General features: G+C 44.7%; 4 protein-coding genes, 1 long non-coding RNA gene and 1 pseudogene across 7 annotated transcripts; 4 read left to right on the forward strand and 2 right to left on the reverse strand.

The window, feature by feature from the left end:
• Positions 1-48,402: 48,402 nt before the first annotated feature.
• Positions 48,403-310,224, forward strand: LOC146208927 (uncharacterized). Its single transcript, XM_084579534.1, has 5 exons — positions 48,403-48,518; positions 67,040-67,179; positions 68,979-69,052; positions 305,815-305,892; positions 310,073-310,224. The coding sequence occupies exons 1-5, from the start codon at positions 48,408-48,410 to the stop codon at positions 310,222-310,224; spliced, it is 555 nt and encodes a 184-aa protein (XP_084435660.1). The 5' UTR covers positions 48,403-48,407.
• LOC146208928 (uncharacterized) lies at positions 121,822-138,771 on the forward strand. Its single transcript, XM_084596512.1, has 5 exons — positions 121,822-121,982; positions 128,325-128,464; positions 130,770-130,843; positions 134,670-134,747; positions 138,561-138,771. Exons 1-5 carry the CDS (start codon positions 121,875-121,877, stop codon positions 138,710-138,712), a joined length of 552 nt encoding a protein of 183 aa, XP_084452638.1. The 5' UTR covers positions 121,822-121,874; the 3' UTR covers positions 138,713-138,771.
• Positions 151,770-186,024, reverse strand: LOC146208929 (multidrug resistance protein mrp-7-like). Its single transcript, XM_084597285.1, has 10 exons — positions 185,863-186,024; positions 172,251-172,583; positions 170,934-171,042; positions 169,827-169,833; positions 169,446-169,452; positions 168,527-168,703; positions 166,800-166,958; positions 164,201-164,367; positions 154,982-155,176; positions 151,770-152,374 (listed from the first exon to the last, which is right to left on the reverse strand). Exons 1-10 carry the CDS (start codon positions 186,022-186,024, stop codon positions 152,191-152,193), a joined length of 1,500 nt encoding a protein of 499 aa, XP_084453411.1. The 3' UTR covers positions 151,770-152,190.
• On the forward strand, positions 245,147-269,728 carry LOC146208930 (uncharacterized). Of its 2 annotated transcripts, none has more exons than XR_014705681.1 (3): positions 245,147-245,214; positions 257,408-257,485; positions 269,538-269,728. It is a non-coding gene; the product is annotated as an uncharacterized LOC146208930 (long non-coding RNA). The 2 variants fall into 2 exon arrangements; XR_014705683.1 differs by lacking the exon at positions 269,538-269,728 and adding an exon at positions 269,071-269,193.
• A 6,908-nt stretch (positions 310,225-317,132) lies between the features above and the next one.
• On the reverse strand, positions 317,133-347,909 carry LOC146208931 (multidrug resistance protein mrp-7-like; annotated as a pseudogene). The gene is made up of 9 exons (XR_014700833.1): positions 347,889-347,909; positions 341,799-342,131; positions 340,485-340,593; positions 340,434-340,453; positions 338,162-338,338; positions 336,660-336,818; positions 330,979-331,145; positions 320,501-320,695; positions 317,133-317,738 (listed from the first exon to the last, which is right to left on the reverse strand). The product of XR_014700833.1 is annotated as a multidrug resistance protein mrp-7-like (transcript).
• Positions 347,910-403,743: 55,834 nt separating this feature from the next.
• Positions 403,744-469,228, forward strand: LOC146208932 (uncharacterized). Its single transcript, XM_084596525.1, has 5 exons — positions 403,744-403,879; positions 420,548-420,687; positions 426,324-426,397; positions 458,333-458,405; positions 469,050-469,228. Exons 1-4 carry the CDS (start codon positions 403,769-403,771, stop codon positions 458,398-458,400), a joined length of 393 nt encoding a protein of 130 aa, XP_084452651.1. The 5' UTR covers positions 403,744-403,768; the 3' UTR covers positions 458,401-458,405; positions 469,050-469,228.
• The last annotated feature ends 36,876 nt before the right edge of the window (positions 469,229-506,104 follow it).

Here is a 506,104-nt window from a genome sequence, read left to right on the forward strand (position 1 = left end):
TGGCTCCTTCATGCTCTATACCCTTTGCCGGAATTGTGCTGTGCTGTGGTGGGCAAGAAACAGGACATTGATGTAAGCACTGAAGACATCTTTCAGCATGTGTAGTTTATTTGCCTAACCCACTACTGCATTTGTGACCCCTCATGTTTATTTTGACATTTAGGTTTCTTCAGTATTTTCTTTGCTTGCTGACGTTGCTTACTGGCTATGACATTTGGCTGTTGAGTTTGAGAATGCGGAGCGGGATGGTGCCTGTGGCCTGTTGATAGAGGCAAAATGCAAATTTGCCCACATTTGGTGCCACTGCATAGCTTGAAGACTTTTTGTGGAAGAGGGCTCTGAAAAATATCCCAGAGCCCTCCTTCATGATGTCTCTCATAGCTCATGTTCAGCTTTAGGGTAATAAAAGGACGTTGGGGACAAGCTGAAGCTGTATTTTATTATATCTATCCACTAAAGTGCTACTTACTGAAAATGCGAGCTTACTTTAAGATGGAAAAGCCAGAAGTTTTGAAACAGATGTCATTACCAGCTGATTTTTTAAGTTCTACGTGATGCATCCATACTTTATTGGACGCAGGCCCCAGAGGCTGGGCTGGTAAGCCGTTCCCTTCAATATGATGATCATGGAGTGTGGTTTACACAGGCCTTTGATATCATTAAGTACCCTTGGTTTTCAGGAACTATTTCAAGGAGCTTTGGAATTCCTGAAATTATTTGCTTCTTAATATTCTCAAAACAATTGCATGGTTTTTCTCTAAAAGCGAGCCTGCATGGAAACTAAAAGTGCACTTCAGAGGAAACAATCGAAGAGAGCATGAGGCTATATAATAAAAACCCAAAGTGAGAGCCTGGCATGCATCCAGACCAGGGTTACAGGTGGCCCTCTTTTTCGCAATTGCCACCTCTCTTGTCCCTATTTAATTTTTCTTTTTTTTCAGCATATATGTCTTTGTTTTCCTAAATTTCACGCAACATTTCTGCAAAACTGTTGTGAATAAAGTTTTCTCAAATTGGAACTCCTTGAAGACCTTTCTGGAGGGTTATTTTTCTGGTCTTCCTGTCTTCAACTAGACCTGTTGATGGCCGCTTTCTTATAAATCAGCTCCGACAAATTTCCTCTCTAAAAGGACCCCTGAACTTTTTTGTAGCTAAACTGAGTGTGAATACATTTTGCATGTAAAGTGAAAAGAAAATAGAGGGGAGTGTCATTGATAATACTATCCCATATGTAATCATAGACCATGAATGAAGTATGGGGTTTTTCTGGCAGAATATTTCTGCAATGCTTCTCTGCTCAGCTCAAACCCCTTCACTGTGGTGGCCAAACCTGTTTTGGGGGCAGAAATAGTCGGCTGCCTGGAGACATTTCTTGTGACATTGACCACATCCATTACCTGCTCCACTCAGTAACAAAATTCATAACCCCCTCCCACTTCCGCCCCTCCTAATTTTCAATAGTGAAGGCATGCTCCTCGTCAGATTCGTGCATAACATGAGGTTTGATACAATAATATTCAGCATAGCACCCAACTTCTGCCCCAAAGGGAATTGGGAGGATATTTTTGCATGTCTTCAGTGCACAATCGCTTGATACATCAGTGACATAGCCTATATGTTACGTACACATATCTTGTGGAGTTTGTATTCTTTTTTTTCTTGAGAGAGAAGCGCTGCTCAGTCAAAAGGCATGATGCAGGGGAATGTAGAGTGAGCGCCGATTCTGTGCGTTTGCAATCTTTTGCTTAGCTTCCATTCTTTTTCATCCGGTGGTTTAGCGGGTGTGCTGGTATTCGAGCAATGCAAGGACACGGAGTCAAAAGTCTGCTTCTTCACAGTGCGCTGCAAGGATTGTGCATTTGTTTTCCTCATTGTAATGAAAACATGCAAGGCTAGTGCATGAGTTACTTGCACACACGCACGCCACACATATGCTGTTTTGCAGTGACAGAAAAGAAATAACTGTCAAGACTGAGAGCATCTTCTAAGGGCACATAAACGTTGGCGTTTGAAATAAAGCTGTAAATTCATAAAGGTTGTGGCTTAGCTTATGAACCAACAATTTTCCGGCACTATCGTTTCACACAACGGGTTTAACTTAAGGTACAAAGGTGGCCGATCGAGCCCTGTGCTCTAACGCGCTGCGCACAGAAGCAATCAAATCTTGAGCACTCCCTATACTGCTGCTCAGGCCAAAGCAACCCAAACCTCGTTGAAACAGAAGTGACGTGACTATGTCCATCCTGCATGTCCTGCATGGTTTGTTTTTTTATTCCACTGGGAGGGAGTGGGAAAAGGGCTGCCTGGTCAGCGCGGGAAGTACGCAAGGGTGCTGGGATGCTGGCCGTCCTTTAAAACGAGTGGCGGGTGGGAAGGGGGAGTGGAGGTAATGGGAGGGGCGTCTAGCTGTCCTGCGAGCTAAGCGCACAGCAGCATGCATGCTTTCTTTTTTTTTTATTTAACAGTGCGGAAAGGATGAATGAATCGGGGGGGGGGGGGGGGGGGCAAGCTGGTCAACGCAGGCAGCACGGTTTCCAGTGAGTGATGGCTTGGAGCTGCCTCGGCAAAGCACAGAGCAGTATCCAAGCTTGCTTTTTTTACTTAGCAGTGCGGAAAAGAATGAAAGAATTGGAGGGGGGGAGGAAGGCTGGCCAACGCAGGCAGCACGATTTCAAGTGAGTGATGGCTTGGAGCTGCCTCGGCAAAGCAGAGACTAGTATGCACGCTTGCTTTTTTTTTTGTAGCACCGAAGGTTTGATTGCTTCTGTGTCCGCACGTGGGTCGGTTTTGTGCCTTGAGTTAAGCCCCTCATGTGATACAAGCCTGAGTCGCTTTGGGGCGTTAAACCCCATAAAGCAAACCTTATGTGAAACATCTTGTATAATTCCATTGCTTAATCCAAACGTCAAACTTTACGTGCCCTTTAGAAGATGCTCTGTCTTGACAGAATTACTTTTTTTGCGTCACTATAAAACTGCATGTTTATGGGCGTGTATGCGCGTGCGTGTGCGCAAGTAACTCGCACTCTGGTACTCAATATATATGCAGCCCCGCATACGGCAAGTACTCTTGCACATTTTTTTTAGATTGCAGAAAGCAAACGCACCATCCCTGCGGCATGCTGCAAAAAAGCAGACTCACAACTCCAGAATCCCCGCATCGCATTGCATACTAGCCGCCCCACCAAACTATCGGAAGAAACAGAAAGAAAACAAAAAATTGCAAACGCACAGAATAGGTGCGCACTACACTCCCGCGCATCGCGTCTTTTGACTGAGCAGCATGCCTCCATAAAAAAATATCTAGGAGATATGTGTATTTGAAATATAGGCTACGTCACCCATGTGTCACGTGACTGTGCCCCCAGGACGTGCAAAAATATTCTCCCACAAAGATTTTGCTATATAAGATAGGTGACGCATTGAGTTTTGCAAAACGTCCAAGTAGGTCATTGTGCTCCTACTTTCACCCTGGCCAATTCAAGGGGTGAGAGGCACTTAAGAGCACAATTACCTGCTATAATCTATATGATCTCGAATGGGCCAGGTGCAGCAGACAGCTTGTGAGATTGAGTATAGTGACTAGAAATCTTCACTTCATAAGAATACATTCACTTCAACTCCGCGCAGCCCTGAATGCCTGCTTTTCATTTATTGGCAGTTAGGTGACCTTGAGGGCTCATAGACTGGCAGTCAACTTGTAAACACTTGACATCTTATCATTTGCTCTCTCTGTGGGCTTTGTTCTGCGCATTTACAAGCTTTTTACTAAAGTGGATACAGTGAGTATGCACAGATCTGTTCTCTGAAGCACTGGCTGAGTGACAGCCCAGGTCAACCTTGGTTAACTTAGAACTTCTGGCACATTATGTTTTCTGGGTATAGCTTTGATATCCCTCCTGAAATCCCAGTTTCTGACACCAAGTATGCATAATCATGGTCTATCACTAACTCCACTGCTGTAATTGATCATCACATACTTCTTTGGTGCTGCACATTTTAAGTTGTCACTGTATATGAGCAGTGTTTCAGAACCTATTTAGTGCTGAGCTACGGTACCAATTTGAGGACTAATAGCACGTTTGCTCTGCTTGGTCACTTCCACAGACAAGGACACACTTGTGGGGAAGGCATGTTGAGTACATACCTGCAGCCAACCCTTCCGATTTTCTAGAAGACTTCAGATTTTTTACCAAACTTCCTGATTGCACGATTACTTCCCTAAGTCTTCCGATAAGGAGCTTCTGCCTGCAAAGAATGGCTTTTGCGGAACCGACACCGAGGAATCAGCAGCCGCATTATAATTTCGAGCGTCTCCATCAGAGGCCACACTAGCACCATCAGCATCATTGGCTAAGCAGAAAATCAATCAAAGCAGACTTTAGCTGAGCAAGAGTAGGTGTCGCTGGCTGCGAAAACGGTTGGTGTACTGCGTTTCTTGTAGGCAGCGATGCACAGATAATGCAGCCACAGTAGATATAGATGCTCTGCTGGCTTCGCTTTCGATCTCAGCTAAAGGCAGCCACTCAGTGCACTTGAGTTTAAAGGCTTTGCCCAAATGTCATGTTATCTGATCCTTCTTATTGAGCTCAGCGGCATGCCTTATGTTCCCAAGCTGCTCTATGCTCAACAATGGCGTGATTGCTCTTCTTTCGGAACCAACGCACCCAACAACGGTCACGGACGAAATTACGTGTAAAAGGGCTAGTTATTGTTTTGCATTAAAAAACTTAAACAGCGCTCCGATGGTACTGAGAGAAAACTGGTGGTGAGCATGCAGATCAGTTTTGCGTTGGCTATAGAGACGTAGTGGGAACGCTTAGTGGCGGCGGCCTGCAGATATCTCGACGGACGCACACCTTTAGACATGCATTGCATGCTTGCTGCTGCATGTGTTTATGCTTAGGATGTTTAGATTAGAACGCATCAGACACTGCCTGAAAGTAGCAGCCCCCTCCCCCTTTTGTACACAAATACTGCCTCCCCCCCATTTTTGCAGTCTTCCCAATTTTGGTCTTAGCAAGTACGTATAAAGGAAGCTAGGGCCACTAGTAGTGTGATTGAGCCTTGTGAACAATGTCAACATCTGTGCTACAGGCATCAATGGCTTGCTTGTCACATCAGGGTACTATGTACGTCTTCGGACACATGGTGCTGTCAAAGCGGTTGGTTGACTTGTTCTGTGGAGAGATATTCACTGTAGGCAGAAGGCATGGCTTTTCAAGTGCAGTGACCACTGTGGCTCCCAGCTTTGTTTGGAAACTAAAATCAGCAAGTTGAATTTGTTAGTTTGGGTGTATATGTAGCGAAGAAGCACGCATATTTTCTTTCCTCGCCCCTGAGCCCTGCAAGCTCAAAGATCAAGTGTAGCAGCAACTTCAAACCAAACCTTAATAAACAAATTTGGTCACTAAATTTCACAGCATTTCTCAATGCATATGTCATGTTCTACATGAAAGTATCACAGCGGCAGGGACATTTTGCCTGACATTAAGCATTTTCAGCTGTTTTTCACAGCTGCCTTTTCATGCAGCCTGGGAAACATGTTCTGTTAGCCTGTGAATATCGAGTTTGCTTCTGAATGCTCAGAGGACTTGACATTAGGACGTGAGTGTTTTGCGTGAGGAATAGTTAATTCAAATTTTACCTTTGTGGCCGAATTCAAAAACATATCTCCACTCGATGCTACCTCAGCTCCATAAAGTGAAGAAAACAGTCTTTTCTCTACTTAATGTTCAGTTCAGATTCTTGAATGCTTTTCAGAATTTCCTCCGACTTACCCTTCAGAAATATTTCTCCACTCCAGAAAGCACAAATGGCATACCGGGACAAGACTAATGGCGAATTCGAGTGGGAGAGTAGGCGCCCTCGAGAGAACTTCGAAAGTGCTCTCAGACAAGCGGGTTCCCTCCAGTGGTAGAGCAGGAGTAGAATCACTGGCTTTCAATGGTAGAGGAGGAGGTCTTTTCCTTCGCTGAGAGCACCTGAATGCACTCCCGGCTGCTCCCTCATCAAAAGCGAGTGTAGAGGAAGTCACATGACATAAAGCGTTATATCCGCGCCATCATTTTTTTTCTCGAGTCGGTGACGCTATAAATCGCGGCTGCAAAGCATTGCTCAGATTTGAGAGTCACTGCTAGCATCGAAAGGGCCAAAGGAGGCAGATCACCGCGCTGTGAGAACAAAGGCATGCAAAGCAAGCAGTTCTACACTGAGTGTTTGCTTCTCCTCGGGTTGCAACTGCTGCTACTGCGGGCAGGCGGAGAATGCTGGGGAGGGAAGTGCGGTCACAATGGTCGTGGCGCGCTGCTCTCGACACGCAGAGAGCGTTGCCGTGGGAGGACAATTACACCCTCGCTCGGCGTGCTCCTGTACTTCTCTGTACTGCTCGGCGCCTCTGCTCTTGTCCCCCCAACCGAATGGGCCATAAGGCCAAAACTTGGCCCGGAACGTGCATGCCACTACGTGTAACATGCTCATTTTCTAATGTCAAGTCCTTGTGAACAGCATCCACAAGCTGCCTCAAGAGTCACAGGCTAGCAGGCTGTGGCGGCCACTTTTCGATGGAGACTAAAAGCAAGGCGTCCGTGTGCGGTGCGACATCAGTGCACGTTAAAGAACTCCAGGTGGTTGAAATTTCTGAAGTCCTCCACTGCAGCATTTATCATAGCCTGAGTCGCTTTTGGACGTTAACAAAAGTCACAGCCTAGTAAAATATGTTTTGCAGACTGCATGAACAAGGCAGCTGTGAAAAATGGCTGAAAACAATTCACATCTACCAACATTCCCTACCAGTGACATATGGCTCATGTAGAACAGGATTTAGGCATTGCAAACTGCTCGAAGTGCTGTGAACTCTAGTGACCTAGTTGCATATTTGCCCTCTGCGTGTTCAGCGGCGAGCGTTGAGCACATGTGAGGTGCAAAGAAGCATGTTATAGCGCATGCACCCGAGCCAATAAATTTGACTTTCCAGAAGCAAATGCCGCTTCTGTTTCCAAGCAAGCTAGGAGCTATAATTGTAAGCGCACTTGAAAAGCCATGCCTTTCACCAACTTCAAATATCTCTCCACAGCTAAAACGACAAAATTGACCCCCCCCCCCCCCTCTTCAGCACTGCATCTAGACATACAGGTATATTTGAGGCAATCAGAAAGCCATTGATGCGTGCAGCGCAGGTGTTCCATGGCACAACCGCACCTCCGGTACCTCGCTGTCTTACTATTTACAATATGACATTCCCTACGATTGCACCACCGTCCACAGTGGTTCACAGAAACCACTGCACATGCTTCATTTGCCGTTAGCCATCAAATGCTTTCTGCAACTTGGCACTCGGCATGCTCTGAAGTGTTGCTAATGTATCTGGTGATGACCTGAAATGTGCCTACACCACAGTAGTGTAATGCGATGATCAACTACAGCATTGAAATCTGCAACTGACGATAGTTATCCATGCTCAACGTCAGCCGCAGAAACTTAGGATGCTTGTCTTGGTCGTACTTGAAACGATGTTTCAGTATTTTCGAGTCAGATTGAGGTTCTCAGAGCCAATGCTTCAGAGAGTGGGTCTGTGAATCCTTATTGTATCCACTTTCATTAAAGGCTGGGTATGCAGTAGAACGAAGTCTGCACAGTGTGTGAAAGCTGCGATGCCCCATGTTTGCAAGTGTCTAGGTGTCCCCGTAGTAGTGTCATTGCCACTTATAGATGCTCTGTTTTCTCATGCACTCGAGGAGCAATTAAAGTGGAGCTTCATTTTAAAAAAAAAGGCCTCGAGGATCGCTGGGGGTAAAGGTGTTAGTCAAGGCATGTTTGTGAATATCAGTTAACCTGATCCCTATGCACTGTTTCCACTGCCTCGGGTGGTTAGAGTATTTCTCAAGACCTTATTGGAAGGAAGGCTGAGGGGCCGTCATGAATCCTAACTAAGCTTTTAGTATACTTGGGAGTTGCGCCACTTCTACATGACATTCTCGATCACCATTGAAAGATTCCATCATCTCACTGTAAGCTCTTGTACCCCGTTGTTGCAATCGACAATTCGCTGCTGGGCTCAAGCAATACTCGTGAACTTTTGGAGATGTGTTATCAACTGTTTTTGTACAAGTTGCAATGATGATATACTTTCCGCACTGTTCTGTCTGCAATTTTGTTTTCCTTCTATGGTCATATATGTAGGATTGCATAATCTTTCATTTCTGGTTTGGTTTTATTCCTTAGCCCTGTGTGCTAAGCCATATCCTAGAATGCACACCTCTATTTCTCAAAGGCAATTTAAATCTCCAGTTTTGCACTGCTCTGTTCACTCTAGTTATTGTAGCCTTCCATGAAGCAGTGCTCAAATGTCTTTGATTGATAGGATATGGTTCAAAGACCCTTGAAATATCTGTTCGACTAATGTATTAGATTTTGTGATGGACTGATGCTGAATAGCCTGTATTCTTCTGTCAGTTTCTCAGATTTCTGTAGTTCAGAATCGAAACTTTTTGAATTGTTATCAATTAATAATAGAGCACCTACTTACCCCTTTCTCAGAATGTTTTGTAAAGACTTGAGCTGAATTTTCGGATTTTGGAACATAGTCCTGCCTTTTTTTTTTGCATTTTGCAGACGTCGCACAGTGAAAACCTGTATCTAAGCTCGAATCCAACAGGCCAAGAACAGCTGAAGAAGGAAACCTGTATCCAAGCTCGAACCTGGTGGACCGAAAGCAGATGTTTTGTGACCACGGTGTATCAGCCAATAAAGCCAATCCAGGTGACCACATGTATCTTTTGGAAGCTTGCATTCTTTGCACTTGAGACTCATCTCATGGAGAGCATCATTTCTGCAAAACATTTTGTGTCATAACTGTAGCAGACACTGATTGAGGCCTTGCAAAAGTCCTAAAGCTGGCATATTAGTATTATGCGCAACACAAACATGAGGTGTGATGTAGAAGCCTAGCAACCATGCAGAGTATTACCATAGCATGGTAGCATTCCCATGCCGAATTTCTCTCGTCTGAGATCAAACTGTCTTGCACCTTCAGAGTGCACTCATTCCTTGCACTAAGTGAGTGCCCACATCCATGCACTCTGAATTTGATAGCTATGCACAAATTTTGCCGCACACACATGGGTACAAAAGTCCTCACAGTGTGCACGCCTTCGCGCCGTGAGCACGTCGCACGTTCTCCCACCATGCACACGTCGCACGTCCTCGCATCGCAAACTCTCGCTTCGAGACATCCTTGCATCGCACATCCTCACATCGCACATCCTCGCATCGCACAACCTCGCGCTGTGCGGTTCGATAACCACGCGCAGATAACCACGCAGAGCCTCGCACAATATTTTCAGTAGGGAACATATACAGCTTTCTCAGAAGCTTCACAGTTAAAGTAAATTCCTCCTTGTCCGGGGATCACACCCAGGACACCGCCTTTCCGGGCACTTCCTCTACCAACTGAGCTTGCCAGGACAGTCAGCAGATCATGGGGTTGGGCGTGAGAGCTTGATCAATAACTCGAAGTAGCAACGGTGTTGATAGGATATTTAGGGGAATCTCTCAAGGTTGAGTAGATTTATAATAAGGGAGTAATAACTCACTCACATCCACACAAGCGGAGCCATGCATTTTCCTACTTCGAATTATTCATCAATTCGCTCTCGCCCTATCACCTGATCTGCTGACAGGCCTGGTTAGCTCAGTTGCTAGAGCGACTGCTCCGGAAAGGCGGTGGTCTCTTTATCAATCCTCAGACCAGGACGAATTTTTCTTTAATTACGAAGCTTCAGATGACTCTGTATAGCTTTCCTTCGTAGCCGCATGGCTGCGCTTGGGTGGATGTCAATGAGTAATTACTCCCATTTTACAGTATAAATATTGTGTAAATGAGGATTTCAAGAATTCATGATAGAGAAAGGAAGACAGATATAAATTTCAAGGGTTACCATAGAAACGAGCAACTGTAGACTGGACGATTGAGGCTCTGTACAGCCATGATCGTACCACCGCGGTAACAGTGAGGCAGATTTTTATAACTTATAACTTTTCGGCAGAAAGGCATACCAGCCTGTGCTCTTCCTAGTGTTTCTTTGACATTGTCAAATGAAAATGGCATTTCGACCATGATCTGTGTCGCCAGTGTGAGAACCCTTGTTTACGTATGCAATTAGTAGAGATCTTGTGTGATGTGCATAGAGCGCAGAACGCCACATGCACTAATTTCTTCGTATGACTCGCTCATAACGCGCAGTTGTGGCGGTTGTGATTACTGATCTCGAGCCGGGCATCCTGAAGAGTTAAGTTGAATGGGTCTTAGCCAGCCTTGCTAAGAACAACGCTAGCGGAATTGATAGAATTTCAGCTGAGTTGCTTCAAAACCTCAACCATGACGCTGTTAACGTTCTGTATACATTATGTCAGCAAATTTGGACAACCCTGCAGTGGCCACAAAATTGGAGGAGGTTAGTTTACATCCCCATTCCAAAGAAAGGCAGTGCCAAAGATTGTTCCAACTACCGCACGATCGCGCTTATTTCGCATGCTAGCAAGGTGATGTTGAAAATCCTCCTAGGTAGGCTGCAGCAGTATGTGGATCGGGAGCTTCCAGACTTGCAAGCTGGGTTTCGCAAAGGCAGAGGAACTAGAGACCAGATTGCCAACCTTCGCTGGATCATGGAAAAGGCAAGAGAGTTCCAGAAACCAATCTACTTCTGCTTTATTGATTATGCGAAAGCGTTTGACTGCGTAGATCACAGTAGATTGTGGCAAGCTCTCCAAGAGATGGGAGTTCCAATTCACGTCATCTGTCTCCTCAGGAACCTGTATGAAGGGCAAAAGGCCAGAGTCAGAACGGGGCATGGTCTTACTGATTGGTTTCCGATTGAGAAAGGAGTGAGACATGGCTGCATACTGTCGCCCTGCCTATTTAACCTATATGCTGAGTGCATCATGAGGAAGGCCGGTCTGGACGAGTCTTCAGCTGGAGTGATGATTGCTGGAAAACGTATCAACAACCTTAGATATGCGGATGATACCACTTTAATGGCAGAAAGTAAAGTGGAGCTCAAGAGACTTCTGATGCGCGTACAAGAGAGTGAGAAGTTTGGGCTTAAACTGAACGTTAAAAAGACAAAGATCATGGCGTCTTGCCCTATCAAGTCCTGGAGCATCAATGGACAAGCAGTGGAAGCTGTGACAGATTTTCTCTTCTTGGGCTCCAAGATTACCCCAAAAGGAGACTGCAGCCATGAAATTAGGAGACGCCTGCTTCTGGGAAAGAGGGCCATCGCTAGCCTTGACCGCCTAGTAAAGAGCAGAGACATTAGTCTACCAACCAAGATCCGTATAACTCGTGCTATGGTCTTTCCAGCTGTGATGTATGGATGCGAGAGTTGGACTGTGAAGAAGGCTGACCGCCGAAGAATTGACGCGTTTGAATTGTGGTGCTGGCGGAGACTCTTGAGAGTTCCTTGGACTGCCAGAAGATCAAATCAGTCGATATTGTCGACCATATATCCTGACTGCTCATTGGAGGGTCAAATTCTAAAGATAAAGCTCAGCTACTTTGGTCATCTAATGAGAAGAGAGGAGTCTCTGGAGAAAGATTTGATGTTGGGAAAGGTTGTGGGTCACCGGAGAAGGGGTAGGCAGCGAACGCGATGGTTAGATGGCATTCTCCGGGCGCTGCAAATGAAGTTATGTGAAGTTAGGAAGATAGTGAGAGACCGGAAAGTGTGGCGTGATATGGTTCATAGGGTCACGAAGAGTCGGACACGACTGAACTGAACTGAACAGAACTGAAGTAACCCAAATTGCTACAACTAATCAGTTCCTGTATGTGTCCGCAAAATCGCCATGCAAACTGGTAAATTCAGCACATTTCCATGCATATTAGTCTAAGCGTTGGCTAACACAGGATAATTTAGCGACCCTGTTCTGCTTTAATAATACTCGGAGACTCTATCCTGTCATCATGCTTCAAATGTCAGCGTCGGTTACAAAGGATATCTATGAAGTGTCGCTCTAAATACGCTGCTAGTGCTGAACAGATCCGGTGCTGAGCTTCGTCAGGTGCAGAATCGGGGCTGAAAACAGAATGGTGTCCGCATCGCTAAAAATGCATTGCAGCTGGAGGCATTTTCAATAAAAATATTGAAGACTCCTCAGCTCTGCCTATGAAGGGACGTTGAACGGAAATAGTCTCGCTCGACTTGTAGAAGTGAGTTAGGAGATAGGAAATAGCTTTCCTTCAAAAGTAACAAATTAATAACCATGTATATTGCGTAAAAGAAATTCCCGTTTTTCAGTAACAACACCAGTGCCGGCGGACGAGCGATATGACGCCAGATGTTCGACGGGAGCTTTCACGATATTGTGTTAAAAAATATTAGGCGGTTGATAACAGCTCAGAGGGCTTTCTTTGATGTGTTGCATAGTATGATTACCCGTGACAGTAGAAATAAAACTCTCATTGATGTTCATTTAACCTGTGTATAGAATCATCCTTTGGACGAGAAGCTTGTGTTTACTAAGCCTTGTTCCAGATGGGGGCACATTTTGTCCCCATTAATTCTTGTTCGTGCGCGGAGTGTCCATTGCGTTAGAGCTCTTCGAGTGGCGGCCGCCGCGAGCCTTACCGAAACATTTGTGAAAAAGGCACGCCACGACACACAAAATAAAATTCGTCGACCTCAAGGTTTACTTGAAATGCGAGTTAAATGAAATTATACGTGGGTCGGTCGTGACTAGCTGTTCTTTCCTGTGCTTCTGTTTTTAGCTTGCACAGGTATTCCGACAAAGAACGGAGAGCGAAGAAACGCAAGTTGGCAATAAAACGTACAGGGTCCTGTATAAGGCATGGCGCCGATTCCTTGGTGCATGAAAACGGCAAGCAGAAGTTGCAGTGGTCTGAAAGGTTTTGGGACACTCAATGATTGGCTCAACGTTGATTGTGTGCTTGTTGTGGGGCCCCTCTAACGTTTATCATGTACTTGATGGTTGAATACAATAAAGATTGTCTCGTCATAGTGCCGTCTGTCTAAACGACAGCTGTACTGCCCTTGTAAGCTGGAAGGTTTACGATGTTGTTCTCCGTCTCGAGGTCTTTGAGTGCTTTTTCTTCGTTCGATGGTAGATTGAAATTTTTTTGGCATGAATATAATGAGCTCAGTAGTCCGATTTGTTTTGGCCTGGCGTTTTCTCGTGCACTACTTTCAATTGTTCGAGGCCGTCTTCAAGCGTAGATACAGTTTCGGGGAAACGAAGTCTGTTAGCTTGGATGTTCAATTTGTGTCCCACAGCCAGAATTGAAGCTTCGGCTGAATATGAGCTGATTTCTGGGTGATAGGTTCGTCACCACGTCTGAATGGCCAATATCGTTTCGTCAGGTCAGTGTGGCAGTTCGACAGCTTCTTTATGTGCTTGATGGCGTGTTTGCCGGCTTCAGAATAGGCTGTTTTTACCCAAGGCACAAATGGATGTTCGGAGCTTGTAAATATTGTATTCGAGTGGTCGACGAGCAAAGAAGGCATCGTTTTTTTTTTCTTTCTTGATCATGGTGCAACCTTCAAATATCCAACCAGCCTAACTGTGCGGCTCTGCCTTGTCGATGATGTTTCATCGTTCTAGAGTAGCCATGTCGGCACAGCGCCAAAGTGCGGCCTCTGAGGTATGACATTTGGTTCCTTGCATTTCTGGTAGAACCGTATAATCTTCGTAGTTTGCCGCACCCCCCTCCCCCCTTTTCCATTACTTACAGCTTCATACAACACTCGCTTCACTCTTGAAGAAAGACGCGATCAACCTCGGAAATACCGGGTTTCTTTAAAATAAAAACTTATGGTTGGGCAATTTTCACCCTCCATTTACTTCTATCCAATCGTTACATGCAAATATGTCGAAATGCTCAGCTTTCCGGAAGTCCGTATCTAGGCAGACAACTTAACCGGCATAGAAATTAGAAAAGTAAAAAAAATGTTTGTGTAACTAGGGAGACCCAAGCGCTCAATAAGAGAGCAAATAACGAATCCCGATAGACCGGTCACAAGACGACGCAGAGGAAGTTTTTGAGCTAGGAATTGTACACAAGTTAAGCACCAAGTTGCTGCGCCCCCCCAGGCCCCCCATAAAATACCCGTACCGGGCTCCCCAACTTTCCATCCTCTTTTAAAAAACTACTCGTGCTCTAATTTCTTCTTTTACTTTGCCCCTCTCTCATGAAGTAGTGCGGGTGTAGGAGTGTCAAGCATGCTCGTTCAGGCAGGCCGAATGCGAAAGCAAGACGTAATCAAGGCGCAAACCAGATTTAAAGGGATTATTGCATATTTTGATATATCTTACTACTTGGTGGCATTATCGAATGACGAACTCGCGGTTTCACCAGATATCTATAGTTTAAATTGATCAGGACAGTCAGGTTTTAGAATATGATGGCGCCATATCGTGTCCTTTTGTTGCTACTAATATTTCATCTATTTAGAGGTCTGAAGCTATTATACTACATTCTATCATTATGCCACAGCATCGTAAAACAAGCATTTCTGTTCATATCGATTTAACACAGCCTACGTTTTCCTCTTTCAGATATTTAAAGGCACTTTTATTCTTTATTATTGCTTGATTCGCTTTTAAAATGTGTTCGAAACAAAACTACGCAACCAAAGACATCGCTATTTGCAGAAGCGCTGCCATCGCCAGCTGTGCTATAAGCAAAACTGTTGTTGGTATCTGCGGTAATTTCAACCAGTTTATATGAATATAGCTATTCATTTCATTCTATTTGAAGCTAGTTCAGTTTCTCAGGTATTATGCAGTTATCCAAATTTGTCGTTCATTCTCTTAAACGTCATTACCAACCTCACCTCATATATGTAACAGGCCTTCGAGGAGGTAGTAAGAGTGTAGTTAAGCCCGGTTTATTGTGTTTTGTATCTAGGAAGTTGGAAACGCGCTACTAGGTCGTTGCTGCCTCCGGGTTTGCTTGGTGCTGAGCAATAAAATTCACCACAGAAATTTCAAACTTTTTACTTAGCCTGTTGCTTTCTTATGGCTCGAATGAATAGTCGGCAGAGCGGGATGATTGTACCGGTCAGGTGTTGAAGTGAAGAGAAAGAATCATCAGTTATAATCACTACAGGAGTTTTCAGGATTTCCTGAAATTACAAGTCCCTTATAACCGCATTCAATTACGCGGCGTTCGCTACTGCCACTAAATTATTATTCGGCTCCGGGTTGTAATGGAAGGGTGGGAATGTATTAAGAGAAGCAATTTCAAATGTTTCTCTATATTTATTTGACAATACTGTAAGCCTTGTTTCCAGGCTTACAGACTTATTGCCCTGCGTTCAGTGTCTTCAAATATTTTCTAATATAGTTGGCCCCCTCGCTGTCATTTCTTTTTGTGTTCGTTAACTGTGAGCGTTTAAATATTCGTAATATTGTTGTCTCATATACTGCACCTCTAGTGGCCCCTGCAGGCTTAGCGAGAAGGTACACTCTTCAGATGTATGATGCGAAGGACCAATGCGCCGTTATGACTGTTAATCACTCTGGTAAGTATTTCTACAATGGTGATCTTCATTGATCTATTCTTTGACATTATGAATCAAATGTTTAGTTGAATGTTTTATTAGGGCCGTCACAAATGTCTCGAGTGCATTTGCACCAGGATGCCTAAAAGGCTCTACTCTGTTTTCGTCAGATTTTGTATCCTTTTTTACATGTAGACTCAAGAAGTCTGAGGGTTTGTATTTTCTGCTTCCCTACGTCAAAGCACCATAAAAGCACAGAAAATACATACTTGCGAGTTTAAGATGAACACTTTTCAAAATATGGCAAGACATTTCAAACACAAATACTACACAGTTCACATTTGTAAAGGCTTCGCTTAGAAAACAAGCATTTCACCTGCATAACCAATTTAAGCCTTCGTTTAGAAAACAGATATTCCTGTGTATTTCCAAAACAATACTCTGTATCTAGAAAGCCATTACCATAAAATATATGCATAGATATCATTCTTGCTCAAGAGAAAGATGCTTGGCATTTTCGATAGTGGAGTTATAATTATTTAGGTAACAGTAATTCAAACCAGATGAGTTATTGAGTTGATGGGACGCAAAGAACACGACAAGGGCATTCCAAGCTTGAGATGAGCACGTAGATTGGCCACGTGTCTTCAGCGACCCACTTTTGAATGACTTAGGTACATATATTGGAACACTGTTGTCGTATACTGATCTGTGATTCCGTTTTCAAGAAGGGATGCTCTTCCACTTCAGAATTATGCTCACAGGCCAACCTAATGCTGTGATCCTGATGACAGAATGTTGTTTAATGTAACTATTTTCTAGTCGACAAGCAGACTTAGTCACCTGTGTACTCTGAGAAATGCCAGAGTTAAAAGTACCGCTGTATTACGCATCCCTGATCATCACTTGCTCCCCAGACAACCACTGGGCCAATCAGACAACTCTAAGGGCCATCGTGCAGGCATCCCCCAAGAGCAGACGCCCTACCTCTGATTGGTTATCGTTATATCACCAAATACTGTCAAGTACTCGGATACCGATATTATTAACACACTGAGCAGTTAAAATGCGCTAGCATGTAATCCTGACTGCTTTAACAAACTCCGTTTTCACCAATCCGCTAATAATAATTACTGCCTCGAACTTGGCAAGCCAAAGTGCTAGCTTTTCACGATTACGGACCACAAGACAATATTTTTGGGAATGTAACAAAGCTAAGTCAATGGCTTTAAAAGTTTCTGCGATTATCTAAAGTATGTGCCTTCTGAAGCTTGGATTCCTCCAACGGGAGCTGAAGGTGGCTTGGATATCCCGGTACTTGGTAACAATCGTTACCTTATGAAAATGGAGGCCACATTTATTTCAGATGGCGATATCGCCTGTCCGCGCCGCCTGGCAGCCAGAGGCTGTGTTGACCGTGCTGCCACCTTTTTTGTCGCCCCGCCAGCCTGATTGGCGGCGCTACAGGGCTTCTTCTAGATCTCTGGTCTACAACAAGGAACCCAAGACATATTTGAAAAGAACTTCACTGGGTACATCAGTGCAAACATTATACAATGCACGCTGTATATCACCGCTATCGAATACCAGATAATAAAAGTAGGCAGGAAGCATGGCTCCACAGGTCTCGCTTGAGAGAATCGGAAAGGAAGTACCTCGAAGAACCCACACGAATACGATGGGGTTTTCAAACGCTTTCCAAAGCGGTCGTAGGGGAGACTGCCATATTGCAGCTCTTGCGAGCCAATGGATATGTTCCAGTTAGAAAGTAGTCATGCCGTCCAGAAATGCATGCGTGTGAAACACGACTAAAATAAGACGGGACAGAGGCGCAGCCTGAAAGAGAAAATGTGTTGGTATCCGCCAGGAAAACAGCATTCCGTAGTGAGGCTGCTCTACCGGAGCTGATTTGAAGAGCTGGTATGACTTCAGTTACTTTACATGCTATTAGTTATAGTGTCTAAGATGCGGTGGGAGAGCGAGATATGGCGGGCGTTGGCTTGGACCCTCTGAATATTGCGTCTGTGGAACGGTCCCCATTGCGAAATATTTTTCTGGGCTGCCTATAGAGGCGGCCGTGGTGTAGATATGGCCGTCACCTGAGAGTTAAGAGGTATCCCAGGGTACTCGTTGGGGCTCTTAACTTCCTAGATTGTGGGGTGGCTTCTGAGAAAATGTCACGAAAGCTGCTGTCAAAATGGCAGTTGCTGCCAATCAATTCAGTGGTTTCTCACTGCCTCTTCACCAGAGCGGTGAGGATGTTGCTTGAGGCTTATGTACTTAGTGGTGACTGGGTCAATATCAACTTTAGGAGCCCGGGTTGAGGCTGCTCTTATAATGCCATGATGTTAAAAGCTGAAATGGTCTTAACCGCGACAGGCAACCATGTTTGAAGCAGATGTAGCGGTTTCAAAACATGGGATAGAACCTTCTGTAGTCTTGCAGACGACAAATGCGACGTGCAAATGAGCGTCATTTTGAGGACTCATAGTGGTGAACTGGGTGGCTGTGGACTAACGCGCCGATATGAAATAATGGCACCCTGAGATACTGAAGAAAACGCTGCTTTCAGTGTGGTGGAGAGGTTCTTACTAGCTATTGACGGCGGGTAGTGTTCGAAGAGCTCTTCAGCAACAAGCAGTGGCGATCCACAGGAACACGTTGTTAACATAGAAGATGAACTCAGTGCAAGCTAACGCAGTAATGGAGGGCAAAAGCTTCGCCAGCACAGTGTCGAAGGAATTTTGAGGATAGGCAGGTAGCAATCTTCTGATGGTGGAGGCTGGGCTATAACCGTGGTAGCCATGTAGTGGCAACCACAGCCGTCGATATTCGCTCTTGGTAGCGGCTGTGAAAGCTTCAAACGACTGGTTGCATGTGGTCGTGGCTGTCCTATGCCACAAAGAAAGTGCCCACATTCATTTCGGGTTGCAGCGCTGCACCTCCACTCCGCTTGTCACCCAGTTGGGCTATCAACAAGATTTTCCGGGCTAGTTGGTTCTTATGAAACTGGGTTGATTTGAAATTTTAAATGATTTTGCACGTAGCAGAGAGCGCTTAAATACGCCTTGTATTTCATTGAAGAATAAAGTTGACAGTATGCGCTTTTAAGTGTCGTATGTGTTTCTACCTATGGTCCTACGTTTTCGCGCAGTTAACCCAATTTCAGTTCTTCTTCTTTTCCCTCGTTATGCTATACCTGGCGCCTACCTGCTGCGTCTTCTTCCTTGTCATACAGGGCGAATAGTGCTGTTACAACCTATATTATAGAGGACGACATGGAATCAACTTTATTAACCAATGGTTTACGAGGCATGTCTCTACTCAATGCTCAGGTCAAGTTGAGGGAAAAGTTTCAAATGGCTATTACTCCTTCATACCCCAAAGCCTCAGTCTTCTATTCTGGCAGCCGATACGTCGTCGTCGTCAGTAGCGTTACAATCTATTAGAAGATATATTAGAAGAAGGAGCAATAGAAGATATCTATGCTGGCAGCACAGTGAACATATTCATTCATAATAAAAGCAATAATATCAGGAAAGGTTTTAGGCATGCCGGTACGGTCTCTCTTGTGCCAGTGACCGCTACTTAGAGGGAGTACTCAGAGGGCTGAATTGGGAACAGTGTCCATCACAAGAATTCCTCTAATCCTGCATTGCCTTGCTGAGTATATCAGGTGTCAAATTATACACCAACAAATCCTGATATGGCAGATAAAACAGAACGAAAGGCCTAAAAAAACTTATGCGTACAAGAAGTAAAACTCAAATTTCTTAGATTGGAACGGCAGTTTGAGATTGATCGCAAAACACTAGAAGTGGTGAAAGAATACATCTGGTTCGGGCAGCTAATAGGCGCAGATCCTGACACGCAACAGATATAACTAGAAGCCTCAGATTGGGCTGGAGCGCATTCAGCAAGTTCTAACAGATAATGAATGGCGGGTTGCCAATAACTCTCATGAACAAACTATAAGAGAGCTGTTTCATCCCTACTAATCTATAGGTCAGAAACGTGGAGGCTACTTATTCTGAGGGCCACTCAAACAGCCATGGAAGGAAATGTAGTAAGTGTAACGTTAAGGCAAAAGAAACTTAACAAATGTTTCAAGAAACAAAGGCGATTTAATAATCTTTTAGCACATATCAGAAAAACGAAATTGCGATACACAGGGCACGTAATGCGCAATGAAGAAACTGATAAAAAGTAAGCGTGAAAAGTATTTTCAAGAGAAAAGGCAGAATTTTAGGCGGTAAGATGAGATTAGGAAAACTACACCTACTGCACCTGGTACTAATTGTAGGCACATGACAGTCGTCTTGGCCCTAGAGTGGATACAGTAAAGCTAGTTTTGGTGTAGCAGTGGTAATCGTGGCAACATAAGGAAAAGTAAACTATTCGCTTTGCAATTTTTCAATTCCCAGCAGCCACTATTTCTATGAGGCAGAGTTATTGAAAATTCTAGTAGCGATTTTCCAGGTATGATGCGATAACGCTAGTCGAGCGCAATAGTGCTTAATCGCATGCACTCACTTTTCACCATGTATGCTCGCGATGGCCTCCCAAGCATTCCAAGGATTATTTAAACTCCAGTCGAAGTCACCGTTTTGTGTTAAATATCAGTGACATGGCGCTTCCTAACAGCATCGATTATTCAAGCATTTGGCTGAAATCTTCTTCAATTTAGAGGTTTCCGGCATTCTGGTGAGCTGACGCCTACTCTTGAATTTTATCTGTAGAGTCTGATACATACTGGTGTCATAGAATGTCAAGCAAGAGTAGTACGTGCAAGACCGCAAGCCATATATGTAAACCATTTCGTTACCAAGTGCATTAGGCCGTGACATGTTTATGAGACAACAAACACATGCATGGCTTTGGGTCAACCTGTCTAACAAGGTTTTCAAATGTTCAGAGTTTGATCCTCTTGTGAGCATTCCGAAATATTGCTTTCAGCGCAAATTGTTTAATTTTTATTCGCGCACATCGGCTCTAACGTCATACCTACTATTCAAATGTTAGTGACATGCCCGCGCTGGTGTCTTCGCTTGAAGACAGCCATAATGTTGTTACGTTAATAAGACGCACAGAAAGCGGCCCCAATTATACACTCGCAAATAAAGAACCATTGATGTTTAGTTCACCTGACGCTACATTTAAACTAGTAGAAATAACGACTCTTCATCACCTTTGTTTTGTTCCATCGGCCAGTGGTGAACTTGACATGTTTGCATTAATTGAGAAAAAGAGTTAGTAAATGCGTCAATGTTTTCTACATCGCAATTGACTATTAAAGACAGAAACGTTCAACAAAAAGGAAAAGATTGCTTTGTTTTGGGCATTTAAGGAATGCATTCTGTTAGTTTGGCTGTGTTTTTTACATCGAAGCTGGCGATATAGGCATCATAAATCTTCTGTATATTATCTTTATTTCTTTATCATCATGAGATAATGTACGTGCTATAATATCCTTTTAGAGCTTTCTGAACACATTTAAGGAACTTCATAAATGTTTACCTAAAATAAAGAGTATTTGCTTTTTACTTAATAAAGCATCCATCCACACAAAGAGAGCTTAAATGCGTTTTTTGAAAATTGATCCTCCAAGGAAACTTATTTTGCCTAAAATAAAGAGTATTTGTTTTTTTCTTAAAAAAGCATCCATCCACACACAGAAATCTTAAACGTGTTTCTGAAAATTGATCCTCTTAGAAAACTTTTGAATAATTTGTTTTGGACGGTTTTGCCTGCTCTGAGAGCCCGGGCAGAAAATGTCCTTCGGGAAGGCGTGCCATATATAGCAAAAAAAACCCAAGCGAAGAGGTTCTTTTTCTAACACCTGCAGTGAAAATCTTGTGGCATCAGTTCAGATTTAAGGCTGTACGCTGACTAATAGCGTGGTATTTTACTTGCCTTTCGGAACTATTGCACCTTTAGGAGACCTCGAAGACCTCAATTTACCGTTAAGAGGCAAACCCAACTTTGTAATTGCTGCAGACAGCGTGGTTATGCACTACCATAGCAATATAAATTTGTTTGTCGGCATGTATATGAAACTATAAACGTTTTCGCACAAGAACCAGAGATCTTTCTTAGTGAAACAAAATGTTCTGCTCCTTTTTTTCTAGGTGTCACCTGTTGTCGCCTTTATATAAGAGACAGAAGGTTTCGTGAAAACCCTACGACGAAGTGTGAACATGCTTTCGACCACTTTTGCAATAAAAAACACCTCATTGCTGACAGCACTTGCGAGACATAAATAAGTGGTTAAGAGCAGTGAACAAAGTCCCAATATTTGTTCAGAGTGCAGATAAATATCTGGCACGTCCATACTCATAGCCAGTATTCATTTACACATTCCTATCCTGGCTCTTTTAGTGCTGCCCATCCGAAAACATGCAGATTTTGTACAACTCATGTGTGAGAATCAATTAAAATGTTCCAGAAGTATTCAATATTTTCCTCTAACAATTTCGTGCCCCAACTCCATTGGTCCTCGATTAAAACATCTGCTCACGTAGGTACCAGAAAGTATATCTTAATGACCGGCTATCGTACCGCTCCGCCATGTACGTGGGTGCGGTAGATGCGCCTACCTAAAATATTACGAGTAAGCGCATGTCATCTTATTCACTGTTCCGGCGTAATGTATCTCCCACTACCAAAGTATGCACTAATGAATAAATGTTTCAAACTTTCAGTGTACCAGGAACTCACGCAATTACCTTTGAGACCAGCGCTCACCTCTTGAAACGCATCCAGTAAATTATTAGGCATTGCGCGTAGCATAGAAGTACAACGTGAGATTTAGAGGTTCGATTTTAAGTAAAATTAGCACGCTATTTCGTTTTAATCGCAAAAAAGCGTTTTCTATCCCGCATTAGAAAACAGCCCTTCACGATCATGAAGTGAACTGGAGTCTACTACTAGGCTTCACATAAATAAGATGCCGTTTCAGCCAGGAAAGCCATGAAAACAATTAGGTGGCAATAACCTGCTCTCTTTACTTTTGTCCATACCTGTCCAAAGATTTACTGGAGGGCTCCTGCGCACAAGCTGTGGCAGGCGTGGCGAAATGTGTCGCCACTTTTTATGCTTATGATGTGCCTTTCTCATGTGATGTGGTCTTTATTTATTGAAGCCGAAAGAATTTTGGAGCTTGGTGACCGCTGCATTAGCACTCCTTCCCTTGCGTTATCGGGCAAAGAGCTTGCTTTCTTGGCAATGCGTAAAAAGAGATAATTGGCTTTGGTTTCGGCATGCGCATTGCATCTGTTTTTTTCTGTCACGCTTCAAGCCTTGTATATATACTTGCTAACTTCTGGAAATTACATCAGTTATCAGTCAGTGCTGCGTTTGTGTCCTTCTGATCTTCGTCCTCGTCGTTCGCGCTGTTATTCCAAAAAGAAAAACTATTGCATGTATTCTGCAACTACCCCCTTCAGAATGGGTTACCTTCAGTTATTTTCGCACTGCACTGCAATCGACAAGCTGATCAAGATATAAAGAACAGCACGTCATTGACTTAAATGCGCTACCTATCGAGGCACACGAGCTACAGTCGTTACCTGCTCACTGTGGCATCACGGGCAATGACTACGCCGCCACCGCTGCAAAAATAGTACCTCAAGATACATAAAGAATAATTCCAATACCGTTCTACGAAGAGATCCAGCAGAACTTGTAGCTACTGAATCATGGCGATTGGAGCGTTTTCTGTGGTGTGATCCGGATCATCAATACCGACGTCTACATTGAATAGATCCCACTTTTGTCTTTCGAATTCCGCCCACTTTGACCAGATGCCATCGTAACTGTCAGCACCGAATTTGCTAGAATGTGTCTTACACAAACTACTTCCTACATAAAAGGGGTATAGCCAGCAGCCCTCTGTTTCGAACATTCAGTTCGCAGGTGGAATCAACATTTCGAAAGTGGACTTGACCTGACGAAAACAAGTCCACTTGTTGAAACGTTGGATCTACCTGCGAGCTGAGGCTACCCTCTCTCTACCCTTGTTCAATGCTCTTCCATATCGTGTAACCATCTTCCTCCTCTCGTTTGAGGCAAGTTCTTGTAATCGATAACATTTTTCCTTATTCAAAGTTCCAAAAATATCAACACTTATGCTCAAAAATCAAAATCTTTATAGCCAAGAAGTGTTTGTATTTCAAATAATTTTTGAGGTCAAAAGTGGCTACAGATCACATTATTTAAATCATCAAGCCGTTGCATATACATATATTACATAAATCTAAGATAACAGTGTTATTTGTATTGCGTGCTACCTTATTGAAAGACCCAAATTCAAATATCCTATTATCTACTATCGTCGACGGCTGCGATTGTTCGCTCAAAACACCAAACATATTCACTTATTTCGATTGTACGCATATTGTTTTTTTATTGTGTTCAGGTTAACGCAAAGATTGTTCTCAGATTCGTTATAAACAACAGATGGCGACTGCACAGCGCGGGCATCATCGTTCTTTGTGTATTATTGTTCTGTTCAAGTTTCAACGTCGAAAAGCTCCTTCTTTTTTTTTATTGTACCCGAATATTGTCTCAGAATTTCAGAGAAGGGAGCGTAAGAATAGACAACAGTTGACCTCGGATGTATCTGCTCCCCAAAACCACATTTTCTGAAACAACATTGATCCTTCAAGCGCAAGTTTTATTTTATTCCACACACCTTTCTAAGCCTCGACACCTATGAACAAGACTGAAAGATTTTTTAAAAAGAACCTGAAACGTTATTCTTTTTTCTCTAAATTTTACATGATGAGATAAAGTAAAGTGTCTGAACCTTCTACGCAAACCATTATAAGCCTTAGGCAGTTTAAACGGAGAAGTAATCGCTGCTCAATAAATCGTCGACGTTGTAGCGGCCCTTCCTAGCTGCTTTGTGGTCTGCGCGGAACAAGTGAATATGTGGTGACTCCAGATTGCTGCGACAGCTTCATAAGCTTTACCTTTGATGTGTTTTGCTTTGAATCTTCGAATAGCCTTAGTTGGATTAGAATCGTGCCTGCGCCCAAAAGACATCTTCAGTAGGCTCCCCACGTGGCATTGTACAATGCAGAGAAGGAGAAATGGCGCTGATTACAACACCATTTGAAGTACTAGTCTATAAAGATTTCACATATTTGTTTGCAAACTGCAAGCACTCGACCAATTTTTGTTCATTGGTTTTAATATGACCTCTAATGGCCCGACGCAGTGTCAATAGATGGCTGAAAGGACGTAAACACGTGTGAAAAGTTTTCTCGATATGGCTCTGTCGAGACCGCGGTGCATACAAGATTTTTGGTTGAAATTCTGCACGCGTGCATTATTTCAAATGGGACATATTCGACCTATTGAAATGAAAAAAACATTGACAGTGGGTTAACTCAGCTAAGCCAGGATTTACAAACTGAAAACAGTATTAATGTGGATGATACCGAATCGTTTTTCGGTTGTTGTCGCACCTTGTCCTTCGTCGCCTTGCGTCGTCGCTTTGCAAGTCTCTCTTCTCGCTCCTCGTTTCCATCACACATTTAGCTCTCTCAGCTTCATTTGTCCTGCATGTCACTTCTTCATCGTGAGCAATGTCCACAGGATGACTAGATTCGGCTTGTAGGAGAGCGTAATGAGCGTAATGAGTGCTCGCACTAAGTGTTCTTGCATCACCCGTGATTTAGCACTACAGACTCGTGGCAATTCTCAGCGTATAAATACCTCTTCGCAACCAAGCGGCTACTCCATGGCTTATGTCCCCCGCAGTGGCGCAGCAGCTGAAGAGCACCGCGCATGCGCCGTCAGCCGCATAGCTAAGTGGTGACGTCCCGAACTGCGCTTCCTGGAATTGAGGGGATGAGGGAAAACAAAGGCAGCAAACGAGTTAGCTCGAGGGTACGTCGACCGAACGGACTTAACATTCTGCACCAGGGACACCTTTGACCCTGTGATCCTCACATACTTGGATTTACTCGATCATTATCAAGAACCTGCACTGCATAGGTGGCGCTGCAATTGTCCCTCAGCGTGACTCAAGCATGCTGCCGTTGGCCGCTTGGTTCGCATTAAACGACGGAGCACAATCTGCAACATTATAAATACGCGTGTGAGAAATAACGTCCTTGCCCAAGCTTTCTTGATGTAGCCCAGTTATCTGACACATGCCATCAAAGCTTCACCAGAGCGTGCGATCTGATCCCTACAAGCTCATGAACTTGGCATGCAAAAACCCTAAAAAGCCTCCTCAGAAGTTTTTGCTCTTCTCGCTAGGATATGTGTTACGGTCCGGCAATTGACGCAGCAAACTTCATTGCAGGTTGCCTATAGGGGCCAGTAGGAACGCTAACGAGCCCTAAACAGAAGGCTAAATCAAGAGGAGGCAGTAGACTGGCGTAAATTACAAATCGGCACTTATCGACACTTACAAATTACTCAATATTTTCCCTACGCAATATGTAGACGAATTTTCTTGGTGCCACGATAAATCAACTTAGACCATGAAACATGGACCTGTCCTAAGGCAAACTTGGACCCCATCATAGACAAAACGTGTGAGACAGTGGGAGTACCTGCTAGCCAGCGAGGGCGCGGCAGCGCGACGATTTCCCGTATGCCGAGCACAATAGCAGCAGTGAAGTGCTGCATACTTGGCCAAGCTCTTCACGGCCCACAAGTGACTAACACTGATCACGAACATATTAAATCGCAGAAAATAATTTTTTCTTCCATCTTAAGCAGTACCACTCTCAGCCGATGCCATCCGCTGACGGTTCAGGAACGCAGGGAAAAAACCTTCCGAGCCTTTTCCGGAGTTCGCTTACAGCCAGAAAGCAAATTTGGTCGAATGGCGCAAAGCCGCTGTGGTCTATGACGACCGGGACAAAGTTGTAGAATAAATGTTCCTCGAGCAGTTTTACAACAGTCTGAATGAAGAAATGCGAAAGTGGGTGCAAAACAGGCCCGAAAAGAAAAGCTTGGAGCGCGCGTATGAGCTCGCAAATGACCTCCAGATCAGGCGCAATGCAGGCAGAGAAAGCTTGCGGACAGTCACGGAGCCCCACAAGGATTTAGTGAAGTATCCATCGTAGAATGAAACACGCGTACCATTGAAGAAGAAAAGAGGCATAAGGAACGCGCTAACGCAATTGAGAAGAGGAAAGCGGCAGTCTGTTTCTGCTGTAACGAACCTGGGAACATCGCGAGAGGCTGTCGGAAGGAAATGGTGGAATTTTGCTTCGCTCGCCACCTTCGACGCGGAGAACATGAGCCCACTGGAGCCGTACATGCGCAAACTGACCATGAATGGGAAGCGGTGTCAGGTTGTGCGCGACTCTGCCGCCACAGTGAATAGGGTGCAACCTGCACTTGTTTTATCTCAGGATTTCACCGGCGAGTACGTGCGGATCAGACAGGTGGCCCGTATGGACAGCGTTTTCCTACCGGCTGCGCGAGGGTCTGATCGGTGTTCTGCATACAGAGGCAGCTGTGTCGGTTGCCTTGTTGAAGCGGTTGCTTTACCTCTTTTCCAATCGTTCAGCGGCTCAACTAAAAAAAAAAGGGGACTGGGCTACGGGAACCGCTATGTACATACATTTAAGTGTTAGGAAGCCCGCGAAATGGCGGACCAGTCGACACATGCAGTTGAATCTGAGGAGCATGCTCCTTATGAGATAAATGGTCTAGATGCTGCGATAGTTGCTTTCACGAACGAGACTCGTTCTGCCCCGCCAAGTGAAGAGACCGCGAATCATTCCGGACGTTCAGTTGAAGTTGGAGCGCATGCTCCCTTCGAAAGGAATGCTCTTGTTTATAGTGCGACAGCTGCTTTGGAGAATGAAACGCCTTGTACCCTGCACAGTGAATCGAGTGAGAGAACTGAAACCTCTTTATCGCCTTCTTCCCAATTGGAAGCCCTCCGCGAGCGAACGAGGGTAAAGAGGCATGCGATAGCGCCTGAGCAGGCAGCGATGACAATCTCCGCGCTCTGAAGCGAACTGGCAGTGTAGGAATGGCGAGAAACAGTTCTGTGCGGGCGAAGGACGAAGCCACATCGCGTCGTTCTAAAAGGGAAGCACGAAGAGACAGACTGCGAGCCCTAATGGAGCGCTTAAAATTAAGCGCTTGAACATTGCAGAGGGGAGGCATGTCACCTGTGCTTCACCATTCAGTTCAATTTTTTACCGTGTTGCGGAATGTATAAAAGAAAGATACTTTGCCATGATTGTAGCATAGTTAATTGTTTGCTATTTTGGTGCCTGACCAGACTGCATCACTGACGCCCTACCGGAGATCCTCGGCCTGCAGACATCTCCCTTCTGGACAGGAGAGGAGACCAGCCCAGTTGATACGGCCTATTCAGCGGCCACCGAGAGGCGTGACCCCTCACAAAGCCTCTTCGGGTGGCGGACAAGCTGTTGTGATCATGCTTCTAGCCACGGCTCCTGCAGTCGTGCGGGAGCGGGCGAGCACCTAACAGCCGGTGCTACTCCGCATGGCACCGGCGCACCTAGCAGAAGGCTCGGCTCGGCGCCTGGCATGTCTGGGCCTGACCGAGCAGATTCCAGACTTTCTGGCGCCTCCACGAACACCGGCGCCACGGAGGCGCGCCCTCCTCCTTGCACCATGGCTGGAACCCAGTGCGATCATGTTTGTGCCTCCTGGCTCGCGGTCAACTACAGCGTCCGGATTGGACAGTTTAGAGCAATGACGTTTTGGCCCCCATAGAAGAAGGCGCTCGGCTGGAGGTCCGGCGTGGCCTGCCGAGACCGTCGGGAGAGTCGTCGCGTGCAATGCTGCGCGCACGGAGTGAACGTGGCGGAGTCACCCTGGTCGTCGCTGCACGAAAACAGTCGCGTGAAGTCAGCAACTGTCGGCCCCCGTACAGGTATTGTTGTGCCTTGTACCATGACTGTAAATATTGCATAAACTCAAGTTTCGTTCACCCCATCTTGTGAAATAAAATGAAATGGGTTTGAAATGAGATATCATAGGGATTATTGAGGTTATGGGACCAAATGAGGCACGTACTGTGCAGGAGGACGACCATGTATTGTATTATCGAGGTTTACCGCAGAGGGGAGGATAAGGAGTAGGTGTTCTTTTTATTAAGGATTATAGCTGGAAATATAAAGAAATTATATAGCTCAATTTCGAGGATGGCATGCATCGCAGCATAAGCTTAATAGGCGATATAAACTAAATATTAGACAGGCCGCACCTGCATGTCATGATGATCAGACTGTTGAAAGCTTCAACGAAGGTTTAGAGTCGGCAATGCGGAAAGGAACGACACACTATACTGTACTAATTGGCGACTTCCATGCCAAGGTAGGGAAAAAGCAGGCAAAAGAGCAGGCAGTGGGTGACTGGCATTGGTTCTAGGAATAACAGGGAGAGGTACTAGTTTATTTTCCAGAGCGCAATAACTTAAGAATAATGATATCCTTTTTCAGCAAACGGAAGAAGCGAAATTGGACATGGGAAAGTCCTAACGGGTAGACTAAAAATCAACGCTTGTTAAAAATCAAATTGACTTCATACTGTGTTTTAACCCCGCCGGTATGCAGGATGTAGAGATAATCAAGAAAGTGCAATGCAGTGACCACAGGATGGTAAGGTTTCGAATTAGTCTAGATCTGTAGAGGGAACCAAGCAGGTAAGTAAAAAAGAAGTCAATCAGCGAATCAGCGGTGAGGGGGAGGGCAGAAGGGTTCAACATCTCGGTCTAGAACAGGTACTCAGCTGTAATAAAGGATGACGACATTAGCCTGGAAGCAATGAGCAATAATTTCAGCGATATCATTATTGAGTGCGCTGTAGACGTAGGCGGTAGGATAGTGATAGAGGATACCGGTAACTGTCTAAGGAGACGAAAGATTTAAAAATCGTCAAATTATGCAATCTATAACCCAAAATGCCAGATAGAACTGGCAGGGATATCAAAGCTTATCAATAAGGGCAAAGTAGACTAAATAAGGAAGTATACCATGCAGAAAACTGAGCATATTGTATAGAATGGGGGAAGCCTTAAAGCGGTTAATGAAAAATTGGACATAAGCAAAAATGCATATGTACGCGCTAAGGGACAAGGCGGGCAATCTCATCACAAATATGGACAAGTGAATCAAAGCCCAGGGGTTCTATATTGACCTGTACAGTAACCAATGTAGTCAGGATAATAGATTGGCAGTAGGGAAAAGCAGTCGGGCGTTCCGCCAGTGACAACGGAAGAGGTTAAGAAAGCTTGAGAAACTATGAAAAAGGGAAAACAGCTGTGGAGGATCAGGTAACTTCAGATTTGCTGAAGGAAGGGGGGAATATCATACTATGAAAACTGGCCACCCCTTATACGCAATGCCTTTTGTCATTGACGGTACCTCAGCCATGGAATAACGCAAAGATTATCTTAATTCATAAGAAAAGGGATGATAAAGACTTCAAAAATTACAGACTATAACCAGCTTACTCTACCTGTTACGTGTGATGTATTTGGTAATGTAAACGCAAAAATCAGGACTAAAAGATCAAGCCGGTTTTCGGAAAATGTATCTCTACTATCGATCATATCCATGACAACAACCAGTTGATATAAAAATGCTCAGAAGACAACCAGCCCATATCGATAGCACTCGTTGATTACGCAAAAGCACTTGACTCAGTAGAACATTGGCGGTCATGCTGGCATTGCGAAATCAGGATGTAGGCGAGCCGTATGTGAAAGTACTGGCAGACATATATAGTGGCTGTGCAATGTAGCGTGTGCAACAGCAGCCGCTAGGCGGCTGCTCATCGAGTCTCGTGCGCGGACTCGAAGAAGTGGCCCCGTGGCGTTCGAGAAGAAGCTGAAGTCGACTCCTGACACTCGGTGCTCTGCACCTGCTCTTCTGTGCCTGCTAGGTCAACCCCCTATTAAAAACCAACCTTCTGGTTACGGGTCTAAACGGCTACGTGACACTGGTGGAGGTGAGGCCTTGAACTACATGTCTCGGGCCTCTCGCAGCCGCTCATCGAGTCCGAACCGGCTTCCGCTCGTGTCGACACCCGTTCATCGCTGCAGCCGTCGCCTCCGGGGTCTGGCGCCGGAATTCGCTCCTCTACCTGAACCGACGCCAGCTGACCAGCAGTTCGAGACTTCTGCAATGGCCCAGGCAAGTCAGCAACAGTTGCTGCTTCAGTAGCCTCGTACGCCCCCCAGTTTCCATGGCAGTACTGGGGAAGAAGACGACTGGATCGACCAGTTCGAGCGAGTGGCGCAATTTAATCAGTGGAGCCCGGCTCAGAAACTGCGCAATGTATATTTCGCGCTTGAGGACTGTGCTAAAACCTGGTATGAGAATAGGGAAGCCAGTCTTCAAAACTGGGATTCCTTTCGCCAGCAGCTGCGGGAAACCTTTGCCAGCCACGACCGCCGGGATCGCGCACGCCGCCTTCTAGAAGCTCGTGTGCAACTACCTAACGAAAGCGTGGCCATGTTCGCCGAGGACGTGACCCGTCTTTGCCGACGGGCGGATCCCGACATGACGGAATCAGCGAAGTTGCGCCACCTGATGCAGGGCGTAAAAGAACCCCTCTTCGCTGGTCTGGTTCGCAGTCCACCTCAAACCGTCGCGGACTTCATCAATGAAGCTACCCTCATTGAGCGAGCCCTGCAGCAACGATACCGGCGCACGGAGTCTGCCTGTGGTCAACCCTTCAGCAGTGTGGCCACATTTAACGGGTCCACTAAAGATCACTCTCTGCGTGAGCTGATCCGCGAGGTAGTTCGCGAGGAGCTCCTCAAGTTCAATCTTGAATCGCCTAACCCGACTGCCGCGGTTGTCACCGAAGCCGTGCGTGAAGAAATCCGTCAAACATTTTCACCGCCTGAGTCACTGTTGGAGCCACGTTCTATGAACTACGCAGCGGCTCTTCGTCGGCCTGCAGTGCCTCCTGCGCAACAGCTTCGCTTCGAAGCACAGCCGCCGCCCACTCTGCAGTCATCGTTCTACCAACCTTCCTACCAGCCGCCATCCCAGCAGAGCCCCGTCATGCAGCAACCGGTTCGGGAGGCAGACGTCTGGCGCACTCCTCGCCAATGGCCGCAGTGCTACCACTGCGGAAAACCCGGCCACTTGTACCGTCGATGTCCATACCGTGAATTCGGTCTTCGGGGTTTTGCTCGTGATTCCCCGCGTCCCCGGGTCGGCGAACGCCCTCCAGAAATCGAAGAATATCTGGCAACCCGTGCAACCTCTTCGAGCGACAGTACACAGTCTTCTCCCGTGCGCTACTCGTCACCCGGCCGCCGTGAGTTTAATCATGTGCCGAGGCGCCGGTCGCCAAGCCCACACCGGGGAAACTGAAGGCGGCGACCTCAGGGGGCAGGTTGCTGACGAACGGAATCAGTGTCCCGAAGACCCTCCCGTGATGACTCAGCCCGATGCTGTGACTACGATGCCTCCGCCGCCCCATGAACCCGAAACTCCCAATCAACCTCAAGCCGATCACGTTGTTAGCGTCGACCTTTCCGTTCTCGTCGACGGACACCCAGTAACCGCTTTTGTAGACACCGGAGCAGACTTCTCAATAATAAGCAAGAATTTCGCAGATCGGCTCTCCAAGGTGAAAACTGAATGGCTAGGGCCGCAAATTCGTACTGCTGGCGGTCACCTTACGACGCCGATCGGACGATGCACTGCCGGAGTAACCACCGCCGATTCAGCCTTTGTAGCCGTTGTTGTTATCCTGCCGTACTGCTGCAAGGACCTCATACTCGTCATGGACTTTTTACGTGAGCATGGGATCATTATTAATGTTCCTCGCCGTACGGTAACGTTTTCGACGCCTGCAACAATGACCGCTGACTCCGAACGACGCCACGCACCTTTACGCATCGTTGACGCGGATGTATCCATGCCGCCCCGTTCGTCTGCTCTCATCACAGTCAGGTGCGACGACCAGTCCTGTGCTGCCGGCGTCGCCGAACAGAACACAGAGCTTCTGTTACATCATGGAGTCTGTGTTGCACGCGGTATAGTTCATCTGACTAATGGTCTAGTGTCACCCGTTAATAATTAGAGGGGTATTATTAACGATGCGCCCTCAACGGTGCGCACACTCCCAGACACCCTTAGAGTGAGTGGGGGGTAGCTGTTCCGGTCACGAAGGAGATGCCCTCGACCTGCGTGGCAAGCTCAGTCGGAATTCAACTACCTTGTAGTGACAGAAGGGGGTGGTCGTTTGGTGCCCAGCGGTCGCCGGTTCAAACCAGAGAAAGGATCGGAGTCAGAAGTAACAAACAAAACACAATTTATGGACAGCAAGAGACGATACAAAGGAATACACAAGATCACTTGAGATACATAGACGAGACGTTCACAGAATACAAACGCTAAGCTTGCAACTACACAGGTATCCAATAACGTAGAGGCTTTACAACAGATGAAACACGAGAGAGTACATAAACAAACACCAAATTGTTCACCGGGCACTGTTGCAGTCCGACGCCTCAAGAGTCACGATGTGGCCGCCATACGAGACGAGCGCCGCTCCCTTGAAAGTCCGTGGGCTTGCCAGCAGCGGGTGATCCCCGGGAGTCCAGCCGAAGAACAGGCGAATACGTCACAAAACACGGACGAACTGACTGACTGCTGACTGACTCATCAAGCGGCGCGGTCTCTTTAAATAGGGCGCGCCGCGTCTGTTTGTTAGCACGCGTCAAAGCTAGCGCGCACACACACATAACTTCGCTGGTTATAGCTCCCTCTTCTCCTCCAGTCGAGCCGCGCGTCGTCATTGGCCAGGTCCCATAGAACTTTCTCGAAAGGCCTGGCACATTCCAGGCCGATGAACCACCGTCCTCCCCGGGCAATGGGAAAGAGAGTCACTGCAGCGCGTACAAAGCTACGCGCTCTCCCGCGCGGGGAAGGGGCTTTTCTCTCCATGCTCTCCACGCGACGCCGCGCGCTCCTAGCGCTGTACCGGCTTGATGAAAATGGGCGCCGATTTCGTGACATCTAGCCCACGTCCTCATTACGAACTTCGGGAACGAACGGCAACGCATCGCTAAAGGCACCACGGTAGCCTACTTTGAAGGTGTCGCAGAAGCAGCCCACGACTGCTTTGTTCTTGAGAACAACACGTCTGCCAGCCAAACGCCCAACTTCGACCCTGATGTGAATCCCGCTCTATCACCGGCAGAGAAGGACAGACTCGTCGGGCTACTCTTTCAGTTTCAAGACTGCTTCTCATCCGCCTCCGCGGTTAAACAGGCGCCCTTGACCAAGCACCGCATATTAACCGACGACCGCACCCGACCAGTCCGACAGAACCCCTACCGAGTGTCACCGCGGGAACGCGAAGTCATTGCTCAACAGGTAGACGAGATGTTAAATGACGGTGTCATACAACCATCGAGGAGTCCCTGGGCTTCGCCTGTTGTCCTCGTTAAGAAGAAAGGCCGAAGTTTCAGGTTCTGTGTGGACTACCGTAAGCTCAATCAGGTCACAAAAAGGACGTCTACCCGCTGCCACGCATTGATGACTCATTAGACCGGCTGCGCCACGCGCGCTACTTTTCATCGCTTGATCTTAAGAGCGGTTACTGGCAGATCGAAGTCGATGAACGTGATCGCGAGAAGACAGCGTTTGTCACGCCCGACGGACTTTATGAATTCAAAGTCCTACCTTTCGGATTGTGGTCCGCTCCAGCGACATTTCGGCGAATGATGGACGCAGTTCTATCTGGTCTTAAATGGCAGATGTGTCTAGTCTACCTGGACGACGTTGTTGTGTTTTCACCAACGTTCGAGGAACACCTCCAACATCTCTCCGCTGTGCTACGGGCTATCAGATCTGCCGGCCTCACGTTAAAACCACAAAAGTGTCACTTTGGCTATGAAGAGCTACTGTTCTTGGGCCATGTCGTCAGCCATCGAGGAGTTCGTCCCGATCCCGCTAGAACAACAGCCGTCACCAAATTCCCTACTCCGTGTAACAAGAAGACAGCTAGTCGTTTCTTGGGCCTCTGCGCCTATTACCGCAGGTTTATTGAAAACATTTCACGCATTGCCACTCCGTTGACACGTCTCACCCGGGATGATGTCACCTTCACCTGGACGGACGAACCGCAAAAGGCATTCAACGAGTTACGGCACCGCTTGCAGACAAAACCTGTGCTTGCCCATTTCGATGCGAATGCCGAGACTCTGGTCCACACAGATGCCAGCAACGTGGGTCTAGGTGCTGTTCGTCCAGTGGCAAGACGGTGCCGAGCCAGTTATCGCATACGCCAGCCGGACTCTGTCACGTGCCGAATCGAACTATTCCACCACCGAAAAAGAATGTCTGGCTGTTGTAGGGGCGGTGATGAAATTTCGACCCTATCTTTATGGCCGGCACTTTCGGGTTGTGAGTGACCACCATTCTTAGTGCTGGTTAATTAACTTTGCGAGACCCCTCCGGACGCCTTGTACGATGGAGTTTAAGGCTACAGCAGTTAGATGTGACCATCGTGTATAAGTCTGGACGTCAGCACAACGACGCCGACGGCTTGTCCCATTCACCTACCGAGGCTGCACGGGAAGACGAAGAACCAGACTTCCCCCTTATCGCAGCTGTCGACACGCTCACTGTTTCGCAGCAGCAACGTGACGACCCGGCTCTCGCACCACTTATCAATTTTCTGGAAGCGCGCACTACAGAAGTTCCCCGTCTCTTCTCCAGAACGCATTCATCGTTTTGCATGCGCAACAATGTCTTATACAAGATCAACTTTGCTCCGACGGGAAGAGATTACCTCCTCGTCGTACCAGAGTCTCTTCGTGAAGAAATCTTACAGGCATGTCATGACGAGCCCACCGCGGGTCACCTGGGGTATGCTCGAACTCTGGCCCGAATTAAGAAGAGTTATTACTGGCCAAACCTTGCGGCCGCAGAACGACATTACGTGAGAACATGCCATGATTGCCAGCGACGGCAAACACCGCCTGTGTAACCGGCCGGTTTACTGCATCCTGTTCAAGTGCCAAGATACCCATTCGAACAAGTCGGCATGGATCTGTTGGGTCCTTTTCCAATTTCTGATTCGGGCAACAGGTGGATAATTGTCGCTACAGATTACCTTACGCGTTACGCTGAAACGAAGGCTCTCCAGTGCGGTACAGTAATCGAGGCAGCGAAATTTTTCTTCGAACGCATCGTCCTGAGGCACGGCGCCTCGACAGTTATAATAACGGACCGGGGCACTGCTTTCACTCCAAGCTACTGGAATCTGTCATGCAGCTAAGCGGCACTACCCATCGCAGGTCAACCGCCTACCATCCACAAACTAATGGCTTGACAGAACGTCTGAACAAAACTCTCGCCGACATGATGTCCATGTACGTGGATGTTGAACATCGGTCTTGGGATGACGTCCTGCCATACGTCACGTTTGTGTACAACACTGCGCAGCAGGAAACAACGCAAATGACGCCGTTCTCCTTATTGTATGGCCGCGAAGTTTCGACAATGCTCAAAGCCATGTTGCCCCACGACGGCCGTGACCTCGAAGTTGGCGCCGAGGAGTTCACTCAACGCGCAGAAGAAGCGCGACAGCTGGCGAGGGCCCGCATCCGGAACCAGCAAAGTCGAGACGCCCAGCGTTACGATCACCGCCACCGTGTAGTGACTTTCGAACCGGGCGACAGAGTGTGGCTCTGGACTCCGATTCGACGTCGGGGACTATCCGAAAAACTTCTGAAGCAGTACTTTGGCCCATACAAAGTGCTCCGTCAGCTGAGCGACGTCACGTACGAAGTGCTTCCGGACGGCTTTTCTTCTACTCGTCGCCAGCAGAAATCCGAGGTTGTCCATGTCGTGCGCATGAAGTCGTACTTTTCGCGAGAAAATTAGCGCACCGCCTAACGCATGTTTCCTGCTTTATTTTTTTTTTCTCTCTGCTTTCGAATTCATCAAGTTGACATTTATTGTTTTTAGAGAGGGGGGTAATGTAGCGTGTGCAACAGGCTGCTGCTCATCGAGAGTCTCGTGCGCGGACTCGAAGAAGTGGCCCGTGGCGTTCGAGAAGAAGCTGAAGTCGACTCCTGACACTCGGTGCTCTGGACCTGCTCTTCTGTGCCTGCTAGGTCAACCCCCTATTAAAAACCAACCTTCTGATTACGGGCCTAAACGGCTACGTGACAATATGTTGTGGGCATGCCTAGTTTATGAAATATGTATAGTTGTCTTTTATGTCGGAATCACCGCTTGCTGAGATATTCATGAAATAATTTGCCTAACTGATTGAACAAGAAACTTGAAACGCGTTTCTATTGTGTATATTTTCTACCACTAGCGTGCTTTTCTTTGCGCGGGATAATTTTTTATGCTTACAGATAAGTATCTTATAACCTGTGAAGGGTACATACGTCTCTGCTGCCTGCACTGGTCGGACTGTACAGCAAAGCTTTCAATATGTACTTGCTAGTCCTGAACATAAGACGGATATTTACGAAAATAACAGACCCGAAATTTTAGTTTGATTTCAGGTGGTAATAATAAACAGCGAAATTCAAGAACGCCTATAAATGAATGTGGGTACAGATTTAAAATTTTATTTATGGGCAACCTGGTCCCAAAAACTTGACGTAAAATACATACATTTGAAGCCTTTTTCAATGAAATTTTTTGGAACACATTTTATTATATGACATCACTCATAATTCTATATTTAAACATTTAGAGATTCTATCTCTGGATTTTTTTCTGTGAATAATAACTTTCACAGCGATAGTGAGCCTAGCGACCAAATTTTAAAGATGTGTAATGTGGGAAGTAAGCTCAATTACTCATCAACTGTGCGCTTACGACGCCTGCTATAATAAAAATATCTGTAATTAAGAATATATAGGAACTTGTCCTCACTTCATTGTTGGCGGCCTTCAATATTAGATTGTAAGTCTCCGCCTTAAACGGCAACCAAGCAGTTGTCGTGTATTTAGTCAAATATTCGTCTATTCGTCCCTATTATGTTTATGATTGTAGTGCCAACGCCTACTACAATCATAAACAAATTAAAAACAGTAATATGCATGAATAATTTACTAAATACCCAAAGCGGCTTGAATGCCACTTAAGGCCGAGACTTACAATGCAATACTGAAGACCGACAACAATGAAGTGGGGACAAGTTCCTATATACTCTTATTAGCGATGTTTTGAATATAGCAGCCGTCTTAAGGGCAGATATGAAGAGTAATTGAGCATACTTCTCACATTACACATGTTTAAAATTTTGTCGCTACGCGCACTATCGTTAGAAATCCAGAGCAAAATCCAGAAACAGAATCTCTATTGTTTAAATAGAAATACGAGCGACGCCATATTATAAAATGTGTTCCACCAAACGCTTGACTGAAAAAGCCTTCAAATACATGTTTTTTACGTCAAGTTTTTCCGACCAAGTTGCCCACAATTAAAATTATAAAACTGGACTCACATTCTATGTAAGTAGCCTCGAATTTCGCTTTATAATATTACCACCTAAAATCAAACGAAAATTACAGATCAGGTATTTTAGTAAATATCCATCTTAGTTTGAGCCCTACCAAATACATTATAAAATATTTGCTGCACAGTCCAACCAGTGTATGCAACAGGGACATACGTACCTTTCACGTGTTATAAGATATTTATCAGTAAGCATAAAAAAATTATCCGGCACAAAGGAAAGCACGCTAGTGGTAGAAAAAATATACACAGTCCAAACTTGCGTTTAATTTTGTTGTGCGATCAGTTAGGCAAAATATTCCATCAATTTCTCAGTCAGCGGTGATTCCGAAATTTCAGACAACAGTACAGATTTCTTAGACCAGGAATACCCACAACATATATTCTGTCAATGTGCACCTTTTCACATAACTTCATGACTGGCGACAATGGATTTCTCGAGGAAGGATCAGCGCATTTAAAATAGGTCACAGAACCAGCGTAACATGCAGAGAGGAAAAGAAAACGCAGAGGCAGTGTTTGATTGCAATACAAAGGTAGCAAGGAGATTTTCTTGCTTAATCTCCTTGCTCCGACGCCTGTAATTCTCAGAAAGTGTGGATTGTTTATCTGAAACAGGCCGCTGTTGCATAAGTGAAAAATAATAATATTGGAATAAAATGTCGAATAAGTAAAAAGTAGCATCAGTTGACCTCATCCTATTTATGATGCAATCAGGCGGCAGCACTGGGAGAATTGAACACTTTACGCTGACATCAACGAACCGTCATAACCCCTGTCGCAAATGCAGTGGTCATAATAGTGTGGGGAATGAAAAATAATAATATTGGAATAAAATGTCGAATAAGTAAAAAGTAGCAATAGTTGACCTCATTCTATTTATGATGCAATCAGGCGGCAGCACCGTGATAATTGAACACTTTACGCGGACGTCAAAGAACCGCCATAACCCCTGTCGCAAATACAGTGACCATAATAGCATTGCGCATCAGTCGACCTCATCCTATTTATGATGCAATCAGGCGGAAGCACCGTGAGAATTGAACACTTTACATTGACGTCAAAGAACCGTCATAACCCCTGTCGCAAATACAGTGATCACAATAGCGTTGCGCATCGGTTGACCTCATCCTATTTATGATGCAATCAGGCGGAAGCACTGTGAGAATTGAACACTTTACGCTGACGCCAACGAACCGTCATAACCCCTGTCGTAAATACAGTGATCATAATAGCGTTGCGAAATGGTGGACAGACCGAAACCTTTGTAGGTATCGTCACGTGCTGGTGACAGCGGCAAAGGCAACTAACGATCGTAGGAGTTTTCGATAAAATTATTCTTCAGCTGACTTGCGCCCACATAAAATCGAAGCAACTCGAAGGCGGCGACAGCAGCAAGCGTGATCGGCGGTCATCGATCTACGAATGCCCCTTGCTTTAGGCAGCGCTCAGTTTAAACGAGGCAAAAACAACCTTCATGAACCTACCAAATGAAGCTAGAACAGCCTGGAGCCAAGTGGAAGCCGTTGGTCTTGGCTGCAATGATTCGAGATACATCACGGCGAATCTTGCGCAATAAATAAACTGGCAAAGCTGCTTCCGACGCCATGAAGCCTAAACAAAAAGCAAGAGACTGTTCTCCATGTTATAAGCAAAGTTTATTTTTTATTCACGTACCTCACAGGCTCCAACTGGAATATTATGTGAAGGTGGCTACATCGAAAACTGGCGTGCGAACAGGCGAAAATAGAACACAAATATTTGAACGTCGTTACACAATGGCTGATAGCCAAACAGAAAATTGAACGCAGTTAGAAAACACTTCAGAAGAAAATGCTGCTCATTCTTTTTTTTTTAAATAACTTGATTTGCGATGTGAACAATGCCGTCAGGAAGGCCATTCTAATATAGATTGCACGGGGCAGGGCTGATCAATTGAAGGCGGTGTCTCGTCCCGAAATGCGTTTCAATCTGACGCGATTATGAAATCGGTGAGATGTGCTAGTCGGTTGCATGAGAGGAAGAGTGAAAGGGAGATGGGTGGAAACAATTTTATGGAAGAGGCAAAAAAGGAATATTGCTCGGCAAGATTCTAAGGACGGGAGAGACGGCGATGCCTTATCTTATTTATGCTAGAATGTCGACTGTAGTTGCGAGAAATAAAGAGACCGGCACGACTTTTTACGTGCTCAAGGAAACGGATTAAGTAGTCTTGATGAAGTAATCAAGTGGAAGATGCGAATTCAAGTTGAGGCCGTACAAAGGCTTGATATGCAAGCTGACGTGTGGAAGAAGGCGCACCTTTGAGGTTACGTTTTAAATAGCACAATGTACAGTTAGCTTTGGCAGTAACTCTTTGTATATGAGTTTTCCAAAAAAACTTAGGTGAAAGGGACGCCAAGGTACTTGTTAGATTGCGGAAGGGTGACTGGTTTGTAGTTAAGCGAATATGTGAAAAGATTCTTTTATTGTTTATGGCAAAATGTCAATAATTGGCATTTATCAGCGTTAAGGGTCTTTTTTCATGATGAGCACCAGTTAATAATGCGATCTAGATCTTCCTGAAGAGCGATGTGGTGGTTTGCGGTAAATATTGCAATCGTGAGCGAACAGTCAGATGGTCGAGGTAATGCTTAACGGTAGGTCATTGATGTAGATTAGAAAAAATAATGGGCCCATTACACTATCTTGTGGTACGCCTAATGTTTCATCATAAAAAGAGGATGAATAGTTATCAATAAATGTAAATTATTTGCGAAATGATGAGAAGTTTCTCAGCCAAGAGATTGTTAAAAAAGTTTAGGCGCAGGGATGACAGTTTAGCTATTACACGACAATGTAGAACGCGGTCAAAGGTTTTAGCATAGTCAAAAAATATACAGTCGATTTGAAGGTTTTCGCCCATACCATGAAGCCGCTCATTAGAAAACTCGATTATTTGTGCCTCACACGATAGGCCTTTTCTGAAGGCTTCTTGTTTCAAAGCGAAGAAACCTTTGTCTTCCAAATGATGTGCCATTTAGATGAAATGATATGCTCGAGACGTTTGCAGAATATACATTCAGCGATATTGGGCGATAGTTAGCCACATTTTTTCTGTCACCAGATTTTAAAATTGGAATGACTTTTCCAATGTTCAATTCGTATGGTATATCTCTGTGGAAAGTGATTGCCGAAAATGTGAGTGAGTACGACGCTAGAATGAGTCACAGTGTGTCTCAAAATTTTTGAATTGATGTCATCGACTCCAAATAACTTAACTGTCTCATATAAGAGCGGACCACGCCACAGTGGCGCGGACAGTTTGTTCTACTTTCTTCTACCGGCTACAGTGAGGAGAGTCTCTCTTGTGTATGGAATTTCCACTTTTGAAACAATTGAACAAAAGCAGCTGAGAGACCCTGCTCTTTAAAAAATTTTCAACCAAGCCCATAGCTCTCCACATGGGAATTCGTTCCGCATTGATGAAAGCTTGTTTTTTTAAGACCTATTCAGATGAGGATGCCCCCCCCCCCCTCCCCTGCTTCTAGTCGTCCCGTAATCCTTCATTGCACTACACATTATGGTATGCACAATGTTACTACATCTGGCCATTTGGGCTGTGCCCGTACATACTACCGAATGCAGTAACGATTGTACAACCCGAATTATACAAAACAGCGCGGCAGTACATTGCGAACTGCGTCTAGTAACAAGAGTTCAAGCATCAAAATATTCCCCTATTGGTAGGCTGCAACCGATCAGCCAACCGCGTACCCCATTTGAGAAAATTGGCATCGACTCCCTTGGTCCGCTCGCTAAAGTCAGCTACTGGCCACCGCTGGATTATTGCATGCGTCGACTACTACGCACGATACGCCGAGACCCCTGGTCACATCTGTGCCAAAGCAGGCGAGATTTCACCTTTTTGCTGCGCTCCATCATTCATGGACACGCCTCCCCTCGAGTCATCATCATTGAACACAATCGTCAATTCACTGCCAAGTTACTCCTTCTATGTCACTATGATAATCAGCACTCTACACTCTATCATTTACAGACGAATGTCCTCACAGAGCACATAAATAGATAAATAACACCTTGATGAACATGTAGACGATATACGTTGATATATCGCTTGGTGCATAAAGGGTGGGACACAAAGCTGCCTCTTTAGAGTTCTTTGTATTACACCCCAAAAAAGAATTGCGTCTTTCCAAATAATAAAACCGTGCTCAATTGTTTCAGGCACATCACAGAGACGGCAGTTTACAGGAGATACAAAAATATTTTTCCTATAGAGCCATGTGTTAACAGGTAGAGCTTCGGTGTGTAATTTAATGAAAAAAAAGAAATGTTTTTTGCGAGGAGAATTCTGCATTTTGCGCACCCTCACATCATGGCCCTTAAGACCAAGGTATAAAGAACGATACAGTGTGGCGGAAACAGCAATCCTATCGATTCCTTGTATAGACTCTTGCGCGAAACCGAATATAAGTAGTCATTCGAGAATCGTACTGTAAAGAACCGCACCGAAGCATACACTTCCTGTATAAATTCTAGTAAATGTGGGCGGTCATTAAAATCTGAAGAAACCACTAAGTTGGGAAGCATGTTCATAAAAGTAGCTTGCAGGAATGCTCAAATAATCGGATGTGCACAATCACGAAAGAGTAAGAAACGGGCAACTAACTGCCTCACATAGAGGTGCACTAAGCCAAGCCCCCTCCACAAACAGGTCTCAATAGGTTATCACGCCGAATCGGTTCAAACTTCGATGACCAAATAAACATCGCAAATATTAGGTGAAAACGCTGGATGTTGTCTAGCACAGTGGAGAACCTGAAGCACGTAATCAGTTTTTGTCGCCACAAACATGGTGCAGGCCTCAGCCCTACCGAAGATTGAAAGCCGATAGGGGACAAACGTATTAGCATAACGCTTGGCGACTGGAACTCGCTCTTTCTAGTAATGTGTACTTGACTTAATTGCGTGCAATGGAACACTCAGATATTTAGGGGACTCGCATGACCATTCTACTCCTGCGTATAGGGTTGGTGTTGAACCCCATGAACCAAACAAAATGCCAGAACTCTTGGAGTTGGAGGGAAGTGGTTCTGGTGCTCAGAGCCACGCCCGGCATCATGAGTAACGCACCTTAATTCTCCTTCTCTAGCGTGAGGATGATAGTAGTGATGATGATAGGCTAGTCAGCGACGCATTTAGGTGAGCGTGTACTCAGCATTGGACACGATAGGATTGAACTACATTAGATTGGGTTGGATCGGACTGGATTGGATTTGATTGGACTGGTTTGGATTGAATTGGACACGATTGAATTGAAATGGACAGGATTGGATTAACTTGGGATTAGATTGAATTGAACAGAATTGGTTTGGATTGTATTTGACTGGAATGAACTGTACTCTATTGTACTGGATAGGATTACACTGGATTGCTTCAGATTAGATTATACTAGACTGGATTGAATTGAATTACACTGGATCGGATGGCCTTAAATTGAATTGGAGCGGAGTAGGCAGCCCAGCGCCAGGCACACATGCTTCCGTTACGTATATGCTGGCCTAGCTGAGCTAAGCCACCGTCAATTTCCAAGCGTACCCATAGGAGCTCCCTAGCTTTCACTAGCCCTAGATTTAACCAGAGCGAAACCAACCAATTTTGTATTCTGGAGACCACGTCTATGTTTTCGACAGGCCCATGTGATGTGATATTAGCGTGGGGTTTTCGATGGAGCAGGGACATGTGTCCGCATATATTATAGTGCGCTTTTGTTTAGTATGTGTAGCTTTGGGTACGAACCGGCTGTAATTTTCTCCAAATGACTGCTTCCTCTCTGCTTAGTGAACCGCGTGGCGGGGAGAGGGGGGTGAAACTATGTAGCGGAAGTGACTTATCAATCACTTTAACAGATCATGTGGTTATATTTCTTGAACATGGCATGTGTACTGGGTTGTCATGACTTGGGTTTGGTATTTGATCATTGTGTGATTTGGTGCGGCATGGCTTGGGGGGGGGGGGGGGGTTCTGATTCTGTTTTCTTCAATAAACTTCAGCCGCGAGTGAGCGCTCATCCTGTTGGTTTCTTTGCTCTTCATCTTCGTCGTTAGCGCTGCTTCTTCATTATGTCTCTTCGCTTATTATTGCACGTTAACGAAACCCCAGTCAGTCCAAATTTCTAGAAACCTCTACTAAGACAAGCCTAAAAGCCTGAGTCGCTTTGGGACATTAGACCCTACCAGCGAAACCGTCCTTATTCACTCTCCGTCTTCAGCAATGAGGTGCTCTAATCATTTCTCAACATCGATACTTTATTTTGTAGATCTAAGAGACGTGAGCGTGAAAGTAAGACGTACTGTTGTCTTAGTGGCCCTTATTTCGGACTGGGATGACTACTTCGCCTAGCCAAGAGTATCGAAAAGTGCCGTTAGTGCCGAGGAAAGTGACAATTTCCCGACTGCTCTAGAGGTGCCGGTCATTTTCCTAACACTCCGTGCCACCAGCAAAATAGCGGACATTTTTCTCCCAGATGGCCCAAGGTCGACTTGGCGCCGCCAACTTCGAAAGTTCGACACGTCGGTAGCTGATAAAGCCTTACACGGGTCACGAGAAGGCTAAGCTGTCGCCGGAAGTGTCTGCAGAATTTGCCGCCGGTAGTCATGCTCGCAAATGGTCACGTGACGTCTTACAATCAGTAATATATCATCGTTAGTATTGTAAAGCTGCCATATAGAGCAATGCTTAGTCTTGTGACATTATAAAAAGCCGTGTAATCAAATCTCATCTTGTGATGTCATGGCATGTCATGAGCCCCAAAAATAAAGATGTAAATTGGTTTGCATACCATCCTTTGCGTTTAATGTAACTTCATACTAATAATGTCACATCATGACTGTCAAGATATGAAGTGTCATGTGATTCTAGATAAAAACGTATCACCTGATTTAGTACGACTTGCAAATATGGCTGACAAAGAAGTGTCACGTGATTCAGGGTGATATGGAAACATTGATGACGTCAGACGGCAAAAAGTAACAAAGTAGCGTCAATTGATTTAGAATGACTTGCAAAGGATGACGACGTCACACCGCAGTCACGCGACAAAGAGTGGTAACGTGATTTAGTGTCATCAGTAGCAACAAGCGTAATGTTTTCGCATTTATCCACGGAAACAGACCAGTGCGCTCATAATCTTTTTGCAACATGACAGCGTTAAACGCTGCGTTCTCTAAAGATCCGGAGCCGGAGTTTTTAAGCACATGCCTCTGGCATGCAGTATTTGGTAGGTGACATCGCACTGATTTGTTACCGGGTTGTGTGACGTCATGAGAAAAATATATGGCCGAGGCGGTAGAAGCTATCAACTCTGGTAGCGTCTTTGAAATACGAGGCTAAACTGAGACCATTTTTATCACAGGAATACACCATATATCCCAAAGCGAACTTGGCAATTCGTACGGCTTTGATAAAAGTGCCCATAATGTCAATGTTCGGTGGTCTTTCGCACAATGTGGATGCTCACGACTACGTGCCAATGACTATGTTTAAGATAATAGGGGCACAAAATAAGGGATTAGTGAATCATGAAGTTTGAAAGTGGGCCCACATTGAAATCCGCATAACGAATCAGGAGATCTGTATCATCATATCCTTAGAGGTGCACCTTAAGTGTCCCTCCAACATTTTTTTTTTTTTTTTTGCTGACAAGAGACTTTATCAGTAAATCAGCAAGATCTCTGTTCCTTCAAATACTCGTTTCCGACATACTGGATCACAAAATGTAAATTTTGTCATTTTCATTTAACGTTTACTGTATATTGGTAAATGGTCTGTAATTTTTTCTGAATATTTCCTTGCTAACCGAACCATGGTAGGGTTCTAGTCTATCTTCTACTGAAATAGTTCTATTCGCTACACTCTGACATACTTTGATGAAGAAAGTTTTAACTTGGTGAATAAAAAACTGACGCGCCCCACCATGGAATTGATTTATTTATCTCGGTGACGCACGAAGATAAACATTTACTATTTAAATCCTCACAGCTTTGTCTTACCGCACACATATTGCACATAATTCTTCAATAATCTTTCACCAACTCCCAGCCTAGTCGTATTTAGCTCAGCGCTTCACCCTCCTTTCGTTTAGTGATAGCAGTTTGTTCTTGCTAAATACACGAGGAGAATTTGCCTGAGCACGCTCTTTGGGAAACCTACCATGGGTGTAACTTTAGAAAATATGATGCAGCAAGAAGCGTCATCTTTGGTCACAATATACCGTACAATTCTGAGCCTCCACCCGTGCAACCGCCATGTGAAAGTGCGTTGTGAAGTTAGTTATAAAGTTAGAGAAACTTTACAGCTAATTTCACATTTCCGCACCGTTTGGGAAAGCGCCCCCCCCCCCCCCCCCCCTTTATTTTAGAGCGCAGCAAGTCCCTGCTCCCTACCCTTAGCACGCACCTCACTCAGGCAACACTGCCAGCCCTATCCAGTCCAAGCTCTCAAAAACATCACAAACAAACATGTCACCAGAACGGCACTGACTTCCCAGATGTGCACATGTGCAAAGGTTGACGGCTGGAGTCGGATGACCGCCACAAGAGTGTTTGAGTGAGTAAACTTTATTAAATGCTTAAGGGTCTTCAACTGCGCCTCTTCAGCCGAGGCTGACAGACATTTGATGCGAGCGGCCAAAGGAGCTGGCGCAAAAAAAAAAATAAAAATAAACCAACCAGAAACATAGTCCGTAAGCTGTGGGCTGAGAGGAAATGTTGTAAAATAAAACTTTAATTTATATGCACTGCGTTCATTGTTTTTCTGGCTGAAAAGAAAATTGTCTTCGCCATTTTGAATTTTGGTTCCGTTGCGGGAAAGCGCACCCCTCCACTTTTCCTGTAATTTCGGCTCTTCAGAGTGAGGGAGGGGAAGTGCTTGGTCTAAACTTTACGGTTGGGCTAAAATTTAATTCCGACACAAATATGCCGTAGTTTACTATTTTCACACTTTCAAGTTAGCGCTTCAGAGAATACCATTACTTGTAACCGACCAATATTTTCGACGGCTTACAGAGAGACATTATGGTAAAACTGGCAAGCTTTGAATTCAGTTTCGCGAAAGATTGTTTCAAATGTATGAAATAGCTTATCTTTTATCATTTACCAGCCCTCTTGGTGGGCAATTGATGAGGTTTTCTCATGACGAAATTAGGAAGTCATATGAAAGTTTCCCCTCTTTAGAGCGGTGGTGATTGAATTTGATACGTCAAGGACGACGTCCTGAATAGGCATGCCTTCATAGTGCCAGTTTTATCCGCCATTCCCACTTCAAGTGATGTTTGTTGGTTCTGTGTTTCTGTCACGTTACTTTCTCCTGAACAATTATCAGCTATTACAAACACCTTAATGCTGCACGTTATAGAACATTATGATAAACATACCTAGTTAGTTCTTTCGGCTCACCCGATAGTTGTTCCTAATTTAGAATAAGTTTTTGCGTGCCAAAGTATTAGTCCTCTCATCAGTGGTATTCGACATGAGAATTTTCTCTATCAGCGAAACTAGTTTTATAGAAATCTGCGCCTTTCCTGTGTAAACTTACATTACATCAGGCAGAATTATTGTGCCATGCTCATACCTACTTCACTTCATTATTGTCGCCGCCAAAGCAATATTCCGTAATCATATAACTTCTACCGGTGGTTTGCTAGACTAACGTCATGAAAAGTTGCGACCTTTCTAAAAACTGATCATTTTCAATAGGCAACAGCTGATTGTAAATTCATTCTGAATTACGGCAAAGCAGCACTACATATTAAAGAGCCAAAATGAAGCTCAGAAAGGACAGAGTGTTCCAATAACAACCATTTATTAACAAGCATTTATTTAGGTCCAATTTTCCACCTCTGACTTCCTGATTTCCGTTCTCCACCTCATGTTCGTGCTGTTTTTCTATTTCTAATATTAAAATATTTCCCAGGATATTCTCATTTTACAGCTAATAAGAAGTCCATGTCATATCTCATTCTCCTCTCCCGTGCGCCTTCACTCCTTTGTTTTGATCTAGCGTATTTTTACCTGTATATTCAGCACACCCTCATTACCTGTTCCTTTATATATAGTCTTCAATGACTAGTGGACAATCTAACCGCTTTTCTTTCCATGAGCATTGCGCAATAACCTCCTGACAATGTTTCCTGAATTTTATCTTTCAATAAAAATGCGCCGCGCATTCCGCTCGCCTTCGTACACCTTCCTACCCCCTCTGCATGTTGCATCTTCCACATCTCTGCACTCTCCAGTCATGAATACGCTTCTTTTGCTTTTTATTTTCTATTATCAGTTTATCTCGGCTTCTGCCAACTTTTTCAAGCCATATATAAGAAGCGCGAGTATAGCTGGTTTAAGAAAGTGCCGAGAACAAAAATGCTGCGTTCTGCACTTCCTTTTCTCCTTTACAGCGTGTTCGCTACCTCTGATGTGTTCGAAGAAGACCCGAACAGCAAGTACACTGAGACCCTCAATGAACTGATGAATGTAAGAATATATGTTCTTCCTTCTTTGGTATAGTGCTATGTGCCGTCATTTAACCCGAACTCTTAACCTAAACCAATTGATTTAGGCACCCCATTGATACGACAAAGCGTGCTCACCATAATGTGCAGCGCACCTTTCTGTGCGTAATTTTGATATGAAGAGACGTGAAAAAAAAATATATACATACACAGATCCAGTTTTCCGCCTTCAGAAGTGTACTGTTCATATACAAACTTATTCAAATAGTACTCATACCAGTACACCACTTTTTCAGCCACTTCGCAGTTGCCTGTCTCAATTACACATAAGCTGAAGTCTGATGCAATAGATTTTATAACAAGGCGCAACAAACATCTGGCTCCAACATTGTTTACACTACCATGGAAGCAAACTACGTCTTCCACCAAAAACCTGGTTAATTTGCCACCTTGTTGCAGCACTTATGGCAAGAAACTGCAAAAATATAAGGGCGCACATATATCGAATGAACAGTAGAAAGATGTTAAAAAAGAAACACAATTTTTCGGCATCTTTAAAACATATAATTACACCTAACTGAATTCTGGGATAGACTTTATTTCTGTTGATGTACTTAAAATATCTACTCTGATAGATTTACTGGACCGCCTAGTATTCTAACCTAGCTTGGTAACACGCCAATACCTCAAACGACCTTTGTTTTTGCAGTATAAAAAAAGCACCTGCCACTATTATTGACCTGTTAAATATTTTAACCCATTCGCTAGCTGTATCATCTATGGGTCGAAACGACGTTTTGTGTAAGGGCTAAAAACTAATAAACTTCAATGAATAAAAAAAGCACTTGTTCTATAAACTCTTACACTCAATGTTTTGTAACACGAAATTGTACACTAAACAATAAAACAACGATTTTAAACTTTGCAAGGTGCAGATTCTCCCGCAAACAGCAACAGGCTTTATATTTGAATGTATTTGAAACCTTGGAGAGGAGAATGGTGAGCGTCCACCAGGTTATTAAACTACTGGCATCCACTAAAAAATGTCAGATAAAAATGTGGAACAGTACATTTCATTATTTCTTTGTTTTTTGTTTGTAATGCATATGCGAACCAAATATGAGCAAATGAAATTTTAACTTGCTTTTAGCCTCACACATGATACTAAAGAATATTAGGCCAACAACCGCGTGCCACATTCACACACCATTTCCTTTTCTATATTTTCTTACTTTTGGGTTTGGGTTAATTGTATCAAAGCTTAAGAGCCCATCGTGAGCGAGCGCCGGTGAAAATGCAAGAAGCCACATCTGCTATTTCCAAGCACAATGTCTGCCACTCAGCATCTCCCATGCCTCCAAACACTTTATATATGAGGTCAATGCACTAATGACTACGTCATCACTATGGTGGCCTGGTGGTTATTGCATCCAGCCTAATTTATTTGTCACCTTTGCTCTCAATGACCAGCCATCTAAAGCTCGATCATTCGCATTCAAGCTCGCAACTTCCTCTGATTCTTTTTTTTTCTTTTTCCAAAAGCATACAAGCATAGCTGTATATGTCATGTTGCAGCAACTTGCCTTATATTCTGCAAGTATCTGTTCGCTGGTGATCGGCTAAAAGCGCGTAATGTTAGCCTTATAAAAACGACAGCTAACAACAGGAGCAGACATTAACGCATCAGCGCCTCCAGGACGCGAACTGCATATCCCAAAGAGGTGCCATATTTGTCCTTAACCATTCGGGAATTATTGATTACTTGTTTTCAGCTATCCGTTCCTGTTATACTGTTAATTAATTATTTCTTTTAAACAGTACCTTTCCTGTAATTTCACTTCACTTTTCGCTTAATGGATTACTGGCAATGAGCAACTTCTTTTTTTTTTTTTTTTTTACAAAAATACTTGCTGAAAAGGTACATCATTGAGATTTTCAACTTGATGGCAAACATTAGTTCTAGAGGAGATATCGTTTTTTTTTTCTTTTGATGGCAGTGTGACAACTGACAGCAACAAAACAGCATAGTACATGATAATGTTTAGGCTATGATCGCGACTCCACTGTCTCCTACGGCTGTTCCCCTGTCCAGAGATATCACGCGCTCACTCTGTAAGAACTCTTGTCTGCTCTGATGGTACCGCAACGTCGCTTACGCTTGCACTCGATACAATGTACACGGTACTTTAGTTGCTTGAGCACAGAGACAAATGTGGTTTTTCTCTTTCTTTCGTAACTACGTTACTGATTTGGCCTTATTCTTGAGGTACGAGAAATTCTATTGCCATCTTGTCGCAGTTCTTCGCCGTTTAGTTTATGCACTTTTTACTCAATTGCGCTGTTTGAAGAATTAAAACAAAGTGAGAGAGAACTAGGCTAACCAGGATGGACTGCATTACATGACGGTGTTCCTGCGTGTCTGCCGACCGTGGTGCAAGATGTGGAAGAGACAGAACCACATTGTGCATGCCACCCTGGTTGGCCCAGTTCGCCCTTAGTTTTTCGTAGGCCTGTGAATAGTTTGTGAGACGGAATATAGTGAAGGGCGAAGCCAGGAGCTTGAACAGCTGTTCCCTGACGAAATGAACTGTCAACGTGTGGTTTCGCATCACAGGTTGCATATAGTTGTTTGCAGAAGTCACGTACATATGCTTTTTTCCGCTAGGTAGAACAATCAGTTGGGCGATTTGGTATAGGTGCGTTATTAGAAAAGCAGCGCAGAAAAGACTAGGGACCAGAACAAAGGCAGACGCAGACGAGCATTGAAATCAAAACTAAAGCTTTATTGATAAACCTGAGAAATATTAAGGAGCAAAGGCATGACACGTGACCACAAGGAAAACATAGGAAAGTGCACGCGAAGCTCCGAAACCACCAAGAAACACGAGCTTCTTGTCAGATAAAACTATGGAAGATTTCCTAACGCAGCCGCGTTGCTCTGTCACCATAGAATATGCTTCTGCTAATTACCACGTGGTCCGTCTTAGTGGGCATATAATACCTGTGCCTGGATTAGCATTCTCGTGCATGTTTTATTTTTCTTCATCACTTACCACTCTAACAGCCAGTGACAAAATAAGACTAGTCAATGCGGTTTGCCAGATTATTTCGGTGCTCTTTGAAACGCTTGTTCAAGCAGTGACCAGTCTGCCCGATGTAACGAACACCACAAAAGAGGCGAATTCTGTGTAATACAATGCCTATGCGCAGTTGTCGACCGGTTTATGGTGCGCGCGACACCGCAACCTTTTGTCCTTTTCGCGTCTATTTTCCTTTCAACCGCTGCGCACAATTGCTTCAGCCTGACGAGTGCTGAAACTACTATTCTCATATCGTAGCTGTTCTCATATCAAACCTACCGTGCCTTTGCAAAGTTCTAACAATGCAACACGCGGCTTCAGACGTTAGCATCTCTGCCCCTTTCAGCTGCTGAACACAATTGCTCTAGTCTAACGGGCGCTGAAGGTACTATTCTTATATCGTAGCTGTTCTCACATATTACCTACCGCGTTTTTGCAAAGTGCTAACAATGAAGCGCGTGGCTTCAGATGTTAGAATCGAATCAGTGCGCAAATATATACTGGCATGGAAGTTGTTTAAAGGGCATGCCGCTTTCCTTCATTCCGCCCATATTTTTGAGTGCTCAGCGTAGCTGCAGGCATCCTAACGAAAAAGCAAGTAAATATTACAATGGTCAACATGGAAAAACAACTCCAATTGAGAGTTAACAACGTGTAATGAAGTATAAAGCTTGCATTGACATTTCATTTCAATACAAGTGAGTAAATCCTATGAGAAAATAAATCGGAAGGAAAGTACCGCGGAAGCAATTAATTATTTTACTGTGTTTATTGCTCAGTTTTTGAGTTACAGCATTTAAATAACATATTAAATTAGTTGCCTTTCAGATGAACGTGTAGAACCTCTTGTGCACTTTAACACTTTGAGCAATCTATAAGAAAAACTTATTTTATACGCAGCTAACGCTACCGCAACTCGTATAACGACCACCTTGATCACCAAGCCACTCAGATTTACTCTTGAACCAAAACGTCTCCCAATGACCTCCCATTACGCTTATCATTTGGCAGATTCTCGGCACATTGGAAAAGTGCCGTTCTAACCTACAGTCATCTCATTTCAGAGTGGCCTTATGATGTGATTACCTCCCTTTAGAATTCACTAGTTGCGCTAAAGGGACCATCAGATATACCTTCTCGGCCTTACACGCCTTCCCTCGTCTGTTTCCTCTTGGTCATAGAAATACCCCTAACCCACATTGAATATGTGATGAATTGCTTGGTTTTCTTTCGGGCCAACGTATATCCGTATAATTTGTTTCTATAGTTTCCTCCCTGTTAATGGAAAGCTTTTGCGTTACTTTCATTACTCCATCATATATTTTCCTATAGATGAATATACCCACGCTGCTCATTACCTGGGACCACTACCAAAATGTAGTCCCACGGCCGCTCGATGGAAGCGCACTAGTACGCTTCCATCGAGTGGCCGTGGTAGTCTAATGCCATATATGCGCCATGCGCAGCGCCTATAGGGGCGCCCCTGAGAGCCGCGTAGCGGCGGCCGTCAGAACCCGAGGCGGGCCTCATGCGGTAAGCGTGGTCGTGGTGCGCGCGTGCGCGCGTGCGATCTGTCGTGCGCGCTTCGCGAGCACTTCCGCGGTGACAGTGTGCGCAAGGGGATCGCACTTCATAATAGTGGACATGTGTTCGATATCACGGCCGTCTGGAACTACATCGCTTCCATATCCAAGTGTCTGTTGCAGGCGAGCGTCAAGGTTGCGTATGAAGTGGAGCTCATTTTCAGTGCCCCGCTTTCATTACAACGCCACGTTAATTCGTTCATTCCTTGACCTATGAACCAATGTTCTTTCTTTGCTTAATGGTACACGCTTGCTTCGTTTACATGCAATATATTGCTACAGAAACTAGGCAGCGTCGTCGAAACTGCGAGCGGTTTCGTACCGGTGCGACCGCAGGAAAAGCCAGCGAGCTTGCAAACCAGCCTTCTCAGCATCATAAAAATAGCGCATATTGGGCTCCTGTAGCAAGAGTTCAGATTGTTCATGCTTGCGCTTTACCACTGCCTGTATAGCATGCATTTCACGTATTCCGTCGTCAAAAAGGCAGAAAGGGTAGATACTTTCATTGGGGAGGGAAATATCAGCAGAGGCAATATCTGAAAAGCTGCATCACAGGTTAGCCAAGAGCATATTAGATTTAAATTTTATATCCTATTTTATTATTGTAGTATCATGTTCATTCCATTTGTATCACCCTCGCGCCCAACTGCAGGATTACAGCGCACTTTATTACAAGCTCTAGAGCCCAACACTGGCTCTGGTCTTCAAAGTAATTGCATGGCAAGTTTCAAAACGCATATTGGCAAATATCTGTTCAGTAACCCGCCGCTGTGGCTCAGGCTACTGAGGAGGATCGAGTTATTGGGACCAAAGTCGACCGCGCCGCCCGCTTTAATTAGGTGGTGGCGAAACGCTAAAATGCAACCATGTACTGTGCGATGTCAATGCACGCTAAAGACCGTATGGCTAAGCGTTTCACACATTTAATGCGTATTGTATCTTCCCGGCTAGCGGAGGCGACCAAGTTTAAACAAGACATGTTCATGGAAGGAGCAATGACAAGCAGAAAACACTGAAAACATAGTTATCACTCAGCCTTTCCGCATGGCAAATTTAATGCCTTTTCCATCGAATGATATTTGCTTGCTGATACACGAGAAAATATAATGACTTTCGATGAAAATAACATTATGTATCAAAGTTTGATGTACTCATCCGAATGCGATCAATAAAAAAGTGTATTATGTCGACACCGGAGAGTACCGTTTTTGAAAACCTGCTTGATCCTTTGCTTGATTGCAGTCTAAGGTTCTCCTGATTCTATTAGCGATTACCTTAGTAAATACCTTATACGTAACAGACAGTAAGCTGATTGGTCTGTAATTTTTAAGGTCTTTAGGGCCCCCTTTCTTATGAGTGAGGATAATGTTTGCATTCTTCCATGGTTCCGGTACCGTCGATGACACCATTCACTGCGTATACAGGGTGGCCAGTTTTTCTAGCACGATAGCCCCCCTGTAGTTATCTGATCCTCTCCAGCTGATTTCCCCCTTTTTATAGTTTCTTATGCTTTCTTGACCTCGTCCTTCGTCACTGGTGGAACGTCTGACTGTTTTTCCCTACCGCCAATCTCATTACGGTCCTGACTACTTTGGCTACGGTAGAGATCTGTATAAACCTCCTCGGCTACATTGACTATCTTGTCCATATTCGTGATGACGTTGCCCGCCGTGTCCCTAATCGCATACATCTGGTTTTCGCCAATGCCCAATTTCTTCTTTACCGCTTTAAGGCTTACCCTGTTCTTTACAGCATGCTCAATTTTCTCCATGTTATACTTCCTTATATCGGCCACCTTGCGCTTATTGATATGCTGTGATATCTCCGCCAATTCGATCTGGTCTGTTGGATTGGAAGCTTTCATACTCTGGCGTTTCTTAATCAAATCTTTCGCCTGCTTAGACAGCTTACCGGCATCCTCTCTAACTATCCTACCGCCTACTACTACCGCGCACTCAGTAATGATATCTCTGAAATTATTGTTCATTGCTTCTAGGGTAATGTCGCCATCCTCGGTTAGAGCTAAATATCTAATCTGTAGCGAGATCATGAACTCTTCTGCCCTCCCCCTCACCGGTTATTCGTTGATGGGTTTCTTTCTTACTAATCTGTTGCGTTCCTTCTTCAGATTTAGGCTAATTCGGGACCTCACCATTCTGTGGTCACTGCATCGCACTTTCCCGATTACCTCTACGTCTTGCATAATGGCGGGGGTTGAACACATTATGAAATCGATTTCATTTTTAGTCTCCCCGTTAGGACTTTTCCATGTCCATTTCCGGTTCTTCCGTTTGCTTAAGAAGGTATTCATGATTCTTAAGTTATTGCGCTCTGCAAACTCAACTAGTAACTCCCCCCTGCTGTTCCTAGAACCAATGCCATAGTAACCTACTGCGTGGTCTCCTTCCTGCTTTTTCACTACCTTGGCATTGAAGTCACTCATTAGTACAGTATACTGCGTCTTTACTTTTTGCATTGCCGATTCTACATCTTCGTAGAAGCTTTCAACTGCTTGGTCATCATAACTACATGTAGGTGCATATGCCTGTACAACCTTCAGTTTATACCGCTTGTTAAGCCTAATTACGATGCCTGCCACCCTCTCGTTAATACTATAGAATTAATCTATATTTCCCGCTATATACTTATTGACAAGGAAACCTACTCCTAGTTGTCGCCTCTCTGGTTAACCTCGATAACACAGTACATCCCCATCCTTCAGTACAGTATATGCCTCATTCAGCCTCCTAACCTCACTAAGCCCTGTGACATCCCATTTCATACCCTCTAGTTCCTCTAACAGCACTGCTAAACTAGCTTTACTAGCTAGGGTTCTAGCGTTAAACGTTGCCAGGGTCAGTTTCCAATGGCGGCCTGTCCAGCGGAGCCAGTTGTAGAAGCTTTCAACTGCATGGTCATCATAACTACATGTAGGTGCATAGGCCTGTACAATCTTCAGTTTATACCGCGTATTAATCCTAATTACGATGACTGCCACCCTCTCATTAATACTATAAAATTCATCTATATTACCCGCTTTATACTTATTGACAAGAAAACCTACTCCTAGTTGTCGCTAATAATATCATAGCAGCAATAAACGTAATCAACCGTAAGTACCAATTGGTTTTGTGAAGGTGTAATCTAGAAAAAATCTCATTCACATCAATCAGTGTGTAGAAAAATGTGCACAGATTGACGAAGCTCTCTGTGTGACATTTATTTATACAGAAAACAAATTTGATTTAGTGCAGTCATCAATCTTGCCGCGAACAATTCAAATTTTTATTTACTCTTTTTCGATATTCGCCGACATGCGGTCTTATCATTGTGAATCTAGCGCGCGGATCACCTCTGTATTCTTTGTTGTACTTGCTTGTCGCGAGACCGGCCTTATCATTCCCTTTGTTGAGGCAGATGATTCGAAATGCATCTCAGTTTCCATGCCATGCGCTTGCATCTCTACAATGTTCCCGATTATGTTAGTGGCTGTTCGCGGTTTTCTACGTTGATGTTAAATAGAGCGCTGACGAGTGAAACAGGCATTCGTATCTCTACGACAGCTGAGCACGATTGTTGCTATCACCACAGCAGATTGTTTAGTTCTTTTGCGGGAGCAAGTCATCCCAATAAGAAGATGATTCCTGCGAAGATGACTTTTCATTTGTTGCCAAAGGCATTGCAACCACCACGTGACAATATTCTAGGTATTGTCTCACAAGCAGAGTGAAAATTATTAGAGAAAGTACCCTGAAAATGCCCTGCACGCGAGGAGCAGAGCAAATAAGGTCACTCGTTAAAAATTATAAAGTATTAATTAAAACTTTATTAGCAAATATTTGAAGTACTTTCGCATGATCAGTTGATGATGGTGGCCTGTTAAATTAGTAAAAAAAAACGTGCATGACCACGAGTGTCAAGTCAGGTAACTGCATACAGAATGACAACAATAGATAAAAAATTGCGGGGTTATCTGTTTTAAACCTATTATAGCGCGAAAGTACGGGATGCTGCAGGATCTGTATATAAGTGGCGTCACGTGGTTGCGACCGAACGAGACATCTCAGGCGATCAGAGTGACGGCATACGCAATATTGGACAACATTCTTTATCGGTGGTGGTGAGAGTATGACTGCTTTAGAGATAAAAATAGGGATTAAGGTAAACAACTTTTACTGTGAAATCAAAGTTGTGAACGCCTGCTATGGACAGGCGAGCGAAACCTCATCGCAGGTGACTCCATTCCGCAGCGGTTTTCACATAATTAATAGCCGCTTATTGTTATACCTAAAATAGTATTACCATTTATTTGTGCAAGCGTGCCCCTATATTAAGTGAGAGCGTGAGGCAGCCGACGATGACTAATGAACCCGGAGGATATGCGCCATATTTACTAATAGAGGCCGATAAGGAAGCGAGAAGCAACTACAATTACTGCGCGAAACCATGCAAACAAAGAATCAACACCTGCAGACACTAGAACATGCTTCTGCGCCAATAATGCAGACTGGTAATCTTTATCCCGCAGCGTAAAGTATGTTACTACCCCAAGAAACTATAGAAACTTTTTAAACCAGTACCTCATCTCTTCAGGAGATACACGAACAGCAGCGAGTTTCTTTTTGTTTCTCTTCGTTTATCTTTGCAAGTATTTACCTGGGCAGGTTGTGGAATAAGATCTCCACCCCCGTTTGTAATCAATCTGAGCTGTTCAACTGTCCCGAATATTATTTTACCGCGCGTTTACTAAGTAATTAGGTATTAGAAAGTATTCAAAAGGTAAGCACTGATAGAAAAAGTGAAATTTTAGGCTTCAGTCAAACACATGACTAAACAGGTGTTCGGAAGGGATACTCTACTATCGATCATATTCATACTATCCACCAGCGAGATATAATTCTCGGAACATAACAAACCCCTATACACTGCCTTCTTTGATTACGAAAAAGCATTTGACTCAATGGAAACCTCGGCAGTCATACAGGCATTGTGAATTCAAGGTGTCGTCTAGCCGTACGTGAACGTACTGGAAGATATCTATAATGGCTGCACAGCACCATAGCTATGCATAAAGAAATCCAAAAAGAACTCCCATGAAGAAAAGAGCTGGCAAGGAGACGTTGTCTCCCCAGTACTAATCACAGATTACTTAGAGGAAGTATTGAAGGACATAAATGGGAGTAGTTAGGGATAAGTGTTGATGGAGAAAGCTCTGTACTCCGTGATTCGCTGCTAACTTTGCCTTACTGAGTAACTCAGGAGATGAATTAAAAAAAAGTGGTTGGTGATGCAGACAGGAAAAACAGAAAATAATGCCTATAATTACTATGTAGAAGACAAAGATAATGTTCAACAGCCTCAGAAAAGCACAGCAATTTACAATAGGTAAGGAAGCATTGGAAGATGCATATGTCTACAACTACGTAGATGAATATGTCTACTTAGGACAGGTAGTAACCGCACATCCGGGTAATGAAAGAGAAATAACTAGTAGAATAAGATTGGGATGGATCGCACTTGGGAAATACTCGCAGGTAATGACTAGCAGCGTACCGGTATCGCAAAACAGGAAATTATATAACAGTTGCATCTTAGTTGTACTCGCCTACGGGACTGAAATGGGCAGACTAACGAAAAAGAGGTCTACTTAGTCTGAGGACAGCCCAGATAGCCATTGAACGAAAAATGGTAGATGTAACGTTAAAAACTAGGAAGTGTGCAGTGTGGGTCACAGAAATACCTCAAGTTAATGACAATATATTGGAAATCAAGGTGAAGAAAGGGACATGGGCAGGACATGTAGAGCGAAGAGAGAATAACCGATGGTGACTAAGGGTAACAAATTGAATTCAAAGGGAAGGAGAGCGTAGAATGGAGCGGATGCATGTTAGATGCATGAATGAGGTTAAGAAGTTCGGAGGGGTCAAATGGTTGCACTATGCAACTCGGTATGCTAGTAGGCATAGGGAATCAAAAGGAATACCAGAAGACATAGTGAGGATGGAAGAGGGGATGCGGGGCGGGAGAAATTTAGAAAATAAGTGTATACTAGTCTTGCTTTGAAAGCCGCCTAAGTCCCGATGAAGTGATTATCAATGTCCACTCGTGATAGCTGCCTTCGAGGTCCCATTGTATACAGTCACCTTCCTGAGGAAGCGCAGCCTCACTGAAGCCGTACCTACACGGTTACCGTCGCTGCAAGTCCAGAGGGCTCTCATAATTTACATACTTTAACTTCCAAAAAATGCCTTACAGGAAGCAGAAAAAAACAAAGTATATGGTACGCAGCACATACCCTCCTCCCGACTGCCTTCTCGACTGCAATTAAATCTGCCGACATCTAGCGACAAAATTAAAACATTAGTGGTGGCTTAGCTGAGATATATCAGAATATGCGTAGCGGGAGCTACCAGGATAACGTGGCTATGGTTTTGGTTAATCTATACCACGTTTAATTGTGGCTAATCAAAGGCATTACAAGGCTTAGCAAGTGTAAAGCTCTTGATTTTCTCATTTGCTCTTCCCCTTGCGACGTCATGTCATGTTGTTGCTTCTCTATTTGAATGAAGACAATTCGATGATCAGTGAAGTAGCATGCAGCCGTTTCTATGGCTCCGATACAGTAGTCGGAATGATGAAATTATCTGTTGTACACCACGTCAATTGTCGTTGCCCACTGCGTAGTTTGCATAAGAGCACCATTGGCAATGTTTAAGTCGAACACGTCTTTCAAGGGAAGGGCGACTTTGTGTGGTGTATTGTTAAAGTCCCCCGCCACGACGTTAAATTCTTCGGAAACTCCAAGGCTGGTTATGTAGATGGCAACCACGTCTATATTTTTTACTCAAGTATTAGGTGACACGTACGCTCCTTCAACCAGCACTCCACTTCCTTTCAATTGGACTGCACAGGCTTCCCATTTGGGTAGAGCTACAGTGGTCTATTGTTTGGCGGCGATTCCTTCCCGAACGTATCTGCAAACTCTGGCGTTCTTGTTATACTCAATTCGACTGGCGTAAGCAACCAGGCTGAAACCGGGGATTAAGAGAGTTTGAGACCCCGTTGTACGACCAAGCTCTGTAAAGGTCAACACGTCAGCCTTCATTACAAGAAGGTCAACACAAATGTCTGCCATATGGCAAATGAGTGATCTAACGTTGAGTAGGGCTATGGAGTAAACCATGGCGGGGTTTGCCAGTACCACTTTGCAGCGGTCATATGCCGCATCCACGCCCTGCTTGTTGAGGCACCTTCGACAAGTAAATAGACTTGGCAAACATATGTCTCTTTATATTTACCCCTATAGCCTTATTCTCTTCTAAATTGCACGGTACCTGCTTCAGAGTCTCGTCAGTATCGACTGGTAAATTCACTACTGGTCCTTTTATGCTAAACTGTCCGTTTTTCCAGTTCATGAGTCGTCTGATTTGCACAAAGGGGATCCGTGGTGAAACCAAACGTTCAGAAACGTCGTTCAACACTGGTGGACCTGGTGGACCTGGTGGCATAGGCGGGTAACGATACCAGTTACTCACACTATAATGCGGGATTTTCGCCTTCATTAGAAAATTTTACACGTAAAACAAATGCTCTACACGGGCTCTTTTTCCTCGCCCCACTCAAGCATTGCTAAACTGAGTTTCACGAATGGCAATACTCACCCGCATCAAGTCTTTCTTATGCCAGAGTCTCTCGCAGCCATTGCACACATAGCCAAGCGGATTGTTCGTAAAGTTGGCTTCGAAAATCCGCGTTGCACTGAAACACTCCGAAAATTGGCTCACATGGTCAATTTTGCGCTCAGATTTGATGTTCTTGGAAGACGGCTCCCGAATCGAAGCAAAGACTTGTCGCCGCTCTGCCTACCGGCGTCGCCGTTTGGCCAGTCGATGTGCTCACTCCTCTGGCGTTCCAGGCCCTTCTAGCCTTACGTCGTTCATTGTCCCTTTTCTGGGCAGCCGGTTCAGCCGCCACGACGTCAGGGCCCGATGAGTTAAGCCTAACAAAACGTCTACGCCGCAGTCCAGAAACCGCGTCATCCATGGTCACTCTGCTCAAATCGCTCTTCTGACAGGCACAGCGAAATGGCGACGTCCTCAGAAGACGGCTCCCCAATCGAATCAAAGACCTGTCTTTGTCGCCGAGCTTGCGGAAGCTAAATCAAAGCTAATTTTACACCTTCGCGATGACTCAAGAGCTTAAGTTACCAGCCAACATATAAAGCCCCGCCTTAACAGAGCCATATGAACGTGCCTGCGTGGTCTAGGGATAACGTGAATTCAAGGCTTTTGGCAGACTAATTGTTTTATCACCCTCTTATATGAAAGGAGAGACCCGAGTTGGCACCTCCTGCCAAACAGAATGTCAAGAAGCCCTATGTCCAGTTAGTGCTCGGCCGTGTCAGCTGCCAGCTACCGCTCCCCACCTCTTCTTTGTGGGGAGGGTGTAGAAGTGGACGAGGTCGACGGAGAAGACTTGTGGATGCAACAAGCAGACATACCTGAAGACGTCCCAAAAATCGCCTAATTAATATAGGACTAAATAAAGGGTTTCTTTCCTTCTTTCCTTCCTTCAGGTGAAGATTGTGCAGTACTTTCGGAATTTTTTTTTTATTTCCGAGAAACTACCGTTAACTTGCGTTTCACAAGAAGTGGCCTTGGTTAAAGAAAACATAATATAATAATAATTAATATAATATTATTATTTAGTTCACAGGAAGGGAAAGGCGCAGTATCTGTCACACTTGTTTCTGTGGACACCTTAACCGCACCATTAGGGAAGGGAGGAAGGTGAGAGTTAAAGTGAAAAGAGAGAAAGAGGAGCAGTAGTGGAGGGCTAAGAAGTAATTTCGTCCACCTGAGGATCTTTAAGGTGCGCTGGCATCGCACAGCTCATGAACGCATTGAAAGTGCATGGAAATTGTTCTTGGTCAAAATGAATAGCACCTATACCGGGTAGTCAGTACTGGGCAAATTATCGACTTATCTGGAAGCAAGGAACCTATTTCATACGGCGTAGTTAGTGCCATTGCGAACCACATTTAACGGTGCACAAAAAAAAAACGGGTAAGCCAAGTGGCAAAAAGCAACCTGTGTGATACAACGTATGCGGTTTGTAACAGGCTATAGGGTACACTATAAAAGCATGGCCGTCAAAATTATTTAAAAATGTAATGCCAATTTGATTCACATGGTTCAACATTAATTGTTCATTTCAAAATCCGCGAGGTTCCGGTTGACGGCTCGGCCGCTTTCGAAATGTCCATGTTCGCTATTCGCCGCGAGATCGATCTAGAGGTGGCGCCACCGTCACTCCGATAGTGTGGATCGGCAGCCGGCGGCGCTCGCAGAAACACACGCTGCGAAGGTCTGCTTCCGAGTTTACGGCGGGTTTGTTGGCGATGACAACGTGTCAGTTCTGCAGTATTTCTGCAATACTGAAGAAAAAATACAAGGATTTTGCCAATGCTGCAGAAGAAGAGCGGATTTTAGGAAAACAAAGCACGCAACCTCCAGTCTTCTAGATTTACTTCGCACGTTTCTTGCGCTGTACCGCGCTCACACACCTATGCTTGGGCCTGCCTAATGATAGCTTTGTTTTTCATATCGACTTTTAAACAGTTTGCGCGTGTCTCATGCGAGTGAGATCTTCGAATTTAGTGTCAAGCCCACGCAGATACCTGCAGTACTTTAAATTGAATCGAGAAAGCCTGGTTCAATATATCGTACATAACTCGAGGATTAAGCAGGTTAAATGTAGCATTAACAGCGCACTGCATGGCGAGTTGCTTTAGACTGAGCGCACATCAACTCTGGCCCCAGACAACCACGCACAAGTATTCCCCAAAAATGAGATCACGCCGACACTATACAGGAAACCTCGCCGCACAGGAAAGCTGATTGTTCACGTGTACAGCGCTGAGTGGATTAAATTTGCCGAGATGGTTTTTGCGGCCACTGTCATACAGCCTGATAGTGTATTACTGCATGCGCCGCTAACTGTAAATTATTTCCTTAAACCGAGGAAAGTATAAGGGCTTTCTGATGTGTGCAATGGTAATATATAACGGTAAATTAGTAGTGTAATTATTTTGTTTTGCAATGCGAATACATTTCACCGCGTGAGAGAACTTTTACACACTTGACAGAATTTACAATATTCAGCGATTAATTTTCAGTAACGTTAAAGTGCAAGCTACGAATTACTCGCTGCGAAGAAATCGTTATAAACTGCGCATGGGCACTGTCATGTTCTGGAAAGCAATTTTATAGGCTGAAAATTTCTTTATCACTAATTATTTAGCAGTGACTAAATCTTATGCGAAGTAAAATATTAGGGTTGCTTCCAAAACAGATGCCGGATATAAAACTATTCCGAAAGAAATGGAGGTCATCTTATCATGTGACTATAAAAATGTATTCATTCCCGAACCACTGATATTTTAAGCCCGCATGAAGCTGTTTTACTTCCCTTGTCAGAAATGACGAGTTTGCTCGGAAGACAGCACTTGGGCGAAAATGGATTATAATGATTATAATAGGCTACCAGTAAAGTACATTGATCTAGGTGTATTATGTAATATTTAGGGTAACAATTAGGTGCAGGGTATATGTTACCCAAAACATTCGAGCATTTCTCTAAAGTAAATTGTGCTCACTAAGACTGTTATGGATGCACAGAAGCCTTCAAGAACAAAAAAAAAAAAAAAAAAGAAAAGAAATGCATATTGGCCCGGGTTTAACGCATGAAAGCGGCATCGGCTATGACGGATGATTGCAGAGGCTGGTTTTGGTGTAGTTTTTTTTTTCATTATAAACACCACATTTACCACGTGGGATTGTTTATTGTGCAGTCAAATCCCACAGCAGAGGAACGCCTTTCGAAATGGTTGCGATTGAGTCCCCCGTTCTCAAAATCAGCAGTCGAGCGCCCTTACCATTGAGACACCGCGACAGAGGTTTAAAAGCAAAAAAAAAAGAAAAAAAATAAGTATTCACACAACTCTATCGTGCATACAGACAGCATAGTAGTAATAGAGTGGTCTGTTCAAACTGCATTCTGCTATATGAAGCAGTCTGCGGTGGCATGGCTATGTTTTAGTAACTGCGGTATTCCAAACAGAAACGGGAATATGCGATTTCTGAGCGTTTGCTATAACTTTTATTGACGGCAACGACCTGTTTTGCTTTGACACGGTGGTTACGACAGTACCACTTCGTTTGAGACATTGCATGTCAAAGGATCTCAAGCGCCGAAGACCGCGATGGACGATGTCCTTATCCAAGCATGACATGCTCGATACGGACAAGTATATTTTTTTAATGAAGCGTGGGGTTATAGAATGTTCATATTTATTTTGCAAGAGGCATATAGGTGAGCAAAAGCTCACAGGAACCGCGAAACAAACAAAAACACTCCTGTACACGCCGCATGCGCGCGCGTAAATCACTGCGGGCTGGCACGCGACGCGAAAACGCATCCACACTGAATAGGTTTCGCCGCTGAACCGCAAGGTGGCGACTCTGCTCGATCTCGAGGCCAATACTGCAAACGCCGCGCTTCCTCTTGAATATGCTAGCAGCCTGCGTTCACTAACTTAGTCAAATTTACGGTGACTAATTTAAGAATCTACTGTCTCCAACACAACGTTAAGTGGGCAGGGAGATCAGTACTGGTTTGTGGCACTTAATTTTGGCATTTTTTACGCATAGTAGTTTTCCTTTCACTGGGCGCACCGATGTGATAGTCTATCAGCCCACATGGGAAATCCATGTGAGGCGAACGACCAATCATGTTAGCCAGATGGCTATACAGTATGTCATGTTCATAGACAAGCGACTGATAAGATGGTTTTCTGGCAAAATATTGAGCTCAAACACCTTATTGGCCTGTACAGTATAGGTTAAACATTCTGGCGGCATTTATACATCGAAGGTGTGATCGAGAACTCGATTTTCTTCTCCAGCTTAAACTAAAATGTTGGTCGGGGAATGAACAGAAGCATGACACAAAATCCCGCTGTAAAAATTGCGTGATTCACATTTTTTATTACAAAGGAAAAGAACCTCTAAAGCTTAGAAACAAGATTTGTCATGATACTATGGAGCTACTGCGTGCTGAAGGCAGCACTTTGTTTTTCCTGACAACCCACAGGCATGGGTACCAAACAGGGATTCCAGGGATATTGCAGCGCAACCTGATGATATATTAGACACCATTACAATACTTGAGACATCGAATTAAGGTATGCGAGGAGGCTCGTCTGACCCCGTAACTTCAAAGGTTTTTTTTTTATATAGATTATAAATAATACATCTACTATATCGAGTGTCCAAAATACGGGTGTGAGTGTTTGTGCTATTGATTGGTGAAGTAATTAAAGGTTGAAAATTTTTAATGCATTCTTGGGTCTCGCCGAGGTGGCTGTCAAGCCTCTTTCCAGCAACCGTACCACCTTCAGTGGATTTCGATTATAGGCCGAAACAATGAAGTTAACTTCGCTTGCCACTACGTAGGACCATTTAGCCACCCAGAAAGCCGGTCTCTCTCCGTGATAACCTGACAGTCGTCCATGCTTCGCTTCGGATGGCGTCGTCTTTATTGTCTCCATCTCCTCTAGTAAAGTTCTGCTTAAGGCCTTAACTATACCTCCTTAATCCGAAAAGATGGGAACATTATTTCATACTCAGGTAAATATGGTAGTACGTAGCAAGACAAGAAAATAAGGCTTAACGAATCAACACTTGGCTAAAAGAGTGCTACATACTGTTACAGCAAGTATACGTGCGCTTAGCTGAGCTAATCCACCGCTTAATTTTTGTTGTTCTAGCAAGCTTCTTTGGCTGCCATTCAGAAGAGCTAGAACAGCATATTTTGAGAGCTATGGAATAAAAATATTTTATTATGCATAATCCTTTTTTTCACAACATTGGCCTACTCTACTTGAATTTAAGATGCCTGAAGTCTACATGTAAAGCATGAATCTGTGTTTGATTTGTTTGTCTAATATTTTGATAGTACGCATTTTCTAATGTGCCTTTTCTGCATATCAAAAACAAGAACAGCACTTGGAAGTCAGCCCAATGGAGATCACACAGAAAAAAAAATTCAGAGAAGCACGTCACCTTACGTGCAGCTGCGATCTTTGAAACAGCCCTGATTTCTCAAAAGAGACTCTCTATCTTTCCCCCTCACTCTCGCTAGAGAGAGAGAGAGAAGAAGAGTTTCTGCTTATCAGAGAGAGAACGAGAAAGACTATCTTCCTCTTTTTCTCTCATCACTGCTATCATTATGTATCACTAACTATAACTATCGGTGACTATATACCAGAGCCCCACCTAAATCCCGCGCAATCACGCGGACAGATCTCACTCACTCGATTTTTTCCATGTGCCAAGTAAGGCTTTCGCCTTTAAAGAATTAAAAGCTAAAAAAGCTCTGATGATCAGTTATGGTCATTATAACGCAATTTATTTTTTAAGCCGTCACACACTTCTGAGAGAATTGAGGGCTGCTTAAAAATTCACAGTCCATTACCGGCCCATTTGTGCACACACAGTGAAGGTAACGTTTTAAGGCAAGCGCAGAGAATCAAAGTAATGTATTGACCTTTTATAGTTTCATTGCGTTGAGCGGTACATCCTATAAATAAATCATTCTGCTTGAAGTGGTTAATAATTTTTATGAAAAGAGCAGAGTTGGCGTTTCTTTAGTATGCTTTAGGCTGTCTACTAGCGTCTGTTTAAAATGAAATAAACTCCCACTTGGAGGTTGCTACAGATTTTATCTTACCTGCTGTTATTTGAAATACTAATTTATTGGCAGTAAATATTTAAATGCATATTCAGGTTTCTTAATCAAGATCGAATCATTATTTGCAGTATCTCAGCACCGATGACAAAATTTGGCTGGTCCTCAAGAGCACCGCAGACCGATCGGAACTATGTGTGAATAACAAGAAAGTTAAATTGGAAAATGGAAAATATGAATTTACACAAGATTTCCTTGCCAATGATAGAATGTGAGTATAGTATCTCTCATTTTGAAGCGGCTTCAATAACCTCATGTTTGCAAAACTAACATCACTTGTGCAAGCACTGTTTTTTAAGAGTGAGCTCCACGTGCACGGAAAAGAGAGCAACGTCACGAGGCGACACGAAGTCGACCGCCGTTCATTCCGCCATTTTGTTGGCACCCCCCCCCCCCCTGCACGCGAGGACGATAGCGACGTGCACAGCGGCTTCGATGCCTGTAGCGTTCCGTGGCTTCCGAAACTCCCTTAACCGCAAGCTAGCCGCCCGTCGGGTTCGCGTTCGCATGAGTCTTTGCGGACACCGAGCTCAGCCTTTATTGTTTTCTCCCCGTTGGCTGTGCCAGCATAATCGTCAGCCATAGGGCAGACAGTATTTTCAAGAAATCAAGTCATAAAGCATTTTTTATCGTTATGAGTTACAAGAACGAGAAAAAAACTAATTCAGATTTAATGCTTAAACACTTCCTCGGACGTTTTTGTTCGTTTCTGCTACGTCTGAGAGAAATGAGTTATTCAAAGTTCGCACGTTTTCTTAGTTTCCCTTTTAAAGCTGGCGGAATCTAACATTTTTCATTTTTGAAAAATTGTGGTTGGCCTTAAACAAAAAGTGGTTTTTATTGGCAGAAAAAGGGCCAAATACAGATGTCCGTTTCAGGCGATACAAGTCGTAAATCCTACTTCCAATTTACCTCATTTGTTTCCTTTTAGTAAGCATAACAATTGCCGTTTGCAAGCAATTTCAGAATCTTAGCACATGTGCCCGTTTTGCATTACGTAAGTTTTAAAGAGTATTGAATTTCCCATTTTGCATCCTTTCATATGAACAAGTCTAACAATCCCATTGTTTTTCCTCATATGCGTTTAGATACTATAACGTTGCTTATATGTTAATTTTATGACAACATTTTTATTTGCCATAGTGTATTACTTTAATGCGGATCTCTGTGCCTCTGGAAAAAGCCGGAGCGAGCTCAGGTGCAGCTGTATTTATTACAATATACAGTTTTAGAGCGCAGCTCGTCGTCGGCGTCGGCGTTGGCTGTCCCTGTAACCAGCTCCGCAGCAGTGGCAGCGCGCCCCCATGCTTCTAGTTCTTTCATGACAGCCAAGAACTCTTAGTGCAGTGTTTCGTGAAGGAATACGTGTAAAAAATTAAAAAAAAGCTGTCTGTAATTATACATACGTGTCGTGCTCGAAATCTTTGCCTCAATCTATAGAAAAGGTAAAACAGCCGAAGAGCTTCGCTCAAATTTCGCATTAGGAAGTAACCTAAACGTCGGCAATTTTTTCATACTTACAACATTTTAGTCGGCCAACAATTATCACGGTCAAGTTTGAGGAGGCCAATTCTCCCAATGCCACAATTTGTTTCAAATGAGTCGAAAAATATTTATTCTAGAATGGCCTTAGAAAAGCAATTGTTTTTTCAAGCTTTCGTTCTGTTTCAACGTAAGTATATTACACTTATAATGCTAAAATTGCATAGCATACCACTTTCCACAAAACAGAGTTTCCCGTGGTTTTCGCCTGATATTACCAAACCGCCAACCAAGGGATAAAATTTTCACATCCCTGCCTTTATTACAAAGTTGGATTCAAAAATATATCCTCCCGTTTCAAATTAAACATTCGGACATAAAGTACAAAGGTCACTCTAACCTTCACAGGCACTCCATTTTAGCGCCTGAACATGCTGACATTGGTTGTTTCGCCGTAAACTATAACGAATTCGGTGAGACTTCTTTTTCTCGAAAACATTAAATAAATTGTTTGCTTTTCTTTTTCAGACAGAGCAGACGCCTATATGCAATGCTAAAAGAAGAAGATGACATAGGAACAATGGATGTCAGCGAAAAAGAAGGTTTGAAGTGAATTTCAACATTTTTATGCTTTTGTTTCCATCTGACTATAACCTCCTTCCAATACGCCTGTTTCTAGCAGCGGACTTCAGCCCTTCTAAAACGCTATATGTGTTAAGAAAACCTGGTGAAGTAAGCGCCTCCAGTATTCACAACTAACATTACTAAATCCATGAAAAAATGTTATTAGACAAAATTAGACAATTCATGTTCTTCAACACCTATGAATTTCAGTTAATTCCGCAAATTTGAACTAATGCGAACATGTCCGCCCCTTCAAAATCAGGGAGATGTAGGTTTGCTAAATCGATGAAAACCCGTTTGTTCCATTCGATAACATATTCAAAGTTAGAGGCAATACATGAGAAAGCCACCACCATTGACTTTTCTTACGCACGGAGTCTTAATCGTTCTCGTCACCAGCTTTCAAAACACAACAGCGGCTGAAATTTTCTTCAGCTGTGTATACCTGCCGCCTGCTGTTCAGGCTTCTGGTGCTACTGAAGGCGGTTCTTTATAATCTCATTCGACTGCGGCCGGTACATATATTTAATTTGCAGCTTATAGAGTAACTCCATAATATGCCTTTGCAAGTGAGCATGAGATGTTATAATCTTCTGTGAAACTCATATTAGGCTTCACGATATCTTATGCCATACCTATCAGTCATCTCATGACATACCTACATCGCCTTCACATGTCCAAACTGTGCGGCATGTAAGCGAAGTAACCATATTGACGCTAATCATTTGACACAAATCTGGCTGAGCTCCGCATTGAGCGTCATCTCTCCGTATACTGAAGCCGGGTAGAGGATCGGCTATGGGTAGGCGGCACAAGTGTGCTGTTACATGGCCAATTCGGCCTTGTTCTAATGTGAAAGATTATTTGTTTTCCACTGTTATCTGAATGCGCGAGAAAACACCTCGAAGGAAGGGTCTGCAGTGGGATGTGCAAAAGGCCCTAGGCTCAATACTCAGCTTAGCACCTCTGCCAACTTATTAGAGCGACCGCCTCGCGGCGTATTCGACCGTCGAGAAGATTGGGTGCACGTGGTCGAAGTAGAGCACAGAGGAAGCAAGGAGAGTTTTTTTTTTTTTTTGCTCAGTGGTGTGCAGATATCATAGTCCGAAGAGTGATAAACCCAATTAGCCAATATGACTGACTCTTTATAAGAATTCTCGCTCTCGCAAATGAAAACTGCAGTGGTATTCTCAGCATTTGTGCGATATTATTTTGAGTAATCTCTGAGTCGCTGATAACATGTCTGACTAAGTATCTCAGTCGAAGCTATCCAACGCTGACTATTCCCTCGAGCACACGAAGTGAAATATGCAAACAACGATAATATGCTTGAGCAACCAAAATTATTATTCGGCAATGTATAAAAAATTGAAGGAATGAAAAGTTTAACAAATGGCGACATTCCACATGGAAGTATTCTGGCAAGCGAATATGTCAATAACTGGTAAGTTGTGGCCACACATTTCCCCAATACAGGGTAATAGTTAGAAAAGTAAGAATGTGGAAGTGACTTAGCAGAAGCGTCCATATATGGCATGAGACTAAACGGACAGAAACAAATATGTCATAACTTGAGCTATAGGAGAACAGTGCCGAAAGATTCAAGATGTATTGCGGCATCAAAGTAACCCAGTCGCAGTAAGGACAGAATTTAACGCCACTGCTATAAAAGTCTTGTTGAGTGGAGAAGTCCAGCGCCGGCGTTGTCTGCCCTGCCGGCGCTGAGAGGTAAAGTCATGGGCATTCCTCTGGCAGGCGATAGAGCACAGGGAACATGGTTCGTGGCGGGTCCTGTGATTTCATAAGACCACATGGCATGTTCGAGTATTGAGATGGCCTTAGTTTCCACCTCAACATCTTTTAACATTGGCGTATGGAATGGAGATCAGGGAGTCTGGGATGAGGGGCAGTGGGGAATGAGTTAAACCGATGAGGTGCAATCGGTTTAACTGGCTTTTCTGTAGCATTTTTGAAGCAAACCTGCCTGTTCCTGGGTGAGTTTTTTACTGAATGTACAATATTTTCTGTTCAAATACCTTCTGAGGGTATAGAATGAGGTATTAAGCTCCTGTGTACATTTTCGAGCCCAGACCCTGATGAAATTATAACGAAACTACTAAAGATCACAAAATATTATACATACTGAAATTCTTATCACATCTCCGCAAACACGCCCGGTTAACACTTTTTTATAAGCTTTTTTTCCATCCATTACTGCGCAGTGATTTGTTTCAGTCTCCTGATGTTATACTTCTTTGACTTTAAACGAGAAAAGTGTCATTTATCATCTAACCCCAGTTCATTCATTCATCGCACTATAATTAAATGGAATAACTGGCCATCGCACATCGCTACAGAACCTTAAATAAAAAATTGCAAGTGCTACTTCACTGTGACGGCAATCTGAAGAATATTTGGCTGATGTTTTCCTTTCTTCATTTTGATGTTACGCATAATGTTTAATTAAAGTTTCTTGTACTTTTCGTTGATAATTGTATCGCGATTATTATAATTTTATAACTCTCCACTATGTAACACCCTCCTTTGCAGGGCACCTTATTGTAACTTGAATAAGTAAACAAATGGCGCTTTCTGGTGCTTATTTTTCAAAAATCGCTTGATAAGGTGAGAATCCTGAGTATTGGAAGCTGGCTCATGTTTTATCCATTTTTAAAGAAGGAGAAATAGAAAATATGACCAACTATAGGCCCGTATTATTCACATCAGTTTCACAAATTACTATATCATGTTATATCAGAATAACAGCTCGAGGGGTGTCTTGGTTCTGCATAGCATCCAGAAATGCGGCGCAACGAACCTAACTACGTGAAAAGGAAACAAAACACAGGCGCACACTACCAACTGCAATTTGAAACTGAACAAGCTCTTCCTCTTCAACACTCAGCCACTACATCCTCTGACCCAAACAACCGAGTTCTTGTGGCTACGTAAGTGTTAATTAGAGGTGCTTTTGGATGGACTTGTCTTACATCGACTTGCATTACTTCTTACTTACTTACTTGTCTAACTTCTTGTTTCGGAATGTCGACCTACATGATTAGGAGTGAACGAGAACGTAAATGTGGTAGCCCTTAGATGTGTGGTGGTTTTTTCTTGTGTGTCTATGTGGTGGAATTTGTGACTGTCATGCTTAGACGATGTTAGAATTGTATTGTGATGATTGTGCTACTATCGTCTTGGCAAATAGGAGGTGTGTGAAGAAGTTGTACTTGTGTCTAGACTAGATGTGGCTGAATGTCGAAGAGGAAGTGAGTGTTCAGTTTCAAGTTACAGTTGGTAGTGTGCGCCTGTGTTGTCTTTTCTTTTCACGTGATTGTGTTTGTTGCGCCGCATTTCTCGGTTCATGTTATTCATCTCACACAACCAATTATATCACGAGAATCATATCTTTCTTTTTAACCTGCATAGATTTCAGCATGGTCGTTTTTGTAAAACTTTGCTGTTCCAGCTAACTACTTTCCTTTACCGAAACTTAAAACAGTTGCTGCAAACTGGTGCTAATTTCGCTGATTTTGATCAGGCATTGATTATGTGCCCATAATAGCCTGAAATAACAGTATTCTCTTTTATAATCAAATTATCAGATGGGCAGAGCAATGCTTCCACATTGGATTTCAATCGGTTATTACTGGCGGTGTTAAAATTTCTCTGCACTCCCTAAAACTCTGTGTCCCCCAAGTATCCGTCCTCGGACCCATAACATTTTTACATTCATAAATATGGTTTCCAGTATTACATCATATCCGCTTATTTGCCGACGACTGCATTTTTATCGTCCAGTTTACAATCTTATGGACTGTGTTATGCTACCTGGACGTGTGTTATGGACTGTGATGGAAATCAGATAGATGGTGCTCTGGATCGCAAATGACCATAACCACTAAAAAGACTAAGTTAACGGGATTCACTATCCCCAGTCAGGTTTTGTCAAACTGTTAATTAGGAACGCTTAAATAGAGTCCAGAATTTTTTTGAATATTTGGGAGTATATTTAACCCTAATCTATCATGGAATATGCATATCAATATTTTCAATTACTTATATAAAGCTCTGGGTTTTATGTTTTTTATTAACTATATTCTAGCCCACATCCTTCTCCAAACCGTTCATTAGGCCCGCTACACGTACATTTCGTACATTATCACGATTAAAAATCAAACTCCAATTTTCGTAACCAAAGCAACCTGGTTTTTATTTCTCCACCTACCTATAAGAGAAGCGGAATACTTTGGCCTGTTTTGTAGTTAACACTATCGGTCATGATACATTTGTCTACAGGGTGTGGCAGGTATTTGCGAACACACTTTACAGGTGATACCGCATCATCGGCATAAAAACTAAAAATTCGTTTTTTTCTGGAGATGACCATAGCAGAACTTCAGCTCACTCATGAAATGAATAGGCATGCTGTCATAGTGTTCTTGGCTGCAGGATACCCCGATTCAGAGATTCCAACATTGTTTAAGGTTACCCGTTCATTTGTTTTCAAAGTCCGGAAAGAAGTGGAGGCTGCAAAGTGCGATGTGGACATAGTTTCGCAAGGGAAGCGACATTGTCTTTATTTTGACACTCTTAGGAGGTCAGACTTCATCAGTCGCGTCCAAGCTATCATTGATGGAGACCCTGGCAAGCCAATAAGGGTCATCTCCAAGGAGGTAGAAGTTGACGAGGCCACTGTCAGACGCGTGGTTTATGAAGACCTACGCTACAAGTGATATGCTATGCTGAGGGGACAGATCATGTCCGAAAAAACTAAGGATAACCTCCTGAGCAGAGCTAAGCGCATCCTGATCAAATCGAAACACCCAGAGGAGCCTCGAATTCTGTGGCTTTTCACCGATAAAAAACAACTTCGTCCAGGATCAGAATCTGAGCTTGTGGTTCAAACTGGAGTTACACGAGAGCTATCTACATGGCTACGCTTAAGTTCGGCTTGAAAGTAAGACATGGCTTTTGCACATAGTAGTTTACTCTATGGTTACAGGTTTATTTATGCCACAGGGGCCACTTTTGACCACTAAAGTGCTATGAGACGAACGCCTCTGTCGCGCGGTGGTCCAAAGCCCTTCACTACGGCACCTCTTTCTCTATGTTTTCACTCCCACCTTAGCAATAATGCGATAGCGTAAGCTACCAGACAACATTTAAAGCTGCGCTTTACCAAGTCTGCGTGGCCTAGGGATAACGTGAATGCAAAGGTTTTGGCATGCTGATTGTGATATCTTCCATATGATAGGAGATGCCCGAGTTGGCAGCTTTTGCCAAACGTAATGTCAGGAAGCCCTACATATCCAGCTTGTGCTCGGCTATGTCAGCTGCCAGCTGCCGCCTCCCACTACAACTACAACTTCTTCTTCCTCTTTCTCTTCCTCTTCTTCTTCTCCTCCTCCTTCTTCTTCTTCTCCTAGTTCTTCTTGTTCTTCTGCTTCTTCTTCTTTCATCGCTCTTCGGCCAGGCAACGGAGAGGCACGGCGAAATGGCGAGACGTAGCCAATGTAGCTCTCACTACAATATATAGGTGGCTGTGTAAATACCCTGAGGAAGCTCCAACAGCGATGACAAAATTATCAGCATCAATGGTGGTCCCGGGCATTGTAAGAAGTGAACGAGATTTGAGGCCTCCACTTTTTTTTTCCAAGGTAGCATGGTCAATGCTGTTGCTTACGCAAAGGTACTGAACACGGTTGTTCAGCCTTCGATTACTTCTGTGGCACGTGGGAGACCATTTTTCCAACAATACTACGCCATCCCATACAAAGCCATTACAACCAAGAATGGATGGCTGAAAACCTCCAGGACCATGTCACTCCAAACGTGGCCTCCCAGCTCCCCAGATCCCAAACCGATGAACTAATACGTATAGGGCGTGGCTGAGATGGAGTCCACACCACACCATTGCGGGCCTAATAGGCACAATTGTTGATGAAATGGTGAAATTCCGAAGCACCTGATCACTGCCTGCAGTCGATTTTCACAGCGTGTGGAGTCCGCGATTGCTGCTCTCGGCGGTTTCACTGAATAATAACATTCGTTGCATGCATCGCTACCTGTACGCAATATTACGCGGTTCTAAACTATATCTCCCCAGTATGTGTCTGTTAGCGTGTGGACGTAAAATTGCTCTCAAATACCTGCTCCACCCGGTATACACTGAAAGGGGGACTAGCATCCCCGTGGGAAATGTTCACTTTTTCGTTTGTTTGTTTTAGTTTTATTTTACTTTTACATAATTTACCTAATGTGTGTCACGCATTTCCTTCGCATATTTTAGTGCCCTTACATATATGTTAGAGTAAATGTTATGCACTAAGTTTTATATATTTCTAAACGCTTTCTTCTGACATCGCCACATTACTGCTGTATTTTTTTCATAACTTTTGTTCAATTCTCGTCCCCGCCTCCCTCCCCCCTCCCCCAACTTGTTGCGATGTATTCCCAGTAGCCGTATTTTATTACACCGCAACTTTATTCTTGTACTCTTGTATTCTGCTCAGTGTTTTGTTGTTGAGTGCTCCCCCACCCCCTTATGTAATGCCTGCTTGTACTTTTAGGGTGAATAAATGAGAAAAAAAATATCCTGACCCTCAGATTCTGGGTTAAACACACTAACCCTTAACTATGCAGGACTTTTGTGTGGCTTTGTTAATGTGGAGCTTAACATTTATGTCAAGTGGTCTTTAACATAATGAAGTAGCTTAACCCTGTATTGTTAATCAGTAAGCGTAAACTGAGAGAGGAACAATTTGAATTATTAAAGCCAAGTCAATGTAGCGAACGAGGAACCGCAATAAGAGCAACAAAAAGGATCATTATGCTGTCCCGTTAGGCCCTTGGAGGTGGATTTTTAAATGTCCTCTAATCGCTTTAAAAGGTGTTGCGGTCGTTCCTTCTATATTTCTTTTTTTTTGTCACACGCTGTATTTCCTTGAGCGCCTTTATAACAGCTTTGAAGCTTACGCAGGCTCGCATAACATTAAATGCTTGCAGGACAATCGGGGACCTAGTTGGCTCTTCCCCACGTGGGTGGGGAAGAGCCAACTAGTTGGTTGGCGTTGAATGGAAATTCATAGAGTCACCAAAATATAGTAGGTTTATCGAATAGGAAGCTCAATTTCGTGGGCTATGCAATGCAGTGGCCCGTAGGTCCAAGTTTGGATATTTGGTTGTATAGCCTAGCGCCGGCGCACAGGCTACAGATCATCATTATAAGTACAAATATATACGAGAAGTGCCTAAGATCCCATTATCTACTTTTTTTTATCCAACATCATTTATTTAACGTTACTAAGTTCCCCGACTTAGCAGCTTTATGTCTGCTGTATGTATATTACTTTTATATGTATTCTCGGTCTAATTGCATCACATTTAACAACCACTGAACACGAGAACAGATATAATTCGCGTGCCAGAATTATTCCCTCAGAGTGTCAACACGGGTTACAAAACAGCCTCATTTCAGCCTGAGAAGTGATTGCAAAGTATAGCGGATTGTGCCGTTGCATTTTCATTACGGCGTAGCGGCGCTAGAAATTCCCTCTGCTTCGGTATCGAAATTAATTACAAGGATTGTGTCATTTGAACCATGAGCACATCGCTGCAAAAGAAGTCATGGATGTCGGTGCTCGCGGGTGGCACAAACGCATACAAGTTGACAGAGATTGCATTATGAAGTAATATAGGTGCAGCAGGTATCCGGCTGTATTCTTTTCTTTATCATTTCATCAATTTTGAATGCTCAGGTTTGGCGAAAATAGACAAGAGCGTCACTTTTTCTACACTCGAACAGGTGAGAGTTTGTTTAGGAAATATTTGATACAAGTGTCCTTTAATGACTGCTAAATAAGATACGATGTGGAAATTCTTCCTTGACACTTATGGATGCACATTTATAGCTTTCTTTCACGCGTTAACACGTATATGCAAATCTGTCATTGTTATGTATTATATCGCTTTGTGCATGCCATACGCTGTATTGCTGGGCCATGTGCGCCAAAGAGGTCGGACCCATCAAGGATGGATTATCTTCTTTAAATAAGACAATCTTACGTACGTCATTCGTCTGTTATTTCCTTCCTGTCTTCCCCTCTAAATTATTTCTGTTCTTCCTTCTCCTGTCCTTACTTCATTGCTTCTTTCCTTCCCCACTTGTTTCTTTCCTTCATTATTTAACAGACCGCACCGAATGCCACCTTTACGTGCGAAACGCAAAGCTGGCCGATTGGCAACCAAGAGAATGCGAGAAAGTCTACGACGAGTTTTGCCAAGAGAAACACGAAATCTCCGACAGCAACTGCCCAACTTAGGCCCAAAATACGAATACTTAACACTTCTCACAGATAATAAAGTGATATATGCGGTGCATACCACAATCGTTTTGTGAGTTCCTTTTTCCGCTAATGGCTGCTGAGAAATATCGGCCTTTCAAAATAAGGTATGGCGAAGCCATATAACGCTACACATTCAAGACCGCAGCCCCACTAGGCAAGGTAAGCTGAAGTCAGAGACCAGGAATCATCATGCAATAAGTTACGAAGATTTACAACATTTGTCTTAAGCAACGCAAAACTTCCAGGGTAGCTCGCCTCCTTGCGTGCAACCAGAACTAGTCGTTAAAAGCTTGCCGACACTCCACGGCACATGCACCCAACAGAATCACTCACAGAGCATTGTTTCATCTATATTGTCGATTCTTTCCACTTTGAATGCGGAGCTTATTTTGGCTAGATGGCTTTTTAAAACGTCATCCAGCACTGCACAAAGGGTGAGGATACAGAACAAAACACGACTCCCTACTTTAATTTGTAAATTTATGCTGGTTTTGTCCGGAGAGTAAAGCAATAATTTCGGGCACTGCTGTCCGCCCTACCGCGCTCACATGGTTGGGATTGGTAGGGGGTAATTTCCTACTTCAAAACTTTTTTTCGCTGCATAGCGCAGTATGCTTTAAGTTCCGGGAGTGCCAGGATCGCTGTTTACGTGTACCTACTGGCAGTCTGCTCTAAACTCTGGGAGCGTCAGGATCGCTGATTCCGTTTACCTAATGCTACGGCCCTTGTCGCAATATGCTCTGGCATCCGCAAGAGAACAACGGTACTCAATCAAGTTATGTGATACATTCTATACGTGTCTTGCCAACACCGACAAATGTATTCAGCAAGCATACGGGAATTCTGCTTTGCCATACCCTCAGGTTTCTAGGTTGTCGAAGGCGTTAAGGGAGGCATGGACAACATCGATGACGAGTTCTGATTTAGACTGTGATAAACCATTAAAAGTAACGAAACTGTGTTTCATGTCCGCAATTTTTTGAACACCGACAGTCAAATGAGAAGCGGATGATAGGAGAGGCTCATTATTCCAAATTCACCTCATGGTAAGCAACGATCTGAACATGCGCAAAATGTGTGCCAAGCTGTTAAACAAATTGTTGATTGACGACCAGAAGAACAACCGAGTGGTGATTGCGAGTGAACTTTTCGACCTTATTTGAACCTAGAAATTGAACCTTATTAATTAGAAAGTGTCATTAAAGGGGAAGAAACATGGCTATTTGAGTACGACCCCGACACGACTTTCCAGAGTTCTATATGACACACCTCAGAGTGCCCTCGCCCCAAAAAGGCAAGAATAAGTCAGTCGAGAACGCAAATTGTCTTTTTTGACACTAAGGTGATATTCATATAGATATCGTACCCCAGGGGCAGGCAATCAACGCCGTCTACTACATGGATATGCACGATATATTGGGAAAAAGGGTCCTCCGAGCACGAGAGGAGATCGCTGAAACCTGACAGTTAAACCACGACCATGTTCTACGACAATTACTTTGAACACGGAAGACACTCCGTATTTGTTGCATCTAGTGCGTTCGGGTGGCAGACGAACATGGATTAAAATGCGACATTCTGCTTCTTACCACACCCGACCTTTATCGAGAAAAAAACTTCTCAATATTCACCTGGCATGACTGGACACGTATACGCACCGACATAAAATAAGGCTGATGACAGTACAGAAGAACTGCGACTAGTGTTTACGTCATCCTAAAGGTAGTCATAAAGGCTTCATTATACGCATGGCAAATATTTCCGTACTGCGATTGGTGAAAACTTTTAGTAGCCTTGATTATGTGCAGTGCTTAGCAATAGTTTATCATTGGTCTGATATTCAAATTTTATGGTTACCGCTTCCACGTCAATTTTTTTGCTGATATTGTCTTTAGCAGCAGGTTAAACGTGGACCAAAGCGCAACTTCGTGTTGTTTTTTGAGAATCTAAAGTAAAGATTGTGATTTATTTCTTTGAAAAGAAATGCGTTTGGCGCGAGACAAGTAGGAAATTGACGAGGAAAGAACAAGACATGAAAGAGCACGTTGTCTTGTTCTGTCCTCGTCCGTTTCCGACTTGTTTCGCGCTGGTAGCATTCCTTTTCAACAAATAATCAACTCGCCCAGCAGAACGTTTTATTTATTTCTTTGCAGGCGGGGTATCTGGCATCACTCTCGCCTGCTACTCTGAGCTGCTTCCTTATAGAGCTGTTTTAGAACTTCCTTCTGCGTACAAAAGCTTTTCAGAGGTACGGAGGGACCGCTGAAGGCCTTAAAAGCGTTAATTGTTGGGCTAATTGGTGATCAGTCTTGAAATTCGTGTTTAGCGCAAAAGGACAGGACACACAGTAAGAATACACGTACACCACAGTGCATAGTAAGAAGACACGTACACCACAGCGCCTGTAGTGTATGTGTCTTCTTACTGTTTGTCCTGTCCTTTTGCGTTACGCAAGATGAATTTCAACGCTATAGGCCTCACTGCACTTGCTGTTCTGAGTATGCTGTACAGTTCCAGTAAACCGCAGGCTGAGCATTTTGTACCGTAACTGGAGGGGAAAAGCGCTACCACGAGTGACATAAAACGTACAAGCGCTAACAAGGAGTTGAAAATGTGTTGAAACCCCTTATGTAATGTGAGAACTGCTAACCTACAGCCTGAAGCCTGTCCCAAAACAATGTGAAAACTCTAATCAAGTCAATCTCGGTAAGAAACTTCATAAAAATATGAGAGCGCAACTTGTGCGCGTAGGCACGTGTGAAGACACAAAATTCAATTATTAGTTATTCATCATGCCTTTAGGATCCGTGCACGTATAACTCTGTAGCTACATCCGCGCCCGTAGAAGCAGCCTGGGCGTACAGAGTGGGCATACAGAGTGGGCTCTGTGCAGTGAGTCCTGCGATTTGCAAAGGAGCTTCTTTCCTGCACCTATGGGCATTGAAAGGAGCAGGGTTTACTGCTGTGTTGTTTACTTTAACAGCACCTCCTAGCTTTTCCTCGACAGCAATAAAATAGGAGCTAAAACATTTGAAATTTTTCAGTTATACTGGCTCTTTTATTATAGCAAACTCTTTTATTATTTCTGAGTAATACTTTTCGCACCGATGTACATATCTTAAAAATAAATGTAAAAGTGTGCCTTCGTGTCAACTTTCCTCTTTCGAATAAAACAGGCCAGCATAATACCTCGTGTGTTTCCTTTGCCGCGTGTCGTTTGTAATCCGCCTGTTGGAGGCGGCACAGATACTGCAGTTCCATCTTCAGTAGCAAGTTCTCTCAGGTTGTGGAAGTGGCTGGATTCGAAAAGTTTAAATCTTTAGCCAAGCTTTTACCTCGGGAGGAACTTGCCGGTCCCCTCCCTTGCCGAAGCACCGCTGCGTTATGAAGAAAGGGCTCCCGTGCGGATGCCTGAAATGGCCGGGGCATTGTCTGCCCCGGAGCAGTTTTTTTGTTTTCATTCGCTTCTCAGGCTGCTTAAGTACTTCTTTTCATGTAGAGCGTTCAAGGCTTTCTAGTTTCAACGATATTACATTGAGCCAATGTAGAGCACGTGGCAGTACGTCATATTACAAGAAAATCTTGTACGATTGCTATAAATACCACCTGATAGGCGCCTGTTAACGGTTTGCCTGGCTTCGCAAAAAGCAAATGCGTTTGAAAACTGGAGCATCGAAGTGAGTTGCCATTTTTGTCATTCTTCGTCAAAGCACGCGCCAAATTTGGATGAACGGCTGCCTACATGCGCACAAGGTGAAACGAAAAAAAATATATATTTGAAACGTTATGTTTTCCTGCGCTGATGCGCGTAATATAGCTTACGCTCCCGTAGAGTGCCGGCCGCCGACGTAGACTCTCACGCGGATGTTCTGTAGTGGTTTAAAATGCACGGCCTTTGAAATGACGTTCCATACTTTCACAATCTGTTCTATGGTGCACCCGGGATTTCTTTACGTGAGCATCACATCGTAAGCGAACTGTCCAATTAAAAAATATTTTACAATTGTTGTTCCCTTGCATTCTATGGGACGCCGTCCCACTCCAGCCGCAGAATGGGCCACTGGTACAAGCTGCACGCAGCGCCAATGATAACGGAGCCTGGCAGATACACGGAGCCTTGATTTCTACCCCGGAGGTTATAAAAAACTTCTGGTGTGGAAGGCGCGCTCATCGAGTGAAGCCTCCGCGATGCCATCTTGCAGGGGGAGGGGGGGGGAGGGGGGCAGACAACGGAACCAGTTGCCGCAGAGCGCGTCCACTGAGCGCACAGAGAGGTGGAGGTTGTTCACGTGCGCGGCATGTAACACAATCAAGAACAACATTGTTGGTCCATGCATGACTTACGGTTGTACGAACCGTGTAACAATTACGCTAGGAGTTGCATTCACAAATCGCGCTCGTTATATCTCATTCCGAAGTGATTATTCTCCTGTAATTGATGTGCGTATGCGCACACTTATAGCTGCTGTTTCCTTTCTGCTAAGTTTGAAAAGGCCCCTAAGGCGCGACTACTTTGGGGACGAGCTGTTCACAGCAAGGGCTGCTAGGAAAAAGGAGGACCGCTTGCATTCGATTCATTTTACTCCAGAATTCTTTGACTGAACTGGAGAAACCACACTGTTGCGCACATAGGCCTGGTGCCGGTTCTGTTAAATCCGAATCACCTACAGGCGCCGGTAATCAGTATAAAGATTCAGCACAGTTTGCTCTGTGTGTTAAAGAATAGATTGCTGGTGAACCCACGCGCCATTATTACAGGAAGCGTATACAGACCGCTCGGTCGAACAGCTGCCACGTTACCCCAAAAGTTGCAAACACGTGTCGGAAAAATTATGGTGGTAGGAGGCTGTGGCGTCATCGTATGTCGTGCACATGAATGACATGTTAAGTAGGATATTGTGGGGAGGAACTTGGATTATGGGTTGATTAAGGATGATTAGGTGGTGAAGGTTGGATTACGTTTCATAAAGTAATATTAATCGTCAGGAACGATTAGGACGCATTACGTTTTATTAGGCACGATAATGTTAGATTAGGGTGGATGAAGTTGTATTACGGTGGCTTCCGATTTATTATGGTAGTTTACGTGGGATTAAGGATGATTACTTTGGATTAGTTAAGAATATGACGTATTACGTTTGATTAAGGGCGATCACATTGAAATAATGTTGATTACGTTAGAATAAAGGTTACTAATTTGGGTAATGCTAGATTAAGTTTGGTTAATGAAGAATTGATTTCGCAATCATACCACATAAAGAGTAGCCCTCTATTTTAAGGGGACAGTTAAGTAATTGGTAATTAAAAGAACACAGAAGGGATTGCAATAGTTGCTAGTAGAATTTTAAATCATTCAAAACATTGATTTGAAAGCAAGGCACCTAGTGCTATAAAAGCTGAGCCCCGCCAGAGAAAAATGTTTTCTCAATTGAATCAGCACCTCATAGACTACGAGCCTTCGGCACGCATGTCTATAAGCCGTGCAAAAGTGTGGTATAGCTCTGCATAAAAATCAGGATTCATTAAATAACAAAAGTGAAATATGTTTAGTACATATGACAAACTGAGGTCCATTCTTTCAAGGCGTACTTTATTTAAGAACCAATTAAATTTATATATGCAGCATCAGGATTATGGAAATAACCTCGACTAGTGTCACTGCTTGTAGTTTAAGAACAGAGCGTGTGTAACGATGATATTGCATTGCGGTTTGAGGCTTCCTCCAAACTATGAGAATATTGGTAAATAAGTAGTCCGAAGAGGTCACGCCTTGTTTGCACCTCGGGGGAATAGCACTTCTTGAATTTTATTGTTTATTTACTTTGCGATTTGTGACTTTTGCATCAAATTGCTATTTCAATCATAAGCATTTTTCAGCCAGTAAATTCTATTTGCCAAAATACAAATTGCTTGATGTTCGTATTCATGTTGTTGGCAATGTTGTGTAACCGTCTAACCCACCAGAATCAATGTTTCTCCTTGATCCTTTGCTGTTTGTTTGTTCCTTCTTCTGGTCACAAATGCTACGACCTTGACAGCGCATGCTGGTTTCAAGCTAAGTTGCCTGTATTAGTGTGATGGTCAGGTTTATTATTTACAGCAGTGCAGGTTTCTTTTTGTAAAGTTGTGGGACCTGTGTTCCTCCTCTTGCTTTTTTCGAAATGCTGATTTCAATTGTGACTAAGGTTTGTTGCCTGCACTGTTATTTCTCATTATTTTGATTACATTTATTTGAGAACTTACATGAGTGTTCGCTTCTACACATCAATTAAGTGCATTAAATGATATGAAGAAATGCGGAACCCTGTGCATGTTATTTTCTACTTTAGCCAGAACTAGGTATATTTTAAGCTTTAATGGGAGCTTTACCACCAGCTGCAGTGGGCCTTATTCACCTGCTACTCTTAAAGTCCTGGGGCCGACCCTGATCGAAAAAGCCGCCGATTATCCCGCGTATAATGGAAAGACATTGGCCGTCAAACTCAGTTGAACGGACGACTATTAGCTATGTTTTGCTCTGCTTTTGCATTGTTTAGCGTTTGATGTTGGGTCCTACTCATTGAGATCATTTCAGCGATATATGAACCGAAGTTGTAGCATAATGTTTAATTTAAATATAATTACTAATCATCAAAAGTCCGGACCTTGGTGTAATGCAGTGACATAAGTACAACCGTACCCGATATAAGCTACGGTACAGCACAACTTGTAGTTATAGGATAAATGTTTATATTTATCCACAATTAGATAATTACCGATAATTCATTAGGACCTAGAAATAACCATGCTAGTATACTCAGCAGCTATCTAATGACATATGACACAATGATGTTGTATAAAGTCTAAAGTTTATTAGCAGTTAACTTAAATTTACAACGTTTAATTAAGTCCTGCAATGAGTTCAGTGGCATTACACTCGACATAAGCTACGCAATTATGTAATAATGGGTTATGCATTGAGGTTGAGCAGCGACGTTTGCATTGAGTAGAAGTAAAAACGCCACAGTGATCGGGTATCGTGGAGATTTTTTTTTAATCCAGGTGCTTCAAATCGATTCAAAGACGTCCAGTATGGCCTATCTGATGACCAAGACATAGTATACTGTTTTTACGGGCCACTTCACTGAGAAGGTAGGCTGAAAGGAAGCTGGAGACAAGGCAGTTGGCAACAATGGCATTGGATTGAGGAACAGCAGGAAAGAGGTTTTAGTTGAGTTTGCTGAACGAGATAACTTGCGAATTGTGAATACCTTCTTCAGCAAACGGAAGAACTGGAAATGTGTATGGAAAAGCCCCAATGGAGAGACTAAGAATGAAATGAACTTTATGCTCTGTTCTAAACCTGGAATTGTGCAGCATATAGAGGTAGGCGAAAAGGTTCGATGCAGTGCCCACAAAATGTCAAGTTCTAGAATTAATCTGGAATTAAAGAGGGAACGGAACAGAATAGTCAGGAACAAGTCCATCAACGAATTGGCGATAAAGGGGAAAGAATTCAAGCTCTCGCTGCAGAATAGATATTCAGTGCTGACCGAGGGAGCCATCCTTAGCCTAGAAGCAATGAAAAATACGTTCAGAGATACTCTTACTGAGTGTGCGGTAGAAGTAGGCGATATAATATTTAGAGAGGGTATTGGTAAACTGTCTGAGGAGACTAATTATTTGATTAAGAAAGGCCACGGTATGTGCGGCTGTTGCTGCACGCCCACCTCCTACATATACTCCGCCGCGACAACCTGCCTACGTTCAGCCGCCTCCTGGTACTGCTCGAGAACCTGCGCAGTTTATTTGACCGCCTGCTCAAGCGGAAAACTCCGAACGCACGACTCACAATCGTCTAACCTGCTACTTCTTCGGCTTCCCAGGTCATGTGGTGCGGAACTGCCGTCGACGCATGCACGTCCATCGTCCGCCTTCCAACGTTTCCGGCTACTGGAATCAACGCCAGTACTCTTCTCCTGTTGAGCCACCCCAAAGCCATCCACTGTCTACTGAGTCCTTCGCTTCAGATCGCTGTTCACCTTTACCGCGTCAGCGCTCTATTTCACCGATGCGTCGCATCCCCTGGCAAGCCGATAAGAAAACTAGGTGCCACAGTTCCTGAGGCGAGAACTGCGCTATTGTCAAAACTTAAAAGGCCTCAAATATCTGCAGCTAATTTAATTGAAATTTTGGTAGAGGGTGCTTCTGTGACGGCGCTCGTCGACACCGCTGCGGAGATCTCTGTGATGGATGCAGCGCTTTGCCGCTCTTTAAGAAAAGTGAAGACGCCCCTTTCTGACATGTCGTTATGAACTGCGAGTGAACACCTCATTCAGCCGCCAGCTACGTGTACAGCTCGAGCACTCATCCAAGTCATTTTGTATACAATAGACATCATCATTTTGCCGTCATGTTCACATGCGATCATATTGGACGGGGACTTTCTATCGCTTCACGACGCGGTTATATATTGTACCCGGGCTCAACTAGCGCTTTCTGCCAAGGTGCTTGTCGCGGAAAGTACTGAAGCTCCTGCGCACCCATCTGAGATGGTGTCTCTTCCGTGTGATTGTGTTCGTGACGCAAGTGTCGTGTTCAAACCATCTGATATTTTTCTTCGCCGCCACTGTGTGCCGCTGCCTTAAGCCTTGCTCACCATATCCGCCGGCCTCACCTCAATATTTATCTCGAACACGTTTTCAAGCCCTTTACTTTGCGCCGCTGTGAATGCATCGGTATTCTGAAGCTCCTCCGTTCTGTTTTCAACAGCGGCAGCGCGTGAGAGTCACCTCCGTTCGACATGAACGCGCTCAACCTATCTATCCTGTGCTCGCTGCGTTGTCGCCAGATCTATTTCTTCACTCTGTCGACCCCTCACTTCCTTCACATCAGCGAAACCAGCCTCTTGCGCTCCTTGAAGAGATTCGTGCCTCCTTCTATTTTCAGCAACCGGATCACAGACGCACGTCAACTGTTGGACACTGTCGAACACCACTTGGCACCGGTGTCCATGCTCCTCTGCATCAGCGTCAACATCGCGTTTCCGCCACCAAACGCCAAGTTATTGAAGAACAGGTGGACACAATGCTTCAAAGTAGAGTTATTCAGCCATCAATAGCCCATGGCCATCACCGGTAGCACTCGTGAAAAGAAGAATGGGTCTGTCAGGTTTTGCATCGATTGCCGCCGTATTAACAATATCACAAGAAAAGACGTCTACCATCTGCCCCGTATCGATGACGCTCTGGACTGCCTCCAAGGTGCGGAGCCTTTTTCGTCACTTGACTTGCGCTCTGGTTATTGGCAGGTCCCGATGGCAGCTGAAAAACGAGCCAGAACCGTATTTGTGACCCCAGACGGCCTTTATGAGATAACCGTCTTTCCTTTCGGCCTATGCAGCGCTCCGGGCATATTCGAGCGAACCATGGACACCGTTTTGCGTGGCCTCAGGTTGAAAAGGTGCCTGTGCTAATTGGACGATATCGTAACCATTTCTCCTGATTTTGAAACACGCATCTATGTCGAATGAAGTATGTTTTGATATGCCTCACGAACGCCGGTCTGCAGCCCTGCTAAAAAAAGCAATTTTGCTGCCCGTGAACTCGCAATTTTAGTTCATGTTGTTTAGAAAGATGGTGTGCGCCCTGATCCCGCCAAACGTCGCGCGGTGACAGCGTTTCCTTACCCCTCCTCTAATAAGGAACTATGAAGTTCCTTAGGGCTTTGCTCTTATTTCAGACGGCTCATTCCCAATTTCGCATCAATTGCTGCCCCTTTGACTCAGCTGCTCGACGACCGCTTTTTCGGCTTGGTCACCTGCGTGGCGACGATGCCTACAACACCCCACATCGTCGTTTTTACGAAGGCCAGTGGTACTGGTCTCAAAGCGGCGCTTGCCCAGCGCAAAACTGGATTCGACGAATATGTCGTTACGTATGCCTACCGCACACTTACAAAAGTCGAAAAGAACTACTCTGTAACAGAAATAGAATGACTCGCTATTCTGTGGGCTGTCGGCAAATTTCGCCCTTACGTTCATGGCGGTCCTTTCGACGTCGTAACGGACCATCATACACTCTGTTGGCTTTCTTCATTAAAGGATCCTTCACGTCGCTTGGCGCAATGCGCGCTGCAGCTCCAGGAATATGACATCCGCGTCTTATACCGTTCAGGTCGTAAGCATCAGGAAGCCGCTGCCTTGTCCCGCTTCCCGCTATCAGCAGAAATAGCCAGCCTTTGCAACGTTGAGACTCCTGTATCGTCTCTTCTTCTCGACATTCCTTCTGAGCAGCGCAAGTATCTTTGGATTAGGGCTCTTCTCAACTTTTGCTCCGACCCATCGACGCTTACACGATCGCGCCCACTGCGGCGTCAAACTTCACGTTTTGACATCCGTGACGACCTGCTCTACCGTCGCGATTACAATTCTGATGGACTGAAAAGGCTCCTCGTCATTCCTTGACAGAGAGAGAGAACTTTTATTCGTCCAACAGAGTGACTATCCCGCTCTTCGGGGGTTAGACCCCGAAGGTGGGACAGTCGCCTTAGTTGCAGGCCGGTAGTTCTTCGACTCCGGCGGCGTCTTCGGCCAGTCGAACAATTTCTCTTTGGGCTCTTGGATCTGAGCTTCGCAGAAGGGTCTCCCAGGTGTCTTTAGTTATATTTTTAGCCCTGCCTGGTGACTTCGCACATTCCCATATTACGTGATCTAGTGATCCCCTTTTCTTACATAATGAACATATAGGTCTGATCGTATTTCTGGCCATATATGGTTGACAAGAACCGGGTTCGGGTATGTATTTCTCTGTAGCTTTCCCCACGCTACTGCTCCCTCTTTGCCTAACGTGGGGTCCGGTGGTGGTAGGACCCTCCTGCTCAGTCTGTAGTGCATTGTTATTTCGCTATAGTTAATCAGGTCCTCTTGTTTGCCTTGCTCCGATGGCACTCTTCCAACCCGGTGTGTGAGATCTCGGGCTTGTACTGTGTGCCGCCTCGTTTCTGGGCACGCCTTCGTGGGCTAGCTAGCGTCCAAACAAGGCTGACGTCTCTTTCTATTCGCTTTTGATCTAGAATCCTACCCGCGATCTTTGCTATTACTCCAGAGGTGTAGCTCCTGATTGCGCTTTTGCTGTCACTGACTATGTATATTTTGCCTTCCTCTGAGCAAGAAGAGCCAGTGCTATTGCAGCCTCTTCCGCTGTCTGTATCGATTTTGTTTTTATAGACACTGCTGTAACTATTTCTCGCTTGCCATTGAGTACGACTGCATTCATTTTTCCTTTGCCACACTATGCAGCGTCTACATAAGCGATTCTATCTGAATTTTCCGTCTCGAATTTCCGTGTCGGTGTTTCGGCCCTTTTCTCTCGTCTTTGCTTATTATATTCAGGGTGCATGGTATTTGGTAATGGGGGGATATGGATCCGTTTCCGGACCTCCGCTCTCATTTTCTCTGTCGTGTCCCAGTATTCCTTCGGTTGTATACCTATTTCCCTCAATATGTTCCTTCCACCCTTAGTTTTCTCTAGCCTTCTTTGTTGTGTACCAAGTATTGCCTTAATTATTTCATCTAAGGTGTTGTGTATTCCCCCTGCGGGCCTAGATTTTCTTATTTTTTCACACTGACATGCAATGCAGTTACGCGGGCCTTTTCATGACGTACACGCGCCTGCGCCTACGATATCACCTGCGTGGCATGTACAACTTCGTTTTGAAGTACGTGCGCTCGTGCCTCGGCTGCCAACACCACAAGACGCACACTCACCGTGCTTCCGGAGATATGCAGCCACTCCCTTGACCGCCTCGCCCTTTCGACCGTGTTGGCATTAATTTATACGGTCCCCTCCCGTACACGGCTTCTGGCAAACGATGGATAATTGTTGCTATAGATCACCTGACGTGGTATATAGAAACCGCCACTCCACCTGCTGCGACAGCCCAGGATGTGGCATCCTTTCTTCTGCTGTGATTCAACCATAGACATGGCGCCCCTCGTCAGCTGCTCAGCGACCGAGGCCGCGTCTTCTTGTCGAACGTTATTCAAGCTCTGCTTCGATAGTGCAACGCAATTCATCAGACTTTCAATGCGTACCACCCTGAAACAAATTGCCTCACTGAACATTTCACCGCAGAAAGGACAAGAGAAGAATATGTACCGCGGTCCTAGTTGCTAGAAATCAGCTCATATAATAATATACAAGCGGACGTTACCCTGACCCTCCCTGCCTTCATGCAACCAGCTCGGCAGCAAAGACAGCTTTGCCAGCACAAGCATTTGGGTCTGACCATAGCATAACTTTAGCAGTTAATGTTGGTTAATATTTCATATAGGGTACGTTGGGCGTCGATATACACCCATCGCCGGACACCCACCGGTAAAATCGGGTACAAGTGTCCTCCGGCTTGGCGTTCGGGTTTTTAGGCGTGTGCGCTTGGGAGACGCTGCGTACAATCCGCTGTGACCCTGGGGGGCCAAACCCAGTTGTGATACAACCTTCTCCCAAAGGATGTATGGTGCTCCTTGTAATGGCATGTCCAGGTGATGAATTCCAACTAGCTTGGTTAACACACTTTAACACAAGCTTTCAAACCTGCACACTAAATGCTTGAGTTACCATTAACTGCGGACTGCCAACGTTCAGTATGTGCTGACAATTGTTAAAACAAGATTGGGCCAAGAGGTTGGCTGCTTAGCTCGCTCGTGTGAGTACCTATTCTTATGCCAGGATCATCAGTTTTTATGTAATCACTCGGCTGCGCTTTTACGTGAAAGGGATAAACTCCAAAACTATGGGTAAGGAAGAAAAGGCAAAGCATCTTAAGCCTATCCATTGCTAATGACGTGAATGAATAAGTGTTTGAAGTACATATAGTTCAAGTAATTTTTTCAATTAATTTTTTCAATGATCTCGCAATGAATTACTTTTGCTAGGCCCCTGTTTTCACGGCGCATATATTAATCAGCTAAACCAATGCTATGAGGGCCTTTTGGACCTTTTGTTGTCAACCGATCCCAACATCTGTTTCGACTTAAGTTATCTGGATGGGCTTTCTGACCATGCCATTATAACTGGCAATCTTTCTTGCTCTTTCAACGAAAATAACATAATAACAAAACAAATGCGATGCTACAATAAGGGCGACTATGTGTCTATTAATAACAAACTGCATCTTTTTTCCCCGGAGTTCCTGGATGATTTGTTATCTTGATCTGTTGAAGAAAATTGGACACTTTTCAAAGATACCCTCACTGACCTTATCAATAACTTCATCCCAGTAGTTACAATACAAGAGAATTAATGTGCACCTTGGTTCAACCAACAGCTTCGTCGATTAAGCAATGAAAAGAAGCGCCTTTACAGGCAAGCAGATAAGAACCGTCTTTCGAGTGCGTGGAAAAAAATACAAGGAATGCGACAAGCTTTACCAAATGTCTCTCAAGTCAACCATGGCGCCAAATTATCATTAAGGACTTATCATCTATGTTAGCAAATAACCCTCGCAGTTTCTGGAAAGTGATAAACCCAAATAGCAATCCCGATATAATTCTTACTGATAATGATGGGATTCCAGTTCCTGAAGCCCGCTGTGTTCAGCTATTTAACGACGCGTTCTCTTCCGTTTTCACTAATGAAGACACCTCGTCAGCGCCCAGCTTAAATACTTTTCCTAACATATCAATGTCCGAAATATTAGTTAGTCAAACTGGTATATTATGCCTACATAATAATCTTAAGATTTCTACCAGTTCTGACCAACATGGCTTCAATCATAAAATACTCAAAAGCACATCGCACTCCATTTGTTCAATAATTACTGCCCTGTTCTCTCAATCATTATCATCTGGTCTCACACCTTATGACTGGCGTTTTGGCAAAGTAATACCGATCTTCATAACCGGTGATCGTTCTTCTGCGCTTAACTATCGCCCTATCTCACTAACGAATACTTTCTGCAAACTTCTTGAACACGTCATTCACAGTCAAATGTTTAAGTACCTGGAAGACAATAACATAATTTTCAAATACCAGCACGGTTTTCGCAAGGGCTTCTCTTGTGACACACAACTCGCCTGATTCGTTCATGATTTGCATTCATCCATTGATGCTGGGGGTCAAATTGAGGCCGTTTTTCTCGATTCTTCAAAAGCTTTCGACCGTGTTCCTCACCATAGGCTTATACTCAAACTAACTCAGTTGAATATTCACCCTACTGTTGGTACTTGGATTGCGGACTTCCTCAGCGCTAGATTTCAGTTCACCTACATTAATGACTACAACTCCACTTACTCTAAAGTCACTTCTGGGGTGCCACAGGGGATCGTCCTTGGCCCACTCCTTTTTTTTTAATATATATTAATGATCTATCCGACTCTGTGTCTTCTAGAATTAGGCTGTTTGACGATGACTGCGTAATATTCCGAAATATTTCTTCTATCACTGACCAACAATGTTTGCAAACTGACCTTGATGCAGTAACCGCATGGTGAACATCTTGGCTTATGCCACTTGATTCTTCCAAAACTAAGCTTTTGTCTTTCTCTCGCAGCGCTTGCATTCCCACAACTTATTTTCTAAATAACAACTCTGTTACTTGTTACTTCCTACAAGTACCTTAGAGTTCATCTGCAATCTGACTTAACATGGCACAACCACATTAATATAACTTTAGCGTCCGCCAACCGCTCACTCGGCCTGCTAAAGCACAACCTCAGACAGGCTTCCCCCACCTGAAGAAACTAGCGTTCCTCACGCTCATTCGTCCGAAGATTGAATATGCATCAACCATCTGGGATCCTGAACAAGCCTAACATTGAGTCCTTGCAGAACCGTGCTGCGTTTTATTTATTCTGACTACTCACATATTACCAGTGTCACTGCACTAAAAAATCGCGCCGAATTAGAAGACGTTTTTCCGCCGCGAACTATCACGGCTAGCACTTTTCCATAAACTGTATCACCATACATCGCTCCACCACGATTTTTTCCTATCACCATCAGCCTTCTTTCCACGGCTCGACCATCCGCACAAAGTTAAGCGCATCTCGTGTCGTTCATCTGCATTTGCGAAGTTATTCATACCGCGCGCTATCATAGAGTGGTACGTTCTACGATTACACATAGCCACTGAATCCAACGCCTCCACATTTCACGATCTCATCCGCAGCGACGTTGACATTTGAAATGTACTTTTTTTGGAAATACGTACACGCAGTAGTACGTTCATTTCTGTTATGCCTTATTGTTTTCTTAAAACTATACTTTGTATTCTATTGCTTTCTATAGCCTGTTTCTTTATCCTATGGTGCTTAATTATTTTCTCATGCTATACTTAGCCTGTTTATTGTTCATTCGCTTTTAATAATGTTCCTGTTACATGTTTTCGTTTTTTACACGCCCCCCACCCCCCCCCCCTTATGTAATACCCTCGAATGAGGGCCTTTAGGGTTATGTTGAATAAAAATAAGCCTTAATGCTCCCAAAATGAAATGCAGCTGACCGGCTCCGTAAGCGGACAAAAAAAAATTGTTACTCATCAAGAAGAGCCCGAGAGGAATGCAAATTTATTTTCCAGCAATCAAATCGGTGATCTTTGTCTGTGCGCGCTTTGTGAGCAAAGACCGCACCGATTTTCCGTAGGTCTGAAGTTCTACGTATAGCACTGTAGGCCTAACAAGCTGAGCTTGAGAAAAGCATGCACTCAAAGGCGTGGGGAAATATGCGCAGAAGCACAATGGCCAACGAACAACATGAAGCGTGCCACAAAAAAAAGCACCGAACAGCAACAGCGCCGCTTGGAATACGACACTAGACATTTTTTTTTTTTTTTACCGCCATCACCATCTGGTGAATTCAACTGACCATTACAGCTCTTGTTTTGCGCCGCGCAGTTAGAAAAAAAATTGGGACGAAGGTGCCCCGCGCTGTTACCGTGGGCTCGCAATCTATAAATTTTGAAAGTGTACTCTATAGAATAGACCAAACATAGTCCCTTCCAGTCAGGGCAGATCACGGAATCGATTACGTTATTTCGAGTTAGTCAAAGCATTGTATCCTATAGAAGTCTGAGGGGGAATAAGGCTATGAGAGACGCCGTGGTGGAGGACTTCGGCAATTTCGACCACCAGGGGTTCTTTAACGTGCACCTACATCGCACAGCACTCGGTTACAAACCAGACCAAACCAATATCTTCGTTAAATCGGGACTTTCGTTAAATCGGGTTTCGTTAAATCCTGTTTAGACTGTACTTTCTTTGTCAAGAACGTTCCTCTGGGCGGTGAGCCTAAAATCGCACCAGAGGCAACCGACCAACACTTCACGTATATGCAGTGTACTTACTCCAAGAGCCGGATTATCAAGGTTTAAAAGGGTTCAAATGAACCGGGCCCTCCGTTCACAGCCCCCCCCCCCCCCCCCCCCAAGGGCTTGAAAAAAAATGACGGATTTCGTGGTTTGTTTAAAAAAAAGTCAAATCATCATTTTCTCGATTTCCCATGATTGAAGATATAGCAGATGTGGAATGCTTCAAAAACTCTTCGTCGCATCATACGCTTAATCCCAAAGATAGCTTCATATTTCGCCAGTCAAAGTACAAAGCTTTGTACTCGCCAAATATATGAAAAAATAAAACTTTCAAATGAATATAGCTAATTGTAACTGGTTTCAGTTGGTTTAAGCTGATCTCAGCTGGTACTCATCTGGCATTGACTGGTTCCAGTTGCCTATCAGCTGTAATTCAGCGGGTCTAAGTCGGTGCTCAAGTGAAATCGATGGGTTCTAGCTGGTTTTCAGTTGGAAGTCAGCTCGTATCAGCTGGTCAAATAACTAGCCGTTGTTATTACTGCTATTGAGGTCATTTGTGTGTTTTATTCATCTTAGCGTATGCAGTGAAAGCTGTGACAAAACCCATAAATTATTAGTTGAGAATATAACTGCTCATAGCTGACAGCCACAGAAATAACTGACAGGAATAAACGAATGTTTCCTTAAATATGAATTTCTACGAACCTAGAACCAATTGTCCCCCACCTGACATAGAAAATAAAGTGGCCGCAGTAGCAGGAAAAGTACAATGAATTCAAGGAGATGATGAGTCAGCATCTGAAGCAGGGAAGGTGATAGCAGGTGTTTTCTGATAGGGCACAGTCATTCCAAACGAACCTGATTAGGAGTTGTCACGAGCTTTTCGGAAGTGGTTAAGTACCAGCATCGGCTCGGAATGTTAGAAAAAATAAATAAACGAAATAAGGAGGAAAGAAGGGCGACTGAAGAAAACATTAGAGAACAGTAGATCAGAGTAGCCAATACCTGCAAAGCGGGGCATTATCAAATAAAAAACGTTCAATCTTCAATGTGGTTTAAACTCCTAGTTGCTAAAAATACGCGATTGAAAACTCGTTTTGGCTTCCCGCGTCGTATATTCTTAAAATAGCTTGACTGCACATAGTATCATCATAAAAATAACGCAATTGTTTTACGCTATGAAATACACAAAGTGAAAACGTATTCGCTGCATAAGAAATGCGAGCGGTGTTGATCAAAAACTGAGCACTGCGAAAAAGCAAATTCAAGCAGCCTTCAAATTCCTATTTTTGACGGTCGATATTTTCGAAGAACCACACAGTCGAATTCAAAGCTTTATCAATATAGTTCCCCCTCGATGTAAAAGTCCTTTAATTTCTCGCTACAGTTTTGCTCGTTGAAATAAATTATAACATACTACTGCTTATTTTATATATTATTTGTCAAAAATTGAGTTCCCTCAATTGATCTCAAGTAAATTATGCTTACCTTGCTATACAACTTATTCCGACAGCCCGTCCTGCATGGACGTATCTGACAAAGTTTGAAAATAAATACCAACAAATTAATTCACCCGGAGTGAAGCCATGCTTGTTCAATGTAGCAGAAAAGATAAACGCTGTAATAAAAGAATAATATTGATAATTATCCTCAAGAAGTCGAGCAAATGTTTTGAGAATTTTAACCCCCCACCTCTTCCTCCGAGCAACAGCAGCTCTCCAAAACCCAGTAAAATAATGTATTTCTTGTATATTTGCGCTTTTGCAAAGAACAGTCTTTCGCCAAACTGAGGCTTCATAGAGTAGCGCTTAACACCTCTAAATTATCTGCGTACAACCACTATGATATGCATAAAGAAAAACGAAAAGCGGAGACATTGTTTACAAGCAATATGAAGGAAGGAAGGAGCTGCTTTACCGCTAGATGTCTTCGCGTTGAATCATCAGCTTCTTAGAAGTCCACTGTTTGATAAATAATATCCTTTTCTCGAGGCAGCCACCTGTTAAATAAATAAAGCATACTGTAAGAGCTATTGAGCTCGTACAGGTTATTGGCGCTAATAATTCGAGCATCTGGATAACTGAACAGTTTACCTTGCTCCGCCTAAAAATAGAATATTGTGTGGTAAATCCAATAAACGCCATAGAAGCAAATGCACAACAACGGGACAAGCACGTTCTTAAAGGTAAAAAACTTAGCAAAAAATCGGTGTTTGATGTCCCATAACAATGATAGGCGACGTAGTGATAAAGGCGAGAGGGCATCACTCTCACTATTTCGCTTGCTTTCACACTAGTGCAAAAATGTTATGAAACACTCTTTTTACACATTTGTTATAATAATTGTGAAAAGTGGTGAGGTCAAAGTGAAACTAAGACACTTTTCTTCCTCACAACACAGTCATCTCGAAGAAGCCTAGCGCAAAGCCCGGCGAAAGATTACACGCATTGTGTCACATGCGGTTACCTGATTGCATCGATGCTCTAACCCCGTTTAATACACATACTAAGTGGTAACGTAAAGCACCAGACTACCGCGACAGTGTCTTCATTGTCTTCGGGGAAATGGTAGGCAAGAGGCTCACCCACAACCATCTTTTCCTTCTCGAGTGAAATTGAGATGAAGCCGCGTAGCAAAGGAAACGCGCGGGCGCGACTGTCTTTCCCCAAGATTCCCCTTCGTTATCGTGGCACTTATCTGCTAGGAGGAGTATTTATCGGTAGTATCCATTCATTACTGAAACCCAACGGCAGAAACCTTGTTGACTTTTCCCATTCCGCATGCCATCATAGCACATTCGACTTGGATTATTCGTTTCTGCTTTCATGAGCTCTCGCGACAAATGCTGGAAGCAAAAAAATCCATGACATGTTCTTGAAGGAAGGCTCGTGATTTACAACTTAGGTGTTTTCAGCTTTCATTATGAATTTTTTTAACGCATAGCATGTAGTTATATGCACCAATGAATATCTACTTTGTGTGAACGTTAGTACTTGCTTCTAAAGCAACAATCTTCATGGCACTCGTATTCTCCTTATTCATATATCTTCCCAAAAAAATAGTTTGCCTTCGTCTACAATGAAGGTATTGATACAAGCCGTTATTGTGCGTTTTCTAAGTTCTTAACCATACAAATATTTTCTCGTGGGAAATCAACTACAACTTTATTAAAACGTGCTTCGTAAGTAAAACCATTACGTTGGCGAGCTAAAAGACGAAGCCAATTACATTGTAGAAGTACAGATGTTTTAAAATACATTGAAAGCTAACAGGGCTCTATTGAATGCATAAGGTATCCCCCCCACCCTATTACAAATCGCGCGGCTGATAGACTGCTCATTCATACGGTTTCTTGCAACCTTGTTTATGTTCAGATCCTTGTAATTCAGAGATTATTCGTCGTTCCATTATGCAGTAAGATTGATCCCAATTTTATTACGAAGCGGCTGGTAATGTCTGATGGCAGTCGTTATATTTCCAGCAACGATAGTTAAGGTAACTGCGCCTAACTTGAAACCTAGACATTCTACATGTACGAATGGTATATGAGTTCTAAATATGCCAAAAGGGGCATGTGCACACTCAGCGAGATCACCCTCTCTGAGCGAACGATGAGTTTCAAATGTCGACAGATAACATTCCAGTTTAAACAATTTTTATACTTCACACTAGAACATTCCCTCTTTTAAGGTGTATATCGTTTGCAAAATGTACGACACACTCAACGATAGTTGTAAGCTTGTCCTAGTATATAATATAAAAACAAATATAATATATTCTTAACGTACTCCCAAGCCATGTCCTCGGTGGCGTGCGAGTGGAGACAGAATGTTCGCCGTCCTTTGATACGTCGCACGGCCGGTTTGTCATGGTTTGCTACTGGAAGTAAATGAAAAGAATTGGAATAAAGAAAGCAGCAACAATTATCACACCCTAGCCGTGGCAGCTTATGCTAGCTCAGGTCAAAAGTGCGCTAAAGGCATGAAACCTCTTTCTGGGAAGTGTTATTGAACCTCGCGTGCCTTTCCTGATTATTATTTACGCTGGCATTTCAGTTCGATTGTTCCGTTTATTATTTAGTGAGAGTGTGCTCCCTCAGAGTTTGCCGCGAAGAATTACATAAGCTCTCAGCTCTTTTGTAAGAAGTTTATCTAAGTTCCTTTCAAATTAAATGCTATTAGGTAATTATTTATTTCTCTCCGTCGATTTCCTAATTACCTGAAAATTAAGAAATAACTGTTACAGATCAAGTTGTCTGCTTTTTTTTTTTTTGTGGACGTGTAAATTCGTACTTGCGACAACGGAGGTTAAAACAGATGCTTCATTATGACAACTTTGCGATATGCGCAGGAAGTTTACGAAAAGAAATCTTCGTAACCAACATTATGAATTCCATTCCATTAAACCCGCCAGCGACAACAGTACTTTGAAACTTTCATGAAGACCTGTGTCGACAGCATAACAATGCTCTCAGTTCTTTCAGATTTGATACCACTGGTAGCACGTGACTGGTCTCCCAAGCTGCCATCCCCTACTGCATGCCCTGTGCATTACATATTGCTCTTTCTTTTACAGATTAAGGGGACAAAATAACAGAATAAAATAACTTTTTCTGTAATCTTACTGATCGAAGCGATATATTTCTGCCCCGTAAAGTGAATTCAGAGATTAAACAAAGGTAATATATTACTTCTGCGTATAGAAGTGTATGAACGGCACTTTTTTCTGTGCCTCATGTAATACGACAGTGCACGTATGCCAGTGAAACGAATATGGGTACTACAGCTTCTCTATAGCGTCGAATACGAATTGCATAGCGATAGCACCAAATTGTATACAAATTAAGTGTTCGTACCAGTATTCACACCTTTTTTTTATTAATTGTAGAAAACGGGAAGGCTAATGATGTAAAACACTAGGCTATGATGAGTACAGTGCTAACGTGTGGGCTTATAACTATTTACTGCTAAAACACCGCCAAAACCTCCACTAAAGGACCCGAACACAAATTCAGCACATTATTTCTCAGCAACAAGAAATAGACGCAGAAAAATAAAATTTCGCAATAGGGCATTCTGTCGCAACGTCCGGCGGGGACAGAAAATGTGAGCTATGACCGAAGAAGACAGCGTAGCTCGAAAATGAACACTTCATTCTGCTCGTACTGATCAATGCAAGATGGTGGACAGAGTCGATATGTGCCCTTTCTTAACCGTGAAACACTTTTAGGACCCGTTCTCGGCCTGCCGCCGGGGCGACCGCAGAGCAGAGCAGGAAGAAATCATGAAATCGATCAAAAGATGAATCTAACCCTTAAACGAACTTTTAGACATAGGCAAACATCTAGGCGCCCGTTTACTGTGTATTTTCTTGTGTACATCACCGTGTCTTCGTCTTTCCGCCAGTTTTAATCTCTACAAATATGTACCAACTGTCCCAGCTCTTCACTCTACTGAATAATTTAGTGTGCGATGCTGGTTCATGTTAAAGACCTACCGGTTGTCCAAACTTCCGAAGCTCTCAACTAGCGGACTTCATTGTCTGAGTCGCTTGGGAACTTAAATCTCTATAAACCAAGCTAAACTAAACAAACTATCCATGGGTTACCCCCTGATGTCTACAGGCTACGCTGTTGCTGGAGCTGCGCCTCCATCAAAAGGGCTTTAACTACCTGTTTGCGTTCCAGCTAGTATGAGTGCATTTCTTCGATGCTAGCTTATGAACCCTCTATGAAGACCCACACTCCGTTGCTGTTGATGTCATGATATTGCGTTGAAGGCATTGCCAAACAAAAGCTGCACAATTCCCTTTTTTGCCACACTGTATACGGCGTATAGTACAAAGTCATAGTATGGATGGTTCAGTCTATCGCCCAAGATATAATGCAATGCAGCTTCAAGCTTCGCCCGTCATTTGTCATCCTTTAGCCTTCACTAGTATTGCTATAGAAATAAAGAATATTAGCAGAAATAAGCATTCCTCAAAGAGAGAGCCAAATCTTAAGTCCTACCTAAATAACTGATTTGAAGTGCTTAATGAACAATACTACTGCCTTAACGCCTTTAAGTGTACAATCGGAGGCAACGTGATCCATCGCCAAAGAGATGAAAGCAGTGACACGGTCGTGGCTCAGTTATCGCATGCGGGGCTTCTACTAAGGCGGCCCACTCTCGCTATATCGCCAAAAAAAAAAGCATTTTTGCCAACGGCGTTGTGTCGCATCAAGTTGAAGTTTTCAAAGGTCTACGGTTGGTCACAGCCTGCTTTTGAAACAAAGAGAAACTGATTACCAGTAATCTATTACAAGATAGAAGAATTGAATTACCCCAAACGTTACAACCCCAGGACTATAATAGAGTGATAACGAAATATACGAGTATGTAATCAGTTACAAGTAATCAAATACTTTATCACGCTTACGTGCAACTGTCTTGAAGTCGCACAACTGCCCTTGTGGTTGACCACCGCACTGCCTAGAACTCTCGAAGTTAGGGCTACTTGTTACATGAGCACGCCCAAACGTGCAACGCAATACAGATAGTCTAGTCATTTCTCTCACCTGTCAGAGCAGTCTATACAACAGACATACGGAGGCCGTATTTTGGTCCCCTGGGTGGAGTGACTGTCTTTGCTTCTAGGTTCTAGAATATCACCTTCCAGATAAAAAAACCCTGCAATTATTTTGCTTGCCCCAATCCGGAATATTCGGCTATGCCTGAGAATAGATACTGCGCATTCCTATTGAAAAATTTCATATCGCACCAAGCAAAGTTTTGCCGGAACATACAGATCCAGCACTGACCTCGTATCGATGTACTCCGTCCTGTATAAACAAGTTTGTGCCTAAGCGGTATAACCATCAAACAGGACAAAGCAGCTTGGAATGGAGCTCTTTTTGGACAGACCACCTCCTACATGCGGCTTGAACCAGACAGTCGATGACCAGCACGAATCTCAAGGCTGTTAATTGGTTGCTAGATTCGGTTATAGTGGCTAGCGCAGAATGAAGATCCACACAGAAGATAGCGGGAAAGGACACATGCTAGAGGAACAGGAATATCGTCTGTCCTTTCTCCCTGCTTTGTGTGTCCGTTTTATTGTGCTGTAGTCACTGCATGGAGCTCAGACCAGAATGGCCGGACTGATACGTTATTCTAGACACACCATGTCCGGTTTGAGGCTGAAACCGGATGAACCCGTTTTTGTATGGCGCTTATAACGCCCGAAGCATGTCAGTTCCGTAACTCAAACCGGACCGATTGCTAAAGCTGTAGCCGGAATGGCAATGCAGGAATTCCGACGCGCTAATGAGCGTGAAAACATGCACAGCATTAATTACAACTATCCTGTATAGGTTGGTTACGCACGCGTCTTCACAAATACCTCCAAGGAGGCCATCGCATACCTTTTTCAGAATCTTCCCTCGCGAGCATGCAAGTTAATTGCAAGCAACAATTACAGCAGCTCATCATATCTTGTGGTGCACCTTCATACGTCCAACTGAAAAAGAGTCTGCATGCAAATGTAATAGGAAAAATGTAGCCTTTCGTCACGAACACAAAACATATACTCTAGTATAAAGGAAACACATCACTGACCACGGAAATATGCACAGATTAGGCACATCAGGTGATACTTCCTTCAATCATTTAACACATTTTATTTTCACCAAAGAAGGAATACAAGGCCAAAAAAAGGAGTATAGAAAAAACTGCACAGCAGCAGCTTGACAACACTAGGCCACTGAGGCGCTGAGACACATGCTCGTTAAGAAATTTTCTTCGATGACTGCACGTAAAAAAAAAAACATATTACATGTACATATTCAGAACGCAAAATATAGCTGTTACACACATTCTATAATTTGCTGTAAGATACACAACACAATGAGTAAAGTAAATATTACACGCTAATTTACATTGAAAGCAAACATGACATAAAAAAGGGACACAAACAGATGTTGTGATCGTTGAGACAAGTTGTTTACAGTAGTATTTCTAAGATATCCCACTTGTAGTCCGTTTTTGTTTTGTTTGTTGCTTTGTGAAGCAGTTTAGTGTTTAGCGCTTTGCGGCCTATTCGTTCAGATCGGTATTTAGTGTGTGAGGTAGGAATTTGCGTTGATGTTTGGTATGAATGAGAGCAAGCATATTCCTAATTGCGCTGTTGAGCGTGAGAAACTAATGTCGCGGGCCTTGTACCGCTCTATAGTAATATCTTAGAGTGTTGTGCTGGGGGTACATATTATCAACCTTTGTATTTTGTGTGGAAAGTATATTCGTATGCCTCTAAAACAGTACCATTTATATTGCTAAACTGCTTTCGCTTTAGGTGATATATTTTCCTGCAGATTTTCTGACGTAGTCTCTGTCTACACCAGGGTGCAATAGCTAAATTGGGAGTGAAACAATGCATTACATGACCTTTTTTGGAAATACATACCCGTTCCTATTAATTATACCTATTAGTTTTCACAGTTTGCAGAAACGCGGTTAACATGTGCGTTCCTAATCATCTTAGAGTGTTGTGCTGGGGGTACATATTATCAACCTTTGTATTTTGTGTGGAAAGTATATTCGTATGCCTCTAAAACAGTACCATTTATATTGCTAAACTGCTTTCGCTTTAGGTGATATATTTTCCTGCAGATTTTCTGACGTAGTCTCTGTCTACACCAGGGTGCAATAGCTAAATTGGGAGAGAAACAATGCATTACATGAGCTTTTTTGGAAATACATACCCGCTCCTATTAATTATACCTATTAGTTTTCACAGTTTGCAGAAATGCGGTCAACATGTGCGTTCCTAATCAGGTGGTTTGAAAAATACAACGCCAAATGCTTTCACACAGTTTGCTGTATTAATTACAGTCACATCCAATAGCACTGGAAGGTTGATTCTGATTCCACTTTCTCACAACAATGCAGAAACTCTAGTTGGCAACAGCTCCCAACTTTCCGATACTATGTGGTTTCGTCAGATCGCAAACGCCAACGAAGAATCAGTCCTCGGCCATGTCAGCTTCCAGCTACCACTTGTCGACGTCATACCCGTAATTTTATGCTCACAACCACTGCGCTGACATTTTTTGGTGACGAGACATTTAACGAAAAGGAACATGGCCCAGCATGCTACTTCGCGGTGCCCTATATTTCAGGAACCTTATATGAGAATTGTGGTCATTAGTTTCAACATGCTAAAAATGCTTAGTACGTCCTTCCTCTCCTGACCACATATTTATCTGAAAAATGCAATATTGTCGCGTAAATTAGGTCCCTCAAAGTTGTGAACGGGAGAGGCTCAGAGTCCAGAAACATCGTTAGAGCTCAGTCTTGGAGCTAGTGAACTTCTTCTTTCTCTCACCCCTCTGTGCGTCTTCGTCGTCAGCGCATGCTACATTAGCCCCCCCCCCCCCCCCCCCCTGTTTGAGAAGCATCGGCCCGATGCTAAATTGAAGTTGGGCAGAATAGCATAGTCACTGTTGCTTGGCCTGAAAAGGCTTCAGCCGGACCACGTGGACCACTTCAGAACGTTTGGGCCGTCGGGGTTCTGGTTCTTCATGCGGAACGACTTCATAGTCCAGATCACCGACGCGTCGAAGTACGCGGTAGTGACCGAAATTACGGCGCAAGTTTTTCACTGAGTCCGTGTAGTCGACTAGAGTACCAAACCCAGACGAGGTCACCTGCAAGATAATCTTCAGTGCGCCGCCGCAGGTTGTAGCGTTCTAAATCTCGGCCTTGCTGCCGGATTTGCACTGGTGCAAGTTGGCGGGCCTCTTCGGCACGCTGTAGATAAGAAGCGACATCGTCATTTTGAATTTCGTCTATATGAGGCAGCATGGCGTCGAGCGTGGTGGTCACTTCTTGTCCGTAAACTAGGCTGAACAGTCATGTTGGTCGTTTCTTTAATGGCGGTATTATATGCAAATGTTACGTAAGGTAATTTTCGTCCCACGTCTTGTGATGGACGTCCTCATACATCAACACATCAACCTGTCGGCAATGGTCTTGTACGGACGTTCCGTCTGGCCGTTTGTTTGGGGGTGATATGCAGTTGTCTGGCGATGGTTGGTGCCACTAAGAATAATGATATGCTGGATGAACTCTGCAGTCTCTCTGATCTCAGGATACTTTGAAGAACGAAAAATTTCGCAACCTAAAAGGTGGTAGCACAGGAAGAGCAGCGGTTTCAGCGTAGCAGGTCAGGTAGTCAGCAGCTACTATAATGCACTTGTTCCCAGAGGTGGAAGTAGGGAACGGTCCAAGCAAGTCCATCCGTATTAGCCGGAATGGTCTGAAAGGTGGTGTATAGGGCTTTAAAGACCGGCTGGCTTCAGAGGCGGAACCGTACGGCGCTGGCAGGCACGGCAAATTCGAGCATAATGTGTCACATTACTTGACGAACGAGGTCAACAGTACCGTGCTTCAATTGCTGGATAGCGTCCGAGTGACTCCCAGGTGACCGGATGTGGGTTCATCGTGACAGGCTTGAAAATTTTAGCCCCGTAAGCTTGCTGATACAATAAGTAGGTATTGGCGACTGTTGGCGGTAAACTTTTTCTTGACGAGAACGCCGTCACGTAAACACAGACAGGACGACGAAAAAATTTAGGGATAATTCTGCCGGAACTTTGAAGAAAGTCAATTACCTGGCGAAGCTTGGTATCGTTGCGTTGACTATCGGCAAAATTGGCTGAACTGATTGCATTCAGAAATGTGTCGTCATCATCGCCTGCGTCCGAAGCTCGTTGCACAGGAGCATGAGACAGGCAATCCGCGTCTAAATGTTTACGACCTGACTTGTAGGTTACAGTGATGTCATACTCTTGAAGTTGTAGGCACCATCTTGCGAGACGTGCAGAAAGGTATTTGAAGGTTGTCAGCCAACAAAGCGCGTGATGGTCGGTCACCACTTTGAAGGGTCTGCCGTATAGATATGGTCGGAACTTCGAAATAGGTCACACGATGGCGAGGCATTGCTTCTCAGTTGCAGAGTAGTTTGCCTCGGCCTTAGAAAAAAGTCGACTAGCGTAGGCGATCGTACGCTATTGACTGTGATGTATCTGTACTAGGACAGCGCCCAAACCGACGTTGCTTGCATCGGTGTGCAGTGCGGTGTCTGCCGTTTCATCGAAATGTGCTAGAACTAAAGGTGACTGCAGACGACGTGGAAGCTCTTGAAATGCTTGCATTTGCTGTTCTCCCCATGTGAACGGTATATCTGCCTTAGTAAGGAGTGTAAGGGGGGCGGCTATTTTGGATATGTTTTTCACGATACGCCGGTAATATGCACATAATCCAAGGAAGCGTCGAACTTCTGTCTCGTCCCGCGGTGTCGGAAAATTGGCTATGACAATAGTTTTTTTCAGGATCCGCCAGAACTCCCGCCTGGTTCAGGACGTGGCCTCAAACCTTGAGCTCTTTGTAACCGAAATGGCATTTTTCTGCTTTCAGCGTGAGGCCCGACGATTGGATGGCTGCTCGCGCGACCCAGCATACAATTTATTGCACACTCGGTCTCCCCGTCAAGGCACTGCTGCAAATGCGGTACGCGCAAAGTCCTCCTGTGCAATGTATTGCACAGACATGTGCTGCCATCTGGTCAAGATTGAGAGAAGTCAATCGCGCAGGAGTGCCCGCTGGGCAGGTTTGAAAATGGCGTCCATCCCGATGACGTCGTTTTATTCAGTGCGACCAAGTACGTTGCCCTTATTCACTTACCACTTTGCTAAATGTTCTGACTTTTGCAATGAATAGGTTCAGGAATGTACAGAAATCATTTTGAGCATAATTTATCTACAGGCAAGCGCCTATTTTGTCTGTGGCCACGTTGAATTGTTTTGTGTACATTGTATTGCACACTGGGACTGAGCTACAACACAAGGGGTTGTTCTCGTTCTGTTCACCGTAAGTGCTTTTCTGCTTGGGAAGACAAAATGCTGATCTTCAATTTTACTCCAAAATTTATTTCTAATTGATAAGTAAGCAATGTTTGTAATTTAAGGTTTCTTTGGCCCCTGCCAGGGTTGAATCTGAGCAGGGTAGAGACGATTGTGGAGGCCATTGCCTCCCAGGACGGCTCGGATCTCGACTTGTCTGATGATATGAGTTGAACGAAACGTCAATACAAGCACCACAACTAGATGTTTCTTTTTCAGGTGAGTTTCCTAATGCAAGTCGTTACAATATAAGTACAAGATGTGGGACTTAAAGCCGTTTTTTAAGACAACTTGGACGAGGAAGATTCCGGCGGCGGGCCATCAACAAGTGTGGGGAAATTCCCTCCTTGGAGGTATGTTCCGTTTGTGCCGTCACTTCCTGATGTTCCGGATACGCCGGATACTGAGCCCGATTTTCGAACCGAGTGGACTGCTCTGCACTATTTCAAGCAGTATTTTCAGAATAGTTTTACTAAAACATGTAAAAAAACTGAGGTGGGCTACCATCAAAGAAAGGGGACTCTGCTAAGCAGCAACACTGCCGAAATGAAAAATTTCATCGGTGCAACATTTATAATGAGTTGCTTGGGATACCCACAGATCCGTCTTTATTGGGCAAGGCAAACACGAGTTGCTGCTATTGCTGATGTTCTGACTCATGATCGCTTCTTCTTGTTGCGAAAAAGCGTAAACGTTGTGAATGCCTTGGACAACAGTGATGAGGAAAAGAAAGCCGACTGGCTGTGGAGATTGAGACCAGTCATTGAAATGATAAGGACGGCTTGCCTCCAGCTTCCAAAAAGCCCGTCAGCAAGCTAAGACGAGCAAAAAATACCGTTTACAGGCAGAACGACACTGAAGCAATACGTCCCTGGTAAACTTCATCCAACAGGGCTAAATCATTTTGTGCTCTCCAGCCCAAGCGGAATGGTTCTAGACTTCTAAATAATCAGGGAAAGTCTGCGCTCGCAGCTGACAGATCAGAGCTGAGTGTGGGTGCTTGAGCTGTGCTTTGATTGTCAAAGCCCATGACAACAGGAAGTTCTTTATTTTTTGATCGCTACTTCACTTCTGCACCCCTGCCTTGGCACCTCTCGAGCCAAGGCCTGCGTGGAACTGGCACCATAATGAAGAATCGCGTACGAAACGATTCCAAGCTCCCTGATGACAAAGCTTTGGTGAAGAAAGGCCGCGGATCTTTTGCCAAACTGTCAATGTGGCTGATGGCATTTGTCTTGTTAAGTGGTTTGACAACAAGGCCATTAAGTTCGCTTCTTCACACATTGGTGAGGAGCCAGTAGGAGAATGCAAAAGATGGTGCAAGAAGGAGAGAATCTATAAGGATGTACCTCGGCCGGCTATCGTCGAAGAGTACAATAAGAGAATGGGAATCGTTGACCTCTGTGATAAAATGATGAGTCTCTACCCAAGCAAGGCAAGGACAACGCGCTGGACTCTTAGTGCTCATTGTTTTCTTGCTGACGTGGCTGTCGTTAATGCATGGTTGCAGTGTAAAGAAGATTGTCAACTCCTAGGAGTTGCTAGCAAGAACACACTTAGTCTACTGGACTTCAAGCTGCTAATTGCTAATGATTTCTTGAGAGCAGAATTGGATGTGAGTGGAGGCAACGAAGAGCCGCCACCGAAGCGCCCTGCCAGTAAGACAACACTATTGCCTCCCATCTTCTTCCGGACAGCCGGGGCAACACACATGCCCGACCTTTTATTGCAGAAGTCCGCATCAAGATGCCGTAACCCCTCCTGTACTGAACGCACGAAGTTTCGTTGCACTCGCTGTGACGTTTTTCTTTGTATAACTTCTTCAAGAAACTGTTTTAAACAGTTTCATTCCTAGAGATATCACTGAAGGGCACAAAAAAGCCTTCTTGTTCATTACCGACAATCTCTCATTATAATATTTTTTTTAAGTCGATATTTATTGCCTCAGGGCATCAGTAGGTTATGAGATGAAGGATGAATAAATGATTAAATGAATGGAAAAAGGTTGGCTGATTTTATGAAGTCCAGAAGTGAGCGATGATGAGGTCCCTGCGTCCAAGTGACGTATGAGGCAGGATTGGTTGCTGAAAGGCCACCTATTCTCAGGTGCCAGAATCGTGTTGGCTTGAGTGCTGGGCAGTCCCACAGCAAGTGGTGGATGTCGGCCTCGACATCTTCGTTGTTACAGATCGGGCATCCTGGGCGAGGATATAAGTGTTGGAAGTATGACCACGTCCTAGTTACAGCTGGTGTAAGGGCAACACCGACCCGGATCCTCCTAAGCGCAACCTCCTCTGCACGGGTGAGACCGCGGGGAAGGGATATCGCACACGGAGGGATAAGTGCACGTGTGCGGCGCCGGAGGTGCTCCTTTCTTGACAAAAGGAGGGTAGCGTCGTCGACTTCGAGAAGCTGTGGGATTGATGCGTCTTGGTTCACGAGGCGGGTTGCAAAATCAGCTTGACTTTGGGAAGGCAGCAGATCCCGTGGGACCCACTCAATGCGTATTGACTGTGGGATGCGCGCCGCAAGCTGGTGGATGTCCTGGCAAATTTTAGGGCAGCGGCTGACACGTCGGAGCAGACGTACTGCTTGAAGTGCGTCAGTGCGGATTACAATGTGGGCTGTAGGGAGCATGGTTATAGAAGTCACGGAGCAGAGTGCCTCTTGAACTGCCACAAGCTCAACGCAGAAAGATGTAAGTGGTTCCGAAAGCTGAAACGTAGTTGTCTGATTCAGGCTAGGCCTCCGTGGACAGTGGATTGCCGTTTTGGCTTCACAGCCTTGCAGGCTTCCATCTACGTACACTACTACGGAATCCTGAGGCAGGTTAGCATCTTGCTCTTCAAATCTCTGGCGTAGCAACGATGCAGAGTTGGCAGACGTCGGTCTGCGGATGTCAGTTGGCTTGTTGTCTCCTAACTGTATAAATTTCCAGGGAGGGAGAACTGGCGTAGGTGGCTGAAGAATAATGTGTGACGTTGCATATGCCCTCAGTGCTTGCGTGGAATGTGACAAAGTGGCCTTGAGTCTGCGAGCATCTCGGCGCTGCTGCACCAATTCATCGATGGTGTTGAGCTGCGCATTCTCCTGTAACGCTACGACCGGTGTGATTCGTGGAAGGCATGTTATGGTCCTCATAGCTTCTCGATTTAAGGCTTCAAGGCGATCCCATTGTGCCCTTGTAAGATGCTGGAACTGGGCCTGATAAACAATACGGGGCTGCAGAACCGCCCTCACTAACTGGCGTGCAACAGACGAGCCAGCGCCACCCGTTTTAGGTGCAATTCTTCTTATTAAACTTATAGTTTGAAGTGCTTGCTTTTTTGCCTGAGAGAGCCAAGCAGTCGCTGATCCTGATTGGTGAATTGTTAAGCCCAGAATTTTCAGGCTCGAACTTTCTTGTATTGGGGTGCCTGATAGAGAGAGACGAATTGGATTTGAGGCAAGTTTACGGCGTCCCCAGCGGTTGGCGACTGACGTGTATGACGTTTTACACACAGAAAGTTGAAGGCCGATGGAGGAGGCGTAATCAGAGGTTACGTCTAATGCTGACTGAAGGGCGGCCTCTTGAGTGAGAAGATCATGGTGAGTGCTCCATACCGTGATATCATCTGCGTACTGCAAAAACTTGATTTCAGGGATATCATGTAAGCGCCACGCCAATGGGATGAAAGTAATATTGAATAACGTCGGAGACAATACTGATCCCTGGGGCACGCCACGTAGTGAAACGAATGAACCAACAGTGTCACCGCTGAGACGATATTGCAAATTTTCGTCCATCCAAAAATGATGCGACAAAAGTGCGTACTCTCGGAGGGAGATGGAGCATGTCAATGGCATTCAGGATTGCAGCATGACTGATGTTGTCATATGCCTTTTGAACATCCATTGCTAATATGGTACGTACATCGCGGCTGCGGGTAGATGACAGAACTGCTGAGGCCAAGACAGCCAACCCGTCCTCTGTACCTATGTATGGACGAAATCCAATTTGAGCAGGGTGATAAAAACCGTGCTGTTCAAGCCACCAAGAAAGTCGTGTGGCTAGCATTTTCTCTGCAAGCTTGCAAAGCGTTGATGTTAAGGAGATTGGTCGCAAGTTGGCGAGGTCCGTTGGAGGCTTCCCAGGTTTGGGAATAGGGATCACGACAGCGGTTTTCCAGCTCTCGGGTACGACACCATCAAGCCACACTTTGTTTATGGTGTCTAGTAGTTGAGGAAGTGCAGCAGTACTGAGGTTCTTGTAAACCTCATACTGAATTTTGTCCAGGCCGGGCGCTGTTTTCCGTTTCGCATCGTCAATTGCAGCCAGCAGCTCGCACATCGAAAAGGGGCTCGCAATTCCATCTGCGTCGGCAGCAGATGGTAATTTCCATGCGTCTGCAGGGATACCTGCCAAATTAAGGTTTACAGCTGAAGGAGGCAGTATATCGTATTTTGGGAAAAATTTTCGAGCAGCTTCTTTGGCGAAATCACCCGGCGACAGATTAGCCGCAAAGCATGCTGTTGCTGCTGCGTCAGTAGAACGACGACCATGTTCCATTGCACGAAACGTTCGCCATAGTGAGGCATTCGATGATTTATCAGAAAATTGTTCACACCATGCATGCCACTGGCGTCGTGATAGATCGCGTTCATATCTCCGAGCCTTCGCGGTGAGATAATTCAGTCGTGTACGTGCCTGCCCCGAAGTAGGGTCTCGTGTAGCAGCCAGCTCAGCTTGACGGCGGGCTGCCCACAGGTTAAGCAGGCCGAGATCTGGTGCCGGTCGACCTACATCAATCCAGGTAGTAGACGTAGCGCTGTTTAGTGCTCTTTGTATACGGTCAACAAGGAGTGACGGCGAATCTGAAGACATACTGTCGAGACATGAGCGAAAGCTGTCCCAGTTTATCACAGAACATTTGCGGCGTAAAGGGCGGAGGCGGGAGGAATGGAGACCGATGAGGATAGGGTGGTGATCACTTCCCCAGCAGTCCGGCTCCATGTGCCATGAGGGAGTTCCTGCGCCCAACCACCACGTCAAGTCTGGAGCATAAGCAGCACTATGTATGTGACGCACAGGCCGTGTTGCTGTCCCAGGGTGATTAAGCAGAACAAACAGGGCATCAGTGAAGGCGTCCCGCACACGCCTACCACGAGGGCTTGCAGTCGGATACCCCCAATCTGGGTGAGGGGCGTTAAAGTCGCCTCCGACTAAAATTGGACACCCGGGGTATTGCTGACGAACACTTAATAACCAGCCAAGATTAATACGGGAAGAGGCGCCTCCAGCTGGTCGAACGTAATAAGAAACAAGAACAACTGTTCCTTTCAGAAATTTCGCAGCAACTGCCACTACCTCTTGGTATGATGTGCACCAGTTTTCGAGAGAAAGGCGTACATGAGGAATACTCGTTTCGACATATATCGCCGCCTTTCCCGGGGGAGAAGCAGTCTGCACGCGACGGTCGGTCATTGAAGGGGACACGTAGCCGCTGAAGCCAGGAATAGATGGCAAGGCGTTCGTTTCCTGAAGTAACATAGCCCACACCCGAAGCTTGTTAAATCGCAGTCGGGTCCTGAGCTCGGCAACCTTCGTGGAAATGCCTCTACAGTTCCACTGTAGTACACCAGGACGACCGGATTTCGCCATTTTTGTGTGCTAGTCCAAGCGCTGTAGTATCACAGATGTCAGGTTGGATAACTGGTTGACCATATAGCGGAGCAGCGATGTTGCAGAGTTATCATTGGGCGTTGTGCTACACTGGGAAGAGGCAGCAAATGGCCCTGTTGCGCGGAATGAAGGCGGTTGTGTTGGGCAATTACTAGATTTGGCGGTTACTTCTGCAACTCGCCGACGTCGAGCAAGCATTTCGCGGTGTTGTCGGAGCTTAGAGACCTCTGCTAAGAGACGATTGATTTGCTCATCCACTACAGCCATATCGTCGTCTGGTAGATCAGTACACTGCTGTATTGGCTGTTGTCGACGGCGTTTCTTGAGCACCGTATCATTAGACTTTGTCTTAGCTGGAGGTGCATTCGAAGCGGGCTCAGGAAGCTCTGGCCACTCGTCATCATTCCACTGAAGAGCTGCAAAGCGATTGGATGTCTGCACCGGCGTCATGTCCTCTATTGGCCAACGCTTAGTGTTCCGAAGACGAGCCTTCTGCGTTGCCTTTTGCTTTGTCGGACAACTTGGAGATGTTATCTCGTGGTCGTCCGATTTGCAGAGGCCGCATCGGTACGTAACTTTTCCTTCAGACGCACCTTCATCGGCAGTAGCAAAGGGGCAAGATTTGCGCATGTGCCCTGCCCGAAAACAGTTATAACAGTAAACCACACTCGGTTTATACGGCCGTGGCCTTAATATGCAGCCGTAGTAGTACAGACAAGCTGGGAGTGTCGGAGGGCCTTGCAAGGTGATCATGCAGGAACGCCCCTTTCCTATGTGTCGGGCCTGTATGACTCGGTGCGTTGGGCAGTACAGCTCACGTTGAAGGGTGGTTTGATCTTCGTTTATGTCGACGTTGTAAACAACGCAACGCTGCAAGTCGGAGCCTTCAACTAGATACACTTGCACAGGCACTGAGATCTCACTTGTGACTGAAATGTAACTAAGCGTTTGGACACGTTCCACCGCAGTAAGTGTCGGGAGCCACACAGCTATAGTGTTTGACTTCTTCCTTGCCGTGAAGCCCCGAAAACCTCTGGTTCCGAGACACGCGTCCAAGTTGGCCTGGATGATCCTGTTTGGTATATCGGTGAGGCTTTTGTTGGCAAGAGATTTAATCGCCACTTTATAAGATGACGATCCCGGTGTAGGTGCAACCTGGTTTTCGATAGTTAAACAGGAGCGCTTTCCTTGATAGCCACCACTTGCCGAGGACGAATTCGGTTGATTATCTTCCGAAGGACGCTTGTGAGGCGCACGGGTGCTCGTTGATACGGATGGTGGAGCCGATAGGTCCATTGAAGAGCTTGTCTCCTCAGGACGCACTGTTGGATGTGCATCTCGTCGTGTTAGCTGAGTGGCCATAGCCGTGCTCCGCCCAGAGAACAGTTCACTTACGGGCTGTTGTCCATTTTGGGAAGGCTGAATGGGCGCTGGTGTTGAAGAACCGGGAGCACCAAGCTGGACCTGAGGCCGATGGTCAGGTTGAGGTGTCGACGGCAGGGCAGGAGTTGCAGCGAGCAACTCCGGCGAAGCTGCCTCTGCCAGCGTGGCAGCAGCAGCACTAGGCCTAGCCTCCGTGCCGACCTGAGCTGCAATCATGCATGAGTAGCATGCGCCGGAGGTCTCGCAACCTGACGCGGAGAGGACGTCTGGAGCTTCCTCGGAAATAGAAGATCTACTTCTTTGGAGACAGGACAGGTGCTTACAGGAACGGCAAGAATTTTCAGAGGAGCGATGAAGCCACCTTAGCAGGCAAAGTTGATCTTCTCACAAACTACAGCAATGAGCATCAACATCTGAACAAAGGATCATCTGTGGCATATCTCGATGCCATAACTGACATAGTTTTGCACCTAGTTTAACCAGCGCTTCTGCAACAGAATCATACGACAACACTGAACCGCTATACGACGTAAACCCGGAATTACCTCCAAAGTATAAAAAAAAACTACGCAACCTGCTTAGTTGCTACTCTGATGCATTTGCCAGATCGTAACGCGTTGGTCGAACGCACCTTGCAAAGCATCGCGTCATTACAGATGAAGCTGTTCGACCACTCGCCAGTCGTTTTATCCCAATCCCAATGTGCAATATATTGCACATGCTTTGGTAAGCAAACCAAAAATAGTTCAATAAAACTTTTTATCGTGATAAGATAGCCTCAGTTGTTTAATAAAAGCGTTTTGTTGATCTACATGTAAAAAATCGTTACTCGGGTTTCAGGAGGGTATATACAAGACACGTCGTCCACTTCAGATCTGCAAGAACGCTGTCCATAAGTCGCTGAAAGGTAGCGGGCGTGGAGCAAAGGCCGAAGGGCATAACGTGGAATTCGTATAGACCGTCAGGTGTAATGAAAGCCGTATTTTCGCGGTCCTCTCATTGACCTCTATCTGCAAGTATCCAGACTTGTCATCCATGGTGGAGAAGTACCTTGTGTTGCACGGACGATCTAAGGCGTCATCTATTCTGGGCAAGGGATAAACATCTTTTTTCGTAACGTTGTTCAATCGACGATAGTCTACGGAGAAACAGATTGCGCCGTCTTTTTTCATTTACAAGTACCACAAGTGCAGCCCAGGGGCTGCGGGAAAGTGGAATGACATCATTATCGAGCATTTCTTTGACTTGGACTCTAATGGCAGTAAGTTATTTTGTGGAAACCCGATAAAACGACTGGCGAGTGGTCGAACAGCTTCATCTGTAATGACGCGATGCTTTGCAAGGTGCGTTCGACCAACGCGTTACGATCTGGCAAATGCATCAGAGTAGCAACTAAGCAGGTTGCGTAGTTTTTTTTTATACTTTGGAGGTAATTCCGGGTTTACGTCGTATAGCGGTTCAGTGTTGTCGTATGATTCTGTTGCAGAAGCGCTGGTTAAACTAAGTGCAAAACTATGTCAGTTATGGCATCGAGATATGCCACAGATGATCCTTTGTTCAGATGTTGATGCTCATTGCTGTAGTTTGTGAGAAGATCAACTTTGCCATTTTCAAAGAAAACAACTGCCCTGGCAACTGCTATGCCTCGTTCCATAAGCAGTTTCTGTTTGGTCTCGACGATACCTTCTGTATTTTGCATTGGAAGGAAACCCACGGACACCATCATGCTAGAACGTGGGGAACACTCACATCGTCATCAATAATGTGAAGTACAGCGGGGAGCATGTTATTGGTTTCGATGGCATTCTCAATTGAAAATCTTACCGACTGATTCTGCAAATCGATAGTTGCCCCGCTTTTTGTTAGAAAGTGCATGCCGAGGATGACGTCATGGCAGCATTGGGCCAACACGATGAATGTCGACAGAAATGCTTGCCCTTGTACAGTGATCCTCGACGTGCACACTCCCGCGGGACTAATTAAATGTCCTCCAGCAGTGCGTATGTGGGGGCCATCCCATGCTGTTGTGACTTTTCGGGGAGCTGCTTCGAACTGTCCACTCAGAACTGAATAATCGGCGCCAGTGTCGACTAGAGCAGTGACCTGTCATCGACGACGGAAATCTGTAGGTCGGCAGTCTGTAGTGTGCGGCGGCCGTTTCGAGGCGTCCGGTCTCGGCTTCGGTGCTCGGAAGGAGTGGTGATTCTGAGGTCGGCGCCATGGTTAGGTTGAGGATTGGCGGGTTGTTTAGGCATCGGTTCTGCTGGTGTCCATGTGCAATGAACTTCGGTGTGCGGTGAGGAACTGTAGTGCGTCTGTGGAGGATCTTGGAATTTTCGTACTTGAGCAGCCGCACCTTCAGAGGCTGCTGCATCTAGTGTCCTCTACGGGGACTTTGGGATTTCCCCTGGAGCCCAGGAGGGCTCTACCTGCGAGGCGACGGCGATCGGAAGCGGCTTGGGCCTGGGTCGGCATAAGAAAGGTATCCTGCAATTTCGCCTAGCCGCTGTCCAGGCAACGAACGACGGGCATCAAGAGGAAACCCACGGAGGCCGAGTTCCCTGTAGGGACAGCGGCGAAACATGTGTCCAGCTTACCCGCAGCTTAGTTCCACAACGGTTGGTTATTGGGTGTCCGCCAGACATCGGTCCTTCGAAAGCCGCGACGGCGTACGTTTGGTCCGGAAGACCCACGGGTTAACGGTGCGCGTGGCTAGTAGAACGGTGTTGAAAGCGGCAGGTAGCGGCGTAACTCAAGGTCTGGCGCGGCAGTGTAGTTGCGACGGATCCGGGCACTGCAACGGGAGCGGACACGCCCAGCGCTTGTTGTTCTTCGCGAATAATGTCAGAAACTGTTGCGACCTCTGGCTGTAGTGGAATCAGCATGTATTTAGCCAACTCTTTCCGAACTATCGCCCGGATCGTATCACGCAACGATTCCGTCGAAAATTGTATGGCTTCACTTGCATCGGCGGCGATCATGAATACGCTGATATTACCGGGCACGCATGTCAAGTGCCTTCTCGATGGTGGTCGCTTCCATGAGGGATTCGCCTACTAAACATCTAATGAAATAAATCCGCTATGACTTGCCCGTTCTCGTGGCGGCTGGGCTGGATAGTAGATTTAATTTTTTTTTATTTTCTTTTAAATTTTTATTGGATCAATCCCTATTCATTTTTCTTACTATTGGTTTAAGCCCGTTATGCCTAGTGGCACGGGCAGAGGCACATTATTTTGTTTTGTTTTTTGGGGGTAGCCTCACCATAATATATATGTTGTTGATGGAGTTCGCACTAGGCCGACAAATAACTGCTCTTTAACACCCTTCTTTAAAGGGCGTACTTGCTGCACGTCGGGTCTGCACGTCGAAAGAGTCACTTCATCTCTTCGGTGTATACCGTCACACTTTCATTCGGATGTTGTACCCGGCTATTTAAAAGAAGTTCCGCTTTTTCTTTGCGAAATGTGCTGGTGAACGCACGCAAGAAGTCTGCTTTGAATGTGTTCCATATGCGGAGTCCGGCTTCGTGATTTTTGAACCATGTTCTCGCAGAATCTTCAAGCGCGAAGTGAACATGGCGCAGCTTGGAGTCGGCGTTCCAGGAGTTGAAGACAGCCACTCGTTCGAACTGCTCCAGCCAGTCTTCTGCGTCTTCATGGGGCAGGTCGTAAAAACGTGGTGGATCTCGCTGCGGGTGGAGCAAGACCGGCGTTGTCGATACCGGCGGATTCATTGCACTTTCACCAATGTTCCTTGTTAGTTTGTGGTGAGAGGACCGCACTCGGGAGGAAGACCTTGCAGTCGGCGACTGCGCTGGTGTATTGGGGTCTCTACCTGAGGGGTGCGTCCTGGGCTTGGGTCCCGGCTTGTAGGGGGTGTCCAGTGAATTAAAGTCGTACTAGAAGCTGCACCAAATGTCGCGTATATGAGGCCCCTCACAGCTGCGAACGGGGCAGACTCGGAGTCCAGAAACAGCGTTAGAGCTCAGTCTTGGAGCTGGCGCACTTCTTCATTCTCTCGAACGTCTGCGCGTCTTCGTCGTCAGCGCATGCTACAAGATACCAAACATCACGGCACCAAATATATCTGCGTATATGCTTTCTAAGACAATCAAAAATAACCAAAACTTGTAATGTAGGAAAATATGAAAAGCGCCCTAAAAAATGCTGTCTGATGAATATACAGGTCATTACTCACACCTTGTGAGAGCCAGCAAAAGAAACAAAGCTTCTTTAGAAGGCGATCACCGAAATACTACTGTCCCTCGTACACTTGAAAATATATATATATATATGTATATATATATATATATATATATATATATATATATATATATATATATATATATATATATATATATATATATATTTATATATATATATATATATATATATATATATATATATATATATATATATATATATATATATATATATATATATATATATATATATATATATATATGCCATGTGCAACACAGCAAAATAACGCCAGGCAAGGAAGAATATTTCCCGAAATCACACCGTCTAGTATTCGGCTATTGGGTAAGAACCCTCCAGCTGGCTACCATATCTGAATGTGTGTGTCCGTTCCGTAATTTTGACATTTATGATGGCGGTAAATTGCTTGGGTATGACGGGTTTGCATTATGCAGTGCTGTGACTTCATGCGCGAGCTGTCGGGGTTTCTCCTTTTCAAACGTTTTCCCATGCGAGAAAGAAAAAAGCCGTAGATTAGTGGTTAGCGTGCTCGGTTTGGACACGGAAGAGTGGTGGTTAGAATCCTGTCATGAACACAATTTTTTATTTTCATGTTTCTGTTCTTTTAAATGCAGCCATGTTACTCTAAAGCTCTGGTGATTTTTAAGGCCCCCAGGACGCTTTTTTTCTCCATAAACCAGGCCCGAGGACACGCACTGAGAAATCTGGAATGAAAGATCTGCCCAGTTTCATGCCGATCTTGCCTGTACAGTAAACTCGTATACCGAACCGGGTATTAAATGAATACCTTAATTTCAACTAGAAATACGATCCCGCCTGCGAGCAAGGGGACCAAAGGCCATATTTTTATCGATCTAGCCAAACTCTATATAAAGTGTACATTTTCTTTTACATAGCGTCATTGTTACGGCAGTATCATAAGCATGACGCCATCATATAAGCCACCATCGTGAGAAAACAGCATGCGGCCGAATACAAAAATCATCAAGTTGCGATTCTCCACGTCAATGGTAGTCTTCGCCACCCGCCGCATTCTCCTTTTATCCTTGCATTAGCTGCGATATGCAGCCAAAGGCGAAGTCCGGTATCTTCTCACGGACACTTCACGACCACTACTATGTCACCAAGAAGAAATAGATCTGAACTAGTCAGTGGAAAATGGGTGCTTATAGAAAAGGCCACAACTAGGTGACCTCGGTGCGCTGTACAGCTGTATAAGAACATTCTTCAATCAGGAGCGCAAATCTCTTAGCCGATAAAACACCCGACCTACACCTGCATCCGACAGCACCTCTCCCTCATCCATCCTCCGGAGGCAAAAAAAAATATGCGGAGAAGAACGCCTATCTCTCCAAGTTTCCAGCCGCCAGACAATGCTGGTCGGCCGTCTGCAGTAGGCGTCGCATTATAACTTTCCTGGAAAAAAAAAGGTTCCAATTATTCATTGTCTCTCTCTTTGTTCAGTTCCGGGGTTTCTTCGCTCTATTTTCGCACTCAAAGGTGTTCCGCGGGCATTTGTTTCGACATTGTCTGCCCTCAGTAACACGAACCCTATTCTTCTCAACGCGCTCTCATGGACGAATAATAAACCAAATGACAGTTGTTTAACCACGGTTGAGCGCGTGCGGTAGTTTTAAGTACAAAAGCACATAGAAATTTTGGGCTTAGATAGGCCTATAGGCTTAGTCCAACAAGCACGCTCAGTTATGCGTAGGAGGGCGTAATTACATCAATGTCCACCAGCAATATAGCGAACAGTTTTCTCTTAGAGGGCCCAGGATAAACTTGGGAAAGCTCTGCACATCGGCAGTTATTATGGCAAAAGCCTTGCATGGCTCACAAGAAGGATAATCCGTCGCCAGAAGTGTGCGCAAAATTTGCTGTTGGAAGTAATGATCCCAAAAGGTCACGTGACGTCTTACGCAAGCGTATATTGTCTCATCAGTCACATAAAATCGTTAAACTTTTAATGATGGCATACAGCCCAGTATTGTCTCCTATGACGTAATGTCAAATAGTGTAATAGAAACTCATAATGTGATATCAGGACATATGAGGCATAGACAATATAGCTTATGTAGCGTCACGTAAGATATATGCATCTTCTTACTAACCATGGGACGTCATGGCTGTCACGATAGGACGTGGACCCGTGATTTAAGATCTTTCAAAAAGTATGACGTCACTGAAGTTGCGTGACAATGAAGCGTCAGGGGATTCAGGGTGGCTTGAAAAGAGTGTTGACATCACCCCGAAAACGAGAAAAAGAAGCGTCACGCGACATAGAATAACTTGCAAAAAAGTACTGACTCCACGTTAGAGTCACGTTACACAGAACCGTCACGTAGGATCATCAGCAGCAACAGTTCAGCGCTAATGCTTTCCTATTTCTCCTCTAAAGCAGACTTCACTACGGTCGCAATTTTTCGCAGCATAATAAAGTTAAAGGCGCCATTCACCAGGCGTCAGAGTTTTCGGCGTTATAGTCAGCTTTTCAGGGTTGTGAGCGAAAAATCAAGAACATACCTCTTGTAGGTAGTAGCTGGCGGGTGACATCGTAAGGCCAGTCGGTAGTGTGACGTCATGAAACTACATGACATCGCAGTGGCGGTAGAAGCTGCCCACTCTGCTAACATCTTTGAAATGAGAAGGGGAGAGGGAAGTCGAAACTGAGACCTGTGGAATCAAAGTAATACGCGATACCCCTATATCAACGTGGCTAATCATGAAGCTTTGGTAAGGCGGGTATTTGTCTATGTGAGGTGGTCTTTCATACATTGTGGTCACTTAGGACTACATGTATATGTTTTATATAATAGAGGCATGAAATAAGAGATTAGTGAATATTGGGATTTCTAAATGCGTCCGCAATGTCAGCCGCATAATGAAGTGAAAAGGGACATAATATCATATCCTTAGAAGGGGAGCTTAAATTTTTATTTTTTTTTCTGAAAAGTATAGTTTATCGGGAAGAGTTCTGCAAGTTTAAATACTAGGTGCGGACATAATGCATCACAGAACATAAATTCTATCATGATCATTCTATCTTTTACTATATATTAGTACATTTTTCGCAAATGTTTGTCCCAACATTTTAAATTCCGGAATATTTTCTTTGCTAAAGAACCATAGTCGAGTTTTCAATTGTATCGCCACAAAAAAAAATCATTCTGTTAGCTACACTGTGATGTATTTGATATAAAAAGTTTAAATTCATAAGCGAAATATTTTTACACGCCCCATCCCGAAGTTGCCTTATTTACCTCGTAGATGAAGAAGGAAAGAAATCTGCAAATTGAACCTACATAGCTTATTATCTATCGGACACATACAGCACGTAATTCTTCAATATGTCTTACCGACTCGGAGCGCAGTGGTATTTTATTTTCTGCCTTGGTACTTCTTTCGTTTAATGATACCAACTTCTTATTAATCAATACAAGGGGAAGAGACCAATTGCAATTTTGTTGGCCTTAGCAAGGTCGCTGGGATACCTGCTGTGGTGAAAGCTTAGAAAATGCGGTGTATCAAGAAGCATTGTCTTTTCTAGACAATATAGTCCTAAATTTTGATTCTGATCCAAAGGTGCCGTAGTTTACAATTGGTATGCTTTCATATTAGAGCTTCAGAGAATACCTTTACTTTCAACCGACAACAACTTTCGTTAACGTAAAAAGAAATTATGTTTAAATTGGTTAGCCTCGGGTTCACTGCCGTGAAAGATTATTGTAAAACGTAGCTTACCTCTTAGCTGTTACCAGCCTGTTCGGTGGTCATGGCAAGACTTTCTAATGGCGAAATTAGTAAGTCGTATGAAAATGTCCTGTCAATAGAGCGGCGTAGATTGAATTAGGTATGTCAAACACGACTTCATGAATAGCATGCCTTCGCATTGCCAGCTGTATGCGCCACCATCACTTCAAGTCATGTTTATTGGTTACTTGCTTTGGATTCTTTACTTTTATCTAAATTATTATTGCTTACGACAATAATTTGTTACAAAACGCTGTGCAATTAGTTCGACCTGCTGAGTCTGAACAACTCAGGCAGTAGGTATCCTCTTTGTAAATATAATGCCTAATGCGCCCAAAAGTATTATGCCGGTCATCCAAGGTATTCGAGGCGAGCAGATTTTGTTTATTGGGAAAGCTACTTAAATCAAAATGTGCGCTCTTTCCAACTGTAACATTGTCGCCGCCAAAGAAATGTTCCGTAACACTAATCCATCGGTTCTTTTGCCGGACAGACTTGGTAGTCCCAACCTTCCCCAAAGGCAACTACTACTTGCAAATGCAGTCCAAACTGCGTTAAAACTGATATGCATACTGACGATGACGCAAAAGACAGCTCGAAAAGAACTGAAAGTTTAATTAACAACTGCGATACTTTTGCAAGCCTTTTTTTAGGTCCCTTATTATAGCGCTGTTTTCTATGGCCTGCTGTGCCCCACATTTTTGCGCTCTTTTCCTTTCTAAGAATATTTAAAACTTTTCTACAATATCATCATAGTGCAGCTAACGACAAGTCTAAGTAATTTCCCTTTTGTTCTAATGTGAACTGTGTTTTCACTTCCTTGTTTTGATCGCACGCCATTATTTCCGTGTAATCCTCCCACAACATCTGTTCCCTTACTCTACATCTAATAATTGATCACCGCGTACAACTGCTCTCCTAACTGCTAGCATGACTAACGCGCCTTCGGACAATATTTTCTGCTTTTTATCCTTCAGTAACAATGCGCGACGCAATTCCACTCACCTTCATACATCTTCGTACCCCGTCACATGCCGCCTCCCCCATTTCTCTATAACCGCCAGTCGTGAATATTTTTAAATTGCTTTTTGTCTTCTATTAACTCTTTATCTAGCTTTTTGCCGGCGTTTTCATGCCAAATATAAAAAGTGTGAGCTAACAGCACTTCGCACCACACGAGTTTTGAGACAGCGCGGAGGAAACAAAATGCTGCGTTTTCTGCTTCCTTTTCTCATTTGCAGTGTGCTCGCTACCTCTGATGACGTCCAAGACCCGAAGAGCGTGTACACTGAGGGCCTCACTGAACTAATCACTGTAAGAAAATCTTTTCTTCCTTCATTGGTATAGAGCTCTGTGCAATCACATAATTGCCCAAACTCTTGATTTCAAACTCCTATTGACGCCAAAAAATGTAACCTTCTCTCTGCGCAGCCATCATGTCCTGGCGCTTGACGAGTCAAATTCAGAATTTTTTTCTGCAAGAGGAGTCATCTAACGTGCTTGCTCTTTAAACATTACCTGTTAAATTCAAGGTGTTGTTACTCGCATTTCTGCAGCAAACAGCTAAAATTGTATCAATCTTTCGAAGGACCATTTCCTCCTTCAATGCATTGCACGCTTTCTAATTGAAGCTTCCAAGGTGGAAACGCCTATAACGCCTATATGAACATCTATATATCTATATCGCAAGAATCCGCTCAAAAATATCAAATAACGTTGAGGAGCTGCGCATTTGCAAACGTTGAAATTTAATTTACCCTCGTACATGTTGCTAAAGAACTTTAGGCAAACAGTTTTGCGTCACACTCACCAGCTTTACCCGTTAGCTATATTCTACTTTTGCGTCACTGGTATCACACCTTGGAAGCCTACTGACGGGTACCCACCAGCGAAAATTCAAACGTAGTACCTGCTACACACAAGAACAGCGTATGCACTCATCTCCTCCACCTTCAGTAACTGCCCACATATGAAATGAATGCACTTACAACTATGCCAACGCTATGGTAGCCTAGTGGTTAGTGCACCCACATTAATATACTGCCTTTGGTTGGAATCACCAATCATCTTACGCAAGAAAATTCGGGTTACAAACTCATAACCATCCTGGGACTTTACTTTTTTCAAGAGAATACAAATAGTACTTTCTGTGGCTTGTTGCCGCAACTTACCTGCGTAATGTGCAAGTATCTATTCTATGATGATCAGCTGAAATCTGACATATTTCAGCCTTATGAAAACAGCACGTAGCAAAACCAGAAGCCATCATGCCGTTAAAGCTTCGGCGCCTCCTGGTCGCCTTCCATGTGCATGTTTAATTACTTGAACAATAATCGATTGAAAATGATCGACTATACTTGCTCTCACCTGCATGTTTCTATCAGAAAGTAAATAACTGACTACTTTTTCAACAGTATCTTCCCGAGTATATGATCGACCTCTTGCTTTAATTTATTGCTGGCAATTAGCAAATGGTTTAACAAATCCTCAACTCGGCGACGAACAATAGTACAAGCGGAGCTTTTGTTTTCCGCGACAGAGCAACTGCCCGCCAACGGAGAAGCATAGCGCCTGATTATGTCTTTGGCTGTGGCCGTGTCTCCGCTGCGCCTACAAAAGTTCCTGTCCCTAGGGTTCGCTCTATAAGAATCCCTGTCTACTCCGTTGGGGCCATGTTTTACCTGCCACTAGCACCCCATGCCATGCACGGAGTATTAAACGTGCATTGCAAAGCCGTCAGTGGAGTCAGTACTGCTTGTAGTATTTATTCGTGCGAAAAACGCCTAACTGGTTGCAAGGGTTATGACGTCACAATTGCATGAGTTTGTGCGGGAATTTCAGATACCCCGCACTCAAAATAAAGCTATATAACGAATAGCGGCAGCCTCCAAATGAACCATAAATTGGTCTGGATGTCACTCTAATCAAGGTATTTCAGCAAAAGCAGCAATTCAATTAAATAAATTTTTCACCATTCGGATTCGAACCGAGGTCTTCTATATGTCAGCCGGCAATACAACGCATAGATTATGAAGGGATTGTTGATGTTGTTGTTGTTGTTGTTGTTGTTGTTTTTCGTTTTTGTTGGCCAATAATGGTCGCCGAAACCAACCGTGCTAGATAGGCTCCTGGTGTAATGCACTGTGGTGTTCAAGACCACTAACGTGTGGTTCGGTGTGTGGACTGAAGTGATTTTAATAAGAAAATTGTTAAATTTCGTCAATGCAAAAACTGTACTGCAAGTGCTTCGCGTCTAATCCTAAGCTGAAGTGTATATATTCCCCTTTTTTTGTTCCTTCAACATAGATCAACCAACCTTCTTATTTTTTTTTTTCAGGTATATACCTTTTTCCTACGTTTAGAGGAATGCTAAATTCTGTTCGCATAATGTTGCCCTTCTGCGCGTCAGGGGTTAAATCGTTTATGCTCCACTTTACAAGCTCGTTGAAGAACTATAAATGTAAGCGGGAACTTGGTGCAATTAAAATGTCGCCCACTACATAATGATGTACCTCCGTGCCTGTCAACCATGGTGCAAGAATGCGGCAGGGAAAAAAACACGTTGTACATGACGTCTTGATTGTTCCAGCTCGCGCTCATTTTTCGTAAGGCTGTGTTTGTTGTTTTTGTTGTGAGACGGGGTATATAGTGAAGGACAACGCCAACAGCTTCAACAGCGGTTTGCTGATGAAATGGACTGTCCAGGCTATGGTTTCGCACCACGGGCACGATCTAATCCTTCAAAAAAGTGCACACATACACTTCTTTTTTTCAGCGGTTTTCATACCTTACCATCCGCAGCTTTGCAAAACTACCAATGCAGCGAAGTTAGGAAGTTCGCCTAGGTCAAGTGGATGCAGCTAGCACCAAACCGGGTTAGTTGAAGGAATGTGGGAAAAGCCTTCGCCCTGCAGTGGGTAAAATGTGGGTTATGAAAATGATTATGATGATGATAATTACAAACGCAACACCGTGATTTAGACATTAGCATCAAAGCCCTACGTAACCTACAGCTGACACGCTAGTTTTTTATATGGTAAAAGTTTTAGAGAAGGAGCTCTTTGGCGCCCGTTCCTCCATTTCGCGTCGTCGTCGCCGTCGTGCCTCGTAATCCGCTCAGCTGGCCCCCCTCTTCCTCCGCGGCGGCGAACGCGCGTGTTTTCCGATTGCGGCGTGCGCTCCTGCCACAACCGGTCATTCCTCGCATAGATCGCTCAGAGCACCTGTGGGTGTCTCAACGACAATTATCAACAACAAACCATTCATTTCCTTACAGCTTAACATTACATCAACTTCCTGACAACGCTAACGGGGAGATACGTCTTCCTCCGACTGTTCAAAAAATCTAATTTTCCTTGAAATTCCTTACATCTGTAAAGTGTCAGCCTTACATCTGTAAAGTGTCAGTCGCTGTGTTAAACTTGGAGGTTACTAGTGCACATTACTAGACATAACGAGTGCGAAAACCACAGACTGGTTATTACCATTCAAGGTTATTTCAAGTATAATTCAATTGCAAATATTTCAGATAGCCGTTCTATTTGCTTTAAAATTAATGTTTTGTCCACTGGACCAAAATGTAGCGCACCAAGATAAGGACAAAGAAAGAAGACACGCACAGCGCTGTGTGTGTCTTCTTTCTCTGTCCTTGTCTTGGTGCGCTACATTTTGTTCCCTTCAATCATGTACCAACAAGCTAAGTATCTACCCTTCTGTCCACTGGCTTCCTTCCCAAGCTGATCCAAGTACTTTCGGAATGGTGGAAACAGTCGAGAGGCGGTGTTTGCCTGCCGAGCATTCTTCCCAATTAGGACACTATCTGTATTGAGGACTTTAGTCATTCGGCTGTACATGAATAAATTTTCCTGGTTAGGCAACACCCGCAAGGCTTTTGAACATGATCAAATTATTCCTACAAGCATTAGGTAGGATGGACTTTTTAGTAAAAGCATTAGCTGTAAGGTGGTAGAGATGCTGTACAACAAATGACAAAACCCTCTGTAAGCACTGCTTCATTACCTAAAGCACACTGGAAGCACCGAATAATGCAACATAGAATAGTGAATAAGATAGAAAATGTTGAAAGCTGAAACTTTAGGCATCCATATTATCGGCTTACAGAAGGCTATCGATTTTCTATGGTTACTGCTAAGCGAGTCATAAGAACGTCAGATAGTATTAATCTGCCGTAGCTCTTGTTTTTGAGAAGGTGTACTCCAAAACAGAAGGCATTGAAGTCACTCAGTGCATAGTGAAAATTTCAAAATATAATCAATCCAAGTGAATGACATTTATTAGTATTGTAATGACATTTATTTCAATGAAATAATTAGCGGCCTATTGGTAATCAAGACGACGCTGACCTGGGGAAAAGGAAAAAAGTTTAAACAATTTCATACGGTGTAAATAGTGCTATGTAATTAGTGCTACGCTGAACCATATTTAACGACAAGAAGAAAAGACGCATTAGCATTGGAAACAAAAACGGATTCATGATGAAGAAACTATCTAATCATGGCGTGCGTGAATTATAACACACTATAAAAACATGGCTGACAAAGTCATGTAAAACTTCAGTGCCAATTTAGACTAACCTCATTCAACGAAGAGTGTTCGTTTCAAACTCGCCAGGGTGTAGGGCGGCGGCTCGGCTCCCCTCCAGAAACCTTCTTTGGCTGATGAAAACACCCCGCTTACTCTTGAATATACTAGCAGCCTACGTTTACCACCTTTGCAACCAATTTTGAAGTCGTCTGTGTCCTGCCAGACGTCAACTATGCAAGTGGATTCGTGATAGTTTTGCCGCTGACATTTAGCATTTCAGGCTTATTTATTTTTTTCTTGCCAAGCGCACCGCTGCCAAATCTTATCTGAACATACTGAAAACAATCTGCACTAAACACATTAAGCATGTTAACCAGAGGACTCTAGTTTGTATTTGCTGGCTAAAGCAGCTAAAACATTTTACTGGCCTATACAACCTCATCATTCTGATGAGATTTGCACCGAAGCTGTGATTGAGAAAGTGATTTGCGTCTTCAGCGACGCCTGTGGTGTGCGTCGGTGAATGAACGGAAACAAGGCATCAAACCGCAGTGTAAAGTTTGCATGCTTCATATTTTTGTATTACTATGATTGCAGCACAAACTCTTACCATAATAGCATCATTGTAATACTTGAGACATCAAATTCTGTCATACGAGGAAGTTCTGACCTCGTAAATTCTAACTCTTCCTTTTTTTGCAAATATAAATTAGAAATAACATACCTATCCTATCGGCTGTCGAAAGTCTGCGTGTGTTTGGAATGATGGAGAGAAGTAAACTAAGCATCCCACTTTTAATGTGTAAGCATTACTACCTGCATTCTTGGGCCTCGCCTAGGGGGCCGTGAAGCCTCATTTGAGCAACCAGTCCACCCACCATGAGTTTCAAGCTCAGGCCGAAATGTAAAATCTGCTTCGATGGCAACTGCTTTAGAACACTGTGCCTTCTCGGTAGCCGTTTTTTTACACCTCCCAATCTGTCAGCTCACGCTGCACTTCGGATGGCATAGCCTTTATTGTCTCCATCTTCTGTACATAAAGTTGCCCTAAAGGACTTGATCAACCCTCCTTGATCCTAATAACAAGCTAGGAACACCTTTCTATTACTTAGCTAAACATGAAATACGTACACTCTTAATCTGGTTCCACATACGTCCCGCTTATAAGTGGAACTTTTAAAAATTTCCACTTATTAAACGGAACTTTTTTGAAAGTTCCACTTATAACTTGAACCTATGTGTAATAAGTTTAAGAGTGTACCATAGCAATAACAATGCTTAACGAATCAAAACGTTCCTGCATCTGTGCTAAATTCCGCTCCTGCACGTATATATGTGCTTATACAAGCTGAATCATCGCTTAATATTTCATTCTAGAAAAGCTCTGTGTACTGCGATTCCTAATTGACCAAAGACGACATATTTAAGAGTTTCAAAATAACCGAAATTGGAATATTGAAGTTTCGACTTCGTCTCTTTTGAACTTTTTTCAATTCAAAAATATTATCCTACAATACATAATTTTACGATATGCAAGGCTCAGTTACGGAGTATAATCATTTGTACCTTGTGTTTGTTTCGCAAGAATTTTGCAAGGAAACGCTTTCTAAATATAAAAAACAAGAAAAAAACCTTACAGTTAACCCAATGGAGACCACACAGAAAGGCAAGAAGTGCTTTAAAAAGTCCCTGATATTCAGGAATCGTCTCCGCAAAGCATTTTCTGCAACCCTCACTGCGCTACACCGGTGATAAAATTCAGGGCTCTTTTGAAATTCTGACGACAACATGGACAGGATTAAGTATGCATAAAAAAAAATAATTTCTTTTTAAAGCGAGCACGACGAAGCAACTTATTATATCGACCTTTTATACCTTTGTCATGTTGAGATGTACACGATGTTAATTATATCATTCTCTTTAAATTAGTGAAATCATTTACCTAACGAACATAGTAATTGTTTTTTTTGGGTATGCTGTTTACTATTCTTGTGGCCCATTCAAAGTAAATTATGTGATTGGCATAGTATTATGATAAATAATTATGTGGTGACCGTAAAGGTTTTAAAAGGCATTCAAGTTTCTTTATTGGGATCGAAACATTATTTGCAGTACCTCGACACCGATGACAAAATTTGGCTGGTCCTCAAAAGCACAGACGACCGATCGGAACTATGTGTGAACAACAAGAGAGTTAAACTGGAAAATGGCAACTATGACTTTACGCAGAGTTTTGTCAACATAAGTGGCACGTGAGTTACCTCTCATTCTAAAGCCTCTTCAGTAAGCAAATTTTTGAAAAACTAACATCACTCGTGCATGCGCTGCGTGTTAAGGGCGAGCTCAATGTGCGCGAAAAAGAGAGCGAAGCGACGAGACAACGCAGCGAAGACGACTGTCGTTTGTTCCATAGCTTAGTAGGCAATCCAGTAAACGCCAAGGCCACAGCGACGTTCACAGCCCCTTCACAGCCTGCATTAGTCCGCGACTTCATAAGCACTTGCTTAACGTCTGTTCTGTCTGAAATTTTTGCGAGCCAGGGAAAAATATTTTTCCTACCTCAGCGGTGTACAGCAGCGATGGCCATGCCGGCAAGCTTGAGGAGGCGAATACAGAAAATCAATTCACTAGGTAGGTACGCGGCCTCGACTGCGGTACCGCCGTGGTGCGCTGGCGCATAGCCCGCTCAAATTGATGAGCCCTCAGCTACTAACAAGTGCATTGTTCCCTTCGTTTTCAAGTTTGATAATACTACACAGCTAATGCAAAATTTCAACGGCTGTGGTACTGCAGAAACAGCGATGGCCAAGTCGACGCAATTCTTGAGAAGAACCGGAAAAGGCCAGTGAGATTCTGATCGGCTCATCGCGAGTAGACTTCCTGGCGGCGGGCGAAATTTTCTCTTCAGCAGATCCGAGAAAACGGGCCAAGCGACACGCGCATTCCTCTTCGCGCGACGGCTTAGCGTGAAGCTTGCCGCCGTCGGGTCCGCGATCGCACGTGTTTTCGCGTACACGGAGCTCAGCCCTTAACGTTTTCTCCCCTTTCGCCTTGCTAGCACAGCCGTCAGACCCATGGCAGACCGAGCTGTCTCTTTACCTCCTTGGTCTTGCTGCCATCGCTTTTTGGGCTCTGAAAATAATTTTGTGACTATGAGTTATTAAGAAAACAAACCACAAAGTTCTTAACGACATACGTTACAAGAACGACAATTTTCAGGACGGTCACAGCAAAATTAAAATGAAGGTTTGACACTGAAACAATTCTTCGGACTTCATCTCCATTTTTACTACGTCGTGGTAAAATGAATAATTCAAGGCTAGTGTGTTTTCTTAGTTGTGCATTTAAAGCGGATGGATTGCAGAATTTTCCATTTTTGCAAATTGTGACTGGCAATAAAAGAAAAGCTACTTTCCGCACCTCCACTCAGATATTCGTGGGAGATCTTCAGTACCTAACAAATTTATATCTGACTTAGTGCATTACGTCCTTGCTTTCAGTAATGAAATGAATGTGAAATACAGATCATAACTATTTAAACTACCAATACAGATGTAGTCCGTTTCAGATCGCACAAATCGGGGATCCGGCTTCTGACCGCATTGGTTTCATTTTAATAAGCATGACAATCAACGTTCGCATGCTGTTTTTGAATCTTAGTATGTTGTTACGCCAGTTTTTCCTTACTTTTAAACAGTAGTAGATTTCCTATTTTGCATACATTCCCCCTGTATGAAACAAAAAAAGCAGCAAATCGATATTCTGCCATTCCTCTCACGCATAAATGTATTATAATATTGTTTTAATGTTTTGTGAGAGCAATTTTATGTGGCAAAATATATTTATTTAATGTGGGGCTCAATACCTCTATGTAAGCGGCAGTCTTGGCAGCAAGTCAACTCAGGTTGTGGAAAAGCTATAACGAACTCGTACAGCCAGATATGTTGCATTACCTATTGCATTGCATTACATATTGCGCTGTCTTGTAACTTTTCTGCTCATCCCACCCTTCATGTAATACCGCGCGAGGAGTCTTTAAGGTAATAAAATGAAATGAATTACGCAGTTTTTACATGCTAAAAAATTTTATTCAGCCAGCGGTCATTTAGGGTAGGTTTGGGAGGAGTACGGACTCATAAAGCAGACCATGAATAGTACCTCTCGAATGCCTGAGAATAAATTTGATATTTTAAAGCTTTCATTGTATGTTTCAAGTTACGTATATTAGTTTTTGTAATGTAAATATCGCATAGCACACCACATTTAACGAAACACTCTCTCATATGAAATCGACATAGATATTAACAAGCCGCCAACCTCGGGACAAATATGTTCATATCTTTGCTTTATTACGAAGCTGACGCGAATACAAATACTCTCACGTTTTTGCACTATTCGGGCGTACTTGATGTACCTGGAGACAGATAGCTCTAATCTTAATACAGATGCCATTTTATCGAGGGAACACGTTAAAATTGCTTATGATTTGTTATCAACTGTCATGAATTCTGCAAACTTTTTATTAAATTATTTCTTGTTTCATGTTTTACTTTTCAGACACGAAAGACAATCGCATGCAAGCCTTCAAGACGAAAATGGCACGGGAACAATGGATGTCAGCGCACAGGAAGGTATGAATGTATTATTTTAATATTTTTATGCTCTTATGATTGCCCTTTGAATACTCAAGCCCCAATACGCCCATTTCTACCTGCTATTCTTCCGCGCCTTCAATAGCGTTATAAGTGCTACTAAGACCTGGTGAAGTAAGCGCCGTCATTATGGATAACTAACCATATTAAATCCATATTAAAATTCAATAGAATTGCTCATGTCCGTCAAGATCACTTAAATTGGGATTATTTGGCTAACTTAAATGAAATATGAATATTTACGGCAGCTTCCGGTCCAGAAAATGGAGTCTTGTAAAATGACAGAAAGTCTGATTTGTTGCCGTGAAAACCCCATTGAATATTGGCAGAAGTACATGAAAAAGCTACCACCATCAGCTTTTCATACGCATGGAGTTTTTATCCTCTCTGTCACCACTATTCACAATGTAAGAGTGGCTACAATTGTTTTCAGCTGCGTATATGTGCCGCGTGCTGCTCCAGACATCTGGTGCCACTGAGCACGATTACTCAAAATTTCATTCGACTGCGACCGGTACCTGTACTTCGTAGTTTCTAAAGTAACGCCCTAATAGGTCTCTGGGAGTGGGCCTCAAACTTTTGTGAAACTCAAATTAAATCACCGCAGCATCTGGTAACATACCTATCGTGGTTCTACTCGCATTCTAGATGATTTCACTTGTCGAAATTATACGCCATGTAAACAAAGTATTTAGTGTAAAGCTAGAGTCTTCTTTTTTATCTAAGCAGGGCTCTCCATTGCTTATGTCTCTTGATAGGTGAAGATAGATGGAACGTAGAGTGTGGGTAGGTTGCGTAGTGTTTTATTGCATGTAAATTGTGCTCTGTTTTCGCTTTCGCTTTCCAATCTGACTTGAGCGGACGAGCAAGCAGCTAGGGGGCAAGGCCTGCCATCGGATGGGCAACAGACCATGGACTCAATATCAGGAAATCAACGTCAGCACAGTACAGCGAACCGCATATGCCGTATTCGACCATCGTGAAGACTTGGGTCCACGTTGCCTAAGTAGTGCAATTGAAGAGCAGGAGTAGTTTTTCTTGATATGAAATGAATCTTGAAATTATCCTTGAAGAATTCTCTCTCTTACAGATGAAAAACGCAGTAGCAGTTTCAGCATCGCTGCAATATTATTTTCAGTAAGATCTGATTTCTTGACGACATTTCCGACGTAAACAACTAAGGCGAGCAATTCCAACGCATTACGGGTGACCGAGGCAGTCGAAGAGGAAACAATTGTTAAGGAAACAGAATTATTACTCTTCAATGTTTAGAGAAATCAAAAGAATAAGTAAATTTAAAATGACGAGTTTTGTTACTGAACAAGCGAAAACGCCCTTATTGGCAGGCGACAAGCCGGTAAAAAAGGTTTAAGCCGTAAATTTTGCAAACCATATGCCAGAACCTCAACTATACGTGATCCGCACCACCGGAAACAGAAGAGAGGTACAGCTCAGATGCATTGCTGAAACAATCCTGCCAAGACGCAGTAAGCCTTTAGCCTCAAGATATTTTAGCATGACCATGACAAAGGCCTTGTTGGGCAGAAATATCCACCGCTGGCGTTTTTGTCTGCACTGAAAGCGCTAGCTGTGAGTGAAAATCACAGACATGCCTCCGGCACACACTAGACCACTGGTGACGTACTCGGCTAGTGGTTCGTAGGCGCCCATTGGTTCGTAGGCGGATTGAGTGACGTCACAATTCCCCGTGACATGCCCCAGTACAGAAATGCAGGAGAGTCCACCTAGGGCTCCTCTTTTAAGATGAGAATACGGGAAAGGAATCAATCTGGACTATCATATTCTCAGTAAAATGCTCTCCCCCATATCAATGCACTCACGTTTGTGTGAGTTTGCTTATAGTGGAGCTTTACATATATGCCGAGTGGCAGTTTCCATAATGAGGTAGCTTACGGCTTTATGTTAATGAATATGTATAAATGAGTAGAGGTACAATTATTAGATTATTGTAGCAAATTTAACGTTGCAAATGAGGTTCCGCAATAGGTGCCACAGAAAGGAGCCATTACGCTCTCACGCTATACCATTGAAAGGGGTGTTTATGTTGCCTGTATGTTTTGCTATGTGCATTGCCTTAGCACATAAAAGAATGTTATGAAGGTTGAAAAGAGAGGTGAAATAAATTTAAAAAGATTACATGGCTGATGTAATGAACTCGGGGAGTGAACGATGATGAGGTCCCTGCGTCCAAGCGGCATATGACGACTGATTATGGGGCGAGAGGTCAGCTGCCACCAGGTGCGGTATCCGCGTCGGCTTCAGCGCTGGAAATTTCAACAGCAGGCAATGGATACCGTTTCTGTATTTCTGGACTTAAAGACGGTGCATCCAGGGTGGGGATACAAATCTCTAAATATAGGTCACTTTCGAATCACTGCAAGTGTTAGAGCCATCCCAACTCGAATCCTCCGAAGCGCCACCTCCTCTGCACGGGTTAGACCGCGAGGGAGGCTTACCGTACATGGAGGTATGAGAGCACGTGTACAGCATCGGTGGTGCTCCTATCTTGTTAAAATTAGGGCAGTATTATATTATTTAGGAGGATTGACGATGATGACGTTGAGGTGGAAAGGCGGGTTGCAGCATCTGCATTGCTTTAAGCACTGAAAAGGTCACACTGAGTTCATTCAGTACCAATTTCCTGCTGTATGCGTGCCGCTAGACTGTATGTTTTGGCAGATTTCTGCGCTGCTGATGACGCGTCTGAGTAGCTTTATCACCTGGAGGGAATCAGTGCGTATGACAATACGGGCCGTGGGAAACATGAAAATGGCGGCCACGGAGTGAAGCGCTTTTTGTCCTGCAAGCAGTTCAGCACAAAAAGAAGATGGAGGTTCCGGTTATTAAAACGTTGATGTCTTGTTCAGTGAACACTTGCTAGGGCAGAAACTGCAGTTGTCACTTCGCAGGCTTTGGTGCTTGCGTCGCCGTAAATTATGATGGAACATTGTGGCAAGCGGACGTCATGTTCCATAATTCGGTCGCGAAGTGACGACGCCGATTCCTGTATTGATGGTCGTCGTAAATCAGTTGGCTTGTTATCACTCAGGTGTACAAAACGCCCAAGAGGAAGAACTGGCAGTGGCGGTAGCAGAATTAAATGTGACTAGAGCGCACGTTGCGTGAGAGAGAGTGGCCTTAAGCCTTCGTGCATCGCTTCGTTGCTGCACCAGTTCATCTATTGTGTTTAGCAGCGCGCTTTCTTGGAGCGTCACGATTGGTGGGATTCGAGGAAAGCAGGTAATGACCTTCATTGCCTCTTGATTTGAGCTTCAAGGTGATCCCATTGTGCCCTTCTCTAATGCTGAAATTGGGCTTGATAACCAAGGTGCGGTTGCACAGCTGTCCGCACCAACTGTCGTACTGTCGTGCAACATCTGAGTGGGCGCCGCCCGTTTTTGGAGCAATGCATCTGAGCAGACCCAGAGTCTGTAACGCCTGCTTTTTAGCGCGAGACAGCCATGAAGTTCCAGTTCCTGACTCATGAAACATTAAACCCAATATTTTTGCTGTTGAACTTCCCTTAAGTGGCGTTTCGGACAGATGTAGACGAATAGGCGTTACAGCTAGTTTATGGCGCCCCAGCTGTTGGCGACTGATATTAACGTAGTTTTGCTGGCAAAACGTTAAAGACCAATTGAAGAAGCATATTTAGACACACTATCTAAAGCTGATTGCAAGACAATCGTTTCTTCTCACTTTTCTTGCCAGATGTTTTATGCTCTTGAGCGGTTTCACCATCTATGCAGCTCACACATGTGCTTTCTACGTATGACGTTTCCAGGACAACCGGGGACCAAATATTATTTTCGACACGTCAATGTCAATGAAGAGTGTGCCCTTATGACCTATGAAGGAAACGGTGAGCGGCATTGCGATATTATTTGCACTTCATTCACAATTACGGCACATAACTTGAAATATCGATATGATTTAAGAGCGCACTGTAGCAAAATACCAGGTACAAACGACATTTACAGCGCTTGTGTCTCTTCTATATATGGTCTTTTTTTTTTTTAATTGAGCTATTACGCTCTTAAATGCAATACCACGTCGATCACTCTGCTATGTATGTTATGATCCTATACGTTAAAAACCAAAAACAGCAACCAGCAGCCATTGCATTTTCAAACTTGAAATTCAGAAAAAACAACACAGATGACCTATAAATATTTCTGCAGTCCTATAAGTGTTAAATTTGGCCTATGAGCTTTAACAAAATACTGGTTAACAAAAGAAGCAAACCGCATTATCTCAGTTGCTTCTAGTGTAAAAGTGTGAACAGCGAAGCATGACGATATGCAGTAGCAGTTTTATCTGGAAGAGAGAATATGAGTTCTGACGGTATAAAAAACTTGATGAAAAGCGACAAAAGAAACATTTTTGTTGGAGAAGACAATACTGCCACCCACCTATGTAAAAGTAGCCATTTTGCAACGTAGTTGAATTTAGACACTCAGTTTTAGAAAACGCGCTGTTTTTTTTTTTTTTTTTAGATCTAGGACACAGTCATTTTTGATTATCCCAGGTCTTTGTACTTGCACGATATGGGACAGCCCGAATGAAAAGTAATTAAGAATCGTGGTCCACGTCTGTGCAGAGGCAAATGTTGTAACACTCACAGCTAGAGTAATCACGGATGTAGCTGCGCGTCTGGGCATCCGTTGCCAATATCAATTAGGAGGACATTGCACCTGACATAATATTTGTACCATGGTGACGTAGACTAGAACGCGGCGGTTCCTTAGAAAACATATTTGAAACATTTACTGGTGCTTTAATATATATTTCTCCTTCGCAAACGTTGAGCAAAGCGACGAAGAAGCAATAAAGCATTTCATGACCGTGAAATGTCACATTGCAACGGGCCGCAAAGGGGATGAGCGCTATGGAAGAAGACAAAGTGAGTCGTGTGCGCGAGCAGAGCCAAAGACGACTGATTGCTGACACGGTGCCTCTGACATAACGTTTTTCGCCAAGGCCTTCACAAAGAAACACAAAAGTTTCTTTTAAAAGCCGTGATAGATGCGCTGTAAGGTATTATCAAGTTCGCTTCCTTATTGACGGACATCATTTGCGTAACAATATTCAATAAACAGGGAAGTATAATTAACTAATCAACTGTTTGCTTCTTAGCTTTAGGGTACATTATGTAGTGAAATTGAAGGTCTTCAACACTGAAAGGGAACATTCCATATTTCTAAATCGGCATTAGAATTTTAAATGCTGAATGTCTAGAGTATGCTTTTATAGCACGCTGCTTTGACTTTCCTGCAGTAGACAATGCCAAAAAGTAATACCTGCGTGCTGTATATCGACGGGAAATACGTAGAAGGTTTCTAAGAGACCGTTAAAAGCGTTTCTATTTCATTTAAGTGGCGCTATTTTGTCTATGTGTACCATTTGCAATAGGACGTGAAGAGCATTCAAAGTGTATTTTTCGCTTCCAATATTATGAATTATGATGCTCACTCAGACATTTTATGCATTGAACTCGCCATAAAATATTGCAAGGCTTCAATTTTTCAATGTATTATTGTACTCTAAAAACGACACATGACATGAAAAGACGATTGCTTATTTTATGTAATTGCCATCTTTTTATTGCATCTTAGAGTACAGTCACACAATTGATCATAACAGACCGCATCGGTGTGCTTTCGCGGCTTTGCAATGAAAAATCTATATTTTATGATTTCAGCGATGAAGCATACGACTAATCAAAATATATTAAAAGACTGATTTGTTTTATTATTATCGTGATTAACAATAACACGTCGTGATTCATTCGTTCGGAAATAAATTCAAGTCTGACCTTAAGGAAGTGAAAATCATGTACTTTCAGATATAGTATGCGCCTGTTTCAAATTGCCCTTAAATACTCAGGAGGCGAGAAATAAATTCATAAACGAAAGACGCTCGAGTCATTTCGCAAAGAAATTCTATTCGGCCATCAAGTCTCCGTGAAGCCAAGCTTGAAGATGAAACCAATATTAACATATTAGCTCATGCAAGCACACAGGCTTGCTGACATGAAAACATTGCGCAGAAAAGCACTCACTCATTGCTATTTCGCTCTGTCCTAGTTATTCCTATGAAATATAGACATTAATTTACCGGTTAAATAATTACGTTGCAGTAAACCCCGAAGCTCAAGATACGTTTATAATTGGGCCAATCTCAATCATGATTAGCCAGTGTTCAATATCTCGGGTGCTCAGCTAATGGTGACCAAGATAATAACAAAATGCTGCAGGCGAGACCACACTCTTTTAAGCAGTCCTCGAATCGCTTCACTGGACTCGCACACTTTGTCTTCTTAAATGTTTCATTAGATTTATCTGAGATATCTAATTATTAAAACAGGCGCCTCTAAATGGAGACTTTTTAATTGCAAGTAACTTTTATGGCCGTCTGTGTTCCCAAACTACTTTAGTGATTCCTAAACGGCACAGTGGCCAACGTGTGCATAAGTCTGAACTGGTAGATTTTTCTTCGTTCGCTATCACGTTGAGACGAATAGTGAGCGAACTCTTGTTTGCATAAGGAATTGAAATTATGAATTTTGTAAAACAGACGGCTTGCACTCGGTGTACTTATAGATCTCAAGAAAGCAATTGGCACTGTATAAAAAATATATTGTTACAAGCTCTACACAAAAGCTAAATTTGTGGTGAGGAGTAAGGTTGCTTACTACCTAAGTCAAAAGCTTATTTCGGTATGTGATCAAAAATATCAATCTCATGGCTTCATCATGGCTTCTAGCGAGACCTACTCGTGGAGCCTTTTTGTGGCCTAAATATCCGGACAACATATTAGTGATAACAGGAATCCCTCCCTCATCTAATTCTTCATTCAGACTACAATTAGATGGCATAGCTACAAAGCAATGTTTTTAAATGGGTGAAGACCTAGCTGATAAACTGTTCAAGACATGTAAAAGCCAATAGCATTACTCTAATAAAATCTAGATGTCTAGATTTTTAAATCACAGCAGCAGCCAAGAAACTGAGTGAAGCCTACAGGAAAACGCAGGAAGAAAATATTTTTTTGGCTTTGTTTTAGTAATTATCTTTACGGATAATTTCCGTTGAGAACCTTGTCAGATTTGTCGTTGCCGCCTGGCTGTCAATAAAGACTGAACTTCGCTGCTTTCGCGCATACAGATTTCAAAAACCACCAGCGTGTCAGTCATGCCGTGGGCACAATCCTGCAGGAGAAATCGAAATCGTAAAAAAAGGCATGGACATCAGTTTTCACTGGTGACCCAGGCTCATACAAGTTTGGAGGTGCGGCAGGTGTGCGGCTGTAGTTTTGATCTATTTCATAAATTTTGAATGCACAGTGTTCGCGAAAAACAAGAGGGGTATTATTTTCCATATGCTCGTATAAATGAGCCCTTATTTAAGAAATATTTAAACGAAATGCTCTTCCGTGAACCTTGTTAAATGCACTACACTGAAATTGTTCCTTGTTACTGCTGAATATACAAACCTGGTATTATAAAACTTCAATGGCCGCTGTGTTGCTTGTTCAAGCGCACTAAGAAAAATTGGCCCCTTAAGTAGGTACTAGCGTTGCAAATTAAACAACCAGTATTTTTTCTTCGTTCCTTCTCCCTTCCTGCCTTCCTTGCTTCCTTTCCGCCTTCTTTCTATTCTTTGTTCCTTAACAGGCCGCACCGAATGCCATCTGTACGTGGGAAACGCAAAGCTTGCCGATGATCAACGAAGAGAATGTGAAAAAGTATATGACGAATTTTGCCAAGAGAAACACCAAATCTCCGACAGCGCCTGCGAAACATATACGGCGAGCATGCGGGCATAGACTCGACTGATTGCACGGACTAAGAACTTTCCCGAATAAAATATCTGTGGTGCACGCCACAATGGTTTTGTCGGCTCTTTTGTTTTTTGTTTTTTTTTGTAACTGCCTACTCAGGAACGCCAGCTTTTCAAAATCAGGCATTGTGAAGCCATATAGAGGACTGCCCATAAACACCAGAGCCCCACTACGCAAGGCGAGCTGACAAAACAAAAGAGAGAAGCATCATTAACACGATGATCTCTACTGGTCTCTTTTACACGGCATAACCTCTAAATTACCTCCCCTCCCGCGTGCAGCTTGAAGTAGCCTTATTAAAGAGGTTATGAAGTGCCTAAAATGAGGTAAAGCAAATCGGTCGAGAGATAGGTACTCCCTTACAAGTCAATTAATCGCAAGAATTTTTCAGCTAGCTTCATTAACACCGAAGATATCGGTACTCCCTCACAAGGCAATTAATCGCAAGAATTTTTCAGCTAGCTTCATTAACACCGAAGATATCGGTACTCCCTCACAAGTCAATTAATCGCAAGAATTTTTCAGCTAGCTTCATTAACACCGAAGATATCGGTACTCCCTCACAAGGCAATTAATCGCAAGAATTTTTCAGCTAGCTTCATTAACACCGAAGATATCGGTACTCCCTCACAAGGCAATTAATCGCAAGAATTTTTCAGCTAGCTTCATTAACACCGAAGATATCGGTACTCCCTCACAAGTCAATTAATCGCAAGAATTTTTCAGCTAGCTTCATTAACACCGAAGATATCGGTACTCCCTCACAAGGCAATTAATCGCAAGAATTTTTCAGCTAGCTTCATTAACACCGAAGATATCGGTACTCCCTCACAAGGCAATTAATCGCAAGAATTTTTCAGCTAGCTTCATTAACACCGAAGATATCGGTACTCCCTCACAAGGCAATTAATCGCAAGAATTTTTCAGCTAGCTTCATTAACACCGAAGATATCGGTACTCCCTCACAAGGCAATTAATCGCAAGAATTTTTCAGCTAGCTTCATTAACACCGAAGATATCGGTACTCCCTCACAAGACAATTAATCGCAAGAATTTTTCAGCTAGCTTCATTAACACCGAAGATATCGGTACTCCCTCACAAGGCAATTAATCGCAAGAATTTTTCAGCTAGCTTCATTAACACCGAAGATATCGGTACTCCCTCACAAGGCAATTAATCGCAAGAATTTTTCAGCTAGCTTCATTAACACCGAAGATATCGGTACTCCCTCACAAGGCAATTAATCGCAAGAATTTTTCAGCTAGCTTCATTAACACCGAAGATATCGGTACTCCCTCACAAGTCAATTAATCGCAAGAATTTTTCAGCTAGCTTCATTAACACCGAAGATATCGGTACTCCCTCACAAGGCAATTAATCGCAAGAATTTTTCAGCTAGCTTCATTAACACCGAAGATATCGGTACTCCCTCACAAGGCAATTAATCGCAAGAATTTTTCAGCTAGCTTCATTAACACCGAAGATATCGGTACTCCCTCACAAGACAATTAATCGCAAGAATTTTTCAGCTAGCTTCATTAACACCGAAGATATCGGTACTCCCTCACAAGGCAATTAATCGCAAGAATTTTTCAGCTAGCTTAGTTAACACCGAAGATATCGGTACTCCCTCACAAGGCAATTAATCGCAAGAATTTTTCAGCTAGCTTCATTAACACCGAAGATATCGGTACTCCCTCACAAGGCAATTAATCGCAAGAATTTTTCAGCTAGCTTCATTAACACCGAAGATATCGGTACTTCCTCACAAGGCAATTAATCGCAAGAATTTTTCAGCTAGCTTCATTAACACCGAAGATATCGGTACTCCCTCACAAGTCAATTAATCGCAAGAATTTTTCAGCTAGCTTCATTAACACCGAAGATATCGGTACTCCCTCACAAGGCAATTAATCGCAAGAATTTTTCAGCTAGCTTCATTAACACCGAAGATATCGGTACTCCCTCACAAGGCAATTAATCGCAAGAATTTTTCAGCTAGCTTCATTAACACCGAAGATATCGGTACTCCCTCACAAGGCAATTAATCGCAAGAATTTTTCAGCTAGCTTCATTAACACCGAAGATATCGGTACTCCCTCACAAGGCAATTAATCGCAAGAATTATTCAGCTAGCTTCATTAACACCGAAGATATCGGTACTCCCTCACAAGGCAATTAATCGCAAGAATTTTTCAGCTAGCTTCATTAACACCGAAGATATCGGTACTTCCTCACAAGGCAATTAATCGCAAGAATTTTTCAGCTAGCTTCATTAACACCGAAGATATCGGTACTCCCTCACAAGTCAATTAATCGCAAGAATTTTTCAGCTAGCTTGATTAACACCGAAGATATCGGTACTCCCTCACAAGGCAATTAATCGCAAGAATTTTTCAGCTAGCTTCATTAACACCGAAGATATCGGTACTCCCTCACAAGGCAATCAATCGCAAGAATTTTTCAGCTAGCTTCATTAACACCGAAGATATCGGTACTCCCTCACAAGGCAATTAATCGCAAGAATTTTTCAACTAGCTTCATTAACACCGAAGATATCGGTACTCCCTCACAAGGCAATTAATCGCAAGAATTTTTCAGCTAGCTTCATTAACACCGAAGATATCGGTACTCCCTCACAAGGCAATTAATCGCAAGAATTTTTCAGCTAGCTTCATTAACACCGAAGATATCGGTACTCCCTCACAAGTCAATTAATCGCAAGAATTTTTCAGCTAGCTTCATTAACACCGAAGATATCGGTACTCCCTCACAAGGCAATTAATCGCAAGAATTTTTCAGCTAGCTTCATTAACACCGAAGATATCGGTACTCCCTCACAAGGCAATTAATCGCAAGAATTTTTCAGCTAGCTTCATCAACACTGGAGATATCGGCGTATAAAAAATGGCGCTCTTCTCTCCCCCTTCAGCTCAACACTCGGAAACACCAGAGAAAAATTAAGAAAACAGCTCGGGAACTCCATCCCGCCTTGGAAGCCTCATCGGGTGACTCTCGGTTCTCAGACTTCCGGTTGTCGCACCTGTTTTTGCGAGTGTCGCCCACGCATTCATCGGTCTCTGTCTTTCCCTTCCCGTCTGCGTTTGCATAGCTTTCAACCTTGTCTCGTGTCTTCCTCGGCCGCCGGTTTCTTCCCTTTCTTGACCTCTCGGAACTGTGTGCGACAGCAGCCTGAACAACTCGGGTCGTTCGTGAGCGCATGTCTGCAGGTGGGCAGGCTGCTGTCCATACACACCTGCGGCCGCTGCGGAAGCGCACTTTCCTTCATATCCCTGTACCATTCAGCGCAAATTAGCGTGGACTTTCTACAGCTTTCTACAAGACACCTTTCTTCCCTCGCACTGCCGGGGTCAGTCTCCGGTGTCAGTAGCTTTGGTACCGTCTTCTGCCGTTTGACCAACAGCGGCCGGTATCCTCGCGGAGTTGACGCGATAACATCGGCTCTGCATAGATGCTGGCAAACGAGCGTGCGAACTGCAGGCGTGCAAACATGTCATCGTCATTCTACGGCAGGAGCGCTTTCATGATGGTCGGTGAGAAGCATATCTTGTGGTGCATAACGAATGGAATGTATACACGTATCATCGGCGAGAGCACGGACTGATGATCGCTACAAAGTTTGGATATGGGATTGCAGGTGAGGACGAAGTATTCATCCGCGGATCTGAAGAATTGAGATTAACAAAAAAGATAGTCTGCCGGCGTTGTTGTATTTTCTTTTTTTGAAGTCTTTTCGCACATCGTTTAGAAAATGCCAATGCGTACCGTGCCCGCATTTTTTCTCATGTGTGCGCATCGTCCGAGCCAAAATCGACGCCGCAAAACATCAGCAATGCATCTCGGCACATGCAGTTCGGCAGCGCACGTTGTAGCCGACTTCCGCAGCGACACGCAAGAATAGCGCACAGAAGCATGCGAGCGGCTACGCTAGAGACGCAGCGAAGCGGGTGATTCCAAAACGTCGTCCGCTGTGGCTTTGATGCAAACGAAACAAGGCCTAGTGACGACCAGGGAGCAGCGCACGACCGGAGTGCCGCCGGCCGCTGCGCTTGAGGACGGCATCTCTGCGGTAAACTGGCGACATCCATTGTTGCACTTAAGCGATGCGAATTTGTGTCCTTTCGCGATAAAGCCGAGGGCAGACCTTTTCTGACGCACGTTCCGTTTAATTATCAACACGCATCACGAATGGTGGATGCTGCAAAGACGAGACGGGACTACAGTACGCTGTTGCTGCGCCGTCAGTCGGTACACGAAGGCTGAGGCTGCCTATTTTATCCGCTGTTGCTGAACTATGATCTGAATCAGAAGTATACAATTGGTACGGTGTTGAATCGGACCAACTCGTGCTTTTTTTCTACTCCGGCGCCGACGTGCACTTACACTCAGATGCCACCACCTTCTCGGTTAACATCGCGAACATTCTCGGTTAACATTGCTTGGAGCTGGAGGCCAAGACTTCGGATGGTGTTGACCGTTGGCACGGGAAGGTTGTTAATAGTGAGGCGGATATCTGGAAATGTGGGGGTTTCCGGGTGCCGGGATAACGCACAAAGGAGAGCTCAGCTTTTGCTGCTGAGCACTTAAGTCCTTTGTCCAATAAATAGTCTTCAACTGCCTTGATCGCAGCCTAGATAGTCTCTTCAATGTGTCCGTCACTGCCGCCAATCACCCAGAGGGTGACGTCATCCGCGTAAATGTTATTGGCCTCGAGATCGAGCAGAGTCGCCACCTTGCGGCTCAGCGACGAAACCTACTCAGTGTGGATGCGTTTTTGCGTCGCCTGCCAGCCCGCAGTGATTTACGCACGCGCATGCGACGTGTACAAGGGTGTTTTTGTTTGTTTCGCTGTTCCTGTGAACTTTTGCTTACCTATATGCCTCTTGCAAAATAAATATGAACAGTCTATAACACCATGCTTCATTACAAATATATATATACTTTTCCATATCGAGTATGTCATGCTTGGAAAGGACGTCATCCATCGCGGTCTTCGGCGCTTGAGATCCTTTGACACGCAATGTCTCATACGAAGTGGTACTGTCGTTAGCGCTGTGCCAAAGCAAAACAGGTCGCTGCCGTCAATAAAAGTTAATGCAAACGCTCATAAATCGCGTATTCCCGTTTCTGTTTGGAATACCGCAGCTTCTAAAACATATGCCACCGCAGACTGCTTTATATAGCAGAATGCAGTTTGCACAGACCACTCTACGCCTGCTATGCCTTCGGTATGCATGATAGAGTTGTGTCAGTACTTTTCTCTTTTTTTTTTGCTTTTAAACCTCTGTCGCGGTGCCTCAATGGTAAGGGCGCTCGACTGCTGATTACGAGAACGCGGGATTCAATCACAACCGTTTCAAAAGGCGCTCCTCAGCTGTGGGATTTGACTGCACAATAAACAATCCCACGTGGCAAATGTGGTGTTACTATTGAAGAAAATAAACGACACCAAAACCAGCTGCAATCATCCATCATAGCCGATGCCGCTTTCATGCGTTAAACCCGGGCCAATATGCATTTTTTTTTTTTTTGCTGTTGAAGGCCTCTGTGCATCCGTAAAAGTGGTAGTGAGCAAATTTTGCTTTAGAGAAATGCTCGAATGTTTGGGAAACATCTTCCCTGCACCTAAGTGTTACTGTAAATATTACATAATGCACCTAGATTAATGTACTTTACTGGTAGCCAATTATAATCATTATAATCCCTTTTCGTCCAAGTGCTGTCTTCCGAGCAAACTCGTCGATTCTGATAAGGGGAGTAACACAGCTTCATGCGGGCTTAAATATCAGTGTTTAGTTCGGGAATAAATACATTTTTATAGTCGCATGATAAGATGCCCTCCATTTCTTTCGGAATAGTTTTATATTCAGCACCTGTTTTGGAAGCAACCTTAATATTTTACTTCGCATAAGATTTAGTCACTGCTAAATAATTAGTGATAAAGAAATTTTCAGCCTGTAAAATTGTTTCCCAGGACATGACAGTGCCCATGCGCATGTTTATAACGATGTCTTCGCGGCGAGTAATTCGTAGCTTGCACTTTAACGTTACAAAAAATTAATCGCTGATTATTGTAAATTCTGTCAAGTGTGGAAAAGTTCTCTCACACGGTGAAATTTATTGGCATTGCAAAACAAAACAATTACACTACTAATTTACCATTATATAATAACATCACACACATCAGAAATCCCTTATAATTTCCTCGGTTTCAGGAAATCGTTGACAGTTAGTGGCACATGCAGTAATACACTATCACATTCTATGACAGTGGCCGCAAATAGCATCTCGGCAAATTTAATCCCCTCAGCGCTGTATACGTGAACAATCAGCTTTCCTGTGCGGCGAGGTTTCCTGTATGGTGTCGGCGTGATCTCATTTTTGGGGAATACTTGTGCGTGGTTGTCTGGAGGCCAGAGTTGATGTGCAGTCAGTTTAAAGCAACTCGCCATGCAGTAAGCTCGCAGTGCTATACATTTAACCTGCTTAATCATCGAGTCAAGTATGATATAATGAACCAGGCTTTCTCGATTCAATCTGAAGTACTGCAAGTCAGAGCACGAACCTTGTATCTGCGTGAGCTTGACACTAAATTCGCCTGTCTCACTCGCATGTGATACGCGCAAACTGTTTAAAAGTCGATAAGAAAAATAAAGCTGTCATTAGGCAGGCGTTAGTATTAGGCGCGTGAGCGCGGTACAGCGCAAGAAACGTGCAAAATAAATCTAGAAGACTGGTGGTTGCGTGCTTTGTTTTCCTAAAATCCGCGCTTCTTCGACTGCACTGGCGATATCCTTGGCTTTTCTTTTCCGCAATATTGCAGAAATACTGCAGATGGCACGTTTTCGTCGCCAACAAACCCTCCGTAAACTCGGAAGCAGACCTACGCAGCGTGCGTTTCTGCGAGCGCCGCTGTCTGCCGATCCACACTACCGGAGCGACGGTGGCGCCACCTCTAGGTCGATCTCGCGGTGAATAATGAAGGCCCTCGTGGCGAGCGAGCCGAGCCGGAAGGCCCATTATAGTGATATTGAAAAGTAGCGGAGAGAGAACGGAGCCCTGTGGCGTACTCTTTTTGCCCAGAGAAATATTACAGAGGGAGTGGGGACCGGCAACGAGCGTGGCAGTGTAATCCGTTAAGAGAGCACGGATATAGTTGTATAGAATTTCGCTCACCGGCAGATTGTGGAGGTTGGACAGAATAGCTGTGTGTTGAATGTTATCGAAAGCTTTAGCGATGTCGAGGCCCAGGATGAACTGCGTGTGTCGAGTCTTGTGGTCCAGAAGTTCATGCTTGAGTTGGAGAATAACATCACACGTGGATAGATGGGGCCGAAAGCCAATCATGCTTGGCGGGAAGAGATCGCGCTCCTTTGTGTATGTCGAGAGCCGCGCCAATGTAACGTGCTCCATGGCCTTGCACCGCAGGAGGTGAGTGAGATCGGAGTGAGCTTTTCGAGGCTTGGGGACTTACCTGCCCTGGGGATTAGAATGATTTTTGCATGTTTCCATTCTTTTGGGAGAACGCCGGACTCCCAGTATTGCTGCATGTAGGCTGTGAGTACATGAATAGAGCGGTCGTGGAGGTACAGTTAATCTTGTTATTGATGTGGTTTGGGCCGGCTGCCGAGCTCGGACGTAACTTAGCTAGCGCAGTCCGCACCTCTACCGCTGTGATCGGGGCACTGAAAAGAGGGTTGTCGGTTGTCGGGACCCGAATAGTCTGGGAGCAGAATAGAGGGCATAAGTTAAAGCTGATAACGCTGCTGCCTTGCAAGCACAGAAAGAAAACTACTAATGCGTTTATGTGAACCGAAAATGATGGTACACATGTGTTTATGTGTACGGAAAGGGACACTGCAAAATCGGTCGATCGTGGTGGCTAGAAACCCATCACTAATTACTCTTTCCAAAAGGCGTTTGCGGTAATGCGTCTGGGGAGGAAGCGTCGTAGTCACCTGGGAAGAAAAATATTTTCGACCGAGGAATGCACCGTGGCCCTTTCAGAGTAGTAAGGACAGCCTTTGGACATAGTTTTCTTTTTTTTTTAGAACTGTTTAGGCACACTTGGAGACAACTTATTTACTCGTCTTGTAGTTGTTAGACTGGAAGAGCATTTCGTACCAGAAAGTGTGGCGTCCCACAGTCGCATATAACTCATAAACATTCATCATCGACCAGATGCCTCTGGCAAGGCTCCCTCCACCTTCAAAGGAGGTGGAGGGGGAGGGGGGAGAGAATGTTTTATGTGGGACGAATGTTCTACTCGGAAAAGGGCCGCAAATAGCCATAAAGGCGATCACAGTCACGGAGGTGCTGCCACTTCCTCGAACGAGAAGCTCAGTTTGCAATCGCGCCTGTCAGGCGAGGCGTCGTCGCTGATACTACAAGGCAGGGGAACGACTTTCGTGCTGGATTGGAGGTCACCAGCTACACTCGGCGGGACTGGCGCATGCTAGTTGTGCCGTTTGGGGTTTGGGGCGGCGAAAGATGGCGTGCAACGGGGGTCAGTGCTAAAGCCCCTCGATAGACGACGATAAAGCCCCTTCTTTTATTCAATGCGCGGCTGTGGCCTGCCACGCTTCCTCCTCCCCCGTCATCGTCGCGCGTTCACTAGTTCGTTTAGTTAGTTTAGTTCGGTTAGTGCCGTTATGGCGGACACTTTCTGCGCACAGAATCTGATCACGCACCTCATGACCCAAGGAAAGCTTTCGCTTTAATGCTAACCTAGGCTCGCCATTTCAAATTCATGAAAGAGGAGAGAAGGTACGCGCAAGCACGTGTCAAGTTTCACATATTTGGATTGTTAGCTGATCTTCAGGCACATATACTACGTGCGCATCTACCTCCAGATAGGCGTGGGCGCTCGAGACGGCGCCTGTGACTGGGAGTATTACGGCTTCTATTCGCTAGCTTTGTTGTTTACTACAAGAGCGCTCCTCGGACTTTGCTGGGGACAAAAAGGCGAACATAATGGTGGAAAAGTAGAATTAAATTCGACCCATTGTCGTCAGAAATGAGATCTTTTCTTTATCATCATCATCATCAGCCTGACTATACCCATCGCAGGGCGAAGACCCCTCCCATACTTCTCCAATTAACCCAGTTCTGTGCAAGCTGCTTCCACTTGACCCCTGCGAACTTCTTAACCTCATCCGCCCACCTAACTTTCTGCCGCCCCCTGCTACGCTTTCCTTCCCTTGGAATCCAGTTTGTTACCCTAAGCGACCTTCAGTTATCCTCTCTTCGCACTACATGTCCTGCCCATGCCCATATTTTCGTCTTAATTTCCGCTAGAATCTCAGTAACTTCAGTCATTTCTCTGACCCACTCTGCACGCTTCCTATCTCTTAATGTTACCCCTACCATTTTACATTCCATAGCCCTCTGAGTTGTCCTCAACTTAAGTAGAACCCTCTTAGTAAGCCTCCACATTTCAGCCCCATAGGTGAGTACAGGTAAGATGCAACTGTTGTATACTTTCCTCTTGAGCGATACCGGTAAGCTGCTAGTCATAATCTGCGAGTGCTTGCTAAATTCTTTCCATACCAATCTTATTCTTCTTGTTATTTCCTTTTCATGATCCGGATCTGCGGTTACAACCTGTCCTAAGTAGACATATTCGCCTACTACTTCCAGTGCTTTGCTACCTAACGTAAACTGCGGTTCCTTCCCTTGTCTATTGAACATTAACCTTAGTCTTCTGCATATTGTTTTTTAAGCCTACTTTTTTACTTTTCCTGTCTAGGTCATCAATCCTTATTTGCAGTTCATTCTCCGAGTTACTTAGCAAGGCAATGCCTAAGAGAACTTCTTGTTGGGCAAATCATCAGCATCAGCAAATCGCAAATTACTGGGGTATTCTCCATCTGCCCTTATCCGTAACTGCTCCCATTCCAAGTCTCTGAATACTTCATCTAAGCAAGCTGTGAATAGTACTGGGGAGATCGTGTCTCCTTGCCTAACACCCTTCTTTATGGGATTTTTTTTTACTTTCTTGATGCAGAACTATAGTTGCGGTGCAGCCACTATATATATATATATATATATATATATATATATATATATATATATATATATATATATATATATATATATATATATATATATATATATATATATATATATATATATATATATAGGGTGGCGCTGGTGAACACTCTCAAGGTTCGTATACAGACAACACAAATACCCAAGCAAGTAGCAGGGGGGACAGCGGCCGATGTAGCTCAGTTGGAAGAGCACCGGACGCGATATTCGGAGGTCGAGGGTTCGGTTCCCACCATCGGCACGTTGTTTTTTCTTCTACTTTGTGTTTAATTATCCTTCCGCTACACATATTACTTTACTAATTTATGTGATTATCGAAGTAAAAATTAAAACAAAAACAAGACAAAGTACAATCCCCAACGCTTTCCTTGGCCTCGCCGACTGTTGGCTTCTTTCTTTCATGTATTATAACGAGCACCCTCATTTCCCCTCAATTGAGCTGCTTGTAGATTACGGGGGTCTCGGCTCTGGCAGTCTTGAAGCCATAGGTAGCGTAAGAGGGTTCTAGCACAGCTTTCGCCCTCGCTCTTCATCACGTTCTACGTGACGCTGGCGGTAACAAAGGACGCTCTACGTCCGCCGCTATGGCTGAGGGTGGCGCTGGTGAACACTCTCAAGGTTCGTATACAGACAACACAAATACCCAAGCAAGTAGCAGGGGGGACCGCGGCCGATGTAGCTCAGTTGGAAGAGCACCGGACGCGATATTCGGAGGTCGTGGGTTCGGTTCCCACCATCGGCACGTTGTTTTTTCTTCTTCTTTGTGTTTAATTATTACAGATTACAGAAATTTAATTATTACAGATTAAGAGATTACATTACTAATTTCTGTGATTATCCAAGTAAACATTAAAAAACAAAGACATAAAGTACCATCCCCAACGCTTTCCTTGGCCTCGCCGACTGTTGGCTTCTTTCCTTCATATATATATATATATATATATATATATATATATATATATATATATATATCTCCAGCACTTTCACGTAAGGCTCGTCTACCCCCTGATTTCGCAATGCCTGCATCATCGCCGAGGTTTCAACTTAGTCAAATGCTTTTTCGTAATCAATGAATGCTATGTATAAGGGCTGATTATATTCCGAGCATTTTTCTATCACCTGATTGATGGTATGGATATGATCGATAGTAGAGTACCGTTTCCGAAAACCTCCTTGATCCTTTGCTTGATTGCAGTCTAAGGTTGTCCTGATTCTATTAGCGATTACCTTAGTAAATACCTTATACGTAACAGACAGTAAGCTGATTGGTCTGTACTTTTTAAGGTCCTTAGAGTCCCCTTTCTTGTGAACGAGGATAATGTTTGTATTTTTTCATGGTTCCGGTACCGTCGATGACACCAGGCACTGCGTATATAGGGTGGTCATTTTTTTTAGCACAATATCCCCCCATCCTTCAACAAATCTGTAGTTATCTGATCCCCTCCAGCTGATTTCAGCCTTTTGCATAGTTTCTAATGCTTTCTTGACCTTGTCCTTCATCACTGGTGGAATGTCTGACTGTTTTTCCCTACCACCAATCTCATTACGGTTCAGACTACTTTGGCTATCTGTAGAGATCTGTATAGGTTTGGTTTTGGTTTTGTGGGGTTTAACGTCCCAAAGCGACTCAGGCTATGAGAGGCGCCGTAGTGGAGGACTCCGGAAATTTCGACATCTGGGGTTCTTTGACGTGCACTGACATCGCACAGCACACGAGTGCCTTGCTTTTGGCCCTCATCGAAAAGCGGCCGCCGAGGCCGGGATTTGATCCCGCATCCTTGGGAACAGTAGTCGAGCGCCCTAACCACTGCGCCACCCCGGCGGGGAGTAGAGATCTGTATAGAACTCCTCGGCTACTTTGACTATCTTGTCCATATCCGTGATGACGTTGCCCGCCTTGTCCCTTATCGCACACGTCTGGTTTGTGCCTATGCCCAATTTATTCTTTACTGTTTTAAGGCTTCCCCCGTTCTTTACGGCATGCTCAATTTTCTCCACGTTATACTCTTACATCGGCCACCTTGCGCTTATTAATTAGCTCTAATATCTCGGCCAATTCAACCTGGTCTGTTTGGTTGAAAGCTTCCAAAAGAAAGCTCTAAATCATATCGAAGCAAACTCGAGAGCCAAGGTATTGCCATCAATTTTCGGTCTTCCAGAAATCGAAATGGGAGAACCCGGACACAAACAAGATGTATCGAGATGAGTTGTGGGCCCTCTGAGCACTCCATACCACCATGTGCCATATAAGGAGTATGTCCACACATCGCCCTTTGCCCGTCTGGCCCTAATAATTTTTCTTCGTTTTAATTCGGTTCAACTTGGTGTCCAACATAGTATCTTTAGCGTGGCCAATTCATTACCGACCTCCTAAGTTAGGTTGATCACCCCCCAAACCTGGCCCATCAGACCGCTGTATCACAGGTCTGATTATCACCGCAGTAACCTCCTTCGCACCCTCTGGGTACCGAATGTCGCGGTTTAATTGGTATAATGAAATAAAAGCGGGATGCTATGTACTATATCAAGGTGGTCAAATCCAGAGCCATTTAATGAGAACGTTGCAAGTTTTAGCCATTTGAAATTTCATTCATGTGCGCATTTTTCTCCTGTGGGGAATTTCATACGACATCCGGACTCGGACCACAATCATTTGCACGCTACACGGATCAAGAGGCTTTACTGAAAGATTTATCAGCATATGGCCTATTGACCTCTCCAGAGGTGCCGCAGATCGCAAGTCGTCACTATCCTCCAAGAAGAGGAAACAACGTACTTTCATCCGCCCACCTGGCAATAGGCACTGCAGTACACCAACAGCGTGTCAGTAATTAAGTGCTTACGCTCCAACTAATAAGCCTTTGGTAGTTGTTATCTACATGATTAATTTAGTGCTTACGCTCTATCTAATAAGACTTTGGCAGTTGTTATCTATATGATTTAATTTTCCGCTGCCCGAGCATGCACTTACACTTGTTGCTCATGCAAGAAGCCATGAAGCCATCGTAAAGGAGCGATGATTATCCTTGATAGTAACGCGACATTCGACACAGGGCCTACGTTTCAGCCTCCTCAGGTTATAGCTGTCCAGGTTTCTTTATTGCTTCAGGCAACACGTGTGCCACGACATTGTTTTTCTAACGACCGCTGAGTGTGTCTCTTCTTATGCTGCCGCAAGCTTCTTTTTTTCTCTCTTAGGGGCAGAAGCCAACCGAATGAACAGTCCGCCGCGGATGTCTTCGTTTGTTTCTTCAGTGCCATCGCCAGTCCGTCACAAGTGCACTTTTTGTTCAGGAAGACACCTACCATGAAGGTTTCTTTAGCCCACTCTGTTTGTTGTGGTATCTTCTTTTTACAATGTCAGAACTCATGAACACTATTTTTCTTTAAATTAGCTGTGAACGTTAAATAGTCGTTGTGAAGCACCTTTCCTGCTTTGAAGCAACTCAAGATATTTCAAATCTGCGTCGATGCCAGCGCCGTGCACAATGCTGCGAAATACGGAGCGTGAATCTGCCAGCAGATCTGTCACAATGCCGTGCTCCAGCACCCGACCATCGCCCATGATCACCACTCTGAAATGAAACAGGAAAAGAACTTCTGACTCGTACTTACAAAACATGATCACTCTGATGCACTCGACCTATGTGCGTGCGTGCGCGCTCGCTTGTGTGTGAGTGAGGCAGGGGGGAGGGTGAGAGAGAGAGAGAAACTCCTTGTGTGGGCTCCTGCTCCGCACAAAGCTGTGACTATTATCTCAGCACGAAACGTCGCAAATAATGTGCCCCGATTCGTGTATACTTCAACTATGCGAAACCGGTCGAACTGTAATGACCGATATTTTTCGAAAAAAAGCTAGACGTTCTTGCGAATTGAAATAAAAAAATGTGTTTAGAAGACATGTCAAGTACTACCTACCGGCATTTTTTTTTCCGCCTGCTTAAACAACCAGGTGGCATCAGCGGATTAATATCTGAAATGTCGCTTTAAACATCAAGGAAAGTTGTTAAGCGCCACAAAATAGTCCGACTCCGGTGTTTCCGACGAGGTAACCATAGCGTAGCCCTTGTGGGAATTCAACACCCCTTCTTTCACGGGTAGCTCTTTTCTTTCCCCTTCTGGCCTCCTTCCCCCAGAGCTGTTGCGTAGATGGCGAGGATGAGAACACTGGCTTAGCGCGCCGGACGGCCCCTTCTTTCCCCTCCCCTCTCATGTCTGGGGACAGCATCTGCATACTCGGATAGACGACGCCGCGATACCGGAGTACACGGATCATGCTGCTAGGAGAAAGACGAACAACGGTGGGAGCTCCCAATAAACAGCCTGGCCCGCTGGCTGTGCCACGGTGTGTCGTTCTTAGCGGTCATGGCTGTAGCCTGAGCTAGCAGCTATGTGTTTGGCTATTAGAGCAGAGCCCGAGCCCCGTTTCAAACCCCCACACCCTTTATACTGGGCAAAGATGAAAGCGAGTAAAGTAGAAGAATATTAGATGAGACCGTGCTCTGTACGTCCGAATCCACCGCGATTACAGTACTTTCATCGGCATCCGGTTAAAACTGACAAATGAGCAACATCTATGACGCCCACATCAGAGCTTTTTCGTAGTCGCTGGATCGGATATAAGCTGATGCGCGGCAGCCAACGAACTCAAATGGCCGGTTCTCAGCCGCCATTAATGCTTTTTTCAGTACCAGCATCAAAGCAAACTTTCGTAATGAGCAGTGCTGCAGGGGTGAATTTGGCACCATTTAATTTAGTCGCGGATGAGAGAACTGTAATCGCCGTGCATTTATGATCACGTATTTTCCTGTCACCGGTACTTTTTTTTTAATTCTCTGAGTTTCGTTCCAGCAGAATAATGGAATAAAAAGTTCCACGATACAGATACCTCATCAGAAACAATCTGGGTTAAACTATTTTCATGATACATAATTTTTCCATTCCCACCTTAGCATTTACGGCGATATTTGAAAAGCTCGTTAGCTACCGCCGACAATTTAGTCAAGTTGCCGGAACAAATGGGCACCAGTGGGTACATTACATGACATGTAGCAACCGTTACTTTATTTCAGCTTGGAGGGACGCTAAGGTATTTTTTCTTGTCATGGTTCATTTCAGCGGGGAAGCCCTGTATATATATTTTTTGAGAAGCATCTTGCATAAGCTTCCACAGGTAACGGTTGAAGAAAGTAGGCAATTCTTCAGCATAATTACTATTGACTTTGTCAAGTCTTGACAAAGTCAAGTCAAAATCAAGTCTTGCCAAAGTACGGGTTTTGTATCTTACGCTTGGCAGACAGAAAAACCTTGTCTTATGTAAGGCACAACGGGATAGGCATCATTGTGTAATGCTTGAGAAGCAGCGTTCTATGCTCGCCTTTGCGCGCCTCCAGCCGCAATATACGCCGTCTTTCTAGTGAGCGAATAGTGCGACGGCCACTATGTGATGCCAGTGTTAAGCAGAAAAATCCACCCCAGGTTCTTACACCCTTGCAAAGATCATAAGATAGCAAGACAAGTATTGGTTAGGTTTTGCTGCATGAGTGAGTAAGAGCAGATGGGAGGGGGGGGGGGGGGAGAAACTATACTATGCCGCCTCTAGATTGTGGAGAGAGCCACTTTCATACAAACACCTAAGTATCAAAGAGAATGAAATTTTGTGGGGACGATGACATCTTTCACGGCAAAGACACCGACATTTTGACACAATTCTGTGCATAGAGCTTATACAAGATTATAGACATGCATAACATAAAGTACCTCGTTCCCCTCTCTGAGAATTTGTGCAATAAGCTTGTCAGCGCCGTGAAGACAATCTCCTAGAGGCTCCTCCAACAAGCGAGTTTGGGAGTTATTATTGATCAGCGTCTGATCTCATTAGTAACTGCCGTCAACAAGATATATTCTCCTCTGTTCGTTACTGAAAGGCACTAGCCGACTACGCAGTCTTAGTGTAATGTGCACCAGAGAACGTAGCACGTCCAATTACTTTATGTAGCTAAGGCTTTGCCAGGAACTTCCGATGTAGATTGGATTCGGGGAAAACTACGTTCGGACCTACCTTAGAAATTATGAAACTGCGTTATTTTTATTCCGCATTAGGTTATTTGTTATCGGCATGCTTGGAGTGAAGATTCATACCAGATAAATTTGCATCCGTTCTCTTGTCATAGTCCACTCACCTGTCATAGTCGAGTATTGTTTCTATGCGATGAGCTATTGTGATGACGGTGCAGTGCGCAAAGCTCTCTTTCAGGGTGGCCTGCACCTTCTGCTCCGTGTCTGCGTCCATCTGCGATGTGGCCTCGTCCAGAACCAGGATCTTCGTAGCCCTCAGAAGTGCGCGAGCGAGAGCCAGCAGCTGACACTGGCCGGCGCTGTGAGGTCATTAAAATATTAATGATTTTGACACTGCCACATAATACTGTAACGAAGTGTTCGCACGTTGAACTTTCTTGACGGCACGACGGCTCCGCCGCATTGAAGAAAGGGACCAGGCGATTTCGTTTGATAACACAAGTTAACTGAATTTAATAAAGATGAACTCAAACAATAATTAAAGCGAATCCAGTAGTACCAAATAAACAACTAATTCAAATTAACAACACATCAGTCCGCCAACGCGACATCTTCCGAGCAGGGGTCCCGAGCAGCAGCTCGGATGGTCGCCGTCCTCCCTTACTTGCCGCCAAAACCCCTCTGTCAACGTCCTTCAGGATTCTCCAGGCAGTGTTTGTTACCAGGCGGAAATGCGCTTATCGGAGCCAATGAGACGACATTCTTTACAGCTGAGAAACCAATAGGACGCCGGTGCCCGCGAGGTTGTTTCCTGGCGAGCACCGCGTGAATTTCTAGAAGACGCGGCGCATCTCCGCCTGGCACCCAAACACACAAAAGGTAAACCAAAAACACATGGGCCGCAAGGACGCAGACGGCACAAAACACAAAGCTCCGTCCGTGCTCTCAGCCGTCGCCCCCAAGCCCTCAGGCGTTAACCGGTTGGGACGCGAGCTTTCAACAGCCCGCCTCCTTCACAGCCGTTAACCATTTTCCGAACGGCGTACATCGCGAATACCCCCCCAAGAAGAAGGGGACACAGGAAAGCACAGCGACGCCGTGCAAAAGAAAAAAAAGGACCGCTCCCCGGCTGTGCACGGGTCCGGAAAACGGCGCGCGACATAGGCATAGCTCGCTATGCGACACCTCCCCCCTATGAAAAAGAGTGTCCCACTCGGTCACAATCATGCCCGTACAAATAAACCGCTAGGAAATGCTATGAATAACTATGTACAAGGTTCAAAAATGAAATTACGTCTACCGTCTACCACACAACAATACCAAAATTGAATAAAATATACGCAATGCCGAAAAAACGAGAAAATATAAATGTCAGGTGAAACAGATTACAACCAGGAAGGTAGAGAAGAACACTTACACGCAATAAAACATTGGCATATCAGTCAAAATGTTACAGGGCACACTCAAAATGTCCACTTGCACGTATTCACACAAAGCACAAAACATTCGGGAGTATATACAAAGTCACGGCGGATTAATTAACACTTCCGTCCGCGCTGTAATACATCTCGGTATCACTGTCATAATCGGTCCTTACTCCTTTGGGGTTGGTGCGAGTTCCCGTGGGTCTACACTGAAATGTTGATTCGGAGTATGAATATGTCTCAGTCGCACTTCCAGCAGAGGTACCGCGATCACTGTTTTTCACGGTCGAGGCCGCTACACGTTTCGGCCTTGCGGAGACACGAACACAGCGCTCAAACGCATGCACACCATCACCACGATCACCGTTTGCTGACTCGTCGTCGGCGTCCTCATCAGAAGCAAGCCGTGGGTGGTAGTGTTTCAGACGTTCAGCGTTGACGACATCCCGCTTTCGGCCGGTGCGATCGATGACCTCCCAGTTATTTTCTGATACCTTCCGGAGCAGACGGAACGGCCCGTGGTATCTGTGGAGCAGTTTGGTGGTCTTTCCTTTCGAGCGAGAAGGCGTCCACAGGTACACAATGTCTCCCGGATAGAAAACAGCATCCCGTCGTTTGGAGTCGTATGCCCTTTTGTTCTTTTCTTGCCGGTCTTTCTCACGCTGGGCTACGACTTGGCGCGCCTGGCGAAGCCGGTGCACCACCTTGTGAGCATCCACTTCGTCACAGTCGACCTGCGCGACACCGAGGGCCACCTCAACAGGAAGTGTTGGCTCGTGTCCATGAAGAAGAAAAAACGGTGAAAAACCTGTCGTTTCGTGTTGCGACGAATTATAGGCGAAAAGAACATAAGGCAGGAATTCGTCCCAGTCCCGATGATGCGAGGAGACATACATGCTGAGCATGTCGGCAAGCGTGCGGTTGAAACGTTCGCACAAGCCATTGGTTTGCGGGTGGTACGCTGTTGTTTTCACGTGGTCTGTACCCATGGCTTTAAATATTTCCTCAATCAAGGAAGCAACAAAATGTTGTCCGCGGTCCGTAATGATGCGGCCTGGTGCCCCGTGGCGTAGGACGATCTCTCGCACAAAGCCCTGCGCGGCCTCAGCAGCTGTAGCCGCCGGGCATGCTACTGCTTCGACCCACTTCGTGTGGTAATCAGTCATCACGAGGATGTAGCGGTTTCCGGATTGACTCTTCGTAAATGGTCCCAAAAAGTCCATTCCAACCTGTTTAAAAGGCATTCCCACCGGGGGAAGAGGCTGGAGAAACCCGATTGGTTTGCCCGGTGGGGCTTTGCGCGTCTGGCAGTCAGGGCAAGACAGCACGTAGTTTGACACCTGCGCGAACATCTTAGGCCAGAAGTAACGCCTACGTATCTTCTCCCATGTGCGCTTGACCCCGAGGTGTCCCGCCGTGAGATCATCGTGGCAGCCCCTTAGCACCTCTGACCGCAAACATTTTGGTACAACCAGTGCGTCGTAGTCTGACTCGAAACCTTTCGCTCGCCTGTGCAACACACCGTTGATCATTCGAAAACACCGTGCCGTTTTTTTCAGTGTTCTGGCAACGGGTGAATCCGGGTTCTCCAGGTGTCCTATCACTTCCCTAATCCAAGGGTCTTCCCTCTGCTTCATGCCTACATCCACGCGACCTAGCACAAGCAGCGGTGCAAAGTTATCTTCACTAACCGGTGCCGGCTCGCGTGGCAGGCGAGAAAGGGTGTCTGCATCTGCGTTCTTCAAACCTGGGCGGTGTTTGAGAGTCAGGTCAAACTCTTGCAACAGCAGGGACCATCTCATGAGGCGTCCATTCGGATTCTTGACATTCATCAGCCATGCGAGGCTGGCTTGATCTGTGATCACGGTGAAGTTACTGCCGAATATATAAGGTCGAAACTGCCTACAGGCGTAAACGACAGCCAGACATTCCTTTTCTGTGGTGCTGTAATTAGCTTCCGCTTTGTTGAGATGACGGCTGGCGTAGGCGATGACATGTTCCCGACCCTCGTCTTTTTGAACCAGCACAGCACCAAGACCGTAGTCACAGGCATCCGTATGGATTTCGATGGGCTTGCCTGGCTCGAATTGACGCAGAACTGGCGCCGTAGTCAGCTTCTCTTTGAGCGCTTGCATGGCCGCCTCGCATGCCGTGTCCCACTCAAACGAAACATTCTTTCTTGTCAAATTAGTCAAAGGTCGGGAGATTAGGGAGAAATCCTTGATGAAACGCCGATAATAATTGCAGATTCCCAGGAAACTCTGAACTCCTTTCTTGTTTTTTGGCGCTGGGAGCTTTTCGATCGCGGCTATTTTGTCCGGATCTGGTCTGATGTTCTCTCCAGTAAGCACGTGCCCGAGATACCTGATTTCTTGTTGCGCGAAGCTGCATTTTTCCGGCTTCAGACGCAAGTTGGCTTCATCAAGAGCGCTTAACACCTTTTCCAAGTCCTCTAGGTGAGTTTTCATGGTCTTCGAGAAAATGACAATGTCATCCAAATAGGCCAAACACACCCTCCAGAGAAGGCCACTCAAAACTTTGTTGATCATCCTCTGGAATGTCGCGGGAGCATTGCACAGACCGAAAGGAACGACATTGAACTCGTACAGACCGGAGCCGCATGCGAATGCTGTCTTCGACTTGTCCTCTTCGCGGATTCCTACCTGCCAATAGCCTGAAGTGAGGTCAAGCGTCGTGAAATATCGAGAACCCTGCAGCAGATCCAAAATGTCATCGATTCGCGGTAATGGGTGCACGTCTTTCTCGGTAACCGCGTTCACCCTTCGGAAATCAACGCAGAAACGCCAACCTCCCTGCGGCTTTTTCACGAGAACGACGGGCGATGACCAGGGACTGTGCGACTCTCTGATCACTCCGTCACGAAGCATCTCTTCCACTTGCGCTTTAATGACCTCCCTCTCGAAGGGTGAGTGGCGGTACGGATGTTGACAAATGGGTGCTGAGCTGCCCGTGTTTATAGTATGCTCCGTTACGTGAGTGCGCTGAATCGGATTGTGCTCGCCGGTAAACAGGTGACGAAACTTATGAATAACGGACAAGAGCTCATCCCTCTCAGATGGCGTCAGGTGTGGCCCAGTTTGGACGTCAAAGTCCTCTGTCGCAGTGGGGTCGTGTGGCACGGCGAGTCCGAGTTGCGCCTCATGAAGTGATGTGGCCCAGCCGATCTTCGCGTCGCGATGTACCACTATCGGCAGCAAGGTAGGGTTTGCAACACGGACGATTCCGATCCCACCAACCACGTTCACGACGGTCCGCGCCACCTGCAGTCCACTTCTAAGGGTTGACTTTGGCTCGACAAGCTGAATTCCGTCTCTCGGTATGTGTACCCTTAAAATGGCTTCCGTACGAGGCTCGATGGAAACTTGGTCTTTACTTCGTGCAGTGATCACATTTGACTGCGATTGCACGCTAGTATTGAGGTGCAGCTGGTACACTTCACTCCCTATTTTTAGTTGTTTACGGAGGAAGTCAATCAGCAGGTTTGCCTGCCGGCAAAATGGGAGCCCCCCTATCAACTCATAAGGGCAGTCCTTGAGGACAATGAATTTTACGCTGAATCTGGTTGATCCGAATTGAAGCACTACTTCTGTTTCTCCTACAGGTGCTAATAAGTCTCCGCTGATTCCTTTGATAAAAGCAGTGCCCTCAGTTAGTTCGACTTTTGAAGCAATTTTAGCCGCGAAGCCGGACGAAATGATGTTTACGGAGGCGCCAGTGTCGATGAGAAGGGTGGTCTTCAAGTTATTTGCCTCGACTTGGACCGTGAGGAGTTGGTCTTCGGTCATCACGCTCACAGATCGGCCAGGCTGACCACCTAAGCCCGGCCGTTCCCGTTTCCCGGATTGGGAGCCTGCTCGTGGCGCGCATTTCTCTGTTCGCGGTCCTCGTCTCTCCATCGCTGGCGACAATTTCGAGCTATGTGACCGCTTCGGTTACAGTAGTGGCATCGCGGCCGTCCGTCGTCGTCACGCGAGGTTCTCTGGGGCCATGGCGCGCGCCTACGAAAAATTTCTTCTTCCATTGCCTTTAGACGTCCGGATAACGATTCTAGAGAGGCGGCGATCGCCTTGAAATCTTGCTCACCTGCGAGCCTTTGTTGTTGACCATGGGAGGCAGCAGTGTAGGTGGGAAGTAGGTGGGGCTGCCCAGATCCCGGCACAGTCAACGGACGAGGCTCGTTGTCAGCACTGCCAGCTGTTGGCAATATGTTAGAATTACAAACACAGGGTCCCGTTGCCAGGTAGGTGGTGTTTGCTGCGGTGGCCGGCAGCACCCGGGAAGTGAAACCCATCAGCGCGGCCTGACTGAGGCGTTGCAGTGTCTGCAGGAAGTCGGCGCAGCTGGACGGATTGGATATTATCATCTTCTCCATTGTCGCCGGTTGCAGGCCCCGCAGCAGATGACGCAATTTGTCTTCTTCCGGCATTTTGCGGTCGACCCTGGCGCACAGCTGCAGCACATCATAAAAGTATTGCTCCGGAGACTCCGACGGCAGGTGTACCCGGTTCTGCAGCCGAAGGTGAGCGATTTCCGTCGCGTGGCGGCTGCTGAAGCAGGTCTTGAGCTTCGCCGCCCAGTCACTCCAAGAAATCGGCGCACCGGTAAGCAGCTGTGTGGTGTGCCACTTCTTCGCATCGCCATCAAGGGCAAGGTATAAAAATTTCACCTTTGTGTCGTCGTCCCAAGCGTTCAACGATGATACGTGCTCGTAGCAGGTCAGCCATTCCGCCACGGACTCCTCAGGGGTTCCCTTAAAAACAGGAGGGGGGATGGACATCCTCGGTTGAGAGCTCGTCATCGTAGCGAAGTCAGCTGTCGCCTGCATGTCCGGATCACTCCTGAGATGGGGGCGCATCTCCGGTAGAGCGGGGTCGTCGTTACCACGCACCCTCCACCACTTGTAACGAAGTGTTCGCACGTTGAACTTTCTTGACGGCACGACGGCTCCGCCGCATTGAAGAAAGGGACCAGGCGATTTCGTTTGATAACACAAGTTAACTGAATTTAATAAAGATGAACTCAAACAATAATTAAAGCGAATCCAGTAGTACCAAATAAACAACTAATTCAAATTAACAACACATCAGTCCGCCAACGCGACATCTTCCGAGCAGGGGTCCCGAGCAGCAGCTCGGATGGTCGCCGTCCTCCCTTACTTGCCGCCAAAACCCCTCTGTCAACGTCCTTCAGGATTCTCCAGGCAGTGTTTGTTACCAGGCGGAAATGCGCTTATCGGAGCCAATGAGACGACATTCTTTACAGCTGAGAAACCAATAGGACGCCGGTGCCCGCGAGGTTGTTTCCTGGCGAGCACCGCGTGAATTTCTAGAAGACGCGGCGCATCTCCGCCTGGCACCCAAACACACAAAAGGTAAACCAAAAACACATGGGCCGCAAGGACGCAGACGGCACAAAACACAAAGCTCCGTCCGTGCTCTCAGCCGTCGCCCCCAAGCCCTCAGGCGTTAACCGGTTGGGACGCGAGCTTTCAACAGCCCGCCTCCTTCACAGCCGTTAACCATTTTCCGAACGGCGTACATCGTGAATACCCCCCCAAGAAGAAGGGGACACAGGGAAGCACAGCGACGCCGTGCAAAAGAAAAAAAAGGACCGCTCCCCGGCTGTGCACGGGTCCGGAAAACGGCGCGCGACATAGGCATAGCTCGCTATGCGACAATACGCAGAAACGTCCACCGCGATAACGCCGGCTATTTCTTGAAGAGCAGTTTCGCGAATATAGATTTCGGCTGTCTAAAAATGCCTTAATGAAATGTATAAAAAAAAACAACTAATATCCCTTCCAAGAAATTTGGCGTTTCTAGTGCGCAGGTTGTCAATGAAGGTTCGTAGAAAGATATTGTTCTTCTCAGGTTTCTCCAAGGGAAGTAGGTATGTGAGGCGCTCTCAGAGGCACGTTGCACTCGGCGGCTGGAGGCATCACATACTGATCAATGTTTTAGACCGTTTTTGCGGCGATGAGGAAAATAGCCTCGAACTCTGAGCGCGCGCGACCATTCCTCCTCTCTGGTATGTGGGGACGCGGTGGTATCCAAAAGCGCGTGCGCAGTAGCCGAAAAACGTCGACGGTACTCATTTGATACAATAGCGAGCGATCAGCGCACTATCTTTACTGTTTATTATATTTTATGCGCTATTATAAATACCCTATACCCCATGCTTTCTTTCTTTATCCCCTTTTTTTCTGCCCTCTTTCTATGTCCTCCCAGTTAGTTTTATTTCCTCCGGCTGCAGCTCAGGTGCAAACAAATGCCGCGGTAAGCAAAATGTTTCTTTTTTTTACTTTCTTGTCCGAATTAAAAGGAAAATAACAACTGAAGACGGATGATTAACTTATGATAAAAAGATTAATAGCGATCGTATGCAGGCGTTTCACTGTGAGCCTTTCCATTTCCAACTCTTTCAATACGGCAAACACGGGCGGACTCTAAATTTCAGGCACCAACAGAAAGTAGCCTTGGTAGCATTTCTTGCGAGTTGCGAACGTTTTGTTGCTAGGAAGGCACAAGAGAAACTGAGATGCTATTACTTGTGGCAAAAAACATTTACGACATTCTATCTGCTGAAAAAAAGCCACCAGAAATTTATCAAGGTATGAAAGACCATGCATGTCCCGCTTGAACACAACTGTTTCTAATTTAATAGTTATAAACTTAGTCAGTGAAACAGAGTTAAAATTTCTTTTTTTTTTCAAAACACAAATTGCGCGAGCTTTTGCACCCGGTAATATATATGAATGTGGTCATAAGAATAACAACTCTTCCTTAATATAAGCAAATTTTTTGAAAAATATGAGCTATAAAAAAATTGATCATAGAAGCAATCAAATTTCGCTTTGATCATCATGTGCCTTTATTCCATAAAGATCAACTGATCATTTTCTGTTTAATCTCTCCGCACGTCAGCACGACAGCAACATCTGATGAATTCAGCTAGAGGCCAGTCACAGAAATTCCAGAAGAGAAGGTCCAGCCGTCGAATACAGTCATCGCCACTCGCCGCACGCACTGGCAATCCGGTGCCTGAGGCATAGAGCCAATGCTGAAATCCGATCGCGAAATAGACTATGCTACGGACTCTTGAACGTAGCGGCTTTGTTACAAAACATCAATTGACCTTGGGTAGTACAAATGATTATGAAATAGATACTATATTCATGTAGAATACAACCCCAATAAAGTTGCGAAAATGCTACTCAGCAGCCACTCAAGCAGTTAATAGAATATATTCATCATAGTTAGCTCCAACGAATGTAGCTCGATTAGCATTGTTTCGAAATATCTCATGAATTGTCTACATTTGCTTGCTGTCACTGCTCAGACTTAAAGGGACACTAAAGACAACAAAATATGCTATCAAAATCTAATAAATGGCATTTCGTGACTTTGTTGCCACATATCCGGCAGCAAAAAATCGAATTACCTCAGAGATATTGTGATAAGCAGCTGAGGTTTCTTTTTTTTTTTTGTTCCCGCCGGTCAAATTCAAACTGTTTTCTCCTCCTCCGTGGTAAGGCAGAATGACGCACACTATGACGCAAGAGGGGACTCCGTGATTGCTGAGCATTCTCCTAATTTAATTCACTAACAGAAGACTACACCACTAATACAGTAAAAGCTCCAGTTCGCTTTTATAAAATTATATTAGTTCAAAAAGCCTCCTCGCAGTTCTTTTGCAATCCCCTCATTTGAAACATATTAGAAACCTCCAATATTCTAGGATGTCTGCTTACTACTCCGTTGTTATGCTGATAATGGCGTCCATGTGTAAACCTATCAAAGCACTGTTTAATTTAAAAACTATACAAGTAACAGACACTCATATTTGTGGCTTTCCTTGACAGTCACAACTGAGCGTCAAGCTAGATCGTTGCCTGCTCTATACCTCTAATGTTTTCTGCTGGAGCATTAGGACACAAACCTGAGGTTTCCTCCTTTCTCAGAGATGGCGAATGAAAGAGCCTCTTGGGTACGTTCAACGAATTCGCTCATGCGCACGCTACGGAGAACTTTCCAGAGCTGCTCGTCTGAGTAGCAGCCTTGTGGGTCCAAATTCTCGCGAAGTGTACCAGAGGACATAGAAGAGTCCTAAAAAAGAGTGAGAAGATATTCTCATCACTGTGGTGTGCAGACAAAAGTTGCCAGGTTAACGGAGGCACACATGCAAATGTTCACCACCTAAACGAATAAAGGTCCCCTTTAGAACAACTAAAATTATAGAAAAACTACTTCACGTTCGCGACACGCGATTGTGCATTAAATCAACCTATAAATCTTATATATAGTAGTCAGAAAAAGATACATCTGTAATATTGCGTTGCTGATAGGTAAACGCCCATCAAAATGGTGTTTTTATAATCCTCTCATGTGGTCTAAGGCTGCCTGCGCTACTGAATATAGCGTTCTGTTAACGCACATCAAAATGGTGTTTTTATAATCCTCTCATGTGGTCTAAGGCTGCCTGCGCTAACCGAATATAGAGTTCTGTTGCTGAACATGAGTTCTGTAATACAACGATTTCGGGGGCGAAATTTCGATGGATGTCTAGGCTTTAGGCTAATGCGTATATCTGCCAAAAAAACGAGCACATGGAGCGCAGGGCGCCGATGACGTATGCATATTAGTGCGGCATCGAGATGGAGGTTGTTGTTAGCTAAAGAATGGGTTAGACTTGCTGATTCTTCTGGTATCTGCTCCGCCGAAGCAACACATAAATGTTAAGCATACCCACAAATCAGGCCCATGCGTGACCAGACTTATCTGCAACGTTAGAAGCACCCGCCTCGCCAAGCTCTCCTTTGGTTGGATGCACTGATGAAGCGAAATTACTAGATGTATTGCGCCTATGACAGTAACATTTTTAAAACTCTAAGATGTCTCATTTCTGCATAACGATACCTGAGAAACGTTGAAGTAGTTACACATCTATTGCAATTTAACCCGTCTTATATATTTGTGGTGTTCATCAGAAGACACAATATGATGAATAAAGATCTCAATTCTTATTTAAAACTCATTATGTCCAACCAACAACAGTTAGCGCAACCACCAAATAACATATAGTGTTCCGCAACTTTATCGGGTGCGTTTTGAAAATTTCTCCCGCCCCAAACGGGGCTCATTTGCGCTAAAACCGCCCAGAAAGCTTGCGCGCTGTTGTCCATTTTGTTGTGCAGTAAGTCCTTACAGCGGTTCTTGTCTTGCTTGCTTCCATATGATGAGAAATCAGAGCCGTTTGTGACGAGACTGAAGTAGCAAAAGACGCAAACGCCAATTTTCCTCCGAAGAGTAGCAGTGGCGCCATCTAGCATCATTACAGGAACTTGCCATTCTTGCCTCGACGCTTTTTATCCGCGGCCCTTTCCTCCAGCGACGCCACTTGACGCCATAGTTGCCTTTTGCTGGAAACTCTGACGTGACGTATTTTGCTCCTTAGACTCGTCGCAGACGGTTCTGGTTTCTCATCATGCGCGGATAAACCAAGTGAGCACCCCGGCCAAACCTCGTAAAGAACATGACAACAACGCACCATCTTTTGCGCGGTTTCAGATCTAATGAACCTCCGGTTGAGGCGGAACAACACTGTATGTGAGCAGAAGTAGGTGATACGGGATAAAAGATACTATTTAAAATAGCAGCGAGAAGAACAGTATAGAAGTTGTATGCGAGATACGACTCCTACAGAGTCTCACTGGTCTCACATCTCTATCCAATAGGCAGGGCAATTCTGCTTCTCCTCACAGCACGCGTCAGGTGACTGCAAAATGTTCCCCTACGCTGCTGCTGCAAAAAAAGAAAAAGGATGCTAAAACACGAGCATTGTATCTGTGTCTACCGTCCCTCCAGAAATGTCTTAGAAAGCGTCGAGGATTTGTTAGGCAGCAGAAATGTGCTACTTGTGTGCTCGCCTACTTACAGTTCATGCACGTATAACTAAAACTATGACATAGAAACTAATCACAACCTTCTGCCTAGGTTCTGCACAGCATCATTATGAAGACGCTACAAAGTATATATGGCACCTGTTGGGTGCGATTCTGTCGGGCCATGCCGTTTATTTGTTTTATAATAGAGAAGTAAGTACTCACTGACATCCACCCAAGCACAATCATACGGCTACAAAGGCAAGATATGTTTAATGAGAAACTCCTCGGTTAAAGAAAATTTTGTCCTACTTTTGGGATCTAAATCAGAATCACTGCCTTTCCGCGGTAGTTTCTCTATCAACTCAGCTAGCCAGGACAGTCAGGTGAACAAAGTGTAGGGTGAGAACGAATTGGTCGATAGCTAGAAATGGGAACGGTGTTGATCGAACATTTAGGGAAATCCACCAAGATGGGGTAGATTTGTAATAAGGCAGTAATTACTACTAGACATCCAACCAAGTTTTAGGCAATTTTCTTTATTAATGTTTCCGCCCTGACGATTAACCTCGGAAAAACTTCGCTTTTTAGACGAAAACTTCAGCATTTCAGTTGCCGTAAAATAGACTTTATAAATTTTCCCCGCGCCCCTCATACCTTGGGTATAATACTGATAGCAGAACGTAGACGATGTAGGGGTGCAGTACATATGTCCACACCGTCAATTCTGATGGATCCAGACGTTCGCTCTATCATACGGAGCAGGGCTAACACCAGCGACGATTTGCCTGCGCCGGTCCTTTCCACGACAGCCAACTGGAAGTGAGTGCATTTAAAGAACTTTTAATAATTAGCACACACATATGCGTAATAGGTCGCCATATTATGACGTATAAATAGGGCAACTACACCACAAAACACGGTAAAAGAAGGAGAAAAAACAGGACCTATGAAGAATGGGTAAGCGGCAAATAGCCTAGCCTACCAATCTACTTTAGGGCTGCAGATATACAAACCTATAAGCTTTCCTTCTGTCTTTTTTATGTTTCCTTGTCCGCTGTGAAATATTCGCCTTAGTGGCTGAATTCTGAGAAGCAGGCTACCGCTAGTTCAATAAGTAACTCACACAAAGTATCATTCATATAATTACTAAACAATGTTGAGTCCCGCCCTTTCGCAGGCAGTAAATCTTCAGTTGTGTGATACTGCGATCTTTGCATTCGCAAATCAGAAGATCACACAAGTATCATACAAGGAAACAGGAATGGACACTTATCAAGTGTAAAAATGGCTTGGGTTCAACCCCGCTTAATATACGTTATCAAGCAGAAGTTAGAATGAGCATGATCAGAAACAGTTTTCTGTACTTTAGCTCCTCCATGGCTGCCTGAGAACCTCAAAAATTATGAGGAACCCTTAAGCTCCGCTTTAGGAGTATGACGAGACAGCGTAGGCTACCACCCCAAATATAAATCCCCGCTATAACCAAGCCTTATCAACTTCACTGCGTGGTCTAGGCAACGGTACTGGCAGGCTTATTCTGATATCATCCTCATATATTCATGAAAAGGCAACAGTTGGCAGCTCCTGTCAAATGCATTGTCAGGCAAGTTCATGTCTAGTTACAGCTCGGACATGTCAGCTGGCACCTACCGCCTGCATCGCCATGCTCGTTATTTTTCGCTCACAACGCCAATGCTGACGCCGGATTTTTGTTGGAGAGATTCTGTAACGCCATTGCGTTACAACATCGCAGCTGGGTCTAGACGACGAGATCTTGAGGGCATTTTGGAGGAGTAAGCCCCAGGAGGCCAGCCAAATGGTCAGCGATGGCAGTGTGGCAATATATAGGCAGGGGACTGGAAGGTTGTAAAGCTCTGTCAGACAGTGTTGTATATTTGTGGAGCTGTGTACCGACACAAATAAAGTTTGGCAGGTATATAAAGAAGAAGAAGAAGAAGAAGAAGAAGAAGAAGAAGAAGAAGAAGAAGAAGAAGAAGAAGACGAAGAAGAAGAAGAAGAAGAAGAAGAAGAAGAAGAAGAAGAAGAAGAAGAAGAAGAAGAAGAAGAAGAAGAAGAAGAAGAAGAAGAAGAAGAAGAAGAAGAAGAAGAAGAAGAAGAAGAAGAAGAAGAAGAAGAAGAAGAAGAAGAAGAAGAAGAAGAAGAAGAAGAATTAGTGGCGCCGACTCCGCGCAGCAACCGTGCGAAAACGACAAAGAGAGCGGCGCTGGCTCCTCGAGCCGCACATGAGGTCACTTCTCGGAAAGACCACTGCCAGTTTTAGCATGGAAGAAGTAGAGCTTTCGCGCCAAAAGCATTTGCAGAGTTACCAAATCAAGCTGTCTCATATGGTAGTGCGAAGCTGCAGCCACACTCACGCGTACCTTTTGTCCTGCATGCGCTTCAAAGGAGACGTCTTTCAGGATGTCCTCAGCAATTCCAGGTCGATAGGACGCGTAGAAGTGGTCAAACCTTATGACACCTCTGCATGGCCACATATCGTCGTAAGGCTGAAGGAAGAGCCGAGCACTTGACGGGTCCTTGAGCTGAGTAGAGACTGACTGCAAACAAGCACAGCGTATTAGCTTTCCATTTATCATCATCATCATCAGCCTGACTATACCCACTGCAGGGCGAAGGCCTCTCCCATATTTGTCCACTTAACCCGGTTATAGTGACATTTAAATTCCACTGACTTAGTTGATGGCTGCGAATGGACTGGGTGCTGCTCTAATACAGAGCAAGCATCTGGCTTTGCTGTCAAATTCCAACTGTCTCGATGCGGTAACTCGCCGTTGTGCGACAATTGACAGTATTAAAAAGTGAATGCATAATCATGGACATAAAAGAATACAACGGATGCATGGCTATCTGGCATATTGTGTTCACACAACAATCTATGCCTTGCTGCATCCTGATAAGCATTCATTGTTGTATTTGCGCATGAGTATTAGATAGGCTCGCGGCGCTGATTGTTTCTATTTAGCTTATTTATCTGTTTCAGTGCATGATTCTGTATTTATCTGCAGTAACCTACTAATAACTAATGATTTAGGTGCCATTGGTGCCAGCCTTCTAGGTTTCTCCAACGTGATCATCCAATGAGGCCTGCAGAGCTGCTTTACTCCTACCAGCAGTTCTTAACAGTAAATAAGTGTGCCCTCTCCTGGTAACTATATGCCGTTAAACGAATGAAGGAAATAAAAAAGCGGCACAAGCCAGGATAAACTGACAGGCACACTAACAGCACTAGCCGTTATTTACGTGAGGCCATACCACCGAAAGAGATCATTCACCCGTGACCAGCCCACTCAAGAGAGCGAATGTATTGGAATAAAAGAACCCGGTTTGTAAAGGGCAGCTTATGTAATATATTGGAATACACACTGCGGTGTACAAAGTGCACCTTATGTAATGGCCACTCTGCAATGTAAAAGCAGCCCATGGACGCGGAACGTGGTGCCCAACGAAATTTATTCACCGGGGAAACCGAATCTAGAGTAGCATTCTCAATCACCATGCGTATTTTTCGTGATACAGTACAAAAAATACATTACAGTGGTGTCTAGTTCATCTATACCAGCGTGAATATTTTGTATTTTATGTTCTAAGAGTGAGGATGTGGCAAACCATCGTTGCGACGATAATTAGACACTAGTTCAGCGTTAATTAAAGCCTGTTTACCAGCTATCTGGACGAATCTAGGAGCCCGAAAGCAGCCGTCATTGAACCACCTGAGAAAGGTTTGGTGCGAGGGACCCCTTGCTCAAGCATTTCACCACAAAAGCGCAGGAAGCCATTCGAGCTTGTCCCACTCAATAGCAATCCCGTAGATCCCCGGTGCCATTAAGGAATCGAGCTCACCGTATCTCTCACGTGGGGCGAGTGCCCATTCACTTTGCAAAAGCAAGGGCTTTTGGTCTTTAGAAATTTTTCGTACTATATATACACAAACTTTTCTGAGCAACGGTACAATAAACCCAACGGTAAAAGGAATCTTGAAAACATTGCTAATTTTGATGTAGTACTTACTGCATGCATGGCACTATTCTAAATCTCTGCCACAAGGCTTCACCACAAATACTTTTGGTCAAATGGAAATCGACGAGTTGACTGCTAGTTTTGTTCACCTATGATATCAGCAAGACCTGACAGCAGGTAACGAACAAATAACGATATTCATAAAATGACAAGTAACAAGTACATGCACGCTTTTCACGAACACTTCGCAAATGTAAATACTCGACAGTAGTAGCAAAAACAAAAATCTGACCTGTCACATTATTGATTCCATATCGAAGGAAACACAATCGGCACAGCAAGCAAAGAACATAACAAAATCTGCACATACAAGACCTGCATCGGAGAACTTTCCCGATCGAAACAGTTTTTGGTACCATGCCCAGCACGGCAATTGCGACGCATTACCCCAAGGCAACAAGAGCTACGAACTAAACTATCTACTGAATAAATATATTGAAGACAAAATGTAAAAGAGTAAGCCTTGCATGTTCTTTCTTCATCAATTCTCGACATCCTATTAGAAATTAAAAGCTGTTAAGCTTTCTTGAAGATACCATTTTCTTGCTGAACTCATGAATTATTTTCGCATTTTATTATACTTACAACAGCAGTAGGCTGTAAGCATAACATGGCGAAACTTAACAAAGCTTGGTTGTTTTCTTACATATTCTAAGACTAAACTATGTATATTTAGCAAAAAAAAAATTTCAGCACTACGATGGTTACCTAGCGGCGAGCTGCAGAAAGAAGTGAGAGAAAATTGCAGACTTGCCTGTTCCACGGGTAGCTCTGTGTACTCTAAAACACGTTGGAAAGCCGCGTCTCCTTGTGCTATCCAAAAGGCGCTCAAGTAGACCGTACTCATGGCGAACAGCACCTGCACAAATATTCGCTGCAACCATAAACCCCTTCGCCAGAGCGGCGTGCTTCATAGGAACTTCAATGCACTTATTTCGTTTTTGTGGTCATTTTTTTTGCCCCTCCTTTGGTAGTGAAGTTGATGAAACGGATTTCTCCCCAGGTGAAAGCCTTGCAAACCACCGGAGGAGGTCACCAGTGATAAAAGAGCAAGAGATGGATATTATAAATATCAAAGTAGAGCCAACGGCACTCATGATTACAGAATTATGCAAATTCACAGCGTCGTTCAGGCAAATAGTGTGTGTGTCATTTACAGCCTGATTTTAAATAGCCTGCACTATACTCTGTCACCTGAGAACTAAAGCGCGTTATAATCACTAGGAAGTAAACAATGCAAGCATGGCGGGTAGAGAGTGGAGCTTCTTCAGAAATCTATTTATATTAAATCAAGTTATTGCTCTCGTCAGAAAACATTTGTATTTTTTGTGGGAGTGCGCTTTAGCTCATCGGTTTGAGCATCTGTGAACAATCGCAAAATATTCACCTTTCAAGCATTCATTACACTAATTACATACTAAACGCGCAGGAGACGGGAAAGAGTGGGATCAGTGCATAGAAGGAAAACTATCGAGACTCTTCACAATGCCTGAGAGAGTGTACTCACGGTGAACAGAGTGATGAGCTTAAAGAGAACGCTTTGCAAAGTATTACTAATTTGCCTGTGTCACATTTTTAAGAAACGTTTGTTTTGTCGGGCTATCTATAGCGTTAAACGCCTCTGCTGAGTACGTCGAGCGTACATCGAAACTAACTAGTCCATAGGACCGGTTTCTCGTCCTCATTCGAATTCAATCAGATAGCTGACGTATTCCATGCTTTGTGAAAACAAGTTCGAAATGTGCATCCCAGTGCACGGCACAGGTAACGACACCCGTGGTGACCATCGGCTAGCTTTCGGATGATACGGTCCTGCTCTTCATCCGTCTCCTCCTCGCAGCGCGGCGCTTTGATTCAACTTGGTTTACGAACGAGCGAACTTCGTAATGGTGCACGCAAGTATCGTCGCTTTTAACATACTCTGCTTGGTTGCACGATTTCCACACCATTCCCTTGGTGTCACATGCACCCTCTGCGCATAAAGACTCTGAACTGCAACTACCAACATTTCCTACTCCAACATAGCACGCTATAACTGCAGCTGCCACTCATACATGCCCAGCGTACCGTGATGGACGACAGCAGAGAGATGCCACTTGCAGCTGCGGACCCAGGAATGTTGTGAGTAGGGCCAACTACGATGGCAACCGTCAATAGAACGACCAAAATTCCGCATAAGGTGATGAGAAAGCGGCTGAATATGAAGCAGTAAGTAAAAAGGTTGAAAGCCCGTAAGTAATCGCTGTGGAGGCGTCGGAACCGGGTGCAGAAGCGGTCCATTACGCCGTAGCAGCGTATCAGGCACACGGAGCCCAGGGTCTCCGTCAGATGCTGCAGCACCTTGGACAACCTCGTGCTCTCGTACAGCCGGCCCAACATTGTCGCAGGGAGAACGTAGCGCTGCAGTAATATGGCGGACGAGGTATTAAGTGTCAGTTATCAAATAATGAATAGCAGAATGCATTCAGTGTAACTATTTAGCAGGCATTTCAAGCGGGATGAGTTACCACCGCTGCGTGCGTGCTGACTGACTGAAAAACGCGCGCACAACATGTGTCATTCGCACACAAAAACAGTGTGGTCATACTAACAACAAAAGAGGAGACCAAAGCCACGTGTAACATGCATTTCCTATCAGAGCATGGCTGCATTTTTTGCTTCAAGACACCTATTAGACAAGAGTTGCGAAGGACCCTTATTGTATTTTCTTCTGTTCGCCCTCACAATTTACGCCTCATTCCTCGCCCCTGAATGTCGATCATGCGATCACCACTTTCAACCTGTTCTTGTCACAGTCAGCAATTCCACTGTCACATCGGCCGCCCTTTTTTCATCGCTACTAACATAGACCTGTCCATCACCGTCTCTATCCCTGCAAACGTCAGCTTCCGCTTTACGTATGTGGGCGTCCAGTATGCAAATCGACGCCTCTGACCCTATTTATTACAACGACGTGATAAAGATAGGGGCCTCGGCGTCTAAACATGTCTGAAACTTAGCGCCTGCGGTGGCTTTGTCGTCGGCTTAGAGAGCAAATATTACGCGCATGCTTCTGGCAAGTAGTAATAGGCACGTGGCATGGTCGTATACTGAATGGTGGGAGAGTTCTATGATGAAGCCATATGTCATGACAGAGTGGCAATTTCTCCAATGGCGAGGGGGGAGGGACTGGCAGGTTGGATTGTGATCGAACCTAGCTGGACCTTTGGATACCGAGGGAGACACGGTACTCCGAAACCACGATAGCATGGTCATATGGGTTGGCCAAGGAGGTGCTTTATATCTGTCAGTTGATAACTCACTTAGCATGGTTAGGTTAAGACTGGTAATGCGAGCCTAGAATGGTAATATGTATGTGTGAGATAAGCCGCCAGTCAAAGGATCAGTGAGTAGCAAGACGCATATACCTGAAGGAGAATCTGTCGGGGGAGCCACAGGCCGGAGCCATTAAGGAAGAAGCTTAAATGTACCCCATAATGTTGCATTTTATCTTCCCCTTCCTGTGCTTCTCAGCAGTATTTCGATGAAAGTCTTTGTCCACGCCCTGCTTGCCTTGTCCCTTAAATCTCTATTTTATCATCCACATATTTGCGTATGAAAGACTAATTTCCATCCAGAAATTCATGACGCTTTTGAATGTCTTCGATAGTCACGGCAATCATCAAATGTATGACTTTTTTGCAAGTATGGCTATTTCCCTAATGTGAACGCAAACGTATTTTCAAGCCATTCCCGTTTAAGTTATACAGACATGCCGACGTTTACGGCCCTCGACAAACGAATCTGTTTCTCCTGTTTCACGGAAGCTTATTTTTCGGCATGTTATCCGCATTTGGTATTTTTATTGACAATTTTTATCTCTATTGAAGGCGCCTACAAATGCGAATTTCTTGCGTAGAGCGGCTCCCCAGTAACAGAAGGAACTGTTATCCGGCAAAAGTACACCTACCTGGACCTTAGCGACGATTTTTAAAATATGCCCTTCAAAGCCTCAACATAAAAAAAATAACGCTCTCAAAAATGTACTCTCAGCTGCGGTTGACGTAAGTTATTGTAAAATCTCGTCTAAATGTGAACGAAGCTCATTAAATAACCTTTCTGGTTAGCAAAGCCTGCTGGCCACTCTGATAGCCTCAGTCGCTTTAGGACGTTAAACCCCATAAATCGAACCGAATCAAAGCTGTCTGCTTCGACGAAAAGTGAGCTCACTTCGTGGAAAAGTCGATGCCACGTTATGTTTGAAAGTAGTAAAAACTAATGTATTGAAGCGCAATGAAATCTCTCCCTTTTGTTCGCATAAAATAGAACACGGGCGCATTAGCTAGCAGGAAACCAGGCGGAAACGTGACGAGCACTGATCGCCTCTTTCAGTGACTACAGTGCCAAATTGCAACTCTTCCACGTCATAGGCATTCCTTCACGTCGCGGTTTAGTACTAGAAACTATAGGTCACTGCGAATTGTATTTTAGAGTGAGGGCCTAAATTAAGTGCATGACTTGGCACAGTAAAGCAGGCAGCTCGAATAAGAAGCCGCGTAGCCACTGCGACAAGCCATAAGAATTATGACAGGTCATAAGCTCCCCCTCCGCCTAGTGCGCTATGTTTCGGTATAGCGCCGAGAAAAGTGTCAGATTTGGCTGCCGTGAATGCACAGCTGCGAGCTCCTCATCGGCACTTACCACCGAATTTGATTCATTCAATATTTAAACAGCTACACAATTAAGGCCTTTTGCTGTAAACTACGTCTGCAGCGACAGGTAGTTCGTTCATGGAATAGTTTTTTTTTTCTAACATTCCATTGTTATCATGCATGAAAGTGTCCGCTGAAATACACGGCATATGCGTTCTTATGCGCATATGAAACTCGTGAAAATTTTCATATGATTTCTCCGAGCAGGAAACAACTTATAATCCGAAAATACTCTTCCAGATTTTATATCTGATGAAGACGCACCCGACCAATAATGGCGAAAGCGACTTGTATGCTTAACCATTACTATCTCTATTTCAGTATTGTAGTCGACAACACCATCAAACAGAGACATCAATTAAAAAATTAGTGATTAAGTTTGTAGCAAAGGGCATGTAAATGAATGGGAATCCACAGTGGGATCTGCTGACAAGAGCCATTAACGCTGGTGGATCATACCCTTACAGGTGGAGATTAGGTGCCTCCCTAATTTTTTGTCTGCTCAAGGCTTTTCATTTTCTTCATTCTTCAAGGTGAGGAAGATGTGAAAATGATAGCATCGAGAATGTCCGAGACCATCGTTTTTTATTTATTTATTTTCAGTACACCCTGCAGCGCCGAAGCATTATAGCAGGGGAGTGGGTACAACATTAAAGTTAACAAGGATGCTGATCTGAACAGGGTAAAAAATATTTAACAAAAGATGGATGAATAGTAATGCTGGCAACAGTTGAAGCTAAGTGGAAAGGCATAAAATTGAAATGCAACGAATGCAGATATGTTGCGAGACAACCAGCCTGTGGTGTGCGACATCTGTCTCTGTTAGTTTCATCAAGTGATTGGCCAAAGCAGATGGGACTTGTGGTTTTTTTCTTGTGAGAAGTGTAGTCTAGGGGCATAGATGCAACCTTGCCCATTAACAATTGGAGTGCAGTAAGTGCATTGTTTTTTTTTTGTAAGATGTTCATTGTTTCCATGCAAATATTACGCGAACTTTCTTCCTAGAGGATGTTACTGAGATGTGAATATAATGTGCAATAAAACTCATTTTTTTTTGCTATGTACTGTTTCTTGTGTACATTAGTTCTGTGAAGGAAATGTAATGGCGTGCATTTTATTACTTGACCCCGTTGTGCTGGCTCGGTAGTTAAAGTGCTTGGCTTCTGAACCCATGGATGCAGATTTGATTCCAGCCACAGCAGAGGCATTTCAATAGAGGCAAAACAATAGGCGGTCATGCACTGTGCGATGTCAGTGCATGTAAAAGAACCCCACTTGGTCGAAATTGTACAGCAGCCCTGAACTGTTGCGTCCCTCATAGTTGTTTTAGAATGCTAAACCAGATATTATATATCACTCTGATTAAAATGCTATTCGGGGTCAGTTAATCACACACAAAATGATCAAGTATTTCTGCAATGGACAGCAGCTGTTGTACAATTTCATTTTAGTATTCATGAAGAATATCACACTCGCTCCACATGGCTTTCTGTAGACCCTTGATATGTGTCACAATCACACACCCAATTATGTATTTATCTATGGGCCCCTGTGCATGCATGGAGGGGACCATTGATTTCCATTTGTCAACTGAAATGCATGATCCACATCATTCTTGTAATTCAACTGCCCGCTATTCGAACTGTCTAGCAGTGATGCAAGTTTCAAAGAACTGCAATTAGCAAATTAATCCAAGCGGGAACCCATGCCAATAACTGCTTTCGTTTCATCTTCAACAACTGTTTGAGAACTACAATTAGCCAAATGTTGTGCAACATAGATGAGAGGTTCCAAAATCTAAAAAACAACACATCCCACATGTGGCATATGTAGCTATGAAGAATACTGCAGTGGAGAGCTCTAGATAAATTGACTCCCTGGACTTTGTACTTTGCGTTGACATCTCGCAGGAAACAAATGCGTTTGCATTTAGCCTCCACCAAAGTGCGGCTGGTATCACTGGAATTAAATATCACGACCTTGGGGCAAGCAGCTGAACCTGTCGCTGAGATGTCACAGTGTGCAACCTTTCCAGCATTACAGCTGTCACATGCATGACAGATATTCATGTTCAGCTTTGGACAGAGAAGTTTAAAAGTGTACCATTTGAGTTTCTCTAGCATCAAAAAGTAAAAGAAATTAAGGGAAAAACTAAAATAAAAGAACATAATACATTGAAAAAGCACGAGTTATTAACACAAAAACCATATTCGTTCCTTTATTAATGATAAAGTGGCCTTCAACAATAGTACAAAGCCTGAACTTTTAGGAAGATGCTGTGCCAGGCAGCTGATATTTCCCAGAAGCCTGAACCATTCCACCTCTAGCAATGCGTATCTCGACAGTGTGGGGTGGGCACTTATTTTTCTGTCTACTCCAACATGCAAAAACTGTATCATGTGCATTCCCAACAACTTTGTGCAAGGCCAGGTTAAAGTATTGCCATTTAATTTTTTTTTCGAACCTTCAAAACGCACTAATGTAAACTATAGGCGTGTACTTTGTAGAAACACCACATTTTCCGAGTTTTGAGCTCTGTAGTGCAGTCTGATAACAAATTGTCGATGACTTATTGTCGTCGACTGTTGCACAGCGCGTGTGAATCTCATTACGCCACGTGTTTGGACTTACCACTGCACCTAATAAATACTAGCATGCACTCGGAACATCGGCGATCATAAATGGACACGCTGATGTCCGTCCGGACATCGGCGCACGCACACATCATCACGGCACTCTCGTAGTCTCACACAGCACTTTCGTTACGACGTAGCACGGACATCATAACATCTCACGGAAAGCACAAACCGGCGCCTACACCTCAATTCGCACAACAAACAAAGATGACGTGATGCTTGGGCTAGAGACACATCAGCGGTACCCAGCTTTATCAGCGCCGCTTGTATGTATGTAGAACTTGCAGCACAGCAACACATATAAACTTCAATACGAGCAGAAAGCGACGCGTTACGTGACGCATCGTTACGTGACGCACTCATCGTAGATTGGAGTGAAGAAACTTTGAGGAATCAAAACTACATAACTAACGTCGTCGACAATCATCCACATGATAACGAGGACCAAATGAGCGAGCGTGCGGGCCGCGGGCTGGCCGTCAACACCGCGATTACACGCGCTTGCACTCTGGTCGTGCTTGCCACCCTGCCGCGGTCCAATTCACGTAAATCTATCACCCATTCAAGGCACTATTCTTGCCACTGTTCTGTTCTTCGTAATTTCACATTTCACGTATGCTTGGATCCACCGTGCTTGGACTACTTCTCGCACACCTCGTATCAACTTCGATTTGGCTGCATTTGGCTATCGCTACCAAGTAACCATAGAGTTAATACAAAGGCTTCGTATTAACTTTATGCAAGTAACCTCTACAATCTATACATCCGGCTTTTCCGACGTATCCCAAGTCCAAACGGCCCATCCCCATCCATCTACCTTGCGTATCCAGAAAAATGCATAGGGTCTATCGACATTAAACTTGAACCCCACCGACAAGGTCCGTCCGCCTTACTTCTGAAAAATATTTCCCGGATCCGTCCGACGTATCCCGAAGAAAAACGCACCGGGTCCGTCGGGCGTACCTTTAAGACCATTGGTTTGGTCCGTCCGACATACCTTTAGCCACAGCCATTTTTTTTCCTGATACCTAAACGTTAAGCCAATTTTAATTATTTCGGCATTATTATTTCGGTGGTAGTTTATTGGATACGTGACGTCGCAAAGAAGTAGACTAATAGACATTTGAAAACGCTGATACGTAGTAGCGTAGCACAAAGAAAAAGGGCCCCTCCGGGGTGGCGCAGTGGTTAAGGTGCTCGACTACTGTTCCCAAGGACGCGGAATTGACTCCCGGCCTCGGCGGCCGCTTTTCGATGGAGGCTAAAAGCAAAGCGCCCGTGTGCTGTGCGATGTCAGTGCACGTTAAAGAACCCCAGGTGGTCGAAATTTTCAGTCCTTCACTACGGCGTCTCTCATAGCCTAAGTCGCTTTGGGACGTTAAACCCCACTAGCCAAACCAAACCAAAAAAGGAGGAGGATGGTAAACGTCGAAGGAAAGAGAGCGCCAACTTTCGAATAGGATTGTTAGATCTGTACTGCACCTAGAAGTGTGTTATCGCGTTCAAATGTGTATCGCAGCAGAATTTAGCGTCTGAAATAGCTTGTGAGCAATGTTCGGGAGGTGTTGGAGGGCCCCTTATTGATTGCACCATCGAAGTGTTGACACAATAGATTTTATCTGGGATGCGCTTACAATAGTAACATATATTGACGCATATTAAAAAATATGCCCAAACGGAAACTGCGAGCTTTATATATCGAACGGTTTTGAGTTCCAGTATTAAAAAATCGAATTTTATCCCAATTGCCCTGTTTCCGTGAAAGCACTCATCTGTGGAATTCAACGTAATGCCGAACATCAACAACTCGGAAAATGAGACACTCTCACATCGGCACTCATATCATACTTTTCTACAACAAATAGTAATCTTTTCAGCGCTCTTTTTAATCGCTTGTATGCCGGAGATAGGTTACCACCTTTAAAACTACAATGTGTGGACTGATCCAATCTTTAGGGGATTCCACGAAGGTGGAGTAGATATCTAATAAGGAAATAATTACTCATTATTATACACCCAAGCCCATCTCAGCGGCTACGAAGGAAAACTATACAGCTTTCTCAGAAGCTTCAAAGTTAAAGTAAATTCCTCTTTGTCCGGGAATCACACCCGGGGCACCGCCTTTCCGGGCACATCCTCGACCAACTGAGCACGCAAGGACAGTCAGCAGATCATGGGGTTGGGCGTGAGAGCTTGATCAATAACTCGAAGTAGCAACGGTGTTGATGGGATATTTAGGGGAATCTCTCAAGGTTGAGTAGATTTATAATAAGAGAGTAATAACTCACTCACATCCACACAAGCGCAGCCATGCATTTTCCTACTTCGAATTATTCATCAATTCGCTCTCGCCCTATCACCTGATCTGCTGACAAGCCTGGTTAGCTCAGGTGCTAGAGCGACTGCCCCGGAAAGGCGGTGGTCTCTTTATCAATCCTCAGACCAGGACGAATTTTTCTTTAATTACGAAGCTTCAGATGACTCTGTATAGTTTTCCTTCGTAGCCGCATGGCTGTGCTTGGGTGGATGTCAATGAGTAATTACTCCCATTTTACAGTATGAATATTGTGTAAATGAGGATTTCGAGAATTCATGATAGAGAAGGGAAGACAGATAGAAATTTCAAAGGTTACCATAGAAACGAGACCTGTTGACTGGACGATTGAGGCTCTGTACAGCCTAGATGGTACCACCGCGGTAACAGTGAGGCAGATTTTTATAACTTATACGCAGACAGGCATACCAGCCTGTGCGCTTCCTAGTGTTTCTTTGACATCGTCAAGTGAAAATGGCATTTCGACCATGATCTGTGTCGCCAGTGTGAGAACCCTCGTTTACGTATGCAATTAGTAGAGATCTTGTGTGATATGTATAGAGCGCAGAACGTCGCACGCTCTTATTTCTTCAGGGCTCAGGAAAACTGTAGATGCATTTTGTTTACAACCTCGAACTTTCACTTCCTTCTCTAAAATGGGCCTGCTTAGAGCGCCGCTGTGTTCAACGCTTGTCGAATCTATTCTCGTTTTTCTCTTCCAGCGAGTTGTCGTTTTTCTAGGACGCAGGAAAGATCAAGAAACAGAGCGATGAAAATCTAGTTTCATCTTCTCATTTATGGTAGTCAGCCATGCCCTACTATGTGAAAATATGTTTGTTTGAGTTCTATTTAGGAGCGTTTTGGGCCGTGGACCAATCAAATACAGCACACTCAGAGCCTTCAAGGAAGACAAGGATAAGATGAGGATGATGATACCCTTATCTCTAATGGCACAAAACCATGGAAGGGGACTGACCAGGATGCATTACAGATACAAGACACTTATGAAAAAGGAGGGAGTATACGGATAATTTTGAGTTTTAACCTATAAGTTAAACAGAAATGTAGAAAGGAAACGAAAAAGCAATGAATTCTCATTCTAGAAGATAAATGTACCAAAGGTATAGTAGTGAAAAATTTCACGCAGTGATTTCAGGGCGTATCATTTAATGTTTGCCCCGAAGAAGAACAGAATAGGAATGGATCTTGGAAGCCCTAGTAAAGCGATGAAGATCTGCAAGTAGATTCTACGGATTGAATCAAACCGCCGGCAGGACAAGGAAAGGCGATTTATAGACTCCACTTCGCCACAAGATTCACAAAGGTGGGTCACAGATTACCCCGAATGATATATCACCATCATCATCATCATAAGCCTGACTATACCCACTGCAGGGCGAAGGTTTCTTCCGTATTTCTCCAATTAACCTGGTTCAGTGCTAACTGCATCCACTTGACCCCTTCGAACTTCTTAACCTCATCCGCCCACCTAACTTTCTGCCGCCCCCTGCTACGCTTTTCTTCCCTGGAATCCAGTTTGTTACCCTAAGCGACCATCGGTTATCCTCTCTTCGCACTACATGTCCTGGCCATGCCCATTTCTTCTTCTTGATTTCCACAAGAATGTCAGTAACTTGAGTTAGTTCTCTGACCCAATCTGCACGCTTCCTATCTCTTAATGGTACCCCTACGATTTTTCATTCCATAGCCCTCTGCGTTGTCCTCAGCTTAAGTAGAACCCTCTTGGTTAGCCTCCACGTTTCAGCTCCATAAGTGAGTACAGGTAAGATGCAACTGTTGTATACTTTCCTCTTGTGCGATACCGCAGTCGTGGCCTAGTGTTTAGAGCGCCCGTCGCGGCTGCGGGAGATGTCAGCTCGAAACCCACCGGCAGACACCCAACTGTAAAAATGGGTACAAGCGTCCCTCGGCCTTGCGCTGGGGCTTTCCCATAGGTATTCGCTTGGGAGAAGCTCCGCAAACCCCGCTGCGTCCCTGGTGGGCTTAACCTAGTTTCGAACAACCTCGGAACCTGCAAAGGTGGTTCATGTTCGTCTTGGCTCTCCAGGCCTCTGAGCCTCGGCACCAGCAGCAGCACCAACAGCAACAAGAAAAAAAAAAAGGTTACGTAATGGGCTTTTGCAGCTCAAGGCGGACTTATTGTTGTCCGATGGCAGAACTGACCACTGCCACATCGGAGCAACTATTTGAGACCTATGACCTTTTCCCAAACATTTCACCCCAAAAATCCGAGCACCAGGCCGGGGGAAAGCTTATACACATTGAAAAGCCGGTGGGTACCTTGCGGCCCGAACACGAGGCGGATGCTCTACCACAAGGCCACGCTTCGGTGCCACAAGGCCATGCTTGAGCGATTTCAGTGGTGGTGTAGCGGTAGGACATCCGCCTCGCATGCAAGAGGATCGGGGTTCAAATCCCGGTGCTGAGCAATTCTCCACCGGATGAAAAAAAAAAAAATCCGCGTGTCGATGGAATTGCATAAACAGGTTTGGGATGCGACCTGATGCTAGTGAACACCTCCGGCAACGCACTCTTTCACCAGAACAGGAGTTGGCCACCCTGGTGCAGCAATTGGCTGCAACCTCTCATGATTAGTTTGGAACGACATATATAAATATTTAGTCATGGTGTCCTGCAGCACACGGAGTCATGGGTACAACAAATTGTCTTGAGCTGCGCAGGGGCACACTCCAAAGGAATTCCAGAGAGGTCAATCAAGGACAGACATTGCTGAAAAATCAATATTCTTATTGCATGCAATGCCTTGTGCCCAAGTAGCCAGTTAATGCGTACTTCTGTAATTGAATGAAACACTGAATGCAACCGCTTAGCGGCGTATCTCTTCAATTTTTGAGTGCTGTGGAGAAGGAAAGACTGCTTGAAAGTATGATAACCTCAGAGATATAGCAGAGAATCTATATTAAGGCGACCTCGACGTCCAGAAGACCAGCAAAGCAAATCGGGATATATGTAGTCATAGGCCCGAAATTATTAACTCCAATCAAGAGTCCGGGAGTGTATGCCAATAACTGCCTCTCATTTTGCAGGCCGCCATGTGTAAAAACAAGCATACAGTTAGGAAAATCGCCTACCTACTCCTCTATAAGCCCACTTAATGCTTTGGCAAGCAAATTCTTAGAATTTCTTGGGAAGATATCATCAAATGAAGAAAGTTTCAGGCCGCTGGTGCTTAACTTGCAATAAATAATTCATTCATACGGAAATTTTCCACCAGCAAATGTTCGTGAAAGCAAAATGAGGAAGCTGTGGAAACTGCGAAAACGCAGTTGTTTTTCCCGGGTATGGGCAAACACCATCCTTGCTAACGATGTGACGTAGGGAACCGTAGTTCCTCGTAGGCGAAGTGGCATTTCTCTGGTACTAACATTAGTCCTGAAGTCCTGATTGCTGCGAGCGCTGTCCGAAACCTCTTCAGGAGGTCTACGTAGCGTGAGGAGAAGGCGACATCATCCAGGTATACCATACAAATCTGCCACTTTAAGTCCGCCATCACAGTATCTATTACCCGTTGAAACGTCGCTGGTGCGGAGCGGAGGCCAAATGGCAACCTTCAACTGAAATAGGCCGTCCGGTGTGATGAATGCGGTCTTCTCGAGATTTCTTCTGGCGACCATAATTTGCCAATATAGCCGCTCTTTAGGTCCATCTATGTGAAGCATTTAGCTGCATAACCGGTCCAGTGCCTCGTAAATGCGCGGGAGGAGATAGGCGTCTTTATTTTTTGTTGTGCTGTTCAAGCGCCGGCAATCGACGCAGAAGCTAAGGGTGCCGCCGCCGCCTTCCTTCATCAAAAACGACTGGCGCCGACCAAGAGCTCCTTGATGGCTAGATAACGTCCCCCCTGAAGCATTTCTTCTCAATTATAGCGGTTGGAATGACGTTCTCGCGCGGATACACGGTAGGAACTTTGGCACAGAGGTCTGCCGCGTTCTTCCGTGACGTTGCGGTGCTTGGCCAAAGGAGTTTGTCGCACTTTCGTAGCTGACGAAAATCATTCGCTGTAATTTTGATCAATGGCCCATATCTGTTCTTCCCTGCTTCAAGATATTGCTTGATTAATATCGAACCTGGGATGGTGATCTTGTTCATTTGGTTATTCGCGGCCTCGTCGGGGAGGGCAGAGACATCGTTGATACCTGCTAATTCGCTGAGGAAGGCGACCATTGTTTCCTTGCTGATATGTCGGCATTCTCCGGTGAAGTTGATCACCAACTCCTGAGCTTCTACATTCTGGAAATGGGCGATGCGTCTTGCGATGCCAAGTATTCTATCTAGTAACAACTGGGTGCTTCCTACGACGGCCGTTTTTGCAATCTCGACTTTTCTTGTATCCACAGGAACGATGATGCTTGATCAGGGTGGTACGGTCAATTCTCCTTCGAGGACGTTGAGAGCGACGGGATGCGTCGACGTTCTTGTAGCAGGTATGGCTTTGTCCGTCGAAAGCTTGATGAATTTTGAGCGAAGGTCGGTAATTGCCCGACCTTCATTCAGAAACTCCATACCCAAAATCATGTCGCGCGAGCGTTGCTGTTGCAGGACGAAGCTAATATTGGGTAAGTTCATTTACTCGAACCCTTGCCGTGCATCGCTCCGGCAGCGTAATACGGTTAGCTACAGCTGTACGTATACGTGGGCCATCCCAAGTGGTAGTCACTTTCTTAAGCTGGGATGCGAACGCTCCACTGATGACAGAATAGTCGGCTCCGGTGTCCACTAAGGCGCTAACCGTGTGACCGGTGACAGCAACTTCGAGGTAACTTATTCGTGTCCTCCTACTGTATGGTGGCTTCGGTGTTCGATCTCGGCTTCGTCGTTTGCCGAGGTGGCCGCCGGAGCACACTGTTGTCACTTCACTGAGCGGTGGCATCAACATGAAGTCCGGTCGTGTTCTCGTCGACGTTGTTGTCGTGTAGACCGAAGCCTTAATGGCTGCGTGGTCGTCCCTAGTCGTCGGTGGCAGATGATCTTCGTTTTATCGCCGTGAAGAAACCTCACCTCCGAAGGTTCCTCTTTTTAGTTTCCCTTATGGGGGATACGCTACCTTTCTCGCACACTGCCATCATAGTTCCGGCCTGGTGACGTATATCGAGCGCTGTACGGAGATAGAGAGCGGTACCGACGGCTTGGTGACTGTTTTTCGCATGCAGTTCTCTATTTCTTCCGGTCATTCCCCCGGAAGAGGTTGTGGGACGTCGATGGCGCAGTTGCGCAGGCCGATGCGGCTGTAAGGGCAGTGGGGCAGAATTTTGCCGGCCTAGCCACAGTGGAAGCATAGCAGTCGGTTGTTAGACGTCCTCCAGGGATTGCATTTCCTGTGGTTTGCAGATCGTTGGTAGACCTGTCGGGAGGGAGTGGCAAGGGGCGGCTTTCGGGCAGAGTGGTAGCGACGAGGGCTTGTAAGGTCACGTCGGGGTGCAGGACGACGTAATGCAGCAGCCTAGTTGATCGCTGCGGCTGCTTGCACTGGAGCAGTCGGAGCCGTCACTCAAGGAAAGCCAAATGCCTGCTGGACTTCCTCACGGACGACGTCCGCGAGCATCACTTCCTGGGGCTGTTAGGATGGTGGCAGCAACCGGTGGAGTTCCTCTCGGACGACCTGCCGGATGTCCCGAAGGCTGTCTTCGCTCGCAGGTGTGCCGCTGTAGTGACTTGCGCAGGATTTATCGAGTGGTTGGTCGTATTGGCGCATCCGGGTGTCCATCGTCCTCCCGATGTTGAACGCTTTGCTTTCCAATTCCGCCACGGTTTTTGCCGCATTTATGACAGGTCCTGCAAAAAGCGGTTCTTTAACGCCTGGAATAAAAAAAAACACTCAATTTTCTACGATCATTTCAGGGTCGGCGCGGCGAAAGAGACGCTTCATCTCCTCAACGTAAGTCAGGACAGGCTCATTCGGGAAATTATGTATTGACTGATGGAGGGCCTGGGCTCTTTCCTTGCAAAGGCAGTCAAAATTTTCTTGAAAATTTCTCAATCCTTCAAAGCTCCCTCACGATTTTCGAACCATGCACAACAGATCCTTCAAGAGCGAAGGTGACTTGCCTTAGCTTCGCATCGTCGTTCGAGGCGTTAAGCGTTGCCACACGTTCAAAAACGAATAGCCAGCCAGCCTTCCGCATCTTCGTCCGATTGTCCTTGGAAGCAGGGGGGCTCATGAGTTCGGAAGAAAACAAACGCTGCTTTCTGCTCGACAGATGCCATTTTCGGCGCACGACACGGTGTCGGGATTCAGCACCTCTACCACATGTCACGTGGCTGTGACAATACCGTGATCACAAGTGAGCACAGAGGCGTAGAAGCACTGAAACTTGCTCTTTATTGGACTGACTTGCGCCCGAAAAAGTCTGAACAACTCAGCGGCGGCGATGGCAAAAATCGTGCTAAGCGGCCGTCGATCTACCAACCCCGTCATACCGACAAATGTTAAATTTACAGATCGTGATGAAACATCTAGATAAAGCCTAAATGGCGTATAACTGACCCTAGGACATCGCAGAACCGTATACCAGTGGCTGGAATCTTTGAGACATGTGTCGACGCATCTTACGTGACAAAGAACCTGATAAAGCTGCGTCTAGCGACAACTCGCATGATCAAACAAGGAACAAAGAATTGATACGCGTGGCGGAATCAGAGTGATAAGGCCGCATTCTGGCGACTGGCGAAAACAAAAACAAATAAAGGTTTGATTGAATTAGGGCAATATCATGTTTTGAACAGATCTTTATTGCAAACATTTTGTATTTTCATTATCATCAAGGAGAGAGAAAATGCACTGCAGGTTTTTAATTTCTGATTTTTAGTAGAAAGGACTTTTTTAATTTAAAAGATGTACAGCTGGGAAGGAAATCTTAATAGCATTTACCGGATTTGTTCACAAAGAAAATCACTGACCTGAGTAAAAGTAGAACCTGAAAAGGCACTGTTAAATCTGTTATAAATGTGGGTTTTCTTCAGCCCCGTTAATTTCCGAAATGAAGCATCCGACACGCCCAGAAGCTAAAAGCTTTAAATGCGTCAGCAATCTGGCATTCATACCGAGCGTATCTCGCCGCTAACATCAAAGTAATTCAATACTCGCAATGCTCGTTTATGTCACCAACCTGATCAAAACAACCATCTTTACTAAACGAACACTTCAATTGCCTCCTTCGTGTCACGGGAGTTTTTTCTTTTTTTTTTTTTGAAACTTCAACCTCTTCGCACATTTTAATACCATTCAAGGTATCGACACAAATTGCTTATAGCATACTTATGATTTGATGTTGAAACCTTCGCCAAGATTTATAACGAGTTCTTTCCCTGACTCTCAATACACTCCTGGCGGACGCCATTGTCTCTAGCACAAACGCCCTTTCCATGAATAACTGAAAGGTCAAGTTCTTTATCATGTCATTCTCCCTGAACCAACTTTTCTTCGTGATTTATCTGCTTCGTATGTGTTCTTTGCTTCGTTGGTGCTAATCCTCTTAAGCACATTTAACCACATGCCATCGACGGGTTCGCACCAGCAGCAAGTGGCAATTATTTTCTTCTACTTCCCAATCAATTACGTCCGACTGCAATATTTCTTCGCATTTTCTGCACAAGGAAAGCAATCGCTCTGCTTTCTTTTGTGTCAGCGGCTATGCTCATATATATATATATATATATATATATATATATATATATATATATATATATATATATGGCCTCGCCGACTGTTGGCTTCTTTCCTTCATATATATATATATATATATATATATATATGTGAAGGAAAGAAGCCAACAGTCGGCGAGGCCAAGGAAAGCTTTGGGGATTGTACTTTGTCTTGTTTTCTTTTTTTTTTTAATTTTTACTTCGATAATCACATAAATGAGTAAAGTAATATGTGTAGGGGAGGAATGAATAAACAAAGTGGAAGGAAAAACAACGTGCCGATGGTGAGAACCGAACCCACGACCTCCGAATATCGCGTCCGGTGCTCTTCCAACAGAGCTACATCGGCCGCTGTCCCCCCTGCTACAGTTCTTGGGTATTAATGTTGTCTGTATACGAACCTTAAGAGTGTTCACCCGCGCCACCCTCAACTATAGCGGTGGACGTGGAACGTCCTGTGTTACCCCCAGCGTCACGTATAACGTGACCAAGAGCGAGGGCGAAAGCTGTGCTAGAACCCTCTTACGCTACCTATGGCCTCAAGATTGCCAGAACCGAGACCCCCGTAAGCTACAAACAGATAAATGAAGGGGAAATGAGGGTGCTCGTTATCATACATGAAGGAAAGAAGCCAACAGTCGACGAGGCCAAGGAAAGCATTGGGGATTGTACTTTGTCTTGTTTTTGTTTTAATTTTTACTTCGATAACCACATAAATTAGTAAAGTAATATGTGTAGGGGAAGGATAAATAAACACAAAGTAGAAGGAAAAACAACGTGCCGATGGTGGGAAAAGAACCCACGACCACCGAATATCGCGTCCGGTGCTCTTCCTACTGAGCTACATCGGCCGCTGTCCCCCCTGCTACTTTTCTTGGGTATTAATGTTGTCTATATACGAACCTTGAGACTGTTCACCAGCGCCATCCTCAACTGTAGCGGTGGACGTGGAACGTCCTGTGTTACCGCCAGCTTCACGTAGAAGATATATATATATATATATATATATTGTTAAGCGGGGATCCAGGCACTGGTAGTAGGCACTGGTAGCGAGTAAGACCGCAGCGGGGGTGGCTCAGCTTGTAGACAGCTTGTGCGCCAAAGGCACTTCTTTTTCGGTGATCTGTCCGCCTGATTGGGACTTCCTCTTTACAATCTTGCCCCCGCAGAGAAGAGGAGCCATCCTGGCGACTAAAGGAGATGAAAGGATAGCAGGATCGTAATAGGGTTTCAAACGGTCCACGTGAACAATCTCACGCCCACGACGACGAAGGTCGGTAGAAGCGGCTAGCGGTTCAACAAGGTAATTGACGGGAGACGTCTGTTGGAGCACTAGATATGGTCCGTGGTATTTGGCAGTAAACTTGCTGGTAAGACCTGGTGGTGTCGATGGGACCCAGAGCAATACGTGAACACCGGGAGAGAATTAATGCACAGGGTGGCTGCTGTCGCTGTGCGCTTTCTTCTGGGCTTGCTCGTCCGAAGTAAGCGAGCGAGCCAGCTTGCGACATTCTTCAGCGTGCCTGGCAGCTGCTGAAAGTGATGTGTACTCTGACATATCAGGACGGTAGGGGAGGATGGTGTCGAGTGGAGACGAAGGTTCACGTCGGTACAGCAGAAAAAATGGTGAGAATCCGGTAGTTGCTTGAACGGCGGTGTTATAGGCATAGGTTACAAATGGGAGAATCTTGTCCCAATCGGAGTGGTCGGCGGCGATGTACTTGGACATCATGTCACCCAGTGTGCGGTTGAAGCGCTCTGTGAGGCCATTGGTTTGAGGGTGGTACGCGCTGGCTGTCCGGTGGATGGTCTGACATTCGCGTAGGAGCGCTTCGACAACCTCGGATAGGAAAGATTTGCCTCGATCAATTAGAGTTCACGGGGGCGCCGTGCCGCAGAATGAAATTATGAAGAAGAAAGGACGCGATAGTGGGTCTGGTGGCATCCTGAAGTGCTGTCTCCACATAGCGAGTGAGGTGATCGACGGCCACGATTATCCAACGATTTCCTGCAGGTGTATACGGCAAAGGTCAATACAAATCGATGCCAACACGGTCGAGTGGTCGGTATGGGCACGGAAGGTGCTGTAGTGGAGCCGGCTGATGGAGAGGAGGCGGCTTGCGACGTCACAAATCGATGCACCAATGCACATACTTACTGACGAAGGTATACATACCACGCCAGTAAAAGCGCTGTCGCAACCGTTCATAAGTCTTAAATACACCCACATGGCCACACTGCGGATCGTTATGGTAAGAGGCGCAGATCTCGCTTCGGAGCTGGCGAGGCACAACGAGCAGCCACTTACGGCCATCTGGCATATAGTTGCGTCGATAGAGAAGACGGTCACGAAGGGCGAAATGCTGCGCTTGACGACGAAGGGCGCGAGGAGCCGGTGAAAGTGACGAGTTCGTAAGAAGATCGATTAGTGATGTAAGCCACGGATCTTTGCGCTGTTCTGATGGCATGTCGTCGATGGACAAGGAAGACAAGACGGAGCTGGAGGCAGGGGACATCGGAGCGTCAGGCGACACTGGCGAGCGAGATAAAGCGTCTGCGTCGGAGTGCTTCCGCCCTGTACGATAGATGACTCGGATATCATACTCTTGTAGTATAAGCGACCAGCGGGCGAGACGGCCGGTGGGGTCTTTTAGTGAAGACAACCAACATAAAGCGTGGTGGTCCGTAACATCAAATGCGCGCCCATACAAGTATGGCCGAAATTTCTGGAGCGCCCAAACAATTGCCAAGCATTCCTTTTCTGTCACCGAATAGTTGATCTCGGCCTTGGTCAGGGTTCGACTTGCGTACGTCTTCGATGTAGCTAGTGAAGGTTTCTCCTTTCTGCTGCATCCGCTCGCGCAAACGGTGTTCGCCGCGAAGCTTGCGGACCGCAGGGCGACCGAAGACATCCACAAAGCGAGATCTGAACGAGACCCAAGTTGTAATTTCAGCCTCGTGATTTGTGAACCACAACTTTGCGACTTGTGTGAGGTAGAATATTACGTTGTTAAGCTTCAAGATGTCATCCCACTTATTGTGGGTGCTTACACGTTCATGCGACGAAAGCCAGTCCTCCACGTCCTGATCGTCGGTACCGCTGAAGACCGGCGGGTCCCGCTGGCGAAGCACCCCGGAGCATGGAATAGAAGGGGCCAAGGTAGCGGGGCCGGTGGTGTTAGGGCTGCAGTCAGTCATTGGGGTAGGAATTTGGCGGCTGGGGAGCTCCAGGGTGAGGAAATGGAAGATAAATCCCGCGACCTCCACAAAGTGTTAAGCGGGGATCTAGGCACTGGTAGCGGGCACTGGTAGAGAGCAGGACAGGAGCGGGGGTGGCCTAACTTGCAGTCAGCTGGTCTACAAAATCACTTCCTCTTCCTCTCTCTCGGCAATCTGCCCATTTAATCTGAACTTCCTCTTTACAGTAAATTTAAACATCTATAGTTTTTTTTTTGCGCAAACTTGCCATAAGGCATATTATATAAACTCATGTAAATGGTTTTCCGTGAGGAACCGGAGCAGGCTCCCGCTCTTAGCGTTGTCGGTGAGCCACTTAGAAAAGTCCTCTTCCCTCTGTGGTTAGTCCCACTTCGCGCAGAATCTGTGTCCTTGATGCCCTTGTCCCTGCACAATTCCATAGCAGGTGGCGAACATCCACTTCTGCAGCTGGTGTGGAACACTTTGGGCATGTGGTTGGTCCGATGTCAGCTTGCGATTCCTATCGGCATTTTACCGACGGGGTAAGGGCCGCCCCAGCTCTTATCCTTCTAAGGGAAACCTCCTCCAATCTCGTTAAGTTACGAGGGAGTGATAATGTACACGGGGGAATGAGGGCACGTGTACGTTTCCTTAAAGAAGATGCTAAAATGGAAACAGCGGAGCGGGCATCGAAAGGGAGCCTGGTGGGGGGCGCATTAGTGTGTGGAACTTCGTGTGTGAGGTGGTCAACTTTTCTCTGCTCAGCGTTCTCAGAATTGTCTTGTGTCCAATGAATCTGGATGCTTATCTTTGTTTTTTTATTGAGTGCGTGGATTTCCTGGGTAACACATAGCGTCTTCGTCACTTTCTTCAGTTGTTTTATGGCGGCTAAGGAGTCTGTATAGATGTGGGCTTCTGTTATCGAATCTATTTTATTTATGGCCTCCATAGCATCGCGGATTGCATAGAGTTCCATCACAAGCGGGTCCGGGTATGTTGCTAAGAATCTTGGCATGTAACACGTTGTCGTATGCCTTCGCCATGTCGGTAGCCACTAGAGTGCGCACTAGGTGGCTATAAGGCGACACGTGTATGACCTCTTCAGCGAGCACAGCCAGTCCATTTTCTGTCCCAAGGTTTGTTCGGAACCCAATTTGTCGAGCATGGTGCTTTTTATTACTTTCCAACCACCATGACAGGCGGGTGGCTATCATCTTTTCATAGATTTTGCAAATTGTGGGTGTTAGCGAGATAGGCCGCAAAGATTCTAGACTTGTGGGAGGTTTCCCAGCCTTTGGTATTGTTACCACCACCGAGTGTTTCCAGCCGAGTGGAATATCTCCTCCTTGCCATACCTCATTTACCACATCCAACAAGCCGTCAACTGCGGCTCGTTCTAAATTCTTGAATACTTCATAAGGAATATCGTCATGTCCAGGCGCAGTTTTACCATTCGCTTCTTCTATAGCAGCCAATAATTCCAGTTTGGTAAATGGTAATGTTATTCCTGTTTTATCAACCACATCCACTGTCGGTGAAGGCGCCGGATAATGTGCGCGGTTCGGGAAGAAAAGGGCAGCAGCCTGATCTGCAAACTCCTCTGGTGTAAGCTGTAATGCGAGTCTAATACTTTCTGTATGATCTTTAACCTGCCGCCTCTTTTCCATGCCATGGAAAGTCCTCCAGAGGGCCTTGTTAGTCGTTCCTGAGCCCAAACGACTGCACCACTCATCCCATCTCCTATGAGCCAGCTGTTTTTCATATCGGCGTGCCTAAGCCGTCACTCTGTTTACCTCAATTTTTCTTTGCACGTCTTCAGGATGGCGACCAGCTTGTATCTCGGCCCGCTTTCGGCGTGCCCAAAGTTTTAGTAGGAGCAGGTCGGGAGTTGGCTGATCTTCGTTCACTGTAGTTGTAATGGTGTGATCCTTGAGTACCGTTTGAAGGGTGGTAACGAGAGTATTCGGGCTAACTGAATGCGTTCCAGTATCCTGCCGTACACCATCCCAATGTGTAACAGACGCTTTCTTTCGAATTTTCTTCATATGTCCCAAATTAAGACCAATACTAATGGGGACATGGTCACTACCCCGCGCCTCTAATTCCGCCTGCCATTGTGGTGCACCAGGGCCCTTCCACCACGTCAAGTCTGGTGAGCGTGTTTGTGTTGCAGGTAGTGTTGCGACTCCTGGATGATTTAGCAGTGTAAATTTCATTTCTGTTAAGGCAGTATGAACTTGATCACCCCTTTTAGAATCATAATCATATCCCCATACGGTGTGCGGAGCGTTAAAATCTCCCCCGATTAGTATCGCAATTCCAGGGTATGAATGGCGAATATGCTTAACCCATCCAAGATTAAGTACTGTGTTTCTTGGCCGAGCGTACACGGACACTAATATAAGGGGCATTTTGTTCGGACGCGTGAGTACAGCAACTACTTCCTGCTGAGTGTTGCACCACTAGCTCAAGTCAAGTGGCGTTTGGGGAATGTTGGCCCTAATATATACGGCAGCTTTTCCTGGTGTTTCGGCCTCTGCTCTTGCTCGTTTATCAGGGATAGAAGGACACTGGTACCCCATATATCCTGTTATTGAATATGACCTATTGTGCTCCTGTATCAAGAACGCCCATGAATGTAGCTTGCCGTACAATAATTTTGTATTTATTTCCCCAACTTTATTAGAGAGCCCTCTGCAGTTCTATTGTGTAATCTGTTGGCACTTGTTTCGGCTACTTCTATCCATGATGTAAGCTGCTCTGAATGAGGTGTGTCAGTTGCGTAAGTGTGTCCAGTACCGCCTTCCAAATAGGTATGTTATCGGCAGGTTTACAATTGGGAGCATCCACTAACCTTGCTGTCGTACTGCCTGCAAGCGTTTCTTTCTGTTTTTCTGAGCTCTCCTTTCGTCGTTGGGCTATATGTGCTTTCTTTTGTCGCAGCTGTGCAATTTGTGCTGAAAGCATCGCAATTTCTTTTTCTATTGCATCCTGCTGGCTTGTGCAGTCTTTAAGGTCCGGAAAATCATCAGCAGTGAATGCCACTGTGCTCCGTTTTGTGCGTCGTCCATGTTTTAGCGTAGAAGCAAAAGATGCACTGTTCTGTGCAACCACCTCAACAGGCTCTTCTTCTTCTAGCGGGTCATCAAACAGCTCTTCGGCCAGAGTTGCAAATCTGTTTTTAACCATTAACGGTGCATATTGTTTATGTCGTCCAGCCCTTGCTAACTCGAGCTTTCGCTTTTTGTCGGACACTGAGATGAAGTGATATCGTGATCATCAGATTTGCATAGGCCGCATCTGAATTTCGCTTTTCCAGATTCAGTTATGTATTCGGGGTTAACTCCATATGGACACAATTTCTGCATATGGCCTTTTCTGTAGCACCTGTAACAGTGAACCGGTCTAGGTTTGTACGTTTTGGGTCGCACTATGCGGCCGTTGTAGTAATATCTGTCCGGAAGAGTATCTGGTCCCTGTAATGTGATGAGAAAAGTGCCTCTGTTCCCCATACGACGTGCGGCTAACACAGTATGTGTTCCTGATATTAGGTCTCTGGCCACCGTCTCCGGGGAATCTTGTAGGTCTAGGTCATAGAGGACACATCGCTGAGTATTTGGACCTGACGCAAAATACGTCTGGACAGGAAGATATTCCTCTGTCGTGATTGGAATTTGTGTTACTGTGGTCATTTTGCGTGCATCCTCAATGGTGGCTAAATGTACTGTGACAGTATTAGATGCCCTGTGGCTTACAAACCCCTGGTAACCTGTGGTACCAAGCGCTGCGTCTATTACTCTCTGCATTGTTCTGGTGGGTATCTTAGTAATATCAAACTGCACTGTAGGTCTGATATGCACTCTGAAGGATTTCTGCAAGGCTGGTGTTGGATAAGCAGATGCTAGCTTATCAGGGGCTGCCCTTACCTTCTTTGCCGGTGGTGTGCTGACTGGTGGCCCAGGTGGTTTGACCAGCCGGGGTGTCCGTTGAGAAGAGTTATGGCGATTTCCACTGGTCGATCGGAGCTGGGCGCCCGAGCCGACCTAAAGCGCTACAGAGCGAATCAGCCTTGGTCGACCAGCGGAACGCGTAGAGCGCGCGGCGGAAGTAAAGCTGAGCCGGTTTCGAAAGTTGTAGCCGCATCCCAGCGCCAAAATGTTTGCGGTTGATAAATAGGCAGGATTGCGGCCCTCAACAACTTTCTTTCTCATTTTTTTAACGCTGCAGACGTTTTTCGATAGACGCACTTCGACGTATTCGCGCAAAAAACGGAGACATCCAGCGTCCTCTGCCGATGTCGCTGAAACGGTCAAAAACAGCCAAAAGAATCCAGCAGCATCCGGAAGTGACCGCGTCAGCGACTAGGACTTCCGGCGAGATCCGACTTCGCTCGGCGGATCGAGCTGGAGCGCCCCGAGCTGCCCCAAACGACCAGCGGAATACGCGCAACCTATCTTGGTCGACCAGTGGAAATCGAAATCGTCGTCCCGGAGAAAGAAAACGAGCTCCGTAGCGACCAGTGGAAATCGCCATTAGTGACGACTTCCTGTTGCACATCCATTGCCTGATGTGTATCTCGGGTAGCGGCCCGAGCGTTGTCCTCGTATTCGAAGTAATGTCTACGTTGCTCTGTGGCCAAGTGCTAGCTCCAGGTAAAGGCTCGTTACCGCAGCCTGCCGTTGTGCTTGCAGTAGTCACAACGAGAACCGGAGGGTCCATTGGCGTCCCCATTCTTGCCATATTATCAGAGCTGCGGCTCCGCGGAGCCCCAGTAGGCCTAGCAGCAAGGCCGCGTCGGCATTCTGCAGCTCCTACCCGTAGGGCTGTGTCCTTGACGATCTTCTTGCTACGCACGGGTTGCTTGGCCTTTATGCTCTTCTTCAAGAGTTTGATGGCCGCTGTGTGGGCGCGGACTGCAGACGTAGTGCGAAATCTTACTGGACACGATGTAGCCACGGTGCTCAGCGACACGTCTTCTTCTTCTTTCTCAACATCTATAGTCGTCCATCTGTGCCTTAGTACAGCGTTTTAGTTTACAAAATTGTGTTTTCTTCCTTGAAAGTTTTAACGCTTCTGAGTATAATGCTACGATTGCTATCTTTGTTGCTAGTGGCAACTATAAGTCTGAACTCAAACTTTCTTCTCAAAATACACTAATTTGCCAACAAATTCAGGGAACAACAAAAAATAGAGACATTTTTTATTTGTTTGGTTTCTGGGGTTTAAGGTCCCAAATCGATTCCGGACATGAAAGAAGTTGGAAAGATTTCTGTCGTATCATATATGACAAACAATGAAACTCCCTAGCAAATAAAATTTAGCTAGAAGAAAGACATTCAGCAGCTGCATATGCGCGCATGTTAGAATGCGTTTTTGATGCCGGGGCCGCTGTAATAACAAGAAAAGAATCAGGTTTTAAACGCTGGAAGGAGTATCTATTTGTGTAAAAACGAGGTAGATAATAATAAATTTTTCTTAGCTATTAAGCTTTGTGCAAATAAATTTGTCAAATTTCGCCCGCTTACTATTCACAATGACTAAAACCTGCTCCAGGTTATAAAACGTTACAAATTTCGCAGAATAGTTGAGTGCAAAAAACACCAAAACCTTCCACGCTATCATGTGGAGGCACAAATGCGCATGGAAAAAAGCTCTGGCGCCACTTTTGAAATTTACACATGAGCGCTCTATATGAACTATAGACTCGTGTTCAAACAAGAGATTTAGTGATTGATTTCTTGCAATCTAATACTTTTGTTAAATATACGTTTTTGTACTTTTCAAAATACTGATTAGTCTTTCGAACTATCATGTAACGGAAATTCGCAATATTTTTTCCGAATATTCCTAATACTTCTTTATTTGTTCGTGTGTCAAGAGTGCCATGTTTTGTTTTCATAAGATCAACTACCAACTAGCGCATTCTTCTACCCTTGTAAGTTCGTAATATTTGTTTTCTTACTGCAATACGGCTAAAAAGGCACAGAGGCCAAGCCCTGTACGTGGCAGAATACATTTGTAATATTGTTATCCCGCACGACCGTACACATAGCCGCCTTGTGTGGTGCACTGTGCGCAGTATTGTTTCTTGGTTTAGCTGCAATTGCACTCATATTGCTGTAGTAACTTGCGCGTCGCTAATTGGCTAGAATAAAAACAAATCTGTTTTTACTTGATCTGAAACATTTTGCGGTGGCTGTTATTTTCGAACTATTCACGAAATTGTGAATACTGATAACATGCCAGGCTTTGCGTTATATCGGATTGGTATAACGCTCGAATCGCACAGACCATTCCGGTATGGAGCTTATACCGAAATGGCCATGTTCGATATGCAGGTCGAATCGGAGAGACCAAGCCCGTTATGCATCTTAATTTCGACTGAGAGGTCCGGTATGGAGCTAATACCGGACAGAGTATTTCCGGTATGCGTCTCAAACCGGACATAATGCTTCGGCTGGATTCGAAACCGAAGGAACCGATCCGATATAGAGCTTATATACCGAAGAGAGGAGTCCTATTTATTTTGAACCGAACGAACCGCTCATTTTTTGGAGCTAATACCGGGCAGAATGTTTCTGCTTCTCAACCCAAGCCGGACTAATAGATGAAGCTAGACCACAATGACTATGACAAAGCACGCCAGTGAGCTAATAAGCATGAAATCATTCGCAAATATACATTACACCTTTTCTGCATATGTTGGGCACGCGTTGTTCCACAAATACATCAAAAATATGAAACCATCTAAACGTAGGCTAACACGTGCCATTGCGGACATAGTACTAACTTTGCACGTCCAACAATCGCTGCAGTTTGTCCGTTCTTGTGGTGTATCTACATATTTCCGCTACGAAGAACGTAGCGTTTTGCTAGCGACAACAAAAGTAAGCTCCAGGAACACTGAAACACATCGCAGGACATCGAAATATGCAGATATAGCAGCATATCGGGCAGCGCTTTCTTGAGTGTCCACTTATGCAAAACATTTAATCGAAAAGGTATTCATTCACGTCGCCGCACTGCTGGCAGCATGTGAAGATAAAACAGGCATTTTTACAAGCATCATCGCGTCGGATACTTCTGCATGTAGCAATCTATACATGCGTTAGGAGGCGATGACAAAACGCCTACCAGTAGTAAATTAGAATATTGTGAGATGTGCCTTTAAGTAAGAGATACATTTACATGTGGGGGACATTTTTGCCTCGCGTTGTAGCCAGGAAACGTTCAGCGTGTGAAAGGCCGATCTGTCACTTTCGATCACGACCTCTACAGACGCGAAAAGTATACAATGTACGAAAAAGCAAAGTTGGTAAGATAAGGACAAGTATGATCCACGTAACTAGAAGCGGTCGTGCCCGATAATGCATGTATGTTTGCAAGCAAATTTACTTCATATTTTGTCAAATCTAACAGTGTGTCCAAGCGTTTCTGATCATCCGTGTCTATTGGGTTTAATGCAAGACGTGTGTTTGACTGATAGGTTCCTGCCTGGTTGTTTTAACTCGGTGTTTTTATGATCAGTTTCGAGGAAACAATTGTTGCAGAAATTTCATTTTCATGCTCTTGCCTCATTCCATGTAGTGCTCTTTGTAATTCGGTTTACTGGGACACAATTTTCTCCAGAGCGCAGAAAGTTCCTTCTGGCTTGTACGAATACTTTTTTTATAAGTTTCATATGGTGACTCCGCCTGGTACATCATGGTTTGAAAAGAAGGGCATTTGTGCAGCGCCTTTAAAGTGGCGGTTATGTTAGTCTCAAGAAACATTGAGCATTGTTTCATTGATTGCAAGGATGTAATACTGTTCCGGGCTATTACGCAAAAACATTGAAAGAATTAAATTTGGCATTACAGTGTGTACGATATCTTTCAGCAGTGCCATTTGTGACTGAGCCTTAGGACATGTTTATCCTACTTAGATTACATAGCCTCCGAAAACCGCGCATGGTGGACCCACATTGTGAATGTGTAGTTTCTAAAAAGGACAATTTCCGTAGGATGGTTGTTCCTTTAAGTGAATTATATGCACACGCTGGAGTTGGAACCGGAGTGATGTTCAGTCTTAGTGATGTGCTGGGCTCTGCTCTGTTCAGAGCTTTGTTAACTATGTACATTCTATCCTATTGATCAGATGGTTTTTCATATAACATCTACATAGTTCATGTACAAAGAACATTGTTTCAACGAAATAAGCACCTTGTTGAAGAAAAGCCATAGAGTAGTGCCTAGAATGGCTTGCTGTGCAGCGTTAGGACCAAATTTTTGAAATGCGGTCTGTACGCTTCACGTTTTTCTGTTTTCGATTTTTTTAACTAAGTTGTGTTATTTTATAGCTTTGCATGTTTTTTCAAGCCTGACGCAACTTTCTTCTACAGAGACGAGGACCACGGATCATATACCGTAGATTACGGAATCATTGCTCCGCCCAGTTTCATGCCGGTTCAGCCTGTACAATGAGTGCTATACCGAATCCAGAATAAAAATGATATTTGATTTTCTAGTAAGGAAGCCAAAGCTTTTGCAGTGGCTTCTCTAAACCCGTCTTCTCCTTGTGGGGAAACGGTGGCAAAATAGCAAGCAATAATTTAATTGCCTCCTGTTTACAGGCGGAAGTGTCACATCAATCCTTCTTTGTGTCTTGCAGAATTTTGAATTTTTTGATGATGAAGATTAGCTGAAGTATGGCGAGTCTGCACTAAGCAGCCCGATGATTTGAAGAATTAGAGGTTCGGGTTACTCCTTTTATGACGATTTCCCGTGATATTAAAAGAGAAAGCGCTGTAGCAATGATTTAGGTGCATATTGCTGCGGTCAAAACAGCTGGCACACGCGCCTCACTATGGGTTTAAATAGGGTTTCCGGTCTTGTGCCACTTGTATGCATTATTTGCTATCCGCATATGATATGATACGTGACGTCACGTTGTGACGTTGGCAAATGGCTTCAGTGCCTCCCGACGTAACCCTTTGAGGGTCGAATTGTTTTGAAAAAAAAAAAAAAAACTTTCCCAGATGGTCGAATTGCTTGATTGCGGTATTTGAAAGTTCAATGCGAGTAAATTCAAGGAAAAGTGGTAGAAAAGTATTAGGAAGCGTATTTTAGAGTCAGCGTCACTCCACACTGCAAATGAGAGCAGAAATACCTCGTGAGCGTCGATGATAAAGAAGATAATAGCAGCCCAATAAAGATGAAAATCGGTTTTTGTGACCGCTACATCAGGAGTGGCCATGAAGATAAAAATCAAGTTTAGCGAGCCTCTATATGCGATCCCGGGTGGGAGGGGGGGGGGATTAACCGAAACCATGTAATGTAGCTAGAAATCAGTAGTTTATCTCCTGCACGGAAGCGCCCATCAAGGTAGAAATCAAGATTCGCGCCTCTTTGCAATCACGCAGCGAAACCGAAATAGCGATAGGACGGCGGTGTTTCCGCAGGCCGGGCGACATGCTGCAGCTAGAAATCACTTTTGTTTATCTTTGCAAGAAGGCCAGCGCAATACATTTCAAGCGCTTCTTGCAAGCGCAAGGAGGTGACAGCACCTCTAAGTTAGCATGCATCGTCATTAGGGCGCGAAATTTAAGCGCAGGATTGAAAACGGCAAAAAACTTGCGGGACGGAAAACCGCCGCCGTACATTTACGGCAAGCGCATGCGCAGACCACGTCAAGCTTCGGCGAATATTATGTAGGCATCAAAATCTGTCTGGTCAACCCTAAATGAGCCCACAGGCTGCAAAAAGTGCCCGAAAAAAATAATGCACTAAATGAACACTTTAATACACCAGATCTAGCTTGCACGGATCACACGGTTATCTTCTAGGCGATTGTGGCGTCTCTGGCAGGCTACGAATTTCTTACGAATGCCTTCATGCAAGATTCCACATAGTCAATAAAGAGCTTCAATACGACCCAATTGAGGCTCATTATGGCGTAATAGATAGCTTGGATACTAGCCCACATATAAATTTCCGCCAAGCCGTATGAGCATTCCTGCCTCATCCACGGATAACGTGAATTCAACGACAATCCTGTCTGGTTTCTTCACCCTCCCGTATGAAAGGAGTGGTTAGAGTTGCCATCTTCTGCCAAAATGTAACGTCAGACAGTTCTACGGCCATACAGTGTGCGGCCATATCAGCTGCCGGAGACCGCATGGCAGCGTCATGCTCGCGAATTAACAAAATAGCGTTAAAATGGTTGCACTCAATAACCACAGGTGCATGAGTGGCGCAATTCATAGCCGGTCTCTCGGCTTTTAAACTGTACTGACTTTTAGTTGATTGCAGCACTTTTTCTTCTTCTAGTCTGAATTCGAGCATTTTGTCCTGATTCTGTAGTCGTTGGAGGGGAACCCCAACATTGGTGATGCGTGGAAACAGCTTGTCGTCCTATTCAATAATCTGGTATCGATGCCATACCCAATTCGGTGTACCGGTTTATTGTGCAGGCTGAGCTGGCATGAAATCGCGCAAAGCTATGATTGCGGAATTTCAATCATACCAATACGCGTTTATTATTCTCGCGTCCATTCATAGCCCAATTATGACGGGCTTTCTTTTCCATTGGCATTCCTAGGCTGGGCAAACTGTGGGTTTCCTATATTGTCAACTCAATGGTCCTTCATTCATCTATCATTATAAACCTGGGAATTTCGTAGGCATTTACAAGCCTTGAAGCAGTTTATCCTACATGATTACGCGACTAAATTTCTCTATTTTACAATGTAAGGAGGGCACACAGTTAAACCTCTCATTTCTCTATACAGTAGTAACCAGTGCAATGAACCTTTTTACTCGTAAGAAACAGCAACGGATTTAAAAATAGGCAGCAAAATTATTGGGGAAAAAAATGTTTATTTGACTCTTCGATACACACATTCAGTGCCTGCTGGCACAACACGCACAGAAGAGGATGGTTTAACTACTAGCTATTTCATTAGAGTGATAACAGTCTTTCAATAATCAGTGTACATTTTTTGAAAATTGCATACCAATCTCGTATCATTGTTGAGCTGCTGGCAATTTAAAGTACCCCAATACTAACAGGCGACCGTTCGTTATATATAAAATGCATGCAGAAAGAGCTCTTGGGAGGGGCTCATGTCATCCAGGGAGGGGAAGCTACTCCATGTGATGACGCGCTCAGGGGTTCAGAGGTTAGTCAGTGATAGTAACAGTGCCTATCTGGAGAGGATGCGTGCAAATGAGGCAACAATTTGAAAATAAAATCCTGGGAATCAGAAGTAGCCATTCCTTGCTCTCACTATGGCATCCGCAAAAAATTAAACACAAGCTTTAGTTAACCACGCAGAAATCCGGTTAATATCTCAAATGCACAAGCAAAAAAGGGGAGCATACATGTCATTTCGAACAATGATGGCAAGATGACATTATAGGCGGCTAGAAATCTGCAACAGAGCCTTGACAACAGATGGACTCGAATGGTAGCGGAGCTCTACTCCGATTGAAGGGCATCTTCTCTTCTATTTCACTGTTGAGCTCTTTCCAGTTGTAAAATCTGAGATAACTTCATAAGTAATTACACCAAGGTCATATTTATCTCCACATACGAAACGACGGCAGGGTTGTAAAAAATGAAAGAGAACAGGAAAGAAAATTGTAGCAATACATGCGAAATGTAGAAAAGTGTACATTCCTTTTTGTTTTCGGAGTTGAAATCTACGCTAATTAACTAATTAGACTAGCTGTTGCCTGGTACCCATTTGCTCTGAAGAGAGAAGAGGGAGAATGGTCTTGAACAGTTTATTTTTGTAATTTCATGCAAAGACGCTCACATAGGTGGCTAAATGTGCGAAAGGCGTGAGTTTCAATGCAGCTTTGTTTTGTACAGCATAATTTAAAGCAAGCACACATCCACGTCTCTGCTGATGCCGTAGCTGGGGAGAAGCCATTATAAATTGAACAATCTCATAGAATAATTGACTAAATACTCCGCAACTGTTTGGTTGCCGCTTTAGGGGGAAACTTAAAATGCAAGGTTAAAGGCCAAAAACAATGAAGTGCAGATAAGTTCCTACATATTCCTAATTAGCGATGATTTTAATATAGCAGACGTCTTTAGCGCACATTTGAAGAGTTATTGAGCTTACTTCAGACATCAAACATGTTTAAAATTTTGCCGCTGCGCTCACTATCACTGTGAAACCTTGTTATTTACAGAGCAAAATACAGAAATAGAATCTCTAGTTGTTTAAATAGAGGTATGAACCACGCTATATTTTAAAATGTGTGTCACCGAAACTTTAATGAAAAAAAACTTTGAAATACGTGTATTTTACGTCAGGTATTTATGACCATGATGCCCAGAACTAAAATATAAAAACTGGACTGAATTTCAATGTAGAAGACCTTGAAGTTAGCTTTATGATATTACCACCTAAAAGCAAACTAAAACTTCGGAGCAGGTATTTTATAAATATGCGTCTTATTTATCACGCCTGCCACGTACGTAATGAAATATTTTCTTGCAGTCCGACCGGTGAAAGCCGCAGGGACGTACGTACCTTTGACAGCTTATAAAATACATATCTGTAAGCATAAAAGCATAAAACTTTATCCGGCATAATATAAAGCACGCTGGAGGTAGAAATATACACAATCAAGTCTTCAGTTTTAGCTTTCTTTTACAAACCTTTAGACAAAATATTCCGCGAATTTATCAGCCAGCGACGATTCCGACGTACCAGACAACAGTACATATTTCTTAAACTAGGCATGCCCACAACATATATTCTGTCAGCGTGCGCCTTTTCACATAATTTTATGTCTGCGACAATGGTTTCGAGCACGTTTACAATAGGTGCTAAGAGCCAGCGAAACATGAAGAAAGGAAAAGAAAATGCAGAGACCGTGTTCGAGTGCAATACAAATGTCGGGAGAAGCTTTTCTTTCTTAATCTTCTTGCTCCGAAGCCTATAATTCTCAGAAAGGGTGGATTCTTTACGTGGAACAAGCCGCTGTTGAATAAGTAAAATATATAGTAGCACCTATTGACATCGTGCTATTCATGATGTAATCAGGCGGCAGCACCTAGACAATTGAACACTTTACGCTGACGTCAAGGAACCGTCGTAACCCCTGTCACCAATGAAATGATGATAATAGCGCTGCGGCATGGTGAACCGAGCGAAAACTGTGTAGGTATTGTCACGTGGTGGTGACAGCAAGGAAGGCAACTAACGAAGCGGAGGAGTTTTCGAGGAAGTTAGCTCTGGGCTAATTTGCGCCCGCATAAGAACTACGAAATCGGAGGCGGCGACAGCAGCAAGCGTGCTCGCCGGTCGTCTAACTACGAAGCCAGCTCTCAATTTAAACGCTTCAAGGAAAACGTTCATGAACCTACCAAGAGAAGCTAGAACAGCCTGGAACTAGTTGGAAACCTTCGGGCTTGGCCGCAATGATTCGAGATAACTGCTCGGCGAATTTTGCGCAATAAATAAAGTGATAAAGCTGCTTCCAGCGACGCTGATCCTAAACAAAAAGCAAAATATTGTTCTTGGCAACACACGCAAAGTTTCATCCCGTTGCCACTTGCGGTCATGTCAGTTACTGATAACTGCAACATATAAAGATTATAAGTGCTCCAGCAAAAGATTGTTAGACAAAGGTGATTTACAGAGCAATCTGACGTAATTACATCATTTATAGACCACCACAGGTTGAATGAAAATATGATAGTGGCAATACACGTGCTCGAATTTATGTTAGAGCTAATTATTATCTCTCCAATCATAAAGGAAGCTGTAAATTAAGTTATTTAATTCCTGATTTTTAATTCATTGCTTGTGTAAAACTATGGTTATAAAACGTTTTTCTTCTGCGTAATATTTGTCAATAAATTTCAAAGTAATGGTGTAGAACGAGGACAGCTAAGTCAAAGACGACAATGGTAGAATGTATTTTATGTCTATGCTAAGTGGAGGGGAGCTCTAGACCACACGACAACTTGGGACCTTTAAGTTTGCAGAGAACTTCCTTGAGGCTGCTTTTTAGACGGCATAATTCTGGTGATTTGCATCGAAATAGATTGACTAGTTTTAGAATTCTTCCGCTATATTTTGGGTTCTTGCGGTAATTTATACATTTGCTATATTTTTGTATGTTTTTCATCACTATGGTAACTGAAAACGTACGGATCACGATATTCCTGCTCTCACAGGCAGGTACTCCACAGAAGAAGATCGCGGTCATCACCGGCGGGCCAATCAGGACAATCCAGTACACTCTCTACCTGTTTCACAATACCTACAAATCTACCGCGCAAGAAGTGGCGGAGCTCGCACGGTTGCCTCCGAAAGATGGTCAAGATCGTGCGACAAACGTCAAAGAAAATAAAAAAGTGTTAAAAAAAATTACCAGGGAGCATGGAACCGGTGCTAAATCGTTTCCATCACAAACTACCGCCTAGGCTTGCGTTCTATCAAACACCAAAAGACGCATGCATTGCATCAGTGCATGAAGGCTACTTGAGTGCAAAAATGCCGAGTGCTTCTGAAACGCTTTTGCCAGGAAAGTCGCTGGAATGTGATTTTCACTCATGAAAAATTGTTCATCATTGAACAGAGTTGCATCCGCCAGAACGACCGAATCTTCGCTGCATCAGCTAAGTGACATCGTCTGGAAAGCTTGTTCTGCTTTTTGTCGATCTAAGAGCCAAGCTCAACATCCAAAACTACCGAAGTGACATCTTGGAGAAGATGGTGCAATCCTGCAGCCATGAACACTTCATGGGTCAGAATTAAACCTTCTAACAAGAATTTGTACCCGCTCACAAGGCAAAAGTTGTTCAGGGGTGGCACCAAGCCCAGTTTCTCGACTTCATCACTTCCAAAAAATTGCCTCAGTACTCGCCTGATTTAAGCCCACTTGACTGTTCCGTGTGGTCAGTCTTAGAGAGTAAGGCCTGCAGCAAGCCTCACAAGAATCTGGTGAATTCGAATGGACCTCTTCAGACAGCTTGGGAAAAAAAATCGATTATGACTACCTGTCGACGCGTTTCCAAAGCGTCTCAGGGCCTGCTCATGCAGGCCTGAGACGCTTTGGAATTTTTGAGCAGTAGCTTTTTGCTTCTAGTCTTCAGTGTGCAAATAAAGTATTTGCTTTATTTCATCTACATATCTCAATCAGTTTCCTTTTTACAATCGAAATACCTCCCGAAAGGACTTTTCCTGCACCCTATACCACCGGCCAGTGCCCGAAAACTGTTGGGATTGAACTTTTCTGCCCACGCATTTTAGGCAATGATCAGAACCACCTACCCACGACCGCGGGTAGGTGCCCAACGATTCCATGGGCCAGGATGAGACATGCACCATGTATATAGAAGTGCTCAAACTTTGCAGCACTGTTAATTGTGCAATGCTAGAAGAAGACAAAGTTGGCCACCTTCTAAAAGAAACGATGAAGATATCTACAATGTCCTCATTACAAAAGAAAACCTCGCCACTTTGTGTGACGTCTTCAATCACTGCAGGACGTTCGAAGCATTAAATGCTCGACGTATCGCCTCTAAGTTCAGTCGCCTTCCCAACGTCGCAAAGCTAGTGTTGACAGCTACAACTGTGACAACAAGGCTTTCTTCATCCGGCGGATCGTCCAAGAGGAACTAGCACAGATAATTCAGCATCCTAACACCTAGACCGCTTACCATAAATGTGTGCTCCAGACTCCGACTTTATAATCACCGCCCTCCTACCGCACCGAGCTACGAGCTTTCTCGATGCAGTGCCGGCAGTGATAGGGCGCGTTTCCAGGCCGCTCCGTGGAAGACCGAGTACCTGGGCCGCGCAGCTATTACCCCCCTACGAATGACTTCGCCGTTCCGCCTTACCATTACTAACATCCCAACAAGAACTTTCCTGGTCTGCCAACTCATCGCGCGGCTCTGGTGTATTACTGCTGTGAACTTCGTGGGCACATTTCCCGGTACTGCCAGAGTCGAGAGCAACATGACCCAAAATCCACAGTCGTAAATAAGTCCCCCTGGTCATCCTTAGGTGCATTGCATGACTACAAGATCTGGGATCAACCTCTTTCTCGGCCGCTGCGACAAGGAACACTCCGAAACAACTCAACCGCTTCTGATCACAGTTCCACACTGCCTATTCCGCGAGTCTGTTCACCGTCGCCACGCCGCCGCTCTGTATGGCTACTTCCGGAAGACTAACTGCTGCGGACCATTAAGGTATTGTGACGGAACAATTTTCATCACCTATTCCTCTTTCTCTCCTTATGTTAAAAAACGAAGTGTCTTTGTATGTTGGTGGCATAAATACTCTCGCGTTGGTAGACACTGGTACCGCTATATATGTGATGAATGTTGTTTTAAAAAATCGCCTGGGACGGAAATTTCCATTTGCGTAGGATCAGCCTGCTATTTTTTACAGCGTTTGGGTATGAACTGCACCCTTCGTATCAATCATTATTGGCGGAGAGACGTTTCAGACAAAGTTCGTAGTGTTACTAAATGCCACCCATGATGTCATATTAGGTTTTTTTTTTTTCCGCGAATGTGGGGCTACACTTGATGGCGGTGTTGGTGAAATTTCAGCGCACGTTAAAGATCCCCAGTTGGACGAAATTACTCCGTAGCCCTCCACTACGGCTCCTCTTTCTCTCTTTCCACTTTCACTCCCACCTTCCTCCCTTCCCTTACGGTGCGGTTGGCGTCCACAGAAAACAAGTGAGACAGTAACCATGCGTTTCCCTTCCTATAAATAAATCAATAAATCTCTTCTGTCTGCACGAGGCAGTGGAGGTGGCTCAGCTAAAGAGCCAGTAGCAGGCCCGTGCATTTTCTTTTTCTTCTTCCTACAGCCACAACAACAACAACTGAAGGTGGTGAAGTTTCGCTGTTTCTAGCTCTACGGGGCTGGGATGGTAGGTCAACTCCGCTTGCGGCGGTTGCTAGCCAGCCACCGATTTTTATCTGTTGTAGGCCGTCATTGCACCCGCCACTGCTTCGGTGGTGGACGTCGGCTGTTGTTGTGGCGCGCGTCTTTCTCTCCCTCTTCCTTTTCCTTTTTTGTCTATTTTCTCTTCTGTCCTCACGAGGCAACGGAGGAGGGAGGGAGGGGGGAGGTGGTGAAGGGTGGCAGTTCCTGGCTCTACGGAGCTGGGACGGTAGGTCAGCGCTGCTAGCGGCGGGGGCTAGCCAGCTACCGAATTTTATACGTTGTAGGCACCCGCCACTGTTTCGGTGGTGGACGACGGCTGTTGTTGCGACTCGCGTCTTTCTCTCCCTCCTCTTTTTCTTCTCTATTTTCTCCTGTCCGCACGAGGCAGCGGAGGTGGCTCAGCTACAGAGCCAGTAGAAGGCCCGTGCATTTTATTTTCCTTCTTCCTACAGCCACAACAAGTGACATTCGCACAGTAGACGGACGCCTCTTCGTTTCGCCTCCATCGAAACACAGCCGCCGGCGGTCAGGATCGAACCCGGATACTCCGGCACAGCAGTCAGGCAGCTTATCCACTGCATCACCGCGGCGAGGCGTTTACTGACATCGTAATTGGTTCTCAGGAAGGGAAAAGCACAGTATCTTTCACACTTGGTGCTGTGGAAAAAAAAAACTGATTTATTTATAGGAAGGGAAAGGCGCGGTAACTGTCTCACTTGTTTCTCTGGACACCGCAACCGCGCCGTAAGGAAGGGAGGAAGGTGGGAGTGAAAGTAGAAAGAGGAGCCGTAGTGGAGGGCTATGGAGTAACTTCCACCACCTGGGGATCTTTAACGTGCGCTGACATCGCACAGCACTCGGGCGCCTTTTCGTTTCGCCTAAGCTGAACCGCGCCACAAGGAAAGAGAGGAAAAGGGGAGTGAAAGTGGAAGGAAAGAGAACGAGGAGCCGTGGAGGGCTATGGAGTAAGTTTGACCACTTGGTATTTTTAACGTACACTGACATCGCACAGCAGAAAAATTCTTTGTTTCGCCTACATGGAAACGCAGCCACGACATAATCTTATATTTGCGGGTGGGTATCTACACCTAACCAGATGGAAGTCCTGTTTTGATATTTTGTCTTGTTTTAATTGGTTTATAAGGAAGGAAACACGCAGTATCTGCCAGACGTGAAAGAAGAGAGTACGGTGGGAGTGAAAGCGAAAGAGCGAAAGAGTTCCCTAGTGGCGGGCTAAGGAGGTATTACGGCCACCTGAAGGCCTTTACATATTCTGATATCGCACAACACAGGGCTACTTCTCCGTATAAGTTAGGTTTTGGGGACAGGAAACTGCAGTGCACTTTTGGGTGGACACCACGGTATTGTGGATACCAACAACTTAAGATCCAGGTCTTTAAAGGTCAAATTTAATGCATGCGAAGACCGGTTTTACATAGAGTACTGAAGCTTTCCCATCAAATATAAACTGGTTTATAAAAAAAGAAAGTTGCCGCATCTGTGAAAGTCGCTTGAAGGTCAAATTATGATACGCGAAGCACGGCTATACCTAATGTAGTGGAGATTTTGCTACAATATAACTAACGACCTGTGCTTTTCTAAAGGCACCTCGTCACTCATCCAGACTTAAAGGAGAAACTATGGGGAGAAAACTAGAAGAATGGATATCTCTCCAAGTGCCGAACCGCCAGAAAATGCTGGTCGGGGGTGCGCGGTAGGCATCACAATAGAACTACCAGGCAAGAAAAAGGGTTCCGAATATTTTTTCAGTCCTAATTTTTTTTTTTCGCTTCTATTTTCGTACACAGAGGTGTTTTGCAGCCTATTTTTTCGAACATCCACTGTCATCAGTAACACGAGGGCGATCATATCCTTCTCAACATGCTCACATGAACGACTTCTAAAAAATTACAACGGTTAGGCACAAATGAGCGCGCGGGGAAATACAAAAGCGCGAGAAAGAAGGAAAAACTTTATTTGGCTGTGTTATTTTTTAGCGAGTTTGGGGCGTATTCAGCTATTGTTCCTTGTTGCATCCCCAGGAGTCTTCTTTGTCGACCTCGTCCTCCTCCAGCCAATGGTCGGTAGTCCTGCTTCAGGATTCCGCTGGCCATTGCCACCCGTTGAGCTCTCTGTGCTAGACCTTGCTGGCCTTTTCAGTGGTTGCTGCGCAGCAGCCTCCCGTTGCTCTGCGCTCGGGGTTTGTATTCACGGGACCACGTCTATGTTCTGACAGGCCCATGTGATGTGCTATAGTGTGAGTTTTTCATTGCACCCGCGTATATCGCAGAGTCCTTTTTTTTTAGTTTAGTTAGGTTTGGGTATAAACCCCTCAATAATTGTATTCAAATGACAGTTTCGTCTCTGCTGAGAGAACTGTGTAGCGGAGGGGGAAAGAAAATATACAGGCATAACTGACCCGTCAGTCGCTTTAACAAATAATTAAATTAGGTTTCTTGAACATGACATATGTACTGGGTTGTCAGGACATGGTTTATGGCATTTTATCAATGTGTATTTTGGTGTATGATAGAAAAATGCTCGGAATATAACCAGCCCTTAACATAGCATTCATTGATTACGAAAAAGCATTTGACTCAGTTGAAACCTCGGCGGTGATGCAGGCATTGCGAAATCAGGGGGTAGACGAACCGTACGTGAAAGTGCTGGAAGATATATATGGCTGCACAGCAACCATAGTTCTGCATAAAGAAAGTAACAAAATTCCCATAAAGAAAGGTGTTAGGCAAGGAGACACAATCTCCCCAGTACTATTCACAGCTTGCTTAGAGGAGGTATTCAGAGACTTGGAATGGGAGCAGTTAGGGATAAGGGTAGATGGAGAATAGCTCAGTAATCTGCGATTTGCTGATGACATTGCCTTGCTAAGCAACTCGGGGGATGAACTGCAAATAATGATTGATGACCTAGACAGAAAAAGTAGAAAAGTAGGCTTGAAAATCAATATGCAGAAGACTAAGGTAATGTTCAACAGCCTCGGGAAGGAACAACAGTTTACATTAGGTAGCGAAATACTGGAAGTAGTAGGCGAATATGTCTACTTAGGACAGGTAATAACCGCAGATCCGGACCATGAAAACGAAGTAACAAGAAGAATAAGATTGGGATGGAGCGCATTTGGCAAGCACTCGCAGATTATGACTAGCAGCTTACCGGTATAGCTCAAGAGGAAAGTATACAACAGTTGCATCTTGCCTGTACTCACTTATGGGGCTGAAACATGGAGGCTAACCAAGAGAGTTCTACTTAAGTTGAGGACAACCCAGAGGGCTATGGAACGAAAAATGGTAGGGGTAACATTAAGAGATAGAAAGCGTGCAGAGTGGGTCAGAGAAATAACTCAAGTTATCGACATTCTAGTGGAAATTAAGAAGAAGAAATGGACATGGGCCGGACATGTAGTGCGAAGAGAGGATAATCGATGGTCACTGAGGGTAACAAATTGGATTCCAATTGAAGGAAAGCGTAGCAGGGGGCGGCAGAAAGTTAGGTGGACGGATGAGATTAAGAAGTTCGCAGGGGTCAAGTGGATGCAGCTAGCACAGAACCGGGTTAAGTGGGGAAATATGGGAGAGGCCTTCGCCCTGCAGTGGGTATAATCAGGCTGATGATGATGATGATGATGATAACGATGATGATTTTGGTGCAGCCTGGCTTGGGTTTTTACTCTGTACCTTCTTCAATAAACTTTAGTTACGAGTCAGCTTTCGTCCTGCTGGCTTCTTTGCTCTTCGTCCTCATTTTTAGCGCTGTTTATTAATTATGTCTCTTCGCTTGTCACACCTATTCAAACAAAAGTGGGAAATAACAGTTGTAATATTCCGTGCCATTTCTGCACAAACTGTCATTCAGTGTGCTAAAACCGCATTGTAGTTTCAAAGACGAATTGTTTCATAAGTCATTGGAGGTATTATTTTAAGCTCGCATGAAAAAATGTCAACAATCGAGCAATCGCAAATAATTCATTGTCCAATGTGGATTGTAGTTTCAAAGTCGAACTGTTTGGTGAGTCATTTTATGAGGTACTTTTAAGCTCGCACACAAAAATGTCACCAATAGAGCAATCGAAAACGCAAGGCGCCCAAATAACGTTCTTATCCGAGCCCTCCGTGGTGACTCAGTGGTCAGAGGGCTAGTCTGCTGAACCCGAAAAAGCAGTATCAAATCTCGGCCGCAGCGGCTGTTTTCTGTCGGAGGCAAAAAAGAAAGCCACCCGTGTACTGCACGATGTCATGGCACGTTATGGAAACCCCAGGCAGTTGAAATTTCAACTTAGTTGAGTCAGACCTGCCTTAGTTGAGTCAGACCTGCCTCTACTAAGGCAGGTCTGATAGCCTGAGTCGCTTTGAGATGTTAAGCTCTAGCAGCCAAGCCGTCTTTATTCAAGTTACCGTCTTCAGCAATGACGGTGCTCTAACGATTTCGCAGCATCGGCACTTTACTCTGTAAATCTAAGAGACATGCGTGCGTGAAAATAAGACTTACTGTTGCCTTAGCGTAGCTTATTTCGGACAGGAATGTCTACTGCGCCTAAACCAGGCTATCGAGATTAGCCGTTAGTGGCGAGGAAAGTGACTATTTCCCCGCTGCCCTAATGGTACCGCTCATTTTGTTAGATATTCTTGCCACCAGCAATATAGCGGAGAGCTTTCTCCCTGATGGCCTATGATAGACTCGATGCTGCGAATTTCTGAAAACTCGGCACGCCGGTAGCTATTAAAGCTTCACATGACTCACGAGAAGAATAAGCCGTCGCCAAAAGTGCCTGTAGAATTTGCCGCCGGTACGCATGTTCCCAAATGGTCGCGTGATGACTTACGAAAGTGTTTGTCGTTTCATCAGTCATATATTAGCATTAATATTGTAAAACTTCCATATAGCGCAATGTTTATTTAGTCCTGTGACTTTCTAACAAGCCGTGTATAAGCTCATCATGTGATGTCATGACATGTCATGAGGCTCAAACATGCAGACGTAAATTGGTTTTGGGAACTTGGTTCTAAAATTACATGTAAATTCACACTAATGATGTGACATCATGACTCTCAGGATAAGATGTGTCATGTAATTCAGGAGCAAAATCTGTCGCCTGATTCAGTACGATTTGAAAAAATGGCTGACGAAAAACTACCCAGTGATCTAGGATGACATGAAGACAGTGATGTCGACAGACCTCAGAACATGACAAAGAAACCTGACTTGATTTAGAATGGCTTGCAAAGGATGACAAAGTCACACAGTAGTCACGCGACAAATAATGGTCACATGATTCAGGATTATCAGTAGCAAAAAACGTAATGTTTTCGGATTTCTCCACTGAAGCAAACCAGTGCGCTCACACGCAGCGTTCTCCAAAGACATGTATTCAGCGTTTTTCGGCACTGGACTCAGCGTTCACGGTGTTGAGAGCGAAAACCAAGAGCATGCCTCTAGAATGTAGCACATGGCGAGTGACATCACACTAATTGGTCAACGGGTTGTGTGAATTCGCGAGACCACATGATATGTCTGAGACGGTAGAAGCTATCAACTCTGGTAGCGTCTTGGAAATGGGAGGCGGAGAGGGGAATCGAAACGGAGCCTCGTGTAATCAGAAGAATACACCATACTCCTAAGCCAACTTGGTAATCATAAGGCTTTGATAAAGCAGATCTTAGTGTTAATGTGAGGTGGTTTTTCACACAATGTGGTCGCTTCCGTTTACATTTTTTTTTAATGGTTCACAGGAAGGGAAAGGCGCAGTATCTGTCACACTTGCTCTGTGGACACCTGAACCGCGCCGTAAGGGAAGGGAGGAAGGTGGGAGCGAAAGTGGAAAGAGAGAAAGGGGAGCCGTAGTGGAGGGCTACGGAGTAATTTCGACCACCTGGGGATCTTTAACGTGCGCTGACATCGCACAGCACACGGACGCCACTTCGTTTCGCCTCCATGGAAACGCAGCCGCCGAGGTCGGGTTCGAACCCGAAAACTCTGGCACAGTAGTCGGGCGTCTTACCACTGCGCCACCCCGGCGGGGCTTCCGTTTACATGCTAATAACTGTTTGAGGTAATAGAGGCAGAAAATAAGGAATTATTGAATAATGAAGCTTCGAAGTGAGTCCACAATAGAATCTGCATAATGAAGTCAGTAATGGTGTATCATTATAATCTTGAATGTGCACCTCAGGTGTCCCCGAAAATTTTCATGTTGCGACAGCAACGCTACGCCAGCCAGCTCGGCTCGTCGCGTATGCTCGTATGCTGTAGCTTCAAGTGGCCTTGTTGCCTAGCACGACAAGAGCGCTCACTCGGGCCTCTCCTTTCAACTGAGAGGGTGAAATTAGAATCAACCTGCTATGACATTTGAATTAACGTTACTCCTATGCCACAGGTAGGTGCTGCCAACTGGGGTCGCTCCTTTCATATGGGAGGGTGAAATCAGAATCAGCCTGCCAGAACCATTTGCCATCCGTTACACGCAGGCACGTTCATACGGCTTGGTTAAATGGGGACTTTATATTTGGGCTGGTAGCTTACGCTCTCGCGTCATACCCTTAAATGATGAGCTTAAGTGTCCCCAATAATGTAGCACCTTGCACTTAAAGGGCGGGATAGGGGAATAATGTAGCAGGTTAAAAAAAAGCTTCCACCCTTGCTTTCGCAATTCAACTAGGGTTAACCAGAGATAAACCACAGCCAATATTTTGTGCTAACAAGAGGCATTATCATCAAGAACCCAATTCCTTTAAATATTCGTTTCCGACATAGTACACAAAATGTAATATTATCTCATTTTCTTTCTATTTTCACTGTATACTGATAAATGTTTTGTACATTACACTCTGACACACTTTGATAAAGAAACATTTGCATTCATGATTGAAAACCTGACGCGCCCCACCATAGAATTGCCTTATTTATCTCGATGATGCACAAAGACAGAGATTTACTTTTTAAATCTTTATAGATTTGCTCTATCGTACACATGTTGCACTTAATTCTTGGATAGGTCTTCACCAACGCCCAGCGCAGTGGTACTTAGTTCGGAGATTCATTCGTCTTTTGTTTAGTGATAGCAGTTTCTCTTCCTAAATACATGAGGATAATTTGCCTGAGCGTGGTCTGTGGAAAACCTACGACGGGTGTAAGCTTAGAAAATATGATGTATCAGGAAGCATCGTCACACTATAGTGCTAAAATTTTATTCTTACGTAAATGTGCCGTAGTTTAAAATTCTTGTGCTTTCTGGTAAACGCTTCCGAGCATACGATTTCTTGCAATTAACCACTGCATTCGACGGCGTACGGGGAGAGGAGAGACATTATGCTTAAACTGGCAGGTTTTGCGTTCAATGTCACGAATTATTGTCACAAATGTACAAAAAACTAATGTCTTATCAATTTATTAGGATAACTTTATAAGATATTTGTTCGCTCTCAAGTGTGATCTAATTTAGCCAACATGTGTTTTGATATATGTGTTGCCTTCATCCCACGCGGCTATCCGAGGGGGTCAGGGATCCTCAAGCTGTCTTTACAGCCTTTTACCTGGCCTCCTAGCAACAACCTTCATTGTTGCGAAATAAATAAATTTCAATTTCAATTACCCGCCTTCTCGGTGTGCGATTGACGAGACTTTCAGACGTCGAAATTAGGAAGTCATATGAAGGTTCCCCTCTTTAGCGCGGTGATGATTGAATTCAATATGTTCAAGGACGACGTCATAAATAGCAATGCCTTCATATTGCCAGCTGTATCCCCACTTCAATGACGTTTGTCGACTCCATGCAGCTGTCGCTCTAGTTTCATCTGAACAATTATCCGTTATTACAAGCATAGTAATGCAGCATGTATGAGACATTATGATATAGGTATCGGCTTAGCTCTAACGGCTCAGCCATTGTTCTTAATATGTAATAAGTTGTTGCAAGTCAAAGTATTAGTTCAGCGATCGAGAGTGTTCCACGGGAAAATTTCTCTATCAGCAAAGCAATTTTTATCGAAACCTGTGTTTTTCCTGCCTAAACTCACATTACATCAGGTAGAATCATTGTGCTTTACTCATGCCCGCTTTACTGCATTATTATAGCCTCCAAAGCAATATTTTGTAATATATATCTTCTTTGGCGCTGTGCCAGGCGAAAGCATTAGTAGCAATGACCATTCTCAAAGGGCAACAGATGAGTGCAAATGTATTCTGAATTACGTTAAAGCACCTGTGTATATTAAAGAGCCAAATTGAAGGTCAGAAAGTACGGAGCGTTCAATTAACAAGCATTTATTTAGGGCTCTTATTTCAGTTCCACTTTCCTGTGTCCCGTTCTGCACCTCCCGTATGTGCTGTTTTCTCTTAACAATATTCGAAATTTTCCCAGGATACTCTCATATTACAGATAATAAGTCTATGTCATTCCCCTTCCCTTCGCCTCTACCGTCTCTCTTCACTCGTGTTTCAACCGAGCGTCATTGTACCTGTATATTCACTTCGCCCATACCACCTGTTCCCTTACATAGTATTCAATGGCTAGTGAACAATCTAGCCGCTTTCCTTTCCACGCACACTGCGCAATGACCTCCTGACAAGGTTTCTTGAACTTTATCTTTCAATAACAATGCGCCGCTCTTACCGCTTGTCTTCATACATATTCGTAAAACCTCCGCATGTTGCTTCTCCCACAGTTCAACACTCTCCAGTCATGAATAGGCTTCCCTTGCGTTTCGTTTTCTATTATCAGTTTATCTCGGCTTCTGCCATCTTTTTCAAGCCATATATAAGAAGCGCGAGTATAGATGCACTTCATGCCGCATGTGGCTCGAGAAAACGCCGAGAACAAAGATGCTGCGTTTTGTATTTCCTTTTCTCCTTTACAGCGTGTTCGCTACCTCTGATGTCTCCGAAGAAGACCCGAACAGCAAGTACACTGAGACCCTTGATGAACTGATCAATGTAAGGAAATATTTCTTCCTTCATTCGTATAGCGCTCTGTGCCTTCACTTCACCCGACTCTTGATCTTGACACCCTACTGATACGATAAGATCTGCTCACATTACCAAGCAGCGCACATTTATGTGCGTAATTCTGACATGAAGAGACACATAAAACCTATATAGATTTAATTGTGCGCCTTCAGAGACGTTCTTTTCATATGATTCAAATAGCACTCATACCAGCAAAACAACGTTTTCAGCCACTTCGTATATTACCTCTATAAAGTGCATATAAACTGAAGTCCGCTGTTGTAACTAATTTTATGATACGGTGCCACAATTCTCTGCCTCTAATATTGTTTACACTGCCATTGAAGCAAACAAGGTCTCCCACCAACAACCTGGTTAATTTACAACCCTGTCGTAGCACGTATGGCCAGCGACTACCACGGTATAAAGTGGCCCATATATGAACTAATGAGCGGAATGATGTAAAAAAAAACTAATTTTTTGTCCTCTCTAAGACGTATCTATTATGCCTCTCTAAAATCTGCGAACAACATTATTTCTGTACGTGTACTTAGGATATTTACTCTGAAAAATTTTATTGGGCCGCATAGTATTACAAACTAACCTGGTAACACGGAATTACCTAAAACGCCCATGGTTTGTATAGATATAAGAAAAGCGCCTACCACTATTTTTTACCTGTTAAGCATTTTGACCCATTCGTACGCTAATGGTTATGGGTCCAAATAACGTTTTGTATAAAGGCTTAAAATAATAAACTTCATTGAATTAAAAAAGCAATTGTTACATAAGATTTTACGCTGAAGGGTTTGTAACACGAAGTTCTGCAGTAAATGGCAAGAACATTATTCTAAACGCTGCAAGGCGGATATTTTCCTGCAAACAGCAACAGGAATTTGAAAGTATTTGAAAACCTGAAGAGGGGAGTGTGAGCGTCCACCTGGCTGTTGAACTACTGGCATCCATTCAAAAATATCAGATAAAATTGTGGAACAGTACGTTTGTTTATTCTTTTTTTCTGTTAGAATGCATATACAAACCAAATACGAGCTAGTGACGGTTTACCTTGCTTTTGGCTTCACACATGATACTAAAGGAGATTAGGCCAACAATCGTGCACCGCAGTCACACAGCAATACCTGCTCTTCTATATTTGTTTTCTTACTTTTTGGTCAATGGTATCAGAGCTTGAAAACCCACCAGGGGAATGCGCCAGTGAAAATAAAAAGAAGCATCAGCTATCTCCAAGCACAGTGTCTGCCACTCAGCATCTGCGTGCCTCCAAACACTTCCCGTATGAGAGAGAGAGATATATATTTTAATGGCAACAGGAGATGTCTGCCTGGTGGTAAGCCTAGCATGCTACTCCTGATGAGGGTTGAGGGATGAGGGTGACAGATTGTGGGAGGGGAAGGGGAAATAAATGAGAAAAAAAAGAGAATCGGTGTCGCACACTTTCACACGCACATAAGCACACACAGATGAGTTTTAAAGGGTATTGATCAACCCTGTGTCCTTAAGAAAAGTTAACTTTCACACGCACATAATCACACACAGATGAGTTTTAAAGGGTATTAATCAACCCTGTGTCCTTCAGAAAAGTTAGTAAGGCTTTGGTAGCCCTCGCAGCAGACGATCCGTCGCACCAAGGACCCAGGACATGTTCAAGGCGCAAGGTTGTTTCTTTAGGTAAGCTTAAATTATTGCGCAGTGTCCTGCGATGTGCAGTAAACCGTTGACAGGAGGTTACCAAATGTTCAAAATTTTCACACACATCACATGTAGAGCACAGAGGCCTGCTCGCTATGCCTATTTTATGTAGGAAGTAGTTTGTGTATGACACATTTAAGCGGATTCTGTGTAGACAGTTTCGATGCCACCTGTTCAAATTGTGAGGAATTCGAAAGACGCAAGTGGGATCTATTCGGTGTAGAGGTCGATATTGATGGTTCGGGTCACACCACAGAGAGCGTTGCAATCGCCACGATTCAGTTGCTACAAGTCTTGCTGCGTCTCTTCGTGAGAATGGTATTGAAATTGTCCTTGTGGAATCTTTTAGTTCTTTTGCAGCGGCGTCTGCGAGGTCGTTGCCCGCGATGCCGCAGTGAGCAGGTAACCACTGTAGCACAATGCTGTGACTCAGGTCATAAGCCTCTGTGTGTAGCTTATTTATGTCAATGACGAGCTCTTCCTGAATTCTTGATGATTTAAGCAATTGTAGTGCAGCGCGACAATCGCTGAAGATAACCCATGCTGCAGGGCGTTGTTGTAGAATATATATAATTGCTTCTCTCAGAGCTGTTAACTCAGTAGCCACAGCTGAAGTGCGATGACTGAGTGTTGCCGAGATTGTGGTGTGCATTGATGGTATCCACACGCCGATGGATGAAGAAATAGCTGTGACAGAGCCATCAGTATAGATGTGGCAATGATGACTGTAGCGTGCACAGATGTGCTCAAGGGCGAAGTATTTAAGTGGGGGTCCTGGGGTGTGGGCTTTTCTTTTGATGCCAGGTATAGTTGTCGAAATTTGCCATGAAGCAAACCTCCATGGTGGGAAAGATGACAGTACTGCACGTTGATATTGCGCAGGCAGTAGATTGGAGAGTGATGGCATGCTTTGCTCTGAAAACGGGTGGGTAGGTTCACGTGCAAAGCGCAGCTGGGCGCGAAGCAGCTCCTGCGGTATCAGCACGGTTACAGATAGACGTCTGCTCTCCGCCAGAGTGCCCACTGTGGAAGTGTTTTTTGGAAGACCAAGGCACACTCTTAAAGCTTTGGCCTGCATGGCTTCAAGTAGTTTAATGCTTGACTGCGAGAGGCCTTGAAGAACAGGGAGGCTATAACGCAGAAGACCTTCACAAAGTGCTCCATAAAGCCGTAATAAGGAATCGGTAGAGCAGCCTCTTCTGGTCGTTGAGAGTATACGGAATATAGATACGTATGAAGAGAGTTTGGTCTTAAGTTGTTGAACGTGTGGTGACCATGAAAGGGACCTATCAAAGGTCACACCTAGAAATTTTTGATGGTTGACATACGGTATAGGAGTGCCAGCAACTTTCAGTACATAACGGGAGAGATCACGTCGTGAAAATGAAATTGCTGCGCACTTTTCTGGAGATATAACAAGACCTCGCTTGTTTAAAAATAATGCAATGCCAACTATTGCTTTTTGTAGCCGAGCATGCACAATGCGCCTGTTTCTTCCGGAGCACCATATGCAGATGTCATCTGCTTAGAGGGAGAATTGAACAGTAGGTGGCAAGGACCTGTCCAAACCAAGAAGAGATATATTGAAGAGGGTTGGACTTAAAATCCCTCCCTGAGGAACGCCACGAGACACATGATGTAAGGACGTGTCACCTTGATCCGTTGACATGTAAATGGTCCTATCCCGAAGATAGTCAGAAAGCCAGTTATACATTCGTCCAGCAATGCCAATTGAACTCAAGGCTGAATGAATCGCCTCGTGCGTGACATTATCAAATGCTCCTTTAACGTCAAGAAAAACAGCAATAATTAGAGACCGCTCAGCTTTGCTGCGCCTGACACAGTTGGCAAGAGCAATAACATTATCAATACTGCTTCGGCCTTTTCGGAAGCCAGACATTGATGGAGGGTAAATTCCCCTATTCGTCAAGTCCCAGGTAAGGCGTGAATGAACCATTTTTTCCATCAATTTCCCAACACAGCTTAGCAGTGCAATAGGACGATAAGCGTTTAGATCAATTGATGGCTTACCAGGTTTAAGAACGGGTATTACGCGCGCAGTCTTCCAGCTCTCTACAAGGCTGCCAGCTATCCAAGAGTTGTTATAGATGGTAAGCAGCTGAGTTTTGGCTTTTCTTCCAAGACGCGACAGCGAAGTGTAGCTAACATGGTCAGGCCCTGGGCAAGATCTTTTGTTGGTAACTGCTAGCGCAGCTTGAAGTTCTTCCATAGTGAACAGTTCATCTAGGAAAGAAGTGTTGGGCGACGGGACAAAGGTGGGGAGCACATTTTGCAGTGAAGGAGCTGCTAATGGAGCAATCATCTTTGAACAGAAAGTCTCTGCTACATGAAGACAAGTAGTATTGGCATTTAGAGCCACGCACTCGAAAGGATGTAGTTGTGAAGGCTGACTTCTTAAGCTTCGCACAATACTCCACACTTTAGATAGTGGCTTTCTAGGATCTAAATTTGCACAAAAAGATGTCCATTTTCTTCTTTCTAGCTTGTCCAAATGGCGTTGAACGTGTTTTTGTGCTCGCCTAGAAGTCCGGATATCGTCTCTAGAAAGTGTCTTGCGCGCTCGTCTTTCTGCTCTGCGACGTATTGCTCGAAGTTTTTCATATTTGGCGTCAACAGCTGAGTACACCTTTGGCAGGTGGAGGACTCTCGTGTGCAATGTTTGAGCTTGTGCTACTGCAGCAATGAAGGAGTCATAACTTAAGTTCGACAGATCCTGCTTTTCTACGGCATCAGCGAAAGCTTCCCAGTTCGTGTAGCGAACTTTATGCCGCTGAGAGGCGAGAGAAAAGCCACAAACCTCAATATATGTAGGTAGGTGATCGCTGCCATGAGTCTCGATGTCCACAGACCAGGTTGTTGAAGCTGACAGATCAGCAGAGATCATGGAGATGTCAAGAGCACTGGACCGTGCTCCTTGATAGTAAGTTGCTTGGCCGTCGTTGAGAAATAATAAATTGTTGGAAAGTGCGAAGTCGAATAGCTGCCGGCCTCTGGCTGTCGATCTGACGCCTCCCCAAGCAGGATGATGTGCGTTGAAATCTCCCGTTATAATGTGTGCCAAAGGGGTACTTCGCATGATATCTTGTAGGCGTTCAATATTGAAATTAGCACGAGGTGGTATGTAGGCAGCAATTACTGTAAACTGCATGTTCATGCACTTTATAGTGGCTGCAACGTACTCATTATGTGGATCAGTTGGTATGGGATGCTGGATGAAGTTGACGTCTTTCCGGATAGCCAGAAGAACTTTACTGAGGTCTGTACCAGTTGTTGATTGCAGTACTGTGTAGCCTGAGAGACGGATTGTAGTATTAAGCCGAGATTCTGATATAGCAATTATAGGGAAACGATGCTTGAAGACGAAGTGTCGAAAGTCAGAGAGACGGGGGCGGAGGCTGCAGGCATTCCATTGAAAGATGGTGGCCTTATTTCGAATGGCTTGCACGCTGGGTGGAGCAGACGACTGATTGTCTGCTACCGCCATTGTGCCAGGAGAGGAGATATGAAATCAAGAATTGTAAGGATGGCTTTCGCCACCGGCGAGGAGAGTGGTATAAGAAAAGCACGAACAGCCTCAACAAGTGAGCACAGTTGGGAACTAGAAATGTCAGAGTTTCTGCGAATAGAGGTTACGCATGAGCGGTTCCGGGATGCACTCCTCGAATGAGGCTGCTGTACAGTAATTTTTTGTGGGCTTGGTACAGATGGTTGTTGAACTTCTGATTGTTGTGGAAGAGGAGGAAATTCAACCACGTCATCAATTCTCGGATGACGAGCATCATCTTTCTGTGACTGTCCTTGTGATTTCTTTCCCGTCAATGGTTTTTTCTGTGATGACTACTCCTGATTTGATTTTGGTCAATTAAAGCAGCTTTTGCTGACTTGTAGTCGGTATTGTTGGATATCTTGTACTTATAGATTAGTTTCTCCTTTTGGTAGGCAGTGCAGCTGGAAAACGTTGCCTCATGCTGCTTTCCGCAGTTGGGACAAATGGGGATGTCACTTGGGCACGTGGTACGGTCATGATTTCCCCCACAGCGTGGGCAGCGCAAGGCTAGTCGGCAAGCTGTAGTCACATGGCCGAAGCGCTGACATCTACCACATTGTCGTGGTTTTTGGATGTATTCATGCACACGGTATCTTGTATATCCAAGAATAACGTATTCTGGCGCAGATTCTGTCACAAATACAATGCGGATATTTTCGGAATTTCCCAGACGGCGCACCGATTTTATTGGAACTCTCTGTAATAGTGCCGAGTAGATATCTTCTTGAGAAAGATCCAGGGGCACACCCTTGATTACTCCTACGCCACAGTTGTTTGGTCGGGGCTCGTATGCTTGCACTGCAATTCCTGCTATTGATCGTATTTGTAAAAGGCGTTCAGTAGCGACCGCGGTTCGGGTGTCAACTGCCAGAAGATTAAGCCGCTCGTTGGGGCGAACTTGAAGGACGGCATCTGGACCCAGAGATTCAAATGCTTGCCTCATTGCCAGCGGATTAAAGCGAGTAATACGATATCCGGTATCTACTGGTTTTATGATTACTGTGAGGTTGCACTTGGGCGCTTTAGAAGCGTTAGTTGCGTCGACACTGAAATTCGACCGCCTCGAGCTGCGGCGACGCTTCGATGGCACTTGAATAAATTTGTCTGGCTCTTGAGCAGACTTCGCCGCAGCATCTATACAGGTAATGGCAGACGAAGTATCTGAGCTATCAGGAAAATCATCCTGACCTGTAGGCATCAGCCGATCCCAGCTTGCGGTGGAAGGACCAGATGCGTGTTGTAGATGAGCATCAGAGGGTGAGAGTCCTGAAGTACCTGGTGATGACAGGTGACCGCATGATACACAGGTTGGGATGACGGGTGATGATTGCAGAGCTGGCACAGTCTGCTGAGGTAGGCCTGACGCGATGCCAGAAGAACACTCAGGTGATGATCCAGGGTGCGGCATCGGTGGAGCCGCACCCGCCGCTGATAACATGTCAGGATCTTGCAATATAGGCTATTTGGGATATATATATCGAGTATTAAATGGAAAATCAAACAGATTTCGCAGAGACGAGCAGGCAGCCTGACAGCTCCCTGACTTCTTCGTCTTCCTCTCCCCCTTCCCGTATGAGGTCAATGCGCTAACGGCTATGTCATCGCTGTGATGCCCTAATTGTTATTGCATCCACCCTAGTTTGTCGCCTTTATTCTCAATGACCAGTCTTCTAACGCTCGATCATTCGCATTAGAAGCTCGTAATTTCTTCTAATTCTTTTCCCAAAAGCGTACAAGCATAGCTGTACATGGCGTGCTGCAGCAACTTAACTCCATGATCTACAAATATCTCTTCGGTGGTCGGCTAAGAGTGCACAAATGTTAGCCTTGTAAGAATATCAGGTAGCCACGGGAACAGCCATCAAGTGTTTTAAGCATCAGCACCTCCAGGACGCGATCTGCATATTCCAAAGAGAAGCCATATTTGTGCTTACACCTTTAAAAACGATTGATTACTTGTTCTCAGTTGTGCGTTACTGGTATATTCTTAATCAATTATTACTTTTAAAACAATAACATTATTGGTGTTTCACTTCACTTTAAGTTTAATCGATTACTGGCAATTAGCTCTTTTTTACAAAAGTACATAATAAAAAGCTACACTGTTGAGGTTCTGAACTTGACGGCAAGCATTAGTGCTAGAGGAAAACAATTTTTTTTTTGTTTTTGTGACAGTGAGACAACTGACCGCCAGCGCAGTAGTGTAACGCGTGATCATTTTTTGGGCCACAATTTCAAATCCGCTGTCTCCTACAGCTGTTCCCATACCGAGCAATATCAAGCTTTCACTATGTAGGAACACTTTTCTGCTCTGATGGTACCGCAATATCCCTACCGCTTACACTCGATACAATGTACACAGTTTCTTTGTTGAGCACAGAGAAACCGATAGTTTTTTTCTTCCTTTTGGCACTACATCACTGATTTGGCCTCTTTTTTGTGGAGAGAGAAATAGAGAGAAATTCTTTTCCTATCTTGTCGCAATTCTTCACTGTTGAGTTTAGGTAGTTTTTGCTCAATGGCGCAAGCTGTTTGAAGCAGTAAGAAGAGAGACCTAGACCAACCAGGATGGCGTGCACTACATTACGGTGTACCTAAGTCTCTACCTACCATGGTGCAAGAATGTGAAAGAGACAGAATCACGTTGTGCATGTTGTCCTCATTGTTCCAGTTCGTGCTTATTTATCGTTGGGCTTTACTACTTCTCGAGACGAAGTATAGTGAAGGGTGAAGCTGAGAGCTTGAACAGCTGTTGGCTGACAGAGCAAAAAGTCCATGCTACGGTTTCGCACCATGGGCTACATCTATGCTTTCGCAGAAGACACCTAGATAGGCTTTTTTTAGCTTAGTAGAACATTCAGTTGGGTGATCTGATATAGATTTATTATTCAAAAAGATACGTATAAAGACTAGGAACCGGAAGAAAGGCAGGCACAAGACAAGCGCTGAGCTCACAGCTAAGGCTAATTAACCTAGAAATATAATGGAATAAAAGTATGACAGTTGACAACAAGAAAAACATAAAGTGCACGCGAAGCTCATAAACCACCAAGAAACACAATCTTCTTGTCAGATAAAACTATTGAAGGTTTCCTAACGCAGCCGCGTTGCTCTGTCGCCATAAAATATGCTTCTGCCATTTCCAGCATGGTCTGGTCGTTGTGGGCGTATAACACCTGTGCCTCACTTAAAATAGCAGTGCACGTTTTCTTTTCTTCATCACTTCACACCTCTCGCTGTGAGTGACAAAAAAAGACTGGTCATTGCCGTTTGCCAGATTAGTTTGGTGATCTTGCAAACGCTTGTTCAATCAGCAACCAGTCTGCCCGATGTAACGAGCCGCGAAAAAGAGGGTAATGCTGTATGCAACGCTTATGCTGCAGTTGACGACACAACCCACATTTATTATGCGATGGATTCCTCTCTCTTCTTTCCAGCGAGCATATATCCCTATAATATAATATATAATACCCTCGGGCCTTGAGGGTAAAATAAATTAAATGAAATGAATAGTTTCCTCTCTGTTAATGGTAAACATTTTGTCTTACCCCCATACCTCACCAGAAGGAATACTCCATCATTATGCATTTCTCTATAGATAAATATGCCCGAGCTGCTTTACCTACGATGAGAAGCAGAATGCACTCCAATGCCATCTATAATTCTCCGACCTGGTGTACTCTTGTGAACTAGAGGTATGACCATTGCGTATCCAGCCACACTTTGCTCGTTTTATCCCTGTTAAACCTAACTGTTCATGCATAATCTCTCTCAATCATGTCTGAACGGTTATAGTGGCGCTTCTTCGCAAAGCGAGCTATTAGCTCTTCGTCGATCTCTGCCTCGAGCCGATCACAGTTTCTACTCGCTGCTTCTCGCCAAGCTATATCTGCTGGCTGGTGAGACTTAACCTGATGCCTGCGCCGAAGCGCTAACGCACCTGGACAGGAACGCACCTAAACCATCGCGACACAGAGCAAAGAGGTGCCGGCGAAGAAACTTACCCCCACCCCCCTGGTCATGTGGATTAAGAGCAGAAAGCCGCTGCGTCCACAATTGGAGCAGTCGCTCTGTGTTTCTGAGGAATGTTAGGAGCAACGAAGACGAAGGAGCGGGCAGTAGCGTCGGTAGGAGCGGTCAAACGCGTAAGTGAAATATTGCCGCGAAACCTTCAAAACAGTATTTGTTGTTTTTTAACAGCCGCCGGCATACAGGCTTATCACTCTGATTCCGGACTGCGTATCAGTTCCGTAATCTTTGTTTGTTACTGCTCGATGTCGCGAGTCACACCTTTATCAGTTTTGTTGTAGCGCAAGACTCACCGAGATCTGTCTCGAAGGTTCCGGCCACTCGGGTGTCTTTCCACAATGTTACAGCCCGTGCTGGTAGCTGTTTGCGACGTTATCTAGATTGTTCTATGCAGCCTTTAAATTGCGCGTTGCCGAGTGTGACGGGCATTCTTTGTTCGACGATTGACGAGCACGTTTGTTTCTTTCGCCGCCGCCGAGTTGCTTATTTCTTTTGCGGGCGCAAGCAAGCCCAAATAAAGAGTTTCTTTAGTGCAATCATCGACCCTTTCATCTGTGTCGTCGACCTCGTCACCACTACGTGACATCTGGTGGAGGTGCTGCCTTTGATCCTTCAAGCGAAGACCCAAGCCGTGTTCCTGTTGCCCTGGAAGACCAGCCTAGAGGTCACCGCGCCAGCCGCCGACTTCAAGGCCTACAACCCGAACACGGTCTGCTGCCTGACCCCATTCGATATCGGAAGGCATCGACGCTGACAATGGCCCAGCCTACAGCACCGGTTGTTTTCGTCCAACCCCGTGAGCCCCCCTGCTTCCATGGACGACCGGATGAAGATGCTGGAGACTGGATGGACCTTTTTGACCGTGTGGCAGAATTCAATGGCTGGAACGACGCTGCGAAACTCAGGCAGGTCTACTTTGTTCTTCAAGGACATGCCCGAGTTTGGTTTGAAAATCACGAGACTACTTTCAAGTATTGGGAGATATTCAAAGCACAGTTCTTGATGGCCTTTACAAGTTCTGTTCGAAATGAAAGAGCTCAGGCCCTCCTCCAATCAAGAATTCAGCTACCAAACGAGCCCGTCCTGGTCTACGTAGAGGAGATGAAACGCCTGTTTCGCCGCGCCGACCCTAACATGACCGAAAGTGAGAGAGGGAAATTCCTAATGCGAGGAGTTAAAGAGTCGCTTTTTGTGGGGCTTGTCCGGAACCTGCCGAAAACTGTGGAAGAATTTGAAAGTGAAGCATCGACCATCGAGAAGACGTTGGACACACGGATGCGCCACTACGAGCGACCACTTCAACCAGACTACTCATGCCACTACCCCAGCGCATCTGCAAGCAGAGAGAACCTTCGGGACCTCATCCGGGAGATCGTGCGAGAGGAGCTCCGCCGAATGCTGCCATCATCGCAACAACCCCAGGTGGCGACGCTCGGGGACGTCGTCCGTGAAGAAGTCCAGCAGGCGCTGAGCGTTCCTCAAGCGACGGCTGCGACTGTTCCAGCACAAGAGGCAACAGCAATGAACTACGCTGGGGCATTACGTCGCCCTCCGCCCCGACGTGATGACTTTCCGAGCCCTCGCCGCTAGCGGCCTGTTCCTGAAAACCGCCCCTTGGCCCCCGCCGGCCAAGCCTACCAACGACCCCCAAACCCCAGGAAGTGCGACGCCTGGAGGACGGCAAACAACCGGCCATTATGTTTCCACTGCGGTTAGGCCGGCCACATCCTCCGTCACTGCCCCTACAGGCGCATCGGCCTCCGTGGTTTCGCTTTCGACGCCCCACGACCCCGTCCTGGCGAGCGACCACAGGAAATCAACGACTTCCTGCGCAGCGGAGAGCACTCGTCGCCAAGGCGTCTGTCACGCTCCCCATCACCGTACAATGCCCGATTTGCGTCGCTGGGACGCGGTTACGTGCAAGGACGGTCTCCTAGCCCCCGTAGGGGAAACTAAAGGCAGCAACCTTTGGAGGTGAGGTTGCTCAACGGCGAAAAAACGAAGATCCTCGGCCGCCGACAACCACTAACGACGGCGCAACCAATTCATCGCCGCTCCACACGACGACATCGACGACAACACGTCCAGAGTGCAAGCAGACACCGCCGCCCAGCGAAGTGACAACGGTATGCCCCGGCCATAACCTGAAGAAACGACGGAGCCGAGATCGGACACTAAGGCCCACGTGCAATGCGAGGACGCGAACAAGTGACCTTGAAGTTGATATCGACGGTCGCAGAGTCACTGCCCTTGTAGATACCGGAGCTGACTACTCAGTCATCAGTAGGCCGTTAGCCTCTCATCTCAGGAAAGTTACAACCGCTTGGGATGGCCCGCTGATTCGCACCGCAGGTGGCAACCTGATTACTCCATCGGGACGATGTACTGCAAGAATAACCGTAAATGCGCGTACTTACCCCACCAGCTTTGTGGTCTTGCAGCCATGTTCCCGCGACGTGATTTTAGGCATGGACTTCCTAAATGAACATAAGGCTATCATCGACCTGCGATCCAAGCTCATCAAGCTCTCTCCAGACAAAGCCATTCCTGCTACGACGACGTCGATGCAACACATCCCTTTAAACGTCCTTGATGAAGAATTGACCATCCCACCCCGATCAAGCACCGCAGTCTGCGTAGGTAGCGCAAACATCGAAACCGCTGAAGGCATCGTCGAAGGAAATACCCAATTGCTCTTAGAACGAGGTGTCGGCATCGCAAGAGGCATCGCGAAATTCCGGAGAGGTCAAGCTCAGGTGCTGGTAACAAACTTCACCGAAGAATACCGGCATCTCAACAAGGGCACGACGATCGCTTTTCTCGACGAATTAGCCGAGCTCAAAGATGTATTCGCCCTCCACGACCAAACGCTGGAAGACGCACCGAACCAACTCCATCAGCCCAAATTTGACATCAACCCGGCATTGACCAACAGCAGGAAAGACCAGATTCTCAGTCTTCTTCGAAGCTACGGGGAGTGCTTCTCGTCATCATCGAAGGTACGACAAACACCACTGGCCAAGCACCGCATTATAACGGACGAACACGCCCGACCTCTGCGCCAAAGCCCTTATCGTGTATCGCCGCGAGAACGCCAGGCCATTCGCGATCAAGTTGAGGAAATGCTGCGTGATGACGTAATCCAGCCCTCGAACAGCCCCTGGGCGGCACCAGTCGTTTTGGTCAAGAAGAAAGACAGCACACTTCGCTTCTGCGTTGATTACCGCCGCTTGAATAGCGTAACGAAGAAGGATGTCTACCCGCTTCCCCGCATCGACGACACTCTCGACCGGCTCTGCAATGCAAGGTACTTCTCATCGATGGACTTGAAGAGCGGATATTGGCAAATTGAGGTCGACGACAGAGATCGTGAGAACACCGCATTCATCACACCGGACGGCCTTTATGAGTTCAAGGTGATGCCATTTGGCCTCTGCTCCGCACCAGCCACGTTTCAACGAGTAATGGACACAGTCCTGGCAGGCTTGAAGTGGCAAATTTGTTTGGTATATTTGGACGACGTTGTTGTCTTCTCGTCAAACTTTGAAGGCCACCTAAAACGACTACAGACAGTGCTTGAAGCCATCAAGTCATCGGGACTAACGCTAAAAGCAGAGAAGTGTCACTTCGCCTGCGAAGAACTCCGGTTCCTAGGTCACATCGTTTGCAAGGACGGTATTCGCCCAGACCCGGAGAAAACAGCTGCAATCGCACAATTCCCACCGCCTGCCGACAAGAAAGCTGTGCGCCGATTCCTTGGGCTGTGCGCTTATTATCGACTATTTGTCAGAAACTTTTCGCGGATCGCCGAACCGTTGACGCAGCTTACAAAGGCTGACGTACCTTTTAAATGGGAAGCGCCGCAAGGAGAAGCCCTCGACGAACTTAAGCGCCGCCTGCAATGCCCTCCTGTACTTGGCCACTTTGATGAAAACGCCGAGACCGAAGTTCACACCGACGCGAGCAGTGTGGGCCTAGGAGCCGTTCTTGTCCAGAAGAGTGCCGGACAGGAGAAAGTAATCGCCTACGCTAGCAGATCCCTCACAAAAGCCGAAGTCAATTACTCGACGACCGAGAAGGAGTGCCTTGCAATCATCTGGGCCACTTCAAGGTGGTAAGCGACCATCACGCGCTCTGCTGGCTGGCTAATTTGAAAGATCCTTCCGGCCGCCTTGCCAGATGGAGCCTACGACTTCAAGAATTTGACATGACTGTAGTCTATAAGTCGGGCCGGAAGCATTCCGACGCAGACTGCTTATCCCGCGCTCCGGTCGATGCTCCCCCGAAGGACGATGACGTCGACGCCTTTGTGGGACTGGTAAGCGCCAGCAGTTTCGCAGAACAACAGCGATCAGACCCTGAGCTGAAAGCGCTAGCCGATTACTTGGAAGGAAAGACCGCTTCCCCTCCTGGTGTGTTCAGGCGACATTTATCATCCTTCACGTTAAGCAATGGCCTCCTCATGAAGAAGAACTTCGCACCCAACCAGACCGCGCAGCTTCTCGTAGTGCCTAAAACCCTTCGGCAAGAAATTCTGCAGGCGTTGCACGATGAGACCACAGCAGGCCACCTCGGATTTGCGCGCACGTTGCGTCGAATCCAGGAGAAGTATTACTGGCCGCGACTGCCTGCCGAAGTTGCCCACTACGTGAAGACGTGTCGTGAGTGCCAACGACGCAAGACGCCGCCGAACAGACCAGCAGGACTACTAAACCCGATTCCGCCCCCAATCCTGCCCTTTCAACAAATTGGGATGGATCTCCTCGGCCCCTTTCCATCTTCGTCTATGGGTAACAAGTGGATCATCGTGGCCACTGACTACCTTACCCGTTACGCCGAAGCAAGAGCACTACCAAATGGTACCGCTGCAGAAGTCGCCAAATTTTTTGTCGAACAAATTCTCTTGCGACACGGCGCCCCAGAAGTGCTCATCACGGACAGGGGAACGGCGTTTACGGCAGAGTTGACGCAAGCCATCCTGGAATACAGTCACACAAGCCATCGACGAACAACTGCGTACCATCCCCAGACCAATGGCCTTAGGGAGCGCCTGAACAAAACGATCGCTGACATGATCGCTATGTACGTCGACGCTGAACACAAGACCTGGGACGCCATCTTGCCGTACGTGATCTTCGCGTATAACACAGCAGTCCAGGAGACGACCAGAGCGACTCCGTTCAAGCTTGTGTACGGTAGGGAGCCCACGACGACGCTCGACGCAGTGCTACCGCACGTAACCAACGAGGACAACCTCGACGTCGCCGCCTACCTACAGCGTGCAGAGGAAGCCCGAAGACTCGTACGGCTGCGTATTAAAGACCAACAGCGCACCGACAGCCGACGATACAACTTACGACGACACCACGCAGAGTACAATCCAGGAGACCAAGTGTGGGTTTGGACACCTGTTCGCCGTCGCGGATTAAGTGAAAAGTTGTTGCGTCGATACTTTGGGCCATACAAAATCCTTCGCTGCGTCGAACCACTGGACTATGAAGTCATTCCCGACGGAACATCAGCATCACAACCGCGACGCGCACGCCCAGAAATTGTACATGTTGTACGACTGAAGCCATATTACGTGCTTAAAGAATCTGTGGTGTTTAAACTTTGCAGTGTTTATGTTTAAGTTTCTTTGTTTTGAAACATCGAGGCGATGTTTTTTTAAGGGGGGAGTAATGCCGCGAAACCTTCAAAACAGTATTTGTTGTTTTTTAACACCCGCCGGCATACAGGCTTATCACTCTGATTCCAGACCGCGTATCAGTTCCGTAATCTTTGTTTGTTACTGCTCGATGTCGCGAGTCACACCTTTATCAGTTTTGTTGTAGCGCAAGACTCACCGAGATCTGTCTCGAAGGTTCCGGCCACTCGAGTGTCTTTCCACAATGTTCCAGCCCGTGCTGGTAGCTGTTTGCGACGTTATCTACATTGTTCTGTGCAGCTTTTAAATTGAGCGTCGCCGAGTGTGACGGGCATTCTTTGTTCGACGATCGACGAGCACGTTTGTTTCTTTCACCGCCGCCGATTTGCTTATTTCTTTTGCGGGCGCAAGTCAGCCCAAATAAAAAGTTTCTTTAGTGCAATCATCGACCCCTTCATCTGTGTCGTCGACCTCGTCACCACTACGGGACAATATAAAGGAGTAGCAGTTCGAAGAATAGTGCTAGGCTCTAATATATTGCTACGAAGATGACGAAGCGGGCAGTGGCGCGGGGCGGAGGGCTCGTGCCAGGCCCGCTGGCCGTTAAAGCATATGCTTATGCTTATGCTCGGTGATTGAGGATTGCCGTAAGAAGTCTGAGATCTGTTGGTCATTAGGTCACCGCTACTAGTAGAAGGCGTGAATCGGCTAAGTACTGGGCGGCTACTCCTCTTTTTCTGTTTTCCCCTGCGCATTTGCGCTTTTCACCCTGTTGATAACGCTCGCAGAGAGATTGTAACTGTAAAGTGATGTCTACGCAGTCTCCCGGCCAGGGGCGCTCCCCCTGGTCGGCTTTCATTACTCCTCACGATCTACCTCTGCAAACGTTCCAACGATCTAGCGTTCCAAACATTCCTGTGGCGCTGGTGCCCAAGGATGGCGGATTTATTAAAACGAATAACCCTGGGACTGCTCGAGCTGCTCTCCAGGCAGCCTCTACCCTGTATGACTCGATCACAGAAGTGAGGGAGTTTGGGCGTGGCGGGATACTGTGCCGATCTCCAGACCTCAATTGCGTGAAGGATCTGCTTAAATGTTATTCATTTGGATCGCTTCAGGTGAGCAGCTTTATCCCAACTCATCTTGCATGCACAAAAGGATTAGTCCGAGGAGTAGACTCTTCTTTAACTCCAGCTGAGACCCTCGACCTTCTTTCGGCGGCTGGTGTGGCAGCGGTGTATCGTTGCAGCCGGGAGGTTAATAATACGCGGGTACCAACAAAGTCAGTGATTGCCACATTTGCGGGAACTTCATTCCCGTCAGAGATAAAAGCATGGCCATTGATCTTCCGTGTGGATCATCTTGAATCTAAGCCACTGCAGTGCACTAATTGCTGGCGATATGGTCACAGTGCACGTGGTTGTAAGTCCTCCGTGCGGTGTTCCAAATGTGGCGATGGTCATCATTCGTCATCCTGTTCACAACAACACGACAAATGCTGCCTTTGCGGTGGAGCCCACGCTGCAAACTCCTTGGAGTGTCCATCTCGAAAACAGGAGCTGCAAATTCTAGAGGTAATAGATAGAAAACGCTGTTCGCGTCGTGACGCTGTAACAGAAGTTAGGGAACGATTAAACGGTTATGCAGGTGTGACAGCCCGATCAGGTGTGCCTCTGGATGCATCAATCTCAAAGGCGATAATGACTGCAGTGGAAGCATCAATGACTAAAATGGTCGACCGAATAGTTGCTACTGTCACAGAGTGTTTTTCTAACGTTCTGGCAGTTCAGATAACGCAAGCCCTGAAATCAGGAACAGCCCCTTTCATAGCAAATATGCCCTTTGAAAGCTCTCAACTGCTTGAAAGCACTACTGTTGCTTCGCCTAACAGGGCTGCTCCCCCAGATGACGATGAAAACATTAATGACGCAGAGATGGTAGAATCAGATGTAAGAATTCTAAAACGGTGTGGGTCTCCCATGTCCAATCATTCTTCTCCGCGGTCCCAACCAAAATCAAAGAAACATCAGCATACAATAAAGCCAAAGGATAATATTTTGGGGCAGGCAGTTGCGGCTGCCAAGATTTCACAATCATAGGGGCCCTAAATGTTATCCAGTGGAACTGTCCTTCAATTCTAACAGCTTCAACAAATTTAGTTTACATTTCTTCTCAATATAATCCACACATAATTATTTTGCAAGAAACTTGGCTAACAGCCGAAAAGCATTTCTATTTACAAAATTATCATTCATTCCGACAAGATCGCCAATCAAAAGGAGGAGGTTTAATTATATTTGTCTGTACAAAATTCTGTCACAGGACTAAGATTTCTTTCCAGTTACCTTCTATAGATTGTGAGTTATTGGCCCTAGACTTTGAAATTCCAGGGCACTGTCCGTTTTCCTTAATGAATGCTTATTTTCCTAGCGGTGTACAAGATACAAAACCTCTAGATCTGCTATTAGTTAATTGTCGAAACTCAGTTCTTCTGGCTGGTGATTTTAATTCACATCATGTGTCATGGGGCTACAAGACAGATAGTTGTGGCAAGCGTCTTTGGGATTGAATAACAAAAAATAACTTTTCCTGTAGGAATTCGGGTTCGGCCACTTTTATAAGAAAACACAGTCGATCTGTGTTAGATTTAACTTTTACCTCTCCCAGTCTCTTCGTTAATAATTGGTCGACACTTGATTGTGGCACCTCTAGTGACCACATACCGATTGCGTTTGAGGTTAATCACCCTGTAACTCCAGCGACTTCTCAGTTGAAGTCATTTATCAACTATAATAACTTTCAGTCAACGTTACGCTCTAATCTTGAGTCATTGACTAACACGGATGAAGAACAAAAATCAAAACACTTATGCTCGGTGATTGAGGATTGCCGTAAGAAGTCTGAGATCTTAGTACGGAGCTCAAAGGGGAATACTTCAGCTGTTTGGTGGAATGCTGATTGTTCCCGAGATTACAGATGTAGAAAGGCGGCATGGAAAAAGCTTCTCCACAACCAGTGCCCGAAAAACTGGCAGGATTACAAGTTCATTGCAGCTACTTTTAAACGTACAATAGCAAAAGCGAAGGACGAGTATGATGCTTAGCATTTTGATTTCCTCTCTAAATCTGGCAATCGAACTGCTCTTTTTGGCTTTTACGCTCGCGGAAAAAGATTCCGCAAGCACAAAATCTACATTCCTTTATTTTGACTCCACATGAAGCAATAGACACAATTGAAACAATTGCCAAAGGACTGGAGAAGCGTTTCTCGTCTGCACTTCCTTCGGGCTCGATATCAGTAATGCCAATGAAATCAGTTAATTATGATCCTCAAATTTCCGTTTCTGAGCTTTCTCCTATAGTTATGAGATTACCAGCCGCTGCTCCCGGTCCTGATAAAGAAACTTCAAAAATGTTAAAAATTCTTTTTGAAGAGTCACCTCAGACGTTATTAGAGCTAGTAAATTATTCCATCAAACATGCTTGGATACACCCAGAATGGAAACTTGCCAAAATAATTCCTTTACTTAAGAATAAAGGTGGTGCCTTGTCCATTCATAATATTAGACCAATTGCATTAACATCAAACATTGTAAAATTAATTGAAAGAGTCATACTTATACATGTTGCGGAATTCATGAATAAAGAAAATATTCTCAGCCCTTGCCAAATTGGTTTCCGTCAAAAGTGTTCCATCTGGAATGCGCATGCTGATCTCGAGAGTCGAGTTCTTTTAGCGCGGCGCCAAAAAATGCACGCTGCCTTGATAACGCTAGATATAGCCAAGGCCTATGATAGCGCTGAGCATAGCATTCTATTGCAAAAATTAAAATCTCTTCAGTTTCCACATTATTTAGTAGCCTAGATATCTGAATTCGTCCAGAACCGAGAGTTTTACTGTGCATTAAATGGCGTCCATTCTGGCAGATATAAGCAAGCCAGGGGAGTGCCGCAAGGAGCAGTCCTTTCACCAGTCCTTTTCAACATACTACTCAGCTCAATACCAGTTAATCATGACGTTCGCACTTACGTATATGCGGATGATATTGCGTTTTTTGCAACTGCATCGGCTATTCAATCACTTTATCTCCACTTGCAAACGTACCTAAACTCTATTGAGAATTGGTTGTGTGGCTTGCGTCTCACATTAAATGTCAACAAAAACGCAGTCCTCGTATTTAATATAAAAGATTCTGCAAGTCTGTCTGTAATGTATCAGCAGCAAATAATACCACAGGTTAAATCATTAAAGTATTTAGGGGTCACTTATGATAATAATCTTTCATGGCAGCCCCACATTAACCATATTGCTACGAAAGGGGCTCGGGCCGTGGGCATGTTGCGCCGAATTAGTCGTTCCAGGTCTGGAATGCGGAGAGATGTCCTTTCAATGATTTATGTTATGTATGTGCGTCCAATTTTAGAGTTCGGTTCAGTCTTGTTTTCTGGATCAGCAGCTTATAAAATTCGACAGCTTGTTCTGTTGGAGCGAGAGGCACTTCGGTTGTGTCTGGGACTTCCAAAATTTGTTGCCATAAATGTGCTCTACCTTGAAGCCCGGATTCCACCCTTGATATATAGATTACAAATTCTAACCGTTCAGACGTACTTAAGGATATATGAATCAGAGTTTCACCGATCTATGTCTATTTTTTGCTGTCAACCGACCTCCTTTTTCGGTGTCCATTGGTCTAAATTTCACACCCCGCAGGTGGTTATGGTCAAAAATTTAAATGTTTCCCTTCCTAGTATTCTACCCATACAAACCATCGGTTCATCTATTAAAATTGTCTTTGACGACATATTCCCGAATAACGCTAAAAACTTATCATCCGTTATTCTAAACGGATTATTAGAAGATCATTTAAGAAGTCTTTCTGATAGTTTAGTTGTAGCTACTGACGCATCTCAAAGTAATGAAAAGGCGGGTGTGGGTATATATTGTCCACATTTAGACTGGTCTTTTTCTGTACGGCTTCCGGACTTCACCCCAATTTTTGAGGCGGAGTTTCTGGCGGTGGTACTCGCTTTATGGAAATTAGACTCCTCTTTTTCTAAAGTGGCAGTAATTTCCGACTCTCTATCCTTGTGTTCATCTCTCTCTTCGTCGGTGGATTCTGCAATAGTAAAAACCTTTGTCTCCCTGATCCCTAGACATTTGAAAATTGTACATATGGTATGGGTCCCAGGCCACAGCAATGCGACTTTAAATGAATATTCTGATAATTTGGCAACAGAGTCCCTTAATGGCCCCGTATTATCTATCCTTCCAGCGACCGCGTACATCACCGCAGCGAGGTTTCGAAGAAACGTCCTATTAAATATGAAAAATGGACATCTTTTAAGATCTGATGACTACCTGCATCTAAATTATTCTTGGAATAGAAAATTATGTCATTCACGGCAACTTGAGATTTCACTAACAAGGCTGCGATGCCATATCCCACCTTTAAATTTCTATCTTTACAGGTCTGGTTTGGCACTGTCTCCCGTCTGCGCATTTTGCGGTGAACAAGAAACATTAAATCACTTTTTATTGTTTTGCCGCCGCTTTACTACGCTGAGAAAACAGTTGATGGAAAGGCCATTGCAACAGCTTGGCCTTAGTTTAAGCAGCCCGACATTGTTATCATTTGGCGCCACCATCCTTGGGTGCAGTCACAGGTCTGTGTTTACCACCATGCAAAATTTTTTACTGTACTCAAATCGTTTGCCTTGCTAAATATTTAAACATCACTTGTTCTACAATTGTAGTGTCAATCTCCCGTGAGTGTTACCACTTTTCATTTTATATTTCACTTATTTCCCGTTTTGTTTCCTTTGCTCTACCCCTCAAATCATTTTTTCATGCAAGTATATTAAAAAAAATTTCTTTGCTACCCAATTCTCGGCCGATCCCCCTCGGTGGGTATGTGCCATAAGTTATTTGGATAACAACAACAACAGCATATTTCATCGCGATGTCATCACGTCGTTCTGTTTCGGTTGTATCGCCGTGTTCCATCGGTTCGTCATGCCACCACGTAACATTTGGTTGAAGGTGCGGTTCATCCCCATCCTCGCCTTGCACCGTCGAAACCAACCGTACGCCGTGTTCATCTGCCGAAAGCCCGTGGAGATCGCCGCTCAGCTCTGCCCCAGCCCTATTTGCTCAGAACCTACCAGCCGCTGTCCCCAGCCTCGTCCCCAGCCCTGACCACAACACACGACGACAAGGAAGAGCCCAAAGCCGACCCTACCGACCCTACCGACCCCACGACGAAGCGACCTCACGACCACTCGAGCGAAGACAGCACCCCGCCCAACCCGTTCGGCGTGTCCATGAGCCTTGGCCTTCGGCAAACGGTGAAGATTGGACTTGATGCTCCGGTGTAAGCATTCTTCCCATCTTCACATTTATTGTGGTGTCCAGCGTTTCATGTCCCAATCCTGTGCCTGTGTTCATCGTCACGTCATGCATTGGATTTCTAGCAATCGATTGGGACGATCGCTCGGTGGCCCTGGGTAATGCTACGAAGATGACGAAGCGGACAGTGGCGCGAGGCAGAGCGCTCGCGCCAGGCCCGCTGGCCCTCAAATCATATTTCATCGTCATGTCATCACATCGTTCTGTTTCTGTTCTGTCGCCGTGTTCCATCGCTTGTCATGCCACCACGTAACAATATGTTCTTTCTTAGAGAGTAGCTTAATTTTTGCCTTTCCAGCTTTCCAAAATATCAAACCTTGACGACGATTTCTCACCTATTTAAAGTGACAGTATATATTTTCATAAACCTGAAAGTTACTGTGGCAGCCATTCTTAAACTAACTAGCGCGAAGAACACTAACTGGTTATTTTAAGTATGAACCAACTACAACTAGTTCAGTTCACCGTTTTATTTGGTTAGTAAGTCTGGCTTATAATGACTTCCATTCCCAGCTGTTCCAAATAAAATTGTCTGCATTCCAATTTGTGAATTAATAGTGCAGCCGTCAAGGTCATGGAGAAAGGCAAATGTAACATACGATCAATATAAATTTGTAATTGGATTAATTCAAAAATAAAGTATTATAGTAATAATATTCTAATTGTCAATCGTGCGACATTCACGTCGCACGACCGGTCACGTGGCAGTCAAATTGCACGAGTATGTCACGTGACTATGACAGTACGAAATGTCTACGTCAGGTAACACTCAAGTTGCATTAGAATGCCACAAGACTATGAGAACGCCACGCGAGAGGAGCGACGGTGTGCAGTCCAATCCCACACTTGCATGAGCACTACAACGAATTCGCGCCAGGAAATGAAATTTTCCACTGTGCGGCACGAAATCCGGCATTAGTAGTAAACGCCACAGAAGGGGCGCGAGATGTACCCTGTTCAGCAGCAAAGTTCAGGACTTCATATGTCTCCTGTACAGATTCTGTAGTACTCTCGGAAGATCTTTCTTATTTCTGGCGAACTTCGCTTCACTTGCACATAAAGGGGCCTTCGTTTAAGAAAATATTGAAAGCGCATGGAAGTTTCTGTTAATAACAATAATTAGTGGCCTGTGAGTAACCAAGACTGGGCAAATTCTCTGGTCTCTTGGGACCATGGAACACATCTCATAAGGCGTAATCAATGCCAATGCGAACCACTTAGAGGCGCAAAGAAAAAAACGGGTAAAGCAAGTAGCAAAAAAGCAATTCATGTCAAGAAGCCTCTGAATGCAAGTTAGGCGGCTGTTAAGAGGCTGTAGACTATAAAAGCATGGCCATTAAAATTATTTAGAAATTCAATGCAATTTGATTCAAATGGTTGAACACAAATTGTTTATTCATCGCAAGGCGGAAGTGACGTCTCGACTGCTTTCGAAAAGCCCTTGTTCGCTATACTGCAACCGCCGAACTTCCTCTTGAATATGCTAGCAGCCTGCGTTCTCTATATTTGCAAACTTTACAGCAAACGTATTTAAAAATCTACTCGCTTCAAAACGACGTTAAGCATTCAGGGGGATCCGTAATGGTTTGTGCCACTGAATTGTGGTATTTTTTACGCGTATTTGGTTTTCGTTTCGCCGGGCGCAACAATGCCAAAGTCTATCAGCTCACACAGGAAAGCAATGTGCAGTAAAAGCGCCACGCTGGTCGCCTCCCGTGATAAGCTGGCAGTCGTTCACACTGTTTTGGATGGCGGCGTCTTTATTGTCTTCATCTCCGCTAATAAAGCTCTGCTAAAGGCCTTAATTATACCTCGTTAGTAATAAAAAATATGGACATCCATCTAGTACTTAGCTAAATATGGCAAAACGTAGTAAAATAGAAACATTGCTGTGGTTTCGATTGTGGCTAAACCTGGAGTTATGCGAGAGCTATCTGTATAGCTATGCTTAGGTTCTGCTTGAAAATAAACGCATGACTTTTGCACATCGTACTTTAATCTATGGTTTCAGCGTTATTTATGTCATTGGAGGCACTTTTGATCACTAAAGTGCGATGAGGCGGAAGCCTCTATCGCGCATTGGTTCAAAGCCCTCCACTACGGCACCTCTGTGTTTTCACCCCCACCTTCGCGGTGACGCGATAGCGCAAGCTACCAGCCAGCTACCAGTCACCTTACTTGCGGCAAGGCGAAAGCTTTTCGGCCGCCCTGCTGCGATCCTTGGAACGTCCCTGATTCCTCGAGAGGAAAATAGAGAGAGAGATTCTCTCTCTTTCTCTCTCCCTCTATACTCTCTTTCTAGAGAGAAAGCAAGAGTCTCTGTCTATCAGAGAGAGAAAGAGAGCGCTCTTTTTGTCTCTCATTACTGACTATCATTACCTATCACTAACTATAACTCTCGGCCACTATAACCAGAACCCTATCGATATCCAGCGGAATCACATCAAGACATCTTTAGGACAGATCTCGCCCACGCGATTTTCCCCATGAACTAGGTACGGCTTTCGCCTTTAGGGAATTCAGTGCTCTAATGCCTGATGATTAGGCATCGTATCACAGTGAATTTTCTTTTTCAGCTGTTCCACACTTCTGATCGAATTCAGGGCGGCTTATAAATTCACAGCCCAAAATCGGCAAACCTTCACCCGCATAATAAAGGAAACTTTTTTAAAGCAAACGCGGCAATGACCAGTTGTAGCTTCATGGTGTTGAGTTGCACTTCTTCTGAAAAAAACAAATTATTCTCTTCGAATATATTGGGAATATTGAGGAAAACAACAATGTTGGCTTTTTAGTATGCTTCGGGCTACTGTTACCACCGATTTAAAATAAAATAAACAACGAGTTGGATTTTGATACAGATTTCTATTACCTACTAATATTTGACACAATCCTTTGTTGTCATTAAATATTTCAATGCATACTCAGGTTTCTTAATCAGCATTGAAACATTATTTGCAGTACCTCAGCACCAATGACAAAATCTGGTTGGTCCTCAAGAGCACCGCAGAGCGATCGGAACTATGTGTGAATAACAAGAAAGTTAAATTGGAAAATGAAAAATATGAATTTATGCAAAGTTTTGTCACCAATGAAGGGATGTGAGTATCTCTCATTTTACAGCGACTTCATTAAGGCCACTTTTGCAAAGCTAGCATCACTAGTACAAGCGCTGTTTGTTAAGAGTGAGCTCCACGTGCAAGAAATAAAAGAGCTACGTGACGAGGCGACGCGGAGAAGTTGACCGTCTTTGGCTCCGTCGTCTTGTGGGCAACCCCATGCAAGCAAAGACGATAGTGGCGTGCACAGTGGTTTCGATGCCTGTAACATACCACGGCTTCGTAAGCACTGCCTTTACCTGCTCTCTGTTCTCTCTTTGAAATATTTGCGGGCCTGTGTGTAAGGCAGGGAAACATTATTTAGCTGTATAGATATACAGTGGCGATCACCGGTCCGCCACGCTTGAGGACATGGACAGGTCATGGGTTCACTGGAGAGGTGTACTATCGTACTAGGCCAGAACACTCCGTTTCTTTATTTTACTGTGAGAGCAACCTATTGAAGTAAACATATGCGCCGCGAGTGATACCACCCCTGCAGCTCCAGCGCGGCGACACTGGGAATCGAGCACATTAGCGCCTGGACTCGCATAGTGCCGAGGGGCGCTCGCTCGTGACCTGCTCCAGCTGAAGAGCCCTCCGCTAGCGGAGAGCAGATTAGTCCCTTTATTTCAATCTTACTATCGCCTCACAGCTGATGTCAAATCTCTACGACAAAAGTGCAGCAGTAACGGCGATGACGACGCTCTTGTTAATGCGAAGACAAGCTCATGGGAACAGCTATGTGGAAAACCGGAAACAGTCGCAGAGAGTCTAATTGGCTAATCCCGCGTACACCTCCGGGCGATGAGCGAAATTTTATATTTCACGAGATCTGAGAAACGAAGCCAGCGACACGTGCATTTCTTTTCCTGCGACAGCGTCGCGCGAAGACCGCCGTCATATTCGCGTTAGCATGAGTTTTCACGTACATACAGCTGAGCATTTATCGTTTTGTCGCTGTTGGCTGCACTATCACAACCGTCAGACCTATTGCAGATCGTGCTCTGTACCTTCTCCCTCTTTCGGCCGCTACCTTCCTTTCCGGTTCTGAAAATAATTTTGTTTCTTTGAATTTTCAAGAACTCAAATTTCGAAGCGGTTGTTATGCTTACAAGAACGAAAAAAAAGAAAAGACAATTCAGAGTTAACGCTGAAACATTTCGGATTTTGTTGCACGTTTCTACTACATCTAGGCGAAATGAGTAATTCAACGCTCGCATGTTTTCTTAGTTGCGCTTTTAAGGCTGGTGGAACCTTTTAATTCCTGAAAAATTATGATTCCCAATAAAAGCAAAAACTGGTTTTCGTGCTTTCCATTCAATATTTCCCTCTGACACCTTCAGCACCTAGTACGTGTACGGTTGAATAGGTGTACTTCTTCCTGATTTTCATTAACAAAAGAAGTCTCAAATCCAAAATCCGTTTGCGATGGTTCAGGTTGTGAATTTGGCTTCATATTGACCGGATTTGTTTCATTTTAGTAAGCATAAAAATTGAAGTCTGCAAGCTCTTTTGAAATCTTAGCACAGTTTCTTATGTCAGTTTTTTATTACGGTGAATCAGTATTGATTTTCCTATTTTGCGTACTTCCATCTTGTATACCCTAAAAACTAACAAACCAGTATTCTGTCTTTCCTGATATGCATATAGGTAGTATAAGGTTCTGCATATGGTAATTTAGTGGTAAAATTTTTATTTATCATATTGTATTTCATTAAAGTGGACTCAGTGTTTCGATGTATGATGACACTGTTATCAGTAACTATACTCAGGCTATGGAAAAGCCAGAGCGAGCTCAGGTGCAACCAGATTTATTACATTATGCAGTTTTTATACATAGAACATTGTTAGTCCGTCAAGAGTTATAACAGCAAAGTTATAGAGGGCCAATTTTCTCAGCGCAACAATGTTTTTCAAATCAGTCGGGGAATATTAGCTCTAGAATGGCCTTAGAAAAGCGATTATTAGTTTCAAGCTGTTTCAACGTAGGTCAGTTCAGTTCAGTTCAGGCGTTCAGTCGTGTCCGACTCTTCGTGACCCTATGGACCATGTCACGCCACGCTTTCCGGTCTCTCACTATCTTCTTAACATCACATAGCTTCATCTGCAATGCCTCGAGAATGCCATCTAACCATCGCGTTCGCTGCCTACCCCTTCTCCGGCGACCCTCAACCTTTCCCAACATCAAATCTTTCTCCAGCGACTCCTCTCTTCTCATCAGATGACCAAAGTAGCTGAGCTTTAACTTTAGAATTTGACCCTCCAATGAGCAGTCAGGGTTTATGGTCGACAATATCGACTGATTTGATCTTCTGGCAGTCCAAGGAACTCTTAAGAGTCTTCGCCAGCACCACAATTCAAACGCGTCAATTCTTCGGCGGTCAGCCTTTTTCACAGTCCAACTCTCGCATCCATACATCACAACTGGAAAGACCATAGCACGGGTTATACGGATCTTGGTTGGCAGACTAATGTCTCTGCTCTTTACTAGGCGGTCAAGGCTAACCATTGCTCTCTTTCCCAGAAGCAGGCGTCTCCTAATTTCATGGCTGCAGTCTCCTTCCGAGGTAATCTTGGCGCCCAAGAACAGAAAATCTGTCACAGCTTCCACTTCTTGTCCATTGATGCTCCAGGACTTGATAGGGCAAGACGCCATGATCTTCGTCTTTTTAATGTTCAGTTTAAGCCCAAACTTCTCACTCTCTTCTTGTACGCGCATCAGAAGTCTCTTGAGTTCCACTTCACTTTCTGCCATTAAAGTGGTATCATCCGCATATCTAAGGTTGTTGATACGTTTTCCAGCAATCTTCACTCCAGCTGAAGACTCGTCCAGACCGGCCTTCCTCATGATGCACTCTGCATATAGGTTAAATAGGCAGGGCGACAGTATGCAGCCTTGCCTCACCCCTTTCTCAATCGGAAACCAATCAGTAAGACCATGCCCAGTTCTGACTGTGGCCTCTTGCCCTTCATACAGGTTCCTGAGGAGACAGATGAGGTGAATTGGAACTCCCATCTCTCGGAGAGCTTGCCACAATCTGCTGTGATCTACGCAGTCAAACGCTTTCGCATAATCAATAAAGCAGAAGTAAATGGGTTTCTGGAACTCTCTTGCTTTTTCCATGATCCAGCGAAGGTTGGCAATTTGGTCTCTAGTTCCTCCTAATGCCTGATGATTAGGCATCGTATCACAGTGAATTTTCTTTTTCAGCTGTTCCACACTTGCTCTCTTTCCCAGAAGCAGGCGTCTCCTAATTTCATGGCTGCAGTCTCCTTCCGAGGTAATCTTGGCGCCCAAGAACAGAAAATCTGTCACAGCTTCCACTTCTTGTCCATTGATGCTCCAGGACTTGATAGGGCAAGACGCCATGATCTTCGTCTTTTTAATGTAGGACTGCTGCAGCTGAGGCTCTAAGGGAGCACTTCAGGTGAGGGTCAAAGGAAGTACCTTTGCAAGACAAACAGAACCACCTTTGCAGGCTGCGAGGTTCGAAACTGGGTTTGGGCCCACTGCGGAGGAGGGGCGCGCAGCGGGGTTTACGGAGCTTCTCCCAAACGCACACCCCTGTAAAAGCCGAGCACCAGGCCGGGGGACGCTTGTACCCATTTTTACCGGTGGGTGTCCGGCGGTGGGTTTCGAACTGACCACCTCCCGCAGCCGAGACGGGCGCTCTAACCACTAGCCTTTGACAGTGAGCATGAGATTATATAAGTTTCAGTGAGACAGATATTAAGCCTCACGATATCTGCTACCATACCTATCAACGTAGGTATATTACTCCAAATATTGTAAGGCTCGCATAGCTTACCACTTTTAACAAAAATGTGTTTCCCATGGTTTACGCCTAAATTTTACCAAGCCGACAACCAGGGAATAAAATTATTGCATCGCTGCCTTTATTACGAAGCTAGAGTGAAAAATATACTCTCATCTTCCAACACTATAGACGTGTACGTTTAGGGCGTTCTGATCTTCACAGGAACTCCATTTCAACGCCTGAAAGAGCTGACTTTCGTTATGTTATTTCGCCATAAAATATAATGAAATCGGTAAGTTTTTCTCGAAAACAATTATTTATTAATTGCTTTTGCTTTTCAGACAGCACAGACACTTATATGCAACGCTAAAAGACGAAGGTGGCATAGGAACAATGGATGTCAGCGCAATAGAAGGTTTGAAGTTAATGATTTCAACATCTGTATGATTACATGTTTTCATCTGACTATAACCTCCTCAAAATACACCTGTTTCTAGCTGTGGGCATGCGTCTTCTAAACGCCTTATGTGCTAAGAAAACCTGCTGAAATTAGCGCCGCCAGTATTAACAACTGACAATACTAAATCCATGAAAAAATTTATTAAGACCAAACTAGACAGTTCCTGTTCTTCAATACTCACGAATTTGGGGTAATTCCGCTAATTTGAACTGAATGCAAATAGGTACCGCTCCTTCATAGTCATTGAAATGTAGGTTTGTTAACTCGCCAAAAACCCATTTTGTCCTATCGATACCAAATTCAACGATAGTGCCAAGTATACAGAAAGCTTTTCATACGCACGGAGCCTAATACTCTCCTTCACCATCTTTGATAACCCAACAGTGGCTAAACTTTTCTTCACTTTTGGATACACGCCGCCTGCTACTCACTCATCTGGTGCTACTGAAGGCGGTTATTTATAATCTCATTTGACTGCGGCTGGTACACACATTTATTTCGTAGCTTATAGAGTACCGTCATAAAACGCCTTTGACAGTGAGCATGAGATTATATAAGTTTCAGTGAGACAGATATTAAGCCTCACGATATCTGCTACCATACCTATCAGAGTTCTACTCGCCTTTCAGGGATTTACACATGTCCAAATTATGCATCACGTACGCAAAGCAAACATAGTAAAGCTGCACTGATTTGAAACATCTATGTGATGATGGTGATTGTGGCGAGTGTGCGGGTGGCTCGAAAGGAAGTGAAGTGTGGCCGCGTGCGGGGCGTGCCAGTGCGCGTGAGTTTGTTCCGGCAAGCGAACGGGTCGGACGTTCCTGGGCGTCGCTGTCGGCGGAGTTCATCGTCCTGGGCCTGGCGTACAAGGCCGGCTCGCCAGCACCTGCCGGGCACCTGGTCCGGGGTCTGGTACTGCCCAGCGCTTCGCCATCCGGCGAACAGCTTGCGGAGGCAGCTCGACCGCCCCATCGTGCCTGGCCGCCGCACTTGTGCTGCCGCACTGGTGCCGCACTTTGCAGTACCCGGGCGTGACGCGGTACCCCGCGGTACACCGCAGTACCCCGGACTGTGAAGCAGACGCCGGACACAGACGCCGGAGCGTGGCCTGCCGCGCTACCGAGTCCTCGGGCGACTGGCGTGAACGAAGGCCGCGTCACACCCCGGCCGCTGGTCTTGCCTCAACCGGACTCGCCTGCACCGGCATCTAGTCCACGAGCGGAAAACCAGAAGTAGGACGGTTTTGTGTTGGGACATATCCTATTAGGATAAGCTAGGCTGTATGCATGTCTGTTGCCAGTTACGTTAATTGGTCAAGAAAGGAAAAGCGTCCGTGTGTCTGTGAACCTGCTCTGCTACCTGCCCAGAGCTCCTGAACGGACCTGGGCCCATAGATGACATCACAATTTCCCCCGTTTCAAGACAGTTTCTTGCAACTGTTCTGGCGCCGGGGAGGGGGAAAACGTGGCGGGAAATAAATGCACAAACTACACAAATAACCACAAAGCAGAAACACACAAAAATTCGTCACAATCCACACACCATTCACAATCCACAATGCAACACACGAGTTCGGTTTTTTTTTGTTTCCTAAATCCCGTTCCAGTCAGCAAAACACACTACTACACCTTTCTCACACGGCTCATGTAATCGGCACCAACGTTATCGCTCCCTTTTATGTAGTCTATGCTGAAGTTGTATTCCTGGAGGAATAAACTCCACCGCAACACTCGATTGTTCATATGCTTCGCGGATTGCAGGTACTGGAGCGGCTGGTGATCAGATTGGGTGGTGAAATGTTTGCCCTTGTTCCGCTTGAATTCCGTTAAACGATGCCGAATAACAGTCGTCCATATTCTTGATTGTTTCCTTAATCTTGTGTATCTGAAGGCTTGATTTTTCGGAAGTGGAGGACATAGTTTCTTGCTGAGAGTCGTACAGTCTCTTCAAATCTGCGACTAACTGTTCTGCCTTGTCGCACTGAATTTGGACATTCTTCAGGTCGACTTGATGCGAGCGTACAGTCTCAGTCAATAGATCATTGTCGTCCTTTTGGGAAAGTGCCTCTCGCATCTTCGCAATGTCATCTTCATATGACTGCACTTTCACAGTCAGCTCTTGAATGACGTTGTCTTTTTTACGAAGTGCCTCTTCTAGGTCTGATATCTTCTCTTCCTGAGCATAGATCTTGGAATGGGAGAGGCTCAAATGTTCATGAATTTTCGCTATTTCAGCCTTCAGATGGTTAATCTCGGTCCACGTATTTGTCCCGTGCTCCTCGGGCTCTGGTCCTCGTGGAGAGGAGTCAAAAGAACTAAAATTCCTCTTCGGAAGCATTCCGCCCTCCCGTTCAGGCTCAACCTGTTTGCGTAACGGTCTTCCTTCAAAAAGAGCTTGAAGCCTCGCTTGATCCTTAGGTGGCAGTGATTGGTGCTGGTCTCGTTGACGAAGCTCCTTAGGTTTTTCTTTGCAAATCTTTATATGGTCCTTTGTCATGTCACACAGAAGAATGGGTGGCACGCACAGCGGTGTTTTCTTTTCTGTTGGCTTGGCCAAGGCTGCAACACATCGTCTAAAATTCACAGGTCGCTCCTGTTCTCGGGAATCTTGCGAGGTATGAAGCTCTAGGCTGCTTGAGGTCATCCAGTCGTGATTGGGATCATCTGGGGCCCTGACACCTGGTATATTCCCAAGGACGAGATCATACAAGGGCCGCTTCATGCAAAGCGCGGTCACCTCGCCTTTGAAATATGGCGTGTCCACTGGTAATCTTGCCACCGGTAACTGGGTTACCGTACCATTGACAAGTACTATCCTCTCGGTCTGCCCTGTGAAGCAGTTCTTTGGGACCAAACCCCGGCGGACAATAACAACATTACTACCAGTGTCTCGAAGCACGCACACTTGTTTCCCCATTACAAACCCTTCTACAATGGGCATTCTTCCTGTTGAATTCTGAGGTGCGTCTTTACTGACCTGCGCCCAACTGCTAGAGTCGGATGGGCTCCGGGCCGTATGCCAGTCAAGATGATCAGCACGTTTGGGAGCCTGAATTGCAGAGCATGCGGCACTCTGTTCTTCCTCTTGATGTCGATTCCTGCAGTTTTCGGCCTTGTGTCCGACCTTTCCACACGAGTTGCACTTGAGCACCGGTCTAGTGGACGTGCGGCAATCGGAAGCCCGATGTCCTGGACGATTGTATAACATACACCGCAACTGGGGTTTATTCGGCAGGCTGACGGAACTCTTGATATGAGGTTTCTCTTCGTCAGGGACTTTACCGATGTTCGAATAGTTCTGAGCTTCCAAGTATCGATCGGTTGCGTCTGCCATGATGTCGAGTGTCTTGCACTCCCGTTCTTTCAGAAACACGACGAGTTTCGGGTGGCAACACCGCAGGAACTGTTCACCGATCACATGATCGCGCAGGTCTTCAAATGTCTTGGGAACACTCGCCATTTCGATCCAATGGTCGAAGTAACCCGAAAGCCTGGCGGCTAACTGCCTTCCCGTCTCGCCATCTTCTGCTCGAGCTTTTCGAAATTTCTGGTGGTAACCTTGAGCCGTGAATTTAAAGCGCTGCAGAAGAGCCTTTTTGACCTTTTGATAATCTAATGAATCTGCAGCTGACATCCTGCCGATCACGGTCAAGGCTTCCCCAGTTAGGCACATACTTACGGCCATCGCCCATTTATCTTGAGGCCAGTCCTGTCCCACTGCCACACGCTCAAACCGTTGCAAATAGGCATGCAGGTCATCTCGTCGCTCGTCAAATAGGGGTAGCAGTTTTTGAGGGTTGAAAAGCTGTACTTGTGGCGCTGACACTATGGGCTCGATATCATCTGTCGTGTTGCTCCTCGCTCCTTCTTGGAGTCTGAGTTTCAATTCCAAGATTTCTTTCTCTCTCTCCGCGGCTATGCGACTTTGCTCTCTTTCAGCAGCACGTTCGGCCCTTTGCTCCGCGCGTTCCTTATCTATCCAGTCTCTCAGCTCGGAGCCTGAGAAACCCAGCTGAGCGCCCAACGCGGCTAGACGCTCTAGGTCCATTTTGCTCAAACGTCGCGATGCGTGTGAACCCGTCCTCGACTCTCTGCCCTCTCTCTGAATGATTAGTTCCTTGAATCTACTAATTTCCAGGATCCTGGCAGGCTCGCCAAATTGTGATGTTATCTATGGGCCCAGGTCCGTTCAGGAGCTCTGGGCAGGTAGCAGAGCAGGTTCACAGACACACGGACGCTTTTCTTTTCTTGACCAATTAACGTAACTGGCAACAGACATGCATACAGCCTAGCTTATCCTAATAGGATATGTCCCAACACAAAACCGTCCTACTTCTGGTTTTCCGCTCGTGGACTAGATGCCGGTGCAGGCGAGTCCGGTTGAGGCAAGACCAGCGGCCGGGGTGTGACGCGGCCTTCGTTCACGCCAGTCGCCCGAGGACTCGGTAGCGCGGCAGGCCACGCTCCGGCGTCTGTGTCCGGCGTCTGCTTCATAGTCCGGGGTACTGCGGTGTACCGCGGGGTACCGCGTCACGCCCGGGTACTGCAAAGTGCGGCACCAGTGCGGCAGCACAAGTGCGGCGGCCAGGCACGATGGGGCGGTCGAGCTGCCTCCGCAAGCTGTTCGCCGGATGGCGAAGCGCTGGGCAGTACCAGACCCCGGACCAGGTGCCCGGCAGGTGCTGGCGAGCCGGCCTTGTACGCCAGGCCCAGGACGATGAACTCCGCCGACAGCGACGCCCAGGAACGTCCGACCCGTTCGCTTGCCGGAACAAACTCACGCGCACTGGCACGCCCCGCACGCGGCCACACTTCACTTCCTTTCGAGCCACCCGCACACTCGCCACAATCACCATCATCACAATCTAGCTGTGCTCTGCATTGAGCGTTATGTCTCCGCATACTGAAGCCGGGTGAAGGATTGTCTATGCGTAGGCGGCACAAGTATGCTGTTGGATGCTCAATTCGGCCATGTGCAATATGTGAAAGATTGTTTGTTTTCCACTCCTGCCTGAAAGCGCGAGAAACCACCTAGAAGGAAAGGCCTGCAATGGAATGTGCAAGAGGCCCCAGCCGCAATGGTCCGCACAGCACCAACATCAACTCACTAGAGCAACCCGCTAACGGCATATTCGACCCTCGATAAGATTGCGTCCACGTGGTCGAAGTAGTACACAGAAAGAGCAGGGCCAGTTCTTTTTCTTGCAGAGTGGTGTGCAGGTATCATAGCCCTTGGACTGATGAAACCAATGACGCAATATAATTGACTCTTCGCCAGGATTTTCTCTCTCGCACAGAAAAACTGCAGTGACGTTCTAAGCAATTCGGCGTTCTTATTTTGAGTAATCTCTGAGTCGCTGATCAAATGTCTGGCCTAAGTATCTTAGTCAAAGACATCCAGCGCTGAATATTCGAGCACGTTAAATGGAATATGCCGACAAGGATGATATTCTTGGGCAAAGAAATTTTTTATACATAAATGTGAAAAAAAATTTTGAAAAAATTACAAGGTAAATAAATGGCGACCTTCCACCTGACAGTGATCTGGCGAGCGAATATGTCAGTACCTGGTAAGCTGTGGCCGCACGTCTCCAAACCAGAGTAACAGCAAGAAAAGAGTGTGGAATTGACTTACAGAAGCGTCCATGTGTGGCATGAGACAAAATGGACAGAAAACAAGACCCGTAGACTTTGAAAACAATATGCCGGACGTTGAGATATACTAGAACAGCTCCTAAAGATTCAGAGGACAGGTGCATTTCACATGCATTTCTGCAGCAAAGTGACCCAGACGCAGTAAGAACATAATTTAACGCCACTGCTATAAAAACATTCTTGAGCGGAGAAGTGCAGCGTCGGCGTTTTAATCTGCCCTGCCGAAGCTGAGAGGCAAAGTCATGGGCATTCCTCTGGCAGGCAAGGGTGGCATAGCTGGGCACTGATTCGTGGGCGTGTCGTGTGATGTCGTGGGACCACATGGCATGCTCGAGTATTGTGATGGCCTTGCCTTTCACCATGCGGGATGGTGGCCTTGCCTGGCCACCATCCCGCATGGGATGGTGGCCAGTGGGGGACGAGTTAAGCTGATCACGTGCATGCGATCGGTTTAACCAATTTTTCCGTAGCATTTTTGAAGAAAACCTCTCTGTTTTGAAGCCTGAGTTTTTTTTTTTTACTGAATTACAATGCTTACTGTTCAAATACATTCTGAGGGTATAGAGAGGGCTATTCAACGTCTGTTGACATTTTCGAGCCCAAGCCCTGTTGAAATTACAACGAAACTACTAAAGGTCAGAAGATTATTATATACCGCGCATTCTGTCCCTCATCGTTCAGAAATCGCTTGACACTGCCGAGATTTCTTAGGATTTGAAGTTTGTCCATGTTTTAACTATTTTTAAAGGAGGATAATTAGAACATATAAGCAACTATAGGCCCGCATCATTGCCATCAGTTGTTTGCAAACTACAAATCATGTTATACTGCTGCATTCGTGACCCGGACTGAAAAACCTCTGTTGACGTTTGCTCCACAATCTAACCTCATCGAAGTCCTTGTTGGTGGTGTTCCTGTCTCTGCCCTTATTGACACTGGTGCCCAACTCTCTGTCCTCAGTTTCTCGTTTCGTCGTCGCCTGAAGAAAGTCCTGACGCCAGCAGTTTCGCCCACCTTTCGTGTCGCCAATGGCAGCCCTGCTGTCGTGCTTGATATGTGCACCGCCTGTGTAACCATTGCTGGTCGTCACACACCAGTCTTATTCACCGTGCTCCAGGGAATGCCTTCATGAACTGATCCTTGGCTTTGACTTCTTGGCTACTCACTCAGCCCTTATTGACTGCTCAGTCGGCATTCTACGCCTGGACCTTCCTCTCAGCTCTGAAGACCTCTCCACGCCACCTCGCCTCCGCTCAGCAAAATATTCCCGCCTCCCTCCGGAAGCTGGTTATATTCCTATGTGCCCTTTCCCGCCCGTGCCCGATGGAGACTATCTGGCGTGCCCAATTACAGACGTCGTCCTGCAGTGTCACGTCATCCTCCCACACCTTATCGTAGATGTATTTGAGAATCGCACCACTCTCCCAGTCCTAAATTTCAATTTGTCGACCGAAGTCCTCCCCGACGGAATATCATTAGCTGAACTGTCCCCGCTAACCGACTGTGAAGTTTCAGCCCTAACTACCGACCCTCCCTCTGCACCTTGCACAGCCCCTATCGCTCATATGCCGTCTCCTTTACACCGTGATCCTGTTTCCAGCATGATTGCGGCCGACCTGCATCCTGATTATGTCGACACGCTCTACAAGCTGTTGCTTTCATATAGCGACATTTTTCATTTTGGGGCCCGACCTCTTGGCCAAACGTCTGTTGTAGCCCACCGCATCGACACCGGCGATGCTGCTCCTGTTCACAAGCGACCGTACCGTATCTCTCTTTCCGAGCGCCAGATGATTCAACGTGAAGTTGACAAGATGCTGGCCGACGACATCATTGAGCCTTCAAACAGTCCCTAGGCATCACCTGTTTTGCTAGTCCAGAAAAAAGATGGGAGCTGGAGATTCTGCGTCGACTATCGCCACCCTAACAAGTTGACCAGAAAAGACGTCTACCGTCTTCCGCGCATCGAAGATGCACTTGATTGCTTACATGGAGCCAGCTACTTTTCCTCCGTCCACCTTTGCTCTGGCTACTGGCAAATCTCCGTCGATTAACGAGACCGCGAAAAAACAGCGTTTATCGCTCCTGACGGCCTCTACCAATTTAAAGTCATACCTTTTGGCCTATGTAACACCCCTGCAACTTTTGAACGGATGATGGACTCGTTGCTTCGCGGCTTCAAGTGGATCACTTGTCTTTGTTACTTTGACGACGTCATTGTTTTCTCGTCCACTTTTGACAGCCACCTCTCTCGCCTTTCCACCATTCTCGAGCTATTCCGCCGCGCCGGCCTTCAGCTCAACTCCAAGAAATGCAGTTTCGGCCGTCGGGAAATCAAAGTTCTTGGCCCCTTAGTGAATGCTGCTGGTGTCCAGCCTGACCACGATAAGATTCGTGCCGTTCGTACTTTTCCCACACCACGTTCATCTAGTGATGTTCGAAGTTTTCTTGGCTTGTGTTCTTATTTCCGTCATTTCGTCCAGAACTTCGCCGCCCTTGCCCGCCCTCTCACCGCCCTACTGATAAAAGATGCACCTTTCTCTAGGGCCCTGACCAAGCTGCAGCTTTCTCTGAACGTATCGCTGCTCTCACCAATCCACCCGTCTTAGCCCATTTCAACCCTTCGGCCCCTACCGAACTCCGCACTGACGCCAGTGGTTTCCTCGCTCAGCAACACCACGGCTGCACCAAAGTGATTGCGTATGCCAGCCGCCTACTGTCTAGGGCAGAACAAAATTACTCTATCACAGAAAGGGAGTGCCTAGTTCTTGGTTGGGCTATTACAAAATTCCGCCCTTATTTGTTTCGACAACCCATTACAGTTATCACAGACCACCATGCCTTGAGCTGGCTGCCTTCACTCAAAGACCCTGCTGGACGTTTGGGACGCTGGGCGTTAAGATTGCAAGAATAAACCTTGGTCGGCTTCACCAAGATGCAGACTGCTTGTCCCGCCACCCTGTCGGCCCTCCCAGCTCTACGGCCTGTGACATTCAAGCATGCGTCCTGTCTTTATCGGTTTGTCTCCACATAGGCGAGGAACAGCGCATGGACTCCGCGCTCCGGTCTATCATCGACCGTCTGACTACCGGCCAGTCTCATCCTGCCCTCGCCATGTCGTACTCCAAGTGACGCATTATACCGCCACAATATGCGACCTGATGGCGCTGAGCTCTTGCTCGTCGTTCCGAAACATATGCGCTCCACCATCCTGGAACAATTTCACGATGCTCCCACCGCTGGACATCTTGGCGTATCCCGCACGTATACGACAGTGTGCGCCGACGTTTCTACTGGCCGGGCCTCTATCGCTCAATTCGACATTATGTGGCCGCATGTGAGCTGTGCCAGCGTCGGAAAAAACCATCCGCATTGCCATCAGTACACCTACAGCCAATATCCATCCCGACCGACCCGTTTTTCCTTGCATGGACCTTTCCCGGTCTCTACGTCGGGCAACAAATGGATCGCCGTAGCGACCGACTATGCTACGCGTTACGCCATTACCCTCGCGATCCCAACCAGCTGCGCTACAGACGTCGCTGATTTCCGCTTCCACGACGTGATACTACAACACGGTGCCCCTTGTGAACTACTCACAGATCGTGGTCGCTGCTTCTTCTCCAGAGTGATTGACGAGCTACTTCGTGTGTGCACCGTCCGCCACAAATTTACCACCGCCTATCATCCTCAGACCAACGGCCTGACAGAATGCATCAACCGTACGCTCACATATATGTTATCAATGTGTCTCCGGCGACCATCGGGATTGGGATATTAATCTACCCTTTGTAACATTTGCCTACAACTCTTCTCGTCATGATACCGCTGGCTACTCTCCCTTTTATCTGCTCTTTGGCAGACACCCATTACTCCCCTTTGATACATCGCTACCCACTACTGATGCCGAAACTAGTACTTACGCTCGGGATGCCATCTCCCGCGCTAAAGATGCTCGCCACATTGCTCGCAACAGGCTCTTAGTCTCCGAAGGCTCCCAGAAATCCCTTTACAACAGTCGCCATCGCGATGTGCACTACGCCCCAGGCTCTCTCGTTCTGCTCTGGCTCCCATCACGCCGGGTGGGCTTGTGCGAAAAACTTCTATCACGCTACACAGGCCCCTACCGTATCTTGCGCCGAGTCACCGACGTCACTTTTATGAATTCAAACCTTTGAACCCGAAGTCTTCTGCATCACAAGCTACAGACATTGTGCATGTGGCACGACTCAAGCCGCATTATTCACGCCCTGCTTCGTTTACCTAGAACGCACCGGGACTGTGCTTCTGCGGCGGGGGTAATGTTATGTGGTGTATTATGCTGGCATTCAGCAAGTGAAGAAAGAACTGTCTGGGTGTGTGGACGAAGACGACGCTCAGTGTTGAGTTCTGCGGCTAAGCGGTGCCCGGCGATTTCAGAGTGGTGTGACCCATCGGTGCGTGATTTCCACTTGTAACAATATCATCTCATGTAACCAAATTCATCACTGAGAATCATATCTTTCTTCCTAACCAGTATAGATTTCAGTATAGTCATGCTTGTGAAATTCAGCTGTTCGAACTGGCTACTGACCTTCACCGAATCTTAGAACAGTTGCTACAAACTGATGCTAGTTTCGCTGATTTTGCTAAGCCTTTTGATCGTGTGCCGATAATTGTCTGATATAACAGTATTACTTTAATAATCAAGTTATCAGATGGGTAACCCAGTTCTTCCACAACAAATTTTAATCGGTTATTACAAACCATGTTATGTCTTCTCCGCAGTCTGTAAACCTTGGTGTGCCTCAAGCATCCGTTTTTGGGCAAATACAATTTTTGCCTTAAATAAATGATATTGCTTACAGTATTACATGACATCCACTCATTTGCCGACGATTGCATCTTCTGCCGTCCAGTTTAAAATCTAGTGGACTGTGTTAACATACGGGGTTATTTATCTAAATTAAACAGGAGGTGCACTGAATGGCAAATGACCAAAAAAACTAAAAATACTAAGTTAATGCAGTTTACTACGCGCCACCATGTTTTGTAAAACAGCTATTAGCAACCCTGAAATAGAGTCTGGCATTTCTTGAATATTTGGGAGTGTATTTAACCCCTAATCTGTCATGGAGCGCGCATATCAATACTGTGTTCGACTAGTTGGTAATACAGCACTGGAGAGACAGAAGCTAGATACACTTACTTCGTTTGGACTCCTCATCAGTTGCACCTTCTTACAAATTCGAGGCACTTCAATGTAGAGCAAGTCGATTCCTCGAACGGTAGTGACCACATTATTCAAACATTTCTGCAATAAAAATACAATTTTAAATTCCCAACCTCAGAAAGCTTATGTAAATACGCCTTGTGTTATTTTTATTAAGTATATTCTAACCCTACATCTTTCACGAAACCGGTCATGGGCAGGCTACACGTACATGTTGTCGATTCTATTACGATTAAAAAATCAAACCCCCAATCTTATGAACCAAAACAATCATATTTTCATTTCTACACTTACCGATAAGAGAATGGAATACTCTGTCCTATTCTGTAGTTAACACTATCGATTATGATAACTTTATCTATACACTGAAAGGGAGCCTAACAACCCAGTGGGAAATGTTCACGTTTTCGTTGGTTTGTTTTAGTTTCAATTTTCTTTTTACATATTTTACCTTTTCTGTGTCACAAATTTGTTTTGCCTATTTTAGTGCCCTTGCATATATCGTATTGAAAAGGTTATGCACATGTTTGCATATATTTCTTAATGCTTTTTTTTTTACATCGCCTCATTGCTGCTGTATTTTGTTCATCGCTGCTTTTTATCGATGCTTCGTTCCCCCTCCTCAACATGTTGCGATGTATGCTAGTAGTTACTTATCTTTACGCCGCCACATTGTTGTTGTATGCTTGTATTCTGCTCAGTGTATCCTTTGCTCAAAGTCTCCCCCCCCCCCCCCGTACTACACAATGACTACACGGGCATTTAGGTTAAGTAAATGTAAAAAGAGAATATCTGACCCTCAGATTCTGATTAGAACGCACTAACCCTCATCTGTGCAGGCATTTTTTGCGGTTTTGTTTATGTGGAGCTTTACATTTTTGGTTGGTTGGTTGGTTTGTGGGGTTTAACGTCCCAAAGCGACTCAGGCTATGAGAGACGCCGTAGTGGAGGACTCCGGAAATTTCGACCACCTGGGGTTCTTTAACGTTATCAAGTGGTCTTTAACAAAATGAAGTAGATTATGGCTGTATTGTTGATCAGTAAGTATAACCTAATGGAGACGCAATTTGAAGTATTATAGCGAAGTGAATGCAACGAACGAGGATTCACAATGGTAGCAGCAGAGAGGAACCATTATGCTGTCCCGTTATGCTCTTAGAGGTGGAGTTTTAAATGTCCTCAAATTCTTTTAAAAAGGTTTTCGGTCGTTTCTTCTAGATTTTTTTCGCTACATGTTTGAATTACTTGAGCGCCTTTATAACAGGTTTGCTGCTTTCAGGACAATCGGGGACCAAATATTTTTTGCAACACGTCAATGTCAATGAAGAGTGTGCCCTTATGACCTATAAAGCAAATGGTGAGCAGCATTGCACTATTAATTGCATTTCTTGTGCAATTGCCACTCATTAATTAAAAACTGTAAAAAGCAACTGACAACCATCCATTTACACTTTCATTCCTTAGAACCATTAAAAACTACATAGCCCCGCCATGATGGTGCAGTGGTTAGGGCACTCGGCTACTCTGCCCAAGGACGCTAGATCGAATCCCGGCCGCTCTTGAATATACTAGCAGCCTACGTTTACCACCTTTGCAACCTCTACACTTACACATAAGTCGACTTTATCCTGCCAGACGTTAACTAAGAATAAAAATAATAAGAATAAGAATAATGTGTATTTAACATCTTGAGGATGGTGGGTGCGCCGGCAAAAAGCCAGTAGAAAGGCTTGACGAGGCAGACGCACCCTACAGAGGCATTGCAGTGGTACATAGCATAATATCACTTTTAGAAACAAGAACAAACATAAAACTATCGATTTTTCATTATCTATACGTTCGTTCAGACTGTTTATTTAATTCATGCGGGAGAGTGTAGCTCAGCATTTGGTAACCATAATTTGTTCGCATCTTAGGTGCAAGCCATTTGGGTGTCGTTCGTGTAGTGTATATTGACTCTTTGCGTTGCAATCCTGACAGCTTTATTACCAGGCAGTTGTTATTGTGAACAACGATTTCATATCGCCGCAAGAGTAAAGTTTCGTATAATTGTGGCAAGCGGATAATTCGAAGTTCATTGAAAATTGGTTCAGTGTGTCCAAGTTGGGGAGCATTCATAACATTTCGAACGGCTTTCTTTTGAAGGCGGTATAAGCGATTAATATTAGTAAACGTCGTGGTACCCCACACCAAAAAGCAATACTTAACAACAGAAGAAAACAAAGCATTATACAATATTTCCTTAATACGCTTTGGCATAAAATATTCCAATCGACACAATATACCGACAACTTTTGACAGCTTGTTCACCCCCATATCAACATGATTATTCCAACTCAAATTCTCGTTGAAAATTTGGATGCATGATGCACCGTTTGGATGCATGATGCAACGATCTTTAAACACAGTGGTGGCATATTTGGCACATCACATAACTTCATCTGCAGTGCCTCGAGGATGCCATCTAACCATCGCGTTCGCTGCCTACTCCTTCTCCGGCGACCCTCAACCTTTCCCAAAATCAAATCTTTCTCCAGCGACTCCTCTCTTCTCATCAAAAGACCAAAGTAGCTGAGCTTTAACTTTAGGATTTGACCCTCCAATGAGCAGTCAGGGTTTATGGTCGACAATATCGACTGATTTGATCTTCTGGCAGTCCAAGGAACTCTCAAGAGTCTTCTGCAACACCACAATTCAAACACGTCAATTCTTCGGCGGTCAGCCTTTTTCATAGTCCAACTCTCGCATCCATACATCACAACTGGAAAGACCATAGCACGAGTTATACTGATCTTGGTTGGCAGACTAATGTCTCTGCTCTTTACTAGGCGGTCAAGGCTAACCATTGCTCTCTTTCCCAGAAGCAGGCGTCTCCTCATTTCATGGCTGCAGTCTCCTTCCGAGGAAATCTTGAAGCCCAAGAAGATAAAATCTGTCACAGCTTCCACTTCTTGTCCATTGATGCTCCAGGACTTGATAGGGCAAGACGCCATGATCTTTGTCTTTCTAATGTTCAGTTTAAGTCAAAGCTTCTCACTCTCTTCTTGTACGCGCATCAGAAGTATCTTGAGTTCCACTTCACTTTCTGCCATTAAAGTGGTATCATCCGCATATCTAAGGTTGTTGATACGTTTTCCAGCAATCTTCACTCCAGCTGAAGGCTCGTCCAGACCGGCCTTCCTCATGATGCACTCTGCATATAGGTTAAATAGGCAGGGCGACAGTATGCAGCCTTGCCTCCCTCCTTTCTCAATCGGAAACCAATCAGTAAGACCATGCCCAGTTCTGACTGTGGCCTCTTGTCCTTCATACAGGTTCCTGAGGAGACAGATGAGGTGAATTAGAAAGACTAAAAATAGCTAATAATAACTTCGTAACACTTATTCTGAAGGCAATACGAAATAAGTACAAGCATTAAAGGAAACGAAAACCGAATTCTCAGCTTGCAAAAGCGAACAATATTAACAAGCAGGAGTAGGCCAAATAACGAAGTATCTAAAAATGAAGGGGCAAACATGCAGCAAAACGCCATGAGAAGGAAAAGGCAAGGAAATAAAAGGAAGAAAAAAGGGATAAAAATGTTAATTTGGGCAACAGAAAGCAGAGAAGAAAAACGTTTGACATCAGCAATTCAAGGTTTCAGTTGAATGAATGCTGCTTAGAAGACGCAGAGGTAAGTTGTTCAGCTTTGTTATCTTACGCGGTGAAAAAAAAAATATTTAAAAACGTCAGTTCTGGTGCTATATGGTGTTAAGAGTCATCGTGTCGATGTCGTGTTCACCGTGCATTAAATGGCGTTATGTAGGGTCAGGTGTGAGAGCAAAAATGTTCTTTTTAAATAGGAACATAAAATTTAAGCGCTGAATTTTTATTCTCATTTCCAGAGTCAGTATTCCGTGTTGTTTCATCGTGATAACACAAAAAGCAGCTTTGTTAAAGTATCACATACTACGACCTAATCGATATAAAGGTAGCTGTCTAGGAATGGGTCTGAATTCATAAATCCCTTTGTTCAAAACGAGCTGCCTTTTTGTTTCATAGTCGCTTCAGTTTCATAGACATGTATCGCTAAAGAGGAAAGTGCATAACAGTTGCATCTTACATGTACTCACCTATGGGGCTGAAACGTGGAGGCTAACCAAGCGAGTTCTACTTACATTGAGGACAGCCCAAAGGGCTATGGAACGAAAAATGGTAGGGGTAACATTAAGAGATAGGAAGCGTGCGGAGTGGGTCAGAGAAATAACTCAAGTTACCGACATTCTAGTGGAAATTAAGAAGAAGAAATGGGCATGGGCAGGACATATACTGCGAAGAGAGGATAACCGATGGTCGCTTAGGGTAACAAACTGGATTCCAAGGGAAGGAAAGCGTAGCAGGGGACGGCAGAAAGTTAGGTGGGCGGATGAGGTTAAGAAGTTCACAGGGGTCAAGTGGATGCAGCTAGCACAGAACCGGGTCAAGTGGAGAATAATGGGAGAGGCCTTCGCCCTGCAGTGGGTATAGTCACGCTGATTATGATGATGATGAAACCATTCATATTTATGTCACATGTTAATAATTGCACAATATGGGGCAGCCGGAATGAAAATAAATTGCGAATCCTTGTCAACGTTTATACTAAGGGAAATGGTGTAGCATTCACAGCTAGTGTCACCAAGGATATTGCTCACGCCTTGACATCTGTTAACGAATATTAATTGCGCGAACATATATTGTACGCCTTCAGTCATCACATTTCATTATCGTGGTTGAAGTCTCATATAACTAGCAAAAAGGAGAAAAAAGGGACGAATTGGGTGCTGCTTAGTTATTTATAAAACAATGAGCGCCTGTTTCTCTCCATAGACTATAGAAAGCCTCGATGACGTTTACACAAAGCGAAATGCGCCTGCTCCTACAAATATATAATATTTCGTGGTACCTAGTTACGTTATAACTAAGACACTGCTTCGTGTGCATCATGAGAATCCTGGTGGCCGCTGTCATCACGTGGAGGGCGGCAAGAGTCTCGGTCTACATTGAGGCCGACCCAGACGCTGTGGTGACGCATTGTTGGCGCACATCTTTCGTCATAGCTCGCCACATATGGCTGTCTTCACTCACGGAGGTGGCGCTCTTAGCACAAAAACTGGGGAAAAGCTCGTCCTTGTTGGCTATGCGCACATGCTTCATGCGGTCAGCCTCCGTCATGAACACACGGAAGCACTTATGAAGGTCAATAACATCTTCTGTGTAACAGGGGAAGGTTTCACAAGTCTCCTGGGCGCAAGAAAGAGGCTGCTGTTAAGTGCGATGCTTGCGCACGGGTGAGCGGTGAAGAATCTCAGTGAAGCTGGTCTTGAAAGCAACCAGAGGAACCCAGGCAGCACATTTCATCGGCCCAATAATGGGGATTGATTGGGGATTACTGGCCCACAAGTGGCCCAATGTTGCCGTTGAGCTACCAATAATGTGCAGCCACGCTATACCATAATCATTATTGGCCCAGTGAACTTCACCCATATCCGTTATTGGCATTCAACCGGCTAAGAGCGGCCAATAATGCCCATTCATATTGAACAGTTTGCCATTATTGTATACACAATGAGGCAGCCTGGTCATTATTGGCCAACCAGCTGCAATTGTTTGCCAATATCTTCCACACCATGGTATAACCTGGTAAATATTGTCTGGTCAATAACAACGGCTTCTCAATATTGAATATATCTAGGCATACAGTGGTCAATATTGTCCAACCAACTTTGGCGGCTTCCTAACATTGTAATATCTTGGTTTCTAGTGGTCGATATTGTCTAATGAGCCTTGATGGCTGACCAGCATTGCACATAGCATGGCATAGCTTGGCTAATATTGTCCGGCCTTTATGGTTGCCTCGTCAACATTGAATATATCTTGGCATACATTGGTCAATATTGCCCCACCAGCTTTGGTGGCATCCTAATATTGTATATATCTTGGATTATAGCGGTCAATATTGCCTAATGAGGTCTGATGGCTGGCCAGCATTGCACATATAATGGCATAAATAGGTTAATATTGTCCGACCATTATGGTTGTCTTGTCAGCAATAAATAAATCATGGCATATAGTGGTCAATAGTGACCCGCCTGTCATGGCGGCCTGCCAACAATGTATACATATAAATTATATTGTTCAATATTGTTCGATGGACTGTGATGGCTAGCCAGCATTTCACCCTAATGGCATAGGTTGGGCAATAATGTTCTGCCAATATGATTGGCTTGTCAACATTGCATATATCTTGTCATAGATTGGTCAATATTGTCCCATCAGCTTTGATGGCATCCCAACATTGTATATATCTTGGTTTTTAGTGGTCGATATTGTCTAACAAGCTTTGATGGCTGTCCACCTTTGCACATTTCAGGCTGCAGCGGCGCTAAAAAAACAGTGGAAGCAGCTCTGACCGACAGAGACATTTCTAATGCTTGCATCTCAATATGACAGTGTGTTGGGGCTAATTTCGTCGCAACTAAATTTTTCGCTGGCCCGGACGTCAGTTTACGTTCAACTGTAGAAGATATTCATATGCCATACGTAATTTGGGCCACCATATATATACTGTTTATTGGGATTAATGTATAGTTTGCCCTAAAATTGTTTGACTGAGCTGACCAGACAAAATGAACAGAAGTGCCCATCACGGAAAATGTAGAATATATTTTTCTGAATACATTTTTGTGATTCGCTAATTGTTGTGGATGACCTGCGATTATACTTGAAAATTTTGGTAGAGAACTCTTTTATTTACGACTTTAGGCACGTATAATTGTTATGTAAAATTCTGCATATAATATCTTCGAGACAATTCCTGCAGACTAGAGGCCCGGATGTCGATCACGCGTGGACGTAGCTAACACAGATAGTGTTCCAAACTTTAGCCAAATGTTGAAAAAATTCTGACAGCACGTGGAATCTACACTGCAGAAATTAGCGAAGGCGAGATTAATGCTACTGCATACGGTGCATTACGTATCATTACCGTTATCAAGTAAACGCAGCGTCATTACCATTGATTATGTCATCATTGTAATTATCACTAATTGCAGCGTCATTCTCGTCGCTATCCTCACGGTAGACAATGAGAATTACGTATGGTGCTAGTTTCGCGATCCAGGGTTTAGCGCAGTTGGTTAAAGCGTTAACTAGGCTAGGAATTCGATTCCCGGTGGAGACGATTTGTTTTTCTGATCTCGTCAAATCAGGATGATTGAAAGTGATTGACACATCAATGCACAGATCCGATGCACAGATATATCCATGCACAGATCTCGAACACATCTCGCACACAACTCTCGCGCACGGGATTTCGTTCCATGGGCCTATTTATACGCATACGAGTACAAGCATACGCGCACGCTCGAGCACACATCTGATCTGACAAGCAAATGTTTAATAGATGCGTGTCCACGAAAAAAATCCTGCGCAGTCAAGAAACGCAAGGTACTCAAATGCAAAGAACGCTACAGAACGTGTGAGTCGCTTGAACAAACACGTTTGGATTGTAAACGCAGAAACGATCGAATATATCCGGTGAATCCACATCCTGTAAACGTTTGTCCATGATTGGAAACACGCACGCGTAGCATCATTATTTGCGCCTTTTTTTTACGTGATGGAAAGAAGCCCAACATGTTCAAGTTAAGCAGAGGTGGGAGAGATCGATCGCGCTAGCCAATCAAACATGCACTGCATGATTCGCCATTACCCTAGCTGTTTCCGGCATTCAGCATAAGCACCGACTATACCACGCCTCAGTACTAGCTGTTCTTATAGACAGATATGTTGGGCTGCTTTCAGGGCCTTCGAGTTGTAATATCTACTAAACACAAATTTGTACTGTACTCTTTTGCGCTCTGCTGTGGGTTTCAGCAACAGACAAAGACTGAACGACTTTGGCCATCGGTGCAGCAGCGCATAAAATATTTCAGCTCAAAGAAAAAATACAAGCAACATATATTTACGTTATGTCTAGCTAATTCACTTGACAAGGAAACAAATCTGAACTGTCCTGGAATGGTTTGTATTCTAATGCGACGTAAATCGCACACTGCCAAAAAGTAGTGTACATGTAAAAGATAATAAAAAAAATCAACAGCACTGCATGGGGCAAGGCAAACGAAAAAAAAAATAAAAATTTAAAACAATTACCTACAGTGTAATGAATGCGCGCACATGTGTCGCCAGCATATATGGTAACAAAATTGAAATTGCATAATAACGATGTTCTTTACGGTAGTTAATTTTGTTCGAAAGCTGTAATATATGGCTCATAATGATGCATTTGACCACAGCGTTTGACAGCGCTCTCCTAAACATTGTTCAGAAACTATTCTTCAAACATTCATTGCCTTATTATCCAACCATATAATCACCGCACCGAAGGCGTTTCCCTTCAGAGGACTAAATAATTCTATCCCATCATGTCAACCAGGCAGCTAATTGCAATTCATATATATTAAAAGTAATGTGAGTGGGTTACTTCAGCAGTTTTGAGGCATTTTTAGAGAACACCACTCTCGAAGAATTTAACACATGATTGAGAATTAGGGTTCCTTTGTGAAATATTCTGCCGCTTTCACAAGCGCTGCTTCCGCGGGCTGAAAGATGATTCTACCGCGCTTCTTTCTGAGGACAACCTTGTCCCAAGTTCGTAGATATAGTTTCAATGTTGACCCTTGCTTTCTTTCTATTTTTTATTTACTGCAAATTTAGTTCTTCAGATCTTAGCTCGTCGAGTATTTTGTATTTCTTGATATGCCCACGCTTAGTTCTACACGGATTTTTTCTTGCTCTAAATGTCCACCTGATTTGAAAAAAAAAATAAAAAGAATAACATGGGAGTTTTTAACCTTGAAGTACTCGTAGTTATGGTCGTTTTCGCTTTTCTTTCCCTTAATAGGAATACAGCAAGTATACGGGCTGTTGCATCGCTCAGTTGCGCGTGATGACGTTTCAAGAGCACTCCGTCATGAACAGCGACCTGTGTCCCATCTTTAATAAAACAAAATATGTCCATTTGTTCGAACTGAGGACGATTCCGTGAAAACTGAAGATTGTTTTACGTATGTGATTATTACTTGAAACTATGAGGTGAAAAGTATTTTGCATTCACAAAAAAAAATGTATAGCGAAATTATCATTCCACTGAAAATGTTACCGAGCCAACAGTCGAGGCGACCAACGCTCCGAACGCACTCCTCGTTGTTTTAACGAAGCCAAGGGCAAAACTCTGCGCATTCCTCCTCACAAGCTTGGCGCAAAGAACATATGGTTTCCATTCTCTCGTCCTTTTGTCGCCTCTCCGCCCGAGGGCCTTGACTAAAGCAATTCTCCAAACCGCTTTCAACTTCCCATCTTGTAGCCTTTTCTCCCTGTAAAGCAGTCATCGCGGAAGGGCAGCGACCTTCACTGCCCTCTCTTTCCTCCCGGCTAGGCAGGCGTTGCTCACAAAGACCCCCACTCTACTCCCCCTCACTCTTCCCTTCCTTCCCGCCAACTTTCCTGGCCGGCAGCCTTCTGGGCTCACGTGGTCCTGCGGGACCTCTTTCATTTCTCTCACCCCCTTTCGAGCTTTATGCCTACTCTTTCGACAGATCTCAAGCAAAAAAAAAAAAGAGGGAGAGAAAACACAACCATCCTTCTGCCCCCTTCCAACCGTGCCTCACAACTCGACACAAGCCGCTGATTCAGAGGCGTCTGGTCGGCCACACAATCCCCACCGGCTCGAGCTGCTCGAGCTCCCGCAGCTTTGGACAGCAGAACCGAAAAACCAAGCCTTCTGAAAGTTCCGATTCGTTTTAATGGCCATGCCTGAAAGAGGATATTTGTGAGTACCACCAGCATTTTAACTTGTTTGTTCATAACTGAGCTCTCTGAGATTATTTCTTGCTTTGTCTCCTTGTAATATCGCTACTTTTTCTTACCAGGTGTATAAAGCATCAGATCCCTGGGATGTACTTTGCGTGGCAGCATTCATTTTGGATTGTTGCAACTGAGGTCTGCAAATCTTCGTTAGCCGTATGGTAAGATACTTTTTGTTTTCATTATTTGGTGCAGTATGTTGTCAGCCTTGATCATCATGTCAATAACCGATATGCTTGCGAGAACGGAAAGTCATTTATTTAGACCGCACCACGCCAGTCAGTTCTGAACTGTATTTTCAGCGCACTATTTTGTATGCATAAACTCTGGTCATAATGACAAAATTTACGGCGCAGAGGCGGCCAATTTGTATTGCAAAAGAAAAACGTTGTCCTGTAAAACATGACGCGTGTTTTGTGTGATTTTCATTTTACAACTTCATCGCGCGTGTGTTGTGTGTCTGAAGTGGTCAGTTTCTTTTACAAACTATATTCAAAACTCAGAGTTAAGTCTAGCTTTCTGGGACATAAGTTTTAGTTGCGAGCGAATATTTAATATTGTAATTTGGCGTTATGAATGCGCTATTGGAATGGTCTAAACGACGCGTAGCTTATTCACGTGTTTGATCTTTCTCTTGCGCTAATTCCGAGTAGTAGAAGTGTCATAAAATAGCCGCTTAAAATAGGTTATTTACAGTTGCTACCGTAGTTCTTATACTTTACCACACGTACAAACTTGTTCCCACAACAAACGTGATGCTAAGCTACGGATTTCTTTATTTTTTCAGTTCGAGTGTATCATACAGACCCGAAAGCATCTGTGTCGTACGTTGTTTTGGCTGCAGCTTTGACAACTTTTAAAACGTTCTGTTTGCAGTAATGATGCGGTGCACACTAAATTTAGCAGCCGCGGTCGGAGTGCGACTACCATTTTTTGTGTCTGTTTTTTTTCCTTTGTAGTTTCTTTTTAGTTCTTGCGGCAATCTATTCAAAGGAAAGCTATTGATTTGAAGCTTCCAGTTATGACGACGTCTTTCTTCTACAGGTGTTCGATCACAAAGGCACTACAAGTATAAGGGGGCAAGCAGTGACTACCGTTTAACGAATAGATAACGGCAAATATCATTTTGTTTTGTTTCCAGCGTCAACAACAAATCCACATGGGAAGCCGTGCACTGCCAGATGTCGCAACCAATGTAACCAAGTTAATATGGCCGGCCTCACTGAGCATGCAGCTTATTACAACCTGAGTAAATCACACAAGAAAGTTGCCTGAGGGTCAACAGGTAGTGCTTTATTTTGCATTTTTACTCCACGGTCTAGCTGCACTTTCACTTTCCAAAAGTTTTCTGTCTTAATGGGATTTATGAATGTTGCTTTTATTTCCAGGTGCCATCTGCGAAAGGAAATACATTGTTATGCACGCTGCTCAAGTCCATATCTTTAAAGGCTGCATGGAGCTGCTGCCCCTACAACGGACCACAAAAGAAGCTGCGATGAACGCAGCGCCTTCCTCCAACCTGGGACCTGAGAACACCTTGCCAAGGGACGCAAAGACAGGAGGAGCACTGAAGTCTAAGAGTTCTGCCTAAATGTTTCCATGCCCTGTAACACGTGCACACCTAATAAATCACCATGCAGTGAACCTTTCAGCTGTATTATTTTCTGTGCATGGATATCCTCAGCATGCTTTATTTAAATAAAAAGCTGCATGAAAAATATCTGCACTGCATAAGTAGGGGATGGCTTTGCAGGTGCCTATTAGTCATAGCACGAAAAAGCAACTAGCCGGATTGCCAATTGCTCTGGCTGGATGTCAATAATGCAAAACCACTGGGCAAGATTGGATTGGAAATATTGGGTAGCCGATAAATCTGGCTGGATACCAGTTGTGAATATCCAGTGAATAAGCATGGATACAAGATATTGGATGGCCAGTGAACTTGGCGGCATAGCCGTGATATAACAACCAGTGAGTGAGCTTGGGTGGAAGATATTGAGTAGCCATTGAGTGCCGTCGAATGCCAATAAACAAGGTAGTATGCCAATACTGGTTTCGATAGGAGAGCCGATCAAATTGGTTGGCATATATCTTGGCTCTTTGTGCGCCCCAATCAGACGCCAATATTGACCAATATTGGGACCAATATATCCCAATATTGGACCATTGGCGGTCCATTGACGGCGTGCTGCTTGGGTAATGTCTGATAAATGTTTCTTAGACCGGTAAACACCGGTAAAGTAGAAGAACACAATCATAAGTTTCATGCAGCCGTCCACCTGGTTATGAGCACTCACCTATTTTGAAAGTACAGTCACTACTCCGCATCTTGTTGGTCTGTACTACTGAAGGCAGAATCCCAAGGCAGGATCCGGGGAACAGCCAACTAGTTGGTTGGCACTCAGTTGTAATCCGTGCGTTCACCAAACATCTACGAGGGGAAGCTCGATTTCGTGGGCTAAGAACTCGTGGGTGCGAGTTCGGATATTTGGTTGTATAGATCTCGCAATGGCGCACATGCTACATGTCATCTTAACAAGTATATAAATATACGACTACAGCTAAGATTTAATTCCCCACTTTTCTTTATCAAACATCGTTTATTCAACTTCCGACACATTGCAGCTTTATATCTGCTGTATGTATATTACTTTTCAATGTATCCTCGGTCTATTTGCATCACATTCAGCAACCACTGAACAAAAGGACAGATATAATTTGTGTACCAGAATTGTTCCTTCACAGTGCCAACACAGCCAGGTTATAAATGAACCTCACAGCGGCCTGAAAAGTGGTTGCCAAATATAGCTGGACTTTGCCGTTCTATATTCCCATTACAGTGATATCTCAGCGACACTAGATCTTCTCTGCGCTTCCGTATCAAGATTTGATTGCAAGGATCCGGTCATTTCGACCAAGATCACAATGATGCAAAAGAAGGCATGGATGTAGGTGTCCCAGGTGGCACAAACGCATACAAGTTGACCAGATTGCATTATGAAGTAATATAGGTGCCGCAGATATTCGGCTTTATGCTCTTCTTTATCATTTCAGAAATTCTAAATGCACAGTTTCGGAGAAAATTGACGAGGGTGTTAATATTTCTATACCCGAACAGGTGGGAGCTTTTTTAGGAAATATTTGATATAAACTTTCTTTCATGAGCTCCGAATAACGTACGATGCAGAAAGTCTTTCTTGCTACTGATGGATACACCTTTATAGCTTTCTTTTACGGGTTAACACGCAAATACAAATCTATCATTGTTACACTTGTATGTCTGACCTCTACGTATTATATCGCTTTGTGCACACAATACGCTGTAATGCCGTATCAAGCACGCCAAAAAGGTTCCACTCATCAAGGATGCATTTCCCTTTAAAATAGGCTAACTTTTCGTCCTTCGTCTGTTCCTTCTTTCCTTCCTTTCGCCCTTTATTATTTTCATCCTTCCTTCCTTATGTTCTTACTCTCTTGCTTCCTTCCTTTACAACTTGCTTCTTTCATTCTTTTCTTAATAGGCCGTACCAACTGCCACCTTTACGTGAGAAACGCAAAGCTGGCCGATACGCGCCCAAGAGAGTGTGAGAAAATATACGACAAGTTTTGCCAAGAGAAACACCTAATCTCCTACAGCGGCTGTGAAACTTAAGCCGAGCATACAAATACTGAGAGCTTCTCACAGATAATAAAGCGATACATGCGGTGCATACCACAGTCGTTTTGTGAGTTCATTTTTTCTCTAATATCTGCTGAGAAATATCTATCGGCCTTTCAAAATAAGGCATGGCGAAGCCATAGGATGCCACACATTAAGACCGGAGCCCTGCACTAGTCAAGGTAAGCTAAAGGCAGAGACCAGGGAATCATCATGCACTAAGATAGAAAGCTTCCAAAGCAGTACTGCCCATAATCCTTGCCGCTTCTGGAGAGACTCTACCATTTCCAAAATTCCGCATGGCCGTTTTGCTATCGCTAATTATGAAATTGGCTTCCGTTCCGAGGCAAACGAGTGCTATTGCAACTTCTTCAGCCGTTTCCATGTTGCGGCTTATAAAGGTGGAGACCGATACCGGGGCACCTCGGCCGTCGACCACCGAAGCGACCGCCGCCCCCGTTTGGCCACTTGCCACGTCTACGTAAGCAACCGACTTGCTGTTCACCAAATCGAAGCGTCTCGTTAGTGTTTCTGCTCTCTTCTCCCTCCTCTCTGTGTTGAATATGGGGTGCATGTTACGAAGGAGGGGAGGTGGGTGGATGATTAGATTTTCTCGACAGTCCTGCGGGATACTTGATTTTTCTCGTAGTACCTTGTCTGTCTACAGGCCTATACCACTTCGAGTATAATTCTGCCCGTGGTCGTTCGACTTAATATTTCCAACTGCGAAATTCTGAAATCCTTCACTATTCTGTCCCAGTTATTGTGCAGTCCCATAGAAAAGAGCTTCTCTATGGATATGGTAATTGATATGATCAGGGTCCTCTTTATACACCGTCGAATAAGTCTAATCTCCTCTTCTCCTCCGACCTGATAATTAGGAACGGCGTGACATAGCTCACGCTGCTTATTACGTAAGCTTGGGATAGTTTAAGCAAGCTTCTTTCCTTCAGGGCTCGTCCTTTCAGCGCGGTCCTTCTAAATATGCCAGTGGCTTGAGTGGCGAATCCCTCTAGCTTTTTTATTTTCCCATCGTTATATCCATCCATTCTCTTGAATGAACAGTCCTAAGATTCTGATTTTATGTACCGTCTTTGCCAAAAGTAACCAGGCTGCTCCGAAGGCTGCCGGAGCAAGCGCGCGGCCGTGTGGCGGCGTTGCGCTCTCTGTGGCTTATCGGTGCTCGTCAGCTCCGAGGGTACAACAGCTGACGTAACTTCGCACCCTCACTCTCGCCCGTTGGATGATAAAAGCTAGGCGCGTATGATGTGCGGGCTGCGGTTTCACACGTGGGAAGCCTGGTTGTGTCCAGCGAGGGCGCCCAGTACAGCGGCGGGGCTATTTGCTCTTCTCTGCAACTGCACTGAAGCAGATATAAGTCGCGTTTCTCGCTATATAGTTATACGTGCTTGTTTTCTGTAATCCGCAGTTAAAACGCACCAGCACGATTGCGTTTACCTGCGTCTTTGATGCGCCTGCACATTAAAGAATAATAACGCACCTCTAAATTTCAATATCCTTTCTCCGAGGTGCCTTGCGTACTGCCACTTTATGGGCCGTGACTCCAGTACAAATATATGGGAAAGCTTGTGAAACCTTTCAAGTCATGTTATATCTCTTTCAGGCATAAAATATTGTGTTAGCCCCTTGAGGAGACTGTGTATAAGACAGTTCAATGATTGATTCTAACAAATTCTTGCATTTGCTTGTGGGTAAGTTTTCTTTTAAGTAACGAACTATAATGAAACCTTCCTCACGCTTAGCCATTAAATACACATGATTACTTTCTCGTTCGTGGAACCCTTATTTCAGGGCAACGCTGTCTGGCAAACCTAGCACATATTCGTCTTAGAAACGAACATCTAAAGCTCATCGTGTTTACTATCACCTGCTTTTCTGTTTTCCGCAGTTGCCGAGAAGAGCGATAGCCCCGTCGCAATACTGAGCGCCCTCGCTGGGCGCAACCAGGCTTCCCACTGAAACCGCAGCCCGCACATCATACGCGCCTAGTTTTTATCATCCGACAGGCGAGAGTGAGGGTGCGAAGTTACGTCAGCTGTTGTACCCTCGGAGCTGACGAGCACCGATAAGCCACAGCGAGCGCAACGCCGCCACACGGCCGCGCGCTTGCTCCGGCAGCCTTCGGAGCAGCCTGGTTACTTTTGGCAAAGACGGTACCTTTGGAACTGATCTTCCTTCTACTTAAATTCTGAGCTGAATTTGCATCGGTTTGACTTTGGGTTATTAGTGAATAATTCCGATTTTTGCGGGGAGCTGGTAGACCCCTACAGGCAGCATAGTCTACGACAGTGTCCGCCGCTGCCTGCAGGCGCTCCTCAATGCTCGCATCACTGCCTTAGTTAATCCAGAGATTGATGTCATTAGCATATATACTGACATGTAGCCCCTTTATGATCCTCAGAGCTTCTGAGAGGCTGAGATCTCATTCTGACATCAGCTGCCGATGGTTGAACGGGACAAGCACGTTCTTAAAGGTAAAAAGCTTAGAAAAAAATTGCTGTTTGATGTCCCATACGCATGACGCCGGCAACAATGATAGGCGACGCAGTGTTAAAGAAGCGAGGGCATCACTCTCACTATTTCGCTTGCTTTGACACTAGTGGAAAATTGTTATAAACCACTTTTTTTACACATTTGTTATGATAATTGTGAAAAGTGGTGAGGTCAAAGTGAAACTAAGGCACTTTTCTTCCTCACAACATAGTCATCTGGAAGCAGCCGAGCGCAAAGCCAGGCGAAAGCTTACACGCATTGTGTCACATGCGGTTACCTGATTGCATAGATGCTCTGCCCTCGTTTAATACGCATACTAAGTGGTAACGTAAAGCACCAGACTACGGCAGCAGTGTTTTCGGGGAAGTGGTAGGCAAGAGGCTCACCCACAACCCTCTTTTCCTTCTCGAGCAAAATTGAGATGAAGCCGCGTAGCAAAGAAACGCATGGGCGCGACTGTCTTTCCCCAAGATTCCCCTTCGTTATCGTGGCACTTATCTGCTAGGAGGAGTACTTATCGGTAGCATCCATTCATTACTGAAACCCAACGGCAGAAATCTTGTTGACGTTTCCCATTCCGCATGCCATCATAGCACATTCGACTTGAATTATTCGTTTCTACTTTCATGAGCTCTCGCGACAAATGCCGGAAGCGAAAAAAGCGATTATATTTCCTTGCAGGAAGACTCGTGATTTACAACTTAGGTGTTTTCAGCTTTCATTATAAATTTTTCTAACGCATAGCATGCAGTTATATGCACCAATGCATATGTACTTCGTGTGAACGTTAGTACTTACTTCTAAAGCAACAATAATCCTGGAACTCGTATTCTACTTATTCATATATCTTCCGAAAAAAATAGTTTGCCCTCGTCTACAATGAAGGTATTGATACAAGCCGTTATTGTGCGTTTTCAAAGTTCTTCGCCATACAAATATTTTCTCGTGGGAAACCAACTACAGCTTTATGAAAACGTGCTTTGTAAGTAAAACCATTTCGTTGGCGGGCTAAAAAACGAAGCCAATTACATTGTTGAAGTAAAGCCGTTTTAAAATACACTGAAAGCTAACAGGATTATATTGTATGCATGAGGTAACCCCCCCCCCCCCTCCCCCCCGCGCCATTAAAAATTGCCCGGTTTCTAAGCTGCTTATTCATACGATTTCTTGAAACCTTTTTTATGTTCAGATCTGCTGCTGATAGCAGAGGCGATATATCGCCATTCTTGAACCGGCAACGGTACCAATCTTTTCATTCTTTCTTTCCTTCTTTGCCTCACCCCTCTGGCTATATAACACCCCTTGATCCGAAAATAAATTGGCGTTCTTTGGCCTGGCTACGCTGTCTGATGCATTCACCCGGGAGCGGCGTTCCCATTGACCACGCATTTACAACAGTGGCGACGAGGCTGAAGCAAGGATATCGGACCCAGGACAGTGCCAGACATGGGTCACAAGCTACCGGACTTCGATGAGGAAAAAGATAAGTGGCTAGCTTACCTGGTGAAAGTAGAAGCGTACTTTGAGGCCAATGAAATCTCAGCTGATGCAAAGAAGAGGGCTTTACTCGTAGCCGCCCTTGGGACAAAGACCGTTCAAGTTTTATGCAGTCAAGTAGCGCCAGCAAAAACAAGTTCGTTGAGCTACGACGAGGTAGTCGAGACCTTGAACAGCTACTATGATCCTACACCAAACGAAATAGCAGAAAGTTTCAAGCTCTTCAACCGCTATCAGAAAGAAGAAGAATCCGTGCAGGAATTTATTGTCGCTATACGACAAATAGCACAAAACTGCAATTTTTCGTCTATGCTAGACAGAATGATCAGAGGCCGCATCGCGTGTGGCATCAGATCAAAGAGTTTACGAAAGCAGCTTCTGGCAATAAAAGATCTGTCGTTAAAGGAAGCAGAGGCTCTAGCACTAGCTGCATAAAGCGCCGAACTTGATTCGCGAGGCATAACCGGGGAGGCTCGGGATCCAAACGTGTTCAAGATAACTCACCGGCGCCAACAAGAGATAACAAAGGCAAAGATCAAACCACGAACGCAATGCCAGTGCTGCAGTAACTGCGGCCACAAGACCGCAGTGTGTCGCTTTAACAGACGGCAATGTTTCGAATGCAGACTATACGGGCATCTAGCGAAGATGTGCTCAGCGGCTGACAGCGTTAACAGAACTGCTACCATGGAAGCACAGAAGCGGCAGGAATCGGAAGACAGTGATAGCAGTACATCGCAGATATGGTCCCTCCGTACGGCGGTGCAGACGCTGCTACCGCCCATTCAGAAAACATTCACATGGAACGGCGTTGACCTAAAAATGGACATTGATACTGGATCCCCAGTCTGCGCCATTTCAAAAGCTATTTATGACAAACATCGCAATGAATGGCCTCCGCTTGCGAAATCGCCGATAAAGTTATCGTGCTTTCTCGGGAAGCTACCGCGTCATGAACATGGACGTGCGTTATCAAGCAACTACAGTGGAATGCAATCTGGGGGTGTTAAACTGCAGAGGCCCCAGTCTTTGTGGCCGGGATTTATTGCAGAAACTGGAGGACACCGGAATTATTCTCCTACTCGTAAAGGGGCAGACTAACATGGCCAGCACAGTTCCGCCAGCTGCCCATCAACCTGCCTGGGAAATGCTGAACAGCTATGCTGGTCTTTTCGGCGAGAGCACCGGACTCTTGAAAGGCCCGCCAGCACGGATTCATCTCAAGATCGGAGCAACCCCCAAGTTTTTCAAGGCAAGGAAGGTTCCTTTTGCGTACAAAGAAAAAGTTTCACAGGAGTTGGATAGGCTTACGGAAGCAGGGATAATATCTTCTGTACCATATTCGGAATGGGCCACACCCATTGTGATCCCGTCTTGAAGAAGGACGGCTCAGTGCGCCTTTGCGGAGATTTTAAAGCCACATTAAATCCTGTGTGTGAGATTGAGCAATGCCCGCTACCAGTTATTGACGACATGTTTGCCAGTTTAGCGGGAGGAGAACGGTTCAGTGTGTTAGACCTGCGAGATGCCTATAGCCAGGTTGCGTTGGACAAAGAGTCGCGGAAACTGGCCGTCATCAACACTCAAAAAGGGCTATACTGCTACAATCGGCTACCATTTGGAATCTCTTCTGCGCCAGCAATCTTTCGGCGGAAAACTGAATCCGTGCTCCAAGGGTTAACCGGCGTGCAGGTCTATCTTGACGATGTGCTGATAGCTGACAAGAGCCAGGATGACTCAAACCTGAAAGCAGTACTGCAACGCTTCAGGCAAAATGGCATTAAGCTGCGCGCTGACAAATGTCGTTTCGCAGAGGAAGCAGTAACATATTTCGGTCACCGCATTGATAAAAACGGGTTGCACCAGGTTGAAAAGAACATCGATGCTATCGGACTAGCCCCTTCTCCGCGTAATGTTACAGAGTTGCGTGCTTTTCTTGGGTTTATCACCTTCTACCATAAGTTTCTCCCTAACCTGTCCATCTTTCTTGCGGCTTTGTATAAGCTACCGACGAAAGGAGCCAGGTGGATGTGGAGCGATAAAGAACAAGCAGCATTCGAACTGTCGAAAAAGGCTCTTTGCGCAGCACCTGTGTGTTGACATATTTCAATCAGAAGCTCGAACTACTTTTGGAATGCGATGCCTCGCCTCACGGTGTGGGAGCGGCACTTTTCCATCGCATTAATGGGGAAATGAGGCCCATCGGATTTCGGTCCCGGACCTTAACTTCGGCCGAAAAGAAGTATTCTCAGATCGAACGTGCAGCGTTGGCTCTCGTTTTTGGTGTTTCACGTTTCCGGGACTACCTCCTTGGCCGGGAGTTCACCCTGGTGACGGATCATCGGCCACTGCTCGGCCTTCTACGAATGGATCGTCAGACCCCCATCATGGCCGCCGCGAGAATACAAAGATGGGCTCTTCTGCTGGGAGCGTACAAATACAAGCTGCTTTGCAAATCCGGTAAAATGATGGTTAACACGGACACCCTCAGCCATTTACCTCAAACTTTGCAGGAAACGGAGACCGCACCGGAAGGTGACGCAGAGTTTGTCCTCGCCATCGACCAGTGGAACCAGTCGACCATCACTATAGAGGAACTGCGGTCGCTCACAGAAACGGACGTGGTACTAGCACTTGTTCGCAGGTACGCCCATGAGGGTTGGCCCAAAGCAGGTTGCAAAGCAATGCCTCCAGCACGTGAGCCAGTAAACTGGCCAGCTACAGAAGAAAATTGGTCCCGATTGCACCTCGATTTCGCTGTACCTATCAGGGACAAAATGTTGCTGATCGTGGTTGATTCCCACAGCAAATGGATCGAGGCCATTCCACTCTCGCGTGCAAAGTCAAGCAGCACGGTAAACGCGCTGCGTACGCTCTTCAGCCAGTTCGGACTACCGCGCACTGCAGTAACTGATAACGGCACGCCCTTTACCGAGTCGGATTTCGCGTGAATTCATGACCAGTAACGGCATTGCCCACATTCGAACACCGCCCTACCATCCTCAAAGCAATGGGCTGGCAGAACGCGCGGTCAGAACGGTTAAGGATGGGTTAAAGAAGATGCCTGGAGTGGATCTCCCAACCGCACTAGCACGAGTTTTGTGTCGATACCGGAATGCCCCAAGGCAGTCGAGCCTATCACCTTCAGAAGTACTGTTAGGTTATCGACTACGCACCAGACTTGACATGTGTTTTCCTCTCAGGAACAAACCTGTCCAGAGCAGAGCAGCTACACCAGAGTCGGACGACGCCAGCGGGAGTTTAGCTCCGGGGGGACCCTGTACTAGTCCGTAACTACGGTGTTGGTGACAAGTGGACACCCGGAAAGGTGAAGTCAACAACAGGAGCTCGACTAGTCACCGTCAAGACGGAGGATAATGTGGTGGTTCGTCGTCATGCTGATCAAATCCGCAAGCGCAACGTCGAGGAATCCACACTCACGGGTACAGACAGTCCAGCAGCAGAACCAGTGGACCATCCGCTGGCTATTGAGAACAACGCATCCACGTCAGAGCCCGCAGACCCTGCTCCCCAAGAGACACAGCTGCGCAGGTCAACCCGGGTCAAAAAACCTGTGGATCGCTATGGTTATTAGGAGGAAGGGATGCTGCTGATAGCAGAGGCGATAAATCGCCACCTATGAACCGGCAACGGCACCAATCTTTTCATTCTTTCTTTCCATCTTTCCCTCATCCCTCTGGCTATATAATACCCCTTGATCCGAAAATAATTCGGCGTTCTTTGGCCTGGCTACGCTGTCTGATGCATTCACCCGGGAGCGGCGTTCCCATTGACCACGCATTTACAACAATATCCTTGTAATTCAGAGATTATCTGTCGTTCCATTCTGAAGTAAGATTGATCCCAATTTTATTACGAAGCGACTAGTAATGTCTGATGGCAGTCGTTAAATTTCCAGCAACGATAGTGAAGTTAACTTTGCGCCGAACGTGAAACCTAGACATTCTACATGTACGAATGATATGAGTTCTAAATATCCCAAAAGCAGCACGTGCACACTCGGCGAGATTACCCTCTCTGAGCGAAAGATGAGTTTCAAATGTCGACAGATAATATTTCAGTTTAAACAATTTTATACTTCACACTAGAACATTCCCTCTTATACGGCGTATATTGCTTGCAAAATGTACGACACACTCAGCGATAGTTGTAAGCTTCTCCTAGTATATATTATTCTTAGCGTACTCCCAAACCATGTCCTCGGTAGCGTGCGAGTAGACAATGTTCGCCGTCCTTTGATGCGTCGCCTGGGCGATTTGTCAAGGTTTGTTAATGGAAGTAAACAAAATGAATTGGAATGAAGAAAGCAGCAACAATTAGCACACCCTAGCCGTGGCAGCTTATACTGCTCAGGTCAAAAGTGCGCTAAAGGCATGAAAACTCTTTCTGAGAAGTGTTATTGGATCTCGCCTGCCTTTCCTGATTATGATTTATGTTGGAATTTCAGCTCGATTGTTCCTTTGATTAATTACTGAGAGTGTGCTCCCTCAGAGTTTGCCACGAAGAATTAAACGAGCTCTCAACTCTTTTGTTTTCAACTCTAAGTTCCTTTCAAATTAAATGCTATTAGGTAATTATTTATTTCTCTCAGTCGTTTTCCTAATTACCCGAAAATTAAGAAATTGTAACTATTCAAGACCAAGTTGTCTGATTTTTCTTTGCGGATATGAAAATTTGTACTTGCGACAACGTAGGTTAAAACAGAGGCTTTATTATGAAAATATTGCAATATGCGCAGGGACTTTACGAAAAGGAATCTTCGTGACCAAGATTATGAGTTCGATTCCATTAAACCCGCCAGGAACAATACTTTGAAACTTTCATGAATACCTATGTCGACAGCAAAACAATGCTCTCAGTTCTTTCAGAGTTGATACCACTGGTAGCACGTGACTGGTCTCCCAAGCTGCCATCCCCTACTGCATGCCCTGTGCTATACATATTGCTCTTTATTTCTTGCAGGTTAAAGCGGCAAAATAACAGAATAAGATAACTTTTTCTGTAATGTTACTGATCGAAGCGATGTATTTCTGCCCCGTAAAGTGAATTTTGAGATTAAACAAAGGTAATACATTACTCCCGCGTATAGAAGTGTATGAACGGTACTTTTTTCTGTGCCTCATATAATACGATAGTGCACTTTAGCCACTGAAAGGAATATGGATACTATAGCTTCTCTAGTGCGTCGAATACGAATTGCATAGCGATAGCACCAAATCTTATACGAATTAAATGTTCGTACTAGTATCCACAACTTTTTTTAATAATTGTAGAAAACGGGTAGGCTAATGATGTAAGACACTAGGCTATGAAGAGTAGTGCTAACGTGTGGGCTTACAACTATTTACTGCTAAAACGCCTCCATAACCTCCACTAAAGGATCCGAACACAAATTCAGCACATTACTTATCAGCAACAAGAAATAGACGCAGAAAAATAACATTTCCCAATAGGCCATTCTGTCGCAACGTCAGACGGGGACAGAAAGTGTTAGCTATGTTGTGCTTGTTCTTCGCGAATAATGTCAGAAACTGTTGCGACCTGTGGCTGCAGTGGAATCATCATGTATTTAGCCACCTCTTCCCGAACTATCGCCCGGATCGTATCACGCAACGATTCCGTCGAAAATTGTATGGCTTCACTTGCATCGGCGGCGATCATGAATACAGTAGTACGCTGATATTGCCGGGCACGCATGTCAAGTGCCTTCTCGATGGTGATCGTTTCCGTGATGAATTCGCCTACTGTTGTTGGGGGAATTCGCACTAAGCCGACAAATAACTGCTCTTTAACACCCTTCATCAAAGGGCGTACTTGCTTATCTTCCGACACGGTCGGGTCTGCACGTCGAAAGAGTCACTTCATCTCTTCGGTGTATACCGTCACACTTTCATTCGGATGTTGTACCCGGCTATTTAAAAGAAGTTCCGCTTTTTCTTCGCGAAAGGTGCTTCACAGAATCTTCAAGCGCGAAGTGAACATGGCGCAGCTTGGAGTCGGCGTTCCAGGAGTTGAAGACAGCCACTCGTTCGAACTGCTCCAGCCAGTCTTCTGCGTCTTCATGGGGCAGGTCGTAAAAACGTGGTGGATCTCGCTGCGGGTGGAGCAAGACCGGCGTTGTCGATACCGGCGGATTCATTGCACTTTCACCAATGTTCCTTGTTAGTTTGTGGTGAGAGGACCGCACTCGGGAGGAAGACCTTGCAGTCGGCGACTACGCTGGTGTATTGAGGTCTCTACCTGAGGGGTGCGTCCTGGGCTTGGGTCCCGGCTTGTAGGGGGTGTCCGGTGCATGAAAGTCGTACTAGAAGCTGCACCAAATGTCGAGTAAATGAGGCCCCTCACAGTTGCGAACGGGGCAGACTCGGAGTCCAGAAACAGCGTTTGAGCTCAGTCTTGGAGCTGGCGCACTTCTTGGTTCTCTCACAGCTCTGCGCTACTTCGTCGTCAGCGCATGCTACAATATAACAAACATCACGGCACCAAATATATCTGCGTACATTCTTTCTAAGAAAATAAAAAAATAACCAAAACTTGTAATGTAGAAAAATATGAAAAGCGCCCTAAAAAATGCTGCGTGATGAATATGCGGGACATTGCTCACACCTTGTGAGAGCCAGCAAAAGAAACAAAGCTTCTTTAGAAGGCGATCACCGAATTATTACCGTCCCTGGTATACTTTAATATATATATATATATATATATATATATATATATATATATATATATATATGCCAAGTGCAACACAGCAAAATAACGCCAGGCAAGGAAGGATATTTCCCGAAATCACACCGTCTAGTATTCGGCTATTGGGTTAGAACCCCCCGCTGGCTACCATATCTGAATGGGTCTGTCCCACCCGTAATTTTAACATTTGTGATGGCGGTAAATTGCTTGGGTATGACTGGTTTGCATTAGGCAGTGCTGCGACTTCAGGCACGAGCTGTCGGGGTTTCTCCTTTTCAAACGTTTTCCTATGCGAGATAGAAAAAAGCTGTAGAATAGTGGTTAGTGTGCTCGGTTTGGACACGGAAGAATGGTGGTTATAATCCTGTCATGAATCCAATTCTTTGTTTTCATCTTTCTGTCCTCTTAAATGCAGCCATGTTACTCTAAAGCTCTGGTGATTTTTAAGGCCCCCAGGACGCTTTTTTTCTCCATAAACCAGTCCCGAAGACACGCACTGAGCTGGAATGAAAGATCCGCCCAGTTTCATGCCGATCTTGTCTGTACAGTAAACCCGTATACCGAACCGGGTAATAAATTAATACCTTAATTTCAACTTGAAATACGATCCCGCCTGTGAGCAAGGCGACAAAGGGTCTCACGGACACTTCCCTACCACTACTACGTCACCAAGAAGAAATCGATCTTAACTAGTCAGTGGAAAATGAGTGCTTATAGGATAGGCCACAACTAGGTAACCTCGGTGCACTTCGGCATTAAAAGCTGTACAAGAACATTCTTCAATCAGGAGCGCAAATCACCTAGCCAATTAAACTCCTGACCTACACCTGCATCCGACAGTACCTCTCACTCACCCATCTTCCGAAGGTAAAAAAACATGGGGAGAAGAACGCCTATCTCTCCAAGTTCCCAGCCGCCAGATAATGCTGGCGTCGCATTAGAACTTTCCTGGAAGAAAAAGGGTTCCAATTATTCTTTGTTTTTCTGTTTGTTTTGTTCTGGGGTTTGCTTCGGCGCTATTTTCGCACTCAAAGGTGTTTTGCAGGCATTTGTTTCGACATTGTCTGCCCTCAGTAACACGAACCCTATTGTTCTCAACGCGCTCCCATGGACGACTTCTAAAACAAATGACAGTTGTTAAAGCATAGTTGAGCGCGTGCCGTAGTTTTATGTGCAAAAGCACATAAACATTTTGGGCTTAGATAGGCCTATAGGCTTAGTCCAACAAGCACGCTCAGTTATGAGTAGGAGAGCGTAATTACACCAATGTGCGTTCAACTTGTCTTGGAATCATTCCCTATCCTGCCCTTGATTAGGCCTTCATAGTGCTATAGTCAGTAATGGCAGTCGTATCTGTCGTAGCAATGGCAGCATCTCATAGTATATTCATGTTTGACGAAGCTGGGCGTTCTGTTAGTATATATGAACGATCGGTTACTCCTAATAAAGAGTGCAACTGACAGAGTACAAATGGCCAAATCACGGCAAGTACAGCCACCAATGGGATGATAGGTTGGTAATAACTATTGGATATTAAAGTGACTGAAGAAGCGGCGCTGCGTTTTAATGAAAGCGAACGCAATGCGAGGGGCTGATTCTACGCTTCGCAGGAGGCAATCAAAGATAGCCACTGAATATCCTACTTTAATTAATTGGTGTTGCTACGTCATTGTGCAGTGAATGAAACTGGCTTTTGATCATGCTGACTATTTTGTTTTTCACAGTGCCTGTAGTGAGAAGCAAAATTCACTAAGGAATATTATAGTTCCAATCGTTATAACAAGGAGACACATGTCTCCGCCTACGTATTCCACGACCTTTACAGCTTTCTCATTTGGTGTCGCTCCACCGGCGCATCTGGGTCTGCACTTTGGTTGTTTCTTTCAAGCTAACACACACGCGCACATGAAGAAAAAAACTCATGCTCAATAATACCCACGCGAATTTGCTAGAATGTCTTGATAAGTATCGGCGCAGTTCCAGCAGTATTCTTAATTGAAACGTATTCCTGATCCAGGGTGTTTGTCTCACTAATATTATTGTTTATCCGAATTCAAACCAGAACGCTCAGTAGCGTTTGGGCATAATAGCAGCCGAGGCTCTCTTATGCTGCCTCTCTCGCACGCTTTCTCTCGCACCCACAGGCAGTATATGGCCGTTGTACAGTTGGAGCCACCGCTCTAAATTTCTACTTGGCTTGTTGCGCCTATGCATGAGTTGAATTTCAACGAACTGCGAGATATCCCTTCTCTCTTTGCTTGTCGCGCCTATTCAAATTGTTGCTTGTAAAAAATAACTGACACGGGCATTTCGTGGAGCATCTTTCGTGGCGCATTCAAAGTTTTGAAACCGGATTGTAGTTTTAAAGTCTACATCCCTCGTAAAGCATTTGAGTAGATGTCTTAAGCCTTCACGAAAAATGTCAACACTTGGGCGATTGCGAATCATTCAGTATGTGAAACCCAGATTGTAGTTTTAAAGTTTAGCTGTTACGTCAACCATTTCAGGTAGTATTTTAAGCTCGCACAAATAATATCAACGATAGAACGATCATTAACGCATGGCGCCCGAGTAGAATGTTTAACCATGTCCGCCGTTGAGGCTCAGTGGTAAAAGCGCTCCGTTGCTGAACCAAAGGGCGCATGATCAAATCCAGGTCTCGGCGGCTCCTTCTCAATGGAGATGAAAAACAAGTCCCCCTTGTACTGTATGATATCTGGCATTTGCCAAGTCATCATTACCCCTTTATTCGATCGACCCAAATCTCAAATCAATACTACCACTCGAGATTCCGCGTCATCTAGAAACAATTGATCATCGTATGAGTCTTAACGCTGCCTTAACGGACAGTCTACGATACCTTTTCAAGCAAGCAGACAATCTGTAATGGGACAACTGCGGCTCAATTGAGACTGTACTTCATATTCTCCTCGAATGTACAGTGCACGCCAGCGAACGTGCGCACTATGAACAACGTATGCTGTCTGTCACCCAAGTGTCACTCAAAACGGACGCTATATTAGGTCGTTCAAGCTGTAACAGACAGCCACGACGTGCAATGACAGTCATATTTGCCTATTTAGACGCTATTGGTGTTTTAGGGAAACCCTAAATTGCTCATTTATTTGATCACCCGCTGCAAATGCACAGTACCAGACTTCTTACTCATCCAAAAAGTCATCATGCAAAGAACTATTATGTTACAACCATCTTCAATGACCATACTCTTTTCTAACCCTGCTTCCATCTTTATCCACCAATTCATCCCCCCCACTCAAAGTATTTATTTATTTATTTATTTATTTATTTATTTATTTATTTATTTATTTATTTATTTATTTATTTATTTGTTTATACAAATACCCTAAAGGCCCGAGCGGGCATTACATGGGGGGGGGGGGCAAATGTTGGAACAAGAGTACAAACAATACATCCAAACTTGCGATAAGTATACAGTCGTTAACAAGGACACCGCCGATAGTTACATAACGTTGAAAACCTAGTGCTTCAACACTCAAAATAAAAGTACAGATGGCACCAAACATTCAAGTTTTTCGAAGAGCAGCCCTTTAACACGAACAATAAAAAGCAATGCAAAGATGAAGGTTCCAACTCGAAGTGATTTTTTAGTTCGGTTACAAACGTTTCGTAATCACTGGAAGATGCAAGACTGATGGCGAGGAGGAGAGGATATCAGCGAATAGTCACGCTGGCAAAAATATCTGTATTTCATTAAAGAGCTCTCCCTCTCTCTCGAAATTTTCAGATACCTCCACTCAGGCAGACCTGATTGCCTTAAAACCCCTCAATAAACTAAAAGTAGCGCCATCTCCTCTCTCCTCCTCCGGCGGCGCCGCTCCTCCTCTCGCATTTCGACCGTGGCTCCACCTACGGGGTGCGCGACTAGCGCGCGCTCTCCGGAGCAGGCGCCCTTCACAGCCGATAACAGCAGTCTCGATCAGCGCCGCGCGCGCGCCGATCGAGGCGGCCGTGCGCCGGGTCTCACCAGAGCCTTGCATTTTGTCGCAATGTGTTCAGGTTAAAATATTACTCACTGCTGAAACATAATTACCGAATGTTGACAGGGATTTCCCGCCAGAATAGTTTCAGCTGTGAGTGTCATACACCACATATACGCGATTTCGGCGTTGGTTAACTCGCCGTCATCTCCGTGTGTCTGTAGTTCGTCACATTTGGCCACTCAGCGGCATGCTTTATAAAATTTGTAACTAGGCGGCGACAGGAACAATTTTGGAACAGTCTGTGTATGGTTTCTTCGCAGCGTTGACTGGATTGCGAGCTGCCGGTAAACTTGAGAAGTGTGGCAGCAGCTGTCTTCCATGTATTTTCAACTTCAGCTGCAGATCAAATTAACTATAGGCGGCGGAAGCTGCAGTCTGTGTGGAGTCTTTGCAGGTTGGACTGAATTGTAAGCTACCGTGAAACTTGAGAAGCGTGGTAGCAGTTTTTTTTTATATTTTGTGCTGAAACGGTTCCGTTTTCAACTGTCAGTGCGTGACACCATTTGTACGCGATGTCTGCGTTGGTTGAACTCGCCTTCACCACCGTGCTTCTATCAGCCGCCGGCCAAAGGGCGCAACATGCTTGAAAAAAAAATTAAATAGCCAGCGGGAACGATTTAGTAGCAGTCCGCGTGGCAGCAAACCACACGGCGATATGTGCCGCGCGCGCGCCGCCCGCCCCGCTGGAAAGGAGGAAGCTGCACGCCCAGCAAAAAAAAAAAGCGCGCGCGCGCACGTGACGGCGCTCGGCCAATGAGAGGGTCGAACGACGAAGGAGAGCGCAGGAGAGGAGGCGGGCGGCAAACTTCACATGTTGGCGCTACTTTTAGTTTATTGAGGGGTTTTAGATTGCCTGAGTCGAGGCTTTGGGAAGTTAAACCCGATTAGCCAAACCATTCTTATTCACGCTACCGTGTTCAATAATGACGGTGTTATGACGATTTCGCCACATCGACACTTTGCTTTATAGATGTACGAGGCATCTCAGCGTGAAAATAAGACGCACAGTTGTCTTAGTTTAGCTTATTTCTAATACAGATGACTACTTCGCTTAGCCCAGATTATTGAAGATTCGCGGTTATATATGCATGGCTTCTGTTGGTGCCGAAGAAACTGGTTGCCTTTCGCCTACTCTAAACATACTGTTCAAATTCTTAACAACCCGTGCCACCAGCAATAACACGAACAGTTTTCTCTTAGACGGCCCAGGATAAACTTGGGAAAGCTCTGCACATCGGCAGTAATTATGGCAAAACCCTTGCATGGCTCACAAGAAGGATAGTCCGTCGCCAGAAATGTCCGCAAAATTTGCTGCGGGAAGTAATGATCTCAAACGGTCACGTGACGTCTTACGCAAGCGTATATTGTCTCATCAGTAACATGAAATCGTTAAACTTTTAATGTTGTCATACAGCCCAGTATTGTCTCCTATGACGTAATATCAATTAGTGTAATAGAAACTCATAATGTGATATCAGGAAATATGAGACACAAACAATACAGCTTATGTGGCATCCCGTAAGGTATATGCATCTTCTTACTGACCATGGGAGGTCATGGCTATCGGGATAGTACGTGGACCCGTGATTGAAGATGTCTTGCAAAAAGTATGACGTCACTGAAGTTGCGTGACAATGAAGCGTCAGGGGATTCAGGGTGGCTTAAAAAGAGCGGTGACATCACCCCGAAAAACGAGAAAAAGAAGCGTCACGCGACTTAGAATAACTTGCAAAAAAGTACTGTCTTCGCGCTAGAGTCACGTAACACAGAAGCGTGACGTAATTCAGGGTCATCAGCAGCAACAGTTCAGCGCTAATGTTTTCCTATTTCTCCTCCAAAGCAGACTTCACTACGGTCGCAATTTTTCACAGCATAACAACGTTAAAGGCGCCATTCACCAGGCGTCGGAGTTTTCGGCGTTATAGTCAGCTTTTCAGAGTTGTGAGCGAAAAATCAAGATCATACCTCTTGTAGGTAGTAGCTGGCGGGTGACATCGTAAGGCCAGTCGGTTGTGTGACGTCATGAAACTACATGACATCGCAGTGGCGGTAGAAGCTGCCCACTCTGATAACATCTTTGAAATGAGAAGGGGAGAGGGAAGTCGAAACTGAGGCCTGTGTAATCAAAGTAATACGTGATACCCCTATGTCAACCTGGCTAATCATGAAGCTTTGGTAAGGCGGGTGTTTGTCTATGGGAGGTGGTCTTTCATACAATGTGGTCGCTTATGACTGCATATATATGTTTTATATAATAGAGGCACGAAATAAGAGATTAGTGATTATTGGATTCCTAAATGCGTGCGTGCGTCTGCAATATCAGCCGCATAATGATGTCAAAAGGGACATGTATAATTTATCTTGAAGAGCTCTGCAAGTTTAAATACTAGATGCGGACATAGTGCATCACAGAACATAAATTCTACCATGTTCATTCTATCTTTTACTATATATTAGTACATTTTTCGCAAATTTTTGTCCCAACACTTTAAATTCCCGAATATTTTCGTTGCTAAGGAACCATAGTCGGGATTTCAATTATATCACCACAAAAAAAAAAAAAACATTCTGTTAGCTACACTCTGATGTATTTGATAAAAAAAAATTTAGATTCATAAACGAAACATGTATACATGTCATTAAAATTACAAAAAATAATCATTATAAAATAGACAGGCACAAAATCAAGTACAATCAGCGTCTGATAACAGACTCTGTTTTTACTTTATTTTGGAATAGACCTGGGGTCCTGACAAAACATGGCCTCTCCCCGCAGGGGGCACCTGTTAAAGCAGGTGTTTGTGTGTTTTGTGCGACACCACGGACCCCGAGCACCCACGCTTAGCCGTGCGTGGCATCGTCGTGTCTGGGGAAAAGGGAATCCTAGTTGTTGAGCCGATGCCGAGTGTTTGAACCTTTAAGGCCCCTCGACGGAGGCAACACACCACTTTGGCCCACACTCCCCATAGACGGCACCTCCGGGCTGACCCACCCGGGGGAAACCGGCAGTCGCCTTTTCCTATCCTTCCCTTCATCTTTCACGTTCCTATCTTGTATCCTACAACTCTCCTGTCCTCTACTCTCTTCTTGGTTTTTCCTTACTTTCAGGCGGTGAGGGTTAATCTTGTGTGGCTGACTACCCTGAGTTACGCCATATTAGGTTATAGTTACAGTGTACAGCTGGACAGGACTTGCCTGCCAATTCCTGCCCTGTCCCCTCGTTGGGCTCCATGGTGGGTGGCTGGCACCGCAGCCGAACATCATACATTATTTATGGCTTCTTGCTCCAAACTGATTGCCTTTCCAAGAAAGGGCGGACCGATGTATCAGCCCAGTTCTTTTCAGCGAAGCATGAAACTTTCCCTAAATATTATGTGATCCACAGTGAAAGCCCCGCCAAACAAGCTCGGCTAATATCCCCTTTTGCAGTATCTAGGTCTCTCACAACCATACTAGGCTCAGGATACAAATCTAGTAAACTGGCTAGCGGGGATCTTCTGCTTGAGCTGCAAAGCAAACTCCAGTACAGCAAACTTCAGCAACTTGCTACATTTGGGGGATAGCCCAATAACAGTCAGTGCTTGAACACAGTCCAAGGCGTGATATCAGAGATTCACTTCCTGTCACTCACTGAAGATCTTCTAGAAGGTCTTTCCGAGCAAAATGTAATCGGTGTACACAGGATCAAAATCCGAAAGAACAACCAAGTAATTACCAACAAAGCACATAGTTCTGGGCAGTGCAGCGGTGGCGTAGCGGTAGAACATCCGCCTCGCATGCAAGAGGACCGGGGTTCAAATCCCGGTGCCGCGCAATTCTCCACCGGATGAAAAAAAAAAAACCGCGTGTCGATGGAATTGCAGAAACAGGTTTGGGGTGCGACCTGATGCCGGTGAACACCTCCAGCAACGCACTCCCTCACCAGAACAGGAGTTGGCCACCCTGGTGCAGTAATTGGCCGCAACCTCCTATGATAAGCTCCATAAAACCCCGGCCCTCAGTCACCAGCGGCTGCGGAACAACTGACCACGGCGGCGGTCAGACCTGTGACGCAGCAGGGGGTGCTAAGAAAGCCTGGCTCCGCTGGACAGGCCGCCATTGGAAACTGACCCTGGCAACGTTTAATGCTAGAACCCTAGCTAGTGAAGCTAGCTTAGCAGTGCTGTTAGAGGAACTAGAGGGCATGAAATGGGATGTCATAGGGCTTAGTGAGGTTAGGAGGCCGAATGAGGCATATACTGTACTGAAGGATGGGCATGTACTGTGTTATCGAGGCTTACCAGAGAGGCGACAACTAGGAGTAGGTTTCCTTGTCAATAAGTATATAGCGGGTAATATAGATGAATTCTATAGTACTAATGAGAGGGTTGCAGGCATCGTAATTAGGCTTAATAAGCGGTATAAACTGAAGGTTGTACAGGCCTATGCACCTACATGTAGTTATGATGACCAGGCAGTTGAAAGCTTCTATGAAGATGTAGAATCGGCAATGCGAAAAGTAAAGACGCAGTATACTGTACTAATGGGCGATTTCAATGCCAAGGTAGGGAAAAAACAGGCTGGAGACAAGGCAGTAGGTGACTATGGCATTGGTTCCAGGAATAGCAGGGGGGAGTTACTAGTTGAGTTTGCAGAGCGCAATAACTTACGAATCATGAACACCTTCTTCAGCAAACGGAAGAACCGGAAATGGACATGGAAAAGTCCGAACGGAGAGACTAAAAATGAAATCGACTTCATAATGTGTTCAACCCCCGCCATTATGCAAGATGTAGAGGTAATCGGGAAAGTGCGATGCAGTGACCACAGGATGGTGAGGTCCCGAATTAGCCTAAATCTGAAGAAGGAACGCAACAGATTAGTAAGAAAGAAACCCATCAATGAATTAGCGGTGAGGGGGAGGGCAGAAGAGTTCAGGATCTCGCTACAGAATAGGTTTTCAGCTCTAACTGAGGATGGCGACATTACCTTAGAGGCAAGGAACAATAATTTCAGAGATATCATTACTGAGTGCGCGGTAGAAGTAGGCGGTAGGATAGTTAGAGAGGATACTGGCAAGCTGTCTAAGGAGACGAAAGATTTGATTAAGAAACGCCAGAGTATGAAAGCTTCCAATCCAACAGACCAGATCAAATTGGCCGAGATATCAAAGCTAATCAATAAGCGCAAGGTGGCCGATATAAGGAAGTATAACATGGAGAAAATTGAGCATGCTGTAAAGAACGGGGGAAGCCTTAAAGCGGTAAAGAAGAAATTGGGCATAGGCAAAAACCAGATGTATGCAATAAGGGACAAGGCGGGCAACGTCATCACTAATATGGAAAAGATAGTGAAAGTAGCCGACGAGTTCTATACAGATCTCTACAGTAGCCAAAGTAGTCAGGACCGTAATGAGATTGGCGGTAGGGAAAAACAGTCAGACGTTCCACCAGTGACGAAGGACGAGGTCAAGAAAGCACTAGAAACTATGAAAAGGGGGAAATCAGCTGGAGAGGATCAGATAACTACAGATTTGCTGAAGGACGGGGGGGATATCGTGCTAGAAAAACTGGCCACCCTGTATACGCAGTGCCTGGTGTCATCGACGGCACCGGAACCATGGAAGAATGCAAACATTATCCTCATTCACAAGAAAGGCGACTCTAAGGACCTTAAAAATTACAGACCAATCAGCTTACTGTCTGTTACGTATAAGGTATTTACTAAGGTAATCGCTAATAGAATCAGGACAACCTTAGACTGCAATCAAGCAAAGGATCAAGCAGGTTTTCGGAAACGGTACTCTACTATCGATCATATCCATACCATCAATCAGGTGATAGAAAAATGCGCGGAATATAACCAGCCCTTATACATAGCATTCATTGATTACGAAAAAGCATTTGACTCAGTTGAAACCTCTGCGGTGATGCAGGCATTGCGAAATCAGGGGGTAGACGAGCCGTACGTGAAAGTGCTGGAAGATATATATAGTGGCTGCACAGCAACCATAGTTCTGCATAAAGAAAGTAACAAAATTCCCATAAAGAAAGGTGTTAGGCAAGGAGACACAATCTCCCCAGTACTATTCACAGCTTGTTTAGAGGAAGTATTCAGAGACTTGGAATGGGAGCAGTTAGGGATAAGAGTAGATGGAGAATACCTCAGTAATCTGCGATTTGCTGATGACATTGCCTTGCTAAGCAACTCGGGGGATGAACTGCAAATAATGATCGATGACCTAGGCAGGAAAAGTAGAAAGGTAGGCTTGAAAATCAATATGCAGAAGACTAAGGTAATGTTCAACAGCCTCGGGAAGGAACAGCAGTTTACATTAGGTAGCGAAATACTGGAGGTAGTAGGCGAATATGTCTACTTAGGACAGGTAGTAACCGCAGATCCGGACCACGAAAAGGAAATAACAAGAAGAATACGATTGGGATGGAGCGCATTTGGCAAGCACTCACAGATTATGACTAGCAGCTTACCGGTATCGCTCAAGAGGAAAGTATACAACAGTTGCATCTTGCCTGTACTCACCTATGGGGCTGAAACGTGGAGGCTAACCAAGAGAGTTCTACTTAAGTTGAGGACAACCCAGAGGGCTATGGAACGAAAAATGGTAGGGGTAACATTAAGAGATAGAAAGCGTGCAGAGTGGGTCAGAGAAATAACTCAAGTTACCGACATTCTAGTAGAAATTAAGAAGAAGAAATGGACATGGGCAGGACATGTAGTGCGAAGAGAGGATAACCGATGGTCGCTGAGGGTAACAAACTGGATTCCAAGGGAAGGAAAGCGTAGCAGGGGGCGGCAGAAAGTTAGGTGGGCGGATGAGATTAAGAAGTTCGCAGGGGTCACGTGGATGCAGCTAGCACAGAACCGGGTTAAGTGGAGAAATATGGGAGAGGCCTTCGCCCTGCAGTGGGTATAATCAGGCTGGTGATGATGATGATGATGATGAAGCGAAACATTTTCACGCGCCTCAGCCAGGAGTTGCCTTATTTACCTCGTATATGAAGGAAATAAATTTGCAATTTAAACCTACATGGCTTATTATCTATCGGACACATACAGCACGTAATTCTTCAGTATGTCTTACCCACTCGGAGCGCAGTGGTATTTTATTTTCTGCCTTGGTACTTCCTTCGTTTAATGATACCAACGTCTTATTAATAAATACACGGGGAAGAGACCAAATGCAATTTAGTTCGCATTAGCAAGGTCGCTGGGATACCTACGGTGGTGAAAGCTTAGAAAATGCGGTGTAGCAAGAAGCATTGGCTTTTCTAGACAATATAGTCCTAAATTTTCATTCTGATCCAAAGGTGCCGTAGTTTACAATTGTTACGCTTTCATATTAGAGCTTCAAAGAATACCTTTACTTTCAACCGACAACTTTCGTTAGCGTAAAAAGAAATTATGTTTAAATTGGTTAGCTTCGAGTTCACTGCCGTGAAAGATTGTTCCAAAGGAGCTTCAAAGAATACCTTTACTTTCAACCGACAACTTTCGTTAGCGTAAAAAGAAATTATGTTTAAATTGGTTAGCTTCGAGTTCACTGCCGTGAAAGATTGTTCAGGAAGAGACCAAATGCAATTTAGTTCGCCTTAGCAAGGTCGCTGGGATACCTAAGGTGGTGAAAGCTTAGAAAATGCGGTGTAGCAAGAAGCATTGTCTTTTCTAGACAATATAGTCCTAAATTTTCATTCTCATCCAAAGGTGCCGTAGTTTACAATTGTTACGCTTTCATATTAGAGCTTCAAAGAATACCTTTACTTTCAACCGACAACTTTCGTTAGCGTAAAAAGAAATTATGTTTAAATTGGTTAGCTTCGAGTTCACTGCCGTGAAAGATTGTTCCAAAGGAGCTTCAAAGAATACCTTTACTTTCAACCGACAACTTTCGTTAGCGTAAAAAGAAATTATGTTTAAATTGGTTAGCTTCGAGTTCACTGCCGTGAAAGATTGTTCAGGAAGAGACCAAATGCAATTTAGTTCGCCTTAGCAAGATCGCTGGGATACCTAAGGTGGTGAAAGCTTAGAAAATGCGGTGTAGTAAGAAGCATTGTCTTTTCTAGACAATATAGTCCTAAATTTTCATTCTGATCCAAAGGTGCCGTAGTTTACAATTGTTACGCTTTCATATTAGAGCTTCAAAGAATACCTTTACTTTCAACCGACAACTTTCGTTAGCGTAAAAAGAAATTATGTTTAAATTGGTTAGCTTCGAGTTCACTGCCGTGAAAGATTGTTCCAAAGGAGCTTCAAAGAATACCTTTACTTTCAACCGACAACTTTCGTTAGCGTAAAAAGAAATTATGTTTAAATTGGTTAGCTTCGAGTTCACTGCCGTGAAAGATTGTTCAGGAAGAGACCAAATGCAATTTAGTTCGCCTTAGCAAGGTCGCTGGGATACCTAAGGTGGTGAAAGCTTAGAAAATGCGGTGTAGCAAGAAGCATTGTCTTTTCTAGACAATATAGTCCTAAATTTTCATTCTGATCCAAAGGTGCCGTAGTTTACAATTGTTACGCTTTCATATTAGAGCTTCAAAGAATACCTTTACTTTCAACCGACAACTTTCGTTCGCGTAAAAAGAAATTATGTTTAAATTGGTTAGCTTCGAGTTCACTGCCGTGAAAGATTGTTCCAAAGGAGCTTCAAAGAATACTTTTACTTTCAACCGACAACTTTCGTTAGCGTAAAAAGAAATTATGTTTAAATTGGTTAGCTTCAAGTTCACTGCCGTGAAAGATTGTTCAGGAAGAGACCAAATGCAATTTAGTTCGCCTTAGCAAGGTCGCTGGGATACCTAAGGTGGTGAAAGCTTAGAAAATGCGGTGTAGCAAGAAGCATTGTCTTTTCTAGACAATATAGTCCTAAATTTTCATTCTGATCCAAAGGTGCCGTAGTTTACAATTGTTACGCTTTCATATTAGAGCTTCAAAGAATACCTTTACTTTCAACCGACAACTTTCGTTAGCGTAAAAAGAAATTATGTTTAAATTGGTTAGCTTCGAGTTCACTGCCGTGAAAGATTGTTCCAAAGGAGCTTCAAAGAATACCTTTACTTTCAACCGACAACCTTCGTTAGCGTAAAAAGAAATTATGTTTAAATTGGTTAGCTTCGAGTTCACTGCCGTGAAAGATTGTTCCAAAGGTAAGGAATAGCTTACCTCTTAGCTGTTACCAGCCTATTCGGTGGTCATGGCAAGACTTTCTAATGGCGAAATTAGGAAGTCATGTAAAAATGTCCTGTCTATAGAGCGGCGTAGATCGAATTAGGTATGTCAAACACGACTTCATGAATAGGCGTGCCTTCGCATTGCCAGCTGCATGCGCCATCGCCACTTCGTCATATTTATTGGTTACTTGCTTTGGTTTCTTTACTTTTATCTAAATTATTATTGCTTACGACATTATTGTGTTACAAAACGCTATGCAATTGGTTCGACCTGCTGAGTCTGAACAGCTCAGGCAGTAGGTATCCTCTTTGTAAATATAATGCCTAATGCGCCCAAACGTATTATGTCAGTCATCGAAGGTATTCGAGTCTAGCAGATTTTGGTTATTGGGAAAGCTAATTAAATCAAAATGTGCGCTCTCTCCTACTGTAACATTGTCGCCGCCAAAGAAATGTTCCGTTAGCACAAATCTATCGTTCTTTTGCCGGACAGACTTGGTAGTCGCAGCCTTCCCCAAAGGCAACTACTGCTTGCAAATGCAGTCCAAACTGTGCTAAAACTGATATGCATACTGACGAAGACGAAAAAGATAGCTCAAAAAGAACTGAAAGTTTAATTAAACCATTCGATACTTTTCCAAGTCTTTACTTAGGTCCCTTATTGCAGCGCTGTTTTCTATGGCCTGCTGTGCCTCATATTTTCTCGCTCTTTTCCTTTCCAAGAATATTTAAAATTTTCTACGACATCATCATAGTGCAGCTGACAACAAGTCTAAGTAATTTTCCTTTTTTTCTAATTTGGACTGTGTTTTTACTTCTTTGTTTCGATCGCACGTCATTATTTCCGTGTAATCCACCCACCACACCTGTTCCCTTGCTCTACCTCCAATAATTGATCACCACGTACAACTGCTCTCCTAAGCGCTAACATCACGAACAGGCACTCCGACAATATTTTCTGCTTTTTATCCTTCAGTAACAATGTGCGACGCAATTCCATTCATCTTCATACATCTTCGTACCCCTTCACACGCCGCCTCCCCTATTTGTCTATAGCCGCCTGTCGTGAATATTTTTGTATTGATTTTTGTCTGCTATTAACGCCTTATCTCGGCTTTTGCCGGCGTTTTCATGCCAAATATAAAAAGGGTGAGCTAACAGCACTTCGCACCACACGGGTTTTGAGAAAGCGCGGAGGAAACAAAATGCTGCTTTTTCTGCTTCCTTTTCTCATTTGCAGTGTGCTCGCTACCTCTGATGACGTCCAAGACCCGAAGAGCATGTACACTGAAAGCCTCAGTGAACTAATCACTGTAAGAAAATCTTTTCTTCCTTCATTCATATAGAGCTCTGTGCAATCACTTAATTGCCCGAACTAATGATTTCAGACTCCTATTGACGCCAAAAAACGTGACCTTCTCTCTGCGCAGCAATCATGTCCTGACGCTTGACGATTCAAGTTCAGAGTTTAATTTCTGCATGAGGCGTCATCTAACGTGCTTGCTCTTTAAACATTACCTGTTAAATTCAATGTGTTGTTGCTCGCATTTCTGCAGCAAACAGCTAAAACTGTATCAATCTATCGAAGGACCATTTCCGTCTTCAATGCATTGCACGCTTTCTAATTGAAGCTTCCAAGGTGGAAACGCCTATAACGCCTATATAAACATCTATATATCTATATTGCAAGCATCCGCTCAAAAATATCAAATAACGTTGAGTGGCTGCGCATTTGCAAACGTCGAAATTGATTTTACCCTCGTACATGTTGCTAAAGAATTTTAGGCAAACAGTTCTGCGTCAGACTCACCAGCCTTACCCGTTAGCTATATTCTACTTTTGCGTCACTGGTAGCACACCTTGAAAGCCCACTGACGGGTACCCACCGAAAAAATTCAAACTTAGCACCTGCTACACACAAGAACAGCGTATGCACACATCTCCTCCACCTTCAGAAACTGCCCACATATGAAATGAAATGCACTTACAACTATGACAGCGCTGTGGTAGCCTGGTGTAGTACATCCACATTAATATGTTACCTTTGATTGGAATCGCCAATCATCTTACGCAGGAAAATTCGGGTTACAAACTCATAACCATCCAGGGACTTTTCTCTCTTCAAGAGAATACAAATAGTACTTTCTATGGCTTGTTGCCGCAACTTACCTGCATACTATGCAAGTATCTATTCTATGATGATCAGCTGAAATCCGACATATTTTATCCTTATGAAAACAGCACGTAGCAAAAAGAGAAGCCATCATGCCGTTAAATCTTCGGCGCCTCCTGGTCGCCTTCCATGTGCATGTTCGATTACTTGAACAATAATCGATTGAAAATGATCGACTACTTGCTCTCACCTGCATGTTCCTATCAGAAAGTAAATGACTGACTACTTTCTTAACAGTATCTTCCCGGGTATATCATTGGCCTCTTACTTTAATCTCTTAGTGGCAACTAGCTAATTTTTTTAGCAAATTCTCAGCTCGGCTACAAGCATTAGTACTAACGGAGCTTGTTTTTCTCGCGACAGAGCAACTGACCACCAACGGAGGAACATAGCGCCTGATTATGTCTGTGCCGTGATCGTGTCCCAGCTGCTCCTATACACCAGTTCCTGTCACTAGGGTTCGCTCTATAGGAATCCCTGTCCACTCCATTGGGGCCACGTTTTGCCTGCCACTAACACTCCATGTCATGCACGGAGTATTAAGCGTGCATTGCAAAGCCGTCGGTGGAGTCGGCACTGCTTGTAGTAAATATTCGTGCGAAAAACTCCTAATTTCAAGGGTTATGACTTCACAACTGCATGACTTTGTGCGGGAATTTCAGATATCCCGCACTCAAAATAAAGCTATATTACGAATAGCGGCAGCCTCCAAATGAACCATAAATTGGCCTGAATGTTACTCTAATCAAGGTATTTCAGAAAAAGCAGCATTTCAATTAAATAAATTTTTCACAATTCGGATTCGAACCGAGGTCTTCTATATGTCAGCCGGGCATACAACGCGTAGATTATGAAGGGATTGTTGTTGTTTTTTCGTTTTCCTTGGCCAATAATGGTCGCCGAAACCAACCGTGTTAGATAGGCTCCTAGTGTAATGCGCTGTGGTGTATATGACTACTAACGTGTGGTTCGGCGTGTACACTGAAGTGATTTTAATCAAAAATTGTTAAATTTCGACAATGTAAAAGCTGTACGAAAAGCGCTTCGCGTCTAATCCTAAGCTGGAGTGTATATATTCCTCTTTTTTTTTTGTTCCTTTAACATTAATAAACAAACCTTTTCATTTTTTTTTTAGGTATCTACGTTATAGCTTTTTCCTGCTTTTAGAGGAATGGTAAATTGTATTCGCATAATGTTGCACTTCTGCGCGGCAGGGTTAAATCGTTTATGCTCCATTTTACAAGCTCGTTAAAACACTATAAATGTAAGTGAGAACTTGGTGCAATTAAGATGTCACCCTTTGCATAATGATGTTCCTTTGTGCCTGTCAACCATGGCGCAACAGTGCGGAAGGGGGGAAAAAACACGTTGTACATGACGTCTTGATTATTCCAGCTCGCGCTCATTTTTCGTAAGGCTGTGTTTGTTGTGTTTGTTGTGAGACGGGGGTATATAGTGAAAGACAACGCCAGCAGCTTCAACAGCGGTTGGCTAATGAAATTAACTGTCCAGTCTATGGTTTCGCACCACGGGCACAATCTAATCCTTCGAAAACGTGCCCATATACGCTTCTCTTTTTCAGCTATTTTCATACCTTACGAACCGCGGCTTTGCAAAACTACCAATGCAGCAAAGTTAAGAAGCCCGCTGAGGTCAAGCGGATGCAGCTAGCACAAGACTGGGTTAGTTGAAGGAATATGGAAAAAGCCTTCGCCCTGCAGTGGGTATAATTTGGGTTATGATAATGATAATGTTGATTATGATGATAATTACAACTCAACACCGTGCTTTGGACATTAGCACCGAAGCAGTGCGCTACCTACAGCTGACACGCTAGTTTTTATATGTTAAAACGTTTTAGAGAAAGAGCTCTTTGGCGCCCGTTCCTCCATTTTGCGTCGTGGTCGCCGTCGCTGTCGTGCCTCGTAATCCGCTCTGCCCCCTTTCGGCCCCCCAGCTCAACCCCCCTCTTCCTCCGGGACGGCGAACGCGCGTGTTCTGCAATTGCGGCGCACGCTCCTGCCACCACAGGTCATTCCTCGCATAGGTCGCTCCGAGCACCTGCGGGTCTCTTAACGACAATTACCTACAGCAAGCTATACATTGATTTCCTTACTGGTGAACATTACATCAGCTTCCTGACAACGCTAACGGGGAGATACGTTTTCCTCCCACTGTCCAAAAAATGTAATTTTCCCCGAAATTCCTTACCTCTGTAAAGTGTCAGTTGCTATGTTAAACCTGGAAGTTACTAGCACACCCTTTCTAGACTTAACCAGTGCAAAAACCACAGACTGGTTATTACCATTCGCCGGTTATTTCAAGTATAATTCAATTGCAAATATTTCAGATAGCCGTTCTATTTGGTTAAATTTTCCAGATTAGGCAATACGCGCAAGGCTTTTGAGCCTGATCAAATTATTCCTACCAGCATTAGGGAGGATGCACTTTTTAGTGAAAGCATTAGCTGTAAGGTGGTAGAGGTGCTGTACAACAAATGATAAGACCCTCTGTAAGCACTGCTTCATTACCTAAAGCACACTGGAAGCACCGAATAATGCAACATAGCACAGTAAATAAGATAGAAAATGTTGAAAGCTGAAACTTTAGGCTTCCATATTATCGGCTAACAGAAGACTATCAATTTTCCATTGGGACTGCTAAGAGAGTCATAAGAACGTCAGATGGTATTAATCTGCCATAGCTCTTGTTTTTGAGAAGGTGTACTCCAAAACAGAAGGCATTGAAGTCACTCAGTGCATAGTGAAAATTTCAAAATATAACCAATCCAACTGAATGACATTTATTAGTACTGTATTGACATTTATTTCAATGAAATAATTAGCGGCCTATTGGTAATAAAGACGACGCTGACCAGCCTGAAAAGAACAAATTTTAAACAATTTCATACGGTGTAAATAGTGCTATGTAATTAGTGCTACGCTGAACCATATTTAACGACAAGAAGAAATGACGCATTAGCATTGGAAACAAAAACGGATTCATGATGAAGAAACTATCTAATCATGGCGTGCGTGAATTATAACACACTATAAAAATATGGCTGTCAAAGTCATTTAAAACTTCAATGCCAATTTAGACTAACCTCATTCAACAAAGAGTGTTCGTTTCAAACTCGCCAGAGGGCAGGGCCGCGGCTCGGCTCCCCTCCAGAAGCCTTTTTTAGCTGATGAAAACACCCCGCTCACTCTTGAATAAACTAGTAACCTACATGTTTACCACTTTTGCAACCTCTACACTTACAAATTTTGAAGTCGACTGTGTCCTACCAGACGTTAGCTATGCAAGTAGATTCGTGATAGTTTTGCCGCTGACATTTAGCATTTCAGGCTTATTTATTTTCTTCTTGCCAAGTACACCGCTGCGAAATCTTATTGGAACATACTGAAAACAATCTGCACTAAACACACTAAGCACGTTAACCAAAGGACTCAAGTTTGTATTTGTTAGCTAAAACAGCTAAAACATTTTACTGGCCTATACAATTACCGTAACCTCATCATTGTGATAATATTTGCATGCTGTGATTGAGAAAGTGATTTGCGTCTTCAGTGACGCCTGTGGTGTGCGTCGGTGAACGAACTGAAACAAAGCATTAAACCACCGTGTAAAAATTTCATGCATCATATTTTTGTATTACTACGATTGCAGCGCGAACTCTTACCATAATAGCATCATTGCAATACTTGAGACATCAAATTCTGACATACGGGGAAGTTCTGACCTGATAAATTCTCAGGTTTTTTTTTTTTGCAGTTATGAATTATAAATAACATATCTATCCCATTGGCTGTCGGAAGTCTGCGTGTGTTTAGAATGATGGAGAGAAGGTAACTAAACATCCAATTTTTAATGCGTAAGCATTACTACCTGCATTCTTGGACCCCGCCTAGGGGGCCGTGAAGTCTCCTTTGAGCAACCAGTTCACCCCCCGTGAGTTTCAAGCCCAGGCCGAAATGTAAAATCAGCTTCGATGGCAACTGCTTTAGAGCACTGTGCCTTCTCGGTAGCCGTTTTTTTACACCTCCCAATCTGTCAGCTCACGCTGCACTTCGGATGGCATAGCCTTTATTGTCTCCATCTTCTGTACATAAAGTTGCCCTAAAGGACTTGATAAACCCTCCTTGATCCTAATAAAAAGCTAGGAACACCTTTCTATTACTTAGCTAAACATAAAATACGTACACTCTTAATCTGGTTCCACATACGTCCCGCTTATAAGTGGAACTTTTAAAAATTTCCACTTATTAAACGGAACTTTTTTGAAAGTTCCACTTATAGCTGGAACCTATGTAGAACGAGGTTAAGAGTGTACCATAGCAATAATAATGCTTAACGAATCAAAACGTAACTGCATCTGTGCTAAATTCTGTTCCTGTACGTATATATGTGCTTAGACAAGCTGATTCATCGCCTAATATTTCATTCTAGAAAAGCTCTGTGTACTGCGATTCCTAATTGACCAAAGACGACATATTTAAGAGTTTCAAAATAACCGAAATTGGAATATTGAAGTTTCGACTTCGTCTCTTTTGAACTTTTTTCAATTCAATAATATTATCCTACAATACATAATTTTACGATATGCAAGGCCCAGTTACGGAGTATAATCATTTGTACCTTGTGTTCGTTTCGCAAGCATTTCGCAAGGCAACGCTTTCTAAATATAAAAAAAAACAAGAAAAAAACCTTACAGTTAACCCAATGGAGACCACACAGAAAGGCAAGAAGTGCTTTAAAAAGTCCCTGATATTCAGGAATCGTCTCCGCAAAGCATTTTCTGCAACCCTCACTGCGCTACACCGGTGATAAAATTCAGGGCTCTTTAGAAATTCTGACGACAACATGGACAGGATCAAGTATGCACCAAAAATTAATTTTCTTTTTAAAGTGAACACGGCGAAGCAACTTATTATATCGACCTTTTATGCCTTTGTGATGTTGAGGGGTACACAATGTGAATATATAATTCTCTTTAAAGTAGTGAAATCATTAATCTAACGAACGTAGTAATTGTTTTCTTTTGGGTATGCTGTTCACTATTCTTGTGGCCCATTCAAAGTAAATTATGTGATGGGCATACTGTTATGATAAATAATCATGTGGTGACCGTAAAGGCATTCAAGTTTTTTTATTGGGATCGAAACATTATTTGCAGTACCTCGACACCGATGACAAAATTTGGCTGGTCCTCATAAGCAAAGACGACCGATCGGAACTATGTGTGAATAACAAGAGAGTTAAACTGGAAAATGGCAACTATGACTTTACGCAGAGTTTTGTCAACATAGGTGGCACGTGAGTTACCTCTCATTCTAAAGCCTCCTCAGTAAGCCAATTTTTGAAAAACTAAAATCACCCGTGCATGCGCTGCGTGTTAAGGGCGAGCTCGATGTGCGCGAAAAAGAGAGCAGAGCGACGAGACAACGCAGCGAAGACGACTGTCGTTTGTTCCATAGCTTAGTAGGCAATCCAGTAAAGCGAAGGCCACAGCGACGTTCACAGCCGGTTCACAGTCTGCATCACTCCGCGACTTCGTAGGCACTTGCTTAACTTCTGTTCTGTGTGAAATTTTTGCGAGCCAGGGAAAAAAATTTTTCCTACTTCAGCGGTGTACAGCGGCGAGGCCAAGCCGGCAAGCTTGAGGAGGCGAATACAGATAATGAATTCACCAGGTAGGTACACGGCCTCGACTGCGGTACCGCCGTGGTGCGCTGGCGCATAGCCCGCACCAATTGATGAGCCCTCCGCTACTAACAAGTAAACTGTTCCTTTCGTTTTCAAGTTCGATAATACTGCACAGCTTATAAAAAATTTCAACGGATGTGGTGCAGCAGAAACAACGATCACCAAGACGACGAAATTCCTGAAACCGGAGAAGACAAACCTGAAAAGGCCAGCGAGAGTATGATTGGCTCATCGCGCGTGGACTTACTGGCGGCAAGCGATATTTTCTCTTTAGCTGATCCGAGAAAACGTGCCAAGCAACACGCGCATTTCTCTTCGCGCTACGGCTTAGCGTGAAGTTTGCCGCCGTCAGGTCCGCGTTCGCACGTGTTTTCGCGTACACGGAGCTCAGCCGTTAACGTTTTGTCCCCTTTCGCCTTGCTAGCACAGCCGTCAGACCCGTGGCAGAGCGAGCTGTCTTTTTACATCCTTAGTCTTGCTGCCCTCGCCATTTAGGCTCTCAAGAAATTATGTGGCTGTGAATTTTCTAAGAAAACAAACCACGAAGCAGTTCTTAAGGACATACGTTACAAGAACGGCAATTTTCAGGACGATCACAGGAAAATTACAATAAAGGCCTGACACTGAAACATTTCTTCGGATTTTATGTCAACTTTTACTACGCCGGCTGAACTGGATAATTCAAGGCTCGCATGTTTTCTTAGTTGTGCATTTACAGCTGATGGATTGCAGAATTTTCCATTTTTCCAAATTGTGATTGGCAATTAAAAAAAAAAAGCAACTTTCCATACTTTCCACTTAAATATTCGTCGGAGACCTTCAGTACCTAACAGATTTACATCCGACTAAGTGCATTTCCTTGGTTTCAGTAATGAAATAAATGTGAAATACAGATCATAACTATTTAAACTACCAATGCAGATGTGGTTCGTTTGAGATCGCACAAGTCTGGGATCCGGCTTCTGACCGCATTGGTTTCATTTTAATAAGCATGAGAATGAACATTCGCATGCTGTTTTCGAATCTTATCATGCTGTTACGCCAGTTCTTCATTACCTTTCAACAGTAGAAGATTTCCTATTTTGCATACATTCCCCCTGTATGAAAAAAAGCAGCAAACCGATATTCTATCAATCCTCTCATCAATAAATGCATTGTAACATTGTTTCAGTGTTTTGTGCGAACAATTTTATGTGACAAATTATATTTATTTAATGTGGGGCACAATACCTCGATGTAAGCGGCAGTCTTAGCAGTAAGTCAACTCAGGTTGTGGAAAAAGCTATAACGAACTCGTACAGCCAGATATATTACATTACGCAGTTAGTACATGCTAAAATGTTTTGTTCAGCCAGGGGTCATTCAGGGTAGGTTTGCACATACTCTAATTACCTAATTTTTCATAAAGCAAACGATGAATAATACCTCTCGAATGCCTGAGAATAAATTTGATGTTTTTAAAGCTTTCGTTGTATGGTTCAAGTTAAGTATAATAGTTTTAGTAATGTAAATATCGCATAGCACACCACATTTTACAAAAAACTGTTTCATATGGAATCGGCATAGATATTAACAAGCCACCAACCTCGGGACAAATGTGTTCATATTTTTGCTTTATTACGAAGCTGACGCGATTACAAATACTGTCACGTTTTTACACTATTCAGGCGTACTCATGGAGACAGATAGCTCTAATCTTAATACAGATGCCATTTTATCGAAGGAACATGTTAAAATTGCTTATGATTTGTTATCCACTGTCATGAATTCGGTAAACTTTTTCTTAAATTTAATAAATTATTTATTGTTTCTTGTTTCACTTTTCAGACAGGAAAGACAGTTGCATGCAAGGCTTCAAGAAGAAAATGGCACGGGAACAATGGATGTCAGCGCACAGAAAGGTATAAATGTAGAATTTTAATATTTTTATGCTCTTATGATTCGCCTTTGAATACTCAAGCCCCTAAACGCCCAATTCTACTTGCCTATTCTTCCACGTCTTCAATAGCGTTATAAATGCTACTAAGACTTCGTGAAGTAAGCGCCGTCGTTATGGATAACTAACCATATTAAATCCATAATATAATTTAATAGAATTGGTCATGTGCGTCAAAATCCTTTGAATTGGGATTATTTGGCTAACGTAAACAAAATACGAATATTTAGGGCCGCTGCAGCACAGATGACGTAGTCGGCCAATGGTTCGTAGGCGTATTGAGTGAAGTCACTATTCCACGTGACAAGCCCCAGGACAGCGATGTTAAGAGCGTCCACCTAGAAGTTCACCTAGGAGTACGGGATGGGAATCAATCTGGACTCTCATATTCTCAGTAAAATGCTCTCCCCCATATCAACGAACTCACGTTTGTGTGAGTTTGCTTAAAGTAGAGCTTTACATCTATGTCGAGTGGCCTTTTTCCATAATGAGGTAGCTTACGGCTTTATGTTAATGAACATGTATCAATGAGTAGAGGTACAATTATTACTCTATTGTAGCAAAATGAACTTTGCAAATTATGCTCCGCAATAGATGCCACAGAAAGGAGCATTACGCTCTCACGCTATACCATTGAAAGGGGTGTTTATGTTGCCTGTATTTTTTGCTATGTGCATTGCCTCAGGGCATAAAAAGAATGTTTTGAAGGTTGAAGGGGGACGTGAAATAAACTTAAAAAGGTTGGCTGATATAATGAACTCGGGGACGGAACGATGAGGAGGTCCCTGCGTCCAAGCGACATATGACGACGGATTATGGGGCGAGAGGTCAGCTGCCACCAGGTGCGGGATCCGCGTCGGCTTCAGCGCTGGACATTTCAACAGCAGGTGGTGGATACCGTTTCTGTATTTCTGGACTTAAAGACGGTGCACCCAGGGGGGGGATACAAATCTCTAAACTGAGGCCACTTTCGAATCACTGCAGGTGTTAGAGCCACCCCAACTCCAATCCTCCGAAGCACGACTTCCTCTGCACGGGTTAGACGGGGGGGGGGGGGATGCTTACCGTACATGGAGATATGAGAGCGCGTGTACGGCATCGGTGGTGCTCCTTTCTTGTTAAAAGTAGGGCAGTATTATCTAATCTAGGAGGGTTGACGATGACGACGTTGAGGTGAAAAGGCGGGTCGCAGCATCCGCATGGCTTTGAGCACTTAAAAGGTCACGCGGAGTCCATTCAGTACCAATTTCCTGCGGTATCCGTGGCGCTAGACTGTGTACGTTTTGGCAGATTTCTGTGCTGCTGATGACGCGTCTAAGTAGCTTTATCACCTGGAGGGAATCAGTGCGTATGACAATACGGGCCGTGGGAAGCATGGGAATGGCAGTCACGGAGTGAAGCGCTTTTTGCACCGCAAGCAGTTCCGCACAAAACGAAGATGAAGGTTCCGGTAATTGAAACGTTGATGTCTTGTTCAGTGAACACTTGCTAGGGCAATAAGCTGCAGTTGTCACTTCGCAGGCTTTGATGCTTGCGTCGCGTAAATTACGATGGAACATTGTGGCAAGCGGGCGTCTTGTTCCATAATTCGGTCGCGAAGTTACGACGCCGATTTATGTGTTGTTGGTCGTCGTAAATCAGTTGGTTTGTTATCAGTCAGGTGTACAAAACGCCCAAGAGGAAGAACTGGCAGTGGCGGTAGTAGAATTAAATGTGACTAAGCATAAGCCCTCAGAGCGCACGTTGCGTGAAAGAGGGTGGCCTTAAGCCTTCGTGCATCACATCGTTGCTGCACCAGTTCATCTACTGTGTTTAGCTGCGCGCTTTCTTGGAGCGTCACGATTGGTGTGATGCGAGGAAGACAGGTTATGACCCTCATTGCCTCTTGATTTATAGTTTCAAGGTGCTCCCATTGTGCCCTTCTCTAATACTGAAATTGGGCTTGATAAACAAGGTGCGGTTGCACAGCTGTCCGCACCAACTGTCGTACTGTAGTGCAACATCTGTGTGGGCGCCGCCCGCTTTTGGAGCAATACGTCTGAGCAGACCCAGAGTCTGTACTGTAACGCCTGCTTTTTAGCGCGAGATAGCCATGAAGTTCTAGTTCCCGACTCATGAAACGTTAAATCCAATATTTTTACTGTTGAACTTCCCTGAAGTGGCGTTCCGGACAGATGTAGACGAATAGGCGTTACAGCTAGTTTATGGCGCCCCAGCGGTTGGCGACTGATATGAACGTAATTTTGCTGGCAGAAAGTTCAAGCCCAACGGAAGAAGCATATTTAGACGCACTATCTAAAGTTGATTGCAGAACAATCATTTCTTTTCACTTTTCTTGGCAGATGTTTAATTTCCTTGAGCGGTTTTACAATAGCTATGAAGCTCACGCATGTGCTTTCTACGTATGACGTTTCCAGGACAATCGGGGACCAAATATTCTTTTCGGCACTACAATGTCAATGAAGAGTGTGCCCTTATGACCTATGAAGGAAACGGTGAGCGGCATTGCAATATTATTTGCACTTCATTCACAATTACGGCACATAAATTAAAATATCGATATGATTTAAGAGCGCACTGTAACAAAAGACAAGGGACACTTACAGCGCTTGTGTCTCTTCTATATATGGTAAACTGTTTATTTCAGCTGTTACGCTCTTAAATGCAATACCACGCCGTTCATTGTGCTATGTATGATATGATCCTATACGGTAAAAACCAGAAACAGCAGCCGTCAGCCATTGCATTTTCAAACTTGAAATTCATAAAAAACAACACAGATGACCTAGAAATATTTCTGGAGTCTTATAAGCGTTAAATTTGGCCTTTGAGTTTCAACTAAATACTGGTTAACAAAAGAAGCAGACCGCATTATCTCAGTTGCTTCAAGTGTAAAAGTACGAGCAGCGAAGCGTGACGATATGCAGTAGCAGTTTTATCTGGAAGAGAATATGCGTTCTGACGTTCTAAAAACCTTGATGAAAAGCGACAAAAAAAGAACACAACCTTTTAGTTGGAGAAGCCAATACTGCCACCCAACTATGTAAAAGTAGCCATTTTGCAACGTAGTTGCATTTAGACACTCTATTTTAGAGAGTGCTGTGCGATGTCAGTGCACGTTAAAGAACCCCAGGTGGTCGAAATTTCCGCAGTCCTGCACTACGGCGCCTCTCATAGCCCGAGTTGCTTTGGGACGTTAAACCCCACAAACCAAACCAAATCTTTTTTAGAAAACGCGCTGCGTTTTTTTTTTCAGATCTGGTACAGAGTCATTTTTGATTATCCCAGGTCTTTGCACTTGCCCGATATGGCACAGGTCGAATGAAAAGTAATTAATAATCGTGGTCCACGTCTGGGCAGAGGCAAACGGTGTAACACTCGCAGCTAGAGTATTCACGGGTGTAGCTGCGCGTCTGGGCATCCGTTGCCAATATCAATTAGGAGGACATTGTACCTAACATAATATTTGTACCATGGTTACGTAGACTCGGACGCGGCGGTTCCTTAGAAAACATATTTGAAACATTAATTGGTGCTCTAATATATATTTCTCCTTCGCAAACGCTGAGCAAAGCTACGAAGAAGAAATAAAGCATTTCATGACCGTGAAATTTCACATTACAACGAGCCGCAAAGTGGATAAGCGCATTGGAAGAAGACAAAGGGAGTGGTGTGCGCGCGCAGAGCCAAAGAGGACTGACTGCTGACATGGTGCCTCTGACATAACGTTTTTCGCGAAGGGCTTCAGCGTATCAAGATTATGCAACACAGAAGTTTCTGTTAAAAGCTGTGATAGACGCGCTGTAAGGTATTGTCAAGTTCATTGCCTTATTGATGGACATCATTTGCGTAACAATATTCAATAAACAGGAAAGTAAAATTAATTAATCAACTGTTTGCTGCTTAGCTTTACGGTAGAGCCTTTGTCAAAAGTTTAGAGCCCAGACGGCTTGATTTTAAGCCGTATATTATGACTTCCTTAGCAATCGTGGAAGTACTAACCATTGGAGAGGGTAGGAAGAAAAATCTTCTTGCCTTCAGAAAGTTTAGAAACATGGGAATGCGCTACGAGCCACATAGTATAGCTCAGAAATAGACCGCCGGGCTCGAAAGGTTTGACAAAGGCTGTATATTACATTGTGAAATCGAAAGTCGTCAACAGCGAAAGTGAACATTCGATATTTCTTAATCGACATTAGAGTTTTAAATGCCGAATGTCTACAGTATGCTTTTATAGCACGCTGCTTTGACTTTCCTGCAGTAGACAATGCAAAAACGTAATCCCTGCGCGCTATATTGCGACGGGAAATACGTATAAGGTTTCTAAGTCACAGAGACCGTTAAGAGCGTTTCTATTTCAGTTAAGTGGCGCTATTTTGTCTATGTGTACCATCTGAAATAGAACATGAAGAGCATTCAAACTGTATTTTTCGCTTCCAATATTATGAATTATAATCTCACTCAGACATTTTATGCATTGAACTCGCCATAAAATATTGCAAGGCTTCAATTTTTCAATATATTATTGTACTCTAAAAGTAACACATGGAAAGAAGATTACTTATTTTATGTAATTGCCATCTTTTTATTGCATCTTAGAGTACAGTCACACAATTGATCATAACAGACCGCATCGGTGTGCTTTCGCGGCTTTGCAATGAAAAATCTATATTTTATGATTTCAGCGATGAAGCATACGACTAATCAAAATATATTAAAAGACTGATTTGTTTTATTATTATCATGATTAACAATAACACGTCGTGATTTATTCGTTCGGAAATAAATTAAAGTCTGACCTTAAGGAAGTGAAATTCATGTACTTTCAGATAGAGTATGCGCCTGTTTCAAATTGCCGTTAAATACTCAGGAGGCGAGAAATAAATTCATAAACGGAAGACGCTCGAGTCATTTCGCAAAGAAATTCTATTCGGCCATCAAGTCTCCGTGAAGCCAAGCTTGAAGATGAAACCAATATTAACATATTAGCTCATGCAAGCACACAGGCTTGCTGACATGAAAACATTGCGCAGAAAAGCACTCACTCATTGCTATTTCGCTCTGTCCTAGTTATTCCTATGAAATATAGACAATAATTTACTATTTAAATAATTACGTTGCAGTGAACCCCTAAGCTCAAGATACGTTTATAATTGGGCCAATCTCAATCATGATTAGCCAGTGTTCAATACATCGGGTGCTCAGCTAATGGTGACCAAGATTATAACAAAATGCTGCAGGCAAGACCACACTCTTTTGAGCAGTCCTCGAATCGCTTCACTGGACTCGCACACTTTGTCTTCTTAAATGTTTCATTAGATTTACCTGAGATATCTAATTATTAAAACAGGCGCCTCTAAATGGAGACTTTTTAACTGCGAGTAAATTTTATGGCCGTCTATGTTCCCAAACTACTTTAGTGATTTCTAAACGGCACAGTGACCAACGTGTGCATAAGTCTGAAATGGTAGATTTTTCTTCGTTCGCTATCATGTTGAGACGACTAGTGAGCGAACTCTTGTTTGCATAAGAAATTAAAATTATGAATTTTGTAAAACAGTCGGCTTGCACTCGGTGTACTTACAGATCCCAAGAAAACAGTTGGCACTGTATAAAAAATATATTGTTACAAGCTCTACACAAAAGCTAAATTTGTGGTGAGGAGCATAGGTTCCTTACTACCTAAGTCAAAAGCTTATTTCGATATGTGATCAAAAATATCAACTTGTCCAAGTAAAATAGAAGTACATCATGGCTTCTAGCGAGACCTACTCGTAGAGCCTTTTTGTGGCCTAAATATCAGGACAATATAATAGCGATAACAGGGATCCCTCCCTCATCTAATTCTTCATTCAGACTGCAATTAGATGACATAGCTACAAAACAATGTTTTTAAATGCTTGAAGAACTAGCTGATAAAATGTTCAAGATAAGTAAAAGCCAATAGCATTACTCTAATAAAATCTAGATGTCTAGATTTATAAATCACAGCAGCAGCCAAGAAACTGAGGGAAGCCTACAGGAAAACGCGGAAAAAAAAAATTTTTTTAGCTATGTTTTAGCAATTATCTTTACGGGTAATTTCCGTTAAGAACCTTGTCAGATTTGTCGTTGCCACCTGGCTGTCAATAAAGAATGAACTTCGCTGCTTTCGCGGATACAGATTTCAAAAACCACCAGCGTGTCAGTCATGCCGTGGGCACAATCCTGCAGGAGAAATCAAAATCCTAAAAAAAAAAAAGGCGTGGACATCATTTTTCATTGGTAACCCAGGCGCATACAAGTTTCGCGGCGCGGCAGGTGTACGGCTGTATTTTTGATCTACTTCATAAATTTTGAATGCACACTGTTCGCGAACAATGAGAGGGGTAATATTTTCCATATGCTAATAAATGAGCCCTTATTTAAGAAATATTTAAACGAAATGCTCTTCCGTGAACCTTGATAAATGCACTACGCTGAAATTGTTCCTTGTTACTGCTGAATATACAAACCTGGTATTATAAAACTTCAATTGCCACTGTGTTGCTAGTTTAAGCGCACTAAGAAAAATGGGCCTCTTAAGTAGTTACTAGCGCTGCAAATTAAACAACCATTATATTTTCTTCGTTCCTTCTCCCTTCCTGCCTTCCTTGCTTCCTTTTCGCCTTCTTTCTATTCTTTGTTCCTTAACAGGCCGCACCGAATGCCATCTGTACGTGCGAAACGCAAAGCTTGCTGATGATCAACAAAGAGAATGTGAAAAAGTATATGACAAATTTTGCCAAGAGAAGCACGAAATCTCCAACAGCGCCTGCGAAACCTATAGGGCGACCATACGGGCATAGACTCGACTGATTGCAGGGACTGAGAACTTCCCCGAATAAAATATCTGCGGTGCACGCCACAATGGGTTCGTCGGCTCTTTTTTTTTTTTTTTTTTTTTTTTTTGTAACTGCCTACTCAGGAACGCCAGCTTTTCAAAATCAGGCATTGTGAAGCCATATAGAGGACTGCCCATAAACACCAGAGCCCCACTACGCAAGGCGAGCTGACAAAACAAGTGAGAAGCATTAACACGAAGGTCTCTACTGGTCTCTTTTACACGGCAAAACCTCCAAATTACCTCCCCTCCCGCGTGCAGCTTGAAGTAGCCTTATTAAAGGGGTTATGAAGTGCCTAAAATGAGGTAAAGCAAATCGGTCGAGAGATAGGTACTCCCTTACAAGTCAATTAATCGCAAGAATTTTTCAGCTAGCTTCATTAACACCGGAGATATCGGTACTCCCTCACAAGGCAATTAATCGCAAGAATTTTTCAGCTAGCTTCATTAACACCGGAGATATCGGTACTCCCTCACAAGGCAATTAATCGCAAGAATTTTTCAGCTAGCTTCATTAACACCGGAGATATCGGTACTCCCTCACAAGGCAATTAATCGCAAGAATTTTTCAGCTAGCTTCATCAACGCCGAAGATGTCGGCGATTAAAAATGGCGCTCTTCTCTCCCCCCTCAGCTCAACACTCGGAAACACCAGAGAAAAATTAAGAAAACAGCTCGGGAGCTCCATCCCGCCCACGAAGCCTCATCGGGTGACTCTCGGTTCTCAGACTTCCGGTTGTCGCGCCTGTTTTTGCGAGTGTCGCCCACGCATTCATCGGTCTCTGTCTTTCCCGTCCCGTCTGCGTTTGCATAGCTTTCAACCTTGTCTCGTGTCTTCCTCGGTCGCCGGTGTCTTCAGTTTCTTGACCTTTCAGAACTGTGTGCGACAGCAGCCTGAACAACTCGGGTCGTTCGTGAACGTATGTCTGCAGGTGGGCCGGCTGCTGTCCATACACACCTGCGGCCGCTGCGGAAGCGCACTTTTCTTCATATTCCTGTACCATTCAGCGCAAATTAGCGTGCACTCCTGCCGAGTATGGCTTTCTACAAGACACCTTTCTTCCCTCGCACTTCCGAGGTCATTCTCCGGTGTCCGTAGCTTTGGTACCGTCTTCTGCCGTTTGACCAGCAGCGGCCGGTCTCCTCGCGGAGTTGACGCGATAACATCGGCTCTGCATAGATGCTGGCAGACGAGCGTGCGAATTGCACACGTGCAAACATGTCGTCATTTTACGGCAGGAGCGCTTTCATGACAGTCGGTGAGAGACATCTCTTGTGGTGCATAACGAATGGAATGTATACACGTATCATCGGAGAGAGCACGGACTGATGATCGCTACAAAGTTTGGATATGGGATTGCAGGTGAGGACGAAGTGTTCATCCGCGGATCTGAAGAATTGAGATTAACAAAAAAGATAGTGTGGTGTTGTTGTTATGTTTTTTTTTTTTGAAGTCCTATCACACATCGTTTAGAAAATGCCAATGCGTACCGTGCACGCGTGTTTTTTTCACACGTGCACGCATCGTCCAAGCCAAAATCGACACCGCAAAACATCAGCAATGCAGCTCGGCACATGCAGTTCGGCAGCGCAGGTTGTCGCCGACTTCCGCAGCTACATGCAAGAATCTCGCACAGGAGCATTCGAGCGGCTACGCAGCGAAGCAGGCGATTCCAAAACGTCGTCCGCTGTGGCTTTGATGCAAAAGAAACAAGACCTAGTAACGACCAGGGAGCAGCGCACGACCGGATTGACGCCGGCCGCAGCGCTTGAGGACGGCATCTCTGCAGTAACCTGGCGACATCCGGTGTTGCACTTAAGCGATGCGAATTTGTGTCCTTTCGCGATAAAGCCGAGGCCAGACCTTTTCTGACGCACGTTCTATTTAATTATCAACACGCTGTACGAATGGTCGATGCTGCAAAGACGAGACGGGACTACAGTACGCTGTTGCTGCGCCGTCAGTCGGTACACGAAGGCTGAGGCTGCCTATTTTATCCGCTGTTCCTGAAATATGATCTGAATCAGAAGTATACAATTGGTACGGTGTTGAATCGGACTAACTCGTGCTATTTTTGTACTCCGGCGCCGACGTGCACTTACACTCAGATGCCACCACCTTCTCGGTTAACATCGCGAACATTCTCGGTTAACATTGCTTGGAGTTGGAGGCCAAGAATTCGGATGGTGTTGACCGTTGGCACGGGAAGGTTAATAATAGTGAGGCGGATATCTGGAAATATGGGGGGTTTCCGGGTGCCGGGATAACGCACAAAGAAGAGTTCAGATTTTGCTGCTGAGCACTTAAGTCATTTGTCCAACAAATAGTCTTCAACTGCTTTGATCGCAGCCTAGATAGTCTCTTCGATGTGTCCGTCACTGCCGCCAATCACCCAGAGGGTGACTTCATCCGCGTAAATGAAGGCCCTCGTGGCAGGCGAGCCGAGCCGGAAGGCCCATCATAGTGATGTTGAAAAGTAGAAGAGAGAGAACGGAGCTCTGTGGCGTGCTCGTGTTGCGCAGGGAAATATTATCGAGGGAGTGGGGACCGGCAACGAGCGTGGCAGTGCAATCAGTTAGGAAAGCACGGATATAGTTGTATAGAGTTTCGCTCGCCGGCAGATTGTGGAGGTTGGACAGAATAGCAGTGTGTTGAATTTTGTCGAAAGCTTTAGCGATGTCGAGGCCCAGGATGAACTGAGTGTGTCGAGTCTTGTGGCCCAGAAGTTCATGCTTGCGTTGGAGAATAACATCACACGTGGATAGATGGGGCCGAAAGCCAATCGTGCACGGCGGGAAGAGATCGCGATCCTCTATGTATGTCAAGAGCCGCGCCAATATAACGTGCTCCATGGCCTTACCCCGCAGTACGCGAGTGAGATCGGACAGAGCTTGTCGAGGCCCGGGGACTTACCTGCCTTGATAATTAGAATGATTTTTGCATGTTTCCATTCTTTTGGGAGAACGCCGGACTCCCAGTATTGCTGCATGTAGGATGTGAGTGCATGAATAGAGCGGTCGTCGAGGTACAGTTAATCTTGTCATTCATTGATGTGGTTTGGGCCGGCTGCCGAGCTCGGACGTAACGTAGCTAGCGCATTCCGCACCTCTACCGCTGTGATCGGGGCACTGAGAGAAAGGTTGCCGGTTGTCGGGACCCCAATAGTCTGGGACCAGAATACTACAAGGCAAGGGAACGACTTTCGTGCTGGATTGGAGGTCAGCAGCTACACTCGGCGTGAATGGCGCATGCTAGTTGTGCCGTTTGGGGTTTGGGGCGGCGAAAGATGGCGTGCGATAGTGGTCAGTGCTAAAGCCCCTCGATAGACGACGCTAAAGCCCCTTCTTTTATTCAATGCGCGGCTGTGGCCTGCCACGCTTCCTCCTCCCCCGTCATCGTCGCGCGTTCACTAGTTCGTTTAGTTAGTTTAGTTCGGTTAGTGCCGTTATGGCGGACAATTTCTGCGCACAGAATCTGATCACGCACCTCATGACCCAAGGAAAGCTTTCGCTTAATGCTAACCTAGGCTCGCCATTTCAAATTCATGAAAGAGGGGAGAAGGTACGCGCAAGCATGTGTCACGTTTCACATAATTGGATTGTTAGCTGATCCTCAGGCACATATACCACGTGCGCACCTACCTCCAGATAGGCGTGGGCAGTTGAGACGGCGCTTGTGACTGGGGGTATTACGGCTTCTATTCGCTAGCTTTGTTGTTTATTACAACAGCGCTAATCGGATTTTGCTGCGGACAAAAATGCGAACATAATGGTGGAAAAGTAGAATTAAATTCGGCCCATTGTCGTCAGAAATGAGATCTTTTTTCATCATCATCATCATCATCATCATCATCATCATCATCATCATCAGCCTGACTATACCCCCCGCAGGGCGAAGGCCCCTCCCATATTTCTCCAATTAACCCGGTTCTGTGCTAGCTGCATCCACTTGACCCCTTCGAACTTCTTTGACCTCATCCGCCCACCTAACTTTCTGCCGCCCCCTGCTACGCTTTCCTTCCCTTGGAATCCAGTTTGTTGCCCTAAACGACCATCGGTTATCCTCTCTTCGCACTGCATGTCCGGCCCATGCCCATGCCCATTTCTTCGTCTTAATTTCCACTAGAATGTCAGTAACTTCAGTTATTTCTCTGACCCACTCTGCACGCTTTCTATCTCTTAATGTTACCCCTACCATTTTCCGCTCCATCCATAGGCCACTGCATTGTCCTCAACTTAAGTAGAACTCTCTTAGTTAGCCTCCACATTTCAGCCCCATAGGTGAGTACAGGTAAGATGCAACTGCTATATATTTCCTCTTGAGCGATACCGGTAAGCTGCTAGTCAAATCTGCGAGTGCTTACCAAATGCGTTCCATCCTAATCTTATTCTTCTTGTTATTTCCTTTTCATGGTCCGGATCTGCGGTTACTACCTGTCGTAAGTAGACATATTCGCCTACTACTTCCAGTACATTGCTACCTAACGTAAACTGCTGTTCCTTCCCTAGGAACACCTTAGTCTTCTGCATATTGATTTTTAAGCCTACGTTTTTACTTTTCCTGTCTAGGTTATCAATAATTATTTGAAGTTCGTCCCCCGAGTTACTTAGCAAGGCAATGCCTAAGAGAACTTCTTGTTGGGCAAATCATCAGCATCAGCAAATCGCAAATTACTGAGGTATTCTCCATCTGCCCTGATCCGTAACTGCTCTCATTCCATGTCTCTGAATACTTCCTCTAAGCAAGCTGTGAATAGTTCTGGGGAGATCGTGTCTCCTTGCCTAACACCTTTCTTTATGGAATTTTTTTTTCACTTTCTTTATGCAGAACTATGGTTGCTGTGCAGCCACTATATATATATATATATATATATATATATATATATATATATATATATATATATATATATATATATATATATATAATCTTCCAGCACTTTCACGTACGGCTCGTCTACCCCCTCATTTCGCAATGCCTGCATCACCGCCAAGGTTTCAACTGAGTCAAATGCTTTTTCGTAATCAACGAATTCTATGTATAAGGGCTGGTTACATTCCGAGCATTTTTCTATAACCTGGTTGATGGTATGGATATGATCGATAGTAGAGTACCGTTTCCGAAAACCTGCTTGATCCTTTGCTTGATTGCAGCCTAAGGTTGTCCTGATCCTATTAGCGTATACATTAGTAAATACCTTATACGTAACAGAGAGTAAGCTGATTGGTCTGTAATTTTTATGTCCTTAGAGCCCCCTTTCTTATGAATGAGGATAATGTTTGCATTCTTCCATGGTTCCGGTACCGTCGATGACACCAGGCACTGCGTATACAGGGTAGTCAGTTTTTCTAGCACAATATCCCCCCCATCCTTCAACAAATCTGTAGTTATCTGATCCCCTCCAGCTGATTTCAGCCTTTTGCATAGTTTTTAATGCTTTATTGACCTCGTCGTTCGTCAGCGGTGGAACGTCTGACTGTTTTCCCTACCACCAATCTCATTACGGTCCAGACTACTTTGGCTACTGTAGAGATCTGTATAGGTTTGGTTTTGGTTTTGTGGGATTTAACGTCCCAAAGCAACTCAGGCTATGAGAGGCGCCGTAGTGGAGGGCTCCGGAAATTTCGACCACCTGGGGTTCTTTAACGTGCACTGACATCGCACAGCACACGAGTGCCTTGCTTTTCGCCTTCAGCGGAAAGCGGCTGCCGAGGCCAAGATTTGATCCCGCATCCTTGGGAAGAGTAGTCGAGCGCCCTAACAACTGCGCCACCCCGGCGGGACGTAGAGATCTGTATAGAACTCCTCGGCTACTTTGACTATCTTGTCCATTACCGTGCTGGCGTTGCCCGCCTTGTCCCTTATCGCACACATTTGGTTTGTGCCTATGCCCAATTTCTTATTTACTGTTTTAAGGCTTCCCCCGTTCTTTACAGCATGCTCAATTTTCTCCATGTTATACTTCCTTATATCGGCCACCTTGCGCTTATTGATTAGCTTTGATATCTCGGACAATTCAACCTGATCTGTTTGGTTGAAAGCTTCCAAAAGAAAGCTCCAAATCATACCGAATCAAAATCGATAGCCAAAGTATTGGCATCAATTTTCAGTCTTCCGGGCATCGAAACGGGAGAACCCGGACACAAACAAGATGTATCGAGATGAGGTTTGTGCCCTCTGAGCCCTCGTACAAATAACATGTGTCATATAAGGAGTATGTCCATACATCACCCTTTGGCCGTCTGGACCTAATAATTTTTACTTCGTCTTAATTCGGTTCAACTTCGTGTCCAACATAGTATCTTTAGCGTGGCCAATTCATTACCGACCTCCTAAGTTAAGTTGATCACCCCCCAAACCTAGCCCATCAGACCGCTGTATCACAGGTCTGATTATCACCGCAGTAACCTCCTTCGCAGCCTCTGGGGACCGAATGTCGCGGTTTAATTGGTATAATGAAATAAAAACGGGATGCTATGTACTATATCAAGGTGTTCAAACCCAGAACCATTTAATGAGAACGTTGCAAGTTTTAGCCATTTGAAATTTCATTCATGTGCGCATTTTTCTCCTGTGGGGACTTTCATACCACATCCGGACTCGGACCACAATCATTTGCATGCTACACGGATCAAGAGGCTGCACTGAAAGATTTATCAGCATATGGCCTATGACCTCTCCAGAGGTGCCGCAGATCGCAAGTCGTCACTATCCTCCAAGAAGAGGAAACAGCGTACTTTCATCCGCCCACCTGGCAATAGGCACTGCAGTGCACCAAGAGCGTGTGAGTAATTTAGTGCTTGCGCTCCATCTAATAAGACTTTGGTAGTTGTTATCTATAAGATTTAATTTTCCGCTGCCCGAGCATGCACTTAAACTTGTTGCTCATGCAAGAAGCCATGAAGCCGTCGTAAAGGAACGATGATTATCCTTGGTAGTAATGCGACATTCGACCCAGGGCCTACGTTTCAGCCTCCTGAAATTATAGCTGTTCAGGTTTCTTTATTGCTTCAGGCACCACGTTTGCCGCGACATTGTTTTTCTAACGACCGCTGAGTGTGTCTCTTCTTTTGCTGCCGCCAGCTTCTTTTTTTCTCTCTTTAGGGGCAGAAGCCAACCGAATGAACAGTCCCCCGCGGATGTCTTCGTTTGTTTCTTCAGTATCATCGCCAGTCCGTCACAAGTGCACTTTTTGTTCGGGAAGACACCTACCATGAAGGTTTTTTTAGCTCACTCTGTTTGTTGCGGTATCTTCGTTTTACAATGTCAGAACTCATGAACACTATTTTTCTTTAAATTACCTGTGAACTTTAAATAGTCATTGTGAAACACTTTTGCTGCTTTGAAACAACTCAACATATTTCAAATCTGCGTCGATGCCAGCGCCGTGCACAATTCTGCGAAATACGGAGCGTGAATCTGCCAGCAGATCTGTCACACTGCCGTGCTCCAGCACCCGACCATCGCCCATGACCACCACTCTGAAATGAAACAGGAAAAGAACTTTGATTCGTACATACAAAACATGATCAGTCTGATGCACTCGACCTATGTGAGTGCGTGCGCGCGCGCTTGTGTGTGAGTGAGGCCGGGGAGGGGGGAGGGATGAGAGAGAGAAAGAAACTCCTTGTGTGGGCTCCTGCTCCGCACAAAGCTGTGACTATTATCTCAGCACGAAACGTCGCAAATAATGTGCCCCGATTCGTGTCTACTTCAACTATGCCAAACTGGTCGAACTGTAAAGGCCGATATTTTTCAAAAGAAAAGCGAAACATTCTTGCGAATTGAAATAAAAAAATGTGTATAGAAGTCATATCAAGTACTACCTACCGGTATTTTTTCTTTCTGCCTGCTTAAACAATCAGGTGGTATCAGCTGATTAATATCTGAAACGTCGCTTTAAACATCAAGGAAAGTTGGTTAGCTCTACAAAATAGTCCGACTCCGGTGTTTTCGACGAGGTAACCATAGCGTAGCCCTTGTCGGAATTCAACACTCCCTCTTTCACGGGTAGCTCTTTTCTTTCCCCTTCTGGCCTCCTTCCCCCAAAGCGGTTGCGGAGATGGCGAGGGTGAGAGAAGTGCCGTAGCGCTCCGGACGGCCCTTTCTTTCCCCTCCCCTCTCACCTCTGGGGACAGCATCTGCATACTCGGATAGACGACGCCGCGATACCGGAGTACGCTGATGATGCTGCTGGGAGGAAGACGAAGAACGGTGGGAGCTCCCAATAAACAGCCTGGCCCGCTGGCTGTGTCACGGTGTGTCGTTCTTCACTGTCATGGCTGTAGCCTGAGCTAGCGGCGATGTGTTTGGCTATTAGAGCAGAGCCCGAGCCCCGTTTCAATCCTCACACCCTTTATACTGGGCAAAGATGAAAGCGAGTAAAGTAGAAGAATATTAGATGAGGCCGTGCTCTGTACGTCCGAATCCACCACGATTACAGTACTTTCACCGGCATCCGGTTAAAACTGACAAATGTGCAACATCTATGACGCCCACATCAGAGCGTTTTCGTAGTCGCTAGATCGGATATAAGCTGATGCGCGGCAGCCAACGAACTCAAATGGCCGGTTCTCAGCCCCCATTTATGCTTTTCTCAGTACCAGCATCAAAGCAAACTTTCGTAATGAGCAGCGCTGCAGGGGTGAATTTGGTACCATTTAATTTAGTCGCGGATGAGAGAACTGTAATCGCCGTGCATTTATGATCACGTATTTTGCTGTCACCGTTTTTTTTTTTAATTCTCGGAGTTTTATTGCAGCAGAATAATGGAATAAAAAGTTCCACGATGCAGCTACCTCGTTAGAAACAATCCGGGTTAAACCATTTTCATGATACATAACTTTTCCATTCACACCTTAGAATTTACGGCGATATTTGAAAAGCTCGTTAGCTACTGCCGACAATTTAGTCAAGTTGCCGGAACAAATGGATACCAGTGCGTACATTACGTGACATGTAGCAACCGTTACTTGATTTCAGCTTGGAGGGACGCTAAGGTATTGTTTCTTGTCATGGTTCCTCTCAGCTGGGAAGCCCTGTATATATACCAGTGCGTACATTACGTGACATGTAGCAACCGTTACTTGATTTCAGCTTGGAGGGACGCTAAGGTATTGTTTCTTGTCATGGTTCCTCTCAGCGGGGAAGCCCTGTATATATATTTTTTCAAGAGGCACCTTTCATAACCTTCTACAGATAACAGTTGAAGAAAGTAGGCAATTCTTTAAAATAATTTCTATTGACGCTTCGGCTGGAGTTCGGGCTTTGTCAAGTCTTGACAAAGTCAAGTCTTCCCGAAGCCCGGGTTTTGTATCTTATGCTTGGCAGACAGAAAAACCTTGCCTTATGTAAGCCACAATGGGATAAACCTCATTGTGTAATGCTTGAGAAGCAGCGTCCTATGCTTGCCTTTACGCATCTCCAGCCGCAGTATACGCCGTCTTTCTAGTGAGCGAATAGTGCGACGGCCACTATGTGATGCCAGTAGAAAAATCCCCCCGAGGTTCTTACACCCTTGCTAAGATCATAAGATAGCAAGACAAGCATTGGTTAGGTTTTGCTGCATCAGTGGGTAAGAGCAGATGGGGGGGGGGGGGGGGGATAGAGAGAGAGAGAGAAACTGGCACTGCCATTTTCTAAGTCTACACGCCGCCTCTAGATCGTGAAGAGAGACACTTTCTCACAAGCACCTAAGTATCAAAGAGAATGAAATTTTGTGGGGACGAAGACGTCTTCCACTGCAAAGATGCCGACATTTTGACACAATTCTGTACATAGAGCTCAATACAAGATTATAGACATGCATAATATAAAACACCTTGTTCCCCCTCAGTGAGAATTTGTGCAATAAGCTTGTCAGCGCCGTGAAGACAATCTCCTAGAGGCTCCTCCAACAAGCGAGTTTGGAAGGTATTGTTGATCAGCGTCGGATCTCTTAAGTAATTGCCGTCAACAAGGTATATTTTCCTATTTTCGTTACTGAAAAGCACTAGCCGACCACGCAGTCTTATTGTAATGTGCACCAGAGAAAATAGCACGTCCAATTACTTTATGTGGCTAAGGCTTTGCCAGAAACTTCCGATGTAGATTGGATTCGGGGAAAACTACGTTTGGACCTACCTTAGAAATTATGAAACTACGTTATTTTTATTCCGCATTAGGTTATTTGTTATCGGCATGCTTGAAGTGAAGATTCATACCAGATACATTTGCTTCCATTCTCTTGTCATAGTCCACTCACCTGTCATAGTCGAGTATTGTTTCTATGCGATGAGCTATTGTGATGACGGTGCAGTGAGCAAAGCTCTCTTTCAGAGTGGCCTGCACCTTCTGCTCCGTGTCTGCGTCCATCTGCGATGTGGCCTCGTCCAGAACCAGGATCTTCGTAGCTCTCAGAAGTGCGCGAGCGAGGGCCAGCAGCTGACACTGGCCGGCGCTGTGTGGTCATTAAAATAATAATGATTCAGACACTGCCACGTAATACGTAGAAGCATCCACCGCGATGACGCCGGCTGTTTCTTGAAAAGAAGTTTCTTGAATATAGATTTCGGCTGTCTAAAAATACCTTAATGAAATGTATAACAAAACTAATATCCATTCCAAGGAATTTGGCGTTTCTAGTGCGCAGGTTGTCAATGAAGGTTCGCAGAAAGACACTGTTCTTCTCAGGTTTCCCCGAGGGAAGGAGGTATGTAAGGCGCTCTGAGAGGCATGTTGCACTCGGCGTCTGGATCCGACACCGCATACTGATAAATGCTTTAGACCGTTTTCGCGGCGATGAGGAAAATAGCCTCGAACTCTGAGCGCGTGCGACCACTCCTCCTATCTGGTATGTGGAGACGCGGTGGTATCCGAAAGCGCGCGCGCAGTGCAGTTTTTCCACACACAATGTCCTGAGTAGCCGAAAAACGTCGACGGTACTCCGTTCATACAATAGCAGGCGATCAGCGCACTATATTTACTGTTTATTATATTTTGTGTACTATTATAGATACCCTATACACCGTGCTTCTTTGTTTTTATCCCCTTTTTTTCCGCCCTCTCTTTGTCCTCCCTGTTAGTTTCATTTCCTCCGGCCGCATCTCAGATGCAAACAAGTGCCGCAGTAAGTAAAATGTTTTTTTTTTTTACTTTGTTGTTCGAATTAAAAGGAAAATAACAACGGAAGACTGATAATTACCTTAAGATAAAAATATTACTAGCGATTGTATGCAGGCGTTTCCCTGTGAGCCTTTCCATTTCGAACTTTTAATCAGGCAAGCACGGGCGACCACTAAATTTCAGGCACCAACAGCCTGAAGTTTCTTGTAGCCTTGGTAGCATTTCTTGCGAGTTGCGAACGTTTTGTTGCTAGGAAGGTACAAGAGGAACTGAAATGATATTACTTGTGGCAAAAAACATTTACGATATTTTATCTGCTGAAAAAAAGCCACCAGAAATTTATCAAGGTATGAAAGACCATGCATGTCCCGCTTGAACACAACTGTTTCTAATTTAATAGTTGTCAACTTATTCAACGAAACAGAGTTAAAATATTTGTTTAAACACGAATTCCGCAAGCTTTCACACCCAGTAATGAATATGAATGTGGTCATAAAAATAACAACTCTTCCTTAATATAAGCAAACTTTGTGAAAACTATGGGTTATAAAAAATTGTTCGTAGAAGCAATTAAATTTTGCTTTGGTCATCATGTGTCATTATATCCATAAAGATCAACTGATCATTTTCTGTTCAATCTCTTCGAACGTCAGCACGACAGCAAAATCTGACGAATTCAGGTAGAGGCCAGTCACAGAAATTCCAGAAGAGAAGGTGCAGCCGTCGACGACCGTCATCGCGACTCGCCGCGCGCACTGGCAAACCGGTGCCTGAGCCATGGAGTCAGTGCTGAAATCCGCTCGCGAAATAGACTATGCTACAGACTCTTCAACGTAGCGGCTTTGTTACGAAACATCATTGACCTTGGGCAGTATAAATGATTATAAAATGGATACTGTATTCATATAGAATACAACCCCAATAAAGTTGCAAAAATTCTACTCAGCAGCCGCTCAAGCAGTAAATAGAATATATTCATCATAGTTGCTTCAACGAATGTAGCGCGATTAGCATTGTAGCGAAATATCTCATGAAACGTCTGCATTTGCTTGCTCTCACTGTTCAGACTGTTAAAGGGACACTAAAGACACCCAAATATACTATCACAATATAATAAACGGCTAATAAAATTTAATAAAGCAATAATAATCTAATAAAATAATAAAATGACGATACCAGAACACTTATGTTGGACTTACCAGCCAAGAGCGAACAAGCAGTTTCTTCCGTATACATCCCAACATTCAAAGACAGTAAAAAGAGGTGTTGCGAAGGCTGCATTGACGTCGGCTCTCAACAAATCATGCCACCACCATGTTAAAAAAAAGTTTTCTAAGCCAGACTGAGAAGCTTCTGGAGGCAGGGTATCCTGAGTATTCGCTGTGTAGCATAATAGAAAGCATTGCCCTGCCGATCAAGTGGAGTATTCGAAAAGGAAACCTTACTCAAAGAGATAAGTGGTCAGTGGTACCATATACGCATGGCTTCACCCATAATCTAATGAAGATTGGTCAAAGACATGGCGTCCGGGGTATCCCAACGGCACCAAACAGAGCTAAAGGGATGTGTGTGCAGGTTAACAACCAGGACTTAACTCTGAATGCAGAACGTCACACCGGACTAGGTACTCTAAGTGTATTCAGGGGGTTGTTTATGAGATTGCCTTGCATTGTGGAAAGAAATATATTGCACAGACAGGAAGATGTCTCAATGACAGGATTAGAGAGCACGCTTTGGCAATATAGGGCAAGTCTGGTACTAATCTCGCGGTGCACTGCAGACTGCATTGGTTGTAGAGACCAAAAATGTCCGACTGACCTTCACAATGTTAAGCTGATGAAAAGGATGAAGTATAAGTTAGAAAGGAAAATTTATGAAGCATATGCAATCTGTGACTTGGGAGACCAATGTGTCAGTATGCCTTCAGTGGTTTTGTTGAAGAAGGAATTAGAATTTCTGCGCAAACCGGCAGGATGTTAAAGACAAGGAAGAAGTTGGCTGCAGACGTGAAGTGAGGGGAGAAGATGTGCGGTTTCTTGTCAATATAGTCAGTGCAGCGTTGTCCTTGTGATTGTGTGTGCTTCCTATGCTTTGTGTTGTTCCCTGCTCTGCTGCTGTCTTCCAAGAGATAATAAACGCATTTCATGACATTGTTGCCACATATTCGGCAGCCAAAAATCAAATTACTGCTGAGATATAGTAATAAGAAGCTGAGGTTTTTTTTTGTTTGTTTGTTTCCACCGGTCGAATTCAACCTGTTTTCTCCTACTACGTAGTAGGGCAGAATGACGCACACTATGACGCAGCAGGGGCCTCCATGATTGCTGACGAGCCAGCACGGCCTGCGGCGTCAACCGGTTAGCATCCCTCAAGGGAAAACAAGCCAACAGCGTACTCGAAATCGACCATTGGCTCACAGTAAGTGACGGCCACAGCCGAAATAAATAAAACGATAAGGAGAGTAATTTACCGAGCAATGGGCCTTTAAACGAAGAAAAAAATACATAGAGCTCTTGTAATGCATAATATTTTACGTGTTTCTCAAGCCTTCGCGCTCCTTCTTGCACTGTGTATAACCAAACCGAGCCCTCGGTCATCGCACCGCTTCCCGAAATGTTTACATACAAATAAGATTAGGTTAACACCAAAATAGTGGCATCACTGCTGCGCTTGCCAGTTTTGAAGCTTCGTCGCACTTTTTTCTTTTAAGGTTTGTGCTACAGTTCTGTATTCAGCGAACATTACGTCCACGGTAGCAGAGCATGACCGAAGAGCCGGCGCTCCTAAATGTTCCAGCGCTGTGAAATTCCACATGTTAAAATGGTTCCAGTGCACAATATTGTGCGCATAGGCATCCAGAACATTATTTGCAAGGCGTGAGAGCAGGCAGCATGCTCCGACGGTCAAGAAGCTGTAATTTGTATCGGGTAGCAATGGCCTGTGCACCTCGAAACATGCAGTTTGCAGCCGTGACGTAATATGCACAAATGTTTCCCAACGTCCTACAAATCGTGCTTGGCACTCTGAAACCCCTACGCGACAAGCTCTACTTGATGAGCACCGTAATGCTACGGCCAAATTGATACCGGGAATGATGTCGAATGGCACCGTAGTAACGGAAACGTGTGACATCATCTCTGTGTTTGTGAGCTTTTACACGACACTGTTCAGTGACATTTCTGCTACTTCTAATTCGGATCTACTAGCTAACTTTAAAGCTCTTAAAACACCTTTATCAGATGAAGACTGTGCTCTTATCAATGGTCATTTCACGTTGGAAGAAATAGAAAACGCAATTGACCAATTACTCCTCTCTAAAACACCTGGCCCTGATGGCATATCATGCGAGTTTTACAAAACTTTTAAACCTTTGCTGAGCCCTGTCTTGCTGCAGAACTTCGCTTCAAGTTTTGATGTGGGGGTCCTTCCTCAGTCCTTTACTAGGAGTCACACAGTCTTAATTCCAATAAGTACGGATAAAGAAAAATTGCTCTCAGTGGATGGCTACAGGCCAATCACGTTGGCAAATGTAGACTACAAAATTTTTGCGAAAGTACTATCAAATCGTTTACATTATGCCATGACGGTTCTCATTGGCCCTCATCAGACGTGTGGCTTGAGGGGACGCTCCATACAAAATAAGATACATATTGCACGTACAATTATCGAATCTTGCTCTGGCTCTTATGAGCAGCTTGCTCTACTCCAGATTGACCTTGCGAAGGCATTTGATTGTGTCCGGAATTCGTTTCTATTTTCTCTTCACGAGCGTGCAAATGTTGGATCAGCTGTACTGAAAAGGGTGCAACTTTGTTACGACAACTGTTCCACTCGCTTGATTGTTAACGGTCACCTCTCAGAGCCTGCGCCAATTGGATCATCCGTGAAGCAGGGCTGTCCTATGTCACCGCTACTCTTTGCCCTCTACCTGGAGCCCCTTTGTTTGAGTGTACTGCAAAACCACAGTATCCATGATTATGTCGTCTTCAGTAATGAAGTCAAAATGCTTGCGTACGCCGACGATTCGGCGTTTTTCTCCACAGACAAACCCAGCATTGACAAAATTATAACCACCATTGAGCAGTTTGGCATTGCATCTGGCGCTCAAATGAATAAGTCTAAAAGTTCGGGTCTGTGGTTCGGTTCATGGGGAGCAATGCCGACTCATTATGCTGGAATTGAATGGTCTCGAGTTCCCCCTAAATACCTTGGAGTTCCCCTTCATGTTTTCAAGTTTAGTGGCATTACTGGAAAGAGCGGGTCACGGCACTCAAAAGCTATGCTCAGACTTTTGTCCCGCACCGCCTATCAATTTTTGGCCCAGCATAGGCATGTAACATGTTTCTGGCTACAAAACTTTATTATGTTTTACAGGTACTCCGTTGCACGAGACATTACATCCACAGTTTTCACCGAACGTTTGCGACGTTCATATGGTCGTCCAGTTTTGAGCCTATGCGGCGCGATAACTTATTCAGGCCTGTTTCTGCTGGCGGACTAGGTTTGACACATCTCTATGTCAGACAGTCAGTTGCTCGTTTCTTCTTTTTCCGTAATAGCTCCCATCCAATTACCAGAGCATCCCTGCAAACTAACCTAGTGAACCTTCTTCCAAACTTAGTGGTATCTTCCAATTTTACCGATCGGCGCTTATTATTTGATTTTATGAAAGAAAGTAAAGTGCGTTTTCTGGCAGTTCGCTTCTCTTATAAGTACTTATTCTCTGTTTCACGGAAACATTTATACCAAGATTTGATATCTATGTTGTTCTTGCCTCCCTTATATCGTTCACTCTATTCCATTTATATGGGGCAAGATGTGTTAAAAAGGGTGCGTAAAATGCCGATCTTGCCTTCTTTTAAAACGTTTTTCTTTACACTTCACGCCGAGGTTTTGCCTGTTAAAGTGTGGCTTCAGAAAAAATATATTTTCATTTCTTCTGTTAATTGCCGGTTATGTGATACACCTGAAACCATCGAACACTGTTTTATTGCCTGAAAAGATGCAATATTATTTTGGGACGTTCTGCAAACAACATTGAAGAAAGGCTTTATTTTAAATTCCCACAGTGTGCGTTACTTGATAACAACCGAGCATTGCCACGAACCCTTTGACATGATTTTCCTCTTCGGACTGCGCAGCCTGTGGAAAACGCGTGTGTTGGACCGGAATGCTGAACCTCTAGTCTCTCCTGCTACTCATTTTGGCCAGATGGTACACCAGCTTTCAGACGCTTACGAAGATAATGACTATCAACCGGACTGGCTGCCATCGTTGATGTATTGTCTTTCCTTGCCACCGTTTTAGTGAAGTTGTGCTAAGTCGTATTCTAGTTGTGTGGTGTTGTGTTGTATGTTCCAATTGGACTTTTCGCCTACAGGCTGATTACTCTGTAAATATAGTTTTTAACTCTACGCTGAATTTAAAAGCATGTAATAAATACCATGCTGAAAAAAAAAAAAAAGTCTCGGCGTGGCAAAGCGGTTAGCGCGGAACGTTACGAAGCAAGCAGTAGTGAGTTCGAGTCCCACTGGTGGTGTCGCTTTTTTCTTTTTTTTTTGTGTGTGTGTTGCTTCGTTATTTCTTACTTTATATCCGAGTCCCTTTTTTCGCCGGGCGACCAGCGCAATAGGCAAGGATGCAATAGAGGAACAATGGCATTTGGAATATGATCGCCGCTCCCCTTGGTATGAGTGGCAAGTATGACCCTTTTGTTTACGATGCCTGCAAATAGCACGTTGAAGCTCTTGTTGCCACAGTATGGTTGTCACATGTACCATGGTTTAGTGAGCAATTGAATGATAATAATGTTTTCCTTCGGCACTAAGCACATGTATGCCTTTTGTGGCGTACGTAGCTGCAGTCGAGCGGTCAGGTCAGGGTCAATGGGAGCTCGCAGTCGAAGCGGCGACGGCGGCGATATGTTTGCTCAGAATTGTGAACGAAGGAGCGTGTCGGCGGCAGCGGATTTCGCTCGCTCGCGCCTCCGAATGCTCAAAAGTGAGCGAGCCAGGCGCATCTGCTTCTCCAATCTCGTATTTCAGGCGCCGCTTGTCCAAAACGAAACTATCCGACCACGCACGAAGTGTCTGAGCCGGAACATAACCGAAACTGAAATGAACGACTGCGGCGCCTCCAAGTACATTTTTGTATTTGCCTTACAACGTTTCTGTTGTCGTTTTGCCGTTGTTTATGTATAATAAAAGCATGTCATCATATTCAAAACAAAGCATACTACCGCATTCAAACGGGCAACGTAATTCGCATTTGTCACCCTCCGGAATCTCTAGCGCGTCACGTGATTTACAGTTGCGAGTCTCGGCCGTGTTGGCTGTGGCGGCGATACCTGTATTTCTGTTCTTCGTCTTTACTACCTCATAACAGCTCTGTTTTCAGTGAGAGTGATTTTTTTTTTTTTTGGGGGGGGGGGGGAATCAGGAATTGGCATTCTATCGATGCAATACCCCTTCATTTTTCTCTTTTGTGCCTCATTAAGGCAGCCCTTCTCTAGAAATCATTCAAGGATAAAACGTACACCGAAAACTGCCCTGCATTGCCTGCTTCAACGCCCTTCCGGCCAATTGTAGGTAACCGCCTCTTTGTGCCACATAGCAGCCACACATTAATTTTAATCAGGCTTGTACTTCTCGCCCAACCCGATCAAGCGCTTCAGTTACAGCCGCTTCTGTCCGATTTCGTTCACTCAGGTACTTTCAGAACGCGAAAATGTGAAAGCGAAAGCTCAGGAATGCCCATGTGCGCTACCTACCACTTGTCCCGCGGATGCGATCGCACATACCAGCGTCGCAATTATTCTCAACTTAACCGCTAGATGGTTCCACTTACAGAAACCGGCGGCGCCCAAATCAGGTATCGCATCTGCGGTACACCTTCTACGCGGATGACATCACTATTTGGACCACAGCCCATTCCACCGCGGATATTGAGGACCGCCTTCAAGAGACCGTAACCATCGTGTAAGCCTACGCCGCTAACTGCGGCCTCACTAGCTCCCTTGAAACGTCGGAGTTTCTTGTACTACACAGCTCCCGCCAACGCACACCCACTCTTGAAGTCAACCTCAATGGAGACTCAATACCTCAGAAGGACACGAACAGGGTTCTACGCCTTTACGTCAAAGACAGGGGAAGAAATGGTTATGCCCTCACTCGGCTCAAAACCACCAGCCTACAAGTTGCGCATATGATAGCCTGGTTCACTACCAACAAGTGCATGTTCGAACAAGACACGCTGCGCCTGGTTCAAGCATTCATCATTAACAGAATTGTGTATTCGGCACCCTATTTGCACCTCAACATGGGAGACTATACGAAAATTGACGTCTTGATACAAAGCGCTTTTAAAAAAGGCGCTGGGCCTGCCCCAAAGCACTTCCTAAGAGCCCTTTTTGCAATTAGGGGTGCACAATACAGCCGAAGAGCTCCTTGCGCCCAACGCGCCACCCAGATTAATCCATTAGCAGCAACCCGCGCGGGTCAGACCGTTCTTACGGACATTAACCGGACTAGCCAGCTAGCAAAAACAGGCTATAGCGAAAGGGTGGTCGAACTAGTTTATCGCCAATCCCCCACATCGCAGTATACATCATCTGTTCCGCCAAGGGCCAAAAACCTCCAGGAAAGATAAGGGAAAGACACTGCGTCCTGCTACTTAGACGCAGCAAAGTCAGAATCGGGGTACACGGCAGCGGTTGTGATTCACCAACTGCAATTGGTTGATGCTCTCACCGTCTGTGATGACAATATAGAAACGACGGAGGATGTGGTCATTGCTGTAGCCGCAACGCATACCACATGTGTCTATATATTCACTTATTGTATGGCTGCCTACCGCAACAACATCAAAGGAAGAATTTGTCACCAGACTGCCAGAATATTAAAAAATCATGGACACCCCCAACAAGCGAACAAGACAAATGCCTCGTCTGGACACCCAGACATCAAGACATTGAAGAGAACGAGTGCGCCCATGTCGTTGTCCGAGGTCTCCTCCCTCATGTGTCGACCCCTTAATCCCCCACACCCCCTTATCCCGGCCCTCTGGTGACGTGCGCGGAGAGGTTACAGCACAACAGACTCTCTTGCAGAAAATATCTACCACCAGCAAGGTGATGTCCAAAGCGGAGGAAGTCGGATGGCGACGCCTACAGACAGGTACATATAACACACCAGCCAGCTTAAACACAATACACCCCGGGTTCTGCGACCCCAAATGTAAATATTGAGGGGAGAAGGCAGGCCTGCATCACGTGGTGTGTACCTGCCCACACAATCCTCCAGATGACCCAAATGCAGTGCCAACAATTCAGGGGTGGGAGGCTGCCCTATCCAGCTCTGGACTAGAGGCCCAACGGGCCATCGTGACACGTGCACGGATAGCAGCGGCAGTCCTGGAGTCCTGGAATAGGGACCCCACCCACACATCCCCCTCTCTGATCTCTGCTCAATAAAGTTTTTCGGTTTGTCAGTCACCCATGATAACACGGTCTTAGCTCGTTCAGTCGAAAAGCTATCGCCGTGTACATATATTGAGACAAAGGGTTTCTTAAAAACCGGAAATGACTTAGTACTAAAATCACGATGCAACCATATTCTTTCTTGGACCTCACCAATGGTCTGCAGTATGTACACAATAAACAAATAAATAAATAAATATTTTGCGCAGTGGTATCACATCATTTCGCCTCCGATTTAGCACCATCCTTCTATACTCAACTTCAAGGCTAGTTTGCGATAGGAATTCAAAATGACGCCAACGGCCCTGGGAGAAATGTAGGCGTCTACTGTGAAATGAAACAGGTGCTGCGTATTCCTTCCCTAAAAACCAAAATAAACATGTTTTCAGCGCAATATTTTTAAGCAAACAGTGCTGCCCAGACGTGATGGCGCAGTGTTTAAGATGTGTAACTACTGTTCCAAAGTGCTCGGGTTCTATCCGATCTTCGGCTGCCGAGTTTGGATGGAGGTGAGCAGGAGAACGTTAAAGGGGGTCTAAATTACTCCGCCCCCAACCAGGCTTCCACCTATGGCACTTTTTTCTGTATTTTCGATTTGGCTCCCACCTTCCTCTCTAGCCTTACGGTGCGGATCATGTATCCACGATAGAACTGTGACAGGTACTGAACCTATCTTTGCCTATGACCAATTATTATTACTATTAAACAAAAAGTGTAAAATTATTCGTTGAATCAAACGGTGATAATAAAAGCGCTTCGCGTCTACTTTTATCACGAAGCTTGAACATTCCCCTAATTTAATTCACTGACAGAAGGCTACACCACTAAAGCAGTAAAAGCTCAAGATCGCCTTTATAAGGTTATATTCATTCAAAAAGGCTCTTCGCAGTTCTTTTGCAGTCCCCTCATTTGAAACATATCAGAAACCTTCAATACTCGTGGATGTCTGCATACTACTCCGTCGGTATGTTGTTAATGGCGCCCTTGTGTAAACCTATCATAGCATTGTCTAATTTAAAAACTATGCAAGTAACCGACACTTATACTTGTGGCGTTCCTTGACAGTCACAACTCAGCGTCTTGCTAGATCGTTGCATGCTATACACCTCTAATGTTTTGTGTTGTAACATTAAGAAACAAACCTGAGGTTTCCTCCTTTCTCAGAGATGGCGAATGAAAGAGCTTCTTGGGTACGTTCGACGAATTCGCTCATGCGCACGCTACGGAGGACTTTCCAGAGCTGCTCGTCTGAGTAGCAGCCTTGTGGGTCCAAATTCTCGCGAAGTGTACCAGAGAACATAGAGGAGTCCTAAAAAAGGGTGAGAAAAAATTCACATCACTGCAGTGTGCAGACGAAAGTTGCAACGTTAACGGAGGCACACATGCAAATGTTCACCGTCTGAACGAATAAAGGTGCCCTTTAGAACAACTAAAATTATAGAAAACTATTTCCACGTTCGTGACACGCGATTGTGCATTACATCAACTTATAAATGTTACAAATAGTAGTCAGAAAAAGATACAATTGTAATATTGCGTTGTTCATAGGTAAGTTCAGTTCAGGCGTTCAGTCGTGTCCGACTCTTCGTGACCCTATGGACCATGTCACGCCACGCTTTCCGGTCTCTCACTATCTTCCTAATATCACATAACTTCATCTGCAGTGCCTCGAGGATGCCATCTAACCATCGCGTTCGCTGCCTACCCCTTCTCCGGCGACCCTCAACCTTTCCCAACATCAAATCTTTCTCCAGCGACTCCTTTCTTCTCATCAGATGCCCAAAGTAGCTGAGCTTTAACTTTAGAATTTGACCCTCCAATGAGCAGTCAGGGCTTATGGTCGACAATATCGACTGATTTGATCTTCTGGCAGCCCAAGGAACTCTCAAGAGTCTTCGCCAGCACCACAATTCAAACGCGTCAATTCTTCTGCGGTCAGCCTTTTTCACAGTCCAACTCTCGCATCCATACATCACAACTGGAAAGACCATAGCACGAGTTATACGGATCTTGGTTGGCAGACTAATGTCTCTGCTCTTTACTAGGCGGTCAAGGCTAACCATTGCTCTCTTTCCCAGAAGCAGGCGTCTCCTAATTTCATGGCTGCAGTCTCCTTCCGAGGTAATCTTGGAGCCCAAGAACAGAAAATCTGTCACAGCTTCCACTTCTTGTCCCTTCATGCTCCAGGACTTGATAGGGCAAGACGCCATGATCTTTGTCTTTTTAATGTTCAGTTTAAGCCCAAACTTCTCACTCTCTTCTTGTACGCGCATCAGAAGTCTCTTGAGTTCCACTTCACTTTCTGCCATTAAAGTGGTATCATCCGCATATCTAAGGTTGCTGATACGTTTTCCAGCAATCTTCACTCCAGCTGAAGACTCGTCCAGACCGGCCTTCCTTATGATGCACTCTGCATATAGGTTAAATAGGCAGGGCGACAGTATGCAGCCTTGCCTCACTCCTTTCTCAATCGGAAAGCAATCAGTAAGACCATGCCCAGTTCTGACTGTGGCCTCTTGCCCTTCATACAGGTTCCTGAGGAGACAGATGAGGTGAATTGGAACTCCCATCTCTTGGTGAGCTTGCCACAATCTGCTGTCATCTACGCAGTCAAACGCTTTCGCATAATCAATAAAGCAGAAGTAGATGGGTTTCTGGAACTCTCTTGCTTTTTCCATGATCCAGCGAAGGTTGGCAACTTGGTCTCTAGTTCCTCTGCCCTTGCGAAACCCAGCTTGCACGTCCGGAAGCTCCCGATCCACATACTGCTGCAGCCTACCTTGGAGGATTTTTAACATCACCTTGCTAGCATGCGAAATAAGCGCGATCGTGCGGTAGTTGGAACAATCTTTGGCACTGCCTTTCTTTGGAATGGGGATGTAAACTGACCTCCTCCAATCCTGTGGCCACCGCAGGGTTGTCCAAATCTTCTGACATAATGTATGTAGAATGTTAACAGCGTCATGGTTGAGGTTTTGAAGCAACTCAGCTGGAATGCCATCGATTCCGCTGGCTTTGTTCTTAGCAAGGCTGGCTAAGTCCCATTCAACTTCACTCTTCAGGATGCCTGGCTCAAAATCAGCAATCACAACTGTCTTATGTTGGGTTTGCACATTCGGGTCCTTCTTGTACAGTTCTTCTGTGTATTCCTGCCACCTCTTCTTTATCTCTGAGGCTTCAGTGATGTCCTCGCCTCGTTTGTCCTTTATCACGCCCAGCTTAGCACAGAAGCTTCCTTTGATATCTTTGATTGTCTTATACAGAGCTCTTGCGTTCCTTAATTGGCTGTTGTCCTCAACTGCTTGGCACTGTATGTTCAAAAAGCCATTCTTATCTCTCCTTGCTATTTTCTGAAAATCCGCATTGAGAACCTTGTATCTTTCTCTTTCCCCCATAACTTTTGCCGTCCTCCTTTCCTCAGCTATTTGCAAAGCCTCTTCAGATAACCAGATTGCTTTCTTGCATTTCTTTTGCTTTGGAACTACCTTAGTAGTAACTTCTTGTATTATATCACGAATATCAGTCCACATTTCTTCGGGCTCTTTGTCTTCTAGATCAAATTCTTGAAATCGATTCCTCACTTCCACAGCATATTCTAATGGAATCTGATCCAGATCATACCTGAAAGGCCTTCTAGTTTTCTGCGTTTTCCTCAATCGAAGCTTAATTTTGGCAACAAGAAGCTGATGATCGGTGCCACAATCGGCCCCAGGCCTTGTTTTTACTGCTTGTATAGTGCTTCTCCATCTCTGCCGGCAAATAATATAATCGATCTGATTCCTGTACAGACCGTCGGGTGAAGTCCATGTGTACAGGCGCCTCTTGTGCTGTTGAAAATGAGTATTCGCTATGGTCAGGTGGTTTTCTTGACAAAACTCTACTAGCCTCTGCCCAGCTTCATTTGGCTCACCAAGACCGAAATTGCCTATAATTCCGGATATTTCTTCACTCCCTCACTCACTTAGCCTTCCAGTCTCCTATGAGAAAAACGACGTCTGATGATGGGGTGCGGTCTAAAAGGCATTGTAGGTCCGCATAAAATCTCTCAACGTCAGCTTCTTCAGCAGTAGTGGTCGGTGCATAGACTTGGATAACTGTTATGTTCAAAGGGTGACCTTGGATCCGAAGTGACATCATTCGGTCGTTTTTGGGGTTGTACCCTAGCACTGCTTTGCCCATTCTTCTGTTTACTATGAGAGCGACCCCATTCCTTCTCTTGGATTCGTGCCCACAATAAAAGACATAATGGTCGCCGGAGTTAAATTCTCCCATTCCGGTCCACTTGAGCTCGCTGATACCCAAGATATCAATGTTCAATCTGTCCATTTCTCGCTTGACGACATCCAGTTTACCTTGCGTCATAGATCTTACATTCCATGTTGCTATGTGATATATCTCCTTGCAACATCGGACTTTCTGGTCGCTTCCCGACACATCCACAACTGAGCGTCCTTTTGGTTTTAGCCCAGCCGCTTCATTCGTCCTGGAGCTACTAGGAATCGCCCTTTGTTCATCCCCAGTAGCATGTGGGACGCCTTCCAACCTGGGGGGCTCATCTTCCGGCGCCATATCATTAATGGTATTGTGACTGGCCATAGGGTTTTCTTGGCAGGAAATACTGGAGTGGGTTGCCATTACCTTCTCCAGTGAATCACATTTTGTCAGAACTCTCTGCCGTGACCTGTCTATCTTGGGTGGCCCTACACAGCAGAGCTCACGACTGCATCGAGTTTCGCAAGCCCCTCCGCCACGACAAGGCAGTGATCCATGAATGGGGTTCATAGGGAAACGCACATCAAAATTGTGTTTTTATAATCCTCTCATGTGGTCTAAGGCTGCCTGCGCTAACTGAATATTGCACTCTGTTGCTGAACATGAATTCTGCAATGGCTAGGCTGTAGGTTATTGCCTATATCTGCCACAAAAACTAGCACATGCAGCACAGGGCGCCGATGGCGCATGCCTATTAGTGTGGCATCGAGATGAAGGTTGTTGTTAGCTAAAGGAGGGGTTAGACTTGCTGACTCTTCCGGTATCTGCCCCGCCGCAGCAACACATAAATGTTAACCATACCCACAAATCAGGCATATGCTTGATCAGACTTATCTACAACGTTAGAAGCACCCGCCTCGCCACATTTTTAGAATTCTAAGACGTCTCATTTCTACATAACCATACCTAAGAAGCATTGAAGTAGTTACAAAGCTATTGCTATTGAACCCGTCTTATATATTTGTGGTGTCCATCAGAAAACACAATATGATCAATACAAATCGCAATTTTTTATTTAAAACGCATTATGTTTAAGTAACAACAGTTAGCGAAACCACCAAAATAAAATATAGTGTTCTACAACTATATCGGGTGCATTTTGAAATTTCCTCCCGCCCCAAACGGGGCTCAATTTGCGCTAAAACCACCCACTAAAACCACTAAACCACCCAGAAAGCTTGCGCGCTTTTGTCCATTTTGTTGTGTAGTAAGTCCTTACAGCGGTTCTTATCTTGCTTGGTTCCATATGATGCAGAACCAGAACCGTCTGTGACGAGACCGAAGTAGCAAAAGGCGCAAACGCCAATTTTCCGCGAAGAGCAGCAGTGGCGCCATCTAGTATCATTACAGGAACTTGCCATGCTTGCCACGACGCTTTTGAAACACGGCGCTTTCCTCCAGCGATGCCATTTGACGCCATAGCTGCCTTTTGCTGGAAACTCTGCGGTGACGTCTTTTCCTCCTTAGACTCGTCGCAGACGGTTCTAGTTTATCATCATGCGCGGCTAAACCAAGTGAGCACCCCGGCCAAAACTCGTAAAGAACAGGACAACAACGCACAATCTTTGTGCGCGGTTTTAGATCGAATGAACCTCCGGTTGAGGCGGAACAACACTGTATGTGAGCAGAAGTAGGTAATACGGGATAAATGATACTATTTAAAATAGCAGCGAGAAGAGTAGTACAGACGTTGTATGCGAGATACGCCTCCTACAGTCTCACTGGTCCCACATCTCTATCCGCTAGGTAGGGCAATTCTGTTTCGTCTCACAGCACGAGTCAGGTGACTGCGAAATGTGCCGCTACGCAGCTGCAAAAAAAAAAAAAGGATGCTAAAACACGAGCATTGTAGCTCTGTCTACCGTCTTTCCAGAAATGTCTTAGAAAGTATTGGTTGTCGACCTGTTAAGCAGCAGAAATGAGCTACTCGTGTGCTCTCTTACTTACAGTTCATGCTCGTATAACTAAAATTACGACATGAAAACTTATCACATCCTTCTGCCTAGGTTCTGCACAGCACCGTTATGAAGACGCTACAAAGTATATATGGCACCTGTTGGGTGCGATTCTGTTCGGCCATGCCGTTTATTTGTTTTATAATAAGGAAGTAAGTGCTCACTGACATACACCCAAGCACACTCATACGGCTACAAAGGAAAGCTATGCTTAATGAGAAACTCCTCAGTTAAAGAAAACTTTGTCCCACTTTTGGGATCTAAATCGGAATCACTGCCTTTCTGGGGTAGTTTCTCTACCAACTCAGCTAGCCAGGACAGTAAGCAGAACAAAGTGTAGGGCGAGACCGAATTGATCAATAGATAGAAATGGGAGCTGTGTTGATCGAACATTAGGGGAATCCCCCAAGGTGTAGTAGATTTGTAATAAGGCAGTAATTACTACCAGGCATCCACTCAAGTTTTAGGCGATTTTCTTTATTAATGTTTGCGCCCTGACGATTAACTTCGGACAAAACTTCGCATTTTAGATGAACATTTCAACATTTCAGTTGCCATAAAATAGCCTTTATAAATTTTCCCCGCGCCCCTCATACCTGGGGTATAATACTGATAGCAGAACGTAGACGATGTAGGGGTACAGTACATATGTCGACACCGTCAATTTTGATGGATCCAGACGTTCGCTCAATCATACGGAGCAGGGCTAACACCAGAGACGATTTGCCTGCGCCGGTCCTTCCCACGACAGCCAACTGTAAGTGAGTGCATTTAAAGAAGTTTTCATAATTAGCACACACATATGCGTAATAGATCGCCATATTATGACTTGTATAAATAGGGCAACTATACCAGAAAACACGGTCAAACGAAGGAGAAAAAACAGGACCTATGAAGAATGGGTAAGCGGCAACTAGCCCAGCCTACCAATCTACTTTAGGGCTGCAGGTATACAAGCCTATAAGCTTTCATTCTGTCTTTTTTTATGTTTCCTTGTACGCGGCTGTGAAATATTCGCCTTAGTGGCTGAATTGTAAGAAGCAGGCTACCGCTAGTTCAATAAGCAGCTCACACAAAGTATCATTCATATAATTACTAAGCAATGTTGAGTCCCGCACTCTCGCAGGCAATAAATCTTCAGTTAAGTAAGTATCATACAAGGAAACAGGAAGGAACACTTATCAAGTGCAAAAATGGCTTGGGTTCAACCCGGCTTAACATACGTTATGAAGTAGAAGTTAAAATGAGCATGATCAGACACAGTTTTCTGTACTTTAGCTCCTCCATGGCTGCCTGAGAACCTCAAAACTTATGAGGAACCCTTAAGCTCCGCTTTAGGAGTATGATGAGATAGCGTAGGCTACCACCCCCAAGCATAAATCCCCGCTGTAACCAAGCCTTATGAACTTCACTGCGTGGTCTAGGCAACGGTACTGGCAGGCTGATTCTGATATCATCCTCATACATTAATGAAAAGGCAACAGTTGGCAGCTCCTGTCAAATGCAATGTCAGGCAAGTTCATATGTCTAGTTACAGCTGGGACATGTCAGCTGGCACCCAGCGGCACGCTAGCTGTTTTTCGCTCACAACGCCAATGCTGACGCCGGATTTTTGTTGGAGGGGTTCTGTAACGCGATAGCGTTACAATATCGCAGCTGGGTCTAGACAACGAGACCTTGAGGGCATTTTGGAGGAGTAAACCCCAGGAAGCCAGCCAAATGGGCGGCGATAGCAATGGGGGAATACATAGGCAGGAGACTGGACGGTTGTACAGCTTTGTCAGACAGTGTTGTATATTTGTGGACATATGTACCGACACAAATAAAGTTTGGCAGGTATATAAAGAAGAAGAAGAAGAAGGTGTGAGAAGTAGAAGCGAAGGAGAAGAATGAGTGGCACCGATTCCGCACACCGACCGTGCGAAAAAGACAAAGAGAGCTGCGCTGGCTCCTCGAGCCGCACATAAGGTCACTTCTCGGAAAGACCACTTCCAGGTTTAGCTGGAAGAAGTAGAGCTTTCGCGCCAAAAGCATTTGCAGAGTTACCAAATCAAGCTGTCTCATGGTAGTACGAAGCTGCGACCACACTCACGCGTACCTTTTGTCCTGCATGCGCTTCAAAGGAGACGTCTTTCAGGATGTCCTCAGCAATGCCAGGTCGATAGGACGCGTAAAAGTGGTCAAACCTTATGACGCCTCTGCATGGCCACATGTCGTCGTAAGGCTGAAGGAATAGCCGAGCACTTGACGGGTCGTTGAGCTGAGTGGATACTGACTGCAAAGAAGCACAACGTATTTACTTTCCATTTATAGTGACATTTATACTTCAACTGACTTGGTTGATGGCTGCGAATTGACTCGGTGCTGCTCTAATCTAGAGCAAGCATCTAGTTTTGCTGTCAAATTCCAACTGTCTCGATGCGGTAACTCGCCGTTGTGCGACATTCGATGGTATTAAAACGTGAACGCATAATCATGGACATAAAAGAATAGAATGGATGCATAGCTACCTGGCATAATGTGTTTTCACAACAATCTATGCCTTGCTACTTCCTGCGAAGCATTCATTGTCTTTGCAGATGAATATTGGATGGACTGGCGGCACTGATTGTTTCTAGTTAGCTTATTTATCTGTTTCAGTGCATGATTCTGTATTTATCTGCAGTAACCTACTAATAACTAATTGTTTAGGTGCCATTGGGGCCAGCCTTCTAGGTTCATTCAACGTGATCATCCAATGAGGCATGTAGAGCTGCTTTACTCCTACCAGCAGTTCTTAACAATAAATAAGTGTGCCCTTTCCTGGTAACTATATGCCGTTAAACGAATGAAGGAAATACAGAAGCGGCAAAAGCCAGGATAAACTGACAGGCACACTAACAGCGCTAGCCGTTATTTACGTGAGGCCACACCACCGCACGAGGTCATTTACCCGTGACCAGCCCACTCAAGAGAGCGAATGTGTGGAATAAAAGAACCCGGTCTGTAAAGTACAGCTTATGTAATATATTGGAATACACACCGTGGTGTACAAAGTGCACCTTATGTAATGGCCAGTCTGCAATGTAAAAGCAGCCCATGGACGCGGAACGTGGTGCCCAACGAAATTTATTCACCGGGGAAACCAAATCTAGAGCAGCATTCTCAATCACCATGCGTATTTTCGTGATACAGTATAAAAAATGAATTACAGTGGTGTCTTGTTCATCTGTAGCCCCGTGAATATTTTGTGTTTTATGTTCTAAGAGTGAAGATGTGGCAAACCATCGTTGCGACGAAAATTAGACACCAGTTTAGCGTTAATGAAAGCCTATTTACCAGCTATCTGGACGAATCCAGGAGCCCAAAAGCAGCCGTCATTGAACCACCTAAGAAAGGTTTGGTGCAAGGGACCCCTTCTTCAAGCATTTCACCACAAAAGCGCAGGGAGCCATTCGAGCTTGTCCCACTCAATAGAAATCCCGTAGATCCCCGGTGCCATTAAGGAATCGAGCTCACCGTATCTCTCACGTGGGGCGAGTGCCCATTCACTTGGCAAAAGCAAGGGCTTTTGGTCTTTTGAAATTTTTCGTACTATATATAGACAAACTTTTCTGAGCAATGGTATAATAAACCCAACGGTAAAAAGAATCTTGAGAACATTGCTAATTTCCATGTGGTACTTACCGCGTGCATGGCACTATTCTAAACCTCTGCCACAAGGCTTCACCACAAATACTTTTGGTCGAATGGAAATCGACGAGTTGACTGCTAGCATTGTTCACCTCTGATATCAGCAAGACCTGGCAGCAGGTAACGAACAAATAACGATTTTCATAAAATTACAAGTAACAAGTACATGCACGCTTTTCACGAACACTTCGCAAATGTAAATACTCGACAATAGTAGCAAAAAAAAATCTGACCTGTCACATTCTTGATTCAATATCGAAGGAAACACAATCGGCAAAGCAAGCAAAGAACATAACAAAATCTGCACGTACAAGACCTGCATCGGAGAACTTTCCCGATCGAAACAGTTCTTGGTACCATGCCCAGCACGGCAATTGCGACGCAACACCCCAAGGCAACAAGGGCTACGAACTGAACTATCTACTGAATAAATATATTGCGGACAAAATGTAAAAGAGTAAGCCTTGCATGTTCTTTCTTAATCAATTCTCGACATCCTATTAGAACTTAAAAGCTGTTAAGCTTTCTTGAAGATACCATTTTCTTGCTGAACTCATGAATTATTTTCACATTTTATTATAGTTGACAACAGCAGCAGGCTGTAACCATAACATGGCGAAACGTAACAAAGCTTGGTTGTTTTCTTACATATTCTAAGAATAAACTATGTATATTTATCAAAAAATCTTCAGCACTACGATGGTTACCTAGCAGCTAGCTGCACAAAGAAGTCAAAGAACGTTGCAGACTTGCCTGTTCCACGGGTAGCTCTGTGTACTCTAAAACACGTTGGAAAGCCGCGTCTCCTTGTGCTATCCAAAAGGCGCTCAAGTAGACCGTAGTCATGGCGAACAGCACCTGCACAAATATTCGCTGCAACCATAAACCCCTTAGCCTGAGTGACGTGCTTCATAGGAATTTCAATACACTAAGTTCATTTTTGTGGTCATTTTTTTGCCCGTCCTTTGGTAGTGAAGTTGATGAAAGGGATTTCTCCCCAGGTGAAAGCCTTGCAAACCACCGGAGGGGGTCACCAGTGATAAAAAGGCAAGAGATGGATATTATAAATATCAGAGTAGAGCCAACGACACTCACGATTACATAATTATGCAAATTCACAGCGTCGTTCAGGCAAATAGTGCGTGTGTCATTTACAGCCTGATTTTAAATAGCCTGTACTATACTCTGTCACCTGAGAACTAAAGGGTGTTAAAATCACCAGGAAGTAAACAATGCAAGCATGGCGGGTAGAGAGTGGAGCTTCTTCAGAAATCTATTTATATTAAATCAAGTTATTGCTCTCGTCAGAAAACATTTGTATTTTTTGTGGGCGTGCGCTTTAGCTCATCAGTTTGAGCATCTGTGAATAATCGCAAAATATTCATCTTTCAGGCATTCATTACACTAATAACATACTAAACGCCCAGGAGACGGGCAATAGTAGGATCAGTGCATACAAGAAAAACTATCGAGACTCTTCACAATGCCTGCGAGAGAGTGTACTCACGGTGACCAGAGTGATGAGCTTAAAGAGAACGCTTTGCAAAGTATTACTAATTTGCCTGTGTCACATTTCTTAAAAAAAACGTTTGTTTTGTCGGGCTATCTATAGCGTTAAACGCCTCTGCTGAGTACGTCGAGCGTACATCGAAACTAACTAGTCCATAGGACCGCTTTCTCGTCCTCATTTGAGTTCTATCAGATATATGACGTATTCTATGCTCTGTGGAAACAAGTTCAAAATGTGCCTCCCAGTGCACGGCACAGTTAACGACACCCGTGGTGACCATCGGCTAGGTTTCGGATGATACGGTCCTGCTCTTCGTCCGTCTCCTTCTCGCGGCGCGGCGCTTTGATTCAACTAGGTTTACGAACGAGCAAACTTCGTAATGGTGCACGCAAGTATCGGCGCTTTTATTATACTCTGCTTGGTTGCACGATTTCCACACAATTCCGTTAGTGTGACGTGCACCCTCTTCGCGTAAAAACTGCAACTACCAACATTTTCTACTACAGCGTAGTACGCTATAACTGCCGTTGCCACACATACATGCCCAGCGTACCGTGATGGACGACAGCAGAGAGATGCCACTTGCAGCTGCGGACCCAGGAATGTTGTGAGTAGGGCCAACTACGATGGCAACAGTCAGTAGAACGACCAAAATTCCGCATAAGGTGATGAGAAAGCGGCTGAATATGAAGCAGTAAGTAAAAAGGTTGAAAGCCCGTAAGTAATCGCTGTGGAGGCGTCGGAACCGGGTGCAGAAGCGGTCCTTTACGCCGTAGCAGCGTATCAGGCACACAGAGCCCAGGGTCTCCGTCAGATGCTGCAGCACCTTGGACAACCTCGTGCTCTCGTACAGCCGGCCCCGCATTGTCGCGGGGAGAACGTAGCGCTGCAGTAATATGGCGGACGAGGTATTAAGTGTCAGTTATCAAATAATGAATAGCAGAATACATTCAGTGTAAATATTTAGCAGGCATTTGAAGCGGGATGAGTTACCACCGCTGCGTGCGAGCAGACTGACTGAAAAACGCGCGCACATGTGTCATTCGCACACAAAAACAGTGTGGTCATACTAACAACGAAAGAGGAGAACAAAGCCACGTGTAACGTGCATTTCCTATCAGAGCATGGCTGCTTTTTTGGCTTCAAGGCACATATTAGACGAGAGTTGCGAAGGACCCTTATTGTATTTTCTTCTGTTCGCTCTCACAATTTACGCCTCATTCCTCACCCTTGCATGTCGATCATGCGATCACCACTTTCAACCTGTTCTTGTCACAGTCAGCAATTCCACTGTCACATCGGCCGCCCTTTTTTCATCGCTACTAACATAGACCTGTCCATCACCGTCTCTATCCCTGCACACGTCCGCTTCCGCGTTACTTATGTGGGCGTCCAGTATGCAAATCGACGCCTCTGAGCCTATTTATTTCAACGACGTGATAGAGGTAAAGACCTCGGCGTCTAAACGGCGTCTAAACATGTCTGAAACCTAGCGCCTGCGGTAGCTTTCGTCGTCGGCGTAGAGAGCAAAACATCACGCGCATGCTTCTGGCAAGTAGTAATAGGCAAGTGGCATGGTCGTACGCTGAATGGTGGGAGAGTTCTATAATGAAGCCATATGTCATGACAGAGGGGCAATTTCTCCGATGGCGAGGGGGGAGGGAATGGCAGGTTGGATTGTGATCGAACCTAGCGGGACCTTTGGGTACCGAGGGAGACACGGTACTCCGAAACCACGAAAGCATGGTCATATGGGTTGACCAAGGAGCTGCTTTATATCCGTCAGTTGATAACTCACTTAGCATGGTTAGGTTAAGACTGGTAATACGAGCCTAGAATGGTAATATGTATGTGTGAGATAAGCCACCAGTCAAAGGATTAGGGAGTAGCAAGGCGCATATACATAAAGGAGGATCTGTAGGGGGAGCCACAGGCCGGAGCCGTTAAGGAAGAAGCTGAAGTGTAACCCATAATGTTGCATTTTATCTTCCCCTTCCTGTGCTTCTCAGCAGTGTTTCGATGAGTCTTTGTCCACGCCCTGCTTGCCTTGTCCCTTAAATCTCTATTTTATCATCCACATATTTGCGTATGAAAGACTAATTTCCATCCAGAAATCCTTGACGCTTTTGAATGTCTTCGATAGTCACGGCAATCATCAAATGTATGACTTTTTTGCAAGTATGGCTATTTGCCTAATGTGAACGCAAACGTATTTTCAAGCCATTCCCTTTTAAGTTATACAGACGTGCCGACGTTTACGGCCCTCGACAAACGAATCTGTTTCTCCTGTTTCACGGAAGCTTATTTTTCGGCAATAATAATAATAATTGGTTCACAGGAAGGGAAAGGCGCAGTATCTGTCACACTTCTGTGTGGACACCTGAACCGCGCCGTAAGGGAAGGGATGAAGGTGAGAGTGAAAGTAGAAAGAGAGAAAGGGGAGCCGTAGTGGAGGGCTACGGAGTAATTTCGACCACCTGGGGATCTTTAACGTGCGCTGACATCGCACAGCACACGGACGCCACTTCGTTTCGCCTCCATCGAAACGCAGCCGCCGTGGTCGGGTTCGAACCCGGGAACTCCGGACAGTAGTCGGGCGTCTTACTACTGCTCCACCCCGGCGGGGCAAAATTTTTTCGGCAAGTTATCCGCATTTGGTATTGTCAAAAAAAAATTGAAAAAAAAATTGTCAATAAAAATACCATTTTTCGGCAAGTTATCCGCATTTGGTATTTTTATTGACAATTTGTATCTCTATTGAAGGCGCCTACAAATGCGAATTTCTTGCGTAGAGCGGCTCCCCAGTAACAGAAGGAACTGTTCTCCGGCAAAAGTACACCTACCTGGACCTTCGCGACGATTTTCAAAATATGCCCTTGAAAGCCTCAAAATAAAAAAAAAAATAAATAACGCTCTCAAAAATGGACTCTCAGCTGCGGTTGACGTAAGTTATTGTAAAATCTCGTCTAAATGTGAATATACGAAGCTCATTCAATAACTTTTCTGGTTAGCAAAGCCTGCTGGCCACTCTCATAGCCTCAGTCGCTTTAGGACGTTGAACCCCATAAATCGAACCGAATCAAAGCTTTCTGCTTCGACGAAAAGTAAGCTCACTTCGTGGAAAAGCCGATGCTACATTATGTTTGAAAGTAGTAAAAACTAATGTCTTGAAGTGCAATGAAATCTCTCCCTTTTGTTCGCATAAAATAGAACACGAGCGCATTAGCTAGCAGGAAACCAGGCGGAAACGTGACGAGCACTGATCGCCTCTTTCAGTGACTACAGTGCCAAATTGCAACTCTTCCACGTCATAGGCATTCCTTCGTATCGCTGTTTAGTACTAGAATATATAGGTCACTGCGAATTGTATTTGAGAGTGAGGGCCTAAATTAAGTGCATGACTTGGCACAGTAAAGCAGGCAGTTCGAATAAGAAGCCGCGTAGCCACTGCGGCAAGCCATAAGAATTATGACAGGTCATAAGCTCCCCCTCCGCCTAGTGCGCTATGTTTCGGTTTAGCGCCGAGAAAAGTGTCAGATTTGGCTGCCGTGAATGCACAGCTGCGAACTCCTCATCGGCACTTACCACCGAATTTGATTCATTCAATATTTAAATAGATACACAATTAAGGCCTCTTGCTGTAAACTACGTCTGCAGCGACAGGTAGTTCGTTCATGGAATAGTTTTTTTTCTAACATTCCATTGTTATCATGCATGAAAGTGTCCGCTGAAATACACGGCATATGCGTTCTTATGCGCATATGAAACTCGTGAAAATTTTCATATGATTTCTCCGAGCAGGAAACAACTTATAATCTGAAAATACTCTTCCAGATTTTATATCTGATGAAGACGCACCCGACCAATAATGGCGAAAGCGACTTGTATGCTTAACCATTACTATCTCTATTTCAGTATTGTAGTCGACAACACCATCAAACAGAGACATGAATTAAGGAATTAGTGATTAAGTTTGTAGCAAAGGGCATGTAAATGAATGGGAATCCACAGTGGGATCTGCTGACAAGAGCCATTAACGCTGGTGGATCATACCCTTACAGGTGGAGATTAGGTGCCTTCCTAATTTTTTCTCTGCTCAAGGCTTTTCATTTTCTTCATTCTTCCAGGTGAGGAAGATGTGAAAATGATAGCATCGAGAATGTCCGAGACCATCGTTTTTTATTTATTTATTTTCAGTACACCCTGCAGCGCCGAAGCATTATAGCAGGGGAGTGGGTACAACATTAAAGTTAACAAGGATGCTGATCTGAACAGGGTAAAAAATATTTAACAAAAGATGGGTGACTAGTAATGCTGGCAAAAGTTGAAGTTAAGTGGAAAGGCATAGAATTGAAATGCAACGAATGCAGATATGTTGCGAGACAACCAGCCTGTGGTGTGCGACATCTGTCTCTGTTAGTTTCATCAAGGGATTGGCCAAAGCAGATGGGGCTTGTGGTTTTTTTCTTGTGAGAAGTGTAGTCTAGGGGCATAGATGCAACCTTGCCCATTAACAATTGGAGTGCAGTAAGTGCATTGTTTTTTTTTGTAAGATGTTCATTGTTTCCATGCAAATATTACGCGAACTTTCTTCCTAGAGGATGTTACTGACATGTGAATATAATGTGCAATAAAACTCTTTTTTTTTTTGCTATGTACTGTTTCTTGTGTACATTAGTTGTGTGAAGGAAATGTAATGGCGTGCATTTTATTACTTGACCCCGTTGTGCTGGCTCGGTAGCTAAAGTGCTTGGCTTCTGAACCCATGGATGCAGATTTGATTCCAGCCACAGCAGAGGCATTTCAATAGAGGCAGAACAATAGGCTGTCATGCACTGTGTGGTGTCAGTGCATGTAAAAGAACCCCACTTGGTCGAAATTGTACAGGAGCCCTGAACTGTTGCGTCCCTCATAGTTGTTTTAGAATGCTAAACCAGATATTATATATCACTCTGATTAAAATGCTATTCATGGTCAGTTAATCACACACAAAATGATCAAGTATTTCTGCAATGGACAGCAGCTGTTGTACAATTTCATTTTAGTCTTCATGAAGAATATTACACTCGCTCCACATGGCTTTCTGTAGACCCTTGATATGTGTCACAATCACACACCCAATTATGTATTTATCTATGGGCACCTGTGCATGCATGGAGGGGACCATTGCTTTCCATTTGTCAACTTAAATGCATGATCCACATCATTCTTGTAATTCAACTGCCCGCTATTCGAACTGTGTAGCAGTGATGCAAGTTTCAAAAAACTGCAATTAGCAAATTAATCCAAGCGGGAACCCATGCCAATAACTGCTTTCGTTTCATCTTCAACAACTGTTTGAGAACTACAATTAGCCAAATGTTGTGCAACATAGATGAGAGGTTCCAAAATCTAAAAAACAACACATCCCACATGTGGCATATGTAGCTATGAAGAATACTGCAGTGGAGAGCTCTGGATAAATTGACTCCCTGGACTTTGTACTTTGCGTTGACATCTCGCAGGAAACAAATGCGTTTGCACTTGGCCTCCACCAAAGTGCGACTGGTATCACTGGAATTAAATATCACGACCTTGGGGCAAGCAGCTGAACCTGTCGCTGAGATGTCACAGTGTGTAACCTTTCCAGCATTACAGCTGTCACATGCATGACAGATATTCATGTTCAGCTTTGGACAGAGAAGTTTAAAAGTGTACCATTTGAGTTTGTCTAGCATCAAAAAGTAAAAGAAATTAAGGGAAAAACTAAAATAAAAGAACATAATACATTGAAAAAGCACGAGTTATTAACACAAAAACCACATTCGTTCCTTTATTAATGATAAAGTGGCCTTCAACAATGGTACAAAGCCTGAACTTTTAGGAAGATGCTGTGCCAGGCAGCTGATATTTCAAAGAAGCCTGAACCATTTCACCTGTAGCAATGCGTATCTCGACAGTGTGGGGTGGGCACTTATTTTTCTGTCTACTCCAACATGCAAAAACTGTATCATGTGCATTCCCAACAACTTTGTGCAAGGCCAGGTTAAAGTATTGCCATTTAATTTTTTTTTTCGAACCTTCAAAACGCACTAATGTAAACTACAGGCGTGTACTTTGTAGAAACACCACATTTTCCGAGTTTTGAGCTCTGTAGTGCAGTCTGATAACAAATTGTCGATGACTTATTGTCGTCGACTGTTGCACAGCGCGTGTGAATCTCATTACGCCACGTGTTTGGACTTACCACTGCACCTAATAAATACTAGCATGCACTCGGAACATCGGCGATCATAAATGGACACGCTGATGTCTGTCCGGACATCGGCGCACGCACACATCATCACGGCACTCTCGTAGTCTCACACAGCCCTTTCGTTACGACGTAGCACGGACATCATAACATCTCACGGAAAGCACAAACCGGCGCCTACACCTCAATTCGCACAACAAACAAAGATGACGTGATGCTTGGGCTAGAGACACATCGGCGGTACCCAGCTTTATCAGCGCCGCTTGTATGTATGTAGAGCTTGCAGCACAGCAACACATATAAACTTCAATACGAGCAGAAAGCGACGCGTTACGTGACGCATCGTTACGTGACGCACTCATCGTAGATTGGAGTGAAGAAACTTTGAGGAATCAAAACTACATAACTAACGTCGTAGACAATCATCCACATGATAACGAGGACCAAATGAGCGAGCGTGCGGGCCGCAGGCTGGCCGTCAACACCGCGATTACACGCGCTTGCGCTCTGGTCGTGATTGCCACCCTGCCGCGGTCCAATTCACGTAAATCTATCACTCATTCAAGGCACTATTCTTGCCACTGTACTGTTCTTCGTAATTTCACATTTCACGTATGCTTGGATCCACCGTGCTTGGACTACTTCTCGCACACCTCGTATCAACTTCGATTTGGCTGCATTTGGCTATCGCTACCAAGTAACCATAGAGTTAATACAAAGGCTTTGTATTAACTTTATGCAAGTAACCACTACAATCTACACATCCGGCTTTTCCGACGTATCCCAAGTCCAAACGGCCCATCCCCATCCATCTACCTTGCGTATCCAGAAAAATGCATAGGGTCTATCGACATTAAACTTGAACCCCACCGACAAGGTCCGTCCGCTGTACTTCTGAAAAATATTTCCCGGATCCGTCCGACGTATCCCGAAGAAAATCGCACCGGGTCCGTCGGGCGTACCTTTAAGACCATTGGTTGGGTCCGTCCGACATACCTTTAGCCACAGCCATTTTTTTCCTGATACCTAAACGTTAAGCCTATTTTAATTATTTCGGCATTATTATTTCGGTGGTAGTTTATTGGATGCGTGACGTCGCAAAGAAGTAGACTAATAGACATTTGAAAAAGGTGATACGTAGTAGCGTAGCACAAAGAAAAGGGGCCCCTCCGGGGTGGCGCAGTGGTTAAGGTGCTCGACTACTGTTCCCAAGGACGCGGGATCGACTCCCGGCCTCGGCGGCCGCTTTTCGATGGAGGCTAAAAGCAAAGCGCCCGTGTGCTGTGCGATGTCAGTGCACGTTAAAGAACCCCAGGTGGTCGAAATTTTCAGTCCTTCACTACGGCGTCTCTCATAGCCTAAGTCGCTTTGGGACGTTAAACCCCACTAGCCAAACCAAACCAAAAAAGGAGGAGGATGGTAAACGTCGAAGGAAAGAGAGCGCCAACTTTCGAATAGGATTGTTGGATCTTTACTGCACCTAGAAGTGTGTTATCGCGTTCAAATGTGTATCGCAGCAGAATTTAGCGTCTGAAATAGTTTGTGAGCAATGTTCGGGAGGTGTTGGAGGGCCCCTTATTGATTGCACCGTCGAAGTGTTGTCACAATAGATTTTATCTGGGATGCGCTTACAATAGTAACATATATTGACGCATATTAAAAAACATGCCCAAACGGAAACTGCGAGCTTTATATATCGAACGGTTTTGAGTTCCAGTATTAAAAAATCGAATTTTATTCCAATTGCCCTGTTTCCGTGAAAGCACTCATCTGTGGAATTCAACGTAATGCCGAACATCAACAACTCGGAAAATGAGACACTCTCACATCGGCACTCATATCATACTTTGCTACAACAAATAGTAATCTTTTCAGCACTCTTTTTAATCGCTTGTATACCGGAGTTGGGTTACCACCTTTAAAACTACAATGTGTGGACTGATCCAATCTTTAGGGGATTCCACGAAGGTGGAGTAGATATCTAATAAGGAAATAATTACTCATTATTATACACCAAAGCCCATCTCAGCGGCTACGAAGAAAAACTATACAGCTTTCTCAGAAGCTTCAAAGTTAAAGTAAATTCCTCCTTGTCCGGGAATCACACCCGGGGCACCGCCTTTCCGGGCACATCCTCGACCAACTGAGCACGCCAGGACAGTCAGCAGATCATGGGGTTGGGCGTGAGAGCTTGATCAATAACTCGAAGTAGCAACGGTGTTGATGGGATATTTAGGGGAATCTCTCAAGGTTGAGTAGATTTATAATAAGGGAGTAATAACTCACTCACATCCACACAAGCGCAGCCATGCATTTTCCTACTTCGAATTATTCATCAATTCGCTCTCGCCCTATCACCTGATCTGCTGACAAGCCTGGTTAGCTCAGGTGCTAGAGCGACTGCCCCGGAAAGGCGGTGGTCTCTTTATCAATCCTCAGACCAGGACGAATTTTTCTTTAATTACGAAGCTTCATATGACTCTGTATAGTTTTCCTTCGTAGCCGCATGGCTGTGCTTGGGTGGATGTCAATGAGTAATTACTCCCATTTTACAGTATGAATATTGTGTAAATGAGGATTTCAAGAATTCATGATAGAGAAGGGAAGACAGATAGAAATTTCAAAGGTTACCATAGAAACGAGCAACTGTTGACTGGACGATTGCGGCTCTGTACAGCCTAGATGGTACCACCGCGGTAACAATGAGGAAGATTTTTATAACTTATACGCAGACAGGCATACCAGCCTGTGCGCTTCCTAGTGTTTCTTTGACATCGTCAAGTGAAAATGGCATTTCGACCATGATCTGTGTCGCCAGTGTGAGAACCCTCGTTTACGTATGCAATTAGTAGAGATCTTGTTTGATATGTATAGAGCGCTGAACGTCGCACGCTCTTATTTCTTCAGGGCTCAGGAAAACTGTAGATGCATTCTGTTTACAACCTCGAACTTTCACTTCCTTCTCTAAAATGGGCCTGCTTAGAGCGCCGCTGTGTTCAACGCTTGCCGAATCTATTCTCGTTTTTCTCTTCCAGCGAGTTGTCGTTTTTCTAGGACGCAGGAAAGATCAAGAAACAGAGCGATGAAAATCTAGTTTCATCTTCTCATTTATGGTAGTCAGCCACGCCCTATGTGAAAATATGTTTGTTTGAGTTCTATTTAGGAGCGTTTTGGGCCGTGGACCAATCAAATACAGCACACTCAGAGCCTTCAAGGAAGACAAGGATAAGATGAGGATGATGATGCCCTTATCTCTAATGGCACAAAACCATGGAAGGGGACTGACCAGGATGCATTACAGATACAAGACACTTATGAAAAAGGAGGAAGTATACGGATAATTTTGAGTTTTAACCTATAAGTTAAACAGAAATGTAGAAAGGAAACGAAAAAGCAATGAATTCTCATTCTAGAAGATAAATGTACCAAAGGTATAGTAGTGAAAAATTTCACGCAGTGATTTCAGGGCGTATCATTTAATGTTTGCCCCGAAGAAGAACAGAATAGGAATGGATCTTGGAAGCCCTAGTAAAGCGATGAAGATCTGCAAGTAGATTCTACGGATTGAAGCAAACCGCCGGCAGGACAAGGAAAGGCGATTTATAGACTCCACTTCGCCACAAGATTCACAAAGGTGGGTCACAGATTACCCCAAATGATATATCACCATCATCATCATCATAAGCCTGACTATACCCACTGCAGGGCGAAGGTCTCTTCCGTATTTCTCCAATTAACCCGGTTCAGTGCTAACTGCATCCACTTGACCCCTGCGAACTTCTTAACCTCATCCGCCCACCTAACTTTCTGCCGCGCCCTGCTGCGCTTTTCTTCCCTGGAATCCAGTTTGTTACCCTAAGCGACCATCGGTTATCCTCTCTTCGCACTACATGTCCTGGCCATGCCCATTTCTTCTTCTTGATTTCCACAAGAATGTCAGTACCTTGAGTTAGTTCTCTGACCCAATCTGCACGCTTCCTATCTCTTAATGGTACCCCTACCATTTTTCATTCCATAGCCCTCTGCGTTGTCCTCAGCTTAAGTAGAACCCTCTTGGTTAGCCTCCACATTTCAGCTCCATAAGTGAGTACAGGTAAGATGCAACTGTTGCATACTTTCCTCTTGTGCGATACCGCAGTCGTGGCCTAGTGTTTAGAGCGCCCGTCGCGGCTGCGGGAGATGTCAGCTCGAAACCCACCGGCAGACACCCAACTGTAAAAATGGGTACAAGCGTCCCTCGGCCTTGCGCTGGGGCTTTCCCATAGGTATTCGCTTGGGAGAAGCTCCGCAAACCCCGCTGCGTCCCTGGTGGGCTTAACCTAGTTTCGAACAACCTCGCAACCTGCAAAGGTGGTTCATGTTCGTCTTGGCTCTCCAGGCCTCTGAGCCTCGGCACCAGCAGCAGCACCAACAGCAACAAGAAAGAAAAAAAGGTTACGTAATGGGCTTTTGCAGCTCAAGGCGGACTTATTGTTGTCCGATGGCAGAACTGACCACTGCCACATCGGAGCAACTATTTGAGACCTATGACCTTTTCCCAAACATTTCACCCCAAAAATCCGAGCACCAGGCCGGGGGAAAGCTTATACACATTGAAAAGCCGGTGGGTACCTTGCGGCCCGAACACGAGGCGGATGCTCTACCACAAGGCCACGCTTCGGTGCCACAAGGCCATGCTTGAGCGATTTCAGTGGTGGTGTAGCGGTAGGACATCCGCCTCGCATGCAAGAGGATCGGGGTTCAAATCCCGGTGCTGAGCAATTGAAAAAAAAAAAAAAAGAAACCCGCGTGTCGATGGAATTGCATAAACAGGTTTGGGATGCGACCTGGTGCTAGTGAACACCTCCGGCAACGCACTCTTTCACCAGAACAGGAGTTGGCCACCCTGGTGCAGCAATTGGCTGCAACCTTTCATGATTAGTTTGGAACGACATATATAAATATTTAGTCATGGTGTCCTGCAGCACACGGAGTCATGGGTACAACAAATTGTCTTGAGCTGCGCAGGGGCACACTCCAAAGGAATTCCAGATGTTGGCAACCCGCTTCAGCAAGGAGAGGCTCATGGCTCAGGTAGTGGAGGTGTTGGAAGCATTGAAAACAGAATATAGTCAAGTAGCCAAGCAGTTGGGACAAACAGCACAAGAGGTCAATCAAGGACGGACATTGGTGAAAAATCAATATTCTTATTGCATGCAATGCCTTGTGCCCAAGTAGCCAGTTAATGCGTACTTCTGTAATTGAATGAAACACTGAATGCAACCGCTTAGCGGAGTATCTCTTCAATTTTTGAGTGCTGTGGAGAAGGAAAGACTGCTTGAAAGTATGATAACCTCAGAGATATAGCAGAGAATCTATATTAAGGCGACCTCGACGTCCAGAAGACCAGGAAAACAAATCGGGATATATATAGTCATAGGCCCGAAATTATTAACTCCAATCAAGAGTCCGGGAGTGTATGCCAATAATTGCCTCTCATTTTGCAGGCCGCCATGTGTAAAAACAAGCATACAGTTAGGAAAATCGCCTACCTACTCCTCTATAAGCCCACTTAATGCTTTGGCAAGCAAATTCTTAGAATTTCTTGGGAAGATATCATCAAATGAAGAAAGTTTCAGGCCGCTGGTGCTTAACTTGCGATAAAGAATTCATTCATACGGAAATTTTCCACCAGCAAATGTTCGTGAAAGCAAAATGAGGAAGCTGTGGAAACTGCGAAAACGCAGTTGTTTTTCCCGGGTATGGGCAAACACCATCCTTGCTAACGATGTGACGTAGGAACCGTAGTTCCTCGTAGGCGAAGTGGCATTTCTCTGGTACTAACATTAGTCCTGAAGTCCTGATTGCTGCGAGCGCTGTCCGAAACCTCTTCAGGAGGTCTACGTAGCGTGAGGAGAAGGCGACATCATCCAGGTATACCATACAAATCTGCCACTTTAAGTCCGCCATCACAGTATCTATTACCCGTTGAAACGTCGCTGGTGCGGAGCGGAGGCCAAATGGCAACCTTCAACTGAAATAGGCCGTCCGGTGTGATGAATGCGGTCTTCTCGAGATTTCTTTTGGCGACCATAATTTGCCAATATAGCCGCTCTTTAGGTCCACCTATGTGAAGCATTTAGCTGCATAACCGGTCCAGTGCCTCGTAAATGCGCGGGAGGAGATAGGCGTCTTTATTTTTTGTTGTGCTATTCAAGCGCCGGCAATCGACGCAGAAGCTAAGGGTGCCGCCGCCGCCTTCCTTCATCAAAAACGACTGGCGCCGACCAAGAGCTCCTTGATGGCTAGATAACGTCCCCCCGAAGCATTTCTTCTCAATTATAGCGGTTGGAATGACGTTCTCGCGCGGATACACGGTAGGAACTTTGGCACAGAGGTCTGCCGCGTTCTTCCGTGACGTTGCGGTGCTTGGCCAAAGGAGTTTGTCGCACTTTCGTAGCTGACGAAAATCATTCGCTGTAATTTTGATCAATGGCCCATATCTGTTCTTCCCTGCTTCAAGATATTGCTTGATTAATATCGAACCTGGGATGGTGATCTTGTTCATTTGGCTATTCGCGGCCTCGTCGGGGAGGGCAGAGACATCGTTGATACCTGCTAATTCGTTGAGGAAGGCGACCATTGTTTCCTTGCTGATATGTCGGTATTCTCCGGTGAAGTTGGTCACCAACTCCTGAGCTTCTACATTCTGGAAATGGGCGATGCGTCTTGCGATGCCAAGTATTCTATCTAGTAACAACTGGGTGCTTCCTACGATGGCCGTTTTTGCAATCTCGACTTTTCTTGTATCCACAGGAACGATGATGCTTGATCAGGGTGGTACGGTCAATTCTCCTTCGAGGACGTTGAGAGCGACGGGATGCGTCGACGTTCTTGTAGCAGGTATGGCTTTGTCCGTCGAAAGCTTGATGAATTTTGAGCGAAGGTCGGTAATTGCCCGACCTTCATTCAGAAACTCCATACCCAAAATCATGTCGCGCGAGCGTTGCTGTTGCAGGACGAAGCTAATATTGGGTAAGTTCATTTACTCGAACCCTTGCGGTGCATCGCTCCGGCAGCGTAATACTGTTAGCTACAGCTGTACGTATTCGTGGGCCATCCCAAGTGGTAGTCACTTTCTTAAGCTGGGATGCGAACGCTCCACTGATGACAGAATAGTCGGCTCCGGTGTCCACTAAGGCGCTAACCGTGCGACCGGTGACAGCAACTTCGAGGTAACTTATTCGTGTCCTCCTACTGTATGGTGGCTTCGGTGTTCGATCTCGGCTTCGTCGTTTGCCGAGGTGGCCGCCGGACCACACTGTTGTCACTTCACTGAGCGGTGGCATCAACATGAAGTCCGGTCGTGTTCTCGTCGACGTTGTTGTCGTGTAGACCGAAGCCTTAATGGCTGCGTGGTCGTCCCTAGTCGTCGGTGGCAGATCATCTTCGTTTTATCGCCGTGAAGAAACCTCACCTCCGAAGGTTCCTCTTTTCAGTTTCCCTTATGGGGGATACGCTACCTTTCTCGCACACTGCCATCATAGTTCCGGCCTGGTGACGTATATCGAGCGCTGTACGGAGATAGAGAGCGGTACCGACGGCTTGGTGACTGTTTTCCGCAAGCAGTTCTCTATTTCGTCCGGTCATTCCCCCGGAAGAGGTTGTGGGACGTCGATGGCACAGTTGCGCAGGCCGATGCGGCTGTAAGGGCAGTGGGGCAGAATTTTGCCGGCCTAGCCACAGTGGAAGCATAGCAGTCGGTTGTTAGACGTCCTCCAGGGATTGCATTTCCTGTGGTTTGCAGATCGTTGGTAGGCTTGTCGGGAGGGAGTGGCAAGGGGCGGCTTTCGGGCAGAGTGGTAGCGACGAGGGCTTGTAACGTCACGTCGGGGTGCAGGACGACGTAATGAAGGAGCCTAGTTGATCGCTGCGGCTGCTTGCACTGGAGCAGTCGGAGCCGTCGCTCAAGGAAAGCCAAATGCCTGCTGGACTTCCTCACGGACGACGTCCGCGAGCATCACTTCCTGGGGCTGTTAGGATGGTGGCAGCAACCGGTGGAGTTCCTCTCGGACGACCTGTCGGATGTCCCGAAGGCTGTCTTCGCTCGCAGGTGTGCCGCTGTGGTGACTTGCGCAGGATTTATCGAGTGGTTGGTCGTATTGGCGCATCCGGGTGTCCATCGTCCTCTCGATGTTGAACGCTTCGCTTTCCAATTCCGCCACGATTTTTGCCGCCTTTATGACAGGTCCTGCAAAAAGCGGTTCTTTAACGCCTGGAATAAAAAAAAACACTCAATTTTCTACGATCATTTCAAGGTCGGCGCGGCCAAAGAGACGCTTCATCTCCTCAATGTAAGTCAGGACAGGCTCATTCGGGAAATTATGCATTGACTGATGGAGGGCCTGGGCTCTTTCCTTGCAAAGGCAGTCAAAATTTTCTTGAAAATTTCTCAATCCTTCAAAGCTCCCTCATGATTTTCGAACCATGCACAACAGATCCTTCAAGAGCGAAGGTGACTTGCCTTAGCTTCGCATCGTCGTTCGAGGCGTTGAGCGTTGCCACACGTTCAAAAAGGAATAGCCAGCCAGCCTTCCGCATCTTCGTCCGATTGTCCTTGGAAGCAGGGGGCTCATGATTTCGGAAGAAAACAAACGCTGCTTTCTGCTCGACAGATGCCATTTTCGGCGCACGACACGGTGTCGGGATTCAGCACCCCTACCACATGTCACGTGGCTGTGACAATACCGTGATCACAAGTGAGCGCAGAGGCGTAGAAGCACTGAAACTTGCTCTTTATTGGACTGACTTGCGCCTGAAAAAGACTGAACAACTCAGCGGCGGCGATGGCAAAAATCGTGCTAAGCGGCCGTCGATCTACCAACCCCGTCATACCGACAAATGTTAAATTTACAGATCGTGATGAAACATCTAGATAAAGCCTAAATGGCGTATAGCTGACCCTAGGACATCGCAGAACCGTATACCAGTGGCTGGAATCTTTGAGACACGTGTCGACGCATCTTACGTGACAAAGAACCTGATAAAGCTGCGTCTAGCGACAGCGCGCATGATCAAACAAGGAACAAAGAATTGATACGCGTGGCGGAATCGGAGTGATAAGGCCGCATTCTGGCGACTGGCGAAAACAAAAACAAATAAAGGTTTGATTGAACTAGGGCAATATCATGTTTTGAACAGATCTTTATTGCAAACATTTTGTATTTTCATTATCATCAAGGAGAGAGAAAATGCACTGCAGGTTTTTAATTTCTGACTTTTAGCAGAAAGGACTTTTTTAATTTAAAAGATGTACAGCTGGGCAGGAAATCTTAATAGCATTTAACGGATTTGTTCACAAAGAAAATCACTGACCTGAGTAAAAGTAGAACCTGAAAAGGCACTGTTAAATCTGTTATAAATGTGGGTTTTCTTCAGCCCCGTTAATTTCCGAAATGAAGCATCCGACACGCCCAGAAGCTAAAAGCTTTAAATGCGTCAGCAATCTGGCATTCATACCGAGCGTATCTCGCCGCTAACATCAAAGTAATTCAATACTCGCAATGCTCGTTTATGTCACCAACCTGATCAAAACAACCATCTTTACTAAACGAACACTTCAATTGCCTCCTTCGTGTCACGGGAGTTTTTTTTTTTTGAAACTTCAACCTCTTCGCACATTTTAATACCATTCAAAGTATCGACACAAACTGCTTATAGCAGACTTATGATTTGATGTTGAAACCTTCGCCAAGATTTATAACGAGTTCTTTCCCTGACTCTCAATACACTCCTGGCGGACGCCATTGTCTCTAGCACAAACGCCCTTTCCATGAATAACTGAAAGGTCAAGTTCTTTATCATGTCATTCTCCCTGAACCAACTTTTCTTCGTGATTTATCTGCTTCGTATGTGTTCCTTTGCTTCGTTGGTGCTAATCCTCTTAAGCACATTTAACCACATGCCATCGACGGGTTCGCACCAGCAGCAAGTGGCAATTATTTTCTTCTACTTCCCAATCAATTACGTCCGACTGCAATATTTCTTCGCATTTTCTGCACAAGGAAAGCAATCGCTCTGCTTTCTTTTGTGTCAGTGGCTATGCTCATATATATATATATATATATATATATATATATGGCCTCGCCGACTGCTGGCTTCTTTCCTTCACACACATATATATATATATATATATATATATATATATATATATATATATATATATGTGTGAAGGAAAGAAGCCAACAGTCGGCGAGGCCAAGGAAAGCTTTGGGGATTGTACTTTGTCTTGTTTTCTTTTTTTTTTAATTTTTACTTCGATAATCACATAAATGAGTAAAGTAATATGTGTAGGGGAGGAATGAATAAACAAATTGGAAGGAAAAACAACGTGCCGATGATGAGAACCGAACCCACGACCTCCGAATATCGCGTCCGGTGCTCTTCCAACTGAGCTACATCGGCCGCTGTCCCCCCTGCTACAGTTCTTTGGTATTAATGTTGTCTGTATACGAACCTTAAGAGTGTTCACCCGCGCCACCCTCAACTATAGCGGTGGACGTGGAACGTCCTGTGTTACCCCCAGCGTCACGTATAACGTGACCAAGAGCGAAGGCGAAAGCTGTGCTAGAACCCTCTTACGCTACCTATGGCCTCAAGACTGCCAGAACCGAGACCCCCGTAAGCTACAAACAGATAAATGAAGGGGAAATGAGGGTGCTCGTTATCATACATGAAGGAAAGAAGCCAACAGTCGGCGAGGCCAAGGAAAGCATTGGGGATTGTACTTTGTCTTGTTTTTGTTTTAATTTTTACTTCGATAATCACATAAATTAGTAAAGTAATATGTGTAGGGGAAGGATAAATAAACACAAAGTAGAAGGAAAAACAACGTGCCGATGGTGGGAAAAGAACCCACGACCACCGAATATCGCGTCCGGTGCTCTTCCTACTGAGCTACATCGGCCGCTGTCCCCCCTGCTACTTTTCTTGGGTATTAATGTTGTCTATATACGAACCTTGAGAGTGTTCACCAGCGCCATCCTCAACTGTAGCGGTGGACGTGGAACGTCCTGTGTTACCGCCAGCGTCACGTAGAAGATATATATATATATATATATATATATATATATATATATATATATATATATATATATATATATATATATATTGTTAAGCGGGGATCCAGGCACTGGTAGTAGGCACTGGTAGCGAGTAAGACCGCAGCGGGGTAGGCTCAGCTTGTAGACAGCTTGTGCGCCAAAGGCACTTCTTTTTCGGTGATCTGTCCGCCTGATTGGGACTTCCTCTTTACAATCTTGCCCCCGCAGAGAAGAGGAGCCATCCTGGCGACTAAAGGAGATGAAAGGATAGCGGGATCGTAATAGGGTTTCAAACGGTCCACGTGAACAATCTCACGCCCACGACGACGAAGGTCGGTAGAAGCGGCTAGCGGTTCAACAAGGTAATTGACGGGAGACGTCTGTTGGAGCACTAGATATGGTCCGTGGTATTTGGCAGTAAACTTGCTGGTAAGACCTGGTGGTGTCGATGGGACCCAGAGCAATACGTGAGCACCGGGAGAGAATTAATGCACAGGGTGGCTGCTGTCGCTGTGCGCTTTCTTCTGGGCTTGCTCGTCCGAAGTAAGCGAGCGAGCCAGCTTGCGACATTCTTCAGCGTGCCTGGCAGCTGCTGAAAGTGATGTGTACTCTGACATATCAGGACGGTAGGGGAGGATGGTGTCGAGTAGAGACGAAGGTGGTTCACGTCCGTACAGCAGAAAAAATGGTGAGAATCCGGTAGTTGCTTGAACGGCGGTGTTATAGGTATAGGTTACAAATGGGAGAATCTTGTCCCAATCGGAGTGGTCGGCGGCGATGTACTTGGACATCATGTCACCCAGTGTGCGGTTGAAGCGCTCTGTGAGGCCATTGATTTGAGGGTGGTACGCGCTGGCTGTCCGGTGGATGGTCTGACATTCGCGTAGGAGCGCTTCGACAACCTCGGATAGGAAAGACTTTCCTCGATCACTTAGAAGTTCACGAGGGGCCCCGTGCCGCAGAATGAAATGATGAAAAGAAAAGACGCGATGTTGGGTCCGGTGGCATCCTGAAGTGCTGCTGTCTCCACATAGCGAGTAAGGTGATCGACAGCCACGATGATCCAACGATTCCCTGCAGGTGTATATGGCAGGGGTCCATACAAGTCGATGCCAACACGATCGATTGGTTGGTACGGGGACGGAAGATGCTGTAGCGGAGCCGGCTGATGGAGAGGAGAAGGCTTGCGACGCTGGCAGTCGATGCATGAACGCACATACTTGTTGACGAAGGTGTACATACCGCGCCAGTAAAACCGCTGTCGCAACCGTTCATAAGTCTTAAATACACCCAAATGACCACACTGCGGATCATTATGGCAAGATGCGCATATATCACTACGGAGGTGGCGAGGTACGACGAGCAGCCACTTACGGCCATCTGGCATATAACTGCGTCGATAGAGAAGACGGTCACGAAGGGTGAAATGCTGCGCTTGACGACGAAGGGCGCGAGGAGCCGGTGAAAGTGCCGAGTTCGTAAGAAGATCGATTAGTGATGTAAGCCACGGATCCTTGCGCTGTTCTGATGGCATGTCGTCGATGGACAAGGAAGACAAGGCGGAGCTGGAGGCAGGGGACAACGGAGCGTCAGGCGACACTGGCGAGCGAGATAAAGCGTCTGCGTCGGAGTGCTTACGCCCTGTACGATAGGTGACTCGGATATCATACTCTTGTAGCCTAAGCGACCAGCGGGCGAGACGGCCGGTGGGGTCTTTTAGTGAAGACAACCAACACAAAGCGTGGTGGTCTGTAACAACATCGAATGGGCGCCCATACAAGTATGGCCGAAAATTTTGAAGCGCCCAAACAATGGCCAAGCATTTCTTTTCTGTCACCGAGTAGTTGGCCTCGGCTTTGGTCAAAGTTCGACTTGCGTACGCCACAACGTATTCATCAACACCGGGTTTTCGTTGTGCAAGAATTGCGCCGAGGCCGACGTCGCTGGCATCGGTGTGCACTACAGTAGGAGCAGCCGGGTCAAAATGGCGCAATACGGTGGGTGAGGTAAGTATCGTGCGCAATTTCGTAAAAGCAGCGTCGCAAGCCGGCGACCAGGCAGAAAGATCTTTATGAGCGCTGAGAAGTCGCGTCAGAGGGGCAATGATGGTCGCAAAGTTCCGAACGAAACGCCTAAAATAGGAGCATAAGCCTATAAAGCTGCGTAATTGCTTGATAGACGTTGGCTTCGGGAACTCAGCGACAGCGCGAAGTTTAGATGGATCTGGAAGGATGCCATCTTTGGACACTAAATGCCCTAAAATAGTGAGTTGGCGAGTGGCGAAATGGCACTCTTTCAGATTGAGCTGTAGACCGGCGTTGCTAAGGCATTGCAAGACAGTTTCAAGGCGAGTTAGGTGGGTCGCGAAGTCGGATGAAAATACAACCATATCATCCAAGTAGCAGAGACATGTGTGCCACTTCAAACCGCGGAGAATATTGTCCATCATGCGTTCAAATGTGGCGGTCGCATTACACAGGCCAAATGGCATGACGTTGAACTCATACAGCCCGTCGGGGGTGACAAAAGCTGTCTTGGGGCGATCGTCCTCAGCCATCGGAACTTGCCAGTAGCCAGATCGTAAATCGATTGAAGAGAAAAATTCCGCTCCATGCAAAGTGTCCAGCGCGTCGTCTATGCGTGGTAGCGGATAGACTTCCTTTCGTGTGATCGCATTAAGGCGTCGGCAGTCCACACAGAACCGAATAGACCCGTCTTTCTTCTTGACTAAAACGACCGGGGACGCCCAAGGGCTACTGGAAGGCTGAATTACACCCCTACTGAGCATCTCGTCGACTTGCTCATCAATAATGCGGCGCTCTGAGGCTGATACACGATAAGGGCGTTGGCGTAATGGGGCGTGCGTACCAGTATAGATGTGGTGAGAAACAGTTGATGTACGGCCCAAGGATAGCTGCTGGATGTCAAAGGAAGCTCGGAATCGGTTCAGTAAGTCGAGGAGCTTGGCGCGTTGATCTGGAGCGAGAGCACTGTCGATGGCTTTGTCGAAGGTAGCCAGCGGCGGTGAAGGAGACGAGGAACGAGGTGGGCTAAGGGCACTGACGTTGTGGGATATTGTGTCGGCACAGGTGGAGAAAACCGGTGGGACGTTCACAAAATTTTCTGACCGAACAGACTCAGCAAGCCCAACGCACTCGCCACGTTGCAACGTGAGTGGATAGAACGAATCGTTAGTAATGGCTAGTTCGGTGCGTCCGCTTCGGACACTAAGGACGGCGCAGGGCAGGGGAAGACAGCGTCGCGAGACGAAGAGGGAAGATGGGGCGAAGAGCACTGTACAGTCTTGTAGAGAGGGACAGTTTATAGGCACAATCGCAGCAGATGAAGGCGGGATATCAGTAGCATCCGCAATGTGGCATTTGGCTTCCCCAAGAACGTTAGCGGCAGTCGGTGCGGTGCACAGCGGAAAAAACTCTACTTCGGCACGAGCGCAATTAATTACGGCGCGATTACGACACAAGAAGTCCCATCCTAAAATAATGTCATGAGAGCAGTCACGGAGAACGATAAAACTGATGACGTAGAGAACGTTCTGAATGGTGACTCGATCCGTGCAGGTACCGATCGGTTCGATGTGCTGAGCAGTGGCGGTGTACAATGAAACCCCAGAATATGGCAGAACAACTTTTCTTAACAAGCGGCACAGTCTAACATCAATAACCGACACAGCAGCACCAGTATCTACAAGCGCAAGAGTACAAATATTTTCAATGGTAAGTTCAATTAAATTGTTCGGTGGCGAAGCAGGACTTTCACTGGTCGACGGAAGCGCAGTTCTTGCCTGCGGAACTGCGTCTAGTGGTTTTCCGGCATTGGCGAGGTAGAACGGCGACGCATCGGCGACGGAGAGCGACAGCGCGGAGAGGTTGAGCGGTTGTCATTCGAGAAGTGGTCAAAGTTGGATGAGGGCTGAGGGGACGCACGGAGATGGGACGGCGGCTGCGCGTAGTTGACCGGGCTCTGATCGAAAGCGTACGGGGCCGGGTGACGGCGGCACAGGCGTGCAACATGACCAGGGAGACCACATGCAAAGCAAATGGGCCGGTTGTCTGATGTGCGCCAAGGGCGTAGAATAGGTGGCGCACGGCGCTGGGTGAAAAATGCCCGCAGAGGTCAACCGTACGATGGAAAAGGCGTAGGATGTGGTGGTCTTGCGGCAACCTCAGCATACGACAGTGGAGTGTGTGCGGGCGTCGGGACAGCGTCGGTATGAATGAGCGGAGCTGTCAGTGGAGCGGCATGAAGACTTGGTTGTCGAGGGGGCGGAAGTGCGTCGGCAACTCGTTCCTGAATAACCTGGCGTATGGTCGGAGCCAGGTGTGAACTGGAATGCGGAAGGTTAGGAATTAGCGATAATTGCCGTGCAACTTCTTCCCGTACGAAGTCTTTAATTTCTTGAATTAGTGTGGAGCTGACAGGGGCGTCAGACATAGCCGCGATCGTGGCTTCAGGTTGTCGAGGGACGATGCGTTGCCGACGAAAGTCGTCGTAGCTTCGACACATCGTGACAACCTCACTTACAGTACGGGGCTCTTTTGCCATCAGAATGTTAAATACGCCTTCGTGGATGCCCATCATGATGTGGCGAATCTTCTCGGCTTCAGTCATTGATGCGTTTACACGATGACACAAATCTAAAACGTCTTCGATGTAGCTGGTAAAGGTTTCTCCTGTCCGCTGGATCCGCTCGCGCAAACGGTGTTCGGCGCGAAGCTTGCGGACCGCAGGGCGACCGAAGACATCCACAAAGTGAGATTTGAACGAGGCCCAAGTTGGAATGTCAGCCTCGTGATTGGTGAACCACAACTTTGCCACTTGTGTAAGGTAGAAGATAACGTTGTTAAGTTTCAAGACGTCATCCCACTTATTGTGGGTGCTTACACGCTCATACGACGAAAGCCAGTCCTCCACCTCCTGATCGTCGGTACCGCTGGAGAACGGCGGGTCCCGCTATCGAAGCACCCCGGAGCACGGAATTGAAGAGCCCGAAGAGGCCGAGGTAGCGGGGCCGGTGGTTTTGGTGCTGGAGTCAGTCATTGCGGTTGGAATTCGGCGCCTGCGGAGCTCCAGGGCGAGAAAGTAGAAGAGAAATCCCGCGACCTCCACCAAATGTTAAGCACAGATCCAGGCACTGGTAGTGGGCACTGGTAGCGAGTAAGACCAGAGCGGGGGTGGCTCAGCTTATAGACAGCTTGTCCGCAAAAGGCACTTCTTCTTTTTCGGCGATCTGTCCGCCTGATTGGAACTTCCTCTTTACAATATATATATTGTAAGGAAGAAGATGATGGAGACGGCGACCGGTGAGACAAGACGATCCTAGAGTATGTGCCATCACATTAGAGGAGAACAACAACAATAACGATCCTAGAGCGAAGCACAAGCAAAGAAGCTGAAGTTAGCTGCCGTCTCTCGGTGCTTGGGACCTATAAGCGCCACCAGTTCGGCTAGCTAACCCTGCTAACGTATTAGGGCACCGCTACGAACAGAAGGCGTGAATCGGCTAAGTATTGGGCGGCTAGTCCTATTTTCCTGTTTTCCCCTGCGCATTTGCGCTTTTCACCGTGTTGAAAACACTCGCAGAGAGATTGTAACTGTAAAGTGATGTCTACGCAGTCTCCCGGCCAGAAGCGCTCCCCCTGGTCGGCTTTCATTACGCCTCACGATCTACCTCTGGAAGCGTTCCAACGATCTGGCATTCCAAACATTCCTGTGGCGCTGGTGCCCAAGGATGGCGGATTTATTAAAATGAATAACCCTGGGACTGTTCGAGCTGCTCTCCAGGCAGCCTCTTCCCTGTATGACTCGATCACAGAAGTGAGGCAATTTGGGCGTGGCGGGATACTGTGCCGATCTCCTGACCTCAATTGCGTGAAGGATCTGCTTAAATGCAATTCATTTGGATCGCTTGAGGTGAGCAGCTTTATCCCTACTCATCTTGCATGCACAAAAGGATTGGTCCAAGGAGCAGACTCTTCTTTAACTCCAGCTGAGACCCTCGACCTTCTTTCGTCGGCTGGTGTGGTAGCGGTGTATCGTTGCAGCCGGGAGGTTAATAATACGCGGGTACCAACAGAGTCGGTGATTGCCACATTTGCGGGAACTTCATGCCCGTCAGAGATAAAAGCATGACCATTGATCTTCCGTGTGGATCCTCTTGAATCTAAGCCACTGCAGTGCACTAATTGCTGGCGATATGGTCACAGTGCTCGACGTTGTAAGTCCTCCGTGCGGTGTTCCAAATGTGGCGATGGTCATCATTCGTCATCATGCTCACAACAAAACGACAAATGCTGCCTTTGCGGCGGAGCCCACGCTGCAAACTCCTTGGAGTGTCCATCTCGAAAACAGGAGCTGGAAATTCTAGAAGTAATAGATAGAAAACGCTGTTCGCTTCGTGACGCTGTAACAGAGGTTAAGGAGCGATTACACGGTTATGCAGGTGTGTCAGCCCGAACAGGTGTGCCTCTGGATGCATAAATCTCAAAGGCGATAATGACTGCAGTGGAAGCATCAATGACTAAAATGGTCGACCGAATAGTTGCTACTGTCACAGAGTGTTTTTCTAACGTTCTGGCAGTTCAGCTAACGCAAGTCCTGCAATCAGGAACAGCCCCTTTCACAGCAAACATGCCCTCTGAAAGCTCTCAACTGCTTGAAAGCCCTACTATTGCTTCGCCTCACAGGACTGCTCCTCCAGATGACGATGGAAACATTAATGACGCAGAGATGGTGGAATCAGATGTAAGAACACTAAAACGGTGTGGGTCTCCAATGTCCAACCATTCTTCTCCGCGGTCCCAACCGAAATCAAAGAAACATCAGCATACATCAAAGCCGAAGGATAATATTTTGGGGCAGGCTGTTGCGGCTGCCCAGATTTCGCAATCATAGGGGCACTAAGAGTTATCCAGTGGAACTGTCGTTCAATTCTAACAGCTTCAACAGATTTAGTTTACATTTCTTCTCAATATAATCCACACATAATTATTTTGCAAGAAACTTGGCTAACAGCCGAAAAGCATTTCTATTACAAAATTATCATTCATTCCGACAAGATCGCCATTCAAAAGGAGGAGGTTTAATTATATTTGTCTGTACAAAATTCTGTCACAGGGCTAAGATTTCTTTCCAGCTATCTTCTACAGATTCTGAGTTATTAGCCCTAGACTTTGAAATTCCAGGGTACTGTCCGTTTTCCTTAGTGAATGCTTATTTCCCTAGCGGTGTACAAGATACAAAACCTCTAGATCTGCTATTAGTTAATTGTCGAAGCTCAGTTCTGGCTGGTGATTTTAATTCGCATCATGTGTCATGGGGCTACAAGACAGATAGTTGCGGCAAGCGTCTTTGGGATTGGATAACAAATAATAGCTTTTTCTGTAGAAATTCGGGCTCGCCCACTTTCATAAGAAAACAGTCAATCTGTGTTAGATTTAACTTTTACCTCTCCCAGTCTTTTCGTTAATAATTGGTCTACACTTCATTGTGGCACCTCTAGTGACCACATACCGATTGCGTTTGAGGTGAATCGCCCTGTAACTCCAGTGACGTCTCAGTTTAAGTCATTTATCAACTATATAACTTTCAGTTAACGTTACGCTCTAATCTTGAGTCATTGACTAACACGGATGAAGAACAAAAATCAAAACGCTTATGATCGGTGATTGAGGATTGCCGTAAGAAGTCTGAGATCTTGGTACGGAGCTCAAAGGTGAATACTTCAGCTGTTTGGTGGAATGCTGATTGTTCCCGAGATTACAGACGTAGAAAGGCGGCATGGAAAAAGCTTCTCCACAACCAGTGCCCGAAAAACTGGCAGGATTACAAGTTCATTGCAGCTACTTTTAAACGTACAGTTGCAAAAGCGAAGGACGAGTATGATGCTAAGCATTTTGATTTCCTCTCTAAATCTGGCAATCGAACTGCTCTTTTTAGTTTTTTACGCTCGCGGAAAAAGATTCCGCAAGCACAAAATCTACATCCCTTTATTTTGACTCCCCATGAAGCAATAGACACAATTGAAACAATTGCCAAAGGACTGGAGAAGCGTTACTCGTCTGCACTACCTTCGGGCTCGATACCTGTAATGCCAATGGAACCAGTTAATTATGATCCTCAAATTTCCGTTTCTGAGCTTTCTCCTATAGTTATGAGATTACCAGCCGCTGCTCCCGGTCCTGATAAAGTAACTTCAAAAATGTTAAAAATGCTTTTTGACGAGTCACCTGAGACGTTATTAGAGCTAGTAAATTATTCCATCAAACATGCTTGGATACACCCAGAATGTAAACATGCCAAAATAATTCCTTTACTTAACAATAAAGGCGGTGCCTTGTCCATTGATAATATTAGACCAATTGCATTAACATCAAACATTGTAAAATTAATTGAAAGAGTCATACTTATACGTGTTTCGGAATTCATCAATAAAGAAAATATCCTCAGCCCTTGCCACATTGGTTTCCATCAAAAGTGTTCCATCTGGAATGCACATGCTGATCTCAAGAGTCGAGTTCGTTTAGCGCAGCGCCAAAAAACGCACGCTGCCTTGATAACGCTAGATATAGCCAAGGCCTATGATAGCGTTGAGCATAGCATTCTATTGCAAAAATTAAAAACTCTTCAGTTTCCACATTATTTAGTAGCCTGTATATCTGAATTCCTCCAAAACCGAGAGTTTTACTGTGGATTAAACGGCGTTCATTCTGGCAGATATAAGCAAGCCAGGGGAGTGCCGCAAGGAGCAGTCCTTTCACCAGTCCTTTTCAACATACTACTCAGCTCAATACCAGTTAATCATGATGTTCGCACTTACGTATATGCGAATGATATTGCGTTTTTTGCAACTGCATTGGATATTCAATCCCTTTATCTCCACTTGCAAACTTACCTAAACTCTATTGAGAATTGGTTGTGTGGCTTGCGTCTCACATTAAATGTAAACAAAAGCGCAGTCCTCGTATTCAATATAAAAGATTCTGTAAGTCTGTCTGTAATGTATCGGCAGCAAATAATACCACAGGTTAAATCATTAAAGTATTTAGGGGTCACTTATGATGATAATCTTTCATGGCAGCCCCACATTAACCATATTGCTACGAAAGGGGCTCGGGCCGTGGGCATATTGCGCCGAATTAGTCGTCCCAGGTCTGGAATGCGGAGAGATGTCCTTCTAATGATTTATGTTATGTATGTGCGTCCAATTTTAGAATTCGGTTCAGTCTTGTTTTCAGGATCAGCAGCTTATAAAATTCGACCGCTTGTTCTCTTGGAGCGAGAAGCGCTTCGGTTGTGTCTTGGACTTCCAAAATTTGTTGCCAACAATGTGCTCTACCTTGAAGCCCGGATTCCACCCTTGATATATAGATTACAAATTCTAACCGTTCAGACGTACTTAAGAATATATGAATCAGAGTTTCACCGATCTATGTCTATTTTTTGCTGTCAACCGACCTCATTTTTCGGTGTCCATTGGCCTAAATTTCACACCCCGCAGGTTGTTATGGTCAAAAATTTGCTGGACCCTTTAAATGTTTCTCTTCCTAGTATTCTACCCATACAAACCATCGGTTCATCTATTGAAATTGTCTTTGACGACATATTCCCGAATAATGCTAAAAAATTATCATCCTTTATTCTAAACGGATTATTAGAAGATCATTTAGGAAGCCTTTCTGCTAATTTAGTTGTAGCTACTGACGCATCTCAAAGTAATGAAAAGGCGGGTGTGGGTATATATTGTCCACATTTAGACTGGTCTTTTTCTGTCCGGCTTCCGGACTTCACCCCAATTTTTTAAGCGGAGTTTCTGGCGGTGGTACTCGCTTTACGGAAATTAGACTCCTCATTTTCTAAAGTGGCTGTAATTTCCGACTCTCTATCCTTGTGTTCATCTCTCTCTTCGTCGGTGGATTCTACAATAGTAAAAACCTTTGTCTCCCTGATCCCTAGACATTCGAAAATTGTACATATGGTATGGGTACCAGGCCACAGCAATGTGACTTTAAATGAATATGCTGACAATTTGGCAAAAGAGTCCCTTAATGGCCCCGTATTATCTATCCTTCCGGCGACCGCGTACACCACCGCAGCGAGGTTTCGAAGAAATGTTCTATTAAATATAAAAAATGGACATCTTTTAAGATCTGATGACTACCTGCATCTAAATTATTCTTGGAATAGAAAATTATGTCATTCACGGCAACTTGAGATTTCACTAACAAGGCTGCGATGCCGTATCCCACCTTTAAATTTCCATCTTTACAGGTCTGGTTTGGCACTGTCTCCCGTCTGCGCATTTTGCGGTGAACAAGAAACATTAGATCACTTTTTATTGTTTTGCCGCCGCTTTACTACGCTGAGAAAAGAGTTGATGGAAAGACCATTGCAACAGCTTGGCCTTAGTTTAAGCAGCCCGACATTGTTATCATTTGCCGCCACCATCCTTGGGCACACTCACAGGTCTGTTTTTACCGCCATGCGAAATTTTTTACTGTACTCAAATCGTTTGCCTTGCTAAGTATTTAAACATCACTTGTTCTACAATTGTAGTGTCAATCTCCCGTGAGTGTTACCACTTTTCATTTTATATTTCACTTATTTCCCGTTTTGTTTCCTTTCCTCTATCCCTCAAATCATCTTTTTTTTTATGCAAGTATATTTAAAAAAAATATTCTTTGCTACCCAATTCTTGGCCGATCCCCCTCTTTGGGTATGTGCCATAAGTTTTTTGGACGACAACAACAACAATCTCGTCCGAACAAGTCAGTCCGAGCTCTCAGTGAGCGCGCCAGCTGATCGGCGTCTTCATCGTCGTTAGTGTCGGCGCTGTATTATCTTCTTCCTTACAATATATATATATATATATATATATATATATATATATATATATATATATATATATATATATATATATATATATATATTGTAACGGATGATATGGTTCTAATACAGGTGAACGTCGTATGAAGGACGGACGTACACGGCTCAGAGACCCGGATCAGTCTGCGTGCGCCTCGCTTCCTCTGCTTCTTCTTCTTCGTCTGCTTCTGCTGCTTATCAATGCGCCGCTACGTGGCGTACAATTCCCCCCGGACAAACGATTCTCGTCCTCGAGAAAATTAGGGAGATCGAAGATGGCAGTGCTTCAGGCGAGCCACGTGAACAACTTGTGTCTTGCGGGATCGGCGGTTATCCGTCGTGACTTTGGCGATGACGTAATTCACGTCATTCAGTTGGTCCAAGACGACGAAGGGGCCATCGTACTTGCCGAGAAACTTCTCATATAATACTCGCTTGCGAATAGGCGTCCAAAGCCAGACGTAGTCTCCAGGGGAGTCAGCAACTGCACGATGATGCAGATCGTAGTGTTGTTTCGAGCGGCTTTGAGAAGCCAGTGTGCGTAAGCGGGCTATGCGACGGGCTTCGGCACGGCATAGAATCTGGGAAACAGACGCATCGTCGTTGAGAGAAAATGGGAAGATGGTGTCTAGGAAAACGTGGCGAGTTCTTGCATAGAGTAAATAGAAAGGAAAATAGCCGGCAACTTCATAATTTGCAGTGTTATAAGCGTACGTCACATACGGTAGCAGTGCATCCCAGTTGCGATGGTCAGACGAGACGTACATGTACAGCGTGGTTGTCAAGGTGCGGTTGGTGCGCTCGGTGAAAACGTTGGTCTGCGGATGATACGGTGCCAAGTGTCGGTAGTGTGAACCACGAAGTCGGAGCATTTCTTGCACGACATCAATAGTGAATTGCCGACCACGATCACACGGGGTGCGCCATGGTGGAGATTAACGGAATGCAAAAGAAACGACGAAACATCAGCAGCCTTTGCGGTAGCTAGAGCAGCTGTCTCTGCGTATCTGGTAAGATAGTCAACGCAGACGATAACCCAGCGGCAGCCCTCTCCAGTCTTTGGAAATTGACCGAGAAGATCAATTCCAATCTTTTCAAAAGGTGAGGTAGGTGGCTTGACGGGTTGTAAAGGTCTGGCCAGCGTGGTGGTGCGTGCCTTAAGTCGTTGGCATTGTTGATATGTCGCAATGTATTGCTTGGTTGTCTTATACATTTGTGGCCAATAAAAACGCTGCCGAATTAAGTGCGACAGAAGCCTAGATGTCCAGAGGTAATGTCATCGTTCATGGCATGCAAACCTTGTGCACGGAGACTTTAAGGGAAGACCAAATGGAAGGCAGCACCGTCAACTGAGCAGTTCTTGAACAAAACACCGTCTTCGATAGTAAACTGCGTTGACTCTGCTCTTCCTTCAGCCTCTTGTATAAGCGGCTGTAGTCACCAGTCGTGTTGTTCTCGCCTAAAGGTCGCCTTACTGGGAAACGTCGACGCGATTGAGGCTAAACACCCGTCGAAGCCATCTTTGTCGTTAACGGATGTCGGCAATGGTTGCCGTGACAAGCAGTCTGCATCACTGTGATGTCGTCCACTCTTGTAGGCGACACCAAAGTTGTATTCTTGCAGGCTTAATGCCCAGCGCGCCAGACGACCAGATGAATCGCGAAGTCCGATGAGCCAGCATAGCGAATGGTGGTCAGTAACTATGGTGAAGTAGCGTCCATATAGGTATGGTCGGAACTTGTGCACAGCGAATACAACTGCGAGGCACTCCAATTCGGTAACTGTGTTGTTCCGTTCACATTTTGCCAACGTGCGCCTGGCATATGCCACAACGTGCTCAGCCCTACTATGCAGCTGCACAAGCACCGCCCCAAAACCGATGCCACTGGCGTCAGTGTGGACCTGTCACAGCAGAAGGGTCGAAGTGGCGCAGCAGTGGCGCTGAAGTTAGGGAAGACTTGAGCAGATTGAAAGAGGATTCGCACTCTGGAGTCCACACAAATTGGGAATCCTTGTGCAGTAGAGAAGTAAGGGGGCGGGCAAGTTGCGCAACACCAGCAATGAAGCGACGAAAATAAGAAGAGAGGCCAAGAAAGCTCCGAAGACTTTTCAGGGTGCGTGGAGTTTCGAAGTCTCGTACTGCAGCAATCTTCTGCGGATCCGGCCTGATACCATCCTTGTTGACGAGGAACCCAAGAACTAAAGTTTGTCGCTGTCCAAAAAGGCACTTCTTCGAATTCAAAATGAGGCGTGCTTTGCCAATGCTTTCAAAAGCATTATGGAGCCCCCTATTGCGCTCTTGGAAGGTCTTTCCAAAAATGATAACATCCTCAAGGTAACATAAATATTTCCCATTTCAGGCCACGAAGGATATTGTCCATAAATCGCTCGAACATCGCGGGAGCGTTGCAAATTCCAAAAGGCATTACATTAAATTCGTATAAACCATCTGGTGTTACAAAATCAGTCTTGTCACGGTCGAATAGATGTAGAGGAATTTGCCAATAGCCAGATCGCAAATCATCAGAGGAGAAATATGACGTCGAATGCAGACAGTCCAGAGGTCATCAATACGGTATGTGTCTTTCTTTGTTACCGCATTCAAACGACTGTAGTCTACACAAAATCGCCAAGAATTGTCTTTGTTTTGCACTAGCATCACAGGTGCGGCCCACGGACTGGAATATTCTCGGATGATTTCTTTCTGCAGCATTTCGTCCACCTGTTCTTGAATTATCTTGCACTCTGCCGGCGAGACTAAGGTTTCTGGCGAATAGGAGATGCTTTTCATGTGTTAGTTTTGTGCTGTAGCCGAGAGGCTGGGAAATGGCTACCCAATCCGTTTGAGGCAAAGTCGAACATTTGGGCATGAGTTGTCAAAATGTCTTGCAGCATACGACGTTCACTAGATGGGAGCGATTTTTTGACCATGCCCACATACTCAGCACAATATTCAGACTGGTCTTTCGCGGCTCCTCTGCAATCGGAAATAATTCCAACGATATGAGTCACATAATTCTCAAATCTCGCGAATGTCAAACCAGAAGGAAGACGAACAGGCTCTTCTGACACGTTCACAGTCCAGAGGTATGCGCGACCATCCTCCGCCTCCACAACGGAGCGTGGCACCAAACTTTTTTTTTTCGCTCCATTCGAGACATCTGGCTCGATGACTATTGAATGTTTACCCATGAAGTTTTCAGATGACTTCAAGGGGGGAAATGTCGCTTTATTTAATAGCCTTCCGAGCAAACCATGCGCGTCGCTTATCTTGGCTGTACTATCTTGCCTTTATTGCATCTTTTCATCTTTAATGTTCAAGATATCTTACTTTTTCAACGGTATGAAATACTAGTCATTTGTAAAGTTTCTGTGACTGCTTCAAAGCATGCGACTCACTTTCGTGATTTGAACAACTCAATGCAAATAATACTTTCCTTTTATCATTCCCTTTGTTGTTGTTTTTCTGAACTTTACCATGAGCATATACTCGTTCCTCAAATGACGCCGTTGCTGCCGTTATTTAAACAGGGGTGTGATATCTTTTAAGCCAGAGTTCGTGCTGGCTTTTTCATTGCACTGCAAGTATCATGTATGCGGTGCTGAATAAAGGAATTTGAATGTGGATTTTGGATTTGGTCTCTGGAAGACTTGAGCACGCTCTGCGGATCCAGGCAGAGAGAAGATCATTGCCACCCGCGCTGCCTGCGTCATGGATGTTTTAGGCATGAACGTTTGAGTGTCGTCTGTGCCCAGATGTCCTGGGAAATCCGAATTCCGCTGCAACCAGAATGTTTCGCTCTCTTCTTCTCAGTGTAACCTTGTGTCCCTGTTGTTATCATAAAGGGTTCCGCAGTACATGCAATGATAAATTATGTGTTAGTATGGTGCTCATATCACTACAACCGTGTAGCACCCGCCGGCAGTGACAGTACCAGTGACAGAATCATGGTAGATTTAAAGTTGCCCGTACAAAGGGAAATCACGTTATGCTCCAATGATATTTGCGAATGGGAAGAAGCAGTGCAGTATTGGTGATGACTGATGCGCTACATAAAGGTGGAAATTTTCATGAGCGGCGAGAGGAAAGCAGTCGAGTAAACCAACTCCCTGCAGAAGTATGTAAAGGAATAATAAACGTTCGTATCAGGTAAGTATCTTGTAGAAAAACGGTAATTACGCGGAGTTGATACAAGATGAAAATATTGGAGCACTCGTAAGCTTCGCCTTTAAGAGTTCAACGCCATATCGTTTAAACTCCAATGCTTTGAAGACGATGTATAGATGTATAAGGCTTCGAATGGGGTAGCGGCTCGCGCCATCTGTTGTGGCAGCCACGTACAATCGAATGTAATTCCTAGCGAGCGCCACATCGCAAGTAAGAAAAGCAGAAATGTTCTTTGCTTCTCGCTTAACTAATACTTTTGTGAATAGTTTCTTTCTAATAATAATGCACCTAAACAATAGCTGAGTGTCATAACGCAACGCATACATTAGGTCCACCTTTATTCGGGGTGAAGCAGCGGGGTACTGTGGCACAGGGGTTGCGTGCTCACATCGCACAGCGATGGAATCTTGTTCTACTCCGCGGGTTTCAGCAAAACATTTATTATTTCTCCGCTTTACTTCTAAATATCTAGTTACAACAATTACGCCGGAACCAACTTTTCTGTAACATGGGGGCATTACCACCATCACGTTACCACGTTATCTCACTATAATCTGTTTAACACAGGCAATTTGTAGTTGTAGTGTTCTTCTCGTTGTGCCCCGGTTTGAGAGAGAGCTTTCAGGGAGGAATAAAATTCCTTCTGGCGCAAACATTTCAGTGGTGTCATCATGCGATGTGGCATAGACCGGAAGTAAAGGTTTATGTGCCGACAAGATAGATGGCGCCTCCTTGTTCTAGTGCATCATCATCAAATGACAGGCCAAGTTGAACCGAAACAAATCCCTCGAAAATGATAGATGCCTTGTAAGCATTGTATGCGATATACATAGCGTTTAGATATTGATTGGAGTGATTGATTATTTCATTTGCTGTCCGATTAATTCGTGAGTAGTTATTGGTGAGTAGGCAATCAAACCAGCGTCTCATAGACAAATAATCTCGTGTCCGCGTCTCTAAATATGAACACGTGCGATGATCTGTGGCTGACATTGTATTAGATGTGTATTATAGTGCGGGGACTTCGTTTGAGGATGAGGCTTGCCCTGATGGTTCTACACGATGATCAGGAAGAATTTGCAAGACTTAGAGTCCACAGCAACCACATACTACATTGCAGTAACATTTACTGAAAAAAGCAGGAGCGATCCAGGCAACCATCATAAATGTCGCTAAAGTATCACAAGTAACATTGGTCTTGTTTATTATGCTTATGGCTCACCGCGACATATGTTGGGAGGAAAGTCGAGGTCGAAAGCATCGGAAATATCGATCACTCAGGCTTCTTTAGTGGTACGGGACCTTCGTCTTGCGCCTCTACTACTTACTGAATTGCCATACTACATAGTAATGCTAATTAGCTCAATAAATAGAAACCAAAAATCAGAAGAATGTTAAAGCCAATACTTACTAGCAATACATGATGATTATACAACAGTAGTAATTATTTCCTGAATAATGTGAGATACCAAACAGCCCTCTAATATCTTTTGGCTCCTTCCTTTTGTTCATCATACCATTTATCATTGTGATCACTTATAACCCTATTTAATTCCATGGTGAGGTAATAAATAGTGAGTTTAGGTATTTATTGAAAAAAGCTATGTATCTCTCTCAAATGATTCCTGGTGTCACGCACGAAACTATTTATTCAGTTTAACGTGTTTTTTTTTTTTTATATTGCTGTGTTTGAGTTACTTTTTCGCTCTTGAACTTGCTCAAGAAGAAAAAATAATTGCCAGCTACCTAATAAGACGTGCGGTACAACTGGAGGAAAGATACTGAAGTAATAACTTTGTTTGCGAGTTATTACTTGCAAACAAAGTCGCGCTGAAATTTGTTTCGCTATTGTTCTGCTAATGATTTGTCTTCATGTGACTGCGCTTTCTTTAGTCCTTACGTTCTGAGCGCTATTCGAGACTACTATTATACTTGCACGTGGCATTATTGTACTGAAGCATAAAGCATTTGGATGACAAGCTGCTGACAGCCCTTTTTCACCTCCTTCGCTGAATGTTTATGAGCTATTTTTTTTATCAGCTTTGCTATCCTCTGAGGCCGCCCGTTGATTCTCATGTCCACTTTTGACAGCTTACCGTGGAGTTCGCCTTTCTAAAGATCAAGGAGTCATGCTTTACTGAATGCTGTGGAACAACTTGGTTTATGGTATATTGCTCAGGTAATTTTTCATCGCGCCTATTTTTATGTGATGCGCATGGCGCAGTTTCCTCGCACGTATTCTGATTTATTATGTGATGTCACGTATTGTCGTCACCACCGTTTACTCCCCTTGCTACCCTTCAACAATTTTCGTTGGCTCGAACCAGCACTCTTTCCTACTGCTCGTACTCTCAACTCCTTCAATACTTCTCTAGGTATGTGTATATATATATGTGGAACGAAAAAGCTACACAGGAAGTACTTCCTCTGATTATATTTTTGCAGAGCAACTATGAGTCATTCGTTTATCATTCTTCTCATACAATATGCAATTGCCGCCAGTGTTACCACATTACCGTGTTACCACAAGGTAACCACATTACCGTGGTAACCTTCAAGAGCCCTTGGCCGTAAGCGAGTGTTTATTTACTCAATTTTTATACTATCGACAATGTGCAGTGTAATAAAAGAGTAGTGTTAAACGGGGATCCAGGCACTGGTAGCGGGCACTGGTAGCGAGCAGGACCGGAGCGGGGGTGGCCTAACTTGCAGCCAGCTGGTCTTCAAAATCACTTCCTCTTCCTCTCTCTCGGCAATCTGCCCACTTAATCTGAACTTCCTCTTTACAATCTGGCCCCCGCAGAAAAGAGGAGCCATCCTGGCGACTCAAGGAGACGAAAGGAATGCGGGATCGTAGTAAGGCTTCAAACGGCGACGTGAACAATCTCGCGCCCAAGGCGGCGAAGGTCGGTGGAAGCGGCTAGCGGTTCAACTAGGTAATTGACGGGAGAAGTCTGTTCGAGCACTAGATAGGGTCCGTGGTAGTTGGAAATAAACTTACTGGTCAGACCGGGTGGTGTCGATGGGACCCAGAGCCACACGTGAGCACCGGGAGAAAATTGGTGGAGAGAGTGGCTGCTGTCGCTGTGCGCTTGTTTCTGGGCTTGTTCGTCCGAAGTGAGTGAGCGAGCCAGTTTGCGACATTCTTCATCGTGCCTGGCAGCTGCTGAAAGCGATGTATACTCTGAGATATCAGGACGGTAGGGAAGGATGGTGTCGAGTGGAGACGAAGGTTCGCGCCCGTACAGCAGAAAAAATGGCGAGAATCCGGTAGTTGCTTGAACGGCGGTGTTGTAGGCATAGGTTATAAATGGGAGGATCTTGCCCCCATCGGAGTGATCGGAGGCGATGTACTTGGACATCATGTCACCTAGTGTGCGATTGAAGCGCTCTGTCAGTCCGTTTGTTTGAGGGTGGTACGCGCTGGCTTTCCGGTGGATGGTTTGACATTCGCGTAGGAGCGCTTCGACAACCTCGGATAGGAAAGATTTGCCTCGATCACGTAGAGTTCACGGGGGCGCCGTGCCGCAGAATGAAATTATGCAGAAGAAAGGACGCGATAGTGGGTCTGGTGGCATCCTGAAGTGCTGTCTCCACATAGCGAGTGAGGTGATCGACGGCCACGATTATCCAACGATTTCCTGCAGGTGTATACGGCAAAGGTCAATACAAATCGATGCCAACACGATCGAATGGTCGGTATGGGCACGGAAGGTGCTGTAGTGGAGCCGGCTGATGGAGAAGAGGCGGCTTGCGACGTTACAAATCGATGCACCAATGCACATACTTACTGACGAAGGTATACATACCACGCCAGTAAAAGCGCTGTCGCAACCGTTCATAAGTCTTAAATACACCCACATGGCCACACTGCGGATCGTTATGGTAAGAGGCGCAGATATCGCTTCGGAGGTGGCGAGGCACAACGAGCAGCCACTTACGGCCATCTGGCATATAGTTGCGTCGATAGAGAAGACGGTCACGAAGGGCGAAATGCTGCGCTTGACGACGAAGGGCGCGAGGAGCCGGTGAAAGTGACGAGTTCGTAAGAAGATCGATTAGTGATGTAAGCCACGGATCTTAGCGCTGTTCTGATGGCATGTCGTCGATGGACAAGGAAGACAAGACGGAGCTGGAGGCAGGGGACAACGGAGCGTCAGGCGACACTGGCGAGCGAGATAAAGCGTCTGCGTCGGAGTGCTTCCGCCCTGTACGATAGATGACTCGGATATCATACTCTTGTAGTATAAGCGACCAGCGGGCGAGACGGCCGGTGGGGTCTTTTAGTGAAGACAACCAACATAAAGCGTGGTGGTCCGTAACATCAAATGCGCGCCCATACAAGTATGGCCGAAATTTCTGGAGCGCCCAAACAATTGCCAAGCATTCCTTTTCTGTCACCGAATAGTTGATCTCGGCCTTGGTCAGGGTTCGACTTGCGTACGTCTTCGATGTAGCTAGTGAAGGTTTCTCCTTTCTGCTGCATCCGCTCGCGCAAACGGTGTTCGCCGCGAAGCTTGCGGACCGCAGGGCGACCGAAGACATCCACAAAGCGAGATCTGAACGAGGCCCAAGTTGTAATTTCAGCCTCGTGATTTGTGAACCACAACTTTGCGACTTATGTGAGGTAGAATATTACGTTGTTAAGCTTCAAGATGTTATCCCACTTATTGTGGGTGCTTACACGTTCATGCGACGAAAGCCAGTCCTCCACGTCCTGATCGTCGGTACCGCTGAAGACCGGCGGGTCCCGCTGGCGAAGCACCCCGGAGCATGGAATAGAAGGGGCCGAGGTAGCGGGGCCGGTGGTGTTAGGGCTGCAGTCAGTCATTGGGGTAGAAATTTGGCGGCTGGGGAGCTCCAGGGCGAGGAAATGGAAGATAAATCCCGCGACCTCCACCAAGTGTTAAGCGGGGATCTAGGCCCTGGTAGCGGGCACTGGTAGAGAGCAGGACAGGAGCGGGGGTGGCCTAACTTGCAGTCAGCTGGTCTGCAAAATCACTTCCTCTTCCTCTCTCTCGGCAATCTGCCCATTTAATCTGAACTTCCTCTTTACAGTAAATTTAAACATCTATAGTTTTTTTTTTTTGTGCGCAAACTTGCCATAAGGCATATTATATAAACTCATGTAAATGGTTTTCCGTGAGGAACCGGAGCAGGCTCCCGCTCTTAGCGTTGTCGGTGAGCCACTTAGAAAAGTCCTCTTCCCTTGCTGTGGTTAGTCCCACTTCGCGCAGAATCTGTGTCCTTGATGCCCTTGTCCCTGCACAAGTCCATAGCAGGTGGCGAACATCCACTTCTGCAGCTGGTGTGGAACACTTTGGGCATGTGGTTGGTCCGATGTCAGCTTGCGATTCCCATCGGCATTTTACCGACGGGGTAAGGGCCGCCCCAGCTCTTATCCTTCTAAGGGAAGCCTCCTCCAATCTCGTTAAGTTACGAGGGAGTGGGAATGTACACGGGGGAATGAGGGCACGTGTACTTTTCCTTAAAGAAGATGCTAAAATGGAAACAGCGGAGCGGGCATCGAAAGGGAGCCTGGTGGGGGGCGCATTGGTGTGTGGAACTTCGTGTGTGAGGTGGTCAACTTTTCTCTGCTCAGCGTTCTCAGAATTGTCTTGTGTCCAATGAATCTGGATGCTTATCTTTGTTTTTTTTATTGAGTGCGTGGATTTCCTGGGTAACACATAGCGTCTTCGTCACTTTCTTCAGTTGTTTTATGGCGGCTAAGGAGTCTGTATAGATGTGGGCTTCTGTTATCGAATCTATTTTATTTATGGCCTCCATAGCATCGCGGATTGTATAGAGTTCCATCACAAGCGGGTCCGGGTATGTTGCTAAGAATCTTGGCATGTAACACGTTGTCGTATGCCTTCGCCATGTCGGTAGCCACTAGAGTGCGCACTAGGTGGCTATAAGGCGACACGTGTATGACCTCTTCAGCGAGCACAGCCAGTCCATTTTCTGTCCCAAGGTTTGTTCGGAACCCAATTTGTCGAGCATGGTGCTTTTTATTACTTTCCAACCAACATGACAGGCGGGTGGCTATCATCTTTTCATAGATTTTGCAAATTGTGGGTGTTAGCGAGATAGGCCGCAAAGATTCTAGACTTGTGGGAGGTTTCCCAGCCTTTGGTATTGTTACCACCACCGAGTGTTTCCAGCCGAGTGGAATATCTCCTCCTTGCCATACCTCATTTACCACATCCAACAAGCCGTCAACTGCGGCTCCTTCTAAATTCTTGAATACTTCATAAGGAATATCGTCATGTCCAGGCGCAGTTTTACCATTCGCGTCTTCTATAGCAGCCAATAATTCCAATTTGGTAAATGGTAATGTTATTCCTGTTTTATCAACCACATCCACTGTCGGTGAAGGCGCCGGATAATGTGCGCGGTTCGGGAAGAAAAGGGCAGCAGCCTGATCTGCAAACTACTCTGGTGTAAGCTGTAATGCGAGTCTAATACTTTCTGCATGATCTTTAACCTGCCGCCTCTTTTCCATGCCATGGAAAGTCCTCCAGAGGGCCTTGTTAGTCGTTCCTGAGCCCAAACGACTGCACCACTCATCCCATCTCCTATGAGCCAGCTGTTTTTCATATCGGCGTGCCTGAGCCGTCACTCTGTTTACCTCAATTTTTCTTTGCACGTCTTCAGGATGGCGACCAGCTTGTATCTCGGCCCGCTTTCGGCGTGCCCAAAATTTTAGTAGGTGCAGGTCGGGAGTTGGCTGATCTTCGTTCACTGTAGTTGTAATGGTGTGATCCTTGAGTACCGTTTGAAGGGTGGTAACGAGAGTATTCGGGCTAACTGAATGCGTTCGAGTATCCTGCCGCACACCATCCCAATGTGTAACAGACGCTTTCTTTCGAATTTTCTTCATATGTCCCAAATTAAGACCAATACTAATGGGGACATGGTCACTACCCCGCGCATCTAATTCCGCCTGCCATTGTGGTGCACCAGGGCCCTTCCACCACGTCAAGTCTGGTGAGCGTGTTTGTGTTGCAGGTAGTGTTGCGACTCCTGGATGATTTAGCAGTGTAAATTTCATTTCTGTGAAGGCAGTATGAACTTGATCAGCCCTTTTAGAATCATAATCATATCCCCATACGGTGTGCGGAGCGTTAAAATCTCCCCCGATTAGTATCGCAATTCCAGGGTATGAATGGCGAATATGCTTAACCCATCCAAGATTAAGTACTGTGTTTCTTGGCCGAGCGTACACGGACACTAATATAAGGGGCGTTTTGTTCGGACGCGTGAGTACAGCAACTACTTCCTGCTGAGTGTTGCACCACTTGCTCAAGTCAAGTGGCGTTTGGGGAACGTTGGCCCTAATATAGACGGCAGCTTTTCCTGGTGTTTCGGCCTCTGCTCTTGCTCGTTTATCAGGGATAGAAGGACACTGGTACCCTATATATCCTGTTATTGAATATAACCTATTGTGCTCCTGTATCAAGAACGCCCATAAATGCAGCTTGCCGTACAATAATTTTGTATTTATTTCCCCAACTTTATTAGAGAGCCCTCTGCAGTTCCATTGTGTAAACTGTTGGCACTTGTTTCGGCTACTTCTATCCATGATGTAAGCTGCTCTGAATGAGGTGTGTCAGTTGCGTGTGTCCAGTACCGCCTTCCAAATAGGTATGTTATCGGCAGGTTTACAATTCGGAGCATCCACTAACCTTGCTGTCGTACTGCCTGCAAGCGTTTCTTTCTGTTTTTCTGAGCTCTCCTTTCGTCGTTGGGCTATACGTGCTTTCTTTTGTCGCAGCTGTGCAATTTGTGCTGAAAGCATCGCAATTTCTTTTTCTATTGCATCCTGCTGGCTTGTGCAGTCTTTAAGGTCCGGAAAATCATCAGCAGTGAATGCCAATGTGCTCCGTTTTGTGCGTCGTCCATGTTTTAGCGTAGAAGCAAAAGATGCACTGTTCTGTGCAACCACCTCAACAGGCTCTTCTTCTTCTAGCGGGTCATCAAACAGCTCTTCGGCCAGAGTTGCAAATCTGTTTTTAACCATTAACGGTGCATATTGTTTATGTCGTCCAGCCCTTGCTAACTCGAGCTTTCGCTTTTTGTCGGACACTGAGATGAAGTGATATCGTGATCATCAGATTTGCATAGGCCGCATTTGAATTTCGCTTCTCCAGATTCAGTTATGTATTCGGGGTTAACTCCATATGGACACAATTTCTGCATATGGCCTTTTCTGTAGCACCTGTAACAGTGAACCGGTCTAGGTTTGTACGTTTTGGGTCGCACTATGCGGCCGTTGTAGTAAAATCTGTCCGGAAGAGTATCTGGTCCCTGTAATGTGATGAGAAAAGTGCCTCTGTTCCCCATACGACGTGCGGCTAACACAGTATGTGTTCCTGATATTAGGTCTCTGGCCACCGTCTCCGGGGAATCTTGTAGGTCTAGGTCATAGAGGACACATCGCTGAGTATTTGGACCTGACGCAAAATACGTCTGGACAGGAAGATATTCCTCTGTCGTGATTGGAATCTGTGTTACTGTGGTCATTTTGCGTGCATCCTCAATGGTGGCTAAATGTACTGTGACAGTATTAGATGCCCTGTGGCTTACAAACCCCTGGTAACCTGTGGTACCAAGCGCTGCGTCTATTACTCTCTGCATTGTTCTGGTGGGTATCTTAGTGATATCAAACTGCGCTGTAGGTCTGATATGCACTCTGAAGGATTTCTGCAAGGCTGGTGTTGGATAAGCAGATGCTAGCTTATCAGGGGCGGCCCTTACCTTCTTTGCCGGTGGTGTGTTGACTGGTGGCCCAGGTGGTTTGACCAGCCGGGGTGTCCGTTGAGAAGAGTTAGTGACGACTTCCTGTTGCACATCCATAGCCTGATGTGTATCGTTTAGCTCGGGTAGCGGCCCGAGCGTTGTCCTCGTATTCGAAGTAATGTCTACGTTGCTCTGTGGCCAAGTGCTAGCTCCAGGTAAAGGCTCGTTACCGCAGCCTGCCGTTGTGCTTGCAGAAGTCACAGCGACTACCGGAGGGTCCATTGGCGTCCCCATTCTTGCCATATTATCAGAGCTAAGGCTCCGCGGAGCCCCAGTAGGCCTAGCAGCAAGGCCGCGCCGGCATTCTGCAGCTCCTACCCGGAGGGCTGTGTCCTTGACGATCTTCTTGCCACGAACGGGTTGTTTGGCCTTTATGCTCTTCTTCAAGAGTTTGATGGCCGCTGTGTGGGCGCGGACTACAGACGTAGTGCGAAATCTTACTGGACACGATGTAGCCACGGTGCTCAGCGACACGTCGTCTTCTTCTTTCTCAACATCTATAGTCGTCCATCTGTGCCTTAGTAAAGCGTTTTAGTTTACAAAATTGTGTTATCTTCCTTGAAAGTTTTAACGCTTCTGAGTATAATGCTACGATTGCTATCTTTGTTGCTAGTGGCAACTATAAGTCTGAACTCAAGCTTTCTTCTCAAAATACACTAATTTGCCAACAAATTCAGGGAACAACAAAAAATAGAGACATTTTTTATTTGTTTGGTTTCTGGGGTTTAAGGTCCCAAATCGATTCCGGACATGAGAGACGTTGGAAAGATTTCTGTCGTATCATATATGACAAACAATGAAACTCCCTAGCAAATAAAATTTAGCTAGAAGAAAGACATTCAGCAGCTGCATATGCGCGCATGTTAGAATGCGTTTTTGATGCCGGGGCCGCTGTAATAACAAGAAAAGAATCAGGTTTTAAACGCTGGAAGGAGTATCTATTTGTGTAAAAACGAGGTAGATAATAATAAATTTTTCTTAGCTATTAAGCTTTGTGCAAATAAATTTGTCAAATTTCGCCCGCTTACTATTCACAATGACTAAAACCTGCTCCAGGTTATAAAACGTTACAAATTTCGCAGAATAGTTGAGTGCAAAAAACACCAAAACCTTCCTCGCTATCATGTGGAGGCACAAATGCGCATGGAAAAAAGCTCTGGCGCCACTTTTGAAATTTACACATGAGCGCTCTATATGAACTATAGACTCGTGTTCAAACAAGAGATTTAGTGATTGATTTCTTGCAATCTAATACTTTTGTTAAATATACGTTTTTGTACTTTTCAAAATACTGATTAGTCTTTCGAACTATGATGTAACTGAAGTTCGCAATATTTTTTCCGAATATTCCTAATACTTCTTCATTTGTTCGTGTGTCAAGAGTGCGATGTTTTGTTTTCATAAGATCAACTACCAACTAGCGCATTCTTCTACCCTTGTAAGTTCCTAATATTTGTTTTCTTACTGCAATACGGCTAAAAAGGCACAGAGGCCAAGCCCTGTACGTGGCAGAATACATTTGTAATATTGTTATCCCGCACGACCGTACACATAGCCGCCTTGTGTGGTGCACTGTGCGCAGTATTGTTTCTTGGTTTAGCTGCAATTGCACTCATATTGCTGTAGTAACTTGCGCGTCGCTAATTGGCTAGAATAAAAACAAATCTGTTTTTACTTGATCTGAAACATTTTGCGGTGGCTGTTATTTTCGAACTATTCACGAAATTGTGAATACTGATAACATGCCAGGCTTTGCGTTATATCGGATTGGTATAACGCTCGAATCGCACAGACCATTCCGGTATGGAGCTTTTACCGAAATGGCCATGTTCGATATGCAGGTCGAATCGGAGAGACCAAGCCCGTTATGCATCTTAATTTCGACTGAGAGGTCCGGTATGGAGCTAATACCGGACAGAGTATTTCCGGTATGCGTCTCAAACCGAACATAATGCTTCGGCTGGATTCGAAACCGAAGGAACCGATCCGATATAGAGCTTATATACCGAAGAGAGGAGTCCTATTTATTTTTAACCGAACGAACCGCTCATTTTTTGGAGCTAATACCGGGCAGAATGTTTCTGCTTCTCAACCCAAGCCGGACTAATAGATGAAGCTAGACCACAATGACTGTGACAAAGCACGCCAGTGAGCTAATAAGCATGAAATCATTCGCAAATATACATTACACCTTTTCTGCATATGTTGGGCACGCGTTGTTCCACAAATACATCAAAAATATGAAACCATCTAAACGTAGGCTAACACGTGCCATTGCGGACACAGTACTAACTTTGCACGTCCAACAATCGCTGCAGTTTGTCCGTTCTTGTGGTGTATCTACATATTTCCGCTACGAAGAACGTAGCGTTTTGCTAGCGACAACAAAAGTAAGCTCCAGGAACACTGAAACACATCGCAGGACATCGAAATATGCAGATATAGCAGCATATCGGGCAGCGCTTTCTTGAGTGTCCACTTATGCAAAACATTTAATCGAAAAGGTATTCATTCACGTCGCTGCACTGCTGGCAGCATGTGAAGATAAAACAGGCATTTTTACAAGCATCATCGCGTCGGATACTTCTGCATGTAGCAATCTATACATGCGTTAGGAGGCGATGACAAAACGCCTACCAGTAGTAAATTAGAATATTGTGGGATGTGCCTTCAAGTAAGAGATACATTTAGATGTGCGGGACATTTTTGCCTCGCGTGGTAGCCAGGAAACGTTCAGCGTGTGAAAGGCCGATCGGTCAGTTTCGATCACGACCTCTACAGACGCGAAAAGTATACAATGTACGAAAAAGCAAAGTTGGTAAGATAAGGACAAATATGATCCACGTAACTAGAAGCGGTCGTGCCCGATAATGCATGTATGTTTGCAAGCAAATTTACTTCATATTTTGTCAAATCTAACTGTGTGTCCAAGCGTTTCTGATCATCCGTGTCTATTGGGTTTAATGCAAGACGTGTGTTTGACTGATAGGTTCCTGCCTGGTTGTTTTAACTCGGTGTTTTTATGATCAGTTTCGAGGAAACAATTGTGCAGAAATTTCATTTTCATGCTCTTGCCTCATTCCATGTAGTGCTCTTTGTAATTCGGTTTACTGGGACACAATTTTCTCCAGAGCGCAGAAAGTTCCTTCTGGCTTGTACGAATACTTTTTTTATAAGTTTCATATTGTGACTCCGCCTGGTACATCATGGTTTGAAAAGAAGGGCATTTGTGCAGCGCCTTTAAAGTGGCGGTTATGTTAGTCTCCAGAAACATTGAGCATTGTTTCATTGATTGCAAGGATGTAATACTGTTCCGGGCTATTACGCAAAAACATTGAAAGAATTAAATTTGGCATTACAGTGTGCACGATATCTTTCAGCAGTGCCATTTGTGACTGAGCCTTAGGACATGTTTATCCTACTTAGATTACATAGCCTCCGAAAACCGCGCATGGTGGACCCACATTGTGAATGTGTAGTTTGTACAAAGGACAATTTCCGTAGGATGGTTGTTCCTTTAAGGGAATTATATGCACACGCTGGAGTTGGAACCGGAGTGATGTTCAGGCTTAGTGATGTGCTGGGCTCTGCTCTGTTCAGAGCTTTGTTAACTATGTACATTCTATCCTATTGATTAGATGGTTTTTCATATAACATCTACATAGTTCATGTACAAAGAACATTGTTTCAACGAAATAAGCACCTTGTTGAAGAAAAGCCATAGAGTAGTGCCTAGAATGGCTTGCTGTGCAGCGTTAGGACCAAATTTTTGAAATGCGGTCTGTACGCTTCACGTTTTTCTGTTTTCGATTTTTTTAACTAAGTTGTGTTATTTTATAGCTTTGCATGTTTTTTCAAGCCTGGCGCAACTTTCTTCTACAGAGACGAGGACCACGGATCATATACCGTAGATTACGGAATCATTGCTCCGCCCAGTTTCATGCCGGTTCAGCCTGTACAATGAGTGCTATACCGAATCCAGAATAAAAATGATATTTGATTTTCTAGTAAGGAAGCCAAAGCTTTTGCAGTGGCTTCTCTAAACCCGTCTTCTCCTTGTGGGGAAACGGTGGCAAAATAGCAAGCAATAATTTAATTGCCTCCTGTTTACAGGCGGAAGTGTCACATCAATCCTTCTTTGTGTCTTGCAGAATTTTGAATTTTTTGATGATGAAGATTAGCTGAAGTATGGCGAGTCTGCACTAAGCAGCCCGATGATTTGAAGAATTAGAGGTTCGGGTTACTCTTTTTATGACGATTTCCCGTGATATTAAAAGAGAAAGCGCTGTAGCAATGATTTAGGTGCATATTGCTGCGGTCAAAACAGCTGGCACACGCGCCTCACTATGGGTTTAAATAGGGTTTCCGGTCTTGTGCCACTTGTATGCATTATTTGCTATCCGCATATGATATGATACGTGACGTCACGTTGTGACGTTGGCAAATGGCTTCAGTGCCTCCCGACGTAACCCTTTGAGGGTCGAATTGTTTTAAAAAAAAAAAAAAACTTTCCCAGATGGTCGAATTGCTTGATTGCGGTATTTGAAAGTTCAATGCGAGTAAATTCAAGGAAAAGTGGTAGAAAAGTATTAGGAAGCGTATTTTAGAGTCCACACTGCAAATGAGAGCAGAAATACCTCGTGAGCGTCCATGATAAAGAAGATAATAGCAGCCCAATAAAGATGAAAATCGGTTTTTGTGACCGCTACATCAGGAGTGGCCATGAAGATAAAAATCAAGTTTAGCGAGCCTCTATATGCGATCCCGGGTGGGAGGGGGGGGGGGGGGGATTAACCGAAACCATGTAATGTAGCTAGAAATCAGTAGTTTATCCCCTGCACGGAAGCGCCCATCAAGGTAGAAATCAAGTTTCGCGCCTCTTTGCAATCACGCAGCGAAACCGAAATAGCGATAGGACGGCGGTGTTTCCGCAGGCCGGGCGACATGCTGCAGCTAGAAATCACTTTTGTTTATCTTTGCAAGAAGGCCAGCGCAATACATTTCAAGCGCTTCTTGCAAGCGCAAGGAGGTGACAGCACCTCTAAGTTAGCATGCATCGTCATTAGGGCGCGAAATTTAAGCGCAGGATTGAAAACGGCAAAAAACTTGCGGGACGGAAAACCGCCGCCGTACATTTACGGCAAGCGCATGCGCAGACCACGTCAAGCTTCGGCGAATATTATGTAGGCATCAAAATCTGTCTGGTCCACCCTAAATGAGCCCACAGGCTGCAAAAAGTGCCCGAAAAAAATAATGCACTAAATGAACACTTTAATACACCAGATCTGGCTTGCACGGATCACACGGTTATCTTCTAGGCGATTGTGGCGTCTCTGGCAGGCTACGAATTTCTTACGAATGCCTTCATGCAAGATTCCACATAGTCAATTAAGAGCTTCAATACGACCCAATTGAGGCTCATTATGGCGTAATATATAGATAGCTTGGATACTAGCCCACATTTAAATTTCCGCCAAGCCGTATGAGCATTCCTGCCTCATCCACGGATAACGTGAATTCAACGACAATCCTGCCTGGTTTCTTCACCCTCCCGTATGAAAGGAGTGGTTAGAGTTGCCATCTTCTGCCAAAATGTAACGTCAGACAGTTCTACGGTCATACATTGTGCGGCCATATCAGCTGCCGGAGACCGCATGGCAGCGTCATGCTCGCGAATTAACAAAATAGCGTTAAAATGGTTGCACTCAATAACCACAGGTGCATGAGTGGCGCAATTCATAGCCGGTCTCTCGGCTTTTAAACTGTACTGACTTTTAGTTGATTGCAGCACTTTTTCTTCTTCTAGTCTGAATTCGAGCATTTTGTCCTGATTCTTTAGTCGTTGGAGGGGAACCCCAACGTTGGTGATGCGTGGAAACAGCTTGTCGTCCTATTCAATAATCTGGTATCGATGCCATACCAAATTCGGTGTACCGGTTTATTGCGCAGGCTGAGCTGGCATGAAATCGCGCAAAGCTATGATTGCGGAATTTCAATCATACCAATACGCGTTTATTATTCTCGCGTCCATTCATAGCCCAATTATGACGGGCTTTCTTTTCCATTGGCATTCCTAGGCTGGGCAAACTGTGGGTTTCCTATATTGTCAACTCAATGGTCCTTCATTCATCTATCAATATAAACCTGGGAATTTCGTAGGCATTTACAAGCCTTGAAGCAGTTTATTCTACATGATTACGCGACTAAATTTCTCTATTTTACAGTGTAAGGAGGGCACACAGTTAAACCTCTCATTTCGCTATACAGTAGTAACCAGTGCAATGAACCTTTTTACTCGTAAGAAACAGCAACGGATTTAAAGATAGGCAGCAAAATTATTGGGGAAAAAAATTTTTATTTGACTCTTCGATACACACATTCAGTGCCTGCTGGAACAACATGCACAGAAGAGGATGGTTTAACTACTAGCTATTTCATTAGAGTGATAACAGTCTTTCAATAATCAGTGTACATTTTTTGAAAATTGCATACCAATCTCGTATCATTGTTGAGCTGCTGGCGATTTAAAGTACCCCAATACTAACAGGCGACCGTTCGTTATATATAAAATGCATGCAGAAAGAGCTCTTGGGAGGGGCTCATGTCATCCAGGGAGGGGAAGCTACTCCATGTGATGACGCGCTCAGGGGTTCAGAGGTTAGTCAGTGATAGTAACAGTGCCTATCTGGAGAGGATGCGTGCAAATGAGGCAACAATTTGAAAATAAAATCCTGGGAATCAGAAGTAGCCATGCCTTGCTCTCACTATGGCATCCGCAAAAAATGAAACACAAGCTTTAGTTAACCACGCAGAAATCCGGTTAATATCTCAAATGCACAAGCAAAAAAGGGGAGCATACATGTCATTTCGAACAATGATGGCAAGATGACATTATAGGCGGCTAGAAATCTGCAACAGAGCCTTGACAACAGATGGACTCGAATGGTAGCGGAGCTCTACTCCGATTGAAGGGCATCTTCTCTTCTATTTCACTGTTGAGCTCTTTCCAGTTGTAAAATCTCAGATAACTTCATAAGTAATTACACCAAGGTCATATTTATCTCCACATACGAAACGACGGCAGGGTTGTAAAAAATGAAAGAGAACAAGAAAGAAAATTGTAGCAATACATGCGAAATGTAGAAAAGTGAACATTCCTTTTAGTTTTCGGAGTTGAAATCTACGCTAATTAACTAATTAGACTAGCTGTTGCCTGGTACCCATTTTCTCTGAAGAGAGAAGAGGGAGAATGGTCTTGAACAGTTTATTTTTGTAATTTCATGCAAAGACGCTCACATAGGTGGCTAAATCTGCGGAAGGCGTGAGTTTCAATGCAGCTTTGTTTTGTACAGCATAATTTAAAGCAAGCACACATCCACGTCTCTGCTGATGCCGTAGCTGGGGAGAAGCCATTATAAATTGAACAATCTCATAGAATAATTGACTAAATACTCCGCAACTGTTTGGTTGCCGCTTTAGGGGGAAACTTAAAATGCAAGGTTAAAGGCCGAAAACAATGAAGTGCAGATAAGTTCCTACATATTCCTAATTAGCGGTGATTTTAATATAGCAGACGTCTTTAGCGCACATTTGAAGAGTTATTGAGCTTACTTCAGACATCAAACATGTTTAAAATTTTGCCGCTGCGCTCACTATCACTGCGAAACCTTGTTATTTACAGAGCAAAATACAGAAATAGAATCTCTAGTTGTTTAAATAGAGGTATGAGCCACGCTATATTTTAAAATGTGTGTCACCAAAACTTTAATGAAAAAAAAAAACTTTGAAATACGTGTATTTTACGTCAGGTATTTATGACCATGATGCCCAGAACTAAAATATAAAAACTGGACTCAAATTCAATGTAGAAGACCTTGAAGTTAGCTTTATGATATTACCACCTAAAAGCAAACTAAAACTTCGGAGCAGGTATTTTATAAATATGCGTCTTATATTCACGCCTGCCACGTACGTAATGAAATATTTTCTTGCAGTCCGACCGGTGAAAGCCGCAGTGACGTACGTACCTTACAGCTTATAAAATACATATTGGTAAGCATAAAAGCATAAAACTTTATCCGGCACAATATAAAGCACGCTGGAGGTAGAAATATACACAATCAAAACTTCAGATTTATCTTTCTTTTACAAACCTTTAGACAAAATATTCCGCGAATTTATCAGCCAGCGACGATTCCGACGTACCAGACAACAGTACATATTTCTTAAACTAGGCATGCCCACAACATATATTCTGTCAGCGTGCGCCTTTTCACATAATTTTATGTCTGCGACAATGGTTTCGAGCACGTTTACAATAGGTGCTAAGAGCCAGCGAAACATACAGAAAGGAAAAGAAAATGCAGAGACAGTGTTCGAGTGCGATACAAAGGTCGGGAGGAGCTTTTCTTGCTTAATCTTCTTGTTCCGAAGCCTATAATTCTCAGAAAGAGTGGATTCTTTACGTGGAACAAGCCGCTGTTGAATAAGTAAAATATATAGTAGCACCTATTGACATCGTGCTATACATGATGTAATCAGGCGGCAGCACCTAGACAATTGAACACTTTACGCTGACGTCAAGGAACCGTCGTAACCCCTGTCACCAATGAAATGATGATAATAGCGCTGCGGCATGGTGAACCGAGCGAAAACTGTGTAGGTATTGTCACGTGGTGGTGACAGCAAGGAAGGCAACTAACGAAGCGGAGGAGTTTTCGAGGAAGCTAGCTCTGGGCTAATTTGCGCCCGCATAAGAACTACGAAATCGGAGGCGGCGACAGCAGCAAGCGTGCTCGCCGGTCGTCTAACTACGAAGCTAGTTCTCAATTTAAACGCGGCAAGGAAAACGTTCATGAACCTACCCAAAGAAGCTAGAACAGCCTGGAACTAAATGGAAATCTTCGGGCTTGGCCGCAATGATTCGAGATAACTGCTCGGCGAATTTTGCGCAATAAATAAAGTGATAAAGAGCTAATTATTATCCCTCCAATCATAAAGGAAGCTGTAAATTAAGTTATTTAATTCCTGATTTTTAATTCATTGCTTGTGTAAAATTATGGTTATAAAACGTTTTTCTTCTGCGTAATATTTGTCAATAAATTTCAAAGTAATGGTGTAGAACGAGGACAGCTAAGTCAAAGACGACAATGGTAGAATGTATTTTATGTCTATGCTAAGTGGAGGGGAGCCCTAGGCCACACGACAACTTGGAACCTTTAAGTTTGCAGAGAACTTCCTTGAGGCTGCTTTTTAGACGGCATAATTCTGGTGATTTGCATCGAAATAGATTAACTAGTTTTAGAATTCTTCCGCTATATTTTGGGTTCTTGCGGTAATTTATACATTTGCTATATTTTTGTATGTTTTTCATCACTATGGTATCTGAAAACGTACGGATCACGATATTCCTGCTCTCACAGGCAGGTACTCCACAGAAGAAGATCGCGGTCATCACCGGCGGGCCAATCAGGACAATCCAGTACACCCTCTACCTGTATCACAATACCTACAAATCTATTTACCGCGCAAGAAGTGGCGGAGCTCGCACGGTTGCCCCCGAAAGATGGTCAAGATCGTGCGACAAACGTCAAGGAAAATAAAAAAAGTGTTAAAAAAATTACCAGGGAGCATGGAACCGGTGCTAAATTGTTTCCATCACGAACTACCGCCTAGGCTTGCGTTCTATCAAACACCAAAAGACGCATGCATTGCATCAGTGCATGAAGGCTACTTGAGTGCAAAAATGCCGAGTGCTTCTGAAACGCTTTTGCCAGGAACGTCGCTGGAATGTGATTTTCACTGATGAAAAATTGTTCATCATTGAACAGAGTTGCATCCGCCAGAACGACCGAATCCTCGCTGCATCAGCTAAGTGACATCGTCTGGAAAGCTTGTTCTGCTTTTTGTCGATCTAAGAGCCAAGCTCAACATCCAAAACTACCGAAGTGACATGTTGGAGAAGATGGTGCAATCCTGCAGCCATGAACACTTCATGGGTCAGAATTGGACCTTCTAACAAGAATCTGTACCCGCTCACAAGGCAAAAGTTGTTCAGGGGTGGCACGAAGCCCAGTTTCTCGACTTCATCACTTCCAAAAAATTGCCTCAGTACTCGCCTGATTTTAACCCACTTGACTATTCCGTGTGGTCAGTCAAGTAAGGCCTGCAGCAAGCCTCACAAGATTCTGGTGAATTCGAATGGACCTCTTCAGACAGCTTGGAAAAAAAGTCGATTATGACTACCTGTCGACGCGTTTCCAAAGCGTCTCAGGGCCTGCTCATGCAGGCCTGAGACGCTTTGGAATTTTTGAGCAGTAGCTTTTTGCTTCTAGTCTTCAGTGTGCAAATAAAGTATTTGCTTTATTTCATCTACATATCTCAATCAGTTTCCTTTTTACAATCGAAATACCTCCCGAAAGGACTTTTTCTGCACCCTATACCACCGGCCAGTGCCCGAAAACTGTTGGGATTGAACTTTTCGGCCCCCGCATTTTAGGCAATGATCAGAACCACCTACCCACGACCGCGGGTAGGTGCCCAACGATTCCATGGGCCAGGATGAGACATGCACCATGTGTATAGAAGTGCTCAAACTTTGCAGCACTGTTAATTGTGCAATGCTAGAAGACAAAGTTGGCCACCATCTAAAAGAAACGATGAAGATATCTGCAATGTCCTCATTACAAAAGAAAACCTCGCCACTTTGTGTGACGTCTTCAATCATTGCAGGACGTTCGAAGCATTAAATGCTCGACGTATCGCCTCTATGTTCAGTCGCCTTCCCAACGTCGCAAAGCTAGTGTTGACAGCTACAACTGTGATAACCAGGCTTTCTTCATCCGGCGGATCGTCCAAGAGAAACTAGCACAGATAATTCAGCATCCTAACACCTAGACCGCTTACCATAAATGTGTGCTCCAGACTCCGAGTTTTTAATCACCGCCCTCCTACCGCACCGAGCTACGAGCTTTCTCGATGCAGTGCCGGCAGTGATAGGGCGCGTTTCCAGGCCGCTCCGTGGAAGACCGAGTACATGGGCCGCGCAGCTATTACCCCCCTACGAATGACTTCGCCGTTCCGCCTTACCATTACTAACATCCCAACAAGAACTTTCCTGGTCTGCCAACTCATCGCGCGGCTCTGGTGTATTACTGCTGTGAACTTCGTGGGCACATTTCCCGGTACTGCCAGAGTCGAGAGCAACATGACCCAAAATCCACATTCGTAAATAAGTCCCCCTGGTCATCCTTAGGTGCATTGCATGACTACAAGATCTGGGACCAACCTCTTTCTCGGCCGCTGCGACAAGGAACACTCCGAAACAACTCAACCGCTTCTGATCGCAGTTCCACACTGCCTATTCCGCGAGTCTGTTCACCGTCGCCACGCCGCCGCTCTGTATGGCTACTTCCGGAAGACTAACTGCTGCGGACCATTAAGGTATTGTGACGGAACAATTTTCATCACCTATTCCTCTTTCTCTCCTTATGTTAAAAAACGAAGTGTCTGTGTATGTTGGTGGCATAAATACTCTCGCGTTGGTAGACACTGGTACCGCTATATATGTGATGAATGTAGTTTTAAAAAATCGCCTGGGACGGAAATTTCCATTTGCGTAGGATCAGCCTGCTATTTTTTACGGCGTTTGGGTATGAACTGCACCTTTCGTATCAATCATTATTGGCGGAGAGACGTTTCAGACAAAGTTCGTAGTGTTAATAAATGCCACCCATGATGTCATATTAGGTATTTATTTTTCCGCGAATGTGGGGCTACACTTGACGGCGGTGATGGTGAAATTTCAGCGCACGTTAAAGATCCCCAGTTGGACGAAATTACTCCGTAGCCCTCCACTACGGCTCCTCTTTCTCTCTTTCCACTTTCACTCCCACCTTCCTCCCTTCCCTTACGGTGCGGTTGGTGTCCACAGAAAACAAGTGAGACAGTAACCATGCGTTTCCCTTCCTACAAATAAATCAATAAATCTCTTCTGTCTGCACGAGGCAGTGGAGGTGGCTCAGCTAAAGAGCCAGTAGCAGGCCCGTGCATTTTCTTTTTCTTCTTCCTACAGCCGCAACAACAACAACTGAAGGTGGTGAAGTTTCGCTGTTTCTGGCTCTACGGGGCTGGGATGATAGGTCAACTCCGCTCGCGGCGGTTGCTAGCCAGCCACCGATTTTTATCTGTTGTAGGCCGTCATTGCACCCGCCACTGCTTCGGTAGTGGACGTCGGCTGTTGTTGTGGCGCGCGTCTTTCTCTCCCTCTTCCTTTTCCTTTTTTGTCTATTTTCTCTTCTGTCCTCACGAGGCAACGGAGGAGGGAGGGAGGGGGAGGTGGTGAAGGGTGGCAGTTCCTGGCTCTACGGAGCTGGGACGGTAGGTCAGCGCTGCTAGCGGCGGGGGCTAGCCAGCTACCAAATTTTATACGTTGTAGGCCGTCATTGCACCCGCCACTGTTTCGGTGGTGGACGACGGCTGTTGTTGCGACGCGCGTCTTTCTCTCCCTCCTCTTTTTCTTCTCTATTTTCTCCTGTCCGCACGAGGCAGCGGAGGTGGCTCAGCTACAGAGCCAGTAGAAGGCCCGTGCATTTTATTTTCCTTCTTCCTACTGCCACAACAAGTGACATTCGCACAGTAGACGGACGCCTGTTCGTTTCGCCTCCATCGAAACACAGCCGCCGGCGGTCGGGATCGAACCCGGATACTCCGGCACAGCAGTCAGGCAGCTTATCCACTGCATCACCGCGGCGGGGCGTTTACTGACATCGTAATTGGTTCTCAGGAAGGGAAAAGCACAGTATCTTTCACACTTGGTGCTGTGGAAAAAAAAACTGATTTATTTATAGGAAGGGAAAGGCGCGGTAACTGTCTCACTTGTTTCTCTGGACACCGCAACCGCGCCGTAAGGAAGGGAGGAAGGTGGAAGTGAAAGTAGAAAGAGGAGCCGTAGTGGAGGGCTACGGAGTAATTTCTACCACCTGGGGATCTTTAACGTGCGCTGACATCGCACAGCACTCGGGCGCCTCTTCGTTTCGCCTAAGCTGAACCGCGCCACAAGGAAAGAGAGGAAAAGAGGAGTGAAAGTGGAAGGAAAGAGAACGAGGAGCCGTAGTGGAGGGCTATGGAGTAAGTTTGACCACTTGGTATTTTTAACGTACACTGACATCGCACAGCAGAAAAATTCTTTGTTTCGCCTACATGTAAACGCAGCCACGACATAATCTTATATTTGCGGGTGGGTATCTACACCTAACCAGATCGAAGTCCTGTTTTGATATTTTGTCTTGTTTTAATTGGTTTATAAGGAAGGAAACACGCAGTATCTTCCAGACGTGAAAGAAGAGAGTACGGTGGGAGTGAAAGCGAAAGAGCGAAAGAGTTCCCTAGTGGCGGGCTAAGGAGGTATTACGGCCACCTGAAGGCCTTTGCATATTCTGATATCGCACAACACAGGGTTCTTCGCCGTATAAGTTAGGTTTTGGGGACAGGAAACTGCAGTGCACTTTTGGGTAGACACCACGGTATTGTGGACACCAACAACTTAAGATCCAGGTCTTTAAAGGTCAAATTTAATGCATGCGAAGACCGGTTTTACATAGAGTACTGAAGCTTTCCCATCAAATATAAACTGGTTTATAAAAAAAGAAAGTTGCCGCATCTGTGAAAGTCGCTTGAAGGTCAAATTATGATACGCGAAGCACGGCTATACCTAATGTAGTGGAGATTTTGCTACAATATAACTAACGACCTGTGCTTTTCTAAAGGCACCTCGTCACTCATCCAGACTTAAAGGAGAAACTATGGGGAGAAGACTAGAAGAATGGATATCTCTCCAAGTGCCGAACCGCCAGAAAATGCTGGTCGGGGGTGCGCGGTAGGCATCACAATAGAACTACCAGGCAAGAAAAAGGGTTCCGAATATTTTTTCAGTCCTAATTTTTTTTCGCTTCTATTTTCGTACACAGAGGTGTTTTGCAGCCTATTTTTTCGAACACTCTCTGTCATCAGTAACACGAGGGCGATCATATCCTTCTCAACATGCTCACATGAACGACTTCTAAAAAATTACAACAGTTAGGCACAAATGAGCGCGCGGAGAAATACGAAAGCGCGAGAAAGAAGGAAAAACTTTATTTGGCTGTGTTATTTTTTAGCGAGTTTGGGGCGTCTTCAGCTATTGTTCCTTGTTGCATACTCAGGGTCTTCTGTGTCGACCTCGTCCTCCTCCAGCCAATGGTCGGTAGTCCTGCTTCAGGATTCCGCTGGCCACTACCACCCGTTGAGCTCTCTGTGCTAGACCTTGCTGGCCTTTTCAGCTGTTGCTGCGCAGCAGCCTCCCGTTGCTCTGCGCTCGGGGTTTGTATTCACGGGACCACGTCTATGTTATGACAGGCCCATGTGATGTGCTATAGTGTGGGTTTTTCATTGCACCCGCGTATATCGCAGAGTCTTTTTTTTTAGTTTAGTTAGGTTTGGGTATAAACCCGTCAATAATTGTATTCAAATGACAGTTTCGTCTCTGCTGAGAGAACTGTGTAGCGGAGGGGGGAAGAAAATATACAGGCATAACTGACCCGTCAGTCGCTTTAACAAATAATTAAATTAGGTTTCTTGAACATGACATATGTACTGGGTTGTCAGGACATGGTTTATAGCATTTTATCAATGTGTATTTTGGTGTATGATAGAAAAATGCTCGGAATATAACCAGCCCTTAACATAGCATTCATTGATTACGAAAAGGCATTTGACTCAGTTGAAACCTCGGCGGTGATGCAGGCATTGCGAAATCAGGGGGTAGACGAGCCGTACGTGAAAGTGCTGGAAGATATATATGGCTGCACAGCAACCATAGTTCTGCATAAAGAAAGTAACAAAATTCCCATAAAGAAAGGTGTTAGGCAAGGAGACACAATCTCCCCAGTACTATTCACAGCTTGCTTAGAGGAGGTATTCAGAGACTTGGAATGGGAGCAGTTAGGGACAAGGGTAGATGGAGAATACCTCAGTAATCTGCGATTTGCTGATGACATTGCCTTGCTAAGCAACTCGGGGGAAAAACTGCAAATAATGATTGATGACCTAGACAGAAAAAGTAGAAAGGTAGGCTTGAAAATCAATATGCAGAAGACTAAGGTAATGTTCAACAGCCTCGGGAAGGAACAGCAGTTTACATTAGGTAGCGAAATACTGGAAGTAGTAGGCGAATATGTCTACTTAGGACAGGTAATAACCGCAGATCCGGACCATGAAAAGGAAGTAACAAGAAGAATAAGATTGGGATGGAGCGCATTTGGCAAGCACTCGCAGATTATGACTAGCAGCTTATCGGTATCGCGCAAGAGGAAATTATACAACAGTTGCATCTTGCCTGTACTCACCTATGGGGCTGAAACGTGGAGGCTAACCAAGAGAGTTCTACTTAAGTTGAGGACAACCCAGAGGGCTATGGAACGAAAAATGGTAGGGGTAACATTAAGAGATAGAAAGCGTGCAGAGTGGGTCAGAGAAATAACTCAAGTTATCGACATTCTAGTGGAAATTAAGAAGAAGAAATGGACATGGGCAGGACATGTAGTGCGAAGAGAGGATAATCGATGGTCACTGAAGGTAACAAATTGGATTCCAATTGAAGGAAAGCGTAGCAGGGGGCGGCAGAAAGTTAGGTGGGCGGATGAGATTAAGAAGTTCGCAGGGGTCAAGTGGATGCAGCTAGCACAGAACCGGGTTAAGTGGATAAATATGGGAGAGGCCTTCGCCCTGCAGTGGGTATAATCAGGCTGATGATGATGATGATGATGATGATGATGATGATGATGATGATGATGATGATGACGATGATGATTTTGGTGCGGCTTGGCTTGGGTTTTTGCTCTGTACTTTCTTCAATAAACTTTAGTTACGAGTCAGCTTTCGTCCTGCTGGCTTCTTTGCTCTTCGTCCTCATTTTTAGCGCTGTTTATTAATTATGTCTCTTCGCTTGTCACACCTATTCAAACAAAAGTAGGAAATAACAGTTGTAATATTCCGTGCCATTTCTGCACAAACTGTCATTCAGTGTGCTAAAACCTCATTGTAGTTTCAAAGACGAATTGTTTCATAAGTCATTGGAGGTATTATTTTAAGCTCGCATGAAAAAATGTCAACAATCGAGCAATCGCAAATAATTCATTGTCCAATGTGGTTTGTAGTTTCAAAGTCGAACTGTTTGGTGAGTCATTTTATGAGGTACTTTTAAGCTCGCACGCAAAAATGGCACCAATAGAGCAATCGAAAACGCAAGGCGCCCAAATAACGTTGTTATCCGAGCCCTCCGTGGTGACTCAGTGGTCAGAGGGCTAGTCTGCTGAACCCGAAAAAGCAGTATCAAATCTCGGCCGCAGCGGCTGCTTTCTGTCGAAGGCAAAAAAGAAAGCCACCCGTGTACTGCACGATGTCATGGCAGGTTATGGAAACCCCAGGCAGTTGAAATTTCAACTTAGTTGAGTCAGACCTGCCTCTACTAAGGCAGGTCTGATAGCCTGAGTCGCTTTGAGATGTTAAGCTCTAGCAGCCAAGCCGTCTTTATTCAAGTTACCGTCTTCAGCAATGACGGTGCTCTAACGATTTCGCAGCATCGGCACTTTACTCTGTAAATCTAAGAGACATGCGTGCGTGAAAATAAGACTTGCTGTTGCCTTAGCGTAGCTTATTTCGGACAGGAATGTCTACTGCGCCTAAACCAGGCTATCGAGATTAGCCGTTAGTGCCGAGGAAAGTGACTATTTCCCCGCTGCCCTAATGGTACCGCTCATTTTGTTAAATATTCTTGCCATCAGCAATATAGCGGAGAGCTTTCTCCCTGATGGCCTATGATAGACTCGATGCTGCGAACTTCTGAAAACTCGGCACGCCGGTAGCTATTAAAGCTTCACATGACTCACGAGAAGAATAAGCCGTCGCCAAAAGTGCCTGTAGAATTTGCCGCCGGTACGCATGTTCCCAAATGGTCGCGTGATGACTTATGAAAGTGTTTGTCATTTCATCAGTCATATATTAGCATTAATATTGTAAAACTTCCATATAGCGCAATGTTTATTTAGTCCTGTGACTTTCTAACAAGCCGTGTAAGCTCATCATGTGATGTCATGACATGTCATGAGGCTCAAACATGCAGATGCAAATTGGTTTTGGGAACTTGGTTCTAGAATCACACTAATGATGTGACATCATGACTCTCAGGATAAGATGTGTCATGTAATTCAGGAGCAAAATCTGTCGCCTGATTCAGTACGATTTGAAAAAATGGCTGACGAAAAACTACCCAGTGATCTAGGATGACATGAAGACAGTGATGTCGACAGACCTCAGAACATAACAAAGAAACCTGACTTGATTTAGAATGGCTTGCAAAGGATGACAAAGTCACACAGTAGTCACGCGACAAATAATGGTCACATGATTCAGGATTATCAGTAGCAAAAAACGTAATGTTTTCGGATTTCTCCACTGAAGCAAACCAGTGCGCTCACACGCAGCGTTCTCCAAAGACATGTATTCAGCGTTTTTCGGCACTGGACTCAGCGTTCACGGTGTTGAGAGCGAAAACCAAGAGCATGCCTCTGGAAAGTAGCACATGGCGAGTGACATCACACTAATTGGCCAACGGGTTGTGTGAATTCGCGAGACTACATGATATATCTGAGACGGTAGAAGCTATCAACTCTGGTAGCGTCTTGAAAATGGGAGGCGGAGATGAGAATCGAAACGGAGCCTCGTGTAATCAGAAGAATACACCATACTCCTAGGCCAACTTGGCAATCATAAGGCTTTGATAAAGCAGATCTTAGTGTCAATTTGAGGTGGTTTTTCACACAATGTGGCCGCTTGCGATTACATGCTAATAACTCTTTGAGGTAATAGAGGCAGAAAATAAGGAATTATTGAATAATGAAGCTTCGAAGTGAGTCCACAATAGAATCTGCATAATGAAGTCAGTAATGGTGTATCATTATAATCTTGAATGTGCACCTCAGGTGTCCCCGAAAATTTTCATGTTGCGACAGCAACGCTACGCCAGCCAGCTCGGCTCGTCGCGTATGCTCGTATGCTGTAGCTTCAAGTGGCCTTGTTGCCTAGCACGACAAGAGCGCTCACTCGGGCCTCTCCTTTCAACTGAGAGGGTGAAATTAGAATCAGCCTGCCATGACATTTGAATTAACGTTACTCCTATGCCACAGGTAGGTGCTGCCAACTGGGGTCGCTCCTTTCATATGGGAGGGTGAAATCAGAATCAGCCTGCCATGACATTTGAATTAACGTTACTCCTATGCCACAGGTAGGTGCTGCCAACTGGGGTCGCTCCTTTCATATGGGAGGGTGAAATCAGAATCAGCCTGCCATGACATTTGAATTAACGTTACTCCTATGCCACAGGTAGGTGCTGACAACTGGGGTCGCTCCTTTCATATGGGAGGGTGAAATCAGAATCAGCCTGCCATGACATTTGAATTAACGTTACTCCTATGCCACAGGTAGGTGCTGCCAACTGGGGTCGCTCCTTTCATATGGGAGGGTGAAATCAGAATCAGCCTGCCATGACATTTGAATTAACGTTACTCCTATGCCACAGGTAGGTGCTGCCAACTGGGGTCGCTCCTTTCATATGGGAGGGTGAAATCAGAATCAGCCTGCCATGACATTTGAATTAACGTTACTCCTATGCCACAGGTAGGTGCTGCCAACTGGGGTCGCTCCTTTCATATGGGAGGGTGAAATCAGAATCAGCCTGCCATGACATTTGAATTAACGTTACTCCTATGCCACAGGTAGGTGCTGACAACTGGGGTCGCTCCTTTCATATGGGAGGGTGAAATCAGAATCAGCCTGCCATGACATTTGAATTAACGTTACTCCTATGCCACAGGTAGGTGCTGCCAACTGGGGTCGCTCCTTTCATATGGGAGGGTGAAATCAGAATCAGCCTGCCAGAACCATTTGCCATCCGTTACACGCAGGCACGTTCATACGGCTTGGTTAAATGGGGACTTTATATTTGGGCTGGTAGCTTACGCGCTCGCGTCATACCCTTAAAGGATGAGCTTAAGTGTCCCCAATAATGTAGCACCTTGCACTTAAAGGGCGGGATAGGGGAATAATGTAGCAGGTTAAAAAAAAGCTTCCACCGTTGCTTTCGCAATTCAACTAGGGTTAACCAGAGATAAACCACAGCCAATATTTTGTGCAAACAAGAGGCATTATCATCAAGAACCCAATTCCTTTAAATATTCGTTTCCGACATAGTACACAAAATGTAATATTATCTCATTTCCTTTCTATTTTCACTGTATACTGATAAATGTTTTGTACATTACACTCTGACAGACTTTGATAAAGAAACATTTGCATTCATGATTGAAAACCTGACGCGCCCCACCATAGAATTGCCTTATTTATCTCGATGATGCACAAAGACAGAGATTTACTGTTTAAATCTTTATAGATTTGCTCCATCGTACACATGTTGCACTTAATTCTTGGATAGGTCTTCACCAACGCCCAGCGCAGTGGTATTTAGTTCAGAGCTTCATTCGTCTTTTGTTTAGTGATAGCAGTTTCTCTTCCTAAATACATGCGGAGAATTTGCCTGAGCGCGGTCTGTGGAAAACCTACGGCGGGTGTAAGCTTAGAAAATATGATGTATCAGGAAGCATCGTCACACTATAGTGCTAAAATTTTATTCTTACGCAAATGTGCCGTAGTTTAAAATTCTTATGCTTTCTGGTAAGCGCTTCCGAGCATACGATTTCTTGCAATCAACCACTGTATTCGATGGCGCACGGGTAGAGGAGAGAAATTATTCTTAAACTGGCAGGTTTTGAGTTCACTGTCGCGAATTATTGTCACAAATGTATAAAAACTAATATCTTATCAATTTATTAGGATAATTTTATAAGATGTTTATTTGCTCTCAAGTGTGATGTAATTTAGCCAACATGTGTGTTGATATATGTGTTGTCTTCATCCCACGCGGCTATCCGAGGGGGTCAGGGCTCCTTAAGCTGTCTTTACAACGTTTTACCTGGCCTCCTAGCAGCAACCTTTATTGTTGCGAAATAAATAAATTTCAATTTCAATTACCCGCCTTCTCGGTGGGCGATTGACGAGACTTTCAGACGGCGAAATTAGAAAGTCATATGAAGGTTCCCCTCTTTAGCGCGGTGATGATTGAATTCAATATGTTCAAGGACGACGTCCTGAATAGCCATGCCTTCATATTGCCAGCTGTATCCCCACTTCAATGACGTTTGTCGGTTCCATGCAGCTGTCGCTCTACTTTCATCTAAACAATTATCCGTTATTACAAGCATATTAATACAGCATGTTATGAAACATTATGATATAGGTATCTACTTAGCTCTAACTGCTCAGCCATTGTTGTTCTTAATATGTAATAAGTTGTTGCGTGTCAAAGTATTAGTTCAGCGATCGAGAGTGTTCCACGTGAAAATTTCTCTATCAGCGAAGCAATTTTTATCGAAACCTGTGCTTTTCCTGCCTAAACTCACATTACATCAGGTAGAATCATTGTGCTTGACTCATGCCTGCTTTAGTGCATTATTATAGCCTCCAAAGCAATATTTCGTAATATATATCTTCTATTGGCGCTGTACCGTGCGAATGCATTAGTAACAATGACCATCCTCAAAAGGCAACAGCTGAGTGCAATTGTGTTCTGAATCACGTTAAAGCAGCAGAGTATATTGACGAGCCAAAATGAAGCTCAGAAAGGACGGAGCGTTCAATTAACAAGCATTTATTTAGGGCTCTTATTTCAGTTCCACTTTCCTGTGTCCTGTTCTGCACCTCCCGTACGTGCTGTTTTCTCTTAACAATATTCGAAATTTTCCCAGGATACTCTCATATTACAGATAATAAGTGTATGTCATTTCCCTTCCCTTCGCCTCTACCGCCTCTCTTCACTCGTGTTTCAATCGAGCGTCATTGTACCTGTATATTCACTTCGCCCATACCACCTGTTCCCTTACGTAGTATTCAATGACTAGTGAACAACCTAACCGCTTTCCTTTCCACGCACACTGCGCAATGACCTCCTGACAACGTTTCTTGAACTTTTTCTTTCAGTAACAATGCGCCGCTCTTACTTACCGCTTGCCTTCATACATATTCGTAAAACCTCCACATGTTGCTTCTCCCACAGTTCAACACTCTCCAGTCATGAATAGGCTTCCCTTGCGTTTCGTTTTCTATTATCAGTTTATCTCGGCTTCTGCCATCTTTTTCAAGCCATATATAAGCAGCGCGAGTATAGATGCACTCCCTGTCTCATGTGGCTCGAGAAAACGCCGAGAACAAAGATGCTGCGTTTTGTACTTCCTTTTCTCCTTTACAGCGTGTTCGCTACCTCTGATGTCTCCGAAGAAGACCCTAACAGCAAGTACACAGAGACCCTCGATGAACTGATCAATGTAAGAAAATATTTTTTTCCTTCATTCGTACAGTGCTCTGTGCCTTCACTTCACCCGACTCTTGATCTTGACATCCTACTGATACGATAGGATCTCCTCATATTACCAAGCAGCGCACAATTCTGTGCGTAATTTTGACATGCAGAGACACATAAAACCTATATAGATTCAATTGTGCGCCTTCAGAGACGTTCTCTTTATATGATTCAAACAGCACTCATACCAGCAAAACAACGTTTTCAGCCACTTCGTATATTACCTCTATAAACTGCATATAAACTGAAGGCCGCTGTTGTAACTGTATTTACAATACGGTGCCACAATTCTCTGCCTGTAATATTGTTTACACTGCCATTGAAGCAAACAAGGTATCCCACCAACAACCTGGTTCATTTACAACCCTGTCGTAGCAGGTATGGCCAGTGACTACCACAGTATAAAGTGGCCCATATATGGACTAATTAGCGGAATTATGTAAAAGAAAAAAGTAATTTTTTGTCCTCTCTAACACGTATATATTATGCCTCTCTAAAATCTGGGAACGACATTATTTCTGTACATGTACTTAAGATATTTACTCTGAAAAATTATATTGGGCCACACAGTATTATAAACTAACCTGGTAACACGGCATTACCTAAAACGCCCATGGGTTGTATAGATATAAGAAAAGCGCCTACCACTAATTTTTACCTGTTAAGCATTTTGACCCGTTCGCTACTCTAATGGCTATCGGTCTAAATAACGTTTTGTATAAAGGCTTAAAATAATAAATTCATTGAATTAAAAAAGCAATTGTTACATAAGATCTTACGCTGAAGGGTTTGTAACACGAAGTTCTGCAGTAATTGGCAAGAACATTATTCTAAACGCTGCAAGGCGGATATTTTCCTGCAAACAGCAACAGGAATTTGAGAGTATTTGAAAACCTGAAGAGGGGAGTGTGAGCGTCCACCTGGATATTGAACTACTGGCATCCATTCAAAAATATCAGATAAAATTGTGGAACAGTGCGTTTTTTTTTTTTTTCTGTTAGAATGCATATACAAACCAAATACGAGCTGGTGACGGTTTACCTTGCTTTTGGCTTCACACATGATGCTAGAAAAGATTAGGCCAACAATCGCGCACCAAATTCACACAGCATTACCTGCTCTTCTATATTTGATTTCTTACTTTTTGGTTAATGGTATCAGAACTTGAAAACCCACCAGGGGAGTGCGCCAGTGAAAATAAAAAGAAACATCTGCTATCTCCAAGTACAGTGTCTGCCACTCAGCATCTGCGTGCCTCCAAACACTTCCCGTATGCGGTCAATGCGCTAACGACTATTTCTACGTTGTGAAGCCCTAATTGTTATTGCATCCACCCTTTTTGTCGCCTTTGTTCTCAATGACCAGTCTTCTAGCGCTCGATCATTCGCATTAGAAGCTCGTAATTTCTTCTGATTCTTTTCCCAAAAGCATACAAGCATAGCTGTACATGGCGTGCTGCAGCAACTTAACTTCATGATCTACAAATATCTCTTCGGTGGTCGGCTAAAAGCGCACAAATGTTAGCCTTGTAAGAACATAAGGTAGCCACAGGAACAGCCATCAAGTGTTTTAAGCATCAGCGCCTCCAGGACGCCATCTGCATATTCCAAAGAGAAGCCATATTTGTGCTTACACCTTTAAAAATGATTTATTACTTGTTCTCAGTTGTGCGTTACTTTATCAATTATTACTTTTAAAACAATAACATTATTGGTATTTCACTTCACTTTCAGTTTAATCGATTACTGGCAATTAGCTATTTTTTTTACAAAAGTACATATTAAAAAGCTACAATGTTTGGTTCTCAACTTGACGGCAAGCATTAGTGCTGGAGGAAAACAATATTTTTGTTTTTGTGACAGTGTGACAACTGACCGCCAGCGGAATAGTATAGCGCGTGATCATTTTTTGGGCCACAATTTCAAATCCGCTGTCTCCTACGGCTGTTCCCATGCCGAGCAATATCACACTTTCACTCTGTAGGAACACTTGTCTGCTCTGATGGTACCGCAATATCCCTACCGCTTACACGCGATACAATGTACACAGTGTAGGGTTGTGCTTATTCGGTAAACACAGATAGATCCAGGCGCTCAGGAGGGACTCGCAGCGGAGCGTCAGGCGTGGCGAAAGAGCAAGGCAGCTAACAACTTCTTCGTCCTTGAGAGCAGCAGCACGCGACGCATGTCAGTGGTTATATCGATGAAGATTACCACACTACAGTTTCCCCCCGGGCAAAGAAGGAGCCATCTTGGCGACTCATGGTGTCGAAAGGACAGACGGATCGTAGTAGGGCTTGATTCGGTCCACATGAACTATTTCGCGTCCACAGCGACGCAAGTCCGCAGATGGCATAACGGGCTCAACTACGTAGTTCACAGGAGATGTTTTTTGAAGGACTCGGTATGGACCGTGATACCGAGCAAGAAGCTTCTTTGACAGGCCGGCGGTTGTGGCAGGAACCCAGAGCCACGCCAGGGAGTTGGGCGCATATGAAGGCGCCTCACCAGTGTCACGATGGTGTTTTTGTTGCCACTGATTTTCCTTTGTAAGCGAACGAGCGAGCTGACGGCATTCTTCTGCGTACTGGGCGGCGTCCGAGAGTGGCGTCGATTCAGAAACATGAGGGCGGTAGGGAAAAAGCGCGTCCATTGTGCAGGTTGGCTCGCGCCCGTAAAGAAGAAAGAAGGGAGAGAATCCAGTGGTGGTCTGTATCGCAGTGTTGTACGCGTAGGTTACGACGGGAAGAACGTGGTCCCAGTTGGAATGAGCGTCGTTGACGTACATGGCCAGCATGTCACTCAGAGTACGGTTGAAGCGTTCTGTCAGGCCATTCGTCTGAGGGTGGTAGGAAGTAGCGGTGCGATGAATGATGCGACATTCTTTCAGTAGAGCCTCGAGAGCGTCGCACAAGAAAACGCGTCCGCGGTCACTGAGCAGTTCCTTCGGAGTCCCGTGGCGAAGAATCAAGTTGTTGAGAATGAACAAAGCAACGTCTCTTGCAGAGGCAGAGGGTAACGGTGATGTTTCAGTGTAGCGAGTCAGATGGTCTACTGCCACAATAATCCACCGGTTTCCAGCAGGAGTAGTAGGAAGAGGGCCATAGAGATCTATGCCAACGCGGTCAAACGGACGAGCAGGGCAGGGTAACGGCTGCAACGAAACAGAGGACTTCTGAGGAGTTTTTCGGCGTTGACAAGATTCGCAAGCCCGCACGAAATGTCGTACGAAGCGGTACATTCCACGCCAGTAAAACCGCAGACGTAGGCGCGTGTAGGTTTTCAATACGCCACCGTGAGCACATTGTGGGTCACCATGGTACGCAGCACAAATGTCGGCACGGAGATGACGCGGGATGACTAGAAGCCACTTCCGTCCGTCAAGCAAATAATTGCGGCGATAGAGAAGACCATCACGAATGGAGAAGTGGTGGGCTTGGCGGACGAGCGCTTTGGATGAATGACCGGGAGTAGGACTTGAGAGAAAATCCAAAAGTGCATTGATCCAGGGGTCATTCCGCTGCTCGGTAGCCATGTCGATAGTGGTAAGAGTCGACAAATCGTAGGCACAGACGTGGTCAGACGAAGTATCTCTAGGCAATGGCGAGCGGGAAAGAGCATCCGCGTCCGTATGCTTCAGGCCTGATCGATAAATGACATGAATGTCAAACTTCTGGAGACGAAGAGCCCAGCGAGCAAAGCGACCGGATGGGTCTTTCAGAGAGGCAAGCCAGCACAAAGCGTGGTGATCGGTCACAACGTAAAACGGTCGACCATACACATAAGGACGAAATTTTCCGATGGCCCAAATAATGGCCAAACATTCCCTTTCTGTGACTGAATAATTAGATTCTGCCTTTGTCAATGTTCGGCTGGCGTATGCCACAACATACTCGCTGTAACCAGGCTTACGTTGGGTAAGGACGGCACCAAGCCCAATACCGCTGGCATCAGTGTGGATCTCCGTAGGCGCAGCCGGATCAAAGTGGCGTAGAATGGGCGGCGAAACCAAAAGGCGGCGTAAAGTGTCGAAGGCTTTATCGCAGGCTGGAGTCCAGGCGGAAAGGTCGGAGCTGCCGGCAAGGAGCTGGGTCAGAGGAGCGATGATAGAGGCGAAGTTCAAGATGAAACGTCGAAAGGAGGAGCAGAGGCCGATAAAGCTCCGAAGCTGCTTTAGGGAGGTTGGCTTCGGGAACTCTGCAACTGCGCGAAGTTTGGCGGGGTCGGGAAGAATGCCCTCCTTAGAGACTACGTGACCTAAAATTGTGAGTTTTCGAGCGGCAAAGTGGCACTTCTTCAAATTCAACTGAAGCCCAGCGTCGGCGAGACACGTGAGGACATGCTTTAGGCGGAGAAGGTGAGAAGAAAAGTCGGTAGAAAAAACTACGGTGTCATCCAGGTAACAAAGACAGGTCTGCCACTTCAGTCCACGAAGAACAGTATCCATCAGGCGCTCGAAAGTAGCTGGGGCATTGCAGAGGCCAAAGGGCATAACGTTGAACTCGTATAATCCATCCGGTGTTATAAAGGCAGTTTTCGAGCGGTCATTATCAGCCATCGGTACCTGCCAGTAGCCGGAGCGCAAATCCAAAGAGGAGAAATACTCAGCTCCCTGTAAACAGTCCAAGGCGTCGTCGATTCGCGGCAAAGGATAGACATCTTTGCGCGTGATTTTGTTAAGCCTACGGTAATCGACGCAAAACCGGATGGAACCATCTTTCTTGGTGACCAAAACAACCGGAGAAGCCCATGGACTGTTAGATGGCTGTATGATGCCCCGGCGAAGCATGTCGTCCACGTTATTAGCAATGACTTGGCGCTCAGAGGCCGACACGCGATAAGGACGCTGTCGTAAAGGTGCGTTTGTACCAGTGTCGATTGCGTGCGCAACGACAGACGTGCGACCCAGAGCAGTGTGAGGAAGGTCAAAGGCAGAAGTGAAGTTCTGTAGAAGAGCAGCGAGTTGATCGCGTTGTGCGGGTGGAAGATCTGCGTCAATAGCTTGTTGAAGAACATCGGATGGTGTCGAAGCGGTCGCTGTATCGCAAGAGCTGAGCACATTAACGTCTAATGAAGTAGGCGTTGCAGGAAGAGTATTTACAAGCGCGGGATCAAGTTCTTCAATACGACCGAGACACTCGCCGCGTAGCAGGACGGACGGGCACGAAAATGGATTTGAGACGTACATTGCACTAAGGCCATCTTCGAACTTGAGGACAGCAAATGGAAGCAGGAGGTAGGGATGGCGTGAAGCGGCGTCGGAAGGTGTGAAGAAGACAGTCGAACTAATAACACTTTCACAGGAGAGTGGAAAGAGGGCAGCAGAAAATGGAGGAATGTCTGTGTCATTGGCGACGAGGAGTTTTGCAGGCCGGGTAGGGACGTCACACAAGACGGTATCACAAAGAGGTAAAAAGGAAACTTCCGCGCGGGCGCAGTCAATAACAGCATGATGAGTTTGAAAGGAAATCGTAGCCCAGGATGATGTCGTGTGAGCAGCGAGACAGTACAATAAACTCGATGGTGTATAAGACGTCTTCGATGAGAACAGGGGCCGTGCACGCCGCTGAGGGATGAATGCGCTGTGATGAGGCGGTGCGAAGCGAAAAGTCGGAAGGTGTGGTGGTCACCTTACGAAGACGACGGCAAAGAGCTTCACTGATGACGGATACGGCAGCGCCCGTGTCGACAAGAGCGAGTACTGCGACGCCGTCGACAAACACTTGAATTACGTTAGTGGGAGAACACCGAGGACTTGAAGAGTTCGAACCAAGCGCAGTTCTTGCCCCGGGAACTGCGACTGTTAGTTTCCCTCAACAGTGCCGGTAGAACGTCGGAGTGGGGACGGGGAACGGCGACGAGGGGAAGGTGATCGGCGAGTTGTGTACGTTTGATTGTCACGAGATACAAAGTCGGAACTGGTCGGATTTCTCGGCGAGGGCTGGTCTGTATTGTAGGAGTAGTTCCATAGTTCAGGTCGAGAAGGTGGAAGGCGTTGGCGGCAAAGGCGTGCGACATGGCTCGGCAGCCCGCAAGAGTAGCAGATTGGCCGGTTGTCCGCGGTACGCCAAGGGTTCGTAGGGCGTTGGCGTACCCTTGGAATAGGGACATGGAATGCAGACCCAGGCAAAGGCGAATGAAGGTTGGAAGGAGCGGCCTGGTAGGAAGGAGATGCTGATGGCATGAGCGGCCTGGCCGCAACTTGGGCGTAAGTCAGTGGTGCCGTTACTTGCGCCGGCACGGGGCTGGGCGGCAGCACAGAGCTGGGCGGGAGCATGGAGCTGGGTGGAAGGACATCAGCGATGTGATCTTGAACGGCACGCCGTATGGTAGGGGCCAAAGACGGAGCCATGTCAGGAGCAAGGCGGCCAGTATCCTGTAACTGAGGGACCAGCGATAGCTGGCGGGCGACCTCTTCTCGAACGAAGGCCTTTATTTGCTGAAGTAAAGGGCTGTCCTCTGATGAGGTAGAACCGCCCAGTGCTAGTGTAGAGATGGCGTCGTCTCTGACACCGGACCGCCGGGTAGAAGCGCGCTTCTTACGAAGCACGTCGTAGCTCTGGCAAAGCTTGATCACGTCACTCACCGTGGCAGGATTTTTTACCCAGAGCATTTGGCACGCGTCGTCAGAGATGCCTTTCATGATGTTTTCGATCTTATCCGCTTCGGTCATTAGCGGATCGACACGCTTGCATAGGTCCACGATGTCCTTTATATAACTAGTGAACGACTCTTCGACTTGCTGAGTGCGCTCACGCAAGCGTTGTTCTGCCCGGAGCTTGCGAACTGCAGGGCGGCCGAACACTTCTGCAAAATTCTTTTTAAATGCAGACCAAGATGGCAGGTCTGCCTCATGGTTGCGAAACCAGAGGTTCGCCACGTCAGTCAGATAAAAGATTACATTGCTTAGCTTGGTAGCGTCGTCCCACCTGTTGTAGCTACTGACGCGCTCATATGCCGACAACCAATCGTCGACGTCCTGGTCGGCTGTGCCACTGAAGAGGCACGGATCACGCTGCCGGAGAGCTCCAGAACACAGCACGGTGGTTGGGAGGGGCGACGATGTCGAGGCAGTGTCGTCCGGCATGCTGGAAGCAGAGGGTAATGTGCGGCTTCTTAGTTCCAGGGTGGACGGGAACGTACCCAGCACCTCCACCAATTGTAGGGGTGTGCTTATTCGGTAAACACAGATAGATCCAGGCGCTCAGGAGGGACTCGCAGAGGAGCGTCAGGCGTGGCGAAAGAGCAAGGCAGCTAACAACTTCTTCGTCCTTGAGAGCAGCAGCACGCGACGCATGTCAGTGGTTATATCGATGAAGATTACCACACTACAACAGTTTCTTTGTTGAGCACAGAGAAACCGATAGTTTTTTTCTCCCTTTTGGAACTACATCACTGATTTGGTCCTTTTTTTGTGGAGAGAGAAATAGAGAGAAATTCTTTTCCTATCTTGTCGTAATTCTTCACGGTTGAGTTTAGGAAGTTTTTCCTCAATGGCGCAAGCTGTTTGAAGCAGTAAGAGGAGAGACCTAGACCAACCAGGATGGCGTGCACTGCATTACGGTGTACCTAAGTCTCTACCGACCATGGTACAAGAATGTGAAGGAGACAGAATCACGTTGTGCATGTCCTCCTCATTGTTCCAGATCGTGCTTATTTTTCGTAGGGCTCTACTACTTTGCGAGGCGACGTATAGTGAAGGGTGAAGCTAAAAGCTTGAACAGCTGTTGGCTGACAAAAGAAAAGGTCCATGCTACGGTTTCGCACCATGGGCTGCATCTATGCTTTCGCAGAAGACACCTAGATATGCTTTTTTTAGCTTAATAGAACATTCAGTCGGGTGATTTGATATAGGTTTGTTATTATAAAAGATGCGTATAAAGACTAGGCACCGGAAGAAATGTATACGCACAAGACAAGCGCTGAACTCACCGCTAAGGCTGGTTAACCTAGAAATATAATGGAACGAAAGTATGACAGTTGACAACAAGAAAAACATAAGAAAGTGCACGCGAAGCTCATAAACCACCAAGAAACACAATCTTCTTGTCAGATAAAATAACAGTGACACGTGTGTGCGCTCACCATCTGTAAGCATCCGAAATTGTGAGATTTTGTATCTGGATACCTAGGAAAAATCTGTGAAGCGCATGTGCCTTTGGTTGTCTTCTGCGAGTATTTAATCGGTGTTCTTCGAATAAACTTTCAGTTGATAGTAGCGCCTGTCCTTGTCATTACTCTCTCGTTGTTGTTCTCCGTCGCAGCGCTCGTAATTTGCAACCATGTACCAACTAGCTCAACTTCCCGTATTACTGCCATTCCGCAGTATTTTTCACATCATGAATAACCGCTTAGTGGTATTACTAAACTATTATTACCACTTATTTGCAGAAGCGCGCCCCTGTGTGCTGCGTATAGGGGTTTCATGTATCAAGGTATCGTTTTCCAGCTCAGTAATGACCCTTTTAGGGCAGCTCAGAAAACTGGTGAACCCTACTAACTCGTGAGAAAATTAGGTGATCTCCAATAGATATCACTTCAGCGACTATGTAGATGCTTGGGTTCAAATGTAGGTTTGCAGCCGGGCCTTTAGAAATATTTACACTCACTGCTCTGATTCAGCAATTATTGATTATCTCGCGCACTTTCGAAAACTCCATCACTGGCATGCAAGTGCACCTGTCACGTGACCTCTTTCCCTCTGACGTGCACAAGCGAGTAGCTTAGAGCATGGCAGCGTGCAAGGTACTACATAGAAATTAACCTAGCAAGCGCTCCCCAGGTGGTATGCAGTGGTGGGCGTTGCGGTGTTCGCAATTTATGAGGTAATTCGCGTTGTCCACTCCAATACCAGGTAAGGTCATTGCTAGCAGTCCGCTACAGATTCCTTAATTGATACCAAACCACGAACTTTGATAAAAGAAACCTTAAGGAATAGGGGACACTGCCAGCTTACTGATCGTATGTTTATCTGTTTACTGACTTTTACCAGTACTGGCAGTATCGCGCGCCAGGCTTGCAAATCCGTCACGAAGTGCTAGTCACGGAGTGGGTGCGCAAAGGGTTCATTCAATACGACCGTGCGGTAGTCGGCGATGACTAATGGACCCCGAGCATATGCGCCATATCAACGAATGGAGGCCGATGAAGAAACGAGAAGTCATAATTACTGCGCGAAACTATGGGAACATGCTTCCGCCCCAAGAATGAAGGTTTGTATTTTTTTATCACGCCGCGCGAGCTATGTTAATACTCAAAGAAAGTCGAGAAACTTTTGAAGCCAATATTCCGTATCTTCAGAAGATACGCGAACAGCAGAGAGTTTTCTTTCGTTTCTCTTCGCCTATGTTTGCAAGTATTTACCTGCTCAAGGCTATAGTCGACAGTGGCATGAAGTCCCCGGCATTTTTGTAATCAGTCTGAGCTGTTTAACTGTATCGAATGTGCATTTACTAAGTATTTAGGTATTAGAACGTATTCACTAAGGTAATCACTAAGGGAATAAGGGCAATTTTAAAACTCAAAACACAGGATACTAAGCTGGTTTTCGGAAGGAATACTCTACTATCGATCGTATCCATACTACCAACCAGGCGACTGAAAAATTCTCGGAATATAACCAACCCCTATACATTGCATTGATTGATTACAAAAAAGCAGTTGACTCCGTCGAAACCTCTGCAGTCATACACGCACTGTGAAATCAGAGTGTCGACTAGCCGTATGTGAAAGTACTCAAATATACCTATAGTGGCTGCACAGCAACTATAGATCTGCATAACGAAAGTAATAAAATTTCCATAAGGAAATGTGTTACACAAGGAGAGACGGTTTCCCCAGTACTAATTAAAGCTTGCTAAGAGAAACTATTGACGGACTTCGAATGGTAGTAGTTAGGGATAATGATCGATGGAGAATCTGTAATCTGCGATTCGCTGATAACAATCCCTTGCTAAGTAACTCAGGGGATCAATTAAAAAGAATGATTAATGATCTAGACAGGAAAAACAGAAAAGTAGGCCTAAAAGTATTATCTAGAAGACTAAGGTCATGTTCAACAGCCTCGGGAAGGAACAACAGTTTACAATAGGTAGCGAAACATAGGAAGTGTTAGGCGAATATGTCTTCTTAGGATGGAGAGTAACAGCAGATCCAGACCATGAAAGGGAAATAAGAAGGAAGAAAATACGATTGGGATTGAACACATTTAGCAGGTACTCGCAGATTATAACCAGAAGCTTACCGGTACCTCTCAAGAGGAAAGTATATAACTGTTGCCTCTTACCTTTACTACGGAGCTGAAACGTGGAGGCTAACGAAAAGGGTTCTACTTATGCTGAGGGCAACGTAGAGAGCTTTGATTGATTTATAGGAAGGGAAAGGCACGGTAACTGTCTCACTTGATTCCTGTGGACACCTCATCCGCGCCTTAAGAAAGCTCTGGAACAAAAAAATGGTAGATGTAACGTTAAAATCTAGGAAGCGTGCAGAGTTAGTCAGAGAAATAACTCGAGTTAAAGACATTGTAGTGGAAATCAAGAAGAATAAATGGGCATGAGCACAGCTTGCAGAGAGAAGAGAGGATGACCGATGGTCAATTAGGGTAACAAATTGGAGTCAAAGGGAAGGAAAGAGTAGCGGGCGGCGGAAGAACGTTAGATGCACGGATGAGGTTAAGAAGTTCGTAGGGGTCAAACAGTTGCACGATGCCACTCGCTATGCCAGTTAGCATAGTTTATCAAAACGAATGCTAGTAGGTATAGTGAGAATGGAAGTGGAGATGCGGAAGAAATTTATAAAAGTGCACACTAGTTTTTCTTAGAACGTCCATTAAGTTTCCGATGAAGTGGTTTTCTATGTATCAATGTACACTTGCAATAGCTGCATTTCGAGTTCCCAGCGTATAGAGTCACCTTCCTAAGGGAGCGCTGCCTCACTGAAATTGTACCTGCAGGGTTACCATAGCTGCAAGTCTGCAGGGCTTCCCTAATATACGTTCTTTATCTGGCAAAAAAAATGCTTTAGGGGAGGTAGAACAAGAACAATGGTAAGGTACAAGGTACCTCTAGATTAAAAGCTTTTTTCAGTATGCAGAACATCGCCTCCCACAACTTCCTTCTCGAATGCACTTTTTTTTTAATTGGTTCACAGGAAAGGAATATAAATGCGCTGTATCAGTCTCACTTGTTCCGTTGACACCTGTACCGCGTCGTAGGGGGAGGTAGGAAAGTGGGAGTGAAAGCGGAAAGAAAGGGGTGCCAATGGAGGCTCCGGAGTAATTTAGACCACCTGGATATATTTAACGTATCATCGCATAGCACACGGACGCCCTTCGTTTCGCCTCCATCGAAACGCTGCAGCCGGCGGTCGGTAGAGTGGTCGGGCGTCTTACCACTGCACCACCATGGCGGGGCAAAAACTGCAACTGCATTTGACGACTTCTTGCTATAGAAAAAAAACAAAATGCATGGTTCACACCGGAGGTTCATGCCACTGAAAACGTGTCTGCGCTTAGGCGCTTGCAAGCAGACTCGGCAGACAAAACAAAGCCGATGACGCATTTGACCAACCGAAATGGCGAGGCTACATTAAAACGATTGACGGCGGATGGAAGAAGCAAAAGGAAAACCCACATTTTTTCGCGGGCTGGGGCTTACCTCGGCCTTCTTTCCCTCTTTCGCACCTACGAAACTCTATTCCGAACAATGAAAGAACGATGGGGAATGAGTGCAAAATCCGGCCCCTGTCTATGACACGCGAGTGTGCGAGTCACACGATGAATGGATGGATGGAACGTAGGAGCGTCCCCTTTGAAACGGGGTGGTAGCAGTAGCTATCATGCTCATGTTTCTCCATATATCTTATATATTGATTTAGAATGGTTAACTAAACCATCATTCTATTTATTAAATTTTGCTCCTACATAAGTAACATTATGTCACTTCTCTGCTTTTAGGTCACCAATCTTTCAGCCGTTTTTTGCTAGTTTCCACCGCCGGTTTATTCACCCGGCCACTATCTCTAAACCCCAGAGCTTCAGGAACAGTGATTGCGCCTGCATCAACTTCCGGATGGATACCATTACATTCGAGTATAATATGGTCAATTGTTTCACTGGAGTTTCCACATACAGCACATGCGTCATCTCCATTGTTCAATTTCGTTTTGTAGCTGCGTATTCTAAGGCACCCTGATCTAGCTTCGAAAAGTAGGGCACTGCCTCTTGAGTTATCAAAGAAATCTTCCTTCCTGATCTGCATTTTCCACTTTCGGTATAATTCCACACTCTTTTTCTTTTCCATCGAATTTATCCAATTTTTTACCTTCTGTGTTTTTCACCTGTTGCTTAACGCTCTTTATTTCTCCGTCCTTGTTACTAGCATACTTACTAGTTAGTTTCCTAGTTCTTTTCCTCCATTGTGAGTCAGCACTTTTTAGATACAGGTATTTAAATACTTTAGCTGCCCGTCTGTTACTGTCCAATTTCCTCAGGCGTTCCTCATATAATATTTTACTCTGAGCTTCCCGTACTTCGAAAGATGGCCAGCTCATATCTCCCTGTACCGCCTCATTTGTAGTTTTGCCGTGGGTACCTAGTACTAATCGTCCAACGGATCTCTGATTTGTTTCTAATGTCGACTGTACCTCTGATTTTAGGCACAAAACCGCATTTCCGAAAGTAAGTTTTGGCACCATAATTTCTTTCCAAATACCCCTCAAAACCTCATACCTATTGTATCCCCACAATGCCTTATGCTTCATTATCCCGGCATTCCTTCGCCCTTTGGCCTTAAGTGATTGTTCATGCTTTCCAATGTATGCCAATCCTTCGTTTACCCATACCCCCCGATATTTATATTCTGCTACTCTAGGTATTTCAAGGCCTTGTATTTTAAGACCTTGATCAGTTGAGCCGTTGAAAATCATCAGACCCGACTTAACTGCGCTGAAACTGAAGCCTAGAGCGTCCCCTTCGTCTCCGCAATACTTAACTAGAGTTTGCAGTTCTTCCGGACTCTCAGCTAGCAGCACAATATCGTCTGCATACATCAAACCGGGGAGGCACTGCTCTACCGCCTTTCCACCTAATCTGTATGACAGGTCAAAACCTAGGTTACTGCCTTGTATCCTCCGTTCCAGGTTTATCATATAAAGCATGAACAGCACCGGTGATAGAGGACAGCCTTGTCTTAATCCTTTGCATACTTTGACATCTTCCGTACTTCTTATCCCTTCCCACGTAATTTCTACTTTGTTATCCCGGTATATTTCCTGTAGGAACTCTATTATCTCATAACCGATACCTTCTTCTTTTAATATGTTCCACAGGAGTTCCCTGCTTACGTTGTCGTACGCCCCGTTTATGTCCAGGAAGGCCAAATACAAAGGTCTATTTTCCACTCTAGATTTTTCGATGCATTGGATAAGCACGAACAGGCTATCATCTAAGCGCCTACCATTTCTAAAGCCGTTCTGAAGTTTTTCGAGTATCTTGTTACTTTCAACCCATGCTTGCACCTTTAATTTCACCGCCTGCATGGCTAACCTGTACATAACAGATGCTATGGCAATCGGCCTGTAGGATTTTATGTGCATCCTGTCTCCTTTCCCTTTATAAATCAAATTCTTTTACTCTGCCGCCAACTGTCCGGAATTTGCTTATTCGTTATGACTGTTTCCAGAGCTTTTATTAACGTTTCCTTACTTTTTGGACCGAGTTCATTAATCAGCTTGATCGGAATTCCATCTATTCCTGTAGATGTGTTTTTAGGAATATTTTTTTCTGCCTTTTTCCAGTTTAGATTGGTCGGTTCTAAGCTGCTTTGTATTCTGCTACCTTGTGTTGCTTCCTGATTTGCGGAGATTACGCTATCGACGCTCTTAAATGACTCGGCTATAACTGATGTAATGTAGTTCACGGCGTTATCTCCCTTTAAACAATTTCCCTCGTTATCTTGAATCCGATCCTGCGCCAGCAATGTGGGGGTCCATTTCCGGCAGCCGAAACACTTGGTAGAGTAGGCTTGTTTCTACACCTAACTCGGCAAGCTGCGCAGTCCATCGCTATATCCTGCTGGAGAATATTCATTTCACTTTTCTTGCTTGACCAATCCGCGAACTGGCGTCGTGCCTAATAAGTAGTGACGAATGAACCCGTAACGCACGCACAAGAGGTGCGCTTACCTCCAGCTTTTTATGGTTCATTTTTTATTCTTCGCTGCCCGCCTAATTGAATTGCAACATTGGCATTATGGATGTTTTTTACCAGGAAAGAATTATATGGCTATGTCCTGTCGGTAAAAAATGTCAGCAAAGCTGTGGGTAAAATTTGTAGACATAAAAACGTCGTCCCAGCAGAACGAATTTGAAAACGTTTAAGGTTGTTGAATAGTACAATAATAAATGTGCAATAATGAGCAGTGAGATTGACCGAGTATAATTATTTATTTATTAATCGATTTAAAAGAATTCAATATTCCGTTCGAAACGACGTCTCGTGTGAATGTGTTGGTGAAAAATAGCGTGTAGAAAGATTGCTTGGTGCCTAAAATATACTGTAGTGATATTGAGAGCAAAATTTGTGAATTATTAGTGAAGCTGTCAAGATCATGGAGAAAGGCAAATGTAGCATACGATGAATATAAATTTGTAAATTAATTCAAAAATAAATTATTATAGTAATATTAATTTAATTGTCAATCATGCGACATTCACGTCGCACGACAGGTCACGTGGCAGTCGAATTGCACGAGTATGTCACGTGACTATGACAGTACGAATTGACTACGTCAGGTAACACCCAAGTTGCATTAGAATGCCACAAGGCTATGAGAACGCCACGCGAAAGGAGCGAAGGTGTACAGTCCAATCCCACACTTGCATGAGCATTACAACGAATTCGCGCCAGGAAATGAAACTTTCCACTGTGCGGCACGAAACCCGGCATTAGTAGTAAACGCCACACAAGGGGCTCGAGATGTACCCTGTTCAGCAGCAAAGTTCAGGACTTCATATTTCTCCTGTGTATTTTCTGTAGTACTCTCGGAAGATTTGTTTTTTTATTTCTGGCGAACTTCGCTTCACTTGCACACAAAGGGGCCTTCGTGCAGGAAAATATTGAAAGCGCATGGAAGTTTCTGTTAATAACAATAATTAGCGGCCTGTGAGTAATCAGGACTGGGCAAATTCTCTGGTCTCATGGGACCATGGAACCCATCTCATAAGGAGTAATCAATGCCAATCCGAACCACATTTAAAGGCGCGAAGAAAAAAACGGGTGAGCCAAGTGGCAAAAAAACAATTCATGTCAAGAAGCCTCTGAATACAAGTTAGGCGGCTTTTAAGAGGCGTTAAGGTACACTATAAAAGCATGGCCATTAAAATTATTTAGAAATTCAGTGCAATTTGATTCAAATGGTTGAACACAAATTGTTCATTCACCGCAAGGCGGAAGTGACGTCTCGGGTGCTTTCCAAAAGCCCTTGTTCGCTATACTGCAACCGCCGAACTTCCTCTTGAATATGCTAGCAGCCTGCGTTCTCTATATTTGCAAACTTTACAGCAAAAATAAAAACATTGCTGTGGTTTTGATTGTGGCTAAACCTGGAGTTATGCGAGAGCTATCTGTATAGCTATGCTTAGGTTCGGCTGGAAACTAAAAGCATTACTTTTGCAGATAGTACTTTAATCTATGGTTTCAGCGTTATTTATGTCATTGGAGGCACTTTTGATCACTAAAGTGCGATGAGGCGGAAGCCTCTATCGCGCATTGGTTCACAGCCCTCTACTACGGCACCACTTTGTGTTTTCACTCCCATCTTCGCGGTGACGCGATAGCGCAAGCTACCAGCCAGTTACCAGTCACCTTACTTGCGGCAAGGCGAAAGCTTTTCGGCCGCCCTGCTGCGATCCTTGGAACGTCCTTGATTCCTCGAGAGGGAAATAGAGAGAGAGATTCTCTCTCTTTCTAGAAAGAAATGAAGAGTCTCTGTCTATCAGAGAGAGAAAGAGAGCGCTCTTTTTCTCTCTCTTATTACTATCATTACCTATCACTAACTATAACTCTCGGCCACTATAACCAGAACCCCACCGATATCTCGCGGAATCACATCAAGACATCTCTAGGACAGATCTCACCCACGCGATTTTCCCCATGAGCCAGGTACGGCTTGCGCCTTTAGGGAATTAAGCGCTCTAAAAGCCTGATGATTAGGAATCGTATCACAGTGAATTTTCTTTTTCAGCTGTTCCACACTTCTGATCGAATTCAGGGCGGCTCATAAATTCACAGCCCAACATCGGCAAACCTTCACACGCACAATAAAGGAAACTTTTTTAAAGGGAACGCGGCAATGACCTGTTGTAGCTTCATGGTGTTGATTTGTACTTTTTCTGAAAAAAAAAAAACAAATTATTCTCTTCGAATTTATTAGGAATATTGAGGAAAACAACAGTGTTGGCTTTTTAGTATGCTTTGAGCTACTGTTGCCACCGGTTTAAAATAAAATAAACAACGAGTTGGATTTTGATGCAGATTTCTATTACCTACTAATATTTGACACAATCCTTTGTTGTCATTAAATATTTCAATGCATACGCAGGTTTCTTAATCAGCATTGAAACATTATTTTCAGTACCTCAAAACCGATGACAAAATTTGGCTGGTCCTCAAGAGCACCGCAGAGCGATCGGAATTATGTGTGAATAACCAGAAACGTAAATTGGAAAATGACAAATATGAATTTATGCAAAGGTTTGTCACCACAAAAGGGATGTGAGTATCTCTCATTTTACAGCTGCTTTATTAAGGCCATTTTTGCAAAGCTAGCATCACTAGTTCAAGCGCTGTTTGTTAAGAGTGAGCTCCACGTGCACGAAATAGAAGAGCGACTTGACGAGGCGACGCGGAGAAGTCGACCGTCTTTCGCTCCGTCGTCTTGTGGGAAACCCCATGCAAGCAAAGACGATAGCGGCGTGCACAGTGGTTTCGATGCCTGTAACATCGTAAACACTGCCTTAACCTGCTCTCTGTTCTCTCTTTGGAATGTTTGCTGGCCTGTGTGTAACGCAGGGAAAAATTATTTAGCTGTATAGATATACAGTGGCGATCACCGGTCCGCCACGCTTGCGGACATGGACAGGTCATGGGTTCACTGGAGAGGTGTACTATCGTGCTGTGCCAGAACACTCCGTTTCTTTATCTTGGTGTGATAGAGCAGCCTATTGAAGTTAACATATGCACCACGAGTGATACCACCCATGCAGCTCGAGCGCGTCGACATTGGGAATCGAGCACATTAGCGCCTGGACTCGCATAGTGCCGTGGTGCGCTCGCTCGTGACCTGCTCCAGCTGAAGAGCCCTCCGCTAGTGGAGAGCAGATTGATCCCTTTATTTAAACCTTACTATCGCCTCACAGCTAATGTCAAATCTCTACGACGACAGTGCAGCAGTAATGGCGATGACCAAGACGACGCTCTTGTTAAGGCGAAGACAAACTCATAGGAACAGCTATGTGGAAAACCGAAAACGGCCGCAGAGAGTCTGATTGGCTAATCCCGCGTACACCTCCGGGCGATGAGCGAACTTTTATATATCAGCAGATCTGAGAAACGAGGCCAGCGACACGTGCATTTCTTTTCCTAGGACAGCGTGGCGCGGAGGTTACCGCCGTCAGATTCGCGTTAGCATGAAGTTTCGCGTACATAGAGTTGAGCATTTATCGTTTTGTCCCCGTTGGCTGCACCACCACAACCGTCAGACCCATTGCAGATCGTGGTGCCTGTGTACCTTCTCCCTCTTCCGGCCGCTACCTTCCTTTCCGCTTCTGAAATAATTTTATTTCTTTGAATTTTCAAGAACTCAAATTACGAAGCGGTTGTTATGCTTACACGAACGAAAAAAAAAAAAAGAGAATTCAGAGTTAACGCTGAAACACTTCTTCGGATTTTGTTGCACGTTTCTACTACATCTAGGCGAAATGAGTAATTCAACGCTCGCATGTTTTCTTAGTTGCGCTTTTAAGGCTGGTTAAATCTAAAATTTTTAATTGCTGAAAAATTATGGTTCCCAATAAAAAAAACTGACTTTCGTGCTTTCCATTCAATATTTCCCTCTGACACCCTCAGCACATAGTACGTGTACGGTTGAATAGGTGTACTACTCCCTGATTTTCATTAACAAAAGAAGTCTCAAATCCAAAATCCGTTTGCGATGGTACAGGTTGTGAATTTGACTTCATATTGACCGGATTTGTTTCATTTTAGTAAGCATAAAAATTGACGTCTGCAAGCTCTTTTGAAATCTTAGCACAGTTTCTTATGTCAGTTTTTGATTACGGTGAAGCAGTATTCATTTTCCTATTTTGCGTACTTCCATCCTGTACAACTAAAAACTAACAAACCAGCATTTGGTCTTCCCTGATATGCATATAGGTAGTATAACGTTCTGCATATGTTAATTTAGTGTCAAAATGTTTATTTATCATATTGTCAGGCATGCGAACAGAAGCTGGTGAGTCGTTGCGTGGTGGTACGTAACGGTAGGAGCCCGAAGGAGGGGGATAGGTCTGGTCACGGATTTCTGGACTCACGGTAGAACGGCGATTAATGTCAGGCATGCGAACAGAAGCTGGTGAGTCGTTGCGTGATGGTACGTAACGGTAGGAGCCCGAAGGAGGGGGATAGGTCGGGTCACGGATTTCTGGACTCACGGTAGAACGGCGATTCCACCATTGGCGCTGGTAGCGTGGTGGCGGGTTCCGGCGGCGGCAGAATCTGGATATGTGGCCAAGCATACCACAGCGGTAACAGACGGTTCACGAGCACGGTCCAAATAATAGTCCTCGGTAACAGGATCGAAGCGATCAACAAAGTCCAGCCGCTGGGGGTTGTTGCGGAGGAGGTGGCGCCCTGTAGTGGGTACGAGCTGGGGGAGCAGGGCCATATGAGTCGTTTGGGTGGTTACGGACGGGAGGAGGAGCGGTAGAACGCCAAGAAGAGCGCTGGATGGGAGCTGCCTGCAGGGAGCAGCTATCGCAGGGGATTGCACTGCGGTTCACATCATGATGGCGGGAGAACTCATCACGGACAATTTGGCGAATCATGTCGGCCAAATGCTGGGGCTCATGTGAATGCTCGTGAGAATCCACGCTTGCAACAGTGGTCACGTTAGGCAGACGGCTGAATTTCGGGGTTATGCGACGCAGCTTTAAAGATTCGAATGTACGACAGTGCTTGATCACGGCCGTGGGAGAATCCAAGTTTTCTTTTGTAATTAAAAAGTTGTATACGTCCACCGCGATGCCCTTTAAGAGGTGGCCAACTCTGACTTCGTCGGATATGCTCGGATCCACCGCTTTGCAGAGTTTTAGGACCTCTTCTATGTACATTGTGCATGTTTCACCAGGCCCTTGGGCTCGCTGGAATAAAGTCTGCTCAGCGCATTTCCGTTTTGCCGTGGTATCCCCGAAACAATTTCGAATCTCCTCTTGAAAACGCTCCCAGCTCGTTAAGGACGCTTCATGGTTCTCAAACCATGTCAGGGCTGTGGAGTCCAAGAAAAAAACAACATTTGCCAGCATTACAGTGGCATCCCAGCTATTGTACTTGCTCACCCGCTGGTAATTGGTGAGCCAGTCGTCCACGTCTTCGCCAGCCTTGCCAGAAAAGGTCCGAGGCTCACGGTAATGCTGCCATGCGGGTGCCGCTGGACCTGGCTGCCGTGCATCGCCGTCTTGAATCATTGTGGGTGTCAAAGGGGGGAGCCCAGCGAGTCGTCGGCTCGAACGAGGTAGAGAGGTATCCGTGGTAATCTTTCAGCACCTTCCACCACACTGTTAAGGTTTATTAAGAGAATGGTTCTGCACCTTAGCTTGATGTGCTAACGAACAGATGGTGAGCTTCCTCTTCTTCCACTTCTATCCCGGAGAGCCCGACAGCTCCCACTGAACTCCACACTGACGCAAGTGGCATCGGCGTGGGTGCTGTGCTCATACAACGGCATGACGGAAACCAACACGTTGTCGCTTACGTATGTCGCACCCTTAGCAAGTCTGAACGCAACTATACCGTGACGGAGCAAGAGTGCCTTGCCGTCGTTTTTGGCGTACAGCGGTTTCGCTCGTACCTTTATGGACGTTCCTTTACAGTCATCACCGATCACCATTCGCTTTGCTGGCTGGTGAATCTACGCGACCCCTGCGGTCGGCTGGCCCGCTGGGCATTACGCCTTCAGGAGTTCAACTTTACAGTGTCTTACAAAAGTGGCCGCCAACACGCTGACGCTGACTGCCTCTCGCGGCTGCCTCTCGCAAGTACCCTCTGCGATGACAACTTTAACGACTATCTTGCCGCCGTTTCCGTACAATTTCCGGATCTTGCCACTTTCCAGCGAGAACAACGAAAAGATCAAGACTTGGTATCACTTTTTGAAAAAGCTCATGATCCGGCACCTGCGAACCCTTTCTGCATTCGCGATTGTTTGCTGTATCGAAAAAATTACTCGTCTGGCGGTGCACGCTTTCTGCTAGTCGTTCCGGCTAGCCTCTACTCCTCTGTTCTACACTCTATGCACGATGACGTTACAGCTGGGCACTTGGGGTTTGCCAGGACTCTTACGCGCATTAAGGAACGTTTCTACTGGCCAAATATGCGTCGAACGACTCAGCATTACGTGAACTCCTGCGTGTAGTGTCAGCGGTTCAAGCTTCCCACCACTTCTCCGCCGGGCCACTTACATCCGGTGACACCACCGACCACACCATATGAGCAAGTGGGTGTTGACCTCATAGGCCCGTTTCCCCGCTCGTCCAAAGGCAATCGCTGGGTCATCGTGTGCGTTGATCATCTCACGCGTTACTGTGAAACTGCCGCCATCCCTTCCGCCACCGCCGCTGACGTCTCGTTCTTTCTTCTTCACGCTGTCGTCCTCCGTCATGGGCCTCCTCGTGTAATTATCAGTGACCAAGGCCGCCAGTTTACGGCAGGTGTTGTGGAACAGCTTCTGCGCTATTGTACTTGCCAGTTGCATCGCTCTACGCCGTACCATCCTCAGACAAATGGCCTCGTCGAACGTATAAACCGGACACTGACGAACATGCTTGCGATGTATGTTGACTCGCGGCACAAGAACTGGGATGACGTGCTTCCTTTCATTACTTACGCCTATAACACCTCGAAGCACGAGACAACTTCCTATAGTCCATTTTTCCTCCTCTACGCCCGTCCGCTTCGACGTTCTCTTGACACCATTTTGCCGTTCTCGCTCGACACTGAGCCGTCTGTTTCGAGCACCCTCTGCCGCCCTGAAGAGGCTCGTCGGGTAGCCCGATTACGCACTCTGGCCTCGCAGGACCGCTCTAAGCAGCGCTACGATCGTCAACATCAGGATGTCTCCTATCTTCCCGGCGACTTAGTGTGGCTCTGGACACCTCTCCGCAAGCGTGGTTTGTCCCAGAAGCTGTTGTCGCACTACTCAGGCCCATTTATTGTGCTCAAACGCACCAATGACTTGAACTACGTCGTGTCTCGCCAATGTTCCCAAGGTCGCCCCTCTCGGAAAACACAGGTAGTTCATGTCGCAAGAATGAAGCGCTCCCACTCTCGCTCGGGGCTCTGACTGACAGCCCAGGGGCTTCGCCTGCGAAGGGGGAAATGCCAGGCATGCGAACAGAAGAGAACAAAGTGCAAAAAGAGGCTCTCCGGGATAGAAGTGGAAGAAGAGGAAGCTCACCATCTGTTGGTTAGCACATCAGGCTAAGGTGCAGAACCATTCTGTTAATAAACCTTAACAATATTGTATTTCATTAATGTGGACTCAATGTTTCGATGTATGATGACACTGTTATCAGTAAGTATACTCAGGCTATGGAAAAGACGGAGCGAGCTCAGGTGCAACCGGATTTATTACATTATGCAGTTTTTATACATAGAACATTATTAGTCCGTCAAGAGTTATAACAGCTAAGTTAGAGAAGGCCAGTTTTCTCAGCGCAACAATGTTTTTCAAATCAGTCGAGGAATATTAGCTCCAGAATGGCCTTAGAAAAGTGATTATTAGTTTCAAGCTGTTTCAACGTAAGTATACTGCTCCAAATATTGTAAGGCTCGCATAGCTTACCACCTTTAACAAAAATGTGTTTCCCATGGTTTACGCCTATATTTTACCAAGCCGACAACCAGGGAATTAAATTATTGCATCGCTGCCTTTATAACGAAGCTAGCGTGAAAAATATACTCTCACCCTTAAACACTATAGACATGTACGTTTAGGGCATAGATCGTTCTGATCTTCACAGGAACTCCATTTCAACGCCCGGAAAAGCTGACTTTCGTTATGTTTCGCATAAAATATAATGACATCGGTAAGTTTTCTCGAAAACAATTAATTTTTAATTGCTTTTGCTTTTCAGAAGGCAAAGACACTTATATGCAACGCTAAAAGAAGAAGATGGCATAGGAACAATGGATGTCAGCGCAATAGAAGGTTTGAAGTTACAACATCTGTATGATTACATGTTTTCATCTGGCTATAACCTCCTCAAAATACGCCTGTTTCAAGTTGTGGGCATGCGCCTTCTAAACGTTTTATGTGCTAAGAAAACATGCTGAAATTAGCGCCTCCAGTATTGACAACTGACAATACTAAATCCATGATAAAATTTATTAATACCAAATTAGACAGTTCCTGTTCTTCAATACTCACGAATTTGGGGTAATTCCGCTAATTTGAACTGAATGCAAATATGTACCGCTCCTTCAGAATCATTGACATGTAGGTTTGTTAACCCGCTAAAAACCCATTTTGTCCTATCGATACCAAATTCAACGATAGTGCCAAGTACAGAGAAAGCTTTTCATACGCACGGAGCCTTAATACTCTCCTTCACCATCTTTGATAGCCCCGCAGTGGCTAAAACTTTCTTCACTTTTGTATACACGCCGCCTGCTACTCACTCATCTGGTTCTACTGAAGGCGGTTATTTATAACCTCACTTGACTGCGGCTGGTACATATATTTATTTGGTAGCTTATAGAGTACCGTCATAAAACGCCTTTGACAGTGAGCATGAGATTATATAAATTTCAGTGAGACAGATATTAAGCCTCACGATATCTGCTACCATACCTATCAGGGTTCTAGTCGCCTTCTAGGGATTTACACATGTCCAAATTACGCGTCACGTACGCAAAGTAAACATAGTAAAGCTACACTGATTTGAAACATCTAGCTGTGCTCTGCATTGAGCGTTGTGCCTCCGTATACTGAAGCCGGGTGAAGGATCGTCTATGGGTAGGCGGCACAAGTGCGCTGTTGGATGCTCAATTCGGCCATGTGCAACATGTGAAAGATTGTTTGTTTTCCACTCCTGCCTGAAAGCGAGAGAAACCACCTAGAAGGAAAGGCCTCCAATGGAATGTGCAAGAGGCCCCAGCCGCAATGGTCCGCATAGCACCAACATCAACTCACTAGAGCAACCCGCTAACGGCGTATTCGTCCCTCGATAAGATTGCGTCCAAGTTATCGAAGTAGTACACAGAAAGGGCAGGGCCAGTTCTTTTTCTTGCAGAGTAGTGTGCAAGTATCATAGCCTTTGAAGTGATGAAACCAATGACGCAATATAACTGACTCTTCGGCAGGATTTTCGCTCTCGCACAGAAAAACTGCAGTGACGTTCTCAGCAATTCGGCGTTCTTATTTTGAGTAATCGCTGAGTCGCCGATCAAATGCCTGGCCTAAGTATCTTAGTCGAGGGCATCCAGCGCTGAATATTCGAGCACGCTAAATGGAATATGCCGACAAAGACAATATTCTTGGGCAAACAAAATTGTTATACAGAATTGTGAAAAAAAATTGAAAAAAATTACAAGCTAAGTAAATGACGACCTTCCCCCTGACAGTGACCTGGCGTGCGAATATGTCAGTACCTGGTAAGCTGTGGCCGCACATCTCCACCAAACCAGAGTAACAGCAAGAAAAGCAAGAGTGCGGAGTTGACTTACAGAAGCATTCATGTGTGGCTTGAGACAACATGGACAGAAAACAAGAGCCGTAGACTTTGCAAACAATGTGCCAGAGCTTAAGCTACAATAGAGCAGCGCCTAAAGATTATGAGGACAGGTGAATTTCACATTTATTTCTGCAGCAAAGTAACCCAGACTCAGTAAGAACATAATTTAACGCCACTGCTATAAAAACATTCTTGAGTGGAGAAGTGCAGCGTCGGCATTTTAATCTGCCCTGCCGGCGGTGAGAGGCAAAGTCATGGGCATTCCTCTGGCAGGCGATAGTGTACAGGTAACATAGCTGGGCACTGATTCGTGGGCGTGTCGTGTGATATCGTGGGACCACATGGCATGCTCGAGTATTGTGATGGCCTTACCTTTCACCTCGACAGCATCTTTGAACATGGCCGCATGGTATGATGGCCAGTGGGGGACGAGTTAAGCTGATCACGGGCATGCGATCAGTTTAACCAATTTTTCCGTAGCATTTTTGAAGAAAACCTCTCTGTTTTTAAGCCTGAGTTTTTTTTTTCTTTTTTTTTACTGAGTTACAATGCTTACTGTTCAAATACATTCTGAGAGTATAGAGAGGGCTATGAAACGTCTGTTGACATTTTCGAGCCCGAGCCCTGTTGAAATTAGAACGAAACTACTAAAGGTCAGAAGATTATTATATGCCGCGAATTCTGTCCCTCATCTTTCAGAAATCGCTTGACACTGCCGAGATTCCTTAAGATTTGAAGCTCGCCCGTGTTTTATTTATTTTTAAAGGAGGATAAATAGAACATATAAGCAACTATAGGCCTGTATCATTGCCATCAGTTGTTTGCAAACTACAAATCATGTTATATTGCTGCATTCGCGACCCTGACTGAAAAACCTCTGTTGACGTTTGCTCTACAATCTAACCTTATCGAAGTCCTTGTTGATGGTGTTCCTGTCTCTGCCCTTATTGACACTTGTGCCCAACTCTCTGTCCTCAGTTCCTCGTTTCGTCGTCGCCTGAAGAAAGTCCTGACGCCAGCAGTTTCGCCCACCGTTCGTGTCGCCAATGGCAGCCCTGCTGTCGTGCTTGGTATGTGTACCGCCCGTGTAACCATTGCTGGTCGTCACACACCAGCCTTATTCACCGTGCTCCAAGAAGGCCTCCATGACCCGATCCTTGGCCTTGACTTCTTGGCCACTCACTCAGCCCTTATTGACCACTCAACCGGCATTCTACGCCTGGACCTTCCCCTCAGCTCTGAAAACTTCTCCACGCCACCTCGCCTCCGCTCAGAAAAATATTCCGACCTCTCTCAGGAAGCTGTTGTTTATATTTCTATGTGCCATATCCCGCCCGTGCCCGATTGAGACTACCTAACGTGCCCAATTACAGACGTCGTCCTGCAGCGTCACGTCATCCTCCCACACCTTATCGTACACGTATCTGAGAATCGCACCACTCTCCCAGTCCTAAACTTCAGTTTGTCGACCCCCCTCCTCCCCGATGGAACATCATTAGCTGAACTGTCTCCGCTAACCGACTGTGAAGTTTCAGCCCTAACTACCGACTCTCCCTCTGCACCTTGCACAGCCCCTATCGCTCATATGTCGTCTCCTTTACACCGTGATCCTGTTTCCAGCATCATTGCGGCCGACCTGCAACCTGATTCTGTTGACACGCTCTACAAGCTGCTGCTTTCATATAGCGACATTTTTCATTTTGGGGCCCGACCCGATTTTTGGGCTAAACGTCTGTTGTAGCCCACCGCATCGACACCGGCGATGCTGCTCCTGTTCACAAGCGACCATACCGTATCTCTCTTTCCGAGAGCCAGATGATTCAACTTGAAGTTGACAAGATGCTGGCCGACGACATCATTGAGCCTTCAAACAGTCCCTGGGCATCACCTGTTGTGCTAGTCCAGAAAAAAGATGGCAGCTGGAGATTCTGCGTCGACTATCGCCACCCTAACAAGTTGACCAGAAAAGACGTCTACCGTCTTCCGAGCGTCGACGATGCACTTGATTGCTTACATGGAGCCAGCTACTTTTCCTCCGTCGACCTTTGCTCTAACTACTGGCAAATCGCCGTCGATGAACGACACTGCGAAAAAAAAAACATTTATCACTCCTGAGGGCCTCTACCAATTTAAAGTCATGCCTTTTGGCCTTTGTAATGCCCCTGCAACTTTTGAACGGATGATGGACTCGTTGCTCCGCGGCTTCAAGTAGACCACGCGTCTTTGTTACTTAGACGACGTCATTGTTTTCTCGTCCACTTTTTACAGACACCTCTCTCGCCTTTCCACCATTCTCGAGCTATTCCGCCGCGCTGGCCTTCAACTAAACTCCAAGAAATGCAGTTTCGGCCGTCGGGAAATCGAAGTTCTTGGCCACTTAGTGAATGCTGCTGGTGTCCAGCCTGACCTAGATAAGATTCGTGCCGTTCGTACTTTTCTCACACCACGTTCATCTAGTGATGTTCGAAGTTTTCTTGGCTTGTGTTCTTATTTCCGTCATTTTGTCCAGAACTTCGCAGCCGTTCCCGCGCCCTCTCACCACCCTACTGATAAAAGATGCACCTTTCTCTTAGGGCCCTGACCAAGCTGCAGTTTTCTCTGAACTTATCGCTGCTCTCACCAACCCACCCGTCTTAGCCCATTTCAACCCTTCGGCCACCTACCGAACTCCGCACTGACGCCAGTGGTTTGGAGCTATCCTCGCTCAGCGACACCACGGCTGCACCAGAGTGATTGCGTATGCCAACCGCCTACTGTCTAGAGCAGAGCAAAATTACTCTATCACAGAAAGGGAGTGCCTAGCTCTTGTTTGGGCTATTGCAAAATTCCGCCCTTATTTGTTTGGACGACCCATTACAGTTATCACAGACCACCATGCCTTGAGCTGGCTATCTTCACTCAAAGACCCTACTGGACGTTTCGGACGCTGGGCGTTAAGATTGCAAGAATACACCTTTGTCGGCTTCACCAAGATGCAGACTGCTTGTTCTTCCCTCGCCATGTTCGTACTCCAAGGGGAGGCATTATACCGCAGCAATATGCGACCTGATGGCGCTGATCTCTTGCTCGTCGTTCCGAAACATCTGCGCTCCACCATCCTGGAACAATTTCATGATGCTCCCACCGCTGGACATCTTGGCGTGTCCCGCACGTATACGACAGTGTGCGCCGACGTTTTTACTGGCCGGGCCTCTATCGCTCAGTTCAACATTATGTGGCCGCATGTGAGCTGTGCCAGCGCCGAAATAAACCATCCGCATTGCCATCAGGACACCTACAGCCAATATCCATCTCGACTGACCTGTTTTTCCATGTTGGTGTTGATTTGCTTGGCCCATTCCCGGTCTCTGCGTCGGGCAACAAATGGATAGCCGTAGTGGCTGACTATGCTACGCGTTACGCCATTCCCCGCGCGATCCCAACCAGCTGCGCTACAGACGTCGCTGATTTTCTCCTCCACGACGTGATACAACACGGTGCCCCTTGTGAACTACTCACGGATCGTGGTCGCCGCTTCCTCTCCAGAGTGGTTGACGAGCTACTTCGTGTGCACCATCCGCGACAAATTTACCACCGCCTATCATCCTCAGACCAACGGCCTGGCAGAATTCCTCAACCGTACGCTCACAGATATGTGTATGTCTCCGGCGACCATCGGGATTGAGACATTAATCTACCCTTTGTAACATTTGCCTACAACTCTTCTCGTCATGATACCGCTGGCTACTCCCCCTTTTATCTGCTCTGTGGCCGACACCCATTACTCCCCTTTGATACATCGCTACCCACTACTGATGCCGCATCTAATACTTACGCTCGGGATGCCACCTACCGCGCTAAAGATGCTCGCCACATTGCTCGCGACAGGCTCTTAACCTTCCAAGGCTCCCAGCAATCCCGTTGCAACAGTCGCCCCAGCAATCGCGTTTTTTTTTTTTTTTTTTTTTTGCACTACGCCCCAGGCTCTCTTGTTCTGCGCTGGCTCCCATCACGCCGGGTGGGCTTGTGCGAAATACTTCTACCACGCTACACAGGCTCCTACCGTATCTTGCGCTGAGTCACCGACGTCACTTTTATGAAATCGAACCTTTAAACCCGAAGTCTTCTGCTTCACAAGCTTCCGACATTGTGCATGTGGCACGACTCAACCCGTATTATTCACGCCCTGCTTCGTTTACCTAGAGCGCACCGGGACTGTGCTTCTGCGGCGGGGGTAATATTATGTGGTGTACCATGCTGGCATTCAGCAAGTGAAGAAAGAAGTGTCTGGGTGTGTGGACGAAGACGGTGCTCAGTGTTGAGTTGTGCGGCTAAGCGGTGCCTAGCGATTTCAGAGTAGTGTGACCCATCGGTGCGTGATTTTCACTCGTAACAATATCATCTCATGCAACCAAATACATCACTGAGAATCATATCTTTCTAACCAGTATAGATTTCAGCATAGTCGTGTTTGTGAAATTCAGCTGTTCGAACTGACTGCTGACCTTCACCGAATCTTAGAACAGTTGCTACAAACTGATGCTAGTTTCGCTGATTTTGCTAAGCCTTTTGATCGTGTGCCCATTATTGTTTGATATAAAAGTATTAACTTAATAATCAAGTTATCAGATGGGTAAACCACTTCTTCCACAACAAATTTTAATCGGTTATTACAAACCATGTTATGTCTGCTCCGCAGTCTGTAAACATTGGTGTGCCTCAAGGATTCGTTTTTGGACAAATTCAATTTTTACATTAAATAAAAGATATATATATATATATATATATATATATATATATATATATATATATATATATATATATATATATATATACATATGCTTACAGTATTACATGACATCCGCTCATTTGCCGACAACTGCATCTTCTGCCGTCCAGTTTAAAATCTAATGGACTATGTTAAGATACAGGATTATTTATCTAAATTAGACAGGGGGTGCACTGAGGGGCAAATGACCATAAAAACTAAAAATACTAATTTATTGCAGTTTACTACGCGCCACCATGTTTTGGGAAACAGCTATTAGCAACGCTGAAATAGAGTCTGGCATTTTTTGAATATTTAGGAGTGTATTTAACCCCTAATCTGTCATGGAGCACGTATATCAATATTGTGTTCGACTAATTGGTAATACAACACTGGAGAGACAGAAGCTACATACACTTACTTCGTTTGGACTCATCGTCAATTGCACCTTCTTACAAATTCGAGGCACTTCAATATAGAGAAAGTCGATTCCTCGAACGGCAGTGATCACATAATTCAAACATTTCTGCAATAAAACTACAATTTTAAATTCCCAACCTTAGAAAGCTTATGTAAATACGCCTTGTGTTATCTTTATTAAGTATATTCTAACCCTACATCTTTCACGAAACCGGTCATAGGCCGGCTACACGTACATGCTGTCGATTCTATCACGATTAAAAAATCAAACCCCCAATCTCATGAACTAAAACAATCAGATTTTCATTTCTACACTTACCGATAAGGGAATGGTATACTCTGTCCTATTGTGTAGTTAACACTGTCGATTATGATAATTTTATCTATACACTGAAAGGGAGCCTAAAAACCCAGTGGGAAATGTTCACGTTTTCGTTGGTTTGTTTTAGTTTCAATTTTCTTTTTACATATTTTACCTATTGTGTATCACAAATTTGTTTTGCCTATTTTAGTACCCTTGCATATATCGTATTGAAAAGGTTATGCACATGTGTGCATATATTTCTAAATGCTTTTTTTTTACATCGCCTCATTGCTGCTGTATTTTGTTCATCGCTGCTTTTTCTCGATGCTTCACTCCCCCTCCTCAACATGTTGCGATGTATGCTAGTAGCTACTTATCTTTACGCCGCCACATTGTTGTTGTATACTTGTATTCTGCTCAGTGAATTCCTTTGCTCAAAGTCCCCCCCCTCCCCCCCCCCCCCCCCCGCCCTACACATGTAATGACTACACGGGCCTTTAGGTTAAGTAAACGTAAAAAGACAATATCTGACTCTCAGATTCTGATTGGAACGCACTAGCCCTCATCTGTGCAGGCATTTTGTGCGGTTTTGTTTATGTGCAGCTTTACATTTTTATCAAGTGGTCTTTAACAAAATGAAGTAGATTATGGCTGTATTGTTGATCAGTAAGTATAACCTAATATAGACGCAATTTGAAGTATTATAGCGAAGTGAATGCAACGAACGAGGATCCACATAGTAGCAGCAGAGAGGAACCATTATGCTGTCCCGTTATGCCCTTAGAAATGGAGTTTTAAATGTCCTCAAATTCTTTTAAAAAGGTTTGCGGTCGTTTCTTCTAGCTTTTTTCGCTACACGTTTGAATTACTTGAGCGCCTTTGTAACAGGTTTGCTGCTTTCAGGACAATCGGGGACCAAATATTTTTTGCGACACGTCAATGTCAATGAAGAGTGTGCCCTTATGACCTATAGAGCAAATGGTGAGCAGCATTGCGCTATTAATTGCATTTCTTGTGCAATTGCCACTCATTAATTAAAAACTGTAAAAAGCAACCAACAACCATCCATTTACACTTGCATACTTTAGAACCATTAAAAACAACATAGCCGCGCCATGGTGAGAGAAGTGGTTAGAACACTCGTCTACTGTGCCCAAGGACGCGAGATCGAATCCCGGCCGCGACATCTGCGTTTCGATGGAAGCGAAACGCAGTGGCGTTCGTGTGCTGTACGATGTCAAGGCATGTTAAAGAACCCCAGGTAGCCGAAATTTCCGCAGTCCTCCAATGCGGTGTCTCTCGTAGCCTGAGTAGCTTTGGGACGTTAAACCCAATAAACCAACCAAACACAACATCCAGTCCAGTTCAGTCGTTTAGTCATGTCCGACTCTTCGTGACTCTATGGACCATGTCACGTCACGCTTTCCGGTCTCTCACTATCTTCCTAACATCACATAACTTCATCTGCAGTGCCTCGAGGATGCAATCTAACCATCGCGTTCGCTGCCTACCCCTTCTCCGGCGACCCTCAACCTTTCCCAACATCAAATCTTTCTCCAGCGACTCCTCTCTTCTCATCAGATGACCAAAGTAGCTGAGCTTTAACTTTAGAATTTGACCCTCCAATGAGCAGTCAGGGTTTATGGTCAACAATATCGATTGATTTGATCTTCTGGCAGTCCAAGGTACTCTCAAGAGTCTTCGCCAGCACCACCATTAAAACGCGTCAATTCTTCGGCGGTCAGCCTTTTTCACAGGGAAAAACCATAGCACGAGTTATACGGATCTTGGTTGGCAGTCTAATGTCTCTGCTCTTTACTAGGTGGTCAAGGCTAACCATTGCTCTCTTTCCCAGAAGCAGGCGTCTCCTAATTTCATGGCTGCAGTCTCCTTCCGAGGTAGTCTTGGAGCCCAAGAAGAGAAAATCTGTCACAGCTTCCACTTCTTGTTCATTGATGCTCCAGGACTTGATAGGGCAAGACACCGTGATCTTTGTCTTTTTAATGTTCAGTTTAAGCCCAAACTTCTCACTCTCTTCTTGTACGCGCATCAGAATTATCTTGAGTTCCACTTCATTTTCTGTCATTAAAGTGGTATCATCCGCATATCTAAGGTTGTTGATACGTTTTCCAGCAACTGAGCGTCCTTTTAGCTTTAGCCCAGCCGCTTCATTCGTCCTGGAGCTACTAGGAATTGCCCTTTGTTCATCCCCAGTAACATGTGGGACACCTTCCAACTTGGGGGGCTCAACTTCACGCGCCATATCATTAATGGTATTGTGACTGGCCATAGGGTTTTCTTGGCAGGAAATACTGGTGTGGGTTGCCATTACCTTCTCCAATGAATCACATTTTGTCAGAACTCTCTGCCGTGACCTGTCTATTGGGTGGCCCTACACAGCAGAGCTCACGACTTCATCGAGTTTCGCAAGCCCCTCCGCCACGACAAGGCAGTGATCCATGAAGGGGAAACACAACGTAAAAACATTCCTACCGTATCTCGCTATTAAATATGGCCTACGATTTTTTGGAGAGAAACCGGTTAACGAAATGAAGCCAACTACTTTGCTTAAAAGAGTGAGCCGGGGAGCAAAACGAGGCGTGGTAGCAGGTGCTATATTTGGAAGACAACGTGTGTTATGAAGTTATGAAGAACTTGAAGAAAGTCAGTTATTTATTTCAATTTATTTATTTATTTTGTTTATTCAATACTGCAGACCTTTACTACCCAACCAGAAGAGACATACAAAAAACATCAGTACAGAATAAAAATAGCTAATAATAACTTCGAAACACTTATTGTGAAGGCAACACGAAATAAGTACACGCATTAAAGGAAACGAAAACCGAATTCTCAGCTTGTAAAAGCAAACAATATTAACAAGCAGGAGTAGGCCAAGTAACGAAGTATCTAAAAATGAAGAGGCAAACATGCAGCAAAAGCTACAAGAAGAGAAGGGCAAGGAAATAAAAGGAAGAAAAAAGGGATAAAAATATTAATTTGGGCAACAGAAAGTAAACGAGGAAAACATTTGACATCAGCAATTCAAGGTTTCAGTTGAATGATAGCTGCTTAGAATACGCAGAGGTAAGTTGTTCCGATCTGTCATCGTACGTGGTGAAAACGAATATTTAAAAACGTTAGCTCTGTCGATGTCGTGTTCACCGTGCATGAAGTGGCATTATGTAGGGTCAGGTGTGAGAGCAAAAAGGTTATTTTTAAAAAGGCACAAATTTTAAGCGCTGAATTTTTATTCTCATTTCCAAAGTCGGTATTCCGTGTAGTTTCATCGTGATACCACATAAAGCAGCTTTGTTAAAGTATCAAATACTACGATCTATTCGATATGAAGGTAGCTGTCTAGGAATGGGCCTGAATTCATAAACCTCTTTGTTCAAAACGAGCTGACTTTTGTTTCATAGTCGCTAAACCATTCGCATTTATATCATATGTTAATAATTGTACGATATGGGACAGCCCAAATCAAAATAAATTAAGAATCCTTGTCAACGTTTATACTAAGGGAAATGGTGTAGCATTCACAGCTAGTGTCACCACGGAGATTTCTCACGCCTTGACATCTGTTTATGAATAATTATTGCGAGAACATATACTGTACGCCCTCAGTCATCACATTTCATTATCGTGGTTGAAGTCTACTATAACTAGCAAAAAGAGAAAAAGGGACGAATTGGGTGCTGCTTAGTTATTTACAAAACAGTGAGCGCCTCTTTCTCTCTATAGACTATCGAAAGCTTCGATGACGTTTACACAAAGCCAAATGCGCCCGCTCCTACAAATATATTATATTTCGTGCTACCTAGTTACGTTATAACTAAGACACTGCTTTATGTGCATCATGACATTCCTCGTAGCCGCTGCCCTCACGTGAAGGGTGGCAAGAGTCTTGGTCTACATTGAGGGCGACCCAGACGCTGAGGTGACTCATTTTTGGCGCACCGCTTTCGTCATAGCTCGCCACCTATGGCTGTCTTCACTCACGGAGGTGGCGCTCTTAGCACAAAACATGGGGAAAAGCTCGTCCTTGTTGGCTATGGGCACATGCTTCATACGGTCAGCCTCTGTCATGAACACACGGAAGAAATTATGAAGGTCAATAACATCTTCTGTGTAACAGGAGAAGGTTTCACAAGTCTGCTGGGCGCAAGAAACAGGCTGCTGTTCAGTGCGAAGCTTGCGCACGGGTGAGCGGCGAAGGATCTTGGTGAAGCTGGTCTTGAAAGCAACCAGGGGATAAAGTCTGATTCATGTTTCTCAGACGGGAGGTTAGAAACACCGGTAAAGTAGAAGAGCACATTCATAAGTTTCATGCAGCCGTCCACCTAGTTATGAGCACTCACCCTTTTTGGAAGTACAGATACTCCGCATCTTGTTCGTCTGTACTACTGAAGGCAGAATCCCAAGGCAGGATCCGGGGAACAGCCAACTATTTGGTTGGCACTCAGTTGTAATCCGTGCGTTCACCAAACATATACCAGGTTTCTCGAAGGGGAAACTCGATTTCGTGGGCTAAGCAATGCAGAGACTCGTAGGTCCGAGTTCAGATATTTTGTTGTGTAGACACGCAATTGCGCACATGCCACATGTCATCTTAACAAGTATATAAATATACGAGAACTGCCTAGGATCTAATTCCCCACATTTTTTTATCAAACATCGTTTATTCAACTTTAGTGAAATTCCGACACATTGCAGCTTTATATCTGCTGTATGTATATTATTTTTCAATGTATCCTCGGTCTATTTGCATCACATTCAGCAACCACTGAACAAGAGGACAGATATCATTTATGTACCAGAATTGTTCCTTCACAGTGCCAACACAGCCAGGTTATAAATGAACCTCACAGCGGCCTGAAAAGTGGTTGCCAAATATAGCTCGACTTTGCCGTTCTATTCCCATTACAGTGATATCTTAGCGACGCTAGATCTTCTCTGCGCTTCGGTATCAAGATTTGGTTGGTTGGTTTGGTTTGTGGGGTTTAACGTCCCAAAGCAACTCAGGCTATGAGAGACGCCGTAGTGGAGGACTCCGGAAATTTTGACCACCTGGGGTTCTTTAACGTGCACTGACATCGCAAAGCACACGGGCGCCTTGCTTTTCGCCTCCATCGAAAAGCGGCCGCTGACGCCGGGATTCGATCCCGCGTCCTTGGGAACAGTAGTCGAGTGCCGTAACCACTGCGCCACCCCGGCGGGGCATCAAGATTTGATTGCAAGGATCGGGTCATTTCGACCACGATCACAATGCTGCAAAAGGAGGCATGGATGTAGGTTTCCCAGGTGGCACAAACGCATACAAATTGACCAGATGTCATTATGAAGTAATATAGCTGCCGCAGATATTCGGCTTTATGCTCTTCATTATCATTTCAGAAAATCTAAATGCACAGTTTCGGAGAAAATTGACGAGGGTGTTAATATTTCTATACCCGAACAGGTGGGAGCTTTTTTAGGAAATATTTGATATAAACTTTCTTTCATGAGCTCCGAATAACGTACGATGTAGAAAGTCTTTCTTGCTACTGATGGATACACCTTTATAGCTTTCTTCTACGGGTTAACACGTATATATAAATCTGTCATTGTTATATTTGTATGTCTGAATTCTACGTATTATATCGCTTTGTGCACACAATACGCTGTATTGCCGTACCAAGCACGCCAAAAAGGTTCCACTCATCAAGGATGCATTCCCCTTTAAAATAGGCTAACTTTACATCCTTCGTCTGTTCCTTATTATTTCCATCCTTCCTTCCTTCTGTTCTTACTCTCTTGCTTCCTTCCTTTACAACTTGCTTCTTTCGTTCTTTTCTTAATAGGCCGCACCAACTGCCACCTTTACGTGAGAAACGCAAAGCTGGCCGATACGCGCCCAAGAGAGTGCGAGAAAATATACGACAAGTTTTGCCAAGAGAAACACCTAATCTCCTACAGCGGCTGTGAAACTTAAGCCGAACATACAAATACTGCGAACTTCTCACAAATAATAAAGCGATATATGCGGTGCATACCGCAATCATTTTGTGAGTTGATTTCTTCGCTAATGGCTGCTGAGAAATATCGGCCTTTCAAAATAAGGTATGGCGAAGCCATAGGACGCTGCACATTAAGACTGGAGCCCCACTAGGCAAGGTAAGCTGAAGGCAGAGACCACGGAATTATCATGCACTAAGATATAAAACTTCCAAAGCAGCTCACCTCCAGAGTGCAGCCTGTCATCTACTGCCCATAATCCTTGCCGCTTCTAGAGAGACCCTACCCTTCCCAAAATTCCGGATGACCGTTTCGCTATCGCTAATTATGAAATTGGCTTCCGTTCAGACGCAAACCAGCGCTATTGCAACTTCTTCAGCCGTTTCCATGTTGCGGCTTATAAAGGTGGAGACCGATACCGGGGCACCTCGGCCGTCGACCACCGAGGCGACCGCCGCACCCGTTTTGCCACTTGCCGCATCCACGTACGCAACCGACTTGCTGTCCATCGAATCGAATCGTCTGATTAGTGCTTCTTCTCTCTTCTCCCTCCTCTCTGTGTTGAATATGGGATGCATGTTACGAAGAAGGGGGGAGGATGATTAGATTTTCTCAACAGTCCTGCGGGATGCATGATTTTTCTCGTAATGCCCTGTCTGTCTACAAGCCTACCACTTCGAGTATAATTCTGCCCGTGATCATTAGACTTAATATTTCCACCGGCGAAATTCTGAAATCCTCCGCTATTCTGTCCCAGCTATTGTGCACTCCTATAGAAAGCAGCCTCGCTATGGATGTGGTAATTGATAAACCCCGGGCCATCTTTATGCACCGGCGAATAAGAGAGTCTAATCTCCTCTTCTCCTCTGACCTGATAATTAGGAACGGCGTGGCATAGCTCACGCTGCTTATTATGTAACCTTGGGATAGTTTAAGCAAGTTTCTTTCCTTCAGGGCTCGTCCTTTCAGCGCGATCCTTCTAAATATGCTAATGGCTTGCGTGGCGAATCCCTCTAGCATTTTGATTGTCCCATCATTACATCCATCCATTCTCCTGAATGAATAGTCCTACGATTCTGATTTTATGTACGTTTGGAACTGATCTTCCATCTATTTTATTGTCGAATTCCGAGCTGAATTTGCATCAGATTGACTTTGGGTTATTAGTGAATAATTCCGATTTTTGCGGCGAGCTGGTAGACCCCTACTGGCAGCTACGACAGTGTCCGCCGCCGCCTGCAGGCGCTCCTCAATGCTCGCATCGCTGCCCTAGTTAATCCAGAGATTGATGTCATCAGCATATATACTGACATGCAGCCCCTTTATGATCCGAGAGCTTCTGAGAGGCTGATATCTCATTCTAACATCAACTGCCAATGGTTGCGAGACCAGAAAGCTGCTTTCGATATTTAGAATAAAATTAATTTTAAAACTATCTACTGCACCAAATGAGCTCTAATTTCGAGGATATATAATTCAATGTGTGTGGAGTAAAACTCAACACACAGTTTATACTCAAATGTTAGCTGTCATGAAACATTTGAAGTAAGCTTTTCTTATACACTGAAAGTCCATCCAAAGTCGACCGCGCATCGGGCATGCGTTTTCAGCTTTGGTCGTGAAGTCGTGTCGTGGTCTTCATTTCTACTAACAAAGTGGTTGTAAGGCAGCAGTGAAAAGCGACTCGCGCGTGGTGTCGAGCTGGCGTTCGAACCACCCACGCACCGAGACCAAGGAGCGAGCGCTGTTGTTTTTTCTTTTTTTCTCCCCTCTACTTGGGCGCTGGCTGCGCCCCGCGGGGCGCGCGGAAGGCTTGGTTTGTTTCGTCCCTTCGCCCCGAGGCGTCGCGAGGAAGCGACGGCAGACGCACCCTTATCAGCCGGGAACAACAGCGGCACGCTTCTGCGAAACACTTTACGACCGGCTCGCCCAGTGATCTCCCGCTGTGGTGCCAAACATCGGAGCAGGGAGACGCCGTTAATGAAGCCTTTTGCACTGCCACAAGCGCTAACTAATTGTCCTGCAGAAAGCGACAACAGGCGCGACCCTCGGACCCCAAGCAGCGACTCAGCCCAGTGGCCTCCTGCTGTGTCGCCAGGAATCAGTGCGAGCAACGTCGACTGTACACTTCTTTGGGACATTGCTGCCCTCCCCCCCCCCTCCCTTTCTCCAACGGGACGGCTGGGTGGCCTAGTCCCCAGATCCTCCGAGGCGTTTCTTTCAGAAAGGCGTCAGCTGCAAGGTCGCGTCGCAAGCACGCCAGGGAGGGGAAGAAAAAACAGGCGCCGTGTGAGAGGGTTTGGGGACCGGCGAGTTGAGAGAGAGTATGTTTTGAATGTTGTATCTTTATTTACCCTAATTAAGGACCTGGGTTCAAGATTATTCCCAATCCACTGGGGTTGTGGCATGTTTTTCAATAATTTGATTGGCTGCTTCATTTCCGGGCCGGATCACCTAAGGTGACGGCCCTCGGATTTTTGTTGATGTTTGTCATCAAAAAGCGGTCCTCGTACCATGTTCCGCAGTCAAAATTGAGGCTGCGTGCTTAGCACGTATCTACAGGCCCTAGGCCTTCAATCGAAATGCTCGGTAGGAAAGTAAGGGCTTATAGTGTGACTTCTCTGTGTGAGAGTCTATTTTCTTTTAAGTTACAGTTGTGTTGTGACTCTTGTTGCTGTAATTACCACGTTTGGAGAGGCGTCAGCCCCTCCGAAGGTTGGCAACGAACGAACATAAAATTACTGTGATATTACAGGCTTTAGTTACAGTTACTGCATGAAAGAAGCATGAGACGTTAAACTCAATAAAACAGCCTAACGTTGTAAGACATTAAATACCTAAGCTAATCTAAGTGAAACGTGCCTTAACGAGTGTTAAATATAGCTTCTATGGGTAGATTATTTCCGTGCTTAGCCAACCTAAACTGTGGTTTCATTTTTTTCCTCTCAGCGTAGAATCGCAGATGCCCAACAGCAGAATCATAGGACCCCCTGACAAGATTGGGAACCACTGCATTTGGGCTAAAACGGCAGCACCCAGTCGGAAAGACCTACATACATATTCTGTTGTTACGACATAATTTTTGTGCGGTATTCGACAGAAGACCAGTTGTGACAGCAGAACGTTCTGTAGCTATATCAAAAATTTCCGTAGTTACATCAGAAATTTCCGTAATTACATCAGAAAAGTGCTACAGAACTACCGACAACAGAAACATACTACATAAAGACTACAGAACAACAGAAAATATACTGCAGAACTACAGAAAATCTGACGCTTACGACAGAACTACAGAGTATTGTGTCTTATTTTTGGCATGGTTCTGTAGTTGCTTTTTTAAACTGGACAACGTTCTTATGGCAGGTTCCCAATCCAAAGCGCAGCTGTTCTATGTTTAAGCACGCTATAAAAAGATTTATGTATGCAGTACAGGTCAGTAACTAAACGAATAATGAAGGGAAAATATCGCCAGGTATTTGACTTTTAGTTCATCGAGCAAGCTTATGTTGTTAACTTGAAACCGCAAACATCGATGATAAGCCGAGTTCATACTATTCTCTGAATCGGCAATATGAACAACCATTCAACAAGTGCTGATTGGGAGGCTCAGTTCACAAGCCGAGCCAATGCTTCGACAAGGGGACTTGTTTTCGTCTCTGCAACGCGATAACCACTGGCAAAGTTTAATTAGGACGTTAAGACCCAGAAACCATACCAAACATTACCAAATACATTTTTGCTTCCGAAAAAGAACAGCGAAGGAGTGTGTGTGTGTGTGTGGGGGGGGGGGGGGGGACGATGGAGCAGAGAGCAGCAGGGCAAGAAATAAAAGAGTGTTTCCTCAAGTATGAATTTCTACGAACCTAGAACCAGTAGTCCCCCACCTGACATAGAAAATAAAGTGGTCGCAGTAGCAGGAAAAGTACAATGAAAAGGAGATGTGCCAGCATCTGAAGCAGGGTCAGTGATAGCAGGTGTTTTCTGAAAAGGCACAGTCCTTCCAAACGAACCTTATTAGGAGTTGTCAAGAGCTTTTCGGAAGTCGTTAAGTACCAGCATCGGCTCGGAATGTTAGAAAAAATAAATAAACGAAATAAGGAGGAAAGAAGGGCGACTGAAGAAAACATCAGAGAACAGTAGATCAGAGTAGCCAATACCTGCAAAGCCGGGAATTATCAAATGAAAAACGTTTAATCGGCAATGCGGTTCAAACTCCTAGTCGCTAAAAATACGCGACTGAAAACTCGTTTTGGCTTCCCGCGTCGGATATTCTTCAAAAATAGCTTGACTGCACATAGTATCATCATGAAAATAACTCAATTGCTTTACGCTACTAAATACACAAAGTAAAAATGTATTTGCTGCATAAGAAATGCGAGCGGTGTTGATCAAAAACTGAGCACTGCGAAAAAGCAAACTCAAGCTGCCTTCAAATTCCTTTTTCTTGACGGTCTATATTTTCGATGAACCACATAGTCGAATTCAAACAGAGTTCACCCTCGATGTAAAGGCCCTTTAATTTCTCACTACAGTTTTCTTCGGTGAAATAAATTATAACATACTACTGCTTATTTTATATATTATTTGTCAAAACTTTAGTTCCCTCAGTTGATCTCAAGTAAATTATGCTTGCCTTGCTATGCAACGTATTCCGACAGCCCGTCCCGCATGGACGTATCTGACATAGTTTGAAAATAAATACCAACAAATTAATTCACCCGGAGTGAAGCCATGCTTGTTCAATGTAGCAGAAAAGATAAACGCTGTAATAAAAGAATAATATTGATAATTATCCTGAAGAAGTCGAGCAAATGTTTTGAGAATTTTAACCCCCCACCTCTTCCTCCGAGCAACAGCAGCTCTCCAAAACCCAGTAAAATAATGTGTTTCTTGTATATTTGCGCTTTTTCAAAGAACAGTCTTTCGCCGAAATGATCCTTTATCGAGTAGCGCTTCACACCTCTAAATTATCTGCATACAACCACTATGATATGCATAAAGAAAAACAAAAGGCGGAGACATGATTTGCAAGCAACACGAAGGAAGGAAGGAGCTGCTTTACCGCTAGATGTCTTCGCGTCGAATCATCAGCTTCTTAGAAGTCCACGGTTTGATAAATAATACCCTCTCCTTGAAGCAGCCACCTGTTAAATAAAGTATACTGTAAGAGCTATTGAGCTCATACACGTTATCGGCGCTAATAATTCGAGCATTTGGATAACTGAACAGTTTACCTTGCTCCGCCTAAAAATAGAATATTGTGTGGTAAATCCAATAACCTGAATAGAAGCAAATGCAGAACAACGGGACAAGCACGTTCTTAAAGGTAAAAAGCTTAGCAAAAAATCGCTGTTTGATGTCCCATACGCATGACGCCGGCAACAATAATAGGCGACGCAGTCATAAAGACAAGAGGGCATCACTCTCACTATTTCGCTTGCTTTTACACTAGTGGAAAAATGTTATAAACCACTCTTTTTACACATTTGCTATGATAATTGTGAAAAGTGGTGAGGTCAAAGTGAAACTAAGACACTTTTCTTCCTCACAACATAGTCATCTGGAAGCAGCCGAGCGCAAAGCCAGGCGAAAGCTTGCACGCATTGTGTCACATGCGGTTACCTGATTGCACCGATGCTCTGGCCTCGTTTAATACGCATACTAAGTGGTAAAGTAAAGCACCAGACTACGGCGGCAGTGTTTTCGGGGAAGTGGTAGGCAAGAGGCTAACACATAACCATCTTTTCCTTCTCGAGTGAAATTGAGATGAAGCCCCGTAGCAAAGGAAACGCGTGGGCGCGACTGTCTTTCCCCAAGATTCCCCTTCGTTATCGTGGCACTTATCTGCTAGGAGGAGTATTTATCGGAAGTATCCATTCATTACTGAAACCCAAAGGCAGAAATCTTGTTGGCTTTTCCCAACCCGCATGCCGTCATAGCACATTCGACTTGGATTAATCGTTTCTACTTTCATGAGCTCTCGCGACAAATGCTGGAAGCGAAAAAAGTCATTGCATGTTCTTGAAGGAAGGCTCCTGATTTACAACTTAGGTGTTTTCAGCTTTTATTATAAATTTTTCTAACGCATAGCATGTAGTTATATGCACCAATGCATATCTACTTTGTGTGAACTTTAGTACTTGCTTCTAAAGCAACAATCTTCATGGCACTCGTATTCTCCTTATTCATATATCTTCCGAAAAAAATAGTTTGCCTTCGTCTACAATGAAGGTATTTATACAAGCTGTTATTGTGCGTTTTCAACGTTCTTAGCCATATAAATATTTTCTCATGGGAAATCAACTACAACTTTATGAAAACGTGCTTTGTAAGTAAAACCATATCGCTGGCGAGCTAAAACACGAAGCCAATTACATTGTAGAAGTACAGATGTTTTAAAATACATTGAAAGCTAACAAGGCTCTATTGGATGCATAAAATATCCCCCCCCCCCCCCCCGACCTATTACAAATCGCACGGCTGATAAACTGCTCGTTCATACGGTTTCTTGAAACCTTGTTTAGGTTCAGATCCTTGTAATTCAGAGATTATCTGTCATTCCATTCTAAAGTAAGATTGATCCCAATTTTATTACGAAGCGGCTGGTAATGTCTGATGGCAGTCGTTATATTTCCAGCAACGATAGTTAAGGTAACTGCGCCTAACTTGAAACCTAGACATTCTACATGTACGAATGGTATATGAGTTCTAAATATCCCAAAAGGGGCACGTGCACACTCAGCGACATCACCCTCTCTGAGCGAAAGGTGAGTTTCAAATGTCGACAGATAACCTTTCAGTTTAAACAATTTTTTACTTTACACTAGAACATTCCCTCTTTTAAGGTGTGCATCGCTTGCAAAATGTACGACACACTCAACGATAGTTATAAGCTTGTCCTAGTATATAATATAAAAGCAAATATAATATATTAATAATGTACTCCCAAGCCATGTCCTCGGAGGAGTGCGAGTAGAGACAAAATGTTCGCCGTCCTTTGATGCGTCGCCTCCGGTTTGTCATGGTGTGGCAATTGAAGTAAATTAAATAAATTGGAATGAAGAAAGCAGCGTCAATTAGCACACCCTAGCCATGGCAGCTTATACTAGATCAGGTCAAAAGTGCGCTAAAGATATGAAAACTCTTTCTGAGAAGTGTTATTGGACCTCGCCTGCCTTTCTTGATTATGATTTACGCTAGCATTTCAGTTCTTTTGTTGCTTTTAATAATTACTGAGAGTGTGCTCCCCCAGTGTTTGCCGCGAAGAATTACATGAGCTCTCAACTCTTTTGTAAGAAGTTTATCTAAGTTCCTTTCAAATAAATGCTATTAGGTAATTATTTATTTCTCTCCATCGATTTCCTAATTACCTGAAAATTAAGAAATTATAACTGTTCCAGACGAAGTTGTCTGATTTTTCTTTGAGGATGTGTAAATTTGTACTTGCGACAACGGAGGTTAAAACAGATGCTTGATTATGAAAATTTTGCAATATGCGCAGGGAGTTTACGAAAAGGAATCTTCGTGACCAAGAATATGAATTCTATTCCATTAAACCCGCCAGGGACAACACTTTGAAACTTTCATGAATACCTGTGTCGACAGCAAAACAATGCTCTCAGTTCTTTCAGAGTTGATACCACTGGTAGCACGTGACTGGTCTCCCAAGCTGTCATCCCCTACTGCATATACCCTGTGCTATACATATTGCTCTTTCTTTTGCAGGTTAAGGGGGAAAAATAACAGAATAAGAAACTTTTTCTGTAATGTTACTAATCGCAGCGACATATTTCTGCCCGTAAAGTGAATTTTGAGATTAAACAAAGGTAATATATTACTTCTGCGTATAGAAGTGTATGAACGGTACTTTTTTCTGTGCCTCATATAATACGATAGTGCACTTTAGCCAGTGAAACGAATATGGGTACTATAGCTTCTCTAGTGCATCGAATACGAATTGCATAGCGATAGCACCAAATCTTATACGAATTAAATGTTCGTACTAGTATCCACAACTTTTTTTTATTAATTGTAGAAAACGGGTAGGCTAATGACGTAAAACACTAGGCTACGATGAGTAGTGCTAACGTGTGGGATTATAACTATTTGCCGCTAAGACGCCTCCATAACCTCCACTAAAGGACCTGAACACAAACTCAGCACATTATTTCTCAGCAACAAGAAATACATGCAGAAAAATAACATTTCCCAATAGGCCATTTTGTCGCAACGTCAGAGGGGGACAGAAAGTGTGAGCTATGTTGCGCTTGTTGTTCTTCGCGAATAATGTCAGAAACTGTTGCGACCTGTGGCTGTAGTGGAATCAGCATGTATTTAGCCACCTCTTCCCGAACTATCGCCCGGATTGTATCACGCAACGATTCCGTCGAAAATTGTATGGCTTCACTTGCATCGGCGGCGATCATGAATACAGTAGTACGCTGATATATCCGGGCACGCATGTCAAGTGCCTTCTCGATGGTGGTCGCTTCCGTGATGAATTCGCCTACTGTTGTTGGTGGAATTCGCACTAGGCCGACAAATAACTGCTCTTTAACACCCTTCATCAAAGGGCGTACTTGCTTACCTTCCGACACGGTCGGGTGCGCCCGTCGGAAGAGTCACTTCATCTCATCGGTGTATACCGTCACACTTTCATTCGGATGTTGTACCCGGCTATTTAAAAGAAGTTCCGCTTTTTCTTTGCGAAATGTGCTGGTTAACGTACGCAAGAATTCTGCCTTGAATGTGTCATGTGTGGAGTCCGGCTTCGTAATTTTCAAACGATGTTCTCGCAGAATCTTCAAGCGCGAAGTGAACATAGCGCAGCTTAGGGTCAGCGTTCCAGGAGTTGGACAGCCACTCGGTCGAACTGCTCCGGCCAGTCTTCTTCGTCTACATGGGGCAGGTAGTAAAACGTGGTGGATCTCGCTGCTGATGGAGCAAGACCGGCGTCGTCGATACCGGCGGATTCATTGCACTTTCACCAATGTTCCTTGTTAGTTTGTGGTGAGAGGACCGCACTCGGGAGGAGGACCTTGCAGTCGGCGACCGCTCTGGTGTATTGAGGTCTCTATCTGAGAGGTGCGTCCTGGGCTTGGGTCCCGGCTTGTAGGGGGTGTCCGGTGCATGAAAGTCGTACTAGAAGCTGCACCAAATGTCGAGTAAATGAGGCCCCTCACAGTTGCGAATGGGGCAGTTAGGAGTCCAGAAACAGCGTTAGAGCTCTGTCTTAGAGATGGCGCATTTCTTCGTTCTCTCACAGCTCTGCGCTACTTCGTCGTCAGCGCATGCTACAATATAACAAACATCACGGCACCAAACATATCTGCGTACATTCTTTCTAAGAAAATAAAAAAATAACCAAAACATGTAATGTAGGAAAATATGAAAAGCGCCCTAAAAAATGCTGTGTGATTAATATGCGGCACATTGCTCACACCTTGTGAGAGCCAGCAAGCGAAACAAAGCTTGTTTAGAAGGCGATCATCGAATTGCTATCGTCCCTGGTACACTTGAAAAATATATATATATATATATATATATATATATATATATATGTATGTACGTGCGTGTGTGTGTGTGTGTGTGTGTGTGTGTGTGTGTGTGTGTGTGTGTGTGTGTGTGTGTGTGTGTGTGTGTGTGTGTGTGTGTGTGTGTGTGTGTGTGTGTGTGTGTGTGTGTGTGTGTGTGTGTGTGTGTGTGTGTGTGTGTGTGTGTGTGTGTGTGTGTGTGTGTGTGTGTGTGTGTGTGTGTGTGTGTGTGTGTGTGTGTGTGTGTGTGTGTGTGTGTGTGTGTGTGTGTGTGTGTGTGTGTGTGTGTGTGTGTGTGTGTGTGTGTGTGTGTGTGTGTGTGTGTGTGTGTGTGTGTGTGTGTGTGTGTGTGTGTGTGTGTGTGTGTGTGTGTGTGTGTGTGTGTGTGTGTGTGTGTGTGTGTGTGTGTGTGTGTGTGTGTGTGTGTGTGTGTGTGTGTGTGTGTGTGTGTGTGTGTGTGTGTGTGTGTGTGTGTGTGTGTGTGTGTGTGTGTGTGTGTGTGTGTGTGTGTGTGTGTGTGTGTGTGTGTGTGTGTGTGTGTGTGTGTGTGTGTGTGTGTGTGTGTGTGTGTGTGTGTGTGTGTGTGTGTGTGTGTGTGTGTGTGTGTGTGTGTGTGTGTGTGTGTGTGTGTGTGTGTGTGTGTGTGTGTGTGTGTGTGTGTGTGTGTGTGTGTGTGTGTGTGTGTGTGTGTGTGTGTGTGTGTGTGTGTGTGTGTGTGTGTGTGTGTGTGTGTGTGCATGCGCGCGCGCCAAGTGCAACACAGCAAAATAAAGCCAGGCAAGGAAGGATATTTCCCGAAATCACACCGTCTAGTATTCGGCTATTGGATAAGAACCCTCGAGCTGGCTGCCATATCTAAATGTGTGTGTCCCTCCTGTTATTTTGACATTTGTGATGGCGGTAAATTGGTTGGGTATGACGGGTTTGCATTATGCAGTGCGGTGACTTCAGGCACGAGCTATCGGGGTTTCTTCTTTTCAAACGTTTTCCAATGCGAGATAGAAAAAAGCCATAGAATGGTGGTTAGCGTGCTCGGTTTGGACACGGAAGAATGGTGGTTCGAATCCTGTCATGAACACAATTCTTTATTTTCATGTTTCTGTTCTTTTAAATGCAGCCATGTTACTCTAAAGCTCTGGTGATATTGAAGTCCCCGAGGACGCTTTTTTTTTCTCCATAAACCAGGCCCGATGACACGCACTGAGAAATATGGAATGAAAGATCTGCCCAGTTTCATGCCGATCTTGCCTGTACAGTAAACTCGTATAACGAACCGGGCAATAAATTAATACTTGAATTTCAACAAGGGATACGATCTCGCCTGCGAGGAAGCCGACCAAGGACCATATATTTATCGATCTAGCCAAACTCTATAGAAATTTTGCATTTTATTTTACATAGCCTCATCGGGACGGTAGTATCCCAAGCATGACGCCATCATATAAGCCACCATCTTGAGAAAACAGCATGCGGCCGAATACAAAAGTCATCAAGTAGGGATTCTCCACGTCAGTAGTCTTCGCCACCCGCCGCATTCTCCTTTTGTCTTTGCATTATCTGCAATATGCAGCCAAAGGCGAAGTGCCGTCACTTCTCACGGACACTCCACTACCACTACTACGTCACCAAGGAGAAATAGATCTGAACTAGTCAGTGGAAAAGGAGTGCTTATAGGATAGGCCACAACTAGGCGACCTCGGTGCGCTTAGGCATTAAAAACTGTACAAGAACGTTCTTCAATCAGGAGCGTAAATCACTTGTCCAATTAAACTCCCGACCTACACCTGCATCCGACAGTACCTCTCACTCATCCATCCTCCGGAGGTAAAAAAATATGGGGAGAAGAACACACATCTCTCCAAGTTCCCAGCCGCCAGACAATCCTGGCGTCACTTTAGAACTTTCCTGGAAGAAAAAGGGTTTTAATTATTCTTTGTTTCTATATTTGTTAAGTTCTGGGGTTTGCTTCGGCTCTATTTTCGCACTCAAAGGTGTTTTGCAGGCATTTGTTTGGACATTGTCTGCCCTCAGTAACACGATCCCTATTTTTCTCAACGCGCTCCCATGGACGACTTCTAAAACAAATGACAGTTGTTAAAGCATAGTTGAGCGCGTGCCGTAGTTTTATATACAAAAGCGCATAAACATTTTGGGCTTAGATAGGCCTATAGGCTTAGTCCAACAAGCACGCTCAGTTATGGGTAGGAGAGCGTAATTACAGCAATGTGTGTTCACCTTGTCTTGGAATCATTCCCTATACTGCGCTTGATTAGGCCTACATGGGGCTAGTTAGTAATGGCAGTCGTATCTGTCGTAGCAATCGCAGCATCTCATAGTATATTCATGTTTGACGAAGCTGGGCGTTCTGTTAGTATATATGAACGATCGGTTACTCCTAATAAAGAGTGCAACTGACAGATTACAAATGGCCAAATCACGGCAAGTACAGCCGCCAATGGGATGATAGGTTGGTAATAACTATTGGATATTAAAGTGACTGAAGAAGCGGCGCTGCGTTTTAATGAAAGCGAACGCAATGCGAGGGGCTGATTCTACGCTTCGCAGGAGGCAATCAAAGATAGCCACTGAATATCCTACTTTAATTATTGGTGTTGCTACGTCATTGTGCAGTGAATGAAACTGGCTTTTGATCATGCTGACTATTTTGTTTTTCACAGTGCCTGTAGTGAGAAGCAAAATTCACTAAGGAATATTATAGTTCCAATCGTTATAACAAGGCGACACATGTCTCCGCCTACGTATTCCACGACCTTTACAGCTTTCTCGTCTGGTGTCGCTCCACCGGCGCATCTGGGTCTGCACTTTGGTTGTTTCTTTCAAGCTAACACACACGCGCACATGAAGAAAAAAACTCATGCTCAATAATACCCACGCGAATTTGCTAGAATGTCTTGATAAGTATCGGCGCAGTTCCAGCAGTATTCTTAATTGAAACGTATTCCTAATCCAGGGTGTTTGTCTCACTAATATTATTCTTTATACGAATGCAAACCAGAACGCTCAGTAGCTTTTGGGCATAATAGCAGCCGAGGCTCTCTTATGCTGCCTATAGCGCTACTGTAAAGGCACACAAATTAATCAAACGCTTTCTTTCGCACCCACAGGCAGTATATGGCCGTAGTACAGTTGGAGCCACTGCTCTAAATTTCTACTTGGCTTGTTGCGCCTATGCATGAGTTGAATTTCAACGAACTGCGAGATATCCCTTCTCGCTTTGCTTGTCGCGCCTATTCAAATTGTTGCTTGTAAGAAATAACTGACACGGGCATACCGTGGCGCATCTTCAAAACTTGTCATTCAACGTTTTGAAACCGGACTGTAGTTTCAAAGTCTACATCCTTCATAAAGCATTTGAGGAGATGTTTTAAGCATTCTCAAAAAGTGTCAACACTTAAGCGATTAAGAATAACTGAGTATGTGAATTCCAGATTGTAGTTTTAAAGTTTAGCTGTTACGTGAACCATCTGAGGTAGTATTTTAAGCTCGCACAAATAATATCAACGGTAGAACGATCATTAACGCATGGCGCCCGAGTATAATTTTTAACCGAGTCCGCCGTAGCGGCTCAGTGGTAAAAGCGCTCGATTGCTGAGCCAAAGGGCGCATGATCAAATCCAGGTCTCGGCGGATCCTTCTCATCGGAGGCGAAAAACAAGTCCCCCTTGTACCGTACGATATCTGGCATTTGCCAAGTTATCATTACTCTTTTATCGATCAGCCCAAATCTCAATTCAATACTACCACTCGGGCTTCCGCGTCATCTAGAAAAAATTGATCATCGTATGTGTCTTAATGCTGCCTTAACGGACAGTCTACGATACCTTTTCAAACAAGCAGACAATCCGTAATGGGACAACTGCGGCTCAATTGAGACTGTACTTCATATTCTCCTTGAATGTACAGTGCACGCCAGCGAACGTGCGCACTATGAACAACGCATGCTGTCTGTCACCCAAGTGTCACTCAAAGTGGACGCTATGTTAGGTCATTCAAGCTGTAACAGACAGCCACGACGTGCAATGACAGTCATATTTGCCTATTTAGATGCTATTGGTGTTTAAGAGAAACCCTAAATTGCTCATTTATTTGATCACCCGCTGCAAATGCACAGCACCAGACTTCTGACTCATCCTAAAAGACATCATGCAAAGGACTATTATGGTACAACCATCTTCAATGACCATACTCTTTTCTAACCTTGCTTCCATCTTTATCCACCAATTCATCCCCCCCACTCAAAGTATTTATTTATTTATTTATTTATTTATTTATTTATTTATTTATTTATTTATTTATTTATTTATTTATTTTTTTTTTTATTTATTTATTTATTTATTTATTTATTTATTTATTTATTTATTTATTTATTTATCCTTTTATGCAAATACCCTAAAGGCCCGAGCGGGCATTACATAGGGGGGGGGGGGGGGGGCAAATGTTGGAACAAGAGTACAAACAATACATCCAAAATTGCGATAAGTATACAGTCGTTAACAAGGCCACCACCGATAGTTACATAACGTTGAAAACCTAGTGCTTCAACACTCAAAAGAAAATACAGATGGCAGCAAACATTCAAGTTTTTCGAAGAGCAGCCATTTAATACGAACAATAAAAAGCAATGCAAAGATTAAGGTTGCAAATCGAAGTGATTTTTTAGTTCGGTTACAAACGTTTCGTAATCACTGGAAGTTGCAAGACGGATGGCGAGGAGGAGAGGATATCAGCGAATAGTCACGCTGGCAAAAATATCTGTATTTCATTAAAGAGCTCTCCCTCTCTCTCGAAATTTTCAGATACCTCCACTCAGGCAGACCTGATTGCCTGAGTCGACGCTTTGGGAAGTTAAACCCGATTAGCCAAGCCATTCTTATTCACGCTACCATGTTCAATAATGACGGTGTTATGACGATTTCGCCACATCGACACTTTGCTTTATAGATGTATGAGGCATCTCAGCGTGAAAATAAGACGCACAGCTGTCTTAGTTTAGCTTATTTCTAATACAGATGACTACTTCGCCTAGCACAGAGTATTGAAGATTCGCGGCTATATATGCATGGCTTCTGTTGGTGCCGAAGAAACTGGCTGCCTTTCGCCTACTCTAAACATACTGTTCAAATTCTTAACAACCCGTGCCACCAGCAATAACACGAACAGTTTTCTCTTAGACGGCCCAGGATAAACTTGGGAAAGCTCTGCCCATCGGCAGTAATTTTGGCAAAACCCTTCCATGGCTCACAAGAAGGATAATCCGTCGCCAGAAATGTCCGCAAAATTTGCTGCGGGAAGTAATGATCTCAAACAGTCACGTGACGTCTTACGCAAGCGAATATTGTCTCATCAGTCACATGAAATCGTTAAACTTTTAATGTTGTCATACAGCCCAGTATTGTCTCCTATGACGTAATATCAATTAGTGTAATAGAAACTCATAATGTGATATCAGGAAATGTGAGACACAAACAATGAAGCTTATGTGGCATCCCGTCAGATTTATGCATCTTCTTACTAACCATGGGACGTCATGCCTGTCAGGATAGTACGTCGACCCGTGATTTAAGATGTCTTGCAAAAAGTATGACGCCATTGAAGTTCCGTGACAATGGAGCGCCAGGGGATTCAGGGTGGCTTAAAAAGAATGGTGACATCACCCCGAAAAACGAGAAAAAGAAGCGTCACGCGAATAGAATAACTTGCAAAAAAGTACTGACTTCGCGCTAGAGTCTCGTTACACAGAAGCGTGACGTAATTTAGGATCATCAACAGCAACAGTTCAGCGCTAATGTTTTCCTATTTCTCCCCTAAAGCAGACTTCACTACGGTCGCAGTTTTTCGCAGCATAACAACGTTAAAGGCGCCATTCACCAGGCGTTGGAGTTTTCGGCGTTATAGTCAGCTTTTCAGAGTTGTGAGCGAAAAATCAAGATCATACCTCTTGTAGGTAGTAGCTGGCGGGTGACATCGTAAGGCCAGTCGGTTGTGTGACGTCATGAAACTACATGACATCGCAGTGGCGGTAGAAGCTGCCCACTCTGATAACATCTTTGAAATGAGAAGGGGAGAGGGAAGTCGAAACTGGGAGCTGTAGAATCAAAGTCATGTGCGATTCCCCTATGTCAACGTGGCTAATCATGAAGCTTTGGTAAGGCGGGTGTTTGTCTATGGGAGGTGGTTTTTCATACAAACTTGTCGCTTAGGACTGCATATATATGTTTTATATAATAGAAGCACGAAATAAGAAATTAGGGATTAATGGGGTTTCTAAATACGTCCGCAATGTCAGCCGCATAATGAAGTCAAAAGGGACATAGTATCATATCCGTAGAAGGGAAGATTAACTTTTTTTTTTTCTGAAAAGTATAGTTTAACGGGAAGACCTCTGCAAATTTAAATACTAGGTGCGGACATAGTGCATCACAGAACATAAAGTCTATCATGTTCATTCTATCTTTTACTATATATTAGTACATTTTTCGCAAATGTTTGTCCCAACACTTTAAATTCCAGAATATTTTCTTTGCTAAGGAACCATAGTCGGGTTTCAAAAACATCGCCACAAAAAAAAAAAACATTCTGTTAGCTACACTCTGATGTATTTGATAAAAAAAAATTTAGATTCATAAGCGAAACATTTTCACACGCCTCACCCAGGAGTTGCCTTATTTACCTCGCAGATGAAGGAAATAAATCTGCAAATTAAACCTACATGGCTTATTATCTATCGGACATATAAAGCACGTAATTCTTCAATATATCTTACCAACTCGGAGCGCAGTGTTATTTTATTTTCTGCCTTGGTACTTCTTTCGTTTAATGATACAAACGTCTTATTAATCAATACACGGGGAAGAGACCAAATGCAATTTAGTTCGCATTAGCAAACTGGGATACCTACGGTGGTGAAAGCTTAGAAAATGCGGTGTATCAAGAAGCATTGTCTTTTCTAGAAAATATAGTCCTAAATTTTTATTCTGATCCAAAGGTGCCGTAGTTTACAATTGTTATGATTTCATATTAGAGCTTCAGAGAATACCTTTACTTCAAACCGACAACAACTTTCGTTAGCGTAAAAAGTAATTATAATTGAATTGGTTAGCTTCGAGCTCACTGCAGTGAAAGATTGTTGCAAAACGTAAGGAATAGCTTACCTCTTAGCTGTTGCCAGCCTATTCGGTGGTCATGGCAAGACTTTCTAATGGCGAAATTAGGAAGTCATGTAAAAATGTCCTGTCTATAGAGCGGCGTAGATCGAATTCATCATCATCATCATCATCATCATCAGCCTGATTATACCCACTGCAGGGCGAAGGCCTCTCCCATATTTCTCCACTTAACCCGTTTCTGTGCCAGCTGCATCCACTTGACCCCTGCGAACTTCTTAATCTCAGCCGCCCACCTAACTTTCTGCCGCCCCCTGCTACGCTTTCCTTCGCTTGGAATCCAGTTTGTTACCTTCAGCGACCATCGGTTATCCTCTCTTCGCACTACATGTCCTGCCCGTGTCCATTTCTTCTTCTTAATTTCTACTAGAATGTCGGTAACTTGAGTTATTTCTCTGACCCACTCTGCACGCTTTCTATCTCTTAATGTTACCCCTACCATTTTTCGTTCCATAGCCCTCTGGGTTGTCTTCAACTTAAGTAGAACTTTCTTGGTTAGCCTCCATGTTTCAGCCCCATAGGTGAGTACAGGCAAGATGCAACTGTTGTATACTTTCCTCTTGAGCGATACCGGTAAGCTGCTAGTCATAGTCTGCGAGTACTTGCCAAATGCGCTCCATCCCAATCTTATTCTTCTTGTTATTTCCTTTTCATGGTCCGGATCTGCGGTTACTACCTGTCCTAAGTAGACATATTCGCCTACTATTTCCAGTATTTCGCTACCTAACTTAAACTGCTGTTCCTTCCCGAGGCTGTTGAACATTACCTTAGTCTTCTGCATATTGATTTTCAAGCCTACCTTTCTACTTTTCCTGTCTAGGTCATCAATCATTGTTTGCAGTTCATCCCCCGAATTGCTTAGCAAGGCAATGTCATCGGCAAATCGCAGATTACTGAGGTATTCTCCATCTACCCTTATCCCTAACTGCTCCCATTCCAAGTATCTGAATACTTCTTCTAAACAAGCTGTGAATAGTACTGGGGAGATTGTGTCTCCTTGCCTAACATCTTTCTTTATGGGAATTTTGTTACTTGCTTTATGCAGAACTATGGTTGCTGTGCAGCCACTATATATATCTTCCAGTAGATCGAATTAGGTATATCAAACACGACTTCATGAATAGCCGTGCCTTTGCATTGCCAGCTGTATGCGTCATCACCACTTCAAGTCATGTTTATTGGTTACTTGCTTTGGTTTCTTTACTTTTATCTAAATTATTATTGCTTACGACAATAATTTGTTACAAAACGCTGTGCGATTGGTTCGACCTGCTGAGTCTGAACAACTCAGGCAGTAGTTACCCTCTTTGTAAATATACTGCCTAATGCGCCCGAACGTATTATCTCATTCATTGAAGGTATTCGAGGCGAGCAGATTTTGGTTATTGACAAAGTTAATTTAATCAAAATGTGTGCTCTCTCCTACTGGAACATAGAGCCGCCACAGAAATGTTCCGTAAGCACAAATCTATCGGTTCTTTTGGTAGTCGCAACCTTCCCCAAAGGCAACTACTACTTGCAAATGCAGTCCAAACTGTGCTAAACTGATATGCATACTGACGAAGACGAAAAAGACAGCTCAAAAAGAACTGAAAGTTTAATTAACAACTGCGATACTTTTGCAAGCCTTTACTTAGGTCCCTTATTGCAGCGCTGTTTTCTATGGCCTGCTGTGCCTCACATTTTCGCGCTGTTTTTCTTTCAAAGAATATTTAAAAATTTTCTACGATATCATCATAGTGCAGCTAACGACAAGTCTAAGTAATTTCCCTTTTGTTCTAATTTGAACTGTGTTTTCACTTCTTTGTTTCGATCGCACGTCATTATTTCCGTGTAATCCTCCCACAACAGCTGTTCCCTTGCTCTACCTCCAATAATTGATCACCACGTACAACTGCTCTTCTAAGCGCTAACAGGACGAACACGCATTCCGACAATATTTTCTACTTTTTATCCTTCAGTAACAATGTGCGACGCAATTCCATCCATCTTCATACATCTTCGTACCCCTTCACACGCCGCCTCCCCCATTTGTCTATAGCCGCCTGTCGTGAATATTTTTGTATTGATTTTTGTCTGCTATTAACGCTTTATCTCGGCTTTTGCCGGCCTTTTCATGCCAAATATAAAAAGGGTGAGCTAACAGCACTTCGCACCACACGAGTTTCGAGGAAGCGCGGAGGAAACAAAATGCTGCTTTTTCTGCTTCCTTTTCTCATTTGCAGTGTGCTCGCTACCTCTGATGATGTCCAAGACCGGAAGAGCATGTACACTGAAAGCCTCAGTGAACTAATCACTGTAAGAAAATCTTTTCTTCCTTTATCACCTAATTGTCCGAACTTAATCACTTGATCACTTAATTGTCCGAACTATTGATTTCAGACTCCTATTGACGCCAAAAAACGTGACCTTCTCTCTGCGCAGCAATCATGTCCTGGCGCTTGACGATTCGACTTCAGAATTTGATTTGTGCATCAGGAGTCATCTAACGTGCTTGCTCTTTAAACATTACCTGTTATCTTCAAGGTTTTGTTACTCGCATTTCTGCAGCAAACCGCTAAAATTGTATCAATCCTTCGAAGAAGCATTTCCTCCTTCAATGCATTGCACGCTTTCTGATTGAAGCTTCCAAGGTGGAAACGCCTATAACGCCTATTTAAACACCTATATATCTATATCACAAGTATCCGCTCAAAAATATCAAATGACGTTGAGGAGCTGCGCATTTGCAAACCTTGAAATTGATTTTACCCTCGTACATGCTGCTAAAGAGCTTTAGGCAAACAGTTCTGCGTCACACTCACTATCCTTACCCGTTAGCTATATTCTACTTTTGCGTCACTGGTAGCACACCTTGGAAGCCCACTGACGGGTACCCACCAGCGAAAATTCAAATGTAGCACCTGCTACACACAAGAACAGGGTATGCCCTAATCTCCTCCACCTTCAGTAACTGCCCACATATGAAATGAATGCACTTACAATTATGGCAGCGCTGTGGTAGCCTGGTGGTTAGTACATCCACATTAATATATTACCTTTGGTTGGAATCACTAATCATCTTACGCAGGAAAATTCGGGTTACCAACTCATAACCATCCCGGGACTTATCTCCTCTCAAAAGAATACATGTAGTACTTTCTATGGCTTGTTGCCGCAGCTTACCTGCATGCTATGCAAGTATTTATTCTATGATGATCAGCTGAAATCTGACATATTTTAGCCTTATGAAAACAGCACGTAGCAAAAAGAGAAGTCATCATGCCGTTAAAGCTTTGGCGTCTCCTGGTCGCCTTCTATGTGCATGTTCGATTACTTGAACAATAATCGATTGAAAGTGATCGATTACTTGCTCTCTCCTGCATGTTTCTATCAGAAAGAAACTAACTGACTACTTTTTCAACAGTATCTTCCCGGGTATATCATTGACCTCTTACTTTAATCTATTCCTAGCAATTAGCTAATTTTTTAGCAGATCCTCAACTCGGCGACAAACAATAGTACTAGCGGAGCTTTTTTTTCTTGCGACAGAGCAACTGACCGCCAACGGAGAAGCATAGCGCCTGATTATGTCTGTGCCGTGACCGTGTCCCCGCTGCTCCTACACCAGTTCCTGTCCCTAGGGTTCGCTCTATAGGAATCTCTGTCTACTCCGTTGGGGCCATGTTTTACCTGCCACTAGCACCCCATGTCATGCGCGGAGTATTGAGCGGGCATTGCAAAGCCGTTGGTGGAGTCTGCACTGCTTGTAGTAAATATTCGTGCGAAAAACTTCTAACTGGTTGCAATGGTTATGACGTCACAACTGCATGACTTTATGCGGGAATTCCAGATACCCCGCACTCAAATTAAAGCTATATAACGAATAGCGGCAGCCTCCAAATTGACCATAAATTGGCCTCGATGTTAGTCTAATCAAGGTATTTCAGAAAAAGCAGCAATTCAATTAAATAAATTTTTCACCATTCGGATTCGAACCGAGGTCTTCTATATGTCTGCTGGCAATACAACGCATAGATTATGAAGGGATTGTTGTTGTTTTTTCGTTTTTCTTGGCCAATAATGGTCGCCGAAACCAACCGTGTTAGATAGGCCCATGGTGTAATGCGCTGTGATGTTTATGACTACTAATGTGTGGTTCGGCGTGTACACTGAAGTGATTTTAATGAAAAAATTGTTAAATTTCGTCAATGTAAAATCTGTACCAAATGCGCTTCGCGTCTAATCCTAAGCTGAAGTGTATATATTCCCCTTTTGTTGTTCCTTCAACATTGATCAACAAACCTTCTCATTTTTTTTTTCGTTTTTTTTAGGCATCTACGTTATAGGTTTTTCCTGCTTTTAGAGGAATGCAAAATTCTATTCGCGTAATGTTGCACTACTGCGCGGCAGGGGATAAATCGTTTATGCTCCACTTTACAAGCTCGTTGAAGCACTATAAATGTCAGTGAGAACTTTGGGAACTTGGCACAATTAAAATGTCACCCACAGCATAATGATCGATGTTCCTCCGTGCCTGTCGACCATGGCACAAGAATGCGGTAGGGAAAAAAACACGTTGTACATGATGTCTTGATTGTTCCAGCTCGCGCTCACTTTTCGTAAGGCTGTGTTTGTTGTTTTTGTTGTGAGACGGGGTATATAGTGTAGGACAACGCCAGCAGCTTCAAAAGCGGTTGACTAATGAAATGAACTGTCCAGGCTATGGTTTCGCACCACGGGCACAATCTAATCTTTCGAAAGAGTGCCCACATACACTTCTTTTTTCAGCGGTTTTCATACCTTACCAACCGCGGCTTTGCAAAACTACCAATGCAGCGAAGTTAAGAAGTTCGCTGAGGTCAAGTGGATGCAGCTAGCACAAGACCGGGTTAGTTGAAGGAATATGGGAAAAGCTTTCGCCCTGCAGTGGGTATAATTTGGGTTATGATAATAATGTTGATGATGATAATTACAAACGCAATGCCGTGCTTTGGAGATTAGCATCGAAGCACTTCGGAACCAACAGCTGACACGCTAGTTGTTTTATATAGTAAAAGGTTTTAGAGAAACAGCTCTTTGGCGCCAATTCTTCCATTTCGCGCCGTCGTCGCCGTCGGCCTCGTGCCTCGTAATCCGCTTCCGGCCCCCCCAGCTCAGCCCCCCTCTTCCTCCGTGGCGGCGAACGCGCGTATTCTCCGATTGCTGCGCGCGCTCCTGCCACCACCGTTCGCTGTGTGTACTCCTCCCCCCGCCCCCTCCCCTTCCGACTCTTCTTCCCGCGTGGCGTCTGCAATGTTTTCCAGTTGCCGAAACGCCAGCTAGCTATCAGTGGATTACGGTGGTGCATCTAAAGCCGAAACGCAGAGCCACGTTGTCTTGACTCGCTAGCGGCGTCAGCGGCATCAGTCAGTCGCTACTACCACTTTGCCATGCAACGTTCCTATGGGCCCACGCGCTGCCTCCCGGTATTTCCCGATAACTCAATTGCTCTCTTCATTGCTCCGACCACAAAGATTCCTTCATGGCAGTCGAGAACTGTTGTTTGATTGTTTCTTCAAAGAACACGTGCGAAAAATTAAAAAGTTGTCTGTAATTGTACATACATGTCTGGCTCGAAATATTTGTCGCAATCTATTGAAAAGGTGAAAGAGCTGATGAGCTGCGCTTAAATTTTCTATTAGGAAGTAGCGTAATCATTGGCAAATTTTCTTTTGGTCATTCCTAGCGTAGATCGCTCAGTGAAGCTGCGGTTGTCTTGACGACAATTATCTACAGCAAACTATTCATTGATTCTCTTACTGCTTAACATTACATCAAGTCTCTGGCAACGCTAACGGGGAGATACGTTTTCCTCCGACTGTCTAAAAAAATCTAATTTTCACTGAAATTCCTTACCTCTGTAAAGTGCCTGTATCTATGGTAAACCTGGAGGTTACTAGTGCACCATTACTAAACATAACTAGTGCAAAAACCACAGACTGGTTATTACCATTCGCATGTTATTTCAAGCATACTTAAACTTCACCTATTTCAGATAGCCGTTCTATTTTGTTTAAAATTAATGTTTTGTCCACTGGCTTTCTTCCCAAGCTGCTTCGAATACTTTCGGAATTTCTCGTAAGCATGGCAGAAACAGTCAGGAGGTGATGTTTTCCTGCCGAGCATTCTTCCCAATTAGGACTTGACACTTTCTGTACTCAGGACTTTAGTCCTTCGGCTGTGCATGAATAAACTTTCCTGGTTAGGCAACACGCGCAAGGCTTTTGAACCTGATCAAATTATTCCTACAAGCATTAGGAAGGAGGGATTTTTTTAGTGAAAGCATTAGCTGTAAGGTGGTATAGATGCTGTACAACAAATGATACCATCCTCTGTAAGCACTGCTTCATTATCTAAAGCGCACTGGAAGCACCGAAAATTGCAACATAGAATAGTTAATAAGAAAAAAAATGTTGAAAGCTGAAACTTGAGGCATCCATATTATCGGCTTACAGAAGGCTATCAATTTTCCATGGTTACTGCTAAGAGAGTCATAAGAACGTAAGATGGTATTAATCTGCCATAGCTCTTGTTTTTGAGAAGGTGTATTCCAAAACAGATAGCATTCAAGTCACTCAGTGCATTGCGAACATTTCAAAATATAACCAATCCAACTTAATTACATATATTAGTACTGTAATGACATTTATTTCAGTGAAATAATTAGCGGCCTACTGGTATGAAGACGACGCTGACCTGGGGGAAAAGAACAAATTTTAAACAATTTCAGACGGTGTAAATAGTTCTATGTAATTAGCACTATGTTGAACCATATTTAACGACAAGAAGAAAAGGCGCATTAGCAGAGGAGACAAAAAGGGATTCAAGATGAAGAAACTGTCTAATTATGGCGTGCGTGAATTGTAACACACTATAAAAACATGGCTGTCAAAGTCATTTAAAACTTCAATGCCAATTTAGACTAACCTCATTAAACGAAGAGTGTTCGTTTCAAACTCGCCAGGGTGTAAGGTGGCGGCTCGGCTCCCCTCCAGAAACCTTTAGCTGATGAAAACACCCCGCTTACTCTTGAATATACTAGCAGCCTACGTTTACCACCTTTGCAACCTCTACACTTACACATTTTGAAGTCGACTTTATCCTGCCAGACGTTAACTAAGAATAAAAATAATGTTTATTTAACATATTGAGGATGTTGAGTGCGCCGGCAAAAAGCCAGTAGAAAGGCTTGACGAGGCAGACGCACCCTACAGAGGCATTGCAGTGGTACATAGCATAATATCACTTTTAGAAACAAGAACAAACATAAAACAATCGATTTTTCATTATCTATACATTCGTTCAGACTGTTTATTTAATTCATGCGGGAGAGTGTAGCTCAGCATTTGGTAACCATAATATGTTCGGATCTTAGGTGCACGCCATTTGGCTGTCGTTCGTGTAGTGTATATTGACTCTTTGCGTTGCAATCCTGACAGCTTTATTACCAGGCAGTTGTTATTGTGAACACCGATTTCATACCGCCGCAAGAGTAAAGTTTCGTATAATTGTGGCCAGCGGATAATTCGAAGTTCATTGAAAATTGGTTCAGTGTGTCCAAGTCGGGGAGCATTCATAACATTTCGAACGGCTTTCTTTTGAAGGAGGTATAAGCGATTAATATTAGTAAACGTCGTGGTACCCCCCACGAAAAAGCAGTACTTAACAACAGAAGAAAACAAAGCATTATACAATATTTCCTTAATACACTTTGGCATAAAATATTACAATCGACACAAGATACCGACAACTTTTGACAGCTTGTTCACCACCATATCAACATGATCATTCCAACTCAAATTCTCGTTGAAAATTTGGATGCATGATGCACCGTTTGGATGCATGATGCACCGATCTTTAAACACAGTGGTGGCATATTTGTCAACTTGTTTCGAGGCCTGAAGAGCACAGTTTTGTTTTTTCAGTGTTTATGCTTAAAAGATTATTTTGAGACCATTCTAGAAGCGACTGTAGACATTTTGAGGCTTGTTTCTCAAGATCTACAAATTGGGCAGCTTTGAAAAATAAACTGGTGTCGTCAGCATATATAACAAAAGTTGGTAAATTACTGATACGGACGTCATTGATGTAAACAAAAAACAGCAACGGTCCCAATGTACTACCTTGCGGAACACCAGAAACCACGTGCTTGACATCTGATAAGTCATTGTTTATTTTTACTTGTTGTGATCGAGAACTTGAATAGGACTGTAATATATAAAAAAAACTGTCTGCGGAAACCGTAGTGTTCGAGTTTAGCCAACATTATTTTGTGATTGATGTGATCGAATGCTTTTGAAAAATCAACGAATATGCCAAAAGTTTGAATTTTGTGCTCAAAAGACTCTAAAATTAGCTCTTTTTGTGTTAGGAATCCAGTTTCTGTTGAAAAATTCTTTCTGAAACCATGCTGACTCGGCGTTATTATGTTGTAAATGTCACAAAAACGTAATATTTGTGTGAACAAGATCTTTTCAAAACACTTTGAGAAAACAGGTAGAACAGACAGATTGACAGATTATTCCGGTCTCCACCTTTGTGAATGACTGTGACTCTGGCAAACTGCGTTCTCTTAGGGAATACTGCTTGTTCAGTTCTGTTCAGTTCAGTTCAGTCGTTCAGTCGTGTCCGACTCTTCGTGACCCTATAGACCATTTCACGCCACGCTTTCCGGTCTCTCACTATCTTCATAACATAACATGACTTCATCTGCAGTGCCTCGAGGATGCCATCTAACCATCGCGTTCGCTGCCTACCCTCTACCCCTTCTCCGGCGAACCTCAACCTTTCCCAAAATCATATCTTTCTCCAGCGACCCCTCTCTTCTCATCAGATGACCAAAGTAGCTGAGCTTTAACTTTAGAATTTGACCCTCCAATGAGCAGTCAGGGTTTATGGTCGACAATATCGACTGATTTGATCTTCTGGCAGTCCAAGGAACTCTCAAGAGTCTTCGTCAACACCACAATTCAAACACGTCAATTCTTCGGCGGTCAGCCTTTTTCACAGTCCAACTCTCGCATCCATACATCACAACTGGAAAGACCATAGCACGAGTTATACTGATCTTGGTTGGCAGAATAATGTCTCTGCTCTTTACTAGGCGGTCAAGGCTAACCATTGCTATCTTTCCCAGAAGCAGGCGTCTCCTCATTTCATGGCTGCAGTCTCCTTCCGAGGTAATCTTGGAGCCCAAGAAGATAAAATCTGTCACAGCTTCCACTTCTTGTCCATTGATGCTCCAGAATTTGATAGGGCAAGACCCCATGATCTTTGTCTTTAATGTTCAGTTTAAGCCCGAACTTCTTACTCTCTTCTTGTACGCGCATCAGAAGTATCTTGAGTTCCACTTCACTTTCTGCCATTAAAGTGGTATCGTCCGCATATCTAAGGTTGTTGATACGTTTTCCAGCAATCTTCACTCCAGCTGAAGACTCGTCCAGACCGGCCTTCCTCATGATGCACTCTGCATATAGGTTAAATGGGCAGGGCGACAGTATGCAGCCTTGCCTCACCCCTTTCTCAATCGGAAACCAATCAGTAAGACCACGTCCAGTTCTGACTGTGGCCTCTTGTCCTTCATAGATTCCTAAGGAGACAGATGAGGTGAATTAGAAAGACTAAAAACAGCTAATAATAACTTTGTAACACTTATTCTGAAGGCAATACGAAATAAGTACAAGCATTAAAGGAAACAAAAACTGAATTCTCAGCTTGCAAAAGCGAACAATATTAACAAGCAGGAGTAGGCCAAGTAACGAAGTATCTAAAAATGAAGGGGCAAACATGCAGCAAAACGCCATGAGAAGGAAAGGGCAAGGAAATAAAAGGAAGAAAAAAGGGATGAAAATGTTAATTTGGGCAACAGAAAGTAGAGAAGAAAAACATTTGACATCAGCAATTCAAGGTTTCAGTTGAATGAATGCTGCTTAGAAGATGCAGAGGTAAGTTGTTCCGCTCTGTTCTCGTACGCGGTGAAAAAATATATTTAAAAACGTCAGTTCTGGTGCTATATGGTGTTAAGAGTCATCGTGTCGATGTCGTGTTCACCGTGCAATAAATGGCGTTATGTAGGGTCAGGTGTGAGAGCAAAAATGTTCTTTTTAAAAAGGAACATAAAATTTAAGCGCTGAATTTTTATTCTCATTTCCAGAGTCGGTATTCCGTGTTGTTTCATCGTGATAACACAAACAGCAGCTTTGTTAAAGTATCCCATACTACGACCTAATCGGTATAAAGGCAGCTGTCTAGGAATGGGCCTGAATTCATAAATCTCTTTGTTTAAAACGAGCTGCCTTTTTGTTTCATAGACCTGTATCGCTAAAGAGGAAAGTATATAACAGTTGCATCTTGCATGTACTCACCTATGGGGCTGAAACGTGGAGGCTAACCAAGCGACTTCTACTTACGTTGAGAACAACCCATAGGGCAATGGAACGAAAAATGGTAGGGGTAACATTAAGACATAGGAAGCGTGTAGAGTGGGTCAGAGAAATAACTCAAGTTACCGACATTCTAGTGGAAATTAAGAAGAAGAAATGGCCATGGGCAGGACATTTACTGCGAAGAGAGGATAACCGACGGTCGCTTAGGGTAACAAACTGGATTCCAAGGGAAGGAAAGCGTAGCAGGGGGCGGCAGAACGTTAGGTGGGCGGATGAGGTTAAGAAGTTCACAGGGGTCAAGTGGATGCAGCTAGCACAGAACCGGGTCAAGTGGAGAATAATGGGAGAGGCATTCGCCCTGGAGTGGGTATAGTCAGGCTGATTATGATGATGATGAAACCATTCATATTTATGTCACATGTTAATAATTGTACAATATGGGGCAGCCGGAATGAAAATAAATTACGAATCCTTGTCAATATTTATACTAAGGGAAATGGTGTAGCATTCACAGCTAGTGTCACCAAGGATATTGCTCACGCCTTGACATCTGTTAACGAATATTAAGTGCGCGAACATATACGGTACGCCTTCAGTCATCACATTTCATTATCGTGGTTGAAGTCTCCTATAACTAGCAAAAAGGAGAAAAAAGGGACGAATTGGGTGCTGCTTAGTTATTTATAAAACAATGAGCGCCTGTTTCTCTCCATAGACTATCGAAAGCTTCGATGACGTTTACACAAAGCGAAATGCGCCTGCTCCTACAAATATAGTATAATATTTCGTGCTACCTAGTTACGTTATAACTAAGACACTGCTTCATGTGCATCATGAGAATCCTCGTGGCCGCTGTCATCACGTGGAGGGTGGCAAGAGTCTCCGTCTACATTGAGGGCGACCCAGACGCTGTGGTGGCGCATTGTTGGCGCACCGCTTTCGTCATAGCTCGCCACATATGGTTGTCTTCACTCACGGAGGTGGCGCTCTTAGCACAAAACATGGGGAAAAGCTATGGGCACATGCTTCATGCGGTCAGCCTCCGTCATGAACACAAGGAAGAACTTATGAAGGTCAATAACATCTTCTGTGTAACAGGGGAAGGTTTCGCAAGCCTGCTGGGTGCAAGAAAGAGGCTGCTGTTCAGTGCGAAGCTTGCGCACGGGTGAGCGGCGAAGAATTTCAGCGAAGCTGGTCTTGAAAGCAACCAGAGGATAATGTCTGATAAATGTTTTTTAGACCGGTAAACACCGGTAAAGTAGAAAAACACATTCATAAGTTTCATGCAGCCGTCCACCTGGTTATGAGCACTCACCCATTTTGAAAGTACAGCCACTACTCCGCATCTTGTTCGTCTGTACTACTGAAGGCAGAACTCCAAGGCAGGATCCGGGGAACAGCCAACTAGTTGGTTGGCACTCAGTTGTAATCCGTGCGTTCACCAAACATGTACGAGGGGAAGCTCGATTTCATGGGCTAAGAACTCGTGGGTCCGAGTTCGGATATTTGGTTGTATAGATCTCGTAATGGCGCACATGCACCATGTCCTCTTAACAAGTATATAAATATACGACAACAGCTAAGATCCAATTCCCCACCTTTCTTTATCAAACATCGTTTATTCAACTTCCGACACATTGCAGCTTGATATCTGCTGTATGTATATTATTTTTCAATGTATCCGCGGTCTATTTGCTTCACATTCAGCAACCACTGAACAAGAGGACAGATATCATTTGTGTACCAGAATTGTTCCTTCACAGTGCCAACACAGCCAGGTTTTAAATGAACCTCACAGCGGCCTGAAAAGTGGTTGCCAAAAATAGCTGGAGTTTGCCGTTCTATTCCCATTTCAGTGATATCTTAGCGACGCTAGATCTTCTCTGCGCGTCGGTATAGAGATTTGATTGCAAGGATCGGGTCATTTCGACCACGATCACAATGCTGCAAAGGAAGGCATGGATGTAGGTGTCCCAGGAGGCACAAACGCATACAAATTGACCAGATTTCATTATGAAGTAATATAGGTGCCGCAGATATTCGGCTTTATGCTCTTCTTTATTATTTCAGAAATTCTAATTGCATAGTTTCGGAGAAAATTGACGAGGGTGTTAATATTTCTATACCCGAACAGGTGGGAGCTTTTTCAGGAAATATTTGATATAAACTTTTTTTCATGAGCTCCGACTAAAGTACGATGTAGAAAGTCTTTCTTGCTACTGATGGATACACCTTTATAGCTTTCCTCTACGGGTTAACACTATATATAAATCTGTCATTGTTATATTTGTATGTCTGACTTCTACGTATTATATCGCTTTGTGCACACAATACGCTGTATTGCCGTACCAAGCACGCCAAAAAGGTTCCACTCATCAATGATGCATTCCCCTTTAAAATAGGCTAACTTTACATCCTTCGTCTGTTCCTTCTTTCCTGCCTTTCGCCCTTTATTATTTCCATCTTTCCTTCCTTCTGTTCTTACTCTCTTGCTTCCTTCCTTTAAAACTTGCTTCTTTCATTCTTTTCTTAATAGGCCGCACCAACTGCCACCTTTACGTGAGAAGCGCAAAGCTGGCCGATACGCGCCCAAGAGAGTGTGAGAAAATATACGACAAGTTTTGCCAAGAGAAACACCTAATCTCCTACAGCGGCTGTGAAACTTAAGCCGAGCATACAAATACTGAGAACTTCTCACAAATAATAAAGCGATATATGCGGTGCATACCACAGTCGTTTTGTGAGTTCATTTTTTCGCTAATATCTGCTGAGAAAAATCGGCCTTTCAAAATAAGGTATGGCGAGCCCATAGGATGCTGCACTTTAAGACCGGAGCCCCACTACGCAAGGTAAGCTGAAGGCAGACACCAGGGCATCATCATGCACTAAGATAGAAAGCTTCCAAAGCAGTACTGCCCATAATCCTTGCCGCTTCTGGAGAGACTCTACCGTTTCCAAACCTCCGCATGGCCGTTTTGCTATCGCTAATTATGAAATTGGCTTCCGTTCCGACGCAAACGAGTGCTAATGCAACTTCTTCAGCCGTTTCCGTGTTGCGGCTTATAAAGGTGGAGACCGATACCGGGCCACCTCGGCCGTCGACCACAGAAGCGACCGCCGCCCCCGTTTGGCCACTTGCCACGTCTACGTAAGCAACCGACTTGCTGTTCACCAAATCGAAGCGTCTCGTTAGTGTTTCTGCTCTCTTCTTCCTTCTCTCTGTGTTCAATATGGGGTGCATGTTACGAAGGAGGGGAGGGGGGTGGATGATTAGATTTTCTCGACAGTCCTGCGGGATGCTTGATTTTTCTCGTAGTACCTTGTCTGTCTACAGGCCTATACCACTTCGAGTATAATTCTGCCCGTGGTCGTTCGACTTAATATTTCCAACTGCGAAATTCTGAAATTCTTCGCTATTCTGTCCCAAATATTGTGCAGTCCCACAGAAAAGAGCTTCTCTATGGATGTCGTAATTGATAAGATCAGGGTCCTCTTTATACACCGTCGAATAAGTCTAATCTCCTCTTCTTCTCCGACCTAATAATTAGGAACGGCGTGACATAGCTCACGCTGCTTATTACGTAAGCTTGGGATAGTTTAAGCAAGCTTCTTTCCTTCAGGGCTCGTCCTTTTAGCGCGATCCTTCTAAATATGCCAATGGCTTGAGTGGCGAATCCCTCTAGCTTTTTTATTTTCCCATCGTTATATCCATCCATTCTCCTGAATGAACATTCCTAAGATTCTGATTTTATGTACCTTTGGAACTGATCTTCCTTCTACTTAAATTCTGAGCTGAATTTGCATCGGTTTGACTTTGGGTTATTAGTGAATAATTCCGATTTTTGCGGGGAGCTGGTAGACCCCTACAGGCTGCATAGTCTACGACAGTGTCCGCCGCTGCCTGCAGGCGCTCCTCAATGCTCGCATCACTGCCTTAGTTAATCCAGAGATTGATGTCATTAGCATATATATTGACATGTAGCCCCTTTATGATCCTCAGAGCTTCTGAGGGGCTGAGATCTCATTCTGACATCAGCTGCCAATGGTTGAACGGGACAAGCACGTTCTTAAAGGTAAAAAGCTTAGAAAAAAATTGCTGTTTGATGTCCCATACGCATGACGCCGGCAACAATGATAGGCGACGCAGTGATAAAGAAGAGAGGGCATCACTCTCACTATTTCGCTTGCTTAGACACTAGTGGAAAAATGTTATAAACCACTCTTTTTACACATTTGTTACGATAATTGTGAAAAGTGGTGAGGTCGAAGTGAAACTAAGACACTTTTCTTCCTCACACCATAGTCATCTGGAAGCAGCCGAGCGCAAGGCCAGGTGAAAGCTTGCACGCATTGTGTCACCTGCGGTTACCTGATTGCACTGATGCTCTAATCCCGTTTAATACGCATACGAAGAGGTAACGCAAAGCACCAGACTACCGCGGCAGTGTCTTCATTGTTTTTGGGGAAGTGGTAGGCAAGAGGCTCACCCACAACCCTCTTTTCCTTCTCGAGCAAAATTGAGATGAAGCCGCGTACCAAAGGAAACGCGGGGGCGTGACTGTCTTTCCGCAAGATTCCCCTTCGTTATCGTGGCACTTATCTGCTAGGAGGAGAATTCATCGGAAGTATCCATTCATTACTGAAACCCAATGCCAGAAACCTTGTTGACTTTTCCCATGCCGCATGCCATCATAGCACATTCGACTTGGATTATTCGTTTCTACTTTCATGAGCTCTCGCGACAAATGCCTGAAGCGAACAAAGCCATTACATTTTCTTGAAGAAAGGCTCATGATTTACAACTGAGATGTTTCAGCTTTCATTATAAATTTTTCTAACGCGTAGCCTGTAATTATATGCACCAATGCATATCTACTTTGTGTGAACGTTAGTACTTGCTTCTAAAGCAACAATCTTCATGGCACTCGTATTCTCCTTATTCATATATCTTCCGAAAAAAATAGTTTGCCCTCGTCTACAATGAAGGTATTGATACAAGCCGTTATTGTGCGTTTTCTAAGTTCTTCGCCATACAAATATTTTCTCGTGGGAAACCAACTACAAATTTATGAAAGCGTGCTTTGTAAGTTAAACCATTTCGTTGCCTAGCTAAAAGACGAAGCCAATTACAGCCGTTTTAAAATGTATTGAAAGCTAATAGGGCTCTATTGGATGCATGAAGTACCCCCCCCCCCCCCCCCCCACTTCCGCGCCATTGAAAATTGCGCAGTTGCTAGGCTGCTCATTTATACGGTTTCTTAAAAGCTTGTTTATGTTCAGATCCTTGTAATTCAGAGATTATCTGTCGTTCCATTCTGTAGTAAGATTGATCCCAATTTTATTACGAAGCGACTGGTAATGTCTGATGGCAGTCGTTAAATTTCCAGCAACGATAGTGAAGTTAACTTTGCGCCGAACGTGAGACCTAGATATTCTACATGTACGAATGGTATATGAGTTCTAAATATCCCAAAAGCAGCACGTGCACACTTAGCGAGATCACCCTCTCTGAGCGAAAGATGAGTTTCAAATGTCGACAGATAACATTTCAGTTTAAACAATTTTATACTTTACACTAGAGCATTCCCTCTTTTACAGTGTATATCGCTTGCAAAATGTACGACACACTTAACGATAGTTGTAAGCTTGTCCTAGTATATATTATTCCTTAACGTACTCCCAAGCCATGTCCTTTGATACGTCGCCTGGCCGGAAGTAAATGAAATAAATTGGAATGAAGAAAGCAGCACCAATTAGCACACCCTAGCCATGGCAGCTTATACTGCTCAGGTCAAAAGTGCGCTAAAGGCATGAAACCTCTTTCTGAGAAGTGTTATTGGACCTCGCCTGCCTTTGGTAATTATGATTTATGCTGGAATTTCAGTTCGGTTGTTCCTTTTATTAATTACTGAGAGTGTGCTTCATCAGAGTTTGCCGCGAAGAATTAAACGAGCTCTCAACTCTTTTGTAAGAAGTTTACCTAAATTCCTTTCAAATTAAATGCTATTAGGTAATTGGTAATTTCTCTCCGTCGATTTCCTAATTACCTGAAAATTAAGCAATTATAATTGTTCCAGACCAAGTTGTCGGATTTTTCTTTTGCGGATATGAAAATTTGTACTCGCGACAACGTAGGTTAAACAGATGCTTTATTATGAAAACTTTGCAATATGCGCAGGGAGTTTACGAAAAGGAATCTTCGTGACCAAGATTATGAATTCTATTCCATTAAACCCGCCAGGGACAATACTTTGAGACTTTTATGAATACCTGTGTCGACAGCAAAACAATGCTCTCAGTTTTTTCAGAGTTGATACCACTGGTAGCACGTGACTGGTCTCCCAAGCTGCCATCCCCTCATGCCCTGTGCTATACATATTGCTCTTTTTTTTTGCAGGTTAAGGGGGCAAAATAACAGAATAAGATAACTTTTTCTGTAATGTTACTGATCGAAGCGATATATTTCTGCCCCGTAATGTAAATTTTGAGATTAAACAAAGGTAGTATATTACTTCTGCGTATAGAAGTGTATTAACGGTACTTTTTTCTGTGCCTCATATAATACGATACTGCACTTTAGCAAACCAATATGGTACTATAGCTTCTCTAGTGCGTCAAGTACAAAATGCATAGCGATAGCACCAAATCTTATACGAACTAAATGTTCGTACTAGTATCCACAACTTTTTTTTATTAATTGTAGAAAACGGGCAGGCTAATGATGTAAAACACTAGACTATGATGATTAGTGCTAACGTGTGGGCTTATAACTATTTACGGCTAAAACGCCTTCAAAACCTCCACTAAAGAACCCGAACACAAATTCAGCACATTATTTCTCAGCAGCAAGAAATAGACGCAGAAAAATAATATTTCCCAATAAGCCATTCTGTCGTAACGTGAGACGGGGACAGAAAGTGTGAGCTATGTTGCGATTGTTGATCTTCGCGAATAATGTCACAAACTGTTGCGACCTGTGGCTGTAGTGGAATCAGCATGTATTTAGCCACCTCTTCCCGAACTATCGCCCGGATTGTATCACGCAACGATTCCGTCGAAAATTGTATGGCTTCACTTGCATCGGCGGCGATCATGAATACAGTAGTACGCTGATATTGCCGGGCACGCATGTCAAGTGCCTTCTCGATGGTGGTCGCTTCCGTGATGAATTCGCCTACTGTTGTTGGTGGAATTCGCACTAGGCCGACAAATAACTGCTCTTTAACACCCTTTATCAAAGGGCGTACTTGCTTATCTTCCGACACGGTCGGGTCTGCACGTCGAAAGAGTCACTTCATCTCTTCGGTGTATACCGTCACACTTTCATTCGGATGTTGTACCCGACTATTTAAAATAAGTTCCGCTTTTTCTTTGGGAAATGTGCTGGTTAACGTACGCAAGAGTTCTGCTTTGAATGTGTCATGTGCGGAGTCCGGCTTCGTGATTTTCAAACGATGTTCTCGCAGAATCTTCAAGCGCGAAGCGAACATAGCGCAGCTTGGGGTCAAGCGTTCCAGGAGTTGGACAGCCACTAGGTCGAACTTCTAGTTTTCTTCGTCTACATGGAGCAGGTCGTAAAACGTGGTGGATCTCGCTACTGGTGGAACAAGACCGGGGTTGTCAATACTGGCGGATTCATTGCACTTTCACCAATGTTCCTTGTTAGTTTGTGGTGAGAGGACCGCACTCGGGAGGAGGACCTTGCAGTCGGGGACTGCTCTGATGTATTTGAGTCTCTACCTGAGGGGTGCGTCCTGGGCTTGGGTCCCGGCTTGTAGGGGGTGTCCGGTGCATGAACGTCGTACTAGAAGCTGCACCAAAAGTCGAGTAAATGAGCCCCCTCACAGTTGCGAACGGGGCAGACTCGGAGTCCAGAAACAGCGTTAGAGCTCAGTCTTGGATCTGGCGCATTTCTTCGTTCTCTCACAGCTCTGCGCTACTTCGTCGTCAGCGCATGCTATAATATAACAAACATCACGGCACCAAATATATCTGCGTACATTCTATCTAAGAAAATAAAAAATAACCAAAACTTGTAATGTAGGAAAATATGAAAAGCGCCCTAAAAAATGCTGTGTGATTAATATGCGGCACATTGCTCACACCTTGTGAGAGCCAGCAAATGAAACAAAGCTTCTTTAAAAGGCGATCACCGAATTACTACCGTCCCTGGTACACTTGAAAATATATATATATATATACGCCAAGTGCAACACAGCAAAATAACGCCAGGCAAGGAAGGATATTTTCCGAAATCACACCGTCTAGTATTCGGCTATTGGATAAGAACCCTCGAGCTGGCTGCCATATCTAAATGTGTGTGTCCCTCCTGTTATTTTGACATTTGTGATGGCGGTAAATTGGTAGGGTATGACGGGTTTGCATTATGCAGTGCGGTGACTTCAGGCACGAGCTGTCGGGGTTTCTCCTTTTCAAACGTTTTCCCATGCGAGATAGAAAAAAGCCATAGAATGGTGGTTAGCGTGCTCGGTTTGGACACGGAAGAGTGGTGGTTAGAATCCTGTCATGAACACAATTCTTTATTTTCATGTTTCTGTTCTTTTAAATGCAGCCATGTTACTCTAAAGCTCTGGTGATATTGAAGTCCCCGAGGACGCTTTTTTTTTCTCCATAAACCAGGCCCCATGACACGCACTGAGAAATATGAAATGAAAGATCCGCCCAGTTTCCTGCCGATCTTGCCTGTACAGTAAACCCGTATAACGAACCGGGCATTAAATTAATACTTGAATTTCAACAAGGGATACGATCTCGCCTGCGAGGAAGGCGACCAAGGACCATATATTTATCTATCTAGCCAAACTCTATAGAAATTTTGCATTTTATTTTACATAGCCTCATCGGGACGGTAGTATCCCAAGCATGACGTCCTCATATATGCAACCATCGTGAGAAAAGAGCATGCGGCTGAATACAAAAGTCATCAAGTTGGGATTCTCCACGTCAATGGTAGTCTTCGCCACCCGCCGCATTCTCCTTTTCTCCTTGCATTAGCTGCGATATGCAGCCGAAGGCGAAGTCCAGTCATTTTCACGGACACTTCACTACCACTACTACGTCACCAAGGAGAAATAGATCTGAACTAGTCAGTGGAAAATGAGTGCTTAAAGAATAGGCCACAACTAGGTGACCTCGGTGCGCTTCGGCATTAAAAGCTGTACAAGAACATTCTACAATCAGGAGCGCAAATCACTTAGCCAATTAACCTCCCGACCTACACCTGCATCCGACAGTACCTCTCACTCACCCATCTTCCGGAGGTAAAAAAACATGGGGAGAAGAACACACATCTCTCCAAGTTCCCAGCCGCCAGACAATGCTGGCGTCACATTAGAACTTTCCTGGAAGAAAAAGGGTTCTAATTTTTCTTTGTTTCTATATTTGTTAAGTTCTGGGGTTTGCTTCGGCACTCAAAGGTGTTTTGCAGGCATTTGTTTGGACATTGTCTGCCCTCAGTAACACGATCCCTATTTTTCTCAAAGCGCTCCCATGGACGACTTCTAAAACAAATGACAGTTGTTAAAGCATAGTTGAGCGCGTGCCGTAGTTTTATATACAAAAGCGCATAAACATTTTGGGCTTAGATAGGCCTATAGGCTTAGTCCAACAAGCACGCTCAGTTATGGGTAGGAGAGCGTAATTACACCAATGTGTGTTCACCTTGTCTTGGAATCATTCCCTATACTGCGCTTGATTAGGCCTACATGGGGCTATAGTTAGTAATGGCAGTCGTATCTGTCGTAGCAATCGCAGCATATCATAGTATATTCATGTTTGACGAAGCTAGGCGTTCTGTTAGTATATATGAACGATCGGTTACTCCTAATAAAGAGTGCAACTGACAGAGTACAAATGGCCAAATCACGGCAAGTACAGCCACCAATGGGATGATAGGTTGGTAATAACTATTGGATATTAAAGTGACTGAAGAAGCGGCGCTGCGTTTTAATGAAAGCGAACGCAATGCGAGGGGCTGATTCTACGCTTCGCAGGAGGCAATCAAAGATAGCCACTGAATATCCTACTTTAATTAATTGGTGTTGCTACGTCATTGTGCAGTGAATGAAACTGGCTTTTGATCATGCTGACTATTTTGTTTTTCACAGTGCCTGTAGTGAGAAGCAAAATTCACTAAGGAATATTATAGTTCCAATCGTTATAACAAGGCGACACATGTCTCCGCCTACGTATTCCACGACCTTTACAGCTTTCTCATTTGGTGTCGCTCCACCGGCGCATCTGGGTCTGCACTTTGGTTGTTTCTTTCAAGCTAACACAGACGCGCACATGAAGAAAAAAACTCATGCTCAATAATACCCACGCGAATTTGCTAGAATGTCTTGATAAGTATCGGCGCAGTTCCAGCAGTATTCCTAATTGAAACGTATTCCTGATCCAGGGTGTTTGTCTCACTAATATAATTGTTTATCCGAATGCAAACCAGAACGCTCAGTAGAGTTTGGGCATAATAGCAGCCGAGGCTCTCTTATGCTGCCTCTCTCGCACGCTTTCTCTCGCACCCACAGGCAGTATATGGCCGTTGTACAGTTGGAGCCACCGCTCTAAATTTCTACTTGGCTTGTTGCGCCTATGCATGAGTTGAATTTCAACGAACTGCGAGATATCCCTTCTCTCTTTGCTTGTCGCGCCTATTCAAATTGTTGCTTGTAAAAAATAACTGACACGGGCATTTCGTGGAGCATCTTTCGTGGCGCATTCAAAGTTTTGAAACCGGATTGTAGTTTTAAAGTCTACATCCCTCGTAAGGCATTTGAGTAGATGTCTTAAGCTTTCACGAAAAATGTCAACACTTGGGCGATTGCGAATCATTCAGTATGTGAAACCCAGATTGTAGTTTTAAAGTTTAGCTGTTACGTCAACCATTTGAGGTAGTATTTTAAGCTCGCACAAATAATATCAACGATAGAACGATCATTAACGCATGGCGCCCGAGTAGAATGTTTAACCATGTCCGCCGTGGAGGCTCAGTGGTAAAAGCGCTCCGTTGCTGAACCAAAGGGCGCATGATCAAATCCAGGTCTCGGCGGCTCCTTCTCAATGGAGATGAAAAACAAATCCCCTTTGCACTGTATGATATCTGGCATTTTCCAAGTCATCATTACCCCTTTATTCGATCGACCCAAATCTCAAATCAATACTACCACTCGAGATTCCGCGTCATCTAGAAACAATTGATCATCGTATGAGTCTTAACGCTGCCTTAACGGACAGTCTTCGATACCTTTTCAAGCAAGCAGACAATCTGTAATGGGACAACTGCGGCTCAATTGAGACTGTACTTCATATTCTCCTCGAATGTACAGTGCACGCCAGCGAACGTGCGCACTATGATCAACGTATGCTGTCTGTCACCCAAGTGTCACTCAAAACGGACGCTATATTAGGTCGTTCAAGCTGTAACACACAGCCACGACGTGCAATGACAGTCATATTTGCCTATTTAGACGCTATTGGTGTTTTAGGGAAACCCTAAATTGCTCATTTATTTGATCACCCGCTGCAAATGCACAGTACCAGACTTCTGACTCATCCAAAAAGTCATCATGCAAAGAACTATTATGTTACAACCATCTTCAATGACCATACTCTTTTCTAACCCTGCTTCCATCTTTATCCACCAATTCATCCCCCCACTCAAAGTATTTATTTATTTATTTATTTATTTATTTATTTATTTATTTATTTATTTATTTATTTATTTATTTATTTTTATTTATTTATTTATTTATTTATTTATTTATTTATTTATTTATTTATTTATTTATTTATTTATTTATTTATTTATTTATTTATACAAATACGCTAAAGGCCCGAGCGGGCATTACATGGGGGGGGGGGGGGGGCAAATGTTGGAACAAGAGTACAAACAATGCATCCAAACTTGCGATAAGTATACAGTCGTTAACAAGGACACCGCCGATAGTTACATAACGTTGAAAACCTAGTGCTTCAACACTCAAAATAAAAATACAGATGGCACCAAACATTCAAGTTTTTCGAAGAGCAGCCATTTAATACGAACAATAAAAAGCAATGCAAAGATTAAGGTTGCAACTCGAAGTGATTTTTTAGTTCGGTTACAAACGTTTCGTAATCACTGGAAGTTGCAAGACGGATGGCGAGGAGGAGAGGATATCAGCGAATAGTCACGCTGGCAAAAATATCTGTATTTCATTAAAGAGCTCTCCCTCTCTCTCGAAATTTTCAGATACTTCCACTCAGGCAGACCTGATTGCCTGAGTCGACGCTTTGGGAAGTTAAACCCGATTAGCCAAGCCATTCTTATTCACGCTACCGTGTTCAATAATGACGGTGTTATGACGATTTCGCCACATCGACACTTTGCTTTATAGATGTACGAGGCATCTCAGCGTGAAAATAAGACGCACAGTTGTCTTAGTTTAGCTTATTTATAATACAGATGACTACTTCGCTTAGCCCAGATTATTGAAGATTCGCGGTTATATATGCATGGCTTCTGTTGGTGCCGAAGAAACTGGTTGCCTTTCGCCTACTCTAAACATACTGTTCAAATACTTAACAACCCGTGCCACCAGCAATATAACGAACAGTTTTCTCTTAGACGGCCCAGGATAAACTTGAGAAAGCTCTGCACATCGGCAGTAATTATGGAAAAACCCTTGCATTGCTCACAAGAAGGATAGTCCGTTGCCAGAAATGTCCTCAAAATTTGTTGCGGGAAGTATTGATCTCAAACGGTCACGTGACGTCTTACGCAAGCGCATATTGTCTCATCAGTAACATGAAATCGTTAAACTTTTAATGTTGTCATACAGCCCAGTATTGTCTCCTATGACGTAATATCAATTAGTGTAATAGAAACTCATAATGTGATATCAGAAAATATGAGACACAAACAATACAGCTTATGTGGCATCCCGTAAGATATATGCATCTTCTTACTAACCATGGGAGGTCATGGCTATCGGGATAGTACGTGGACCCGTGATTTAAGATGTCTTGCAAAAAGTATGACGTCACTGAAGTTGCGTGACAATGAAGCGTCAGGGGATTCAGGGTGGCTTAAAAAGAGCGGTTACATCACCCCGAAAAACGAGAAAAAGAAGCGTCACGCGACTTAGAATAACTTGCAAAAAAGTACTGTCTTCGCGCTAGAGTCACGTAACACAGAAGCGTGACGTAATTCAGGGTCGTCAGCAGCAACAGTTCAGCGCTAATGTTTTCCTATTTCTCCTCCAAAGCAGACTTCACTACGGTCGCAATTTTTCGCAGCATAACAACGTTAAAGGCGCCATTCACCAGGCGTTGGAGTTTTCGGCGTTATAGTCAGCTTTTCAGAGTTGTGAGCGAAAAATCAAGATCATACCTCTTGTAGGTAGTAGCTGGCGGGTGACATCGTAAGGCCAGTCGGTTGTGTGACGTCATGAAACTACATGACATCGCGGTGGCAGTAGAAGCTGCCCACTCTGATAACATCTTTGAAATGAGAAGGGGAGAGGGAAGTCGAAACTGAGATCTGTGTAATCAAAGTAATACGTGATACCCCTATGTCAACCTGGCTAATCATGAAGCTTTGGTAAGGCGGGTGTTTGTCTATGGGAGGTGGTCTTTCATACAATGTGGTCGCTTATGACTGCATATATATGTTTTATATAATAGAGGCACGAAATAAGAGATTAGTGATTATTGGATTCCTAAATGCGTGCGTGCGTCTGCAATATCAGCCGCATAATGATGTCAAAAGGGACATGTATAGTTTATCTTGAAGAGCTCTGCAAGTTTAAATACTAGATGCGGACATAGTGCATCCAGAACACAAATTCTACCATGTTCATTCTATCTTTTACTATATATTAGTACTTTTTCGCAAATGTTTGTCCCAACACTTTAAATTCCCGAATATTTTCGTTGCTAAGGAACCATAGTCAGGATTTCAATTATATCGCCACAAAAAAAAAAACATTCTGCTAGCTACACTCTGATGTATTTGATAAAAAAAAATTTAGATTCATAAGCGAAACATTTTCACACGCCTCACCCAGGAGTTGCCTTATTTACCTCGTATATGAAGGAAAAAAATCTGCAAATTAAACCTACATGGCTTATTATCTATCGGACACATACAGCACGTAATTCTTCAGTATGTCTTACCCACTCGGAGTGCAGTGGTATTTTATTTTCTGCCTTGGTACTTCCTTCGTTTAATGATACCAACGTCTTATTAATCAATACATGGGGAAGAGACCAAATGCAACTTAGTTCGCCTTAGCAAGGTCGCTGGGATACCTACGGTGGTGAAAGCTTAGAAAATGCGGTGTAGCAAGAAGCATTGTCTTTTCTAGACAATATAGTCCTAAATTTTCATTCTGATCCAAAGGTGCCGTAGTTTACAATTGTTACGCTTTCATATTAGAGCTTCAAAGAATACCTTTACTTTCAACCGACAACTTTCGTTAGCGTAAAAAGAAATTTTGTTTAAATTGGTTAGCTTCAAGTTCACTGCCGTGAAAGATTGTTCAGGAAGAGACCAAATGCAATTTAGTTCGCCTTAGCAAGGTCGCTGGGATACCTACGGTGGTGAAAGCTTAGAAAATGCGGTGTAGCAAGAAGCATTGTCTTTTCTAGACAATATAGTCCTAAATTTTCATTCTGATCCAAAGGTGCCGTAGTTTACAATTGTTACGCTTTCATATTAGAGCTTCAAAGAATACCTTTACTTTCAACCGACAGCTTTCGCTAGCGTAAAAAGAAATTATGTTTAAATTGGTTAGCTTCAAGTTCACTGCCGTGAAAGATTATTCCAAAGGAGCTTCAAAGAATACCTTTACTTTCAACCGACAACTTTCGTTAGCGTAAAAAGAAATTGTGTTTAAATTGGTTAGCTTCGAGTTCACTGCCGTGAAAGATTGTTCTAAAGGTAAGGAATAGCTTACCTCTTAGCTATTACCAGCCTGTTCGGTGGTCATGGCAAGACTTTCTAATGGCGAAATTAGGAAGTCATGTAAAAATGTCCTGTCTATAGAGCGGCGTAGATCGAATTAGGTATGTCAAACACGACTTCATGAATAGGCGTGCCTTCGCATTGCCAGCTGTATGCGCCATCGCCACTTCGTCATATTTATTGGTTACTTGCTTTGGTTTCTTTACTTTTATCTAAATTATTATTGCTTACGACATTAATGTGTTACAAAACGCTATGCAATTGGTTCGACCTGCTGAGTCTGAACAGCTCAGGCAGTAGGTATCCTCTTTGTAAATATAATGCCTAATGCGTACAAACGTATTATGTCAGTCATCGAAGGTATTCGAGGCTAGCAGATTTTGTTATTGGGAAAGCTAATTAAATCAAAATGTGCGCTCTCTCCTACTGTAACATTGTCGCCGCCAAAGAAATGTTCCGTTAGCACAAATCTATCGTTCTTTTGCCGGACAGACTTGGTAGTCACAGCCTTCCCCAAAGGCAACTACTGCTTGCAAATGCAGTCCAAACTGCGCTAAAACTGATATGCATACTGACGAAGACGAAAAAGATAGCTCAAAAAGAACTGAAAGTTTAATTAAACCATTCGATACTTTTCCAAGTCTTTACTTAGGTCCCTTATTGCAGCGCTGTTTTCTATGGCCTGCTGTGCCTCACATTTTCTCGCTCTTTTCCTTTCCAAGAATATTTAAAATTTTCTACGACATCATCATAGTGCAGCTGACAACAAGTCTAAGTAATTTTCCTTTTGTTCTAATTTCGACTGTGTTTTCACTTCTTTGTTTTGATCGCACGTCATTATTTCCGTGTAATCCACCCACCACACCTGTTCCCTTGCTCTACCTCCAATAATTGATCACCGCGTACAACTGCTCTCCTAAGCGCTAACATCAGGAACACGCATTACGACAATATTTTCTGCTTTTTATCCTTCAGTAACAATGTGCGACGCAATTCCATTCATCTTCATACATCTTCGTACCCCTTCACACGCCGCCTCCCCTATTTGTCTATAGCCGCCTGTCGTGAATATTTTTGTATTGATTTTTGTCTCCTATTAACGCTTTATCTCGGCTTTTGCCGGCGTTTTCATGCCAAATATAAAAAGGGTGAGCTAACAGCACTTCGCACCACACGAGTTTCGAGAAAGTGCGGAGGAAACAAAATGCTGCTTTTTCTGCTTCTGTTTCTCATTTGCAGTGTGCTCGCTACCTCTGATGACGTCCAAGACCCGAAGAGCATGTACACTGAGGACCTCAGTGAACTAATCACTGTAAGAAAATATTTTCTTCCTTCATTCGTATAGAGCTCTGTGCATTCACTTAATGGCCCGAACTATTGATTTCAGACTCCTATTGACGCCAAAAAACTTGACCTTCTCTCTGCGTAGCAATCATGTCCTGGCGCTTGATGATTCGATTTCAGAATTTAATGTGTGCATGAGGATCGAGTCATCTAACGTGCTTGCTCTTTAAACATTGCCTGTTATCTGCAAGGTTTTGTTACTCGCATTTCTGCAGCAAACAGCTAAAATTGTATCAATCCTTCGAAGGAGCATTTCCTCCTTCAGTGCATTGCACGCTTTCTGATTTAAGCTTCCAAGGTGGAACAGCCTATAGCACCTATATAAACACCTATATATCTATATCGCAAGCATCCGCTCAAAAATATCAAATAACGTTGAGAAGCTGCTCATTTGCAAACCTTGAAATTCATTTTACCCTCGTACATGTTGCTAAAGAGCTTTAGGCAAACAGTTCTGCGTCACACTCACCATCCTTACCCGTAAGCTATATTCTACTTTTGCGTCACTGGTAGCACACCTTGGAAGCCCACTGACGGATACCCACCAGCTAAAATTCTCAACGTAGCACCTGCTACACACAAGAACAGGGTATGCCCTAATCTCCTCCACCTTCAGACACTGCCCACATATGAAATGAATGCACTTAGAACTATGGCAGCGCTGTAGTAGCCTAGTGGTTAGTGCATCCACATTAATATATTACCTTTGGTTGGAATCACCAATCATCTTACGCAGGAAAATTCGGGTTACAAACCCATAACCATCCCGGGGCTTTTCTCTTTTCAAGAGAATACATGTAGTACTTTACATGGCCTATTGGCGCAGCTTACCTGCATGCTATGTAAGTATCTATTCTATGATGATCAGCTGAAATCTGACATATTTTAGCCTTATGAAAACAGCACGTAGAAAAAAGAGAAGTCATCATGCCGTTAAAGCTTTGGCGTCTCCTGGTCGCCTTTTATGTGCATGTTCGATTACTTGAACAATAATCGATATAAGGTGATTGATTACTTGCTCTCTCCTGCATGTTTCTATCACAAAGTAAATAACTGACTACTTTTTCAACAGTATCTTCCCGGGTATATCATTGACCTCTTACTTTAATCTATTGCTGGCAATTAGCTAATTTTTTAACAGATCCTCAACTCGGCGGCAAACATTAGTACTAGCGGAGCTTTTTTTTTTTTTTTTTCGCGACAGAGCAACTGACCGCCAACGGAGAAGCATAGAGCCTGATTGTGTCTGGGCCGTGACCATGTCCCCGCTGCTCTTACACCAGTTCTTGTCTCTAGGGTTCGCTCTATAGGAATCCCTGTCTACTCCGTTGGGACCTCGTCTTGCCTGCCACTAACACTCTATGTCATGCACGGAGTATTAAGCGTGCACTGCAAAGTCGTCGGTGGAGTCAGCACTGCTTGAAGTCATTATTCGTGCGAAAAACTTCTAACTGGTTGCAATGGTTATGACGTCACAACCGCATGACTTTATGCGGGAATTCCAGATACCCCGCACTCAAAATAAAGCTATATAACGAATAGCGGCAGCCTCCAAATGAACCATAAATTGGCCTGCATGTTACTGTAATCAAGGTATTTCAGAAAAAGCAGCAATTCAATTAAATAAATTTTTCACCATTCGGATTCGAACCGAGGTCTTCTATATGTCTGCTGGCAATACAACGCATAGATTATGAAGGAATTGTTGTTGGTTTTTCATTTTTGTTGGCCAGTAATTGTCGCCGATACCACCCGTGTTGTATAGGCTCCTAGTGTAATGCTCTGTGGCGTTTATGACTACTAACGTGTGGTTCGGCGTGTACACTGAAGTGATTTTAATAAAAAAATTATTAAATTTCGTCAATGTAAAATCTGTACCAAATGCGCTTGGCGTCTAATCCTAAGCTGAAGTGTATATATTCCCCTTTTGTTGTTCCTTCAACATTGATCAACAAACCTTCTCATTTTCTTTTTCGTTTTTTTAGGTATCTACGTTATAGGTTTTTTCTGATTTTAGAGGAATGCAAAATTCTATTCGCGTAATGTTGCACTTCAGCGCGGCAGGGGTTAAATCGTTTATGCTCTACTTTACAAGCTCGTTGAAGCACTATAAATGTAAGTGAGAACTTTGGGAACTTGGAACAATTAAAATGTCACCCACAGCATAATGATCGATGTTCCTCCGTGCCTGTCAACCATGGCACAAGAATGCGGTAGGGAAAAAAACACGTTGTACATGACGTCTTGATTGTTCCAGCTCGCGCTCACTTTTAGTAAGACTGTGCTTGTTGTTTTTGTTGTGAGACGGGGTATATAGTGTAGGACAACGCCAGCAGCTTCAAAAGCGGTTGACTAATGAAATGAACTGTCCAGGCTATGGTTTCGCACCACGGGCACAATCTAAACCTTCGTAAACGTGCCCATATACACTTCTCTTTTTCAGCGGTTTTCATACACGTACCAACCGCGGCTTTGCAAAACTACCAATGTAGCGAAGTTAAGAAGTCCACTGAGGTCAAGTGGATGCAGCTAGCACAAGACTGGGTTAGTTGAAGGAATATAGTAAAAGCCTTCGCCCTGCAGTGGGTATAATTTAGGTTATGATAATGATTATGATGATGATAATTACAAACGCAACACCTTGCTTTGGACATTGGCATCGAAGCAGTGCACTACCTACAGCTGTCACGCTATATTTTTATATGGTAAAAAGATTTAGAGGAAACGCTCTTTGGCGCCCGTTCCTCCATTTCGCATCGTCGTCGCCGTCGCTGTCGAGCCTCGTAATCCGCTCCGCCCCCCTTTCGGCCCCCCAGCTCAGCCCCCCTCCTCCTCCGTTACGGCGAACGCGCGTGTTCTCGGATTGCGGCGCGCGCTGCTGGTACCACAGGTCATTCCTTGCATAGATCGCTGAGAGCACCTGCGGGTGTCTTAACGACAATTACCTACAGCAAACTATTCATTGATTTCCTTACTGCTTAACATTACATCAGCTCCCTGACAACGCTAACGGGGAGATTCTTTTTCCTCCCACTGTCCAAAAAATGTAATTTTCTCTGAAATTCCTTACCTCTGTAAAGTGTCAGTTGCTATGTTAAACCTGGAGGTTACTAGCGCGCCCTTGCTAGACTTAACCAGGGCGAAAACCAGAGACTGGTTATTACCATTCGCCGGTTATTTCAAGTATAATTCAATTGCAAATCTTTCAGATAGCCGTTCAATTTGGTTTAAAATTAATGTTTTGTCCACTGGCTTCCTTCCTAAGCTGCTCCGAATACTTTCGGAATTCCTCTCTTAAACATGGTGGAAACAATCGAGAGATGGAGTTTTCCTGCTGAGCATTCTTCCCAATTAGGACCTCACACTTTCTGTGTTCAGGACTTTAGTCAATCGGCTGTGCATGAATAAATTTTCCTCGTTAGGCAATACGCGCAAGGCTTTTGAACCTGATCAAATTAGTCCTACAAGCATTAGGAAGAATGCACTTTTTAGTGAAAGCATTAGCTGTAAGGTGGTAGAGATGCTGTACAACAAATGATAACACCCTCTGTAAGCACTGCTTCATTACCTAGAGCACACTGGAAGCACCTAATAATCCAACATAGATTAGTTAATAAGAAAAAAAATGTTGAAAGCTGAAACTTTAGGCATCCATATTACGGCTTACAGAAGGCTATCAATTTTCCATGGTTACTGCTAAGAGAGTCATAAGAACGTCAGATGGTATTAATCTGCCATAGCTCTTGTTTTTGAGAAGCTGTACTCCAAAACAGATAGCATTCAAGTCACTCAGTGCATTGTGAACATTTCAAAACATAACCAATCCAACTTAATTGCATTTATTAGTACTGTAATGACATTTATTTCAGTGAAATAATTATCGGCCTACTAGTAATCAAGACGACGCTGACCTGGGTGAAAAGAACAAATTTTAAACAATTTCAGATGGTGTAAATAGTGCTATGTAATTAGTGCTATGTTAAACCATATTTAACGACAAGAAGAAAAGGCGCATTAGCAGAGGAGACAAAAAGGGATTCAAGATAAAGAAACTGTCTAATCATGGCGTGCGTGAATTGTAACACACTATAAAAACATGGCTGTCAAAGTCATTTAAAACTTCAATGCCAATTTAGACTAACCTCATTCAACGAAGAGTGTTCGTTTCAAACTCGCCAGAGGGCAGGGCCGCGGCTCGGCTCCCCTCCAGAAACCTTTTTTAGCTGATGAAAACACCCCGCTCACTCTTGAATATACTAGTAACCTACATGTTTACCACTTTTGCAACCTCTACACTAGGACACAGTCGACCTCTACTGAAGTCGACTGTGTCCTACCAGACGTTAGCTATGCAAGTGGATTCGTGGTAGTTTTGCCGCTGACATTTAGCATTTCAGGCTTATTTATTTTTTTCTTGCCAAGCGCACCGCTGCCAAATCTTATCTGAACATACTGAAAACAATCTGCACTAAACACATTAAGCAAGTTAACCAGAGGACTCTAGTTTGTATTTGCTGGCTAAAACAGCTAAAACATTTTACTGGCCTATACAATTACCGTAACCTCATCATTCTGATGAGATTTGCACCGAAGCTGTGATTGAAAAGTTATTTGCCTCTTCAGCGACGCATATGGTGTGCGTCGGTGAATGAACGGAAACAAGGCTTCAAACCGTAGTGTAAAATTTGCATGCTTCATATTTTTGTATTACTATGATTGCAGCACAAACTCTTACCATAATAGCGTCATTGTAATACTTGAGACATCAAATTCTGTCATACGAGGAAGTTCTGACCTCGTAAATTCTAACTCTTTTTTTTTTGCAGTTATAAATTATAAATAACATACCTATCCTATCGGCTGTCGAAAGTCTGCGTGTGTTTGGAATGATGGGGAGAAGTAAACTAAGCATCCCATTTTTAATGCGTAAGCATTACTACCTGCATTCTTGGGCCTCGCCTAGGGGGCCGTGAAGCCTCATTTGAGCAACCAGTCCACCCCCAGTGAGTTTCAAGCTCAGGCCGAAATGTAAAATCTGCTTCGATGGCAACTGCTTTAGAACACTGTGCCTTCTCGGTAGCCGTTTTTTTACACCTCCCAATCTGTCAGCTCACGCTGCACTTCGGATGGCATAGCCTTTATTGTCTCCATCTTCTGTACATAAAGTTGCCCTAAAGGACTTGATCAACCCTCCTTGATCCTAATAACAAGCTAGGAACACCTTTCTATTACTTAGCTAAACATGAAATACGTACACTCTTAATCTGGTTTCGCATACGTTTCGCTTATAAGTGGAACTTTTAAAACTTTCCACTTATTAAACGGAACTTTTTTTAAAGTTCCACTTATAACTGGAACCTATGTGTAATAAGATTAAGAGTGTACCATAGCAATAACAATGCTTAACGAATCAAAACGTTGCTGCATCTGAGCTAAATTCCGCTCCTGCACGTATATATGTGCTTATACAAGCTGAATCATCGCTTAATATTTCATTCTAGACAAGCTCTGTTGACTGCGATTCCTAATTGACCAAAGACGACATATTTAAGAGTTTCAAAATAACCGAAATTGGAATATTGAAGTTTCGACTTTGTCTCTTTTGAACTTTTTTCAATTCAAAAATATTATCCTACAATACATAATTTTACGATATGCAAGGCCCAGTTACGGAGTATAATCATTTGTACCTTGTGTTTGTTTCGCAAGAATTTTGCAAGGCAACGCTTTCTAAATATAAAAAACAAGAAAAAAACCTTACAGTTAACCCAATCGAGACCACACAGAAAGGCAAGAAGTGCTTTAAAATGTCCCTGATATTCAGGAATCGTCTCCGCAAAGCATTTTCTGCAACCCTCACTGCGCTACACCGGTGATAAAACTCAGGGCTCTTTAGAAATTCTGACGACAACATGTTCAGGATCAAGTATGCACCAAAAATAATTTTCTTTTTAAAGTGAACACGGCGAAGCAACTTATTATATCGACCTTTTATGCCTTTGTGATGTTGAGGGGTACACAATGTGAATTATATGATTCTCTTTAAAGTAGTGACATCATTAATCTAACGAACGTAGTAATTGTTTTCTTTTGGGTATGCTGTTCACTATTCTTGTGGCCCATTCAAAGTAAATTATGCGATGGGCATACTGTTATGATAAATAATCATGTGGGGACCGTAAAGGCATTCAAGTTTTTTTATTGGGATCGAAACATTATTTGCAGTACCTCGACACCGATGACAAAATTTGGCTGGTCCTCAAAAGCACACAAGACCGATCGGAAGTATGTGTGAATAACAAAAAAGTTAAACTGGAAAAAGACAACTATGACTTTACGCAGAGTTTTGTCAACATATATGGCACGTGAGTTACCTCTCATTTTAAAGCCTCTTCAGTAAGCCCATTTTTGAAAAACTAACATCTCCTGTGCATGCACTGCGTGTTAAGAGCGAGCTCGATCTGCGCGAAAAAGAGAGCGAAGCGACGAGACAACGCAGCGAAGACGACTGTCGTTTGTTCCATAGCTTAGTAGGCAATCCAGTAAAAACGAATGCCACAGCGACGTTCGCAGCCGGTTCACAGCCTGCATCACTCCGCGACTTCGTAAGCACTTGCTTAAATTATGTACTGTCTCAAATTTTTGCGAGCAAAGGAAAAATATTTTTCTTACCTCAGCGGTGTACAGCGGCGAGGCCAAGCCGGCAAGCTTGAGGAGGCGAATACAGATAATGAATTCACCAGGTAGGTACACGGCCTCGACTGCGGTACCGCCGTGGTGCGCTGGCGCATAGCCCGCACCAATTGATGAGCCCTCCGCTACTAACAAGTAAACTGTTCCTTTCGTTTTGAAGTTCGATAATACTGCACAGCTAATGAAAAATTTCAACGGATGTGGTGCAGCAGAAACAACGATCGCCAAGACGACGAAATTCCTGAAACCGGAAAAGACAAACCTGAAAAGGCCAGCGAGAGTCTGATTGGCTCATCGCGCGTGGACTTACTGGCGGCAAGCGATATTTTCTCTTTAGCTGATCCGAGAAAACGTGCCAAGCAACACGCGCATTTCTCTTCGCGCTACGGCTTAGCGTGAAGTTTGCCGCCGTCAGGTCCGCGTTCGCACGTGTTTTCGCGTACACGGAGCTCAGCCGTTAACGTTTTGTCCCCTTTCGCCTTGCTAGCACAGCCGTCAGACCCGTGGCAGAGCGAGCTGTCTTTTTACATCCTTAGTCTTGCTGCCCTCGCCATTTAGGCTCTCAAGAAATTATGTGGCTGTGAATTTTCTAAGAAAACAAACCACGAAGCAGTTCTTAAGGACATACGTTACAAGAACGGCAATTTTCAGGACGATCACAGGACAATTACAATAAAGGCCTGACACTGAAACATTTCTTCGGATTTTATGTCAACTTTTACTACGCCGGGTGAACTGGATAATTGAAGGCTCGCATGTTTTCTTAGTTGTGCATTTACAGCGGATGGATTGCAGAATTTTCCATTTTTCCAAATTGTGATTGGCAATTAAAAAAAAAAGCAACTTTCCATACTTTCCACTTAAATATTCGTCGGAGACCTTCAGTACCTAACAGATTTACATCCGACTAAGTGCATTTCTTTGGTTTCAGTAATGAAATAAATGTGAAATACAGATCATAACTATTTAAACTACCAATGCAGATGTGGTTCGTTTGAGATCGCACAAGTCTGGGATCCGGCTTCTGACCGCATTGGTTTCATTTTAATAAGCATGAGAATGAACATTCGCATGCTGTTTTCGAATCTTAGTATGCTGTTACGCCAGTTTTTCATTACGTTTCAACAGTAGTAGATTTCCTATTTTGCATACATTCCCCCTGTATGAAACAAAGCAGCTAACCGATATTCTGTCATTCTTCTCATATCTAAATGCATTGTAACATTGTTTCAATGTTTTGTGCGAACAATTTTATGTGACAAATTATATTTATTTAATGTGGGGCACAATACCTCTATGTAAGCGGCAGTCTTAGCAGTAAGTCAACTCAGGTTGTGGAAAAAGCTATAACGAACTCGTACAGCCAGATATATTACATTACGCAGTTTGTACATGCTAAAATGTTTTGTTCAGCCAGGGGTCATTCAGGGTAGGTTTGGGAGGAGCACATGCTCTAATTACCTAATTTTTCATAAAGCAAACGATGAATAATACCTCTCGAATGCCTGAGAATTAATTTGATGTTTTTAAAGCTTTCGTTGTATGTTTCAAGTTAAGTATAATAGTTTTAGTAATGTAAATATCGCATAGCACACCACATTTAACAAAAAACTGTTTCATATGGAATCGGCATAGATATTAACAAGCCACCAACCTCGGGACAAATGTGTTCATATTTTTGCTTTATTACGAAGCTGACGCGATTACAAATACTGTCACGTTTTTACACTATTCAGGCGTACTCATGGAGACAGATAGCTCTAATCTTAATACAGATGCCATTTTATCGAAGGAACATGTTAAGATTGCTTACGATTTGTTATCCACTGTCATGAATTCGGTAAACTTTTTCTTAAAATTAATAAATTATTTATTGTTTCTTGTTTCACTTTTCAGACAGGAAGGACAGTTGCATGCAAGGCTTCAAGAAGAAAATGGCACGGGAACAATGGATGTCAGCGCACAGAAAGGTATAAATGTAGAATTTTAATATTTTTATGCTCTTATAATTCCCCTTTGAATACTCAAGCCCCTAAACGCCCAATTCTACTTGCCTATTCTTCCACGTCTTCAATAGCGTTATAAATGCTACTAAGACTTCGTGAAGTAAGCGCCGTCGTTATGGATAACTAACCATATTAAATCCATAATAAAATTTAATAGAATTGGTCATGTGCATCAAAATCCTTTGAATTGGGATTATTTGGCTAACGTAAACAAAATACGAATATTTAGGGCCGCTTCCGATCCAGAAAGTAGAGTTTTGGCAAAATTGACAAAACATCAATTTGTCCCCGTGCAAACCCCATTGAAAATCTGGGACAAGTACATTCCAAAGCTACCACCATTAGCTTTTTATACGCATGAAGTCTTTATCCTCTCCGTCACCACCATTCACAACGTAACAGTGGCTAAAATTGTTTTCAGCTGCGCCTATGTTCCGCGTGCTTCTCCAGACATCTGATGCCACTGAACATCATTGCTTAAAGTCTGATTTGACTGCGGCCGATACCTGTACTTTGTAGTTTCCCGCCCTAATGTGTATCTGGCAGTGAGCGTGAAACTTCTTTGAGATTCAAATTAAATCGCCGCGGCATCTGGTAACATACCTATCGTGGTTCTACTTGCCTTCTAGATGATTTCACTTGTCGAAATTATACGCCATGTAAACAAAGTATTTAGTACAAAGCTAGAGTCTTTCATTTTATTTTTTTTATCTAAGCAGGGCTTTCTATTGCTTGTATCTCTTGATAGACTGAAGATAGATGGAGCGTAGGGTGTGGGTAGGTTGCGCAGTGTTTTATTGCATGTAAATTGTGCTCTCTTATCTATGTGAAAAATTTTCGCTTTGCAATATCACTTGAGCGGACGAGAAAACAGCTCGGTGGTAAGGCCTGCCGTCGGATGGGCAACAGGCCCTGGACTCAATATCAGGAAATCAACGTCAGCACAGTAGACCGAGCCACATATACCGTGTTCGACCGTCGTGAAGACTTGGGTCCACGTCGCCGAAGTAGTGCAATTGAAGATCAGGAGTAGTTTTTCTTGATATGAATTGAATCTTGAAATTATTGTTGAAGAATTCTCCCTCTTACAGATGAAAAACTCAGTAGCAATTTCAGCATGGCTGCAGCATTTTTTTCAGTAAGATCTGGCTTCCTGACGACATTTCAGATGCAAACAACTCAGGCGAAGAATTTCAACGCATGACGGGAGACCGAGGCAGTTGAAGTAAAAACAATTGTTAAGAAAACAGAATTATTACTCTTCAATGTTTAGATAAATCAAAAGAATAAGAGATTTAAAATGACGAGCTTTGCAATTTGACAAGTGAAAACGCCCTTAATTGGCAGGCAACAAGCCGCGAAGAAAAGCTTTAAGCCATATATTTTGCAAACCATATGCCAGAGCCTGAGCTATACATGATCCCCAGCACAGGAAACAGAGGAGGAGTGCAGCTCAGATGCATTGGAGTAGCAATGTGGCCAAGACGTAGTAAGCCTTTAGCCTCAGGGTATTTTAACGCGACTACGACAAAGGCCTTATTGAGCAGAAACATCCACCATTGGCGTTTTTGTCTGCACGGAAAGCGCTAGCTTTGAGTGAAAATCGCAGAGATGCCTCCGGCACACACTGCAGCACAGATGACGTAGTCGGCCAATGGTTCGTAGGCGTATTGAGTGAAGTCACTATTCCACGTGACAAGCCCCAGTACAGCGATGTTAAGAGCGTCCACCTAGAAGTTCACCTAGGAGTACGGGATGGGAATCAATCTGGACTCTCATATTCTCAGTAAAATGCTCTCCCCCATATCAACGAACTCACGTTTGTGTGAGTTTGCTTAAAGTAGAGCTTTACATCTATGTCGAGTGGCCTTTTTCCATAATGAGGTAGCTTACGGCTTTATGTTAATGAACATGTATCAATGAGTAGAGGTACAATTATTACTCTATTGTAGCAAAATGAACTTTGCAAATTATGTTCCGCAATAGATGCCACAGAAAGGAGCATTACGCTCTCACGCTATACCATTGAAAGGGGTGTTTATGTTGCCTGTATTTTTTGCTATGTGCATTGCCTCAGGGCATAAAAAGAATGTTTTGAAGGTTGAAGGGGGAGGTTAAATAAACTTAAAAAGGTTGGCTAATATAATGAACTCGGGGACGGAACGATGAGGAGGTCCTTGCGTCCAAGCGACATATGACGACGGATTATGGGGCGAGAGGTCAGCTGCCACCAGGTGCGGGATCCGCGTCGGCTTCAGCGCTGGACATTTCAACAGCAGGTGGTGGATACCGTTTCTGTATTTCTGGACTTAAAGACGGTGCACCCAAGGGGGGGATACACATCTCTAAACTGAGGCCACTTTCGAATCACTGCAGGTGTTAGAGCCACCCCAACTCGAATCCTCCGAAGCACGACCTCCTCTGCACGGGTTAGACCGGGGGGGGGGGGGGGGGGGGATGCTTACCGTACATGGAGATATGAGAGCGCGTGTACGGCATCGGTGGTGCTCCTTTCTTGTTAAAAGTAGGGCAGTATTATCTAATCTAGGAGGGTTGACGATGACGACGTTGAGGTGAAAAGGCGGGTCGCAGCATCCGCATGGCTTTGAGCACTTAAAAGGTCACGCGGAGTCCATTCAGTACCAATTTCCTACGGTATCCGTGGCGCTAGACTGTGTACGTTTTGGCAGATTTCTGTGCTGCTGATGACGCGTCTAAGTAGCTTTATCACCTGGAGGGAATCAGTACGTATGACAATACGGGCCGTGGGAAGCATGGGAATGGCAGTCACGGAGTGAAGCGCTTTTTGCACCGCAAGCAGTTCCGCACAAAACGAAGATGAAGGTTCCGGTAATTGAAAAGTTGATGTCTTGTTCAGTGAACACTTGCTAGGGCAATAAGCTGCAGTTGTCACTTCGCAGGCTTTGATGCTTGCGTCGCGTAAATTATGATGGAACATTGTGGCAAGCGGGCGTCTTGTTCCATAATTCGGTCGCGAAGTTACGACGCCGATTTATGTGTTGTTGGTCGTCGTAAATCAGTTGGTTTGTTATCAGTCAGGTGTACAAAACGCCCAAGAGGAAGAACTGGCAGTGGCGGTAGTAGAATTAAATGTGACTAAGCATAAGCCCTCAGAGCGCACGTTGCGTGAAAGAGGGTGGCCTTAAGCCTTCGTGCATCACATCGTTGCTGCACCAGTTCATCTACTGCGTTTAGCTGCGCGCTTTCTTGGAGCGTCACGATTGGTGTGATGCGAGGAAGACAGGTTATGACCCTCATTGCCTCTTGATTTATAGTTTCAAGGTGCTCCCATTGTGCCCTTCTCTAATACTGAAATTGGGCTTGATAAACAAGGTGCGGTTGCACAGCTGTCCGCACCAACTGTCGTACTGTAGTGCAACATCTGTGTGGGCGCCGCCCGCTTTTGGAGCAATACGTCTGAGCAGACCCAGAGTCTGTACTGTAACGCCTGCTTTTTAGCGCGAGATAGCCATGAAGTTCTAGTTCCCGACTCATGAAACGTTAAATCCAATATTTTTACTGCCCTGAAGTGGCGTTCCGGACAGATGTAGACGAATAGGCGTTACAGCTAGTTTATGGCGCCCCAGCGGTTGGCGACTGATATGAACGTAATTTTGCTGGCAGAAAGTTCAAGCCCAACGGAAGAAGCATATTTAGACGCACTATCTGAAGTTGATTGCAGAACAATCATTTCTTTTCACTTTTCTTGGCAGATGTTTATTTCCTTGAGCGGTTTTACAATAGCTATGCAGCTCACGCATGTGCTTTTTACGTATGACGTTTCCAGGACAATCGGGGACCAAATATTCTTTTCGGCACTACAATGTCAATGAAGAGTGTGCCCTTATGACTTATGAAGGAAACGGTGAGCGGCATTGCAATATTATTTGCACTTCATTCACAATTACGGCACATAAATTAAAATATCGATATGATTTAAGAGCGCACTGTAACAAAAGACAAGGGACACTTACAGCGCTTGTATCTCTTCTATATATGGTAAACTGTTTATTTCAGCTGTTACGCTCTTAAATGCAATACCACGCCGTTCATTGTGCTATGTATGATATGATCCTATACGGTAAAAACCAGAAACAGCAGCCGTCAGCCATTGCATTTTCAAACTTGAAATTCATAAAAAACAACACAGATGACCTAGAAATATTTCTGGAGTCTTATACGCGTTAAATTTGGCCTTTGAGTTTCAACTAAATACTGGTTAACAAAAGAAGCAGACCGCATTATCTCAGTTGCTTCAAGTGTAAAAGTACGAGCAGCGAAGCGTGACGATATGCAGTAGCAGTTTTATCTGGAAGAGAATATGCGTTCTGACGTTCTAAAAACCTTAATGAAAAGCGACAAAAAAAACACAACCTTTTAGTTGGAGAAGCCAATACTGCCACCCAACTATGTAAAAGTAGCCAGTTTGCAACGTAATTGCATTTAGACACTCTTTTTTAGAGAGTGCTGTGCGATGTCAGTGCACGTTAAAGAACCCCAGGTGGTCGAAATTTCCGCAGTCCTGCACTACGGCGCCTCTCATAGCCCGAGTTGCTTTGGGACGTTAAACGCCACAAACCAAACCAAATCTTTTTTAGAAAACGCGCTGCGTTTTTTTATTTTTTCAGATCTGGGACAGAGTCATTTTTGATTATCCCAGGTCTTTGCACTTGCCCAATATGGCACAGGTCGAATGAAAAGTAATTAATAATCGTGGTCCACGTCTGGGCAGAGGCAAACGGTGTAACACTCGCAGCTAGAGTATTCACGGGTGTAGCTGCGCGTCTGGGCATCCGTTGCCAGGAGGACATTGTACCTAACATAATATTTGTACCATGGTTACGTAGACTCGGACGCGGCGGTTCCTTAGAAAACATATTTGAAACATTAATTGGTGCTTTAATATATATTTCTCCTTCGCAAACGCTAAGCAAAGCTACGAAGAAGAAATAAAGCATTTCATGACCGTGAAATTTCACATTACAACGAGCCGCAAAGTGGATAAGCGCATTGGAAGAAGACAAAGGGAGTGGTGTGCGCGCGCAGAGCCAAAGAGGACTGACTGCTGACATGGTGCCTCTGACATAACGTTTTTCGCGAAGGGCTTCAGCGTATCAAGATTATGCAACACAGAAGTTTCTGTTAAAAGCTGTGATAGACGCGCTGTAAGGTATTGTCAAGTTCATTGCCTTATTGATGGACATCATTTGCGTAACAATATTCAATAAACAGGAAAGTAAAATTAATTAATCAACTGTTTGCTGCTTAGCTTTAAGGTAGAGCCTTTGTCAAAAGTTTAGAGCCCAGACGGCTTGATTTTATGCCGTATATTATGACTTCCTTAGCAATCGTGGAAGTACTAACCATTGGAGAGGGTAGGAAGAAAAATCTTCTTGCCTTCAGAAAGTTTAGAAACATGGGAATGCGCTACGAGCCACATAGTATAGCTCAGAAATAGACCGCCGGGCTCGAAAGGTTTGACAAAGGCTGTATATTACATTGTGAAATCGAAAGTCGTCAACAGCGAAAGTGAACATTCGATATTTCTTAATCGACATTAGAGTTTTAAATGCCGAATATCTACAGTATGCTTTTATAGCACGCTGCTTTGACTTTCCTGCAGTAGACAATGCAAAAACGTAATCCCTGCGCGCTATATTGCGACGGGAAATACGTATAAGGTTTCTAAGTCACAGAGACCGTTAAGAGCGTTTCTATTTCAGTTAAGTGGCGCTATTTTGTCTATGTGTACCATCTGAAATAGAACATGAAGAGCATTCAAACTGTATTTTTCGCTTCCAATATTATGAATTATAATCTCACTCAGACATTTTATGCATTGAACTCGCCATAAAATATTGCAAGGCTTCAATTTTTCAATATATTATTGTACTCTAAAAGTAACACATGGAAAGAAGATTACTTATTTTATGTAATTGCCATCTTTTTATTGCATCTTAGAGTACAGTCACACAATTGATCATAACAGACCGCATCGGCGTGCTTTCGCGGCTTTGCAATGAAAAATCTGTATTTTATGATTTCAGCGATGAAGCATACGACTAATCAAAATATATTAAAAGACTGATTTGTTTTATTATTATCATGATTAACAATAACACGTCGTGATTTATTCGTTCGGAAATAAATTAAAGTCTGACCTTAAGGAAGTGAAAATCATGTACTTTCAGATAGAGTATGCGCCTGTTTCAAATTGCCGTTAAATACTCAGGAGGCGAGAAATAAATTCATAAACGGAAGACGCTCGAGCCATTTCGCAAAAGAATTCTATTCGGCCATCAAGTCTCCGTGAGGCCAAGCTTGAAGATGAAATCAATGTTAACATATTAGCTCATGCAAGCACACAGGCTTGCTGACATGAAAACATTGCGCAGAAAAGCACTCACTCATTGCTATTTCGCTCTGTCCTAGTTATTCCTATGAAATATAGACAATAATTTACTATTTAAATAATTACGTTGCAGTGAACCCCTAAGCTCAAGATACGTTTATAATTGGGCCAATCTCAATCATGATTAGCCAGTGTTCAATACATCGGGTGCTCAGCTAATGGTGACCAAGATTATAACAAAATGCTGCAGGCAAGACCACACTCTTTTGAGCAGTCCTCGAATCGCTTCACTGGACTCGCACACTTTGTCTTCTTAAATGTTTCATTAGATTTACCTGAGATATCTAATTATTAAAACAGGCGCCTCTAAATGGAGACTTTTTAACTGCGAGTAAATTTTATGGCCGTCTATGTTCCCAAACTACTTTAGTGATTTCTAAACGGCACAGTGACCAACGTGTGCATAAGTCTGAAATGGTAGATTTTTCTTCGTTCGCTATCATGTTGAGACGACTAGTGAGCGAACTCTTGTTTGCATAAGAAATTAAAATTATGAATTTTGTAAAACAGACGGCTTGCACTCGGTGTACTTACAGATCCCAAGAAAACAGTCGGCACTGTATAAAAAATATATTGTTACAAGCTCTACACAAAAGCTAAATTTGTGGTGAGGAGCATAGGTTCCTTACTACCTAAGTCAAAAGCTTATTTCGATATGTGATCAAAAATATCAACTTGTCCAAGTAAAATAGAAGTACATCATGGCTTCTAGCGAGACCTACTCGTAGAGCCTTTTTGTGGCCTAAATATCAGGACAATATAATAGCGATAACAGGGATCCCTCCCTCATCTAATTCTTCATTCAGACTGCAATTAGATGACATAGCTACAAAACAATGTTTTTAAATGCTTGAAGAACTAGCTGATAAAATGTTCAAGATAAGTAAAAGCCAATAGCATTACTCTAATAAAATCTAGATGTCTAGATTTATAAATCACAGCAGCAGCCAAGAAACTGAGGGAAGCCTACAGGAAAACGCGAAAAAAAAATATTTTTTTAGCTATGTTTTAGCAATTATCTTTACGGGTAATTTCCGTTAAGAACCTTTTCAGATTTGTCGTTGCCACCTGGCTGTCAATAAAGAATGAACTTCGCTGCTTTCGCGGATACAGATTTCAAAAACCACCAGCGTGTCAGTCATGCCGTGGGCACAATCCTGCAGGAGAAATCAAAATCCTAAAAAAAAAAAAAAAGGCGTGGACATCATTTTTCATTGGTAACCCAGGCGCATACAAGTTTCGCGGCGCGGCAGGTGTACGGCTGTATTTTTGATCTACTTCATAAATTTTGAATGCACACTGTTCGCGAACAATGAGAGGGGTATTATTTTCCATATGCTAATAAATGAGCCCTTATTTAAGAAATATTTAAACGAAATGCTCTTCCGTGAACCTTGATAAATGCACTACGCTGAAATTGTTCCTTGTTACTGCTGAATATACAAACCTGGTATTATAAAACTTCAATTGCCACTGTGTTGCTAGTTTAAGCGCACTAAGAAAAATGGGCCTCTTAAGTAGGTACTAGCGCTGCAAATTAAACAACCATTATTTTTTCTTCGTTCCTTCTCCCTTCCTGCCTTCCTTGCTTCCTTTTCGCCTTCTTTCTATTCTTTGTTCCTTAACAGGCCGCACCGAATGCCATCTGTACGTGCGAAACGCAAAGCTTGCTGATGATCAACAAAGAGAATGTGAAAAAGTATATGACAAATTTTGCCAAGAGAAGCACGAAATCTCCAACAGCGCCTGCGAAACCTATAGGGCGACCATACGGGCATAGACTCGACTGATTGCAGGGACTGAGAACTTCCCCGAATAAAATATCTGCGGTGCACGCCACAATGGGTTCGTCGGCTCTTTTTTTTTTTTTTGTAACTGCCTACTCAGGAACGCCAGCTTTTCAAAATCAGGCATTGTGAAGCCATAGAGCACTGCCCATAAACACCAGAGCCCCACTACGCAAGGCGAGCTGACAAAACAAGAGAGAAGCATTAACACGAAGGTCTCTACTGGTCTCTTTTACACGGCAAAACCTCCAAATTACCTCCCCTCCCGCGTGCAGCTTGAAGTAGCCTTATTAAAGGGGTTATGAAGTGCCTAAAATGAGGTAAAGCGAATCGGTCGAGAGATAGGTACTCCCTTACAAGTCAATTAATCGCAAGAATTTTTCAGCTAGCTTCATTAACACCGGAGATATCGGTACTCCCTCACAAGGCAATTAATCGCAAGAATTTTTCAGCTAGCTTCATTAACACCGGAGATATCGGTACTCCCTCACAAGGCAATTAATCGCAAGAATTTTTCAGCTAGCTTCATTAACACCGGAGATATCGGTAATCCCTCACAAGGCAATTAATCGCAAGAATTTTTCAGCTAGCTTCATTAACACCGGAGATATCGGTACTCCCTCACAAGGCAATTAATCGCAAGAATTTTTCAGCTAGCTTCATTAACACCGGAGATATCGGTACTCCCTCACAAGGCAATTAATCGCAAGAATTTTTCAGCTAGCTTCATTAACACCGGAGATATCGGTACTCCCTCACAAGGCAATTAATCGCAAGAATTTTTCAGCTAGCTTCATTAACACCGGAGATATCGGTACTCCCTCACAAGGCAATTAATCGCAAGAATTTTTCAGCTAGCTTCATTAACACCGGAGATATCGGTACTCCCTCACAAGGCAATTAATCGCAAGAATTTTTCAGCTAGCTTCATTAAAACCGGAGATATCGGTACTCCCTCACAAGGCAATTAATCGCAAGAATTTTTCAGCTAGCTTCATTAACACCGGAGATATCGGTACTCCCTCACAAGGCAATTAATCGCAAGAATTTTCAGCTAGCTTCATTAACACCGGAGATATCGGTACTCCCTCACAAGGCAATTAATCGCAAGAATTTTTCAGCTAGCTTCATTAACACCGGAGATATCGGTACTCCCTCACAAGGCAATTAATCGCAAGAATTTTTCAGCTAGCTTCATTAACACCGGAGATATCGGTACTCCCTCACAAGGCAATTAATCGCAAGAATTTTTCAGCTAGCTTCATTAACACCGGAGATATCGGTACTCCCTCACAAGGCAATTAATCGCAAGAATTTTTCAGCTAGCTTCATTAACACCGGAGATATCGGTACTCCCTCACAAGGCAATTAATCGCAAGAATTTTTCAGCTAGCTTCATTAACACCGGAGATATCGGTACTCCCTCACAAGGCAATTAATCGCAAGAATTTTTCAGCTAGCTTCATTAACACCGGAGATATCGGTACTCCCTCACAAGGCAATTAATCGCAAGAATTTTTCAGCTAGCTTCATTAACACCGGAGATATCGGTACTCCCTCACAAGGCAATTAATCGCAAGAATTTTTCAGCTAGCTTCATTAACACCGGAGATATCGGTACTCCCTCACAAGGCAATTGATCGCAAGAATTGTTCACCTAGCTTCATTAACACCGGAGATATCGGTACTCCCTCACAAGGCAATTAATCGCAAGAATTTTTCAGCTATCTTCATCAACACCGGAGATATCGGTACTCCCTCACAAGGCAATTAATCGCAAGAATTTTTCAGCTAGCTTCATTAACACCGGAGATATCGGTACTCCCTCACAAGGCAATTAATCGCAAGAATTTTTCAGCTAGCTTCATTAACACCGGAGATATCGGTACTCCCTCACAAGGCAATTAATCGCAAGAATTCTTCAGCTAGCTTCATCAACGCCGGAGATATCGGCGATTAAAAATGGCGCTCTTCTCTCCCCCCTCAGCTCAACACTCGGAAACACCAGAGAAAAATTAAGAAAACAGCTCGGGAACTCCATCCCGCCCACGAAGCCTCATCGGGTGACTCTCGGTTCTCAGACTTCCGGTTGTCGCGCCTGTTTTTGCGAGTGTCGCCCACGCATTCATCGGTCTCTGTCTTTCCCGTCCCGTCTGCGTTTGCATAGCTTTCAACCTTTTCTCGTGTCTTCCTCGGTCGCCGGTGTCTTCAGTTTCTTGACCTTTCGGAACTGTGTGCGACAGCAGCCTGAACAACTCGGGTCGTTAGTGAACGTATGTCTGCAGGTGGGCCGGCTGCTGTCCATACACACCTGCGGCCGCTGCGGAAGCGCACTTTTCTTCATATTCCTGTACCATTCAGCGCAAATTAGCGTGCACTCCTGCCGAGTATGGCTTTCTACAAGACACCTTTCTTCCCTCGCACTTCCGAGGTCATTCTCCGGTGTCCCTAGCTTTGGTACCGTCTTCTGCCGTTTGACCAGCAGCGGCCGGTCTCCTCGCGGAGTTGACGCGATAACATCGGCTCTGCATAGATGCTGGCAGACGAGCGTGCGAATTGCACACGTGCAAACATGTCGTCATTTTACGGCAGGAGCGCTTTCATGACAGTCGGTGAGAGACATCTCTTGTGGTGCATAACGAATGGAATGTATACACGTATCATCGGAGAGAGCACGGACTGATGATCGCTACAAAGTTTGGATATGGGATTGCAGGTGAGGACGAAGTGTTCATCCGCGGATCTGAAGAATTGAGATTAACAAAAAAGATAGTGTGGTGTTGTTGTTATGTTTTTTTTTTTTTTTGAAGTCCTATCACACATCGTTTAGAAAATGCCAATGCGTACCGTGCACGCGTGTTTTTTTCACACGTGCACGCATCGTCCAAGCCAAAATCGACACCGCAAAACATCAGCAATGCAGCTCGGCACATGCAGTTCGGCAGCGCAGGTTGTCGCCGACTTCCGCAGCTACACGCAAGAATCTCGCACAGGAGCATTCGAGCGGCTACGCAGCGAAGCAGGCGATTCCAAAACGTCGTCCGCTGTGGCTTTGATGCAAAGGAAACAAGACCTAGTAACGACCAGGGAGCAGCGCACGACCGGATTGACGCCGGCCGCAGCGCTTGAGGACGGCATCTCTGCAGTAACCTGGCGACATCCGGTGTTGCACTTAAGCGATGCGAATTTGTGTCCTTTCGCGATAAAGCCGAGGCCAGACCTTTTCTGACGCACGTTCTATTTAATTATCAACACGCTGTACGAATGGTCGATGCTGCAAAGACGAGACGGGACTACAGTACGCTGTTGCTGCGCCGTCAGTCGGTACACGAAGGCTGAGGCTGCCTATTTTATCCGCTGTTCCTGAAATATGATCTGAATCAGAAGTATACAATTGGTACGGTGTTGAATCGGACTAACTCGTGCTATTTTTGTACTCCGGCGCCGACGTGCACTTACACTCAGATGCCACCACCTTCTCGGTTAACATCGCGAACATTCTCGGTTAACATTGCTTGGAGTTGGAGGCCAAGAATTCGGATGGTGTTGACCGTTGGCACGGGAAGGTTAATAATAGTGAGGCGGATATCTGGAAATATGGGGGGGTTCCGGGTGCCGGGATAACGCACAAAGAAGAGTTCAGATTTTGCTGCTGAGCACTTAAGTCATTTGTCCAACAAATAGTCTTCAACTGCTTTGATCGCAGCCTAGATAGTCTCTTCGATGTGTCCGTCACTGCCGCCAATCACCCAGAGGGTGACGTCATCCGCGTAAATGAAGGCCCTCGTGGCAGGCGAGCCGAGCCGGAAGGCCCATCATAGTGATGTTGAAAAGTAGAAGAGAGAGAACGGAGCTCTGTGGCGTGCTCGTGTTGCGCAGGGAAATATTATCGAGGGAGTGGGGACCGGCAACGAGCGTGGCAGTGCAATCAGTTAGGAAAGCACGGATATAGTTGTATAGAGTTTCGCTCGCCGGCAGATTGTGGAGGTTGGACAGAATAGCAGTGTGTTGAATTTTGTCGAAAGCTTTAGCGATGTCGAGGCCCAGGATGAACTGAGTGTGTCGAGTCTTGTGGCCCAGAAGTTCATGCTTGCGTTGGAGAATAACATCACACGTGGATAGATGGGGCCGAAAGCCAATCGTGCACGGCGGGAAGAGATCGCGATCCTCTATGTATGTCAAGAGCCGCGCCAATATAACGTGCTCCATGGCCTTACCCCGCAGTACGCGAGTGAGATCGGACAGAGCTTGTCGAGGCCCGGGGACTTACCTGCCTTGATAATTAGAATGATTTTTGCATGTTTCCATTCTTTTGGGAGAACGCCGGACTCCCAGTATTGCTGCATGTAGGATGTGAGTGCATGAATAGAGCGGTCGTCGAGGTACAGTTAATCTTGTCATTGATGTGGTTTGGGCCGGCTGCCGAGCTCGGACGTAACGTAGCTAGCGCATTCCGCACCTCTACCGCTGTGATCGGGGCACTGAGAGAAAGGTTGCCGGTTGTCGGGACCCCAATAGTCTGGGACCAGAATACTACAAGGCAAGGGAACGACTTTCGTGCTGGACTAGAGGTCAGCAGCTACACTCGGCGTGAATGGCGCATGCTAGTTGTGCCGTTTGGGGTTTGGGGCGGCGAAAGATGGCGTGCGATAGTGGTCAGTGCTAAAGCCCCTCGATAGACGACGCTAAAGCCCCTTCTTTTATTCAATGCGCGGCTGTGGCCTGCCACGCTTCCTCCTCCCCCGTCATCGTCGCGCGTTCACTAGTTCGTTTAGTTAGTTTAGTTCGGTTAGTGCCGTTATGGCGGACAATTTCTGCGCACAGAATCTGATCACGCACCTCATGACCCAAGGAAAGCTTTCGCTTAATGCTAACCTAGGCTCGCCATTTCAAATTCATGAAAGAGGAGAGAAGGTACGCGCAAGCATGTGTCACGTTTCACATAATTGGATTGTTAGCTGATCCTCAGGCACATATACCACGTGCGCACCTACCTCCAGATAGGCGTGGGCAGTTGAGACGGCGCTTGTGACTGGGGGTATTACGGCTTCTATTCGCTAGCTTTGTTGTTTATTACAACAGCGCTAATCGGATTTTGCTGCGGACAAAAATGCGAACATAATGGTGGAAAAGTAGAATTAAATTCGGCCCATTGTCGTCAGAAATGAGATCTTTTTTCATCATCATCATCATCAGCAGCAGCAGCAGCAGCAGCAGCAGCAGCAGCAGCAGCAGCAGCCTGACTATACCCCCCGCAGGGCGAAGACCCCTCCCATATTTCTCCAATTAACCCGGTTCTGTGCTAGCTGCATCCACTTGACCCCTTCGAACTTCTTTGACCTCATCCGCCCACCTAACTTTCTGCCGCCCCCTGCTACGCTTTCCTTCCCTTGGAATCCAGTTTGTTGCCCTAAACGACCATCGGTTATCCTCTCTTCGCACTGCATGTCCGGCCCATGCCCATGCCCATTTCTTCGTCTTAATTTCCACTAGAATGTCAGTAACTTCAGTTATTTCTCTGACCCACTCTGCACGCTTTCTATCTCTTAATGTTACCCCTACCATTTTCCGCTCCATCCATAGGCCACTGCATTGTCCTCAACTTAAGTAGAACTCTCTTAGTTAGCCTCCCCATTTCAGCCCCATAGGTGAGTACAGGTAAGATGCAACTGCTATATATTTCCTCTTGAGCGATACCGGTAAGCTGCTAGTCATAATCTGCGAGTGCTTACCAAATGCGTTCCATCCTAATCTTATTCTTCTTGTTATTTCCTTTTCATGGTCCGGATCTGCGGTTACTACCTGTCCTAAGTAGACATATTCGCCTACTACTTCCAGTACATTGCTACCTAACGTAAACTGCTGTTCCTTCCCTAGGCTATTGAACATTAACCTTAGTCTTCTGCATATTGATTTTTAAGCCTACTTTTTTACTTTTCCTGTCTAGGTTATCAATAATTATTTGAAGTTCGTCCCCCGAGTTACTTAGCAAGGCAATGCCTAAGAGAACTTCTTGTTGGGCAAATCATCAGCATCAGCAAATCGCAAATTACTGAGGTATTCTCCATCTGCCCTGATCCGTAACTGCTCTCATTCCATGTCTCTGAATACTTCCTCTAAGCAAGCTGTGAATAGTTCTGGGGAGATCGTGTCTCCTTGCCTAACACCTTTCTTTATGGAATTTTTTTTTCACTTTCTTTATGCAGAACTATGGTTGCTGTGCAGCCACTATATATATATATATATATATATATATATATATATATATATATCTTCCAGCACTTTCACGTACGGCTCGTCTACCCCCTCATTTCGCAATGCCTGCATCACCGCCAAGGTTTCAACTGAGTCAAATGCTTTTTC

This window comes from Amblyomma maculatum, chromosome 1 (genome assembly GCF_055883805.1).
Source record: "Amblyomma maculatum isolate TAMU_Amacu chromosome 1, ASM5588380v1, whole genome shotgun sequence".
Lineage (NCBI taxonomy): Eukaryota > Metazoa > Arthropoda > Arachnida > Ixodida > Ixodidae > Amblyomma > Amblyomma maculatum.

What these genes read in the sequence shown, in the direction of transcription:
- LOC146208929 (XM_084597285.1), bottom strand. Translation starts at nt 186,024, where the DNA reads ATGAGCCCCCCTGCTTCCAAGGACAATCGGACGAAGATGCGGAAGGCT. An exon ending in AAGCGCATGCAGGACAAAAG is followed by an intron (nt 166,959 to 168,526) that starts GTACGCGTGAGT and finishes ACTCACTTCCAG; the next exon opens with TTGGCTGTCGTGGAAAGGAC. An exon ending in CTATCAGTATTATACCCAAG is followed by an intron (nt 164,368 to 166,799) that starts GTATGAGGGGCG and finishes ACTCTTTTTTAG; the next exon opens with GACTCTTCTATGTCCTCTGG.
- LOC146208927 (XM_084579534.1), top strand. Translation starts at nt 48,408, where the DNA reads ATGCTGCGTTCTGCACTTCCTTTTCTCCTTTACAGCGTGTTCGCTACC. An exon ending in GGATGTCAGCGAAAAAGAAG is followed by an intron (nt 69,053 to 305,814) that starts GTTTGAAGTGAA and finishes TGACGTTTCCAG; the next exon opens with GACAATCGGGGACCAAATAT. An exon ending in TATGACCTATGAAGGAAACG is followed by an intron (nt 305,893 to 310,072) that starts GTGAGCGGCATT and finishes GTTCCTTAACAG; the next exon opens with GCCGCACCGAATGCCATCTG.
- LOC146208932 (XM_084596525.1), top strand. Translation starts at nt 403,769, where the DNA reads ATGCTGCGTTTTGTACTTCCTTTTCTCCTTTACAGCGTGTTCGCTACC. An exon ending in TTTGTCACCACAAAAGGGAT is followed by an intron (nt 420,688 to 426,323) that starts GTGAGTATCTCT and finishes TTTGCTTTTCAG; the next exon opens with AAGGCAAAGACACTTATATG. An exon ending in GGATGTCAGCGCAATAGAAG is followed by an intron (nt 426,398 to 458,332) that starts GTTTGAAGTTAC and finishes TCTCATTTGCAG; the next exon opens with TGTGCTCGCTACCTCTGATG.
- LOC146208928 (XM_084596512.1), top strand. Translation starts at nt 121,875, where the DNA reads ATGCTGCGTTTTCTGCTTCCTTTTCTCATTTGCAGTGTGCTCGCTACC. An exon ending in GCCTCACTGAACTAATCACT is followed by an intron (nt 121,983 to 128,324) that starts GTAAGAAAATCT and finishes CATTATTTGCAG; the next exon opens with TACCTCGACACCGATGACAA. An exon ending in TATGACCTATGAAGGAAACG is followed by an intron (nt 134,748 to 138,560) that starts GTGAGCGGCATT and finishes GTTCCTTAACAG; the next exon opens with GCCGCACCGAATGCCATCTG.